General features: G+C 43.5%; 87 protein-coding genes, 2 long non-coding RNA genes and 1 pseudogene across 185 annotated transcripts in view; 42 read left to right on the top strand and 48 right to left on the bottom strand.

Moving 5' to 3' along the window:
• The window catches only part of LOC6546106 (anion exchange protein 3), a 22,346-nt gene extending 3,542 nt beyond the window's left edge, over window positions 1-18,804 (bottom strand). The window contains exons 1-10 of one of the 12 annotated variants that reach the window (XM_026976725.1): window positions 18,119-18,804; window positions 10,396-10,659; window positions 2,880-3,027; window positions 2,560-2,818; window positions 2,265-2,394; window positions 1,824-1,985; window positions 1,508-1,750; window positions 1,299-1,439; window positions 1,003-1,020; window positions 629-829 (exon numbers count right to left, since the gene is read on the bottom strand). In XM_026976725.1, coding sequence (XP_026832526.1) covers window positions 629-829; window positions 1,003-1,020; window positions 1,299-1,439; window positions 1,508-1,750; window positions 1,824-1,985; window positions 2,265-2,394; window positions 2,560-2,818; window positions 2,880-3,027; window positions 10,396-10,473 — 1,380 coding nt within the window. In that variant the 5' untranslated portion in view covers window positions 10,474-10,659; window positions 18,119-18,804. Of the gene's footprint in view, window positions 1-628; window positions 830-1,002; window positions 1,021-1,298; window positions 1,440-1,507; window positions 1,751-1,823; window positions 1,986-2,086; window positions 2,114-2,264; window positions 2,395-2,559; window positions 2,819-2,879; window positions 3,028-7,995; window positions 8,220-10,395; window positions 10,660-11,853; window positions 12,133-18,118 lie in introns of those variants that run through there. The other 11 variants (XM_026976724.1, XM_026976723.1, XM_026976726.1 and 8 more) reach the window with 11 other exon arrangements.
• A 2,903-nt stretch (window positions 18,805-21,707) lies between these two features.
• On the top strand, window positions 21,708-49,042 carry LOC6546105. Of its 13 annotated transcripts, XM_026978050.1 has the most exons (14): window positions 21,708-22,066; window positions 29,846-30,394; window positions 32,862-33,108; window positions 33,373-33,624; window positions 33,699-33,954; window positions 34,133-35,088; window positions 35,146-36,079; window positions 43,918-44,335; window positions 44,837-45,004; window positions 45,760-45,918; window positions 46,067-46,104; window positions 46,980-47,001; window positions 47,291-47,299; window positions 47,747-47,829. In XM_026978050.1, the coding sequence occupies exons 2-14, from the start codon at window positions 29,903-29,905 to the stop codon at window positions 47,750-47,752; spliced, it is 3,957 nt and encodes a 1,318-aa protein (XP_026833851.1). In that variant the 5' UTR covers window positions 21,708-22,066; window positions 29,846-29,902; the 3' UTR covers window positions 47,753-47,829. The 13 variants fall into 13 exon arrangements, with proteins under 13 accessions (XP_026833851.1, XP_026833857.1, XP_026833853.1 ...); XM_026978056.1 differs by lacking the exons at window positions 46,980-47,001; window positions 47,291-47,299 and adding an exon at window positions 44,702-44,734 and having other exon boundaries at window positions 47,747-49,042; XM_026978052.1 differs by lacking the exon at window positions 47,291-47,299.
• Window positions 49,043-49,060: 18 nt separating this feature from the next.
• Window positions 49,061-51,842, top strand: LOC6546103 (insulin-like growth factor-binding protein complex acid labile subunit). Its single transcript, XM_001972187.3, has 3 exons — window positions 49,061-49,464; window positions 49,646-50,052; window positions 50,579-51,842. The coding sequence occupies exons 1-3, from the start codon at window positions 49,248-49,250 to the stop codon at window positions 51,611-51,613; spliced, it is 1,659 nt and encodes a 552-aa protein (XP_001972223.1). The 5' UTR covers window positions 49,061-49,247; the 3' UTR covers window positions 51,614-51,842.
• Window positions 51,843-51,863: 21 nt separating this feature from the next.
• Window positions 51,864-53,160, bottom strand: LOC6546102 (ATP synthase subunit b, mitochondrial). The gene is made up of 3 exons (XM_001972186.3): window positions 53,024-53,160; window positions 52,479-52,807; window positions 51,864-52,347 (listed from the first exon to the last, which is right to left on the bottom strand). Exons 1-3 carry the CDS (start codon window positions 53,049-53,051, stop codon window positions 51,973-51,975), a joined length of 732 nt encoding a protein of 243 aa, XP_001972222.1. The 5' UTR covers window positions 53,052-53,160; the 3' UTR covers window positions 51,864-51,972.
• Window positions 53,161-54,096: 936 nt separating this feature from the next.
• On the bottom strand, window positions 54,097-56,169 carry LOC6543971 (N-alpha-acetyltransferase 60). Of its 2 annotated transcripts, XM_001972185.3 has the most exons (6): window positions 55,507-56,169; window positions 55,170-55,290; window positions 54,933-55,097; window positions 54,649-54,869; window positions 54,477-54,587; window positions 54,097-54,378 (listed from the first exon to the last, which is right to left on the bottom strand). In XM_001972185.3, the coding sequence occupies exons 1-6, from the start codon at window positions 55,521-55,523 to the stop codon at window positions 54,246-54,248; spliced, it is 768 nt and encodes a 255-aa protein (XP_001972221.1). In that variant the 5' UTR covers window positions 55,524-56,169; the 3' UTR covers window positions 54,097-54,245. The 2 variants fall into 2 exon arrangements, with proteins under 2 accessions (XP_001972221.1, XP_015013886.1); XM_015158400.2 differs by having other exon boundaries at window positions 54,649-55,097.
• Window positions 56,170-56,338: 169 nt separating this feature from the next.
• LOC6543970 (integrator complex subunit 7) lies at window positions 56,339-59,710 on the bottom strand. The gene is made up of 2 exons (XM_001972184.3): window positions 58,030-59,710; window positions 56,339-57,975 (listed from the first exon to the last, which is right to left on the bottom strand). The coding sequence occupies exons 1-2, from the start codon at window positions 59,497-59,499 to the stop codon at window positions 56,440-56,442; spliced, it is 3,006 nt and encodes a 1,001-aa protein (XP_001972220.1). The 5' UTR covers window positions 59,500-59,710; the 3' UTR covers window positions 56,339-56,439.
• Window positions 59,711-59,787: 77 nt separating this feature from the next.
• On the top strand, window positions 59,788-62,596 carry LOC6543969 (nibrin). The gene is made up of 4 exons (XM_001972183.3): window positions 59,788-59,902; window positions 59,968-60,780; window positions 60,833-62,376; window positions 62,437-62,596. Exons 1-4 carry the CDS (start codon window positions 59,884-59,886, stop codon window positions 62,515-62,517), a joined length of 2,457 nt encoding a protein of 818 aa, XP_001972219.2. The 5' UTR covers window positions 59,788-59,883; the 3' UTR covers window positions 62,518-62,596.
• Window positions 62,536-63,865, bottom strand: LOC6543968. 2 transcript variants are annotated; one of them, XM_001972182.3, is made up of 2 exons: window positions 63,581-63,865; window positions 62,536-63,516 (listed from the first exon to the last, which is right to left on the bottom strand). In XM_001972182.3, the coding sequence occupies exons 1-2, from the start codon at window positions 63,660-63,662 to the stop codon at window positions 62,555-62,557; spliced, it is 1,044 nt and encodes a 347-aa protein (XP_001972218.1). In that variant the 5' UTR covers window positions 63,663-63,865; the 3' UTR covers window positions 62,536-62,554. The 2 variants fall into 2 exon arrangements, with proteins under 2 accessions (XP_001972218.1, XP_026832883.1); XM_026977082.1 differs by having other exon boundaries at window positions 62,536-63,488; window positions 63,581-63,649.
• A 62-nt stretch (window positions 63,866-63,927) lies between these two features.
• LOC6543967 (nucleolin) lies at window positions 63,928-65,210 on the top strand. The gene has a single exon (XM_001972181.3). It carries the CDS (start codon window positions 64,029-64,031, stop codon window positions 65,157-65,159), a length of 1,131 nt encoding a protein of 376 aa, XP_001972217.1. The 5' UTR covers window positions 63,928-64,028; the 3' UTR covers window positions 65,160-65,210.
• Window positions 65,211-66,488: 1,278 nt separating this feature from the next.
• On the bottom strand, window positions 66,489-68,860 carry LOC6543966 (sialomucin core protein 24). Its single transcript, XM_026977147.1, is given in 3 exon segments — window positions 66,489-67,302; window positions 68,485-68,600; window positions 68,722-68,860. Coding segments are annotated over 2 exon segments (792 nt in total). The 5' UTR covers window positions 68,558-68,600; window positions 68,722-68,860; the 3' UTR covers window positions 66,489-66,583.
• A 394-nt stretch (window positions 68,861-69,254) lies between these two features.
• On the top strand, window positions 69,255-75,724 carry LOC6543965 (sorting nexin lst-4). Its single transcript, XM_001972179.3, has 3 exons — window positions 69,255-70,154; window positions 73,946-74,598; window positions 75,057-75,724. Exons 1-3 carry the CDS (start codon window positions 69,402-69,404, stop codon window positions 75,346-75,348), a joined length of 1,698 nt encoding a protein of 565 aa, XP_001972215.1. The 5' UTR covers window positions 69,255-69,401; the 3' UTR covers window positions 75,349-75,724.
• Window positions 75,725-77,009: 1,285 nt separating this feature from the next.
• On the bottom strand, window positions 77,010-81,669 carry LOC6543964 (nascent polypeptide-associated complex subunit alpha, muscle-specific form). The gene is made up of 2 exons (XM_001972178.3): window positions 77,497-81,669; window positions 77,010-77,439 (listed from the first exon to the last, which is right to left on the bottom strand). The coding sequence occupies exons 1-2, from the start codon at window positions 81,183-81,185 to the stop codon at window positions 77,376-77,378; spliced, it is 3,753 nt and encodes a 1,250-aa protein (XP_001972214.3). The 5' UTR covers window positions 81,186-81,669; the 3' UTR covers window positions 77,010-77,375.
• A 295-nt stretch (window positions 81,670-81,964) lies between these two features.
• LOC6543963 (uncharacterized protein KIAA1841 homolog) lies at window positions 81,965-85,543 on the top strand. Of its 2 annotated transcripts, XM_026976990.1 has the most exons (6): window positions 81,965-82,019; window positions 82,373-83,281; window positions 83,357-84,296; window positions 84,384-84,621; window positions 84,677-84,902; window positions 84,963-85,543. In XM_026976990.1, exons 2-6 carry the CDS (start codon window positions 82,374-82,376, stop codon window positions 85,312-85,314), a joined length of 2,664 nt encoding a protein of 887 aa, XP_026832791.1. In that variant the 5' UTR covers window positions 81,965-82,019; window position 82,373; the 3' UTR covers window positions 85,315-85,543. The 2 variants fall into 2 exon arrangements, with proteins under 2 accessions (XP_026832791.1, XP_001972213.1); XM_001972177.3 differs by lacking the exon at window positions 81,965-82,019 and having other exon boundaries at window positions 82,123-83,281.
• A 230-nt stretch (window positions 85,544-85,773) lies between these two features.
• Window positions 85,774-87,868, bottom strand: LOC6543978 (ubiquitin-conjugating enzyme E2-22 kDa). The gene is made up of 3 exons (XM_001972176.3): window positions 87,392-87,868; window positions 87,021-87,173; window positions 85,774-86,655 (listed from the first exon to the last, which is right to left on the bottom strand). Exons 1-3 carry the CDS (start codon window positions 87,452-87,454, stop codon window positions 86,272-86,274), a joined length of 600 nt encoding a protein of 199 aa, XP_001972212.1. The 5' UTR covers window positions 87,455-87,868; the 3' UTR covers window positions 85,774-86,271.
• Window positions 87,869-89,984: 2,116 nt separating this feature from the next.
• On the top strand, window positions 89,985-103,755 carry LOC6543976 (ribose-phosphate pyrophosphokinase 2). Of its 6 annotated transcripts, none has more exons than XM_015157745.2 (9): window positions 89,985-90,173; window positions 92,258-92,483; window positions 98,155-98,338; window positions 98,984-99,052; window positions 100,980-101,078; window positions 102,429-102,553; window positions 102,634-102,832; window positions 102,897-103,031; window positions 103,136-103,755. In XM_015157745.2, the coding sequence occupies exons 2-9, from the start codon at window positions 92,266-92,268 to the stop codon at window positions 103,226-103,228; spliced, it is 1,122 nt and encodes a 373-aa protein (XP_015013231.1). In that variant the 5' UTR covers window positions 89,985-90,173; window positions 92,258-92,265; the 3' UTR covers window positions 103,229-103,755. The 6 variants fall into 6 exon arrangements, with proteins under 6 accessions (XP_015013231.1, XP_015013232.1, XP_001972210.1 ...); XM_001972174.3 differs by lacking the exon at window positions 89,985-90,173 and adding an exon at window positions 91,300-91,526; XM_015157746.2 differs by lacking the exon at window positions 98,984-99,052.
• On the bottom strand, window positions 90,995-91,679 carry LOC113563888. Its single transcript, XR_003407668.1, has 2 exons — window positions 91,459-91,679; window positions 90,995-91,410 (listed from the first exon to the last, which is right to left on the bottom strand). It is a non-coding gene; the product is annotated as an uncharacterized LOC113563888 (long non-coding RNA).
• LOC6543977 (sperm flagellar protein 1) lies at window positions 101,307-102,398 on the bottom strand. Its single transcript, XM_026976811.1, has one exon. It carries the CDS (start codon window positions 102,223-102,225, stop codon window positions 101,461-101,463), a length of 765 nt encoding a protein of 254 aa, XP_026832612.1. The 5' UTR covers window positions 102,226-102,398; the 3' UTR covers window positions 101,307-101,460.
• A 444-nt stretch (window positions 103,756-104,199) lies between the features above and the next one.
• On the bottom strand, window positions 104,200-105,653 carry LOC6543975 (tubulin alpha-4 chain). The gene has a single exon (XM_026976625.1). The coding sequence runs from the start codon at window positions 105,381-105,383 to the stop codon at window positions 104,274-104,276; it is 1,110 nt and encodes a 369-aa protein (XP_026832426.1). The 5' UTR covers window positions 105,384-105,653; the 3' UTR covers window positions 104,200-104,273.
• An 814-nt stretch (window positions 105,654-106,467) lies between these two features.
• Window positions 106,468-108,291, bottom strand: LOC6543974 (UPF0046 protein C25E10.12). The gene is made up of 2 exons (XM_015158399.2): window positions 107,997-108,291; window positions 106,468-107,630 (listed from the first exon to the last, which is right to left on the bottom strand). Exon 2 carries the CDS (start codon window positions 107,620-107,622, stop codon window positions 106,720-106,722), a length of 903 nt encoding a protein of 300 aa, XP_015013885.1. The 5' UTR covers window positions 107,623-107,630; window positions 107,997-108,291; the 3' UTR covers window positions 106,468-106,719.
• A 7-nt stretch (window positions 108,292-108,298) lies between these two features.
• Window positions 108,299-154,602, top strand: LOC6544629 (protein furry). Of its 7 annotated transcripts, XM_026976624.1 has the most exons (30): window positions 108,299-108,684; window positions 115,036-116,624; window positions 116,688-117,028; window positions 117,107-118,494; window positions 118,561-118,792; window positions 118,878-119,060; window positions 120,950-121,093; window positions 122,387-122,554; window positions 122,622-122,771; window positions 122,842-123,011; window positions 123,073-123,227; window positions 123,326-123,436; window positions 123,502-123,656; window positions 125,907-126,070; window positions 143,396-143,515; window positions 143,620-143,753; window positions 143,818-143,916; window positions 143,988-144,122; window positions 144,189-144,360; window positions 144,443-144,548; window positions 144,613-144,948; window positions 148,563-150,147; window positions 150,212-150,718; window positions 151,070-151,696; window positions 151,958-151,987; window positions 152,330-152,377; window positions 152,473-153,429; window positions 153,491-153,736; window positions 153,795-154,161; window positions 154,221-154,602. In XM_026976624.1, exons 1-30 carry the CDS (start codon window positions 108,630-108,632, stop codon window positions 154,403-154,405), a joined length of 10,659 nt encoding a protein of 3,552 aa, XP_026832425.1. In that variant the 5' UTR covers window positions 108,299-108,629; the 3' UTR covers window positions 154,406-154,602. The 7 variants fall into 7 exon arrangements, with proteins under 7 accessions (XP_026832425.1, XP_015013244.1, XP_015013238.1 ...); XM_015157758.2 differs by lacking the exon at window positions 152,330-152,377; XM_015157754.2 differs by lacking the exons at window positions 108,299-108,684; window positions 152,330-152,377 and adding an exon at window positions 110,928-111,854.
• Window positions 127,814-142,065, bottom strand: LOC6543973 (neuropeptides capa receptor). The gene is made up of 7 exons (XM_001972171.3): window positions 141,418-142,065; window positions 136,484-136,626; window positions 135,748-135,989; window positions 135,227-135,348; window positions 133,404-133,522; window positions 133,210-133,280; window positions 127,814-127,936 (listed from the first exon to the last, which is right to left on the bottom strand). The coding sequence occupies exons 1-7, from the start codon at window positions 142,063-142,065 to the stop codon at window positions 127,839-127,841; spliced, it is 1,443 nt and encodes a 480-aa protein (XP_001972207.2). The 3' UTR covers window positions 127,814-127,838.
• LOC6543972 (serine protease 1) lies at window positions 145,024-145,917 on the bottom strand. The gene has a single exon (XM_001972170.3). It carries the CDS (start codon window positions 145,902-145,904, stop codon window positions 145,110-145,112), a length of 795 nt encoding a protein of 264 aa, XP_001972206.1. The 5' UTR covers window positions 145,905-145,917; the 3' UTR covers window positions 145,024-145,109.
• On the bottom strand, window positions 147,479-148,306 carry LOC6544630 (serine protease 1). The gene has a single exon (XM_026976623.1). It carries the CDS (start codon window positions 148,304-148,306, stop codon window positions 147,521-147,523), a length of 786 nt encoding a protein of 261 aa, XP_026832424.1. The 3' UTR covers window positions 147,479-147,520.
• A 12-nt stretch (window positions 154,603-154,614) lies between the features above and the next one.
• On the bottom strand, window positions 154,615-156,341 carry LOC6544628 (peptidyl-prolyl cis-trans isomerase D). Its single transcript, XM_001972167.3, has 4 exons — window positions 156,110-156,341; window positions 155,784-156,028; window positions 155,285-155,605; window positions 154,615-155,214 (listed from the first exon to the last, which is right to left on the bottom strand). Exons 1-4 carry the CDS (start codon window positions 156,189-156,191, stop codon window positions 154,711-154,713), a joined length of 1,152 nt encoding a protein of 383 aa, XP_001972203.1. The 5' UTR covers window positions 156,192-156,341; the 3' UTR covers window positions 154,615-154,710.
• An 875-nt stretch (window positions 156,342-157,216) lies between these two features.
• On the top strand, window positions 157,217-159,202 carry LOC6544627 (odorant receptor 67b). 2 transcript variants are annotated; one of them, XM_026976622.1, is made up of 11 exons: window positions 157,217-157,363; window positions 157,426-157,525; window positions 157,580-157,718; window positions 157,777-157,971; window positions 158,028-158,132; window positions 158,187-158,355; window positions 158,407-158,512; window positions 158,574-158,675; window positions 158,735-158,890; window positions 158,946-159,002; window positions 159,165-159,202. In XM_026976622.1, the coding sequence occupies exons 1-10, from the start codon at window positions 157,227-157,229 to the stop codon at window positions 159,000-159,002; spliced, it is 1,266 nt and encodes a 421-aa protein (XP_026832423.1). In that variant the 5' UTR covers window positions 157,217-157,226; the 3' UTR covers window positions 159,165-159,202. The 2 variants fall into 2 exon arrangements, with proteins under 2 accessions (XP_026832423.1, XP_001972202.3); XM_001972166.3 differs by lacking the exon at window positions 159,165-159,202 and having other exon boundaries at window positions 158,946-159,114.
• On the bottom strand, window positions 159,106-162,241 carry LOC6544626 (probable RNA-binding protein 19). Its single transcript, XM_001972165.3, has 4 exons — window positions 162,066-162,241; window positions 159,760-162,014; window positions 159,579-159,701; window positions 159,106-159,517 (listed from the first exon to the last, which is right to left on the bottom strand). The coding sequence occupies exons 1-4, from the start codon at window positions 162,099-162,101 to the stop codon at window positions 159,178-159,180; spliced, it is 2,754 nt and encodes a 917-aa protein (XP_001972201.1). The 5' UTR covers window positions 162,102-162,241; the 3' UTR covers window positions 159,106-159,177.
• A 194-nt stretch (window positions 162,242-162,435) lies between these two features.
• Window positions 162,436-171,857, bottom strand: LOC6545831 (laminin subunit gamma-1). 3 transcript variants are annotated; one of them, XM_026976545.1, is made up of 11 exons: window positions 171,774-171,857; window positions 171,469-171,712; window positions 169,000-169,389; window positions 168,544-168,677; window positions 168,354-168,481; window positions 167,673-168,287; window positions 166,727-167,138; window positions 164,071-166,656; window positions 163,677-164,013; window positions 163,319-163,619; window positions 162,436-163,251 (listed from the first exon to the last, which is right to left on the bottom strand). In XM_026976545.1, the coding sequence occupies exons 3-11, from the start codon at window positions 169,192-169,194 to the stop codon at window positions 163,040-163,042; spliced, it is 4,920 nt and encodes a 1,639-aa protein (XP_026832346.1). In that variant the 5' UTR covers window positions 169,195-169,389; window positions 171,469-171,712; window positions 171,774-171,857; the 3' UTR covers window positions 162,436-163,039. The 3 variants fall into 3 exon arrangements, with proteins under 3 accessions (XP_026832346.1, XP_026832347.1, XP_001972200.1); XM_026976546.1 differs by lacking the exon at window positions 171,774-171,857 and having other exon boundaries at window positions 171,462-171,760; XM_001972164.3 differs by lacking the exon at window positions 171,774-171,857 and having other exon boundaries at window positions 171,469-171,748.
• A 639-nt stretch (window positions 171,858-172,496) lies between these two features.
• LOC6545830 lies at window positions 172,497-188,505 on the bottom strand. The gene is made up of 19 exons (XM_026978141.1): window positions 188,278-188,505; window positions 182,451-182,587; window positions 182,334-182,374; window positions 181,793-182,083; window positions 181,443-181,570; window positions 181,051-181,155; window positions 180,524-180,712; window positions 180,315-180,445; window positions 179,963-180,056; window positions 179,222-179,363; window positions 179,062-179,158; window positions 178,909-179,001; window positions 178,615-178,770; window positions 176,650-178,552; window positions 175,133-175,237; window positions 174,870-175,051; window positions 174,620-174,796; window positions 174,243-174,565; window positions 172,497-174,172 (listed from the first exon to the last, which is right to left on the bottom strand). The coding sequence occupies exons 1-19, from the start codon at window positions 188,503-188,505 to the stop codon at window positions 172,617-172,619; spliced, it is 6,078 nt and encodes a 2,025-aa protein (XP_026833942.1). The 3' UTR covers window positions 172,497-172,616.
• Window positions 183,773-184,887, bottom strand: LOC6545829 (MORN repeat-containing protein 5). Its single transcript, XM_001972162.3, has one exon. The coding sequence runs from the start codon at window positions 184,791-184,793 to the stop codon at window positions 183,927-183,929; it is 867 nt and encodes a 288-aa protein (XP_001972198.1). The 5' UTR covers window positions 184,794-184,887; the 3' UTR covers window positions 183,773-183,926.
• On the top strand, window positions 185,091-185,968 carry LOC6545828 (serine protease 1). Its single transcript, XM_001972161.3, has one exon. It carries the CDS (start codon window positions 185,105-185,107, stop codon window positions 185,861-185,863), a length of 759 nt encoding a protein of 252 aa, XP_001972197.1. The 5' UTR covers window positions 185,091-185,104; the 3' UTR covers window positions 185,864-185,968.
• On the bottom strand, window positions 186,166-187,400 carry LOC6545827. Its single transcript, XM_001972160.3, has one exon. It carries the CDS (start codon window positions 187,308-187,310, stop codon window positions 186,168-186,170), a length of 1,143 nt encoding a protein of 380 aa, XP_001972196.1. The 5' UTR covers window positions 187,311-187,400; the 3' UTR covers window positions 186,166-186,167.
• Window positions 188,506-189,777: 1,272 nt separating the features above from the next.
• LOC6545824 (capon-like protein) lies at window positions 189,778-238,452 on the bottom strand. Of its 6 annotated transcripts, none has more exons than XM_015158395.2 (10): window positions 238,198-238,452; window positions 232,110-232,722; window positions 205,393-205,464; window positions 204,672-204,767; window positions 204,444-204,611; window positions 197,763-197,967; window positions 195,013-195,119; window positions 194,220-194,390; window positions 194,023-194,145; window positions 189,778-191,532 (listed from the first exon to the last, which is right to left on the bottom strand). In XM_015158395.2, exons 2-10 carry the CDS (start codon window positions 232,209-232,211, stop codon window positions 191,260-191,262), a joined length of 1,317 nt encoding a protein of 438 aa, XP_015013881.1. In that variant the 5' UTR covers window positions 232,212-232,722; window positions 238,198-238,452; the 3' UTR covers window positions 189,778-191,259. The 6 variants fall into 6 exon arrangements, with proteins under 6 accessions (XP_015013881.1, XP_001972193.2, XP_015013883.1 ...); XM_015158397.2 differs by lacking the exon at window positions 189,778-191,532 and adding an exon at window positions 191,944-193,765; XM_026976879.1 differs by lacking the exons at window positions 189,778-191,532; window positions 238,198-238,452 and adding exons at window positions 191,944-193,765; window positions 237,993-238,191.
• A 2,564-nt stretch (window positions 238,453-241,016) lies between these two features.
• Window positions 241,017-243,388, top strand: LOC6545823. Its single transcript, XM_001972156.3, has 2 exons — window positions 241,017-241,050; window positions 241,637-243,388. The coding sequence occupies exon 2, from the start codon at window positions 241,644-241,646 to the stop codon at window positions 243,372-243,374; it is 1,731 nt and encodes a 576-aa protein (XP_001972192.2). The 5' UTR covers window positions 241,017-241,050; window positions 241,637-241,643; the 3' UTR covers window positions 243,375-243,388.
• A 3,384-nt stretch (window positions 243,389-246,772) lies between these two features.
• LOC6545983 (odorant receptor 67a) lies at window positions 246,773-248,276 on the bottom strand. Its single transcript, XM_001972155.3, has 4 exons — window positions 247,418-248,276; window positions 247,163-247,364; window positions 246,954-247,109; window positions 246,773-246,901 (listed from the first exon to the last, which is right to left on the bottom strand). The coding sequence occupies exons 1-4, from the start codon at window positions 248,242-248,244 to the stop codon at window positions 246,848-246,850; spliced, it is 1,239 nt and encodes a 412-aa protein (XP_001972191.2). The 5' UTR covers window positions 248,245-248,276; the 3' UTR covers window positions 246,773-246,847.
• Window positions 248,277-262,372: 14,096 nt separating this feature from the next.
• Window positions 262,373-263,395, top strand: LOC6545982 (annotated as a pseudogene).
• A 236-nt stretch (window positions 263,396-263,631) lies between these two features.
• Window positions 263,632-264,238, top strand: LOC6545981. The gene is made up of 2 exons (XM_001972153.2): window positions 263,632-264,009; window positions 264,089-264,238. Exons 1-2 carry the CDS (start codon window positions 263,632-263,634, stop codon window positions 264,236-264,238), a joined length of 528 nt encoding a protein of 175 aa, XP_001972189.2.
• Window positions 264,239-264,584: 346 nt separating this feature from the next.
• On the top strand, window positions 264,585-265,187 carry LOC6545980. The gene is made up of 2 exons (XM_001972152.1): window positions 264,585-264,965; window positions 265,032-265,187. Exons 1-2 carry the CDS (start codon window positions 264,585-264,587, stop codon window positions 265,185-265,187), a joined length of 537 nt encoding a protein of 178 aa, XP_001972188.1.
• A 115-nt stretch (window positions 265,188-265,302) lies between these two features.
• Window positions 265,303-266,003, top strand: LOC6545979. Its single transcript, XM_001972151.2, has 3 exons — window positions 265,303-265,549; window positions 265,607-265,774; window positions 265,842-266,003. The coding sequence occupies exons 1-3, from the start codon at window positions 265,334-265,336 to the stop codon at window positions 266,001-266,003; spliced, it is 546 nt and encodes a 181-aa protein (XP_001972187.1). The 5' UTR covers window positions 265,303-265,333.
• Window positions 266,004-266,389: 386 nt separating this feature from the next.
• Window positions 266,390-268,086, top strand: LOC6545977 (40S ribosomal protein S9). The gene is made up of 4 exons (XM_001972150.3): window positions 266,390-266,490; window positions 266,684-266,929; window positions 267,333-267,519; window positions 267,818-268,086. Exons 2-4 carry the CDS (start codon window positions 266,707-266,709, stop codon window positions 267,993-267,995), a joined length of 588 nt encoding a protein of 195 aa, XP_001972186.1. The 5' UTR covers window positions 266,390-266,490; window positions 266,684-266,706; the 3' UTR covers window positions 267,996-268,086.
• A 168-nt stretch (window positions 268,087-268,254) lies between these two features.
• On the top strand, window positions 268,255-269,332 carry LOC113563880. 2 transcript variants are annotated; one of them, XM_026976691.1, is made up of 3 exons: window positions 268,255-268,727; window positions 268,893-268,966; window positions 269,021-269,332. In XM_026976691.1, exons 1-3 carry the CDS (start codon window positions 268,340-268,342, stop codon window positions 269,327-269,329), a joined length of 771 nt encoding a protein of 256 aa, XP_026832492.1. In that variant the 5' UTR covers window positions 268,255-268,339; the 3' UTR covers window positions 269,330-269,332. The 2 variants fall into 2 exon arrangements, with proteins under 2 accessions (XP_026832492.1, XP_026832493.1); XM_026976692.1 differs by lacking the exon at window positions 268,255-268,727 and adding an exon at window positions 268,734-268,822.
• Window positions 269,333-269,880: 548 nt separating this feature from the next.
• On the top strand, window positions 269,881-272,684 carry LOC6545975 (leucine-rich repeat-containing protein 59). The gene is made up of 4 exons (XM_001972148.3): window positions 269,881-270,152; window positions 270,914-270,973; window positions 271,052-271,318; window positions 271,406-272,684. The coding sequence occupies exons 1-4, from the start codon at window positions 270,039-270,041 to the stop codon at window positions 271,955-271,957; spliced, it is 993 nt and encodes a 330-aa protein (XP_001972184.1). The 5' UTR covers window positions 269,881-270,038; the 3' UTR covers window positions 271,958-272,684.
• A 1,424-nt stretch (window positions 272,685-274,108) lies between these two features.
• On the top strand, window positions 274,109-283,676 carry LOC6545771 (proton-coupled amino acid transporter-like protein pathetic). 4 transcript variants are annotated; one of them, XM_026976980.1, is made up of 7 exons: window positions 274,109-274,171; window positions 279,612-279,662; window positions 279,739-279,803; window positions 281,326-281,421; window positions 281,484-281,634; window positions 281,697-282,611; window positions 282,677-283,676. In XM_026976980.1, exons 2-7 carry the CDS (start codon window positions 279,648-279,650, stop codon window positions 282,848-282,850), a joined length of 1,416 nt encoding a protein of 471 aa, XP_026832781.1. In that variant the 5' UTR covers window positions 274,109-274,171; window positions 279,612-279,647; the 3' UTR covers window positions 282,851-283,676. The 4 variants fall into 4 exon arrangements, with proteins under 4 accessions (XP_026832781.1, XP_026832780.1, XP_001972183.2 ...); XM_026976979.1 differs by having other exon boundaries at window positions 274,114-274,248; XM_001972147.3 differs by having other exon boundaries at window positions 274,114-274,303.
• Window positions 283,677-286,346: 2,670 nt separating this feature from the next.
• Window positions 286,347-288,782, top strand: LOC6545770. Its single transcript, XM_001972146.3, has 5 exons — window positions 286,347-286,831; window positions 286,901-287,053; window positions 287,776-288,025; window positions 288,084-288,268; window positions 288,355-288,782. Exons 1-5 carry the CDS (start codon window positions 286,730-286,732, stop codon window positions 288,421-288,423), a joined length of 759 nt encoding a protein of 252 aa, XP_001972182.1. The 5' UTR covers window positions 286,347-286,729; the 3' UTR covers window positions 288,424-288,782.
• Window positions 288,783-289,228: 446 nt separating this feature from the next.
• On the top strand, window positions 289,229-290,574 carry LOC6545769. Its single transcript, XM_001972145.3, has 3 exons — window positions 289,229-289,525; window positions 289,997-290,334; window positions 290,396-290,574. The coding sequence occupies exons 1-3, from the start codon at window positions 289,451-289,453 to the stop codon at window positions 290,502-290,504; spliced, it is 522 nt and encodes a 173-aa protein (XP_001972181.1). The 5' UTR covers window positions 289,229-289,450; the 3' UTR covers window positions 290,505-290,574.
• Window positions 290,575-291,006: 432 nt separating this feature from the next.
• Window positions 291,007-292,470, top strand: LOC6545768 (F-box only protein 28). Its single transcript, XM_001972144.3, has 3 exons — window positions 291,007-291,226; window positions 291,298-291,425; window positions 291,495-292,470. The coding sequence occupies exons 1-3, from the start codon at window positions 291,143-291,145 to the stop codon at window positions 292,225-292,227; spliced, it is 945 nt and encodes a 314-aa protein (XP_001972180.1). The 5' UTR covers window positions 291,007-291,142; the 3' UTR covers window positions 292,228-292,470.
• On the bottom strand, window positions 292,360-301,867 carry LOC6545767 (titin). Its single transcript, XM_026976652.1, has 4 exons — window positions 301,252-301,867; window positions 293,897-300,311; window positions 293,676-293,834; window positions 292,360-293,581 (listed from the first exon to the last, which is right to left on the bottom strand). Exons 1-4 carry the CDS (start codon window positions 301,389-301,391, stop codon window positions 293,270-293,272), a joined length of 7,026 nt encoding a protein of 2,341 aa, XP_026832453.1. The 5' UTR covers window positions 301,392-301,867; the 3' UTR covers window positions 292,360-293,269.
• A 27-nt stretch (window positions 301,868-301,894) lies between these two features.
• Window positions 301,895-303,360, top strand: LOC6545766 (ubiquitin carboxyl-terminal hydrolase isozyme L5). The gene is made up of 2 exons (XM_001972142.3): window positions 301,895-302,109; window positions 302,189-303,360. Exons 1-2 carry the CDS (start codon window positions 302,034-302,036, stop codon window positions 303,085-303,087), a joined length of 975 nt encoding a protein of 324 aa, XP_001972178.1. The 5' UTR covers window positions 301,895-302,033; the 3' UTR covers window positions 303,088-303,360.
• A 23-nt stretch (window positions 303,361-303,383) lies between these two features.
• LOC6545764 lies at window positions 303,384-317,981 on the bottom strand. Of its 2 annotated transcripts, XM_026976653.1 has the most exons (7): window positions 314,202-316,830; window positions 308,319-308,488; window positions 308,136-308,209; window positions 305,134-305,660; window positions 304,703-304,872; window positions 304,563-304,642; window positions 303,384-304,462 (listed from the first exon to the last, which is right to left on the bottom strand). In XM_026976653.1, exons 1-7 carry the CDS (start codon window positions 315,462-315,464, stop codon window positions 304,287-304,289), a joined length of 2,460 nt encoding a protein of 819 aa, XP_026832454.1. In that variant the 5' UTR covers window positions 315,465-316,830; the 3' UTR covers window positions 303,384-304,286. The 2 variants fall into 2 exon arrangements, with proteins under 2 accessions (XP_026832454.1, XP_001972176.1); XM_001972140.3 differs by lacking the exons at window positions 303,384-304,462; window positions 304,563-304,642; window positions 304,703-304,872; window positions 305,134-305,660 and adding exons at window positions 306,227-307,643; window positions 317,415-317,981 and having other exon boundaries at window positions 314,202-317,073.
• A 305-nt stretch (window positions 317,982-318,286) lies between these two features.
• On the top strand, window positions 318,287-319,747 carry LOC6545822 (queuine tRNA-ribosyltransferase accessory subunit 2). Its single transcript, XM_001972139.3, has 2 exons — window positions 318,287-319,456; window positions 319,516-319,747. The coding sequence occupies exons 1-2, from the start codon at window positions 318,393-318,395 to the stop codon at window positions 319,706-319,708; spliced, it is 1,257 nt and encodes a 418-aa protein (XP_001972175.1). The 5' UTR covers window positions 318,287-318,392; the 3' UTR covers window positions 319,709-319,747.
• On the bottom strand, window positions 319,748-321,221 carry LOC6545821 (GDP-D-glucose phosphorylase 1). Its single transcript, XM_001972138.3, has 3 exons — window positions 320,758-321,221; window positions 319,994-320,699; window positions 319,748-319,933 (listed from the first exon to the last, which is right to left on the bottom strand). Exons 1-3 carry the CDS (start codon window positions 321,136-321,138, stop codon window positions 319,779-319,781), a joined length of 1,242 nt encoding a protein of 413 aa, XP_001972174.2. The 5' UTR covers window positions 321,139-321,221; the 3' UTR covers window positions 319,748-319,778.
• A 74-nt stretch (window positions 321,222-321,295) lies between these two features.
• LOC113563965 lies at window positions 321,296-321,608 on the bottom strand. The gene is made up of 2 exons (XR_003407737.1): window positions 321,566-321,608; window positions 321,296-321,498 (listed from the first exon to the last, which is right to left on the bottom strand). It is a non-coding gene; the product is annotated as an uncharacterized LOC113563965 (long non-coding RNA).
• LOC6545820 (SAC3 domain-containing protein 1) lies at window positions 321,440-322,788 on the top strand. Its single transcript, XM_001972137.3, has 4 exons — window positions 321,440-321,522; window positions 321,580-321,753; window positions 321,823-322,359; window positions 322,449-322,788. The coding sequence occupies exons 1-4, from the start codon at window positions 321,467-321,469 to the stop codon at window positions 322,729-322,731; spliced, it is 1,050 nt and encodes a 349-aa protein (XP_001972173.2). The 5' UTR covers window positions 321,440-321,466; the 3' UTR covers window positions 322,732-322,788.
• A 520-nt stretch (window positions 322,789-323,308) lies between these two features.
• LOC6545819 (zinc finger protein 648) lies at window positions 323,309-326,346 on the top strand. The gene is made up of 2 exons (XM_001972136.3): window positions 323,309-323,397; window positions 323,489-326,346. Exon 2 carries the CDS (start codon window positions 323,592-323,594, stop codon window positions 325,617-325,619), a length of 2,028 nt encoding a protein of 675 aa, XP_001972172.1. The 5' UTR covers window positions 323,309-323,397; window positions 323,489-323,591; the 3' UTR covers window positions 325,620-326,346.
• Window positions 326,347-326,366: 20 nt separating this feature from the next.
• Window positions 326,367-327,332, bottom strand: LOC6545818. Of its 2 annotated transcripts, XM_026978044.1 has the most exons (4): window positions 327,270-327,332; window positions 327,118-327,196; window positions 326,978-327,023; window positions 326,397-326,853 (listed from the first exon to the last, which is right to left on the bottom strand). In XM_026978044.1, the coding sequence occupies exons 2-4, from the start codon at window positions 327,169-327,171 to the stop codon at window positions 326,708-326,710; spliced, it is 246 nt and encodes an 81-aa protein (XP_026833845.1). In that variant the 5' UTR covers window positions 327,172-327,196; window positions 327,270-327,332; the 3' UTR covers window positions 326,397-326,707. The 2 variants fall into 2 exon arrangements, with proteins under 2 accessions (XP_001972171.1, XP_026833845.1); XM_001972135.3 differs by having other exon boundaries at window positions 326,367-326,853; window positions 327,118-327,327.
• Window positions 327,333-327,547: 215 nt separating this feature from the next.
• LOC6545817 lies at window positions 327,548-328,631 on the top strand. Its single transcript, XM_001972134.3, has one exon. It carries the CDS (start codon window positions 327,640-327,642, stop codon window positions 328,342-328,344), a length of 705 nt encoding a protein of 234 aa, XP_001972170.2. The 5' UTR covers window positions 327,548-327,639; the 3' UTR covers window positions 328,345-328,631.
• Window positions 328,380-332,341, bottom strand: LOC6545816 (TOM1-like protein 2). 3 transcript variants are annotated; one of them, XM_015158394.2, is made up of 6 exons: window positions 332,104-332,341; window positions 330,343-330,794; window positions 329,554-330,281; window positions 329,360-329,495; window positions 329,119-329,169; window positions 328,380-328,953 (listed from the first exon to the last, which is right to left on the bottom strand). In XM_015158394.2, the coding sequence occupies exons 1-6, from the start codon at window positions 332,168-332,170 to the stop codon at window positions 328,753-328,755; spliced, it is 1,635 nt and encodes a 544-aa protein (XP_015013880.1). In that variant the 5' UTR covers window positions 332,171-332,341; the 3' UTR covers window positions 328,380-328,752. The 3 variants fall into 3 exon arrangements, with proteins under 3 accessions (XP_015013880.1, XP_001972169.1, XP_015013879.1); XM_001972133.3 differs by having other exon boundaries at window positions 329,369-329,495; XM_015158393.2 differs by lacking the exon at window positions 329,119-329,169.
• Window positions 332,342-332,671: 330 nt separating this feature from the next.
• On the top strand, window positions 332,672-335,982 carry LOC6545647 (trafficking protein particle complex subunit 3). Its single transcript, XM_001972131.3, has 3 exons — window positions 332,672-332,796; window positions 334,928-335,338; window positions 335,436-335,982. Exons 1-3 carry the CDS (start codon window positions 332,758-332,760, stop codon window positions 335,520-335,522), a joined length of 537 nt encoding a protein of 178 aa, XP_001972167.2. The 5' UTR covers window positions 332,672-332,757; the 3' UTR covers window positions 335,523-335,982.
• On the top strand, window positions 332,708-334,387 carry LOC6545815 (nuclear transcription factor Y subunit alpha). Its single transcript, XM_001972132.3, has 2 exons — window positions 332,708-332,796; window positions 332,953-334,387. The coding sequence occupies exon 2, from the start codon at window positions 333,032-333,034 to the stop codon at window positions 334,214-334,216; it is 1,185 nt and encodes a 394-aa protein (XP_001972168.2). The 5' UTR covers window positions 332,708-332,796; window positions 332,953-333,031; the 3' UTR covers window positions 334,217-334,387.
• Window positions 335,783-344,375, bottom strand: LOC6545646. 6 transcript variants are annotated; one of them, XM_001972130.3, is made up of 5 exons: window positions 343,347-344,375; window positions 340,519-340,669; window positions 340,075-340,177; window positions 338,469-338,619; window positions 335,783-338,368 (listed from the first exon to the last, which is right to left on the bottom strand). In XM_001972130.3, the coding sequence occupies exons 1-5, from the start codon at window positions 344,147-344,149 to the stop codon at window positions 336,568-336,570; spliced, it is 3,009 nt and encodes a 1,002-aa protein (XP_001972166.1). In that variant the 5' UTR covers window positions 344,150-344,375; the 3' UTR covers window positions 335,783-336,567. The 6 variants fall into 6 exon arrangements, with proteins under 6 accessions (XP_001972166.1, XP_015013878.1, XP_015013877.1 ...); XM_015158392.2 differs by lacking the exon at window positions 340,519-340,669; XM_015158391.2 differs by lacking the exon at window positions 340,519-340,669 and having other exon boundaries at window positions 343,841-344,375.
• Window positions 339,042-340,876, top strand: LOC26526023 (transcription factor Adf-1). Its single transcript, XM_015158721.2, has 3 exons — window positions 339,042-339,310; window positions 339,370-339,505; window positions 339,568-340,876. The coding sequence occupies exons 1-3, from the start codon at window positions 339,184-339,186 to the stop codon at window positions 340,025-340,027; spliced, it is 723 nt and encodes a 240-aa protein (XP_015014207.1). The 5' UTR covers window positions 339,042-339,183; the 3' UTR covers window positions 340,028-340,876.
• A 527-nt stretch (window positions 344,376-344,902) lies between the features above and the next one.
• LOC6545644 (40S ribosomal protein S17) lies at window positions 344,903-345,963 on the top strand. The gene is made up of 4 exons (XM_001972129.3): window positions 344,903-344,970; window positions 345,035-345,067; window positions 345,442-345,593; window positions 345,653-345,963. Exons 2-4 carry the CDS (start codon window positions 345,065-345,067, stop codon window positions 345,891-345,893), a joined length of 396 nt encoding a protein of 131 aa, XP_001972165.1. The 5' UTR covers window positions 344,903-344,970; window positions 345,035-345,064; the 3' UTR covers window positions 345,894-345,963.
• A 117-nt stretch (window positions 345,964-346,080) lies between these two features.
• LOC6545643 (SHC-transforming protein 4) lies at window positions 346,081-347,796 on the bottom strand. Its single transcript, XM_001972128.3, has 2 exons — window positions 347,429-347,796; window positions 346,081-347,368 (listed from the first exon to the last, which is right to left on the bottom strand). Exons 1-2 carry the CDS (start codon window positions 347,608-347,610, stop codon window positions 346,324-346,326), a joined length of 1,227 nt encoding a protein of 408 aa, XP_001972164.1. The 5' UTR covers window positions 347,611-347,796; the 3' UTR covers window positions 346,081-346,323.
• A 149-nt stretch (window positions 347,797-347,945) lies between these two features.
• On the top strand, window positions 347,946-362,039 carry LOC6545641 (alpha-tubulin N-acetyltransferase 1). 2 transcript variants are annotated; one of them, XM_001972126.3, is made up of 7 exons: window positions 347,946-348,566; window positions 356,480-356,656; window positions 356,749-356,904; window positions 357,019-357,414; window positions 357,935-358,097; window positions 360,221-360,279; window positions 360,911-362,039. In XM_001972126.3, the coding sequence occupies exons 2-7, from the start codon at window positions 356,550-356,552 to the stop codon at window positions 361,428-361,430; spliced, it is 1,401 nt and encodes a 466-aa protein (XP_001972162.2). In that variant the 5' UTR covers window positions 347,946-348,566; window positions 356,480-356,549; the 3' UTR covers window positions 361,431-362,039. The 2 variants fall into 2 exon arrangements, with proteins under 2 accessions (XP_001972162.2, XP_015013247.1); XM_015157761.2 differs by lacking the exon at window positions 360,911-362,039 and adding an exon at window positions 360,386-360,892 and having other exon boundaries at window positions 347,948-348,566.
• LOC6545642 (phosphoserine phosphatase) lies at window positions 350,208-351,735 on the bottom strand. Its single transcript, XM_001972127.3, has one exon. The coding sequence runs from the start codon at window positions 351,381-351,383 to the stop codon at window positions 350,571-350,573; it is 813 nt and encodes a 270-aa protein (XP_001972163.1). The 5' UTR covers window positions 351,384-351,735; the 3' UTR covers window positions 350,208-350,570.
• On the top strand, window positions 358,104-359,946 carry LOC26526084 (POU domain, class 6, transcription factor 2). The gene is made up of 4 exons (XM_015158730.2): window positions 358,104-358,646; window positions 358,704-358,808; window positions 358,867-359,442; window positions 359,507-359,946. The coding sequence occupies exons 1-4, from the start codon at window positions 358,569-358,571 to the stop codon at window positions 359,738-359,740; spliced, it is 993 nt and encodes a 330-aa protein (XP_015014216.1). The 5' UTR covers window positions 358,104-358,568; the 3' UTR covers window positions 359,741-359,946.
• Window positions 362,036-364,579, bottom strand: LOC6545640 (cleavage and polyadenylation specificity factor subunit 5). 4 transcript variants are annotated; one of them, XM_026977739.1, is made up of 6 exons: window positions 364,442-364,579; window positions 364,192-364,390; window positions 363,870-364,134; window positions 363,629-363,794; window positions 362,325-362,439; window positions 362,036-362,261 (listed from the first exon to the last, which is right to left on the bottom strand). In XM_026977739.1, the coding sequence occupies exons 2-6, from the start codon at window positions 364,335-364,337 to the stop codon at window positions 362,240-362,242; spliced, it is 714 nt and encodes a 237-aa protein (XP_026833540.1). In that variant the 5' UTR covers window positions 364,338-364,390; window positions 364,442-364,579; the 3' UTR covers window positions 362,036-362,239. The 4 variants fall into 4 exon arrangements, with proteins under 4 accessions (XP_026833540.1, XP_026833541.1, XP_015013875.1 ...); XM_026977740.1 differs by having other exon boundaries at window positions 364,192-364,379; XM_015158389.2 differs by having other exon boundaries at window positions 364,192-364,579.
• Window positions 364,580-364,760: 181 nt separating this feature from the next.
• LOC6545639 (ubiquitin carboxyl-terminal hydrolase 36) lies at window positions 364,761-367,905 on the top strand. The gene is made up of 4 exons (XM_001972124.3): window positions 364,761-365,104; window positions 365,195-366,082; window positions 366,182-366,351; window positions 366,409-367,905. The coding sequence occupies exons 2-4, from the start codon at window positions 365,636-365,638 to the stop codon at window positions 367,391-367,393; spliced, it is 1,602 nt and encodes a 533-aa protein (XP_001972160.1). The 5' UTR covers window positions 364,761-365,104; window positions 365,195-365,635; the 3' UTR covers window positions 367,394-367,905.
• Window positions 367,906-369,344: 1,439 nt separating this feature from the next.
• LOC6545625 lies at window positions 369,345-370,734 on the bottom strand. Its single transcript, XM_001972123.3, has 2 exons — window positions 370,606-370,734; window positions 369,345-370,258 (listed from the first exon to the last, which is right to left on the bottom strand). The coding sequence occupies exons 1-2, from the start codon at window positions 370,636-370,638 to the stop codon at window positions 369,509-369,511; spliced, it is 783 nt and encodes a 260-aa protein (XP_001972159.1). The 5' UTR covers window positions 370,639-370,734; the 3' UTR covers window positions 369,345-369,508.
• A 2,325-nt stretch (window positions 370,735-373,059) lies between these two features.
• Window positions 373,060-376,012, top strand: LOC6545624 (eukaryotic translation initiation factor 4E1). 18 transcript variants are annotated; one of them, XM_026976739.1, is made up of 7 exons: window positions 373,312-373,456; window positions 373,685-373,822; window positions 374,231-374,580; window positions 374,665-375,041; window positions 375,105-375,204; window positions 375,443-375,530; window positions 375,590-376,012. In XM_026976739.1, exons 3-7 carry the CDS (start codon window positions 374,524-374,526, stop codon window positions 375,751-375,753), a joined length of 786 nt encoding a protein of 261 aa, XP_026832540.1. In that variant the 5' UTR covers window positions 373,312-373,456; window positions 373,685-373,822; window positions 374,231-374,523; the 3' UTR covers window positions 375,754-376,012. The 18 variants fall into 18 exon arrangements, with proteins under 18 accessions (XP_015013251.1, XP_015013249.1, XP_026832542.1 ...); XM_026976736.1 differs by having other exon boundaries at window positions 373,314-373,456; window positions 373,995-374,580; XM_015157765.2 differs by lacking the exons at window positions 373,312-373,456; window positions 373,685-373,822 and adding an exon at window positions 373,060-373,270.
• A 424-nt stretch (window positions 376,013-376,436) lies between these two features.
• LOC6545623 lies at window positions 376,437-386,070 on the top strand. Its single transcript, XM_001972121.3, has 6 exons — window positions 376,437-377,160; window positions 382,070-382,301; window positions 382,423-382,567; window positions 382,734-382,854; window positions 383,762-384,438; window positions 384,496-386,070. The coding sequence occupies exons 1-6, from the start codon at window positions 377,081-377,083 to the stop codon at window positions 385,101-385,103; spliced, it is 1,863 nt and encodes a 620-aa protein (XP_001972157.1). The 5' UTR covers window positions 376,437-377,080; the 3' UTR covers window positions 385,104-386,070.
• A 362-nt stretch (window positions 386,071-386,432) lies between these two features.
• Window positions 386,433-387,617, bottom strand: LOC6545622 (heat shock protein 27). Its single transcript, XM_001972120.3, has one exon. The coding sequence runs from the start codon at window positions 387,463-387,465 to the stop codon at window positions 386,827-386,829; it is 639 nt and encodes a 212-aa protein (XP_001972156.1). The 5' UTR covers window positions 387,466-387,617; the 3' UTR covers window positions 386,433-386,826.
• A 1,323-nt stretch (window positions 387,618-388,940) lies between these two features.
• LOC6545621 (heat shock protein 23) lies at window positions 388,941-389,830 on the bottom strand. The gene has a single exon (XM_001972119.3). It carries the CDS (start codon window positions 389,714-389,716, stop codon window positions 389,153-389,155), a length of 564 nt encoding a protein of 187 aa, XP_001972155.1. The 5' UTR covers window positions 389,717-389,830; the 3' UTR covers window positions 388,941-389,152.
• Window positions 389,831-391,875: 2,045 nt separating this feature from the next.
• Window positions 391,876-393,662, top strand: LOC6545620 (heat shock protein 67B1). Its single transcript, XM_001972118.3, has one exon. It carries the CDS (start codon window positions 392,016-392,018, stop codon window positions 393,351-393,353), a length of 1,338 nt encoding a protein of 445 aa, XP_001972154.1. The 5' UTR covers window positions 391,876-392,015; the 3' UTR covers window positions 393,354-393,662.
• A 353-nt stretch (window positions 393,663-394,015) lies between these two features.
• LOC6545619 (heat shock protein 26) lies at window positions 394,016-395,027 on the top strand. Its single transcript, XM_026976819.1, has one exon. It carries the CDS (start codon window positions 394,234-394,236, stop codon window positions 394,858-394,860), a length of 627 nt encoding a protein of 208 aa, XP_026832620.1. The 5' UTR covers window positions 394,016-394,233; the 3' UTR covers window positions 394,861-395,027.
• Window positions 395,028-395,133: 106 nt separating this feature from the next.
• LOC6545618 (heat shock protein 27) lies at window positions 395,134-396,045 on the bottom strand. The gene is made up of 2 exons (XM_026976820.1): window positions 395,286-396,045; window positions 395,134-395,200 (listed from the first exon to the last, which is right to left on the bottom strand). Exon 1 carries the CDS (start codon window positions 395,980-395,982, stop codon window positions 395,380-395,382), a length of 603 nt encoding a protein of 200 aa, XP_026832621.1. The 5' UTR covers window positions 395,983-396,045; the 3' UTR covers window positions 395,134-395,200; window positions 395,286-395,379.
• Window positions 396,046-396,380: 335 nt separating this feature from the next.
• LOC6545617 (heat shock protein 22) lies at window positions 396,381-397,394 on the bottom strand. The gene has a single exon (XM_001972115.3). It carries the CDS (start codon window positions 397,103-397,105, stop codon window positions 396,584-396,586), a length of 522 nt encoding a protein of 173 aa, XP_001972151.1. The 5' UTR covers window positions 397,106-397,394; the 3' UTR covers window positions 396,381-396,583.
• A 313-nt stretch (window positions 397,395-397,707) lies between these two features.
• LOC6545616 (rhodanese domain-containing protein CG4456) lies at window positions 397,708-398,682 on the bottom strand. Its single transcript, XM_001972114.3, has 3 exons — window positions 398,225-398,682; window positions 398,004-398,163; window positions 397,708-397,943 (listed from the first exon to the last, which is right to left on the bottom strand). Exons 1-3 carry the CDS (start codon window positions 398,427-398,429, stop codon window positions 397,889-397,891), a joined length of 420 nt encoding a protein of 139 aa, XP_001972150.2. The 5' UTR covers window positions 398,430-398,682; the 3' UTR covers window positions 397,708-397,888.
• Window positions 398,683-398,785: 103 nt separating this feature from the next.
• LOC6545592 (heat shock protein 67B3) lies at window positions 398,786-399,787 on the top strand. Its single transcript, XM_001972113.3, has one exon. The coding sequence runs from the start codon at window positions 398,985-398,987 to the stop codon at window positions 399,582-399,584; it is 600 nt and encodes a 199-aa protein (XP_001972149.1). The 5' UTR covers window positions 398,786-398,984; the 3' UTR covers window positions 399,585-399,787.
• Window positions 399,788-400,028: 241 nt separating this feature from the next.
• On the top strand, window positions 400,029-400,999 carry LOC6545591 (adrenodoxin-like protein, mitochondrial). The gene is made up of 3 exons (XM_001972112.3): window positions 400,029-400,394; window positions 400,482-400,533; window positions 400,596-400,999. Exons 1-3 carry the CDS (start codon window positions 400,280-400,282, stop codon window positions 400,945-400,947), a joined length of 519 nt encoding a protein of 172 aa, XP_001972148.1. The 5' UTR covers window positions 400,029-400,279; the 3' UTR covers window positions 400,948-400,999.
• LOC6545590 (protein FAM76A) lies at window positions 400,995-403,944 on the bottom strand. 3 transcript variants are annotated; one of them, XM_001972111.3, is made up of 6 exons: window positions 403,677-403,942; window positions 403,277-403,341; window positions 403,075-403,188; window positions 402,633-402,726; window positions 401,990-402,403; window positions 401,000-401,753 (listed from the first exon to the last, which is right to left on the bottom strand). In XM_001972111.3, the coding sequence occupies exons 1-6, from the start codon at window positions 403,761-403,763 to the stop codon at window positions 401,355-401,357; spliced, it is 1,173 nt and encodes a 390-aa protein (XP_001972147.1). In that variant the 5' UTR covers window positions 403,764-403,942; the 3' UTR covers window positions 401,000-401,354. The 3 variants fall into 3 exon arrangements, with proteins under 3 accessions (XP_026833131.1, XP_001972147.1, XP_015013873.1); XM_026977330.1 differs by lacking the exon at window positions 402,633-402,726 and having other exon boundaries at window positions 400,995-401,753; window positions 403,677-403,944; XM_015158387.2 differs by lacking the exons at window positions 401,000-401,753; window positions 402,633-402,726 and having other exon boundaries at window positions 402,001-402,403; window positions 403,677-403,937.
• Window positions 403,945-404,261: 317 nt separating this feature from the next.
• Window positions 404,262-408,650, top strand: LOC6545588 (kinesin-like protein KIF18A). The gene is made up of 5 exons (XM_001972109.3): window positions 404,262-404,818; window positions 404,882-405,962; window positions 407,115-407,916; window positions 408,061-408,192; window positions 408,253-408,650. The coding sequence occupies exons 1-5, from the start codon at window positions 404,514-404,516 to the stop codon at window positions 408,357-408,359; spliced, it is 2,427 nt and encodes an 808-aa protein (XP_001972145.1). The 5' UTR covers window positions 404,262-404,513; the 3' UTR covers window positions 408,360-408,650.
• On the bottom strand, window positions 406,017-406,945 carry LOC6545589 (ribosome-recycling factor, mitochondrial). The gene has a single exon (XM_001972110.3). It carries the CDS (start codon window positions 406,846-406,848, stop codon window positions 406,084-406,086), a length of 765 nt encoding a protein of 254 aa, XP_001972146.1. The 5' UTR covers window positions 406,849-406,945; the 3' UTR covers window positions 406,017-406,083.
• Window positions 408,599-409,182, bottom strand: LOC6545587. Its single transcript, XM_001972108.3, has one exon. It carries the CDS (start codon window positions 409,142-409,144, stop codon window positions 408,620-408,622), a length of 525 nt encoding a protein of 174 aa, XP_001972144.3. The 5' UTR covers window positions 409,145-409,182; the 3' UTR covers window positions 408,599-408,619.
• Window positions 409,183-409,258: 76 nt separating this feature from the next.
• On the bottom strand, window positions 409,259-411,022 carry LOC6545586 (pyridoxal kinase). Its single transcript, XM_026976827.1, has 3 exons — window positions 410,536-411,022; window positions 410,367-410,466; window positions 409,259-410,294 (listed from the first exon to the last, which is right to left on the bottom strand). The coding sequence occupies exons 1-3, from the start codon at window positions 410,635-410,637 to the stop codon at window positions 409,582-409,584; spliced, it is 915 nt and encodes a 304-aa protein (XP_026832628.1). The 5' UTR covers window positions 410,638-411,022; the 3' UTR covers window positions 409,259-409,581.
• A 471-nt stretch (window positions 411,023-411,493) lies between these two features.
• LOC6545585 (small VCP/p97-interacting protein) lies at window positions 411,494-412,273 on the bottom strand. The gene is made up of 3 exons (XM_001972106.3): window positions 412,041-412,273; window positions 411,789-411,959; window positions 411,494-411,728 (listed from the first exon to the last, which is right to left on the bottom strand). The coding sequence occupies exons 1-3, from the start codon at window positions 412,101-412,103 to the stop codon at window positions 411,714-411,716; spliced, it is 249 nt and encodes an 82-aa protein (XP_001972142.1). The 5' UTR covers window positions 412,104-412,273; the 3' UTR covers window positions 411,494-411,713.
• A 13-nt stretch (window positions 412,274-412,286) lies between these two features.
• Window positions 412,287-419,676, top strand: LOC6545457 (UTP--glucose-1-phosphate uridylyltransferase). 4 transcript variants are annotated; one of them, XM_001972104.3, is made up of 9 exons: window positions 412,287-412,642; window positions 417,050-417,236; window positions 417,294-417,385; window positions 417,612-417,617; window positions 417,897-418,243; window positions 418,298-418,523; window positions 418,592-418,730; window positions 418,802-419,211; window positions 419,274-419,670. In XM_001972104.3, the coding sequence occupies exons 1-9, from the start codon at window positions 412,616-412,618 to the stop codon at window positions 419,379-419,381; spliced, it is 1,542 nt and encodes a 513-aa protein (XP_001972140.1). In that variant the 5' UTR covers window positions 412,287-412,615; the 3' UTR covers window positions 419,382-419,670. The 4 variants fall into 4 exon arrangements, with proteins under 4 accessions (XP_001972140.1, XP_015013253.1, XP_015013254.1 ...); XM_015157768.2 differs by lacking the exon at window positions 412,287-412,642 and adding an exon at window positions 413,375-413,681; XM_015157767.2 differs by lacking the exon at window positions 417,612-417,617.
• LOC6545458 lies at window positions 415,631-416,843 on the bottom strand. Its single transcript, XM_001972105.3, has 2 exons — window positions 416,330-416,843; window positions 415,631-416,272 (listed from the first exon to the last, which is right to left on the bottom strand). The coding sequence occupies exons 1-2, from the start codon at window positions 416,780-416,782 to the stop codon at window positions 415,784-415,786; spliced, it is 942 nt and encodes a 313-aa protein (XP_001972141.1). The 5' UTR covers window positions 416,783-416,843; the 3' UTR covers window positions 415,631-415,783.
• Window positions 419,634-421,439, bottom strand: LOC6545456 (peptidoglycan-recognition protein LF). Its single transcript, XM_001972103.3, has 4 exons — window positions 421,121-421,439; window positions 420,900-421,051; window positions 420,297-420,681; window positions 419,634-420,236 (listed from the first exon to the last, which is right to left on the bottom strand). Exons 1-4 carry the CDS (start codon window positions 421,257-421,259, stop codon window positions 419,803-419,805), a joined length of 1,110 nt encoding a protein of 369 aa, XP_001972139.1. The 5' UTR covers window positions 421,260-421,439; the 3' UTR covers window positions 419,634-419,802.
• Window positions 421,440-422,642: 1,203 nt separating this feature from the next.
• On the bottom strand, window positions 422,643-431,980 carry LOC6545454 (peptidoglycan-recognition protein LC). 10 transcript variants are annotated; one of them, XM_026976935.1, is made up of 5 exons: window positions 431,305-431,541; window positions 428,334-429,298; window positions 426,099-426,266; window positions 425,253-425,404; window positions 424,744-425,173 (listed from the first exon to the last, which is right to left on the bottom strand). In XM_026976935.1, the coding sequence occupies exons 2-5, from the start codon at window positions 429,133-429,135 to the stop codon at window positions 424,790-424,792; spliced, it is 1,506 nt and encodes a 501-aa protein (XP_026832736.1). In that variant the 5' UTR covers window positions 429,136-429,298; window positions 431,305-431,541; the 3' UTR covers window positions 424,744-424,789. The 10 variants fall into 10 exon arrangements, with proteins under 10 accessions (XP_026832735.1, XP_015013872.1, XP_026832734.1 ...); XM_001972101.3 differs by having other exon boundaries at window positions 431,359-431,541; XM_026976934.1 differs by lacking the exons at window positions 424,744-425,173; window positions 425,253-425,404; window positions 431,305-431,541 and adding exons at window positions 422,643-423,356; window positions 431,962-431,980 and having other exon boundaries at window positions 426,042-426,266.
• A 1,530-nt stretch (window positions 431,981-433,510) lies between these two features.
• LOC6545453 (peptidoglycan-recognition protein LA) lies at window positions 433,511-437,698 on the bottom strand. 4 transcript variants are annotated; one of them, XM_015158380.2, is made up of 6 exons: window positions 437,518-437,689; window positions 437,022-437,345; window positions 435,128-435,349; window positions 434,840-435,075; window positions 434,312-434,518; window positions 433,511-434,252 (listed from the first exon to the last, which is right to left on the bottom strand). In XM_015158380.2, the coding sequence occupies exons 1-6, from the start codon at window positions 437,654-437,656 to the stop codon at window positions 434,109-434,111; spliced, it is 1,272 nt and encodes a 423-aa protein (XP_015013866.2). In that variant the 5' UTR covers window positions 437,657-437,689; the 3' UTR covers window positions 433,511-434,108. The 4 variants fall into 4 exon arrangements, with proteins under 4 accessions (XP_015013866.2, XP_001972136.1, XP_015013868.1 ...); XM_001972100.3 differs by lacking the exons at window positions 437,022-437,345; window positions 437,518-437,689 and adding an exon at window positions 435,592-435,982; XM_015158382.2 differs by lacking the exons at window positions 437,022-437,345; window positions 437,518-437,689 and adding an exon at window positions 435,592-435,982 and having other exon boundaries at window positions 434,840-435,063.
• Between the last annotated feature and the right edge of the window lie 22,178 nt (window positions 437,699-459,876).

The following is a 459,876-nucleotide window of genomic DNA, read 5'->3' as shown; positions in this document are numbered from 1 at the left end:
CAAGCTTCACATGCAAGGAGCTGGTGCCAAAACACTCGACACAAAGTATATATCAAAGTCGTGCAACTGAACAAAATGGGAATATAAAGTATAAAGTGGAACAGAGTGCGGTCTAGGCCAGCAGTAGAGTGTAGAGTAGCGAATGAAAGGGATCTAGGTACTTGAACAACACAGTCACAATCACAATTGAGAACTTGCCAATCGTGGAGGTGGAGAGCACACATAAAAACAGTGGTTCTAAAGGGGAGAAGGGCTACGGAACTGGGCTAAAACGTGGTGGGGCTAAAAAGAAACATCGCGAGTTCTATAAGCGCATTGCGGCTGCTCTCGACTCCTTTTAAACCAGGGAATGAAAACCAAACCTTGACCATAGTGGAGATAACACATAGTTTAAACTACTTCTAATCGGAAGCCCAATTATTAGTACCGCCTGAATTAAATTGAAAAATAATTGTTAATTTGTTTAAAAATAACTTAATGCTTGTTTTCTCTTCAGCCATCTGTGAACAGGACTCAATCCCTTTTATCTGCATCCACAGCATAACCCCCACTACTTTTTGGTTTCATTCCCTAGCTCGGGGAGCGGAAGTCGAGAGGAGGGGAGTCTTAGGGGGTTCTAGTTCATTACACCCAGGTAGGACGTCGTGGAGTGGCGCCGGTGATCGATAGCTGCCGCAGCAGCGGTGGCTGTAGCCACGTTGAGCATCGCCGCGGTGGGCGGAGCACTGGAGGTGACGCAGATGCTCCTCCTGGCCTTGGCCAGGTTGCGAGGTGGTGGCGGCGCCTGCTGGTACGGCTGATGGGAGGAGTCCGCACCCATCCAAAGAAACTATTGTTTTTTGGAGTGCAGGAGGTTTTTGTGTTCGATTTGGTGTTTGTGGCGAAAAAAAATTAACGCACAAGAAAGATAGAAATTGAAGAGATACACAAAAGTTTGGACAAAGCGGCGTTTCATAAGTTATCTGTACGATCATGTCTATATACAATTTAGCTGTTCATTACCGATTTGGGTATAAGTTGCTGTTGTTGTTGATGTTGTCGTTATTATTATTATTGTTGATGTTGGTGTACGAGTTGTGAGTCATGAGATGGCAGAAATAGACAAGAAGATAATGACCACGATCATGGGAATTAACAAACTTTTGTCACAATTGTCACTGAAAGCCAATTATTTATAGCGTACAGGCATGATGTCAATAGATAAATGGTTGATAATTCGATATTAGAATGACAAGAAGGCATCGGAGGTGTTAGCTAAACCATTTGGATGATTGGACATTGGCTAGGGATGATCTCACCTGCAGGCTGGTGTAGCTGTTGTACTTCCTCTTGGTGAAGGGCAGCACACCCTGGTGTTCGTTGACATGGCGATGGCGCAGGAGCAGCGAGCGCATCACCGATGGCTTGTCATTTATGTCAATCAGGTCCTCGATCACCATCTACCATACGGTTAAATGTTTGAATAAATGACTTGGATCGCAATATATTTGGTTGCAAGGTGCCTCACCTGTTCTACCACGCGGTATGCCACGGCAGGCAGGTCCTTCTCGTTGAGATCGAGAAGGACAACGCCCGTTTCCAGGCAGCGACGCAAATTGAGCAGCGAGTGGAAGGAGAGGGAGGCAACATGGGGCTTGCCCCAGCGATCGGAGCCCTCCTCCACGTCCTCCTCATATTTGATCCAGCGGGCCGTCTCTTTCCATTCGCGGTCCTCGCCCACGCCAGTGAGCTCATCCAATTGCACAAAGATCTATTTGCGAAGGATGTTTGAATCAAATAAATATGGTAATATGACAATATGGTATATGGATCCTTGTACTGACCTCATGCGGACTATGGTCCACTTCGGGCTTCTTGTTGGTGAAGGGGGAAATCGTTATTTGGGGCAATTCGCGCAACTTGATGGATGAGTGATGGATCTTATGGCGGCGCAGGGCACGCGGGTCGTCCGAACGATGTGATCTCAGCTCGTTAAGATCAGCCTCCTATAAGTGGGGAAAAAAGAAGAGATTAGATCTAGAACTTGGGGTTTCATCTAGGATCTGTTTATGGGGCTAAGGGCACGGCCAAGGATAAGATGGTCAACCTGTTTAGCCGGCATTTGGCCATTTGTCTACAGGCGCATCCGTAAGTTTTGTGGGTTAGCAATGAGAGTTGGAGAGATACAGAAGCGAGTTTAGTTAGATGATCTCAACTACGGTTAGTGGGGGTTGGGGTTCTTGAAGGGAATCGTTCACTGGACTGAGGGTTTAGTGTGTCCCTACCTCCAATGCCGTGTCCTCAGGCTGTACAGAGATGCGACGCGCACCTGCATCACCGTTTTCCTCGAGCTTGTTTTTGGGTTCCACGCTGTCCTGATGCGAGAATTTACGATGTCTATAATACTGATGGCGGCTGTAAGTATAATACAAATATAAATTTCATCTCAGAAGGTTTGCGTACATTGCGTATACGTAATGTTGCCCTAAAGGCAACACTCAGCTATACTCGGCTCTACTCAGCTGGTTTGGAATGCCTCTCCACATGCATGCAACATGAATACACCCAAAGCATATTTACCTTCTTCTGCGTTTACGTTCGTGCGATTGATCCGTGGGTTGTTCATCATAGCTCAAACTGGTGACGACGTTCTTCTTTTTGCCGCCAAACTGGACGTGCTTCTCGTCCACCGAGTTGTCCGAGTGGTCGCCGTGTCCGGCTCTTTCGGAGACTAGTGGAAAGTCCTCGGGGATGTCATCGTAGTTTTGTGCATTATTCAAAGGCTCCGTTTGGCTCTCGTACTCCGAGTCCTCCTCGATGTTCAGATCGTTTGTGCGGACTGCAGATATATATACATGTTTAAGTATGAACTGCTATTACAGCAAGCCAGGGGTACCTACTGCTATTCTTTTTGCGGGATCCAATGGGTTGCTGGGAGTTGTCCTGAAAGGTGTTTACATCGAACTTGTCCTTGCGCGTGCTGTTGCCGGCAAAGACCTTGTCCATTTCCGAGTCCAGCAGCACCTCGTCGGGATCCTCATTGCCGGACTGCAACAAAAATGTATACCCATTGTAGTTACTCAATTGTTTTCATGCGTTTGGTCACGTTGTGCATGAGTCAAGTCGTCGCAAATACTTTTCAATTAAGAATCTGTAGGGAAAACAAAGTCAGACTAGTCATGTGACTGGCAGCATTATTGTCCCTCGTCACGAGTCTTTCGTCATGTTGACGATCTGTGGAGAACACTTTGTGGGGCGAGAAGAATTGCGGAGCAAACGTCGCCCTGCGCACATTAATCATCTACCATCTATCAAGTGCTTTAGCACGCATTTGAAGGCCTTTAAAAGCCAAACATTCCAGCATAATAACCCGGGCATTCGGGGATGAGAATCAGACTGGATTCACTGGGCGTCGTTCTTAATTGGTTTTAATAGATCTCAATTGATTTCCATAGTGACGAAGGCATTGATTGCGCACTTCTCTCAATCATCATCATTAACATCAATGGCTACATCATCTGGCAAGTGAAAAATATATAGTTTTCTGCGCCCGGAGCGGAGAGCAAGTAAACCCAATTATTGCCAATTGTTTTGCGGCTATCAAATTACATATATAGGAAAAATCTGAAATTGTTTATTGAAAATCACTGAAGAGCTTGCTGGGAATTCGATTTCGCCTCTTCCACTTTTCTCAGAAATCACATCAAAACATTTCGCTACACTTGTGACTTCACTTGTGATTTCAGCACAAGCGTTGCTGTTAACAACAACGATGGGGGAGAAAACATTATGAGTACAGCTTATATTTCCCATTTCACCGTCATTATTATTTAAATTCGTATTTGAATGTTTGTTTTTATGGTAATTTGAGCATGCGCAAAAACAAAGCCCTACAATATATTTACAATTTGCACACCTCCGTGCAACTAGTCAACATCTTTATGCATATATTCCCTGCTTTAATGACTCCTTATTGGGAGCTTTGGGTGCTCGAGTGTTTGCTTAGTCTTGTTTACTAAGTCAACATGGAAATTATCGAATGCTTAGGTGTAGGTACATAATGCAAATGGAATTAACTAAATGCGATAGGGTCCCTTGGGCTGGCGAAGCACTACCGATTGCCGGTCAGGTTTGCAGCTGTTGAATATTAGATGGCAACTTTAATACACTGGGCGAGCGTATCCTTGACAATTACATTCACTTCCTGATAAGCCCTGGGGCAGATAAGGGCGGAAACAAAAGGTAAACAGCGTTTCAGTTCGTGTTTATAAATAGACTACAATTTAATATCGCTGAGAGCCTGCACGTGGGAACGTCAATGTGTCCACCGACTGGCAGCCGCGGGAAAGGAAGACCAACGACCAAGTGTCTGTGGGTTGGATATGTGGGCTGGTTTTGGTGGGTGGGTTCGGCGAGTGGGTGGCGTTTGCATGTGATAAGCTGGAGCGTAACGCGCCGTGTTACGTTAATTAATCGATAAACACTAAGTTGTCCCATAATGGTTTTCATACTAGTGCGCTGCCACTGCCGTGGCTGATCATTATGAAGTTGTTGGCATTGCTGATTTACAGATACGCACAGGCGGCAGGCAGTAAAAGTATTTTGTCATTCAGCCATTAGCTTGATGCCCATCATAATGTGGCTATAAGCTACGGCTACGTAAGCCCCCAAACCGCTCATAAGCGAAAGTGAAAACCACCCACTTGCCACCACCCATCGTTCAGGTAACAGAACGTCGCACTTTGTGCAGCATGTCAGCGCCGCTTATCACAATTAATCGATGGTATGTTCTGGCCGCAACCCCACCGCCCTGCCACGCCCACCGCCCACCGCTCACCGCCCACTGCCCCGCCTCCCAATCGCCTGAGCTGTCAATTCTCGTTGTTGTTTGCTTAGCGTTCCGAGTGGAGCTAAATGAGTATGCACGGGCCATACTTCTATCCCAAATGCACACAGTAGCTGGCCAAAGAAATAGGAGCCCCATGAGATCATCCACAGTGGATATTTCGTTGTGGAAAATGACTGAAACATAATATTTGTACGAATCTAAAACGTATGTTGTGTAATCCTTCTAGCAGTTGCTTCAAAGTGCAAAACACAAAAATACTTCCCTTATTTGTCCTACTAACTGATAGCTTTCTAACATAACGAGAAGTTAGATAAATTCCTAGAAAATGTGGATTTAAATGAATATAAAACTTGAACTGAGATGAGATGGTATAAAATAAGCACAAGTTAAAGTCCAATAAATCAACCTTCTAAGAGCAAGATGTAAGTACAAATGTATTCCTTCCACCTGCTGACATCCACAGCACTCTACTTTCAGTTTGCATAACACATTCTGAGCTCCACAGCATATGCCTTCTGCGCTGAAGTTTACTTCGCGTTTTGTTCTATTTTCCAGAAAAGCCCCCTCGAGTTGGTGCACCTAGTCGGTTGACAAGCGTTGTGAGCAGACACAGTCACAGTCACAGTCATAGTCATAGGAATGCCGTCAGTTCGCCGGAAAGCTGGGCGTGCGTGTAAGCAGTTTAGAAACCGAAACCCCCATTTCCAGTGGGGGCAACAATAAGTTGAGCCGAGTTCGCGGAGTGTTTCTGATGTGATTTGACATCTGCGAGGCGGCAAGCGAGCGGCAGCACGTGACTTACAAGTCATAAGCAAGTTGAATGCTCGTGGCCTAAGCAACTTTTTGTCCAACTTGCCAAATTGAATCAAATTGCGGCTAAAGCGAAACTTGTTAAGATTTTGCGAGTTGCGAGCTGCGAGCTGCAGCAGTTGCCAACTGTTGTTGTCATCGCCGGTAAATAAGTTTTTACACTTGGCCCGCACAGCAGATTAAAAGTTAGTCCGCTGGCATGTATCGCGTATAACTTTGTATTTATTGGAAAACTGTTTGAGTTGCCAAAAGAAAGTCTCCCAGCCGACTGGAAATTGCCAAAGTTCATACAAGCTATAAAAAGAGGTCACAAATGTGATGACTGAAATACGAATAAGAAATAGATCCCATTGGATGTAGCATTTTAAAATTTCCTAACAGTTATACTTATTTGACAAACATAATAACCTTTAAATAGTTCAATTTATTGCCGACTCCAATAGCCAAGTTTAACCATAAATTCGCAAATGGTCATTATACTTCTCTTCAGCTCTATCGCGAATATTTGGTTGACTTTTTTATGGTGGTCCAACATTTGACCATAACTAACATGCCCATAAAAAGTGTGCAAATGTTGGGAAAACGGTAACCGTTTAACTTTGCATTTAACTTCTGACTTTGAGTTGGATATATTTATGCATGTATACACAAAAGTTTTTATTTGTTTGCAGCTGTCGAATTTTTTGTCCATGGCCTCTGCATAATTTCGTTGATTTTTGTTGGCCCGTTTTTCCTACGCACTAACGTAATTTTTTTCCATTCCATTTTTTTGTTTGTTTGCACAAATTAACGATGCTTCTATATTCGCTTTTGTCTGACATCCTGCTCGCAATAGTGTGTGTGTGTGTGTTGGTGTGTATCTGTGTTAATTTAATGTGAATTCCGCAGCGGAAATGTTCGCACAAGAGCAACGCGGAGAAGTGGAAAAGCGGAAAAGTGGGTACAGAACGCCGGCGGGTCAAGGGTCAGGGGGGCGAGGCGCGGGACGCGGGACGAGGGGCGCGGCGAGACTGACACGTGCGAAAGGTTAAACTGGTCAAAGGCACTGGCGTTAAAGCGTCGTATACGTAATCTGGTGATGGGAAATCATGCTGACAATGCTGCTCACCCACTAAACGTTTATATATTCACACACTATAGCTTCGCACAATAGAAAAGTGTTGCATACTTCAAGGTCAGTGGATGGCATTCTATGTGGGTGCTTGTGGGTGGGTGTGTGTGTGTATCTGTGGGTTGCCAGTGGGTGTGTGTGGGATAACTGTTAGCAATAAATAGCTAAAGCCTACTCTATTTATTATCCTGCGGCCGAAAATGAATAGAACATTTTCCAGGAAATGTGTTCAATTTTATACGAATTTTGTGAAGTGAGAACAACTGTACCGGAAATGCTCTGAAAAGTGGAAAGGGTTTAAAGGGAATTTCTTTTGACAAAGAAAATGGGAGGGTTTTCTTAGCATGGAGCGTGACAGTTGTGTATAACTGAATCTTGGTTAATTCTCCATTAAATGTTCTACACTACAAACATCAAACAAAACCTGCGACACTAAGCGGCTTATATAACATTCAATATACGAAACTTGTACGAAACTTCAATTAAAACCCGCCCAAGTTTGCTAGCGTAAGGAAAAGTTCAGTGAAAAGCCTTGTTTTCCCATACAGGTGTGATGCCGAATACATAATGCATGAACTGCTAAATAATTCCCAACATTTTTATAATGTCGACAAATTGGAAACATGAAACCGCAAAATCCCCGTCAAGCAGTCAATCAATCGTCAATCCGGCAAACCGAAATGAAACTCGGTTATTATTGGTAATTTTTAAGATGCCACACACAAAAAACACCTTGGAATGTATATGTATGTGTAAATGTATATGTGTAGCTATATTTGTAACCGCAAACACACACGTGTGTGCAGGGAGGATGACTCCGGTCGCTTGGGTAACATTTTCCGTAACGTTTCTGTGTTTTTCACTGCCGCTGGGCCGTTTTATTGCCCCAAAAAGTATGCAACACCCAAAACAAATTTCATCCGGAATTCAGAGCAGTATATGTATGTGTATATACTCAAAGGATCTTGGAGTTTTGTTGCCTGCGGCACACTAAAGGGCCAACTCACTTGTTGGGCCCATCTGCCAACTTTTCGACTAATAATTTCACAAAAAAAAAAGGACAGCATTCGTAAGTGAAAAAGGTCTTTCCATTTTCTGTTCGAGATGGTATACGAGTATATGGACGTGTGTGTGCTTGGGGTCTTTTCAAACCAATTTCAAGGTTGTGTGCTCTTGAAAAGTTTGTGTGCGTGCGTTTTTGATTAATATTATAGATCAAACAAGCTAGACCAGTTATTCGCATTACCTTGTGGGCTCCTATTTTGCTTGCAAAACTTTCGATCACGTTTGCTAGTTGGGTAATTGGGTTTTTTTCTCTCACGCAAAACCTTTTGGCCTGTTGCACTTTGACCCGCGAGTTATGAGGACAAAATATATATATATATGTATATCTCTTTTCTGTGACCAAATGTTGGCCAGTTCCGTTGCCTGGGAAGGCTGCCCAGCAAATGAGGGGCCAAGCTGCTTGTGGCTGCTGCCTGCTGCTGCTGTTACCTGATTTTCGGCCCAGTGCGCAGGCGTTGGCCAAAAGCGCGCGTATAACGGTAGAACAGGCCGCTCAGCTGGCAGTGCTGCAGCGTTTCGGCCACGCTCAGCTGATTCTCAGGGGCGCCACGGCGAGCGGGCTTTACTATGTGCCACCACCACCCGTCCACCCACCACACTCGTACACCAGGATACGCTGCTGCTGCTGCTGCTTCTGACGTAAATCGGAATGCAGTTTTCGACGCAGAAAGCTTTGAAGCAGGCCAAGCCAAAAGCTTTGACAGCTCAGCATTTTTTTGTTTTGATTGCTGGTCGCCTCCACCAGTCGTATCCCCCACCCACACACACTAGTGCATAATTAATGGCAAAGCTTTTGCGCTCACAGGACCTCCCGATGATGGTCAAGGCCGCTCAAGGCCAACACTTAGTGTTTTGTGTATGGCCCACAAAGATGGGGCGTTTGTGTGTGTGTGTGCAAAAAAGCTCTCCTTTCATTTTAGCCATGCACAAAAATCTATTCACTTGATGGCATTTTGAACAGCACGCCAGTACATTAGGGCTCATTAGCAGGCCAACCATATATGCATGTGTGTTTTGGGTAATTACCGATAACAGGCGAGTTGTAATGGCTAATTGAGTTATAGCCCTCTACAGTGCAGCTCAAGATGAGAGTTCATCCTTGGGCAACCTGAATTATGTAAGACCATTAACATTCAATGGATTGCGATGGATGACAGGAACAATAATTGATTGATTGTTGCCATAAGTAATAAATATTTAATAGGCAAGGATAGTACCAGCAAATTTGATGAATGCGAAAAGTTATGTGGGCTATAAATCATTCATTACACTGGCTTACTAAATTAGGGCCAAATATATGATGTGCACAAATTACCACATTTAACGTTACTAATAACCATTTGTGATAAAGTATGGATATGAATGTACTTTCAAAGAATTAAGGTTCTACTTGTTTGAAGGTGCATATTACGTAGCTTCATTCTGAACGTGTTTACTGAAAAAATGCATTCCAGATCATTCCAATTCGAATGTTCCACCTAAATCATGGCATACTTTGTGGTGCAATTAAGTTAATTGAGGTTGCTGCTCCCACGGCAACTGCAACTTGATGCTTTCACCTGGCCAGGTGTCAATGAATTGATTGCGACTACAATTCCGCCGTACTATTACTTTTCATTGTCAATGTCAGAGTGAGTGCTAAAGCTACGGCCTTCGCCACCGTAAATATCGATTTCCCGTTCTGTGTTGGTGAGTGTAACTAAGTGATGTGTGCGCTTCATTTGAATGCTGAGTGTCTAGCTAGCTTCCTGTTACCGTTATTGCCAACTGTCTGCTGCCAGTTGCACAATTAAAATGCGTTTACTTCGACGCTTTTAGCGTTTAGCCTTTAAGCTGACAACTTGTTGTCGCCCTCCAGCCACACACGGCGTATACGTAATGTTGAATGTTGGCAAAAACGCGAGCACAATAGCGGCACTTAGGCATGAATGAATGCATGATTAGGCACACTGATCTACTGCCGAGCACTCGTGCACACGAAACTAAAATCGAAATCGAAATTGAAATTGAAAATGAAACCCCCTTCGATTGGCTGGAAACTGGTTCCTAAATTGTGTCACTTGGTGGCTGGCGGGCATTTTTGCCGGTGTGCCCGAAACAACGGACACACTCCGGAAATGTGTAGAAAAGTAAACAACTGCGAAATAACAGACACCACAATAAAAATCAATAACAATTACTTGACATTACCGTGTGGGCTAGCGATTGAATTACTTACAAATTCGCATTTGCAAAAAAAAAAACAAAAAAAACCGTACATTAAAAAAATGATTTATTTAATGGAAAACTACCAACGGCACTACACTTATATATTCAATTTTTCTTATGTACACGTATGCTGTCCATACAACAACAGAAAAGTTTGTAGAGAACCTTGGGTAGAAGTTTTATCGGGATCATCATCATCAGACATAGTATGAGCTCACATTTGCCCACATTTGCCTAATTAATTACCCAGCCCAAAAGCAATACATTAGGTGGAACTATTTCTAGTTATCTAGTTAATCTTTCGATACATAGGAAGTGCATCCAAGGTTCCTTTCTTTCAATATTAATTTTGTTATATTTATATTTTACTCACCTTCTTTTTGGTATTGAAGCCCAGGAAGGATAGTTTGCGGACATTATTCTCCCTGCCGCTGGCCGAACTGAAGCTCATCTTGAGTGTTGCTTTAAAGGTTTTGGTTTAGTTTGGATCCGATCCTAAGATATAGGTGTTCTTAAAGGCGCTTATTTGATGATCAGGCAATGCAATGGCATCGAGGTGACGGTGAGCTTGGTAATTTGCTGCGGCCACTGTGGATGCTGCAAGAATCTCGGCATTCGGGGCAGCGAATTCAGCGCCCTGAAAGTGAATAATAAAAATTTAATAAATAAATGAAGGAAAGAAGAAAAGTCGAGCGAACAGAGGCGAGTGGATGGAACGCAATTTCATTAATAAACAACTTCGTCTGTTGCTGGTATTGTGTTTTTTGTCACTGCTAAGGAGGCCAATTGAACAAAAATATAAGTACCGAGCGCAATAAAAACCATTCGACGCGACTCAATTAAAGTTAAATGGCAGCCACACGCATGGGTGAGGGGTAAGGGGAAAGGGGTAGGGCGGCGGAGGGGGCGGGGTCGATGAAGCACGCGACTTTCGTTGACGGCTCTTGATCAATTTGCTTTATTTGAGCACTCAATTATTATTCGGGAACTCGGCGGGCAATGAATGTGGCAATCGACGCCCCAAGGCGGTATTCTTTGACGATCAGAACGCTCAGTTAACGATCTGCATCTCCATTTTCAGAGAACTAACAGTGCACAGAAAAAAAATCTAGCTATAGCTGTAGTATGAGCAACAGTTTCACCATTTTGGTAGCTAAGGGCTTAATTACAAGTTATTGGTTCTGTCACTTTGCTCTAAAAATAGTTTTCTTTTTATACCTCAGTGGTTTCTTATCATCAATATCATAATAATTAAATTAGTTCCGTATCTATCAACACATAGTATTTATAATTTTCCATTTTTAAACAGCATGCCTGGTGTCACATGTCTAAATTTAGCACAATTGTGACCGATTAATCGCCATCTTATCGAATTATACCTGCAATAAGTAAAAAATTCTGCTAGACAGTATAATTAGCTTTTTTTGGTATCTTTAGAAAAGAAACCTTCTTGAATATTCAGATCATGAATTTCTATGTTAAGTTATATAATTATGTAAAAAACAATGTCATTTCCTAATCCTAATTACTGCTCGACCGTATTTGTTCAATATTTATTATGTTTCTATTAACAATCAATCGCCTATCTATTTGATAGTTTCGTATAACACACTGTCATCTGACTGAAATGCAAACCATAATTTACGTCAATAATGGGCGCCGCCTATTCGTAAAGATAGCAGCCCTCTCGATTTGGGGCGTGGCAAGCGTTGAACCCAAGCGGCAATCAACCGAAACAAACACAAACACAATTGAGACCAGCAGTCCGCTGTTAAATGTTACGTGTCCGCAGGTCCTTAATAATGCAGTGGGTAACTAAGTAGGAAGGCACCTTTGTTGGGTATCTGCGGCAGTGCAGACAGACTGGCAACAGGACAACTATTGTAGCGAAGAACACGAGTTACACAAATTCAATTAGGCACCGGCACCGGCTGGCCATTGGTTTGCACGGCGGATGCAATCGCGAACAGCTGGCCACTGGGGCGGATACGCGATATTCAGGACACTCGAAACCGACGAGGCTTGCTCCGTGGCGTACGAATGCCGTGTGAACCTGTTGCGGCTGCGAATGCGCTGATTTATGTGAGCTTCTTTCTGCCGCCAAGAACGCCTGAAAAATGAGCCGCCGCCAACCGAAGTATCAACGAACTGCGAAAAACGCCCTCAACGCTCCATTGTTTGCTTGTATTGGTATTGGTATTGGCTCTGTATCTGTGTCTGTGTCTGTGTCTGTATCTGTATCTATGGCTGTGAGTGAGGAGCAGCGCTTCGTTTCGTATCGTATATCGCGTAGACAATCCAACATGAGTCTCGTGCTTAACTTAGCCCGTCCTATTAACGGTTTTCTCTGCCAACCCACAAATTTTCACTTCGCCGCGTTGATTATGTAAGAAAATGTGACTGGTCTTTGGAGGGAGCGGTTCGAGTTCCATGCGCCTTGTGCCTTGGATATTCCGCCTTGTTTGCCATATGTTCCTTGATAAAAACTGATGTGTCTCCCTCGGTCTGACCATGGATTAACGTTAAGTTGGTGTGCAAACAAAACTTTGCGATTTGGCAACCTTGATATTGCCTCGCGTCTGCATAAAAGTGGGTGGCATGTTACGGTAAACGTTATTAACTAATAAAAGGATTTCAAAGTTGATCAATGGCTGAATTCGAGCGGAAGCTCTTCCAAGGTTGCTGTATAAATATTTGAACAGCCATTCCATCATTTCGCTGCCTTTGGGTATTCCTGATAAATCCCTAAATTGCTTCGTTTATTATTGGTATCTATACTTGTTATCTGAACTTTTTGAAGCTTCAACTTCAGTAGTTTAGTTGAGTTTTTAACGTTGTTTTGTACGGACTTGACTGCGCTTAAGCTTTGACTAAATAATAATTTATTAGTTATAATAACAAAAAACAACTTTAGAAAGTTGGTAACAGATTAACTAATTTATTAGACGCAATATTTTAACGAAGACGAAATTATATTTAAAAACAAATAGTTTCAGAATAATAAAAATCTTTAATGGGCAAGACAACTTTTTTTTCGAAAAGTAATTTATACAGTATGCAGTAAAGATCAAAGACCACAGTATGTAAATATATAAATGTAGTATACCCTGATAAGGGTAAATAAAATCCAAAAATAGCCAGCGTTTAAGATCAATCCAGACCTATTTTTGTTTAGGCCAACTCAGGTGACTGGTCTGTGTTTTTACTGCGATCGGTCGGGGATCGCGTGATTCTAACCGAATTCGATACGATAAAGTGCACGTAGCCGAGGGAAAACAAATAAATTTACACATTTTATGGCTGGCACAAGGGGAGCAGACGGATGGATGGCAGTCAGTTGCATGTTATCAAAATTAGTGGCAACTTATTATTTTTAAATCTATAAGACACTTGAGGCAGACCAAACGCTCGGAACGGCGGTCGCTGGTTACCATAAAATCCGAAGGTGTTACAATTTAAAACCCCAAAAAGTTCCGTGGCTCAAAGGGGATGGGGAAGGGGAGCGGTGGAAATTAACGTGGTGATCAATTTTATGGGTTCATTAGCGTGCGCTGGCGAAATGACGCCAAACGATCGATCGTACGACGGTCTGACTTAATTTTGATTTAAATTATTTATTTGTATATACGTATACGTTGGCGGGTATCAAAAAAGAACCGCCTACACATTTAACGCTCTTATCTGGGCACTGGGCTAGCCATTCATTTCGATTTCGATTCCGATACAGATCGCACCGCAGCCAGTTTATTTAAACAATTGACAGTAATGTATGGGATTTGCCGCACGGCAGCCACATAAATTATCAAATTGTCTATTATGTGTCGCGTTCCCAAATTGATTTGATTTAACCCCAAAGACATGTCAATTAGCCGCCTGCCGATAGATGATATATGGCCACCGAGGGCTTTAAATAGCCAGGTCGCTTGTGTAATCAGCCGAAACAAGTCTGAGTCTTATCAGTCGAGTCTCGTGCCACGTCTCCTTATCAAACGACTGCTTTTTCACACCCTTTGCCACCAAATACATCCAGTTCCAACCGGTTTCTGCCAGTCAGCTGCAGTTGCGCGAATCCTGCTTCTCTGCCGCAAAATGCAACACAGAACTTTGCATTCACGTGCTGCCCGAACAAGTTGCAAACCGGTTTTCGTTTTTTTCGGTCGGCCAAATTGCAACAGTCAGCGGTGCAAAAGGCAGCTGCAGCTGGAATTGCAACTGCAGCTGACATTGAACTTGAAAGCACTCAAGCGCCTCGAACTCACTCCCATTTCTTAACTCTACCGGAAAGTGGGCTTTATTGTTTCCACAACAAAACGCTAGCGAGAACCCACTCAAACATATAAATGTCAGTTTAAAAGGCACTCGAGATATATATACTATAATACCTATAATACCTGGTTACCTGCCGAAATGTCGTTATAACGACGCCGGCAATTAAACAGAAGTGTGCCCATATACTATTTTTGAATATATGAGTGCATAAATATATTTGATAATTGAAAACACATTGTTTAAGTGCGGCCATAAATCATGTCCAATCATAAATTATTGTATTCAGCGATCGCCAGACTGATTTCCAAGCCCTTCAAGTGCGATTCATTACTATAAACCATACTTAAATCACACAAATGGCTAGTTCAAGTGCACTTATTGGAATAGGTTAGTAATCGCACAATTGCAGTTTACACTTGAATGGAAAGGTGTGAATAACGATTCAGTGTTCTGTTCAAAAGCGTAATACTATCAAGTGCCGTTTGTTACAGTAGCTAAACTAGCGAATAATTGCGATTATCGCACACGACTTAAAGCCGATTACTACATCCACTAGCATTTACATGGCTATTACCATAAAAATGGTACAACCCATTGAATTAGCCTTAATTAATTGAATAAAGCCAGCACAATGCACCAGTAAGCGTTTCAAACATGGCACAGAACTCATATTAAATAGTTTTCAGCATTTTTAATATTAAATTAACATTTTTAGGGTTCTACATACATATATGGCGACTACAACTTTCCACTTGAGTGACAATATTGTGCGGCCTTGAAGGATTTATGATCGGCAGTTTGTTCGTCTGTTCAAAGGTTCAAAGCACTTCAAATCAACTGCATGCTCGACACGACACTTGAATCGAAACGAAAACATTTGGCAACGCTCCACAGCACACACAAAACCTAAGGCTGAAATTCAATTCCAATTCCAACTGCAAATATAGAACCGAACCGCATTTCAATTAGGCCATTGCAGTTGTAGTTCAACTAGTGACTAAACACTCTTCTGTTCGCAAAAATACGCATAGATCGACGACCGTTGTGTGGCTTTTAACGTTGAGCTCATGTTTGTAAACCACAATCAACAACTTTTTTTGCAGTTTGCTTATATTTTCTCTACCGATAAGCAATACTCGTCAGCTGGTTTAAAAATACGATCTGTTTTTTCCAGAGTGTTCATATGGTTTTCTTCAGAAATTGCGTTTCTTAGCCGCAACGAAGTCGGCAGAGTATTTATTTTCTTTTATTTTGTAAATCACACCCCGAGAATGCCCATATCAATATCCAGACATGGGCGTAGCAAAAGGGGATATAGTATCTTTTATCATATGCAGAACGAAACGCTGCGCTTAAACAACTGTCGGTGACTTTGTTTTAGTGATTCATGAGCATTTTTCAGCGTGACGAAATGGAATGCCTTATCTTACGGGTGCTTCTCGTACGACAATAAAAACTTTGGAGCCCCAACTGAATGTTGCGCAACAATTCGATAGGGCTTTTATGTTTTTCCCGTATGACTGAGGGTTTAAGTAAGAGCAAAGCAAACAAAGTATATTAAAATGATGCTCAAATATACGAATTTCCAAGTTAATAAACATGAAATCTGATATGTTTACTGGTTATCACCTCCCCCTTTTGTGTACGCCCCTGGTACCGGGTACTTTCTCAATATCAGCTTCGGATATTAAATACTTCAATTTGCTGGCCCCGTAAATATTCTGTGTGTGTGTATTGTTCGCAGAAACAATAAATACTACTCTCGAAACACGCAAAATTACAACAGCAGATTCGCCACAAGTTGTGTAAACAAAAGTGCAAAGCAACAATTATAGCCACTGCAGAAGGGGCAATAACAATAAAACCCAACTTTAAGCGGCATGATACATTTTGGTTAAATATCAGGCTAGAACACCGAACACTAGAAAATGCGAAAGCAGCAAAAAGAAGCAAATATAAAGAAAATAACCACCCAAGTTGAGATAAACAAATTCTAGTTAACATTGTGTGTTTATCGTGTGCGGGTCGCGACTGCAGCATAGTTGTTGCAAAGGGGGGCGGACCGGGGGAAAGCCAAATTATTGAGCCATTATTCACCAGCTGAAACCCCAGGCTCGGAGGGGGGGCGTTTAGAGCGGGAGGTTGCCAAGCACAACTATCTTTCAACACAGCGACAAAATAGGAATAGCATTGAAGCTGGTCACTCATTGAGTATTTACGACATTGTTAAGAGTTCTTATCAGTAGTATTTAACGATAACTTTGGAATATGAAAATAAATTGAGACGACCAAACCTTAAATATAACACAATATACATATACAGGTCATTAAATCTTTATGTTTGTGCAAAAGAAATTTAGAAATCTCCTAAAGAATTTCCAAAGTTAAATGAAACATACATAATTCTAATATTTGTTTTCACTAAAAGTCATTAAGTTTATGTATGAGAATTGAGAATCTCAAAATATTTCTTATAACTATGAACTGAAATAGATTTAGCAATAAAATGCGAATTAATATACCAATTAAAATAAAATCTAAAAGTTCTAGTATCATTGGGAATTTCACTTCCCTTATATAATTTACATAGTTGTCAACCATTTAAGACGGACGACCGCTGTCCCTGTTTTTCGCAGTGCAGGCGAGAAAGTGCAACAGCGATTCACGTGCTGTGCAAAACTGATGGGCGGAGTGCAGGGAGGGGTCCAAAAAGGCGTCCAAGGGGGGGCTTGGAGCACACTCAGTGCTGATAGCAGGAATTCCCCCAAAGTAGAGTTTTCGGTGCTTTTGCCCCTGTTGTTTCTCTTGTTGTTTGTGGAAATTTGCATAAAAAGCAGACAAACTCAGCATAAAGCGCCGCGGGGAATGAAAGACAAACAGTCAGTAGGTGGGTAAAGGGGGACAGGGGAGAACTGGGGAAAGGGGAGAAAGCGGGGAAAGGGGGGAAAGGGGAAAGAGAGCGTAGCACTACGTGCCCGGTACAACTGACACAGTGTTAGCTTGTCGAACAAAACCAACCATGGCAAAAAAAAAAAAACAAAAAGAAGGCAAAAATCAAGAATACAAAGCAAAAAGAACTACACCGCCCCCGGTTACAGATAGAGATCCAAAATAGAACCAGTTTCCAAAGTTTCGCAGTCACATGCTGCAGTTGCTCTCGGAACCTGACTTGATTTATTTCCTTTGGCTGCTTAATAATTTGTCCGACAGCAATTGAGAAACCAGGCCGAAAAGTTCTTGGCCAAACAGCCGGCGAGCAAACGGTATTTAAACAATATTTAGTTCCGTAATTCCGTAATTGTTTTCGACGCCGAGTAAATTTCGCATTTTCTTTGACACTTTTCCAACTGCGAAAAAGCACAGTAAATGTTTATTCTTACACATCGAAAATTCGGATACAGTTTTGGACAATTATATAAGATTCTAAATCTCACATAACTTTGGGGCTCTGGTTGCGTAATTTGTTTTCAAAAATGTCAACGTGAAATACTAGATGTAGAGACGTTTTAAAGTATCAAAATTAAGTTGCACTTTTACACAAGTTATTTGTAAATAAAAAAAACATTTGGCATCATTTTTGATTTCAACCATATATTTTTAATTTTAATTTTTTTGTTTTTAAACCTTCACTTGATTACAATGTTTTTTTCGGTGCGTGGGAAATGCGACAGAAAGTCAAAATATCCACAATTTAAAGATCTTTCGCACGAAAATAGCCGCAGACAGATGAGCAAGAACAACGATAAAGGCAGACCAAAGTGAATTTTATAATTGACACGTACTTGAAGTATTCTTTTACTTTTGACTTTTTACTATTTATTTTTTACCTTTTACTCGGCCACGGGCGCCAACAACAACAAATGCGACCACTGATGACGTCGCCGCTTGGCGAAATTCGAAAATTTTCCACTGTGCCTCAGACACAGAGCGTTGATTAGCATAAAGGGTTTTTCTTTAACCTTGATCTTGCCTCGTCAACTTCCTGGTTCTATGTCGTGTTGGATTTATTTTTTTTTAATTTTTAAGATTTTATTTTGTTTTAATTTTACGCGGCGCTGACAACAAACCAATCGAACGCAGAAAGAGCGAGAGAGTGATATATTTTGGGGGCAAAACACTCACACATGCACACACACACGCGCTGGCTGGAGTAGGAGAAAAAGACGGGAGCGAACGCTTCGATAAAAACAACAGACGATGAAGAACAAGGCAATGACGAAACACGCAAAAATTGGCAGGAAAGGGCAACAATAACAACGGCGCTTCTTGGTTGTTGTAGCTGTTATTGTTGCCTGCGCGCACGGTGGTGGAACCGTTGTATACTTTTCTATACTCTATACTCTTTACTCTGTGTTTTCTTATATGTATTTCGCGTACGTTTCACGACTTTCTGTGTTTCGTCGTAGGCAAACTTGAACTTGGCGAGCTCTAAAAATATTATCCGCCTTTTATCCGCAGTTTCTGTGTTTCCGTGCGAGCAGCGGCACGTTTCCGAACGTAATGATTTACAGTTCCTGCCGCAGCACGTTTTTAACCAGAGCGATCGACGGCGAATTTGGCGGCGAAGAGAAGAGAGTTTTCAAATTGCCTCTCTTAAATCGATTCTGAAGAGCAAGAAAAAACACATGTATTTATATAATTATTTGCATCAATGCATGAAATATAACATTTATTCTGATAATTATATAATTTGTATTAATATTAAGTAATCTACGGTTAATGGGGATAATCAGCATGCAAAGAGCACGAGCTAGCATCTTTAGTTTATTGAATTATTTGATTAAAATTGCTATAATTGTGGTTTATTTCAGTCTCAAAAGCGCTAAAAGTGTTAATCACTTGTTTGCCTGCAGGCTGCACTTAACCCTTCACAGGGACACGTTTCGGGACGCCGCTGTTTGTGATTGGTTGCGTTATCTATTAATATCACTGCGTTTAATTTGTTATCTAAAAATAAATAGCACTGGCTGGAAGTGCTAATGCAATATTAGCCCAGCAATTCGCGCAATTCGAATTAGCCGACTGCGACGCTCTAATTGACTGATTTGCATTTGAAATGAGAGGCGACAATCGAAATCGATCGACTGGGGTTTTGGTTTTGTTGGGAACTGTGTGACACTTGTTGAGCGCCGATCGGCGGGCCATAATTTTTACCAACGTCTACATGTCGAATAATTTTGATTGCGGGCTTATACTTGCAAATTTATGACGTACAATTGAGCCAAATAATGATTACAATCAACCAGCATATGGGTGTTAACTTTTGGGGCGAGGTAGCAATGATAAGGGCAAACAAAAAGCTTTCCAGCGGGAAGAGTACTTTCCAATGGGGCTTTTCCGATAGCTGCCTACGTCAGAGTTCAATTAGTTGTGAAAAGATTCATTTCATATTGATTGTCACAATTCACAGGCACTCGTTAATTGAACCAAAATGTGGTGCGAAATTGTTGTCATTGCAACAAATTAATTATGCTCTATTTGACGGCTATTTCGATCGTGTGGCGATAGGAAAATTTACGATCAAGCCGCAGGGCTTAGCCAAATAAGACGTATAAATATATTGTCAAGTGTGTGGCCGCACTTCACCCTTTCACGCAATTCGCACGATTAAAAGTCCATTACTTGATAAGCGAAAAATTACTCATACGCTGGGGCGCGCGATATGACCCAGCTGGCACAGCTAAGGGTTAAGCCAAGCCGCAAAGCAGGCTACGATAATTGCGAACCAAAGTGGGCGCCTAAAAGTAGGCAACGCCGAGCGATAACAAGCGCTGTAGCCTTGCTGGCGGAAATAGGTAAACAATGGAAAACTCACTCGAGCATTGAGTGCATTTTCGGCGCAGGCGTCGCTGCCGTGGTGAAAAGCTCCATTTCCCTTGAGTTGTCCCAAAACTGTTGCTATCAGCTGCTGTTCCTGTTGTTGTTGTTGTTGTTGCTGCCGCTGCTGCATTGCTGGACGTTGGACTGCATCTTCATTTTATCATTTGATTTACCTTGCAAAACTTCAACAATGCTCACTTCCGCCGCCCAAAAGCGAACTAGTGGAATGCTCACCTGCAAGCTCTGCCATTTCTGTTTGTATTTGAGTTATGCGTGGCGGGTAGAGGGGACAGGGGCAGGGGAGCTGGAAAAGCGGGCGGGGGCAAATGCCCAAGGGTTTATGTGAAACTATCTTTTTTCAATTTCCCCGCCCCTGCTCTCCTGCAGCGAATACTGCCCACATAAAGCGGAAATGGAAGTTTTGTAAATGTTTTCTTTTGTATTTCTTTGCAGTTACCCATATGCCCGCTGTCGTGCACTGCGAGAAAATCAGTGAATTCCAATCAATAGCAGGTTGATGCTTACATGTTCGTACATTTCAATCAATATGTATGTCACAATAATGCCGCTTAAGCTTGTGGATTTCGTGTACATGGATGTTCATTAATAAAGTGACTTACAAGATATAATATTTATGAAGTATACTTTGCCCAAATGAAACAAATAACCTGACATTATGACGTTTTCTCCGCCTGCAGGCACCACAAACACAAACGCAACACGGCGCCTTTGAAAGATGAGCGAAAATGGATCTAGTGGTAATAGGAGTGTGGTGAACGGTGAATGGGGGGCAGTGAATGGTGGGGTGGTGCCTTGGTGGGTGGTGCTGGGTGGTTGGGCGGAGAAAGTTGACTGGTGACTGGTGGGTGGTGTGTGAAGAACCACATGGCCGGCAACTCGTGCACTTTAGTTTTTGGCTTGCAAGTGTTGTTCCTATTTTTTTATGACACTTGACGCTCAGCCAAGCCATTCGGTGGGTGGCTGGGTGGTTCGTCGGATCCTGTTCTGCTCGGTGGGCGGTGGGCGGTGGGCGGTGGGCTGGCGTGGTTGTTATGTGTGGTGCTGAACTCCTGAGCTGCTGGCTGGCAACGTTTTCCGTCATTGTTCGGTTTCCTTTGCACCTTTTGGCTGCAAGGGGACTTCATTCGGTTTGCCTTTTCCTGCATTGATAAGAAAGTGCTTTTTAATAGCCCTACACTCGGATATTTGTACACAAAGGGAAAAGGTGTATGGAATGCGGTGTCAAAGGGCGGATTTGATTGAATTTGATTGTGCATATGAAATGGCGATAGAGTTGCATTGACCGTCGTCTTAGCTGCTCGAATTTTGTAATCGAAAAGAGCCAGGAATTTTGTTTAGGAGCCAGTTTTATATGGCTTTTTGGCTGAGACTCGAGGCAATGTATTTGCTCCAACTTCTTTTGCTGGCCCTGTAAAGTGTGGCACACACTACACGCAATCGAGACGCATAAACAATGGCCTGTGAATCACAATTTATTCACTTCGCCTCTCTCACTACCACAAATTGCGGAGCTGAAAGCCCAGCTGGTTGGTAGAAGAGCGAGCTTTTCTAACGCCGCGATCGCAGCTTTGTGGATTGTAGATTCTTGGCTGCTCGGGTCTCGGGTCTCGAGTCTTGTGCGTAGTCCGCAGTCAGTCGCTTTCGACGCTTTTGTCTATTAATAATAACAGCAAATATGACGCGACTCTCATGACTGGCAGTGTAGTTATGGCCAGGGAGATAAACACAAAAAGGGAAAAACTAATCGCGAGTTTCAAGGTCGCGCTGTGAAGTAACAAAGGAGAGCAACAGGTGAAACTTAACTTATACTCGTCATGCTAAAGTGTCAAATCAAGTGCCCCAAAAACTGCAAAGTGCTCTCGAGAATTTCAATTTAATTACGAGCTACACGGCCACCAAAACACACATGTGCACAGCGATAAGATAAGGCAAAGGTGGGTCTGCGGGTGAAAATGGTAATTTTGCAGCCGAGACAAATCTGTGGCTGAAACTGACACCCCAACCGACACCGTTACAGAAGTACACTGAGCGAAATAGCACGCGTTTCAGTCAGAACATTGCATATACATTGTCATTTGTGAGGTGAATTCTAATTATAAGCAAAGAGGTCATAAGAGTTGGCGATTCAATGAAATTCCTCATCGATGACCCATTTAGTGAGCAGTTTTGAACTGTGCAGTTGCCATTCACTTGACGCGCTTACTTTCATTGCCCTCCGAATGGCATGCATATTGGATATCTGGAACGGGTTTGGAGCACCACAAGTCCACATATGCTTCATGTTGGCCCATGGGCCGGGGCACAAAGTCAATGAGCGTGGCATAATTGTTTAAACAAGAACAACCGGCGGAGTGCTGCCGGGCATACAAATCGATTGCCCTGGCAAATATCAACCATACGCACCGTGCGCCCACAACGCGGCCTTCCTGCTAATGCCGAATTGTGTGCAAAACGAATATAATGTATAATTAAAACTAATTTGATGACACACTCGTCTCTCGGGCGAAAGACGACGATTTCAGCCAGGCCCGGAATGGAGCGGGTTTCAGGAGCGGGAACGGTGGAAGGGCGACGGGGGATTCCTGCCAATTGCGTAATTATTATGTGCACAACACATATGGCTCGTTACACTGACGAGGAGTTGTGCTGTGTGTGCCTTCGTCGTCTTCTTGTGTGTCGGCCTGTGTTTATATAAAAGAATTTTTTAAGTACGCAAATTGACAAACAAACGCAGGCGAAGACGTCGACAACGGCAACAATTTGCAATTACCGGGCCTCGAATTAAAGCCCATTTTAGCCCAAAACGAAGCATATGAAATCCAAACTGCACGCTCTGCTGATGGCTTTAATCGGGAGCGAGGGGCCAGCCAAAGCTATAAGCCATGTTAATAAAGACTAAGTAATAATTAAGTGGCAGGCATTATGGTTGCCTTGGAAATGGGCCGAAATGCACGAAATGCTTGAAATGGCCAAAATGCCCTCAGCCAGACTGCATTTATGACCCCTTCACTTAATCACTGCATGCAAATAAGCCCAAGGAGAACTTATCATCCACCCCATACCCTCCACACACTCTGCGTAATCCCACCCAAAAACTTTCCACCCACTTTCCACTCCCACGACCTTGCCACATCTCTTAAAGGCTTAAACCTTCGGCCTCCTACATTCAGTTCACGTATCGCTTTATTTCGAAAGTCTTTGCCCGCCTGCAGGCCACTTGAGAATGGCTGCTTCCAGTTTGCTCGGATAATTTTTGGTGAATATCAAATAAAGTCCAGTAGTCGGTGGCCAATGTCCGGTAATCAGACCGAAATCCAAAAGCATAAAACCATATGCATATGAGCGCCAAGCTAATAATTAGCATACTAGCAGGCAATTTTCGAATGTGCAGGGAATTTAATTAATTTAAACGAAAGGCCTTCCAGCGATTTACGCTTTAGAAACATTCTGCACAAATATTTAATGATCGTTGACTGATTAGACATCAGCACTCCGTTTGTTCAAAGGAAATGGTATACAACTTTACATTTTATGCTTAATTAAAATGATTTCACATACTCGTACGTAATATTATAAGTATTCCCAAAACGAATAAAGCAAAATAATAACTATTTTTCGATGTAAATCAATCACCTATCTTATTGTTCTGCACTTAAATCGGCATATCTTGCAATCAAAAATTGCAAATTGAAATGTTATTTGATGACCTCGGGAATATATATAGTTATACCCGTTACTCGTAGAGTAAGAGGGTATACTAGATTCGTTGAAAAGTACGTAACACGCAGAAGGAAACGTTTCCGACCATATAAAGTAAAAATTGTCTTAATCGCCTGAATAACTTACTGTTGGAACACATAGTTATTGTCGCTTTTAATATTTGTTAAGGGAAAATTTTCTTGTAGCCCTATAATTCCCAACTAGTTCTGGCGCAGTCTGTAAGGAATGTCTTCTAATTTAGAGTCGCAAAATAGTAATCTCTCTGTAGCAGTGAGTGTAGTGTATGTGTAGTGTATGTACCGGTGTATGTATGCATGTATGTATGCATGTATCTACGTATGTATGTATGTATGTATGTATGTATGTATGTATGTATGTATGTATGTATGTATGTATGTATGTATGTATGTATGTATGTATGTATGTATGTATGTATGTATGTATGTATGTATGTATGTATGTATGTATGTATGTATGTATGTATGTATGTATGTATGTATGTATGTATGTATGTATGTATGTATGTATGTATGTATGTATGTATGTATGTATGTATGTATGTATGTATGTATGTATGTATGTATGTATGTATGTATGTATGTATGCATGCATGTATGTATGTGTGATTACTTGCAAGATCAAATTGGCATCCCTCTTGAACAAATAAACGGGCAAATGTTATTCATCCAAGCGTTTGAAATGTTATAATATTTATTTTAAAATATTTATTCATACTCCATAACTCAACTTATCTTAATCGGATTTTGAAGTGGCATACCTCTAAATGTTTCTGGCGCAGTTCTTTACAATTCTGCATTCAAATTTATAATTTTATTTATCTTTTAAATTTTTTTGTAATATTTTCTGATGTTTTTTTTTTATTTTATAATTTTTTTCCCCAATTCTACAGATATTCCAAAAAATTTTTTAAAATTTTCGCTTGCACTTCCACTAGCTGAGTAACTAGTATCTAGTTGGGGAACTCGACTATAGCATTTTATCTTGTTTGCATTGCAAAAATACATTGGCACTATACTTCAATACTCAACCCATTGAGGTAAAAACTGGGTGCATCAATCCAAATCCAACGAATGCAAGCCCATTGAGAATACTAGAATGATTGAGCCCCCCTTGATTCTTTGTCATTAGTCCTTTGAGGCTCAGGATTCAGGACCAATCAATGTCAATTTCGCCCGATGTCACCAGGTAGAGCACAGTGGTTCAATAAATGTGCCCGGTGATTTCACTCATCTATGCAAAACAATCTTTTGCATGCAATTCATGCCGCCAAAGCCAGCCAGCCAGCCAGCCAGCCAGCCAGCTACATGCAGCCGCTTTTCAAAGGCCAAAACCAGGCTAAAAAGTGCGGATCGAGAGCGGTGAGTGAGAAGGGGGAGGGACAAAGGGGCTGATGCTGGGCTGTAATTCATTCATATGCATTCACTATATGGCACTCATCAACATTCGGTTCACACAAGCTGGGGAATATGGGCTTCCGGATGGGGGCCAAAACGCCCACATCCAGATGTTGCCTAGCGCCCAGTTCTCCAATTTTTCGAATCAGACGATGCTCCTGCTGCATTGCGCATACGCCGCGTGTGCCGCACTGGGTTTTTGAAAATTTCCAAAGGGGCCATGGGCCCCTTTCCCATTAATGTGCTTATTTCCCCACTTGCCGAACTATGGATTCCGCTTCCTTGGCAAGTTTTGCATTGCCAAACGCTTCCTTTGCTCCAACTCCTGTTGCATGCCCGCTGCGAAAATAATATTAAAATTTATGATGACAAACTTTCAACGCCAGCTGCAAAGATTTGCAAAGCCAGAAAAGAAAAAAAAAATAAAATAAATAACAAAACGAAGCGAACCGACAGGCGATAGCATAAAAAATAGCAAAGCTTCTAGGATGCCCAAAAAATGCTACGACCAACCTACATTTTTTATTAATACATATCCATATATATATGAGCATATATTTATATGCGAGTTACACATACATGTATGTATATGTAGATGTATGCAGGCGTGCATATATTTTCTACGTTTCACAATTCATGGGCGAGTATCGGTTTATATCGAGGCAAGCGGACGCGTTCAATATTCGCCCAGCTTTGAGCTTACTTTTTCCATTTCCCAGTGTCATTTTTGAAAAATTGATTTATGGCCAATAGTGTATGGTGAGCGGGTCAAAAGGGGCCGGTGGCGGGGGGTGTGGGCACTCGCAAAAAACCTATCTACTGTCTACTGCCGCTATCTGTTTGGCCCACCGCTCCTCTTTCGCTATGTTTGCTTTGCTTTCGGCCATACATTTTTCCGCTGAAGGCTTTGAGCCATCGACAGCCGCAGCCAAAGTTGCTCAATAACCAAGCATATAGATCAGTTTTTAACTATCCACTGTCCCCTGGTATTGCTTTAAGGCATTTTCACTGCACGTTTGTCATTTTTTTCTGCGGTTCGGTCGATAAATTGCTGAGTTCTTATATAAAATACAAACCAAAAGTTTTTGACGCGCAGAGAGGCAGCGAAACCATTTCAAACATATAAATGGCTTTCCAGTTTTCCAGGAAGTGCTTTAATATTTAAATCTACTTTATCACGACACAAAAGCATACTTTTCGACACTTTGAAAATGAATTTTTTGTGCGGATATACTTTAAAGCAGCTTTTTAAGCCCATTATGCAGCATACATTTTGGGCTGAACTACGCTGCTGATTTCCAATGAAATGTCTGCCGAAAAGGACAAAACGAGACGTCAATTAAAACGTTGCCCACAAAAACTGGCGAAAACAACAGTGGGGGGCAGCACAAAAAAGGGTTGAATAAAAATTGCTCATTTTTGCGCATTTCAAATGGAAATTATTTCGCCTTCGCTGTTTGAATGGAAATTTCTGGCTGTATTTTGCCTCCAATGCCGCAGACAGTTATGCTGTTTTACTGTAGTGCGTTGTAATTAAGCGTTGACTTGTTCAATTACCAAAATGCAATTGCTTTCGGCGGCAGAAAAGCCGCAAATGTCCGCGTGAATTGCCAGAAGTTTTCCGGAGACCAGGAGGCCAACAGAGCGACAGGACGACAGGAGGACAGGACGAACTACCTGAACGGATCTGGCACCTGTAGCGACTTGTATCCGCGTCAATTTGCATTAATGGCGTCGAAAAGGGGCGGTGGCGGGGCGGGCCGACCGAGGGGGCGTGGCTTGGCACAAAAGCGTTGCATGCAAAAATAAGTTGGCCTTCTTCTTGTTTTGCCGCTGTCAGCGTTCCAAAAGAAAAGAGAGAAGCAAGTTTTTGTTTGCATTAAAATTGTCAGCGGTGGCAACTTTGGCGAGGTTTCGTTTTAATCATGGCACAAAACTTTGGCCCCAACAGCGCAACTTACTGGATGGAATCTCCTCCAACGCATGTGGTGGCAAACCATTCCAAGTCCTTACACACTTTTACAAATTGGGCTTAAAGGAGCCACAAACAAAGGACATTTGACGAATGTAAATTGTTTAATTCTTGCAACGTCCTTTGGCGTGGAATGTAAGGCAACAGCAGCTGCCAGGCTTATTCAGTTTAGTTGATTATTGCTATTCTTAATTTTTCCTATTTTATTAAATTTTTAAAATATTTCTAGTACCATTTCACTAAGAATAATATGTACTTTAAAGTAAGGCCGTACCTTAATCCCCGCCAAGGAGTTGGTAATCCCCCTTCCTGCGGTGCACCCCTTCTGCCCACTCTAGATTTTTTCGTTGCTGGGTTGCACAATTAAAATGCATGGACCATTGCGAAGCGAAGTGTTGTAAGCGAGCAGCTGTTGCATGCCACATCGATTCGAAATGGGCAATGGTTATGCTTATGCATGAGCCACGCCTGCTGGGGAGGAAACCGAGTGAGTGGGAAACCGATGGCACATCCGCAGGATATCCTTGCGACCCAGCATGGAACGGGCAACGAAAACCGCCCACTTGGCCAATCTTGGGCATTACTTGAGCTCTCACGCTGCAGTCTATTTGGCCGACAATCGGAGTTATTTATGCGCATAATTACCTGCGCTGCTGCCATTTGCATATGCGCCCAATATCGGGGATCTCGTCGGGATTTATCCCTCGCGCATACAAAATGTTGCATTAGGGCCAAAAGCAAAACCAAAACAGTTACAAGCGTACAGCACCTGATTTTCCTTTGCCTTTTCCTTTGCTTTTTCCTTTGCCATTGCCTTTGGCTTATTAAATGGAAGAGTAACAAGTGAAAACTCGCACAAAACAAACTGCAAAATTGCCTCATTATGTGAAAAGGCAGCAAATAAAAGTTGGCAGTTAGCACAAAAGAGCCACGTTCCTTTTAGTGGGCGGGTGGCTGTTTGCGGGGGCGTGGCACTGAAAATTTATGCAGCACAAAGCCGCGGCAAATGTAAGTAAGCCAAACGACATAAGCAGGCATAAGCACAGCTGGATCGACTAAAAACGATGTAGAGCACAGCAGATGGAATACTCTTCTAAAATAAAAGTTAACACTATAGAAAACTATAATTCTTTATCTTATTCGGCTAATAATTAAGCATTGAATAATGCTGATATTCAAGCACACCAAACTTAAGGCAGCATTGAACACACAATTGTCGCTTTTGGTGAAACTCTTAGTATTATGAAGTTCCAAAGTTATGTTTAAGTATCCAATAAACTTAAATTTCAGCCAATTATGCATTGAACACGGCACTTTATGTGTATCCAGGGACACGTGAGGATGATGATTGTTTAGCACATGGATTTTTTAAGCAAGTGCTTTTACGAGCAATCCATAAAACCGAAGTCCATTCGCACGGGAAATATATTTACCTACCGAATAAGCCCTGTCACTCAGATGGCATTGGCCAAAATGCATTTCCTGCTTAAATTCATTATTGAACAAATGGCGTTATCGAGCAGTGGCGAAGCCGGCGACCTAGTGGATATGGCTCGATCCGGCGCGAAGGACCAGCGGCACAAAGGGCAGCCCCATTGAGTGCACCGACGCGTCGACGGCTCCCGGTGGGTGTAAATTTTGTTATGCGGCAAATACGCCATAAAGCTACGGAGCACTGGCTCCAGGATGAGGCGCCAGGATGAACATGAGGCAGAGGATAACCAGGGATGTTGACCGGGGGAGAGGGTAGCTGTGGACCCTGCTTGCAGGCCAGGTCTTCAGTTTTCCCAAAGGCTGCCTGCATTTGCGTGAATACGTATGTACGTATGTATGTGTATGCCTTTTCCGCTCTGTTAGCCGCCCCTCTGTTTCGCACAGTGCATGCGGTGGCATGAAAGAAGTTTGGGTCCGTATCCGGATCCTGGGCCCGGTCCGTTCCTGCTCGTCCGTGTTGTGCATGTGCGGTGGCACTCTAATAAAATTTAATAAAAAACGTGCAGCGCGGCATAATGCAATGGCAATGGACTGGCCCAAGGGGATTTGGTGTTCGGGGCACCGGTTTGTTATTGGGTTTGGGGAGGGAGCTGGGGAGTGTTTGGTGGTTTGGTGGCTTGGCGGTACAGGTGTATCATTACCAGCACGCCAACCGCAAGTCAGACAAGCTCACAGCATATCAATATGCCGTGCGGGGAGGATCTTATGACCCAGCTACTCATTTGAATCTTCCCATGAACTCATTCCGAGGTGGCAAAAAGCAGTCTTTTATTTTAGTTTCATGCTAATTTGAGCAGGAAATGCGCCAACTATATTCCAAATTCATTTGTCATTTGAAATACAAATTGTATCTTAGATATTTTTACGCTTAGGTAAGTAATTTAATCGAACCTTTGCTCAAACCTCTAAAAAGCATGCTTCAAAAACATAAAGGATTTCTATTGATTTGATTGGCATTTTACTTAAATCTTTGACCCATTTGAACAAGACCTATTGTCTTGCGTTATTCAAATGTCAGTTTGATAAGGAAATGACAGAAGTTATTACGACTTGAGAAGCCCCAAATCGCTGACGCATTTTGGTAATATTTCGTTGTTATTTTTCCTTTGCAGTTGGAGGAGAAGCAGGATTTCGCGAAGCAGAAGCAGCACAAGACCACAGAAGATGCCATGGGCAAGTGTGTTTCCCGGCAGTCGGCTCCGCTCCACGAACTCGCATCCCCAGACGCACAGCATCATCAATCTGTATTGACAATCTCAGTGTCCCACGAAGATTTGGCCCAGACACACAGAATCTGGCAACGGTTGACAGGGAGTAATGAATACATTGCAGCCGGGCCATCTTCCCAGCTGCTGGAGGAACCCTTTTATTACACTATAACCCGGCAAAGGCAGCCGGAGCAGCAGGAGCAGCAGGAGCAGGCCGTGTTGCGCATCGAGTCCCTCTACAATGATACCGCCATCGCCCCAGCGGAACCGGTGACATCAGCCAGCGAACCGGAGTACTCCACTTGCCAGGAATTCCTGCTGCACGAACTGCTGCAGGTCATCGAGGAGCATGCATGCTCCACCTCCAGCTCCACGACCAACCACATCCTGAATCAGGCCAGAATCAGGCCAGAACCTCAATTACCCGGCGAGAACAACGGCTGGCTGGCGCTGGTGAGTAATATTGATAAATGTTTACAACTCACTTGAGCCCTCTGGCGAAGCTCCATCAATAAGTTGCTTGTTCTGGGCGGCAAAGTTGAGTCTGGCGAAAATGTGGTGGTGCCACCGATTGTGGGTCAACAATCTATTCTTCTGCCAGACTATTGTCAGGCTCGGAAGTCATTGTTTCTAGAAGAAAGTGAATTGGGATAACGAAATCAAAACAAATAGTACTTAACAAATAGTATTGTGCAGAAAGTATTTAGAAATATTGATGAACTTTGGATTCTGCTTACCTTATAACTTACCTACATATCTATTTTCTGACCAAGCAATCTGTCACTTTAAAACGCGTAATAAACTAAATTTATAGAGCTCTATGTAATGGGGAAATTTAGGTTCAACCGTTCAAGGCCTTGATTCACTTTCTCAATTCCCCTCCCTTCGCTTTTTGGCTTACATATTCATATTCCTTTTCTCCCAAGGCTTATTACAAGGTAATTTTACATAAACACGCTGATGGGCGAGAGAGGAGGCTGTGGCAGTCAGAAATGGCCCCCTTGCCACATATCATCTTTCATACTTAAACGAAGCACTTTATCCCTTCATTCCCATCAGCAGTTGACCTTAACCAAATTTTATTTTACTTGGCTAATGTCTCAGGGGGCTTATTACACCTGAATTTTGCATGATTCATTAAATTTACGCTCAAAGGAGAGGAAAATCGTAAGTGGTGGGTAGTTTTCAAAGATAAGTTTAATACTTAAAATATTTAATTTAAAGACTAGAAGATCTAGAAGATCTTAGAAAAACTTAACTATTAGAAGGTTTACATTTGCTGCTTCTAAGTATCTAAGTAATAAAGGTGATAGCAGGTAACAGATAATTCTATCGTCCGTTACAAATATTTCTTGGCAACTGCACCTTCAAAAGCTTTTATAATTAAAGTTTCGAGCTTGAAGAAATCATAAATATTTGTAACAAATTCTTAGTTAAATAACTTGCCTAGACATTACATTACCTACATTTCCAAGTAACAAATGGTTCGTGTCCGAACTAAGCACCATGACCGCCGCTAGGTGGCGCCACAGCAAGCCACCCCCGATTTTGGGCCATAGTCGCCGAACAGCCACTTGTTTTTCCTCATTCTGCGCATGAGCAAACACTGGGAAACTCTCGCAGTCGCTCTGTCTATTTCCACTTTCTCCCCCTGTGGTCAAGCTGAAGAGAGTATAACGACCAGACCCACCACAAGAACATAGGGAAACCCAATTGCTCCGTGAGAATTTTCAGCTCGCCATTCAATTTTCCGTTTGCCGTGCTTTCGCAAGTGAAAAATCGTCGCCACTCTGCCGCAGCAGAAAAAACCTAAAGGAAAACTATAAGAATAAAAAAGGCAAAACTAGCAAATAAATCAGAAAGACACTTGCAAATAGAAACGTGGTATTTAAGTGCGAAAAACGTTTGCATAACGTGAGGCGTCGAAAAGTGCGAGCAATCTGCGAAAGATTTTTCCAGCAAGCCGTTTGGATTTTCAAGGACCCCCGTGTGGGTGTACCCCTGGCAGGTACTCGCTGTGTATCTGTGTGCGTGTGGTTCAAGTGCAATTATAAATGGCGTAATTTGTGCGCCGTGGCGGCCGTGTCATGAACATAGCCGAACTAGTGCATCCTAGAGTGGACCTTTTCTGTACCAGGATCAAGACGACTCCACGGGGGCGCAGCAAACGGAGGGAGGCTCGCCGGAAAAGCGAGTTTCTTCGCCGACAAACCGCAAAATGGATGAATGCGACAACCCCGTCGTCGTCTCACTAGGAAAACTCGCATCACAGCAGCTGAACGAGGGGGTCGCCGAGCCGAGCGCGGAAAATTCGGATCAGGAGCAGCCACTTTGCGACTACAAAGAGCCGAGCATCGATGATAAGGAAGCGCTGCTAGAGCAGGACCTTCACAAATCATCAGTCGAGGAGGACGCAGCCAACGACGCGGAAGTCGAGGCAGTCATCATGGTACCACAATAAAATACAACTTCTTGGTGGAAAATTTGTTTATTTAGCTTTTAGCACAACGCTCATATCACTAACTAACTCACAGATAGTTCCGCGTTTCGGATAAAGCATATCGTTAAAGTTCGTGATTGTGTATGCAAGCAAGCTTACCATAAATACCAGCACTCTATAAGATATTCCTTGAATCAAACCATTCAAACACATCTTGTATGTAGGCTACCATATTGATAGTTATCATGATTCCGTGAAAAGTATCTCGCAGATAGTTATTGTTCGCAGAACCGAGTGACTCATGTAGTTAGCTAATAGCTGTGTATCCCTTTGTGCGTTGTCTCTTGTTAGGGAAGTCCTCGAGGCTCCTTTGTTTCCATGGGCCTCTCATCTGTGCTGACCCGAATTGCAAATGTGTTTCGCTTTCATCCTAATCGCTCTTCCTAACCCCTTCGCCTCCTCCATTTTCCATGTTCCCAGGGACAGGCGGAGAGCAAGAAGCAGGGCAGCAAGTCGGGTCGCCGCCACCACAATGGCAACGGCAATGGTAATGGCAATCCCTCGGAGGCAATGGAGCAGAATCAGACGGTGCACACCAAAGGCACTGCCATGTCCTTTGGGTTCCGCAAGAAGCTCAATGGGACGCCCAAGAAGTTCAAGAAACTCCTGGAAGGCGGCGACAAAAGCGCAACTCGCACAGACACAAAGGATGACAACGGAAATGCAGGTGGGTGGCAGCACAGTATTCTTGGTAATAATAATTGCACGGCTTACTAACAAGGTGCTTAAGTGCCAATATCACTAAGCCACCCTTATTTCATAAAGAGCATTTGGTTTAGTTTACTCCAACTGGGGTAAAGGCTAAGGCCTTGTTAAATGAGAAAAAAAACAGCGACCAAGCATTATGGCTTTTTAATTTGGCGACAATTTGGCCAATTTAACAATGGGTTGACATGCCAACAATTCATCGGAATCGTCTCCCTCCCCTCAGCTGTCCCCGTTCACTTTGAGAAAGTAGGCGCCGCCGCTGTCCAGAAAGCTGGCACTTTGGGGACAGGTGCGGCCGGTGGACGCTTCGGTTATCGTGGGGCGGTGCCACGCCCCTCTTCTGCCGGCTTCACTGCGCCCAGTGAAGACTCCGAATCGGATTCGATGGCCAATGCACAGAACAACATCAACAACAACAACAACAATAATAATACTGGACGTGGAGCGGAAAATGGTCCGGTGCTGGTGAGCAATTGTGAGTATCTGCCGCTTGGTTGTAAAAATAAAATAGAAATGTTCCAATTCGAAACTGCCTTCGATTTCCCGCAGTGAAACGCCGCTCCAAGAGCGCACACGCCGGTCGATCCGGCGATGGGGAGCCCAAAATAGCCCAGCCCAAGACGCTGACGTTCAACCTGAATCAGAACACCACCATCGAGTACCAGCGGCGTCAGTTCTTCGGCGAGATCGCGGATGAGACGTCGGGTTCCGGATCCGGATCGGCTACGGGAACGGGATTGGGGTCGAGAGCCATGCAGCCGAGATATAACTACAGTAACCTGGCCAGCATGCATGCCAATGTCATGTGAGTAACCACAGTCGATTAGAATGCAATATGGTTCTAAAGATTCTAAAGTTTCTAAAGTCTACGTGAGTTCAGTTGGAAATTCAAGTGACTTTAGAGGCAACGAGAACGTTGGGAAAAATAAAATATTAACACTAAACACAAGTTTATAGTAAAACCGTTTTGTAAACTCTTCCAGAGTTCGCCCCACACCGCGACCCACTCCAGCCAGCTATGCCAAGTTCACCCTGCAGACAGTGAGCCTGCCCAGGCCGGAGTACCCGGTGGCCATCAGCTTGACAGCCACCACACCAACCACGCCCAGCAGCAGTGTGCAGTCACCCGTGCCCGCCCATTCCACTGGTGCCCGGGCCAAGGACATATCCACCAGTTCCAGGCAACATCCCTTGACCTCGGTCCATGTCCAACCGCAGTCGCGTCATCTTGACCAGAAGAGCGTGAAGCAGCTAACGAATAACTCCACGCGACGCGGATTCTCCGGAAGCAGGGAGATTAGCGCAGATTCGGGTATAGCCAGCATGGACATGGCTTTGGACAGCAGCTCGGGCAGCTCGGTGGGTTCCAAGAGGAGTCGCAGCAGGCCCAGGAACCTGAAGATGGTGATGAGTGGACGGCACACATTCGAGGTGCGCGATGCCGATGATCCGCCGTCCAGTGAGTCCAACTCCTTTGTGGAGCCACTGGCACTACCAAAGCTACCCACTGATGGCAGTCAGAGTGTTCCTCTGCCATTACTGGGCTTGGTGCGATCCAATACGGTGTTGAGTCGGGAGACCTACGAGCGACGTCAGGCGGAGACTCCGGCATCCCAGGATCAGCAGGATCAGGAGTCGGAAAAACCCAAGACAAGCGGCTCCGATGAGAGCGAGAGTGTGGATGAAGAGAAGCTCTACCTGGACTCCTCCACCTCCGAAAAGAGTGCCAAACATCAGAGCCAGTCCTCAGTGGCCTCCACTTGGCGTCATCAGGCCGGTGAGTCTCTGGCCGCCCAGGATTGCAGCAGCATGAGCATGAGCATCAGTAGTGATACCCAGGCTCCGGAAAATCCGCGCGATAATGACAAGGAGGAGGACATGTCCTTGGGTCTGGATGAGATCAGTCTGATCAACACCGACATGCAGTTTAGCACAATCTGTAAGTGGTTTGTTTGGTTCTTAACTATATTTTTGAATAACCTCCAATCCTCAACAGCTTCAATGACGGAAACTCCGCCCAAAGTGGGTCAGGAGTCCCTGCTCAATCTCCACCTGGTGGACAATCGGGAAGCGGGCACCTCGCGTCCCCGCTCCTTCAACAATGCTCTTAATGAATCCAAGTTTGCCGAGCTGGCTTTGGCCAGTAGCAGTTGCCTCCTGTTGGATGATGAGACTTCGCCCACGGATAGTTTGGTCAGCAGCACCGAGGACTCCGAGGAGGCGGGTGGCAAGTTGCAGAAGCACAAGCTCAATGAGGAGCGTCAGCAGAAGGACATCGATGACATCGATATTGATGATATTTCTCCGGTTCTCGAACTGGATCTGGATCCTCCAGGTGGGCGCAGTCCCATTTCACCCGGCACTCCCACTCATGCATCCCATTCCCTTTCTTTGGGCTCGGATTGCGGAAATCTCATAGACGATGAGATCGCTGATCAGCCAGCTCTGCTGTGCAACAGTGAAGCCCATGAGGTGGCCACCGACACGCCCACTTTAATGGAAACCCTTACCCACACCCAAACGGGATCCCTGAGGTCCTTGAAGAGTCAGTCGAAGGCTCGTACCGCTCTGCAGCAGGCCATCGAGCTGAGTTTGAGGACTCCGGCTGCCGTGCGAAAGGCAGTTATGGATCGAGCCGAATCCTTGGATACTCTGTCGCCCTGCGAGTCCATTTGCTCCGACGACCTGATGATGGACTTCGACATGAACAGCAGTGTGGACTCCATCGATCACATGGCCAATTCAACGGGTCGCAGTCGCAGTGGCTCGGATCTTCACAAGATTGGTGGCCAGGACATCGATCCCATGCAGGCGGAGACTGAGGCGGAGCTTCTATCCGAGTTGGAGCGCAGGGGCAGTGATGTGATGAAGGAGCTCAATACTTTGCTGCGCGGCAGGAGGCAGCGCGGAGGACCCAGGGAGAGGATTAGGTGAGTTGTGACATCACTTTACTAGCCAAAATTGGCAACTCTTATCACGCGATTACCAAGGACTAAGTGATGAATTCACAGAAATGGGTCACAAGCTCATTTCATATAATGATGACCTCTCGTAACATCTGAACTACAAATTGACCTGAAAGTGCGGTTTCACGCTCTGAGAAAGCAGTCCTGCCTCCCTGAAATTGTATCTGATAAAAGCATCTCTGTATTTTGGAATAACTTCCATTTCCCCCACCTATCCGAGGCTAATTGAATTGGCTGCATGGGGTCAGAAATGTGCTGGCGGTATCGCTTTGAATTGCCTTTGATTTGGTTTTATTAGCTTTTCAGTTGGCAGGCGGCCAGCGACTGTTGGAATATTATTAAGTGCATTTTCCCGGCAGCTTTCCCCCCTCACCGACCTGCAGCCCAATTTCACTCGAGGTGCTGCAAATCAATCAGCAGCCTCTCCCCTTTTTTGGCGCAGGTTTCCTCTCTCTTTTGGCTGCCCGACACATTTCAGCCGGCCGGTAAATGATTACTCAAGTTAGCCCTAGAAAGGCAGAAATTGATGACTAACTTGGGGCTAGTACATAACTCAACTCAATGTTGAAATAAATCTTAAAAATACCTATTTGTCGCAATATATTATTTAATATCCACTGCAGAAATTGGCAAATATAAGAGATGCTTTCTACAGAGTTTAGAATAATTTCTTTTCACTTCTCCAAACCTAATTTCCATTAAATCACCTGTGTTAAAGTGACTTCACCATGCACATCTGGAAATATTCAACCATTGATTTAGCCACCAAAGCAAATAGCCAGCGAATCCCACGTGTTTGCCCGTTTGTTTACTCGTTTCTGTTTGCCAAAAGGGCGCTCTGGGGTTAATCAAATGCAATTTACTTCGGCCAGCTCACAGCATTGGCATGGCACGCCCCTATCCCCCGGCCCCTTTGGCAGTGCCCACTTTTATTTTAAGGCAAATGGAAATCGAAATGGAAATTGAAATTAGCCCAAAATTAGACAGACATCAGTGGGAAAGGACAGGTTGGCACCCAGAGGTTCGCCCTTATGTTTGCCGAAGTTGCCAAAGGTTACGCTGCTCCATTGGTGTCTCCATCCATCCACTCAACGTTCCCATTGCAGTTCCCGTTGTCGGTCCCAATTGCCGCGTTTTAGCGCCGGCTACCAGAAAGAGAAGGGGCGATCCATTGGGGCATGTTTATGGCCCAAAATGCTGCAACCAGCGACTGCGGCAACTACAACTCTTCGTGGGCCTTGTGCATTCTGGGCGAAGCCAAGCCAGAGAAGCGGCTAAACAGCAACGGCACTTGGCATTTCCAATTGTCTATGCCTGCCCCCACCTCCTCCTTCCCATTTCACTGCACAGAAAAAAATATTACATCTCCAAAAAATATGATGATCGATTTGGTATTCTTTTAGGCCACTTATTCATATTTCTAGGGGTTCCACTACAGTCCAGACAATATTAATTCTTTATGTGTATCAATAACCATATTGTGGTTATACGAAACCCACTTTATAGCAGGCACAACTTTTCCTAATATATATCCGCATTTGAATAATCAGAAATAGTGCGGGCTGAGACCAATATGTAAATGTCTATGATTGTATCCAATTCAAAGCTAAGAGAATCAGCTATTTTTAGTTCCAACAGCGATTGCCAACTTGTTGTTCTCCGTGTGGCCTTCCCGTCTCCATCTATGGGAGCTCCAGACTGGGTCTTGGCTTTCTGGCCAAATCGTGGTCGTAGTTAAGATAACATTTTGACTTTGGCCGGAGACTTGATGGCGAGTGCCGCATTCTTTTGTCATGGCAACGAACCAGCGCAACAGTCGCAACAGCAACACCAGCAACAACAACCGGCAACGGCACGACATCCACATCGATGGAGTCGTTTTCTGGCTCTAACCAAAAGTTGGGAAAAACTTTATTGCTAGGAAAAATCAATTGTCTGCCTAAAAGCCAACGTATGTGTGTGCATGTGAACCTGTTTCGCGGCCCACAGCCAAATAACTGCAAAACGCCGCTGGCCATGGCTAAATGTGTTGTTGCGGTTTAACCTGTCACTCGATGGATCCAATAGATGCGCCTGCGTCGGGACATTGGCTTTCCTTTTACTCGGTCCACAGCCGCCATTAGAAGGCCAATTTCAAAGCAGCCAGCTGCAGATACTTGCAGATAAAACCACCAGTCACATGCAAAACCGCACTTGTGGATTAACCTTGAGACTGGCTTGCCCGCTTGGCCGGTGCATGAGTCATTATCTCCATCGCTCCCTGCCTTCCCGCCATCCAAAAGTGCTGAATAAGCCCACTCAATCTGAGTTATTATTGCCTCTCAGTTGAACCGCTGACGCGGATGCAACAAGAGCCCCATTGTGATCCCCCATCTGCGGAATCCGGGCGCATAAATATTATGGCTGCTGATGCTGTTGCTCTGCCTTCCTTTCTTTCACTTCTTTAATTTTTCATTCAGTCCACCTCGTCTAACGGCTGTGCCACACACTCCAAGAACGTTAACAAAGGCGGCCCATACCCACATGGCCAACTATTCGGCCCACCAGCAACATTCTTACCACTTCTCACCGCACATGTTGCTTGTGCAGGCGGCGATGTTGCTGGAGTTGCCGCTGATGTTGCTGGTGCTGCTGTTGCTGGCGGGAACGGTGGGAAACGGAACGTTGGTAACAACAGCAACCAATTACAGTGGGTCTATAACAGAAATGTTATTGATTATTCTGATTTATTTATTGATTTATGTATCCCCATTATAGTAAACAAAGTGAAATACCAAGGAGTCACGTATTGATAGGCTACAGATTTTTAAGCTACAAGCACTAAATAGTATAGTTCCATTTTTATTAAGATCCCAAATAACTTTAACCTAAACGCGTAATATATGAACTTATAAATACTTAAGATCAGGAAACTCTTGGGCTGTATTTTTTAAAAACCCTTGAGTTATTTTCCTTTTACGGATCTCAAGTACGTTTGCTGCCTGAAATCTTTCAGCCCACTGTCGCGTTCCATTGCCATACAATACCACTCCATTACCACTTGAGCGGTGGCTCCAACTTCGATTTCGGCTCCAGTATTAAACAAGATCTCAAAGCGTGCGGTTCGGTGCGGTTTATGAGTACTGTGCGGCCAGCTGGCGATATAATAAATTATATGCGTAATCCAATATCATTCCATCAGCAATATCGGCTTTAAAAGCGCTGCCAATAAAGGCAATTGTAAATTGGTAAATTGTGCAAGAGCCGTTGCTCGAGAAGCGCGTGGGAGTTATTGCGTAGACCCATTTAATTGCGTTGTTAATAACCGAAACAAAACCAAAAACAAAAAAGCTAATAATACCCAAAAGCAAGAGCCAGTGACCGCAGGCAGTCGTCGCCTCCAGTGATACGCACTGTTGCCTCTTCCATGCCACAGATCCACACACTGCCTACCCATCCAAAGCCTCAGATTCGGATACAGATACAGCTTCAGCTTCAGCTCCAGATACATATACATATAGGCGGTCCAACGCCGACGCCAGCGAAAAGCAACCAGCATTCATAACAAAAGACACGCCGCGGGCACAAGTGTCAATGAAACGAGCGTTTTGCCTGGGATACTTTTGGCATTTGGCCTAGACCCGCAGATTCGAGTGAGTAGAAGATGTACGGTGCAGCTCCAATAACTGGACCTTAAAAAACGTGGCTTTCAGAATTCCTAGTCATCACCCAAACTATCAACTATCTTGCATCGATTTTTTATTATTATTCTCCACCAGTAGATAGCAATATCAATATGTACAGTGAGTATGATGGTTTCAGTTACGGGATTTCAACTGTTTGAGAACTGCAGCACAATGCGGCTTTACGAATCTGGCAGGGCTAACAAAGGCAGTCAGAAGCTTTCGGTAGCCCAGAAACCTTAGCCAAGTGGTAGCCAAAGTGGGTGATGATTTCCGCTCTTGGCTTTGCGTAATTCGATATGCAACCAGGGGAAAAAAAAAAGTAAAACAAAAAGCCGAGGGAAGGGGTAGGCCCAACACAATGGGCTAAAAAGTGTGTCACATGCAAATGCAAAGGCAACGTTTGGAAAATCTTTGGAATTTGATGCCATAAACGTAACAATTACAGATATCAGGCACATAAAGAAAAACAAGAGGGCAAACTGCGGGGTTTCGGGGGTCTAGGTGGCCCCCTTTTATGGCTTTCCAGCCACCTCAAGTTCAGTTGCATTTGCGACGCGTTCAGGTTTTGGTTACGGATACGAGTACGGGTTCCCATCTCCATCTCCAGCTCCAACTCCATCATCACATCGCATCGCATCGCCATGCATAATTCAACAGAATGTTTGCCACACAAACTACGGACATACCACACCATCGAGTGCAAATACAGATACAGATAACTGCCTACCTTCCTATCTACCTGTCTGCCTCGAAAGTGCTCCCCAACTCCGAATTCCCCCAGTCCCAAGCACACACTCTGGGCATATCCCCATCTTAACCATCGTTGATCATCATCCTCGGCTCACACACTGGAAGAAAAGAACTGTAATAGTTACACAAAGACAAACGGGGGATCCAATACCCATTAACAACTGAAAGATAACGTATTCAATTTCATAGCTTGAAAAATATTTCATTTACTAGAAAAAAGATGCTGGATCTAAGAGCTATAGATATCTGAAAGATCATTATCCAAAATGTTTGGTATTTAAGCAGTAGTATTGACCTTTATAAGTAGAAACATTAGAGCTTATCTTTGAAACCAGTCGAACACATTAACTGATCTCAAACGCTAATCTCCTGACCAAGATCTAGTATTTCTCTGCGTGGAGGAGCGGAGAACCCTGCGCATGGGCAGATACACACCGGATTCTCATCAGAGGCGGTCGTGTGAGAATGTTGGTTATTTCTTTATTTTTTATGGCCATTACCACTACTTGCGTGGCTTGCAGCTCGCGCCCCCCACTTCAGGCCTCTAATGAAGCTGCCTTTCCATTTCCACTTCCCCTTCCTATGTACGTACATATATAAGGATGGGTACCATGCCATACAATACTATCTATGTGCAGCTCCAAAGGTCCGCGACTCTATGACAAATGACGTTTTGCCGCACAAATTGATAAGTACCGTTGGGAAGTGAAGTTCGAGTAGTGAATGTCAACGCCTCAACTCCGCGGATCGCTGTATGATTGTGATTATGGTTGCTTGTCATCGTTGGATGTCGACTGCTAACTGTTGCAGCTAGCCAAGTGAGCCAAGTGAGCCAAGTTAGCGACAGTTGCCGTTGGCAGTGGCGCGTGTGCAGCCACAAATGAGGCGCATTTGTACTAAATGTGTAGAAAGGTAGCTGAAAAGCAGGTGCGTAGCCAGGGGGCTATTTTCAGGGGTTCACTGCTCCGTTTTGTGGAAGACGTTATCGCCAGAAAAGAGAATTATGTGCCCAAATGCTCATCACGTAATGTTATAAGCCAGTAGACGAAATGCTGTCAAGATCTTGTTTCCGAATTTCGTGGTAAGTGGGTTACTCCAACATACACATATAGTCAACAGCTATTGAGGTAGTAAATGCTATAATTATCTTACACTTTATAGCTTTAGGAACTTAACCCAATTTATGTTTTAACCACCACACTACCCAGGATTAAATATGCCAGTATTGGCAATATCTGCGAGTGAATCAAGTGATTAATGGTCTATATATCGTTAGAGACGCCCCTGGCAATACTTCCTTATATAGACATACATATAGCTCCAATTGCTGCACTTGTTGCCATGACAGGCATTTTGTCGTCTGACAATCGCTTTGTTTTTTGCTTAGAGTTCGAAATATCCGGCAGTGCCGCCTGTGGAGTTTCGCTGAATTGAGTTGTGCAAAGTACTCGTATTGTTTTGGTTTCGGTGGATCTCTTCAGACCTCATTTCTGCATTCATATTCATACGAGTACATGTATTCACAGTACAAAAACCGCATAAAGTTGGCGTGCGAAACTCACAAAACACGCGGAATTTTGCCAGCTTTAGCGGAGTTGTGTGTGGGATTTTGGAAAGTGTATTTTGTGTTTTATGATTTGGACATAATGTGCACTATAATTGCCTTTTGTTTGGAAACACACGAGTGAGTCCAGTTGAACTTTTGGCTTCGGCTTGCTTGTTTTGCAAATTGACCGAAGCCGTTTATTAGTTTACAACAGGTGAGATTCATTAACTTTTAACCTGAATTTTGTGAATAAGCAATTTCGTTAGAATAGTTTTTCTCTTCAAAGCTATAAAGATTAAACAGAAGTACCTATTACCTAGCAAATAAATGAGTATCAGCTTGTCCAATCTTGCTTACCAGTTGCAATCGAAACCATCGCAGCGGGGAATTTGGCTTTAATTAAAATGAAATTGTGAGAACCTTTTTAAAATTGCCGACAAGCCCAGCAGCTAGCGGTGAAAATAGAAGGGGACTCCGGAACAATAAAAGATGTTTTCGTACTTTCAACGCCGCTCCAGATGAGCAGCAAATTGTTCACAGTCCATTTCGTGCGATTCGCGACCATCTCAATGCGGCCATAAGCAAAGTTCGCTGATTCAAAATATTCAAATTGCGCTGTGCCAGTTCCCTGGGGCCAATTACACTTGGATCTGCGGTTGCCCACGTGAACTGGGATAATTAAGTTACTGCAGATGAAAGTGCCACAAACTCCGTGGCATGCTCGCATTAATTTCACTGTCGTAAGGGATCCGCCAGCCGAATATATCGTTATAATTGCGGCTATTAAGGCAGTGGAGCCCGAATCCATTAGCCATTAACCCTCAGCACACAAGCGCGAATAATCGAACGAGCTAACGAATTTTGAATGGTTTTCCCTTTGTTTGGCTTTTTGTTATCGTTTTCAACAGTTTGTTTAATTATGCCGTGAAATTTGATATTGGAAACTGCGCATGTGTTTCCCCCCTTTTCACCTGCATTTTTTGGGTGGCTGCAACACGCAACAGTTGACTTTCACCAGCGGAAAGGCAGCCGCGTCTGTGGATTTATTTCCAGCATTCATGTCGTGCAGGTTACTTCGCCACCTGACCCCTCCTCATCCATCTCCATGGCCCATTGACAAGCAATGGCCGCGCATTACTCCTTTGCCCAGGCGGCCCTAATCAATGGCATTTCACTTTCATTGCGGGCGCGTTAATTGAAGCTGGCTAAATAATTGCAAAACTCACCCCCAGGACTGAGGTTACACTTCACAAATCAAATTGGCAACACAGCATTTCAATAACTGGTTGATTCCATTCAAAATCACATTAAAAGTGTTTAAGGTGCTATCTAAAAACTAAGCTAACTAAGCTCTATCATACATTTGATGCATATCAACCACATCCCGATTTTGGCCAGTGTACGGGGCTCTGCTCTACAAAGTCTCCACACAGCTGTTGGTGGTCTGCGCATGTCGCGATTGTGTCATTCCCGCAGAGCAACAACATGGGGCTTTAGAGTCCAAGGCAGCGGGACCAAGTATATTCGATTTGTCAGCCTGGACGATGTCGGAGGCGGGCAAGTCCGCCAGCCAGTCCTCGCCCAGTGGAGTGCGCAGAGTACGCACGGATCTGAAGACCTCGGAGAACCGATTCCTGAGCAGCCAGCAGCGGACCAGCTCGCCCATGGCCATCAAGCAGCGGCACATCCACTACCACTATGCCACCTTTATGGCCAGCAGCAGTGCGCCGCAGGCCCACGAAACATATCACAGGCACTCTTGGATACTCCTTACAAATAATTACTATGACTTGGAAGCCTCTGCTCGATTGATTAATAATTCAAATGTTACTCTTTTCCAGCGCCCAGCTGCCTGCGCGTGCCACCAGATTGCTGAACCGCTCCCGTCTGCAGGACCAACAGCTCGCCGGCAACGATTCGGATAACAGCTTGAGGAGCTCCCACAGCGGCGGAGCTTCGGCGGCGGCGGCGGCCAGGAAGAGAAGCACGGCCCACTCCAGGACCTCGTCGGCATCCACGGCCAGTCTGCCCCGTCAGCGGCACCTGCAGCAGCAGCACCTGGGCTTGGGTGGCGGAGCAGGAGGTGGTGGCGGTGGTGGAGCCACTGCATCCGGAACATCCACGCAGCGGTGCGGGGGAGAGCTGCACAGCTCGTCGGACGATCTAATGTTGTATGACAAGTCCTTCCGCAATGCCATGATCCAGGATGTGCTGCAGTTCAAGAAGCAGCTGCTTCGGCTGCGGCGAATACTCCAGGAGGTAAGTATATATAAGGCGTAAATTCTGATTAGGTTGTTGAACACATGAAACAAAAACATAACTCATTTTTATAGTAACAGAAAATCTTAAAATGATGCCTAGATCTTAGATGATACCTAAATGACTACCCAATGTTTATTTAAACACGAGTTTTTGAGTTCTTGTTAAATGAGCTATGAGTTAATATGTTATATCTTTCAAACATCAGTCGGTCACCTTTTTTTTCTGATTTTATGTAGATGCATATGACATAAGTTATAAGTTTAGGCACATTCATAGTTTTCCCTTATATTACACCTTTCTTTCCCGCATTTCCATGGCACACCCATCATAATCATCCACACTCACCATTCACTGCACTCCAATCCCCAAAAGGAGCCAGATTTTGATTTGAAGCGGGTACGTCGCCGACTCCACTAGTTGTGCCCAAGGCAATCTCTGTGGGTGCGGGAGTAGTGACGAGTGGAAAGTAACCTACTGGTTTTCATTGCCTCTCCCCAGACGGAAACGCTCAATCCCTTCGAGAACGACAACGTCCAGCTGTTCGCCGCCTGCGGATTGGATAGCAAGCAGCTGAATGACATCGATCTGGCCAGCCTGACCTCGTCCACGACGGAGGATCCGCTCCAGGAGCTATCGGATCTACGTAGACAGGTGGTTTACCTTCAGGTATTGCACGTTTTTTGCATTTCGTTTGCTCGTAAGCCGGGAGAACACAAAAACTGGGTCTCACAAATCGATTCGATCGAGGCAGGACAAGACTTTTCTATCGTATTTTACTATCTCGCTGTTGTTCCTTAATGTTTATTAGATACATGGAAGCTTACTCCATGTAGCATGTAATATTCCCATCATGCTTATTGTACATCTATCTTTAAATACAACATATATGCATTTTATATAAATACCGTCATAGTTTCGTGTTGATATTGCACTTTGACTGGACACAACACAGATCATACAGAACCCTATAAATGAACAGATATCTTTTGTTAGTACCGAAGGAGCGGATTGAAGTCTTTGAAATGTTGCCAATGAAGTTCAAGGAAAGTGTGGAATGTTTTAAAGACTTAAACTGCTCCTTCGAATAGTAAAATTCATATGTACACTCCTTAATATACATTGTTTATAGCTGTTTAGTTAAAGTATATGCTTTGATTGAGAAAAACAATTGGCTTCTAAGTAACCGAAGAAAGAAGCTCTTAAACTAATCAAAGCATGACCGTCTTAAAAAGCAAAACTAAGCCAAGATAGCATTTTGCCAGCCTGCATATATATATAGATATGATTTTCACACTCTCTGGCTTAGATATAACCACCAGTGACCTTTCATGGCTCGCTCCACAAGAGTGGGCAAGTGAACTGACATTTACTGATCTCTGCTCTTACCTCCCAATCCCCCGTCCCATCTACTGCTCCTCCAGGGTCAAGTGGACGATCGTGACCGCACCATTCGCCTGCAGCGAGATCTCATCGAGCAACTGGAGGCCGAGAAGCGGCAGAAGGCGGCGAATGGACCCGGACCTGGATCTGGCGGGGATCAGGGCAAGGAGCTCATCAGCATGGCCACCCAAACGGAGCGGGTAAGTTCGGCCTCCGCGGCCATCTGTCTATATATGCATATATACTTCTCCGATCATATGTGTTTGCACAGCATTGACTAACCGAAAGCTATCGTCAATTGCAATTCCAATTACAATCTCAATTTCAATTCCGATTCCACTTTCACAGACACGACCACTTGCCATTGGTGCGGAGGGTTTGTCCAGGTAGGCAAACTTTCATGTTTCTTTCAGTTTCGGCCACATACTCGTACTTAACTGCTGCATTACTTACTACTTTTCGTGTGTTTCGTATTAGTTTGTTACTGCATTTTGTTGTGTTTCGGTCATTTGTGTAATACTTGTAATTTTGGGGGCTTTTCATCACCGCAGCTGCGCGTCCGCAAAACTAACAAAACTAATACAAAACGCCGCCGCCTGTTGCTGCTCGTTAGTGTGGCAAGTGCACTTGGAAAAAAGTTGGGCACTAAAATATTTGCTAAAATGAAGGTTTACTACTTTACCATATGCTTTGCTTGATCTGATCTTATTCCGATAAATCTAAGATTTATCTAATGATTTACAAACATACCATAGCAAAAGATACATATTTCATTTAATTTTCAGTAAAATTACATTTTATTCTATTTTATGAAAATTTTTTACTATAGGAGCCTAACTTAATTTAGTTTGATTTTGCGTGTAGTTGCTGCTGGTCAGTTGGTGTTGCAAGTTGCAAGTAGCTGGAATCGGTTTCGGCTGGCTTCACGCTCCGCTGGCATGCAAATCAGTTGGCCACTTTTTGCGGCTCTTGACGTTAATGGCAGCAAATTGCAATTGGAGCAGTCTAATTAGGGCCGATTCTGCAGTAGCTGGAGTTGAAAGCTGCAAGTCTGCCAATCTGCAACATCGACTGTGGCAGCAACAGGAGGCGGTATTACCATTTTTCAAATCTAACTAACAATAGACCAGATCTCGCCCCGTTTAACCCATCTGAAAATTTCTTTCTTCCCCACTCGCAATGCTCCCATGGAATTTACACACACTCATACACTGAAACAAATACCTCTTTCTCTAACCAACTCCAACCAACCGCCATTTAGACTACAATTTGGGGAGCAACAGGTACTATTTTGTGATTTCATCCTAGCCATCATTGTGCTCTGTGCCATCAATCTTATATGTATACTACACCTAAGCTACAACTGTATAGATAATTGTAATTCGTGCACTTGAGCAACTAACCCAATGCCCAAGAGCATTTACTAACTACCATCAAATGGCACCTAACTAAGCTTTAAACTATCCTAAGATATCCGAGTTACTAAGCTAAGCTTTAAGAACGTTACTAATTTGTCACTGAAAATTTAACACTGTTTGTGAAACGTTTTAATTGCATGCGGCAATTAAATAGAGTCCCAAGGTAATGCAAACTAAAAAATAACCCACAACACGTCGAGAAGATGGGATGGGTCGAAAGATACTTGTATAACCTCGATGATTCAGTTGAGTCATGAATCATAAGCATTCTTAGCGCGTGAGCACAGTTGTTCCACGAAAATGGGATTTTTTCCAATTTATGCGGTCTAGAATATATTTAAAGTTACAATTTTTAGAATTCCCTAACCCCTTAACTTACATAAAAACTATATATTTTTACCAATTCCAAATCAAAACGGTATTACTCCAAGTATTCAGATTTCCAAATATAAATACCATTAAAATTGTTTTAAAATGAGCAAAAAATGGATCGTTCCCATCTTCTCCACTTTAACTAATATTTTATGGCATGGACAAGCTAATGGTTCCTCTTTAGAAAGTAAACAAATATCCAGGAACAGCCCACTAATCCGCATCTCTCTGTCCGCAGAAGTAAGCCCGAATATACCAGTTATACCACGCACTTTCCGATGCTCCACTTGCACGATTCCACGCTGGCAGCCACCACGATAATCCGCCACCACCAGAGCAACCACAACCAGCATGAGCAGCAGCAGCAGCAGCAGCCGGAGAAATCCTGCCCAGCTATCAGCCAGACCCGCCGGCACACCATTATCTCCACCACGCTGACCAACTACAATCAGCAGCTGGCGGCGGCATTTCCCGATGCCCCCAGGCGCTCCTCCATCGGTTGGGATGCCACCCCGACCATGCCCATGCCCACGCCCACGCCCACCTCCGCGCCCCATGGCAACGCCTCCAAGCCGGTGAGGATTACGCTAATCGGGGAGGCACTGCCGCTGCACAAGAAGTCGTCCACCGGATCGCTGTCCTCGTCATCGTCCTCCTCCTCCTCATCAACAACCTCGTTGGCCAATGGCAACCAAAATGCCAATGTGGTCAAGATGCGCTACCCCAATGGCTGTCAGAGTGTCAAGAGCGGATCGAGTGCCCATTATCAGCCGTTGTACAACAGCAACAAGATGACAAGCCCAACCGTAACTATAGTCTGATTTGGATACCAGTTTTCAGTTATCGTATCGACCACATCTAATTTGCCGTCGCAAGTCTTCTGGGAGGCGCTCCACATGGAAAAAGAATTCATAATTGTGAAAATAGACCTAGTACAAGATCTTAATAAATGTAAGCGATATGTATTTGCATCTTAGCCAAGAGCCCTTGAACAGCAGTTTACAGTTTAGTAAAATATTTTCGTATAGGAATGTACTTTAAATATCTCCATATATATGTATATGTATGTCCATTGCTTCAATATAATGTTAAACCTAAATTTAACCGTCTTTCTGCTGGCTTAGTTTTGGCTTCCAAATGAAACTTTGTAGGCCAGATATACATACACTTAATATCCGCCAATCTGAGCATTTTCAAGAGCCTCCAAACGGAATACCCATTAGCACAAGGGCTATATATCTTTATATATGTATAATCTAAAATAGATCCTAGACAATTCTTCATTGTTACTTGTTTTTGCCTAAGTTTTAGTCTAAGTTAGTGAGTTCTTCTTGCTTTAATACGAGTATTCCCATAATTTGTACAATACGTCTAAACCATTTTCGATAAAAACAAACAAAGAAAGAGCAAAACAGAATATTTTTTCTCCAAGAGCACAATAATCGTCAAGTAATTAACCGATATTATATAACGCATAATGTATGTAAACCACTATTAAAGTTATAGAAAGTACCTATCAATAGAGAAAGATAAACGAGTGTGTGTTTGATTTGGAGGCATCTCACAGCTGTTGAGTGGCCGGCCCCTCCGATCGAGATCCCATTGATGACGCCCCAAACCGGCTTGGAACCCGGTCCCTACTGCTCCTCCGCCTCCACCATCCAAACTGGATTTGCATTTCCATTCGCATTCTGCGGCTGTTCGCGGATCCTCAGTTGAGACCGAACTCTGGAGCAGGAATGACGCCAACTGCCAATTGGGTTCTGCCGCTCTTTCTGTGCCTTCTCTGCGCGGGATTCCCCAGCCTGCATGGAGCTGATCTCTGCCAGCCCGTCGGGTGGCGGAACTTCCAGTGCAACGAGGTCGCTTCTCTGCAGGATCTGGTCGACCTGGGCGCCGAAAACTGGCACACGCTCTCCATACGGAATGTGCAAGCCGAACTGGAGGTGGGATCAGGTGAGGTCTGAAAAAGGGCGTGGTTTCCCAAGGGTTTCGTCTCTTACTCCAAAACAGAGCATGTTTTCGTAGTTTCAGGAATAAGCAGTAATGGTAAATAGCTATTAGGAGGTGCTTTATTTATTTCTTTTATTTAAGATTGGTTTATTTTTAAACGCTATTTGCCATCGAACCCTTTTAGGCGAAACTGCCGATCACTTGGGCAACTTACTAGATCTGGATCTGACCGGCGCGGCTCCAATAAATCTGCATACCAGCGGCTTTGCCATTCTGCCCCATCTGCGCTACCTGAATCTCAGTGGCTGCGGCCTGGTTAACATCCGGGGAAACCACTTTGCGCCTGAGTCAGCGCTCCAGAGGATCGATTTTAGTCACAACCAATTGGAGCTGCTGGACCGCGACTTTTTTGGCAACCTGAGGAAGTTGATCTATGCGAATTTTTCGCACAATGCCCTGCAGCAATGCGATATGCCGCACATGCCACTGCTGAATCGACTGGAACTGGGGCACAACCGCTTGGTAAATGCCACCTTTGGAGTCTGTCCCCAGCTACAGGAGTTGATTTTGAATGACAACCAACTGGCACAGGTGCGTCTCTCCTTAAGTAAGTAATTACAGGAATTGTAGGAATGCAAAGCTTTGGAATAACACTTTCCTAAACTAGTAATAATGCAATTTCCTATATATAGAATCACCTTTATTTTGATCTTCCCAGTTGGCCGCATCGAACTTTACTAGTTAATGTGTACTTAGTTGGATTTGCATTTCATTTGTTAAATTGCTCATGGTGATCTGTGGCTTTTGGTCGAGTTGTATTTTGTTGACTATTTTTTGTTTATTTATGGGAGATAAATTTACAATTGAAAAGTCATTTTTGAAAATAGTAGCATTCCTCATTGATTCTAATTTTAAAGCTGATCAAAATATTTGCAAACCTCTTTTCTCACATTGTAAACAAAGTTTAATGATATTTAAACTGAGAACAAAATTGTAAACCTTCTATGAGATAATTGGCCAATTTGAATTTTGCCAATTTTTAACATTGTGAGGCTTTAAGTGAAAAAGGACATCCCATCCAAACTGGTTTTTTACTTGGACAAAATCTTCCTTTCAGCTGGACGTGAATGCCTTTCGTGGACTGCATGGCCTGTTGGAGCTGCAGCTCAGCGGAAACAGATTGAGCTCCATTGGCCTGGAAACCTTTCAGCCACTCGCCCAGCTGCGTAAGTTGAACCTTTCCCAGAACGCCCTCGATGCACTGCGTCCAAATGTGTTTGGAGCTGTTCAGAACTTTGTGCTGCATCTGCAGCAGCTGGATTTGTCCGGGAATCGCATCCGCCTGTTGTTCGACAACCAGTTCCGAGTGCTGGCCAGACTCCAGATGTTGGATGTGTCCAGGAACAGCATCGCCAGCCTCAGTCCCGGTCACTTTGTGGGCTTGGGCTCACTACGGAAGCTGTATCTGCAGTACAATGCTATACTGGAAATCAAGCCGGCCACCTTTGCCGCCCTGCTGAACCTGGACACCTTGGATCTGTCCTACAATAACCTGGAGTTTCTGGAGGAGCAGATCTTCGGAAGCAACACCTTGCCTCGCATGCGAAGGCTCAACTTGAATGGCAATCGTCTGAAGCAACTGCATCCACTGGCTTTCTCATCGTTGCCATTTTTGGATTACCTAAAACTGGGCCACAACGAACTGAAGTCCTTGGACGTGCGTATGTTTGCACCCATGCGGCGCCTTCAGAAGCTCCATTTGGGTCACAATCTGCTGGAGGAGATCAACCTCGATGTGCTGGAGAGCCTAAGTAGTGTGCAGGAGATCTTAGTGGATAACAATCGCCTTACCTTTCTGGCCAAGGTGAATGTGAGCTTTCCGAACCTTAAGCGCGTGTCCATCGAGGGTAATCCGTGGCAGTGTCCCTGCTTCGTGAAGCTCCAACACTGGCTGGCCACCAGGGATGTGGTCTATCTGCGCGATAACACGGGCTACTACAAGGGCGAACGACCGCTGTGCATAGTGACCAATGTGGATTACTGCATAAAGAATTTGCAGGCGGTCCGCCGTCTGGGAATTTTGGGCGACTTCCAGGGCGAACAGGTGGAGGCGGATGCTTTCGACGACGATGCCAGCGCAGCACAAGACTGATAGGTGTATGATTGCCTCCTTTTACTCGTAGTCATAATCAAATCAATTTGCCTAGACTTAATAAAATCGTGCCAAACTAGGAAAACCCTAGAAGATACCGACTATCTGATCATTCCACATGAGATCATTATCATTCCCTGGGATATGCTACAACTGGAAGACACCTCAATGGTGGTCCATAAAAAACGCTCTTAAATTTAAACACTTTAAATATAACGCAAAATTGCACAAAAAGATTCTTTCAGACACGGACATTTTGAAGATATATTGGATCGATTTATCATCTTTCGGGCATATTCATGGTTCCAGCGTCTCGAATGGGTTTTAATTTACAATTAAACAACTAAAACTCGAATCGTTTAGGCAGCCTTGACGCGCAGGGCCAGAGCGCTCAGATCGGCGATGCACTTGTTGAGGGTCTCCTTCTCCTGCTGAGGCGAGATGCTGGCCAGCACGTTAGTGGTGATCCAGTTGACCATGTGCTTCTGGCTAAGACGACGCTCGACGTGGCGGCACTCCACCTGGTAGTCGAGACGGCGCTTCACCTCCGAGTACACATTCATGGCACGCTCGCGGAATGCGGCCTCCAGCTGCAATGCAATGTTCTCCTTCTTGGCGTCCATCAGCAGCAGGGCACCGTCGGCGCGCCACTGCTCCTTCTTCTCGGCCTCGATGGCGTCGGACAGGACCTTCAGCTCAGCTTCCCGTCCCTCCTTCCACTCAGATTCGATTTTCTGCGTTTGGGATAAGTGCAATTAGCGGTGGGTTTTACAATTCATGCGAATAACTATTTACAATGCATGCAGTTAATACAATAACTAATGCTGTTTTTGGTAATCCCATGATGGGCTTGGCTTATACTCACATCGATCTCGCCATCAGCCCACTTGGCGATGACCGGGCCGAGCTTCTTGACGGCGATGACGGCCATGATGCCGAGCGACAGACCGCTGTAGTATTCGTGCTCCATGACGTAGATCTCCTTGGAGCAGAGGTAGGTGATCAGACCCACGCCGAAGGTGTAGGGTCCGGTGACACCGGTCTTGTTGTAGAAGAACTGGAACCACTCCTCGGGCACGAATCCCAGGCGAACCTTGCCGGGATGCTCGGGGCGCTGACGGCGCTCGATGGCACCGCCAGGAGCGGCAGCAGCGGCGGCCGACCGGGTGGCGGCCACGGTCAAGGGGCGCTGGGCTGTAAGTGCAGTTCACCAATTAGTTGTACTCAACTTTTTTATTTGCAAAAAGTATCCATTGCGAATGGGTGGTGATTACATAAACCACGATGTCCGACGACTTTGCAATGCCGTAACAATTTTCACGGTCATTCGCGGCCGGAGATTCACTGCCCACCGCTCGATTTGCAACCACGGATTAGCTGGCCATCTATTTATACGGTTTGCGGGTTTACCTGTTAGAAGAGCGGCTCTCGAGAACATTTTCCAGGCAGTTGCGACGAATTTATGCTACTAAATTGACCCGAAATTACCAGTTCACAATAGTGACAGGTTAGGAGAGCGTTGCCAGATCAACCGCTTGTCAGCTCGGTCTTACAACACTGGCAGAGTGCTTCCCATTTGAATTTTATGTATAAAAATTAGTTGATTGGAAATGTACGTTTATAACTTTTATTTGTATTTTCAACTTTTTTTGAACTTATTTTTATGATATTAATTTTATATAATCGAGTGCTTGGCAGTAATAAACCATTTACGCGAACTGTTTACATTTTTAAAAGTTTAAGTTGGAATATAAAAAGCTTAAGTAGAATAAATTAAAATTCATTGTGACAGCCAAATTCTATAGCTATTTTACATTGCTTAAGATTAAAACGGAAAAAAAAATACCTCGTCATAACTTTACAAGTTTTTATTTTAAAAAATATTACAATTTGCTAGATAAATTGTGCCTAAAGTAATCAGAGTTAGCTGCGAAACAATATGCATTAAAATACTTTTACAAAATACTATAGAAACAGCGAACAGGGTTTGATTTTAAATGGTTGGTTCGGGAATTCATGTGGATATTTTTGCCATAAAACATTAATTTGTTTCTCAGTTCGAAGCTATTTACGTGCAGGTTTCATAAATTAAGCATTAAAGCATGAGCATCTTTGTTGTTGGTTGTCGCTAAACTAAATGACTGTCTTGTGCGTGGAACTTAAAACTTATGAAAAACATACACACAGGCTACATTCAAAAGAAAAGGGGCTAATTCCAAATCACTCGGTTACAGCTGGGTTCAAACAAAAATATCATAAGACTATTTACAGCAGTAGTGAACAAATAGATATCTTTTAAAACGTAATAATACACTTATCGAATTATGTTACAACTTTCAACTTATGCCTTTGATGCTGTTCTTTGCTAGATCTCCTTCCCGTTTCACATCTTTCCTATTAGCTTCCGTATAAAAACGTAATGATTCTGCGGAGGAGGTGTTGCCTAACATTTATAATGAAGGTGTGTCTGTATGTGGTGGTGAGTGGGTGCCATAGTACATATAGATGTTTGTGTTTCTGTTTATGCTCGACGGGATGACATAATGCGGCGGACACACTCATCATCGCCCTCAAAGTGCTCGTGTGCCGAGGAAGGATGTGAATGCGTGGCCAGTTGTGTGCTGTTGTCGATTCACTCGATGAAGTTGAAGCGAGTAAGCAGCTTGTGGTATAACCACCGCACCACCTGCTGCACTCGTCCGGCCATCCAGGCGCACAGGCTGCTGGTGTGCCGCACCTTCGACGCGTAGTGCTTGATGTGATCTGTGCAGTAGAGAGTTAAGAGGGCAACCAAAAGTACAGCGAAATCATAAAGAGGAAAGCAAGACAGCCTAGGGCGTATAGGTATTTTGAAAAAGGATATAATAGTGTCCAGGGTGGATGGCCGCCGTTAATGTAGTTCACATAGGTGAATCCGTCCTTGCCCTTGCCCCGTATATTGTAATAGTAGGGCAGGAATGAGTGAAGCGTAAATCTAAAAGCCAAAAATGGTTTCACACTATTAATAGAACATGGCCACGACAGTGGTGGAATACCTTCTCTTCTCGTAGAAAAATATGGCAGGTTGATTGGTGGTCAGCGTGTGTAGGAAGATCGCCTTCACCGAATGCCGCTCGGCTGTCGTCAGGTGGTTCATGAGCGCGTCCAGTAGCAGCGATCCGATACCATTGCGTCGATGCGAACGATGGACGCCCAGCGACAGTATATACCCGACATCGGCGGAACGACCCATCGAGTCCGGCAGGATGCCCTTGTCCTGCATGGGAAAACCGCTCAGCCTGGTGTACAACTCATCACTATCACTCATATTGGCTATTACCTCCTTGTTCACATTTCGATAGGGTTTGATTTCGGCAACGATTAAACCAATTATGGCCAGATTATATACAGCTGCCAGCGCAAAGAAGCGCGTGCTTGAGGTAATATCCTCATACCATGATAGTGGATAGTCGATTGGAAACCATTCTTGGCACAGCTGGCGCACCTACACACGATCATCACATCGAGATGCAAATGGGGGGATTATCTGGTTGGTTGATGAACCTCACTCACTCACCTCTGTTAGATCGTCGGGCACCAGGAACCGTAGCTGCACATCATTAATGGAGCACAGCGGTACGTGTTCGCAGTCCACACGTGTGCTGTCGCTATTGGGCGGCGCACTGTGTTTGTTGTAGCTGCAATGCTCGCAATGGTATGATAATGTTTCATGATCCTCATGTATTAGTCAACCGAAGAGGCGGCGAAACACCGAATTCACTTGCATAATACCGCCGAAGCGGCGTCAATAGATAAACAAAAGCCGCCCATTGACGGGGCTCCGGTGGCCGCATAAGCAGGAAATCCGTGTGCAGCCGACTGATAACCAAATAGATATATGTACGTATACTCACAGTGTGAATTGTGCCATCCTATTGTCCGGGGGGGTGTTGCTGGTGCTGGTGCTGGTGCTCCTCCGTTCCCACTGCCACTGCTGCTGCTGCTGCTGCTGCTGCTCTGTCCAATTAGAGCAATTATGTCCATTTATTGCACCACCAACACCGCAGCCGCCACCGCCGTCGTTGCCTGAACAGGTTAGGCGCGGAATCTTGTCCAACGGAGCCTTCTCCTCCGGGTGAGTGATTCGTATTCGTATTCGTTTTCGGCTTGGTGCGTGTTTTTGGGTGTGCGCTCAATTGGCTTTAATTAACATTTACATTGAGGTGGTGCCTGGCGGCCGGGGGAGGGGCAGAGTGTCGCCGGATCATGTAGCAACCACTTGCTCGCTGGTGTGCGGGTGCTCCGCTGATTTTGGTTTCGAATTGGGAATTGGATCTCAAGTGGAATCGGTGGCTCTCGGGGAGGGAATCCCTTACAACGCTGGCCAGGTGGTGCTGATCCGCTGGTGGTGTCGCATGCCGCTGCTGCTGCCCGCTGGTCACAATTCAGATGGCCCGCAATGATGCCTCATTTGTCCTAATTTATTCGCCAAGCCAAAAAGAATTAATGAAAACAAATCAGCAGTAGTGAGACCGCATTTGGATCTGAGAAACATACCAATCGATGGAGGTGGAGCCACCTGTTTCGATACTATCGATACATCGTCTAGGGCGAAGTGCATTTAACACTCCAATTGGAAATTCAAATTAATAGAAATCATATAAATTTTTTATTAAATACGTGATTTCCGCTGTACATATTCTTAATGATAAATAAATGTACATTATAGAAAACATTTTTTTTGCAGAAAATCTTATGTTTTTGGATTTAATACCTAAACTAATATTAATATTTTGTAAAATATTTAATCTTAAGACATATGCAAACATGTATGTGGTTTATGTGGTTCAAAACCTCCTCGTCTGTCCCACCGCTTGGGAAGTGCTGGGCGCTGGAGCGCCCTGCTTGCTGGGATCCTCCAGCACACGCACCACCATCGACGACTTCGGCCCAGTGCACCAGGTAATGCCGTTCTCGTCCACCACGAATGTCTCCAGCGTCACCTGGAAGTGCCCGCCACTGGAGATGGGCAAGAGGAAGCTGCCGGAGAGGAAATCGCGCTGGGGCTTCACAATCTGGTTGAGGGTAACGGTGTCGTTGGCACCCTGCTTGGGCAGCTCTTGCGAGGATCGCGGCGGTGGCGTGATCAGCTGTGAGGTGAGGCTCAATTGAACGGACTCCACGCGGCGGAAGTGTTTCTTTTGCTTGCTGAAGTGCTGCAGAACACCCTCCACCTTGATTACCAGGTTACTGCCCGACTGGACGTTCACGGGTTCGGTGGCGCTTCTGGGCTGCGGACTCACCGACAGCTTGATCTGTGTCGACTGCAGAATCTGGAAGAAGTAGCGCGGCAGGCAAAGCGGTGTCTTCGTTATGATCTCGATCTGCGCAATGATGACATCCAAGTGCCGGTTGCTAATGGTCTTGGCATTGGCCGGCTCCTGGGGCAGATTCTTCTGCATCTGTTCCATGCGCTGGCAGCTGGCTGCGAAGTAGCGCGTCTCCGGGTGATCGCCTGTGGTTAGAAAAACAGGTGATTCCGGAGGAGTGGCGTAGCAAATCGACTCGATGATGTGGGCGAAAAGAGCGCATTGAAATTCAGCCACCTCCAGAAACTCCAGCGTCACGTGATCCGCATCGAAAGAGGATTTGTAGAGCCTGGCGTAAGTCTCCTCGCAGGCCTTTAGTGCCTTCACTAGCTTGCGCAGCTGGTTCGTCACATGACCGAATTTCTGCAGATAGTCGCGCGAGTTCTGGGCCAAACTTCCAGCTATTGCCGGTGGCGGCACAATCACCTGAGCATTCTTAACGGTCACAGCCAGGTGAAGGGTCTGCAGAAATTGTGCCCGTATCTTCAGATACTCCAGCTGAAAGGTGCACGGGTGCTGAGGTGAGGAGCAGGCTCTTAGGCTGGCAAGCGCCTGCTGATAGAGATTGCTAGCCATCTCCAAACGCTTCATCAGCGGCATTAGGGGTTCCGGTGCCACCTTTGGTGCATAATTATCCCTCATGTAGGCGTATTCCAAGCCGTAGTTAAGAATGCACTCCGCCTGCGAGATCTGCGAAAGTGCCACCAGGAAATAGTGAATATGATCGCTGATCACAATTTGGGAGACCTTGGTGTAAATGTGAGCAGCCACATAGTGGTGACCATAGCGACTAGCGGTACGTGCAATCCTGTACAGCGTCCAGCAGTTGAGCCTACCGAGGCACTTCTCAAAGCACTGAACCACCTTTTGCGGCAGATAGCAGCCCATGGTAGTTTGGAGCACCAAAGAACTTAGGATCTCCACGCTTCGCAACTGTTGCTCGCAGTTCTCCTGGTCGATAATGGCGTTTAGCTTGTGCAGGATGAGCGGTAGGCGAGCTAGCATGGGGTTTACCTGAAATTGAACAGTATTACAAATTGTTTCATAGATGTATTAATGCAGAGATACCTTTGGCGGGGGCAATTCATCGGTATCCATCGCGTTGTCGTCTCCTATCAAATCCTCTGCGGTGGAGAAGGCGTACTTGCGCAGCTGAAAGTGCTCACACAGACCTACGAGTGCCTCGCACATAAGTTCCGCGTTGGCTGGCGGATAGGCACCCTTATCTCCTAGAGTATTGGTCACGATCTCGATGAAGGATGTTCCAAATTCAGCGTTGGCTTGCGTGATCCTTATACCGTATGTCAACACTCTGCGCAGATCGCGGGTGCACTCCGCCCGCTTGGCCGTGCAGAGAAGCAATCCTTCCATGTGTAGGTTGACCATATGGAGAATATCGTCCACCTGCTCGCCGCTGCCCTCCTTCTTTAGGCCGAATGCCACTAGAACCGACAAAACTGCCATGGCCTGAGTGGCGGTAGTGTAGTCGTCCAGCTTGCTGATGCACTGGATGCAAAGACGAAGCAGAGCTACGCGATGCTCGCGAAGCAGCTGCTGGCAGGTAAGCTGGCATTCGCTTAGCTTCAGCAGGATGGAAAGAAAGAGGAACTGCTCCTTGGAATTGGTACACAATTCGAATCGATCAATGAGAGCTTTGATGGCTGGCTTGGGCCAGGCATGAACGCTCTGGCGACCGGCCAACTCGTTGAAAGAGCGCAGCACCTGGATGCGCACGGGTGTCCTTAGGTCCTGCATGAAATCCAATAGAACATCCAGCTGGCCAGGCACTCCCACCAGCGTTCGTGATGATAGTTGAGTGAGGGTGTCTATGATGGCCACCACAAAGCTCTGGGCCGGATATTTCGGCAGTAGATCCATGCACAGCCTGCTGACCAGCGACGCTGTGGTCGCCTCGTGATGCATGTGTCGTAGCACGGGAATCAGGAGCAGCTTCATTGGCACGGGCACCTGTAGCGATTCGATCATGTCCGAAATCTTGGCGCACATACTGATGGCAAAGGAACTGGACTGGGCGGCAAAGCAGCTGCTGGCATAGATGGCAGCCTCCACCTCGACGGTATCGTGGCTATCCAGAGCACGTCGAATGGCATGGTGCACCTGTTGCTTCTCGGGAATCACACGGGAAACGGCGCCCAAAGTGCGCAGGAGAAGAGCACGCGCTACCGGATCGTTGGAGTGCATCACAACGAAAATGCAACGCACAAAGTTGTCAATGTTCAGGATCTTGTCCAAGTGATTCTCGCTCTGCTGGCAGACACGGAGCACCCAGAAGCGCAAGAGATTCGATCCGCTGACAAAGTAGTCGGCTAGCTTGATGAACGACGAGTTGATGAGGATGGGGAAGGGATACTTCTCGAAGAGGCGCGGAAAGCGGACGACCGCCTCGCACTGGATTCCCTGCTTGGTGCTCCGCAATCCCTTGTCCAGTTCCATGAGCACCGCATTCGAGTCGTGCTCATTTTCGTTCAGGAAGCTCTCGTTGAAGTTGCTCACGCGGGTGCCGGTCAGGTGAGCCATGGTTACCGGTGTCCTTACTCACATTTATCGCAGAGAAATCGGTTTTATTGAGTTTTAAATTCGCTAAGCAACACAAAAACAAACCGGCTGCAAATGCTTCTTCTTCTTGATTGTTGGTCGTTCGAGGGTAACGATAGCTGGTCACTCTAAGATAGTTTTAGAATAACGGGGATACCGTGATTCTAAAATTTAAAAACCTAATAGATAAGCTTACGTTTCAGAAAAAATACAATAACTTATAAAAAGAAATGTATACTCCATTATTAGTTTAATTTTTACCAAATATACTGCATCTTCTTTGTCTATGTGTAGTTAGTTTCTGCATCTGCACAAACTAAGGTCACACTGACCGCTATTCATTGAATTTGTAAATGTTTTGAAATTATGTTTGTTTTGACTAAAGGCACGTGAATATTAAATAAAACACTAAGTATATTAGTTTAATAACTTTTCAAATACTCTTTATAGATGACGAAAAGTTTGTGTTGTTTCCCGGTAAAAAGGTGTACACCATTGGTCGCCTGGCCACGGATTTAATTGTTGCGCAGGACCTGAGTATAAGTCGCACTCATGCGAAGCTCATCCAGGCGGAAGCGGATGGCGATGACTCCCTGCATATCGAGGACCTTGGCTCCAGATATGGCACCTTCATTTTCCCAATGAATTCCCAAAAGCCGCGCAAGGTGCCTGCCAAGACATTGACTCCATTGCCTGTGGGAACACGCGTGCGATTTGGCGCAAACATGAGCATTTGGCAGGTCACCCAATTGAAACTGGTCACAACTGTTTCTGCATTAACGCGTCCGGAGATCCAGGAGCTGACGAAGATACTTGAACCCATGGGCGGTATGGTTACTTCGAACTGGACCGATGATTGCACCCATCTCACCATGAACGAAGTCTCGGTGACCGTGAAACTACTTCACGCTATGCTTGAGAATAAGCCGATTGTGACATTCGCGTACTGGCGAAATATGCTGCAGTCCGCGCAGAGCATCCATGTCAAGGAAGGATGGCCACAGCCAGAGGACTATCAGCCCACCAACATAGATGTCACCTGGCGTCCCGAACGTACCCGTCTTTTCGCCGGCAAAACGTTCGTCTTCATGAACCGCAAACACTTTGATATGTACGGATCAGTGGTGCAGAAGGCTGGAGCAACCTGCAAGGATATCAATTCGGGTGTGCGCAAAACATTCCTAACTAAGAGTGATGTAATAGTCATACAGTATGTGCCTTCTACCCAGTCTCAGGCCACTGAATCAATCAATAGTATTCAAGGTAGGTCTTGAAAAAATGCACACATCCCACATACAAATATCCAAATTTTTAGATATTCTGGAGCAGAATGGTCGACGTATTATCCAGGAGTACGAGATTGGCATGGCCTTGATACATTGCTCTATAACAGAGTTCTGCAATCCAACGCACAAGTTTGTTATCTCGGATTCATTGCCCACCACGGAGTCTCTGACTTCCTCGATGGCCTTTAACTCTTCGATCATTGTGCCAAACACGGAACGCAACTCGGCCCAATCCAATGCCACGCCCATTTCCGAGCTGGTAGTGCCCGAGTCAAATGAATGCGAAATGGAGCAAGATGCTTCCATGCCCGTTTCGGAGCCCCAAACTTCCATGCGTAAGCGCAGTCATGCCTTAACCGTCGACTCCTCGGATGAGGAGCAGAAATCAACATTGTCAAAACGAGCTAAATCGGTGACCGCTACCAAACTGACCAAGAAATTGAAGAATGCTATATTGTTGGACTCGTCTAATGAAGAAGATGTGACACCAGCTCCAGCGCCTGCTCCAGTTCAACGCGTAACAAGGCGGAGCAAAACCATCCCACAGGAGATATCAGTACAACCACCTGTTCCAGTGGCGACTAAACGCATAACACGGAGAACCAAACAGGTTTATTGTGTTGACTCGTCGGATGAGGAGAACGAAAATGCCCAGGAACCGAAAGAAACCCCAGCTGCAGTGGCTATCACAACTTCGTTGCCCAAGAAGAAAACAGAAGCACCAGTTGCCACCAGGATTTCACCACGACTCAATAGCAAATCATTGGCCACAAATATTACAAACCAGCCGGCTGAAAAACATGCAGTGCCACCAAAACGTCCTGTTTTATCGGTGGCCTCGGGTGACGAAGAAGATGAAGGAGACCTATTTCAATTCCGAAAATCTCCACAGAAGGCAACGGAGTCTGTAGTTCAGCCGAAGCCGGGAAACAAGGGCAAAACGCCAGCCAGAATCAGTGTGGTCGACTTTCTGCAGAAATCACAGCAGCAAGAGCCCGATCCAGTGCCTCCCCAGTTGGAGTCTCATTCCCAGACACAACCGCGCAAGCGTCTACGCCTGGAGCTGCTAAACGAAAGCGACAGCGACGATTGCGATAACCTTTTCAACTTTGCAGACAGCAAAAAGAAAAGAAAGACGCAGGAGGCTCAGAAAAATGACGACTCCACCGATGGCTTGTTCAACTTTAACTCCGAAAGACCGAGTGATTACGCTGACGAGGATTCGCGGTTAACCGAACCCTTTGTACCCGAAGCGGAAATCAAGAAACAATCCAAGTACATAGTGGCGCCGCGTAAGGAGAGAGCCAAGAAAGTGGACACCAGTAATTGGTTATCGTGTAGCAGGCTACACGATGATATCAAATGCGAAGTTGATGCAGATCTGGTTAAGCTGGAAACCTCCATTAAGGCGGATCCCGATGAGGAGCAGTGGCTGGCCGCCATGAAAGACAGCATTGAGGTGCGCATGTGCAACTTGAACATTGTCATTCGCTCCCAGGAGGAAGTGGATGCTTCTCTTGAGGATTCTGTGAGCAAGCATGGCGGCCGCAAGAACTTTAAAAAGTTTGTAAAGGTAAGTCTCAAATTAATTACAAATGTTTAATCGATATAATAATTGTGTACCCCCTGTTAGACCAAAAATCCTCATCCACAAAAGCGCGTTGTGGCGCTTAAGAGTCTACGGCTTGCTGATGGTGTAGTAACCAGTGTTTAATGTCGTGTCTAAATGTAATTTATCGTCGCTTGTGAAGTTACTTTATTTTGTTAACAATAAACTTGCGAAATATGCTCAACGCCTTTTCTGGCTCTTTGGACAGCTTGCGCTGGAACAGCGTCTGAGCGGCCAGCCACTCGTGCTTGGCTATCTTTCTGGTAAAACAACTTTCTGGAGGTGGATTCAGTTTCCTGGCCTTTGACTCGCGTTCAATGAACTTCTGTGCATCCGCCACAGTGGCTAGAACGTTTTCATTGAATTTGATTTTCTTTGCATCTTGAGCGGGTGTTTCCTTCCTGGCAATTATGGTGCCCACATCAGATTTGGCCTCCAGTCTGGCTTTTTCCATTTTGGTGACGACCTTTTTAGGTTTGAGGACTATGTCGGGTGTTTCGTCTGTCTGTATTTGATTATTAGGCCTCTTTGGGGCTTCTAATCTGGCAGGAAGCTGTTGATTCTCCGCGAGGAACTTGTGCTTCTGCACTTGCGGAAAGTTGGCAACCTGAGGGCGCAGCTTGTTGTACAGTATGGCGCTTTTGCTGGCCTGCAAGGAGCTCAGTTTGCTAATCTTGGCAATAGCAGCGATTAGCAGCGTGGTGAAGTCCATAAAGAAGTTATTGCGCAGGAGTTGAGTGAAGTATGAGGCTGCACTGAGGCAGCATTCCCTGATCCGCTCGTGAAGATGATAGAAGCCCAACAGACGCACCAAAATGAACTCAAAACTGCTCCGCGTGGGCATAGCTCCGCCCAATTCCTCATCGCACACATCCGGCAGAGCACCGCGAAACTGTTCCAGTTCCCTGGCCAAATCCAAACGAAGCAGGCGGCACAGAGCCGCATTAAGCTTACACACGGCACGAAATCCCGGCATATTACGGAAGGAGTTCTTCCGGCGTGCCATCAGTCGACCAATCATCGCCGCCGTCTGCTCGAAATCCTTGGCATCCGGTTCGGACAACTGTTGCAGGAACCTGTTGATGACCACGAACACATTTTTTGCTGTTTGAAGGAAGAGATCCTTTGTAATTGTAATTGTTTTCGCTTGCAAGCGATAAGAACATACCGAAACCCGTGTCCTTCACCTGCAGCGTCACCAAAGGTGGTTGTTTTAATTGAAATTCATTCCAAAAATAAGTATTTTCCATTTTCCTGTTGCGGCTTGAAAAATCGAAATAAAGTAAACAGTCCGTCAGTGCTGCTTATTTTTTATAGCTAGTTTTGGGAAATCGAAATTTGCTGATTGCTAGTTAACCAAACAAAGTATTGCTTCATCTTTCTTCTTATTTCATGATTTCACAACTTAATTCCATAAATATTTTACATTTTCATGAATTAATTCCTAATAAATAGGATTTCAGCTAGATTTTTGAAGCTATACTGCCACCACTAATTCTAGCTATAATTACTTTAGTTGTATTTAGATATTACACCAATTGCAGCAGCTGGTCACACTGCCGTTTACACGTGCAAGTTGAATTTGAAAAGAAAACATTTCTATTTTCCGGTAAAACATGAAGAAAAAGCAGGTGGAAAGTGCATCCGAGGAGGAGGAAGTGCAGACCGAAGACTCCGAGACTTCCGACGAGGAGGAAGTGCAGACCGAAGACTCCGTGGCTTCCGGCGAGGAGGAGCTGCAGGCAGAGGACTCCCAAGAAGAGGATTCTCATAGATCCGAACTGGATTTGGACGCCAGTGAGACCGAATCCGATGAAGATGATGACGAGGAGGAAGATCAAATTAAACCTGAGCTTAAAAGCAGGGCCGAGATTATCGACGAGAAGATCCACACCAAGTACGAGCAGTTAAAGGGCACCCGGCTGTATGTCCGGTTTCCCCAAAAACTGCCCCTGGACGTGGAGGAGTTCAATGCGAAGGTGAAGGCTCTGCATCCACTGGTTCTGAAGTCCACAAAGCCGCGCCAGAAGCACGCCCGTTTCTGTCTCGTCGATTTCAAGTCGAAGGAGGACCGCGACCAGGCCTTTAAGGATATCAAGACCGCCATTGAAAAGGATGAGAAGCACAAGGGTTTATTCGTATCCCTGCCCAAAACGGACTCCGACGATTTCGTCAACGAACTGGTGACCCGCAAGCAGACATCCATCGAGAACAAACGCACGAAGGCGCTGATGAAGCGAGCCACCAAAAAGGTCCTGGCCAAGGGTAACTTCACCTCGTCCGTGGTCATTACCAACCTGCCAAAGACCAGTTCGCTTGCCCAAGTGCGCCAGCTGTTCCAGGACGCAGTGGACATTCAAATACGACCGGGCAAGGGAAAGTTCCGAGAGTACAGCACGGCGACCGTAACCCTGCCAACGACCCACGATGCACGCAAGGCCATCAAAGAGAAGCTCAGCCTGGCGGGCACGCCACTGGTATTGCGCTTCAACACTCAGAAAAAGCGGAGCTCCAATGATAAGCTCAAGCGGCAGGCCGAGAATGGGAAGTCAACTGCAAATAAAGCACTCAGTCAGAGACAAAACAATAAGTGGTCAAAGGCTGAAAAGGGGGAAGCCCGTAAAATTAATAAACCAGAAAAAGACACTAAGCAACAACCGAGGGAAAACCTGAAGAGAAAGTCGCCCAAGGGGAAAACACCTAATATTAAGACACCCAAAAAGTTAAAGAAACTAAGTGCAGAATAGAATGTAGTTAATGTTTGCTAATAAAAATAAATTTTCACTTTTGATTGACCATTAATTAGGTGTAAAAACATATATGCATTTGTAAAACGTGTGTCAATTCAAAATAATAGAAGTGTTTAAATTTTTAAAATATTTATTATCGTACACGATATACATAGATATTTTTATATACATATATATATGAGAAATATATATATATATATATATATATAATTTGTAGTAAGCCGGCTGAGTGATTTACTGGATATACATTGATTGGTTACTTCAGCTTATATACTTATGAGATTTTTCATGTGCACAGAGTGTTCATTCGCGTAAACTTGACGGGCTTATGTGATCGATTTGTAGCTTCAAAGGTGTATTAATCCAACAGCAAGCGCGGTAGGGTTAGGTAAAAGTAATTCATATGTATAGTTTCCATTCTAGTAAAAAATATTCAACATTTGCGTGTATGCATTAACATGGGGCTTCATCGAATCTCGAATTGGAATCTACTATAGCAGTATACATACATATATTTGTTTATATCGCATATAAACGCATATCAACCGTGCACGGCAATTCGTAAATCCTGTTGCTGTGCATCGTTGGTCGCTATATTGATTTTTTGCAATACCACGGACCCCGAAATGGCGGGGTGAGCAGAATCGATAGACAAGTGGGCAAAGACCGGGGGTAACGCAGCAAAGGTTATTTTTTATGATGGATAGGGGAAAAAATGCACATTAAATGAGTAAATTGAAACGCGTTTCCATTGTGTATATAGCTCGGGTTTAGGTAGTAAATATTCTTAGTTCCTAACATGAATTGATTTTAGTTATTCAAAAATTGTGTAAATATAATCAAAATTTATATTTCCTTTTCGTAGCTCTATGAATTACAGAAACAAAGCCTTCGCCATTTCCACTTCCGCTTTTTTCCATTTTCTGATCTCGCTATCAAGCAGTCTCACATATTTGCTGTTATTTGTTCTTACTCCTCTCGATTTGTTTCGTTTCGATCTCATTACTCATTTGTCGGTTCATGGTCGCCCTTTGGATACCCGGTAGCAGACGGTTCCTCGGACTCCTCTATAAGGCGTTGAACATCCGCTCAAGTTGCTGATAAACTGGTGTTTGCAAAAAAAGTCCCTCATATATGGATGCAATGCATTAAAAGGAAAAATATTTGTATTTCTTTTCAGAGTGTGTATGTAACTGTGTGTGACTGATAAGGAAAGTAATTCAAGAATGTAGAGCCTGCTCCTACTATCTCGGCCCGCATTAAATCCGCTCAGGGGGTTATCGTTTCAATTTAAGAACTGACTTTACTTGACTGCTGTTTTCTCAGTGTGTTTTGTTGGGGAATTCGGGGTATCGGGGTATCTCTTTGGATATTAATTATATTGGGTAATATTGGTTATATTGTGGTTCCCCGCGTTTAAATTATGTGTGCAGCAACCGATCTCGGGCCGATGGCGAGCAGTTTTGTGGAGCTGCAGCCGCACCACCACCACTGCCACCCATGTGGGCGGGTGGTGGTGGTGGCGGCTGCGTTGGCGGCGACCTCAGCGGTATCGAAGGCTGGACGAACCGCACACGCTCCGCATCCGTGGATGCGGCGCTGCTGCTGGCTGCCGCGGCTCCGGCTGCCGCATTGAAGGCCGACGTAAAGGCGGTGGCGGCTCAAAGGGTGTGGTAGTTGCGCTCGTTGCGAGCCTTGTAGAACTTGTAGGCCACCAAGCCGATGGCCAGCAGGCCCAAAGTCAGCACAATCCCGCCAATGAACGAGGATCCATCGAAATGGCCGCACGGCACGGGCTTCGGCGCCGGAGTGGTTGATGTGTGTGGTGGCGGCGTAGTTGTGGTTGAGTTCGGAGACGGAGTGGTCGTAGTTGTAGGTTCAGGCGTGGTGGTGGTCGTGGCCGGAGTGGTGCTGCTGGTGGTGCTGGCCGGAGTGGTGGTGCTGCTGCTGGTGGTGGTGCTGGCCGGCGTGGTAGTCGTGGGCTTCTCCGTCGATGTAGTGTTTGGTGACGTCGTCGTGGTCTTCTCAGTTGTGGTGCTCGATGTTGTGGTCGACGGTGTCGTCACAGTAGTGTCCGGCGGACCGGTGGTGTTTTTGGCGTCCGGCGTGGTGGTTTCCGTTTGCGCCGGTGTGGTTACCGCTAGGACATAAAAAAGGGAGATCATAGTCAAGTTTATAGTCTTTAATGCGCTTCTAGAACTACATATTTCACATCTGAAATATTCTTGTGTCTCTTGGCAACTAGTGTAGTAAAGTTAAAACTAAGGAATCTACGTGACTGGATATTGATTTATTAGAACAGTTTCCTGTAAAAGTAAAGTTACTAAAGCAAAACTTGATTTTCTTCCTAATTATTCAAAATGCATATCACAAAAAATAGTAATTGTATGTAAATACATCGCGTATCATAGCGAATCAGCAACGAATGTTGTAGATAAAAACCGATGCGTCACTTTTAAACTAAAAGCAAACAAATTGGCAAATATGATAAGTGCACAGCGACTGTCATTCATCAATTTCCAATATTTCAAAGAGAACAACGTACCCACATGTACATACATATGTATTGTATGGCTTTCGTAAGAATTGAAAATAAAAATAGTTCCATTTCACATGTAAATGATGTCAAAATGGTCCAACAAAAAGAAAAAGAAACAAAACAAACTGATTTGGTTCGATAAATAGAGCTTAATCAGTTTAAATTAGACTGAATTTTAATGCAATTTAATTTTAAGCGATAATGCAATTCAAGAAAGTGCCAAAACGTATTTAAATAAAGATGAAGAAAGCCGAAAAGGATAATATAAAAATGTTTGTCAACAAAATATGGTTACAAATCTGTAAATACCAATATATGGGCTAATATTTTCTTATGGTAATAACAGCTCATGAAATCGGAAAGCAAAAACGGTGATGTTAAAATAAATGCTTGCGAACAAAATAAAAGTTTACAATTCTGCAATGTGCGAAAATATTTACGTATGGTAATGAAATGGGACAGACTTTCGTAAATCTGGAGTTTCTCGTTTTGGAAAGCTGCAGATATACAGTTCTTCTGCAGAGAACATTACCCCAAAGTCGAAGTAAGAGAAAATGGCCGGAGGATTGATATTCAATATAGGAATTGGCATTTAAAAAAACCCCCACATCCACACATACGCATGCATGCTCACACACACACAAACACACGCGCGACGTGTATGCGCACACGTGTGTGTGTGTGTGTGTGTGTGTGTGTGTGTGTGCGAGTGCATAATTGAGAAATGAGTGTTCCGTGTCTTCAATTCGATTTTAATTCGATGTAATTTGATCAAAGACTCACCTTCGTCGCACAAATTCGCGGAGAAGAGGCCAACAAAGAGGCACAAGACTAGGAATTTCGCCTGCCGATTCATTGTGGTCGTTAAAATGAATACTCGAACGACAAAGTGAGGAAATCTGCAAGTAGTATGTGTCCGGGGTAAAAGAAATACGTTTGCCAAGTGGTTTGGTATTAACAGATGCCGCTGGAGTTAGTATTGCACAACTGGCGATGTCGCCGAGCTCCGATTTTGCTCACCCACAAATTAAAGCAAGGCGCAATTAAGGAATGAATAACACGACACGAAGACCAGATTCTTTTATGCCAACTCGATACTTCGATGCATCCCGATACATCGACAGCTGTGCCGTGTTCTGCAGCCCTGGTACTGGGCGCTTATTAGTAGGGGGACTCCTCGGTGTTTTGGTGTGACCGTACTGTAATTTAATAGCCTTGTGTTTGCTGCAATAAATAATTGTGCACATAGATATTTTGAATGAATAATGGCAAAACCGGAACTTTATTTTCAAAATCAAAACTAATACTTAATATTTCCCCCCATATTTATATTTTATATTTCCTCTCCCCAATAAATTTATTTGAAAAAAGTGTATGCATTTATAGTTCAATTTTAATTAGGAAATCATTCGTATAGTAATAACTCATTAACGTTACGATGGTGAAATCAATTTTAGGAGTACCCTCTGTTTAGACGTTAGAAATCAGGTCAGCTGTAGGAATAGCCCTAATAAAAGTGCTGCAATTATATCTTGTTGCTGGAAAGCGAAGTCATCAGCCTCAGTATAATTTCGTAATCCAAGGAACGGTAACACTGCAGAGTTGGTGATTCAGATTCAGTGGATATTTTTTGTCTGTTTATGGCCCGTGTGGAGACGGGACTCGAATTAGCGTAAAGGAACGACCAGGAGAGCACCAAGATGACCTCGTACGTGCGCGCCATGTACGACTTTACCGGGGAGCCGGGCTCCTCGGAGCTCTCCATCGCAACGGGCGATGTGCTCTCGGTGACCAGGAGCGACGTGGGTGAGGGCTGGTGGGAGGGCAAGAATGCCCGTGGCCAGATTGGCCTCTTCCCGGCTGCGTACGTGGAGGTGATGTCGGCGGCAGAGGCCCAGAAGCTGAGCGCCAGTGGAACGACCTCGGTGCCACAGGTTCCGGATCCATTCGCCTCGCCCCCTTTGCCGCGCTACGATCAGACGGCGGATGACGATGGCAGCAACTGGGATGACGAGGACGACTGGAGCGACGACAACGAAACGTACTCGGAAATTGGCCCAGGTGGCCAAAAGTCTGCGGGACAGGCGGCTCGCGCTGGTGGACTGTCGCATTCCACCAGTGACTACGATAACAAACACCTGCCCATTGCCCCCAACGATGACACCCAATCGCTGGCCTCCGTGGCTGGCGGGACTGGTGCTGCCGGCACCGTCAAAAAGGGCATGTTCGCCAAAAGTTCCGATTCGTATATACTCGGCTTGTCCAGCACCAAGGAGAAGATACCCGAATGCGAGATGGCATACATTACACAGGTGGAGGACTCCATCTACCAGTGGACCCAGAACCATTCGCCCTACTCCGTTGTTGTGGCCAGCCCCAAAAAGGAGTCCAAATTCAAGGGGATGAAGACGTTCATCGCCTACCAACTGACGCCTAGCTTCAACAACATATCCGTGAGTTTGCTTCCCTGATATCGCCGTGATTAACAACACAATACGATAAAGCTCCGACCGCGGTCGCATGAGTGTGTAACTACGGGTGCAATATTTTGATGATAATATGTGTCTGTGCTTCTCTACCCTCTGCCAAGGGTAATTTGGGCTGGGTCATGTGCTTTCGAGACCACGGAATGAAAGCAATAAGAAAGACCAATCCTTTGTTTATCGAAACTCCGCACTAATTGCCGGGCAACATTTTCCAACTGAGTTGACCCAAGATGACCTCTTTGTTGGGAAAATTTAAATGCAGAGTATATCTACTTCTTTAATTAGTTTGTTTTAAACTCAATTTCAACACTAATAATAATTAGCACTTATTTATTGTTTCTTTTTACAAACTTGTTACCTAACATTTTCTTTATTTTTGTTTAAATACCTTCTATTATTTAAGGACATTGCGTATTTACTTTCCTAGATCCCACTTCAGAAGTCCTCTGTTAAATTTTGTTGAGATCTTTAGACGTTATTCCTTATAAAAACCAGAAGTACAAATGCTCGACCAAACGTTCTCCTTCGTTTTGTAAAGTTTTTAAAGCCCATTTAACCAGACATACAAATCGGTAGGGCATTACAGTGTCGTAAAAGCACTTTAAATTCTTCTTTGTGGGGCAATTCCGACCAACTGGTAGCCAACGGCACTGCGATTATTGCTTCTGCTTGCAAACCACCGCTGGAATGACTCACCACCGACCGCTGACCCCCCGCTCGGGGTAGCTCAAAGAAGCTGGGAAAATTTTCGAAAATTTTCGAAAATCAAAAAGTTGACTTTTTTGAACTTTTTTTTTTTTAAATCGCAATAACTTCGTTTGCCCACGTTTGCCCACCCTTTAGAATTTTGAAAAAACTTTTAGTTTAGAAAATATAAGGCCTTAAAGAATTATGCATTTTCCACCTACTAAAACTAAATATTTTCAAAAAAAATCTTTTGCCCACCCTTTAAAAATGGTTCTAAACGTTTGCCCACCCTTTAGAATTTTGAAAAAACTTTTAGTTTAGAAAATATAAGCCCTTAAGAATTAAGAATTTTTCATACCTCAAAACTAATTATTTTCAATCAAAATCGTTTGCCCACCCTTTAAAAATTGTTTTTTTCGTTTGCCCACCTTTAAAAAAAAATATTTTCGTTTGCCCACCTCTTAAAACTAAATATTTTCAAACAAAATCGTTTGCCCACCCTTTAAAAATGCTTTTTATCGTTTGCCCACCCTTTAAAAATTGTTTTTTTTCGTTTGCCCACCTTTAAAAAAAAATATTTTCGTTTGCCCACCTCTTAAAACTAAATATTTTCAAACAAAATCGTTTGCCCACCCTTTAAAAATGCTTTTTATCGTTTGCCCACCCTTTAAAAATTGTTTTTTTTCGTTTGCCCACCTTTAAAAAAAAATATTTTCGTTTGCCCACCTCTTAAAACTAAATATTTTCAAACAAAATCGTTTGCCCACCCTTTAAAAATGCTTTTTATCGTTTGCCCACCCTTTAAAAATTGTTTTTTTTCGTTTGCCCACCTTTAAAAAAAAATATTTTCGTTTGCCCACCTCTTAAAACTAAATATTTTCAAACAAAATCGTTTGCCCACCCTTTAAAAATTGTTTTTTTCGTTTGCCCACCCTTAAAAAATTGTTTTTTTCGTTTGCCCACCTTTAAAAAAAAATATTTTCGTTTGCCCACCTATTAAAACTAAATATTCTTGCATCTCACAATTCGCACGGAAATCTTTCTTTTTCTCTTTCTTACTCCCAAAAAACGATCAGAGACTTGAGGTTTCTTTGCATATAACCAACATATACATATAAATAAAACACACATACACATTTTCGGTTCTGCTATCTGCACTGAAAAAATCAAATTGAATAAAAAATGAAAATACATATTTTTAATGCTTATAAAAACTCCAAATTATTTTAGATAATAATATGGTAAAGCAAACACATATTTGTTTTTAAATAATATCTTTTTTTCTGGGTTGTATGTATGAAAAACAATTTGCTAGCAACGAAACGTACAACTGATTTTTAGCTATGTAGCTTTTCAGTCGGACAGCAACTTAACGGTTAAGCATGTGAAATTGTTGTTGCTCATCATACAGAACTAGTGAAGAATAAGCAGAATACACAATATTGTTTTTGTAATATGTACGTATGTATGTATGCATAGCCAATGCGGCAAGTACCACGTGTGCGTATGCATGTGTTCTGTAGGCAGATCCTAAAGCGAGTTGGCGCCACAACTTACTGAAAGTAAGTTTTAATTGAAAATATTTTTTTTTAAGGATAAAAACAATTTTTTTACGGTTGGGAGTAAGAAAGAGAAAAAGAAAGATTTCCGTGCGAATTGTGAGATGCAAGAATATTTAGTTTTAATAGGTGGGCAAACGAATATATTTTTTTTTAAGGGTGGGCAAACGATAAAAAGCATTTTTAAAGGGTGGGCAAACGATTTTGTTTGAAAATATTTAGTTTTAAGAGGTGGGCAAACGAAAATATTTTTTTTTAAAGGTGGGCAAACGAAAAAAACAATTTTTAAAGGGTGGGCAAACGATAAAAAGCATTTTTAAAGGGTGGGCAAACGATTTTGTTTGAAAATATTTAGTTTTAAGAGGTGGGCAAACGAAAATATTTTTTTTTAAAGGTGGGCAAACGAAAAAAAACAATTTTTAAAGGGTGGGCAAACGATAAAAAGCATTTTTAAAGGGTGGGCAAACGATTTTGTTTGAAAATATTTAGTTTTAAGAGGTGGGCAAACGAAAATATTTTTTTTTAAAGGTGGGCAAACGAAAAAAACAATTTTTAAAGGGTGGGCAAACGATAAAAAGCATTTTTAAAGGGTGGGCAAACGATTTTGTTTGAAAATATTTAGTTTTAAGAGGTGGGCAAACGAAAATATTTTTTTTTAAAGGTGGGCAAACGAAAAAAAACAATTTTTAAAGGGTGGGCAAACGATAAAAAGCATTTTTAAAGGGTGGGCAAACGATTTTGTTTGAAAATATTTAGTTTTAAGAGGTGGGCAAACGAAAATATTTTTTTTTAAAGGTGGGCAAACGAAAAAAACAATTTTTAAAGGGTGGGCAAACGATAAAAAGCATTTTTAAAGGGTGGGCAAACGATTTTGTTTGAAAATATTTAGTTTTAAGAGGTGGGCAAACGAAAATATTTTTTTTTAAAGGTGGGCAAACGAAAAAAAACAATTTTTAAAGGGTGGGCAAACGATTTTGATTGAAAATAATTAGTTTTGAGGTATGAAAAATTCTTAATTCTTAAGGGCTTATATTTTCTAAACTAAAAGTTTTTTCAAAATTCTAAAGGGTGGGCAAACGTTTAGAACCATTTTTAAAGGGTGGGCAAAAGATTTTTTTTGAAAATATTTAGTTTTAGTAGGTGGAAAATGCATAATTCTTTAAGGCCTTATATTTTCTAAACTAAAAGTTTTTTCAAAATTCTAAAGGGTGGGCAAACGTGGGCAAACGAAGTTATTGCGATTTAAAAAAAAAAAAGTTCAAAAAAGTCAACTTTTTGATTTTCGAAAATTTTCGAAAATTTTCGAAATTTCATATCTTCAAAACTGGACGTGGGCAAAAAAAACTAATTGGTGGGCAAACATGGGCAAACGATGGGCAAACGATTCCACCTTTCAAATTTCAAAAATACCATTTTCCCGAACCCAGCTTCTTTGAGCTGCTCGGGGTTCTTCTTTTCGTGTCCCAATCACAATTAGTTGGTCATATCTAATCTGGGTTTCCCTTTCGTTAGGTGTCACGTCGCTACAAGCACTTCGACTGGCTGCACGAACGTTTGGTGGACAAGTTTTGCCTGATTCCGGTGCCACCGCTGCCGGACAAGCAGATCTCCGGCCGCTATGAGGAGCAGTTTGTGGAGCATCGACGGGTACAGCTGCAGGAGTTCGTCGACTGGGTGTGCCGCCATCCGGTGATCTCCAAATGTGAGGTCTGGTATCATTTCCTCACCTGTCGCGACGAGAAGATCTGGAAGTCCGGCAAGCGCAAGGCGGAACGGGATCCCTACATGGGCGTCAACTACTGCCTGGCCATCTCGCCGCCGGACAAGAACCTGCTGCACTCCAAGGTGGACGCACAGCTGGAGCTGGGTACCCAGTTCATTCACAGCATGGACGTGGCCGTACGCAACCTGAACAATATATCCAACGACATGGCCAAGCGCTCCATGTCGCAGAGTAAAAAGGAGTTTCAGCGCATCGGTGACGGACTCTCTGACTTGGCCAAGGCATTGGCCATCGACGAGAGGCGTGCACCCACCCGGAACGCGGTTCCGCTCTCCGAGAGCGTTGGCCGCATCGGCGGCATTTTTATCGGTATTGGACAGGCCTTTGGCGACCAGCCAAAGCATGATTGGATTCCCCTCTCGGATCGACTGCACATCTACAGGTGGGTTGACGTCTCTGTAAATGATGGGAAGCATAGCATATTACGTTTCATTCAGCAGTAATTGATTAGATGACTTACACATGTGTCATTTCTATACTAGGAGTTCAATGGGTACATCTATGGCAGAATTACTCACAACTAAAAATCTACGATTGATTACATTCTTATTTATTGTTTTCAAGATATCACGATTCCTAACTGTTTAGTTATAACCAACTGAAATTGTTTATTTAAAAGCGATGAACAATTGTTCAATTGACCTGTGGTTTCGCGGAAAAATCGATTAGGAGCCAATAGTTTATTTTAGAAATGTGTGGTTCTTACGCAGACTGACCTTTAGTGTAGTACAAAATACATACGTAAGAATAGCTAAGAAAATGTGGTAACTTCCCGTCTTTATTTGTTTATAGAACGATCTAGAACCATTGCCTAATTTATTTTCTGGCTTTTCCAATTAGGGGCGTTCTCAACTGCTTTCCGGACATCTTCTCCACGCACAAGGGTGCCATACAGAAGCGAAAGGACTGCGAGAAACTGGCCGGCGAGGGCAAGATGAATAATCCCCAACTGCACGACGTGAACCGGCGCACAGATGTCGTCTCCTACACGGTTCTGGCCGAGCTGACCCACTTTAAGAGCGAGCGGGATACGCATTTGAAGCATACGCTTAAGAATTTCATTGCCGAGCAGATTAAGTTCTATCAGGGAGTGGTGGCGCGTCTGCAGGAGGCCAGCCGCCAGATCGAGTAGATTTGGCCGCAGACTCATCGCTGGAGATCGGCTGGGAGCACAAAGAAACAAAGAAACCACACCGGGCACATACTTCCACACAGATACACACAGATTTAGCTAAAAACATTCGCACGCGCGCATTTCAAATGCCTTAGAAAGGAACTCGTACTTTAAGCGTGGTTCTAACTAAATGTTAAACAAAAATATTACATAATTTTGTTTGTAAGTGAAAAGTTGCGTATTTATACAGAAATTAACTTTTATATGCCTATTATACACTGAACTTGAAAAGCAAATATAACTATATTTATACAACACCACTTGTGCATCTGCAACATCCGAACCCATAAAGTAAAAGTCGGTGGCGATTTGCTATTCTGTTGCCTTTATCAGCGAAATTCTCTAAAAGGGTTCTCTTTATTTTTCCATTTTCATGTTCATGCGTTTTTCTTTGCCATTTTCGCGTTAATAAGTTTTGTGATTCTTGTGTTTGGTTTTTGTATCTAGAACATAAGTGTTAGATTGCACATGTTAGGGATGATTTCCATTTTCATTTCCATCGTGTTCATAAATAATCGGCGTAATAACTAGTAAAAACAAAAAGAAACACATTTCGGAATGAATACAAAATCGGTTGTTTGCCTTTTAGCGCTGCGGTTTTCGTTTGTTTTTTGGTAAGGATGGTGGCGAAGGTGAATGGTCCAAGGATTGTCCTGGCATTTTGTAGGATAAACGGATTGGGTACTTGGGATGGGAATCGGGTGGGGGATCACTAAGTGTAATACATCTAGATAAAAACGCTATATACAGACACACGAGTTAATAATAATAATATAACGCAGCTTGAGATAATAATAATAATAGATTTTGGTTAACAATAATACAATAATTAGGTTTTTTTTTTGCTTTTGCCTTCCGCTCTCTCGTCGCTCTACATTATTTTTTGTTTACTTGTCGTGTTTTTTGTTTTTTTGTTCTCTTTTCATATTTTTTGTGTTTTTCTTTTTTGTTAACAAACTACCAATAACAAATTTTTACTAATTCAATTTAAGTTTTTATGTTTTCTGCTTTTTGCTTTTGTTTACCTCCTTGTTTGTTGTTTATAAATTATTGTTGTTGCTTTCCGGTTACCTTGTTGTTGCTGTTCCTGTGTATTAAACTAAAGGAAAATCATGGTTTATCCTTTACCAATTCCTGGCGGTAAAACGGCCTATACGATGCCTCTAAATATATAGTTATTATTACACCCAAGTGTTATATATGCCTATATGTTTATGTTAATGCGCAAGTGCCTTGCGTTCCGGTTAGCTGAACCGTGTACCCACTGGACTCTAGCCGTAGTCCCCGCCAAAGCGTCCGTGCTTATTGCTCCCGTTGCTGTTCTGTACCGCTGCCGCCGCCGCCGCTTGGGCGGCCTTCTCCGCCAGCAGTGCCGCCTTCTGCTGCATGTAGGGATTGAAGTGTTGCATGTACATGGAGGCGGCTGCTGCCGCCGCGTAGTTGTTGGCATAGTTGTTGCTCCTTTGGTTGTTGCTGCCGTTGTTGCCGCTCCATTGCTGCTGCTGCTGCTGCTGGAGCTGCTTGTGTTGCTGCTGCTGCTGGTGTTGCTGCTGTTGATGTTGATGTTGCTGTTGCTGCTGTTGATGCTGCTGCTGCTGGTGTTGTTGATGTTGCTGCTGCTGCTGCTGGTGGTGGTGCTGCTGCCAATAGCTCTGCTCCGACATGTAATTGCTGGCATCGCTATCTTTTTGATAGAGATAGGAATTCAGCAGGGATTCGCGTGCGGCGGCAGCGGCCGCCATCTGATTGTTTTGGAACATATTCTCCATGGCTGCCGCCGTAGGATAACAAAATTTATTGCTACTATTGTTGCTGTGATTTTGATTGTTGGCTGCTGGAAGTTGTGGTTGCTGTTGCTGCTGCTGCTGCTGTTGCTTGGCCGAGGCGTGATAGTTGCTATAGTCCTGCTGCTGCTGCTGCTCCTCGTAGCTGGCCGTCCTCGTTCCCGGTCCAGGTGCTGGCTCCTTTTGAGCCCGGCTTGACTGTCATTCACCTGACGCCGTCACCGTGGTCCACTGCCACGGGCTATTGTAGCCCTGTTTGGGGTTGCTGCAAGGGAACGAATGTGGATTAATATGAGCAGAAATTATTAGGAAAGTCACTCACCTTCCGAAGAGCGGATGCCACAGCGCCGAGTTGGCATCCATGCCGGCTGCTGCCGCCGCATCTGCGAGATTTTGCTGATGCTGTTGCTGCTGGACGTCCTGGGCGAGCATATTGCCCCGCTTTCGCTGCTGCTGTGTAACGGCGGCCGGGTGCATCTGCTGCTTGGCTTGCTCGAGGGGATTATAGGTGACGCAGGCTTTACTCGAGCGTAGTGTGCGTCCCGTACCTGCGTCACCCTTGGCCTGATCTGGAACGGCCTTGTGCATGGAGGGACGCCCCCGCATTCCGTCGAAGGGCACATTCAGAAGTGGAACCACGTTCGCCTCCGGTTCCAGCAGATTCGAGAGGGATTTAATGGTCAGTCTGGGCTTGTGCTCCGCCGGCGCTGGTGCCGGTGCTGCAGTGGTGGCTACTGGCACAGGCGCCGCGGCGGGGAGCGGAGCAGCAGTTGTACTTGGAGCACCGGATGAAGGCTTGGATTTGGTGAAGTTGCTAATGGACTCAGTTTCGGTTTCCCTTCTGGGTCGCTTGTGCTCCTGATGATGATGATTTGAGGTGGCAGCTGCCGATGATGTGGATGATGCCTCCTTGGCCGCCTCCCAATTGAGGAACTGGGGCAATTGCGGCTGCAGCAGCTTTTGCATGAGAGCCAGCTCTACGGGATTGGTGAAGCCATTAAAGGAATTTGGTCCGCTGGCCGTACTTTGAGGAGGGGGTGGAGGCGGAGCTGCTGCTGGAGGCGGCACGGGAGTGGTCACCTTGGGCTGTGGCTGCTCTTCCGTCGACTTTTGTTTCATACAATGTTTGTAGAGCTCATCGAGATGCTGCAATCCAAATTGGCTGTTGTATAGCGGCAGGAGATTGCTCATGAACTTTCTTTGTAGTCCCAGCGGATCTTTGATGGTTTTGAAGAACTCCTGCGACAATTGGCCAAAATAGGGTAGCCACAGCATCTGTTGGAGCAGCGCCAGTGTGGTGGCATTCAGATCCGTGGAGAGACTGGAATCCGCCGGAGATGGTGGTGTTGGCGCCACCGGGGCAACTGCAGGCGGCTTGGGTTGAACAGGCACAGGTTTGGGCTGTATCTGCTTGGGACTGGGACTGGGACTTCTCGCTTTGCTTGGCACCACGATCACTGGATCCGGGTCTTTTGTCGCCTTGGCCGCCTGCTCCGATTCCGTTTTAAGGATGGCCTCCAACTGCTCCATGGTAACTACCAAAATGTTCGGATTCTGAATGATCTCCGGATAGGCAAAGGCCTCAGGAAGACGCAACTCTGGCCTGGTGGTCAGCAGCAATGGAATCTCTCGGGCCGGCGAGGCCAAAACCGCTCCGAGGCGATCCTTTGGCACGAGTATCGGGTCTGGGACCTTCCACTGCGGATTGCTGATCAGCATTTTCAGTTGGGTGAGTGGATCCGGATCCTTGTCCATTTTGATGCTGGCCTTGGATCGCTTCTTCAGCGGTTGGCTGGAATCTTCCTCCTCCTCGTCGTCGATAACGACCGTTTCGAGTTTCCCATCGCGACCAGCTTTGCCCAGATCCATGGGCTCCGCCTGTTGGGGATTATTGTTAAGCTTGAGGAACTGCTCCAGAATGAGATTTTTAATGGTTTCCGAAGTGGTCTCCACCTCAGCAGGAATGGAGTTGGCCGGCAACTGGAGATCTCGCTCCGGGGACTTGAGTATATCCGAACTTGAGGTCACCGCACACTGACTACGCGATTCGGATGGTGGACACACCTCCTCGCGCTTCTTGTAGCTGAGATCCTTGGGCGTCTCCTCGACTACAGCGCATTTTTCCATCTCCTTTTCAGGCGTCGGTGTCGGCGTAGGCGTTTGGGTCATTTCCACGGTGGCTGGAGTGGGCGGTTGGGGCTCCGGCTCGGTGGCCACAGCTTCATGCTGCTTCTCGAAGGCCTCGATGCCCAGGAAGAGCTCCCCGTTCAGGCCCTCGATCTCACCCGCCTCATTGAAGGACAGACACTTGGGCGCATCGTCGTTGTCCATGTTGAGTATGCTGGGCAGGTCCTTGTCGAGATCGGGCACGCAAAACGAGCTCAGTCCTTCGCCGGAGGATGAGGAGTTTTGCGGATTGGTTCCGTTGCCAGGGCGTGTCTCCTGGACGAGATTGTCCTCGCAACTTCGCTTGACCAGCGAGTCGAGAAGATCCGCTCCACTGCTGCCATTTTCACTGCTGCAATTTTGTAGCAGATCATCGGCATCGTCCAGCAGATCCTTTAGATTCTTAGTATTCGCATCTAAACACTCCACGGGATCGTTTCCACTTAGTGGCTTGTCTTCCGTCTCCTCGGGCAGGACATCTTCCTCGGGAAGCTGAACCAGGGCGAGATCTCCTTTCGGCAGAAACAGACCCGTCTTGGGACACAGCTGCATTTGCAGCGGCGAGGGCGTGGAGCTCTGATATGTGGGCGTATTGGTCTTGGTGGCCTTGGTGGAGGCATTTGTCTCCTCGCTGTCCAGCAGCCCATCGAAGCAGGGCGTGGGCGCCGTTTCTGGTTCTTGGGCAGGTGGCATCACCACAACATCTTCGAGCACAGTGGCTAAGTGGGCGTTCTGCTGCTGCGCAGCATCACTTTCTTGACCGTCTTCCTCCTCCTCATCGATCTCGTCCGGCAATTGCGTGGCACTGTCATCCCAATCCTGCAACAAAGTCTGTCCGATGGAGGGCAACTGCTGATCCGGCTGCTCCTGCTCTCGCTCGTGATCCTCTGCCTGTTCCAACTCCTGCTCCTCGTGCTGTTGCTCCTCCTCCTCCAAGCGCTGCAGGTGCTGCTCGCGCTTCACCTTCATCAGTGGGGCGGCGGAGCCGTGGAAGAATTTAACTATCCTAGTTGAGGAAGCATCTGTGCGTGGCATAGAGCGCCAGCCGTTGGTCGTCTTGGTCAGACGAATTCTATTCCGCTTGTCGTAGTCCTCGCAGCGCACCTCCACGATGCGGGTATCGTCCTGCTTGACCCACAGGAAAATGGGATTGACGCTGGGCGTCGTGGGCGAAGTGGCGGGTGCGGCAGCTGGCTGGGGTGTTGGTAGAGGACTTGGAGTTGCTGCTGACACCACCTCCTTTTCCTTTTCCTGAACAGGTGGAGCCTTTGGCTTGGGACTGATCCGCTTGGGTGCCGCCACATTGGATGCAGTGGCTGTGGATGTGACGTGCGTTTTGGTTTCCAATTTAACGGCCGCCGTACGCGGCAAGGATTTGGCTAACGTCGGCTCCTCCGGCAGTGGAGGATTGAGCGTGGCTATTTGAAGAGGAATTGGGGGATTCAGTGCGGGAATGGGTATGATAGCTGGGGCAGCAGCCGCCACAACGGCTTCCGAGCTGCACTTTGGTTCCGTTTTAATGTCGCGCAGCACATTCTTGTTGATGCGCGGCGTATTGGCCACCTTCAGGTGTCCGAACTTTTGCTTGGCCCTTGTGGCCTTGCCCCGTGCTCCCTTCCCTCGTCGCCGGGTGGTCTGTTCCTCGAAGACCAGGAATATATCACGGGCCACTCTCCGGCGCTCCGATTTCCGGTGGCAAACCGGTGGTGCTGCCTCCAGTTCCTGCTTGATGATGCCCTCGTTATTATTATTGTTGTTGTTATTGTTGTTGTTATTCGCACTCGCCTCCGGTTCATCCTGGCTAGCAGCAGCGCATTCACTTGGCCTGCAAGTGTTCCGGGGCATTTTACAGCCGTATCCGCTAGTGGTCCGTGCTCCGTACTCCCAGATCCCTGGTCATTTTCCCAACATCGCTGGCTAGTCCACACTCGTCGCTCGTTTTTTTTCGTTTTTGGGCTTTTTGCTAATGCCCCCCGTATCCGGATTTTTCGCTCTCGCCTCCCCCGCCCCCTGCCCAGTTCTGATTGGGAGCAGCGTTCTGATTGGACAGCGGCCCAGGTAAAAGCCTTCGCTTGGGGGCTTCAATCTTCAGTCCGATCGCATTGCCGCCGTACTTGTGCCGCTCCAGCGTTTCTAATTCAGTTGACCGTGCTATTTAACCGCATTCAGAATTAACTGCCCTGCTGCACTGTGTGTTTTACGTTGACAAAATCAATGAATTTTTGTATGTATATGTTTTGGTTTGCTTTCGATATTTCGATATAGTTTTCTAAGCAATCGCCAGCGCTCTATGACGGTAATCGTATGCGGGTAATCGTAAAAGTTCCCCTGCAATCGGAAGTGTCTCCTAATATCGATAGCAATAACGGTCATCATTTTATAATTATTCCAATTACGAAGTTTTGCAAGTCAAATTTAAAGGATGCGAAAAATCATGTGAAATTGTAATTTAATAAATATAAAGGGTTCAAAACTAATCTGTCACTATATAGAAATGTTAATTAAATAAGTTTAATGTAAGAACAAATATTATTTGTGTTTAATCTAGTTTCTCATAAAACAAACAAATATTTTATTTCTTTCCCGCCCGATCTGCCAAAAACTCGCTTTACAACACTGTTATTTGTTTATTTATTTATTTCAAACATGTAGAACAAAAAAACGTAACGACTTCAGCCAGTAAGTTTATTTATTTATTAAAATATAAGCAACACAGAAAGTTGTAAGGTTTTAAATTGATTTTAAATTTAATAAAACCGTTTGTTGTTTTGTTCTTCATGATATCAAAATTAACTTATAATTTTGTATGTGGTAAACGTGAAATATCAGACTAATAAATAATATTTAGGTGAAATAATATATTTGTTAAATGTGCGAGTAATCTTAAATTCCTGGACAGCTTGAAAAATCAATTTGGGTCACCAGTTGCATTGTTTTTTCCGCTTTTCATTTTCGTAACTTTGCTGTTGCCAAGAGAAACGAAACAATCAATCAATAAATGGCCAATTTGTGTTGATTTGTGCATTGGCCAGGATGCAGAAATCTGGCTCCGATGAGGGAGCCTCGGCTGCTGGCCAGCCGGAGGAGACGCCAGCGGCTCCCTCCCAGAAATCCCTTGATTCCGGCAATGGCGCCGAGTTTCAAATCAGCTTGAACGAGTTTCTAGAGTTTCTAAAACTATCCTGTCATGTGAACGATATGATTGCGAAGGCCGACATGGGAAAACCACAAAATAGGGAGCCAATACCGCCGATGGAGGGCAATGTGGCGTCAGCCAAGAAAAGTTCCAAGAAGGACGAGTTCGACTTTGCCGAACTGGCGGACAATCCACTGGTCAACGAACTCCTTGGACTGCGACGCCCCTCCCGGAACTCCAACGAGAACCGATCCACTTTGCTCCTTGATGCAAAATCCAGTACATTGCGTTCCGGACACAGTCACAACAGCCGTTCGTCTCGGCCAGAGTCCACCTATCGGGGATTGCATCCAAAACTTGGCGAGCAACTGGATGCGGCCATTAATGAGGGTGTCCTGGACTCGGTGTTGTCCTTTATATGCCCGGTACCCATTCCCACACAACTCCAGAATGGCAAAACTAAGCCCAAGCAGCTGCAGCCTCCGAAAGAGCCCCTCACCCAGACATCGCCCACTCCCACGCCGGTTCCCATGTCATCCGCAGCTACTCTTACCTCGGGAGCGTCGAAATCCTTGATGGAGATGGGCCACTCTCATGGGCATCCTCCTGCAGCCTCTCCATCGGCTCCTTGTTTACAGCAGGCTCATACCGGAGGAGATGCACTACATCCGGATCAGATTACCAACAGCATGGTGCGGGCAATGATTAAGGAGCCGATTCCAAAGCCTGGTGGAATGTTCGCCGGCAGACGCAAATCTCTGCTGCTCGTCAAGGACAGCAAACATGCCAGGCAGGAGCGAAAGGAGTAAGTACCATGTATTTATAGCAGATCCTTAACTCGTTTTATCAACTTGTGTAATAATTTAAAATCTTTTGGCAGACCAGAAGTAGTGATCCACGTCTGCGACGAGGTTAAGAACACCTCGAAGGACTTCACCTGCCCGCAGCATTTGCTCGTGACCAAAATGGGCTACTTTGCGGACGTGACCGCCGGTCAGAGATTGGAGGAGATGGACATATCGGTGCACTGCGACATCCTGATCTTCGACTGGCTGATGAAGTGGATCAAGCACAGTGCCCAGAGCCAGGATCTTCCGGTTTCCACCCAGAGCACCGGTCCCCAGTTGGATGGCAATAACGTAGTGCCCATTTTGGTGTCGGCCAGCTTTCTGCAGATGGAACCTCTGCTTCTTGAGTGTTTGGCCTTCTGTCATGCCCATCTCAGCGAAGTTGTACGTACATCCACGAATCTGTCCTGTCTGAATGATGCCTTGGTCACCCGATTGGCGGCCATGTTCACGAATCTTGAGCTGGAGATGGTCAGGGATAAAAAGGAGCGAGTGACACCGCGTCTGTGGACCAAATTGATTCAGTCTCTGTGCGAACCGGATCCGGAAGCCCTAAGGGGCCACTTCTACAGCATGTCCGGATTGTTCCGCTGCTCCCGATGCTTCAATTGCGTGACCAACACAATGAAATCCTATGTGAGCTGTGTGCCCAGCAACATCCGGCTGAATCGCTGGGGCCAGTTGATGAGCCACCACGTGCGAGATGCCAACTGGGATCTTAATGTGTACATCGTCCAGCTCTTCAAGGAACTCAAGTCCTGGCGGAAGGTGTACTGGAAGTTGTGGGGTCACTGCCATTACCTGTACTGCTGCACGTGCGAGGCTCATTTTCCGGTCTATCAGATGCACTGGTGTCGCTTCCATCCGGAGACACCCAACTTCCTGGGTCCCGTGGGCAACGCTGGACCCGCCGGTCGCTTCTCCTGCTGCGGTCAGCAGGCCTTTCGCTACGAGACACTGCCGGGACCAAATGTATGTATTTATTTCAAGAAATTGCAAACTACAAGCTTAGCAAAACATTAAGAAAGCGGTACTGAAATTGGTCAACTACTCTTTCAGGGCTGCCAGTTCCGCGAGCACAGTGTCCTGGTGGAGACGGATAGAGAGCGGGCCATCCTGGCCATTGCCCAGTTGGTGGGCGAGAACTACGCCTTGTGCGAACAGCCACCACTGAGGATTCAGGAACTGGCAGCCGCCGGCGAGATCAGTCCCAGTTGGCAGGGTATCTCCCTAACACCGCAGAGATGTCGCCAGGGACTATTGCCCCAACTCTGCATGGATAGTGTGCTTAAGAGGGGTGGGTAGTGCTGCTTGTATGTTCCATGTCCTATGTTCTCTGTCCTGATCCACAGTGACCAACCACCGTGTGAGCCGGCGCATGCGAGGATCTCGCTACCAAATGGACACCAGCACCGATTCCGAGACGACGTCCACCAGCGAGGATGACGCTCGATGCATGCGGCCACGCATGCGTAACGTGCACGACGATGATGACGATTACAGTTCCAGTAGCGATGGCTGCGAGTCGGAGCATCGTCCTCCTCCAAGGAAGACAAGAGGCAAAAAATCGCGAAAACGGTAAGGATTTCGAAATAATAAATGTATATATAATTACATACTTACCAACTGAATGGTCAGTCCCACCGATGTGTCGGGTCGTTTTTGGTCCGGCGAGTTGTCCGCGCGCAGCAACCAGGATCACCAGCGCGATTTCGAGGAGAAGATCATGAAGCAGGTCGCCAATTATGTGACCAAGAAGACCGGAACGGATCAGTGCCTGGTTCAGAATGCCCAACCGCTTGGGGGCACCTACGTGCGACTCGAGTCCGAATGGAAGGAGATGCTCAAGCAGCGGCACAGCCATCACACTATCCAGGGATCCAATGCCACTGGCCCCTCCGTGCCCCAAAGCAGCAGCGGTTGCCTGGGATCCGCACTTGCCACTGGTGGTTCCTCCGCGTCCGTTATGTCCAAGCAAAAGCACAAGTAGAAATTCGTATTATAGTCCCAGTTATATTACCATTCGCTAGCAACTATCGTAGACCAAATATTTAGTCACAGATTATTAGTCAAATATTTAGTGCAAACCATATTCACATTGAAATGTAGAAAAATTAAATGGAAATGTAGAAAAATATATATAAATGATTATATCTCGATGATACCGATGGGTTCTGTTTCAAACCATTATGGAGCGTTTTGTCTTTCACGTAGTATGCAATTATTTGGTTTGTAAATCACCAAGAATTTGGATTTTATTTAAATTTTGGCATTAGACAGAGCCTTAAAAATTGGATTAAACAAGAATTATAGTAATATACATATCTCAAGCTAGGGTTAATTACATTTTCCATTCTTCAGTCTAGGCATGTTTTACAAAAATCTATTTTAAGTTTGCAGCCTCTTCTTCACAAACTGAAATCATAACTTCTCATTAGACATTTATCAATATTTTTATTTATTTATTTATTAACTTAACGCAATTTACAAAGACTTCGATTTGTTATACACTCCTCGTTTTCACATTTAATTTTTGTAAATCATTTTTGTTTGTGTGATAATTTAAGCTTGAAATGGAAAACAGTACTGTAAGAAAGAGCTTGCAAGTAAATGCGACTGCACGTAAAGAAATGAAACAGAACCTGGGTTCAATTACATAACACATGCTTGATGGGGCGCGGGCATGGCCTTTGGCTCAACCATTTGGTGACCCACCCAGCGGCAAAGATGTGCACAATAATCATAATAAAATTAGAGAACAGAGCAGAGAATTATTATAACTACAGGGCAATGTAATTTGAGGACAAAATTTACGAAAATATATTGGTGCGTGAGTGTACAAGAATTTAGCGTGATTGCCGTTCTGAAGGGTTGATGCAGAAGTTGCGGGTGTTCTTGGTGTCGCCACCGCCGTGAATCCTACTGATGGTAATGTGGCTGGGAAAAGCTAACTGAACAGGCCCTCGGTGGCCTTCTCTAAATTCCAGTTCTCCTTGGAGAGCACGGCGCGCGCCTCATGCTCGTCGATGCCCATGTCCCTCAGACGTTGGATCTTTGAATCACAATCGGGAAAGGTGTGCGGTCCGCCCGCATACGCGTTTGTCCAGTGCTTGGCCGTCAGCAGGAACAGATCGTACTTGTCCTTGAACTGATAGGCCACCACTGCGTCCTGTGGATCGTCTGGCTCTGCGGCGGCCAGGAGCGCCTGCAGGGACAGCAGCACGGTGCGTAGTGTCATCGCTGCAGCCCAGTTGTCCTTTAAGATGTCCAGGCAAATCGCGCCCGTCACCGACGAAATATTTGGGTGCCAGATGCGCGTTATGAAGCGTACCTGCGTAGAAGTTGCAATTGATTTAGTTCTTTACTGCAAATTATATATTTGTATCACGCATTTGCAACGAAGTCGTATATTGTGGATTTATATAAGTGTAGCTTTCTAACAATGTACATAGGTCATTCGATATTGAACATTTAAAATATCAGATTTTTGAAAGCTGAATGTAGTCATTTAAGTGGTAATTATATGCAAGCTCACATTTAAAGTTATTTCTTTACGGGAAAATGTTATACTATAAAAAGGCTCCTCCTGCACAAAATCTAAAATATCTATTACCTTGACTTTTAAGAACACAAAAGATATATATTTATAAGATCTTGCTATATTTCGTATATCGATATCGTATACTTCATACTAACCTTTGGTGGATTGAAGGGATATGTCTCGGGCACCTTGATCTCCAGGATGAACTTGCCGCCCTCGTAGGGCGTGTCAGGTGGACCTGCGATCTCGCCGCGCAGCTCCGTCCAACTGTCGTTGACCAGTTCGATTTTGATGGAACACTGGACGATCTGTCAGGGATTACATGCAGAATGAATAAATCAGTGTAGCCAATGTTTACATTGTACTCGATATGCACAAATAACACGGAGCCAATAAGCGCGCCAAAAACGGCAACAAAGTCCTCGGACATCGTCCCCGCCCTGCACCACAATCAGGGGTGGTGGTGCAGCTGGCGATGCCGAGGGAGGCGCTTGAGTGTCCTTCGGCCTTGGAGCTCGGAACTCACCTCCTCACTGCGCATCACCTCCTTGAACTCCCGCTTGATCCGCGACACTGCCATGTTCGCCATGATGTTTCTTCCGTTTCTCCGACTCTCTTCTCTGTTCTCTGCCTGTTCCCTATTCTCCGTTCTCCTTTCTACGCCTCTCCTCTTCTCGACACTCTTCTCGCTGCCCTGTTCTGTTCGGTTCGGTTTTGTTCTGCCTCTGTTTTTGTTGTTGCCGCCCGTGCAAATTTGCGGATTTTGTGTGGTGCGTTGCGTAAATTACGCCTAGCTGCTGGCCTCCAAGGTTGCTCCTTTCGCTCGCTATTCGGTATTGTCGAAGCAACGAGCTCGACCAGCACACAGAAAAATTTTAACAAAATTCCAATTTTAACAAAACTGACTTTTTACAGCGCTCAGCACGTCTATTTTGCCAGTGCTATTTTTTTTTTGTTTTTCTATAGTGTGACCGCGGCGCCGCATTTGGAAAATTCTGAAAGCTCGCCTATCGATAGGCGTATCGATGGGCTTCTGGAAAAGTGCGCGAAATGTGGTATCGAGTTTTGCAGTTCGAATATTCATATTAAAAATAAATGTTCTTTATATAAGTGCAATTTTGTATTAACACCTTATTAGTATTAACTGTAGGATTTGATTGTGACAGTTATTAGTAGGACCTGAAAATGCGCCCTATAAACGTACATATGTAATTCTTGTACCTTATAGGCACTTCCTATGAAAGTCCACGGTGTGTATACAATTAAAAGACTAATCCAAAAAACAAAAGCCCGCTTTTTGGTTTATTTCCAAACCCATAAGAAAAGTAGTTCCAAACATTTCTCAATTCGTAGGCCACGCGCCGGACCATTGAATCGTGACCCTCTGACCTTTTCGGCACTGAAAGTTATGACCTTGACATACTGATCATGGGAGGCACACCAAACTCACACTTGTATATTCTTATTAAAACCATCAACTGCAGATGCGACTATTTTTTCAGGTTTAGTTACTATGGGTAGTTCTGCGGGTGGATATCCGATTGGTTCTCAAGAATGTTTACTGGATATCATTAAACTTCTAGCTTCCACTTGGATAGGTTTTCGGAATTTACAAGGGTATTCCTCTCCTGAGGGACGCAACCCCCAGGCATTAACCGGCATAGTTACCTAACAAGTTTCGAAACACAAAATAAAATAACTGAAAGCTAAAACGCAAGCTACTAATTTGCTAAAAATGCAGCTTATTTGAAAAATACAATACCTTTCTTACCTTTTTGATATGTATGATTGACTTAATCACTTTCAAAACTGATTTTTGTACCATTAGTTAAATTAGCCGCAACTTTTCATTGGCACGCGGCAAAGGTTATTTTCCATTGCGTCTCTGATCTTGAACACTGAATACATATGTATGAAGCATTTATAATAATCGAAGTTCTTCTGACCTCAGAAATATGGTTCCATTACGCGCGGCCGCCTTGTCTGCGGCGGAAATTTGAAACTCGTTTTACGTCCTATAAACAAAAACAAGAAGTTTATGCTTCTAAGGCGTAGGCCTCCCTTGGCAACAGTCCAAAAATAATAGACAAGCAATAATTATACGCCATACGATCTTGTGTTTATGCTGGGTATACTTCGAAAAGGGTATGCGAACTGTTAGATTCGCCATAAATATATTGATATACCAACTTTTAACCAATACTGAAGAATCTTACTTTAAACAATTGACAGCTGATAGACTCTGATAAGGTAGATTACATTGTGAGCAACTTTTTCTTCCATATTTTTAATACCTAAAATGTAAACCATTTAAAAACGTTGTCAACAACTTATAGGGTATATTTCATGACTGGAAATCAGTTAAGTCGACATTCTCTTTTACTGCCGAAATTCACGTTTCGCACAGCACAAATGGCGATCGAGTAAAAAAAAAACGTGTCAGCAAAAGCGTGTGGGGAAGTTGAGAACCAACACAACAACAGTTTTCGGATAAGAAGTATACCCAACAGACAATCTGAGACTAAGTAAAACGTTAGAGCTTTAAAATTCTCTAACTACTTGACTCTTACTTCTTGGACACACGTGTTTGTGCTCCCCTTTTGTGCCGCTCTTTCGCCCCAAAACAAAACGAGTGACCGATACAAACAAACATGCCGGCTCTCTTTTTTTCTCCTTGATATACCCTTACAAAGCATATGATAAGTGGGAGAATAGGGATGATGTCTCCTACCACGGAAAATATACATTTAATTAAACATATGTTTGAGCCTAAAACTATTCGAGCTTGGAAAGATGTATATACATTGATAATGGAAAATATTGGATGATTAAGGATGATTAATATTCCATCGGTCTATCGCTTGAAATCAGTAAAAACTACCTTAGTTTTTTCTGGGTCAGTTAATAGTTTTTATAAGGAAGCTAAGCAAAACTGTAAGCCAGGGGTCCAAGTTTCTATAATTTTTAACATTTTCAAAACCATTTATTATGACCACTTATTTATTTCGTAAGGTAAGGGTATCTAGGCTTCAGCTTGATGAAGTCAACTCTTCTTTGCGTTATCTCTTGTTCTCTCGCACCAAACAACTCCAGAAGTTCAACTTCCCTCGCTCAAATTCAAATCGAAAGCGTTCTGATTCATTCAGCTTTTGCATTTTCTGAGTAGCGGCTGCATCCAAGCGGAATCACAAACTAAAATCCTCACTACAAGTTTTTGTTCGACCAACTTGTCCCAATCGCATCGTTCAGTGATTAATAGTTTGTAGTGTGAAAGTAATTGCGACACTTTACTACCTCACATGTTTCAAGTAAGTCCAGAATGTTGTACTATTCGATGTGTGCGTGCCTTTGCATTCCTCACGACACAAAACGTGCGTCGCATTCGGCACGTGGTTTTTGCCTCACCGCCCCATTATTCCTGTACGTTCGGCACAATTGCAACGCCATTTGCGTCAGTTTTTAGGGATAAAACACGGAGAAGAGTACGTCAGCATTTGGCATTAGTTCATTTATATTTAGCCATGGGCACAAAAAAGACAATTTAACAAATCGCAGTGTTTTTCAGCCGCGTTCGTTTGTTCAGCATCTAAGGTACAGTTGCACAAACAACAAGAAAACATCTCGGGGCAACAAAAGCAAAGACGAGCCCCCGTGAAATGAAAAAGTAGGAACTGTACCCTGGATTTTAGATCTAGAAAACAAAACATTCCTGCTCGTATGTACATACAATGTACATAGAGATGTATAGAGATATTTGCAGAGCAACAATTAGCCAGAACGGAATAATTATCCAAGAATGGAAAACGGCACACAGCACAGATACACAGACAAAAACAAAAAAATTCTTGAATATGTACACAAAAAGAGTCCCGTATAAGTATTCAAGAGGGTGCGAGACAGCATTAATGTTTATTATTGTCTCAAATATTTAAGGTTTTTTTTTATTATTTTGTATAGGAAAATATATTGACATTTTTATGGGGAGTTGGAAATTTATTTGCCCGTTTTGAGGTGTCATTAAAACAGCTTAATTTTTTGTATATCATATATGTATAACAATACAGGCCTTTAAAATATATTTGCAACAATTTATTTTCTATCTGTGTGGGTAGTAAGTAAGAAATAGAAAATATGCTGAAAATGTGTGTATATAGACGAATACTTATTATTCAAATTTTCGCTCTGTGTGACATCTTACATATCTAAAATTGCAATATGACGTATTTAAAAACGCTATGGAAATTACCTATCGAAAACAGCTGATTCCGAAAAGAGAGGAAAGCGCATCCCGAAAAGCTTTTCCTTGTGGCATCAACTTAACTGCGCATCATTTCCATCCTTGGCTCTCTCTTGCGCTCTCTCGAAAAAGATGGGTGTATGTGTGTGGGCACGCACCGGTTGTAATAGACGCATACGCCATGTTGTACGGCGCTCAGTTCCATTCGCTCGCTCAATTTCGCCAGATGCGGCGCTCTGCGGCTGCTAATCCCAATCTCCCATTGTCGCTGAAACAGTGCATTTTTCGCTTAACCTGGCGCAAAACAGCTGAGTGCGACTTGTTATTAAACGGCAATCTCTTCAGTCGCCGCTTACCTGTCGCAGAACCTTCATCGCTTTGTGAATAATGCCCGATAAGAAATGCATCGAGAACGAGCAGAATGGTGCGTAGAATATATCCTAGAACTCACATTCCTTTCATTTCTATCCGCGCGTGTATGTGTGTGTGCTGGGTTTTCATGGCCAACTGGGGACATCCGTGAAACAGCTGATTGCCACGGTCTCAAAAGCTTTTCATTTGACGCGCGCCTGTTGGCATGCCAGCATATTTTTTATGTTAAAAGAAAATTCATAGATTGTAATTGGTTGATAATAAGCTGTTTATTAATCGAATGGAATCTGTGAAATATTTATATATTTCTGTTCATATCTAAAATTCATAGCAAACGGAGCAAAATCATTAAGAACGTTATTTCCGGCCTGAAATGCTCATATCAAATACCAAATAGCTAATAATCAAATTTACAAAACTATTTTTTCCCCCATAGACCAGAACCTTTTTTTCTAACAGCTTTTTCTACTGAATAACACAACAGGAAATTAAATTTTTTTTTTAATATATTAATAGATGAATGCCTATCGAACCGCTTTAGTAGCCCCGAATCGAAATCGATAGGTTTCCAGTTCCCTGGAGAACGCGCAGAAAAATCACATGGTTTGGATGGGGGATAATTGGGGTGGCTTAACAGAAAGAGCGAGCGGAAGAGAGCGGTGCGCAGCAAAAGCTCCGTTGCTCTCTTTTGCGCTCTTGCGGGCACACCGATAAGGCGGCGACGTCGACGTCGCTGCCCGCGTTTTGGCGAAAAAAATTTATAATAAAAACTTCTACTCATAGATTGTGTGATGCCAGTTCGCTCTGCTAATCCGATACGCGCTAGAAGTTTGATCCGAGACAATTTGGAGAAACAGGCTGGTTGTCTAAATTTAATCCACTCCAGAATGCCGAACATCAAAGTGTTTTCGGGCACCTCGCATCCGGATTTGGCCCAACGGATTGTCGATCGCCTGGGAATCGATCTCGGCAAGGTGGTTACGAAGAAATTCAGCAATTTGGAGACCTGGTGAGTAGTCCTGCAAGGGAATTTCCTTCGCAAATTGTGTGTGTGTGACCACCAACAAGTGTTTAACGGCCGAACGAACAAATGTGTTTTAAAGTGTGCTAATTGAGTTTGACGAAAAAGTGTTTGGTCTGCAAACACATGTGCTCAAAAGGTCCTTGACATTCGCTGAAGGTTGCTGGCGTTTCGTTGCCACAATCAACAATGCGAGTCAATGAGAATTTGTGATTACCTAAAAGTGAATGATTTTTCCCGAATTTTGTGGCATGCCTTTGGCTTGATTTCTTTTTATTTTTATTGATTTAACAAGTGGACTGTACACCGTCTTTGTCGCTATAGCCGTGCGTCTGTGTGTGTGTGAGTGTGTGTTTAGTGGCGTTGTGCTGGTATGAGTGAGAGTAACACACACACACACACGCAGCCACGTAAAGCTTGGCCAATGCCGCGTGCAATTTTCACAAAATTTAAATTAAATTTAAAAAAATATTCTTAGGCAAAAAATTCGCAATGAGACAGAAAATGATTTTCATTTCATATTTTTAATTAAATTAGCGGCTATGTGTGCGTGTGTGTGTATGTCTAGACTTGCGGCTTGCACGCTTTTCGCTTCCCTCTCTTGCTCCCGCACGCACTTACACAGGCGCAAGCCCAGCCAGTCAGCTGCTGTAACAACAACAACAAATAATAAATAAAGGCGCCCATGGTTTTAATCCCACCCACCAGCAACCTTTTCCGTTTATTCGGTGTCAACTTTCCTTCGGTCTTTTCCAATTTTAATAAAATTAAACAAAAGCCACATAAGCAAACAATTAGAGGAGGTGAAAAGGTGAAAGAAACAAACGAGGCAAACGGAAGAAAACCAAACCGAAAATAGAGGTTATAATACGCGCTAAGCTTTCTGACATGATACGCGCTCCGTTGGTGTGCGTGTGTTTTTGTTATGCTCGCACTCACTCGCACGCACACCAAGGTACGCGGCAGCGGAATGAACCAAAGGCGTGGCGAAGTCGAAGCTAGGTTGCCCTGCACCAGATGTTATGTTGAACAAGGAGTCGTGTCATCTGACGATTTGTTTGAGTATGGTTGAAAGATTACTGTAGTACGTAGTACGTACGTAGATTCATACGTGTGACATTTAAATGCGTAAAAAATTATATTTAGAGAAATAATTTTGGGAAAATTGTTAGTTGGGTAGAGCGTTGGAAATGGGCTTACACTTTTTAATTTTTTGTGCCAAAATAACAATTTTTAATTTATATGTAATATATGTATATATGTACCTGTATATATATAAACCTATTTGTTTTAGATTGTAAATAAATTTTATTTTATTGTTTTTCAAGGTATAAGTCCGCTCGTGATTCTAGCGTTCTAATGATTCCTTACCATCGCCGAAAAACGAACTCGCTTGTAAAGCCGACACACTCGACTAAAGGGTATAAATGCCTGCAAGTAGAGAACCACAACACGACTCTGTCACGTTTTTCATTTGCTGACTGAACGGAGAGTGGGAGAACGCTCTCTTAAGGTGAGAACGAAAGGGGAGCTTGAGCGCCACATCAAGAGTCGGCAGACGTTGCGACGTCGACTGCGGCAGCGACGCCCCCGCATAGTGTACATTGAGGCTCTCTTTGGAGCCCATTCTCTATCTCTCGCTCTCTTGCTCTCACACTAAGTGTCAGACCCCCACGTGTGCATAGTGGTTGTTGCTCCACTGTTGTTGTAGCTGCAATATTTCTGTTTGCACTTGTCGGCTTTGTTTTTGTTGTCCATCTCTCTCTCTCTCTCTTTCACTCTCTAGTATTCTCTAGAAACAGCAGCCAGAAAAACATGTTGACCGTTAAATGCGCTCTTTTTGCTCCAATTTACACTAGGTGTTGTTGTTATTGTTGCGGCTGCTATAACGGTTGAACTTTTGCTTTTATTTTTTTCATACTTTGTCTTGATTGCTTTTGTTGATAATAGCAAACGCAGGTTGATGATGATAATGATGCTGTTGTTGTAGCTCTAATTGTTATTGTCGCTGTTGCGTTTGGTGGGGCGACTGGGCTAGAGATCAAGTTTTTAGTCAAGATTATGCTCAATTGAAGGGCGCCAAGATGACATCACGAAAGTTTAAACGACTGAATGCTGATATTAAGACTGGCACAAATTTCTTTAAGCATATTCGCTGATAATGGACGATAAGAGCATAACAAGAGAAGAGAGAAATACAATTTTAAAACCATGTATAAAAACTCGCGATACCAGTTTATTTGGGTCGCACGTGATTTTTTTGAATTGTTCTCCATATTATTAATAATCACATATATTTTTTGCCAGCACATCGTACATAACCATCTTACATAATATGGATTTCAATATAAATAATATTAATATGTATTGGTGTATAATATTTTTATTGCAACCCTAAAAAAACACATAATTAGTCAATACGAAGGTCATAAAATGTACAAAGTATGTAATGTTTTTTACGACTGCCTCCTAAGAAAACCCCAAAACGACCTTCGCCACAGGCCAAGTCCAATTTCAGTGGCAATTCATAATCATTTTTCAATAACCCCAAATTGGGGCTCCAATTTCCAATTTCGAAGGTCTTGCCACACGCAATTCTAAACTGTTTTATACACAAACCTCGCTATCGAAACCACCCAACCACCCACTGAAAATGTCAATTACTAAGTGCTCTTTCCCCCCCATTTTCGACTCTAAAGTTTGATCGATAAGGAATTTGCGTGTTTGTCCTGTGAGGTCGTTGGGTTTCCACGAGCTTTTGAAAGGGGCCCGAGTTAGTAGTGATAAGGCGCTTATAAATCAACTGGAACCAACAGAAACTAAGCGATTTAGATTTCCTCCAGACTGAGATAAGCTAAGTGGGAGACAATTGGCAACAGTTTTTTATACTACAGTAAGACTTCTATATATAGCACAGTCATAGATAAACAATATTTCAGCTTAGTAGCAAACTCTAGGACATTTTCGAACTCGAACATCCATATCCTTGAAACATAGTAATCAATCAAAGTCTGCTTTTTTAATTTTATAACGCGGTCTTAAATTTGATTATGTGTAATCTATGAAATCCGTACGATAAGAGAAGAATAAAAGCGAATAAGAATGTTCTAATCAAACAACTAAGAAAATAAACAAAGTGCGAAAAAGTGTGAAACTGGTGATTTCAATTAGAGAAGTACGACTGTTTTTCGTTTTCATGTTTTATTTAGTTTTATTTGTTGTATTTTTCGGTTTACATTATCACATGAGCAGACAGACTAGCGAGCAAGGAAAGAGATAAAAATACGTAAAAAACAATGGAAAATGAAATGAATTCTGGCTGAAATTCTATTTGACGGTCGGCCAAAGAAACAGCTGCTGGCTGAACTGTTGCTAGTTGTTGGCAATGCGGCGGTCTTTCTGGCCAATTGCCAACTGTCTTGCCCAGCACACCTTCTTTCCACCACACCACACCACGCCACACCCTCTCCCTGCCCACGGATTTGCCTTCGATTTTTCTCAACATTTTCCCGGCATGCTAACAATGTCACGGTGGCTAGCGGTGAAAGTGTTTTCCTACAGCCCCGGCAATCTATTCAAAAATGCATGATTTAATGCCAAATTGCATCCGGCCAAGGCTGATGAAATCTCTGCTTTTAGCCGGTCCACATTGATCTCCTTGACCACGGTAGAGATAAGGAATACATACATATGTATACAAATACACCCCTCAAATCAATATACCCCCCAAAAAAAACCGGTCAATGGTATGTTTATTGATAAGCGAGTGCAGAACTAGGTTATACTATACTACAAAAACGTGTCACGCGATTGACGACAGTCTCCAGCAATGGGTTTATGACAAAAGATAAACCCGAAATATTGGACAAATTAATTACTCGGCCACATTGGCACAGGTCGTTCAATCGATAGTCGGTTGAGGGCTGATGCTCCGAACGGCATGTAATTGAATTAACCTTCGATGGTAAAGCAAACGCCAAAATAACCATGAGAATGCGAAAAAAGAGCAAACTAACCGAGAGTCAGCTGAAAGCGTGTTTTATTGACTGAAATTGACTGATTGTTTATTTCATTTAATTTTTTTACTGGGAGTAGTTATACCCGTTACTCGGTATCACGCCCACACTTTTTAAAAACTTAAAATTTTGTTTAATTTTATTATTTTTTCCCCAACTTCTAGCGATATTCCAGAAAATGTTGAAGTTTGTCGTTAGCACTTCCACTAGCTAAGTAAAAGGTATCTGATAGTTGGGGAACTCGACCCTAGCATTCTATCTTCTTTCTATCTAGTAGAAATTCAAAAAAAGTCCCTATGCTGATGTTCTTAACTCCATAACTCAAGTTATCTAAATCAGATTTTGAAGTGGCATACCTCTAAAAGTTTCTGGCGCAATTCTCTAAAACACTGCATTCAAATTTAGAAATTTATTTTTTTTTAAATTTTTTTTGTATATTTTTTGATGTTTGATGTTGTAGAAATTCAAAAAAATTAAAAAAGGTCAATATGCTGAAGTTCTAAAGTCCATAACTAAACTTATCCTAATCAGATTTCGAAGTGGCATACCTCTAAATGTTTCTGGCACAATTCTCTAAAAATCTGTATTCAAATTAAGAATTTTATTTAAAAAATTTTTTTTTTTATGTTATGTTGTGGAAATTCAAAAAAATTAAAAAATGTCCATATGCTGAAGTTTTAAAGTCCATAACTCAACTTATCTTAATCGGATTTTGAAGTGGCATACATCTAAATGTTTCTGCCGCAATTCCCTAAAAATCTGAATTTAAATCTATAATCTATAAATCTATATGAAGTATGAAGCTAGCAAAGTTCTCTGCAGCCGTTGTTATTTTAATTTAATACTTTTGTTACTTCGGTTGCTCGGACATCTAATATACATTATTGACGTATGTATGTTCTGGGTATATTTTCTGTATAATATTTCCGCCTTTGAAGCGCTGATTGAACCACCCATTCTCCATCGAGGGTATCGAGAACTTATAGTCTAACTGAGTTGCTAACAAAACTTCGTAAAGGCAAAGGCAAATGCAAACCGAAACCAAAACAAAACAGAACAACAAAGTGTAAACAAAGCAATAAACGAGGCGGCTTCAGAGGCAATTGCAAGTATTGCGCATACGCCATGTGGTTTGTGTGCGAGAGAATTAGAAAAGTTTTCGATTAGATTGGCTTGGCTTGCAGTTTTATTTGGGCTTCGCTAACGTCAAGAATTGGGGGCGTGTCTTGCTTGGACTATCAATAACTTAGGGGAGGGTGTGCATGGGAAAAAGGATACTTTTAAAACTTGTGAATTTGAAAGGTTATGCGAGCTTGAGGCAAATAATGGAAATTTCCGCACACTGAAGGACCAACGTCTATTTTATACATACTATGTATGCCATGAAGAAGGTTCTTTGCAATGGAATAATATTACATAACGATTTTAGATTGAAACCCTTTTTTCCCAATAATCTCCGTACTTTAATGAATCACACACATCTATTTCTAATCGATTGCAGTGATACTTTGATCTCATTTTTTGATTTCAACAATGCTAGCCATGTTTTTTGCAATCAATCTATCAATTTCTTGCTGATATTTTCCCACAGTGCACCCCACATCCAGCCTACCAACTGACCCCCGCTCTCTGTTTTCTTGCAGTGTGGAAATTGGGGAATCGGTGCGCGGCGAGGATGTGTACATCGTGCAGTCGGGATCCGGCGAGATCAACGATAACTTGATGGAGCTGCTGATCATGATCAATGCGTGCAAAATCGCCTCAGCCTCTCGTGTTACAGCTGTGATTCCTTGCTTTCCATATGCCCGCCAAGACAAAAAAGACAAGGTAGGTTTGCCTCAACACGATCCGGCCGCCGAAAAAATGACACGGTATTATTTCGAGGATCCCCCCATTTCGGATCCTACGTGCAAAGAAAAGCATTGTAAACAATTAATTCTTTTTAATCTGACTATAAGTTCAATGCAAAGTCCACACACTGTTTCTATTGGGGAAAAGTGGAGACGAAAAAGTGTTTACTTTTCCCCCAAATGTTTTCCCAAAACTTTAGCTCGATTGTTAAGTGCTATATATAACCGATTTATTTATCCTATATATACATACTTCTGTTTTTCTGTGTGTGACTGTGTGTTTCTAATGCATTTTGTTAAGCGATTTCCATTTCTTTTTCAAAAAACTGTTTGCAACGGAGCTAAGCTGGAAAAAAACTTATGTAAAAATACATGCACGCAATTGGAAAATGTGGAAAATTTCAAAGAACAATCCCTTAGTTATAATCGCATTATTTTGCATTATTTTCTTGCCGTTTGTAATTAAATACTTTATTTATTTTTTATTACCACGCAATACTCGCTCTGTCTTTCTCGCCCACCTGCAACTATCTCCCTCTACCGCGCGTGTGTGTGTGCCTTGGTGTATTTCTCTCTCTTTCTCCGTTTCTCTATCGATCTCTGTCTCTCTTTCACCGTGAAGTTGGCAGGCAGTGAGGATAATGCGGAAAGCAAGAAACTAGCCAAGAAAAACTACGATTGGAAATTTAGGGTATTTACCTTGTAACTTTTCAATAACTAAACGCTCACCTGATTCACACTTTATGTTCTTCTATAATATGTAAATGTAATGGGAAATTTTTTATTAATTTTCTTTGGATACAAAAACAAGACACTAAAAACCTGCAAGGGAATTCTCAAAACGGGCAATCTCATCCTCAGAAACTCATAACTCACGAAGGAAATTTTTGGCGTCTGGCTTAACAAGTTTCTCGTTTTTCTCGGAAACAATACCTTTTTGTCTATTTTGCATGTCCTTCCCTAGAACCCTAAAACCCTATATCCCCAACTCCCCAAATACCCGCTAATAAACTAATAAAGAATTAATTCTTGGCTAACCCAGAAAAAAAATCGGTGAAAATGCAATGACTTTTATTGGAGATAATTAAAAAAAAAAACAAATGAAAATTTTCCACATATTTACGTTGCCTCTGTTTGTTTTGTTTCGGCGGCTCTTCATTGCAGCAAAAATAATGAATATGAAATATAAAATTTACATTAATTAATCTATTTTTAATAATGAAACTCTAATAAATAATTTTGTTTGTGTTGTTTCGACTGCTGTTTGTTTGTCTTGATTGTTGTGGTCTTGCACTTTTGTTCTTGTCTTATCGGCCCTGACAACAACCTCCTTTTGGGGGCTTAGAAAATACTGTTTTCCATTCCACTTGATTAAGTTTTTCCGTTGCTAGATAATCTCCTGTGACGTCAGAATCGGCAATGGGGGGTATATACTCGTATACATACTATATATACGTATATAGACAATGAACCCCGCGGGTCAAATGCGCGAAATGCACAAATATTTTTCAATTCTGTAATCTGTAAATGAGTTCCTTGACGTTAAAGATAATCAGTTGAAATGGAAGGAAAATTTGTATACATCGTATTATTTGAAAATGTGTACTTGAATTGGCATTGCAACCTGATTTGAATTGAGTCCCCCCCACCAAAACAGAAACCCACTTGACTAACTACTCACACACTTTTGAAAAACACGGATTACGTCTTTGTTAACTTTAATATACACACAGGATGTACACAACCCGATTCCACCTTAATTTTAATTTTAAACTCTGAATTATTCTGAACTTTTTGTGTTTTCTTCTTTTTCTTTTTATACTCTTTGTCTCTCTCTCTTGCATCAAATTACCCAAAATGTATAAAATAAACAAAATTCCAATTCTGTTGAACTTAGGAGTTTTCAGCCAAACAATATACTGTGAGTAGTTCGGTTAGTTCCTGTATCCCAGGCATTATTATTTTTAATGTTGCTGCGGAACTAAACTAAAATACCAATAAAGAACATTTTGCTTTAGAATATATTTGTCTTAAGCCTTTTGCTTTGTTGCGTTCTTTAATGTTTTCCTTTGAGTTGATGAAACCAGACGACGATCTTTCCCCTATTCAATCCAGAAACACTTTGCATGCCTTGTTCTCCAAATATTACACGAAAATCCAAACCAAAATCAAGTGAAAAAAGCGGAAAAGAAAAATTATTCCAAAATGGTTGAATTTTCTTTGCACTTGTTTGCGTATTAACCGATCTATCTGTACATGTTTATCTCTAACTGGCGTTGCACTCTATCACCTGGGTATATCTCATTCTCTATTGATCCGAACTCATTATTTTCGGGGTGCTGCACCGAATCACATTTGTGTCCTTTGTGTTGTCGCAACTGAATCTCTTTTCTGTCCATGAATTATGTATCTCCATATGCAATCTATTGGAACGTTAACCTCTTTGTTGATTTCTATCTATACATATATGTGTGTCCATGTTCGGTTTTGATTTCCATGATTTACTCCTCATAATGCCTAGCGATATAAGAATCGAACCCATGTACATATAACTTGACTACTAGTTGCGCTAATGGAAACCTTTCCTTGCATCTCTTTCTACGCTGGCCAATGCACAGAGTCGTGCGCCCATCTCGGCCAAATTGGTGGCCAACATGCTGTCCGTTGCTGGAGCGGATCACATCATAACCATGGATCTGCACGCCTCACAGATTCAGGTAAGTCATTCCCCGATATATACATAATATCATAACATATAAGCTTCCTGAGCACAATAATTTTATGTATAACTTTGATATTGGAGTGATAGCAAAATGTTGAATGCGTTTTCTTATCGCACCTCGATTTGTATATCAGTCAAGTAATTACGATAAAGAAAATCTGATTTTCCTTCCGAACGACGTAACAATTTATTGGAGTGAAGCCAAAGAAAATGTTTTAAGGGTTTAAAATAAAATACAAAATATATAGTACAGATTTATCCAATAACATGAGGTGAAAAGTTCTTGAATCAAAGCCCAGGGCCTGAGATTTGATATTACAAAATGAGCTAGGATCTTGGCGGATCCCCATCCATAGGCTACTAGGTGGTCGGTGGCCCTAATTCCCAATTTCGTCCTCGGTACCGTTGGGCGTAGTTCGTATGGAAAGAATGCTAGCCGACAGTTTGCCCATTTGGAGCATTAGTTCATCTATGCGTTCATTCTTGATGGCAATCATCCTCTCCAGGTAGCCGACCTTTTGGGCGATGGAGTTGATGTAGGATGACTTCTCGGCACTCTCCCTTACCGCTTTGGCGTAGTCTTCGTATTCCACTAGTTCTTTGGCAACCTTCTTGACCTGTCCATCGACCACGACCTTTACGTCCATGGTCAGCACCTTGGGTGGATTATCAGTGGAGGCAGAGCGCTCGAGCACTTGGGTGAGGGATCGGTCGAGGGTGCGTTTCACAGAATCCTTATTAGCCAACTTGTTGACCACCTCGCTCTTCTGGGAACGCGTTGGTGATACATTCAACATGGATCTTGGTCTGGGACTACCGCACTTGGTCGCCGCCATCAGTTCATGGAACAGCTTTTCTATACCTCCTGGTGCTGCTGTCGATAATTTCTGCAGCACCGAACGTGGCACATTGACGCCCAACTTCTTCAGAACCTTGTTGCTAAAGGTCTCCCAGTCTCCCAGTTTCAGCACCACGCTGCTCTTGGGCGTATAGTTGTGCAGATCCACCAGGCGAGGATAACTACGCTTGACAATCTTGGCCACGGGCAACACATCGGAGAATAAACGACGAGTTCTCATATCCAGGATTATGCGCTGCTCTGTTAGCCACTGGTCCAGGTCTTTCAGCTGCTCGTTCTCCATACTTAGCAACTTAGATTTGGGGATTTGGATTGTGAAGAATAACTTCTTGTTTGGGATTTTACCTGCGTTTTAACTTTTGTTGTAAATTTATTTTAGCAAGACTTTATGCCATATATGTTTGATATACTGCTAGTGCCTGGCAGTTGTGTTAGCTGGCAATGACTACTTGATGCTGAACTAATTCGAAAACTCCCCATTCGCAGGGCTTCTTTGATATACCAGTTGATAATCTCTACGCCGAGCCGGCGGTGCTCAAGTGGATCAAGGAGAACATTCCCGAGTGGAAGAACTCGATCATTGTGTCGCCCGATGCTGGCGGTGCCAAGCGGTTAGTTCCTAGTCCTTCAATATACTCGTATATGTATCACAGTACTGAAACTTGATTTAAATACTCCACTCCACTTTTAGTGTCACCTCGATTGCCGATCGCCTGAATGTGGAGTTCGCTCTGATACACAAGGAGCGCAAGAAGGCCAACGAAGTGGCCTCCATGGTGCTGGTGGGTGATGTCAAGGACAAGATTGCCATTCTGGTCGACGACATGGCCGACACATGCGGCACCATTGTGCATGCCGCCGATCGCCTGGTGGAGGCCGGAGCCACCAAGGTGGGTTCACTTGATTGCTAATTCAATTTCTTGGTTTTATTGATTTATTTTGGACCTTAATCAGGTGTATGCCATTCTGACGCATGGCATTTTCTCGGGTCCGGCGATCTCGCGGATCAACAATGCCTGTTTCGAGGCGGTGGTGGTGACCAATACCATACCGCAGGATGGACACATGCGGGACTGTCCCAAAATCCAGGTGGGTTTCTATCTTTTGTTCATGAAAGAGTTTATATGTGTAGTTTTATTAAGTAGGGGTACAATTTTGTTCAATATCTTTAAATGGCTCTATTGTTTTCTCAGTGCATTGATGTCTCGATGATGTTCGCCGAGGCCGTCAGACGGACACACAACGGCGAGAGTGTCTCGTATCTCTTCTCAAATGTTCCATACTAAACAACAACAATCAAACAAACAAACATCCGGCAGAAAAACCAGCAAACGTTTGATAAAACAGCAACCAGAACACCGTTAGCGAGCTCCGGCAAAAATAAAATAGTGAAACAACTTTAATAGCAATTTGTAATGCAACCAACAACCACAACAATTCGAAACAACACATTTTGCCATCATCATCGTTATATATTTTTTATGGATTAACTATTGTAATTAAAGTAAATGCAAACTCAGTAGATGGGAATCGTCATTATGTAATTATACTAAATAGGAGCATAAAGATAACACTTAACACCGCAACAACAAAACAAAACAAAAGTACACAAATGCAATGCCTTTCCTTTGTAAGTAAGTTCTTCGTTTAAACAAACTTTTGCCGTTTTCTGATTTTACAAGTTAACACGAACGATAATTCCCAGTTGATTGGTGTAAACATTGGCCTGCTCTTAGAGAGAAATTTAGATTTGTAGATTAACACCGTAGAAGATATACACCTAAAAACACACTCACACACACACATACACACCTAAAAAACACCCACATATACACCCACACACAACAAGAAATTGTAATTTTACACTGTGCAACAACTTTTTGATGATTCTTTATTGTAAGCTCATGAAGAAAAAAACGCAAAATACTTGCAAGTTCAAAACAAAATCTAGTAAAATTAAGTAAAAAAAAATACAATTGAAAAGAAAATAGCAAATAGGCGTTAAAAAATAATAAACAACCAAACAAACAACAAAAAACTAAAGAAAAAATACAAAAAAATATTACAGAAAACTAATGCAAGAATGTGTTTTTATTGGATTTTTTGAGTTTATGTAAAATTGGTAGATTGTCTTCTAAAAATGTAACACTTTTAGTTATCTTTTTAATTTATATAGGATATTCCATATGTAGTCTTGTTCGCGAACTCCTTAAGCATTTAAAACCAACTCCAATCTCTTACCCAATGAAAGTCATGGTGATTCAAACTCTGGGTTAATTTATTTACATATATTTATTGGATATTTAAGTGACTGGGCCTGAAGATGTGGGCCTAGAACTCATCGAAGTCCTCGTCGCCGCCCTCCTCGGCGTTGTCCAGACCGACCTCCTCGAAGTCGCGTTCCAGGACGGCGATATTCTCCCGCGCCTCCGTGAACTCGCCCTCCTCCATGCCCTCGCCCACATACCAATGGACGAAGGCCCGCTTCTTGAACATCAGATCGAACTTGTAGGAGAGATTCGAGAAGGCCACACTGATGGCGGTGGTGTTGGACAGCATGCAGCACGCCCTCGAGGTCTTGGCCAAATCTCCATCCGGCACAAAGGCGGGCTTCTCGTAGTTGATGCCTATCTTGAAACCAGTGGGACACCAGTCCACGAATTGGATGTGCCGCTTGGACTTGATGGCCGAGACGGCGGCATTCACATCCTTGGGCACCACATCACCCCTGTATAGCATGCAGCAGGCCATGAATTTACCCGAACGGGGATCACACTTGACCATCATATTGGAGGACTCGAAACAGGCATTGGTCAAAGTGGTAATCGCATGCTGTTCGTGGGCTGACCTCTCGGCGGACATCAGCGGTGCATAGGCCACCAGAGGAAAGTGGATGCGTGGGAAGGGCACCAGATTCGTTTGGAACTCATTCAGATCCACATTCATGGAGCCACTGAAACGCAGAGAGGCTGTTGTGGAGCTCACTATTTGGGCGATCAAACGATTCAGATTCCTATAGGCGGGCCTGTCCACACCCAAACTATTGTTACATATATCGTAGATGGCCTCGTTGTCCACCATGAACACACAGTCCGAGTGGTCCATGGTGGAGTGCGTGGTCAGCAGGGCATTGTATGGCTCCACCACGGCGGTAGAGACCTTGGGCGATGGATAGACGGCAAAGTCCAGCTTACACTTCTTGTTGTAATCGGTGGACAAGCGCTCCACCAACAGGGAGGTGAATCCCGAACCAGTTCCTCCGCCCAGCGAGTGAAAGATGAGGAATCCCTGCAAGCTGTCGCACTGCTCTGCGATCTTCTGCAGCCTTGAGGTCACCCTATCGATCACCTCCTTGCCAATGGAGTAGCGACCGCGGGCATAGTTATTGGCCGCATCTTCCTTTCCCGAAATCAGTTGCTCCGGATGGTACAGGTCCCTCATGGAGCCATTCCTCACATCATCGATGACCGTCGGTTCCAGATCGACGAAAATTGAGCGGGGCACTTGCTTCCCATTTCCGGTCTCCGTGAAGAAGGTCCTAGCATCGTTTGCCGAGGTGTCGTGACCCACACTGGCACTGCTCCCGCTGGCCGTCAGCTCTTCCTTGGTCTTCAGGCTGCCGTCCAGGTTGATGCCGTGCTCCAGGAGGTACAGCTCCCAGCAGGCATTGCCGATCTGGATGCCGCACTGGCCAATCTGGATGGAGATTACTTCGCGCTGGTGGGGGAAATAATAAAAAAGGTGAGTTGGGCAGGAGAAGGCGCCATTGTTTAAGGTTAGGTTAGGTCCCCCATTGTATTTTATAAATGAAGTGCATTACTCACTAAAACTAGTGTCAAGAACAATATCATATGAAGAAAAATGAATATTCATTTATCGTTGGGACAGTTCATTAATCGCAAAGAATAGTTAAGATTAAAGAATCTTTAAAAAACTTGATTGTCTTGTATGATCCGTATAAGTAATTTATTTTATAACATTTCTAAGATCTTTTTATTTTTCTGCGACAGTAACAGGTAATATCTTTCTAAAAAGAAGGTAATGTTCTTCTCATATCTCTATAGGGCTTTTAGTTTTGCAAATAACTTTTATTCATTTATCTTTTCTCTTTTCTGATTGTATATTTCACTTCCCGCCTTTCACACTTAAACTACAGTTTTTTCTCACCATTTTATTAATTTTATTGCTGGACTAAAATTGGAGTATACAAATTAAAATCTACTGCGGGACCTTTTCTATAATTTTTTGGTCGCCACGCGAAAAGTGCAGCCTCAGGTTAGTTGGTTCGTTGGTTGGGGAGTCACTGGAAGAGCGCCGTTACAGGGCGCCAAAGAGGAATGTCAAATTGGGAGACAGGGCTGCACCCCAATCATTCCAAGGTTTTTCGAACTCATTTGTGGCGGCTTGTCGATACCGATTTGAAAATATGTACATATATGTACCTTAGGGTTTGATTTACCTTTACTCAAATTAAGTTTGTTATTCATTAACTGCCATTATAATGAAAATAATATATAAACAATTTAGGTGTCCGCAGAATTGATTTATTTTACAAATTTATATTTTGACAAATGCACTCTACTTGAATAAATATTTTATGGCATCTTAAGTATTGATTTGTTTCTCTAAAGAGCGATTATTTCGTGCGAATTGAATTCAACCTCTCTAGACACCTACATTTGTGCTTGGATATCTTTAGAGACAGAATATTTCAACTTAAATTTACAGTGGGACGAAAATAAATTCATTGAACACATTAAATGTGCATCTAGGCATGCTAGTCCTTGCGAACTCCGGGGGGCAGCGTCACATCGAAAACGATGGGGGCATTGTTGGGTAGGTAATTAATGTCACAGGTAGAGGCATTCACAAAGATGATCCTGCCATCGCTGGTGATGCCGTAGCCCTCGTGTACATGTCCGAAAACATGGTACTTCGGACGCACTCGTTGCTGAACTGTGCTGAGTAGCTCCACACAACCTGCCCTTACGCCGGAACAGCAGAGATCTCCATGACCCACGGGCGGCGTGTGGGTAACCAGAATATCGATGCCTTCCGGGATCTGTTTCCACTTGTCCAAACATGCAGTCCCACGTGGGACATTAAAGGCCCAGCGGCAGAATTCAGGCTGCCATGGCGATCCGTAAATTTGAACGCCCCAAATCTCGAGCAGTTCATCCTCCAGATACCGACAGTTGGTCAGAACGTCGCGGACATTCTGCGTTTGCACAGCGCTCTCCAAATTCTCCTTGGCATTGCCCAAGGTGGGCAAATCATCGAGGATGGACATGCCAGTGTGTTTGCTGCTCGAAGCATGACCTTTGCTCTTCTGGAAAGGATGAGTGAAGGTTCTGTCGAAGCTGAGCTCATGATTGCCAGCAATCACTATCTTGTGGCGATGGGGCAGTGCCCCTATCCAAGTGTTGAACTCCTCCACCTCCTCCAGCTGGCCGCACTTGGTGAAATCTCCGGCATGAATGAATATATCGCCATCTGGTATGTCGAACTTGATGTATGGCGTCAAGGAGTGCGTGTCGGACATGCAAACCACTCGCGCCTTGTTGGGAGCTACTGTGGTGGTGGGTGGCTTCATCGTCACCTTGATCACCCGCTGCGTTTTGCTGATCTCCCTCCAAGCGGCCGTGGGGTCCTGGCTCAGCGGATGCACTGGCACCTCCATTTTGATATCTGCAATTGTATTTTGGAACTTAGCAAGGTATACAGGCACAGAAATGAAATCTTTTGTTCAAGATAGTAAGAGCCATGCCTAAAACGTGGCTATGCATGTTATCGTACTAAGACAGTTCTTGTTTTAAAATATTGCGAATTATGGGGTTTTGCTGTGATTCATAAATTCAATGCATTCTATACGATTTAATGCAGATTTATTTGTATTAAAGGGACAGTCGCCTTAGAAGGATTATGCCAATATAATTGGGCTACGTCCCTGTTTTAGAAGTACAGGCCACTACAGCTTAAAAGTACTGATGAAAGTCTAGTCCAGTTTAAAATGTTAATTTCGAAGAATCAATACTGTTTGTTCTTTTTACTTACTATTATTTATAAACCTTCCTAACGATTCTTCCTGTTTTGCTTCTTTGCGCCTCGTCGGTCTTTGATTGTTTTTGCCATTGTGTTAGGCCTTTACCCACTCGTCGCAATCGCCGGCGACATGGTCGAGCCCTGATTAGCACGCGTTTATTTATGTTTAGTCAAGTATTTGCAGATAAATGCGATACTAATTTGATAATACCAATCAAAATACAAGAAATTGGTTGTGCACGCGTGACGTCATTGCCGGGGCAAACAGCTGAGCGCCGATAGTGTAACGTAATGAAACGTAACGTACAATCGCCTATCGATTGGCAACTTTATGGCGTAGCCCTGGTCAAAACAAAAATCAGCTGCTTATAATTTTCTGCTTCTTCGCTACGCGTAAATTTTCGTCCAACATTTGCAATAAAAACGTTCTTAAAATTGACTAAATCAAATTGGAAATTGTGTTTTTTTCGAGTGCAGTTGTGCCAAAGGATAATAAAAGTATTCTTTGTGTGTTTAAAGACGTGAAAAGTGATTACCAGGTGAAATTCCACGCTGGGCAAGCAAAAAATGGCCGCAGCTGCAACTTTTGCAGACGCGTATTGTTCTTAGCCATAAATTATTAATTAGAGAGTGAATTCGGTTGCAATGGATCAATTGGAGCTGCAGGAGGATTTGTTTGCCTTGGACGCAGGTGTTGCTGGTAAGTTTTCCGCACTTTGATGTTTTTTATTACATTTCAGCTGCATAAGAAGCTATTTTTGGGATTTAAACCGACTTCTGTGTAATTTTCTCGTTTTTCGCTTTTACATATGTACATACATGGCGGAATCACTTGCGATAAACTGCACTTGTTCTTAATTTAATGCTTTTGTTGCTAATTGCATACACCCACTTTTTGTTTGTTTGTGTGCGATGATGTGTGTGTGTGTGTTTGTGTGTGTGTGTGTGCGTTATCTCACTGCATTTCACTCACTGCCTTGCCTCCTTTGTTCTCTCCCCCCTCCCACACACACACCTTTACACACTTCACCTCTTTTGCATCTGTTTATCCGTTATCCATTTGTTTGTTTGCTTTGTCTTCCTCATTTGTTAAGTGATGATTCACTTTGATTGCCGGCCATCCACACACACTCATATCACTGCGGGAAAACAGAGTGCCAAATAAACCTTGATAATGACATTCAGCACTGAAAGAGGAAGAAAAAAGCAAAACAAATGTCTGGCGTCAATGGGTGGGTTGGGATTTTATTTCTATTTGGTTTTGCTGCTTTTCAGCAGCACCACCATCGTTACCATCACCATCACCAGCACCACCTGGCAGTTATCCAACGGATTTTGTAGCGCAGTGTGGCAAAATTAGAAAATTCCGCCAGCCATCCAAAGTCAAATGTCGAGTCGTCGTTACCATCACCTGTGCGAAATTGCATAAGTTCGGGCTCCAAACGCTCGTACATCAGCCCATTTTCATTTTCATTCCCATTCTCGTTCTCGTTCTCATTTGTTTGCTCGCCGTCGAGCCACAAAGTACCAATACCAGAGGGAAAAAATACACTAGTCCGATTCAAAATCGGAGACGGGAAATAGGTTCATATAGCCCACTTGGGGCCAACAAAAAATCAAGTGCGTTCCCAATTCTTTTGAGCGGGTGTAAAGTGCGTTCCGGTCGCGTGTTTGCCTACTCGAATCGCGTGTCAGTCCATCATTTGGTAGTAGCAGCTCCTAGTTATGTGGTGGGCGTGATGTAATTCGCCAATTGCATTAAAAGCCGTTAACTAATTCAGCAAACCAATATTGTACAAATGGAAAGTGCTTGTGCCGAAGTGCTAATTATTCGTACATATGGCAAACAATCTAGCCGCGTTCATAATCAATTTAACTGTTTGTCGTTACAAAATGCTTCCCTAGGCATTGTTTTTTTATTATGTTCGTTTATTTACTTTTTTCGAGTTGGTGAAATCAATTTACACAAAGTTTGTTCAGAAATTCGCCAAGGCAGTTGGTCATTTTCATAAGGGAAAATCAACATGGTGAATTAGGCACAGTCTAGTGACTTTTTCCCATTTAATTTTTTGGTTTGATTTAAAATGTCTTTAGTGAATCATTATTAAAACATTGGTTGCACACTTTAAAACTTCAGAAAAGCAAAGCCACTTTTGAGATTTTCGTAAGATAGGACTGGAATTTTTAAGGTTTTTTTAAGTGTCTAAAATCTCTGAGAATCAAGGCGTAGAAATGCAGCGCAATAATAAAGTAAATAATATTTAAACCCATTGAAAAAAATGGAAATTGCAAAGTATTTTGTGTTTTCAATTTTTATTGACAAACCTTTTCAAAGAAGTTACCCTGTCTATTTGAATCCCAATTTCTAATCCCTTCCAGCAAGTAGAGGGCACTTGCCATGAATTGAATTACCGCGGTTTTCCACACGGAATTCGGGTTAAGGACGTCCTGTGAAGTGTTGTACTTGGAGCTCAGCTCCAGCCTTGGCGCTCTGCGGGATTTCCACGACGCCGAGGGCGGAAAGTTTTCCACTTAGCACTTCTCTGCGGGAAGGCGCGGCACAGGTTGCCCCCCACCCCCCAGTAAATTGAAGCTAATGCGACAGATACATATACATATATGTATATATCTATCCATCCACTAGCTGTGCTAATCAGCTAGAATCCGCACAGGGAGAGAACGCAAATAAGTAAACAAACGAATGGTTTTCATCTTATCCCATTGGGTTCAACGCGGCGTATGAGTGTTGTTGTTTTGAAAACAACTCAGCTGACTTTTGATTTCGCCGCAACAGGAAAACAGCTGTTCCGTTCGCTCCGCACTCTCTCTCACTCTCCCTCTCTGTCTCTCTCTCTCTCTCTCAGGCAATTGTTAATCATAATTTGAAATAGACAATAATCGTTTGTTTTGATTTCGAGCTTCCAATTTGCGAGCGTGCGCGAGTTGCTCACATTTTGTTGATTTTCGTACAGTATTATTTTGTGAGTTCCCTGTTGTTGTATTCTGCTGCCATTGACGTCGCGCTCGCTCTTTAGTTTTGTTTTTGTTCTGGGTTTTGTTGTTTCGTTAGCCCGTACGTTTTTTTCGGTTCGTTTTCGCCGCAGTCGAAATTCGTCGTCGTCGCTGTCGTTTGCCTCGCATTTTGCACTTTGCGGTCCGTTCGAAATTTTTATTTTGGATTTAACGCGAGCTAGACGTCTATATATACCACTATATATAATATCCGTCTATATATGTGCCACCATATCGAAATCGGTTCTATTTATCGGCACACACAAAATAATTACATTCGGATGGCCAACGTAATTTGACATCGGTCAATAAATAAACTAATAAAGTGTAGAATGGTGTACAAGTTGCAAAACGCTGAGCTCATTATTTCTGGCTAATTAGCATAAAAATCGTAGAAAGCTCTAAGGCGGCCGTAAAAGTTAATATACAATATAAAAATATGTTTCTTCTATTGGGGAAACGAGTGCTCTTTGCTAATCGTTAACCGTTAATTCCTTAGCAATTAATAGTGCAATAAACATAAATCCTGACCCAGTGACATAGTTGAAATCACCTTATCAGCCGCACCGTTTTTAATCGAATCTAAAACAATCGGACACAGTACAAAACAGCAATTGAAGCTCTACAATTAATAAATATTATTTGTAAACTGTGTGGAGGCAAAAATCACGTGCCTCTAATTGCAATACTTGTTCGCGTTAATTAGTGATAAATACACTTGCTATCGCCTTTGTTTTTAGCCGGGCAGAACAATTGTAAATCTGCCCGAGTATCACTTTCCCAGCTGCGATTCCCTGACAAATTTATGCTCCACTTTCATGTTATGGAATTTTCAATGGACTCCAAAAAAACTAAAAGGTTGGTTTTGCCTTCTTATACTTATTAATATTTGGGCAACGAAAAAGCGATAAAAAATATAAACGGGGTGACACAACATACATATATCCAGGAAATATTTGGTGTACAGACGATAAAAATAAATTGTGATAAACAATTCGAAGGTTTTAAGTTCAAGTTTATGTGAAAAAATTCAAGAACCACATATGTACGTTTACATGGTTTTGCCATATGTAGTTGTCTTATCGGTGTCATTACGAAATTCGTAAAATTTTCATTGTTTTCACTTGCTGCACACATAATCGAATTAAAATATAAAAACCACAAGAAAATAAATTGCAAAAGGGTTCAAGGGCGAAAGTTGATGGATTATTTGCTAAGATAAGATAAATGTTTGAAAATCAATAATAAGTTGACGTATCATTTTAATCGTAAAGATAACAATCGGTGGCATCTATAAAATGTATTTTTTTATAAACAACAAACGAACCGATATATTCAAACATATATATCTTGACTATCCGCCAAATACTTTAAATATTTCTCTACAACGGAAATACCGTGAATTATCATCCCACACTTCTCACCTCCTTATTCATTAGTGCGTTTGCCAAAAATATTTGTTTATTATTGTTAACTCGGCATTATTATTCTGCCAATTCTTTTTTATCATTCGGTATGATTTTAAAGAAATGTTTGATTACGTATCGATTAATCATGAATCACTGGATTTTCGCCAAATCAATTGACTGGGTTCTACTTCTACTTTTCTCATAAATAACCAGAACATTCTTCAAATCAGAAAACCCTAAGCGAAAATATATTAGTGCTTACAATGCTCTACACAGAAATAAAAAGATCCTAAAAATAATTCCACGTGCTAAACTATAAATATTTTTTTCCAACGAAATTAAATTTGTTATTCTAGGAATTAAAAAAAGGAAATAAAACAACAAATAAGACTACTTGTAGGCTGAAAAAAATGCTTGGCATAAGATAATGATTATGTTAAGATGAAAATTACTTTAAACAAATTGAATACAATCCATATAAGTATATCTATGTACATATGTATATTTGTTAAGCCCATTCTGTAGCAAAGATAACCTCTACGCGAACTCTATTCAAACATAATGATGATTTCGTATTGGCTGTCATTCAAATTCCTTAAAACAGTGACTACTGGGTATCTGGCAGTCGAATCCCCATATATTAAAAACTTGCCTTACTTTCTTGCCTCTGCTGCAGTTTTTAAGTGTTTTACGTTTTATTTGGATTTGAGTTTGGCCCAGTGCGATGGATTAATCGTCTGGCAGATATATTTGTTCGGGTTCGTCGAACATCTTATAAGTGGCATGGAATCGTGCTATTCGCGTGTTCTTGCTGTTCTCATATGACACATCCAGAGAGCTTTTATAAGACGTACGAACCGTTCGGGAAAACGATTGGGGTGAGCGTGTTAATATGGTATTAATAATATGGACGTATGTGTATGTACATCTGTCTGTGTACATATGTTTTTGCGTGTTTTATTTGAGATTTCCTTGTGATGTTTTCGATTTTCTTCGCATACAAGTGTTTAGTGAAATGTCAAACATTTTCCGCGTCGATTAGACAAAGCTTTCTTTACGCAATTTTCTTCGAGGAGATTTTCACTACAAGGTTCGGGATCAACCTTTGCTGTCCCCCTGTGAGCCTTCCAAATTGCCTTGTACTTCAACTTTATCAATTATTCACGGAAAGCGGCGACGAGAACCTTTACCCTGAACTTTACCAGACCTTCGGCACAGAGCTCAAAACAGCTGATTTTTGTGCATGAGGCACGACATATCGTTTGGATTACGTTTGGTAGCGACATATATTATTCACCCGTCCCATCCAACAATGTTATACTTGACTTGGTCATAAAGGACACTGGCAATCGTGTTCCGGTCTATTGATTGAATTCGATTTTAAAGGAATTCTGGACAGGAATAAGTCACGATAATTGATATGAATAATAGAACGAGGTGTTTTGCTAGGCAATGGATGGATTTTGCTTTTGGGAGTGGGCAGATATCCATCTATTCCAATGTTTTATTGAATTTAACATTGGTCATCCAATATTATGCTTACATAGAATACGGAATTGAATCATATTAACTCTCTCAGATAAATATAAATTTAACGTCTTTTTTTTTTTTTCTTCTCTTTTTATTTACAATCTGTCTTAAGCAAGTATGACAATAAGTAAATTTTATATAACCTCATCTGATATCTGAAATTCAAATTTCGGTTTCGTAGTGCCTACAATTCAACCGACAATATTCTAGGAAAGCCACATTACACATTCCTGTCAGTTTCCTTAGTTAGAATTCGGTATCTGCTCTTATCATCATGCCAGTAAACAGATATCAGTTGCCAGAAGGAAAGCAAATCATCAATTGTGAATATTATTTTGCATATTCCACAGAGTGTGTTTCATTTTGACAGATGGTCGAAGGCATTCCATTCATCAGACCATATGTCAATATTAAGTTTACAGACGTTTCCTGGTAATTTAGATACAAAACCGAAATATTGAATGATAACCCGACACGATACAGTCCCCAAGTCCAGAGTTGGGCCCATAAAGGGAGCTCGTGTTGGTTTCTCTTCCCAATTTGAGTTTTTCGGGGCGTGTTCTTGCCACACCCCCACACTTGATGATGATTAAATTCTTGATGGTTGCTGATGATAATTTCTATTTACAGATTTCGCTTTATAGGCGTGTCCTAGAACCAAGGTTGGGTAAAAACAGAAATAACAGATCACAAATCAAAGATTCATACAGCAAATATCGCTTATACGAAAGTTTTTGAATGCCAAAAATAATTAATAAATGTCACATCTTAGCTGATTTAGCGCACATATCTCTACTTTACTATCTAGAAACTGTACAATTTTAGGTTCTTGAATAAATTTAAAGTATAAAATGTCATCGTTTGTATGAATTATTAGTACAAATAAACAATGAAAAAATTAAAAATCAACAGCTTCAAATTCTTCAACATGTTTTTTCCATAAACGTGTTCATTTTATGATTTTTGCGCAGAGTGAATCATTTTTGGGACTTATCCAGCTATCTACACATGTAATTCCATACCTATAAATAACTGATAAGTGTAATCCGTTTAATCATAAAACCGATACTGATAATGTGTTTCGTTCTTTTTTTAACCAGGCACAAATCAAAACCCAAATGAGCAGCACCTGAGCGATCCAGCTGCCTCGCCATCCACCGCCAGTCCCAGCAACACCAACAACAACGCAACAGCTGGAGCGGCAACAACATCAACAACCACTGGGACCGCTGCGGTGGGTGGAGTGGGCGGAGGCGGAGTTGGGGTCGGAGTCGGAGTGGGCGTAGTAACACCAACAAAGAGCCCCCAGCGCAACGCTTTCCAGGAAGATGCTTATCAGGCGAACCTGGCTGGCGGCGATAGCGTCGATAACGTTGAATCAGCTCAACTGGACGGCAATCCGAGTGGTGGATCGCCCGGCCAGCGTCACTCGATAAACTCGGCGGAATACACATCCACGCCGAAGACGACTCGTAGTGGTCCGATTGGTAGCACTACGGCCAGTGGGACAACGTCGCCCATTAATTACCAGCTGCCCGGCGATGACTATCCGTATGGCATAGAGTATGAGTCACAGCAATACCAACAGCAACAGCAGCAGCAACAACAGCCGCAACAGCAACAACAGCAGCAGCAGCAACAATTGCCAGTAGGCGATGTGGAGCAATCGTCAGCGGTTACATACCAAAGTTTGCCGGCCAGTCGCCAGAGTTACGCTTCACCGCCAGCTCTGATCATTCCCCAGCGGCAATCGTTGCTTCCCTGGGGAGCCCATTCGAGGAGTTCGATCATCAACGTCCTGCCCAGTTACACGCAAGCCGAGATGCATGCCTTGGCGGCCAGAGTGGCCAGCGTGGAGACCACCGCTCCACGACCTGGTGAGATCGTGATGCGAAATCTCTTCAGCGACTTTACGGCACAAGCTGAGAAGAAGATCGAGCTGGTGATGTTGGAGAGTGCGGACAAGAATCTATCGAAGCTACTGCAACGTGGCGAGGATCAGCAATTCGATCAGTTGCTATCCGCTCTGGGCTCGGTGGCCGAGCACTGCCTGCCATCGTTGCTGCACACTTTGCTAGCCTGGCATCGTCGCCAGCTGTCCGACATGGAGATCAAGAATGACCTCAAGAAACCAGCACCGAGTGGCAGCAGCTCCCAGGCGGCAACGAACAAGCCCACCGTGGACCTGGACTTTCAGCTGCAGCGAAGGGAAGCGGCAGTTGAGTTTATATTCTGTCTGGCTCTCATCGAGATACTCAAACAGTTGCCGTATCATCCGGGTCACGAGGATTTGGTGCGCAGCATCGAGAATCTGGCCTTCAAGCACTTCAAGTACAAGGATGGGCTGCAGAACAATCCGAATGCCCTAAATATCCACATGATCGCTGATCTGTACGCAGAGGTTATCGGCGTACTGGCTCAAAGTCGATTTGCATCGGTGCGCAAGCGCTTCATGAGCGAGCTGAAGGAGCTGCGCGGCAAGGAGGTGTCACCAACGACCACCCAGAGCATCATCAGTCTGCTGATGGGCATGAAGTTCTTCCGGGTCAAGATGGTGCCCATTGAGGAGTTTGAGGCGTCCTTTCAGTTCATGCACGAGTGCGGTCAGTACTTTTTAGAGGTGAAGGATAAGGATATCAAGCATGCGCTTGCCGGACTCTTCGTGGAGATCCTGGTGCCTGTGGCGGCGGTGAGTAGAATAACCAATTGCGTCTTTAGTAATTAAAAGTAATACATGAATACATATTCGCAGGCCGTTAAAAACGAGGTGAATGTTCCGTGCGTTAAGAACTTTGTGGAGCTGCTATATGTGCAGACCTTGGATGCCTCCACCAAGTCTAAGCATCGATTGGCCCTCTTCCCGCTGGTCACCTGCTTGCTCTGCGTCTCGCAAAAGACTTTCTTCCTGACAAACTGGCATTACTTCCTGGCCATGTGTTTGAGTAATCTGAAAAACCGCGATGCCAAAATGAGTCGCGTGGCCCTCGAGTCGCTGTTCCGTCTACTGTGGGTCTACATGATCCGCATCAAGTGTGAGTCCAACTCGGCCACTCACTCCCGCCTTCAGAGCATTGTCAACTCCCTGTTCCCCAAGTGAGTAATGTTTGTTTAGCCTTGAAAACCATGCGAACGATTTTGCTTATCCCCACCAACTTGTTACATGTTTTACAGAGGTTCCAAAGGAGTTGTGCCACGTGACACCCCCCTAAACATCTTTGTGAAGATCATCCAGTTCATCGCCCAGGAGCGTCTGGACTTTGCCATGCGCGAAATCGTGTACGATCTGCTGTGCGTAGGTCGGTCCATTAAGCTGATCCTGAATCCGGAACGCATGAGCATCGGACTGCGAGCATTCTTGGTCGTCGCCGACTCACTGCAGCAGAAGGCTGGTGAGCCACCGATGCCCAGGACCGTTCCAGTCCTGCCATCTGGTAACACTCTCCGAGTGAAGAAGACGTTTAACAAGATGTACGTTTTGTTAACGGACGACACCGCAAGAAGTATTGGAATGTCTACGTACTTCCCACATGTGCGCAGGGTTTTTGTGGATATTTTGAGAGCTTTGGATGTTCACTATGGTCGTCCACTGATGATGACAAATACCCAGAACCAGAACAAGGAGCCGGACGAGATGCTGTCTGGTGAACGAAAGCCTCGCATCGATCTCTTCCGAACGTGTGTTGCCGCCGTACCACGATTGATACCCGATACAATGACCGCTCATGAGCTTGTGGACATGCTCTCTAGACTGTCGGTCCACATGGATGAGGAGTTGCGAATACTAACCCACCAGTCGCTTACGACCTTGGTCATAGATTTTCCGGATTGGCGTCAGGATGTCGTGCACGGTTACACTCAGTTTCTGGTGCGCGACGTCACCGACACCTATCCGCAGCTGCTGGAGAACTGCACGCGCATCCTGTTCACTTTCCTTAACATCTGGCGGTGTGCCACTAATGTGAACGGCAATAACACCACCAGTGCTCCGAGTGGCGCAACCAACGTGGTCAATACAGCACAAGCCAAAATGACTACGGCCACCACAACGACAACGGTGGTGCAAGCTACAGTGGTTCAGATCACATCGGCGCCAGCCAAGGACACCGCCAGCAGTCAGTTGTCCAAGCAGCAGCATTTGAATACGGCCAGTAGTGCTGCCTCCAGCATAACTACCTCAAGCGGAATGTCCAGTATCACGCAACACACCGTGCTAAACATGGCCAGCGATGTGGGCAAGAAGAATGAAATCCCGCTGGCCACCACTCTGCATTTTGTGGAGGGCTTTGCTTTGGTGCTACTCTGCAACTATCGTCCTTACCTGCGCAAGCTGGCCGCGCTGATCCTCAAGGAAGTGAAGAATCTGATGCGAGCATTGGGTATTCCAGAAACGGAGCCTCCGCTCATCGATGTCATGGATCGTTGTGTTCCAACGATAATAGAGAAGTGCCTGCCACAGCTGCCGCAGACGGAGAAGACGGCTATTCTGAATGCCAATTGCATTGATCTGCAGTGGATAGCTGAAAGGTCGAGCGGAGTGTGGCTAGCTGGATTAACAGATGGTAGGAGATCATTGTATACCATTATACACGAATATAGAAACTTATTTCATTTGCTACTTCTTACAGACAACTCGAAATCATCCACGTCCACGCTCAACCTCTCGCAGTCCAGCTCAACACCGAATGCATCGGCAACGGCGGCCAGCTCTCCGCAACCTCCGTTTGATCCCTGGGCCACCTGTTTGTTTGGATTGCTGGAACGACAGAACGTCCTGCAACAGTGTCCATCGGCAGTGGCACAGGCCTGGCCAATTTGCTTCACGCGCCTGAATGCGCTGTACAGTGTCATTGATCCCACGTGCGTTAATACAGTTTTTACCATAATCTACATTACATTACACTTAACCTACATTAATCATACTTAAATATTTCCGGTAATGCAGCCCCGTGAGCGACAATCGAGCTTCATTGCTGCGAAGTTCGGCGCCCACCAAGAAAGTGCCCACCGAGAGCCAGAAGGATTCGTACTTGCGTCTTTGGAGGAATCAGGTGGCCTGTGCCATGCGACTGGTGCCCCAGATTCCCAGTGTTGCCGTTCGATGTGCATCACCTGATTTGAGTTTGAGGTGAGTGACGAAACGCACAGCATTTGTATGCCATGTTCATGCAGACGAATAAATAACTGCCAAATTGAAATGAAATCGATTTATGTCAAGCCATTTAATCTTGCCGTAAGCTGATGTGATAAGCCTGTAAAAAGGTTGACAATTTGTATGTGTTATTTTTCACTGTGCATTTATTGTGTCCTTTCACTAACAGCTGCCCAAAATTCAAAACAAACAAGACACTTCATTACTTCTGTTTGACTAACACTTCGCATTCAATTACATTCGGCACGATTTGCATGTAGTGATTATACATCTGTGTACTACAGTTGACCTGTACTTTGTTATTAAAAGTGCGTGTGAAATCGTAATCAAGTTGAATATTCATTTTATGTTTTGTTTTCTTGCTCAACCCAATTTTCACTGCATTGTGGGTGGAGTGGGTTTCTGTGTTTTAAGTTTGTTTTGCTAGCAAAAATACGGAACCGGATGTGTGTATTTTGATGTTTGAAAATGGCGTTTGCATATTAATGGTGAATGCAAATCGGTTTAATATGTGATTTTAAGAAATTTTCGCATCCGCGTAACTCACACCACTTGTTCTATGTTTAGCTGTATTGTTTTACACGCGTGCACTCGATTGGAATCCTTAGAAAGCACCTATAAGTTTATGTTTGGTTAATTAAAATAAACTTCATGTACCCGCCTGCATAAGCACAACAGCAGGGCTCTCTTGTCAATATTTGTTCATGCCATTGTTTATTATTTTAGACGCAAGGGTTAAAGGGTCGTACTTGGGGTGGCAGCGCAATACTCACATTTAATAACACTTGCAAAATGAGCCCTGTTTTAGATTACATTGTTGGGACTAAAAAAATTGATTGATAACGATGCACAAAATGATTGCCTGGTCACAACAAAAAATTCTGAAGCAGGGATTCCGAGAAATAGGACCTTTCAGTTGAAAAGAGTCCGCTGTTTGCCATTTTTTAACGCTATTGACAGGCTAACGGATTCTTGGTAACTACATTTTCTTGTGATTCCTTCGCAATTGTGCATTGTAATCAACAAAATTTTCTGGATCCCCTTAAAGTACTTTTTCCATCGAACTGAAATTAAGCTGCTTATAAATAAACTTCGATGGAATAAGGTGTTTTTTACTTTGTAGTGAAGTAACCGAATTTAGTACTTTTTAAATGCATACAATCTTCTGCTAAACCTATAAGACACTTGTAAATTTATCTACTGAATTTCGTTAAATTTCATAAAAAATGTTTGTACATGCTGAGTGTGCCAGTCCATTTGTTGTCATTATACATTTATTATTTCCAGCAATTATATGGGTTTTCAAAGGAACATTTTATTAAATTATATAATATGTTATATGGCACCTGAAACCATTTTTTCATTGTGGTAAATCATTGAAATTCGCTTTCATGGACTGTTCGTAGAATTCCTAACTAGATTCAACTGAATTAAATGCGAAATATTGCAACCCACAACACACACAGCGCATTTCCATCACATCAGTGTGTAAATGTTGGTCGACGGAAAATGTCAATAAAAATGGGTATTTCAGAAAAAGTCCACTCCTATTTACTCCACACTCATCCACACACCTAGCCACCAACCCACCTGCCCACCCGTCCACCACATTGCACCTGTGCCTCGTGAACGCTAAAGTCCATGTCCACACCAACCGAACATCCCATGGGAGCTGGGCAAACAGATTGGCCAACATTATGCCAATATGATATCTCTGTGCAAGTGTGTTCATAAAACATTGATCACATCAAACTCGAAATCGAACCATCACCATCGAGTCAGTCACCATGACTAGTCGTTCAGTATCGCAAAAACACAGCTGTTTATAAATATCAATATCAATATATATGGATTGTAATTTATAGTTTACAAGATCAGTCGGACTCGCGTTCGCTGTCCGATTCCCTGGACAATATACCATCCAATGTGTTTGGGCCCGAGGGAATCGTCACGCGTTTCACGCTGCCACTCTCCTATGGACGCAAAGAGGCGCGCCAAAAGCGACTTGGGTAAAGCAAATAATTACAGCCAAAACCAAATCAAAACTTGAACCTAAAACAAAGCCAAATCCTAAATCCTAAAACAAAGAAAAAAGCAATGCCGGGTAATAATGACACAAAATACCTGCAAAACAATAACTCGATTTACATAACTTTTTGTGCAAATAGCTATGAGCATATTCTGTACGCAAAATGAGTATATTCCTGTGTTTATTATATTTTTGTTGCCTGTCTGCGTTTTTTGTGTGTGTAGCTTTGGCATGTTATTAAAAATGTTTTTAATTAGCTCCAGAAGTTGTGATCCTTTGTATACGGATTCTTGAGTTTAAAGTTCAGTTTATTTTGCACTTTTATCTGCTAATCTATGTTTCATTTAATGACCTTTAAAAAACTCTTTATTTTCTGCTCAACCTGACAACTTTTTTTTTTTAATTTGAGTATATACTGAGTATTTTTGAGTATCTTACTTAAATCCCCAGTAATCAAACATCATGCTTAATTTTCAGCAAAATGGTTGTATATTTGTTTCTTGCTTCAAGCAAAATGTTTGTATAGTTGTTGCTTTCCAAATGCAAATCTATTTATTTAAGACTGATTTTCAGAGATATTTTCCTATTCATCTGGTTGTTAAGTTGTTTCCGTTCGATTTGGCAAACAGTTTGCTCATCTCCTTCCTGTGCAACACGCTGCCAGACCGGTCACGCCCACTATTTGCAGTATTCTGAAAATAATTTCAAGACAAGTTTGTTTATTTTTCATATAGCGCATGGCAGCCAGTTACCCACAATTCCCAAAACCCCACGAATCCCGCTACCCAATAACCAGCAAAAGCTTGATTTAGCTTCGTGTTCGCTTTTCAGGAGCAGCAAAAAAATTATATAAAATTGTTATTTGCTTGCTGTCATTTATTATTATTCGCTCTGACCAACCCTCCAACAAAAGGAAAAGGGAAAATTCAGGACGACAAAAAAGTGGGGTTTTAATTGAAAGATGATTTTGAGTTTAAAATTCATAATGTTTATTGTTGCACCGTAGACACAGAGGGTCCGAACGAGATGTATATTTAAAAAACGGCCTGGAACTCGAATTTGTCAAGTGAGCGACTTGCGACTTTTTACAGACCCAGTGCCGTAGCAGGTTAGCAGTTTAAATCGCAGTAAACTTTATGGACTTTCGCTAAATGATGACCTTGCCAAGGCAGCACAAGCACCCTCAACCAGATAGGAGCATTAACAGAAATTACTGCCCCCGGAGCGCTCGCTGTTTGACACTAAAATCCATGGCCATAAATTTGTTTTACAGCTCATCGCCGGACTCCCTGAACGCCGATCGCAGTGACAAGTCAGCGATGGGCAGCGCATCCCCACAAGCGCTCTACAAACTGGTGGTGCCGCTGCTCCGGTGCGAGGTGGTCGATGTGCGAGATGCCGCCGTGAATGCCTTGGGTCTGATAAACCACGATGCGCTCAAGTAAGTCTCAAAGCTACCCATATCCGACTTGATGCAACTGACAAAGAGTGTGTGTGTGTTCTGGCAGGGATTTGATGGAGGAGCTGGTGGTGTATATCCGTGAGGCGGTGGACTGCAAGCAGGAGAATATGCGCAGGAGGCGGCGACGGGATGCCCTGCGTCTGCAGGTGGTGCGAGTGCTGGAGAAGATTGCCGAGAACGGAACGTTTGGTGTGAGGTAAGGCACTTCGAACCGCAACGATCAATATGAATATTGATTGTCACGACGTAACATCATCCATTTGCAGCACCTGTGTGCTGGAACGCGACACGATGTCGCTGCATCCCACCTTTGTGCTGTATATCTCGGGCGCAATGGGCTATCTAACGTCTGAGACGGACAAGGATAATCTCAGTATTCGCGAGGTGAAGGCCCACTTTTGCAATTTCATACGCAAGATGATTAAGAACTTCTCACGTAAGACCTCAAAGCTCTGCTATACATCTGCTACAACTGACTGCCTGTTCATTTCTCTCAGTCGAGTCCTGTGCCACGCTGCTTTCCCGGGTCCTGAAGCGTAATCTATTCAATTTGTTTGCCGCCTGGTGCGGCAGCTTCTCCAAGCCACTTGGGTACACCATGCAGAGCGACCATACGCTCGAGGAGGAGAAGCTGCAGTTTAGCGCCCTGCAGGCAAGTTAAATAACAAATGACGCCGTGTTTTACATATATTGCAGATTTTAAAGCCATTAAGGAGTAACGCTCTAAATGACTCACCTCTCCCTCTTTAGGCCATGTCCGCCCTGCTCTGTTGCGGTCAAATCTTCAATCCATCTTACCTACAAGACGATAGCATCATTTACAAGTGGCTGGATATGCTGCTGACCTCCAAAAACGAAAAGGTAAAGCGCCACCCACTTGTCCCTCCACTTGAACCACAATTAACACTGGGTTCACTTTCACACAGATTTACCAGCTGGCGAGAGATACGGTGGTGCTGTTGCTGGAGTCCAATCCGGATATCGGACAACTATTGGAATGGGTCATAGACCGGTGCTACACTTCGACCCCACGTGAGGCAGATGCCTGTTTCCTGGCCCTGGCCTCGATCTTTAGCGCCAAGTAAGTGAAGCGAAATGGCAATTTAAACATGGTCACTGGTGTCGCTTGCTGCGTAATCGCCTTACGTTGTGCCCTTTAATTTGTTTTAACTTGTTCGACAGCCAAGTACTCTCCGCCCACCTCACTTTCCGCCGTAATCGCCTCCATGCCATATATGCAGGTGGGGATTGGGGCTTGAAGGACTTGAACACCGATTTACCCGGCACTCTTAAGTAGCATTTCACGTGTCTGCCAACAATGGCAACTCTTTAAATTTACGCGCACACATGAGTGGATGACAGCCTATTTGTTCAGGACAATTTTTTTTTTATTTCCTCAACCAGTTGTTTCTTTATATATATATTATTTTGGTTTGGCCATTATGGCAGCGAACTGTGGCGCTTCCTGTACACATCGCTAGATAAACAGTTGAGGCCATGAAGCATAGCATGCATGGCCCATTGCACTTAATGCAGCTGCAGTGGGCGGACAAATGTGTCGGAAGCGATCTCCTTTATAGGTTTTTGATACAACAATTTAAAGGAATTCTCCCCAAACTAACGAATATTTGGAGCAGAAAAGAATGCATCAAATACACATACATTTTATTTAATTTCGGCTTTATTAAACTTTTGGTAAATAAACATGGCTCGGAGCAATACAGCTTTTGAGGTCATTGCCATTATTAAATCGTATTAAACGGCAGACAGATATTAAATATGTATGGTCTCTGAAAATTGTAAAAAACGCACACATGTCGCAACATAATTTGAGTTTGTTTGCTCGGTTTTAATAGAAACTAATTACCTATTCTAAAAACAACCGCCTGTCTAACCGCAGCTTAAACTTTTCATCCGCAATTTGCCGAAATGTGCTGATGTCTGATGTCGCCGACACTGGAGGCGGTTTTACATAGTAACGAGAGTACGCCAGATTGTGGTTTATCCTGGTGGGGGTGTGTGATGTGCGGTTCCCCCAAAACCAAAGGATAGAACCAGAGCAGAAGCATCTCGACCACTTCAAATGAACAAGCGCGGCAAAGATATTTGTCGGCTGGACAGCGTCTTATTGCAGTTGCGTTTCAGCTGGTACTCTGCTGTACATACCCTGTAATCGCGGACATTTGATGAAGTCAAGTCATGATTCAAGATTCGGCCGTCTTCCACTTGATGTGGCCTTTAATTAGAGTGACTTGCTCTGTTTTAAGATTTATTTTATACCGCGCATTTAAATAATTAGACACACTTATTTCTGTTGGGACATGTATAACATTATTTCGCAGGGCATAAGTACAGATATAGGGTAGTTCGCGGTCGAAACCCACTGCTATTAGGTCTACCTGTTTGTTTTAGTGTGGTTCAGGCACATGCAGCATCTGGCCAGCGCGTGGCATTCTCGACTTTATTTTCCGCCTGTCCAGATTTTTTGTGGCAGTTGGCATGCTGTTGGCACACCGAAGCGAAAACCATTTTAGTTTTAATGGGCGGTGTGATAAATTCTTTAAATTTCTCTGCCAATTTAAAGGCGTTGAAGCAATCGAAAGAGCTTGCCCAACGAATGATTGATAGTATCTAAACGATTTTGGGCTTGGGATTCGCGTGACTACAGCAGGCAATTTGTGTTTTGGAATTCGCATTATTTCAATAGCTAGCCATTTGTCCTTGAACTGTGATCTTTATGGCCATACAAAGCCCTAGACCATATATAAAAGATGTGCACTTCCTTTTTTCTTTCAAGCCGAACTTAAACCACAGCATACTTTGTAGCGCCCAGGCCTTGTGTCTTGTGTTTGTGGGGATGCAAAGCGAAAATCGATTTGCGTAAATTATTCAATTCAGAACCCAGTGCAGAAGCGAACTGGGTTGGACGGGTGGGGTTCGGCGAAAGTGTATCTCCCTCTGGTCCGAAGGTGTTATTCCACACTCAGCTCAGTCCGGGGGCTAAAAATTTGCGTATGGGTGGGTGCATGTGTGTGCAAACAAGCGAGTTTAAAAGTGGGCTACGACATTTTAATGGATCTGTCGGGATTTTGGATGGGGTGATGGCTTTTCTGGTCGGTTACCAGGTACTGGTGCCTGGTGTCTGGTGCCTGGTGCCTGGTGCTGTTGCAGGTGGAGCAACAACTGTTGATTTCTGGCAGCGTGAGTGCTGAGCTGAACAATTCCGGCATTGTGTGGAGCAGAGAACCGCATAACCACAAGCCAACAACCTCATTAGGTTACTTTGTAAGCCGTATTAAAGCCCTCGCCTTTCTTTGCACTCTAATTACAGGGAATACCCGTGCGACCATTACACATCCGTGATAACCGTGACCCTCCTGATGACGGGCTGTCCTCGAGTGGAGGTGCATGCCACGGCGTTGCAACTGCTGCAGATCCTGGACAAGCGATTCTTTGGCAGCGTGGTGGGCACTTTGCACAGTGACAGCGAAAAAGGTATGAGATTTCCCTACTAAAGCGACAAGTAAAGCGGGCTAATGGCAATAAAATGAAAATTAAGTGACAAGGAGAACTTTTTAGTGGCATGGTGGAGTCTCCAGGCTGCAATTCAATTTCATATCACACTTGTTCTGAGCTAGAATACATAATCTGAATTTAAGCTATGGACAAACTCCTTAAATTTTATTTTGATAATAATTTTTGACTGGCTGACGAATGCATTAGTTATGTGTTACTTGCGCGTCTTCAATTTCTTAAAAATCAAAATTGTTTGGTTGCAAATATGTAAATATTTCATCATACAGTTTTCACTGTTTCCCAGAGGCTAAGCTTATTATGGAATGACGAAAACCAACTCAAACTTTCAATGTAAAGTTAGGGCTCTAACCTTTCAGTACAATTCCTTCGAGGGTAGACCAGTTTTATTCGTTATGTTTCGCCGTGTGGCAAGTGGTGTTTATTCTCCTTGTTTGTTGGTGCTTGAATTTTGCATTTTAATGTTATATATATGTGCTTACCGTGCTGTTATTATTTTACCTCGAGAGTGCCTGTAGAATTTTTATTGCATTACATAAGAAGATTTAACAAGCTTTGTATGCGTAAATAGCTCGCGTATTCGATGTCTTCTGATTCTGTTGTTTGTTTACATTTAACGATGGAACATTGGACTTTTCCATTCCTGCGTATTTTTCCTTTATCCTAAATGCTTATGGCTAATCTCCGTAGATACTCCTCCATAAAAAATTGCGCCTCCACCATTGTTTTTTACTTCTTGGAAGGATTTCATAAGGCCGCTACTCCACTAGATTTATAATTAGCCCAATTTCAATTGCTTTTTGCTTTTGAAAGTTCGTTGTTGAAGGACTTTAAGATGTTGACTGAAAAACACTGTCTGCCCACGTGAAAGCAGTCTTTGACCTTTTTTCTGCCTCTGCACTAAGCTGATGAACTTTGGGTTGCCTTTTGTCCAGGATGCTGCAATACAAGCTTAGTCGTGTAATGTTAAAAATATAATAATAAATCCATGGCATTTGGTCAGCATCCGTAACTGAAATTGCCTCAGCTCAGGATTGCCCACATGCAGTTGCTTTAAGCTGCCAAATTCTACAACAAAGTCCTTGTAGTTGTCCGCTCTTTAAAGTTGATCCAAATAATTTTAAGTCATCTGAAATTGTTACGCTAAAATGGACCATTCAATCCAATCAAAAGCCTCTATTGCCGAATTTTCATTTAACGAAATTAACATTTATTACATGAATACATTTTCGCTTTTGGTTGGTTAGACAGGAATACATTTTTATTAATCTAATCTATTGGGTAATACGATTGGCGTTTTCAAATTGTGTTTCTGTGGTTAGGTTTCAATTAAGTTTTGCGTGCGGATTTGAATTCGATTTTGGGGCTTGTATAATAGCTGCTTAAATATGCGTACACTTTTGAAAGCAAAACAAAAATTAATTAGTCTATTACTATACGGTTAGTTAAACACTTAAATAAATGAAGTCGACGCTTGCGGTTCATTCTTAATTTTTTAATTTTTGTTTGATTTCGCTTGGCCTTGACAAACATCACGAACAAAGGTTTCGCTTGTATTCGTCCCATTTCGTAAAGTAAATTTTACTTTCTTTGTGCTCCTATTCATATTATGTTTGCTGAAATCTAATTAAAAACGAAATTCCGGCTCAACCCGCGGCGTACTTCGCAATTTCACATCATTCATTGGCCTTTGCAGCCTGTAAGTTAATTTTCCCGTAAGCTCAGCCATTCACTTGAGTGGATGCAACTCGTGCATTTCATTCCAACAATGTTGCGTCATCATCCGACGTCGAGTTGAAGTGCCAGTATTGCGACAATATTCAGAAACTGAAAAGAAAAGCCAAACAGTTTGGTTAACATGGGTTCGGAAACTACGAGTGCATGGTAAATGTGGTAAAAACCCTTATTAAGTCTCTTTCAAAATCGGCAGTTTGTTACGTTAGTTTCTAGATTGAATTTGAATATTTAATTTGCGCTAGCTTGGTGTTATAATTAAAAATTCCAGAAATATGCATAAATTGTCCGGGCTGCTGGAAGGATTCTTTTGCGAAACTAACACCACAAAAAGGGTAAAGAGTGCAATTAGTATCCATAAATTGCTTTCGCCCTTCTATAGCATTTTCATTATCTATTACTTTTAGGTTGGTCAGTTTTACTTAAATACTATACAAAAAGGTTTGTTTGCCAACAAAGTCAACACAAAAGACTTTAATGCTCTTAGGGATTAACTGCCGGAAATAAACATTTCAAAGTCAAAAATAAATATTATTGAATCCTGATAAATCATTATGGCATTAATTGCTAGGCTAAATCCTTATTTGCTCATGTTTTCTGGTGTCATTTTGGGCGACCTGTATTCATACTGTCATTCACCTGGACTTCGGATTTAGGTTGTCAGTCGTATGAAAATCCCCGCAGGGCGCACAAAAGTAGACTATAAATTTGGTACTTTGGGGTTTTCAATGGCTGCTTAACTGGCTTTTTGGCTTATTTTGGGACAGAATTTATTGGTATACCAGAAGAACCAAACGTGGGAACCAAGCGAACACTGAACAAATCGTGTTTAAGACCCCTGAAAAATCAACAAATCAGAAGTGTTCATTCGGTTTTTGTTCGCTGTTTTAAGAGAGCGTAGACCCATATTCAATTCACTTGTTTTCGTCCGTTTTTGTTCCCATCATATTGTGTTTCATGGCAATCTGTGCTAATCAATCATTCGTGTTCAAAAGCAAACAACGCCCGAAAAAGTGCCAATAAACGGAGAACACTTTTCAATGAGAACCATGTTTGTCTGTCTTGTTTGCATTTCTTCCTTTATGATCTTTGCTCTGGCTAATTATGGTTTATCCTTTGGCAGCAATTGTATATCTGCGGCTCATTTCAATTCACCTCAAAATTAAACTTTTATTCATACGCATGGCATTTGACACACTTTGTTTCCCTTTAATTATTTAAAATGTCTCTCCGCGAAAGTCAACAAACAAGATGTATAAATAGCAATCTGCCACTTGAGCTTCTTGAGTATATTTCCACCCTCCTTGGCGTTCTGCCTCCAAATTTTTGTTGATTGCCATGTGTGTGGATATTTGCGGCCTGGCAAGATTAATGATGACGTGTTTCGACTGTTCTTGAAGCCCTCAGCTTTTCGGTGACTACTTTTTTATGCTCGTGCCGTTTCTAGTAAGTTATTAAATAAATTATAGAGCCACCCACAGAATATGATATAAGTCATTCCGCCATCTTTTTCAAACGAAAGCCATAGAAATTTAAAGTGAATTTGTCGTGTCGTTGAGTCAATGAATAGTCTGGCTCGGTGAAACTTGTAAGAATGCTAACATGTCGAGGAGTTCAAGGCTACATTCGGCTATCCACTTACTATTCAACCCACAACTGTCATTTCCTGGCCAAACTCATGCTCCATCTGAGATAAATCATTATAAATGAGTCTTCTTACACAATATTTGCTAACTCGATAGGCCAAGCATTGGTTATTGCCTACTGTTTTTTCAGCTTGTTAAATGATTCTCAGAATATTAACTTTTTCTGAAGAACTTAAAATGGAAGTGTGTTCAACACCTTTAAGGCTTGCAATCTAAATCACCTTAAACCAACGAAGGTAAAACATGTCTAGTTGTCTTTTTCTATGCCTGAGTAGCGTGAGGCGGCAAGTGGCACTGTCTTCTCCAGAGAAAAGCACTGATTGACTCGCCAAGGAAAAGACTGGAGGGCACTGGGATTGGCTTCCACAACGAGGCATCCTAAGGAGGATGCGTGACTGGATAGGTTGGTAATTTATGGCCAATAAGCAACACCTAAATGAGGGCAGATCCCGAGAGGAGCGGCAATTGCCATTGCATTCAGCACACGTACCACGTTGCGTATGAGTAATGCTGCGCGAAAAAGGAAAATGTATTTGCGAAACTTAACTATACCACTTGCCGCAGGTCATGATTAGGCGCAAATAGATGGGTGGCAATTTAATGTGCGAACGCTTAGCTTTTCTCATCAATTTCCGCTGTTTGATTTTCGGATTATTTTGACCGGATTTCGATTTCAGCGGGAGTGATTTGAAACTGTAAGTCGATCAATCAGATTGCATTGAGATTTAGTGTTTGACTTTATTTTTTGCCATGATGAAAATCTGCTCTGAAACATTAAATCCCTTTTTGCCAACTGTCATCTACAAGATATTGTCTTGTTAAGAAATCCATGATAACTTACAGCTTACAACTTTATGTAATGTGTCACGTGGAAACATTTTTACATTAAGAAACCCGGAAATGTAGAAAGTTGGGGAGTACAAACAGCAAATAATAATCATTTTGGTACATCGCTTTCATTGCGACACTGTTAAATGTAAATTCAATTGTTGCAAATGGGAAAATTCTTCCCCTCTTTTACCCACTGGACACGCAAACAAAACAAGGACACCTCGTGTATTTGCATGGTGTAAATATTTGCATGGAACACACTTTCTTATCCTGTTTGATCCTTTTTAGCTCGCAGCTTCCTCCATAGAATCCTTTCCGTCGCTTTCCTTCTGCCTTTTACTTTTCCCCAGTTTTCATTTTCATTTACATATGAATTTTACTTTAACCAAGGTCCTTTTTTCATTGCCGTGTTGACAGGATTCGTGTGGCACAGGTCCTGACACTGACTTACGTTTTCCGTTTATTCTATTTCCCGCTTTTAACGAATTGGCTAACATTTCTAATTAACAAGTGGAAAACCATACTTTAAAATAAATATGCACCTTGACATTTTTATGGCTTTCCGTATATACCAACCAAGAGAGCTTAAGAAAAATAGCTCTTTAAAAATGGTCTTGGCTTTAGTAATATATTAAAAATGAATGCCCCCAAAGGTGAGCTGGAAAATCGTAAAACTAAATTTTACGACTGGTGAATGAATGATGGTTGAATCGAAAAGGGGGGTGAATACTTGCTGCCTGCTCAAGCACCCGGAGGAAAACTCAAAACAAGTCATATAAATATGAATTTAAATTTATATTGAAATTATAAGGACAAACTAAATTGTTGGCCAAGTTATTGTCTTTTAAAATCAATATCCATTGTTAAATAATATTCATGAACTATTTGCAAACAAAGAAAATTTGATTAAACTTCAGTCTGTGGCTAAGTTGGGCGTCAACTATATTTATACCCGTTACTCGTAGAGTAAAAGGGTATACTAGATTCGTTAAAAAGTATGTAACATTTTTTTGAAATATTTTTTTGTAATTTTTCTGATGTATATTGTTGTAGAAATTCAAAAAAATTAAAAAATGTCCCCATTCAGATGTTTTAAGCTCCATAACTCAACTTATCTTAATCGAATTTTGAAGTGGCATACCTCTAAATGTTTCAGGCGAAATTCTCTAAAGATCTACATTCAAATTTAGAATTCCACAAATTCCACAATTTCTACCGATATTCCAGAAAAAGTTGAAATTTCTCGTTTGCACTCCCACTAACTGAGTAATGGGTATCTGATAGCCGGGAACTCGACTGTAGCATTCTTGTTTTACATAAATTTATTGCATAATGGCTTCCATTTTGCTGACCAGGAGGCATACGTTAAAGTGATTATTGAATGCATGAGAAAGTTTCCTCAAGCGGAAAGGAACATCACTTGCCCCAGTTACATGTCAGCAAAATTGCATTCGTAAAAAGTGAGCAATTAAAATGCGATTTGCATTCATAACTTGAAGTTCTTCTCTATCGACCAAATTATGAAAGTGACCCAAGGGAAAACTCGACTTAACTCTTCTCATTAGCAATAGTGTTGATGTTTTAACTGAGTATTCTAAGCCGAGTATCTTAGCGTAGCCGTTAGCTAACTTAAATTCTGTTATAATGAAAGGCAAATTACTGTCTACTATACTACTCCATAATCCTTTTCCCCTGCTGATTAGTGCCTACATCCGCCCTTTCTTGACCTCTTTTCCTTTTTGGTTTTCCCCGTTGACATTGCTTACCGCTTTTCATTAACAGAAGGCATGGCGTTAGTACTGATTTGTTTGGCCCCACTGCTAGAGCGTTTATAGGAAAAGTTTTCCACGTCTCTGGAGGAGGAACAACAGCAACAAAACAACAATTAGTGTTCAGCTCTTTCGGGCAGAGGGAAAATTTAATTCCCAAGGAGAAAGTGTAGTGGCCACTTTAATGCATACGAATCTCTGCTACAGACATCCGTTTTATGTCTGGCTGAGCTGAGTTTATCTGGGTTTTTGTCAAGCCAGCAGAATCAGCCAGAAAATCCGGGTGTAACAAATGTTTCTGCAACTGGTTTGGTTGTCACACATTTTCTACCCAGCAAATCTCATCTCTAGAAAGCCACTGACCTCCTGCACCACCTTCAATGCAAATACATGTTACTATTATTATTCGGAGCAACTTAAATTGCATTAAAGTTTTAAGTGCAACACGCTTTAAAACCTTTTTTCCCCAAGTGCAGATGTCAAGCGCAGCTGTGGAAAACCACAGTCTTGTTGGCGTTTTGTACAGGATTTAGCCAGCGTTAAGTATGCACTGAAGTAAAGTTTGAACCAGCAAAGTACTGTGTGTTGTATTTTTTCATGCAGGAAGGAACCATTGAAGTTGCAAACTTGTAATCCTAAACTTCTTCTTTCTGCTGACTGGGGGGCATTTTCTGTGCAATTTTCTCTCCCAACCGCCTGTGTGTCGTCCAAATGATTGTCTTAAACGTTTTCTATTAAATTTAATATCGTTCGCTTAAAGATTTGAATGCAATTGAAACTGTCTACTATTGTTTATGGATAAAGTAAGCCTCTTGGTAAACCAATTGCGCTCATTCGAAATTTAATCTCAGTTAAGTCTGAAATAATTTGATGCAAATCCCACTAAACTCGTATGTCTGAAATGATTTAAGTATAAGTAGAACATGAACTAATCTCTCACTCGAGATTTCATAAGGAACCTTGCGAGGAAAGTTGCTGAATATTAAGTGTGCCTTGCACATCACATCAAATGTTTAAGCTTTTCAAGCACATAAAATCGCATTTGTCATATGAGATTTTCTCATTTGAATGCAATATGTGCCCTTATCCCTTTTCATTGCAGAGAAATTCACCCACTCACCTGTCACTTGGGTGTTTCCTGCCTCCCGTTGAGCGGATGAAACCCTTCGGAAAATACTCAATACGGCTTTGCTGTGAATTCGGTGAAAATGCAAAAAAAAAAGAAGGAAATGGGAATAAATGTATTTAAATGCTGATAAAAGCCAGCTACATAAACACGCGTCATTTTGGGGTAATTTGCGGCGCATTACTTACCGGAAATTCTGTCCACTGACGCAGTAAAGCACGAAATTGATGCCAAAATTGGTGATGAAGAAAGCGTGAAAAATATATTGCAAAGCAATTGTGGAGTTCTCGTTTCGTTCCGACTCCGTCTGTGAAATGATGGAAAAATGTCATAAATGGTAATAGCATCAATCGGTATATGTTTGCCAATTATTAACTTGTACGTTGCCCCGGTGACTTCCGACTTTGACCTGTGAGCTTCTAATGGGGATAGCGATACTGTTGCAACATTTTTCATAACTCACTAATGGCTAAATTATTTCTGGAATTAGTAATTTATCTCATTTATTATGTGTAAGCGCACGTGCTTGTTGATCTGACCCCTAACCCCTGACCTCTTAATCTCGAAGGAAATGTCGGAATAATAATTCAGCTCTAGACTGCCGTCCTTTTTTTCCACTCAATTAATTTCGTGCCTCAATCAATTGATTTTGCGGCATTTTAAAGTTGACATGTGAATTGGGGAGAAAAACTCAATACTATAAATAGAAGAATACATGTTAGCTTAAAAGTCTTATAAGGTCGGAGATTTTTGTATGAGTTATTTAAGTCGTTAAACAAGGTACTGATATTTTTGAGGCAGTATCTCAGCGCCGTCGATTTGTTTTGCATACAAATAAAATACGTCAATGCTGTGACAGTTGACGACATGTATTCAATTTGGCGTAATTTAGAATGACAGCATTTTGCAGAATGCTTTGATATTTTTTTACGGCCGAATAGAGCAGCATTTTAACAACGAAAGAATAATTTACTTCTGCCAAACACACATTATTGAAAAGCACCCTTTAAGTTCCTGTGTATAGACTCGAATTTAATTAATATTTATGCAGTTCGAAAGAGCTTAAATTACACAGTTTATCTCATTTTCAGTAGTCAGCTTAATTTAATGACAGGAATTTAAATTGAATTGCGGAAGCATTTTTGCAGTTTCCCTTAATGGGTATGATATAGGAATGAATGATCCTGATCACCTGGCGTACTTATTTTGACACGGAACTGATTTTATTTTTATGATTTGCCTCCGAAGTGCACAAACTAATTAAACCATAATTAACACCTATGTGCCTTTCACCATGCCAACCAGTCTGTGCTCACTTGGCGAGGACATTAAAATGTTTTGCCTTTTGATGTAAGCAATTCCTGGATTTAACACTACAGTTGAGCTAAGTGGGCGAAATGGCAAAGGATTTCAGTCGGGAGCAGCAGTTGGCCCCATCCTCTCAAGCAGCTAAAATAGTTTATAGTTGTCATGCCAACATTTCCACTGTTGTTCTGGCCAGCTCAGATATGAGCATGGGTCAGAAATTGATCCCAGCTTGAACGCCATCTCTCGCATTTGCGGCCAGATAATTAGTAGCAGACAGCTGACGTCCAACTTATAACACTACTTGGTGTGCATTGTTTTGGCCGGGCATTAGGCATACTTCCACTGCGAAAAATTACTACATAGATTGTGTGCCTGCAATACCCTTCGACTGACGATCTGGCCAGCACAGCAGATTTAAATCTGATACTGATGCTGGACAGGCAACTACGTATATTTGAAATACCTTTCCATCCACACCAATTGCTTTCGGTGTACACTTGGCTTGTTTACTTGTCCCGCACCACATTAAGATCTGCCCAACGGCTGCTAATAAAATTATTTGGGTCAGCCCAAAGTAGTGTTCCATCATTGTGCCGACATAACAATGCATATGTCCTATCTTTGTGCGAGGATACAATAGCGGAGATACATATTTCAAGCAGACTGATTGGCCGAGAAGAACATTACTGTTTGCATCACTTACCTCCCAATAGGCCTCGATGCGCAGCAGGCAGCTTGGCAAATTGAGGCAGACAAAAACCGTTGAGACAATTAGCAGCATTTTGGTTACCTTGAGCTGCGATGAGTTTTGTACCTTGCGACGGGCTATGAAAAGTAAATAGGAAGCAAGGAGTTAATCTGAGATAATCTTCACAGTTCCGCAGACTTTGTAATTAGTTGGAAATTATACGTAATAGTTGGCCAATTGTTTGACAATTTGTCAGTGTCGCACAAACTTGGCTAAGACTGCAGCTGTCAGAAAGTTTTTCATACATTTCTGCTCCAGCTTTCAACGTCTTTTGTTTTGTCATTTTTAATGTCAAACCCTGTTGCCAGCAAAATGGTTTCAAACAAATTCACAATTTGCCGACCCAACTTAAATGGCTTAAGTAAAAGTTTTAGCTTTTTAGCCGGAGCCAATTTGCCGGCAAATGTCAGCAGGACGAGTTCCACAGTGAAGCCTCTGACATTTTTCGAATGAAAAGCCATCCGAAGGGCTCTTACCTGGTTTCTGCGTAATCTCGCAATGGTGTTGGCAATTGTTTATTTGATGCTGCTGGTGCTGCTGCGACTGCTGTTGCTCCTGATCATCCGGCTGCCTGTTGGCCACAATATGCTGTCCACTTGGATGCGTTCCTGTCGACTTCTGGCGCTTCAGCGATGCCGAAAGGCGGTACGAGGCCACTGCAGATGCTCCTCCCGATGAGTTCGACGAGTTCGATGGCATGCTGTTCGTTTGGGGCTTCCTGAACAGCAAGAACAACATAAAAGTGCATTAGGAATTTCTAAAACAAGGCAAGAGCGTAAAATAACTTTGCACATTGTTAGCCTCTTCAGAGCACTAAAGCAAATAATCAAACTAATAATAATAATAAATATAATAACCATCAAAAATGAGTAGGTACTTTATACAGCTGCCAGCTTTACGGATTAGGATTACGGATTTTTAGTCCACGTAGCCTCTCCTACGTAACTACAAAATTCAATAAACTATTTGTAGCTTATTCTCAAAGGAGAGTGGAGATGCATTTACGGCTAAAATTAAATTACGTGCAACGTTTTAAAATAGCCCTTTCTGCGGCAATGTAATATAGGCATATGTAGAAATTTTAATGCAATTCCAGAAGCAATAGAAGCAATGACATTTTGTTTTCTCTTTTTTACGGACTTGTCAAAAAATCCCCCCATAGCTTTTTATGTCAATGGGTCGAACGGCGATTATCCAGTGGTCACTACTCACATCTTGTGCATGGTCAGCGTGCGGCGAACGGTGGCAAACTTCCACACCGTGCAACCTGTACAGGTGTTCAGAACGGCGATGGTGGTGAAGGGCACCGCGTAGACGACAATGGAGTCCCAGTAGTTGAAGAGGGCCAGTTGTTCCTGCGAATGAGAGGGATGTGTTTTTTTTATTTTTTTTATTATTATTATCATCGTGCCTCTGTGGTTGCAATTCGATTGGTTTTTGTGGCTGGGCCAACGTGGCGTATACGCAAGCCGTACACTAAATTGAGTATACGCCACGAGTACGTAATTTGGCCTTGCCACACCCAGTAGCTTTAATCTTATTTCGAACAAATTAAAGTTTTGGTTGGGATTTTGTCTGAGCGTCAACAGAACTCTTTTGCATCGACTAAAATAAATTAAATTTGGAAAACGAAATGGTATTCGTAATCCATTTGCGTGACACACAGAGCTTGTGGAAAGTTTGTTTGTTTTCAAATCGAAATACCCATTGGGCTTAAGCAAAATCGCCAGTGCAACTTAAAACCTAATTTCCTCGAGAAGATCTTGTTTCAATTTGCATAATTCGCTGGCCGGGAAATTTAACAGAATTATTTGAAGCTGCGGCGATAAGTTTCCGCTCTTAACAACCAGAGTTTGACCTTTTGGCCCGTTTTTTAATCTCGGCATTTTCTGCTCAGCCCTGCTGCTTTTCCCGGCCTCTCTTTTGAAAGGGTTAAACTATTTTCACATCGTCTTGTGCATTTATTTTCCACTTTCCCTGGGGTGAAAGCTTTCGAGCAGGCAAATTCCTGGCTGCCTGCATATTTTCATGTCCGAAATGTTCAATCTGAAACGTTCCATGAACTCTCGAATTAATTTCTACGAAACACAGTTGTGAATGGCCATTTGGCTTGGCTAATTTTTGGCCAAAGCAATTCCATTTGTTTCAATCACAATTAACCAGAAATGGAAGTCCATAAGCGCATTACCAGCCATTAAGGCCCATCCAACTGCTCACCCGTAGTTCTCTAATCAAAGCAGCTGGTCGGGCAGCTATTTAAGTTTAAATATTCTAGATATGCCATCATCATCAGTCAGTGGACTTTGTCGTAATTCCTGGCGGCTCATCCAATTTGCATAATTTGAAGTGTTGGCACTCATCAAAATGTATTGCAATTATGTTAGTCACAGTATGTGACTAAATCGAAATGGCTGCCCAGGCCGTCTCTATATCTTTTTCATCTGTAAAATACAGTCTGTACGCCAAAAAGGTTTTCAACATTAAATTTCAACATTAAATATTCCGCCATCGGCGCACATCTTTTGCCCAAGTGGTATGTAGTGTTTTGATTACATTTTCATTTTTTTCTTCATTGGCCTAAAAACGCTTGGAACATGAACCGAAATGGTTCAGTGTTTCTCACTTTAATTGTTCTATAAATTGTGTACTTTTTATATTTTGTGCCAGCTTAGTAAGGGAGTTCAAATGGTCATCTATTGATCGGCCATTTTATTTGTCGACTGGCCATTTGGTTCCGGGGCTTTTGGCCAGTAAACACCTTGAAAAACACTCTGGAAAGTCGCCCGAATGGCCGTCATAATCGTAAAAGCTGACCTGCCTGACCAAACCATTCAATCTATTTGCTTTTCTATTTGCTTTTTTGGGAAGGGCATCCCAATTTTTTCTGTTCTGTTTTTGGCGCCGGTGTGTGTCAAGTGGATCAAAGTGTAATAGCTCGTAAATTTTCAATCAATCGACGATGATGGCGATGTCTGCCCTTTGAGGCTCCTAATACACGAAATTGTTATGGGAGTATAATTAATCTTGAAGAAAATTTAATTCATTTTCGTTGTTATCCCTTCAAAACGAAATTTTACCATATTCGAGCATGTATTGATTTGAGTTGGGGAAAATGGGTACTTAGAGTTACCGAAAAAACATTTCTCAATTTTAATATAAACGGAATATAATACGCATTTTGGTTGAATTTTTAAGGATTAAAAAGAAAATGTTTGCAAAGTAGTGGAAATCTAATTCAAATTCGAATCAAAGAGAATGTTAGATATTTGAAGTCTTGCAACTCGAGTGCGAATTGGCATAAGCCATATCCGGGCTAAATGTTACCCATGCCTCTGGCCATTCATTGGCCACTTCCTATTCAATACCATGAATATTTTATTTGTGCTCTATGTTTGGTCACTTCCTGTGGCCTTAGTTTGCCACATTGAGATTTTCATGAGCTTAGTCGATTTCCAGTTGGCATCACATCTGCTGCCTGGTCACATCAAAGGACGACATCTTTATTGATGGCTGCTGGGTATGGGATCGAATTTTATTATCAAAAAGAGCTTACATAAAATACCATTTAAGGAGTAATAGGCGTTTCCAGTTTCCTAATTTTAATTGGGATTACCATTTCCAGTGAACGCTGTAAATTAGGCAGCGCTTCTTTTGTAATTTGGCTATTCATCATTCTTCCCGAATATACCCATAAAAATCAACTTGCAGAGCTTCCCGAGTGGCATCTGGTCGCGATTCCAAAGAGGAGTGCCTCTGCATCCGAAAGGCTATTACACAATGATTTCTTTCTTTCCCTATACATTCGTACCGCCAAGTGCAAACCGTCTATTTACAGCTTAGAACCGATGTCTGTTTCAAAATTTATGTGGTCTTCTTCAGCGTTCCCGTTTTGCAATATTGTTCACCGCACTTCGCAGCTTCCATGTGCCCACCCATGCTGCCCCACTCACAGCCAAATCATTTTGGCGCCCAGCACATGGTTGCCAATGGAATTCGTGCATATTTCCTTGGCCGCTAGACTTGTGACATCTGTTGACTGGCTTTGGAGTCGTGGTTCCCATCGCTCAAACGGAATTGTTGTCAAACCAAATTGGTTACAATTCACGGGTACACTTTGAAATATTGGCAACAAGTTGGAAAAGCATTGAGTATGTCGATGATTTCGGTGAGAGGAACCGCTTGAAAAAAGGACTTTTTAAGACGGCTGCCCTCGTTTTCCGCAGTGTAACCTCTGCTGATTGAAAGCGCATATTGCCATTCTAGCCTAGGGAGCTTCGCCTGCTCAACTCATCCATCAAGCTACCAATCGAATCGGGAAATAAACGTAGGCGCGACACTTAACGCTTCATTGGGGCCAATTTGGCTAATAGGCCGCCTGGCTGGCTGGCTGGCTGACTGCCTGACTGAGTCTCACTTTGTATCCTGGATCTCCTGGCCTTCTGTTTGCATTGCATTGCGTCCGCCCACGCATTGTGAAAAATTAGCATTGAATTTCAGGCCTGAAAAGCGACTGCCGCCAAGGCAAAGGTAAACAGCTGAAAAGCGAATGAAATTTGAGATTTATTGGGCCTTGAGAATTGGCATTGTCATCCTTCAGACGCAGCAGACACACCCAATTGGTCGGTTCCTGTGCCTGGCGGTGGATTCAATGTTTCCTTTTTTTGCCCTATTAGTGCTGCGGGGCCAGAAAAAATATTTGTCTTTGTCTACGGGTCGGTGAAATGCCCTTTTGTTTTTTAGTCATCCTAGTTTACCCAACTTGTTGGGCGAAAATAAAAGTGTTCTCTTAAATTTTTGCAGCGCAGTTAAGCTATGGATTTCGCAAATAAGCTGAAATTCGATCAGCACTAATAAATGGAAAGTTTTCCAATTATCGCGGCTGAATACTAAAGTATATTTATGAAAACTATAAACTATAAATGGCTTTCAATCAATGCTGGGTCATGAATACGTCTAATTTATTCTCCCTAAAAGAGCACTTATATCTTCGACTTTTCAGCAGTTTCTATCTGGCTTAACCGTTTTGACAATTTTGGCTTTTCGCTGTTTTCCTTTTTGGACCGTTGTTTGACCCGTTCCCCAGCCAATTTGTGGGGCCTTTTTTGCTTCGCCCATGTATGCTTAATTTGCCAGTTAACCCACACAGCGGTTGGCTATTCGTCTTTTGGAACCCAATTAATTGACTAATTGCTCTAGTTTTGGCCAAATTAGTGGGCACTGCGACTGGCGGGCTGGCGCATGATCGGCATATCTTATTGACAAAGTGTCAATACCAAGTGGAGTAAAAGTGACGAAGGATTCGAGAGCTCCAGAGCTGTCAAGTCAGAGTTTGGCCGGAAAACATCTGTAAATGCCTTTGACAGATTCCTAAGATTATCCATCAACCTTTTAAACTTGTGCTTATCATTTCTCCGAAAACTTTCACTCACCCAAATCGAATTCATAAAACTTATTTTCTGTTAAATATTTGATAACAATGTAGCTGGCCTTTTGCTAAGGCAAAGCATACAATGCCACTCACATTCAAATTCCAATACATATGTAGACAAAAAACACAAATACCAGCATTCCCACGTGTGGGTTACCTTTTGAAAAGCAAAATATTGGTGCGGGAAATGGTAGATAAATTTTCGTTGTGTCGCTGGTTGTTAGTGGCAACCCATATGAAAAATTCAGAGAACTGTAGGAATGCGCTAGATGAAGTATGAATTTTGATGCATGACAGCATGAAATTGCTACAACCCGAGAAGTTTTCGCTTTGAATCCAAAATGGCCTGGACTGCTTTAAATAACTTTCAAATACCATTATGGTGCGGAACTATGTGTATGCTATACCATTTAAATGGTAAATGGCTTGTGGGATGTGCTTAATTTATTAGTTGCTGCCACTTTAACTATTGCCTAATAAACACATTTTCATTTGTATGGGCTTCATTCACATACTCGTATTGCTCAAAGCATTTAGAGCATATATACTCTGTACCCATGGGGGTCTATGGTAATAACCGAAAATATTTGTTTACAAAATCAACACATTGAGATAAATTTCACTCTTTGCGGGTAAATTGGTTTGTTTGTAGTTCTGCGTGCAACGTACAGTATAAATTACACAAAACAATGGCTAATGGCATTTTGAGCACACTCACTTTGTATTCCGAGTTGAGATCGCAAATGGTGGTGTTCAGTTTGGGCATAAACACCGGCTTGGCAATCACTATATAGGGCAGACAGTGCAAACAACCCACGAGGGTCAGGCAAAACAGGACGATCTTGGCCCGCCGCACGGTGCACATGGTCTGGCGCTTCAGTGGATAGATGACCGCTATGAAGCGCTCCACGGTGAAGGCCACCACAAACCACACGGAGCAGAAGCTGGCCAAGTAGCTGAAGAAGGTGAAGAACTGGCAGAAGTAGTTCCGATTGTAGATGTCCACGTTGAGGAAGTTCAGCCACTGTGCGAAAAGTCCGGCCAGGAAGCAGGTGTCGCTGACGGCGAGAGCGGCCAGGTAAAAGCTGGAGGATAACTTCCTCAACTTGGTCCTGAAGAAGACAAACACGGAGAGGATGTTCCCAATGCTGCCCGTGCAGCAAACTACTGGTATATAGAACTGATGTACGAAATCCCCTATAAAGAAGGCTATCTTTAGCATATCATCCTCGCCAGTTGAATCATTCACGTCCATCCCTGTTGAATTGAACTCCGTGACATTTGATTCGCCCAATGTTGGACTGAAATCTGCTTCTGTTGTCGCAGTTGTAGAGTCACTACTGTTGGCTTCATACTCCATATCCATATTTAAAGTGGCAATGGTCATTTATAATTGGTTTTATTTTGAAATATTTGCAGAACCGTTTGTATTCCAATGCGACACTTTCATTACTGCACTGCACTATTTATTCATGTTTTAATTGTAGCAGGTCAAAGGAAAAACTATTTGCATTTCCGCGGACATATGTTGGTCTATTTCAATTGAGAGGTGAAAGATTATTTTTGGATTGGCCAACCAAACTATTTCACTTGGCACTTTCACACGAATTCCTATTTCCGCTTAACTTAATCTTAATTAAGAATTTTCAACTTTTAAACTTTCTGCCAAACTTTTCCTTCGGCAAACTTGGAACTTCCGATTGTTGTTCGCCTATGTGTTATAAGTTCATTATCGGGCAAACATTTTTTCTTCACAGTTCGTAATGATGTAAACAAAGAAGAATCGCCAGGTAAATTCATAAAAAAAAAACTTTTGCCACACACAAAAAGTTCTTGATTTCCTCAAAACTTCTGAGGGTTCTTCTTTTCACAAAGCACAATTTATTTGCAGTCTAGTTTTATTTTTTCCATTTTTTGTTCGCAAGCCAAAGAAATTTTTCGATATTTTTCCAATTAATTGTTAATTCTCAGAATCAAATTCGTTTGTTTATTTTGGGCATGTGCTGGCGCATTTGATTAGGAAATTGTTTCTTTAACCGCCGCTTTTCAAACACTCTGTTCAACTCGGTGGCTAATTGAGATGTTGTTTCTTGGCCAGTTCGTCCAACCATCAGGACAATGAGCGCGCAACTAAGCCGAGACAATGGACGTGGCAGCCTTTTAAACTGCTTTCGATTGCCTCTTGGAAGGCGCCAAGTGAAAGCTTTTTGCCCGGCCACTGCGCCGGTGCGGATTCATTCATAAAATCAACAGGTGACAAGGTCAGGGTTGGCAGGAGCAGCAGCAACTAGTGGTAGTTTGTTCCGTCGAAGGATTAGCCCAGCAGGATTCGCAGGAGGAGAACAACGCCACTAGGTGGTAGACAATGGGCCGCTAAACAGCCATTGTGACGCGGAATTCTTGTGGTCACATAGTCACTGGGCGGCAATGAAAACAATAACAAGCCGCCGCCGCGCTTTTCCAGATGCCGCAGAAAGCTCGCTTCACTGGCATTGGAAAATGGCCAACGCCATTACCGAAGGTTTTACTTAAGCATTTCTACGTAGTTGCCTTTTGGCCGTGCTCGAGTCAGGAGCTCCTAAATGGCCGCACAGACTGAGGCAGTGCATCCTGGTTGGGCTTGAACATCGCGTACAATTTTACGTGATGTACTGGTACTATTATATTAAACCCCTGTGCTTTTCCACCATTTTCAGAGGATGATAAGGTGGGCACCTTGGACGTCTTGCTGAGCAGCGCTTACTGCCGATCCCAGCGCTTCCTGTCGAAACAACTGGCGCAGCTACGACCGGAACTTACCATGTCCATATTTTCTGGTGAGTATTGTAATCCTCTTCTATAAATAACATGAAACAAAATCATAAATACTAGAAATAGAAGAAGCTTAATTTACTAATATTTCCTTTATATCGCATTACAGAAATCACCCATCGGTTCCAAAGCGCACGGGAGGATGTGCGTGCCCTGCTGCTACAGTGCCTCCTTCCCTGGCTGCAAAACATGGAGCTGGTGGCCACAAGTGTGCCGCCCGCCACGCCCCTTTCCTACATTATGGTAAGCGAAGCATGAAATAAACCGGAGACGGATTCAAACCATTGCTCCCTCTATTCCTTGGCAGTATTTTCCGGACTCGGGGACGCGTGGACGACGCGAGGGCACAGGTTCAACGGAGGCAACGGAAATGATTCTGAACAATCTCTTCTACATCACAGCCAAGGTATAGGAATGAATATATGCTCACCTCCTGCACAGCGGATGGACTTTAATCTTTAATTGCTTCCACTGCAGTTCTCCGACGCCCATCCACGCGACATCGAGGAGCTGTGGGGCACACTTTGCCAGTTTTGGCCGAACAATCTGAAGGTTATCCTGCGCTACTTGGTAATCATGAGTGGCATGGCACCCACTGAACTGCTGCCCTATGTAAGTTCCGGACTTCAACTCTAACCAGAAGTACATAGTTCTAATGTTTTCCACGCATTTAATCAGGCCAAGCGAGTGGCACTCTATCTGGTGCGTAGCTGTCCGGATCGGTTGCTGGATGAGCTCATGGCGGAGCTGCAGACTGTGGAGACGCTCAACTGTCTGATTGAGCGCACGGAGACGCCACCTTTCTACCGATTGACCAGCATGCGGAAGGCATCCAGTCACAGTGCTGATGGTACGTCCAACAATTGGCCACTACAGAATCTTAAAAGATAATTTGAGATTTTTATTCAATTTAATTGGTTATTTTGTGGCAGGCCAAGCTGCAGGTGGCATTAATGACTCCAGGATCCAGGACCTGGCTGTGGAGAAGGGCACAATTCACACGAAACGGCACAGCGGAGAGGATCCCATCAAAATAGGGTAAGCCAATATGATTAATTTCCATTTCATATGGTAGTTATATATAAATATTTATTTTCCGCAGCACCTGCAAATCGGACAGCGGCATTAGGGCATATACCCAAGCAGCTGCAGCTGCTGCCGCCGCTGCAGTTACTCCCGGATCAAGTGGCAATCGTCCACCTCGAGGCGCCGATAAGATTCGAGCAGCATCTGGACCTTCCATACTACCTCGACCGGAGGATATACTGATCAACGATCCGGAACTGCGGCAGGAGGAAAACGTGGAGCTGCGCGGAGCGTCGGATGCTCCGCCAAACGCCCATCCGCATCCACTGCCAATGCCTGAATATGGAGGATACTTTGCACCGCTCACTGAATTTCTACCCGATGTTAGTCTGCCCATCAGTGGCTTCCACAGGTGAGTGCTTCTGTGTTTTATAAATTGAAAGGTACATTGCTAGGAAAAGAATTTCGTTCAATTGGGAGTCAAGACTTTTGCAGTTTTCGAATGAATTTATTTAGAAGAGCAAAGACTTTGCTGAAGAATCCTTCACATTGCCATTACTGTTCCTAAGCCATTTAGTAGGAGATGCCAGTGTGGTCGCGGATCCATCCCAAGTAGTCCGAGACGCGGGTGTAGCCGGAGGGTCCGTCGTGGCAGCTGCCGGAAGCAAAGGTGATCACACCGACGAGACGAGCATTGTCGTGTGTGACCAGGGGGCCACCGGAGTCACCTCCGCACACGGACTTTCCATCGGCCTGACGGGTGCACATGTCGGTACCGGCGACCGAGCCATAGGAGCGCTCGCACTCGCTGTTGCTGATGATCTGGACATCGATGCACTGCAGCCAGTCAGCCAGGTTTCCGTTGTCCATACCGCCCCATCCGCAAGCGACGCACCAAGTGTCCTGGTAGCGTTCGTTCTGCTCGTTCATGCTGGGCAGAGGGATCTTGTTGATCAGACCGTTGAAGTCGACATGGGGAGTGCGGATCAGACCGATGTCTCGGCCGCCCTGAGCGGGCCAGTCGGGATGGCTGATGAAGTTGTCACGGCGGACGGTCTGCCTGTAAGCACCGTTCCAGCCCCAGTTGGATCCGTAGTGGATCTCCACGTAGTCGGTGGTCAGGCAGTGAGCGGCGGTCAGGATCCAGTTGTTGGCAATGATGGTACCAGCTCCAACAGCGGCACTGTTGCTTCCATCGGTGAGGATGAACAAGCCCACAATGTAGGGAGCCTTGCCCTCGGGAGCTGGGTAGCCGTTGACGATGCGGCCCTCGGGTCCCTGGGACAGGAGGCTGGTGCGGTTCAGACCGGTCGGGGAGGCGGCCACCAAGGCCAAAGCCGCGGAGAGAGTTAGCAGGAACAGTTTCATGGCTATGAAGAAACTTATTCTTCTGGCCGCGGCAGCCTGCTTTTATACGATTTGTGAGACAATGGTTTTTGATAACGATGCCAATTCTCACTACCAATCAACAATGAAATCGTATCTCACCCATACGTACGAAATCCATTCATGCCTTGCACTTGAACTCGGAGTTTCCATTTCTAATCTTTTGTTATGGAATTAGCATCTGAAGTAGGAAGTGCAAAATATACTGGGACCCACAATGGCTCGTAAATCAATTGATCTATTTTACTCCTTATGAAGCAAGTATAGATAAGATTACACGCTGATCTATAAATTTGTGACACATTGTCACAACACTAAAATAATATAGTAGACTTTCGCTAGCCAAGATCTCAGCCACACCAAAACAAGCCTTATATTTTCCTTATTTTGATTGCATGTTTGAGTAAATTCGTCAGTTTTACGTCAGGGTTTTTGCTTGCTCTGTTATCTTAGACCTCGTATTGTTATCTTACTGGTCTACAATTATCACACTCCTTATTGCCAACTACTTATATTTTACCTAATTTATTTAATTAGAAAAGTACTTCAATCTGAGGACCACCTGAATTGTACTTTATGGCGTGTGAATGAAATCTTTTCTAGGCAACAAATATATGGGTGCTAAGAATATATACATTTAAGTACACTTATACAGTTGTTGTACGGGACTCCTATTAGGGGCACCGTGTACGGAGTACTTTGGAAGGGGCACCTGGTTGGGGGCATCTTGTTAGTGATCTTTTTCTTGGGGCGCCGGGTAAGGAGGCAACTTTGAATGGTCGCTTTGTTCCGGACACCTTCTACAGGCACTTAATCCTTGTGCCTTTTATTTTCAGCAGTTTTTATATTAATATATATATATATATGCATTTTATAAAATAGACCTCAGTTAAGACCAAACTTCCAGAGTTTAAAGTGAGATATTCTTTATTACCACATTTTAAAAGGTGATGCACAGTTGTATTTGATAATTGTAAATGTAATATTGGAAAAATACAAAGGCTTTAGCAAAAGCTTAGTAGGAAATGGGGCAGGAGGCTGGATCGGTTAAAGCCTGACGAGGCGGCGGCCACGGCTAAGGCCACGGAGAGGGTAAGAAGGAACAGCTTCATGGCTCGGAAGAAACTTAGTACTCTGCCCAGAACAACGCGTGTTTATATACGATTCGGGAGCCTTATCGATGACGGATTTGTTTAAAATCTTTGTGTAAATACGCTTCACAAACACAAGTATATCTCTTAATCAGCTCAAGAACTTTTTCTCATTAGGACTATAATAAATAATTTATTTAATCACTAGTAAAGTTCATCTAATTTAAAGTATGAATATACTATCAATAAAACCCAAGTAATTTTATTAGTAATAAGAAAAGAAATAAAAAAGAAAATGAAAATTAATTTCTAATGAGGTTTATAACAATTAACATTTTCAAAGGAGCAATTTTTTGTATATTTTTCAATTGAACAAGAGTCATTTTTAGAGTCATTTTTCTGCTCATTGTGAATATACATAGTTTTACATGCGAACATTTAAAGTGCAACAAAAATATCAGGATACATGGTTAAATAGATTTCATTTGAATACGTCGATTATACTTTTTAGTAATAGGCAATTCCAGACTTCTCTCGGATCCAGTCCAAGTGATCGGAGACACGGGTGTAGCCCGAAGGTCCAGACTTGCAGCCGATGGATGCAAAGGTGATGACGCCCACTTGGATGGGGTTGTCGTGTGTGACCAGTGCTCCGCCGGAGTCGCCACCACACACGGACTTGCCATCGGTGGCCCGGGTGCACATATCAGTGCTGGCCACCGATCCGTATGACCTGGCACATTCTCCGTTGCTAATCACTTGCACGTCCATGCACTGCAGCCAGTCGGCCAACCCTCCATTGGCCATTCCTCCCCAGCCGCAGGCCACGCACCACCAGTTCTCGAAACGCTCACCCTTTTGGCTGAACTTGGGCAGCGAAACTTTGTTGATCAGGTTGGTGAAGCTCACGTACGGGGTGCGAACGAGTCCGATGTCATGACCAGCGGTGTTGGGATAGCCTGGGTGCCGGAAGAAGTTAGCCTTGTTCACCGTATGCTGAAGCTGACCGTTCCAGGCCCGATTCGAGCCGTAGTGGATGGTCACTGAATCGGTGGTCAGGCAATGGGCAGCGGTCAGGACCCAAGTGTTTCCAATTACGGATCCTCCGCCCACGGCTCCATTGTTCATCCGCAGGCCCACAGCATACGGTGCCTTGCCCTCGTAGGCCGGATAGCCATTCACGATGATATCCTGGGGACCACCATGATGAGTCGTTCGATTGCGATTCCTGTGGGCACAGACTGTGGCAACGAACAAAAGCAACAAAGCCAGCTTTACAGTCATGCTTACCATTGAATCTATATCGCTCAGGTTTCTTCTTTTTATATAAGTATTGGTTGCAGGTAATTAGCACCCAACTCATCGTTGGTTATCAGTGCTTTCTACACTTAATGAGTGGGGGTATTAGCTCAGATAATTTCGCAAGCAATACATTTCTTTTTTCAACCCCATATTGACCAAATCCACTTAACGATACGGCGTTTTCTGATTCTGCAATATATTGTTGCCATAATATATACATGTGTTTTAATGATGGTTTCCCTTGCAGATGCAATGTGGCCGTAATGCTGCTGACCGACATTGTAGTGGACGGCATTCCGGGCATCGACTGGACCCTGCACTTGCCCCTGATGCTGCACATCCTGTTCCTGGGACTGGACCACACGCGCATCATTGTGCGTGAGCACTGCAAGCAGCTGTGCGTCAATCTGCTGATCGTGCTGGCGGAGCACAATGATCACCTGACGGTGGCCCGTATCCTGTTGAACAGCGAAACTAGTAAACTGGACCTGGGACTCACGGTACCAGCTCTGCCCGTGATCGACAATAACTTTACGGAGCTCCACCAGCAATTCGACAGCTATCTGCTGCACGTGAGTCCCCAGGCGGCGGCGTATGCCCTGCAGCACAATCTGTCCAGCTCCACGATCATAGCAGCGCATCAGCAGAATTTATCACAAACGCCGCCGAATCAGCAGCAGACGGGTACGGGTTCGCAGAATGGTCAGACTACGTCGCCTCCTGGCTTGACTGCCACTCCTGCTGCCCTGCAAATAAATCCGAATAACTCAGAGAATTCGGAGGTGCCGCTGATCCATCCCGATGAGCATGCTCCGCCACAACCAGGTCCCAGTATGCCCATTGCCCATGTGATCAAGAGTCTGCTGAAGTTCCTTGCCCAGGACACGTGTCAGCCACTGTGGAACTATGAGGACATTACGGCCAAGGTGTGGGCTGTAAAATCTGCAGAGCAACTTAGCTGCTTCCTCAAGCACATGGTAAAGGTTTTTGCAGATAGCTATCCCCAAGCTCGCATCGCCGAGCGCTGGGCGCAGACTGCCCTTCAGCTGGGATTATCCTGCTCATCGCGTCATTACGCCGGCCGATGTCTGCAGATCTTCCGGGCCCTAAATGTGCCCATTAATTCAAGAATGCTATCGGATATTCTCTCCAGATTGGTGGAAACCGTGGCGGAGCAGGGTGAGGACATGCAGGGATATGTTACGGAGTTGCTTCTAACTTTGGAGGCGGCTGTGGATAGTTTGGATTCGGACTTCCGACCCCTGGATGTGATGAAGGATATATTCAAGAGCACGCCAAATCTGAACAACAAGGATGGTGGACCGAACTCCATTTTGCCTGGCAAGAAATCACCATCGGGCATGACGCCACAATCATCGAACTACTCGATTCCCAGTCATGGAAGGAGCACCAGTTACTCGGTATCCTATTGCGGACGGAAGGCAAACAATTCACCCTGTGACAAGCAGGTGGAGCTGAGGAACCGATCCTCCGGAATCGATCTTGAGCGCAGCGTCGTCTGCAAGTTCGGCGTTGGCGGCGGTGGAGCTGGATCAGCGCTTTCCCGTTCCCGGAGCGCCCAGAGTCTGAAGATGCTGGGTGATACGGCCACGCAGGATGATAAAATGACCATCCTGGCGCAACTGTTTTGGCTCTCTGTTTCCCTGCTGGAGTCGGACTACGAGCATGAGTTTATGTTGGCACTCCGTCTGCTGACCAGGGTATTGCACCGACTTCCATTGGATCGGCCAGATGCACGGGATAAGGTGGAGAAGTTGCAGCAGCAGCTGAAGTGGACAGCCTATCCGGGTGTCCATGCACTGCTCTTGAAGGTATGTTTCTGGATTCACTCAATAATTCTTAAAACCTATTAATGTTGTTCTTTATTTTTCACAGGGCTGCACACACAGTGCCACATATGAACCCACCATAACCCTGCTGTCCCAATTCGCGCCGTTGCTGACCCTTCCCGTTTGTGATCCCACCCAAAGCTGCGCCTTTCCCATGAACGTGATCGCCCTGCTACCCTACATGTTGCTGCACTACGAGGATGCCAATGAAATTTGCATTCGGAGTGCAGAAAACATTGCTCAGGTTTCAACGGAGCTGGGCGCCAAGCTGGAGAACCTGGGCACTGTGATGACCCTCTACAGCCGAAAGACTTTCTGCAAGGAGTCGTTTCAGTGGACCAAGTGCGTGGTCAAGTATCTCCATGACACCTATGCGCACATGGGCCTCCATATGGTGGCGTTTCTCATCGAGGTCCTGGAAAAGGGGCCGCAGCAGGTGCAGGTGCCTGTACTGAATGTTATCCACTGCATGCTGCACTACGTGGATTTGTCGGCTCCGCAGGCCCAGAGTATAAATGCCGACTTGTTGAGGGCGATAGGAAAATACCTGGATGTAAGTAAAATATATACATATGTGTTTCTACGGGGTTTCCCCCGCCAGTGCGAACAAAAAGTCAGCCTAAAACATAAACCCTTTATCAAAAGTAATGCTATCTCGTTGAAACTTTAAACCAGTTCATATTATGATGCCATAAATCTGCCAAGAGATAAGTGTATTTTGTTTATTATAATTATTCTGCCTTTATGGGCCAACATCTAATCTAAATACCCCCGCGAGCTACCACTTTAGATTATTGTCGGTAGGCAATTAAATAATTTTTAAAAAGAAAACACGACCTGCACAGCTCATTTAATTTATTGCAATATTTGAACCTGAAATACTGAAATCATCTTATACTTTTAGACGGCTTACTGGAAGGACTCGCTGAAGATCCTGAAGCTGATCGTGACCCGCAGCTCGTCCTTGCAGGTGGTGCCACCTAGCGACGGCAGCAGCGCCGGCTTATCGTTCTCTTTCTATGGCGCATATCCGGACTCGGATATGTTCTGTAAAAAGGAACTGGCCGGTCGCACTATGGAGTTTACATTCGACGTTTCGCAAACGCCTCTGATCGGTCGGCGCATCCTGTTGAAGACGGAGGAGCCGGTGGCCGGTGGAGCCGTCTCCACCACGGGCAGCTCTTCGTTGAACTCCACTCTGACGAATGCCACCACCGTGACGGTGGCGCCAAGTGCTGCCCAGCAGCAAACCAATGTCCAGATGCAACAGCAGCGTGCCAACACCAATGTGGCCGCCTTGGCAGCCGCAGCAGCTGCCCAACACCAACAGCAGCAACATGCCATCGGAGCAGGCAGCAGCGTGGTCGGAACACCCAACTCTCCGCGTCGGAGTGCCAGCCTATCGCCGGCGGATACGGTGCCACTGAGTGGATGGAAGCGACCCTGGATGTCGCAGTGTCGAGTGCGTGAGTGCCTGGTCAATCTGCTGACCACCTGCGGGCAGCGTGTCGGCCTGCCCAAGTCGCCATCGGTAAGTGTTGCCCAGGATCCTACCAGCCGACCGCTTGTACATAGCCAGGTGCATGCCTTAGGCTCCCCTAGAGCTCCCCTCTTCTCATGCATTTCTGCAATTGTCAATTATTACCTCTAACTCTTTTTCTTTCATGTAAACAATACCAAAACCAAAACCAAATACCAATACCAAATCCAATACCAAACCAAAATAAAACTAACACGCATTATCATCATTAACCAATCAATCTGAACAAACCAAAAATCGAAACATATCTAGGATGATTTCATAAACTCAATTTGCTCAAAGGTAAAGGACACGTTTCTATGTGCCGCGTCTAGTTTGGCTTTGTGTGATTTTAGTTCTCGCATGTGGTAGCTTTACAGAAAAATTGTCATTTTGAACTTGATATTTTGAGTTCTATTCAGATATTAAGCCAGTTCTATTATATCAAGTTCTTTTTGATATGAAAATTACAAAGATCATTGTTCATCGTTTTTCGTTGGCCTGTCTTACATTCCACACATTCCACACAATTCACACAAAAATACCGTAATTTTGCTTTTCTATTCCGTTGTTCCGTTCGCATGTTGCATGTTTTCTTTCAAACTGTACTTTTTGTTTATATACTCTTTATCTAAACACATTTAGTCGTTGAGCACGTCACTACTAACCGGATCGATTGCGACCAGACAAAGCGTAAGCTTTATCTCAATTACTCTTCTATACTATTCATCTAAATGTTAACCGGTATTTTCTGTGAACCTAACTAACCTCTTAACCTGAACCTATAGGTGATCTTCAGCCAATCTTCGGATCTGATGGAGCGCCAGTCCTCGGCCGCTTCTTCTACGGAAGAAACTTCGGGTCCTCAGGGTGACCTGAGCAGCGGCTCCAGGCGGGACGATGGTCAGCCTGATTTTACCGTCTTCAAGGACTTTGATTTCCTGGAGTACGAGGACAGTATTGCCGGCGAATCCACAGATAACTTCAACTGGGGAGTTCGTCGTCATCAGCTCTTCGAGGGCGATGAGGATCGCCTGAATTGCGGAAGTGGCATTGGTGGCTCCGTTAAAGGAGGTCACTCATCCGCCTTGGAGGACAGCTTCAGTGATAAGACTCCCATTTTGAGTAAGAGGAAACGACAGATTGCGGACGATTCATCCGACGAGGAAGCCGAATCTGAGTCGCCATTGGACGAGGATCATCGACAGTCGTTCCTGAAGTCCGGCTACAGTGCTGTGCCCCCCACATCGTTAAGTCTTCGGGAGCGCAGGCGACGCAACTCAGTATCGCGAAGCGACACCAGTGGATCCAGCGCTGGGGATTTAGGTGATCTTACACCCTGCAATGCATCCCCACATCTTCCAGGCATCCTTCGATTCGCCGCCATTCATGATGAGGCGGAGGAGAACTGGCGTCGCCAGCTGCAGGCATTGTTGGTCAACCAGCCATCGGCCCACACCTCGGAACTACTACAGCAGCTATACAGACTGATCAAGGAGCTCACCTTCAAAACAGTCAACATTTCCAAGGAGGCGAAGAAGTTCTTTACCGGCATTGGCTCACAACTGGGAAACAGGATCTCTCTTTTTACGGATCTACTCAGTTCTCGGGCTGATCCTCCCCAGGTTTGGTGCAGCGAGCTGCAGGCAACCACACCCAAGCTCTTCGAGACGTTGCGTTTCAATGTTTTGGAGGTGCAGGAGCATCTAGAAACCTTCTTCGATCGTAAAGATCAGGTCTTGGAGGTATACCTAGTCATTTATGTTATGGGATGATATTTATTTTACCAAATTGTCTTGCTTTTAGTGTTTGGATGCAGTGAAGACCAGTTGCAAACTGTCGCTCTTCAACGAGGCGGATGTGGCTGCTTCTGGGCTGGAGTTGCCAAGCACCTCCAGTATAGCCTATATGCCCTTCGATCCAGCTTCCACTGAGGTAGTCCTCGACTTGGGCCGCTCTCTTTACAAACTGATGTTCCAACTGTTGCTGCTCATCGAATCAAATCATAAGATATCCTCGAATGTTGTTAACCATTTCCGTATGAATGAAGACGTGAGTGAAAAGACTGAATTTCAGTTAGAGCCAGTTATAATAACGAATCCGTATACAGATGCATGACATATCCGATCTCTATGCCCTGGTTCGCGATGCCCTGGTGCGCTATATCAGCGAGGCCGAACTGGATTGCTTGGAGTCATCCACTTCGACGGAGGGCGAGCATACGCCAACGCCTTCTCCTGGTTTGCCAATGACCCCAGAGGAATTTGAGGCTGCCCTTACCGAGCACATCGATCTGCAGCGCTGGCCCAGCGCCATAGCTCATGTGCGACAGTATCGACGTATTTCAACGCTTAACGCCAGTGGTGATCAAAACGTTACCATATTTAGCTATAGCAGCGGGGACAATCGGCAGAAGTGGGATGAAATGTCCGTGATACTAAACGCTTATGCGCACGGTATTATGAAGGATCGCACAGGTATGTTATCAAGAAAATGATAAAAGTGCACCGTAACTAAGAGATTTTCACTCTTTCAGCAGAAGCCTTTATAGTATCGAAATCTGACTCGGAGCTGTTTGAGATCTATGCCATTTTGTCTGAAAACTTGTACCATGTATCCAGCGCTTTGTCTAACATGGAGATCAGCATGAAGAGCTACTCGGCAGGCAGCGCGTCGGGCAATTTGCATCGCAGCGAACAAGACATTGTGACAAATCTTTAAAGTAATCTGTAGACTAAGTTAATCGCAGATGTAAGCTCCCTTTTATATGTAATCTTTTAGTGCGTAGGCTGCATATTAGACACTGCGGTGTACGTAAGCGATCATTATTATTGTGTACGAACAAAAGTAAGTTAGGTACGATTCAATATATTTATCAATTACAGCACAGTACGTCTATCCGTTCCATTTGAACAAAACGACACATTATCTTCTTGTGGTAAACCACTGACTTGGTAAATCAACATTTATTTATTAATAAGTATTTACATTTAAAGAAGCCATGCAAAATGGTGACTGGCTGCCAACTAGGCAAATAGATTTTTAAGGGCATTTCGTTGTTGTCGGTTGTACTGGGCCAGGAGCTGCTTGGTGCTGTTCAGTTCATTCACGATCTGCTTATTCTCAGGCAGGAGATTGTGAGCCGCTTTCAGATCGTTTATGGCCTCCTCGTAGTTGTGCAATCCGCGTTGCGCCTGGGCGCGTCGGTAGAAAGCCTTGCTACATTTCGGATCTAGACGAATGGCTTCGTTGCAAACTTCTCTTGCGCTAAAATAGTTCCCCACTTTTAGGTCCACAGCGGCTGCATTTATGTTGTTAACCACAGAGAAGCCGTCGATCTTGAGCAGATCCGTATCGACAAGGTGTTTCTTGAGGGGGTTCAGCTGCTGCCAGCCAAAATGTCTGCTCAGGTAATGATAGTAGCGATTCGCTTTGCGATATTTTGCCCGCGCTTCGTGATAGCGGCCAAGCTGATAGAAGTGATTACCCGATTGGCGAATGCCCGTGAGAAGTTCCACCGCCGCATCTGCCTGTTTGCACAACAAGTAGTAATATTGGGTCAGTGATATAGTTATTACAGAAAATATAACCTTAACTCACTGTAAATTTGTCGTGCTTGCGCGTCCAGTCTTGGGGATAAGCAGGCAACTTGTCCTTCGTCTCATCGTTGCACTCGATGCCCCAGTTCTCGTTAGGAGCTATCTCTCCGCAGTCACGTATCACTACCTCCGCCGTGGGTTCGCCCTCGTCAGTGCAGTTTTGTTCCATTTCATCTACAATACCCAAGCCACGTAAGACACGACCTACGACTACGTTTGTTTCATTCAGATTCTCACAGCCTGCGGCCGAAATGAAAAACTGTGAGTTGTTGGAGTTAGGCTTGCCGTAGTTGGCCATGCTGACCACACCCTCTTCGTTGTGCTGTGGGAGATTATCGGTTATATTATGTGGTTAACAGACGTATGCATAAAGGGTGCTAACATAATCCAAAAGAGCTCAGTACAAAGTATTGAAGAAAACATTTGTTTGCATTTATACGTGACTCTATGGGAATTAAGATTCTAGAGACTTCCGTGACCCCCCATAAAATGGAACTTACTGTGAGTTCGAAGTTCTCGTCATCGAAAACTGGACCGTAGATGCTTTCGCCACTGGTACCATCGTTATTGACCACATCCCCGCTCTGGACGACGAAGACTCGTTTGATCTTGTGGAACTTAGTGCCCTTGTAGTGGAGCGGTTTGCCCAGAGTACCGATACCGCATTCGCCCGTGCACAGGGCGCGGAAATTTTCCGCTGTCTTCGGCACAACATCCTTGCGCAGCTCAATTATCATGCGACCCGCTGAGACATTATATATGTGTGAGAAGCTGAATCAGTTGGTTGGCATGGCAATGGCCTCAATCTCGGTCAGATTCCACTCACCATCCTCCTTGCCAATGGAAATGTCCAGGTAGACCAGTGGATTTGTTGATTTCACCGCCTTGAGCAGCTTGGGTTCCTCCATTTTTGCCCTTAGGGGCGGGACTTGATTAATGTGACTTATCACTGCCCGACAGGTAGTCCAGGTTAGTCCAAACTGATATTATCACCCGATTTCCGAGTTGCGAATAAAATTGTTTACCTTATTTCGCAGTGTGACTGTGTGTGGATAACTGCAAAAAAACCTGCAACTGGCGGTGGGCAAGGAATGTAAATTTACACCACTGCGGTCTTGTAGAAATAATGTATATTGTCGAGTCGAATGTATAGTTTTAAATAACGGATATATTTTTCAAAAATAAATATTGTCTTTAGTTAAAAAGTGAACTTTTGGCACTTAAAGCTTTCAGGGGGGATAGCAAATAAACTTTATAATAACGCTATCTAAACTACACTATTTATACTATCGCCCAGAACTATCACGCCCCTACTTTTGAAAATGTTTTTAATTGTTCTTTATTTATTATATTTTTCCCTAATTTCCAGAAAATGTTGATATTTCTCTTTTGCACTGCCTCTTAGTAATCTGACTTAAGCGTTCTTGTTCAAATTATTAGTAACGGGTATCCAAAAGTCGAGCTTAACTGCAGCGTTTTCACTTGTTCTTCTTTTCGCAGCAAATTCAACGACATTACACTGAAAGATTAAGTATTATCTGTCCTTCAGAAAATCGTTGCAAAGACAACAAGGTTGCATATTTTCATCAAACACAACCTTAAAAAATTCTTAAAAGTCAAGGCGATGTTTCCGTTCACTCGATTTTGTTAACACTAATACCAATAATGTTCGACTTTAATTTCATTATTAGCCTTTCTTGAGGCTTTTGTAGCTATGGACCTTCGATGAGTTCTAAATTTTTAATGATTTTGAGTGACGCCCATCCAATTTGTATAATTATTTGTGTCTTACTGAGTTGCACAATAACCACAACTTATAGCAAATTATTCTGAAGGAACCATATAATTTGGGAAGCCTAATTGAGACCCGAAAGCCATTGCAAATGCATAAAAAGCGTACGATACGGGTTGTCCTCAAACAGTACAGGATTAATTGATACGGAATGCAGGACCAACTGGATCTGGAGCTGGAGCGGATCGACATGCTGCCAAAACTGGGGCTTCTGTGGGTGGAGTACAGTGCCTATGCACTGGGTGTTAATATTGCACCGAGGAAACGCAGCTCCAAATACTGCCGAATGTATGGTTTACTTACAGTACCATATAACAATTCCTTATTAAATTAAGGTCTTCCTTATGTAGAACTCGCATTGGAGTACTGATTGTTAATTTGAGTATCATCTACAGTCTCGTCGCCTTCATCATGGAAAACTATATGATCTCTTTCGAGACCTACGTTGAGGTATGAGTGGCATATTCTTAATCTACGTACCTCTTCCTTTATATTTTCCACTAGGCGGTTCTACTTACCTTTCAATTGAGCGTTGGAGTGGTTAAGATGTTTCACTTTCAGAACCAAGTTGAGTCGTGTTCTCATTTAGTGTTTTCAACAGAGACAGGAGAGGTATTGAAGTTGCTGGGGCTTTTTAGATTGGGTAAGACAGTACAATCAATGATATATGCTTTAAAATGTTTTGAAAATTTTTAAAAAAGAATTGCCGAAAAAAAAGGAACTTCTGAGCTCAGTTAGTTTGATTTTGCTTACCAATTGGATGATCATCGATCGTCAGGTCATGTTCTTCTTTAAGATCGTTTGCATGCCGGTTCTATACTATTGTGTACGACCATACTTTCAATATATCTTCGATTGCTATATCAAGGATAATGATACCTGTGAAATGACATTGAGTATGTGATCTAAGGGTAGTATTTTATCTTCTTGAATTTATTAATTTATATTACAGCTTACCCGGCAATTGTTCCTTATTTGCAATTGGGGAAATTTGAGTTTCCCTCCTATGTGATTCGATTTTTTTTACTTCAATCTGGTCCTCTTTGGTGCTTCTTTGGTGGGTCCTCGAACCGATTTACTTAAATAATATTTATACCAGTTTTTCCATTAGCCGTTTTTGGTTTTAATAGCCTATTCGTGGTCCTTACTAGATATGAGTCGGGTCTAATAAAAGTCCTACGCTTTCTGGTTCAAAATTCTACCTCGGATATCCTGGTTCCCAAAGACCAGAGAGTTAAATATCTTCAATGTTGCGTAAGGCTTTTCGCTCGCATATCAAGGTTATAGGATTCTCTTTTTAAGAACACATTTTTTAACCAATTTTCTTTTAGCCATCACAATCAAATTGAAAACCTCTTCAAGTATATAATTCTGGTTCAGTGCTCCGTCAGCAGTATTTTGATCTGCATGTTGCTTTACAAGATCAGCACAGTACTGGTGTGTTAGTTGATAAACCTTATAGTGTTTATATCTATTTATTTCAAAATTGTTTCATTAGGAAGTTGGTTGGGTGTGGATGGGCATGATTATGGTCTACTTTGTGACCATAGCTCTGGAAATCACTTTGTACAACGTGAGTGCACAGAAGGTGGAGAGCCAGGTATGTTTTATTGTATTATTACAATTTTGATTTAAGGAAATACGAGTATTGTGTTTCAGAGTGAACTATTGTTCTACGACTGGTACAACTGTAGCTGGTATAATGAGTCCAGGGAATTCAAGTTCATGATCAAAATGATGCTGCTCTTTTCACGTCGAACTTTTGTTTTAAGCGTGGGTGGGTTTACTAGTCTCTCCCACAAATTTCTAGTGCAGGTACTGTATTAAAATTTTCTTTTATTTCATACCTTTATAAGTATTCTAAATTCAGGTATTTCGATTGAGTGCAAACTTCTTTCTGCTCCTGCGCAACATGAACAATAAATAGGTTGGTGTACCTCTGCACAGCACGCACCCGGGACTATTTAGTTATTGCCATAAGGATTCGATATTAATCGTTTTTCGCAGTTATAAAAATAGAGTCGTGCATATTTGTTTATAAAAATAACAATTTCTATGTATTATATCGTGTTCTTTCTACATTTTCAAGCTACGTCTAAGGACTATTGCTCCTCTTCTTCGTCATCATCTTGGTTTGGCTGCACACTGCCCTCCACATCGAAGAAGGATTTCCTACTGCGTTTGGCCACAGTGGCCGCCTGACTGGTGCCGAATTTGGCCGCCGTCCGCTTGCGAAGCTCCTCCACGTCCTGGCTGTCATCATTGGCGCTCCACTCCAGTACCAAACGACGACCGTACAGATGCGTACTGGCGCTTAAGGCGTCGAAAGCGCGTTTGGCCTCCGCCTTGGACATGTAGTCAACAAAACCGAAACCACGATGCGCATCCTCTCCCGTGGTGGCCTTTTTGGGAATACGCAACGATCGCAGTTCGCCAAAAGCCCTAAAAATACGTATTAGCAATAGCATTACAATTTTTCTTAACAGGTAGGACCTATACGTACTTGAATATGTCTCGAACCTCGCGGTATTGTGCTTGGAAGGGAATATTTCGCACCAAGATTTTGGTGCCCGTCTGCTTCTTCTGTGAGGCCAGTCGACGTTGAGAACCTTCATTATCTTGGGTCCTGGAAAAGATTATAAAGTTAGTAAAGTAAATATATATTTTGGTATTCCGCGGCTTACTTGAGCACACGATCACTGCGCTTCAGTTCCACAGGATTGCCATCAATGTGGGTGAGTTGCAAATTCTTCAAAGCGTGCTCTGCTACTGAGGACTTCTTGAACTGAATGAAGCCGTAACCTAGGGATTTGAATTCCCGGGGATTTTCCGGATCCCTTCGTTTGGCAATTTCAACGGTGTGAATGCTACCCAAATGGCGGAAGTGTTTCTCCACCGTTTCCTGTACGGTCTTAAAGTTAAGGTTCCGTAGAAACAGTGTTGTATTCGGTTCGGGTTCATCATCGGCATCCTCTGCCCTAGAATCCTCCTCAGCTTTCGCATCAATAACAATCGGTTTCTCCTCTGGCTTTGTCTCCTCCTTGGGTTCCGGTTCTGATTTGGGAATCACTGGATCTCCACTAAGCGTCTTGGAAAAGACCTGTTCGGGTGCCCACTCCAAATAAAGTGGGGCATTCTTGAATTTGCTGTAGGCCAACTTCTTGAAAGCTTGCCTCGCCTCCAAAGGATCACAGTACTCGATAAGTGCCGTTACCCCACTGGGAGGAAGCACAATCCTGCCAATTGGTCCATATCGACTAAAGATGGGGGTAAGCTCTGAAATATCTGTGGCCGCCGGCAGATTCTTGGCCAATATAACAGTGTTGGATCTTTTCTTGGCAGGCTCATCAAACGCATCAAGACGAACGCCTTCTTCCTCCAGGAAGCGCTTCATTTCGATGACGACTTGGGTTTCTCCCAAAGCCAAGCGCACGGCGGCACTACTGCCACCATCGCTGGTGTCCAGGATGCGTTCCTTTGAGGTCTTAAATTGCTTGGCGAGAATTTCCGCAACAGCATTGGCACCCAGAAACAATGTGTTCCAGCCTATTGGTTTTTGGGCGTTCTTCTTGAGTTTCAAGGCCTTCTTCTCCTTGAATGACAGACTGGCATCGTTTTCATCCAAATCTTCATTCGAATTCTTTTCGATGTCCTTACTGGGCAGGAGGTGCAAGAGACGTCCATGGAAATCCGTGCCATCAAGGGTATTAAAAGCCTTTAAAGCGTGCTCCGGCATCATGTAGGTAACTGTGCCAAAGCCCTTGATTTTCCGTGTGAGCTTGTCGAGAGGCAGGTTCACCTCCACCACGGGACCGAACTGCTCAAAAAGCTTGCGCAGCTCCTCTTCGTTAGTAGTGTATGCCAGATTACGAAAGAATATCCTACCGGACTCGGAGATGTCATCTTCTTTGGATAAACTGTCCTGCTGATGCTTCCACTTCGCATTGCCTGCATCGGCAGCGGCTGGTGCCAATTGCTGTCCACTCTTGCTCGCCTTGGTCACCTTGTTCTTCTCGGTAAAGTCGGAGAAGAACACTTGCTTGCCCTTGATAAAGCTTTTGTTTTTGAGCATTCCTTTGGCCATGTCTTTTTCAGTTTTGAAGCCCACGTAACAGAAGCCGTGAACTTTGCTGGGCAGACGAACGGAGTACGGTTTCAGGGGTTTGAAAAACTTAAGCACCTCCTGGCGCTTGGTGTTGTATGGTACATTGTGTATTTTGATGGTGAATAGCTCCAAATTCGATTTGTCCGCCTTGGTTTTGGGTTTCTTTACGGTAGCATCGCCGGAAGTGGTTGCCATCAGGGATTTCATATACTCCAGATCGCTAATGGGTTTTTCGGCCAGTTTAGTGGTCTCTTCTTCTTCGTCTGCCTCATCGTCTGAGCCATCCTCATCTCCTGCATCCGCATCCACTCCACTGTCATCTCTGCCAGCTCGAGATTCTTCCTGCTCTTCTTCGTCCTCTTCGTCATCCTCCAGGTTTTTATTTATACCCAAATCGTTTCCCCACAGAGTTCGCGACTTGTCATGCGCCTCCAGAAACTCCTGGAATTCCGGGTCGTCCTTGTGTCTGCTCAAAATTTGGTCCACCTTGTCTACTTTTTCTTTCTTCTTTTTTTTCTCAGACTCCTTAGCCTTGGCCGCCGCCTCCTTTTCCTTCTCCTTCAACTTGTCTTGGTTCTTCTTACTGTCCTTGGCGTACTTGCTCCATGATTGCGGCTTATCTTCGCTACCCAAGGCAGCACAGGATTCGACGCGCACCCGGCTGGTCTGGATGCATGTGTTGTCAAAGTGCCGGATGGCCGATTGGGCCTCCTCCTCGGTGCTGAAGCCCACGAAGCAAAATTGCCGGAACTTTCCATCGGGCGTGTATTTGAGTTGCAGATCTGTTATCGTGCCCTGCGCACCAAAAATCTGCCGCAGTTTGTCCTCGGTGATCTACAATTTCAATTTAAATAGATGTTTTCTTCTGCAAGAATATATACTGACATGCTTGGGGAGCTGCTTTACTATAATTCGTGACATATTTTGTTGATAATTTGTCGGGCTGCAGCTAAAAACTCATTTAAGAACACTTTTGTTTACAAACAAATTTAAACAACACGTGCATTAGATATGCAAGAAGAACGATAGTACCATTAATCGTATCGTTGGTCGTCGATATTTTGTATTCTATCGAAATGTCAATTGTTTCATTGCCTTTCCCTACTTTACATTACATTTTACACGTATACATTAAAAAAAAAATTTTTTCAAAAGTTCTGTTTCCATTAAAGTGGATGTTCGGCAAATTCACCCTGAATAAAGGAGATAATGGCAAAAGTAAGTATATTCCGCTAGCTTCGACATCAGAATATTCTCCCAGTTCATATTATATGGTTTATTTTTACAAAATTACAACGTTGGAAAAGTTATATTTTGAAGGGAAACTCTTTAAGCGACTTATACAGAAAGATACGTGGTAATTGTATTGGCACATTAAACGTAGATGACAAATATGTTAATATATAAGTGTTTAGAATAGACTTCCGGTGGAGCTACGGCAGAGATATAGAGTTGCGATTGGATTATCGGATTGTAGGATTACAAGGTCTTGTGTGTTTCGTTTAGTGTCTCTTTTTAACATATAATACAGTCCGTGGCTGGCTTGAAACTGGTGAAGCACAGTTGGCAGTTGATTCTCGATATGGTCATCATCGTCCATCCCCTTGTATCAGTATAGTATATGGCATACAGTATGCGAACGATGATGCGTTAAAGCTTAACGTTGCTCAGTTGGTCTCCTTTGTGGATCCTTGGGCTGGGTCACTAAACAGAATATTTCGGCTAAGGCACTAAAATTACATAATTTCATTCAACGTCTACGTTCTATCATAAATCTGATTTGTTCGTCTCGTCTCTGATCTTCGTTCTTAGTTAAAATTGAAGTAGTTGTTATGGGGAGTGGGCTGGTTCGCAGAGCTCTAGGGTTCCAGCCGGTTGCGACTGAAGCAACTATCGGGCAGAGCCTTGGAAATAAGTCCAATGTTCTGGACTTCATCCTTGAGTTCCCTCAGCTCGGCATCGTACTTGTCGATCAGATTCTTCTGAATGGTGCGCTGTTCCCGGTACTTTTCGATTCGTCCCGTCAGGTTGACGCGATTGATCTCACCCTCCACAGTGGCCAAACGATTCTCTGCGGAATTAAAAGATTACTCATAGGAAAATTCAGTATCGAAAAGATTTCTTTTATCGTTTCATACCCAATTTATCCAAATCGCCGGTGTTGATGTCCTTCAGGTTCTCCAGCTCATCCTTGATGGCCGTCAGCTCCTCATTGGCCTTCTCGATCTGCTTTTGGGCCTCCTGGGTATCGGCCTTGGCCTGACCCACCTTTCGCTTGGCGTCGTCCACCAGGTTGTCGTCCTTGGTCGAGCTCTCTTCCAGCTTGAAGATGTCCATTTCGGTGAGTTTCACGCGGTGATTCAGTTGGTCGGCCTCCGCGCGCAGATTGCGGGCAGCCACCTTGGTCTCATTGGCCTTGCGGCGGATCAGCTCAGCATCCTGCCAAGAAAAGGTATACATTTAGTGAGGATAAAAGGGTGTCCCGGAATGACTTACCTTGGAAGCCTGTTCGGCATACTTCAGCTGCGCCTCCTGGGCATTCTTCTTGGCCTCGTTGGCATTCTTATTGGCTCCATCGAGTGCCTCCTCCGCCTGGCTGATCAGGCTCTCCGCATTCTGGATCTCCTTCTCGATGTTGGGCACCGTCTGCAGTGCTTTCTCCGCGCTCTCAGAAGAGCGCTGGACATCCGACTGGAAGCCGGCTAACTTCTCGTAGGTGTTGTTGGCCTCCTTTAGGGTATTGTCGCCCTGTTCCACTGCCTTGGTGGCCTTGTCGTGGGCGGCCTTAGCTCGCTCCAAGAGCTCGATGTCTTCCAGTTGCTGCTGCTCAGCTCTGTAATGTAATCAAGTTAGCAAAGAGTAAATACGGAATACGGATTAGAAAACCCACCTCTTAAGCAGCGCCTCCGTTAGTTCCTGCTCCGATTCGAAATCCGCAAAGAGCTCGCCATTGCTGTTGGACAAGTCAGTTATCTGCTTGAGCAGCTCATCAGCTCGCTCATTTGCCGCCAATGCATCATTCTTCAACTGACTGATATCGATTTCCGGTTGGGTTTGACGATTCACATCATTGAGCAGGGTCAATGCTGTTTCGTAGACCTCGTTGGCTTTGCGAAGAGCCTCCTTGGCGATCTGCACCCCGTTGCCCAGTAGTTGCTTCACATGGTTGAGCTCCAAGCCAACCTCGGAACGCAGCTCAGTGCCGATCTTCAGCTGTAAATCGATGGCGCTCTTGGCCAGCTGATGGGCCTTCTCCACCGCATCCTTGGCATCCTTGGCGTTCTTCAGATCGAACTGGGCCTCCGACTCCAGCTTGTCGGCCAGGGCACGAGCCTCACGAGATATGTCCGAGATCTGTTCCGATTGCTGTCCGAATTCCACAGACTTCTCCTTGGCCCGGGCCAACGCCTGGGCACCTTCGTCATTCAGGAGATCGAGTGCCTGCTGCAGCTCCTTCTTTGCGTTCTCGGTGATCTGGTCCAGAATGGTGTAGTTCTGGCGTGCCCTATCGATCTCCGCATTGGCATCAGCCTGGAACTTATCCGCGCTCACGAGCTGCTCCCTCACGCTGTCCAGGTGCTTGTGAAGATCATCGATGACCTCTGCGTGGGTCTGACCACCCTCGCCGGAATTGTCGCGGGCGTCCTGGGCCAAGAGAGCCACCTTCTCCTGCACCGCCTTCAACTTGGCCTCGAACTCGTCGTCGTTGGTCACCGGGGTGCGGGCAATCTCGTCCAGCGTTTGACTGAGATTGAATAGCTTGGCGCGATGCAAATCGGCAGCTTCTTGAACGAGGTTGTAGCAATCGGGGCAATCGATGCAACCCCGATGCCTGTCGTACTTGTTCTCCTTGCAGCGATCGCAACGACGTCCTTCCACGTTGTCATTGCAAGGACACTGGCCATTCTGGTCGCACTGGAATCCCTTGGAGCCGCTCTCGTCGCACTCGCATGGCTTGCAGCCCTCGCTGGAGAATCCGTAGAAGTAGTTCTCGCACTGATCGCACCGCTGACCCATCACACCTGGTCGGCAGTGACACTGGCCAGAGTACCGATCGCAGGTGGAGTTGTAGCTGCCCACCGGATCGCACAGGCAGTTCTCGCAACCATTGCCCGATCGGATGTTAAAGTAGCCCGGCTGGCACTCTCCGCAATCCCTTCCAATCACATTCGGCTTGCACTGACACTGACCAGTGACTTGGTCGCATCGCGTGATACTCTGTTCATCCTGCTCGGTTCCAGCCGCGTAGCAACTACAGCGATCACAGCGGCCATGGGGCAAGGCCAGGGGATCTCCAAAGTGTCCCGACAAGCACTGATCACAGTGCTCTCCGGCTGTATTGTGGATGCACTTTAGGCACTCGCCTGTGGTCCGGTTGCAATTGCCCACGGCGTTGGGATCCACGTTGCCATTGCAGTCACAGCTCTTGCAGGTCTGCGCATCACCCAAGAGACCGGTGGGATCTCCGAAGAAGCCATCGCTACACTGCTCGCAACGGGAACCGAAGTAGCCCTTCGGGCACTCCGTACAGATGACCGTGTCCTCGTTGATCTGCAGGCAGGCACCATCATTGGGACAGGGACAACGCTTGCAGTCGCTGGGAGTTCCGCCCAGGGCGTTTCCGTAGAATCCCTTGGCACACTGATCGCAGTTATCTCCGTGGGTGTTGTGCTGGCAGATGCACCGGCCCGTCTCCGAGTCACAGATGTCCGCATGACCATGGCAATCACAGGGTATGCAGGGCATGAAGGGACCACCGCGCGCGGGACTGTGGCGATAGCCTGGAGCACAGGACTCACAGAACTGACCCAGGTAGCCTTCCGGACAGGTACACTGCTCGATCCAGGTGGCCGGATGACCGGCGGCTCCACGATGTGCCGTCTGCAGCTCGACGTCGTCCAGAATGGCCTCACCCTGCACCGAGTACGTGGCCCTGATCTTAATGGCCGTCAGATTGGACAGAATCGAAAGGAAACCGCGAGCGGACTGGCTTGGTTGCCACTGGTAGTCATGGTGCTCGTGCAGCCGGAAGGTGTACTCTTTGACTCCCTGGTCGGGTATTCCATTGCCCTGTGCGAAGATGGGCAGCGAGATGCGGCTGCCAGCACCCTCTAAGATCACATCACTGACTCCGGTATTGGCCACCTGACCCACTAGCTGCAGCTTAAACTTCAGATCCCTGTTGTAGGAAGCACGCTGATCGCCGAGGAAGCGATCCGGTGCCTGGAAGTACACGTGCTCATTGCCCTGGGCGGTGGTTCCAATGCTCCGGCTGTACTGGTTGTACTTGATGTCCACCTCGCGTTGGTTCAAATCGGCGGCCGTCCAGCGTTCCTTGAATTTGTTGAAATTGGAGGTGACCGAGACAATGGAGTATCCTGGTGCAGTCATGCACTCGGAGGTGTGACCGTAGCAGAAGCACGGGGTGCACCCAAATCGATTGGTCTTGTCCAGATTGAAGAAGCCAGGCTTGCATCTACGGAGGAAACCAACAGTTTAGTTGGAGTAAGCATCAGTAAGGATCAGTGTGCATCAGTATAACTCACTCATTGCAGCGCCTGCCCTCCACATTCTCCTTGCAGAAGCAGATTCCCGTGTCGGTATCGCAGGCGGGGGTGTTCTCATGGGATCCACCACTGTCGCATCCGCACTGCTGGCATCCATGCGGTCCAAATTGGTAGTAGTTGTTGTCGCAGCGATCGCACTTGTCGCCGGTCACTCCCGGCTTGCACTGGCACTTGCCGTGGCTGTTGCACTGCAGCGACCTGGAGCCCACGGGATCGCAGGCGCAGTTCACGCAGTAGCCGTCGTCGCGCATGTAGAAGTTCTCCTTGCAGCGCTCGCAGTTGGGTCCATCGCGATTCTCTCGGCAGTCGAGGCAGTGACCTCCATGACCCGTCCGGTTGAACAGACTCGCGTCGAAGAAGCACTTGTCCGCCAATCCGTTGCAGTTGCAAGCTGAGGATCAAAATATATTTTAGTGAGTGTTAGACCTCCTTTAGAGCTACTTATACAGTTGATCAGGTACCAATTCGGCACTTCTGGCCCTATAAGATTGGTCTCCAAGCTCCAATCATGCGACCAGCCTTGGACAAGAGGCAGCACCAAAAAGAAGACCGCTGGCAAGCTAGGCACAAACATGACTGATGGATGGACCATCCTAGCTTCTCTCAAATAAAACTGACTCTAACGGCAAAGTGGTCTGTCCTTATACAGAAGGTATGGACTGGATGCAGTGTCCAGCTAGTGGAAAACCTGAAAGCACGTCTCCCCACCCCGTGGAAAGTGCAGTTGGGAAAAACTAGTTTAACACATGTAGTTCCTAGTTATGAAAGAGTATTCTTGCTGGGTCACCAATCATATTTTGGGTACGACACGTTCCCTTTGTATAACAAAAACATGTTCATCCAAATACACTTAATTTTTGTTTAAAATTAACTATAAGATAATACTCTACTACTTTCCTATAGTACTTGAGTAGATTGCACCCACCTTTGCACTCGTTCACCTCCGTTGAGGTGGACCTCTTCCACTTGAGGTCGTTGTAGAGCGGCAGGCAGCGGTCGCAATCGGGTCCATCAGTGTTGTGCCGGCACTCGCAGACCAGGGTCCTCTCGCCATGCATGCCCGTGCTCGGGACACACTTGCTGGCATGGCCATTGCACTTGCAGCGGGCACCCACGGCAATGTCACTGATGGCATAGAAGTACGACTGGAGCACCTGGGAATCGCCGAAGAGCTCATCACCGAAGGTGTTCAGTCGGTCCAGGGAAATACGGATATCCGTGGCCGTGACCCATTCCTGCAGCTCGCCACTACGCTCGAAATTGATGCCACTGGGCCGCCCTTCCAGCGTGGAGAAGGCAATCTCACCGTCCCTCAACGGCGAGATATCACTGTACTCGCTGGTACACAGGGCATGGGCCTCGCCCTCCCCCTTGCGAATGGCTCGCGAATCTGGCAGGGAGTAGGTGTCGCGACATGTGGCACTGTAGAACTGGTAGGGTATCCAGGGTCCAGACTCCGAGGTCCTCTTGTAAATCGTGAAGGATTCAGGTCGCGGTGAGCGGAAGAGAATGCGCACGTAGGTGATGTCATAGGATTTTCCTGGGTTTCGGAATATATACGCATATTGAAAATGTTGGTTTCAAACTCATTATCTATTACACCTACCAAGGTGCAGGGTCAGATTCACATAGTTCGGGTGCTGGATGCCCTCGAACATGGTCTCCGACTGCCACCAGGTTGGACTTTGCGGATCGTGCAAGTCCGTCAAGAAGGATGGATTGTGATCATTGTACCTATATAAAATATTTTCAGTCATTTATTGACATGTGTATAGTGTAGCGCCACTTTTACTCACTTGCAAAACTCGCAGTTTTTGTGATTTTGGTTCATGGTTTGTATGCAGAAGTGGTTGTCGTTCTGCTCACCGCAGGTGTTAGTTGACTCAATTTGCAGTTGGTAGGCAGCATTGATGAATTCTGGCAGACATTTCTAAAGGGTACAAAGCCAATAGATTTTAATTGAAAAGACATGACTCCACGCCCACAGTTCACTTTTACTTTAGACAGCCATACGTAATTACAATTCATTAAGATTATTCCATTTTGACTACAGTAATTTATAGATTCCCGGAACTTCCCCGATTCCTTTCCTTCCTCCAAAACTGTCGCTTAATTACTCAATTAGTTGGCATCTCGCACTCGAATTGACCCAGCCCAAAAGCTGAATGCCCGCCACTAATTCTCAATTCTTCTCAATTGGCTTGTGGACAAACAATGAGGGTAAACAGTGGCTCAAAGTGCGAGCTCCTTACCTGCGGCCTGCCGTATGGATCGTAGCACTCCAGGGCCGGCATGAAGGTGGTTCCGCGCAGTTCGTGACCTCCGGCGGAGTTGATGGGCGGACGCAGGGCGCCCAGGATGGCGGTGGAGCAGCTGGCGAACAGGACTCCGAGCAGCAGGAGACGAGCCGTGGAGGAGCCACTGTGGCTCCACCGGCTGTGCTTCATGGTGGGTTCGGTTTGGGTGGCTCGTTTGGCTACAGGTGGGTGCGGGTGCCACTAGGACGAGTGGAGGAGTTCCAAAGTATATTCGGCTATCTGGGCTATCTGGTGGGTTGTTCCTTCGAGGTTGTACTTTGGTGTCGCTCGTCAATTCATTACGATATCCTATTCCTGTTGGTGGTGCCTGAGCGACTTCATATGCTGAAAAATGCACGAGATTACGAATCAGTTTAGATATACCAAATCGGAGAACATGTGTGCCACATATTGCTCCATGTTCCGGGGCCGATTTTTAATTAGTTCGCCGAGCAAATCGCTCGGAAAATAAACTTTTCTGGCCAGGCCGGCAATGAGTTCATTTGCTTTTTGGGTAAACAAACCCAGAACTGCAAATGAAAATTTTAAACAAAAAGCAGAGACATAAATAAACTCTCGAGCATGAGCTCCAGTCGAGTAAAGTGCTTGTATGTGCTTGTACTGCCCACCATGTGTATCTTTGCTATTCGGGAACTTGAAGTATATCTATGCGATGATTTCATCTACTCCCATACTCATTCCCATCCTCAGTTTTGAGCTGCCCCCGGCACAATTAATAATGAGGTCTTTAGTTCTTAGTATACGAGTATATGAGCACTGCACTAGTTGCAAGGTTGGATTCATTTAGATTCTGCATATCCAAGCTCTAAGATTAGTCTTTTCTATGAATTCAGTTAAGAGAGGCACAGAGGCACTAATAGCAAATATTTGCCCAGCACTTGCGGCAAGATGATATCACATCCTCTGAAAACGAGTGCAAGCGAAAGATTCCCTTGGATACAGGAAAATACCAGTTCTCGTGGGTGAGATGCGGAATTCAAGACTTATAAAGAAGTGATCCTCTGGAATTTCATTCAGTGAATGTGATATACCGATATCGTGGCTGTCAGTCTGAATAAGTATTCCTAGAAACGCCGGCTCGTTCTATTCCAAAGCGCATTGCCTGCTCAAAATCACGATCAGAATCAGGGTTTCGTTTTATTTTTAAACACCGAAAGACGAACAGTCCACAGCCGAGATTTATTTGAGTTCTATTAATTGTTTGCACATAACTTCCATGTTTATCAATGGCACCCATTTATTTCCCGCTTTTGTTGAATGGTTTGTCTTATCAGCCCCATGGGCTCTTACGGTTCGAAAACTATACGAAATCCGTTGTCAGGGCGCCCGACTTTCAGATGAACCCTTTGCGCAGAGTTCAGTTCAGTCCCAACAATCACATAACACTGATACTGGAACTATACACCCCGCACACACACTCTACATACTATATATGGTCGGAACGAACATCCGCTCCATTCAGATTTCAGATCCCATGGTGCACATAGCGGGGATGTATATGGACTGGGTCTTGAGCCGAGACGAGATACGCGCCTATGAACACACGAACATGAACACGAACACGAGTTCCTTTGGCGATAAGAATTTGGGGCTACGAACTAGATGATATCACACTCTATATAAAGAAAATAGTCGAAGTCGTGGGTTTTTTTTGGGCTGAACTGCGTTTTTGTTTGCACCTTTTGGTCTGTATCTTTATTGCTCGGTTTGTTTTTATCCACTGGTTCATCGGCACAACACACGCACACTCGCACGCACACTCACACGCACACTCACATTCACACTCGCAGTCACACTCACACGCACAACACAGCAGGTAGAGGGAAATCGGAGGAAAGCACTCAAAAACCGCTCAGATACTTTTACGAACTCCGTTTCGTATCTCACGGATGCACAGAGGGCGCAGCAACTGCGTTATTTTCGTTTATTTATCGGCTATATTTATATGGTAGATACATTTTCCACTGCGACCGTTCGTCGAGTAACACATGGGCACTATTCGGCGATTTTCCAAAATATATTTCCCTCTATTATTATTCTATATTTTATTAATAACTGCAGTTGTCCCAACTTGGGTGCACACTCTGCTGCCAAGTTGCATTTCTGCTGACTGGCGTTTTGAACTGGGATTGTGTTGCCTCGTTTTACGTGTAATTGTATCGGCCGCTCGAAGGCAAGAACCTTACGGGGAAACACTTCGTCACATGCGAGATACTTTTTATGTTTCAGTTTTTATCTAGGTGGAGGCTTTTCTTTGGCTTTTCTTTACTGGCTGGTCCAAAAAGCAGCGACAACAAGTTGGAAAAAAATAAATATTAGGTGACCGAGAAGACTTGAGACACGAGTGGATGTGGATGTGGACTCGGTTCCACCAGATGCAGTAGCTCCACCATTACCACTTACTTCGCCGCTCGCAAGACGCTGGCAACCGTTAACGAGGACGTCCAATACTCAACTGACTCTCGAGGAATGAATGCGAAGCCCAACGATCTTCGCTCGTTGAGTGAAACTCTGCGCTCTGCGCTCAGTTTCTGTACGTTGCGATTGTATATTGTATCTGAAATTGTGAGAGAGCAGTCGGATCTGGTTGGAGTACTTGTGGCCGGGAGTTGGACTAATCAAAGCTCTCCAGTTGCGCTGATCTTCACTGTGGAAGTAGTGCGGTTTAATTGCCTGGCTCTTTCGTACGAATTCCATTAATTGCTCACTTAGGCGCGCAAATATTTAAACAGCAGGCTGCTCAAAAGATTCTTCTCTACATAAGTGCCTCAAAATTTGGTTGGGAGGCTGTGAGAGCTGGACTATCTGCTCTACTTTCCGCTTAGTTTGTAGTTATTGGAGCTAGCAGGTTATCGCTGGCACAGCTGATAAGAAGGTTAATGTACCACAAACGTCGCGCACTTTCGGTTTCATTGAAGAAACTAAATATACTCAAATTTTTAGAGTTTGCGATCACATTTAAACGATTTGACCATTATGCATTTGGGGTAAACAATTTAAACTTAGTTAGTACTAAATCCTTTTATTATATGCACTTTTTTCAGGTTGAAATGATAAAAAATGTTAAATGAACGCCTTTCTTTAATAAATGTGGTATGGAACTTTTAATTATGGTTGTTAATTGGAGCCAGATTGGATTTTCCTGTGCAAGTTATTTAAATATACAATTCGATCTAAGTGGCGCCACAAAAGTGTGGCCACTTTGAGAACTACTGTGCAACTGCTTCCACTCACTGCTTGCCATGGTGTTTTCCAATACTAAACTTGGCGCGATATTTAAATCTAGTAAAACGAACATAAATTCGCGCCCAAACAATTAATATGAAAAGTGATAAAAACAATTTTCAATTTAGTGCAATATAGAGTGGTTTATTGTAACATAATACGGAAACAAACTAATGAATAAAACATAAGTTTGTAAGGATCGAAAGATTTATTTTTATATTCTGAAGAACAAGATTCAAGCTAAACAGTAAGTGGAGTAGGAAGAATGCTAATATGTTTATTCAAGAAGACAATCTGGTGTTCAAGGCACTTCTTCGGTAGGTACATCATTTCTCCTGCTCATCCTCAATGTCAATCTTTATAATGTTGACCGTGGGCTCCGGGGAAGCACTCTGCGGCTCGGGAAGTCCGTTTTGTGGAGCAGCAGCGTCCACGATGCACTCATCGCTGCCGGTGGTGCTTATAGTAATTGTGGGTATATTATCCGACCAGATGGAGCTCTGTGAATCCTGTCTCATAGTGCGACGGCGATGGGAATCGCTGCGTTTGGGAAACGTAATGGGACCGGCTGTGTCCAGTTCCTCCAGGTCATCCATGGTGGCCGTTGGAGCGGTGGTGGATGCAGGAACCACTGGAGGCTTGGGTGGCTTAATAGGCGGACGCGAGGACGTGCTGCTGCCAAAGTGCAGTGGTGCACTGGGCGTGGGAGATTCCGGCTCCGGAGTAGGTGGCATTTCCAAGGCCGTCGAACTGGACATGCTGGACAATACTGATGGAGGTGGCGGCGGTGTGTACGCCAGATAGGTGGGCGTCGTGGGACCCGGCGACTCATCCGAGCCCGCCTGCTCCACGTCGTCCTTTTTGAGATTGACGGCCTCCCGAACCAGGGCCAACAGGTTGCCGATCTTCTTGCGACCTTGTCGGGAAAGCACGGACAATTGCCGCTGGTGGTGACCCTGACCCTGGCTGGGAGTGGGTGAGGGCAGACTCCTGTCCTGCTCCTCAGTGCCGGACAGCTCGCTGTTCAGGTGCTCCGCGACGTGAGTTGCTGGCACATCCGAGCTCCTTTCCACACTCCGCTCGTCGAATTTGAACACCTCGGGCTCCGGCTTGGCGGCAGCCACATTATTTGACTTGAACTTGTGCTTACGGAACTTGAACTTGCCCAAACTTCCGCCGCCACTCTCCTTGGTTGTCGGCAAGGGTTTATCTTCCACCTCCTGCGGCGGCTTTTTTTCATCAACTATGTGGAATTTGCTTTTGGCCAGCGTGGGAGTTTCTGGTGTGGATTCCTCGGGCGCCTGTTCCACTGGCTCTGCTGGCGAGCTGGGTGTTTGTGGTGCTTCTGGGGTGGTGGGCGATTCCTCCCCCTCAGCCTGCTCCTTGTGGCGCCGCAGCAAACTGGCGCGGCGTTCGCTGACAATCCTTGAATTTGTATCCGGATCATGTTCGTTGTCCTTGGGCGATTCATAGGGCGGCGGCTGCTGCTGTGGCTGCCTGTGCCTGGTGTCCTTTTTGTCCTTCATGCTGCATGCCCTATCCTTGCGCTCATGTTTCTCCACTTTGAAGCGGCTCTTTGGATGGGTCTCCTTTACGGGAAAATTGCCAGTTCCAGAAGCGCTGGTTCCGGCCACAATGGATCCCGCTCGTGCCCGCTCCTGCTTGGCAATCTGCACGATGTCCACCAGCGATGGTTTGCGGGTACGCCGGATTTGCTGCAATCGCGACAGGCCGAAACGCTTGTCCTTGGCCTCCTCGTCGTGGGGCAGGGAATCCTGGTGCTCGGTGTCCGTGTCATCGTCATCGCGCCGCACAAACGAATCCTCTTCCGATGTGGCGGACCCCTTGCGCAACGCCTTCTTCATGATGCGTGAGATTAGCTCTAAGTGCAAGGAAGGAGAAAGCGAAATAAATGAGTTGTGAACTTAAATCTCCCTCTTGACATGGCTTACCTTTCCGGGCTTGATTTTTGTACTCCTCCGTATCGAAATCGGGTGGTTGGGTGGGTGTAACCGGAGAGCTGGCCTCGAGGACTTTGCGCCAGCGATTTGTCAGCGTGGTGGCCGTTGGTTCCGCCTGCTTGACCTCCGGCACCTTGAAGATCTTCTTGCGCTCCTCCTCGCGTTCCTTTTGGAGTTGGGTGCGCAAGTCCTGGTTGGCTTCGCGGAGCGCACCAGTCAGCGAAACCAGGTAGTATATAATGAGGATAAGCAGCAGGAGCAGTGGAATCACAGTGCTCGAGGAGGTCAGATAGTCCAGGGGTTCGTGGAGTTGTCTGCAAAGTTTAAAATCGTGATAAAAGTCCCTTTCATTCGGCTCAAAAACTTACTTTGGCAGAGCATTCCTCGTGGTGTTGGTAATGAACTCAGCTATCCTGTTGTACTCCGAGAAGGGTCCGCAATGCCAGGAGGGGCGCAGCCACACTATCGCATAGCCCACGGGCAGGACACAAAGGAACAGCATAGTCAACAGCAGCGACAGGTAGAAGTTGTTCGATTTGGAGGCCCTGCAAGGATTACGGATTACAACGAGTTCCCGCCACCAGATTAGACCAGATGGGACCAGAGGAGAGCACTTACTTGAACACCACCTCGTGCGGCACATTGCAGGTGAGCACAATCCACGAGCGGAAGTACATCATGATCATCAATTTGACCAGGTTGATGAGCACCAGGCCCGGCGAGAAGAAGATGCCCATCCACACTTGGCCCTGGTTATTAATCAACGTCAGGATGTTCTCGGCTATCTTGAAGTCACCGTACTGCGGAACGACAACAAAGCCTTACATTAGTCACCACGGACACCCGAAAGCCGGATGACACGGATGGCATCGCCTGCTCACCTGGGGAAAGGTCTTCTCCATGTCCCAGCACCAGTTTTGATTGACATACCGGACGAAGAGGGCGCGCAGAAAGTCGATGCACAGCGGCGCCACAATGGACATAAGCTTTTGGGATTGCATTGGTTTTGAGGTGGAAGGAGATAAGATTGGAAAGTGGGGTTTAATAAGCGCTTTGTAGTGAACTCTGTAACCGGATGCCGGCGCTTAAAAGTTGCCACACGTAACCCGGATCGCTGCATCTCCGCTGTTGTGCCGCCTTCAATCGTAGTTTACGGCTGAGTTTATCTTCTCGAGTCTGTGGTCCAAATTCATGCACGAACACGTGCCTCAAGTTTCGAATCGAAACCCAAATGAGATGGAGAAGTAGATGTAGATGAGGAGTTGGAGTTGGAGGTGGATGTGCACTCCGGCTGGGCATCCAAACCCAAACCCAGGCCGCACATGACCAAACTCAATTTCCCATCGTCCGGGCGTTTTGTTATGCGTAAAGCATAAATGCGTTTAAGCCCGGCCCGTAACTTGCCTAATTTATGTGCTTAAATCGTTTAATAGAGATTATGTACGCCATGTTTGGGGGTCGCATAATCAAATGGGGCACGGGACCCGTGTCTCCTATTTTTTTCGGGATTTGCGACCGGAGGCCCACACACTCAGTTGGCAAGAATGTCGGACAAATGTTAAGTACGAAATAAAAGGGCAAGTAATCCCATGGATTGAGATGTCTACTACCAATAGGGTTATTGACTTCGGTGGGATATCTGCTCGTACACCGTATGCTTATCTCCAAAGAGCCTGGCTGACCTTGAAAACTTCGGCAATTCCATGAATTTGTTTACGATTAGACTAAAAGTTCACGGCCCAATGGGATGCCAATCGACACTCGACGTGGCAAATGGCCAAATAAAAGTTGCCATTCGACGGGCCAAAAGTTCACAATCATGCTTATGGCTTATGTAAATTTTTGACTGGAAATCGAAGAGCGAGTCCCAAGTTACCAAGTTTCTGTGCCGATTCCTGTTCCGGCCACCAGCTGAGTCCCGCATCAATAGGGAAAAGGACTCCCGAGAGCGATTATTATGATAAAATGCCTTTCGCATTTTGCTGCTGTTTTGCCTTTTTCCTTCTCAAATCGTTTGGCCTTTTAAGTCAAGTGGATTTTGGTTTTGCTAGACGAGCGCAAAAATTTGATTTTCCAAATTCCCATGGCCCCTTCGAATTGTCGATACAAAAAAATGGAAAAAGGAAGACAAAGAGTGCTCAAGTGCAGAGGCGGAAGACAAATTTTGCGTTAAATTTTCCGGATAATTTAGCTAAACGGGCTTTCACGCCCAGAAAGCTCCGAGCAACTCCCATTTGAGTTCAATCATATTTAAGTCTAAATAGATACTGATACAGAAGCAGTGGCTTCCGGGCTGGCAGGCCAGGGAAATTGATAGCAGCAGCTCATGGTGATAAATTTCATTTTGAACTGCTGAGTGAAAAGGGGAAACCCCGGAACCCCGGAACCCCGCACTCACCCCGTCGAACACAATGACTTTGGAGAGCTCCTGGCCCAAGGAGGTCTCCCAGCACATGGTTGTCAGATTGGTTTGTATTTGCTTAATCGCCAGCTGCACTTCCTTCAGTCGCTTCTGCTTCCGCTCCAGCGGAGTGAGCTTCACGGTGGTTAGCTGCCTGGAGTCGCCGCTCTGGGTGGTGCTATCCGGACTCTCGGTGGTGCTGCCGAAGATGTCATCGCCCTTGGGGCAAATGGTAATCACACACTCCTCCAGGAACTCGCTGTCTCCATCGTAGTAGATGGTACTCCCCATTTCCGCTATGTCCACATAGCCCACGTAGTAGGGTCTATTCTCCGATGCCTCTGTGGTGGTGATCTCGTCTTCTGCGGTGGTGCTACCACTGCTTTCGAAGGCCTTGGTGGTGCTCTCTGGACTCGATGACTCAGTGGAACTCTCCGTTGTAGAGGCTTCCTCCTCGGTGGTGCTGGTAGGTTCAGTAGTCGTGGTTGGATATCTCCACCTGGGCCTTCTTGTAGTTGTGGTGGTGGTGGTGGTGGTGGTGGTTGTGGTGCTGGTGCTGGTGCTGGACGTACTTGAAGTTGTGGTACTCCTGCTCCTAAGACGCCTGAGTCTTTCCCACTCCTCCTTGGTTAGAATTTCACTAGGAACTCTTTTTGTTGTGGTGGTTCTCGGTGTGGTTTGTCTGAAGGATGCCCAATTAAAGGGCCATCGACTGGGTGTGGCATTGCCCGATTCAGTGGTTCCTCCCGCGGAATCATTACGGTGCCGCCTGCTGTACTTGCTGCTGTAGAATGGTGACTCGGCCAATGCCCTTTTCCTGCGGCTTTTCGTCTCATGTTCATCGAGTTGCTCCAAAACTTTGGCCAGTGGATCGTCAGCCTGATCAGTGCTTTCCTGTTCATCGAAGTCTTCGATATCCGACGGCTCCGAGGAGTAATCCGTTATATCGGAGTAGTCATTATCCGGAGCATTTGATGTGGAATCGCTGTCATAATCGTAGGAGCCCTCATCATCTCCGGTGGTGTAGATTAGGTCCTCCTCTCGCTGTGGTTTCTCCGTGGTTGTGGTTGTAGTTAGTTTGCTGGTGCTGCTTAGTGGTAAACTAGTGGTATTCATCAAAGTGCTCAAAGTCGAAAAATTTGTGGTTGAGTTTGGAATTTCAGTATTAAGAGGTGTAGAAGATGATATATTTGTGGGGGCTTTTGTAGTATCTGATATTGTAGTATTGATTTCGGCATTGGCGATCTTTAGTGTGGTTGTGGTGGTTGCTTCTGTGGTTGTAGTGGCTCCTTCAGTCGGGGTGGTTGCCTCAGTGGTTGTTGTCGAGGGCGGTAAAGTTGTCCAAGGTGATGTCGTTGTTGTCTTCGGAGATGGTGGCTCTGTGGTTGTCCAAATACTGGAAGTAGTCGGTGTTGTGGTGGCTAATGTAGGCAATGTAGTAGGTAGTGTAGTAGGAAAAGTGGTTGGTAAGGTTGGTGGCACCATGGCTGGTGTTGTCAGGTTGAGAACCATCAAAGTGGTGGCCAAGTTCTTGCCACTGATGATGTTGCGCCGCAGCTTTGAGCATTTCACAGTCATGTTATAGCACTTGAGACGCTGCACGGTGGTGGAGATTAGGGCGGCAGCCGCTGTGGTCGAAAAGAGGCCACCAGCATCCTCACCCCAGCTTGCAGTGGAGGTGGAGTCATCGAACAGGCCATCCGAAGTACTTTCTCCGTATAGCGAAGTCGTGGGGGTCATGGCCCTCAGAGCCTCAATCGAACTAAGTAGATTCTTCAGCTCCATGGTGTTTGTTTCGTTCTCCAATTTCAGCATCTGCAGCGGCTTCTCCTTGCTGTTGATCTTGTAGATGAAGGAGAACATCAGCGAGTACAAATTCAACATGTTCAGGATCATAATGCTGCAAGTGAGGGCGCTTCAGTTATATCCCATTATTTATCATTAGCACTGGTTATCCCTCACCGAGCCAATTGCAAACGCAGCTGCTGCCTGGGATGCCAGTTCTCGAACAGACCCAGTGCCTCGAATATCATGGGCAGGAAGAAGGAGAGCAGGGTCATGGTCACGTTCACCGCATTGCGACTTAGCCAGTTGTCATGCTTGGCCAAATCCTCAGAGCTGTAAAGAAGAAGTATTACAGCAGAAACCAATTTTTTAACCAATTTCCAATATTATTATACATATTTAATTTCCAATTAAAAAAGATAACGAAGGACTTAAATATTTATCAACGATCCTTTTGCCCAGTCCACTTACTGATTAACCAGCAGCACCACCGTGGCTCCCGACAAGCCCAGCAGCCCCATCACCAGGATATTGACCAGTATCCTCTGGAGAATGACGCGCCAGCTGAAAGGACATGGCGTATCGATTATGGTAAGTAAATAGCTTCAGTTGGCCGCGACTTACTTGCGATTATCCTTCTTCTTCTCCGCCTCCTCCAGCAGTGCCTCCTTGAAGCCCACGACTACGGATGCGATGCGATTGTGGGCCGTTTCCGCGTGTCCTGTGGGAGATGCAAAACTTGTGATGATGGCAGCTCGTTGCGGCGCTGACGTCGCCCACTTACCAATCATAAAGTCCCAGCCGGTGAAGAGCTTCCACGAGAACACGCACTCGTCGTCCTTCGAGGAAAGTTTCGAGTTGCGCGAGTTTTCCGCCATTCTGTCGAAGGATTTCGATCGAAAGAGGAAATTTAGCCATAATTTGTTCTGAAATCCCGGCAATTCCCAGTTTGAATCCCGGATAGCATTGCAATTGGATTAATCCACGCACGTTGAGCACGTGACCCGCAAAAGTGGCCGCCAAATGGAAAGGTCGGTGCCGACTGCTCACTGTTGACATTGCTGCTTTGTTCAATTACGAAATCAACATAATGCCGACAAAGCCATTAAAGCGTGTCAGACGCCCAACGGTCAAAATGGCGTTTTGCCGTTTCCGTTTCCTGTACCGCCCACCGCCCTCCGCCCTCCGCTACCCGCCCCTTTTCAAACACGTGCTTGCTTGTGTGCGTGCGTAAATCATAATGGCCAATGCTTCTTCCTTTGATTATTTCGAGGCGTAGAAACTTTTTCAGGCCCCAGACACGCCTCGTGGCCAAGATTTGTATTATTTAATCAGCGCTTCAGTGTTGTTTAATTAATTAACGAGCATTCTGACATTTAGTTTGCTTTTTGCGGCTTCGATGACCAGGGATTTAATGAAGTGCCTACCCAACACTGGGACCCATACTCATACCCATTTCCATACCCATGACCCCTTGACCCCTATTCTCTGTGCCCCATAATACTCACTTCCTCAGCGTGGCCACAAAGCTGTATATGTAGACCAGAACGGCGGTAAGGAAATAGGCTAGGGGAAGCTTATATCCGGACGTGCTGATGCCGGATGTGCTTGAATAGTATCTGAGGGATGGGAGAACAAGAGAAGGGTTGATATGGAGAAATAATATAATTGCCAGCAATTAATAAAGCTCTCAAAACCAAAATAAAGAGGTATAAATAGGCATATAATGTTCTACCAAAGTTATGACACTTGTTTCCTGTTTAAAAGGCAATACAATTTCAGTTTCTATTTGAAGTGAATTATTTTTGATTCATTTTAAACAGACTGACTTGAAAGAGCGGCCCAACAATAAGAGGTCCAGCAAACGAGTGGCCTACCCATAAAACATAGGTGAATATTTCAGGTATCCCTCGAACTCCCAGAACGTGAAAAGATTGCCGGCCACCCGAGCCTCCGGGTCGGACATCCTTTTCCGGGGATCCGTTTCTCCGTGCTTTGTGGCAAAGTACTGGAACAAAGCCAAGCGGAAACATAATTGTGTGTAAAGTGTGTGCCAAACGAATTGGCTACTTCTGAGGACACTCACCTCGGGGCCAATGACGAAGGCGACCAGCGGAATGGCAATCATGATGTTGACCCACATAAGCCATCGCAGGAATGTAAAGTAGGAGGCCACGCCGGAGCCGAAGTGCGATTCGATTTCCTTGATGCGCAGCTCCCATGGAATGAGGACGGTGAGGAAGCTGGCCGTCTCCCGCTTCCAGTGTCGCCATCGCTGCAGAAAACGTCGGATGCAAGAAAGGATTTATTTCTAGAAAGGAATGGCAGCCCGGCAAGTTCGTATTTTAATTGGTCTCCCAGCAGCGAGAATGCCATGGCTCATGGGCTCACAAGCACACAAGCACACACAGCGCGCTGAACTATGCGAACACTGGGGATTTATTGAATGTCCGTCCCGACCGGAAAGTGGCCCATAAATTGTGTAAACATAAATATTTGTTGCATGGCTTGGGGGCTTTCGCCTTGGGCCCGTTGCATTGCGCATTCTGCAGGCGTTTTCGGCGAGGGAAAAGCCAAAAAAAAAAAGAAAGAAGGGGTAACAAAATCACTTACTGCCGCCATTAAAATTTTAAACCTCGCCCACAAGTCCCTGGTGCTGCGTGACATGGCGAAGCGCTCCTGGAGCGCGCCCTCGTGGCGTGCCACATATGTTTTGGCCTGTCAACACATCCAAGGAGCCGCAGGATCCGCAAAGTCCAAACATCATTAAAAATTCCAGGGTGTAGCGCAAGATGGGAGATAAAGAGTGTTTGTGTGTGAATGAAATCGAAAAGTTTGGCTCAGCATTTGATGAGTGTTCGGGGTGGTTGGTTTGCAAGGAGGTAAAGGCGGTCGTAACATTTTCAACGACCTGACAAGCGGCGTGAAAACGAACGCGCCCAGTTTTGGGCAAAGTCCCCCATCCGATTCCACGCCCATGTGGAAGCCGTGGAGTGGACACCCACCTGCCGCACCAGCTTGAGCTTCTTGCGGATGTGCCATGGCTGTAGCTTCACCGACTGTATGACCTCCTTGTGCAGGCGGATGTTCTCAAAGATTTGCTCTTGCGTGGACTCCTGATTGGTGCCCTCCTCTGCAAAGTGAAACGAACGTCAAAGCAGGGCAAACAGATTACACATACGCCCCGTATGCCACGCCATCAAAACGGTCCGCACGTAGCATGAAAAATTACGAGAAACAGGCCCCCAGACGTTGATTAGCTGCCACTGGAGGACCGAGGGGAACCGGGCAGCAGTCCGCTCGTTAACTAAACGAAATCTGCTCCGGACACTTATGGGCCGGCCACGGAACTTGCCTGAACTTGTCGTATAGACACTGGAGCGTCGCCGCTCCACACTGTCCAGGACCTGATCCATGGGACTGGATGCACGTCTCGAACTCCGGCTGCCGCGTTTTCCCCGATAGCCGCGCACACTGGCACGTCTCTGCATTATTGCCGATACGGAAATTGTGTAGCTCTCCTCATCGTCAATGTCGCCACCGCCACCATCCTCGTCGAATCCGATTCCTGGAGGACGCTGGTGGGCGAAGTGGGGTTCCTGGTGGCAGCTCTCGGCGTCGCTGCTCTGGTTTTGCAATGGGAAATCTGGAGGGGGAGGTCATTAAATGGTCACTTTATATTAAACACTGGGTTACACGGAAAAGGTTATTCTAGCTTTTGAAAAATGAGGTTGTATTTAAGCTGCTTAGCGAAATGTTCAAAAGATTTGATTCATATACAAAAAATGTGTAGCAAAGTATTTGTGCCTGCCTAAATAATTGTAAAATATATATAATATATTTTTATGCACATAATAATTATGAAAACATACTACTACTCTATGTATTTTTCGTACCGTTCAGTTCGTAGGATCTGTGGTCCTCCTGCGACGCAGTTCTTTAAAAGAAATAGACAGAAACACAGAGGCCGAGGTAGTGGCTCGTGGTCAGAAGCATCCCTTTAAAGGACTCACCTCCTGCCCCGTTGTCCTTTGTAGAATTCCCTCTTGGCATCGGCGCTGCTCTGCATTTGCCAGCCACCTCTATCCAAGTCGCATGGCGGTGCCCAGGTCACAGAAAGTTGATGTGGCGAAGTGACTCCCGAGTTGTTCTACGAATGGATGGCAAGAGCTTAACTCAACTAATTTTCAAGTGCTGCTCCGGGACAGCTAATTACGCAAATCACACTGGTACACTCCTTGCGTGTGGAGTGACCTTCACTGCTAAGTGCTTATTTATTAATTCCACTGCTGTGCAATTTATGGTTATATCTCCTCTAGTGCCCTCAATGGAACATCCTCAATGAAAAGTGGACAAGCTAGCACTTTTCGCTCCCGATTTAGCCAGTTATTAGCCGAAGCGCTGTGGAGCAGCCTTGTGCGCAGACTGAACGGCTTAGCTGGCTGGCCGGGCTAGCAAGGCGGAAAAAGACCATCATCCAAAGGGACGGCGACCACGAAGGACCTCACACAGACAGGTGTAACTTAAATTTTTCTAATAATGAATGAATATGAATGAAGAACGAACACTATGGGCAACTTATCAAAGCCAAAACGTGCCCAAAACCCACACAAGCGCACACACTCTAAAGGAATTTACATGGACATGCGCCAGGACATTGCGACTGGGTGGCTGGAGGGGATCGGGACTCCGACTGGCTGACTTCCTCGCCCAGTTGGAACGAAGACGAATGAGTGTAAAAATCGCCAACGGCATGTGATAACAACGCCGTATCCGGGCGTAACCAGTCAGGACTTCGAATGTCCATTTAGATGGCGCTTGTGTGTATGTGATATTGAGTCACCTTGTATTCCTGGCCCGACCATGTAAATGAAAATCAAACATGCAAGGGTTGATAAAGAAAATCGCGAAATTCTAGGTTTTTCCCGGCTTTTATCCTCTTGCCTTTTTTCTCCATTTTCCTGTGTGTAAGCTTGTGTGCTTTTCTGGGGAGCGCCCACTATTGAAATGTATGTTTTGGGGCTCTCCACTGTGTTTTCTGTTTTGCCTTTCACTTTCACTTTCTCTGATTTCACTTTCATCCCTTTTAATTAAATGGATTTCTCGGCAGGCTTTAATTAACATCAAATTTATCTTTACGCCCACGTGCACGTGTAGCATAATGTTCGGCGATTATGGGTTCATTATCCGCTGTGCTGGTGGCCTAGGCCTACATTTTTTAGAATTTTCCAGGTTTAAGGTAACATTTGAGCTGGGGTTCAATGCCGCCATGGACCCGATGACCTAGTAAACAAAACGAAAAGCACACGCCTTTGGGCCTAAGTGGATTTCCATGTTCGGCTGCAGTTTTCGCGATTCGCCCATAAATCTTGGGCTCCTAACATGGAGGCGTTGGTCACAGAATGTGGGTCAACCAACGATTTACAATATATTAATTTAAGGCCACATGAAAAGAAGAAGCGAAAGTCAGACAAAACTCAAAGGATCAATCAGTTGATGCGGCACACGCCGCTCTCGCTCCTCGCCCTTGTCCATTTGGCTTGGAACTCCCTATGACGCAACCTCATGGCCTGAACCACCGAGGAGGTGGAATCCGTGGTGCTGCCCAGATGGAGACGCTCCGAACCGAAGCTATCCAAGCTAGTGGAGCGCCGACAAGGGTGGGTTTTGGTCATGAACTGCTTCCGACTGCAGCCTGCATTTTCCTGATTGTTTCGGATGATCTCACGGGCAAAGCGGGCCAACACCTTTTGTTTGTGGTGACGCCTGCTCAGCGGTCCATGGGCACAGTTCTCCCGGATCCACCGACGAGCCTCCCGACATCCTAGATAAGTACTCTGGTTGTGAAACGGTTTTGTGTCCAACATAAAGCCACGATTGCCCAGCAGTCCGAAGCCCAGGTCGAAAATGTTGCGACCCAGGTTGAGGGGACTTGGTCCGTCCTTGGACTGGAACTTATTTGGACCGACAGCGTCCATAGGCCCCTTGGTCTCCTGGTAGAACCGCCGATCCTCCGAGGTGCAGTACGGCCAAGGCTTGAAACTCATCGTGTAATGATCCTTCATCTCAAAGTCCATGGGCAGATTATCATTGAACTTGATTTGATCGATCGAGACCAGTCTGCCCTTGTCATGGTGAACTTGATAGGTAACGCCCGATGAATCCGGGATTTCAATGGTGCCCTTTCCGTGGAAACGATTGTTGAGGAACTCGCCTGTATAGCGTGTGCCATCCGGATATATGTAGACGCCCATTTCTTGCATGCCCAACTCATCACTGGGTCCAACATATCTGGATCCAGTCAACAGGATCTCTACCTGTGTAATGCTTGAAGATTTCGTTGCCTTCGACTCCATGATTTTTTAAATATCCTATATATATTTTGTACCGAACTTAACAATTTTAAGTTGAGTGAATTTTCGTTGGAATGTCTGCTCAAATATTTGCCATATTATTTGAAATAACAGTTTTTGTCAAGCTACTACGACTCCACTAATGGCAAGACAGATTTTGAGTAATTTACCTAACTTCAATGGATAACGCCCCTCAAGATAATCAGAGAAAGTTTGCTAATGTTCCAGTGAGCATTGACTAATTACCCAGTCAGTCGGGTGAATATCTATATAAACCAGTCAGTTAAACTGGGCAACAATCTTCTCTTTGAATCATGAAGCTGTTGGTAGTTTTCTTGGGTCTAACTCTCGTCGCAGCCGGAGCTGCTAAGAAGGATTCCGAGGATCCTGATCACATTATAACCAATGGAAGCCCCGCGTACGAAGGACAGGCTCCCTATGTGGTGGGCATGGCCTTTGGTCAGAGCAACATCTGGTGCAGTGGCACTATTATAGGCGACACCTGGATCCTCACATCCGCTCAATGTTTGACGGGCAGTTCCGGGGTGACCATCTACTTTGGAGCCACCCGGCTGAGTCAGGCCCAGTTCGCTGTGACGGTGGGAGCCAGTGAGTATGTCACGGGTAACCAACATCTCGCCCTGGTCCGAGTTCCCCGAATTGGATTCAGCAACCGGGTCAACCGGGTGGCCCTGCCGTCTCTGAGAAATCGATCCCAGCGCTACGAGAACTGGTGGGCCAATGTCTGTGGTTGGGGAGTGACCACCTTCAACAATGGACTCACCGATGCGCTGCAGTGCGTCGACCTCCAGATAATGTCCAACAATGAGTGCGCCGCCTTCTACGGATCCACCACCGTCTCGGACCAGATTCTGTGCACCCGTACTCCCAACGGCAGATCCACTTGCTACGGCGATGCCGGCAGTCCCCTGATCACCAAACAAGATTCCATCGTGGTGGGCGTTTCCACCTTTGTGGCCTCCAACGGTTGCACCTTGGGACTGCCCGCTGGATTTGCCAGGATCACCAGCGCACTGGATTGGATCCGGCAAAGGACTGGAATTGCCTACTAATGGGTCAACAGTAGCCACATATAATAAAAATTCCCTATACCTGCAAATATGTGTTATTTTCGACTGGCTAATTTTTGGGTAAAAACTTTGTTAGCCAACTGCAAATTTCGGTATGTTTTTCTTGTAGGTATTATCGAAATATATGGGTTTTGGGTTCGATTCATTACATTCGAACCGGATGTAATGAATGTGTGTTTTTGGTTCTTTGAAAAGTAATTCGAGAACTTTAAAAAAGTTGAATTTTATTTTACAGACAAAATTTTAAATTGAAAAAAAAAACATATATAAACATCGATCAATGGATCTACAACTCAAAGATGGACCGGGTCATGTCCATGTAGCTGTTTCGACGTATAAGATTGGATTGCACCACATGTATGTTGTCCGCCGTCCGCTTCCGCATCATTTTGTTGGCCGAGCGGTAGGTTTCCTCGAAGTTTAGGACCAGTTCATCCTCGCCAAAGCTGTCCGTCTGACAGCTTGAGGGGCCACCTGACTGCGGATTGCGCACATCCGAGGTGCTCGACCATCTACGTGGTTTCTTCACCTTCTCCACTTTGGCGCAAGGATTTACACGCTGGAACTCCTGCTGCTCCTTCTGGCGTTTCTCCAGCGTCCTGGCATAGGCACGCACACACATCTCCGTCTCCCAGGTGGGATCATCGGCGGGCATGGAACGCTTTGGAGTGTTCTCCAGCGGCTCCTTCGGCTGACCACGCCTCTTGGTCAACTTGTGGAAGTAGCGCTCCCGATCCACTTGGCCATTGGGTGCATATATGGCCGTGCTTTGCAACTGGGCTCGTTCCGTAACTAAGTTGTTGGCTATAATGCGGCGGCAGAAATCGGAAGGTGGTTCAATAATGCGAGGGGTTCTAGCCTTGCGGCAATTCAGCTGGATCCAATCCTTGTCTTGCTTGCAGCTCACGTACATAACATGGTGGAGCGGACTTGGTCGGTCCGTCATCCAGCAGGTCTTACTGTTGAACAGACCCTCCTCCACATCATAGCAATGGTCGGGAATATCCCTCGGCTGCATTTGGGACGTAAGAAACGCGGTTGGACCCACCGGCTGCTGGCCATAACGACGCTCGGCATGATAACGGCGATCCTTGGGCGTCAGGTAATCCCATTCATCGCACTGCAAGACCATGCCATTAAATCTGCCCTCCACATGCAGGCCGTCGGAAAACCACATGTCCTCCACTGTCACCAAGCGGCCGTGCTCGAACTCACCCTTAACCGTAAAGCGGTACGGCTGGGCCAGTCGCAGATGGCCATAGCCGTGGAACTGACCCTGGTGGAACCTTCCCCGATACTCGCTCCCATCCGGATAGCGATAGCTCCCAAATCCGTCCATCACATTCACCAACCTATCCCAGGCGCCCTCATAACTGCTGCGCGTGATGAAGTGCCTCTGCTGGGTGGTCTCCGCGTTCAGCTGCGACATTCCTCTACTATTTTTGGTTCCTTGTATTTGGGTGGGGGAAATTTTGTGTGTGTAGTCGAAGCAACCAAACAAACTGGAACGTGCCAACTGACAAACTCCTGACCCACTTGGAATGGCCTGGCTTGTTGAGATTACGCATCAGCTTTATGACTAAATAAATGTTTGCCCCACTCCCCACTCCCCAAACCCAGGGTGTGCCCATCCACATCCACTCGCTCTTAGCCAATGTCGCATGTCTGGCCTAATGAACACTGGGATACCCTTGTGTGGCAGTGGCAAGTTCGCTGTGCTATTTGCAGCTACCTGCTGCTTAAATAGCCAAGTGATTTAACTTGTTTATTAACTCCCATAAAGTAGAAACCTCCGGTGATCTGAGATTTTGCATGCGTACGAGTATGTAGAGCAAGTTTGCCAAATTATACTAATTAGCTTAAAACTTAGGCCAGGAAAACCACACTTGATGTGCATCGAGTTCATTAGGAACGTTTACGATAAGAGTCGATGCCTGGTTAAGCCACAGAAAGTCAGTACCTTAATTATGCAAATATACGGAATTTGTAATGCGGTTAAATTGAAAATTTCATTTTGGGAAGCACCAAATCAAGGCTCTAATAGCGTACTATTTTTAGAGAAATATGCCTAGCATATAGCTTCCTGAAGTTTTAAGTTCACTTTTTTCCAAGCTCTATATCACCAAACATGTCAAGCGTATGCCACGTCTGCATTGACCTAAGAATAGCTCCACCTGTCCACCGATGGTTGTAAAAAATGATTTTAACAGCCAACCGGGTCGGGCTGCATTGCTTAACCCGGCCAGAAGCGAAAGCCAGTTAAGTGCGATTGGTGTTTATGGCTATTGGCTGTGGCGGCGGCACTTCTCGGATAGAGCCATTCCGTAGACCATGTCGTTGTTGGCCAGGCCAAATCGTAAGCACTCCCGAATGGGCCGTAAATCATGCTCACTTACCTCACTGTTGCCGCCAGTGGCCACGTTGCTGGTGTTCCCATTGCTGCTGCTGCTGCCCACGCAGCGGAAATCGACGGAGCCACCTGATGAGCGTCGCGGTTTGCCGATGTCCAGTCGCAGGATTCCCGGCTTGGGTCGTCGGGCAGCCGGGGCTGGTGGACTACGCAAGGATTCCACATTGCTAAGCCCCGAAGCTCCGCTAGCAGCTGGCTCCTCCTCGTTTTGCATGGCCAAAAGGGAGCACACTCAGATGCACACTCCACTTGCGAATCGCGATTATTCACCGCGCACACACGACCGCCGTGCAGCTCCAACGCGAACTGACTACATCCGGATCCTGGCCAGGACTTTGAAGCAACAATTACGCGCGCAGCCACGGGCGCTGGAAAATAAAATGTGAATTAAACGCGCCACCCACGCGATAAGTGACAATGAATGTGCTGTGTGCCATGTGCCATGTGCCATTTGCCATGTGAGTGTGTGGTGTCCGTTTCCCCCGACTCGCGAGTCCTGCGAGCTTGGCCACAGGATGACGATGACGTTGGACAGGACACGCGGCACTTTCAACTGCTTCTCGTGGCTGTCACCGCCAACTGCTCGGTCTCACATGACACAAAGTGAACTTCCTGCTTTCAGGGTCACAACGCGGCCTACCTCTGTGTAATTATGTCTGCCGCTGCCCCAAAAAGTGTCAACAGCTCGGCCCGAAAACACAAAATATCGCATGTCGCATTCGCCATGTGAGCGTAAAAATACCATTTTTCATTTTTCATTTTCATTTTGACTTTTACTTTCACTTTTCAGTTTTATACATTTTTGCGCCTTCCATTAGCGCGCTGCGTTGGCTAGTGTCCTTAATTATGAGCGTAAAAAGGTGCCTTCACTTTGTTTTCTAATTGTGATACCCTGCATTGGAGGGGTGGGCACTCTTTTCGCATCATTAAAAAGTATGTTTCAAATGCAGCAAGGTTTGACTCTGAATAGAAGCAATTGCAACTGCACAACAACCAACTTTTAGTTAAAACACAGTAAGGTTTTTTGCAATTCAGTTTATTAGCTTAAAATGGAAATTGGCTTAAGCCCTATCAATTGCCAGCAATAAATGTTTTAGCATTGCCAGCGACAGTGCTCTGCGAGGGATAACTCCCATAAATACTGACAAAAGCGGGGAATATATGTCCTCCCAGTGGGGGGTATTGCCAAGTCGAGCGCATGCTAGCTTGCGTAGATGATATCTCCAGCGCGGCACGCCCACTTGGCCAGAATGCGCTTGTTAGCTGGCACAGCCATTCCACACGAGCCAAGCCCACCTGCTGCGGACCGTGCTCCTCCGGCGCCATGTCCTGGCACATCCTTGTCTGCTGGCACCGCTGATATGCAATGCCTTTCTATTACATGCAAAGCGCGTTAAATTAATTGAACTGCAAAGTGTCAGCGGCAGCGGCAGTGGCAGTGGAAGTGGCAGGACCTGGATGAGGACATGGTGCCCAGCATGTTGCATTTAATTTTATTATTTTCACTTTATTCTATTGCGTTGAACCAGAGCAACTTATAGTAATTTAACTTGGGTAAGGCTAGGCTAAAGTAGCTTATAAAAAGTTTCCCAAATTGTCGCAATTGCTTGTGGAATGTATGGATGTTCGAATGTGTGTGATGTGTTATGTCTGCTGGTTTATGCTTAGTACAAATTTCAGTTTCAGTCTCAAAAATCGTTTTGCATAAATTAACTAAAACCATTTTACGTAAATTAATTTGTGCTTTTGTTCTGGCATCTATCAACTGCGTACCTAAATTGCGAAAACGTCGTAAAATCGTTAGGAAAATCGACTTTTCATTGTAATGCCGCGCAATAAACGGAAGAGCCACCAAATAATGCAATAAAAACTCGACCGAGTTTGATGATGATTGAAAACCATTTGGCCGGCTTTAACTCCACTCAAATTTAAATTGCAAAATTTCCCTCACCCCAACGATTGTCAGTGTTTCGCAGATACCTCTGCATATTCAACTATCCCTATCTGGCTATACTATTCCTAACTTAACCCATCAAGGGTGAAGTGCAATCAGTACGACACCTTCGCAGCTACCTAGCTAAGTAGTATGAGTCTACCCTACGAGCCCCGCTTTTTATAGCCAACAAATCCCCATAAATTTTGAGTAAATTGCTTATACGCCGCGTATGCCGCAAGTTCGGCTTGCACTTCCCTCAGCAGCTGACTTAAATTTATAGAGTTACCCAAATAAAAAACGGGGAAAAAAGGCAAGGGAAGGGACTGCCAAGCGTAAAAGTAGAATCGATTTATGCATAAAAACGGTGGAGCTGGCTGAAATTTATGAATATCAAACATTTGATCTTTTTGGTACTGGCTGCACCGGAAAAGCTCCTTCCTGCGATTTCTGTTTTTCCCGTTTTCCCAGTTCTCCCGTTTTCCCCGCTTTTTCCGTTGAATCTGCTGCTGTGGTACTGGCCCTTGTTTGCTTAGCTTAATAACCAGTTTTTCTCGTACACGAAAAGTTGGTCAAGTTAATGCTCTTTTGGCTTTTGGCAGTGGGTGTGTATGGTGTGTATGTTGTGTGTAGGGTTGGCTACGTGACGTATGATTAATGTGCGTGGTTTGTTCGCCTAATGAATTGGCCACAAGATTCTCATGGTGAGAATTTCCGTACTGGCCAAAATACTTCTATTCAGTTAATACTTAAATACACATTGAGCTTACGTTTTATGCTCGCTAATTGACTTATGTCCTGTGCCTGTTGCATGGCATCTCAATGAGCATGTCGTTCCTTTCCGTTTCGTTTCTTTCCGCTTCGTTTGGGTTAATTTGGTCCTTTAGTCTATTGGTTTTCGTACTAGCTAGCTATGCCTACGCAGAAATTTATCAAGCCTACACTTAGGGCTATGCTAAAAACTCACTTAACAGCTAATAAACGCACACATTACGCGACTCCGAGGACGCAATGATGATGAGGACAAGGAGCTGCTCAGAAGGTTGTCACTTTGCCCAGCCGCATGCCAAGCAATTTACGACGCTTTTTGGCGCTCAGCTTCGTCCAAATGGTGCTGCTGCCCTCCACCAGCAGGAACTCATCGCATAAATCATCCGTCTCCTTGGCGATGCCGCCGTAGAAATGATCCTCCTGATACTTCTCCGAGCGCGAATCGCCGGAAACGAAGCCGCTCTCCGGACGGGACAAGGATGCGGTGTGCCAGGGCAGTTGCTGGAACCATCGGGCCACTTTCGCCGTCGACGATAGCTGCGGGAAATGGGAAATGGAAAATCGGTGGGTGTGGTAGCGTTAAGCGTGGTGGGGCAAATACGTAAAGTCAGTGTGTAAATTTATGCAAATGAGTTATGTGCGCAAATTGCTGCCCACCAGCGAAATCCGTAGGCAACTGGGACGGAAAAAAAACGAGGAAACTCAACGAAAACCAACTGCCGAGTGGAGTGAAAAATGGCGACACTTGTTTTTGCTTCTGTTACTTGGGCGACGGCATCGTTTTTCATTTATCCAGGGAGGGAAATTCATACACTGACCGTCCCACGGGGCGGATGCTTAATGCGCTTAAAAGTGTGCTGCATGTTTTTGTGTCGGAAAAGTCATTAGGGAAATTGCCCAGTCTGGCGTTAACTTTCAATTATTAACGACAAAATGTAGAGCATGCATATACGATAAAGGAGCCAAAACAATCGCCAAGGGTTTTTACATAATTATGCGATTTTTATTATTATTTCTGGTTGTCTGCCGTTCACTTCTACCGCCTGTATGCCACTTTCAAACGAGTATTTGAAATTGTAATTTACACACAACTCTCCAGCCTGGCAACTAATGAATGCATTACACATGATTATTGCATTTTTGCGGATAAAGACTATGCGGGACACGCATGAATTGAATTAAAATACAACAATTTACAAAAATAACAGTATCGAACTTAATCCGTTTAAACTAGACTCATTAGCTTAACCACTAGTTGTATAGATATAGTTGTTCATTTAGGGGAGAGAAAATACTTTCAAACGATTATTGCGAACTTGAGTAAGTTTCTTCGTTGCTGATATGCTAAGATTATGTTTCACAAATACTTTTACTTAAGGTTTATCGCTGCTGGTTTATCGCCCGGAAGCTAACCAAACTTTGGAGTACTATGAACTTTCGACTTTGGCACAGTTTGAGCTAGAAGATATCGCTAAGTAGATGTACATGTATATTACACTTAAAAGGACGTCGAGCTGGGCAAATAATTGGCACACTAAACGCCAGCGATGCGTTCTACTAGGACACCTAAAATGCAAAACTAAAGTAGGGTTCATTTTCTCCTAAATTAATACTGTTCCACCCACTCATTCACTCGATCATGCACCCATGCACTCCCACTCTCTGCTTATGCTTTAACCTATGACCTGGTCCACTGGGAGTTTGGAGTTTCGAACCCCCGCTCCTATTTGGTGGTGTGCCTGGCCCAGGTGGTCCTCTGCACCTGGCTCATCATCTGGCTGCGATTGGGCACCTTCTCGCTGGTGCTCCTCGTGATGAAACTGGGCGTGGCCGATAGCTTCCTCTGGTGACCCGCCTCGTCGGTGACCCTCAGCAAGACCGTATTGAATCGCGTTTCCCGACTGCTGCTACTATTGCTATTGCTATTATTGTTGTGGTTTTGGTTGCCATTGCTGCCCCCAGGACTAATGTTGTTATTGCTGCTCCTCAAGCGTGGCGAGGATGGGGAGTCCAGGGTGGAGGAGCTACGACTGGTGTCCCGGGTGCTGGTCGATCCTCCACAGGCCAGGCCAGCCAGGTTGCCATTGGACACCGCTGCCTTGAGTTGCTCCTCCAGATTATTCAGATTCTGCTCGATGCTCAGGCGAATATCCTCGTTCAAGGACGAACTCCCGGCGAAGGAATTCCGATTCATGGTGCCCAGCGGCGAGGGCGTCAGTGTTCCCGTGGCCGCCGGAGAGGTCAGGAAATTGAAAGCTCCTGCTGCGCCAGCATTGTTGTTGGGCGTGGCCGGTGTGCAGGACAAGGGATTCACATAGAAGAAGGAGTTGTGCGCCGAGGCAGCGGGCGCTTGCTGGCTCTGGCCGGGATTGGCATTTAAGTTCAGCGCCTGGAGGCGATTCAGCAGCTCCTGATTCACCTGGAACAGATCCTTGGACAAGGCATCCTGCTGCTGTTGCTGCTGCTGCTGCTGCAACTGATTGCTGATGCTCTGCAGCGCACTCATCGAGGGATACGGACTACTGCCCCCCGCAGCCGGAGGGGGCGTGGCCGGAGTCGGTGCCGCCTGCGTTTGTTGCTGCTGCTGCTGCTGTTGCTGCTGCTGCTGCAGATTCTGGAGGTGCTGGCTCTGCTGATTCAGGCCACTTAGCTGGTGACTCAGCGAGGTCAACTGCTGATTGATGCTGCCCAAATTGCTGATCTGCTGGTTGATCGTGGCCAGATTATTGTTGTTGCTGGTGGCCTGCAGCAGCATTTGCAGCTGCGATTGCTACACGAGGGATGGGGTGAAAGGTCACAGGGCATTAAGTTCTGGACTTCTCAATCAACAACAACAAAGAGAACGCACAACGAAAATGGAGCAACTATTGATAAACACTCGTGCAAAACAAACGGCAGCCAAGAAAAACAGAAACAAAAATCATGCAAAAAGCCGCACAGCTTGAAAGGCTCGAAATGAGCGCAAATTTACGATCGCATAACTCAAAAGCCCATAATAGCATATATGGTAATCGGTCTAATCCTCACCTGGGGCGCCATTCCGATGTTGGCCGACGTCAGTCCGGCTGTCTGCTGCTCGTTGTAGGCCCCCAAGGAGGCCAGGTGCTCCAGGAGCTCCCGGTTCTGCTGCAGCAATTGTTGGGTGCGCGCCTGAAGGATTTGATGTGTCAGTGGTTAGTGGGATACCTTAATGGGGCGAAAGCCCTTAAAGGCGAAACACCCACCTGTGCCTCGATGCGCGCATTGGTCTCCGAGATGAGCTGCTCCCGCACCAGCATCAGTTGGCCCAGAGCCTGGCGCGTCTGCAGAGCCTGTGCCTCCAGCTGGTCCTTCAGCTGGGTGATCTCAGAGCGCGGCGAGGAGGGTGAGCCCGGCGACTTGTCATCCACATCGCACTTCAAGTCGCGCAGGGTACAAAAAAAACAAGAAATTAAATATTTTAAAACAAGGTCAGGGGCTCTATTAAATGTTTATGTTGTCTATGTACTACGACGGTTCAAAGAAAATGTGTTTTGTTTGTTCTCTGAAAAGTTATGACTTTTCTACACAGCTTCCATTAATAGGCTAGTTTCACTGTATAATTATTAAGCCATAAAAAATAACATGTTTGTCCCATGTTTCTTTCATATCAAACATGAGAACATGTCACTGAAAATGCTATTAAACTGACGCATTCAATTGTAAAACCAAGATTCATATGTTTTTACTCCCAGTTTAGCCTTGACAGTTCTCAGGGCAACGAAAAGTTATTGAATCTGAATTTCATTGTAGCTACAGCTGGCTACCCCCTACTTCAGGTAAACAAATGGGAATATTATTTTATACATTATGACCTAAGCAGAAAGGCCAGCAATGGGCCACATTGTATTTGATTTCATTGCGAAGATTTCGGCTCATTAAAATTAGCCATGCCCGGCATTTTAATTGCCCTGCCAGGATATGGCAGTGATTTCGCTTATTATTAGCGGTCCATTGGCCGCAATTATTAAGATGCACATAAGTTACTAAGTTACTCACCAGCAGGCTGTTCGATTTGCGTAGACTCGAATGCGATGGCATTATATCCAAGTGGCTCGGCCGCTGCGGCTGCGTGTGGTTCAGATCGGGCGTTATGGCCAAGTGCTCTAAAAATAGTGGAAGAAGTGGATTGGTGAGCTGAAGAGAGCTTGGTTGGTTGAGCAAGTGCGCCATCGACCTCCAATTTGTCAAGGTCGCGGGACACCCACGCGGCCCACCTGGTGGTCTAGTGCCCCACGATCCTCGCTGGCGGCCACTTTCGCGCTTAATTTCCCATTAATTACAGGGCCTAGAGTTCGATATTTGTTTTGATTATGCTCTGGCTGTACCGAATAAGTAATGATACAATTATCTGGATACTCGTGCATGCATTACGAATACCATAATGATCGGCGATAATGATGATCTTGAATGGAAACGATGGGGCGTGCGAAGTTCACTTCTGATTTCGAATGCTATTCGAATTTGATTTGTTGGGAAATATTTAAGAAATTTCTTCTCAGAACTCGAGGATCGGGCGCCGTAAATTTAAATAAAATTTGGTGGGTAGGTATATATACGTTTCGCACCTGGGGCACGTGTTAATTGCCGGTGAATTGTTGGCGAACAAGTGTTGTAAAAATCCTTCACAGCATGTAAATTAATTTGCTGTTCCGTATGATTTTCAGCCGCCAAGTATTTTGGCAAATAATTGTTGGAGTTCGCCAGCAATTCCTGCAATGATTGAACAAGGATTCCGCTCGGAAAAACACATGTTGCTTTGGCTAAATTTAGCCCATATCTATTGTCGAATTTTTACAACCCAAATGACCCATTTCGAGGAACACATCATACTCAATTAGAGAGCTCTTCCCAAAACAGCTGCAAAACTATTCCGTGACATGGAACAACAATTAGTGATACAAAATGTTCAGCCTGTACTTATTGCTCTTGTGTAGTGTGATGTGTTTTGGATATACTATTTTTGCAACTCGTGCCGCCAAAGACAATAAATTAGGTGTTGAATAATGTAATGGCGTACTTATTACACATACGACCTGTGGTCGCGGCAGTCCAAAAACAATATACAATTTGAATAATTTCGTTTTAAGGCATATACAAAGATTGCTGCTTACATTTTGTTCTGAGCTGTATAGTTTAATAAATGCAATTTCCCAAAGTAAACCATCATCAAATATATAAAGCTAAGAAAAATATCTTTAAGACTATGTCGATGTATATGCACTCAAAAAGATGTCGACTAATCAGTAGAATTACCTTGAAAAAGTGCACTCTTGCTCATAAATATTTTCAATCAAGCAGGCTTAACTTAACCCAATAGCTCTGAGACACAATTTCAAGCATAATTTCAAGCATCTGTGCTCGGGTATTGAACTTTGAACTTGGCTGGTCTAATCTTCCTAATCCCAGCAGAATGTCGCCCAGACATAGACAAACACCCGCGTTCATTATTTCAGTGGCCCGTCGCCGGTTTTGCTACTTAAAAGTCAGCCAACGATGCGGCAAAATTACTATATAGAGAAAATTACAAGACCGCAGATGGGATGGTGGATGAGATATTGAAATAAATAAATTATTTTTGGCACACGACTGCAGGGCACGCCCACACAAACACCACGTGAATGTTTCGTGGTCTCGAGTGTCGCCTGGTAACACATTCGGTTTCAGTTTCCGGAATTCAATGGTGATGCCATGGTTATGATGAGAGTATCAGCAAATAATCCATCTCCGATAAGTAGCTACCTTTGCTCGTTTTCCCACTTGGGTGTTATTTATATTTATATTCTCAGAATTTCTTGCCAATGATGTCGCTGGATGGTTTTAGACAAAAGATTGCAAAAAGAATTGCTTTTCTCGTGAGTTTCTCAATATTATTTTATTTTTCCCCCTTCATTTTGGCAGCAGCAACGCGTTGATGACGTCAAACTACGCCTTGCCTGTGTAAGAGTTTTCGATGGGTGGGGGGCAGGGGAGAAATGGGAAATGGGAAGGAGGCAGTTGGTCGGCAAGATGGAAAACCGCACGGAGATTATTGAAAATTGAAGCAATATGTGGAAATCGCTTAACAGCGTCGAAGTGTATGTCGAAAGCTGCTGCTTCTGTTCTCCGTGCTTTTATTCTTATTTTTATTTCTTATTATTTTTGAACACAGTCATCTTCATACTCATTTTTCTACTTTAGCACGAGGCAGTGCAAGTTGTCTGTTCAGAGCGTATACTCGTGCAAGTACACATGCTACAGAGTGCAGTTGCAAATTGTATATTTACGGAAATAAGGAGGGGAAAGCAGCGTAAAATGTTAAGCCAAATAAACAGGAATGTGTGAGCACCCTACCTGTAATACCGAAAAAATAAACTATAAGTGAATAAAATGTTTCAGATACTCTGGCCAAAGTAATGGCACTTTCAGGTGCTTCCTATTCCGATTAATTTTAAAGAGTTAACCAGGAAAATCGCTGCCAATCTCCTCGGGGGGTAAAATGCAATTTAAATGCAAATGCCTGGCTCGCCGCATCGAACTGAATTCGAAATTAAAGAGCAGACATTTGCATGGGAATGCAAAAATGAATAGGAAACTAATGCGACCAGCGTCCAGACTCCAGACTCCAGAGATTCACCCAGGAAGCTGGCAGCCAACTGCGACGACAGCCAGAGCTTTTCATTTATTTATTGGCCAGTCAACGAACCGTTTTCTCCCCAACCGCTTTATATTCCCACTCTACCTCGAATGAATTTTCCGCCGACACTCACCTTTCTTGGGCGTCTCGTTGTCGCCGCCACCGCGTTCGCCATCCTCGGATAGTTGCTGCTCGCTGATCTGTTCCACGTCCAGCAGCTCCGAGGAGGATATGTCGGAGCGTTCGTCATTGGGTTCCAGGGAATTCTTATGAAGATTAAATTTGTGGCACACTTCAAAGGCTTGTCCCACGGTTCGAACGATGCGCATCGCCTGAGACTGCAAAAGACGTGGAGATGGTGAAGAAAGGGTATTAATTCAATTGCATTATGGATACCACACAGCGTGGCGGTCCCACTAAGGTATAGCAATCCCCCCACCATCGTCGCCACCGATTCCCCATTGACAGCAATTAAGCAGCTACTGCATATTACGCATACGCCCCGTTGTTGCATTGAACCCACCTCCGGATCGCTTGTCGCACAGCCGCAGGAAATTGCATCCTTTGTGCGATTATTGCATAAATTATCACAGTCCGCCTCCGCTAAGACCCCTCTGGTGCGCTCCAAGGGGGAGCTGCGGCGCCTCTGCCTCGCCTGGCGCTGTTCGCTGAGTATGAGTGGTAGTATCTGGTCGCCGGCGATAATGGGTTCCCGGAAGGATAGCTTCTTGCGCGGCTTATCGGTCTTGGGGCGCTCCAGCATGATGCTGCCATTGGCATTGCCCCCTCCGCCGCCGCCGCCACTGCTCAGACTGGAGCTGCTCTGCTGATCGCTGAGACTCTTGCGCCGCTGCAGCTGATGGCGCTGCTCGGAACGCTGGTGGAGAAGATGTGCTCGCCGGAGCGCCTCCGGCGATGCTTCATAGTGATTCCCGGGTAGTTTCTTAAACTTCAGCCGCGCCTTCAGAACATCTCCGTTCGATTGGGCTGCAGTGGATGTGGAATTGCTGGCCTTGTGACTGGACTTGGCCACTGGCTGCTCCTTCTTGATAATGTACACCGTGTTCTCGTCGTCATTGAAGAGTATGTGCTTGGGCTTGTGGTCTATGTAGGTGTCATCTATGAAACGCGGTGGCTGACTCGCAGGAGCTCCTCCCGTTGCTGGAGCAGTTTCCCGCTCCACACAACCAATAAGTTCGCGAATATCCAAGCTTTTGTTGCGCGACAGGTGCTTCTGTTTCTTCTTGTGCGATGGCACGGGAGATTGTGGTGGCTTATCCTTAAGCTGTAGATTCTTATCTCCCACCAGGATATCACGGATGAGGCCACCGCCGCTGCGGAAGATGTTCTTGTGATAGTGCACCTCCGAGGGCTTTTCTGCGGACGCAACCGTGGAAACAGAGGCCTGCTGCTCCGCCGGCGGACTTTGGACCTTGGACATGTTGACCTTGCTGCGACTTCGCGTCCAGGGCAGGAAATCAAAGGCCTTGGTTATGGGACTGCGTGGAACGTGGGCGGAGCTATCCGGATGGCGCTGCTTGTGCGGAGCAGCCATGGCGAGGGTCTTCTCGTGCTTCATGGCCACCACAGGCAGCTGGATCCGCAACAGAGTTCGCTGATCCGCGAAAAGTATCCGCAATCCGCAAGGTCGTTAGCTCGCCAATTTGTCACTGTACACACTAAGTTCAATGCTGTTCAAGGCTGTATTTTCTTCACTGTTTCGATCGTCCAATTAGTTGGCTATTAATTTCATAATTGCTTAGGGTTCTGTGGCCAACTCCCTTGATCCAGGTTATTCACACACCGCAGATGCGCCATTTTTCACACCTGCCAGGTGCTATATGCATTGTTTATATTTCTCTTTCGCCTTTGGGCTGTTGTTTTTGATGCCTTTTCTTTTGCGTGTTCATTTATTTGTGTATTGAATTATTCGCAACTTTTCATGTTGCCTACATATCGGGAAAAATATATATATTTTTGGGTTATTTTGCCGAATATTTCTGCCGCGTGCACGCCCGCGATTTCTCGTTTCAGAACAGCACCCCCTCCAAAAAAAAAAAAACCAAAACTGTCAATCTGATGTGGGTATTGTTATGGTTAGCCAGCAGGCGAAATTTATGTCAATCAGCAAGCGAATGATTTGCATCGGCTGGCTGTCAAGTGAATCAGTGCCCAGTTGCAGTTCCATAAGCATCGAACCTTGATTTTATTTTAAATTCATTAAGCTTGCTTAAATGAAAACAAATAATCAGTAACAATAGTAAAGATTTCATACCTACTAAGTTACCTATTATAAGTACAAATATACATTCTAAATTTCTATAAATTCGCTAAATCCCTGTTCTCTACCTTTTATTTGCATAACCAACATAACAAATTCGATTAAGAATGTGCAACAGAAACAAGCCATCAGTCAGAAAACATTTGGCCAACTTGCTAAACATTTTCCATTACTAATTAAGGCTGAGCTGCCGAATAAGTTTGTGGTTTTGCCTTTCAGGAGACTGCCGGCCAGAACTTGGCCACTTTCGAGCACTTTGAAGGGCTACTTCAGTGGCGGCAGGTTGAGCACTCGCCCCAAACGACATTAACAACACATCAATTTGAATTATTTTGACAAGAAGTGACAGCACTTGTTGCGCAAGTTGGCAAACAAAACTGAGCGAGTGAAGTGAAGCAAAGCGAAGCGAAGCACGCTTACAACACGTTCAATATTTGGTTATTTGGGGGATACAAACCCAACTCGGCCATTTAACAGTCCTGTCAAGGTAAGTTTACAAGGGGCGTCGAATCGTCTCACTTGGCCGCTTTATCAGCCAGTTCAACGTTCCAGCATTGCGCATACGCCACGTGGGCCATGAAAATCCGTCTTAACGAAGGTGCCAACTGATTGTCTATCTGGACTGGAATCACTAAATCCACACATATATCGCCCTCGCGTGGCTTGTGCAATTTCGCATAAATCAAATTGAAAACTATAAAAAGTAAACGGATAAAGTGTGTGGCAATTTACATTCGTTACAGCAAAACCAGAATGAGAACTTAAATAAATATGAACGAGAGGAGAGGAAAATTGCGTGGCATTTTCGTGGAAAACTACTTGAAAATTTATGGCGTTAAGAATGACTTTTGTTAGCTCTCGTTTTATGTATTTATTTGAATTTTAATTTCCATTTTACCCTGCACAGCAATCAAATCACTGCCACTGGCAGTTTGTTTGCTTTTCCCGGGCTCGTTCGCCAGTCATGAGGGAAAATTTGTACAGAGAAATCTTTGTGTCTGGTCTGGCTTTTTAGCACTGTTTTTAATGCCATTGCCTCCGGACTGCCCTGATAGCGCTGTGCCATCTGGCCAGTGTTTACTGTGGCCATAAGTCGCCGGTGGTCACGTTGCTGGACTCACAGCATTCGGAGGCAACCACAGAAGCCACTTCCGCAGCTGCAGTTGACCACAGTTGACCACAGTTTACCACAGGGAAAACTGAAGCTCGTAAATTCTGCACATTGTCACGTGGTCCAGATGGGTGGACATGTTGCTACTACCCCTGGGCTAATGAAGTACTCATTAGTCATGCAGAGGCTGCGCCACTTGAAAATTCGGTTTACACACCGACGAGTATAAACGAAACCAAAAATACCCAAAGCATATAAACTTAAGTATTTATAATTCGCCTCTCGAACAAAGCGAGAAACACCTGCACACCGCACTACCTGCGTCTTTTCCACCGCTCGTTGTTCGATTTTAGAAATACTTTAAAGTAGGCTATTAAAATAATGGATCTATTTTGGCTTTAAATGCAAAAAATAAAACCAAACGAAACGAAACAAAACAAAGGAAAGCGAATCGAATGGCGATGGGGCAGCCATTTTTGGGAATATGAAAATTGAACGAAGGCAACCAGAAATAATGAGGCACGTTGTGGTTTTCCCCGAGCCAATGGCTTTGCCAAATCCACAGACAACAGGTAAATTAAAAATATTACCCCAGTTTCTATGAACTATGCGAAACAAAACTTGAGAACAAAGTTATGTTTATGAAAATTCCATTTGTATTTCGTGTTTATTTGGGAATTTTCAGCTGTCAAATTAGCTTTAGCTTGTTTATTGTACTAATACGAAATATAGATATAAATAAGCTGTGCAGCGAAAAGAATCGTAAATATTTCAGCCATAATATCACGTGTGCGTTCGAGTTATTGACCATAATTCTATTTATTTATACCAGCCCACTAATTTCCGTGGACTACCTGTGGTGCGAGTAGCTCATTAACAACTAATATGCATAAACAGTGAGTTTTGAAGAAGTGTACGTCACTGAGCTAAGTTGGGCCAGGATTGAATGAATTTAATGAATATGCTCGAGAAAAACATTTAAACTTGTTTTTTCACAAAGTGGTAGCCTCGTACTAAAATCGTTTTACTGTCCGCACTTTGCAAGCATTTTTCGAGTGGCTTGTGTGGCGGCTTTCCTATGGCAATTAATTTTCCAGTCAATTTTCCGCTCTCGTGGCTCATTATTCAATCCTTAGCATTGTTTAAAAGTATTATGTTTTTGCCTTTTCCTGGCCACAAGCATTTAATGGCGTCAGCAGTCGAAATGGCGGAGAAAATCAGAAAATCGAATGACAAACATTTTTGTGACTGGATTCCTGCGAACTATTATTGCCTCTCACATTTTGAAACATTTCATTTCTCGCCCCACTGGGAACGATGATCTATGGATGCGTTAAAATATTTTCCTTTAATCTGTGACATTGCCAGAATTTATTAATTTGATTAGCCTCAGGCGATGTTGTGTATTATTTATTAAAGGGGGCTGTTTATTTGCAGGTGGCAGAAATATTCATATAAATTTAATTGAATTTATTTATTTCTATTCTGTGGTTTTATTATTATAATTTTTAGCACGTTACACTGCACGAACACTCACGCACTTATTGCATAATTTGGTATGCTCGTACTTTGTCTGTGATCAAACGTTTTCTGAATCGCCGCACGTCTGCAAAGGGGCGCCGTCTAGAACGCACTGGACAAAGACCGCAATGGGAGAGCAGATTGCCGATCGATGTGGATGTACTTGTAGATCGTGTTGTAGCCGGCTAAATGGAAAAGCTTTTTCCGCGAAGCTTTTCCGCTCAGCTGTTGCTGCCATCCACCTTTGTTGGCTACATGCTGCGTTTGTTTTGCTTTTTCCTTGCCCTTCCAACGAAGCGAACCGATCAGCGAAACCCCCTATGGTCGGTCCAACTGGGCGTATGCGTGATTGCAGCCACCGCTGTGACGCCAGCGCCTTGTGTTTCGCGGAAGTAAACAAAGCGGAATCTTCACTTGCTTCGGCCATTTTCCGTTTTGGCTCCAGCTTAGCCATTAATCATACACCTTTTATCGCTTTGTCTGGCCGAGTTTGTGTGCATTCAGCTTCCAAATTGCGTTGCACTTGGCTGCAACATGTACAACAAATGCTTGAATGATGATGATACTTGTATATCCAATGCCTGTCTCAGGTGCAACGAAGCTTCCTCTGACGCACACGGCGTATGCGCGATTTTCAGCACGTGCAGTCGTCGTTTTGGATAACTATGCCGCTGTATATACACATATGTGCTTGCTACCCTTCTACCTCTGGCCTTAATTTCTGGTGTGTCACTTGTCAGACATTTTAAGAAAACCAAAAATACATCGCGGCTTCGCCTTCTGATGTATTGGAATTTTTCGCCAGAAGTCCGCTTGTTAATTAGAAAGGAAAAATAGAAATGCCAACTTGACATTGTCTACCGACTGAAGTTGAAGGCCAGACGATTCGTTTTTGCGTGCTCCCATGCTCTTTAATAATACATTTTGGTACATTTCTGACTTGGAATTAATCAAAAGACCGCATTCGTACCGAAATCAAAGCAAATGCATTTCCCCCAGGCCACCACAAAGTAAAATCTGATTTATTTATTTGGCAAATCTCGGCAATAGCTTAATGGGGGCGATGTCGCCGCGCAAATGGTTGAATCTCTCGATCCACTGGCCATAGCCACATAACACGGAAATGGATGTGCCAACTGGCCAGCAGACTGATGGACAGTTGCGACTTACTTTTCGCCGGGCTTGTTTAGATCCCAGTGCGCTGTAATGGCCAATGAAAAATTGGTCTAGACTCAGCCAAATTGACAATGAAAAATAACCATGGAATCATTGGTTCGATGAATAGAAACCGAATGGCAGAACTGGCGAGAGTGACAAAAACTAAAATGGTATGAAATTAAAATTTTCAATTTCATTTAATCGCAAAATTTCAATTAAGTAGGAGAGGAAATTTACATAAATAAATTTTAGATAACGTATTTGTGAATCTTGTTATTTATCAGCGCAAACTTTATTTACATATTAAATGTGCTATATTTCTGTAATCTTTAGAAACAAATTCATTTTAAATATCCTGTATTCCCAGTATTCTCCACCCACTTTTAGTCACCACCAATTAATGAAAACTACATCAAATAGGACGCAATTTTAGCACATCCAATAAACTGCACTTCGCTCTTTATAGTGTGCATATTTTTTTGTTTATTTGCTAGTTGTTTTCGTTTCGGTTTTCCAATGCTGGATACTAGCCAAAAAGCCGCATACCACCAGACAGTTTGCACAAGACCAGGGTTCCTATTTTTAGAGATTCCATGGGTGGCGATGCGGCATGCAGTGCGAATGGTAATGTCAAGTAGTCACATGTAGCCCGCGAATTATGCGAATTGCGGTCATAAACATTTCATTGGGCAAAGTAAAAGGAAAAGCCTAAGGCAAACATTCGAATCTGGAAGCTCGCTCACCTTTTTGTGACTTTTGAAGACGGAACACTTGAACGTATCCGTGCTGGCATCGCGCGCTATGTAGCTGAATATCTTGAGATCGCTGCTGTCGTGGGACACGTAGAATATTCTATAGATGGGATGATTGAGCAACTCGATGTCCTCGGGGTCATTGGTCCAGTTCTTTTTCTAAGCAAGGCGTTATTTAAATTATTTGAAACATATGTGGTTAGGCCGACATGGACTTACTTTTCGACGACGTTTTTTGAGCACAACGCGTACGCCATTTACCGATATGTGGATGGTGACCTTTCGCTTCTTCAGATTCTGCACTTTGCACTCGTACTGTGGGGTAAAAATAAAGAATACGTGTCTGTATAAGTTTTCCGCCAAAGCGGGGCCACGTAATTCCAGAATTTTCAATTAACATTTGACTGCCTGTGACGGCTTGCCTAATGGCAAAGACATGACAATACAAGCGCCAATTTTTCCCTGCTCCACTTCTCCATTTCCATCGGCTGACAGACAGGCTAATACACAATAACCTACATACGCACACAAACCCCAAAAAAAAGGAGAAAAACCGGCTAACTCGGTTTAAGCCAGGGCACGCACGACTTCTTGAAGCGATGGAAAAGGGAAAGAATAAACAAGCCTCGTTACTTTTAATGCTACTAGAATGGTTTTTCTCTGCCAGCCAGCTTCCTTTTGCCTCTTGGCCATATACATATACATGTGTGTAAGTGTAATCAAAGTATGTGGCGCTGGCAAATTCAAAGTGTTGCCTGTTTTTCGGGTACTGGAAGTTGGAGAAATGCAAAACCTTTAAAACCGCCTGTAGCCCGGATAAAAAGTTTCTTTAATTGGCAGCCGGAGATGCGAATATCCTACGCTCGGAAATCTGTTAACTTTCCGCCCGCCACGCTCCCAAATTCATTTGCGTCCCACGCGGCGTATGCGTAATACTCACCCTTATGCGTCGCATGGCCTGAACAATCTCGGCTCGAGTGTTTGGTCGTGGAACCTCTTCCCAGCCAACGAACTGCAATGCAAATAAAGGACATTTGTTATTGTTGAATGCTCAAACAAAGGCCACAAAGGGTTTTCAAGTTTGCCCAACAGCCACAGCGACAGGCTTTCAATTCAACAAGTTAATTAATTAAATTGTAGAGCTCTTAAAATTCCCAAAATATATAACAAAAATTGCAGCAATCAAATCATTTATATATAGTAACCGCAAGCGATTCTGTTGCCAACAGCCTCGACACAGTAAGCTGCATTCCTATTTTTAGTTGGTTTGATTTTCTAAATTTAAGCGACGATCTGCCCTTTGCCAAGTTCTACATGGGCTACGATCCATCGAATGCTGAACTTATATACGTTTTTAATTTCGCTGTCACTCAACCCTGTGAGTATAAGCTTGGTGGATTTGTGCAAATTTATGGCCAAAACTGTATGCAAACTGCGGTGACAGCAATTGTTTGAAAATAAAAATTGCAATTTTAATGCACAATTTTTGTGTTGTTTGCGTTCGGGTATTTGTTTTACGACGAATGCAGCTCAAGGATAACAAATGCGTAGATATGGACCTAGATCTGCGAATTTTATTACAGTGACAACAACAATTTAAATGCGAAATGACATGACAACAACCACAATCGGCCAGAAGAGTGATGCCATCGTCGACTGACAGTGACAAAATGTGCATGAGATAGCAGTCACGCCCCCAACGCCTCCCATTCCATCAGATATTTGCATATACACACTCTACACTCATCCGAACAATAAAAATAAATATGTAGCGAATAGTGTTCATTTTTCGTTGGAAAAGCCTTTCGCCGCGCCGATTGTCCTTATACAGATAACTTTTGGAATGTTTCACGAGAATGGGAAGTTTTCTTTTTATGGCAGCCAACACATGCCTATTCTCTATGATCTATGTCAAGTTATGGTAAACAAATCGCAAGTTTTTGCGCCACATTGCGTTGAATTTTTGCGAATGCTAATTTGCTGGATGATTAATGTTCTGGTTTGTGGATATAAGGGATATGGCGTGTGCCGAAACCATATTTTTTCGGACTAATCCAAAAATAGCACAAGTCGAATTTTGATATTCGGCAGAAAATAGAAATCTGCACATTAATTGAGAAAATTATTATGGAAACACCAGCTGAGGTAATGTCAGTGCTAATTGGTTTCCACCTACGCCCTGATGAATGCCATGTGCCCTAAAAGGCTGGAAGGCAGTTCATTAGTCAGTATGACGAATGTTTACTTCTCCCGAATACACTTATGATTATGCAGATGTTAAGGAATATTTTTAAAATACTCGCCAGCTGAAGTTTATAGATACATGCCTGTCAGGACATATAAATAGATATTTGCATGCCATTACCATGCAAAGGGTTATGAAACGAAGCTTTAAATTCCCCACAAAAGCCATCCGGCAGTAAGCCCATAAAAAGCCATTTACAAAGCGGAAAGCAGCCGAACATGGAGCAGAAAACAAGGAAAATGCTATGGGAAAAAGCGAAAAAAGGCAGAAACGAAACTCTCACTCTCGCCCACAAATATTTGGATTGCATTAAATTCATGCAAACACAAAGGATCTAGGATACACAGAGCGCTTATCCTCTCCAGCTAGACAAATCCCCGCGCAAATAAAATAAAGAAAACCAACTTCAGACACGGAAAAGCGTTTCGCTCACTCTTTTGCCTAGCTTTTCCTATTACTTCTCACCCCACATCTCCACTTCCCTTTCAGTTTTTCCCGCCCAATGCCATTCGCATCCTTTTTTTTCACTTAAAACCCATTCCAGTGCGACGGCTCTATGCAAATAGCCGCTGGACTTTGTTCGTCGCTTCGTTTAAATTCATTTACTTTGATTAAAACCCCGGCCAAGAGTGGACCCTTTCGTCCTCCAAAGTAGTAAACTTTTATACATCTTTGCGAGGGACTGGCGCCTTTGCTCACAGCCGAGTTCATATTTTATTTAAAACCATAACTTTACCTTTGTAAACAGCAAAAGATATGGATTCCTTTTAACTGTTTCACCGTTCAAAATCTCATAGTAAGTGTTGGTTGATTTAATTGGGAAAGGTGTTAGGTTTTCATAAGGTTTTCGTATTTTAGTTTCAGAGCTTGGGGAACAATACATGATTATTTAAGAATACTCGTGTTTATGAGCCATTTATGGCTATAACAAATAATTGTTTGGTTTTCTTAATAAGCAAATTGTTGTTTAAGACATTTTCTCTGTGTATACAAGTTAAGGTTTCAAAGGTTTATGACCCGCATTACATTTATTGGTGAATGTTGTTGACTCTGTTTTGATTATGAGTTTTATAAAACAACTCACGTTTTTCTCCCATTTTCTATGGCGTTTTTACCTTCCATTAATTGCGAGCATTGAAATCGATTTTCCCCACTTCCAGTTCTATTTTCATACATTTGTTTATTTACACTTGATCGTTCGGGTGAAAGACAAGTGAAAAGTCAAAAGCTGGCCACGTTTGTTGGCCCTCTCCGTGTGACGTCAGTACGAAACAGTCGAAATGCTCAAGGTGTCCTGAGATATTACCTGCCATTTGTTCGGGCCAAAAGCAATTAAGCTGAGCTTAGAGTCAGCCCATAAATCCCGACTAAGATCATCATCAACATCATTGAATGTTGAATTAAGAGATTTGAAGGGGTGCAACAAAAACAAAAAAATTATATGCGTTTCAAATGGGTTGAGAGCCATGTTCAGCCGATGGCCAACGACAAACAGATTAGAACAGCTTAGTTGGCCGGCAAAAAATATGCGAAAAATGAATAAAAGAAAGCCCCTTGGCGCTGCATAAAAAATGTGAAAAACTCTGAAAAAGGATTTGGTTTTTGGCTTGCCTTTCAGCCTTCCGCCACCGTTTCGGCCATGGCTAATGGCGCTTCAGGCCGGACCAGCTTTCATGTTCGGCTTCCATTGCCCCTTTTGCTCTTTTGGATTTGCCTTTCAACAATGCGAAACATTGTTTCAGCTTTGCCAGCACGACGGGCAGAAGCGTTGAAAACATAATTTTTCTCGGTTTATTTACAAAAAAAAACGGAAAATGAAATACAAAAAACATTTATGTGAACCCTGACCCTGGCGCAACATTTTGTCGCAATGCTGCAGGGTATCACCAATTGTTTTCTTCTTGTTTTAATGCTTATCCACTAAAGGGGTATTATGTTTCCATGGATACGAAAAGAGGGATTTAACATAACATTGTACTTAAAATCTGAATCGTTTGATTTTGCTAAGCAAAGTTCAAATCTTATTAAGTATTATCACAAATGCCTTGAAGATTATCCGTATAATACTTTTTTTTCTTAAAGCTTTATTGAGGCGTCTGCCAGTCAAATGAGATCGGGAAATTGAAGGGAGAAGACTGATCGGCCGGTAGGAGGCGGGCTCCCTTTCTGGCTCGTCAGGTTTGTGGATCATGGAGATTACTTCGAATTTTTGACAAAAGTCGTTTTCCCGATTTTCCGTCACAAAATAATCAGATTTTTGGACATAACATTAAAAATAATGGTCCAAATATGGAATGCTATACCTCGCTGAGCTCGTAATTAAATTTACAAACTTTTGGCGTTCAAATTTGGAAATCTAAAAATTTTGCCATTTTTTGTAAATTTTGATGATGTTACCCCTTGCCAAAAATGCGAAAATTGGCCCAAAAATTAATTTCGCTAAGTCGGCCAAAAAGTGATAAGAATCGTTAGTATTGACAAAAAGCTTTGTAAAACGGTTATTCTTTTAGTTTAGTGACCTTATTTAGCCTAGTTATGACAAAATAACCCTTAGTAAATTTCGAATTTTTGACAAAAGTCGTTTTCCCGATTTTCCGTCACAAAATAATCAGATTTTTGGACATAACATTAAAAATAATGGTCCAAATATGGAATGCTATACCTCGCTGAGCTCGTAATTAAATTTACAAACTTTTTGCGTTCAAATTTGGAAATCTACAAATTTTGCCATTTTTTGTAAATTTTGATGATGATACCCCTTGCCAAAAATGCGAAAATTGGTCCAAAAATTAATTTCGCTAAGTCGGCCAAAAAGTGATAAGAATCGTTAGTATTGATAAAAAGCTTTGTAAAACGGATACTCTTTTAGTTTTGTGACCTTTTTTAGCCAAGTTATGACAAAATAACCCTTAGTAAATTTCGAATTTTTGACAAAAGTCGTTTTCCCGATTTTCCGTCACAAAATAATGCGATTTTTCGACATAACATTAAAAATAATGGTCCGAATATGGAATGCTATACATCGATGAGCTCGTAATTAAATTTACAAACTTTTGGCGTTTAAAGTTTGAAATCTTAAAATTTTGCCATTTTTTGTAAATTTTGATGATGTTACCCCTTGCCAAAAATGCGAAAATTGGCCCAAAAATTAATTTCGCTTAGTCGGCCAAAAAGTGATAAGAATCGTTAGTATTGATAAAAAGCTTTGTAAAACGGTTATTGTTTTAGTTTTGTGACCTTTTTTAGCCTAGTTATGACAAAATAACCCTTAGTAAACTTCGAATTTTTGACAAAAGTCGTTTTTCCGATTTTCCGTCACAAAATAATCCGATTTTTCGACATAACATTAAAAATAATGGTCCGAATATGGAATGCTATACATCGATGAGCTCGTAATTAAATTTACAAACTTTTGGCGTTTAAGTTTGAAATCTTAAAATTTTGCCATTTTTTGTAAATTTTGATGATGTTACCCCTTGCCAAAAATGCGAAAATTGGCCCAAAAATTAATTTCGCTTAGTCGGCCAAAAAGTGATAAGAATCGTTAGTATTGATAAAAAGCTTTGTAAAACGGTTATTGTTTTAGTTTTGTGACCTTTTTTAGCCTAGTTATGACAAAATAACCCTTAGTAAACTTCGAATTTTTGACAAAAGTCGTTTTTCCGATTTTCCGTCACAAAATAATCCGATTTTTCGACAAAACATTAAAAATAATGGTCCGAATATGGAATGCTATACATCGATGAGCTCGTAATTAAATTTACAAACTTTTGGCGTTTAAGTTTGAAATCTTAAAATTTTGCCATTTTTTGTAGATTTTGATGATGTTACCCCTTGCCAAAAATGCGAAAATTGGCCCAAAAATTAATTTCGCTAAGTCGGCCAAAAAGTGATAAGAATCGTTAGTATTGACAAAAAGCTTTGTAAAACGGTTGTTCTTTTAGGTTTGTGACCTTTTTTAGACAAGTTATGACTAAATAACCCTTAGTAAACTTCGAATTTTTGACAAAAGTCGTTTTCCCGATTTTCCGTCACAAAATAATCCGATTTTTCGACATAACATTAAAAATAATGCTCCGAATATGGAATGCTATACATCGATGAGGTCGTAATTAAATTTACAAACTTTTGGCGTTTAAAGTTTGAAATCTTAAAATTTTGCCATTTTTTGTAAATTTTGATGATGTTACCCCTTGCCAAAAATGCGAAAATTGGCCCAAAAATTAATTTCGCTTAGTCGGCCAAAAAGTGATAAGAATCGTTAGTATTGATAAAAAGCTGTGTAAAACGGTTATTGTTTTAGTTTTGTGACCTTTTTTAGCCTAGTTATGACAAAATAACCCTTAGTAAACTTCGAATTTTTGACAAAAGTCGTTTTTCCGATTTTCCGTCACAAAATAATCCGATTTTTCGACATAACATTAAAAATAATGGTCCGAATATGGAATGCTATACATCGATGAGCTCGTAATTAAATTTACAAACTTTTGGCGTTTAAAGTTTGAAATCTTAAAATTTTGCCATTTTTTGTAAATTTTGATGATGTTACCCCTTGCCAAAAATGCGAAAATTGGCCCAAAAATTAATTTCGCTTAGTCGGCCAAAAAGTGATAAGAATCGTTAGTATTGATAAAAAGCTTTGTAAAACGGTTATTGTTTTAGTTTTGTGACCTTTTTTAGCCTAGTTATGACAAAATAACCCTTAGTAAACTTCGAATTTTTGACAAAAGTCGTTTTTCCGATTTTCCGTCACAAAATAATCCGATTTTTCGACATAACATTAAAAATAATGTTCCGAATATGGAATGCTATACATCGATGAGCTCGTAATTAAATTTACAAACTTTTGGCGTTTAAAGTTTGAAATCTTAAAATTTTGCCATTTTTTGTAAATTTTGATGATGTTACCCCTTGCCAAAAATGCGAAAATTGGCCCAAAAATTAATTTAGCTTAGTCGGCCAAAAAGTGATAAGAATCGTTAGTATTGGTAAAAAGCTTTGTAAAACGGTTATTGTTTTAGTTTTGTGACCTTTTTTAGCCTAGTTATGACAAAATAACCCTTAGTAAACTTCGAATTTTTGACAAAAGTCGTTTTTCCGATTTTCCGTCACAAAATAATCCGATTTTTCGACATAACATTAAAAATAATGGTCCGAATATGGAATGCTATACATCGATGAGCTCGTAATTAAATTTACAAACTTTTGGCGTTTAAGTTTGAAATCTTAAAATTTTGCCATTTTTTGTAGATTTTGATGATGTTACCCCTTGCCAAAAATGCGAAAATTGGCCCAAAAATTAATTTCGCTAAGTCGGCCAAAAAGTGATAAGAATCGTTAGTATTGACAAAAAGCTTTGTAAAACGGTTGTTCTTTTAGGTTTGTGACCTTTTTTAGACAAGTTATGACTAAATAACCCTTAGTAAACTTCGAATTTTTGACAAAAGTCGTTTTCCTGATTTTCCGTCACAAAATAATCAGATTTTTGGATATAACATTAAAAATAATGGTCCAAATATGGAATGCTATACATCGATGAGCTCGTAATTAAATTTACAAACTTTTGGCGTTTAAAGTTTGAAATCTTAAAATTTTGCCATTTTTTGTAGATTTTGATGATGTTACCCCTTGCCAAAAATGCGAAAATTGGCCCAAAAATTAATTTCGCTTAGTCGGCCAAAAAGTGATAAGAATCGTTAGTATTGATAAAAAGCTTTGTAAAACGGTTATTGTTTTAGTTTTGTGACCTTATTTAGCCTAGTTATGACTAATTAACCCTTAGTAAACTTCGAATTTTTGACAAAAGTCGTTTTCCCGATTTTCCGTCACAAAATAATCCGATTTTTCGACACAACATTCAAAATAATGGTCCGAATATGGAATGCTATACATCGATGAGCTCGTAATTAAATTTACAAACTTTTGGCGTTTAAAGTTTGAAATCTTAAAATTTTGCCATTTTTTGTAGATTTTGATGATGTTACCCCTTGCCAAAAATGCGAAAATTGGCCCAAAAATTAATTTCGCTAAGTCGGCCAAAAAGTGATAAGAATCGTTAGTATTGACAAAAAGCTTTGTAAAACGGTTGTTCTTTTAGGTTTGTGACCTTTTTTAGACAAGTTATGACTAAATAACCCTTAGTAAACTTCGAATTTTTGACAAAAGTCGTTTTCCCGATTTTCCGTCACAAAATAATCAGATTTTTGGACATAACATTAAAAATAATGGTCCAAATATGGAATGCTATACATCGATGAGCTCGTAATTAAATTTACAAACTTTTGGCGTTTAAAGTTTGAAATCTTAAAATTTTGCCATTTTTTGTAGATTTTGATGATGTTACCCCTTGCCAAAAATGCGAAAATTGGCCCAAAAATTAATTTCGCTTAGTCGGCCAAAAAGTGATAAGAATCGTTAGTATTGATAAAAAGCTTTGTAAAACGGTTATTGTTTTAGTTTTGTGACCTTATTTAGCCTAGTTATGACTAATTAACCCTTAGTAAACTTCGAATTTTTGACAAAAGTCGTTTTCCCGATTTTCCGTCACAAAATAATCCGATTTTTCGACACAACATTAAAAATAATGGTCCAAATATGGAATGCTATACATCGATGAGCTCGTAATTAAATTTACAAACTTTTGGCGTTTAAAGTTTGAAATCTTAAAATTTAGCCATTTTTTGTAAATTTTGATGATGTTACCCCTTGCCAATACATTTACTTTACACTATACCTGACATTTCTCAGATTCACAGATTTATAAAGCCTACTTTTGGGCAGTCAATGCCATTAAAAGCTTTCGTAACTAACACCTCGTTGTGGGCGGAATTTTGAATGTACAGTAATAAATTATGAAATGTGGAAAGTGCATTTCAGTAACCCCTTGTACATATTCACACACACACTTTCATGTTCAACATTTGCTTTACACTTGTGTTGATATGCAAACAAAAAAAAAAACATTGCATAGTTTCCAGGGCACATGAGCATGGCAGAAAGCGGAAAAATAAATTTGAAAAAATGAGAAAGCTGCGGAAAAGCTCTTGCTCTTTCCCCGAATCTCTTTGGCCACTAATTCGACATGTGTAAGAAATTGAAAAATTAATTAGGAAAAAAGAACGCAAAATTAAAAGCGAGATGATATGTTGAAGCCTCAACGAAAATAGATTAAGTCGTATGGTATTTATAAGTAGTAAATGGAGGCTGTTTATTGAAACATTTAATTGGCCACTTCGAGAACTCTTCATTGGAAATTCGTTTTAAAATTGTTGATTGAGAATTTGATGTCTTCATTTGTTTATCTATGCGGCATGGCTAAAAAGCATGTGTGTACAGGAATTTCTTTGATGAATGTTATTCATTTTGAGTGCAGGCTAAATAAAGCCTGCATTGGCCTTGGTTTAATAGCTTTCCAGTTATTTAAGTGAAGCAATGAAAATATAGCATGAACAGTAGCTAAAGCTTAAGCTCCTTAAATTGCATAGTGTAAAGAAAATTATGAAGTAATTTTGCCAAAAAAATAAAGAATGCACAGCAAAGTCCCTTTTTACTGCCTGAGCTCAGCACACAGTCTTAAAGAAAAGCCTGGGTAAAACATTTAAAAACATGCTCAACAGGGCGAAGTTAAGCTGAAACTGCAGGGATGAAGTGGCAGAGCAGCCCCAAGAATTTTCGCTAATAATGTTAATTCCATTGCCACCTTGTGCACCGCCCAACTCCCACTACCAGTGAAAACCACCGCAGATAATCAGCATCTCTTGGTTGTTGTACTTCCTGTTGGCTTTTGTTTTGCTTTCATCTCGGGTTTTAGTTTTCTGCTGTCTCGGCCATCCTGTCTTCATTCCTGTCCCTTCCTTTCCGTTGCGCAACTTTACTTCCATTTGGGTTTTCCCGCCCAATAACCAAGAAGCTTGGGCCCAAGCAAACCCAAGCAAGCCCCACAAACCACCCATCACCCTCGTTTCAGGCCATTTCATTAGCATCATTCAGCCAGGAGCCAACTTAATGAGATGGCGGGCAAAACTTTGAGCTGTCTTTCTGGTTTTTTGTTATGCATAACTTTGGGCATTTGGCTTGTGCTTAATTTAAAACAATTATTTGACGAGTTGTAAGTGGCCAAGGCCGCAGGCCAACTTGGCTCAAACCGAATCAAAGATTGGCCAAAAACGAAATGCAAGTCTTCTCGCCACTCGACTCCAAATTGCAGTTGGCCAAAATGCAAATCGTTTGGCCAATAGCACGCCCATCCCTATTATATCTCAACTATGATAATTTGCTGGCCGTTAAGCCAGCGGGAAAATGCGCAGCTCGAATGCAAACTGCAAACAAATGAGTTTGTCTGGTCGAATAAATCATGTCGTGGGATTTGGGGTTGCAGTTGAAAATGGAAGTGTGCCCCCCTTTATCAGCTACTCGAAACTAAAGTGCAAAGTCAGGCTGCCTAAGTGGCGTGAAGTGAAATGCTTTCTTTTAGCCAACACTCGCGGCAACAAGTTAAGTGCAAGTTAAATCAACATCTGAATTTCCACTGTGCTAAAAACACCGGAAAGAAGAAGCTCGGTAGGTGCAAATGAAATGAGCTGAAATGTGCACTGCGAAAAAGCAGACTGAATGAAACGATAATAAGCTTGAACATTTAAAAATGTTTTGAGTTATTCAATACTCAAGTATAAATTGTCTCCTAAATGTGTCTAGCTATATTTCTTATTTACCTCCAGCGCCGTTAAAAAATTCGTCAAATATTTTTAAATATTATGATAATTCTTGCTACTATTTAACTTTCTTAAATAGTCAACTTTTCACCTATACTTAATCTCTGTGTAGAGTGTTCTTCCAATTCATTCTCCCCATATATCCATAAACCTGCATGTGAATCGCGCCATCAGTCGGCTAATAAAAAACCAAAGACTTGCAATCGGTGGGCCAGCATTTGCATAAGCCGGCTTTGGGGTCTTTGATTGGACCCAGCCAGAGAGTGCCATTGGATATGTAGGCATTACCCACCTAATCCATCAATGACTAGCCCAGGTAATAGTCGGTTTCCGGTGGAAAAAAGATACAAATTATGCTTTCTGTTTCGTGCACTTCACACTCCGCAGACATAAAACTCTAAGCTAATAATAAACGATGCCAAAGAAATGGAAAAGCAAAGAAAGACACGGAAAACGATAAACTATTATCTGAGTGGAGATAATAAAACAAAATATGGGTAGAGGGGGCTCTTCAGTTGCATTCTTTGTTTGTTCTTTGTTACGACTTTCGACTCACTTCATTAACTCCCCTCGCTCAATTGTGGAGTATCAAGTTTTATTGGCCCCATAGTTCAGTTCAGGTTCAGTTTATATCGGCCCTATGGAAAAGTAAAAGTTTCTGTTGGCTGCTGTCCAGCGGTGACCTATATATCTATACTGTGTGCAGTATCCCACAGATATTTGGGTTCTTTTAAACAAAGCGAATCGAAACGGAATGCATTATGCAAATGCAGCTGCCACACCAAACCACACCACACCAGCATACAAGAAATGCATCACGAGGCGAGTGTATTTATATTATGATGAGGCAACCATGTCGGGATCTATCTCTGACCCCGATCCCTCCGGATATATGTGGGTGTTGCGGGTAAGTGAAATGTTTTGTTCCAGCATAGTCGGGGAATATCGGGGGAACCGACATGCAATACAGACAGTGGACATGCCTTGTTCTCCACATGTAATTGCAAATCCCAATGAGCCGAGATTAGACAAGCGTATCGTGCTGGGATGCGGAGCGTCTCCATCTTCTTGATTTATATGCTTATATGCGCCCTGGTTTTGGCATACTTTAGCTGGAATAACATCTCCGCAAAGTTTCCTCCCAAGGTTTCCGTTCAGTACTCACTGAAATGGCAGGGAGCACGGTGGCGGCAAAGTTTCCTAGCCAAAGGTAAAATCAATAAACGAGTTACCAGTTGTACAGTGAACACCGTACACGAAACCCACCCGACTTACCAACAGCCACCCTCTTTGACTTGGCCATAAACAATTGAGGGTACGCGTACTGAGGGCGACAAAGCGTACACAAGTGGAACAATAATAACAAAGCAGAAAATCAATTGGAAGTACTTAGGCAAACAATGGACCAAAGTAATGAAAGCCAGAAAAAGAATGAGAACAATACAGGCCTCTGCTCCATCCCCTTCAATTTTATTTCGTTACAAGTGCCGTCCAATTTGGCACAAGGCGATTATTCCGATACCAACATTAGGAGTAGCATAAACGACACCTATAATTACCGATGTATACAAGGGAATATCAGAAATATTTATCTTGTACGCGTGATTTGTCTAATAAGTCTAATATAAATGAAATTTCATCTGCCAAACTGTTAAATGTATTTCGATTTAATTCAATTCATGTATTATATATTTGTGTGGAAAGCCGCAGTGCTTGCAAAACAAGTGGTCTAAATCACATTCAGTATTATTATTTAATATTATAGCATGTTGTATCAGACCACAAACAGGTTAAAAATTATTTTTTAGTAACAAAAACTTTTAACAGATCTCCAAAGGGGAGGAGCACCAGTTTTATGGGATGAAGAAAAGCCAAAGCGCACACAGAAATGAAAATAAATAAATTGCGTGCCTCACACTAACGCACAAGCAGACACGAAATGGGCAAGGAGTACGGGGCGTATGAGTAATGCGTCACAGCGGCTAAACGAGCGGAAGCGTTTAATTAGCAGCTTTAATAATTCAATCAGCGTTATGTGATCCCCTCTACCCGCTGTGCGTGTATGCTGACCGCTAATTTTTATACAGCAATTTAACAATGTTATTATTATTTGCGTTTCTCTCCTCTGCCTTTTATTCGGCGGGTGTAAATTTCGCAAACAAGTGCTAAACAGACTTAAACGCTTGGCGCCTCCAATTATTCCCATCTCAATTTCCACGGATTTACTCTGGCCGGTCACACATTTTATTGAACAACCTTATTATTGGACAGATGTGGCGGCAAAATGGGTGTTCGGATGGCTGGGTGTTTGGTTACTTGCGGTGGCCTTTGAAATAAATTGTGTGGCTTTTTGGGGGTGGTTTTTTAGCCATCTGGTGGGAGTGGGGTTCGGTGGAGCTGTTTCGGTTTCTGTTTGGCCACCTGCCGGGTTGCCAGGGCTTAAACACAGCTACTCTGGGTTTAATGAACTCCACCTAATTGGGTTACCGCATGCCGGTTAGTGGTTAGCTCTACCAAAAAATACTACTTACAAAATGCAAATTAGTCAGAACATTATTGGTTTTATGTTTCTGGAAATCATCTCCGCCTTGCTCCTCTTAGCCATTTTAAAGCGTCAGAGTTGCGAGTCCCCGTCGCACGTATATGGCCAAAATTGCATCGCAATAAATTTCAACAATGCCAATGGCCAGCAAGCCGGAGGAGAAACGACGGGAGTGTTTGCCGCGACTGCTTAATGAAAAAGTGGCCAAGGCAGCCAGTAAAAACAGGCAAAGGCATTGGCAAGACCTGGTCAATTGCCATTGATGTTCAAGAACAGACAAACATACAGCCAGCTAGAGAGCTACACTCAGCGCTGAAGTGGTGCAGAAAATATATAAACCTTTTATGCATAAAATGCATTTAAGGTAACATGCTTGCCGAACAATAAAACGTTTGCCAAATTCCTTTGGTAACATTCCATTATCATAATGGCATATAATAAACTCCCTACACATTTTACTTATCTTATTCGTGCGTTCTAATAACTTCGACCTTTTTTCACCGTGCACACAAACACAGTCGAAATGGACAGACATCCAGAAATAGCTAGACGCAGTCGCAGTTGGAGGCTGTGTAAAAAGCATCAAAGCCAGCGCCAAATGTTGGCTTTAGTCCGCAACATGGCCATGTCCAATGTGCGTGCATCTTGGCTTTTTCTACTACCTGCAGCCGACTGACTTTAGCCCACTCCCAGGCCATTCAATCCGTGGCCAAATCGACGCTGCAGCTGAGCTTTGATTTGATGGCCGTGTGTCCATGTTCGCTTTCTGTTTCGCCTCCAACTCCAACTCCAACTCCAGCTCCATCTCCATTGCCATCGAGCATTTCACTTTGTGTCGCCTGCGAGCGAGTGAAATCCAGAAACTTGGATTCCGCGTCTGGCAATCGGCGGATCAGCCTAAATGACTGCATCCGCCGTGCGAGAGAAGAATCTGCTATGAAGTAATTTCATGCCATTTCAGATAGCTAAACTAAACTGGACCGCAATTAAAGTTGATTCTCGCTCAGCTCACACAAAGAAAAATATTGAATTCAGCATTTTCATAATCCATCAAACTCTTAAACAAGCTGGATTCTTAGGCTCTTTCGATAAATCTGTTCATATAACATAAAATATATAATCAAATGCTAAATCATTTATTTGTTAAAGCAAATTCTATTTTTGTTTGTTAAACCAATAACACTGTAATTCAATTTCGGCTGCAATTTCCATTATAGTGTTTTTCCTCTGTGCCAGCCTGGAATCGAGTGTAAAACTAATTTCAGCAACGATGCCTAAATGATAGCACACACACAGCACCGATTCGGATCCAGTTTCATTATGGTTCCGAGTCAGAAGCGTCAATTGCCTAACTAGAACAATAGCATCTGTGGTGCATCAGGCACAGAAGCTCTCGTGCAGTTGCCTTTCCCATTAGTGCAGAGCAAATATAATTACCAAGGCTAACTGGGGCAACAAAAATGCCAGGAAAATGCTGCGAGGAGCCCGGAAAAGCCGAGCTGGCCGAGCCAGCCGAGCTTTGGAGCGCATAAATGCATGTTAAAGTCAATTTATGCAGGCCAGACAATGCAGCTCAGATCCTCTTGGCATCCACTTTTGTGCCAGGTACAGATTGCCAACAAACACGTCGGCTGGCACACATTCCCCAAGGGGCCAGGACACGTGCTTGTTAGCGTAATATGAACACCCCATTGCCCGTTTGAATATGTTAAGTGGCAGCCGGGATGACGGTGCGTATGAGCGATATATGCATTCCAGCAGCTAGCCAGCAATGGAATGCAATTTGCCATACAATCCCAGCCTGGCAATTAGAATTGGCCTTACACTCCATATGGCAGCTAAGAAATAAAAAAAAAAGAAAGAAAGTCTTCGAAGCGAACCGAAAAATCTATGACAAATGGCCCGAACATATATCCACTCCCAAAGACAGAAGTTGCAAGACGAATGTGCAGCTTTTTCTCAATTTTGACAGCTGCCGACAGTTGAAGGCAACTCTTTGGGGCGCAGTTCAATTTTCCATCAAAATTTGGGCTCAATGGTGTGAAGAAAAGCGTTTTCCAGCGGGAAAGTTTTGGGAAAAATGCTGGTGCCAACTAAAATTTTCCACTTCAGTTGCCAGTTCCATTCAACTTTAATTTAACTAATATGAAAAGGGGAGACAAAAATCAATATGTCTAACGTGTGGCCGCCGGCGGAAATGTTTCGGGTCGTAAAAGAAATATTAAAACGAGCAATATATTACTATTTTTTGGGGACAATGCCGACTGACACGCAACGCAGAAGTAATGAAGTCAGGGCGTAAAAAGGGTGTGGTCAAACGAAAATGGAAAAACATTAGGCAAAGTTCGGCGGAAAACCAAATGTAAAAGAAAGAAAATGTAGTCGCGATATCCGCCTCCCTGTAGCGATCTGTTAATGATACTTTCGCGGTGAAAATCGCGAGAAAAATGGCAAAGAAACCAAACGAAACGAAACGAAACGAACTCGAAACGAGGACACGCACATTATATAGCAATTTGTGAGCTCTGGCAACAAAAAGCAAGTAAACTTCGCCCGACTTTCGCAACTGAAAGGCAAAAAGTTAAAGGCGATTTGGATTTTGGATTTTGGATTGGGGGCCAGTTTTTTAGCCACCTCACGCAACTTGAATTCCCCCATAAGGACATTGCAACAATTGTTGTTCGCCAGTTGTTCGTGAGAAAAGCCAATGTCAAGGTGTACGGAACGATTTTCTATTAATACCTGTCGACGCGCTTTTTATTTTCGATTTAGTTTCCGAATGCCGGCATTGTGCTGAATGCACATTCAATTCATTCGATTGTTTACTAATATCGTACTCATTAATAATTTATAAGGCTTGCCTCGACGGAATGCCATGATTCACGATCCAAATGGCTGAAACTTTTGCCGCTGCATCAAAGTTCCTTGCTAATTCCATTTGTTCTGTTACATGGGTTAAATTGTTTGAGAGCTCGTCGACGATTGCCTCACTTTGCCAATTTTTTAATTAAATTTTTGTCGTCCAACCGAAAAGCGTTGGCTGACTCGCTCACAGTGGTTCGCAGTCCCTTTTGCCGGGCTGCAGCCATTTCCAAATGTCCGTCCATTCTTTTTAATTGACAAAATTGATTAAAATGTTGCTTAACATTTTGCACCAAACTGACATTTATCTTAATTGCTGGGAGAAAATGTCGTTTGGAAAACGGAAAAACGCCCGAAACGAAGTCCAATGAAATGGGACATAGATCCCAAAGATGGAGCTCTTAATTAGATAATGGTTGTCGCAGCAGTTTGTAAATTGAGTTTGCTGAAGATAAATGGAGCGCAAAGAGATGTCAGCATTAAACTCTATATTCTACATGAAGCGAAAAAGTGAAATAAGCTCTATTTATTCGGCTTAACTTCAAAAATGTTTGTATGCCATCTTTTTCAACAACATTTTTCGCGCTTAATTTCACTGTGAGTTTTATGAACTTATTCCGGGTGGGCCATACGCAATCTCTTTCGTCACAATTTTTATGGCATTTCAGACAGAACGCATACGCACCATTGTCCATGGATTTAGTGGCCAGCGCTTTATTTTTATCAACGTATTTCAAAGATTTTTGTAGCTTTGCCAAAAAACATGATTTAGTTCTCAGTATTTATTTATGTTTCTCGGCTGTCACTGAGCGACTGCTGACACGCAATCCACGCCCATTCGATATGTAGATGTCATTTGTTTATAATGTTATATATATGTATATATCTTTAATATTTCATTTCGGGGCACATTAAAGCAAGGTTCGGAATCCAATATGCCGGCACTGGCCGGGCAATATGTGGCCACCACTTCCGCTGGATGTCAAGCATGTGGCAGACAAATGTTCCACTCGACCAATGTAGTCTTTGGCCCTTGGGCTCCACTGCATTGCACTTGACACGCTTCCAAGGAGCATTCGTAAGGACTTTGGACACTTTCCAAGGCAACGGAAGAACGCAACGGTTGCAATGGACTTTGCGCAAAATCCTGAGAGATTGTGGAGTGTGACTGGCATTTTTATAGGCTGCAGTTGAATTATCGACACATTTCCACCAACCGCCCACTTCTGCCAAGCGTTCTTGAATGCTATTGACTTCTCCAATCCCGAGTGCCGCACTCATTTAACTAATCAAAAGTAATTTTAATCAAAGGGAAACCTTCGCCGCAGGCCAGGCACAGATAACGTGGATAGCAGACAGGCGAAAGCAATTAAAGCCACGTGCAAAGTTTGCAAAGGCTCACGGGGAAAACTTCTTCTAGGCGCCAAGCTGGGTGACTTCAAGAAGGATTGCTGCCCGATTTTTCCTTATTTGCCTTGGCAAAGATCAGAGGCAAAGTCCTGGCCCCAGCGAAAGTGGCCTGGGGACTGGATTGCCAATCGTTGGGACTAGATGCGTGCGGGGATGCTGGGTTGAGCAAACTTAATTAATAAGGAAATACGCAGCTGATTGAAGGCGTGCACGGAGAGATAATGTGGCCATGAATAAACATTTGTGTCCCTGGATCGCACGGAAATATCTCAACCAGTCAGCTCAATAAAAACTAAAGCAGAGAACCTTTCCGTTTATGTCCCATTTACTTTTAAAAGTCCATATTCATTGCAAAGTATTATTGTAATTATTTTTTGAATTTCCTATTAAATCCATGCGTATTTTCCAGTGCAACATGTCCTTGTGTGTGTTAGACTTGGTCCTGCGTCGTGCAATGAATCGAAACTCATTAAAAACTTTCACTGTGGTTTCATTAAAGGCAGCAGCTGCCACGCCCCCGCACGCACTCACGCCCACTTCGCATCCTGATTGTCTTCTATTAATATGTTATGTCAAGGACTGGGCAAAAACGCACACATTGTGCCGACAAATAAATTTGAATAATTAAAAGGCCCACAGAGAAATATAAGCGCCGAGGAGCTGCGTTAAGGAAAACTGAAATGGATGCGGAGCAGCTGTCCTTTTATTTTTGGCAAGTGCCAGGACAATCTGTCGGTTCCCCCAAGAGAGTGGGGATGGCGGATCCCTTGATTATTTGGAAAGGGGCAAAGAAAGAAGAACGGCAGGGAAGGGAGAGGAAAGCCAGTGGCACAGACAAATAAAACAAAGATAATCGGCATGGCAAAGTGCACCACCCACGCACAATAGACCAAAGCGACAGCTTGACAAACTAATAACAAAAGGCAAGCCGGCTGACAAGCGCACTCGACTGTTGGCCGAGGGCACCAAAAAGAGCTGGCCAAGATTCCAGCTTCCAGATACCCAAATACCCAGATACCCAGATACCCAGCAACCAGATGCCTGCAGAACCGGAGGCCAGGAAAAGTACTCCATAGCCCCGGGGCTTTTGGTTAGCTCATTAAAAATGAGAGGCACTGTTTGCGTATGCCAACAAGTGCCAAAGTCACAATTTTAATTTACCCTAGACAAGGACAAGGGAATCCCCAACCATTTGTCATGGTCAGGAGTGGGTTAGTAGCTGCTGCTCTGTTGTCCTGGTTCTCTCTGCTGTTTGCATAATCCCACTCAAGTGCCCCACTCATCCATCCAGAGAGCTACCACCCACATTACCAGCCAATTATGAGGCGGCTTACGGCCCCCAAAAAAAGTTCACAACTTTAAGCGACAGCTGACAAAATGTATTTTAATTAAAATTCAAAGAAAATTCAAAGCCCAGCGCCCAAGTTCTGGCAAAACGCAAATTTAATTGAGCGCACCCAGGACAAGGCAGGATACATTTTCTTCACGCCCTATAAACTTGCAAATAAGCTGATTCCGCTCTAGTTCGCAATCGCATTTGGGAGTGTAACCAGTAGGCCAACCGAGTTCTTAAAGATCAACAAAGAGTCCCAAAATTGGTATTAAGGGCCATAAATTAGTGCCAAATTAATTTGCGAACCTTTTTCAAATAATTCAATTTCTGGGAACTTTATAAATTAGATTATCATTAGTAAATTGCTCAAGCCTTAGCAACTCAATGAGATTACATACTGCATAAAATGGAAAAAATTACTTTTTAAGCTAAACAGATTTTTAATCGATTACCCAATAAAGATCCAAGCTGATCTGAACTGGCAAACCTATTTAAAAGTATCCAGAAAAAAGGCGAAACGGGGAAATCTTTCAAAGTATTTTGTGGCAAATATTTTCGACGAGAATGCAAATGAATTGTTGGCTAATTGAAAAAGCTTTCAGCACGCGCGCTTCGCTCGCTGAAAAGGTCAAAAGAGCGGCGCGTTGAAGAATACACAAACATCGCGTATACGCGGTGTGGGTCGCACGCCTTTTCCTATTTGCAACAATTAGGCGCCAATCGCGGGCAATTATTAATTTGGCTTGGCTTTCAATTAAGCAATTTGGCGCCGCACCCTCTAAAAAACCCCTCTACCCCCCCACCGCCACGCACCAAAATGTTGATTGTTCCACAAGTTGATTTTTGGGTGGCGAAAAACACCGATGGTTTTTGGTATGAGAAAAATTGGCGGAACAAAAGGCGGAAGGCGCATTGAAAATTGGTCCATTTATGGTCCCACATGTGTGTCTGCGTGTGTGTTTGCAAAATTTCTTACATTTTACGATTGGAAGGCGGCAAGAGCTAAAATGCCAAAAGTGCTGCACCTTCCACCGCCAATCCGGCAAAAACTTTTATGCTAATTTCCACCCACCGAAAAGGGGGAGGCAAAAGTTGGGCTAGATTGACGCTGGATCCAGCATCAAGTGGAAAACTTTCACAGTATGCCAACACGGTCGCCACCGTGTCGAGGAAATGTTTGTTTAGAATTTGGCAGAGCGTTATTTATTGCCCAATAACTTTTAACTTCACATGCGGCCCCTTCTTGGCTGGAAATGCAAATTAGCTACCATTTGGCCAGGACTCACGTTGAGTCGCCTCTCACAATGGGGCCAAATAAATTTAATTGAAAAGCCAGTCGGCCAGCCGCTGGGTGAAGAAGTGGGAGGCATGGTCCAGCTGGCCAGCGTTCTTCTGCAAGACTGTCAATCGAATCGATTGACCACAGAAGCACGAGCTGCCGAAGTGTTTAATTAATGCCTAGATAATTGACAGCAACCATCTTTGGCAAGCGATTTCAGCATTATGTTAAAATCAATCCAGCTTCGCCCATTTTCCTTTTCCTTCGCAGCTTAAGGCTTCGCCCACGCACTCAGTTGAACATTTTCCTCGAGGGTACACAATTAATTTTCCAACAAGAATGTACAGGAATACATTGAAACATTTATATATTTTGAAACTGAATAGATTTGCTGCTACGAAGTGGTCGATTTTTGTTCATTGCCCTTTTTAATATGTTTTAAATAAACACAAAGGCAATTCCTCGAAACAATTATCTGAACAGATATGTATTTTAAAATCGTGTTCTCGTTGGCAGAAATTAATTTTACAACCATGAACAAACATCAGAAACAGAAATATGTATATTTTCTTTGCAAAATTAGCACTTGTGTACAAAACAGGTCATGGGCAGCAATAAATAATTTAGATAATACAAAATAATTTAAAATTGTATTTATATTCTAAGACCTGGACTGTTGATGCAAAACAAACCTTCATGGACTTTTACTTTGGCCCAAATCTTGGGCCAAGGCACTTTTTTTATCCAAACACAATTGTAGATCCGCCAAAGCTAATTATTGGCCATAAAGTTGATTTAAGCAGTTGACTGGCTTGCCACAAAAAAGCCATTCAGCGGTGCCCTTCCATTTGAGTCCGCAATCCTCCATCGGCGCACTCCATCCTCCATCTTCCATCTCTGCCCCATGACGCCAATCTCTTTGTGAGTCTATGGCGGCAATGTCAAAGGTCGCTGTGAATGGTGGCACATAATTGCACTTGACAGCAAAACGACAGCAAAGGCAAGCGCAGTAGCTGTATCTGTATCTGTATATGTATCTGTATCTGCTGCAGTAGCAGGAACAGTCGACCGTCGACAGTCGCTGAGATAAGGAACAGCCAAAGCCCAGGGAAAACTGTGAAAGATCGCATAGCGAAATGAATTCAATTGCAGTTTTTCCGATGGCTGCAGCTCTTGCTGGTTGTCACTGATTAGACTGGGAGAAGAGAAGCTTCCAGCTCCCAGCTCCCGGCGCTTTTGATGCAGCGGCACAGATAATTTTCCATCTTTTTTTTCCAAGAATGAATGAAACGTGAGCGGCGGCAGTTAACGAGTCTCTGCTGAAACCCTTTTCGATTTGCTTCTGGTCGAATGGGAAAATTGGCAGAAAATGATCAGAGATCGCTTGTCATTACCGAAAAACAAAGATGGAAGGGGTGACACAAGCAAGTTTCGAATTTGCTATACCCTGCTCCAAGTTCGTATCGTATAAAAATTAAGTTATGAGATCGAGCAGAGCTAAAAAATCATGACTCATCATACGTTGCATATACCCTTTGTACCACAGAGTAGTGGGCATCATAATATTGAACCCAGCCCGCTTCGATTGTGCTGCTTCATTTGCTTTGTTTGGGCCACGGCCAAGCCCAGTTGGCCAGTAAGCAGCGCAAACAGCTGTCAGCGGCCTGGGAAAGGCACAAGGGTCGGTGGTTATGGGCCTGGTTTAGAAAACGCCAGAAAAGAGCGTGCCACGGCAGCTGGCGTTGCAACTTCCGCCATTCAGCGCTTCGCTAGGCACCCACAACATCGCTGGCCGGCCAAAAGTTTGCACATTTGCGTGTGCTACCAATTTTGGCCAGGAACAGGGATGGCTGTCTGGTTTGGAGTGGGTGAGAAAGCATTTTCCTCGACGGCGGCTGCGAGAGTCGGTGTGCCTGACTCATTGGCAGTCATTGGAACACGTTTGCCCCAGCTGCGCCAGGTGTAATTGCGAAATTCGAGCCAATTTGCAACAGAAAATTGTGTAATAGATAATAAATGAGCTGACCGAAGTAGATCATGTGCAGCATTCATGGCCCACTGATCAGCGACGTCGATTGGCCACCGCTGAGTGAGTGAATCATCATCATCAATGAGCTGGCTAGCGACACCCTAGATAAGCCAACCAAAGTCCGTAAGTCCGGACAAGTAATGGCCACTTAATCCTTGACGACCAGCATTAATGCGACACTTGACACACATTAAACGCGAATACAGCCGCAGAATTATGGCCCAAAGAAGCTGAAGTAGGTGGCCAATAATGTCCCTATCTACTGGCGCTGCTAAGCCAAAGTGGTGCAACCCAAACGCGGAATGGTTGTACGGGGAGCAACAAGAAAAATCGATTAGCTCAGCCAAGCAATCAGCTCAGAAATGAGCGGAATGAATCTGTAATAATCAAACAGAATTGGAAGAGCAATTGGCTAAAGCAGAGAAAAAGAATGAATGGAGAGGTATCACGACGTGGCCCCACAACCCATCGAATTCAAATGAATCCCCCAGCCAGTCGTTGAATCCACCAAATGGAAACCATTTCCGCACACTCACACACTCATGAACATCGATGAATATCCTTTGGAGGGGTGCCCGGAATCAAGCCATAAAAGCATTTAGCCGATAATTTGCACTGAATATGATAACCCAAAGCCATTTGTTGGGCCAAAAGAAAATTACATTTTCCGCCATTGGCCGTTATTATTTTTATAGCACTTTTAAGTAACTGAAAATATTGAATTTTATTATTGGATCCCAGGCGCAATGCCATTACAAAAACACCCCGTATGCATAAAGTCCAATTCCAACAGCGACAGCTTGTTTGTTTGCATTATGTGGATGCTATAGGCAACCGCCAAATGCGTTTTGCCACCACAAGAATAATCACAAATGCAGTGAAGGGGATCGGAATCGGGATTGGGATTGAAGCTGGATACTGGATGCATACCAGCCATTTGTTGACGATGCCGTGCGATGGTGCCGTGCCATTTTCCGCAGATGAGCTGCGAATTGAGCAAAAGTGCTGGCCATAAAATCCGGGCTGCGGTGGGGCGTGTTAATTATCTCATGTAAACCTGAACCAAATTGGCAATGGCGCAATGCCAGTGGAGGAAAATCCAGCGGTAGAACAAATGTTTATCAAGATATTAACGAGCAAATTGAACTTTACGCAAAAGGTTAAGCAAACACGAGAACGGAAATGTAAAAAAGAAAAAATCTCTGAAATCTATGAAAGAACGCTTTAAGGAAGCACATAAAACGCAAACTTCTGGTGCGCAAAGGACTCTCGAATTTTATTTGAATTTTATGACTCATTTTTCACGCCTTCCTCGGAGGGCCTGCTGGTGTCAGTTGCGGCTGATAAAAGCCAGGACCGAGACCAGGACAATCAGGACCGAGACCAGGACGAGCAGGACCCAACTTAAATTGCAGGCCGCATAATCCTTTTTGGGCCGTCGTCCCTTTTCGTCGCTGCCAATATAATTTATATATGGGAGAATGCTTTTGAAATGTCCATGGCCTCAACGGAAATGCAAGATAATTGAAATTGATATATGACGAGGCAGCGGCAGCAGAACCGGAGTTTCTGTCCTCAGGTCTCCAGTACCTCTAAAAACAAAACGAGGTCTGCCTTCGCAGATAAACAGAATAGCAGGAGCAGCGGGTGGATGGGACTATATTGCGTATACGGGTTGTCTGAACAGCATTCATAATTTTGCGTACACATGGAAAATGGGTAAACACAACACGAAACGAAAGGAAAACTGAGAAAAACCAAGGCACACACAAACTTTCGTAGCACGTGGACCACTGGCATGTGTGGCCGTCTCCATTTTATTTGTTTTTTAATATTTTTATGTGCCCCCGTATTCGCCAGTATTTTGCTTTTCTTTCGTTTTGTTTTCCGTTCCGATTTTCCTTGGATTGTGTTGGGGAAATTTGGAACATATGCGCTTCACCTTCGCCTTAATTAATATTATTTTGTAAATAATAATTAATTTTACCTCGAGCGTAGCTCTTTTCATTCCGAAAATAAAAATAATATCGCATCGTGGAGAATGGAAGATGAACATGATTTCATATTTTATATTTTCCGAGAGACCATAACGCGCGACGAAGGAAACGATAATTAACGTGATTTTTATATGGCCCGGAAATGGGCCCATTCTGGAATGGAAATCGAATTTAAATTCGCACTACTTTCTGTTATTTTAAGCGGCTCCAATAAGGACGTGTCAGTTGCCTGCCCCTTTACAGATAAATAAATAAATACATTTTTTGGGCAAAGTTTAAACCCTCTGGATTTGATCCGAACCATCAGCGGTATTCCACTTTGCTCAAATAATTGATGAACCAAAGGGCCATAAATTCCCCATACGCAAGTCGGAAGTTGTTAAGCCCAAATAAATCGACTTGAATCGGATGCAATCGTATAAATATTTCATAGGGCAGCGTAGTCTGGTATAGCAGAACTCGCCAAAATCACGGGCAAAAATCCGTGTTAAGTATACGCCGTGTTGCCAGGCGGCAAGCAAACAAACAAAAAACCGAGCGAAATACATACATAAAAGTGCGAAGAAAACAAAATTTCGGGCGCCGGTCGATTGGTGCGTGTGAGGAAATAATTTATACACCTTTTGAAAGATTTATGCAGCATGGCTCTGGGGCTCGGGCAAAAATCGCGAAATCAAAGCGTGAAATTCAATTAATCTAAGCAGTAAAGTCTATGGCGAAATCCCAGAAATCACACAAATCTCCATCCGATATTCCACGGCTTCAGGACACTCTATTCGTTAGCACTCGTTAGTTGGCTCCTGGTGATTCAGAACTCGCATAATTCCAACTGGACACCCTGCCAGATGAATCGGATGAATCAGATGAAGTTTCGGCGCTGACACAGCACAAAAGTACATATATATTTTTTGTTGTCTTTCGGAAACTGCAGTGGGCTGGGCTTGTTGGCTTGTTCATCTTATTTGGGTTAGCCATCGAGTATATATGGCAAATCGCTAACGGTACGGGTATATTCACCGTTTGGGCCAAAAGCGAGGCTCAGCCAAAACAAACAAACAAACAAACAAACGGCGATGCCAAAACAAAACTGAAGCTGCAGCTGAAGCAAATGCACAAACAAAGCGAAAACTGCAAGAGCGTAACAGAGTGCAAAACTTTTTTTAGACTTTTCTCCGATGTTTTGCTTATGGAAAAATGCAAATAATAGTGGAGTTTTTCTTTTCTGGGCGGTGCACGTTGAACGGCGGGAGGAAACTAAGAGCACGTGCATGGGAAGGCAAAGAAAAACCTGGTCTACACAAAAAAAATATTCCATTGTTAATATTCCGCATACTTTTTGGGTTTACACTTGACTTTGAATGGGACCTTTCATACAATACTTTGGAAGGCAAGGGAAATGCAACTAAATTCTTATTTTTAAGGTAAAAACTAACTAGCCTTCCAGTTTCATCAGCTTAAAGCACACAAATTACATTCTAATACGTATCAGCTACTAATTTAATTGAATTATAGCTACCGTTTTATGCAAGTGAGATTTTTTCAGTGCACCACTTCAACAGTTGTCAAAGCATAAATGTTTGCTGTAATTTTGAGCTACCCCCGCAATTCGGAACGGAAAATCGAGTGGATTTAATTGGCACTGCAACTGCAACACAACTCCAAGTGCAATGCCATGCAACACAAGCAAAATTATGCAAAATACCAGGCTCTCTGCAACTTTGATAACGAAACAATGATGCCTGGAATACGTGAGAATGATGCGACTAATGTTGCAGATGATTTGCATACAAAGTTTGGCCAATGGCAGCTGAGCCAAAGTCAATGGCCAAACAAAAGACACTCATGTCATGAACTTGTCATACACCCAGCCCAAACTCCATACTCACATGGCTTCAATTTTCCATTTTCCCTGGGCAATGAAGCTACCTTTCACTGGGGCGCCAAACAGGCTCATCAATCTTGCAGGCAAAATTAATTGAAATTTTGGTCAACCGCATGTAACTGATCGAATCAAAATCAAAAGAACAATAATAGCAATAATAACAATAACAATAATAACAACAACAACAGCAGCAGCAGCTGGGCATGCAAACAATTTCCACACATTGAACAAAAATAATAAACAAAAGAGGCTAGCAAAACATCGAAGGCAGAAAAAACGCACACAAAACTAAACAAATGCTCAGAATGCGATGCCGAATAATTGAACACGATACCCAGACAATCGCACAGCAATGGAAATTTTGTTTACAATTTGAATCCCCCTATGTAGATATATAGATATGTATCAGCATACATAACAAAAACCAAGCCGCCCGGTAATTGTGACAGTTGACTAACTCTTTGCGTTGAAAACTCTTTATTGCCGCTTCCGTCAACCGCAGCAGCATCGAAAAATGCTGAATATAAATGAAACCGACTACCCAAAAGCAAAATATGGCAAACAAATTTAATTGCATTTACAAATTGTAAGGAACAGTTTACTCGCTCAAATGTCACAAACGTAAAATTGGAAATACGAGATGTTTGTTTGAATTTTATCTCCGATTTACACACTACGAATATCACAGAAGAATGTAAGGAATTCTGCGGAAGAATATTCCAGAAAAACCAATAATTATATACCCAGAAGTCGAATAAAAATTAATAGTGTTTAGCCAAAAGTATTTCCACAATCATCTTAACATTATTATTTTATTATTATTTTAAATGATACTTCACTTAAGACAAATTAAATTAAACGTGAATAGCTTTGTAAGCAACGCAATATAAATTAACGACAATGTTTGCTATGCAAAATTAATGAACACTTTTATGATGACAAGCTAGCTGAAATAAAACTTTCAAATAATCTTTAAATTCCTTTCCATTTTATGACGCATGAAAAAACGATTGTTGATACTTAAAGAATAACAAAAATGGAATAAGAAATCCGTAAATGATATCAAAGAAGTCCGTTAAGTGTAAATTGAATAGCTTTAAAAGTTATACTCTTGTGTAGAAAGTATTTCAAAGCTGTTTTAAATTTCCGTACAACAGCCGAAGCGAATTGCAAACTCTATATGCAAAAGAAAATTTATGTGCTTTTCAAGCACAAGAGATGAAACTATCCAAATGATGAATTTATTGAAACATAAAAACACACTTAACAGCGATAGATCTCTTTGTAGGAATGCTGCTAAAGATAGAGGCCCAACCCACTTCTCTGATCTGAAAAAATGAATAAATTCCTTTGATCCCCTGACTCACCTTGGCCTGAAATGTGATGCCGTGGAAGAAGGCCTGCTCGGCGTGGAGTGGCACCCGCAGATCCTGGTCATCCTGGACCAGATCGTACGGCGTCGACGGCATTCTCAGATAGTTCAATAGCACCGATTCGGACCACTTGTAGTATCATGAAATGGTTTTCATCTTCCTCGTGCTACGCTTTTGCAGCTGATGGCGCAATTGCCATAAAACGCCACTTGGCCGACGCTTTGGCTGCTGATTTTGGCTGGTAGGATGCTGCTGTTGATGGCCCTGTATCTGAATCTGTGTCGGCTGATTCAGATTCAGATTCAGATTCGGATTCTGGTTCGGATTCAGACTCGGATTCTGCTGGCTGCTTCCGAGTTGGCTCATGCAAATTGCGGTGGGGCGACGAGCGCTCAGTGATTGATTTGCTATTGCAATGGCTGTGCTGTTGGCCAAAACCCTCCGAGTACCCGAACCTCCTCTTGGCCAAGTTGAGCGCTCTTGCTTAATCTCAATTTATGAGCTTGCGGTTACTGTGATGCTGGCAATTGAATTGCGTCAGTTGGATTCTTTGGTCGTACTGCTGCTTTTACGTTTTATTATGAAATCGCCAGTGTCTGCGTTGTATCTGCAAGTGGAGAGGAAACAAAAAAAGATATCAGTGATGAAAAGGTAGAAAAGTAGAAAGGCATTATTGGAGCCCGACTTGGCGGTACTCTTCTGTAATCAAACGACGCCTAATCGCTGCGACTCGTCCATCCATCGATCTGTCTATTAAAGTGAGTCATTAGCTGAATGATTTGAGTCAGCTTTGGGTTCGCTGGAAAGCAACAGCATGCTAATCACGAGCTTTAATTGACTCGCTCACTAGTCGAGCTCGTGGTGCGATGACACCGTTACCAATCGAATTTTGAATTGGGTTTTCGATTCGCATTGGAACTTGGACGCCAGCCCACCTACATACACGTGTCACATTCGAGCTGTGAATTCGTAATTCGATTTGTTGCTCCGGAAGTGTTGAGCTCGGCCCATGAAATACTATATTGCTTATTTTCACATGGTTATTGTGAGATGCGTCAACGCGTTCATAAAGTTAATTCAAATATACAACTACTGTAATAAGACCCTTTCATCTTATGTGTTTTTCTTAGTCCGATGACTTAACACACGCCTATTTTAGGTGGTGTATATATGTATACAATATATACATTAATATATGAATGAATGTGAAAATATTAATAGTATTTAACTATTAATAATTTTTCACTATATTAGGTGCCTGCTGTAAGCAAACACAGCAAAACTTTAAGCTCAACTACTGGTTATTGGCTACTTTGGTTTCTTTGTTCGTCTCTTTAAGTTGGCCTATGAATTTACAGAGAGTCTGCAGTTTAATAAGTCTGGACTTTAAATTTCTCTTTAAATTACTTTCTATGACTCACAACTTCGCTGCCAATTTGTTGCGCTTTTTGTGATAGTTCTAAATCCAAAATTAAACAAAAGCTGGCGTGCTAATTCCATTTCAATTATTCAGTATTGTCAGGCCTTACATTTTAAATTTGGTTGGTTAAATCAATGTTGAATTTTTAAGTCAAGCTGCTTAATAGGCATGTATACAATTTTATGAAGTCGAGCTAAACTTTAACTCTTTTTTAGTCTTTTTATTTGTCTTCTTTCGATCTAGCAAATGAAAATAAAATTAGTTCCATAAATTGGCATCGCCAGACTACATTAATTTTGCATACATTTAAATTGTTAAATTTATTGCTATATGGAGTTATAAATAAAGCATTAAATATATACAGATCTTTAAATCTGTTAATCATCATTTACTATCTAATTCCAGGGTTTCTTTTTAGTGAGTGCTAAATATTTTCGATTTTCTCATGCCCCGTTTTGGCCGCCTAATAAGTTTATAAGCCCCAGCAAAAGTTTGAACTTAACGTCAACAGCTGGTTAGCATCCCCGTCTCTTTCGCACCGCCTCGCCCTGTCTCTTTCACGCCGCTGTCTCTCGCTCTTTGTGCCGTCTTTGTCTCTTGGAGCCTCCCAGTTGGCGGAGTCAGTTGAAAGCCGGGCCAGAGGGTCACGGACGTTTACGCGTGTAAATGACAAGGCAGCCGAAGCGCAGCTCCAATAACAACAAAGAGCATCGGAAACAACTACAAAAAAATGTTACAACAAAAATGGCAACAAAACAAGGGGCCCAGAGATGACTTTAGTTGTTGCCTCGTTTGTTTATCTGGCTCCTTTTTTTGCAGCCTCGAATTGCTTGGCAATGTCTTCTCTCCAGTGAATAAATATGCTGAGCCAACTTTTTAAAGCCATGCCCCATCTCTTTCACTTTGCACACTGCCTCTTTGTCTCGCATTAAGTTATCAATTTGGGTGTCGATTGAGTTCAAATTGCCAGCAGCTGATACCGCCCCTCCCCCCTCCTACCATTCGGATATCGGATTGGATTCGAATCGAAGCGAATGGAATGGAGGCCATTGGGTTGAGGCTGGCCGCCAGTTGACACTTTTTGGGGAGCGACATAAATCAGCTTTGTTTTGAGGTCAGCCTGCATTCAGGCGGGGATTAGGAAGGTGCAGAACTTGACCCGTGGAGTTTAACCTAATGGGGCTTCTGTTTGGAAATTGTTTGAGCTTGGAGTGCTGTACGTTTGAAAGGTTGATAAATCAGGGAATTTCTTTGTTATTTTCAGCAGTTTTTTCACAAAGTACTTCTACTGATTTGTTATTATAAATTGTTCAAAATATATCTACTAACTTTGTAAACTGTTTAAATGCTTAAAAACACTTATCACAAGTTTATTCAAGTATTTGAACATTTTTCAATTTCCCTTGAAGCTCTTTACCTCCCATTATGTTTCTGCTTTCAAGCCCTTTGCTTGCTCCATATATGTACTTCCTTGCTCTCCGACCAAAGTTCAATGTTCGTTCGCCCACAGGAACACATATCATCGCGTTAGGAGCTAGATATATGTACCTAGCTACCTTAGCTCCTCCGCCATTTTGTGGCCACACACACAGATACACACTCCTACTTATATGGACAATAAGGTTCAAGTACCTCGGAAAAGCGGGCTGCACATGCGTCGTACTAGACAAAAAGCCAGCCAGCGAAATGCAAGAGTCGGCACTCAAGTTGCCCAGCACTTAGCACCCACCTCCACCACTGTCACGCCCCTTCCGCCCCTTCCCACCGGTGGTGCAACCACCAAAGTCGAAGCTCCATGCTACGCACGTCGCTCTTCGGATTCTTCTACCTTCTATCTTCTGGCGAACGAGCAGCTATCGGTTTCGCATTGTTCGGCGACTCGTGCTTCTTTGCACTACACTTAAGAAAACGTTCTTGAAAAAGCTCAGATTAAACTTAATACTGCTCACAAAAGTCATTATTCTTTTCATAAACTTTCATTATTAAAAAATAACCTATTTGTTTATGCTTAAACCAAGATCATTGAAATTTCTCAAACTCTCTCAGCTTTTGTTGCCAAGTGCAGCTTCTGCAGATTCTCCGATTTGTTCTTGCGCCCGCGCAGCCAACAACAAATGCAGCTGCAACACTTACTGCCACTGCAACTGCAACGCGGCTGCGCAGCCAGCTGAAAACAAAACGGAAAAAACTCGAATCGGTTGCAAGTGAATGACTTGGCGAGCCCTGAAAGGCGTGCTTCTTGGAAAAGAAGCAATCGAGACGAGAGCCGAGAACTGAGAACCGGTTTCGAGTGGCAGCCGTATTTCGATTCGGAGTCAAAGTCTTGGTAACTTACACGCTCACTTCCTTTCCGGTTCTTGCAATATACGAGTTATAAATATATATGTACAGATATCTGAGCAGATATTGGCCAAAAGCGAGTGCAAGCGGGATGGCCAGCAAACAAAGCCCAACTGCAGTCAGCTGCAATTTGTGGCCGTTTTTCAAGTTTTGCACTCGAACTTGCAATTACGTAGCAGCGAATGAAGCGAATCGCTTGCCAGCTTTTGTCATGCCCCAAAACGAATCGAAAAACTAAAGGCAAAAGAAAATGAAAAAAGATATTTACTGCGCAGTCGCAGCCTCCGCGGTTGCAGTTGCACTTGCCGCAAGCAGTTGTTGCCGAGCGGATTATGCAAGAAAAAACGAAACTGGTCGCGGACTGATTGGTATTTTGAGTATTTCTTTTCGGGAAAACTTGAAAGAAAAGATTGCCAAGTTCCCGTGCGGGTTGCCTGTTTGTTATTTTCTTTAATAAACAGATGAACAGTGGCAATTAAGCAGATACCGATGGCCAACAAATGCCAGCTGCGTTGTCTCCCATTTGGCCAAGAAAGTCCGGCTGCAAAGGCATCAATCTTGTTTTCGATTTCACAGAAACTAACTGCCTGCCACAGTCGGGAACAAAAAGGCAACTTGCTTCGCCTTAGAAACTCGGGAGATGGCCAGAAGATCCCGATCTGCCGACTGGATTGTGTTCTGTGCGTCTCGCCATTGTCGTTTTGGCCACATACATACATGTGCATATCGTATATTTATGAGGCAGACATCCCAGACATATGGGGAAGAAGCAGAGGAGTCGGCTGGGCGATGCAAAACTTTTTGCCTGTGTATCTATAAGATACATTTTGTTCAAAGAGCGAATGGACGTGTGTGTGTGTGTATGCGTGTGTGTATGTTTGTTGAGCGCCTATAAATAGCAGCAGGCGGCCACTCAGGCAACCCCACCCCCGACCGCAACGCACCTCAACAAAATTTTTTGGTCTAAACCAAAAAAAATTAAAACATAAATTTGTTGGGCAAAACAGCGATTGCCAAATCAACTGGGAATGGCGGGGCTAGAATTGAATTTGTACTTTTTTCGGGAAATTCATTCACTTTGGAAATCATTAGCTAAGCGTTTTAAGCCCCAAGATACACATAAAATATAGCTCTAAAGATTCCGACTAGCCTTGAAACCGAACTTTGCCATAGTAAGTATATCTTAAACTAAAAGATATTAATGATCAAACAAAGAGGGTAGAGTAGAGAATTGAAATGTTGGTGGGTCAGTTATCAGCAATTTTGTCATTGCCCTGAAATTTATCGTTTATTATGCGTCTGCCTCGCCGGTTTCCGTGTCAGTCTGCATTCGTGTGTATCTTTCAGATGCATTTCACCAGAATCAGAATGCTGCGTTGTAAGCGGCAATCAAACAGTTCTCGTACCGAAAAAAAATATATATAATTTATATGCATATGCTGTTATTGTTGGGCAATAAATTATAAAAATAATAAACACGCTGGTGGCCGTATTCCGCGTCTCATTTTGGCACACATTCAACTAATATCTCGCCAGATCTGCACTGCAGCCCAAAATGTATCTAGAACGCAAAGCGTCGCGTAATCAGTTTTTTAGCTGCGATCTGCGAAAAATACTCATCTTCACTAGTTTTTTCACAGTCTAAGCGAAAAACTTTCCATTTCTTTGGCGGCGTGGGTGGTTCGAATAGTTCTCGAATGTCATCGGAAAGTGGGGACTCACCGCTATAACTTTTCTTTCTTGCGCATTTGGGTATATAGTTACACAGTCACCACTCGCACACACAAACACAAACACACAGTGAACACCTACGGGCATTTAACAGGTCTCGGCTCGTCTTCGGTTCTTTTATATTTTTTCTTAATTCCGCTTGCTGGGGAGGTGATTTCGAAAATTAACTGCCAATTCTCGGAAGACGAGGCTTTTCTACCTATCCAAAGCTCTCAGCTGAATGTTAATAAACATAGCGTTGTTTGAGTTTGGTTTTGTCTTTCTACTTTTTTTAGTAAGGGAGTTGGCGCCGACTTGTTGCTATGTTTGTTTGTGGAAGATTTTATTCTACCACGGGTATGAATATTAAATAACTTTTTTGCCAGTCTGCTTTACACTGTTTGTACCTTTTTCTTTTTTTGTGCAAATCACCGTTTATTTGCTTTGCTTACTTTCGAAACGGAAATGGTTAGATTATGATCGGGTAGAACTTCACTTTCGTCACGAACATAAAAAATGCCAGTGCAGAATTGAATTGGGAATGCCGTAAAACCCGTTTTCGAGAATGCAGCGCACAATAAATATGGATATAAGAATACCAATAGCTAGTACCTTATGTATTTTGGATGGCGGTGTGGGCTATGTATGTTGTTGAATTTTAAACATTAACGGAGATTGACTCGAATTACGTGCGTGTGCAACGACGAAACCGATATGCGACCGTTACTTAGATATTTCGAAAATAGAACCGGTAAGCAGAACTTTTCTCGCTTTTCGAAGCGACGTCAGACGAACGATGACGTTGCGTATACGTATACGCTGGTGTCTGGCCACAAAGAACGCCGAACAACAACTGCGGCTGTTCGGCCGCTTCGCTTAGCAGAAAAGCACTCTGCCGCTTACAGGGTGCTTTTCCGGAAAACCAGTTTTCGGCGCGCTCTTAGCCAGCTCTCTTCGTTTCACTGTGGCCGCACTCGGCAACGCTCGCTCTCTGCGGTGACGAAAAGCGAAAGCCGTTGGCCAATCAAATCGACTCAAATACACGTGCTCGCTGAGGATTTTCCATGGAGTGGGCCAAAGGGGAGGGTGGGGTGTGCGGGGGCTTCAGCATGGCCCAGCGTTTTGGCCAAGTTCTCTGTTTTGGTTTTTGTGCGGCCAGAGTCTGTGGCTCTCTTCCAGTCGCCTTCAGATGCGAAGACAGCCACAGGGTAAACATGGTCAAACATTGTCAAACATGGCCCAGCACACAAGGGCTTTTATTGAGGAGTCTGGCTGGGCAAACAATGCAAGGCGATCTAAAACTGAAGCACCGACTTTAAAGAACTTAAATTCTGCTTGTGCTAATTGCATTACTGAAACAAGACATTGAGCAAGGCACTCAGAAATGGTATATCATTTATATTCCTTTTCAAATAAATAGTTTTTTTAAATAATAATTTTAAACAAATATATTACATACAACTTCCTTCCTTCAACGTTAAGTTATTCATACTAAGACTCTTTTTATCGTGCCTTATGCTTTTAAAATATTATTTTTATGGAAACATGAATATTGAAAACTAAAAAAGTCCTACACAAACCCAACGAATTGCCATTCATAGCACAGAAGCTTATCAGCAATGTCCTCTACATTTTCCGGAATCGAGGCTGACAACTAAATTGTGGGCATACCGAAAGTAACCTAATATATCGGTGGTTTTTGGAGACAGCCACAACCTGAGCTTGTTGACAACTCAGTTCGCATATCTGCGAGTATTCACGCATAATTCGCCCTTTTCCAGCGGATCCTGTGCGTGCGGTTGTGTGTGTGGGTGCAGAAATTGTATTCATGGTAAAATATGCAAAAGCATGAAGCCGCAATCATATGGAGGGCCAAAGCTGTGGAGACCGCAAAAAGGATGACAAACAAGCGCAAACTCGAAAAGGATGCGTCCTGGTTGTCAGGCAAACGACACGGAACGCAGACAGATGAAGGAAGGATACGGATGCCAGCAGACTGCTCGCAGTTAGCCGCATTAGATGCCAGGATGTGCCAGGATACGGAATGCGGTCAAGGATTCGAGCGCGACTTGGCCGAGATGCAGCGAGAATGCATTCGAACTGGGCAAATATTTGCAGTATTTTAATTACTTTTTTGTCCAGAGTTCCTGCAACAGCGGCACAGGAATAGAGATTGGAAATTAAAACAGGCAAGGAACAAGTTCAAATGGCTGTCGCCGTATTCAGATTGCACTCCACCTCCCGCACGGCCACTTTTTTAATTAAAAAAGCGCACAACTGAAAATGGCGCCCGCAAAACGGCGAACAATTTCACACAGCTTAGCGTGGCCAACTTTTGCGGGCTGGCAAAAAAACTTTAAAATGCTACCGCATCACAGATCCTTTAAAGCCATTTCCCAAAAGCCGTTCAATCATGGCAAGTTTTCCCCTTGGCCTGTGTCAATTTTCACTTAACACATTGTCGAAATATCTTAAGCAACCCTACTTAGGCAATCCCATCAACAAGGATACGGCTTCGGGTTTCAAGTGGTTAGGAATACAAAAAATAAAAAACAGCTTTTTCAATTTCCCGCCCACCTTGGTTCAACTTTTTAGGGATGAGCCCTTGAGTGAGCTGGTTTAAAGCCAAATCAATTAATAACTTTTGCCAACACACATCCACACGCATCTTTTCCCATTCGAGCAGCGCCTAAAAGCACGCTCATTATTTTCTGCATAAATTATATTACGATATGGAGGCGAAACCCATTTGACATAAAAATTTACTGCACATGTTGTGCGATGAACAAGATGAGCAGACGAGGCGAACTTGATAAGCTTCAGGAAGAAACCAATAAATTTATTGTCGCACGGAGTCTGAGTTTGGCAGCTGTTTTTTTTTGGGGGGCTCTCGTCCTTGTCCTTTGTGTTAACGCTTCGTTAAGTCTGCGTTAATTTATGTGGGCGTGGCTGCCTGTAGGCCAGAAGCCAAATGACTTTGATAAACCAAATTGTCTAGCGCTATCCTGGCTAGAAGTTGTTGGCCGTAAAATCCATCTTAGCTGGGCAAATCAATCAGCAGGGCAAATAAATACAATTAATGTTACATTACGCATACGCCGTGTTGCACGGCTAGAGAGAAAAGCTGGCGTCCTTTGGAAAGGAGGACGTATGACAAAATTTATGCCAAGCAACAATTCATCGCAATTTTATGCATGTCAACGACGACTACTTTGAGGAGCAGGAAATGAAAAGCCCGTCTCGACTTTATGCAAAAGCACGAAATAAGAGCAGACGACTGAAATATGAATAAAAAAGGAAAATCAAATATGCACTCGCGTGAAAATTAATGCGACACGCTCCTCAAGCAGCTCGCACTTGACTCATTCAGCGTTTTTCCCACTCCACACTGGCATTTTCCCACATTTAACTTGCTTAATTGAAGGAAAAGTGTAAGTAGAATGAAGCAGCCAGGAAGCGGAAGTGGTAAGAACTTGTTGAAAACTTAATGAGCAGTTTGAAGTTATGGCTTGTGGCTGGGCTAAAGTTAAAACAATACATAATTCAAGCAAAGCAATTAGTTTGCCTTACAAGTCCCAAGAGGTATCAATCTACAGAATGCAATAAATATTGTTTGCAAACCGCAACCGGCTTGTATCAAATATCAAAATCAATTGCAAGCAAGCTTAATGGAGTCAAAAGGATGAAGGACTAAGGATGATACACACATAAATGCCAATTTTCCCAAAAAACAGGGAAAACAATTTGCCGAGGCAATTAGAAGTGTTCAAATATCCCAGTCAAGACACAAATCATTGTGAAATATTCAACCGGAGATGGAAATAACTGACGCCCACTCACCCAAATTTCCACTACCCCGATTTTCCTTAACTTATAATTGAGCCCGTAAGCAGGCGCATTCAAGCCGTAAAACTTAATGCTAATGACGCCCATTTTTCAATGCCCTACAATCCGTAGTCCATTAGCGAGCCCCCAAATCATTTGTAACCTCCGCTAATTAGCGTTTATTTGAGAGATAATGTCCGACCTGCCCGACTTTCCAACCATTCAGCCAGGATATGTGGCCGATACTGGTACCAGTTTTGCTGCTCTTCAACGAGACCAGCTGGCTGAACCCAATCCTGTCCAGCATCTACCAGGACAGGCACCACGAGTCGGTTCTTCTGCTGCAACATAGCCAGCATGGCAATGCGTCTGACGTGGACAGATTTCCCTGGCCGGTTTTCAGTTTCAACGAACAGATGGACTTCTATGTGAGGGGCAGCTACAACAGCGAAATGCTCGTCCTTATCTGGCAAACCGGAAATTCGGACTGGGACTTGGATTTGTGGCAGGCTCTCGACCGGAGTCTCCTAAATATGAGAAGAGTGCGGGTGTTGCTACTGAGGAAATGGGAGAAAGTCCCAACGGCTGACGTTGCCAAAGACGCTCAGCACCTGCGTTTCCTCCACGTCGCCGTAATTGGACAGGGAAATAGGATATATCGACTCCAGCCCTACGCTCCGCAACAGTGGCTGGAAGTAAACCCCACCGAATCACCCATCTTTATCAAGGTTCGAAACTATTTCGGCATTAATATAGTGACTCTGCCGGATCAGTTTCCACCCCGTTCGATTGTATTTCGCAATGCGAAAACAGGCGAACTGCAAATGACGGGCTACGTGTATAAATTTTTACTGGAATTCATCCGTAGGTACAACTTTACTTTTCGCTGGCAAAGACCCATTATTCCAGGTGAGCGAATGAATCTGATTCTACTGCGGAATATGACCCTCAACGGCACCATTAACATGGCTATCAGCCTCTGTGGCTTTGAGACTCCCAGTGAGTTGGGTGTTTTCTCGCATATATACGACATGGAAAATTGGTACATAATGGTTCCACGGGCACAGGAAATTTCCACCGCCGATGTGTATGTGGTAATGGTTCGCGGAAATTTCCTAATCGTTCTGATTATCTTCTACAGCATTTTCACCATTTTGGATACTTGTTTTGGTCCTCTGCTGCTCAAGGAGCGCGTTGATTGGTCGAATCTGATGCTAAATGAACGTATGATATCGGGAATTATGGGACAGTCGTTCAATATGAGGGCGAGGAATACCATCAGCTCGAAGATCACCAATGCCACTCTGTTTCTACTTGGATTGGTTCTAAGTACCCTCTACGCTGCCCATCTGAAAACGCTACTCACCAAGCGACCTACATCGCAACAGATCTCCAACTTTAGGCAGCTCCGGGATTCCCCGGTGACTGTATTTTTTGAAGAAGCCGAACGATTTTACCTAAATAATGTGTTCGACCGACCCATTCACTACATCAAGGATCAGTTGCATTTCAGGGAAACCGTCGAATATAATGCACTAAGGAACGGTTTGAACAGGTCGAATGCTTTCTCCACTTTGTCATCCGAGTGGATGATAATGGCCAAGAGACAGGAGCTCTTCAAGCAACCGCTTTTCACGGTTCAGCCGGGCTTGCGGATCATCGAGACCAGTGTCCTTCTATCACTGGTCATGCAGTCCAACTCCATATATGAAGATCATATCAACGATCTGATCCATCGCGTTCAGAGTGCCGGAATCGTGGAATATTGGAAGCAGCAAACCCTGCGCGAGATGATCACCATTGGCATGATCTCCCAAAAGGATCCACTTCCATATGTCGCTTTCCGGGAATTCAAAGTTGGAGATCTGCTTTGGATTTGGATCTTGTGGGCCAGCTTTTTGCTCCTCTCCTTCGTCATATTCCTGTGTGAACTGTTGGCTAATTGCTTGATTAGCAACCCGTAATTAGGAACAAAACACCCCACCGCACTGAATCCCTCATTAAAGATTACAATTTACGGTATCCAAGCGTTTGATTAATTATTGGTATCTGACCTGAAATTAGCCACCTGGTTGAACTTTCATTTGTGGAACTAATTGCTTCATTATTCGATTTATGCGTTTATGAATAATCATTTATGTTTATTTTATATATAATGTAAAAATTGTATTGCGAAAATAATAAAATCCTTCTTGAATTACTCATGATAACTTGCAGATACTTTTATTTGTTTTGCAGATATTGTGACTAGATTTCTGAAGCATGTTTAAGCATTGGTTGGGGATGGGAACAAAAAGGAACTACAACGTTTTGTGATAGTTAAACACCCCCCTTTGAGCCACAGAAACCCTACACCCATGGCCCGCATACTTCCCGACTAACTAATGGTCTGCAGCACTTTCGCCACGTTGACATAAATCAAACATTTCGTCGGGATTACTTTCAAAAAATGTCACTCCCATGGCTGCCGTTGTCGTTGACGAGATTTAAGCGATGGCTTGGTCTTTGTTTTCGACGTCGGGCCTCCGTCATTCAATCATCCGGGCTTGGGTTACGGGAAGTACGCCCCCATAATTGACGTTTACGCCGGGCTTATCTTTAAGGGAATACAAACCCGGCCAAACGGGGCAGAGAAGCTGGATTTCAGTTTATTGGCGGAGAAACGGCCGCATTACGGCTGCCAACATGCTGTTTATGGTAAAATCAATAGTGCAAGGCTTCAAGCCTTCGCCATCGTTGGGGAAATTTACAAAATAATGTTACCACTTTCAAACAGGCGGACAATCGAATTACTGATGCACTATAAGCGGCGTACAATTTTTAATCAAGCCGGACAAGTTTGGAAATTTTCGTGTAATGCAATATGCAAATTAGCGGCTAGCGGGCTTCGGACCACGCCCACAGCCCTCGGGGGCGGTCACTACCCTAATTGAACCGCATTGCGAGGCTAATTGCAACAACGTCAACAGCGACAACAGTCGAATTTCGAAACACACGGATTTTGTTGCCCCTCACAACGCAACTCGCTTCCTTTGATTTTCGGTGAAAATCGCGGGACACCAGCATTTTGAACATTGCATTTCAAAGTGCGCACTGTCGAAAATCTGAAAAATGGAAAATACAATTCAGACAGCGGTATACAGACTCATTTGTGGGGCTTAAATGTGAATTTTTAAAGGCTTTTTGAACTTATTTGGTTTGACAAAGGCAGTACGGTGGTAATTGGCTTAAAAGTACTTTTATTTACTTACTTTTGAGCTAAAACATGTCATTCAATTCAATCAACTTACTATACAAAAGCAGAATGAAAATCCAAAAATCAAATTAAAACTTTAATTTAACGAAATTGTTTCGTTATCCCACTATAATAGCAGTGGGTTACCCTTCAGTCCACTTAACCAAAACATTACATTTCAATTAATTATGTACGGCGGAAAAAACAATTGTTAATTGTAATTACTTAAGCCACAAAGTGGCCCAAGCGTTAAATTCAAACTGTTTTTGTCCGGAAACGTCCAGTGCAACGCATTAATGTGTTGACCAAATCGATGTGGAACAGACCACATGCCGCATTAATTGAATCCACCCGGGAAATATTTCAAATAATTTAAATGGCTTCATTTAAGTGAAATGCAAGTGTTTATCACGAGCAATTTAATGTTGTGTAAAAAACTGTACCGAAATATTCCAACATTTTTTAGTTCGTTTCTAAAGTTTCCTTTTGCATTCTGTATCGCACTCAACATTTTTGCTTTTCGCATGCGAAATGTTGTCCTAAAGTTTTCCTACATTGTTGCATTCAAGAGCAACATCTGAATAAATGTTGAATGCCTTCTGCATGGCCAAAGTTGAATGGCTAAACTTTTCCTGAACAGCAGGTGGGCGTGGCAGTCGCCCGCCTTTGGTGGCCGTTGATTTGGCATTCGTTTGCATTTGTTTATGCAAATCGTGTCAGCATCAAAAGGAAAAACTGTCAGGCGTCACAAAAATTTGAATTCCAAACATAAATTAATGCCGAATACTTTGTGTTTCCATTTAACTTTCGAGGGCTAATTAGTCGTGAATTCTAACGCACACTGTCATTTGCATAAATTTACAAAATATTTTGGAGGCCCGGAGGTCCTGCGGTCAGTGGGGAAAATTTGCGCATTACTCATTTGCATTTGTTCTAATTATGAGCCGAAGCAATTAGCAGCTAAAAACTTTTCCGAGGCAGCTGAGCAAAAACAATAAACTGAAAATCAAAACAAGCTTAGTGCCAACACCTTGTTTTTGGGAAGGCGTGGCGTGGATTTGCTCCCAGAAAGTGTCAAAAACTCAATCACAAAACTTTCATCTAAGCCGGTTGGAAAAGTTGTTGCTTTTAGTGGGTGGTTCCGGTGGGGTATTTTCCCATTATCCATCCCACCTGGGCTGGCATTATTAACAAGTTTTCTATATGCAAATCAGCTACAGCACAACTTTCTATGAAAGCAAAACAAAGCAAAGGAGTAGACAATGTTTATCCACCCAAGGCCATTGAGTTTTTCCCACCCGCCCAAAGTTCACTTTCCACTGGTTGCCAGTTTTCCATCAAAATGCGAAACTAAGTGAAATTGATGAATGCTCTCTGGTGACAATGGAGTGGCTCAGTTGTCAGTCGGTCTAATAAATGGCATTGCCAGAACTGAGTTGAAGACATTCATCTAGCAAGTTCAATAAATTTAAAGCCGTAAAGAAGATATATATTTCTTCATAAGTTCCTGCTACTGTAATCCCCGAGCCGAGCTCATCTTTGTGACCTCTAAAGCTGCCCATTGATTTGTCAATGCCTGGTCTTAAGTCCTGTTCCTGGTTCATCCTCCTTGTCCATAAATCAATCCATGGAGAATTTTGAAAGCATTAAAGGAATTACAAAGAACGCCATTTCGTGGTTGTTGTATTTCTAGCGTGCCGCTGCCGCTGTCGCTGTCATGTCTTTGTCATGTTGAACAAAAGCCGCCATGGCGGCAGCATTACGTATACGCCCTGTGGCCAAAAGCGAAGTGGAGATATAGGGACTCACACATGCAAAGCGACATTTCCAGGCAACCGAATGAATGCGAGAATGAATGACTGAACGAGTGAATGGTGGGAAGGGGAAGGGGGAAGGGCGAAGGGCAAAGTATGTGGGAAACCTTGGGCCATCTTTTGTCTGCCCACTTTTCCGCTTTTCCTCAGGCGGCTGTGCTCTTTTCGCCAGGCACTTGATTGTTTTCCATGTATCTCCTTGCTGCCAGCCATGTACACTGAGAAGAGTATCTAGCAACAAGCTGGAAAAATTCATATAACCAATTTAGTTTTTTTTTTCAAAAACAAAAACATTGGTTCTACTTGACTATGCATTTATTTATGCATTCTACATTTGAGTAATATGTGCTGGCATAATTAATTTATACTTAGTAATACATATCAGCATTTATTGATACATAGTTCTTATAGCACAAAAGAACTTATACGTCATGCCAAGAAACTGAAATGCGTCAGAAATATATTAGATACTCTCTATAATCTGGTGTACTTACAATGGTCACAGTCGACATGGACAAATCCAAGACAATTGTGGCTTTTAGGCAAACTGGCTTCTGGGCTCGCATGGATATGTAGATTAACATTTTCTTGAATCGTTTGTCGGCACCTTGCCAGTCCATATCGTAGGCCGCAATGCCCACGTTTTCGCTCTACAAAATTATGGGTTAGTATTATAGAATAGATGGAATAGATCGCAACAAACAGCATCCATTAGCTTCTGGCTGAAGGAGCAGAGGAGATAGACCTCGAACAAAACGGAAACCAGTAGTAGCACCTGCTTGCCAAAATACTGCAGACTGAATTTGATGGTTAATTGAAATCCCACCAGGCAGACGAGCAGCGAAGAGGCAACAAAGTTGAGCAGCAAGGAAACTCCAAACACGTCGTTCGTAAAGTCGGTGAGTCTGAAAGTTGAATACATTATTTATGGATTAAGCCAGTATTTCTATGAAGCAACCGAAGTATATCAATGTGATTGGCGATTAGGGACTGCAACTTCTTGAGATCCTCATCAACTGCATTGGGATTGTTAAGAGCTTGAATCTTTAACTCCCTAAGCACCTTGGCCAGTCTATCGTAGTGCATGATGACCTGCAGGACCACAGCGAAGATCATGAGGTCACCGGCGATGGATCCACATGTAGCCGTATATCCGGCGTGCGACTGGTGGAAGTAGGTTGGATAAAACCACCAATTGTCACGCCATTCCCAAGGTTCCCATTGGTAAAATGGCATATTCTGCTTGGCATCCGGATACTTAAGCAGCAGTTTTTCACTGAAGTATACGAATATTGGTATTAGGGTGTGGGCGAAATACATGACCGTGTAGAGGACACCAAACCCCTTGGTGTACATATGGGTGCGTTTCAGACAGGACTTCACATCATATTCCTCCTGATCCATTGCACTTGACGGAAAGCAGGACTTCAATTGCTTAACCAAACTGGTCAGCTTTGGCTTTCGATACATTACAGCACATATCTTTGAAAGACCAATGATCACAAAGGTCCAGTAGCTCAATACCATGCAGCTCTCCAGCAAATTTTCACTATCGCGTAACGTGTTCGCCAGGTACGCTGCCTCAGCAAAAAAACTGTAGACCATGTTAATTAGGTTCGCCGCAAAATATAGTTGAAACCAAATACTCCATTTTCTGCCAGTTTCATAGGGATCAATGCCCATAGTATTGTAGAAATTCACGGCTAGCTTCAAAAAATCATCGACATCGTAGATCTTTTCTTTAGGCTCTTCAGCGACGTTAGCTTTTTTTTTGAATAGAATCATGTTTTAGAAACTTGCACTTATTTTCAATTCGGCTCGACTACACACTGATGGCCATGGCGAAAAATTTTGGATTTTTATAGCCCCATTGCAATGCCGAAACCGCAAGATTTTCTTGACCTTTAATGGTTTACACCGAACCAAATCAATTTGGAAATGAAATGCATGTTCGGTATACATCCTTTTTTTTATTTAAAGTTAATGAATAATATCAGACAGTTCAAAAATTATTCATTACAAATATTAATTGTATGTTAATAAAAATAATCAATATTTTGTAAGTATTTCCCTTTAATATTAAAGGCCTTTACACGTGCCTACTTTTGTGGCAAAACAAAGGCAGCAGTTGTTGGTAGCCCAAATACATCAATTACCTCAATTGCTGGGTATTTTCTTTTCCCACAACTTAAATATACCTGCCAACCGTATATTGCTATATTAAAAATTAAATGGGCTATACAAATGGCAACGTCAAAAGCGGTTTCAGGGCTACTCACAATCGAAGAAGCGCAATAATTAATCCTCTTATAGAGATTTATTGATATTTGGCAACGGAAAGGAGCTCGTGTGCGACATCCTTTGCCCATTTATATGCATTCGGTAGATTTTTGCTTAAGAGCGTAACATTGTCGTTTGAATGGAGCATCCGTAAGGTCAGAAAATGTCGTTGGCTAAGATTGGATTGCACGCATGTGGCACACAACATGTACCACAGGAGGCATCAAGAACGAAATCGAATCCGAAGCTGAATCCAAACCGAAACAAGCTTCATTTCGGTTTCATTGGCGGGCAAAACAAGTTTGACAGCTCTAAGGCAACTGGGCAACTGATAGATACAGATGAAGTAAGTTGGGGTTCTTGACTCTGCATACCGCAGAAGTTCATTGCCATCATCCTATAAAGAAAAGAGGAGGGAAACCCGATATAAATGGATGTATATAAATGGAAGATGTGAGATTGTGCAGCGTTGAAAGTGAAGACGCAAATTGCTATCGCTATCAGCGGTCTTGAACTTGCGGAACAAGTTTCGCTTCTATTCACTCGGATAAAAGTAAAACCTAAAGATACAACTACATAGATGCTGTCGCCATGCCGCAGAACTTTTCACATGCATAAATCGTATGCAGTCGTGCGAATTAAATAAAATGCCAGCTGCCATTATCCCCATATCGAACCCACATAAATTGATGGTTGCCGCTGCTGCATCGTCGCAAATAAAACATTCATTGGATTGACATTTTAAAATGCTTTCCATGCACACGGGCTGCCATAGAAACGCAGTGCTTGGGAAATGAAAATGGTACTGAAAATGGAAATGGAAAATGATCGAAAATATGACAATGGAAAATGTATCTTTGCCATTTCAAATGGCATTTGGTGACCGCTACCGCGTCCGAATGGCTAGAATAAAATTTATTTAAAACCTTTGTTATACGTTTCCTGGGATTATCAAATGTTAATTAGCCAAATGATGATTTCAATTCATTCGCGGAAGTGGCGAGCGATGCTGAATTTCATGTGGATTAATGGCATTTATATATGTTTTTCAGTGTCCAGGAAATTACAATTATTAAATCCCTTTTTCTCCCTTATGGATTTATGATGTATTATGTTGAGAAATTCAAAAAAATGTCCCCATGCTGAAGCTCAAAACTCCATAACTCAACGTATCTTAATCGGATTTTGAAGTATAATATCTCTAAATATTTCTGGCGCAATTTACTAAAGATCTGCATTCAAATTTAGAAATATATTTTTTTTGTAATTTTGTTGTCATTTTTTGATGTTATGATGTTGTAGAAATTCAAAAACATTAAAAAATGGACCAAATCTGAAACTCTAAACTCCATAACCCAACGTATGTATGTTTCGTCAATTTATTTAATTAGTTGTTATAAGCAAATTGAATATTTTTTTTGTTTTCATTTCAATACTAACATATTTAGTAATATGACTGAATCACTTGTTTTTTATTTCAATGGTGTTGACTATACTTTAGTATTTAGATATTAAAAGACAATAATTGTAATACACTTTTCTCATTGGTAGGAATTGAAAATGGTAATAAGAAAGGTCGCAAACAAAATTATGGAAAAATTTGTTGTTCCCTTTTGAAAAAAATTTGTTACACTTTAAGAATAGAATCAGGATGCTACTTTTGATTAGATGGGCACCCCTTTCCCAATTTCGCACCACATTAAGCGCTTCATTACGCTCACATTCATCGTCCGACGTGACATTTCAATTGGCCCCAGTTGGGGGCGAAAAGGTGTCTATAAATCCCCAGTGCTTAGACCCAGTCAGATATCGCAGCATCCGCACCTTAAACGGTTAACTCCCCGAAACTACAATGCGCATTCATATGCGCACTCACATTCGCACTCACATTCGCACTCACATTCGCACTCACATTCGCATTCACATTCAGTGGAAAAGTCGTAATGCATTGCACGTACGGAAACCTCGCCGTAAAATGACGGCGAACTAGCAGCGCTAAAAAGTGTAAGAAAATCAAGCAGCCAACTGGCGGGAAATTCGGTGGCACGATGGCGGGCAGGGGATCCGGCATCTGGGATCCCGTTTCCCTTCCCATCCTGGGTGACCTGGCACATTTTGCTACTTAAAGCCACAAAAGCCACACGCACACACTGCGAAGATGAGGCGACGTCTTTAGCACCGCCATTGTTGTTAATTTTGCAGGGCTGCCAGGCAACGCTGCGCCGGAAACGGAAACTAGAAGCACTTGCCTCGTCCTAGCTAATGTATCCGTGTGTGGGAGCTTGTGTGTGTGTGTGTGGGAGAGTGTGTGCGCGGATGTGGACACGTTGGTGTGTGAGCATTTACAGTTGAGTTATGGGCGCACATAAATAAAATGTCAGCGACAAAATGGCTGCCAAAGTTTTCTGCGGAAATTACCTGAACTACGTCGTTGACACAAAATTGAGCCAGCAGCACTTTGACATTTTGTTTGACTTTTTGTCCTGCGTATCTGCGTATCACGTAATTTCGCGCACTTTCAATTGAATTAAATGCGGCCTGAGCCACGGAGCACTGGGTTTTAAGTTTGATGAACCGCTAAGCCCCCTGGAATTTTACAATACCCATTTTATCCGACAATGAGCAGACAACAACATGGTGTAAGTCCATTAGCCCTGTCAAAATCAGGTTAAAAAAGGCTCAAACAAAGGTCGCAACCGCAGGCAAAAGGAAAAAAAGGGTTCACTCTCATTCGGAACTTATCTATAAAATATTTACATTTTATTGCCAGTTTTTGAGTGTCTCTCTGGCTATATTTAAATTTTACATTAATCCCTTACTGGGGGGCGGAATATTTAACCTACCCCAATTTGTATCACTTTCAGACCCTTTTTTTCATGAAGATGTAAATTGATTTTTGGCTTTTGTGTGTGGTAAATTTGCTTTTGATTTGAATGAAAATGCAAATGTCTAGACAAAGTCGCTGGTCTTGAACAAACATTTGTACTAAAAGGGTATTTTAAAGCAGCTTTGGGCACTCAACCGAAATGCTAGCCTTCTGGAAAAATGTAATGCAATTGTATGGCCATTGTTTCACGCTGCACTGACCAGGCCAACGAAGAAAAAAAGGCAAGAGGTATGAGTAAACCGTGCAACATTCTTTGATACTTATTTGCTTTCTTTTTGCCCGCTTTGACATTTTCAATTTACGTTTACAATAATTCAGCAAAACGTTCAAATGGCGTGCAATAAATTCGCAACATCACGAAATGCGGAGGGAATTGCAAGAAGGATTTCCACCCCCACATACAATATTTATACATAAAATGTAAACTTTTGCAGTTTTACTTTGTTTTATTTGCACTTTATTGCACACAATGGCAATTTATGTTGCGCCATTCTCAGCTGGGGCGTATAAAGTGTATATAAAATGTGGGTTGGCAACTTCGGGGGTCATATGCTGGTCAGTGTAAAACAAATGCTGACAAGTGCAATTATCCCGGTCGGAGCTCGGTGTTCCGGACAAGTTCTGCCCTCATAATGAATGTAATGCCAGCAAATGGCTGTGTAAGTGCGGTATTTTCCACTCCGGGATCGCAGTGTTTCAGCTTGCCAACTGGTCGGTGGTTTTCGGTGGGATTACTCGTAGGTGGTAAGGGTTTTCGATTCCAGTTAAGAGCAGTGTCGAAAACTGGTTGAAAATGTATGCCATATAACAAGGAAAACATCCTCTGTAAAGATATATTTTGCATATATGCTGGAGTAATATTTGCCCTATAATATGTTCATAGTTTTCTTTCAAAACTGAATTATTTTACGAATACTGAAAGCATGCTTTAGTGCCATTATGCTACCTCGCCACCTGTCACTCGGGTGCACCTAGTCCTAGCAACAGCCACTAGTTGACAGGCAATACTTAGATGCTAGCATCCATAAAAGTTGGCTTCCGTTTTAACGCCTGTCCTAAATGAATTTATGTCACCGGCACTTCATTTAAATGGCCAAACAAAAAGAAAACATGGCAAAAGTAGAATAAACCCCAGTCCAATATTCCGAGCGTTGCAAGCCGCAGCCCGGCAAGTTTGCGTCTTGTGTCTGACATTAAATTAATTTGTTGCCTACAACTTTGCCAGCAGCAAATAGTGCCCATGGGTGGTGGCCTTGCTCCATCTCGGCGGAGCCATAGCTATATGGCTCCGGATCGGACTTCAGTTTCCGTGGCTCCCGGAAAACTTGTTAAAGGCGAAAGTAACAAGAAAAGTTTTAAATCATTCGCCAGTGCAAATGTCGCAAAAGTTCGGCCCGAAAAGAGAGCAGTCGCAAGAACAAAAACCAAAATAAAAATGGGGAATGGGGAATGGGGTACGGGGAATGGTGAATGGGTTTATGGGTTAGTCTGGGGCGTGTGTGTTATGGGTGTTGTAACTGCTAGCCTAGGCATTACCCATTACATTCTGGAAGGCGTGTCAAGGTTGTGTGGGCTCTTATACATCCATATATACTCGTAAATATATGTATACGAATGTATTTTTGTATATTGTACCAGGGCAGCTGGCAGAATTATGGCGGAAATACAAGCAGCATACAAAAAAGCAGTAGAATCATTCAAGTACTAAATCTTTGCCGTAATAGTCAACGCTTGGGGAAATGTTTATTGCTGTTTGTACTTAGCCAGTAACCCAAATTGATAACAAAAGTAAACTCTGCCATCTGTTCTTGGGCAGTGTTGCATCCTTAGTGAATTGTATTTGCCTGTGGTCACATGGTAAGCCACTGGATTAGAAAAGTTTCGAGTGATTATCTCAATTTGGCTTATAAGTCTCTGATTGTTTTGGTAACTATGTGTACGCAACTCTTTGCGTATCTAGTTTTGGTTTGGCTTGGATTTTGTTAAAGTTTTGCTGTTTAATACATGGAAATCATAAATTAGAAGGGCTTAAAAATCACATTTTTGTGGCTTTCCTAAGCTGCGTTACGCATCATTGACAAACTTGACCCAAAATAGGAACACTTTATATGTCATTGCCACTACCTCGAATTCTTGCTCTATTTCGCCCTGTGCTGCCACACATTTCTCAGGCATTAGCTGCAACTCGACCAATTTGCTGATCGCTTTCCGTGCCCTGTTCAATGTTTTCTTTTTTGTTTTTCTTCAGCTTTGTACCCACACACTCGGCTGCCCACACGCTTTTCGCTCCACTTTTCCGCCTTCCAGCTTTTCCTCTCCGGGGGCAACTTCATTAAAAGCTCGACACTGTAGCGGAGTAAACCAATTACAAGTTGGAAGGGAGAAGAGTACAAAATGTGATTAGAGTGCAATGCCGGTGCGGAAACAGCAGCTGCTCCTCCTGCGGAAGAGCACAAACAGGACCAACGAGCAGGATGCAGTGGCTCCACTCATTGCAGACGCATAAACAATTTTACGAGCAACATTTTATAAGCAACAAACGAGAATGGTGGCTTGTTAAATGATTTAGGGCCAGTCCAAAGGGTCCACAGTGTAAAAGTTTAGCGCAAAGCAGCTGCAATATGCTGCGACATGCACTTAAATCAATTTACTTCTGCCATTTGGTCGGAAGGAATCTCTCTTTTTCAACTGCACAACGGAAAGTTGGCCAAGGAAACTATTAAATCGTGCGCATCGACATCAGCATGTCCTTGTGCTTGGTTGGGTAGTAAATTAAATTTTGCCCATAATAGAGTACTAACATCACTGGTCTGGTACAAGTGGCAGGAACTGGTAAAAGTTGCGCATATTTTTAGAGACATTCATCGCAACACTTTCCCTTCTCTTGCCACACATCCTTTCAGTTTCTTCGCCGAACGGAAACATTGCTTTCTTTCGCACGCGCATATATACACATGTATATAGTGAGATTTTATAGTATCTCCTCTGGGCTCTGGGCTTTTGTACTGCTTGCCGGGTCATCGTGCAACTTCAGAAATTACCCAGCTTTCAGTGGCCTTCTGCATACCCCTTTGTTTCGAATCCGCCCTGCTTCCTCTGTCATGTGTTTTTCCATTATCCACTGCAACACTTCCTGCGCCATTGTGAGATGACTTTTGTATGGCCCACATGACGACGCCTGTTTTCCGGCTCCTTGTTCCGCCCACATTGTTGCCTCATCATCGTCCCTACGCGTAACCGCATTTTCCTGCACATTTTACACATTTTCCCATGCACATTTAATTATGAACGCAATTTTCATTTGCATGTTGGTCCAGATGCAGATTTTTGTCTTCCACAGGAGGAAAATTGTAGCTTGAATGTGATTTGTGTTTCGCGAAGATAAAAAAATAAATAATTATAATTTTACTAAAACCGATTATTAGTTAATCTCTAATATTACGGTCTGTACCATCTTAATAATCGAAAATCTTAGCTAAACTATAATAAATATTTTCCCAAATGTTGTTCAGTGTACAAAACTGGGTCTTGTAGCGTTAATTTCCATAGAAAGCGCAGATAAATCGGTTGTTAATTTAATCAGCCGAGTGCGTTCAATCATTTAAGGACGATTAGTGTCATTGAACCTGTGCGAAAAGGAAGTGAAGCGTAAGGTGCAGAGCGGGTGGAACTTTCGCACATCTGATTAATTACCGCCACCGCGCATCTCATTGGACGCACATTACGCATACGCACAGTTGGCTGCAAGATTGATGACATAGTGCCATCCGGCCCCGCCTCCATTTTTGATTGATTGTGTACCCGCAGCAGTTTGTCCTGTGCAGCAGTATCCACCCATCAACAGCCATGCAAGTCGCACATCCTTCAGCTATTCATCAACAGCTGCCCCTCTCTAATCATGGCCAGAATGTTTTCATTCTCTCTCTGGGGACTTTCATTTTTTCCTTTATTTCCTTTATTTCCCTTTTTTAATTTGCCATTTTCCGCTGCTTGTCGGGCACATCACATCGCATATGCTTGGCTCGATTTTCCCTCTCTGCCGCGCCCTTTGCAACCCACTTGATTTTCCGAGCACGTCGCTCTAAACAATTGCGCTGCCTCGAAACATTTTTGGCATTCGCCACAACTATTTGTGACAGCCTGACGCCTGCGGCTGATTTCGCAAGTTAATGCACTTAAATCTGGCGAATTTCACGCCTAAAATGAGCCGCTTCTCCGATTCTTTGAACATCCGACTCCTAATTAGCATGCAAACTTCAGCTAAAACTTGAAACGACAGCGAAATTAATGTAATATGCTTGGTCTTCGAGTCGCGTTGGTCGTGTGTATGCCTGGCACGCGACGCCTTTCAAAGTTGGCATTAAATTTCAAATTAAATTGCTGCCTGCAATGCGATACACGAAGGACACGACGGACAAGGACTGCCACAAGGATGCTGGCAGGACATGTGTTAAAAATCAGCGTCGGCAGCATTTGTCCCCATCACGTATACGTCACGTAGGCAACAGCAGCAACGAGAACTACACGCCAACTTGCCGATTGGATTTCAGCTTAAAGCTTATACTTAAAGCCTAACGCAACGTGAAATTACGCATACGCCACGTGCAGCACATGTTGCGTTATAAAAATAAACTTCAAACATTCGTTTGTGCACTTGGAGAAGAGACTTGACTTGAATAAAAAACTAGCAAATAATTATTATAATACGTTTTAATAGGTAATTAGGTCTGTAATTCTTTTAGTCGTGGGACCATTTTTGACCAAGTTATGCAGAAAAGACGCATCGTAAATATTGAGTTTTTGAATAAATTGGATTCTATGATTTTTTGAATAAATAAATTCAGTTTTTTTATCACAACATTCGAAATAATTGTTTAAATATGGAATGTCATACATCGTTGAGCTTGTTATTTAAATTCCAATCGATCTGAATTCAAAGTTTGGAAATTTAATTTTTTGCCATTTTTTGCAAATTTTGATGATGTTACCCCTTACAAAAAAGACGAAAATTCGGCCAAAAATAAATTTTTCAAAGTCCGTCAAAAAGTGATAGCGATGGTTAGTATAGGTAATTAGGAGTAAAAAACTGTAATTATTTTAGTCGTGGGACCATTTTTGACCAAGTTATGCAGAAAAGACGCATCGTAAATATTGAGTTTTTGAATAAATTGGATTCTATGATTTTTTGAATAAATAAATTCCGTTTTTTTATCACAACATTCGAAATAATTGTCCAAATATGGAATGTCATACATCGTTGAGCTTGTTATTTAAATTCCAATCGATGTGAATTCAAAGTTTGGAAATTTAATTTTTTGCCATTTTTTGCAAATTTTGATGATGTTACCCCTTACAAAAAAGACGAAAATTCGGCCAAAAATAAATTTTTCAAAGTCCGTCAAAAATTGATAGCGATGGTTAGTATAGGTAATTAGGAGTAAAAAACTGTAATTATTTTAGTCGTGGGACTATTTTTGACCAAGTTATGCAGAAAAGACCCATCGTAAATATTGAGTTTTTGAAAAAATAGGATTCTATGATTTTTTGAATAAATAAATTCAGTTTTTTTATCACAACATTCGAAATATATGTCCAAATATGGAATGCCATACATCGTTGAGCTTGTTATTAAAATTCCAATCGATCTGAATTCAAAGTTTGGAAATTTAATTTTTTGCCATTTTTTGCAAATTTTGATGATGTTACCCCTTACAAAAAAGACGAAAATTCGGCCAAAAATTAATTTTTCAAAGACCGTCAAAAAGTGATAGCGATGGTTAGTATAGGTGATTAGGAGTAAAAAACTGTAATTATAACTGTAATAAAGAATACATTTACGGATTCGACTCTTTAAACCTTTCATTCAGCAATCTTGATAATACTTAGCAGGATTTCTTATCAGTGCGTGCATGTGCAAATATGGCGGCAGGATGCTCATGCATAAATCTCTTTTAACTAATCAGCAGCCTTCTGGGGTTAGCCAAAAGCAACTGCCATAAAGTGAAAAGTTTAAACAGCACTCGAACTTCATGAAGTGCACACAAAAAGTCGACGGCATTCGCCGAGGATAACGGCCCTATACGGTGGCTGTCAAAATAAATATAATAAAGCGGGAAAACGTTGTCAGCATTTTGAGGGGTAAACTTGGTCGGCATGGGCACCAGCAAAAAAAAAAAAACAAAAAAAACAGGCAAGGAAAGGAAAACAGGAAGAGGGAAATGTCAAAATATTTAACAACAAGCCCATCATCATCATCATCAGCATTGAAATGCCTGCCAAGGTGCAAATTCAATAAAGATAAAAAGTTTGTGGGCCAAAGTCTTTTCGGGCTGGATAACCTTATCGAGTCCTTGTCACGCCCGTCATTTCCTTCCGTCCTTCAAACATTTGCGTACGATGGGAATTATTAAAAATTTGGCCTTTGTGGCGCATAAAATTCTGAAATTGTTGCCGCACAGCCAAATGAAACGAAACGAGACGAGACGTAGATGCTTTTCCAGTTCAGTGACAGCTTTTCATTTGTTTTCTTACCGGACCAAAAACGTTATGACAATCGTACACACACCCACGCATAGCGAAAACAAATGGGATCCGGGTCAAATGTGGAGGGTTCAGAGAATAAGTCGACACAAGTTTTATCTTTACGCTTGCCTGCGTTTTTGCGGTGCGTCGCTCCAAGTCGGAAACAAAGGGCCACACAAAGTAAATGCCACGGCAATGAAGTGTAAAAATAACAAAAGCTGCTTTCTGCCGGCCCCCTTTTCGCTCCCTTTCCACCTCCCAAAAAATACCATTCCACCTGGTCTGTCGTCGTCCTGCAGGATCTCCCCCGCATAGTTGGAATTTAATTTCACAACAATAGCTTTTAAGCCCCCGCCCCTCCTGACAAAGTTGACCAAACCAAAAGTTTTGGTTTTAGCATTTCCTTTAAAGTCAGTCCGCTCTAGAGTCTCTGCTTTTTTTGAACGCCCATTAAGCCGGGAATGTATACTCTGTTTCTTGGCATTTCCCATCGAGTCGAGTTCCTTTGCCGGCCATTTCTTATGGCCATTTGGCTTTTTATTGACTCACAGCGCGACTCCTTTTGGGGGACCTTTTCTTTTTTTGCTGTGCTGGTACTTGGGATTTGTGCTGCTTGTCACGTGGCCAGATGTTGAACTTAAACGGTGCAGAACTCTTATTTTTTATTATTCTAGTTCACTAATTGGAGGCAACGCTGTACGTGTGCTTGAGGCAATTAAAATTGCTCACATCCGCACGTTCGTCCTCAAAGGCAATTAAACTGTTTTAATTAGTTTTAACGACAAGTATTTTGCACTCTCATTTGTCACCGGCCACTGGCCAAATTAGTGGAGTGCGAGGTGCTTGGGATGGAGATAAGTAAATTGTGGCAAGGGCTGTGGTCAAACTAATTGGAGCCTTGAATGCTTGGGTAGGCAAAGAAAAACACTTAATTAGTGTGGCATCCTAATGTAAACCTTAGAAGCGATTTCATTTCATATCATTTTCTCAGCTAAAACAACTTGATTGCTTGTATATACGTTTCAAATCTGTTTCCTTTACTTATGACATTTCAAGTTGAGATGCAATACTATTTTATAAGCTCATAGGAGTAACACAATTCATACAATTTTGGACTTCAGTTCTAGCTGTTTTAATGAGATTAAGCCCAGCAGAGCTCTACATAAGCTGTTACCCCGGCATTTAATATGAACTTAGTGCATCAAGAGTCTGACAAGCATAGGGATCCAATTGTTTAGCCTGAGTAAGCCAATTTCTCAGCCACATACGCTAAGAAATGAGGAACAATCGAGTTCAATATATTGAGAGTCAATTTCTAATGCTGCCATGTTCGTTCCTCACGGCCACCAGCCATGTATGTCATATCCTTATATATTATGGCTCCTTTCCACTTCCACACAGACTGTCTGTCATGTTTGTTTGCCCGTTGTCAAGTGTTTCTTATGCCGGTTGATATATATATTTATATATATAAATGTATATCGGCAACACAGGTCTCAGCTGCGTCTCAAACTTTCTCCTTCTTCGCCTGGATGTATGGGCCCTTCAGAAAAACATGTCAAGACACTTGTTGTCAATGAAAGATGTTCGAGTACCGATTTCATATTTTCCATTGCCCCTCGAAAGCTACTTCAAGATAAACCGTAAAGCACTGAGTTCAATTCCCCTCGAGAGGAAATTAATGTTTATTGCATTTTATTAGCCACATCTAAATGGGAATCTGCTTGATTTTTTTATGGCCTCCTCTAATCACAAAATGCTTCAAAATGCTCCATTTAACATGCTCAGATGAACACTCAAGGACTCTCCCAAAAAATATGGATATAAAAGCCAAAACACAGAAACTGTTCATGAAGTAGAACTCAAAAAAAGGTAAAAAACAATAAAGGACCACATGTTAGGCTGCCAGGACAACGAAGCGCAGGCCAGGAACACGTTTAAGTGGCCCAGAGAAGAACAATGTTGGCCAAAACGAGTGAGAGCCTGCAAAACAAATTAACAAAGCTAAGAGGATGGAAAAAATACACGAAATTCCCTGGGCTTCATAGATTCCACGAGTAGATGACGAGGACTTCGTCTATATACACCTTTATCAATATTCATCTCCTGCAGTGTCGGCACTGAAACATGGCAATTCAATCAGCGGAAACCCCACAACAACCAGCAGTCGAAGAGGAAAAAAGCCGAAAAAAACAACATATTTGCCAAATCAAAAACTGCACTCAAGCGTACAACACATTCCCCATACAGTTCTAGGCAACAACAATAAAATTTATTTTATAACCGCTGCACGTTGCCACGATGTACTGACCCCGTAGATGAAAATGCAAATAGTTACAAAACTTTTAGCCAAAAAGAAGCTCGAGACTCAAACGCATCAACAACAAAATTGTCTACTGACTTTCCACAGAGACGACAAAAAAAGTGTAAATGCAGAAATCGAAACATCAAATCGAGCGGAAACCATTGCCAAAAACGTCGAACAGTCAAAAAATAAAAACAAATGCTGTGCCAACACCAATACAAAGCTCTTCGATTCCAACCAAACTGATGGGAGCAGCCCTAAAATGTATAGTAAATGTAAATGGATAGTGTTTTGGCGACTGGGATCCTTTTAAACAACCGAGATTGCATGTAAAGTTACTGACTATGAACATAGGCGTAGGACATCCAAGGTTCCCAAAAGAAATGATGAAACGCAGCACAAGAAAAGCATGTGCCACTCATGATTCCAATGCAGTGGAGCAGAAATTCTTTTGCCTTGCCTAGTAAACTCGGTGCAATATTACATTTTTCACGCCAGTAAAAACAAATACAAATACAGCGAAGGCAAAGCTTGGACATGCTGATCAACTGGCCAAGCTTTAGAATGCCAGGAGTTAGCATGGTTTTTCTCCATTCGCTTTTCTTCATTTTCTTTTTGGCAATTTCCTTTTTGTCAGACAGCGGCATCCGGATGTGAGTTCGACGTGGTCACTCCCGAAAATTACTAAAATTATATATCCGTTTCCGGCTTAAGTTGGGTACCGGGTACCAACCATCCCCGCTTGTGCCCAATTTGGACAGGCATATCGAGTTATTTATTGGCACATTTTTCCCAGCTCGCCGGCAAAAATTGTGAAACATAATTTATGGCACATCGCGCATACGCCGCATTGCACGCATGTGGCTGTCTGATGGCCCGAATGTGAAACAGTTTTGAACCCATTGGCGTGGCCATTTTTCACTCCATATACGAGCCGACCAGTTGTAAGCCCTTAAGCCTAAGCAAGTCGATTTGCTGCCATCGAGCATCGAACTTGTAGGCCAATTGTCCAGGCAATCAGCAGGCAAATTGTCAAAGCAACTTATCTTCGCCCTAGGGTTCATGTACCGAAAGAAGTGCATACTTACAATGCACTTCGGATTTTTAATATTTTTTAAAAATTTAGTTAAGGCTTCTACCTAATTTTTAAAAATAGTTTTCTTACTGATGAACCGTTTTGAAAGTAACTTATTTCAAGCAGTAAAAAGCATTGAAGACCCAATTTTTCCAAGTGCCTCGTAGTCATTGCCAAAATGGTTACCCATTCGAGTCGAATGCATCACTTCTCCGTGCAAAGGACAAAAGAGCAGTTAAGTGGCAACTTTTCTTCCGGAGAATCTGGGCATGGGCGTAATCATGACGACAAATTGCCCGGCCGGAGGCAATAATGATTAATAATGAGGCAGCAGTAGCAGTTGCAGTTGCTATGCCGCCGGAAAACGGCCAAACTTTGTACTGCCGCTTGTGGCTTTATTAAAATAAATAACTCAGGCTAAGGCAGTTAAGACGAAGGTAATCGCGACACGACCCTTGCTGCCACTTCCGCTTCCGTTATGAATAATAAACTTGAACGGCGGTCAAAGTTTACCGATGCCCGGGAGCAAAGTTATAATTTGTCTAATTAAAAGTTTACCTGATTAACCTGGCGGCTAACAAGGTCAGTTGGTGAGTGCAAACAAAGCGTTTTGCCGGCCAAGATAGCTAAACAAATCAACGGGGTGGTGTACTCTCAAGCTACAAGTATGGGAAAATAGTAGCAGTTTAGCAACTTTGTGTCTCGTCCCTGAAATTGACCCAAAACCTGGGGTCACGTGACTTCTGTTTTTGTGGCACATATCAACCTAATGCACATTGTTTTGCAGCTTTCTCGTTTTCCTGTGCCATTTCACGTGCATTTTATTGCCAAAGTTTTTCCGGTCATGTCCTGTGGAGTTGTCATGTGCGGTAAACCAAGGAAATTGTTGTGCAAACTATTCGAGCTAAGAATGACAAAATTATGAGGGAAGTTGTTTTAAAATGATTTTATTTAGTTACCTAGCTCTGCTGAAAGCCTTCCGCATACAAGTACAATGTACTTTTTCATTCAACTATGAAAATATCTGCGCATAAACAATTTAAAAATTGTAATTGTATTTACGAAAGGTTGAGCTATGCTTATTTTTATTTGCAGGATGATCTATACAAATATAGTACATATTATATTCTATCAAGCATTATTAAAAAACAGATTGGTATTTAAATGTCTCGCTTCTCAATTGAATAATTTTGAAAACGTTCTAAAATTGGTGCTTAAAACGTGTGCCGATTGAGTTTACCATCAATTGAAAATAGCAGGGCATGGCGAGTGGTCTTTTCATTGGCATTTTTTGACTTTACTGTACTCAGTATTAGTTGCAGGAGATTTTCAGTTGCGAAATGTGATCTGCGAGTCCTTTGACCCCACGATTTCGAATTTTAGCAGCTGCGAGTTGGAATTCATTCGACGGGGCGTGGCTGCGTTCTGTATGGTTTGGAAACTATTCAAAGTGCCCATCAAAAACGTGCACATAAATGTGCCATTGTACAAAAATCAAACGGATATCGACCATTTCTCTTTAACCAGACCATGGATTTTTGATACTACATGCGGAATCCCCAAGCTCATCCATTGATGTATATGATGCACAAGGTTTTTATACAAACTTCCAACATAAATCACTCCTGTCCGTATGATGTAAGTATCTCACAAAATACCTAAAAAAAATAAAGTATCAAAATTAATAAGTAAATTTTGTTATATTTGTTATTAACAGCACGATTTGATAATAAATGAGTTTATGTACAACAAGAGCGACTTGAAAGATCTGCCCATACCGAATGTGGATTACATGATAAGTGTGAAAACGGTATTTGACAAGGAGTATCGAACATCCATAAAGATTTACGCAAACGGAAAGGCTTGACACTAAGTTGAATTGATACTTGAAATCTTTGTTGCACTTTTCATTTTCTGGAACGGACCAGTTAATCCACTGTATAAAAACGCAAATGAATAATAAATGTTCTTTTAACGGCTTAATATATTGAAATTTTCATTCCAAATCTCGGTCTGTATAATTAATTTTAAATTGTTTTTTAATTGCTGCCTCTAGTTCATTATAATATAGAACAATAAAGCCCCAAACTTCTATAGAACAGCATGGCGAAAAGGGTCGGCTTTTGCATTTTGTTCACTTTACTGTGGCCCATACTCATAAATGGACGATTTCATTTGAAAAACGTGGTCTGTGAGTCCTTGGACACTTCGTATTCGGACTTTAAACAGTGCGAAATGAAGGTCATTAGACGGGGCGTGTCTGCCTTTTATATGGTCTGGAAGATTTATTCGGTGCCAATTGCCAATGTCGATGTGAACTTGTCTCTCTTCAAAAGATCGAACGGATACCGCCCCTTTCTGTTCAATCAGAGCCTGGATTATTGCTACTATATGCGCAATCCTCTGGCTTATCCATTAATTAACATGGTACACGGGTCATTTTTAGCTACATCAAATATAAATCATTCCTGCCCTTATGACGTGAGTAGAAAATGAATGCCGTAATTATCAACTTCAAGAACTGCCTAACTATATACTTATTTTATTTCTCTTTGCACAGCATGACATGATCATTAAAGATTTGTTCTACCAAGAGAACGCTCTTCAGGATCTGCCCGTACCCAATGGTGATTATATGATACAAATAAAAGTGGCGATGGATAAGAAGTATCGTGCTTGTTTTAAGGTTCATGTAAGCAAAATTGACTAAAACGAAAGAATTTAAAAATATAAAAACTTATTTTTAAAACTAATGGAATGACCAGCGTTAGAAAGTGGATTGTATTTGCACACATGTAGTAAGTCGTGTAAAGAATTTATTTATTCTATACAACGCAATAAAATTATATTGATTATTTCAGCAAAAAAAATCATACACATTTTGATGAGCAATAATAAAGTAATTGAGAAAAACTTACATGGCTCACTGTAAAAATACATCTAACTGGGAATCTTTGTTTACGACAAATTACGCGGGCAGCTTAATTTAGTTATAATGGCAGTGAATTATCTATACGAAATAACATCGAATTGTCACCAAAACAGCAACACTCAATATGAAGTTTTTGGCCATAACTAACGTGTTTTTGACTGTACTGTTTCCTAGCGCACTAGGAGCTCATTTTCGGTTCACCAACGTTAAGTGCAAAAGTCTGGATCCTGAGTTTTCGGAGGTCAAGGAATGCTTTCTGAAGATGGTGCAACGAAATGTTGTGGGAATAAATTTTCACGTGGCCATTAAATACAGCCAACCCATTAATAAAGTTGAGTTCAACCTTAGTATATTTCGAAAATCAAATATGTACAGGTTGTTCTGGGTGAACCACACCATCGACTTTTGCTATTACATGCGCAAGCCACAGCAATATCCGATTTTCTATATGTTTCACGATTCCTTAATGGCAGCCACCAATGCCAATCACACGTGTCCATATACCGTAGGTACATATATGTACATATCTCCATTGCTTTTTGGTTAAGTATCGCCTTTTGTATGCCCACAGGAGAAGGATATCTATGTGAAAAGAATGACTTTCAACGATAAGACGGTGAAGGACCTGCTTTCCTTCCTACCTGATGGCGAATACAAGCTTGTAGTATCTGTTGGTGCTTTTGGAGTCTGGCGTTTACAGGTCAACGTGTTCGGTGTGCGTGATTAATAATGGGATTGTTGAAATAATAACCAAAACAGTTTAAAATGACGTATGTTTGGGATCGGGAAAATCAATTTTAATCAATCAAAGCAAACCAGCCGTTAAATCACACAATACGCGAGCAGTGTAATAATTTCCATCGATGAGACAACATGAAAGAGCTGCTATTGAGTTTAGTTGTCCCTATACTTATCATATTGGACTGGAGCCAGGGGAAGGTTTTCAGAGTCAGCAAGATGGAGTGTCGCTCCTTGGATCTATCGTTTACGTACTTTAAAACTTGTAAAGTGGTACACAGGGAAAATGGTCGAGCTGCTCTCTATGTTAATGAGGTGTTCCTCTACGAAAATCCAATTGATGATATTGTTGTAAGTTGGAAAATAAACATTCTGAAAATTAAAAAAAAATAATTACGTATTTTCTAGCTTAACCTGGGAGTTTTTAAAATAGCTAAAAATCGTCGTTTTCAGTTCCTGAATGAGACTTTGGACTACTGTCTTTTTAGTCGGCAGTATTTGACCAGCGGATTTTTCGGATTTCTAATGACTCCACTGTTGAGAATCTCTAACGTGAATGCTACATGTCCGCTTCAGGTGAGATCCAATGGGGTGACGATAGATTTTTGTCATTGATCATTGTCATTGGTATAACCAAATATAGCAAAATATAACTTTCAATGGCTTTCCTGTTGACGAAAACACGTTAAAAGAGATTCCAATTCCAAACGGTGTTTATATGTTCCACTTGCGAGCATCCATGATGAAAAAATGGAGGACAGACGTGAAAGTCTATGCTACTAGAGTTAATAAGTATACTGAATAACTGTTGAATTTGTTTACTTTATATCTCCAACATTGTAACTACATCCTAAAATTATTAAATAGAGTATTAAATATTTGACACAACATGGGTATTCGTACTATGCAAAATGTACATTGAATTTACATATAATGTAGTATACATTTGTGAAAGCAAGTTCCATACGCTCTGCTAGATAACAGCACTGTTCTCTGTTACTTACCGGCTGTAAGCCAGAATGTTACTTTTAACATTAAGCAATAGGGAAGCGATATTTAAAACAATACGATAAGTAAGACATTGTAAAGTAAGTCTATCAAAAGTTGGCAAGTGCCAGATAATAAATTTCATTAAGTATAATTACATGTGCAATGCAAACGATAGTGGTAAAAAACAAGCGATAGTAATCGACACAAGAGTGACCGTTCGTTTTACGTGGTAGGATTAAGTGTAATTTCGTCTGGTCACCCTTCGTGCTGCTCTCTTTCTTTTCGCAAACGTGAGCAAAGCCGTAAGTACAAAATGTGAGCTCCGCAAAAACTTTGAAAAAAGACATGGTAATATGCAAAAGGAAGAACAAATTCGCCTGCTTAGCTGTGCATCGACTGTTGTCGTGATGAATATTTCAAAGTTTTAGCTAAATGGACTGCAGATGGTGTAGATGCGCAGAGATTACCGATCCTAACCTAACTTTTGCCTTGCAGTGCTCGGTTGAATTGTCGGAACCATGGTGAACGGCCGCATACCCTCGGTCTTCTCGAAGACCTACGTGACTCCCCGTCGCCCCTATGAGAAGGCGCGTCTGGACCAGGAGTTGAAGATCATCGGCGAGTATGGTCTGCGCAACAAGCGTGAGGTGTGGCGCGTCAAGTACGCCCTGGCCAAGATCCGTAAGGCCGCCCGTGAGCTGCTGACCCTCGACGAGAAGGACGAGAAGCGTCTGTTCCAGGGTAAGTACCTTGCAGACGCGTACGGTCGAACCTCCCCAACCAACACCCTCTTAGTTTCCGGCTTTCGAGCCACTTCTAAACTTAGATAATTGCCGGTTCTTATATGCTAGAACAATATATAGCACTCAAATATTTCTATATGTTTCTTTGATTCGATCTATTTCATTGTTTATTACAAAGTTGTATGTTTAAATGTCTAGGCAGGAGGTGAATACTAAGGAAGTTCGACTCATTAATCCAATAATCGCGCTGACCTGATGAACTGTATTAAAAAATATATTCTGACACTTCTTGTCTGAAAAAAACGTTGACGTTAACAAATACACACTGAAGACAATTCACTGCTAGATCTTTCTATTGCTTTTTGGAAGTTCTATTAATTGTGTACCCATTTTACCCACAGGTAATGCCCTGCTGCGCCGTCTGGTCCGTATCGGTGTCCTGGACGAGTCCCGCATGAAGCTCGATTACGTGCTCGGTCTGAAGATTGAGGACTTCTTGGAGCGCCGTCTGCAGACGCAGGTGTTCAAGCTGGGACTTGCCAAGTCCATCCATCACGCCCGCGTCCTGATCCGCCAGCGTCACATTCGGTAAATATCGCTTGGACAAGCGACGACAGCGTCGCCAGGCTCTCTCAGATATAACTCTGTTTTGTTCAGTAAGACCACTTGGGAGTCGAACAGGCTCCAATGCTTGCACCGGCTCTCAACGTCTTTAGATTGCGCATGTGACTCCGTTCACTCCAATCGAAAATGCAAAATGCCCGCCTAGCGTAAGTTGCACTGAACGTTTTTCTTTGTTGAACCATAATACAGCAGCCACCACGCGATGGTGTTCTTAAAGCATGGCCTAACTGATCCAAATATGGTATTCTTTCTGTTCTCACAGTGTCCGCAAGCAGGTGGTCAACATCCCGTCGTTCGTCGTGCGCCTGGACTCCCAGAAGCACATCGACTTCTCCCTGAAGTCGCCCTTCGGCGGCGGCCGTCCCGGTCGCGTCAAGAGGAAGAACCTGAAGAAGAACCAGGGCGGTGGCGGTGGAGCTGCTGAAGAGGAGGAGGACTAAGCAGTGGTAGCCAGCTGCAGCCAAAAGAAATACAAGGCGCAGACTTTTGATAAAAATCTGTTTTACACAAATAAATGTAAACTATCCTAACGTTGAATGTGTTTTAATGCGCATATGTTTATGGTAGGGACCAAGGATATAACCCAAGCATAAACGATAACTCAAATGCACAATTATTTTAAACATTTGAGTGAACTGCAGTTGCTTAAACTACTTTTTCAAACAAGTAAGGCGCTCGTAAAATTTAAATTTCTCGATAACCGGACAGGGCTGTAATTCCAGGGTATCGATAAGCAGCGATCAGCTGTGCGGTGTTTACGTTTCATTTGTTGTTTTGTGTGAAAATGTCTTCGAAAAGAACTCGGGGAAAAAACTTTACAGAACAGGAAGAACATGCTCTGGTTGATCTCGTGCTCCTGAACAAGGCTATTCTGCAGGACAAGAAGAAGGACGCCGCCACTTGGCGAAGAAAAGCCGAAACGTGGGAGCGACTGACCAAGGAATTTCAGGCGCAAACGGGAACGGATCGATCGTGCGCTGCACTTCGCGAAAAGTACGATAATATGAAGAAAAACTTGCGGAATAAGTACAGAGGAGTTAAGCACTGGAAGAAAGAAAAGGAGCTCCATTCCGCTGTTAATTCCGAGTGCCACAGCTCCACCATGTCGCAGAACAACGCCGGCCACACAGGAATCCCTGCCAGTCCACTGGAAAACCAGTTTGATAGTGACGGTAAGTGGAGTTCATGTGTAAAACGCTGCTACAAAGATCCCACTTATCAAGAGGGTTTTGTTTGTGGAAAAAGCCACGTTAAACGATGACAGGAGGTAGTGCAAAAACAGTAAACTTTCAGAATTTTGGTTTTTAACAATATTAATGGTGCACTTTTGATTCCAGGAAATTTCCAATTACTGAATGCAGCCAAAGAAGAAAATCCTTCAATCAGCTCTTATAGCTCCCAAATGGTGCAAGTACGTACAAGTATTTCTCTTACTTCTTGTATTCAAGAGTTCAAGTTTTTTAAGGAAAACATTGATGATATCGAGGAAACCGAATCCGTAGAGTATTCCCAAAGATGGAATTGCAGCTCCCCTGCAACGCCGATGGGCAAAAGATCAACTCGCGTTGAGGATGAGCAGGTGGAATTGTTTAGGTTACAGCAGCAATATTATAAAGACCAAAATGTAAGAGCCGCTGAGAAGCACAAATATGAAGTGGAGAGGGAACTAATAGAACTACAAACGGCTCGAATAAAAAACCAGTTAATTGAAATGGAAATTGAATTGAAGCGCGAAGAATTGGCTAAATTGAGGCAAAGGTCTGTAATTTATTAATAATAATTATTTAATTTATAATTATAAATATTTAATAATTTAATAATAATTTTACAAATGGCTGATGTCTCTTTTTCTTGTTAAAGCATCTGCATTAAACATATAAGATTGTATATAGCTTAAACAAATTCGCCAACGTTTTAAAGAAGGGCATACAACCGTATAAATGCTATATAATTTAAAGTCCTCGGATAATCTCTATACTGGCCACTATTAAGTATTAAGCAATCATTAAACATTTATATCCATAAATATTTGGTATCCCATCACATTCACAAACCAAGCCGGTAAAATTTTATTAAGATTGTACATATTAGAAAGTAAGTTCTTATCCGTTTTTAAAAAGTAAGGTGTAACAAATACAAAAAATAATATAAGGCAGATAGTGTTGCTATTTTCAATCGTATTGTATAGTTGCTACTTCGAATAAAATTAATACGCTTAAATATTTTGTAACATCAAAGTAAACAAAGTTGAATTTGAATTATCAGTGTGCCCGGAACAGTGAGCTAGCGAAATCCTGCCGTTATCGATTTTGTACTCGTTATTTATTGAGCTTTCGTGTGCTTTGCCAGCAAACTGCCATTCACACAAAGCGTACGTTTGAAAATCACTCGAGATTCGGGTAAACACAAACTCCAAGTGCCGAGGAAGAACAGCAGCCGGAAGTAAACCGCGGATAAATAGTGGATAAGCAAGTGTCGCCGAGATGCCGAAACCCGGTGACAAGGCGAAGGTGAAGGTGAACGTCAAGGAGCGGGTGGTGGACGAGTCCTGCGACTTGAGTCTCTCGGAACTGAGCGAAATACCGGTGCGGGAGATCGTAAGTACAAGCTGGAAATACAAGTGATTAGCGCCGATTCTTGGTGTCTCTGTTCTACCTACATCTGCATCTGCATCGGCTCCCCCTCCCATCAGCCCTCTCGCTTCCTCTTGGGGCCACGTTCGTTGTCTGGCGTGTGTCTAGTCACTGTCTGTCTCGCTTGCACAAGTGCCGGGTGGTGGGGGTGCTGTTTGGCTTGGAGAAGGAGAGATCCACGTACTCTGCACCACCCCATCTAGTTATTGTTGCTTTGCCGGCTGGCTTGCAATTAACGCTGACGTCGACTTCCGCACACACTCCCCCTTAACCCTTGTGTGGCTGCGAATGCAGTCGAATTCGCTCGAGGGGGTTGATTTTTGGTCTTTGCCACCCCTCAAAAACTCAGAAGTTTGCCAAAAAAAGAAAAACAACTATGGTAGCTAGAGTAGAGTGTCACGACTTCTAGATACCGAGTACTAATTATTATCTTGTAAAGAGTTCTGAAAGCGACTATTAAGCAATAGATACTTGATTTTAATTTTATAATTCTTAATTATTACTTTTATTGGTATCACCCATCATCGGAATTACCCTCAACGGATAATTTTATGATATGATCATAGAGATTAGCCGTTCAACAGCATACCCCAAATTTTCTCAACAATTAAGGGGTGTAAATTATAAGAAAGGGTCTTTCCAGGCACTTACATATTTCGGGGGTTTCTTTTTTCGGTCATGTTTTGCCACTGGTTCTCAGTTCAGTTTGTCCTTGTGCTTTGCAGGCTTCGTTCAAGCGCGTCACTGTTTTGGATCTCTCCAGCAATCGCCTGGTAAACCTGGGAGTAAGTAGTCGCACCACATCTAGCCACCTAGCACACACGTTCTAAATGCCACTTTTTCGGGCTCTCCTATCGCATTAGAAAAACTTTTCTATTCTCACACGATTGGTGCGCCTGGATCTAAGCAAGAATCAAATAAAATTCCTGCCGGAGGACTTTGGCCAGCTGGAGCAGTTGCGCCACTTGGACTTGTACAACAATTGCTTGGAGCACCTGCCCATTAGCTTCGGTCAGCTGCGTCGTTTGCGGTACTTGGATCTGAAGGGGAATCCACTGACGCCCGCCTGGGAGAAGATTGTGGGTTGCTGCTCCACGCAAAAGGACTGCCAGCAGGCGGCCAAGAACACAGTAAGTGGCCCTCAACTTGAGTGGCCCTCGAGTGACACAGCTTTGGGCTCCATCTAACTTTTCCCCATTTTTCCCCCCGTTTTCCAGGTCAGCATCTGCGCCAACTACAAGCCGGAATTCATTGAACGCGAACGTTTGGCCGCCCAAGAGAGCCAGAAAATGGCCGGAGCCGGGGATTCTAGTGCCAATGCCGTCCAAACGAACGGCGGTGCAGCCGGCGGAAAGAAGTCTACGAAACCCAATAATAAGAAAGCTAAAGCCAAAAAACTCGCCGCTGGGGGAGACAATGAGCTGACAATCAAACCAGTGAATGCAGTAGGATCAGGAGGAACAGCAACCGCATTAGGAACCAAATCAACTCAAAAGAACAATCAAAAGAAAAAGAACTCGAAAGGCGATTCCTGGTTGAATCTACTGTCGAGAGCTGCCCTATCATCGCTGGTCACCTTTCTGGTTCTATTCATCATCAACTTGTTAATCATCTACATGATCATGTTCAAGAATCCGGACATCGCCGACAAGCTTGTAGAGTACATACCACACCAGTATCGCGATTGGATCCTGACCAAAACGGAGATCTTCCGGCTGCGTGTTACCGACTGGATCTCGGAGTTCCGGACACCGCCGGAGGAACACTGACGGTTCATTTATTTGAAGCCTTAGAGCGCTGGGCTTCAAATACAATAAATCGCCTAAACAATCTCGGATGCATAGCGCGTGTGTGGAAAAATTAAAATTGAGATACGTGTAGACCACCTGAACGAGTTATACGACTGCTACTTTGATATACCATTATCTGTAATTTACTGCCATTTACTTTGATAGACACTAAGCCACTACGTCCATTGAAGCGAGATTTTAACATGAAAAACCACACGTACTCCGCAACTAAAGAGGCCACTTAAAAGACACCGAACTACACTCAATCACTCAGCTCAATCGAACTCAGATGTATCTACAGCTAACCTAACCATAGCTCAAGCTCAACTCAATAGTAACTGAATGGCGGTTCCAAACTGGCCAAAGCATAGAAACTACAGACACAGTCAGACCAGACATCCTCGTAATATTCACATCTATCAGGTCAGATCGGATAAAATCGAATCGAATCAACTCACCTACAAATAAAATACATGAATCGTGTGCAATTCCCATCTTATTTATTCGCCTGACCATTTAACATTTGTAGATTTCAAATCACATAGGTTTTATTGTAATACGCAAAGGAAATGTATACCACCATTAGTGGAATTTGCAGATAATCAAAATGAAACTCAAACGGTTTCATATGGTTTATGCGAAATCAAAATAATTGAATTGTAATGAAATATTTGGAAGATTTTTGGAATAAAAACTTACATTTAAGCAATTGTGTTTGTTCGGTTTACTTCCTTTCTAGTTTTTAGTGTTATTTTATTTAATACTCGAACTAAATTTATGATTTAACTATTTGCGGGAAAAATCTAACAATTTGATTAGATTAATTAACAATTTCCCAGGAAATCGTTAATAAAAATAATTTCAATGGAGATTGTGTATAATTCATGCTTATCTATTCACTTAGTCTGCTAGCTATATTACATTTATGGCCCTCCATTGGGCACGCGAGTCCTTATCATATACATAGTTTATAAATATATTATTCGGCTCGACCATATATTTTTATTTTTAGAAATCCCATAGCCAAAATCAAACAGTTACGACTGAAGGAACCTTAGAATTTAAAAATAATATCTATCTATCCCTCAATGATAATAAATCCATGTTAGGAAGTTAGTAACTTGTTCATCAATCAATACAAAATTCTTAGAGCTCCCTAATCTTTGATTTATAAGGACTGATATGATACACCTTAATTCTGCCAGCCCATGCTGATATTTTAAAAGGGCATCCGCAAATAATATCATTTGTCTTCTTCGCTGTTTATACGGATGATAAGTGGTAAATGACTTGCGAAAACAGACAGGTAAATTTCATCAATAGAAAGTAGTAGAACGATGACATCAATGAGCAGCGGGTGGAAATTATTATTGAACTTCGTGAGAGAGCAAAAACGTGGATAAATTTAAAGACGTAAACACTGTATTTGCTTTGCAGAATTTCAACGGAACCTAAACCTAATTTCTGATGCAATGATGTTTATAAATTTCTTGCAAGGATCTCTGCCCTTCTACCCGCACTCCAATTTTAAAGTTTCGTGTTTCCGGCGAGTCTGCAACTATAGAGAGTGCCACGCTTATGACAGTTCGACTTGGATTTCGTCATCCAAAAGGAGGAAAAGATTGTTGCTCTTAAGGATAAGGATTTGCTGAATATACATACTTCTCTCGCTTGCTCTTCTTAAATTCAGCGCCTCCTGCCGCTGTCCTTGTCGTCCTTGTTTCTCTTCCCGCTTGTCTCTTTCTCTCTCTTCGAATTTACAAGCTCTGCTGTTTTGGCGGGAAAGAGCCAAATCTGATTTATAATTTCCTAATAAACAATTTTCTGAAACTAAGCATTAACAATAGGATACAAGCTTGTCCAACCTTATTGTTTCGTAGGGACAATTTCCTAAAAGTGAAAATAATTTAAGATTTGTAGCTATTTTAAAAAACAAACATTATATATGATTTTGTTTTTTTTTTTACTTAAGTTAAAATAAAATAAACTTTATTGAACTGCTCATTAAAATAATATTTTTTTAAACAAATATGTACAATCTCTAGATATTCTAAAATATGCTTTGCCAAATATAAAATAGCTAAATAGCCATCACTGCTGGCGTAAATGTATATAAGCCGCCTCTGTATATACAGATAAAGTAGTTGCTTTTTGGTCTTCGCGCTGTTCACACCGGTTTTTGTGCCGTGGGAGGTAGCTTCGATTTTTTTACTGCCTGAACTGTTATTATTGCACCGTTTATTCGGCAAAAGGCGATCCACCATCGACCGGTAGGAGAAGTGTTTGATTTTCGCGGCATTTTCATCAGCTCTCTTGCAAAAGAAGGTACAAATAAGTAAGCAGTACAGTCGTCGAATTTATGGCAAGGGAAACTACTTGAAGCACATGGCAGAAACGCAGAAAAGAAATTGGGTTTGTCTGAAAATAGCAGAGGCAGAGGCAGAGGCAGAGTGCAACTGACTCGAACACATGTGTTATGTATTCAAAAAACATTCGAATGGAAGCCACGAAAAAGTATAGAATTAATTGACATTGTCAAAAAAGCAAAAAGTGAGGTGCAGTGTAGGTGAGAACCACGAAAGCAGACTAAAACCGAAAAAGAGTAGAAGAAAAAAAGCCGCTTCAGCGAACCAGAAATAGTCGAAGTGACAATTATAACCACAATTAAAACCGAAAACTTTTCATAAAACCCGACAAATTCGACAGTCGAAAGAGAAAAACGAGACACGTGAGCATTTGCGACGTCGATGTAAAATTAACACGTTGCACCTGTCCTGTTATTTGCATTGCGATATTCTACATGTTCTACCAATGAAATGTAGATATGTACGTATATTTTCGGGCAGTTTTAAAGAATGCGTTTTTCCTAAGGCATGAATGGAATATAAGCTTTTTACGATGCAGTTTAATGTTAGTGTTTTTTTTACATGTGCGATAGTTTAATGGCTGCGAATAGGTTTCCCCCGAATTAGACTTGCTGATGTTCCACGTTTCTTGCTAAATTTCAATACGTAATTTACCTGTAATTGAGCACTTAGCCAAGGGAAAGTTCCCCCCAATGCCAGCGAACCAAACAAAAAAACCAAAACAAAATTTACTGGTAGAAGAGCACAGAAAAAAAGAAAATAAAATGGATTACTATCATAGCTGTCTGCACACACGTCAATTCAACTGCTGCACCCACACCCACACCCACCCACTTTCAGACCCATCCGAACTGAGTCATCAAGGACATGGCCAAAAGGAACTCGGGCCGAAATGGGATGGGTGCACTGAGCGAAATGTGCATCCAAGAACAAGTCTTAATGCGCTTTAAGGTCGTGTGACGCTAAGAATCATAGTCATATTTGATTTGGCGCTCGTTTTCTGTTAGTGTTATTGATTTTGTTGCTATTGTCGCTGTTGGTAATTAGCATAACAGAAATTTAAAAGCAAAAGTCAAAGACGCAGTAAAACTGTGACGTCAGAGACTGGAGTCCAAGGGGAAAACTTGGGGAAAGTAATGTGCTGAACAGAAAGAGACGGGGCGTGCGTGGGTGCAACATGTTGATTGCGTGGGCGGCCTGCGGGCCATTTGATATATTCCAAGAATAAATCTGATTTACATATCTTGCGATTCTGGGATTAGGAGCTTATACGAATGGTTAACACACGATTTTACAGTGGAATAGAATGGGCATTCGGATATGTTAGGTCCATACCCTATTGTTATTATCATGCAAAAACATCTATTTCTTCTTTGCACTATTCTTGCTGTCAATCGCCTACGCTAATTTGCACACATGAGCCTTCCTTCCTTCGTTTGCCTCAACTGACCGGACAGAAACTGATTATTTTTAGATGCACCTAATTTCCGTAACACCTGAGGTCGTTTTTCTTATCAGGTTGCCATTTTTCCTTCTTAAATCGATTGGACCATTGAACGGCAGCTCGATAAATACTTTACCATAAACAGAGCCGAAGAAAACAATTACCAAAAATAGTGTTCAATAAATAAATACTGTTCGTATCGTCGCACACTATCTAAAACCATAATGTGACCTTTGTGGCGGCTTGTTTGGGCTTTTATCAGAAGTTATATTATGCAACGACCGCATGCAAACTCTCCAATTGCGGGTAATTACTTTAAACGCCTTGAACAGCGGGGAAATGCATTTGCTGCTGTAGATAACACGAAACAACAGATAGTTACTACGTTTTTTTGAGTTGTGTCTCCGCGTTGATAAGGAGACTTTTTCGAGTTCCATTAGGAGCTCTATTGAATCAGCAGTTCCCCATTAAAACGACGCCAGTTTACTTTTCACATTATGCCTATGGATGCAAAAACCTTTATTCTAATGACGTAAATGTCAAACAGATCTAAAATCTTTGACGTCCGAAAACAGCTGCTCAAATATTTTTAGAGATTTTAAGATTTATAAAGAGGATACACCAACAAGAAATTACTTAAAAAGACATTATAAGTATTTGAAGCCACGTGGTAAAATACCACTGCCCTAATTATATTTCCTGTACTTTTATCAGACATTGACATAGATTGTCATAACCTTGTTTGCTTCCAAGAATCATGTTCCACTATCTCCGAAGTTCTTTAAAAAAACCAAACGCAGAATGTGTGGTAATTGCTGAACTCGCAATTCATGGGAACTGTATTCCCCAAAGTAAACATGGATACGTAAATCCCAAAAGGGGGAAATCAAACACTGTTTCGTTGATAACTCACTAGATAAGGAGAGTCAACTTTCCCATTCCAAAATAAACAAGAAGCAAATGCAGATGCACTCCACGCGTGCAAATTAGAAACCTACAACTTTTGGCTGATGAAATACTAAGAAATATTTGCAGCATGAAACTGTGATAAACTTAGGTCTAAATATAAACCGAATTCTATGAATAAAAGTATTGTATTATGCTTACGCAAAGTATCACAAGGAATGCCGTATTTTCCCATACTCAGTTTGTTTCCCATTCTTATCGTTATGATTCAGACCCTCACCATACGATATAAGTTTGACCAAATGACGAAACTATTTGTAAGGATCATTAGCTATGTACGTCTGGTGCGAATATCTAAAAAATATAAATATAAATGCACAGCGACGAAGGCGAAACACGTGGTTTTCACTTAAGGTCGAGGGGCTCGACCGGGTGGTTTTTGCTCTGTATATATACATATGTGTATATATATATATATATATATATATATATATAGTTGGGATGCTGCTGAATATAGTAGAGCATTGAGAGTTTAAGAGAAACGCAGACGACAGTGGTAGAAAATATAAAGGGTTTCTATTTATGCCAGATGTGGCATAAATGCAAATGCAACAGCATTTTTCAAACAAATTCCCACGCTTGCATTCCACAAACAGGATTCTTGTGTTCTTTGTGTTCATTCAGCATGACTTATCGTACATATAGTGCAGCGTTACTTTCCCGAAATTCTTGAAATATTTTGCATTTTGATATTCAAGGTTCTAAATTAGCTTTTAGTGATTTGTCACGTTTGGCAGGCAGATGATAATTGGCTAACATAAAATATATAGAAAACAATATATTTTCTCAAAGATGTGCGACCCAACAAAGTGGCAATTGGCTTGACTCGCGTCAAAAACAGTGAATTATTTGCAAAATTAATTACAAAGTTTATCATACTTGAAAAAGAGTAAACTATCTTATCATAAACCGAAAAACTGAACTCATTGTAGTTAGGATAGTAATAATTTAAAAAATACTTTTTTGCCATGTGATGTTATTGTATATTTCAGTTTATTATTGTAAACTGAACTCATTGTTGTTAGGATAGTATTAATTTGAAAAATACTTTTGTGCCATGTGATATTATTCGATATCGCTTGATGAGGATATGTAATAGTATCAATACACAGGGCAACAAACTTGCGATCGTGTAAACTTTACACTGAAAATTAAAGAGTGAAATAACACGAACTTCAATTGAAATGATGCAATCGATTCGGAAATTACCTTGCCTAGTAATTGCTCTCAGTGGCAAATCGGTTTGTATATCTTTCGGTTCGATTTTAGCCAAGTCATGCTCTTTGATCACGCAACCCAAAGAAATGATAATGCCGACACGACCACATATATATATATATATCTTCCGATAAATCGGGTGAACCAGTTTGCACTGGTTTTTGGGGCTAAAATAGTGCAAAAACTATGCGATAAGAGCAAACATTTGGCATAACAAACGCCAAGCACCTACAACTAAAAATATAGAACCAGTAAAACAAAACACTACCAAATGTGTGCCAAGTTTTATTTTCATTTTTTTTGTGTTCTTTACTGGGTGAAGGCTTTTTACTCGTCTGTGTTGCCAAAATATTGTGTGTGCCTCACGCAGATATTGCGTTCCCAATATATTTGATTCATTCATTGATTGAAAATGCTTGTCGATGTTGGGATCCCATATCTTATCGTGGGTATTGAGTGGTAGGTGCGTGATTTCGCTATGACGCTTTGGTTAGATAACGTGATATTTGGCTTTGCCTTTGGCTACCTTCCATCGCTTGTAAATGCCTGTAAACGTCAGCTATAACTTCGCTTGGCCCCCAAGTGGATGGGTGCTCGTGCTCTTCAGAGGGCTTATCTGCGGCATTGCTTGGATCCAGTGATTCCCGAGAGCAGAGGTCAGCCCGAGTCAAGTGGGGGTCATTCAACCTTCTTGCGAAATCCGTCTAATATGCGGCGAATCATGGCCAAAACAAACTGCCGAAATACCATATATATACACACATTTACATCAGTGTATAAGATATTCGAAACTGTCTACGCAGCGTCTGAGTGCTGAAAAATGATATGCCAACGTGGAAAGAAACGAATAAATATATCATGTGTAACTCGCGAGAAAGACACAATATAAAAGCCAAACCTATACCTTGATTTGGGTTCCTAAAAGTGCCCATCACCCTAGAGAACTCATTTGGGGGCCAGTCCGAAGTACGAAAATCCGCCCACTAAGCACATACTCGACATTCTATTTACTGTGTGAAATATGGCACATGTGACTGGGATTTAAGGGATTAATAATAGAACGGGCACAAAAGGCCGAAACGCAAAAGGAAAAACCAATTAACCGAAATATGTCATCGAGAACACACAATAGTTGCGGCATCCAAGCGACTAAAAATAAAACTCATTAGGGAAGGTTTTTAAATGAAGCAAATTATGTTCAATTTGCATACAAATTGCCAAATTTGCCTTAGGCATTTTTATACGAATAATATTTCCTTAAATTAAACAAATTGAAAGTGAGTCGCACAAAACAATTAGCTGGCAATTGAACTTTGGATGTTGGAATATTTCAGTCAGAAATCGCAGACAATTAAATCAAATCAAGAGATGCATTCTGTTCGTTTACTCAATCAAAACGGAATTCTATTAGTTTGGCGTTGGAAAAATTCAGTTTGAGAAATTGAAATAGTCTGGGCGCCACAATTTCAATTAAAACTCATTATTAAATCAATGAAGGAGTGCTTGTCTTACACAGAACGAAATGTGATCACAAGTGGTGATCAATTGGCAATTAATTCATTTTAAATCATTGTGATCTTTGGATATGATTGATACCCAACAATAACTAATAGTATTTTCCCGTCCGATCTCGTTGCAGTTTCTACACTGAGGGAAAGAAGAAGCCGCTTTCAAAATGGTTAACGTTGTGGTAAGTACAATACTCTTAGAAACCCCATTGAGCATTTACCTATAATCATTTTTGGAACCCTTTTTGGACCTTTTAGGACAGCGGGTCGAAACATGCGCCCCAGGAAATGGAGCAATTCCTGCCCGGCGAAGGAAAAGTCATGTGAGTATCTCATCCGGTCAATGGGCTAAAAATATGTCGCCCAAATTGACAATGTGGCATGATTGCCAATTAAGTGAACGAGTAGATTAGTGTCTCTATGTCGCTAATTGGCCTTTGATGTGGCGACGTCTAAATGGAGACTACAAAAGTTTTGTAAGCGCTTAAGGCCAGGCGCTCCAACACGAGCAGTTTAGATTGATTAAAATTATCAGCTAGCTTGAAGAGGGCATCTGTGCTGTGCTATTAAAATATTAGAAGTCTAGTCTAACTCGAGGGCAGGTTGAGCTCCCCACATAGATAAAACATGTAATCAACCAGGCTCATGCCTTCTAATAAGCGCAAATCACGTAAGCCTCTGTCAAGGCCTAATGTAAATTCCTACTGCATAGAACGCAATACAAGCAATTCAAACCCCAATCCATTTACGTACTAACACTCGTACTATGGCGAGTTAACTCCCAAGCTCAAGGTGCTTTCACAAAAAGGTTTAAACACCAAAATATTTAAACATCCATCTGCTGACGTTGGTCAACTATCGATTTTCCTGATCTGTCTTCAAATGCAAATATTATTGTTGCGAATGCAAATGTGAAAAGCAGTTCAAACGAATGGCAGGCGTTAAATAAATTGACTAATTTTACGACAATCTACAGCTTGCACACGTGCACTTCCTTATTTAACAAAACGAAAGATTACTTTCAATGCTCTCTGTACTTTGAACCAAGCTGTGAAACTTGTAAACGGTTAAAACAATATTCGAAAGATTATACTTTGCTCTTTCCAATCAAAAACTTATTTTGATGACGCTGAAGAATAGCTGATAACCTGCGCGTCGCTCTTGAACTGATAGGAATTTATTAAATGGAAAATATATTCATATTCAAACAACAAAAATGTTTGTATTTTGACAAATTCAAAAGTTAATCTTTTTAAATATGAAGCAAAATCTTAGGGGGAGGCTTTGATAGATGTACGAGTTTTTGTTTTTACCTCAGGTCTTTAAATTCTATTGCATACCTTAGGCCGCTTTTGAAAGCGGGAGCGAAGAAATATTTTGAGCATAAAGCCAGGCTGACTTCTCGTCTATTGTGTTTCTTTTATGGCTGATGCAACTAGATTGGCCATTCGAGTCAGTCTCTCTGGAATGGATCTGAGTCCATAGATTCCGTCAATTAACCTGAACAAGCCAATCAGAAGCGGGCTGACCAAATTCAGCAGTAGTTTTTTCTTTCCATTTTACCCGATCGACATTAAGTTACAAGTGTAGTGTTTTGAGCCGACGGTTGCACGACAGGTGTAATTGCAGATGCAGCAATTCCGTGGCAAAAGAATTTCACTGTCAGCATATAAGAAACCCACTCGATTCCGTGGCGAGTTTCAGTTGCGTACAGACGATCGTACGAATCGGCATGAAAATGAGCGACTTAGAACCCGCAAATGTGGAAATGAGGTGGCCATCTCCAGAGGCAAATGGCCCAAAAGACATCCCTAACTAATGCTTTTCTTGTCTTTGATCTTTTAGGTACAAAATCCAGCCCCGCAAGTCGGATACCGAGCAGGCCTTGGCTGGAAATGACTTCGATCCCTTCGCATTGCGGGACAATCCACATCCCACAACGTAGGTTGCTTTGTATCCTTGGACTTTCGAATTCCTAATAAGTATTTACTCTTCCCTTATAGCGATAGTGAAACTCTCACGCATTTGCTTAAGGCCTCTTTGGGAACCGGTATCCTGGGCATGCCATTTGCTTTCATGTGCTCCGGTCTCGTCATGGGAATCTTCGCCACCATTCTCACCGCCTTTATTTGCACGCACTGCAGTTACGTGTTGGTATGTTAAATCCAAAAACACAAATGTGGATTTATTAAATATTTTTTATAACAACTTTATAGGTAAAATGCGGACACAAGTTGTACTACAGAACTCGCCGTACCAAGATGACCTTTGCCGAGATTGCCGAGTCTGCCTTCCAAAAAGGACCCAAATGGTGCCGTGGCTTCGCGCCGGTGGCCAAGTTCTCCATCCTGTTTGGTCTGTTCCTGACGTACTTTGGCACCTGCTCGGTGTACACGGTAATTGTGGCCTCGAACTTTGAGCAGTTGATTTCCCACTGGACGGGATCACCGGTGTCGCTGCGCATGCTCATTTGCATAATGCTGGTGCCCTTAATCCTGATTGCCTGGGTGCCAAATCTGAAGTACCTGGCTCCCGTCTCGATGGTGGCCAATGTTTTCATGGGCCTGGGACTGGGCATTACGTTCTACTATCTGGTCCAGGATCTGCCATCAGTGGAGGAGCGCGATTCCGTGGTTTGGAGCACATTGCCGCAGTTCTTCTCGATCACCATCTTTGCGATGGAGGCGATCGGTGTGGTGATGCCACTGGAGAACAACATGAAGACGCCACGGAGCTTCCTCGGAATCTGCGGTGTGCTCAGCCAGGGCATGTCCGGCGTGACCCTTATCTATATGCTGCTGGGTTTCCTTGGCTATCTGCGTTACGGTTCCAAAACCGGTGAGAGCATCACCTTAAATTTGCCCATCGAAGAGTGGCCCGCCCAGACCGTAAAGGTGCTCATTTCCCTGGCCGTATATTGCACATTTGGACTGCAGTTCTTTGTGTGCCTGGAGATCCTGTGGGATGGCATTAAGGAGAAGTGCAAGAAGCGCCCAACATTGGTAAACTATGTGCTGCGCACAGTGTTGGTGACCGCTGCCGTTGTTCTGGCCGTGGCTGTTCCTACAATTGGCCCATTCATGGGTCTCATCGGTGCCTTCTGCTTCTCCATTCTAGGATTGATATTCCCGGTAAGTCAAACACATCACAAGATCCATTATATCATCAAGTAACCTTATATACCTTCGATTTCTAGGTGGTCATTGAGTTGATTGTCCATTGGGAGAGTGGTTTTGGTAAATACAACTGGATCCTGTGGAAGAACGCAGTCATTACGTTGTGCGGAATTGGTGCCCTCGTCTTCGGCACCCAGGCAGCCATCAAGGATATTGTCAAGGCCTACAGTAGTAATGAAAACGTTGGAGAATAGATACTTCACAACTTAGGAGAGAGGCTCCGCTTCCTAGAAAAAATCTAACTATTGTTAGATGTAAAACTGCGCCCACATTTTGTACATTTTGTCTGTTGCTTAGTGTGTCTGTTTTGAGAACCGAAAGGGAATTAACTAGGGATTTCACTGAGCGAGTGCCTACCACATATATATAAATATATATATTTAGCACACTCCCGAGCACCATTATGCCGTTTTAGCACGTTTTAGTACACCTGCGATTATATAATGTAGAGAGTAAGCTAGTTGATAGCCATTCAGAAACACTTTTAGAACAGTTCTGAACGATTCAAGCGGCATACGAACTGGAAATGGAACATACTAAGTGCACTTTATTAGTTCCCTATTGATTTGTATACAATTTAGTATGGAGCTATAGAAGACTTACCTTCGTATCATCCCAAAACCCCCACCCCTTTCACTGTGTTCTAAAATAGTATTACTCTAAAAGCAAAAAACCAAAACTGAATTCATCTTATCATGCCTTTCCCACTTTTACTTTGTTCCGTAGCATCTGATTTGCCTACATTATTTAACTTTTTAGCATGTTTAGTTAGTAAGCGTAAGAATTAAGATTGCAAAGCCTATTCTGCAATCAATCAGTTCCAAAAATGTTGAGCTATAGTACTCAGATAATATAATTTTTATACAAAATCTAGCTGAGAAATAAGTTACATTGAATTGCCCCGATATTCACTATGTGTAAACATATTTTTTTGTTGCCTCCACATTTTTGTATTTTATTTATAGCTATTAAAGAGAAATACTTAGCGAAACTATCAAGTAAATAAATCAAGAAACACAAGCTGAAACATTTTTTTTTGCATTTAAAATTCTGTGCAGACAACGAAGCAGATTTATTTGTAAAATTATGAAAAGTTCGAGCCGCAGAATTATCTGTCATCTGTACATATGTATATTGATATGAACGCAACGAGTTCTGAGTATATGTATCTGCCCAGAAAAGTATTTACAGTTGTCCATATTACATATTCAGAAGAACAAAGATTGATATGAATGTTTACTTTTTTGAAAAATGTTTAAAATCTAAACCAAGCAAAGATATAATATATACACCAAAATAAAAAGATATACGAGAATGTCAACTGAAGAAATCGCTTTTTTTTTTACTTATTTCGAAATGCGTTAAATCAATTAAGTAACCAATTGTATAATGTTCAATTACTTATAGAAGTGACCCTGAACTTCTCTTGCCATTTCTCGCCTGCGGGTTCAACGCGTGGCACTTGCTCAGATCATTCCGGAATATCCATACGCTGAATGGCCAAAAACCTGATCGGGCAACTTCAATTACCAAGTGGAATAGTCATTTGTTAATTGGTAACAAGTGCACAATGGACAAGGGGCGCATCGAATTTGTTTTGTTGATGTTATTTTCACCAAATTGCTTATTCGATCCCACACAAAAAAGCCCACAAGTTCAAACATTCAACATTATGGGCAATTGAACTCGACTTTTGGCCAATTAGGTAACCTCCAAGGCAAAGATGTGGACCACAAGCCGGGCACGATCGCATTGGATCGCAGATCGAGTAGATGTCAGATCGTGGTCGTGGTATTGGCCTGTCATCTTTCTGTGACAAGATGCGATTTGGAAAGGCCTGGGAATGACTGGTTCAGAAGAGCCAACTTTTATCCTTGACATCGAGCTTGGACCATTTGTGATGTGATTTGATGTGATGGGTTCGTTGCGAGCGAGCCCCTCCAGGAAGCTCGAATTTTGGCCAATTAGCGACCGTAACCATTTGGTTTTGGGCCAAACAATTGAAAAGCAGCATCGAACGATTAGACAAATATTTCTTATGAACATGCCCGAGGTCCAAGGCTGGTGATGATTTAAAATAATTAATCTCTGGTAGGGTCTCCCCAATGGCTGGATGTTGTGCTGCATCTTGATTGAGTCAAGGTCTGAATCTTACAATCTACTAAAATGCAGAAGCTGACTCGTTTTTTATTTTTTTGGATTGTGCCTTTTGCTGCTCTGTCTATTGTAGTTTGTAGTGTAACACATTTTTCGGCAGCAATTGTGCAATCGAAATGGCTATGGGCTTTTTTGTGTTCGGCATTTCAATCGGCTTACTATTCGTAGGCGTTCTTATCGTCATCTCATATCTTTGCTATGGAAGTACTTTCTCCCAGTTTTGCATTAAACATTTATGTTGGGTCTACTTTAACACGCCCGTGCCATATGAAATGTGGCACTTCAATGGCGTATGGCTTTGGCATATTAAATATCAAATGCGGAAGCGTGGGAATTTTGGATTTTTCAATTAGTTATGAATTGGAATAACTCGAGTTTAATCAAAACATATGTCTAATACCATCAGTTTTGTGCATCATTATTTTCTTGTCTTTGTCTTATCAAATTTTATGTTGAAAGGCTGATTAATGGATTTCATAAAATGTTCATTTCAATAAATCATGAACATATTTCGTATTTTATATTTGACGAGCTGTTGAGTTTTAAAAAATAGGCGAAAAAAGCAAATATTACTAAACAAAACTCGAAACAAGACGGTACCCGAAGTTTAATCTCCTACTTTTAAGGCACGTGCCCCAAAAAAAGTAGAATTAATTATAAATCCAATTATCCTCCAAGAAAGGCCTTTCAAGCATTCACAAAAAACCAATCCACTTTCACAATACCTTCAAGGCCCAATCGCCAATAAACCGCATTATTTACAACAGCGAACTCTTCTGACACGAAAAGAAAACATCAAAGCCCTCTCGAGACAAATAAGCAATTCAACAGCAAGTGGCTGCCAACAAAAATTACACAAATATTTAAAATAATAATGAAAACAATCAATAAATATGAAACGTTCAGAAAGTGTTGACTTGAGGGCGCAATCAACAACAACTGCCAATGGGCAAAAACAAAAGGTTCGGAGCGTCGAGGCAAGCCGAACCAATCCAATTCAGCCATTCACTTTCGAGGCAAGAAAAAGGTTGTAGTGCTACCATAAAAAATTGCCATGTCCAAGAAACCGGCGTAATTATGTATAACAAAGATGTACCAACGGGCAGCAAGGGATCTCTGCCAGACTTTCAAGTCAAGTAGCCGACCCATCATCCCACTACGAATTCGGATTTGGATTTAGTTTTTGATTTTGGGTTTTGGGTTTTGTGTTTTGGAAGGGGGCATAGAGATTAATAGAGGTAATTTGGCCAAAACAATTTTGCTGCCACTTCCAGTTAAAACCGCAAATAAGACTAACTATAGCAAGAAGTTGCTATTATCAAGTAGTGCCAAGTAAAAGCAATGGGAAATCATTCAGTGTTTTCGAGCCTACAAATAAATACGGCTGCTCGCCATGATAATGATAGTTGTGATCACGACGATGTTGTTGGTGATGATGGCGATGATGGCGATGATGACGATGATGAGCGCGTCGGCAGAAAACGTCGGCAGAGGGCACCCGCTAGTGGAGATCGGTCTTATGCATTTGCATTCATTATGTTTGGCACTGTCGACGCGACCACAACGTAACTCCAAGATCGGATCCGAGGATCGCGGTGCCTATAGATATAGCATAACCGTATAACCACTTACCATTACCAGATACCTTTGGCAACCGTCGTCGTCGTCACGTGAACGTGTCGCGATCGCTCATTCTGCTCGTCATTCATCTGTCGCCTCGTCTTGTGCAATTTGGCTGTCGAATGTGGAAGAATGTCTTGCATCTGGATTTGTGTACCGAGCTCTTAACGTTTGTCTGCCGCCGTCTGTGATCTAGTGATCTAGTGCCTTTCAATCGATCAGCTTGACCTTTTGAGTTCGCCGATCAGGAAATCGAATTGCAATCTATACAAAATAGCATACAAAATAGTTTGAAAATGTCTAGCCCATGTGTGATCCTGCTGATCGGTTTACTATATCTTTGCGTTGGTCCATTCACAATTGCCCAAGGCTCAGAATTGGCAGAGCGCAACCACAAGGTGTGTAGGCCGTAGCATCGCCACTTACAGTACGATCATAAATAATACTATCAAAAAACCAATTTCAAGAAACGCCAAATCTATCGGGAACAAGTATTGCCACATGCGGGTGGTAAGATACCCGACACCGCCTTTGAGACGGATCGATTGTTTCTGAATCGCCTGCAAAAGGAGGGCATCGCAGTGCCAGATGGTATAGTGCCCGAGCAGCGGAATCCTCAGGTAAATATCAGCGGGATGCCCTGGATTACAGTCCCTTTTTGGGCAGGGGATTAGGATGATGATCGCCCAATATGGCTGTTCAGGAAAATTTGTGTTTTTCGCAAAATACCCTTTGGCAGGTCCTTTTCAGAAGGGATCAGTTATCCTAATAGATTAGTTTAAACGAATATTCGATTGTTTTGCATATAATATATTAGGAGAATACAAATATATTTCGCTGTGCGGCCTAGATCACAAATAAATGTTTACGGAAATAGATAATTTTAATAATTATCAATTTCCATTGGGGTAATTAAAAAAATAAATATACATATAAAAAGTTAGCAAATTAAGCACAGATCAATTCATCATTTAGTAATGCTTATATATATATTTAGTGCGATCATTTATCAATTTTAAACTAACTGCTTAAACAACATAAGCCAAATTCAGTATGCATTTACGTTTTAGTAGTATGAACAAAAGCTTAAAACCATTATTTGAGTACAAAATTAATGCTTTATATTTTATAGCTATACTATTCGTAAGCTTACCGCTGCAGTAGGTAAAACATAAAAATAAAAACACTAACAAGGCGAACATGTTAAGATGCTATTAAGATTTACGTACTAAAAGTGTCAACTTGCTGAACGTTAAGAAACTCGTAACCCAAAGTTGGGCAACAACGGGCATTTAAAGGTTCAGAGCCTGACAGACACTAAAAACTCTACGATCCCATCCAGGTGTATCAGTACTACAGCAAACCCATGCGCACCGTCTTCCACATCGCCCTGAGCTCGGATGGGAGGTATACGCCGCGGGAGGGACGATACCACTACCGCCAGGTGCCCACCGTGGAGACCACGTACCTGTACCCGCAGGCGGTGGGACGTCAGCACGTGGTGGTGCCGCCAAAGCACGCCCTGCCTGTCTATCGGCAGCTCCAGCTGCACAATCCGCTGCTCAACCAGGTCAAGTTGCAGCCCAAGAAGAGTGAGTAGTCCGGAATGATTGAAAGTGCACCCAAAGGCTGAACTTCTTCCCAATTTAGTGCCCAATTTTCTGGAACTGGCGCCCACAGTTGGCAAGAGTCAGTCGCTTCCATTGGCCGGATCGGCCAAGGCGCAGTCTTATCAGAATGTGAATCTACTGCATGGTCACAGTCCGGTGCTGCCCGCTTTCAAGAAAACCTCCAGGGGCAGCAAGACCTATGTGGACAGCTATGGCACCACACATGTGAGTCTAGACCATCTAATCCCAGAGCGCTTTTACGTCATCATTTTTGGGTATGACTTTTTTTGTTTTTTCGTTTTTTTGTTTAGCTCTTCAGCGAGTTTGACGATCTGCTGAACAAACTGGACCTGCAGCAAACGGGACAAAAGAATTATTAGTTTTAAAGCTGTAAATGCCCGAAATGTGGTAGAATTCATGAATATGGCAACTATGAGATTTATCTCCAGCCAAGAGTTAAGTTTACGAGTGGTTCGCATCCATTATCTAACCATGTGCATATCATTTCAAAACTTTTGCCATACGCCCGCTCACCGTTTGGTGCATTTCCATTCCCATTCCCATGTTTGCGAACCATTCATGCCCAGCCCATGCACAGAGAAAAAATGTTGTCATAACCGCGGCAAAATTCAGTTTTAAAACAGTATTCCAAAAGATATATTCTTGACACGCCAACATAATAGATTCATTAAAACTTTAAATAAATACATTTTATTTCATAAAATTATATTATTAAATTATCATGTTTAAATAACTAAAATCCATCGTAACTTGATTATAAAGTTTATATAACTTTCTATAACTTTCAAAGTTACTTGTTGAAGCGTTAAACATATACTCTTCAAATTAATATGAGTACTAGATCATAATTTCTTTGCGTGTAGGCAGTTGCATCCACCCAGTTGCCAACCCGAATCCCATCCACATATTGTACCATCTAAGCCTGGCCAAGTGAAATGGGAATTCATCGCTTTTAGCTAGTTAAGCGTAAACAATTTGTATCTTGCAAAATAAACCCATGCCGTAAACCCGTGCCGTACATTGTTGTATGGTGCATTCCCACATGAGTGGTATATACATATATCATAATTATGTGGGCACCAGGGAGCACTAAGCTCCAAGCGTTTCGTTTACTTTGGCAATAATTGAAGCAGAGCTAAGTAATTTGCCGATTTCGGAATGAAAAAGCTTGGGTCGCCAGCTTCCAGCGCGAAAACCAAAACCGTTCCACAAATCGGATCGGTACCCTTGAAAGCTCCATGCTGAAGTGGCTGCCGCGGGGAAAACTGCAGTTTAGTATGGTTTTCAAACCCAACTCGAGCGGTCGTCTCTGCAACTTCAAAATCTCCAAGCTACCAGCTACAAAGTAGGCGGAAAAGATACATATACACTTTTATAATCGACATAATGATGCCAAAGCTGGGCTGTTTCTCCTTTTGGCTTATGCTCGTGATCGGAGCCGCGGTGGCCATCGAAGTTCAGGTGAGGATTGGGGATCGGAACTGGAGTGTAACATATAATTATGCTGGGGGACTCAATTAAGAGGAGCGTGTGCCACCCCAATTGACAAAGCTCTGGGTGTCTTAGCCACGTTCACTTTTGACCCAAAAATTGTAACATGCAATATGTGTACACTGATAGAAAGACGCTGCATTTCAAAGTGTTTGGCATCACATTTAAATTGCTGCAATATATTTCGAAGCATATTGCGGTTCTTAATTACTTTCACTATGAAAATATACTATTTAACAAGTATTTTATTTACTTTTTGACATAAGAAGAGTTTGATGTCTGAATGTTAACATGTAATATTTCTATCAGTGTACATGTACCTACGTATATGGTTGTAATGGGGCTGTGTCACGCGGGGATTTGGGGGTACTAAGAGCAAACCGGATTGGGGCACGAGCTGTGGCATGTCTTATGCAATGGAAACATTTGATATGCTTACAGAAATTCGGCTATCTATTCAATCCACCGCAACCGGAACACCCGCAGCATCACGAGGAGAAGCAAGACCTGAACAAGATACCCGGAGTTCCGGGCGTAGATTATCCGGTTTACCATGAGGTGCCGCACACCCACTTCAGTTGCCACAATGTGCCGGCCACTCCGGGAATGTATGCCAACGTGGAGACGGGCTGTCAGGCCTACCACGTGTGCCACGATGGACGCGAAGGTGACCAGGGCGCCAAGTTCCTCTGCACCAACGGCACCATCTTCAATCAGAAGGAATTCGCCTGCGATTGGTGGTACAATGTCAAGTGCGAGGAAGCCACCCACTTTTACCAGTAAGTTGTGCTATTGGGGTGTTATTCGTATTTTCATTACAAATATTTATATACTTTACAGTTTGAATGCCGATCCCGAGCACAATCCCTACTTTCCCAAAAAGAAGCCTGAGCTGGAACCCTATGCTAATGATATTCATGATGCTAGCAAATTTCTAATACAAGCTTAAATTTAGCTTTCTTCTCATTTTGTTGTTGTTGTTCCCCATCTTGTAAATAAAATACATTCTAAATAAGCATTCAACAGTTAAAAACTGAGATTCGAAAAATAAGCGGTCCTTAGGAATACGAATACGAAGCATACTTTTTGGCGGCACTATTACTTGTCGCAAATAAATATTATAAATATATTTATTATTATAATCTGCAATCCTTCTAAAAAGAAATTATTTTTCTTAAACATATTTATTCAAATATTTTCGATACAAAATAAAAAAAAACGTATAACAATTTGAAATTACAATGTTACAACTAATGTATTAAAAAATGTGTTAATTTTCTAATGAGGAATGTATAATAATTTAATAAATTTCGTTTAGAAGTTATAATAATTTTGTGACCATTTTATTCCATAAAATTATTCTATTCACTTATGTTTCTATATATCGAAAACATGAGTAAAATAATAGTCTAAATATACTAAATTTCTTTTGGTATATTTTTAGTCTCTTGTCTGTGGTATTTCGTGGTCACTCAAGGCCTTTTGGCCATTTTAAAGAGCTGACATCACTGCCTTATTAAAAACAATTGCAATATTCTCGAATAAAATCGCTCAACTCGAAACTAGTAATAAGTAGAAAAGTGAAATATGAATCTGTTAGACTTGCCACAAACACTAATTCTGGACATCCTGGAGCTGCTACCCTACGACGAGGTGGCAAAAAAACGGGAGGTGAGTTGATCTTTGACCTGACAGTTCCAGGAATCCCTGATCTCTGACTAAAACTTGACGTTTCCATTCAGGTGTGCACTCTATTTAATTATCTTGGCCAGCAAATATTGAACAAGGGTTTCAACAAGATTATTTTGGCCCATGCCAAGAACTTCAAGCGCATCAAATCCATGCTGCCACGACGGGAATCGGAACGCAGGTGAGTCCCTTATCGCATTCGCGTTGCATCGAGATGTTTCTGATGCCTTGGTTGTTTTGTCCCCGTCAGGAACCACATTCTATCCCGCCACTCGGACATACTTACCTCCATCGAAACACGCATATCGATGCTGACCATGACGTACTCCAAGTTTATCGACCTCAACATCTGCTGTTTTATACCTGGTCGCGTTTTGGACGAGATTAACAGCATTCTGCGCATTCTGAGCACCTCCACCAAACAGCTGAGACCTCATGAGGTGCTCCAGGAGCTGCGCGACATCTCCTCCATGGCCATTGAGCATTTCGACGAGAAGATTGCTGTGAATTTCAAAATGGAACACCGAAAACAATTGGCAGAATCCACGGCGGCCGGAACTCGACTTGTGGTTTGCAGTGCCTTAGGCGACATAAGCTTCAGTGGCGTCAGGCGAACCGGAATCAGTCGGCCCGTAGACCACGGACTCGTCCAGCAGGCCATCGTTCAGTTGGCCCCGATATCCGCCAGCAAATCACAGCCAGATTCCTCGCAAAAGGATCGCTTCTCTAAGCACCTATTCAAGCAATATCAGCTCCAAAGGTCACTTACGCAAAGGATTCGCAGCCTAGAAGTGTCGCGCAAGGTGCAGGATCGCCGATTGCAGGAAGCCCTCTCCAGCATCACTGAACTGACCACCCAGGTGTCCGAACTCAAGCGCCAAATGGAGGATGTGGTAGGCAACATGCCCAGTTGCGCCGTTAAACGTCAGGCTGTGACCAGTGCGGACTGCTTACCGCCGGCCCTAAAAAAATCCAAGGTGTAGCCAAGGATAAGGAATACTAAATAGCTTTTAAATTTAACTCCCCTCCAGACAGTGTCGCTATTTTAAACAAAACTCCCCTCCAGACAGTGTAGCTATTAATTGGAGTACGTAGCATTAATTAGGCAGTGCATCTTCGATATATCGCGTTAAGATTTATTGTTGCACTTGTTACTTAAATATTGTATTACTACTATATAAATACATTGAACATCTAGTGAAAAGTTCTCATTTACGCAATCATAATCGCCTGTCCTTGATGGATTTCGTCTATATCGTTTTTGGTTGAATGAACAGTATGGTTTGGGTTGTCCCGCCTCACAACTGCAGTCATCGATAGTAACTCTGGCTTTCGTTTAGTTCGTTAGTTGGCAGAGATCCATCCCGGGACGGTCCCTTGCTATTTTTAGTGCTTAAACTAGCGCTCTATGGGAGTGGAGGATATCTGGGGCTGTGTCGTTCTATGATGCTATGGTAATTACTCGTTATCTTAGCGTATAAAAGGTAGTAGAAATTGCAACACGTTAGCATGGTTTCTTTGAGGGTCTTTGACTTAATCCGAAAGCTAACTACGTACATACACTAGGCTCTCTATATACAATAACACAAATGGGGGTTAACATTTTCGGGGAGGGTAAATATTGCATAACAAAAAAATTAAATGGAAAACAAAATTCATTGCAAACTTCTTATCGACGTAATGTATAAACTAGTCAAAATTGAAAGCATTGCCACGTTGAAGTGTGAGCAGTCTCTATATCCGAACCTATGCTCTTATCTAACAGTTAGTAATAGTGTCAGTTAGTCAACTGGGAGATAAACGTTGCATTAATGTGTGTTTTGTGTGTCCACGGATTATCTCATAGACATTTCTATATTTCACCCAATTACCAATTAGCTGCTCACTAGCGATGGCGAATCACATAGGTATACACATTCTTTATATGTACATCTGCGCTGGGTTCCTAATCCAAATTCTTATCCGTATCTTTTATCTGTGCCTGAATCTTTCGTGCGCCGCCGATTAGTAACGACGCCGACGATGCTACTTTTTCTTTACGGCTGCCTTGTGGTTGATCTTCTCCTGCAGTTGCCGTATAAGCTGTTGTATATCATCCACGTTGTACGCATAGATTAGCTTGCACTGCTTGGCCTGAATGTTGCCGTTGTTTAGGTTTTTCAAGGCGTGTTGCAGGCAGTAGATGTTGCCATCCTCGGTGCGCACCATCGATATGTACAGGTTGGCGCGGCACAGGTCACATTCGCTCTCGATGGACTTATATGGCGGCTGTTGCTGCTTCTTGGCCTTTTGACTTTTCTCCGCCTGCACTTTTTCGGTGGATGTCACACCAGCAGCCTGAAAGATGCAAGGATTAAGTAATGAGTTTTAGGTTGCACAGCTGGCTTGTTTCCAAGAATTTATAGTGCAGTTTAGTTTAATCTCTACTCACCCTAAGCTGCTCTCGGGCAGCGGATTCCTTCTCGCAAACGTCATTTAGCATTGGCAACATTTGATGTAGGGCTTCGGAGTTGACCCGCTGGTCATAGCCCAAGGCAAACAGCAGCTGCTCCAACGAGAACATAGCTGGCTCACAGCTTTCATGGATGTCCTAAAAACCAGTAAATAAAAACTTAGTTTGAATGAATTGCATGAGCGGTTACTAAAACATACCCTGAAATCATCTTTGGCCAAATCCAACCAGGACATTGTGGCGAAGTAAACGCTCTCGGAGACCACATATCCTGTGGCCAGGCTTGAGGTATAGGCCCGTGGGAAGACCACAATAAACTCGCCTGGCTTCTGCTCGATGCGGCACAGTGACACTCCTCGATCCGTGAGCATGTGCGGTGGCACCATCACCGTATCACAGGGCAACCAGATTGTCTTGTTCTGGCAGTGCGTCGGAATCAGCGACGTTAGAGCCGCTCTAAAGTTCGCACTCTGATCATCGGGTATTCCATACCACAGCTTGGAGGCACCGGTGTGGAGGTACTCGATCCATGACAGGCCATGTGGATCCCTGTACCAGCAGCAGGCGGAGAAAAGCATGCCCACGTGAAGCGTGGGAACCGTAACGCCCATAACAGGACCCAAGGATCGCAACACAGAACCAGAATTATTGGTCAACACCTTCAGATTCCAAGGATGCCTGGCATAGTTAGAACCTTTTCCCTTGGGTCCTGGACTAGGAAAGCCATAGCCCCAGCCTGAGCTGTCAATGGAGCCCGAATGAACGCACACATGGCTGTCACGGACTGCCACATGTCGCCAGAACTCCGCTTCCACCTCATTGACCGTGGGATCAGTGCTTTTAAACCACAACGCCATCGTATTACGGGCAATCCTATAAAACTGGCTAAGAGGCATACTTCTCCCCTTAACGATGCATTCCATGGACACGCCATCTATCTCCTCCTCGGACTCTTCGTCTTCGTCACTGCTCAGATCGTCCTCCTCGTTGGACACGCTCTCCGTGTTTACAAAGCGATCCGCATTCCGACGAGCCCGTGCCTCCCGCTTGGCCCAGTCGGCCTCCACCTCGTCAAAGAGTTTTTGTCGCTCTGCCGGTGACAGGGTATCGTACGGCAACAGGTACTTGCAGTATATGTCGTCCAGCTTGGTCACCCGATCCTGAGCCAGCTTAGGTATGCACATTTCCTCCGCCACGCGTGCCCACTTCTTCTTTTCGATTACTTCCTTAAGACCTCCCAGCTCCTGGACCGTATGATATAATCGGGGCAAGTCGACCTCCATTCCACCGATCCAAGGCGGGTGATTCATAACGATGCTTTGGGTGGCCAGGTACTTCTTGATGGCACTCAGCTCCTTGGCACTTGGTCCCCAGCGGTGGAGCATTTTGTGCACATACTGATTGTAAGCAGTGAAGCGCATCTCATCAGAGATTCGGCATTCTGGCTTAAAGCTGGCCGGCGGAATGATTTTACAAATGCCAAACCTGGCCGCTATTGGTGTGATGCGCTCGATAAACTCAATGGGATCGGCGAACTCCTTTTCCGTTGGTCGAAAGATGGGCGCTTCCACCATTTGGGTGGGATCATCGTGTCGCGGAAATGCCGTATTGTTGGCCATCTTAATGGGTGTGTCATCCTTGTACTTTTTGGCCACGGCAGCTGCTGTGGAGCTTGTCTGAGCAGCCGTACGAGATTTAGCCGAGCCCGAAAATAGGGATGAGTTGGAGTTCACGCGCACCAAGCTGGAGGCACCAGGTCCTGCTGTTGCTCCCGCCGCTGCTGATGTGCTCGCCTTGGGCAAGCTCTTAAGGCTTGTAGTCGTTGAGGCTGCATCATTGCTCGCCGCATGGAGCAACGTCTTTACCAGCTCGTTGGTATTCAACGACTCTGGCAGCGGCTTTGAGTTGGTATCCATTTGAGCCTTGGTCACCAGAGTGGCCTGCATAACCACCTTCTGATTGGGGCCGTCGGGCCCCTCTCGTCCCAGCTTCACTGCAACGCCTTGAATGCCCCCATCACCGCTGCCACCCACTCCAGCTCCTTGCAGGGGAATATAAAAGGTTGCACCCTCTGCATCTGAATCGCCACTTGCTTCTACGGGTGGTGCTGGTGGAGCCGGAGCCTGCTGCTGTTGCTTTTTGGCTCCTCTGCCTGTAGCCGCCTTGGATGGTTTGCCTTCGATCTTGCAGTTCTCCGTAGGACTCAGCGTTAGTTGGACAGCCGTTGCTGCTGCTGCGGCTGCTGCTCTCTTTTTTGTTGGAGACCGTTCACTTAGCGCATTGGCCACGGGAGCTGGGGCAGGAACCGGACTGGGATCAGCCCGTCGCCGGTTGCCCGACTTATTGCCAGACTCATCCTCTTTGCCAAAGGCATAGACCGATTCCCGTTTGGTTCCTGCACCACTGGGAGGATTAGATGGTGGTTTCGTCTCCGCCTGTTGCTGCTGCGCCTTAGCGTTCTTTTGATTATAAACTGGAGTACGTTTCGGATTTGCAGGAGTCGGTGCTGCGGGCGGAGAAGCTAATGCAGTTGCTCCTCCGCCAGCATTGGCATTTCTCTTTCCCTTCTCCGGTTTTTGCTTAACAGCTGGCGGCGGAGTTGGGCTGCTCTTAGATGGAGTGAGAGATGCGGGAGTGGGCGTGGAAGAGATGGGTGTTGGTGGGGTTGCGGCAGTACTTCTTGGCTGAGGTGCAGTCTTAGATGCAGCGGCCTTTGACGAATCTTTGCCCTTGCGATCGTTGACTTTCTTGTCCACAGACTCATTGGTTGTGATTTTCTGTGTGAGATTCACAGGTGTTGAGGATTTGTCGTAATCCAAAACATCACAGTCCTTGCTATCCGCCTGCTCGTGGTGTTCCTTGCGATTGGGAGGAGTGACCAGCACAGGAGTGGCCTTCAGGGATGGTCCCTTGGCGGACCAGGCACTCTCACTCTTACCAAGATCGCCGCGCGTATTTTTCGACGATGAACTGAAGCTTGCACTGAGCTCTTTATCATCTCTCGTGGGCGGAGGAGTAGTCGATTGCTGAGGCCTTAAACTATCATCAAAATCGTCATCCAAATCGTCTTGGATTTCATCTGGATTGGATGAGCATTCAATGAGCCATTTCTGAATCTGTTCGTGCGTCATGTTAACCTTCGCCTTTCGCCGCTCTTTGCTAGACAACTGGTCGCCAAAGTAACCCTCCGTAGGCACCACTGGCCCCAGCACAGGCTTGTGGATAGATCCGCACTTTCCCAATGTGCATTTCGTGTTGTCTGGTCCAGAACTCTGGGCTAAGCTCACGCTGGCAATGCCGAAGATCTTGCCCGACTCTTCTTTGCTGGGCATCAGCGTGGCCTGCGCTAGTATACTCCCAATCTCGTCTTTTAGAGGATCCGAATTGGCCCCGGCTCCCCCTCCGGTTCCTGCACTATTACTGTGCGCCGGCGGTGGTGTGGACGTGGCTGTTACTGTGGCTGCAACTGGCGCTTGATGGGCTGCCGCTGCCGACGTGGAGGCCACTGGCATTGGTGCGGAATTTACTGTAGCAGCAATACTCATGCTAAGATTTAAGCTGGATGTCTGGATCACAACCTGGCTGACTGGTGGAGAAGGCGGCGGTGGTGCCAAGGGGCTTTTAGTGGCAGATGATGGTGTGCCCACGGTGGTAGCAGTGGTTCCCGATGTTGGTTGAAACTTCACCGGCGATGGGCTTGGAAAGCTGCTGGTCGATGATCTGGGCAGAGGGCTTCGCTCGTACTTAGGCGTTAGAAAGTTTGGATTAATTTTTGGACACTGATACGCCTCGATGGGCGGTGGATAGGTTGTCGGTGGCGTCTGGTACTTCATCGGGGATGAGCCCTGGGAGGGAGTTTTACTCCCAGACGGTGCTCCGCCTCCAAATTGGTGGGTGGGCGTAGGTGGTGGCCGCACATAACCGGAATGGTAGTGGGGCGATGCCTGCGGCAAATACGACGAGGTTTTCTGAAAAGTCACAGCCCCACTAGCACTTCCCGGCAGCGCATACGTGGCGGGAACGTTCAGAATCTTGGACGTAGGCACCGGCGGCTTTTTCTCCATCGTTTTGAGTGGCGAATAACTTGCTTGAATGCTTGAAAACATCGGCATGGAACCCAAAGATGATGTAGCTTTTGCCGTCAATGGAAGCATAGTCAGCTGGGTGGTGCTAGTTGAAGACGGTAGTAAACTGGGCACTGCCAGCGAGGGAGCGACCGAAACTGCAGGCGTGGGCACAGAGATGGGTGATGGAACCGGCACCAATTTGGGCGGTGGGCTGGCCATCTTTGGGGGCAATACTTCCTTCTCTTTCGCCGCAACCACTGGCACCTTGATGGCCAGCGGTTCGTCATCCGAGTCGCTGAAACTCTTCTCTAGCTTTCGCTTGGTTTCGTTTAGCTCCTCGTTGATGAGAAAGTCTTCCTCCTCGTCGGAGTCGACTTTCGAATGTTCGGACTTGGCTTTGGGCTTGGCCTGTTGCTCAGACATCTTGGCCAGCGAGCCCTTCTTTACCAGCATGCCCTCGATTGGCGGTTTGTGAGCTGGACCGGCATTTGCCTTGCCCTGCTTAGGTGGGCGGCCACGTCGGGCTGGGGGCGGTGGCTTTTCCTCCTCGGCTTCTGGGGGAGAGGGGGACGCATTACGGGTGACTTCTGCCGGAACAGTAACTGGCGAATCCTTAGGTCGGGGCGACGGCTTACGGGTTGATTTGCCTGCCGAAAGCACCGTCGAGGCCTCCGGCACGTTTAACTTTCCCGCCGCATTACGCTTGATCTCGTTCTCCATCTTTTCCATTTCTTTCACGTTGGGTATGTCTGGAAAGCTGCTCATTGATAGATCGTCTTCCTCGTCATCGGCCAGCTGCAGTTTGTGGCCAATGATGCCCATGTAAATGGCTGCAGCTTCCTTGGTTTTGCGGGAGGGCCGCTGCGATCTCTGAGGCTCTAGCTCTGCGGAATCCTCCGAAGCCTTGCTTTTCGCACACTTTCGAGATCCTCGGGCATTGGTGGCGACTTTTTTCGAGGACGGTGGTGCCAACTCTTCCTCATCCGCAGGAGCGTCTTCGGCTTTCTTTTTACCAGCTTTACCCCTTTTCCCACCACTAGGTGGCTCCTCCACTTTGCTCTCTGGCACAGGCTCCTTTTCCTTCTCCTTTTTGTCCTTGGCTTTATCTCTCTCATTCTCTTCTTCCTTTTCTCTTTGCTTTTCCTTCTCAATTTCCCTTTCCTTTTCTAATTTTTTAGCTGCTGCCTTGCGATTCCTGGCTGGCGGAGCAATTGTAGCAGCTCCACCTTTCTTGGGGCTTGCCCCTTTGCCGCCCTTTTTCAGCTTGATGGATTTGGCTAGGGGCTGCTCATCATCTGAACTAAAATCAAAGACATTCAGACTTTTCTTTCCCTTCGCCCCCACACCATGCTGACTCTCTCCATTCTCCAGCTGCTGCTTTGCTTCTTTGGCGTAAATACTGGAATTCGTTTTCTCCTTGGTTTCCTTTATTTGCTTAGTAGGCTCTGGATCCTTTTCTGTTTTGCTTGGCAGCGGTTCAGACTGCCTTTTGGGCTCATCTTTTGGGGAATCATGGGTTGCAGGTTCCTCCTGGTGCGGCGGAACCTTAACAGGCTCAAAAAAAGCCCTCTGTCTTGTCATTCGTCCGGAGGACTCGGGTGAGGGTATAAAAATGGGTGACTCCCGTTGCCTTACACGCTTAACGGGCGCCTTATCTTTCAGAACTGCTTGGGCTTCCGCCGCGGGTTCTACAGCTTTTTTGGCTGCCGAGGGTCGTCCCCTTTTGGTGGGTTCTGCTTTTACAGGACTGTCTGCCTTTACATCCTCCCCATTGCGCGAGGTGGCATCGTGAGCAGAGAAGAACTCATCTTCATCGTCATCTGCCTCTTGTTCCTCGAGATCCTCTGAATGGTCATCATCTATGATGGGTTTACTTTCCTTGGTACTGGCACGATTGGAGCGGCGCTTGTTGTCGTTGGATAATGCTGGGTGTGCAGCCTTATCGGGGGAAATGCCTACTCCTCTGCCTCTTGCTCCTCGTCGATTACCATCGGTGACAACCTCCGCTCGTTTACGCACCGCTCCTGGCAGTACAGGAGTAGGATTTCGCGAGGGAATCTTAGGCGCATCGGCTGCAATGAGATTGTTTTTATCACTAGCTGCTTTTTCAGCTGTTGAGGGTTTCGCAGTAGAAACGGATAAAGGGGCTACATCTTCCACCTTCTTGGCCGCTCCTTTGGCCGGGCGACCGCGCTTCTTTTTATTGCCAGCCAAGCTCGCTCGACTGTTGTTGGGCTTTCTTCCATTGTTATTATTGTTGGCTCCCGTCGTCGAGGCTTCCGAATCCTTGGACTTGCCCTGGTTGAGAAAATCCAAGTGGGCGGGCAGCGCGCGAGTTCCACGAAAGCATAGAAAGGTGAGAAAGTCCTGCGGTTTTGGGCACTTGTTGGGCAGGATCTCGATAGGTGGCTGAGAGCTATCCGCTCCGGAGGTGCTGGGCCCCGATCCGGATCCAGCTGCCGCTGCTGCTGTACTGTAGGCGATGCTGGAGGAGCTGCTGGGAGCACTCTGTCCCTGGGCAAACTTGCGCTGTGCCTGCACCTTCGTTCTGCAAATGGAAGGTAGCATTAAAGCAGTGTGAGAGATATTTAATTGGGAACAAGGCAACATGATACAAATTGGGAAATTCAATATTAATTTGGGATCATAATCAAGGCAACAGCACAAACAGGGGACACTCGTTAAAAAGCCGATTTCGGTATTAACCAGGGAACCATTAATAATAAACAAATAATCGAATACATATTATAAAACTCTAGAATATTACAAAACTTAATGTTATTAAGATTTTTGTGTTTATTATTCATTGGCTATCAATTTATGTATCTTTAGTATACAGTTCTTGAACAAATAAATGAAAGAATATAGGAATAACAATGAGGTCATTATTTGGTATTGGTAAACAATTTTGAAACTATGCATAGGAGACAGAAAATAGATTTTACGTAAATGAGTTGGTTAAAATGAAAAAAAACCCAAACTAATATAAAAATAAATCTCTATTTATAAAATATTAAAAAACTATAAAACCAATTTTGTAGAAACAATAATACACTTTTATATTCATTGGCTATGTATTCGGTGATGTACCCACGACGTAGTAAAGCAATCTACGTAGGTAAGTACTGCCTAATTATCAGAGTCAAATATTCAGCTTAGTGACTAACCACTGTATATCCACCTGCTGGGAGGGGGAGATCTCCCCCAGCGCCGCCCCCCTTTACGCCGGATGCGAAACACCCCTTTGTCGAGGAGAACAACAACGCCACGACGCTGGCGTATACAACCACTGACCCCCCTGCACTCCCCACTCCCCCTATCCACAACCCCTATCCGTTTCCATTCCAATCAAGCAGCCAACCAACGCTGCGACGTCATCTCCATCTAGTGCCACATACGTATATAACGTGCAGTAATGGATAAGCCCTCCAAACATTACCCGTATCGTCAGGCATACATATGTGGACATCGCGTACTCGCGGACTCACCTCTTGGGCATTTCGGGCGAAGACTCAATGGCCGCCACCGCCGATGGAGGTGCCAGCGAGGAGGCAGTGGGCTGGCCGGGCGGAGGCGGTGGGGGCGTCTCCTTGCGGCGACGCTTGTTGTTGTCTTTGGAGACAACCATTTTGTTGCGAACTTTTCGCGCCTCTTTTTCTCTCGCCTCTTCTTTTGCTCGCGCGCCTTCGTCCGTTGAATTAATTATTATTATCCGTATTATTTATTATCGCACATACAATTCACCGCCGAACACTTCTTTATTATGTATAGATTTGCATATATATATATGCACATATGTACGTATATATATGTATATATCTACAACGAATAGCGTTTTTGTTGCTGCCTCTGCTGCAGCACGCAATTTTCGTATTTTCTCTTCATCTTAACGGCGATTCAGCGGTGGTTTTAGCCCTCGAAATAAACACTAAAATGCGGATTATTGTCTCTATATTGTTTAGTGCACTCTGCGTTTACATTTCACACACGACAAGTGCTGCAAATTTCATTTTCTTTCGCGAGATTTGCTTGCACATATTTTTTTCGTCTTCTGCTTCTTCTTACACCGCTTTTGCTTTGTGTCATGGCGGATAGTCGAGTTGCCAGACCATTTTTCCAGGGCGGCAAAAACAGTAGGCCAGATCCCTTAATTTCATTCACATCTGGCAAGTTTTGTTCTCTGTGAGTTGACAAAAAATTTTATGCAGTAAACGCAGAAGTTTTGTGGTTAAATATACGGACGAAAGATAATTAAGTGATTATTATTGAAATGGGTGACGGTGCTGGAAATTGGTGTCTCATTGAATCCGATCCCGGAGTATTCACAGAGCTTATACGCGAATTCGGTAAGTTATTGGCGCGCTTTGCCAGCGACGCCGGCAATTGGCATCGGAAAACTTAATAATATTGTGTACGTTCGACCAGGATGCGATGGCGCACAGGTGGAGGAGATCTGGAGTCTGGACAGCGAATCGTTCAAGAACCTAGAGCCCATCCATGGTCTGATCTTCCTGTTCAAGTGGGTGCAGGAGGATGAGCCCGCTGGAAAAGTGGTCCTCGATCGGGAGAACATCTTCTTCGCCAAGCAAGTGATCAACAATGCATGCGCCACCCAGGCGATCTTAAGCCTGCTGATGAACCTGGAGCATGAGGACATCAAGCTGGGCGAGACCCTAACCAATTTTAAGGAGTTCTGCCAGTGCTTTGATCCCTATAACAAGGGATTAACCTTGAGCAACGCTAGCCAGATCCGTACGGTGCACAACTCGTTTGCCCGCCAGACACTCTTCGAGCTGGACATAAAGAACCAGAACAAGGACGAGGATGTGTACCACTTTGTGGGCTATATGCCCATCGGGGGTAGATTGTACGAGCTGGATGGCCTGAGGGAGGGACCCATTGATCTAGGTGAGATCAAGCCGGAGCAGAACTGGATCGATGTGGTGCGTCCGATTATTGAGAAGCGCATGCAGCGCTACAGCGACGGGGAGATCCACTTCAACCTGATGGCTCTGATCTCGGACAGGCAGCGCATATACGAACAGCAGATTGAGAAGTTGCTCAATCCGGCGCCCGATGCTATGGACACTGAGGAGGACCGACAGACGGAGATTAGTAGCTTGCGCGCGTACATTCAGTATGAGATCCAGAAGAAGAAGCGCTACAAGGTGGAGAATGTGCGACGCAAGCACAACTATTTGCCCTTCATCGTGGAACTGCTGAAAATGCTGGGCGAGACCGGACAACTGATGCCCATCTACGAGAAGGCCAAGCAGAGGGCGCTGGACCGGGAGCAGGCGCAGCGCAAAAAGGACACCAACTAGGCATTTACAGTATATTTATCTCCCGTTGGGGCAATTCAAAATTGCTGCGATTTCAAATAAAAGGAAATGATCAGATATTGAATCGAGGAGAGCTTGTTTATATCGCTCTTTAGTAGTTAGATGAAACTGCCTTTGTACTGTACTTTAGTTTTTATATTCAACATCCTGCTCTCTGCCAGTTAATCGAACGCACTTCTGCGTGTTAAGCTAAATATACCTTATACATGTAGTAAAAAATTTAAATAGAACGCAAAAATAAACAGTTTCGGTAACGTAAAGAAAACGACTGAAGTGGATTTGGTTTTGCCTTTGTTCGTATAGAATATATTTGGTATATATAATTTACAATTGCTATGTTTTGGTTTTATTTCTGCCTCTTTGCATTTGATTTTTGCGTATATTCACTTTGAATTTGATGCTGCTTGTTGTATATAATATGTATATTGTATATAGGAATATTTAGTTTGTTAATCGTCTGTGCCGCTCGCCACTTCTATGCTAAAAATTTGTCTTTCATCTTAACAACTAGGCTCTACAAGTTACTTAGTATGCGTATTTCGGGAACTTTCATTGGGAGGTCTTTGATTTAGTTTCTCAATTTTGGTGTTTTCACTTATCAATTAATGGCTACTACTAATGCGGCTCATTGGGAGTGGAGATTTGGGAGCGATTTTATATGGGGGATATGGCTGGAAGGAAACCGAAGCTACTATGTTTGTATAGTTCTGGCCAGGATTTGGCCATGTGGAAGTGTGCTGCACCCTAAGCGCTAATGGCAACTACAGAAATATATTTATGTGTATATATACTCGTAATATGTATATGTTGTATATGGTTACCTTGCGTATAAATATCTGAATTTGGCTTAAACTAATCTTTCTCCTGCCTGTTGCGTGTTGATTTCTGGTTGGCTTAATTGAATTTCATTCGATTAAAGTTTAATTTTGTTAACATTTAGGCTAATTTTACTAGTGTCTGGTAATTTTTCCATCGGGAGATCCCTCTGTTTGTCCCCCCTTTTAATTTAGCACTTAGTTTTCAATGATTTCGCACGCGGCGATTAAATTACTCTCATTTTTAGGTTTCGAAGACACAACAGTTACTGGTCCAGTTCCAGGAAGAAGTATATGTATATGTGTGTTATCATCTGCCGATGAGGATTGCAGTTTTCGGATGGGGGTTTACGATCATGCCAATTTTTACCGGGGCCCGGTATAACTGTACTGCAAGCCCGTGTGCGTCAATTCGTTGCATACCTCGCTGCGCTGCGTCGTTGCATTTAGGGCGGCGAAGGCGTGATGGGGGCGTGGCGTGGGCAGGTGTGCTTGGGTATTATGCTGTCCCGATTCATAGGCAGTTAGGTCAATGCTGGGGGCTGTAAAATGAAGGATTATAATATTTTTATATATTTATGTTTGATATGAATTCAAAATGTATTCAGATTTATTTTTTTTATTATCTATTTTTATTCTTACCAGCGGCATGCATACGATTATATAGATTCTTTCGTTTCTTCTTCAACAGTGTGTCCAAATTATAACCCTCCATGCCAGCTCTAAAAGAAAATCATATATTTTTAATATTCTTAATCAGTTCAGCTTACTTAAGAACTTACTTTTCGGGCCTTCCGTTGCCCAGGAGTTCCTTGAAGGCGACATAGATCTTGTTTAGCGTCAGATTGGATAGCCCCTGGCCCAGATATCGTACAAATTTAAGTTGTTCACATTTGGATAAAGCGCTCTCGTGGAAGTCCAAAAAGGGTCGATGATCGGATATCTGATATTCCTGTCGAAATGCAAAGGACGAAACGAAAAAGTGCAGATATGGAAATGGAAAAGAAATGGTGAAATACATTAAGATCATTCTATGAAAGACGGGCAAGAGTTTTGTTCATTGCACGGGAATTATTGATGAGGATGCAATTTGGATATATCTACATAGATGGAGTGCCAATGTTTCGAACGCCAATTGGGGGGCCAAAGAACAAAGCTCCGCTAGACTACAGTGGTGCCTCCTTATATCTGCTTTCGATACACTTTTGCTCACATTGCAAAACTTGATGAAGTTTTCGATGAGTATGTACTTTTCATAATTGCTCAGACAATGCTGGCTACTACTCTGTATACCGAACTGTTTCAATAGCTCCTGCTTCTTGGGCGGCAGGCGGCTAATGTGAGTGCAAACCCCGTCCTCGATCCGGTGTGTTTCGTGCACATCGAAGTTCTCGTAGATGATGAGCTGCTCCAGGGATCTGGGTGGTGGTCCCAGGGCCGGAATCGGCGGTGGAGGCAATAGGGCCGGAGGAGCTCCACATCCGTAGCGGGGATCCATGGTCATCGGGTGCTGGTGCTGATGCTGCTGCTGCGCCGTCGATGATGTCACATAGCCCGCTGGCATGGTCACGGCATTGGGATTAATCACTGATCCTGCCACTGGGTTGCTGCTGCCACTGCTGCTGCTGTTGCTGTTGCTACCGATGTTCATGTTGCTCGTGTTGCTGTTGCTGCTGCTGCCGCCGCTGCCGGTGGCGAACTCCAGGGAGCCATCGTTGGCCGCCGCCATGTTCTTGAGGTCTACAAGAGAGAATCGGAATACCAACACACTCAGGAAGCGGAACTCCAAGGATGTGTGAAAGTCGACTTGCATTTGAAATCGCCCTTGAGCTCAGAACAAATTTTGAAAAAATATGTAGTATCAATTAAAATAGTTTACATCAATTTACAAATATTCTTCAGTTTTTGTACAACACAAAAAGTAAACATTTGTGTTCGCTACATTTGAAATTAATAAAAATATTATAAATCAATAAATTCTGTAAAGAAATATATAGTAGGATTGTGGTTCTTGGTTCGTACTATTTTTGCAGATTTGGAAAAGTTAAATAAAATACCGATTGTGCTTGGCTGAAAATCAAAGGCGATATTTTAGTTGAATCGCATGTTTTTCTTGGCGCTGAATGAACGTTAATTATATTGGCCCAAGGTGAAGGAGAACTACTATAACCATTTAGTGCAACATCGCATTCGCTTTTCAATTGGAAGTCCCAAGAAAATGAAAGTTCTCCTCTGTATTAATTGGTTTAGCGCAAATGCAGAGGCGCGACGCAGGCAATAAATCTCGAGTAAAAACAACATTCAAATCGATTTTCTCTCAATCGCTTCTTGCTAGGTGTGTATATATATTTTCTGGGTTCGCAAACAATTTCCATATATATCGTGTTGTGTTTAGTTAGGATTGGTTTTACATTAACATATATATCATTTGTTCCTGGCTTACTAAAATATATATTTATATTACCATATTAAATAGCATTAGCATGATTTTCTATACTCGTGTGTTCGTGTTGGTGATTGTGTAAAAGTGTGATGTTTGTGTGTAAATGTAATAATCTCTTTTCAAGGAATAACATTGCATAGTTTGGGGGTAATGATCGATCGTTGTCCAACAATTTCATTTTATCGTCGTCAAACGTCTATGCAAAATTTGCATAGTTTTATAAAATTTGGCAAAAAGCTTGTGTAAAATTAGTCTAAATAAACGAAACATAAACTAAAAACGAGGAGCACACTAAAAAACTAATATGACGATGCACATCAACGGAAAACTATAATCTAGGACAGGTTGGGAGGATGATGGGGGATGGACCAAAATCCTGAATCCTCTGCCATGTCCTTCTGCAACAGCCTATGTGTGTCAACAGGTGGCGCCACCACCGCTGTCCTTGGCGCCACGCCGACCCCAATCTCACATGGCCGTGGGCGGCAACGGCCCGCCTCCTCCTGCGGATCCAGCTCCTCCTGTTGCTCCACCAGCACCTCCGGCACCAACACTTCCTCCCCCAGCCGCCTGCTGTGCGTTTGGAGGTGGTCCCGGATATCCCATCGCCGCCATATGCTGGACATGTGCGTGTGGATGCGGATAGTAGTGCGGATGATGCTGCTGCGGATGCGGATGACCATGGGCATAGGCAAAGTGATGGGCATGTGGATGACCGTGATGCCCCGGCTGGTGGTGCGGATGAGAGTGTGGCGATGGTGGATAGTGATGCGGATGGGGCAGCTGAGGATGAGAACTGCGCGTTGGGGTTCCAGGCTGCAGGTGGTGCGGAAGTGAATGGGGTAGCGTGTGCGGATGCGAGTGCTGGGCATGCGGATGCGGGTGCGTGTGCGGATGCTGCAACATATGCTGTTGCTGCTGCTGTTGATGTTGCTGCTGCAGATGCTGCTGTTGCTGTTGCTGTGGGGTCGTAGGCGTTCCAGCTACTGCTCCTGCTGGCATTGTGGGCGTGGCTGGTCTTGTGCGTGGTACTGTATGTGCTGGCGTGACTGCTCCCAGCACCGATGATGCCGCTGGTGTTGCTGTAACCGCCGCTGCTGATGCTGCTGCTGCAAGTTTCGGTGTTGCAGGTGAGTTGGGTGCCAGCGGATCCTGCTCGGATTGCTGCTGGTGCTGTTGTTGTGGTGTCTGTTTGACCGGTGTGGATGTTGTTGTTGTGCTGGTGTTGTTGTTGGTCTTGTTACTGGTGTTGTTGGTGATGTTGTTGTTGGTATTGTCGCCTAGTGATTGAAAGCGTATGCGTTGGAAAAAGAAGAAGAAAGAGGAAACACAAACAAATTGAAGTCAAAAATTAAAATTGTTTTCCTTCTGTTTTTTTTTTTTTTGAGAGCGCGCAGACAAAATTGAATAGTTTACGAAATTTTGCAAAAATAGGCAGGCCAAATTGTAGGTATTTTTCTTATAGTTTTAATAGGAAGAAAACGAAACAGAAAATGCACGAAATAGAAATAGAAATGAGAAGTGCAAAAGTAGAAAAATCATAAAAATGAATGTAAGCACTTCTAGTTTCGAGTGTATTTTTAAAATTTAGCACATTCGCCTCTAGGCTTTCATGTCTCGCTTTTTTTTTGATTAATTTTCCTTTGCCTGAATACATTTTCGGTTGATGCTACCTTCTGCTGCATTTGCACTACACGGAAATCGGGGATGGCGGAGTTGGATATTCTAGGGGGATATATCTACATCTATATTTAGATATAGATTCCACTTACCAGCTGTTGTGTTGGCCAGGAAGCGCTTGGTTTTGTCGAGTATATAAGGCAGATTGTAGCCATCCTTCGTGTAGCTGCAAAAAAGGACATTCATCAATTATAATAGCATGCTTTTAGGCTACCCCAAGTTAGGCAGAACACTCAATTATCGAGGGACATGATGATGATGATGATGATACTCACATTTCCGTGCGTTTGGTGCAGAACAGATTCTTAAAATTGCTATAAATGCAGAAGAGCGTAAACGTCGGCAGTCCCTGGCCCAGATATCGAGCGAATTTGATCTGCTCGGGCTTATTCAAACCGCACTGATTCAGTGACAGCCATGGCCTGTGGTCCTTGATGTCGTATTCCTTTTGGGGATAGTTTGAAATTGGGTACATTTAGTAGTATAAACCATATGTGCAGTTTTTGCCCCAAGTGGGAGCAAGATTATAGTCAAATAGAGTGCAACATGTGTTCAAAATGCAGGAGTTATTGTACACTAAGCAGTCTTTTTACGTTTTTGAAATATGATTTTCTTCATTTCTAAGCATGTAATATATAATTCAAGCTTCACTTATAGCTTATTTTAAAATTCCATTAAAAAATAATTGAAACCCAGCTGTGGCCTTCGTCCAAAATTTTAAATAACGAAGTAGTAATGCATTTTAATTAGATGAAAATTAAATTAGAAATCCAACTGCAGTCGTAAAGCAATTTTCCAGACATACCGGTTTTACTGGTTGCTAAAACCCCGCCCCTAACCACCCTTCCATTAGTTTTTAAACCAGCTTACACCTTTCATGTAGGAACCCACCCCCCATTCCACCACTTTTTAGCATAATTTTCTCGACTTTTAGGCTGTTTTTCCACGTAGAAGTATGTGTGCGGATGTATATTCATTGACGTCAAATTCTATGGCTGCACATATGTATTTGCCTTACATAATATACTTTCTCTATGTGTTCAGGAAAAACCAAAACCGACCCGACCCGACCCGCTCACCCCCAAAAACCCATACACATGCGAGCGAAAACTTTGCCCACTACTAATCAAAACTTATAATTCGTGTACAACGCAAAAGTTTAAAACGAAAATTTTACACAAAAGCCAAAAACTTGCAAAGGACGATGGTTGGGTTGGCTGGAAAAACGGAGGGGTGGCGTCGAGGACTGAATAACATGCCAAAGCAAAAGCTCCCATACATACACACACTCACACCCTGACAATGTATATTTTATAGTGTAAAAATATAGAATAGGGCGAAGCGAAAAAGGAAGCAGAAAAGGCAGCAAAGCAAACCCAAATAGAAAAGCAAACAACATTTTCAATGAAGCCATTTTGCCCCAAAAAGGGGGTTTGGGGGTTATTTGCAAAGAGCCCCCCACTTTTCAAAAGGGTTACCATGAAAGCCTCTCTGTCAGTGTGTTTTTGTGTGTCTGTGTTGGGAGAGTGTGTGTGTGATAGCTAGATGGTAGGCTTAATGGACGACTGTGTGAGTGCGAGTCTTCGGCAGCGCAGAGAGTTCAGTTCCGTTCGTCGTCGGAACTTATCAACATCCTCATAATCAGGGTTTCCACCATCCAGTCCCACCCATCCACCCAGGGCTTCCACCCACACCCACCCCCAAAATGGTCCTCTCACACATGCGAATTGCTGACTGTGCTGCTGTACGTCTCACTGATTGCGAATGTGTGTGCGTGTGTGTGCATACATTTTCGGTTTTGATTATGTTAAAAATCAATAGAGCAAAAAAGGAGTGACATGCCGTGTCTTTCATTTTGGGCGAATAGTATGCGAAAACTTTAAATCCCTGTCCAAAAGCAGGAAAACTCTGGCTGACAGCCACTCCACACACTCTCTTATTTGCTTCTCTTATTTTGCAGCGCTGACAGGCAGCCGACACCTGGCCACTTCTCCAGGTGTCTCATTAACAATCAACTATGTGGGGGCGTTGGGGCTTTAAGGGGTGTGGCATACATGGTGGTTTCTGGACTGTTGCTGCTGTCAAGTGGTGCTCCCCCTTTCGCCAACCCCATCGGCTACACCGTCCATGGCCACTCAACTGTTTCACAGTCAAAAAGCACACAAAAAATAACGATACTTTTCCTCCAACTATGAGATACCCTATATCTGGGATTATTCGAAATCATTCATTGGATATTTTATCTGTATATTATCCATGATCTAGATAGGCTTATAAAAAAGTTGATTGATTTGAAATTAGGGCAATACGGTTTTGTTTATGCTACTTTTTTGTTGCCTACTTTTTAGGGCTAACTCTAAGGATAAAAAAACTTTTGATCCGTTTATTATTTTATTTATTGGATACTTAGACACAATGCTTGTAAACGACCTGACCAACTTAAAGATATCTACCTTTAAGTTTTATGTATGATATGAGAGTCATATTTTCAGAATCGAGAGGCTTGGCTTGAATTGAAAATAGGTTTTTTAAAAAGTTTAAGTCGCTTCGAAGATGACTTATACAGCACAGACTTAAATCCGACTGAACCAGTATATCGGTGTATGTCTTACCTAATTACAATATACCCTAGTAATTTACCTCTAAAGAAAAAACAAATAGAACCAGGAAAAGAGGAATGAAAGCAGTGGCAATGTGTTGCGGTATTTTGTTCTTGCTTTCGCTGCTGTTTTCCGTTTCTGTTTTTATTGCGTCTCCTTGTGTACGTTTTTTGTTTTCTGTTTTTGTTTGTTTCTTTTTCCTTGTTTTTTGTGCTTTTTTTGCAAACTTATTGGCAGACATGGTTTGTGTTTGTGCGTGACGTAGTGAACGTGAGTGTGTGGGTGTGCGGGTGTCTGTGAGCATTTGGGGCGTTTGCTCTTGTGTGTTTGTGTGTGGCGGGATTGCGGTTGTTGTCTGTGGTGTGATGCGGTTTGTTGTTGTTTGTATTGAGACAAGTGTGAATTGTTTTCCTTTCTCCTGTTGTTGCCGTCGCTGTTGTTGTTGTGTGTGTTGCTTGTGCGTGCCGAGAAACAACAAGAGCAACAAAAGCCAAATGTTTGACTGTTGCTGCCATGATTTTTTGATTCCTTTTGCCAGGGCTTGCGTCGTGTGCGTTAATGTGTGTGCGCGTGTGTGTAAGTGGGGGAAATTTTCACACTTTCACTCTTTGGTGCGTGTGCTGCCCGTTCGACGAGTTTTTTTTTTTTGTTTTAAAGGGTTAAGGGTTACTGCTTTCGACACCCTGTGCTTTGCTTTGTTTGGCCCACACCCGCCGTTCACCACCTTTTCATTAGGCAACTAATTTGGGGTTTTTAATTAAGGTAAACCCGTTCTAAATGCACACTAATTCCGGAAAAATGGCCCCAACCCACACTAATTTAATGTGGTGTGTGTGCGCCCAAAAGGCGACAAAACGTTGCACAAAAGCTAAATATTTGATGTGTGCGTTAGAATTATACAAACATATGTATGTACATACATACATATGTGAGCCTGCATGTATTTTATATATATATACAAACATACATATGCGTCCAAAGCCCTGTATATAGACATCATATGCGGCAAGTACAGTTATATCGGCATGTGCCCGCACACATATGTATAATTTAAAATTATAATCAATGCCCCATATGTGCGCCTGCTTTCATACGTGAATGTGAGTGTGTGTGCGCGTAAATTGTGCGAAGCCGAGACATTGTACCTGCCCAAGCGCCACCCACTTTTCGCCCAACCACCCATCCACAGTTCAGATCCACGGCACCCGTTTCTCATCCTCATACACATCCACCCGTCGACTAAGCTGTCCTTTACACACACACACTCAGCCGCAAAGTTGGGCAAAACCGAGTGCACTTGTGTGGGTGAGCTGACTGCATGCGCACTTAGTAGCCTTCAACGACGCCGCTGGGCGACACACACATCCACAGCCTCAGCTACAGTCAAACTTCCTAAGCTATAAGCTTTCCAAATTACTATTCATCCAATTCAAGGAAGCCTTTTATTATTTGCCAGAGCGTAATGTAGTATACATATATGTACCCTAAGTTCTTTCCTTAACAATGAAAAAACTGTCTGGAAATAAAATAAATTGTTTTATAAAAAACAATTTAAAGTGTGGTCTTATAAGGATATATTTTATATTTCAGTTAATATTCTACTGACTAGCAATTTCCAAAAGGGTGGTCTTAGTTCTTGCTCTAACTACACTTATCTAATTATAATTTTTGTTAGTATTTTTAGGCAAGTTATACTGTACTAATGGTCGCTCCGATAGAGACATGTATAAAATGTGTTGATAAAATACAGGCACACTCGCACACATGCAAGACGAAATCGAGAGAGTCGGAAAAGGACATGCCCAAGCAGCTAGCGGACAGTCCGATGTCTCCTCATTTCTCCATCCCCCATATTTCCCCCGCACCCCTCTAAGTAACTTGATGATTGTATGTGTGAAAGCAAGGAGTGGAAGCCAAAGAATTCAAGGGAGCAGCAGAAGAAGACGAAGGACGAACAGGAGAAGAAGAAGAATAAGAGGGTGGGGGGACAACACACAATTACTCAATAGCAAGCTTTTGGGGGTTGCCCACACCCACACTCAAAGTCACACACATACAGAACTACACACACTTTGGTAGTTCAGCCTTCAAGTAAGTTTTGAATTGAGGAAATGAAGGCGAGAGGGCGGGGAGAGAGAAAGTGGGAGCCAGGAGAGAGTAGCTACCGCAGAAATGAGAGAGCGCAACAATTTTGAGTTAGGGAGCCAAGTAGGTAAAGTAAAAGAGAGAGCGTCTTAGAACTAAAATGTTGTAATAGAGGGGGGTTTTTGGGCATCCCTTCCGTTTCGCCTCCATCGTAATTTCTCCGCAACGCCCCACACCCCTCCCCCCATCCAGTAGTTGTTGTTCTTGCTTTTGTTGTATTATGCCATCAATGCCATTTTGTACATAGTTTTGGAGAATGTTTGTCTGTGTGCGTGAGCTCAAGAGAGAGAGGGCGGGGGTATGCGACGGGTGGCCAACAAATCTAGATGTGACTCTGTCTGTGTGTTTGTGATAAAGCGGAGCGTAATGAGCGTGGTGAGTGTTTGGGGTTGACTGCCATAGTGTTGAAAAGGGCGCCAAACGTGTCTGCGTGTGTGTGTTTGCTCGGGTGGCTTTCCGGGGGGTTTTGGTGGTGGTGGAAAGTGGGGATTTAACCCCCCCGCATGTATAGGTGTTTAGACTTACACATACGCACATACATACATTGAGCACACATGATTACAGTTGTATGCTGAATTTGTGGTTGGCTGCAGTCGACGTCGACTGCGGCGCCGGCATCACTGCTCCTGTTATTACAATTTATAATGACATTTGTGTGAGTGGGGGGCAAACGGAATCCCGAATGCGTGTGTGAGTGCGGGTGGAATTACGGCAGTGTGTGTGATATAGGATATAGATAGGGTGCATGTTTATATTATGAATATCCCAATTGGTATGTACTATATTTATATAGGGTGCGTGGGCCTCGCCGAAAAATGTATTACATTTTAGTCTTCTAATCGATCCATTTTAGAAATGGAAATAAAGAACACCTTTATGAAATGTACCTTCTATATAAATTGTCTAGAAAATGTACTTTTGCAAGCTACATTACCAAGGTTATAAAAATAGTATCAGTTAGATAAGACCAGTGATAAATTGACCTTTAATTCAGGCCTTCAACTGAGTAACTTATCAGTAGTTTCTTGTTATCAAATCGTAATGTATTGACCCCCAGTCTGTATGGGTGTAGTTTTTGTACATGGTACTTTTATACGTGGAATTCATTCATTTGATTATTAAACCTAAAAACTGTTGAAGTGACGCACTTCCTTAGAAAATCGACTTCTAGATGTAAAGTATGTAATCTCCACAGTCAACCCCAATTAGACCATCAACCCGCGCTCCCGACCATCATTACAAATAAATACCTAATTCATACATATGTGCAAATACTTAAATTGCATATGGAAATGGGCAGCGCGCGGAGAGCGTTGAAATATTCACACACACGGGGCAAGAGAAAATTGACTCGCTAACACCCCGAAAACATTTGAAACCCAACCCCTTTCGATTTCGGGAAGCGTAACTCACCTCGCAGAACTTGATGAAGTTCTCCACCACAATCGATTTGTCCGTCAGCGTCATCTGGCCGGTGAACCGAACTCCTAGCTGCTTCAGCGTATCCTTCTTTTTCGATGGCAGCTTGTTCATGTGTTGGAAGATGCCCTCTTCCACTTTGTGCGATGGATGCACTTCGAAGTTCTCCTTGATCACAAAGCTTCCAAGGAGTTTCGGGGCAAGCGAGGATGAGGAAGCCGTGGAGGAGGAGCAACTGGCGCCAGTTAACAGTCCTCCGAATTCTCCCGCACTACCGCAGGCCGCTCCTTCGGATGAGGTGTTCGAATTGGAGGCATTGAGGTGCGAATTGGGAAATGCTAGCATTTCCAACGAAGATTCATTCGAATTGGACGATCCGTTGGAGGCAATGTGCTGTAGGTCAAAGATCGTCTGTTTTGAATCGTGATCGAAGACATCCAGTGCGGAGGAGCTGGTGTCCACCAGACTATTGGAAGCCCGCGAAACGGAAGACAACAAAGCTGCCACTTTGCGGGAGGCAGATCGTGATTTCTGCGAGGTGCTAGTATCCAGATCGATCAAACCACCGGCCACAGGCGATTGGGCAGGCGGTGGTGGTGTGGCGCCTGCTGAAACACCCGTTTTACCACTGACCGGCTTTTCCGGACAGGAGCTAGTTTCGCTGGCGCTGCTCGGTGTGCTCGGCGTAAAATCCGTGGAGTGTCGCAGATATTTGATAAACTCAAAGGATCCATCGAAGTGCTGGGGCACTGAGCCCGCAGCAGAGGCGGTGGATTGATGGCCATTGGGCGTGGCCACCGCAGTGGGCCAGCGATTACTCGGGGGGGTGGTGGTGAGGGGCGTTGATCCTGCTGCTCCTGCGATTCCTGGATTCGACGTCGGGGCTGCTGATGCGCTGGCCTCGACGCTGGCAGAGGCTGAGGCAGCGGCGGAAGCATAGTGTGCGGGATTAACAGAACTACCTGAGTTAACGGAGGAGGAGTTTTCCCGCTGCGGCGTTGACGTTGCCTCGTAATTGGGAAAATCCGCTGCTGCTGTCGCTGAACTGCCATTGGGTAAATGTGTGTGGGAATACTGCTGATGTTGTTGCTGCTGCTGCTGCTGTTGCGTCGCCGCGCCTGCGCCGCAGCCAAACACTTGAAATTCCTCGAAATTAGTGCATTTGAGCTCGCCATTGCTCAAGTACTTGGAAAACTCTGAAGGATCGTTGAGCGAGTTGAGGAAGAAGGAGCTAAAGTTGCTCGATATGCAGGACATTTTGTTCAATTGTTGTATTTATTGTGTTATTTGTTTTTTCTTTTGTGTGTAATACTGTACGTTATAATTTATTTAAAGCTTAAAATGGCACATGCGATATTTCGAAATTTTCTCTCGTTTTTCTCGTTTTGCTGCTGCTTCTGCGGTTCATATTTTATTACAATTTTCCACACACTCACATCGAGGAAAAACACATGTGTGTGTGGGCCTCTCCCGCTTGTGTGTATATATGTATAAATTTTTCTTATTATAGCAAAGTGTAATTTATTATTCTTATTGCTCGTTCGCGCATTGCCTTTCGCTCCTTGAAAAAAGGCCTTTTCCACCGTATGTGGTCGCTTCTAGTTGTTGTTTTTGTTGCTGCTTGTGTTGTTGTTGTTGGTGCCACTCACACACGTACCAATACACATGAAACAAAGAGCCTCGAAATAGGCGCTTTTTGAAACTGGTCTGGTCGGTCTCTTTTGGGGCCTGTCTTTTTGCCTATTTTATTATTATTATTATTACTTGGCCTTTTTGCACTATTTTCACTTCCTTTTCGGCCGCACGTTCGCGCCCACTTACACACAGACAGGCGGTAGGCTCACAGACACACACGCTCACAACACCACACATGCACATATAGCGAGGCGCGGTCGGCAGCGGCGTTGCTTTTTCCGTCTTCCTCTGCTTTATATTTTCGTTTTTCTCGCTCGCCTTTGCTTTACTTTCAAAACAAATGCCGCTAGTGCTTCTGCTTCCATACGGGAAAACGGAAAATCTTATCGTGGTTGCTGTTGTTGTCACAGTCGTTGCAGAGTGTTTTCACCGCCGTGAGAAAACACAACATCGCCGCAACGCACACGAAAGAAAAATGAGCGAAAAACATGCAAGCGCTGCGACGGCAGTTTGTGCTCTGCCGGCGTCGCCGCCTTTGCTCTCACGCGCTCTCTCTCACTCTCTATGTTACTGTGTTTATGGCAAGTCCTTTTCTAGTTCATGAATTTTGCATTCCTTGAACTGCGTTACGCATAACCAAAATGATTTTGGTTTATTTATGTAATTTTGTTTTAAATGTATGGCTCAGCCAATGACCGCCAGTGCAGCTCCAACTCAAGCTCCAGTGCATGAAATTAAGCAATCAATTTTCCAACATAAATGTAAATATTCTTGTTCTTTTCATTGCATTAACTCCATCATGTCGCATAAACGATGGGCTTTAGCTGAAATTCTTGAAATCATGAAATTCTCCGCATAAACACAGTTACTCTCTGGCACTCTCGCATTCTCTCGTTTTTCTCGTCGTGTGAGAGTATAATCAGTTGTAGGTGTTTGTAGTTGTTGCAGTTGTTGTTGCGCTAGGAAACGTGTATTTCTTCCTGCGCCATGCTAACCCTTTCCATATAAACCTGATTTAATCTTTGATTATTGTGCTCTCGCTGGGGGATTATGGCTGCCATTCGTTGTTGCTGGCTTTGCTATTTTTGAAAATTCCACTAAATTATCCGTTGTGCCGTCCGCTCGCTCTCTTTCAACCGTTCTTGTAGTTGTTGCTATTGTGCGTTTTTGGGCAGGTAAAACAGTTCATTTGCCTAGGGTTGCCACATCGTTTGGCGTTCCGCAGGACCACCTGGAATGCACATAAATGAAAAGTTTTATTGCCGTTTTTACAGTTCCTCCACATTTACGACTGCCTTTGAGTCGTAAAACACGTGAACAGGTAGCGATCTGCTCAAGGCCACAGTCGTGCGGGAAGTTGGCAACCCTGGCGGGCAGGAGATTTCAAAACTTCCAGTGGAAATGTTCTAGCTCAAGGAATTTTAATAGTCGATTTGTTTGAATAAATGTATGTACATTTGTATGTACATACATAATGTCAGCGGCAGACGCTGTTAATTATAAATACAACGTCGGCCGCAAGGAAGTCATCAATTTAAAAAGCTGTCTCTGCATTATTGTTATTCTAATTACCTCTTTCGTGTTGATGCTTTTGGCACAATTTCATTTTCGAAATCAAACAATTTTTTTTATAAAAGTGTTTGTACGAGGGGAGCTTATAAATAACAGAACTAATTTAATGGGCTTTCACACGCCGTTAGCCAATTTACATGTCTGTACATGCCAGCGCACACATACAAATGTATGTATGAATGTACATAAGCGAGTAATTTTTCAATTAATTTTAATTATAAACTTAATTAGGAAATCAATGAACGACGCGAACGGAACACACACGCACACACGTTACCGCTGTGCGACGGAGATAGCGAACATCCGATTGCACACACAACTAAAACAATGACAACAATTTCCATCAAGTGCGCTGCGCATACAACATAAAACCATTCACTCAGCGCCAGTGGAGATCCAAAAAGCGAACAAGCCCCCAAAAGCGAACTGAAGCGCCCGTTGAAAAGCGAACACGCCGAAAAGTCGAAATTAACTGAGCAGCAGTGGGGGAAACAAAACGCAAGCGAGGAGAATAGGGGCGCCAACCTGGGAGGGTTGCCAGATCATTGATACCGTAAACTTTGCTCTTTCTTATGAGTAGTTCGTTTTAAATTTACTTTGTTTTATCGTGAACGTTTTTATTCAATTTTTCTGACATTTTCATAAAATGAATACTAAATTAATACAATCAGGGTTCACGACGGTACTATAGAGCAGTTAAATAAGGATATTTAAAAATTAAATCGAATCTAAAATAAAATAAAAAAAAAACAGTTATACAGAAATGTTAAAAATAGACGATAGGTTTCGCGTGATATTTGTAAAATTCAATTTATTTTGAATATAGACATCTTATTTAGCCAATACGTCAGCACACTTAGCTATAGCTAAATGAAAACAGCCGAATCGCAATCACTAATAGTTATCGTTATCGATGACCGCTCGAAACGTGCGGTTGGTAATTCTTCATTACAAAAATAAATATAGGCCCGAGCCGGAATGAAATTTGCGATCGAGAGCATTAGCAAGAATTCCGGTCGACTCGGTCAACTACGAATCAAGGATGGAGGACCCGAGCTCAAGACTCCCCTTCTTTTGCAGACTACTAAGGGCGGAAGCATTCCGTGGCTAAGTGCGGATGTTTTTGAGAGTCATGTCAGCCAAAAGCCACAGGTGCTCCAGTTCACTCTGTCCACAATGGACCAAATGACCGAGGCACTTACACATTGGAACAGTGGTGGGGGTAACGGACTAAGCGGCTATGTAGGACTACCAGGACATCTAAACATTCTCATGGTACGAGATCCCTGTGAAACAACGCTATCCGGAGGTAACGATCGGGATATAATGCCACTGTTTACGAGAAGGGGCAAGGAATCGCTCTCTTCGGAACGTTACATGGAAATGGTAGCAAGTTTTAAGCCGGACATCTATCAGGGACTCTGCGATGCGGACACAAATTTGGATAGTGCCAAAAAGCGGATTCAGAAATCTGTTGATAGGACAGAGAAGTTTATGCACTACATCTACGAGCACCGGTGCAAGGTGAATTCCACTCTGCTAGCTCCCATTGTGGGTGGATATAACACTTTTGCCCGGACTCAGTCTATTAAACATGCCCGGGAACAGCCAGCGGGCAGCTACGGAGGTTACATCTTCGAGGGATTCCACACGAATGGTCTAACGGCGACCACTTTAGATACTTCCAAACTACTGCCAATAGTAGAGCACTGCGTTAAGCAGTTGGAGGAGGACAAGCCTAGGATATTGCCGGGTGCCTACACTCCCCTAACCATTCTGGAACTCATCCGCCAGGGAATTGATGTGTTTGACTCTTCCTACGCATATTGTGCTTCTCTGAACTTCAAGGCTTTGACATTTAGTTTTGTGCAGGATGCAGTGGAACATGTGCCATTCTTGGACATAACCGACGAAGCTATCAAGGAGGATTTTACTCCGCCGCTGAGCGAGTGCAGTTGCTTGACTTGCCAGAAACACACTCGTGCCTACCTTCACCACCTGTACAAGACCAACGAACTACTTGGTCCTATATTACTGATGGTGTAAGTGATGATTGTTAATTAATTTGTTAATCCTTTTCTAAATTTTCTTATTCTTCAAGTCACAACATTCATCACTACATGGCTTTCTTTGAAGAAATTCGTGAGAGTGTGGCTAAAGATGCGCTTCCACAGCTGACGGAGCTCGTAAGAAATCAGAATGGCAAAACACAGGTGGATTATTCCATTGCTGCCAACAACAAAGTAATTAGCAAGGCGACCATGGGAAAAGGATTCGCAGCAGCAGCAGTATGACAACATGAGCATTCAATTAAACCCTAAAGTTATTCTAGATAGAAGCCTCTAATTATTTATTTTCGGTATTTCATATCGTCAATGGTTGGTCCCAAAGAAATTGATCTCGTGATCCTTCGACAATACTCGTAATTTCCTCGTACACAGCTTTTGGAGCATTGCCAGTAATGGTTCGGATCCTAAAGAGCACCTGAAGCTCTGTAAGACTCTCCATTTTATCAGCATCTGTTAACAAAGATAGAAACTTTAGTTCAGAAACAATGTTTTATAGAGCGATTATATCACCTGGCAGCGGAATGTAACCAGCCAACTCGCAGAATCCGACATTAAAGTCGGCCAAATCCTTGTTTACACAATACTCGGAGCGCGCAAATACGAATACCTTAACATTAGCGCTTTGTCCGGGTCTCCGATCCTGCGTGAGGAACAGATTGTGGGGCATATTGTTCTTACACATCCACATTGCGAGTATGTAGAGCTGGTCCACTTTCTCCGCCACCTGTTCTTCGCTATCATTTTCGTTGAATACTATACATATTCCTTCCGTGGGCGCCCTACGGCTCAAACGATAGACATAACCACCGGCCAGCTCATCCAAAGGTACTTGGTCTATATATAAATCCTGTGGCATGTGTAGAAGGTGGAAGTGAAGGTGATTTACAGAAGCCAGCGCTCCAGGGCTATTATAACCCATGCGCATGTCCTTGTCGTCAATGCTTCGCATGAAGGTGATGCAGAACTGAAGAGCGTCACGGGTAATCTGTTGGATATGGTTTTTTCCCACTTCCGGGCAGATCAAAGTGTGATATTTGGTGATTGGGCTCTTGTTTATGATCATTTGAACTTCAGGACTGCCGTGCGCATCATCAATGGTCATGATCACCTCCTTGGCATCGACTTTATTGAAATTGAACAACATGTGCTTAAAGGTGGGATTGAGGCTCTCGATGGTCTGGGGTCGGCGGCGCTTAAGGTTTCGATCTGCATTCAGCTGAAAGTGAAGGGTCGAGATGTAAATATTTTGTAAAGTACAAGAATATGGAACACACCTCTGTATAGAAGCCCCAGTATCCTGGTATTTTCCGGTTCTGAGGCGATTTCTGTAATTGATAGGAAAACAGCCCAGGAACTTTGTGTAACTGTTCCCACCGCACCTTCATGGCGTTGAGATAGAGCTGCGCCCTTCCCTCCAGACTCGTCTCATACTTAACCTTGCTCATGGTTCGCCTGCGGCCCGGTCGCTTCACGTCCTGGTCATCTTTTTGCCTGCAATCCACGGATCGGAGGATTACCAGCGGCAGCAGAGTTGCAACCTTTAGGGAAAACCTGTTGCTAAAGCCGGCGGCAAGAAAACTCCTGAAGTGGGCGCTGTATTTTCGAGCAACATGTCGGTTGAATCGCAAGAAGGCTGCAAAATGCCGCGAAAACATTTCGTTTTGAGCTGGGCGGGGAAAAACGAACTGAAAATTTAGAACAATTTTGAAGCCCCGACAACCTGACAACCCAGACCGCCCAGACAGCTGATTGCTGACTTCAGCGGCGTGGCAAGAGGGGTTGAAAATCGAAGTAAGTGTAAGTTTCTATAGATATGGTAGTCTTAATTTGGCAAGTATTATTAATTTGAAGCTAGCTTTAAAAATTGAATATAATATATATCATTTCCTAGTCCCTTGAAAAAGTTTGCGCTACGCCTTTGATCCACGAAACCTTCATCCCTGGTTTGCTGTCGCTGGTGGAGTTGGTTGCATTCATCAACAAATGGCCCAAGTTCGAGGATCCTGCGAAAGTTTCTGTCCCGATGGGGAGGCGAAAATGTAGGTTAATGACTTTTAATCCGAATATAATAAAATAACGCACTTTGAAACATTCAGGCGTATTCGCGAGAAGCTTTTGCACTACTTTGAGCTGAAGAATGGCCAGAAGAACACGCCAGGTGTCCTGGTAAAGGAGTTTACGCGGTCCGCCGCCGATGTCAAGATGCCCCTGCCCAAGGAAATGCGCACAGAAGCGTCATTGACCAAAACTGTGGAATATCTGCTCAAGGAGCAAGTATTTTTGGCGCTTAAAAAACAAAAAGTTAATTCTGATAATTAATATATGTATGTACTTTGCAGCATAATCCTCGACACACGAAAGCCATATAACGTGGCTTACGACTTCATATTCGATCGATTGAGGGCGGTGCGTCGGGAGATCGTGATCCAGATGTACGATGCCCGTCAGAAGATCTGCCTGTTAGAACCTATTGTGATGTTCCTGGCCTATAGTCGATATCGCTTGTGTGAGGAGCCCATAGAGAAGTTCGATCCCAAGATATGCAATCAGCACTTGCAAGAATGCCTCACGGGAGTGCTTTGCTGTTACGAAGAACTGGAGGACTTGGAATGTTCTAAAGAACGCAGCATTCGTGAGATTGAGCGGCGCTGCTTTATAGAGAGCCTGTATCAAGTGTTTAATCTTGGTTCTCCCGAGTCCTTTACACGCGCCCTCACCTTACCGGATTATGTGCGTCAGGATGCGACGTTTAAGTTATGTTTTGGCATCTGTTTGGCCTTTCAACAGGGCAATTTGTTTAGAGTGCTCATGGGTTTACCACAATTGCCGCACATTCTGTGCGCCGTAGCGGCCACCAAGTTGCAGGCGATAAGGAGGTACTGTATAACAATTACAATTGGTTGTCTTATTGATATGTTGTATTCTCAATACACACACATACATATGTACAAACGTATATTTGCAGGAGCTTGCTGCTGATTTTCACGCATGCCTACAACAACAAACAGCTCACGGTGCCGGTTCCTTACTTGTTGCGTTTACTGTTGTTCGATGGGCCGTCAGGACTTCAGGACCAATGTCGGCATTATAATATATCCTTAACAGCGGATAGGAAGGCGGTGCATTTTAATAAGACTGATTTTAACCACAATGCAGAGATATTGAAACCCCAACAAGAACGCTATGTGGAGTCGAAGCTGAAGCGTATTTATATTCCGGAAGTTCTATTGCTAAAGAAATTTAACTAGGTATTTAAGAGTACGCAATTGTAAATAGTTCAAAACATTAGTGAAGCCATGGAGATTAATTATTTATTGTTATTGCGCATTTGTTCTCTTGTCGGGTGGCAACCCTGCTGATAGAACAACAAACCTATCGCCAATCGAAAGACAGAACGCCGCGGTATTTACAGCTAATAAATGGTTTGCCAGTTTGGAGGTTCATAAAATGCGATTCTTTGCTAGTGCTTAAGATTATATTTGTGCTGTTTTGCGAAGTAATGCGCGGAGGCTTAACTATATAAGTTAAAGAAACCGCTTAAGATATACACAAAGCGCGCGCAGGGTTGCATTGTGGCGCCTGTCGTTGCACACTACACACACACACCGCCACACACACGCAACGCGAGAGAAAGTACCGAGCCGTTTCTGGAAAATACAATTCCGCCATATTAACCGGCAAAATTCAAAATATTTACACTGCCCGAGGTGAGCGGGATCGAGGTGGTCATCCAAATCGAGGATTAACCCGACGTTGGGCAGCACGAGCGTGGCGGGCGGAGCGGAGCGAGCGGTACGCATCATTCGCCGTCTGCCGCCGCCGTCGCACAATAAACGATAGGCATTGGCTACAAAAAAGTGGAAAAAGAGGTGGAGGGAAAGGCCAATCCAGTGCAACAATACCGACGAAAACACGTACGTTTGGTCCACTTTGGTAGTCTTGCGAATATTTAGATATATATTACGGATTTTTTGGCCAGGTACTAATTGCCCACTTTTTTCGCAGCGCGCTCGCACACACAACACTAACACACACGCACGAAGCAAGAGCGCCCACAAATACAGGCATACAGATACAGGCACACAGACAGGCAGACGGAGCAGCCGCGATGACAAGTCATCATCATCATCACGTCGGCGTCGGAGGGAACTTCCAGCCTCAACTGCATCAGATTCGGGCGCCCATCGTTAAGAATCTATCGCTGGCTGCTGCGGCGGTACCGCTGCCCCTGCACTCCGCCCCGTCATCGGCATACTTCACTCATGCACACCCGCCCACGGCGGCCACAATTGTTGAGCAAGATCCGTACACCGTTTTGGCGGGCGATCCGATGGGCGAGGAGAGCGAGAGCTTCCTGATTGAGGAGATCATCGACGACTATGATGATGAGGCTAATATCGTAGTAGACACTGGCGAGTTCTTCGAGCACTATGAATACTATCCGGTGGATCGGCTGGACAGGCTTACCTCGGTCACGGTGGCAACGGCAGATGCACTACCGCCGCCCATCATCATGCAGCAGACCAGCGACGACGAAGAATTTATCGAGGAGGATGGACAGCAGATGACCTCCTCCTGTGATGGCGATGGTGATGGCGAGGAGGAGACCGAGCAGGATGATGAGGCTACCGCGCCGGCTACGACAAATGCCTTCGAGATTGCCTCCGAGATGCTAACCACCATCGAGGCCACCAACATCAAGGAGGAGCAGCTTGAGAGCGACTTCTACATGAAGGCAACCGAAGATTCAAACAGCTCGAATGGCCAGCTGCAGGATTTTAAGCTATTCGGTAGCAGTCGCGTGGAGAGGCCCATGGGAAATTCAGCCGCCAAGCGCTGGAAGCAAACAAAGGTACCCATACGCATTACGCAGGATGAGTTCAATGTCACCCTATGGTCCTCGCTCAACTCGGAGGATGAGGACGAGGAGGAGGAGTTGGAGGAACCACCTGGCTGTGCTGTCACCACATCCGTGACATCCTCCTCCGCCGCCCAGAATGAAGGCTCATCCAGCATGCCAAAGCTTATTATCGACGAGCACATGATCAACCACGATGTTTTGAGCGATGGCATCGGCAACGAGTACGTCATCCTGCCCGATCCATTCAGCGCCTCTGCGGTTACGGATGTGGAAGAGGTTGTTAATGCATTTATGGGCGATGTCAAGGGCGAGGAGGATAGCCAGCCACTAAGTGAGCAGTTGATATATGCGGAAAATCAGATGGAAGAAGCCTATGGTAACATTGAGCTTATCGAGAATATGCCGAATAATGTAGAACTGATACAGAGCCCGGGACCAGGTCCAGCTACTGTACCGATAGCGCTATCGAAGGTCAATGGATGTGTACCGAATCCACAGCCGGCTCTTCCAAAATTGGTGCTCCAGAACAGCAGCACCAATGTGCGACTGAAAAATGCGGGAAATCAGACAAAGGTGACAAAGAGGCAACTCACGGCGGCGGCTCAGGTGGCGACACCAACTCCTCCACCGCCACTAGTGGCTTCCTGCAATCCAGCCCGACCACGACCCACAATTGTAACCAAATTACCGACTGCAGTGCCCAACCAGACGGCTGGTAATCCTATGGGAGCAGCTGGCGCGGCCGCTGAGGAGGATGAGGAGCCAAAGTTTCGCTGCACTCATCGCGGCTGCAACAAGGAGTTTCGCAACCACTCGGCCATGCGCAAGCATATGCACACGCACGGACCGCGCGGTCATGTGTGCAACGTCTGCGGCAAGAGCTTCGTAGAGAGCTCCAAGCTAAAGCGTCACCAGCTGGTGCACACCGGCGAGAAGCCCTTCGAGTGCACCTTCGAGGGGTGCGGCAAGCGCTTCTCGCTGGACTTCAATCTGCGCACCCACGTACGGATACACACTGGCGATCGGCCCTACCACTGTCCCATTGATGGCTGCTCCAAGTGCTTCGCCCAGTCAACGAACCTCAAGTCACACATGCTGACACACACAAAGCCCAAAAGGAAGTGGCCGCGCGCACCGCAAGTGAGCAACAACAAAACACCGCTGGTGGCCAGATACGGGAGACTGGAGTTCGGCGAGGATCCTCGTCTAGTGTACGTAGAACAAAACGAGGAGGTGGCATCGGTGCTGCTGGATGGCACGTCTCTAGCATCCTAACTATTAGTGCGCATTAATGTGTCGCTGGTATTGGCATGAGATGGTTTAAATATGAAAGCTCCTTCGGTTCCAGATGGCAAGATTGTACAGTTAGTTGTAGTCAGTTTTTATCTGTATCTGTAACCTAACGAGCGGAGCGGCAGGACGAGATTTTCACCTGGTGATTACATCCGCTCTCTGCCCGCCCTTTAAGTAAATAGTGTAAGTTCTTTCTCTAACAATATAGAATTGCAGTGCAAAAGGAGGTTAGATGGTAGCCATTGAATAATTTCCTGCACGTATGGAAAACCCGGATAAAAAGCAGTTCTAAGAGTTTAGCTTGTAGCGTAGGCTAAGTGAGTCGAGTCCCCCGCAAAACCAAAACCGAATCGTAATCCCCGAAAAACTCAGCCAAAACTGTCCCCTAACAACCATTAATTCGATCTGATCCCAATAGTGTGCGATCTTCGCTCGAATAACAAAACGCGCACTTTCTTTTCTACGAAAAAAAAAAACAAAAAAAATACACAAAACTAGTTTTACCATATTCAATACGCATACACCATAGGCTATCTATATATTTTTGTAATGAATTATAACACTTAGAGCATTGAAGTACGGATTTAGCAAGTTCAACGTCTGTTGGCGCTAACAATAATTCACAAATGGAAGCACATCAGTTAAGTCGGAATAAACAAGGGAATACCTCTTCAAAATTCAACAAAAATAAACCAGGAAAACAATGCAACACTTGCGTATATATATCATTTATCATTTTTGAACTATTTCACAGTGCGATTGTGTAAGCGTTAGATTTATTAACTGACTTTAAACGTGTAACTACAGCTAGATAACTACATTAAACGGTGAGGCAGCTAATGATGGACAGTCGCCGGGTATTGTCCACTTCAGATTCGGATCAACAGGCGATTACATCGCCTCTTTGGACATGTGTCGCCTATAGCTACGTTCCATTCATTGATTGCGGTGTATAAACGCGTGCGGATTAGATAAAGCTTCGCGGCGAGGTACAGATACGCGGCTATTTTGGATATTGGAACGGAGAACAGTACACACGGGTGGGCTGTGGGCATGGTCTGAATGGTATTTTAGGTGACCTTGAGGCCTTGTCCTTGAACTCCGGGAATAATATCCGCCATTGAGGCACTTGTGGGTCCAATCAAGCCGGCCAGGGAGAGCAGCACGGAGTAGTTGAAGTACCAGAAAACGCAGAAGAGTACCATGAAAATTACGTCTGCAATAAATCGAGAGCAATAATAACCCTGATAAGCGTGTAAATTCTCCAAAAGCATGACGAGTCCGCCGGATATTCCCAAGTTTTTTAAGGGTTTGCTATTTGCCCAGCAATTAACACTCACGTATCGTTATCCGCTCCCACTTTTCCACCATGTACAGCTCAGTGACCTGCAAGTTAATGGGGTGGTGCATTTAATTCGGAATCCCATGGAGCGCAGCTTCTCAAGTGAAATATATGCGTAATTTAATGGCCATTACGTACCATGAGGTATCGAAACCACCAGTAACTGGCGAATTCCACGAGGTTGTCAAGCATTGTGGGTTCCGAATCGAGTAAAACACTAAAAAGAGGACAAACAATAAGGGCGCTGCGCGTTTAATTTGTTTAATTCCTCGCACTGGCTTTGTACTAACTTAAAACACTTTAAATCGATATCGCTAAGAAATCGATATCGATATTTTAGAACGTCTAGTGCTGCAAAGTGCTTGCGGAACAATGGGTTGATATATAGAAGGGTTGTATATCGACTGTTAATGCAATAATTAAGCTCTCGGTAATATTCGAAGATATATTTATTTCATTAATTTTTGCTGATATATGCGTCGTGTTAAAGTTATCAGATAAATTTTCAAAGTATTATTCATACGCAGAGGATGCATTACGAAATGTACATACATATGTATGTACCTGTAATCAATCTGACAACCCAGTTTCAATCAGCTGTTTTCAAAAACCCCGCAACAGTTGTTTACATTCAGTTGTGAAACTAAAATATTGGAAATAATGTCTACCTTTGTGGTTAAATTACTTCAACGCTCTCAGCTTTCACATAGTCAAATAGACGTAAAGCCTTTTATTTATGTCCGAAGCAAATGGATGGACGACGACGTGGAGCTTGACTTCTTATTAACTTGTGATAATCAAAACTACCGCTCCAGTCTAAAATACGATGAGTTGCGGAATGGAGCCAGCGAATTGGAGCAGCCCTACGATGCCTTCTTTGCAGAGTGCAAGAATGCACTAACCACGCACATGGGACTCCGAGGATTCGATTATGAAATATGCCTGGAGGATGCCGAGAAACCAGCCTTCAAAGTGTACAAATGCGAGGGATACGAGACTCTGTATTTGGATGTTCCGCTGAGAAAAGTGTCCAACTGCTACCAGTTGCTGGATGCCGCCATCGAAGCTGGTCAGCAGAAGCCTCAAGCAGCTCCAGATTCCGAATCCGAGGCACAGATAACCACATCTCTGGCCGAATATGAAAAGTATGTGAGGGAGAGCAAGCTGAAGGAGCAGGAACTTCTCAAGAAATTTCTGCTGCTTTTGAACAGCAAGAAGGCCCACATTAGGGAATTGGAGAGTCAGTTGGAAAAGAAGGGTTCAAGCGGAAAGAATAATCAAAGGACTTCTTCTGATGAAGAGGACGAAGCCTACGGAGCAGCCACTCAAGCCATGAATGTAGATGATGATAATGACTCTGATTAAGCCCCTTAGTAGTATTAATTATAAAGCATTTCGTCTTCGGTATGTGCTTGAAATGTATTTACTTTTTGTTTTAGTTTTTCTTTTCGATCGTTCGATTTTGTAAAATAAATTAGCTTTATAATGTATGTATATATGTATAAATAAACAACAAATAGACTTTTAACGTAATACATTAAATTACCATCAATGTGTAGAAGTGGCTTACAATTAGACCAACAAAAGATCGCTTGTTTTTTGGAATATAATCAATAGTTATCGTTGCGGTTTTTGTAAAAATTAAAAGCATTTTACATAAAGTGTTAATATGTATCTGCTATCAAATAGACGTTATGGATAAGTATGTTAGGGTGTGTATAACATTTGAAAGAGTAAACAATTAGAGCCGATGATGGTGCTGGAGGAGATCACTCAGAGCGCGAGCAGATCCTCCTCGGCGCCCGGTTTCTTTGGTGTCTTTCGTAAGCTGTCGGCTCCTGCCGATCCTGTCGTTGCACTGGCGGCGGCGGAGTTCGATGCACTGATCGTTGGAAGATTTTCGGCGGCAGCGGCTCGCTCCTCTAGGAATTTGTCAAACTCGGAGCTGGTCAGTTCCTCAATTCCCTCGATGTGCTGTGTGGTGGAAACAAATGCCTCATTAGTCATGTTAAATATACGGAATAGGGTGACAGAAGCAAATAAGCAACAGAAGAGTATGTGTAATTCGAGAAACTGAAGCCGAGTGCATGGTAAGATGAGCTTAGAAAAAGGCAAAGTGCTATTCGAATGGCTACTTACTGAGCTGCCCAACCACGCTTCCATTTCGTCGATCTCATTCTCTTTCGTCGACTGTGTGTGGGCGCCAACCGAACAACAAAACGAAACGAAAACCAAACGCAATTTGCATAGAACAAAAGAACCAAAACATTTTTTCAAATTTAAATTCAAAGTTAAATCAATGGCGAAAACGAGGCCAAAACGTAAGGGAACAAATCGAACGCCATTAGTTAGACCGGGTGCCCGGCGGCTAGTTACTCACTTTACTTACCACCGGCGGTTCGCCGGCTGAACGCTGTGCCTGCTGCGGCTGATTCGGTTTATAAGGCGAGGCGGCGGCAGTCACACTCCCAGCAGCAGCGTCCACTGAGGGAATGTCCCTTAGCAAGTCCGATTTGCTAAAAGGAACTATCGTTAATACTTGATGAGCTCAATTAGAAAGCACTCTATACTGACTGGTTGCCATCGGTGCGCGACTGTGCAAGCATATCGAATTCATCGGCAGGTCGTGCCCCCCTCTGCACTGCAGTGGATGCTCCGCCGCCCAGACTGAGCCCTCCTAAACTCTGTGGCAGTTGGGCTTCCTCGCTGCTTTCAATTAGATCGATTAGCAGTTGGTCACTTTGCGGCGTGTTGCTCACGGCGGTAGTTGTGGGCGGAGGTGGTAGCGTGGCCACCGTGGTGGCTCCTGCCCCAGCTGCTCCCACACCGGGCAGGCCCATGGCTGCGCCAAGCACCGCCGACGGCGAGGTAACACCAGCTCCCTGGCCTTGCGAGCGATTTTTCTCGTAACGCTGGTGGCGCAAAAACACATTGTTCAGCTCGTCATTGATGCGCAGGAACTCCGCGGTAAGCTCGTCGTCCTGGACACGTCCAATTAGATCCACAATGCGAGACTGCATCTCCTTGCAGGTAGAGGTGAGCTCGTTGAGCAGGGCATAGTCATCGGGCGACTCCTGGCCGGGCTTCAGAACACTGAGCATCTCGCTCAGAATGGACATATTGTTGCTAACGATCTCCAATTCGGAACGCAGCTTAGCCGCTTGCTCTGGAGTCAAATGCAATGGACCTGTGCTGGCTGGAGCTGATGCTGCAGCAGCGGCGGCGGCAGCGGCAGCCATGTGTTGGGGCGAGATTGTGTGCTGCTGAGCGGCCACCATCTGAGGAGGCATCTCGGGAACGCTCTGAATGGGGTATGATAGCATTTATTATGTTTAAAGTAACGAGAATGCGTTAGGGACTCACCCTCTGCGGTGTGTAAATGGGTGCCATAGCATCCAGATCGTTGGCTGGAAACTCGATGCCCTTGTTTTTCAGTTCCATGTACATCTGAGTGACACCGTTGAGATCCGGTTGGTTCTTGAACGCATCCGCCCAGATCTGTATCAGACTGAGAACCTTCTCCTGCATGGCAGCTGGCGGATCGTTCTTGGGCCCAATCAGCTTGACCAGCTCGTTGATGAAGTCCTTCTGGGCCACCAGGACATGGAAGGCCTTGCCGCAGTTCTTCACGCACGTCTCCAGGACGGTCAGCGTGTACATCACCACCTGGTTGTTCTTGCCGGCATTCTGGGAGAGGCGCTTGCGAATGGCACGCATGGCATCACGGGCTGTGTCCGAGGATTCGTTGATCATGTCGCAGATCTCCATGTTGGCGGCCCAGTTCTCCGAGGCCAGGTTGGCATCGGTGGCGGCCTCTGAAAGAGGAGCAGGTAGGGTATTAGTTAAAAATTTAAAAACCGCAACAATATTTGAATTTCACGTCATATAAAGATAATAAGTTAGCTGCAGTCAACTCCAGTTCCCTCAATTTTTTTGAAAATTGTATCTTATTTTTGAAAATGCTCGTTACATTTTAATAATGACAATATATTTGATGATAATGCAAGTAGTAAATTGTGCGGTTTTTGATCCGAAATGTGTAATTATTTTGATCGCTGCCTGTGTGAAAACCCAAGTAAACAATTTGCATTCCTTTGTTTATTTTAATGGGCGGCTGAAACTGTGTGTTGTAAACAGGTGGGCGAGCATTATCTTTCGTATATCACTTGAGCTCTTCCGAGTGCAATGACTTGCTCAAATTGAAACGCACAAACAAGAGGCATAAATGCAACTTGTTTAAATCCAAACGAATCCCTCGCGCGCAATGTATTTCTCGGATATCAGATATCGTCCAACAGATATAGATATAAGAGATACATATGTGAAAAGCTAACCACAAGGCAACAATAAAATGTGAGCTCATAAAAAAGCGAAGCAACAAATTAGTACGGCACCAATACAAATGCATGCGACCAGGTAAATGTGTGCATCCGTGTTTGTGTGCGGCGGCAAATGGAAATTATGGCGAAAATGCGAGCCAAAGGGGAACGCGAAATAAATTAACACATTTTTTATGTAACCCAACGGCCAGAGGCAACGATGACTAATTGCCATTACTAAGGGCGCAAAATAAGGGGACAGGCGGTAGGCGAAAGAGTCAATCAAACAAAACAAGAGCGCATCAATAACAAAACCATTTGTGTGCGTGCCAATGGTGAGCAATTCCATAAAACATACCAACAAACATTTATCTGCTTTGTCACACCTGCCTGTTGGAACCGCTTACCCACGTAAGGGTTAATCTTATCAGAAACTCACCGTTGCCACCGCCTTTCAAATCAAATCAGACCGCTTTGCCATAGTAATGGTCTGGCAACAACAAATCAGTATCGGTACATGGAAATGTGTGTGATTGTGTGTGTGTCAGTGTAAGAGAGCAACAACAAAACAGGAAAACAAGCAAACGCACGAAGAAAGTTGTGAAAATTCAATTTTCCAATGGCTCAGTCTGATTGGGACTGGCGTCTAGCGTCGTCTAATCAGATAACTAGCAATGCAAATGCGCAAATATCAACGCATATGCGTTGTATTTGAGGAAAATGTGACGATTTAACCACATATACACACCCCCGCTTTAGGTGGGTGGTTTTTGTAAACGGTGAGAGGGGTGTGGGGTTTACTCACCTATGCGCTGGCCAACTGGAGTGGAGAAAACATTTCCCAAGGCGCCAACGTTGAAAAATGAAGCCATCGTTGTGGAGTTTCTTCTTAATGCTCGCCGTTTGTTTGCGGTGCGGTCGAAATTGTTCTTTATTTACTTTTTGTTCACCTGGATGAAATGTTTATGCAGTTGTCTACAGCAGTGTGACCATGTCTAGACCCTATGGAAAATACCCTCCGCAAAATGCAATACAATAAATGGCTAAAATTGGGGATAGGTTTTCCCAGGGCTGCAGCACTTCATACTTTCTCTGATCAGGAGCTTATTTCTTAAGCTTGAAGGAAGCAATTTATTTCAAAATTATTTCGTCACTCACTTCTTTTACGGAATTTAAAACATGTAATTTTTTATATTGAGGTTTATTTTTGGATAACCATATTAATATTCTTATAACTTATTAACTTATAACTTGTATAACTACTAATAATTTTCATTGATAACTGCGACTTCGATATTTTCATTTTTGCCGTGACTGATAATCGATATGCACAGAGCCTGCAACCCTAGCCCATGTTACTGTGCCCTAGCACTGTACCCTGACAACCCTGCTCTGTAAAACTGGGAAAACAGAGAATTTTATTTTCAATTGTACAAATCACAACGTAAACAGCCGGAAAATGTCGCGACAAGCCTCCCGTTTGGACGCCAAGAAAGTGGTAAGTTGGCCAAAAAGAGAGAACAGCGGCAGTTCGGTATCGTTAGCCATTTAGAAGCATAGATCTAGTTGTAAGGTTAGATTTGTGCCCTAGTGCCTAAGAACGAATCTTTGACGTGCCAACCACCCTCAAAATCGGCTTCATTCACTTTTCCAGTAAGTGTGTGTGTGTGTGTGTTGAGGGCTTGAGGTTGAGACACGACACAGACAGGCACAAATCGCCGAGCAATCGGGCAATGGAAAACCATTTCAGCGCCACCAGCCGCCCCTCAGCCACGCCCAGAATGTGCACCACCGCCTCCGCCGTCGGTGCCGCCGCTGCCGCCACCACCAACAACAATAGCAGCAGCAGCAGTAACAACAACAACAATGCCACAACCGGCAACAATTTGAATGTAAATACTGCAGCCGGAGGAGCCACAAATGCCACAGCAACGGCCCAACCCATCCAAGTGATACCCATGCCCATGCTGCCCGCCGGAGCAGCCCAAATCATAATTGGTCAGCAGCCACAGGGTCAGACTGGGGCGACAGGCCTTCAGCCTCAATTGATACCGCTGCAGGCCAACCAGATCATGCTACAGGCTGCGCAGCAGCAGCCACAGATGCAGGTGATGCAGCTGCCCGATGGCCAGACCATATTCTATCAGACGCCCACCATTGCCGCCTTGGATCCGAATGCAGCGGCCAACGCTGCAGCTGCTATGGCAGCCCAGCCGGCGCCGCACTATCTCAACATTAACGGGCAGCTGGTGCAAATCAATCCAGCACCGAGCGCAAATCAGTCGGCACCCACAGCTGGGCAACAGATCATCATGGTGCCGCAGACAGCGATGGCAGCGGTGAATGCAGCGGCCGCCAATGCCGGAGTAGGCGCGGGAGTTGGCACAGTGGTCACCCAACAGCAGCAGCAGCATCAGCAAGTACAATCCCAGGCCCAAAACCAGCAGCAGCAGCAACAGCAGACGGCGGCGGCGGTGGCGGCCAGTGCTGCAGTCAATAATATAAGCGCTGATGTCAGCACAAGTACCACTGGAACGAATACGAACAGCGAGGACGAGAGCTCCAAAGGCGAGGCGGATGAGGAGCCGCTCTATGTGAATGCCAAGCAGTACAAACGTATCCTCATTCGGCGGCAGGCCAGGGCCAAGCTGGAGTCCCGCATTCCCAAGGAGCGCTGCAAGTATCTGCACGAATCTCGCCATCGCCACGCCATGAATCGAGCTCGTGGCGAGGGTGGTCGCTTCCATTCGGCGCAGGAGAAGGGCGATCAGGACTCGTCCGGTCCGGAAGGCGGCAGCATGCCAATGACGCCCAGTGGCGGCGTCACCCTCAGCCGAGGCACGGCCCGCGCTCCACCGAAACTAATCGCGCCACATCAAACGCCAAGCATTACCATAACAGCGATAAAATCGGAATAATCGCCTCCTAGCTGTAGATACAAACTAGACTAGATCGTAGTTTTTAGTACTAAGCCAAACGCTCTGTGTCCTCTTGTCCTCAAACACACCACTTTAATTCGGCTCACATGGTTCATTTCCAAATTAAGCCTTTTCGTATATTATTTTCCAAGTGGAACTTTATTACATTATTAGTTTTTCAATTTTTTGTCATTTACTTAGATTGGAAAAGTGAAATTTTCCAGTTGATAGTTGTAATTGTAATATAATTCATTTCCAAATCGTTTATACTTCTAAATATTTATTTAATTTTTTCAAAAACATGCAACTTTTTTTCTGTTGGCCAGCTGTTGATTATTGTTTGAAATATGTAATTATTTAATAGAGAAATTATTTTACTTACTAGACATCGAAATTTACACGAAAACGGCAATCATTAATATAGGTTTCATAATTCATTTTTAAATGGAATGGGGAAATGACTTTAATAGTCACCGACAAATTCAACAATCAAAATTCAAAGCACCATTGAGGACATAAGAATGCAATCAATATGACGCATAATAAATACAGCACTTTGTTTATAAATTTAAAAACATATACTTTTACTGTGGAACTTTATAATGTTGTATATGGTACCGGCCCATAAAACGCTTTAATCTGGTTCTGGATTGATATTTATTTGCTTTCTGCACTCCTCTCTTCCTCCTTTGTACAAAAAACAAAACGCAGAACTCGGAGTTCCTGACACTCACCTACGGGGCACTCGTCACCCAGATGCTGCGCGACTTCGAGAATGCCGAGGACGTGAACAAGCAGCTGGAGCGGATCGGCTACAACATGGGCATGCGACTGATCGAGGACTTTCTGGCCAGGACATCGGCGCCCCGCTGCCTGGAGATGCGCGAGACGGCCGATCGCATCCAGCAGGCGTTCCGCATCTACCTGAACATCCAGCCCACCATCTCGAACTGGTCGCCGGCCTCCGATGAGTTCTCCCTGGTGTTCGACAGCAACCCGTTGACGGAGTTCGTCGAGCTGCCGCCGGACCTGACCAATCTGCGCTACAGTGCCATACTCAGCGGCTGCATCCGCGGCGCCCTGGAGATGGTGCAGCTGGAGGTGCAGTGCTGGTTTGTGCAGGCAAGTCTTCTATAGTTACGCTTTGGCACTTTTCATTGTTGGCTAATGGTCTAGTGTGCATTGTGTGTGCGTGTGTGGCTGGGTGTCCTTTTTGCAGGATCAACTGAAGGGCGACAATGTGACGGAACTGCGCGTTAAGTTCGTGCGGCGTCTAGAGGAGGTCATACCAGCTGGCGAGGATTAGAAAACATTGGTGGATCAGTGGATCAGAGCGCCAAACTATGAGTTCTTCATTAGGGGGGTCAATAAAAGCACATTCTGTATAGAAGTTAGCATCTAGTAATCTGCGTTTGTCGTTGGACCCTACTCGCCAGTCCACATTCCGGAGCAAAAGCAACAGCAGCAGCAGCAGCGGCAGTAGGAGCAGGAGCAACAAGCAGCATCCACAGGAGCGCAACAGCGGCAACAGCAATATTGGAGCAATAAGAATCGTTACAACAAGTTTAGTTTTATGTTTTATTCGACTTTATACAGATGATTTAATTTGGGTATATAAGAAAACAGTGGAAAATATGTTTCTGTTCATATTTGGCATGATATAAAGCGTCATAAACTCGATATAAAAACACACACAAAAGTATTCTGTTACATTTGATATAGTTTAACAAAATCACCCTCCTCATAAATATTACGTCCGTAAGGCATGGATTGCTTTTGATCTGGGGTAGTAATAAATTATATTTGTTAGTTGTAGATAAACTCAAAGAAATTCAACGTGTTAAACATTAAAATGATACAAAAACAAGTAAGAGCCTTAGACTATAGGGAACAGACGGCTTTTAATCAACATATGTATGTATAAATTGGGCGTATACTTCGTAGACTGCCATGTTTTATTGCCCGATAAGGCCGACATATCCTCGCACACTGTATTTATGGCAATGTTTGACTCATCGCCGACAAATTGCGAAAAGCTCTTTGTCTGCTCACCGGAAGCTGCTTTGGGATTCTAGATAATGTTGGGTTTTGAATGATTATAATAGGTTTGGGATAACTTTTGTATGTAAGTTGTAGCGCGGCCAGCCTCCGCTGGGATCACATATGATTGAATCGTTTCACTTAAATGCACTTTGCTAATTTTTGTTAACTTTTTTGGTTTTTTTGTGGGGAAAATACTTTTTACAGGCTCAATACCAGTTTGATTACATGATATCCGATCTCAGGGCTTTTGGATTTTGGTTGGTCGGTTTTTGTTGCATTGGGATTAGTGTACATAAGTAGTTTTTGGTTTAGTTCTGCTGTGGACAAAGCATTAGATTTAGATTCCGGCGCGTCAGAACTTTGCGTAGAGCTTGCAGCGTTTTAATGCAGATCACCACGCAGCAGCCGTTGGCCACGCCCTCCGCCGGACTCTTGCATGTGCAGGCGTTGCCCTTGACGGCGGGAGCGGGAGCTGAAGAAGCGCTGCTAATGACCGGCGGCTCCTGCACTTTTCCCTTGCCAGAGCAGCAACCAGTTGCTGACGTGGGAGTGGGAGGAGTTGGAGCTGGATTCTGGGCGCCCGAACAGCTACCCGATGGTTTTGGAGTAGGAGCAGCTCCACTGCCGCAACAACCACCAGAGGAGGAGGCACTCGGCTGGGCACAACCGCAGCCGGTATTTACGGGTTTCGGAGCTTTTGGCTGTCCACAGCAGCCCCCAGCTGAAGATGCTGGCTTGGCGGCACCACCCCCGCCGCAGCAACCGCCGCCACCGCCGGAGGAGCCACCACTACCCATGGAAGCAAGGTTTTGCAGCAGCAAAGCAACATCCTCGATGTTCTGGTTCATTTCCGCCTCGCGTTTACTCACTTTTTTGGTGGGCGCCACGCTGCCGCAAATGCGTTTGCCACCGCTGGAATTCAACGTTGTCGTTGTGGTTGTGGCTGCGGTAGTCCTGGTGGTCTTTTGAGCAGCTGCAGCACCACAGTCGCCACCGTGACAACTCTTTGTCTGATCGCACTTGCAGTTGGTGCAATTGCAGATGCCCGCATCCGCTGTGATCTGCTTTAGTGTCGGCTTGTTGTCCCGAATGTCTAGTTCCACCAAGCCGGAGGCATCGCTTGGTACCTGGGAAGCTTGCTGCAGTGTTGCCTGCAGTAGGGCACTGTTGTTGTCGATGGTCATGAGTATGTCGTTCAAGAGCGACTCCGTTTCCATGTCCTCCTCGTTCTCGAAGCTGTCCTGCTTAAGCAGCTCTTCGATATTTGGCTGATTCAACTCCAAGGTGGGTGTGGGCAGCGAGGGCTCCACTGCGGGATCCACATCCATGGTTTCCGCCTGCGGGTCTCCCATGTTGCCGCTTACTGCATTGCCGAATGTGGGCTTCAGGTTCACGAAACTGGGCATCTCGGTGGGCAGGGCCACGCAGGCATCCGTCAGCGGAGCCATGGGAATGATGGGTTTGGAGACGAGGACGCCAGCGTCAATCCACGGACTGGGTATTTCCTCCTCGGCGGCGTAGGAGAGCTGGTAGGCCTGTGATGTTTCTGGAAGTATGAGAGGCTCGTCACCCTGGAGGATGAACACATTGGACAACTGATCCTGCGGCGTAAGCGTTTGCAACACCACTCCGCTATCTGTGCTGGTGGTTTCGGAGCAATGACTGCCTGGATTTAACAGCGTCATCTCGGGCTGTTCCTCTTTAATACATTCCTCTTCCTCGTGCTCCTCCTGCTGTGAATCCTTCTGCTCCTGATCGCTGCACTTGATCTGCTGCGTCTTTAGTGGCCGTTTCTTGCGACCCTTGTTTTGCAACTGCCGCTGGTGAGTCTTCTTGTGGGATTTTAGGCTATGCGATGTGCTGAATGACTTTTGGCAGCTGTCCTCCTGGCAGGGATACGGCTTTTCTCCGGTATGTGTCCTTCGGTGGGTCTTCAGGTGATGCGAGGCGGTGAATGATTTGCCGCAGTCATCTTCTGTACACTTGTACGGCCGCTCCTGGGTGTGCGTGCGCATATGCTTCTTCAGGTCGCTCAGCGTGGTGAAGCACTTCTGGCACAGCTCACAGTTGAACGTCTCGCCATTGTGCAGGCGAAGGTGGGCGTGCAATCTGTTGGTGGATCGGGCGACGTTGATGACAGATTATTGAGCTCTGCAGCCATTGGTTTATTCCGGAGGCTATCAGTCCACCGAAGTGGATGATTACTCACCTGTAGCGCGTGTTGAACGCCTTATCGCAGCCGGACACCTCGCATTCGTATGGCTTCACCTTCGTGTGGACGCGGACGTGGATCTTCAGGCTGTAGGAAGTGAGGAAGGCCTTGTGGCATCCATCTTCCGGGCATTTAAAGCTGTAGTCGCCTGAAAAGCGAATAAACTTTGTATTAGGTGGCTGCTACTCTTTTGAAAAGTCCACAATGAGTCTATAATTATTAGCACAATGTGCTTCAACAAACTATCTTTTGTCAATTATGAAAAGCACAAAAATACATTTTTAAATGATCGCGATATCCCGTCTATCGAGTAGATATCGATTTAAAAAACGTCAAACGCTATTTTTCCCATCACTAAATTCCTATGCTCCACCTATGTACAAAAAATTTTGATTTTAAAAAATGCAGAAACGCAACTTATTAAGCACTTCATTTTATTTCTGGGATTCCGCCGAATCATAAGTTTGAAGAATATTCGCCGTTTATTTATTATTTTATTAACTGCGTTAAATGAACGCAGCATTAGTTTAAGACACTTGTGTGCTTTTATCCCCCTATCAATTCGCTGGACTACACCACTGTCCCATTAGTGTTGCAAAACACCTATCGCTTATCAGCTGTTTGTCAGCGTTCATTTTATCACGCAACGCAAAAGCGCAAAGGTTCTTCAAAAACGAAAATTGGTTTTAAAAAAAAATCCCATCACATCAGTATGGACGCTTTTGACACTCTACTTATTGCAAGTGTGAAGCGCAACGTTTCTATATTCGAGAAATACCACACTAAATATGATCGAAAGCAGGCGTGGATTGCAGTGGCCCAAACTTGCCAGAGATCAGGTGTTTATATCATTTCCATTAAATGATGTGTACGAGATTTTATAAATTTGAGATTGCAGTTGAGCACTGTCAAGTTAGATGGAAGACCATACGAGATCGTTATGTGAGGGAAATGCAAAAGCTCGCTTTCCCAAGGAGCAGTATTCATAGGTTCGAAGAGCTCGATTTCCTCAGGGAACACATAAGAACCAGAAGGTTCTCCATTTACTCAATATACGCATCTTTGAAATGGTTGTAATGTGCGTGTTTTATGTTAGGAAGCCGAAAGAAGTGTGCGATACAACGCTTGTGGCTAGAGAAACCGAGGACAGCAAGTCGGCGGATGAACCATCCTTTAAACGATACTGCATCACTCAATTTCCAACGGACGAGTTTGTAATTGAGTACAAAGGCGAGGAGGAGTGTCTCAGTGGGACGGATAACTCCAACGCGGAGTTTGTCTCAGAGGATTCAGCGTGCAATACAAGCAGCGAGCTGCTCTACGAAACAAAGCCTAGCTTAACTGGCGAAGGACTGAACCAAACTCAATCCAAGTTCATGAGCGTAATGAGACTCATCGAGAGTGCCTTGAAGGAAAAGCCGGCGGAGCCGCAAGATCCCTTCTACAAGTATCTGGAGAGTATTTTGGATGGCGTGGACGAAAGCACTCGAAGAGATATACAACTGAAAGTGCTCAACTTTGCCAGTGGCGAAATCAAGCGATGTAGACGAGCGTAATTTACTAAAAATGATACCAATGTAATTGTGTATATAAGTATACTCACCCGTGTGGGTCTTTAAATGCGTTCGCAGATTTCCAATTGTGCTGTAGCTGCGATAACAGTTCTCATAGTTGCATCTATAGCGACTGAGAGCCTCATCCGAACTCTAAATGGCAAGTATAACAATGCTATTAGATCAGATTCATTGCACTAGCTAAGTGGTTAATATATGCATGTGCATGTTCCTTGGAATGTGACAATTATGATGAGGTGGATGCATGCTGGACACTGGTAAGTGATATGTTAAGGGACAGCCTTCGAATTAAGCCAACACTACGCACCACTAGTTGGTTAACAAAACTTGGTTACACACGCCTACAGCGGAATCGCAGGAATCGGAATCTCCGCTAGCACTAGGATTAGCATGGCGAGTCGCTACAAAAAGCGTTAGGCAACGTAAGGCACGTTAGACACTTTGACTAGCGGTTGGTTATTGGGTGTGGGTACCTCGTAGGCCAACGCCATTAGCTGATCGTTCTCGTCCTGCCTTTCCTCCTCCTCCTCCTCATCGACATCTTGGTGCAGAACGCCCGGTTGGATGCAGTGGGCCAGCTGCTCGTCCTCGTCCGGCTCATTTGGATCGTACTCATCCACATAGCTGGAAGATCAGATCGAGCGGGGGAAAGACCAACGAGGGAATTTATCGAATTTGCAGTTGGAAACAAACAGAGAACAGCAAATCGCATCGGGTGGGGCATATATTCCATCCGATTTGTGTGTCAGTGGGCCGTTAAGATCTTTGTATATAATTATAAACGCAACAAGTATACATATATATATACATATATACATTTATACATAAATGCAAATTGCACAGATTGCGATTAGTGGGGTTAGAGCGTCAGCGAAAACATCAACAGCAAACAAAGTACATAGAAATGACACCCGAAAAACAGGCGTTCCCTGGAGGCTTTTCTGTCCTTACTAATCAGATTAATTAATATTTAATGTTGTCATGGTCAAAACACAACAAATGGCAAAATAAAATTGCAGACGGCAACCGAAACTATAAAGAAAATTCGAGGGAAGCAGTACAACAAGTGCGTGGGTGCTGAGACGGCTGGCAGGCTGACTGACGGACAGCGTGCGTCCCCCAGACCCTTCCTTTTACCACCGGCTGGCTCACCCATCGAGATACCCCTCCCTCTAATCGCGGGAGTACTGAAAAATGAGAAATATGATTGAGGGAACACTACTCATGGCGGTAAAAATAGCAAGAGGGCGTCGTCGCCGAGCGGGGAGGTCGGATGGAAGGAAAGTGCTAAACAACAAGCAAGGCAGGGATGAAAAATTGAAAAATTATTGTACCGCAGAATAATGAGCAAGCGAAGAGCAACAACAATGTGGCACAGAGCGGACTAACCCCATCACAACAGATCATTTGGACTTAGCCACGGGAAAATGTAGTTTATGACCAATTTCCATATCATTTGAAGAGTTTTCCATCAATTGGGTACTCGACGTACTAGCTGGACTAGTAGTACTATTAACCCGTACTTCTAATCAGTCGATTTCCTGTATCAATCATATCTATTGAAATACGAGTAAACATTGTGTAAACCCTTCAGCATTCGTGACTTATCGCGAAATTGTGAACTAAGTGTCGGGAGAACTGATTTATTTTGTTTTTAATAAAAGCCCCATCGCTGTACATGTTATTTAGCTTAATCTAGGGAATAAAGACCTATGAGACATTTACCAGTTTTACCCTTTGGGAAAAATAGAATACTTAGGTAGAGAAAACTTTTTATAGTGCCAAATCGCACTTTTGAGGAGCAACGTCTTAGGGGGAGAATTTCACAATAGAAGGCGCTACAATGTGGCATCTTCTAAAAAACCGGCATCTTTACATCAAGTGTTAATGAGTTTTGGGGAAATTTTCAGTCGTCTTCGCCTAACACACCATAGAAATATACATCTATGTATGCATATATCCATCTATACATTCTGGTCGGCAATTGGGGTGGGGGTAGAAATCTAAATGCGTTCATCGGCGCAACTATTTTTAGACCAAACAAATGATTTTCGATACAATCATCGGCCGAAGTGGAGACCCAAAGGCATGCAGACATTATGATGCCCATTGGCACACGGTCTAGTGGGTATCGAAGTCCGAGGGTACGGCGCTGGTCGAGTCGATTGCCGTGTGCAGAATGCAACAGGCCAAATACACGAATCGGGCAATTAGCAAACAACTTGCAAGCGATTCGGACACCGCGTTGTAACAAGTGGACATTGGAACGCTTGAAATTTGCCAACACAAATTCTCGACAAGGAAGAAAATATGAAAATTGGATTTTAGCCTCTTCTTTTTTCGAGGGAGCCAAACAAAAAGTGAAATAGAATGAAAAAAAATTGGACACGTCACGACAGACGCTAGGAAAATGTTTTCCTTTTTTCCGCTCTCTCGAATCTTTTTGTGTGTGGGTAGTGGAAAATTAGCTGCGACGAGGGGCAGGGGTGGTGGTGGTGGTGGTGTCCCTGGCGGGGGTCAGAATGCGGAGGGCAAGGCACACCTGACGGCCCACTATAATTGGCCAAAATGCGACAGAAACACAAACACTAATCCACTCATACATGACACTGAAAATATGCAATTATTATTCCCGTTCTGGCTTGTGCGGCAAATCGAAAATGAAGTGACTTTTTCGTAAGGCAATCAAACGAACTCAATGCCTGCCATTATGTTAAATATTGGCAAAAAATGTATGTGTTATATATTTCATAATTCTGTCCTCTAATCATAACTCAGTGAAAATCTGCTGTGGTCATTATAAATTTAATTAATTAATTATGTGCTCAAAGCCTGAACCGAATTCAATATCGCAAAAAAATGCTTTGCCAAGAGTTATGATTTATTTTTATTTTTTGAATTCGATAATTTTCCTTGAATTTTGTTTAAAACCGTATGGCAAAATTCTTGCTTCGATATATACATATACAATGCGCATACACACATACAAAGTTTCGAGAACCGATTTTTTAAGGCAATATATAGTAGAGAAAATTCAAATTCAGACTTTCATTTATCTCAAAATTATACATCCTTAAACGCAAATCAAGCGTTTCTAAACTTTTTTTTTATAATGGTTAATCTTTTCTTTTTACGACCTTTGCAAAGTTAACTTTGGTTCACTAACAACTCGGCAATTCCAGAACGGGTTCTTCTTATAAAATCTGTAAAACACCATGCCTAAGCAAATAAATTTCAAACACATGCAAACCATAGAACACTCATGCAGCGAAGGGTGTACATGCATGCAAGTGGGCAGTACCTCGTCTCAATTGTGAAATAAGCTGGAGAATTGGATGTGGAGTCCCTAGAGATGCTGTTTCCAGTTCCCTGGTCATTATCACAGTTGATTGTGGGATTTGCACCCTCGTTGGGGCTGGATACCATGCTGAGCGAGACCACAGTGGGCGGCTGGACCTGGACGAGTCTCTGGTTCTCGAACTGGTACTCCAGCGTGAAGCAGATGTCATCCAGATTGAACACCTGAGCGGTGCTATCGCTCAGACTGGCTATCAGCGGAACTTCAGCGTGGCTGGAGCTGAGATTCTCGGTGGTATGGTGATATGTGATGGGTATGACCGTGATGGGTAATGGTGTTAGTTGATCCGCTAGCGGAAAAGCGTTGTCCGCTGCCGCAGGAACCATTTGTGAATGGGCGTGAGTTTGAGATGCAGTGAGTTGATCTTGGGCACCGAATAGGGCACCATACGTCGCGTGGACGTCCTCCGAGTCCAGGGAGAGGCCCAGATTAAGCACCTGTTGCTCGCCGCTGGTGGATTCCGCCGTCTGGCTGCCGTAGATGCTGTAGTTATCCCCATGTATGATGCCCAGCCCGTCGGCCTCCAGTTTTGGGTGGAGCAACTGGGCCAGAGGCCTGTCGAAGTCCAGGGAACCGGAGGAGGAGCAATTCGAGGCGACGGGCGGGGAGCCGGAGAGCGAATTGCGCGACGAGTTGGTATCATAATCCCGGCTGTCTGATAACGAATTTCCATGACTATTAGCGGTAGTCTTCCATTCGCTTTGAAAGTACCGTTGTTGTTGGTGTTGCTTCTCTTGGTCGTTCATTTCGTATTATTTGTTATTCGCACACCCACGCACACTTACACAAACGCTTGCTATATCGCATATGATATGCAGTTGTTTTTTCTTTCTCCGCTGCCACTGTGCACTATGTACATATATATATTGCTTAAGAAATTAGAGATCGCGAGATCGAAAAGCACACATCCGCGATTGAAAAGCACAAGCAACAACGATAAGAACCAGTGTGACCCTGAGCGGATTGCTAAAATATACCGCGGTTCTCGGTAAAATATACCATATACTCAGATATACTAAATAAAAGTGAAATTTCAAAATGGACAACACACTTAGCGATGACTCAAACCATGTGGAGAGTTCGGAGACTAAAAACATAGAAAAATGGAGTCTCCAAACGTGATCTGCAATCGAAGAAATGTTTTGTAATTCAAATTCGAGTACATTTGGGAAACGCACATTCACGCCGTATTACCAAATTATTTTTCTTATCTTATCTTATTATTTAAATTATTATTTACCGAACCTAAAACTAAATCAAATACATTCCTTCACTATTAATTACTCATTAGAAAACAAGGTGTTTTACATTCGCACATAAAAAATGTATGTAATTTTTAAACACTAATTTAAAAAAATTCGTAGGTACAATTATAATTATACTTTGTCTTCAACGATTTAGACCAATAAAGCAGTGTACTAAGATTCGAGTCCACGCTTATTCCGTTCCAATTCATCCACCACAGAGATTTGTGTATTTATGGTATATTTGCGGTGTAATTTAGTATATTTTTCACACAACCACTCTGGTCACACTTCATCCTTCTTTTTCTTTCGTTTCCGGCGAGGTATGTGCACAAATTTTGTTTCTCCACGTTTTTCTTAAAAATAATTGCAAATTTCTCATTTTAGCGGTGATTAAAATATCCATCGAGCAACAGAATGGTACGTACCGACGAAAAACTGGCCGAAATCGAAACAGAAAACGGTCAAACAACCAAAAAACGGCAACGACAGCAGCTTGTCCCACGTGCATAGTGCCAATTTTGTTACCCCAAAGCTATTATTTGTGTCCGGCGTCTTAAAACCGACTTTAATGTTCATTACAAAAAGCAGTTCGAACAGTAACTTAAAAAGAATCTTAAACTACAAGGAAGTGAAGGTTTCATACATTAGAAGACCCTGGTAAATGCCGAAACAATCTCAGAAAAACCAGCTGCAAAATATTTTTTTAGTCATGACAGAAAAGTACCCGGAATATACAATAAAATGGATTGAATGAATTATCGTGCTACTAACCGTTTTATCAACTACCACAGGGTCGCGTACGAACCAAGACGGTGAAGAAGGCCGCTAAGGTTATCATCGAGAAGTACTACACTCGCCTGACGTTGGACTTCCACACCAACAAGCGCATCTGCGAGGAGGTGGCCATCATCCCCACCAAGCCCCTGCGCAACAAGATTGCCGGGTAAGTGCCGCTGAAATCTCATTGGTGAGTGGATCTAATAATCCCCTAATCTCTTCCAGCTATGTCACCCATTTGATGGGCCGTCTGCGCCACTCCCAGGTGCGTGGCATCTCCATCAAGTTGCAGGAGGAGGAGCGTGAGCGTCGCGACAACTACGTCCCCGCCGTCTCCGCTCTGGAGCAGGACATCATCGAGGTCGACGCCGACACCAAGGAGATGTTGAAGCTTCTGGACTTCCACAACATCCGTGGCCTGCAGCTCACCCAGCCCAACACCAACAACTTTGGTCGTCGCAACTAAGATTTGTATAGCGCGTAGATGATGTTCTGATTTGCATTGGATCACAATAAACAAACTTGTGTGAAGTGCATTTACAGTATGATTTTGTGTTTCCATTAGTTTGCGCATTCGATTGAAAAAATTTGTGTTTCAACAAAATCCAAAGATGCGCCAGGCAGAAAACTCAGTCGGAATTCAAGAACCCCAGATTTGTGTTCCGTTTATCTTTATTCGCATTCGAATGGAAAATACTGTAGACATGCACATATTTGTAAATATGTTTATATTCAATCCATAAATATATGGGTTCGTTTTTATACAGACGATATATAAAAGATATTCTACGAGTGCACAATATTTAAATCTAATTGTGTACGCTGATGCCAGTATATATAATTATTTGTTATGTATATGATGCGTTGTAGCTATTCGTATGATTGTGCCCTCTGGTTCAGGAAGATGCTGATGTTATGGGAGACGCAGCCTGATCTTGCTGGGGTCTTCGCACCGGATTACGCAAGACCAGCTCGGAATCCTCCGAAATGATGGGCAGTGCATGTGCCCAGTGGTAATTGATCAGATGGCTAATGCTGTCGAAGATGCGATCTTTGGTTCGGACCACGCCCTCGGGATCGATGAGAAGCAAATGCTTGGGCGTCTTGCCCTCTAATCCGGTTAGTACGTACTGGCCCCGCTTTCCCTGTGACTCGCGCACCAGGAAGTCACCGTCCTGCTGGAGCAAGCGCTCCGATATTGGTCTGGATATACCCGCATGGAACCACACCTCCGCCGTGAGTGGACATTGCGGTCCATCGAACACATCGCGCACAGAGGCCAAAACAGAATTGGCTACTGTGGTCGCTTGGAGGGGATCAAAGTGACCCAACTTATTGGTCGTCTGATCGGGAGGCGGGGAGTTGAGGTCGATGAGGTTGCTGCTAAGGCGATCGCGAGGTTTCTTTAGGTTCAGTTGTGCCACACGTGGCGCATGCGGATGGAGAGGCTGCTGCACCTGTTGTTGTTGTTCCGGCACTTCGGGAGGCAGCTTGTTTGGCAAATCGTTGTAGTACTCCTTCACATTCTCCTTGCAGCTCTGATTGATGTTGCAATCCGCGGAGGGATCATTGAGCCTACTGAGAGCGTTGAAGCGCAGGGCAAAAGCCTTGCCAATGGTCACTATTAAGTCCTCGCTTTGGCCGCCAGCGCATTCCAGGACATAACATGCCCGCCATTCATCCTCGTTCTTGGCTATGTAGGCCAGGAAGTCCAGGGTATCATTGTCACCGCCGGAGGCAAACGATATGCGCGGCATATTGTGATTGGCAATAACCTCGCCCGTTTCCACATTGCTTAGGGACAGAGCTCGGCTTGATACATTAATGATGATGTTGGTTCCGGCGTGCTGCATGCTGGGGCGATCCGATATGAAGTTGGTTAATCTCCGCTTGCCAGCAGACTTTAAACCGGCCGCCTCGCAAACTCGGTTGATGCACTCTCTGTGTAGGGGCGAAACACATGATAATACTCGCTGTGAATCATGGTTATTGCTCACTTACCGCGCCAGCTGCGTACGGGTCTCGAAGTCCAGGGATTTCATTGAGGTCTTGACTTCAACGCATCCCGTGTACCGGACGTTGAATGCAACACCCACGCCCATTATGACGTCGTCCGGATAGATGCAACCATCGCTGGTTGTCCCGGAGCCGCTCCGGTGGCCGGCATCGCCATTCTTCGGCATTTGTGCTGTGGCTGTGATCGCGTGGCAGCGATTGGGCTTCCTGCTGGTCCTTTTTCCGCAGCTGTAGGCTGCAAGCCTTTGTTTTTAGTAAATCGGTTATTACTCAAGGTGGGACCGTATTTTGCGGAAGTGTGGCCGCACTGCAGCGCTGGTAGTGTGGCCGCATCTAGCCAGCATATCGATGGTCAGTCAGTGGTGGAGCTGTAAGGGGATCCTTCTGTATAATGTAAAATAAGAATAATGAATGTAACTAATAATGCTAGTGGCTTGGCTTACTAGCTTTTATTGCAATAACTTGAAAATATTAAAAGTTGCGCTTCGAGTGACTCACGTTCTTAAAGACTCCCATCACTAACATATCGATTGACCCATTAGCAGCTTGCCATCTCTTTGTGGCAAGCCAAAGCTTCGCATCTGGCTCCAAAGAAAACCACTTCAACCCCAAAAATCTGTGCTCGCCGCAACCGTTGCTCAGTTTTTAACCGACTTTCGTGCAAAATCCACGCGTCACGGCTACGGCCATATCATCCGGTTCCTTACTCCGATTTCCAAGAGCGGCGCGCATACATACACAAACAAACAAAAGCAACAAACAGCGGCGAATTACCCAGGTGTCTGGACTTATGTGTTGAAGCAAAACAAATAGAAATATACAGAAATACAAAAGGCACACCAGCTCTAAAAACGAATTTTTTTTGTGCAATTTGCGACAAATTTCAAAATCAATAAAATAAGACAAACCCTTCGCCCAGCCGTCGCGTGTGTGAGTGAGATACATAGTTACGGCCGCATCGCAACGCGCAGCATCCGTAACCATCCGAAAATTGCAGCAGAAAAGCCGGATTAGTGCATTCGCCGTACCACTGGAAACTGGAACGCCAATCCGTGAGATATTTCGATTTCCAAGCCCAATCCCTCCGTGGCTGTCGTGTTTAACCGTTCCTCCAAGCGTTGCGGTAAGTCTACCTTCGTCAAGCTTTCTGTTTACGTTTATGCCAGTTTTTCATATCCATTTCCATTCCGCTGCCCACCGCTTTCGCATTCGTGCCGCTGCCGTGTGGCTCAGTGGGCACATAAATAAAGCATCTTTACGTCATGCGACGTGCGCTGAAGTCATTACCAGCAGACACCAGCGGCCAAGCAGAAATGGCCAAGAAGCGCCTCATTTGCATGGCATCCACAGTAGAATTTATATTGTTTCTATACGCCACATAAGAGTTCCCACTCGTTTTCTGGCGCAGACTTGTTAAGACTTCTTTTCCAAAAACGTGTCATTTAATTGGCATCCACAGTGGAACATCTACTTGAAAAATCGCTTCTTTATAAAAATCACATATAGAACAATTAATTGGTATTGGTAATTGTATAATGAGAATGTGTATGAAAAGACTTCAAAAACTATAGGAGAAATTTCTCAATTCTTCAGACATCTCAGCTTCAGAAAGCCTCCCTTATAGAATCCCCACTGTAGTGCCCAAAATAGATGATTCACTTGGGCTGCAGGGCATAACATATGCCTTTTAAGCCCAGTTCATTAGGATGGTGATATCATCGGCGGCTGCTTTCTTCCCGTTCTGTGTTCGAATGCAGCCTGGCCTTAATTCACGCCCCTATGCCGTTCAAACGGCAGTCGAATCACGCCTAATATGGTCCACATTTAAGCTGGCTCAAAGCCTTTTCCGCCGCCAATTAAACACGATGACGTTGACCGCCAAACCACCCGTTCCATTCATGGTTTACCGCCCAATACTGGCACCCACGCTTCGGCCTTGCCTTTGTTTCTGCTTACCAACGGTTTCAACTCCGCTGGAGTCGATTACAGCAATTGATAATTGCCGCAGAGGCGTTGTTTTCTGGTTTTTAACGACCTTTTGAGCCGCCAATTGCCGGCACCTTCGTGCTAAAATCGAAAGGAAATCAAGCTTGCGCAATTAAACAGCTGGTCTTCAATCACAAGTAAAGAAACAACTTTTCTGCTATTTACAAATTATGCCCTATCTTAATTCTCTAATAGTGATGGTAGTTCTTAATTGGACTCTCATAAACAAAGAATAACCAAAATGGTGTATAACACACTAGTTCATATATGTATATATAAAATACCCCAGCTTAAAGAAGCTGGCTTCGGAAAAATCGAATTTTTGAAAGGGGACGCCTGGAATCGTTTGCCCACCAATTAGTTTTTCTTTTTCCCACGACCCACGACCCTGGATTGCGGACCCCGCACCTCATCTATTGCTATAATAAAAGGCTTATAAGGTCGAAGGTATAATAAGGTCGAAAGTAAATTTGTATAAAAGTTCAAAGGAGATCTTTCAACAACCAGGCGTCATGAAATGTGGATTTATTTTTATTTTTGATTATTATAGCAATGGCTAATTACTCTGCAGTCTTACAGTTCCTCAAAAGCACTACCCAGTGTAAAAAATTTATCTATACTTATTTATTTTTAACATTTTTCTAATGACAATAAAATGTACAACACACAATTCGAGAGAAGAATAAATTGTTTATTTAAATCAAATAATTTGTTGAAACATTTATTTAAGACTTCGCTGCTGGTCTTCTCAGTTTCATTCGCCATAAACAGATAGTAATATTTTTTATGTTTTTTATGTGCATGGAATTTCTGTATTCTAAATGTATGTATTCTAAATTTCTTACAGTTCAATGCTTCAGCTTGAACTGTTCATGAACATAAAGGCGCACCCTGTATTTTTACAACTTGTGCTGCTTCGTGCTCGTTTTACATTTTCTGTTAAGTTAACAGTAACAAAGTTGATTTCACTTGTTCGTTTTCCATTACTTTACTATCGCTTTTTATTCTTGTTTACCTACGAACTAACGTACATATTATTACACACATACTTGGACAGAAAGATGTGCATCACTAAGAGCTATAACACGTTGATTTCAAATACTAAATTCGCCACTGCCCCACCGCCTTACGTATACGTATCTCACTGCCCCATCAGCTGCTCAAAGTCCGTTACGTAATACTGGGCTCGGCGATAGACCTCCGGCCGCACGACATTGCCACCAAAACCTATAAAGTAGTTGGCTGGCGGTACGGCCTCCAGATCGGTGGCTCCATCGCCGATCATGGTGATTAGGGCGTCTTCGTTATTCTCCTTCCTTATCAGGGCGATGGCCTCTGCCTTGCCGCCGGAACGAGAAGTGGGCTGGCTGATATCAAAGCTATCGTATTCGCCTAGATAATCAAACAGCATCTTGTTGGCATAGACGTTTTTCAGGGGAATACCCAATTCATTGGCCACGGGCGCAATTAGGCAATCGAATCCGCCGGAGATCAAATAAACCTGTTTGCCTTCCGCCTTCAAGTGGCTCACGAAACGCTTCACGTTTTTGCTCAGTGTACTGGGTCGCTCTTGAATGAAATCCCTCACTTGCCGCTGTGTGGGCCTAATGATGTTCAATCGGATTTTGAGGGCATCCTGGAAGGTCATGGCACCGCCCATCGCCTCCTTGGTGACGCGGGCCACCTCGCTACCCTTGCCGCAATATTCGGCCAGTTCGTCGATGCCCTCCTCGCAAATCACCGTGGAATCCACATCGAAACAGACGATCTGCGACTGCTGGATGACCTTGGCCGCCAATTGGGGCTGCTTGGGCGGTGTTATGGCCGAGGCCACAGTGGTTTTGGCAGCCCCACCGGTGGTGCCATTGCCATTGCAATTCAGCTGTTTGGCCAGCAGATTATGGCCATTTGTGGCTGCTGCAGGACGCGCCAAACTCAATACGGAACCGCTCATCGTAACCGGCGAACACGTTTTGATTTTTGGAGGGGTTTAGTTTTAGCTTTTCGTTTAACGTTTGACGTAAAAGCTTCGGCTGTGTTTGGTGCCCAAAATTTTCCACTGCTTCTCTTTTTGTGTATCTCTTATATCTTGTGCTTTTTGTGTTTTGTATGTTTTCTCGTTTCTTTTTGCACACGCGCTTCGCGTTGCTGGCCAGCTGTTATTTGTTTTTGTTTGATAAGTGGTTACGGCTTGTTTGCCAGCGGGTTTTCCTTAGTCGAACTGCTCGCGATGACTGATTTTTCACAAGTGACTCAAAAACAGTCGATCGCCCTTTTAAGAAAACCCGCTGAACGCACACAAAAGCAGTTTCTCTCTTTTTGTGGTTCTCTCTTTCCACACTGACCACACGGAACAAAAAATTGATGCCCACACAGAAAGAAAAATGTATGCCGGCATGAAGCGAACCTATTTTAGTCGAACTTATTTTAGTGAAAGTAAATTAAAAATGTGTAGTTATACATTTCAATATAAATATAATATAAAGCATGCAACTCGAAAATGCATTCTTACATAATGTAAACGCAGTTTTCATCGGACTTCAAGTTGATGATTTGTTTTCAGTGTAGCGATCAAACGATAAGCATTACCAGTGTGCGAGTGGGAGAGATATGTTTTTTCGATACTACACAACTCCCAACTGTTTTCTTTTTCGGTCAGTTCAAGAAGACTTCCAGAACACCCTACCTCCTATGGTTTCTTTTTATCCGCGAATTACGCTCAATTTTCATTTAATCAGTTTCAATTGAGACAGAATTGCATTTGGGTGAACATGAACCTTTGATCCCAACATGTGCTGCATGAATGTGACAATGTCTGCTTATCAAAGAATATATAAACAATAGAAACAATTATGGTTTAGCTGTCATTAAACTCGCGACACTCGAGTGCTTAGAAGAACCGCCTGGAACCGGATTTACCAGCAGGAGACCATCATTCCTTATCTTTTCCGGCACCATTTAATACTTGAAGATTGCCAGGAGACCGGGTTCTGGGTCCAGACATCGATAGACTACCTCAGAAGTGATCGGCACACAAATACCAAGTGTGACATTTATGACCCCGATTCTAGAAGTGATGTCTGGTAAAATCCAAACTCAGGCGCATGGTGCTTATCACTTTGAAAACGAAGTGTACTTTTTGCGTCTAGTTGATCCCCGTCATTCAATACTTCCTTTTTTGCATTAATGATTAATCATTAATGTGGAAAATAACCGAAATCTCAGCTGATTACTGCTGGTGTATTTGGTGTATTTTTAAATCGGCTAGACTTATATTTAAACTATATTTATACATATATTTCCAGTCCGACATGCTGATGCAATTTGTAGTTACTGTTGCAGTAAGTTACGCTTTCATGTTAGCTGGAGCATCTTTTCTCAATTTTCATATTCATGATATTCATGATTTGACTTTTGAGTCTCTAGTAATTAGATAGAAATAAACAACTAAGCGAGGCGTGTGCTATTACAAGTGAGAATAACAACAATAACGGCTGTAAATGCAATTCTCTCTGCGGTTTCTTGTTTTTGTTATCGTTGCTATGGCACTTTTTTCACAATTGTAGAATAACAAGTTGTTTTGATCGTTTGCGATCGTTTCGTTCGTGGCAAACAGCTCATAAACAAAAAATAACCTACGGTTAGACCGCAAAAAGTATTTCAATGCCACGTTATCGATAACGATAAACAATTCATTGCGTGCAGTGCGTGCATGCTTGAGCATGTTCTCATGCATATTTAAAGCTTACTTCGGCCAACGACTTCCACTAAACAAAGCCCTAAACAGTTGACTATTTTTAATTGCCGTTGCCTTGAGCGACCAAATAACCAAAGAAGGAAGGAAAATCCAAGGGAATAACGGCCCCGACCACACCTGTACCTTTACCTGAGCCTGTCAGCGGCTGCGGCACCTGTCGTTTACTGTTATTTTTTGTTTTACCTTGACAACTCGTCTTGGGTTTTGGGTGTACCTTTCGGTTCTGCATTTATCGATTGACCTTGTTGCTGCATAAATTTCCAACCAAGTCCGTTTCCATTTTGTATATGTACATACTTTCCCTGGACATACAAACTATATAGAGGTAGGCTCGTCACCTGATCCGAACGCCTGGCAAAGCAGCCGAGCTGACTAATTTATTATGCCCATTGAGTGCCTGACGCGATAATGGTTCTAATTCACCAAAAATTCGTTGGACGGTCGAAACTCTAACACTCGAACCATTTTTGACATCGAGAGTTTGTACTACAACTTTTTGGCATTTCAGAACATTATAAAATTTTGTTGCATATTTTTTAACACATTGTTTCGAATAGGCTTTTTGCGGAGATGAGAGTTACATACAAGAAAATAATACTTAAAGTAATTAGTCTTATTTTTAAAAGCCAAATAAAAAAATAGTAAAAACGTTTTAAGCTTAAGAAACAGTTCGACTTTTCAGAATTCTACTGTACTTCCATATACAGCACTGCGGAATTTGGCGAGGCAGTTGGCAGCTGTTCTGTAATGAAGCTCTCTGGCCACACCCCCAACTATTTCCGCCCACTTCCAGTCCAAAATGCCGGGGGCTTGCATAATGACACGACACTTTGTAGGATTGTTTTTATATATTGCAGCCGACAGTTGATAGGCTCGGCTTAATGGCTATTATTCCAGACTGAAGGCTGGGCTAAATTGCTTTATTAATTTTCATCACCAGGCAGTTTAATCGGGAAATGACTATTTATATTTGGGTTGCCAATTGTCTGCACCTCTCGATTGATTTGTTTTTCCACTGCTGTTTCCATGCCGTGTTGTTGTTTGTGTGCTGTCTACTGATTAACCGTTAAATTGAATGTGACGATCCACCTTTCCCCTCTAACACTCGACTTGTTTACGGCAGCACGCGATTTTAATTCCGCTGATTAACTCTCTCACGCTCTAACATTCACCGCACACCTGCACGTATGTGAATTATGTGTGTAATTGTATGTGGAAGTGGAAGAGAGTCATGCTCACTTGACACATTTACAAGTGGAGCAAAGGGGGAGCACAAGAACTGCAGTCTTCCTCTCACACTCACCCCTTAGTGCGGTGCGTGGTTTTCTTTGTTGTTCTGGTTCTTTCTTATTTTGTCCTCTTATGTTTATACCCGTTACTCGTAGAGTAAAAGGGTATACCAGATTCGTTGAAAAGTATGTAACAGACCATTAAAAAATATATATAGTCTTGATCAGGATCAATAGCCGAGTCGAACTGGCCATGTCCGTCCGTCTGTCCGTATGAACGCCTCGATCACAGGAACTACAAAATGTTGCTAGAATGTTGAGATTCAGCATGCAGCTTCCAGAGACATAGACGCAGCGCAAGTTTATTTCCAAATGTTGCCACCCTACTCTACTGCCCACAAACCGCCCAAAACTGTCACGTTCACACTTTTGAACAATTTTTTTTTTTTTATTTCCTTATTTTATTCGCAATTTTTACCGATTTTCCAGAAAATTATCAAATTTCTCTTTCGCACTTCCACTAGCTGAGTCAAAACTTAAAAATGTCACAAGGCTAAAGTTCTAAACTCCATAACTCAACTTATCTTAATCGGATTTTGAAGAAATTTTTTTTCATATTATTCCTGTTTTTTCCCCAATTTCTACCGATATTCCAGAAAATGTTGAAATTTATCATTTGAACTTCCAATAGCTGAGTAACGGGTATCTGTTAGTCGGAGAACTCGACTATAGCATTTTATCTTGTTTTGTTTTGCATCGCTTGATGTTGGTTCATCAACAGTTACAAAGTGGGCTGATTGTATGGCAACGTCAATGGTTGTGCACTGGAAAAATAAACAACCATTGCAATAACAACAACAATGTAGTCCCCTTTGCTGGGGGCCATCCACATGTGCCACTTACAGCCGAGGTCACACAACTAGCACTCAAAGCTGAGATGCTTTTGATAAGTAATAAACCATTTCACTAGTTGCTGTTCTCCATTTTAGATTTCTTATGCAAATATCTATTCATACTGTAACCATGGATTGTAAAAAATGGTTTATGTTCAAATGCAATGATTTTGTCCCATATTGTTTTAGTTTTTTACATTGCATATTATTGATTTCAGTGCCTCTTAACAATTGCCTCTAAAACGTTTTAACACTTCATTGGCAATTCTAGTGTGAGCACTGCTGTAGCTGTTGTTGATATGTAAAAATGAAATGAAAACACGTCATTTGCCGACGCTGGCTTTTCTGTTGCTATCGCACTGGAAACTCGGGCAGCGCCGCTTGCTGCGACGCCGGCAGAGAGTTGTTTAACTTTTCCCCTGACAAAATCGTAACAAAGGGAAAAGTTTTGCTGGGCCGCCCCATCAAAGGTAATTACAATTGAATGCTCTGCTCTGCGTTATCGTTGCACGACGAGTTCGTTGCACTTGTGAATTTACAAAGGCGGTGGCGGCATGCAAGCGACCAACGTTTCGTCCTGACAGACACGCCCCCTCGAAACGGATGCCATATCCGTACTCTTGTCGCAAGGGATTCGCCGCCAAAACGCAACAGTTTCGATTGTAATCCGAGTCTAATGCGCCTATTTAGGTCAACAGTCGGAGTCGGCAACAGCAGCAAAACTAATGCTCATGCCGAGGGATTGCCCCCAAAAGTACACTCCCAGAAAAGTGACGAGTGTCTTTTAAGTAGGAAAAAATGTAATTGAATCAAACATACATAGGTACATAGGTACATGCATGAGTACTTCTAAATATCTTGTGATCAATTTATGAAATGCATGCAATCACCATTATTATAAATAAACATATTTGAAATACACCTTAGTGTTTCGATCCAAATTTCTCTGTGTGTCCACGTGTGGGCTTGCATCTGCTGACTCATTGCCGATGGCGATGGCAATAGCAACAATGATTAGCTTGATTGCATGTGCAGCGATTCCCACACAACGAAATAGACAAAGCCGAAAGCCAAAGTGGGGCTTAATCGGGCGGCATCAGATAATCAAATTGTTTGCACACCGCTTTCGCAACGCTCCATTAAGTTCGCAATTCTCATTTCTCAATTGCAGGGGCCCGCCACCACACACAAGCTTAGTGCCCCACACAAAGACCCCAAAAGAACAATCGAGTGGCAGCATAATGGTGGAGTTCCGCTTCGATATCAAGCCGCTGTTCTCGCAGCCCATCATCAAGGTGACATCCAATCTCCTGCCGCACACCTTTCGCGGCGATCGGCGTCAGAGTTTGTGAGTATTGAAATTGTACGCGGAGTGTGATCCTCTAAGCCTTGATCCGACTAACCGCTACGCTTTCCACACTCACCCACGCTTGCACGCAGAGATGCCACCACCAAGATGTCGGAGATCATCGACCGGCTGGGCCAGCTGTCGGCCACCTCGCAGGGACTCAGCAAGCCGGTGACCACGGCCCAGCGCCTGAGGATGTCCGACAACCAGACCATCTATCTGCTGGCAGATAGTGAGGCGGGTCACAAGTAAGTTGTACCCAGTAGGAATCATACCTCCTAATTAAAAGATTGATTTCAATGTTAATGCCTGTAAGCGTATCTTAAATTGTTATAGCTAACACAAGTATTAACCTTTTCCAGTGGCGCCGTCATAGGTCTGCTAAAGGTGGGCACCAAGGATCTCTATTTGTTCGACGAAACCGGGCAGACGCGCAAGGTGGAGCAGGCTCCATCCATTCTGGACTTCTATGTGCATGAGTCCCGTCAACGTGCCGGACTGGGCAAGCGTCTCTTCCAGACGATGCTCAATGAGGAGCAGTGGACGCCACTCAAGTGCTCGGTGGATCGGCCGTCGGAAAAGCTATTAGCTTTCCTCAGCAAGCATTACGGATTACAGCGAGTCATTCCCCAGGCAAATAATTTTGTACTCTACGAGGGATTCTTTAACGATGCGGCATCGGCGAATGGACATGGTAACGCCCATGAGCACGCCCAGTCGCCGCAGCGCACCCAGAATGGCCTGCACATCACAAACAGGTGAGCGGATTGGGAGTGCAGAGGGCGTCGCCCATCCTGATTTACCCACCTGGCGCAGTACGTGGCAATTAAGGCGTTGCTTTTGCCGCTGCAGGAAACATTTCACTTTCGGCCTCAGTTGGCCATTTCTTTGGCCCCATTTGCATATCGTATGGAAATCGGACTTAAGATTTGTTTGTTTGTTTGCCAAAGGAAGCCCGCTGATCGATAAAACTCGGTCGGATTTGATTAATGACATTGCTTTAATGGTGGCCTGTTGCTTGCTTTGCTCTTTAAATTTTCTGTATACCATTTAAAACAATATTGAAATTACTAACAGAAAATAATGCATAAAGTAAATTTTATAATTAGCTCTCCATTACGTTATTGTCTTACCAAAAGACTTCATTGATTGGTATACAGAGATTTGAATTGATCTATGCCATTCCTAATTCTAAATGACTAATGCTTAACTCTTTCTCCACATGAAACGCTAACTGATAACAAATGATAACCAACGATAACACCACATCGTCAACAGTCCTAACACACAGCTCTTTGGTGCTACTTACCTGGGCGAGGATTCTAACCGGCGGCGTGGTTCCCAGCAGCAGACTACACCGAATGCACTGCTCCAGCAGATAACACAGATCTCTCCGTCCGGACGATATGGGGCAAAACGCCCCACGTGCAGCATGGCCGAGGTACTGAGAGATTCTACTCAATCGCAAAGATAGCTGACCCAATTTTTAGTGTCCATGAGGTTTAAATTTCGATATTGTTTTTTGCGAAATTCCATTTTGAATGAATAAGAGTGTAGCAGTAAAAGAAAAATAGAACTATGTATTACGAGGTCATAAGCAATAATAATCTAAAGTTCGGCTAGTAAAATTAAGGGAACTCGATTTTTTTTGGAAGAAATCTAAAAGCCTATCCTAGTTGGCCGACTGTCCAACTTTCAATCTGTCAGCTTCAAAATCCCCAAGCGGCAGCGGCCCTACCTCAGTTTAAATTTATACATCCCAGCGGTCGTATAGCTCTTTCGACTTCCTGTATACAAAAATATATTTGTATTTTGTACACTTTTTTTTTTAACTGAAAAAATCATCAACTATTTTCCTCGCGATTTGTGCTGAATTTTTCGTGCGGCTTACTAATTTCCAGTGATTTAATTTATGGATGCCAAACGTGGTAATGCCTCCGGGGCACGCCAAGGCGGTGGTGGCTATCATGCCTCCAAGACGAGCGTTGCTGTAAGTTGGTCGACTAACACACAACTCGAGATGATGACTGAATAACTTGGTTTATAGTCACGCCATGCCGGTGGTGGAGTAGCAGCGGCAGTGGGTCGCAAGCAGGCCAGTCAGGCCAGCCTGACGCCCAGCCAGTCCAGGAACACCAATGCCAACGATAATGTAAGATGCTTCCCTCGTTCGGAATCATTAACCCAACACAAATAATGATAAATCACAGCCTCGCAAGAGTCCATTGGACGCCCTAAGCCGCAACGGCCCCGTACGCAATCAGAATCCCTTCCAGCGTCGCTCTGGCTTGCAGGATGTGGATGAGGCCTTTCTGGCTTCCAACGTTTTTGCCCGACCAGCCCGGGTTCGCCATTCTGGCCTTGACAGGGACAACATGCAGCAGGCCGCTGTAGGAGGAACACCTACGGGACAGCAGGCTGCGCCTCCCGTTCCCGCCCAGCAGCAGCAGCAACAGCAGTATCAACAGATACCTGCAGTGGATGCCGTACCCCAGCAGCAGATGCCTCCGCCGGCAGTGGTGCCCTCACAGCAGTACGTGCAACAACCGGCTGCTGGTCAGCCGACGCGCATGGATCCAGTGCCCTCGGGACGGGCTCATGTCCATCAACAGCAAGTGCCACATCAGCAGCAGATGCAGCATCAACAGCAAATGCCACCGCAAACGGGCTACGAGCAGCAGCAGCAGCAACAAGTGATCCAACCAGATGCACAAATGCAGAATAAATATGCAAACCAGCAGTCACATCAGGTGCAGCCGCAACACCAGTCCCCCCTGAATGGATATGTAAATATTACTAAGTTTATACGACAGTCTTCGAAGAGGTTAACCACACCCACCTGACCCACAGCCCTCGCAGCCGCCAAATGCTCCGCAGGCATCTATGCCAACCACCGGAGGAGCAGCAGCACCAGCAGCTCCAGGAGCAACTGGCGGCAGTAATGCGCCCAGGGAAAACGCTGGTGGCTCTGCGGCACCGGCGGATGCCGAGATGTGCACCACATGCCCCAACTGCCAGACCACGATATATTTAGTACGCTCCCCGGAACTTGGACATGGCGATGCCGGTTTACCTGTCCAGTAAATGATGAAATCTCGCCCGAGTGAAGTGCACCAAATTCTAAGTGCAAATCTCTGTTGTTTTATCACCCATTGTTTTGTTTTAATGTAACGACAATTTATGAAGGAAGCCCAACCTCAAAGAAGCTCCCTTTAAACTGTACCGTACTATAATTTTGGAACAAATGTGTAAATTGAACAATTCCAAATATAGAAATTGGAGAGTTGTAATATGGTCGGCTAAATAGAGTGGGTCAAATGGGTGTAACAACGTAATCGGGGGTTGATATTTTGGCTGCGTGCCAAGTGGTTGTTTTTTGGGCAACACAAAAGCTATTTCGCGTTTTGTATTAGTATTTGTATTAAGTTGTAGAGGTGGCAATTAATGGAGAAACTCATTGAATTGTATGGCCCACGAATAGGCTATTAATATAGGTTAATAGGCTGATCTTATCTCGAATTGTTTTCACCCCGAATATGACCTAACAAATTTCTCTATTTTCAGATAATTCATGCTGGCAACTCGAAGGGCGGAAAGGGCAATGGCAGTGCAGAAGCAAACAGGTAAAAGCTCAATCGCATAACTAAATAATAGCAATTTGCTGGCATTATCATTTTGTGTATGGTCTTCATTTGGGTTTCATTTTGTTCTTTTTCGTTTGTCTTTCAGAATCAAATAGACAAAGACAGTCCACAAATATTGCACACGGCTGCTTCACATACAAAAGAAATAGAAATCAAAACTAGATAAACTGATATTGTATCAACTTAATAACCATTGTACAAAGCTTTGATTTTAGCCAATTATTTATATTTTCGCCTAGTTAATTTAAACAACCGATGAATTTACTTAATGTACAAGTACAAACAGAAGAAGCTGCACTTGCCGCATGCCACCACCCACCATCCACCACCACCACCCACAACACAACAAAAGAAATAAATAAAATCTGAAGAGTACCAAGCCACTAAATCGGATCCGTTACACAAGACACACGAAAATACCTGACGAATTGTGATTAAACATATATAACTTATCATTTAACATTTAACTACATACTTGTTGGTCGTAACTTATTTCGTTTTTTTCTCGAGCAATAAAATCAATTATATTAATTCAGTGTTTCCCAGTGCTGTTATTATGTTGTAGTTCAATAAAGACTAGTTTTAACCGCTCTAAAAACTCTTTCAACAGTGGCAATGGTAACCACGATATTGCTGAGATCGCCGAGCAACTGCAGCGGCAAAGCCTGGCCGACTTGGAAGGCAGTAGCTATGAGCCGGAGCCAGAAGTTGAACCGGAGGCTGAGCCCGAGGCGGAACCCGAACCCGAACCGGAGGTGATTACGCCCCCATCACCGCCGCCAAAGAGCCACACTCCCACTCCACCATCCGTGCGATCTCCGGAGGTGGCCGAGAGCATTGTGGGCGACAACCGGAGACCTCCGGCTTTCCAGCTGAGCAAGCAGCACACGGGCATGAAGAATCGCTCGTTTGGCGTCGGTATGGCCGTGATGCCCAGCAGCAAGATGGAGTTCGATCAGATGGAGCGCGAAGATTTTGGGGTAGTGAAGATCAACCGTCCGCCCGGTCATGAAGTCACCTCGCCGGGCCAGGACAATACGGATGCCATGTCCACCGTGTCGTCAGGCGGCGGCGGCCTCACTGATCAGGGCTACTACGATCTAAAGTTCTATCACAATAAATTGTGGTAAAGATCACAAACGAGAAAGCACGCATTATTTGCTAACATCTTTTGTACGTGTGGCATAAGCATAATTAAACAAATTTAATCTAGTCTGTAAGATTGTATTGTCTAATCAAAATAACACACCAAACGGTTCCTGTACTTAAGTTCGATGATTTCGATTTCGTTGTGAGCTTCTCAGACTTTTTGTTGATTTCATTTGTTACAAGCCACTCACTCCGAAGAGCATCCGTATCCTAGAGCCTCACTCACAACTAAACGTTAACAATAGCAAATTTAAATGTACGTAGAGTAATTGCTGTCGGTACTGAGCTAGATAATTTACAACACATACTCGACTTTGGTTGAAAGGAGCCTTTATTAATAATTTCGCTTTGTACTGTGTATTCTGAAGACCCCCTTAATGTTATTCAGCCCATGTGTATCTTCCAATTACAGAAAACGCGAATATTTCGAACAAATCTATGGCGAGTACATGCTATAGGGATAGCGCCAGTTGGCCAGAAACCATCTTCATTACTATACTCAACATTTCTTAAAACATTGTCTAACATTTAGTTGATAGAACAAAACCCCCAAAATGCAAATAGATTAAAGATGAAGATATACAAATAAAGCATAAATTTTGTCGACTCTATTTGCCAAGTAAAAGGGCCTGGTTTTCCATTTTATCTGCAATACAATTATGTACGTTTACACACACACATGAAATGGAAATCTACGGGCTGATCTGTGCTGCTGAAATCTGTAAGGTAGAGCTATCGTTGGTGCTGCTTCTGCTTAAATATTGCTGGACGTGGACCCCTCCTTCTGCCTTTACATGTAGATAAAGTTGAATCTGCAGAGAGTAGCATAAGTAAGTGGGGAAATCTAGAAGCTCCGAAATGAGATACGAACTTACCTGCAGAGGGCCTGCGGCAGGGATGAGATAATGGGTCCATAACCTTGCGAGTTGTCGTATAGCTCGAACAATGGCGCAGCAACAAGCTTATAATTTTTGGGTACAGCAAATAGTGCTAGATTACGGAAAACGATAGAGACAGAATTCATGTATGTAGAGATATCAAAGAGCATTCAAATTCACAGGATATACTATCTAGGGATATTACAATCGGTTGTACAATTTACATATTAAGAATCATTTCGCAGCCGTAAGATATAAAGAGTCGTATGCGTTTTGTGTTACATTCATAGTTGGTTACGTTAGACTAATTAATTGGATTCGCTGCGACTTGCAAAGCGTGACTGGCACTTTGCTGGCCCAGCGATGTCACCTAATATCAGATATGAACATAATTTCAATTAGGAGCAACATTATACATGATATGTGCGGTTCGACTTGTGCGCTGAAATGCTTCAGCTAGTGGACATCAGTTCATTTCAGCGCACAGCGAATGCGTAAGCATTAGCAGGTACGAGCGAAAAAGGTATAAACAGTTTTTGCTTGTGTTTACATAAACGAGTGCTTAATTTAAGGAGCGACTTGCGACCTGACTGCCCTGCATGCGTGCAAATCTGCAAAACACGCGAGATTTGGGCACATGACTGCGACAGCCAGCAACGTTACAATGCTCTCTGCTGCCTGCCCTTAAGATGAACAACACATGACACTTCACAAAAGTAAGAATAGAAGCTAGGAAATAAATAAATATGTAAATAGAAGGATAACATTGCTGCGCTCAGTCTCACAAGTATGTCGACATATTTACAAAATTAAGTACAAGAACAATCTTTGAATTTCGAATGATCAAAATCGGGAAATAACAAAATATGCCAACACTCAGTCCTGAGCAAATATACAATTTGACTTTGATTTCAGACATGTTGTACAATTGGACTAGAATCAAAACTAACTAAGAAGTCGCCTGCGCCAGCTTTGCGATCTGTTTGTTTCTTTTCTGTTTGATCTTTTCTGTTTGCTCGATTGTTGTTCTATGGCATTGCACTCTTGAGAGTAGAGTTGGGTAGATACGACACACACGGTGCTAATGGAACTGCTCAGGGTACATCGTAACTGGCGTTCCCGTCCGTATCTAAACAGCATTGAAAAGATATGACATGAGGTTTGTTAGCGTATTCGGTTTTTGGCAAACAAAAACAATCTATAGGTTATATAAAGTACATGGAGAGATGGATATTCTGGATACACGGTGTGTTCGTTTTACCTACGCGTAGGGACTCACAAAACGCCCAGCGGATATTTACCCTTTTCATGTAGCTGGACGAGGAAAAGCCGCTTGTGCTCCTTGGGTTTGGTGATGTGCGGCGGAATGTATGGATATTGCGGTGGCTCAAAGTTCGGCCGCCACCAGTTCCCAATCGTGTCCTCGACAATCCACTCCTGTTTCACGCCGTCCTGACGACCCAGCGTCTAACAAGTAAGAAGTAAATAGGGATAGTTAAGACTCAATAACAATGCTCATCTAGGGCTCCATATTCAATTTACCTCGGATAGCAATCGCTTGAGGCCCTCGACCTCATCCTCGCCTGCGTTTAGCTCCCCACCGGGCAGTTTGAAGAACGTGGTGCCCAGCTGCAGAAGCAAAACATGTGGCAGTCCGTGCTCGTGGACAAGAAGCACTCCCTCGACGGACCGCCGCATTCCGATCCGGTCGAACTCCTCGCGCATACGCTGGAATCGGGATGGCACCGACGGATCCTTCTCAAAGAGCGGCTCCTTGGTGCCGAATGTGTAGTTCGTCAGAGGGTATCTAAAACAAACGATTCATCTACCAAGTGCATCTAATAATGAAATGCGATATACCCACAAGTTAATGGTGCGATTGATGGTCAGCGCCTGGTTGGTGTACTTCTGGGTACCGTTGTTATTGCTGCTAGCTGCATCCGCTTGGCCTTGACTTCCGCGGCGCGGCCAACCGGAGCCCGATTTGTTTGAGACTTGCGAGGACGCCATTTTGTTATACACACACCGCTGTGGGAAAATTTGCGGGACAAGCTGGCGAAATCCTTTGGTTGAGCGTTGATAACTTGCTTTGCAATAATTGTAAAATGCCTTACTGTTTATTTACAATGTTGACTATAAATTAAATTTCACTTTTGGCCGTTTTATTACACTTTTCTGTCCAGCGCTTGTGCAAAAAATTAACCGGCTGGACGAGGGCTGCAAGTGAATTGATTAATGATGAAAGGAACCGGTTCGTTGAACTAGATTATGGAATTTATCGATTTCGTACATTGCGTAAAATAATATTATAAGAATACATTGCGGTATATTTTATAAAGTTGTTTTTGTATTATTGTTTGTTTTATATTTAAATGCATTGTTAAATTATTGTTTGTTTATTTATGTTACGACATCCCTGGTGTTCCTAGCCGTATGGCAACGCTCTGAAATTGCGCAGCAACCCCATCTGGCCACACTGTCCCATTAGTTTTTTGTTTATGTTGGGTTGTCGGAAAAATCGGCTGTTTTCCGTGTGTCCGTCTGCCATGAAAAGCTGCTAAAAAGCTAAATATAAAAATCAGCGCAGCGCACACGTTCCGCTGCCTGCATTGTTTTACCATTTTAATGGGAAATTATGTGAGTGCGAGTCAGGAAAACGCATAGTGTGTGTATATATATATACATAAGTATTCCACTGCGCCCGTTTGTTTGTGTGTGTTTTTGTGTGCATGGTGCAATGGAAAAGAGATTATTATAAATGAAAATCAGTGAAATGTGTAAGTGTGGCACCTCAAACGCTTTGAACTTTTCCGTTCTTATGTTTTCACCTTGTCTTCTCTTCTCTTCTTCACCCTCCTCCCCCGCAGACAACCAACTCCCACTTGTACGTGTGTAGGAAGGCAGAAGGGTGTTTTACATTCGTGTGCGTGCCAGATAAAAAGACTTTGAATTTCTGGAGGATATTAGTGTCAACCGAGGGGGTATAATACGCCGTAGGCCCTAATATGCAGGCAAGTCCATTAATTACGCCAAAGGTCAGAGGTTAGGCACGCAGCCAGGATCCAAGGAGCAATAATAATGTTGTAAGAAGGCGACCTGTAAGCGAGAGCGAGAGAGCTGGAGTTTTGATGTGAGTGCATGGTAGAACAAAGAGGACGAAAAACACGGCTAACGAATTCGCCGAACGACACATTCGCCGCAAGGCGAATTCCAGCTTATCCCAGTGAACGAATGAAAAACAAAAGGATATCTTATTGAAACTGAACAAACTAAAGACTGCCGAAATAGTTATATAAAATCCAAAAACCATGTCTGCGGCCGAACTTGAAGCGGAGGCTTCAGCCCACGAGCAACAATCCCAGCAACAACAACAAAATCAATCACAAAGCGAGGAGATAAATACAAACACTGCCACCATCAATGCAAATGCAAACACAACAAATAGCTACAACAATAATTTGGATACGGAAACACAGCTACAGATGCACCAGGATCCGCAGCAGCAGGAAATCGAAGGCAACAGCAACAATGGCATCACAGGACTCGGCCTCAGTCTGATGAACTCCTCACCGCCGCCGCACAGCTACCGGCACTCGCGGGCCTATCGCCACTTCAAAAATCCGCCGCAGCCCCACATGTGCATCCGCACCACCACGGAGGCTGGCGAGGAGCTCTTCATCAATGTCCTCAGCTGGACGCGCATTGTGATACCGCAGGAGCCCAGCGATCCCATTCCCCTCTACGGAGGCATGCGGGTAAGATTAATTCGATTAAGGGTCCTAAAACATCTACATATATTTCACATTCGTTAGACAAAGTGTTTATGTTTTTTTTTTTTTTTTGCTTTTTTTCAGGTACCGCCTGGCAGTCCACGCAGTCCACCCATTGTCTTTGCCGTAATGGCCAATCCGGAGGTGCTGAAAGACTCAGGACGTCACAGCAAAGATCCTGAGGAGCGACGAGCTATGGTTGAGCTAATGTGCGACTTTGTGGAGGCTATGAATCCAGGCGTGAAATTAGTCAGGTATATATTGCCCGATTAAAAAAAGAATTTCAAGAAAAATATGTGATATATTCCCAGAAACGCCATAATACTTAAGGATCGCGATATCTCAGGCGAGCTGAAGGATGTCTGGAATGCTGTTCAAGCGCAGCGTGATCGCGAGAGGGAGGAGCAGATGATGCAGCAGCGCCAGCAGCAGCACTACCAGAACATCACCACGCAGCAGATGTTTCCCAAATCGCCGGATGCAACGCGGGCAGCTAGTGCTGGTGCTGCAGTGAACGAGGCCAGCTCCCCGCCGGCTCACCTATCTGAGCCGCTGTTGGCAGAGCAGGGAAATGGCAATGGCAATGGCAATGGGAATGGCATCACACTGGCTGTGTTTGCACAGCAGCTGGACAACAAAGTGGCCAGCGAGCAGGCTGAACAGCAGGAGCAAACGGCAGTTTCTGATGATGCTTGCGTGGATCAAACGGATGCAGGCAGTTCGGTGAATGGATCATCAACTTTGCTGGACAATCATTCGGTGGCGGTGGAGATTGAACCAGAGGTAAAGGTTATTCCATCGGCAGCCACGAATGGCGCTAGCACTCCGACATCCAGCAACGCAACACCCACAACAACCGCCACATCATCTCCCAGTCCAACCCCGGCTCCCGTTGTTGCTCCCGTTGTCACACCAACTCCTCCGCCAGCTGCTCCCGCAAAGAAGGAGAAACTGGGCGGCTTCTTGCCCAACGGCTGCATCTTCCCGCGCTTTAAGAACAACAAGCACAAAGACAAGGACAGCAGTCACAAGGAGGGCAAGAGCAAAGAGAAGACCCTGCTGAATGCGCTGAAAAAGAGCAAAGAGAAGAAAGTGGCGCCCAGTGAACAGCCGACAGAGAAAGGAGCCGCCTCGGACAACGGAACCACGCAGTATGAGAAGAACTGCATCAACAATCTGGAGTGCGAGGTGCAGAAGCTGGACTTGAACAGCGGCAGCAATGGCGACAATAGCATGTTCATCAAGCTGAAAGTTTCGCCGGCCAATGCCACAGCAGCGGCAGCGGCGGCAAAGTAGAGATAATCCTGAATTTACACACAAAAATCTCGTAGGTAAGTGGGATGTTAGGACGGAAGAGAGTAGGAGGCGGCACTCTCCAGTGAACAGTGTCACAGTGTCAGCACTTAGGGCTTAGAGTCGTGGATAGAGTCGTGTAGCATATACAAGATTTATATATACAGATATATATACATTCACACACCCGTTTACACCGTTGGTCAATTTTTTTGGATAGCCACTCAGAACCAGGACTAGAAGAACTAACAGTTGTGCCATGCTCCAGCTCATAGACATTTATAGACGACAGCGCTTCTCCCAGGATCTTCCCCGGCATTTAACTGACAGAATGATAAACGTATTTACATAGTTCAATATATGTATGATTCGCATACAGTTTGCCTTATATACAACAAGCCCAAGAGAGCGACAAGAACCTAGCAAGAACCAGTTGATAAGCACGAGAATTAATGTATTTAAAACGTAATCGTCGAATGTAACTCATGCGCCAAATGAACATCCCAGCACTCAACCACATCCTAGACTAACTACTTGCTCCATTCCCAAATTGTCTCATCACCTCATCGGGTACCATCCACCCCCAGATCACCAGACATCTCCCACTCCATCCGTAACCATATCCGTGCAAAAGTATTAGGAAACTTCGCAGATCCAAAAACCCTAACCCTGGATCGATTGATCTCCACGCTTTGAAGTTGAGGGGCAGTGAAAACAGCGGAGGGAGTTTTAAAGCCGGCTCTTTAGTGCCACGACTAACTTATGTACCTTAGTATACCCGAATGCGAAAACAGTATACAGACCACCCGCAATGTCGCTATTATGATTTATATTTTAATGTTCATCTTTTAGTTCCTCTTATTGGGTACCGAAGGGGGAAACTACTTCTCTTTCTATTTATTTTCCGTGCGTGCTTGTTGTGTTGTAATTGATACTGTTGGAATGTTTAACTTTTATTGTTTGTGCTAACCCAATCCCTCAACTTCAAACGAAACCATACACGAATCATATATTATAGAGAGTAAACCACTAGAAATCGAATAAATATTCGGGAAGCACCACTGAATAATGGGAAAACAAAAAGTTTCAACTGCAATATCGGACTGAACAAAGCTGCCATACGAAAATTATATACATGTAATGACTTTGTATATAAAGTTAGCAACAGATTTCCATTAAACAAAAACAAATAAAAAAAACGAAATTTCAATTGTGATTCCATCGAAAATCTAATTTTGTTTCCACATCGAAGAATTTTATTGAAAAACTCGAAACACATACACACGTATACCGAATAAAATATAATTTTGTTTGCTAGGAAAAACCTCACGTAAGCGGAGATCCCAACAAAAAGAACTTTTCTTTTTGTTTTTAGTTTATTTTTTTAGGTGCCATACAGGACGAAGCGTGTATGAGAATTAATCAAAATTGATTTCATCCAATTGGTATTATACTTAAGCCCAGAGTTTCCTTAATTGTGAGTTGAAACGAGTACCGAAAACCCTAAAGTCTATGCTGGTTTTTAACTGGTTGTAAATGAGAAATGCTCGTGTAAAATTAGTATTAAATTATAGCACGAACCCAACAACAGGAACAGCAACAAACATAACACTACAATTACAAATTAAATTAGTTTAAGACCCAAGTCTTCTAAGCGAAGAGCAAAAAGCAATAATTTTACTAGAAAAGAGAGACACGGCAAGAAAATCATAATGAAAATGCGTGTGGCTAGTAACAGCAATAGGGTAGGGGGACATCTGGAAAACTCAAGAGCACCATCTTCACTGGGCTTATCCGAGAGATGCAATACTGTTTCCTTGGAAATATCTAGAGTTTTCCGGAGCACCCGGAAAAACTTCTACAACAAAAAGCAAGCACACACTAGCGGATGAAAAGCCAACACACAAAAACACACATTTTTATATGTATATGTATGTAATAATAAAAGATCGTATTTGACAAAAGTGTATTTGAAGTTGCGATTTATTTTGCGAAGGATTTCAATAAATATGTGGAAATGTCTTAGCTACTTTCTACAGCACGACCTATACAAGGCGAACCATGGATGCGATGGATCTGCCAAACCCTTACGGATGGGTCTAGATCAGGATCTGGTTCCTACTCGTCCTTGTTGTTGATAGCGCGCAGGCGTTCCAGCTCGGCACGCTCCTCCTTGTTGCGCAGCAATGGGACATTGTAGTCGAAGGCATAGAAGAAGCCCTTGGGCTCACCGGTCTCCTCGGGTCCGGGTACATATGGCGGCTCCTCGTGCACGTAGGGCTGGTACTCGGGCTCGGTGGGCTGGTAGCGACCCTCCTGCTGGTACTCGGCGGCATAGGGATCGGGATTGTGACCAGCGGCGGCGGCCAGCTCGCCCCACAGCTTGAAGTGCTCCTCCTCGGCCTTGAGGACAGCGGGAGTTTTGGTGGCCGGCAGTTTAAGGTGCGCCGGACGGTTGTCCTCCACGTGGAAACCGGTCTTATCCGCATAGTAGTTGGCCACAAAGTCACGGCCATGTGGTTGCACATACTTGTACGAACCGGTCACCTTGCCCGTCTCATCGCGCCTCTCGTTCTTGCCCTGGTTCCAGTCCCTGTAGCCATAGGCAAACTGGCCCAAACCATCCTGACCATGGTACTGATGGGCGTCGTAGTGCTCCTCCACATAGTCCTCGGGATGCTCGATCACACGACCCATGTACACAAACTGCCCCTTGTCGTTGCGGGCCTCGGGCAGGGGATTCTCTCCGGTTTTCGGGGCATACTCGATGTCGCCAATGCCACGCAGCTGGGCGCTGTTCAGAAACTGCTGGGCCTCCTCGGGAGTAATGTTGATCTTAAAGATGTTCTCGCCGCTGGCTAGGGTGGCCTGAAAGAAAATGAAGCGTAAAAACAATTAGCAAAATATTAAGACAATCCGTAAAAGTGTGTCTTAAGAGTTAGCGAACTTTATGGCCAATTAAACACGCTACACAATTCTCGAGAGATCACAAAAAAAGGGTATGATGTCATATCATCTGTGATTAAAGTCTCATCTCACATGTAACCCGATGCTTGCTTAATTTTTGCACATTGTATAACTTTTGTATTTGCACAGTGCGATCCGCACACATTTGACATTTGTAGAGTCACAACCCGGACTTTAATTGAATGGATCGGATGTATTCAGAGATGCTCGTAAATATCAGCTTAATTATGCAAATTATCTGCATTTACCAGCAACAGGGCAGCCACGATGAAGCACTTCATTATGGATTCGGTTTGAAATATGAGTTATATATCCAGGTATCACTAGGTTTTCGCTGTTCTCCAGTTGGCGGGCTACTAATAACTGAATATCCAAAGGCACTGCTTATATACTAACTTTTAGATCGGCCAGGTATTGTTGTTTTTTGCGTTTTGCATAAATCTGAATGAAGATGTGCTGGCTGGCTGGCTGGCTGGCCGACTGTTTCACTGACCAGCAGTCTGAGCTTCACCTGTCCGGTTTCTTACTCAGCTTTAGAATCTCGCATCCCACAACCAGTGGCGGCAATTTGAAGTTCATTACCAGCTTCGCTCAAATTCGCACTTCTCACACTCGACTACGGATATATATTGGGAGAGATGCGGAGACAACTATGAAAACATCATTAATTGTATTTATGCCGCCTGGTCAATTAGTTATCTAATAGCTTTGTGGTCTATCCATCCATTGTTGCCTTCCACAGAACCCTTTTCGAAACGATTCAAGTGGCATTTTCAGCGCTCGTTGGCTGTCAGTTTCGAGTATCTTAAAGATACTTTTTTTGCCCAGCGGAATTTGATGGTTCAGCAGGCGTATTCAGCGGCTGAGTGTCTCAAATCTGGTTTCGATCATCTTATGGTATAAGCAGTTTGGATCTGCATTTTTTTCGTCATACGTTTTTCAAGAATTCTTAATTTGATTTGCTCAATAATTTTTTGAAATATACAACTTTTTTCAGGGAAAAGGTACCATTTTTAATCCAGATTCTGTTTGCAAGGTGCCCAATAGTCGAACCCCTAATTATGAAACGATTTACCCTAGCCACTTGGCTATGATTTATTTACAATTAAGCATCTTTGAGCGCCTCAATTACTTTTTACTTATAATTAATGCAAAGTATACTGCTAAAGGTTTAACTTTGACTACGGGTTTCCTGTAGATCGGCGGAAGTTTATTTGTTTAGACATGCGCCAAGCACTTGAAGTCCGCGATTGAGTGCTGCATAATTAGATGCGATGTGAGTAAAATAGAGGATGCGATGGGTAATCACATCAGCACACGGATAGGCGATCAAATGTCAGTTCAATAAGACCGGCTCAAGTGTAATTAGAGACCACCTATCTTGGGTTTCGGGAAGGGATCTTGGGCTTTCGGACCATCGATCGATCGTGCCGGGCTCTTGAAAGGCGCTTATTAGGCGTTTACAAGGGCAACTGCGCAGTTGCTCGATTACAAAATTACCTAACTATTTAAATAATAAACACGCTTCACGTTTTTCAGGCTGGGCTCGTAAACATCTTCGATTTTCGGATTGCGTCTATACTGCAACAGTCGATTTTGAAAGTCAAGCGTAAATAGCCACATCATCAGCGTTAGTATCATCCATCCCTCATAAATAGTATCATCAGCAACTGTTGCTGTGTGTTTCCCATGATGTTTTGGGATATTTTTGCTATTTTTAAGTCAGACAAAGGCGAGCCAATCTGTAGAAAGAATTTTGGTTGGTTCCAAATACTAAGCAGCTTTAGTAACAACTAAGGTTCTGGGCTATTCATGATTCACGAACAGGTTAGCCTTAGTTATGTGGCAAAATATATCCATTGACGTCCAAGTTATAACTAAAGTAATTTCGATACTTTGCAATTTTATTCATTTGTTTTTGTTATTCTCGAAAATTTCTGGAATCTTTAAGCTAAAGTATACAATGTATTATATGGAAAACTAATTGATTCATTCTTATGTTTGTTATTTTGTTTTTGAATTCCAATTGATGATGCCAATGTCTAAATAAAAACGAAGACCTAATTTCCAACCAAAAATCAGGTTTTTGGGCTTGTCCGTCTTAAACTTTATTGATAATTATTTATAATATATTGTTATTTTTTGCCGGCTTTAAAACATCAAATAATTGCGTATGATAAATGAGGATGACGGTGTTGTTGATGGCGATCGTGCTGTGGGAATCAGATGAAATGTCAATTAAGTTTGCATTTATATTTTTTGATTAAAGCTCTAAAATTTGCTCTGCCAATTTAGGCGGAAGTTAAGCTCGCTCAATTATTGGAAATGTTTCCATGTGAGCAAGTTATTTGTTTTATGACAATATAAATAATTCATTTGAATAAATGTTACTTATTAAAGCATTACTATAAGGTGAAAACATTCTCCACAGGCGTAAGAAAATTTGTTTAATATCGTTTCATTTTAAACCTGGGTGACAGAATATGAATTTTCGTTGCTTTCAAAGTAATAATCAGAATTTATAATATCCTCTTCGCCCATTATAAAAATTTACCAATTAAAAAGTAATAATGGTTAAATGATGAATTACTTGATTGAAAAGAGATACAAGAGACGATTTATATATTAGCTTTAAAAATGTAACGGTCGCTGAAGTCTCGTAACAATCAGTCAGTAACAGGCATTTCCAGAGTTGCCCTGTTTAACAATCGATAGCTGTTTTCGGTAGCTCGTCACTAACTTTCCTTCAGTCAACGGTCACACTGTCTGGCCACCAAAATCCCAAACTTAATTAAAGAATTAAATAATTCGTATAATAATTAAGCCCAGTAACCTACGCAGTCCGAGTGCGTAACCGAAGTGTTGTATATATTTCGATACATCGAAATCATGGTAGTGTTGGAGACGGAGAAGGTAAGACGAGAAAAGGCGAGCCGCATGGTTTCGATTTCGGCTCAGCCGTGGCAGGAACAACAGAAACAGGGTTGTTGCACAAGAGGGGAGGCGATAGTCGAGCGGAAAAGTGTGCAGTTGGCGTGGCTTCATCATCATTGTGTTCACCGATTTTCTACCCAAAATCAACAATTATTTTTGCGCACAGTTGCTTAATATTAATTATTCTTGCACGCTGTTGTCTACGTCATAGCAATCGCTCTCTCTGTCTATCTCTATCAATCTATCTCGCTTTCGCGGTCACTCGCTCTCTTTCCTCTCCTCTCGCATTTGCATACCACACGTTTTCAGTGTTCTCTCTCTCTCGTCACTCTCTTTGTGGCTGGAATTTGTCAAGACATCGCGCGCGTGTGTGTGGGTTTCTGTTTCTTTTAGCTACATAAATAGGCGAAACGGAGAGACAAAAATGGAAAGAACCAAAAAAGAGTGAATTACTGCAATTAAGCAGTCGCGAACAACAGTTAAATCATATTCTTGTCGGCCATTGCAGTCGCGAGCATCGCCAAATAAACCGTTGGTTTTCTCTCCCTCTTTACTTTCCACCTCCTTAGACGTTAATTTTCTTCAGTTAATCGCGCCGCTGCTTTAAACTCGCACACGCAGTCTCGAATTTTAGCCGCAACAAAAAATAAAATCATACAACTCTTTTAACTCAAATATAAAACAATTCCAATTCTTTCAACAGGCAATCTGTGTTTTTATGTCAAATACGTGCGCGTGTGTGTGTGTGCTGTAATTCCATCGCCACTTTTGATTCGGAGTTCCTTAGGAACAGCACTATTAGTTCGCATTTTCTACCAGTAGCCTAGTCCCTTTTCAAGTGAAATAGGATACTCAAACACCACATACTCAATAAATAGTTACAACACCCACTCAACCACACATCAAGTTTAACGAGTTTTTTGTATCATCATTACTTAGTTTTTTGGTTAATAATACACAAGTGAACAGCGAACTGCAAGGGAGCGAGATATCAAGAAACAATCCAAAATCCACACACACTCGAACAAAAATCAAAAGCTTCGCTCTCTCGCACACACACGCACCAACCACCACCACCACCACCTCAACTATCACAAACACAACGACAGAGAGAGAGAGAGAGAGAGAGCGGCAAGTGAATCACGTCGAATCGAAACCGATCCGAATCCACTCCGGAGCCGAAAAAGAACTGATCCTACCATCAAACGCATCCAATAAACACGGCCGCCAACATGCAGAGCGACTTTCACAGAATGAAGAACTTTGCCAATCCCAAGTCCATGTTCAAAGTAATACTCTCAGTGCGCCTGTCGCTAAGCCAAGCTAATCTAATCTTCTGAATCCACCCCCCATCTATTTATCATCTCCCGCAGACCAGCGCCCCCAGTAGTGAGCAGGGTCGTCCGGAACCACCCACTTCGGCCGCAGCGCCCGCCAAGGCCGAGGCTAAGGATATCAAGCCCAAGGAGGACGCCCAGGAGGCTGGTGAACCAGCAGCAAACACTGCAAACACCAACGCTCCCGCCGGCGACGATGCTGTGCGCACCGAGCACCTGTTCAAACACCCGCTCATGAACGTCTGGACGCTGTGGTACCTTGAAAACGATCGGTCCAAGTCCTGGGAGGACATGCAAAACGAGATCACCAGCTTCGATACCGTCGAGGACTTCTGGAGCCTTTACAATCACATCAAGCCCCCATCAGAGATCAAGGTGGGCAGTGACTACTCGCTGTTCAAGAAAAACATTCGGTGGGTTTGGTGTTTATCGCATCTCTGCCAAGATCACCTTTCTAACTGATATCCTACTTGCAGTCCGATGTGGGAAGATGCAGCCAACAAACAGGGCGGTCGTTGGGTTATTACCCTTAACAAAACCTCCAAGAGCGATCTGGATAACCTATGGCTAGATGTGGTAAGTGTACAGAAAAACGAGTGGTGAGAGGACTGTCTATTTATAGTGAATGTATATGCTTGAAATGCAAAAATATAGAAATAGGCGTTTGATTTTGCAGTATAATTGACTACTTCTAGAAATTATCAACTGAACTTTTGCTTTTATCATTTGAAATTTGTCTTAGAAAATAGAATTGTGAGCTTAGATCATAAATATTTTTTTGCATATGACTAACTACACAACTGTTCTCTTTCAGCTGTTGTGCCTGATTGGCGAGGCCTTCGATCACTCCGATCAGATCTGCGGGGCTGTTGTAAACATTCGCGGCAAGAACAACAAGATATGTAAGTTTTCACACCCTAACTTCTTCGGATGCATTTGTTTAATGATTAATGCTTTCCAGCCATCTGGACTGCCAACGGAAACAACGAGGAGGCTGCCCTTGAGATTGGTCACAAGCTGCGCGATGCACTGCGTCTGGGACGCAACAATTCGCTGCAGTATCAGTTGCACAAGGACACGATGGTCAAGCAGGGCTCGAACGTGAAATCAATCTACACTTTGTAGGCTGTCTAGCCTCGCTCCACAATCGATCCGATCCCTCACAGATTAGTTTGTGTTACCTTTATTTATCGTTATAAGCAGCAGTAGCGATTGATCGATCGTAACTCTTGTCCAAGACCCGCGTAACGAAACCGAAACAGACCCTTTTGTTATCAAAAATCGGCATAATATCAAATTTATCCGCTTTTTGTAGTCATTGTCAATAATGGATTTAACGGAAAAGTATAATAATAAATACCTACATTAAAATCGGATACTGAGATTTTTGATTTTGTATAAATATAATTTGGATATGACTCAGTATTTCAATATATAAATAGGTAGAATCTTCAGAACAAAATAGGTACATGAATTACCTATATTAATTATTTTTGGTATTATAATTATTTCGTGAATTCCAACACGTGCTTTGGGGCTGTGACTATCCAATTATGGAAAAACTTCCTAATTTGGAATTGAATTTGTTGCTAAAAATTCGTTACCCGTTTTTAGGGTGGCCAAAATATAATCGATAATCGGAATCGATATATCGATACGTTTGCTGGACAAACACTAAAATAATTTTAACATTTTTTGCAAATTGTCATTGTAATTACATATATTTTTATGAAATTAGTGATTATTAACTGGTTAATTAAAACCAGTTACAGAAATTTATAAGCTTTTTTCATGAGCCAAGAACGGTCACACTGCACAAGGCATGTTTCAATTGTTAATCCGCAGTCACACTGGTCGCGTCGTTTGGAGAAATCGTGAAAGGATATGTCTCCGTGTTTAGCTAAATAAAATACATAAAAAATATGTGCAGTCCTGAGAAGCATAGCCATTGAGCGTAGACTAGTGGAGCAGCTCATGCTGCGGCAGAAACAACAAATTTACAACCAAACGCTGTAAAGTTTGTCGCGCATAAGCGGAATAAACATATAATAATAGACCAGCTACCAACACAAACAAACACACACGGCCCGAAGTTCGTTGGCGTTGAAAAGGAAAAATAACTAAAAAAAAAAGAAAGAAAGGAAAATAACAGTGCAATAGATTCGGTTTACATTGTGCAAAAAATCGAAGTAGCCCCTGCCAACAGGGTCGCTAAAAATAAAGACGGCGACAGCCTCTGTTTATCGCTGGGAATAAACAAATATATGGCCAACGGAGGAGAATCATAACAAAGGCGCAAGACTAGCCAGCATAAAAGACAAAGGAGCTCCCTGCTCCCGCCCCCACCCCTTTTTGGGGTTGAAAACCCCCCTTTGCATTGCGGAGCAGCATCGCACCGACTATGAGATACCCTGCAATCTAGCTTATAGTGCTATAGCGAGTTACGAACGAAATGCCTTGCGACAACGCCAAAACCTCTTCGGATATCGAGCATGTGGATTGGAATTCCGGCCAGCACTATGCAAATGTCAGGTGAGTTTTGCCACTCGAATGTCCTTGATATGGCCGAAAAAAAAGGAACCCTATACGTTATTCAAGTACACCGCACAACAAAAACCCAAAAAATAAATACGAAAAGAAAAATAAAATCAAGTGCAAGTGCAAGCACGCAATTGAAAAATCGTGGGATGGTTGACATTCTTCTTGGCATTGTCCATTGTTTATTTATAGCCAGGAAACGGACATGATTTAAATGTTTGATTGTCCGTCTCTTGGGCAAACGAAATAATTAAGTTCTCAACGCAGGTTGTAATTGCTAAAAACCAAAGTGTGGGCTTTGCTAACAATAAACAAATCCAGCTGTCCATACTAAGATCAGAAAACCCCCTTCCGAAAGCCAACACAGATAAGATATGGCTATAAGTGAAAACGAAAATAACCAAGTTTTAAGCAGAAAGTGATTCATTCCCATATGATATCACATTCATTTGCTCCCTTCATTTGTACATCTGCACTTAAATGTTATGCCACTACCAACCGTTGAGATCTCAATCGCCGTAATCCCCATCTAACGCCTGCTAATGACAGTCATTAGGCAACAGTTAACAACATTGACTCGTACTTACCATACTAGTTCCATGCCGATCGGCACTGCGATTGAAATGCAAATATGGGCGCTGCGATCTTGGTAAGGTGACAAGATCTTGACGCGAAGCGCCAGCTGTTATCTGTTTAAACAATTATACGATTATAAAGTACTTGCGATTTATTTATATTTCAATCTGAAGTGACGTCGGGGCATTGACCATACTCTGCGATTTTTCATGGAGCTAATAGGGTCTAAAACGAAGATAAATCATATACATATATAAATATAACTACGTTATAATTATAATTCACTCATAAAAGTCATTTTCAAAAATTAAAGGAGTTGAATGTAAGTGCTTTTCAGATTCATTTAATTCCAATTAATATAAATTTAAAAGCAGCTTTTCGGTATCAATCAAATAAACTGATTTTTGCTCAATAAACTTTATGAATTGACATGGTATATTTATCAAAAGACACTCATTAAGTAGACATAAATTCCAGTATTTCATATTCCCAATTTTAAAACGTTTTCAGTGGAAAGCACGTAAATACTCAAAAGTACACATTTTAATATTGTGAAATATCTGAGCCTCTTTATATATGCACATCTTTTGTGAAATACAGACCGTTCAACACCCTCGATGTCATTCTGATGAGGCTTATCATCCGGCCATCGCAAATCTAATCTGTCGCCGGAGTGTATAAATGTGTCTCAGGCTGCGGGTGGTGTTTCTGTCATTTCAGGTGTCGTTGTTAAATAAACATTGGCAATCGTGTTTGCTTATATATATGGCGGCGTTGGCTTGGGCAATTACGATCAAATATTGGCCGAGTATCATGGAAATGTAAAATGGAGCGTAGCGTAAAATATACCATTGATAAGAGGCGGCTTTTCCCAAGCAATTGCGCTCGCAGCCCGCACATCGCATAGGTTTTCCAAACAAAGGCGCAGTATATGCACCACACACACATAGTATGCATATGTATGTATATTTGGCACTTCAGTGGGGTATAACTTTTGCATTAATTGCCGCGAACTTAAACCAGTTGGCGCTCGGACTTAAAATTAAGTTTTACACAGAGCGCAAGCACATCAAAAATAATGCGCAAAATATGAAAGAAGCATTGGAACAAAGCGCAGGCAGCGAAAACAAAGCGCAAAACAGTTGAATTGGACCCCGCCTGACTCCGATTTCTCCCTTTCCACTTCCAATTCCGTCCCGTCCGGCTGGTTTGAACCTCGAAATCGCCCGGAATCCCCCGGTTCCTTGCGCCACGTGAAGATAACTTGTTTCATCTGGTCCGGCGGAGGTGGAGAGGGCGTGCACCGTTCCGTTGTTCAGGCGTGGAATTTAATAATATGCGCTAATTTGGTCGTAATTACAAGTGGGGGCATGGGGAGTAATAAAGTTCTCAAAACACCCAAATCTTACGCAAATAACACGGACAAAAATAACACTTGCCAAGCTCGCCTCGGATAATTAAGCGATATGGTCCGTATTATGGGCTGAGTTTTACTGAGTTATCAGAGCGACCGAAATCAACATTAATATTCTTACTCATTTCCGATTTGAACTTTTATTTCAAGCGGGCTTAAGTCTTGGGCCACAGTATTGTTCTTAATATTAATCTTGCCTTTCTGTTTAAAAACAGTTTCGTTTTTATCAGCTTACATTCCTAACAATTGTTAGGCTGTATTTTTCTAGAGATGATAACAAACGAATAAGTTCAAATTAGATTAGCGAACCTAAATATTTGCTTACCGGGAAGAACACGTTTCGCGGAATTCGCCAATTTCCTTCGGAAGCACTTTAAAAACAAAGTTAAACAAACGAAAAGTACGATGAGCAGCGGGAATGTTGAACTGCAGCTTGCACTTGAAACCCAATACCCGAGAGCAAAAAGGTTTTTATTTTTAGTTTCGCTGAAATAAAGCACCTGCCTGGCGTTCTCTCATTCACCTGGTAATGCGATAGCGATTCCGATGTGTGTGTATATAGTGTGTGTTTATACTCGTACATACCCTTTTGATATCGCCTAATCAAATTGTGGAGGGCAATAGCAAACAGAATAAAAGTGATGATCAATAATAGTGTGAGAAATCTTCTGCGTTTTGTAATCGACAGAAAGTCACAGTACACAGTACATTTGTACTGCCTTTTTTACTTATGGATTATAATTGAGTTCAAAATTTGTTAACAGGCAATTTGCGTTCCCAAAAGACCCATAAACGTCAATGTCATCAGGCTGTTTCAGTTCAGATGAGTGGTTCCATGAGGTGTGGAAATGGCCAGCCGGCGACTGTCTGTCGTCTAATGAAGTCGTTAAACTAGCGACTTAAGCATGTCCTTAACTTGCCAAAAGCGCCGAGAAAGGATAAAGGACCATCCTTTGAATAGACAAACATGTGTACTTGCGGCCGTGTACTTTATGAACCGCTTTCTGCGGTGTAGGCCATAAACGTGCCATGCGCTCCATCGATCCAAGGCCAGTCGATTGGCCCCCCAAAAATAAAAAGAGCGGGGCAAGAGTAAAGAGGACGTGTCCAGTTCCATGTCCATGACCATGTCGACAGCCACAACAAATGTGCTGGCAGAGCCTCTGACTGTCCTGTTCTGTCCTTCGCCTCAATCACGCACTGGCTGCCTGAACTCTAAAAACCTCACAGATACAGACGGACAAACAGAGTACAAAGGTACTCGGGATAGTGCAGATTGGCAGGGGGAATGGCCATCCCACACTGAGGGCAAATAAGTGGAAATTAGTCATTGGTTGGTGCTTTTTCGTATGAATAATCTGACTCATTTAGTATTCAAATTAACATGAAAAATACGTGTTTCGTATGTTTTTAATTTTTAAAAGGTAAATAAATAAATAAAGCCAACTGAATTCTATGAAATACATCTGACCAAAAGTTTTACAATTACAACCATATCACAATATATCCTTGTTTTCCTCCGTGCACCTCATAGGGTAGAAAGTAAAAGTCCACTCAGTTAGTTAGTCAGTTAGATTAGATATTCCTCTCCGACCGTCCAGATCCCTCGGAAACCAATGGCAGGTGCTGAGTGGGCGTTTGTCAGCCATAATGATAGGGCGGACCACGGAACTAATTGCCTTGGCCATAAACCAGCACCAGATTGCCGCAGTCCAAAGGGAACCACATCAGAACTTAATTGATATGTGTACTTTCTGGGAAAGGGGTGTGCACGTAAATGCATGTGTACCTTTCACGAGGAAAGCACAATGTTCCCACATTATATTTACTTATCGTTCTATCAATTTTTTATAAATATGCATTCGCGCACAATGTACTGCTTAAAACTGAAAAATGCCGTGATTGAACAATTAAACTGTCTATTTCAATAATGAGTTCATTTTCTTGGATTTCGGAAAATATAAATTATATACCAAATGAAATAATGATTGATCTACCTAAAAAGAGTGCGTTTTTAACTACATGAGAACCTGAGATTGGTTGATACCACATTTTATGATAACTACTGATGATTGTGATTCATTGAATACACTCATATTCGCCCACGTTTCACATCCCATTCAAGCAGAAAAAGTCAATGACTTCTTTCAATTTCACTTGCAACCAACTGCAGCTGCCTCATCACTTATTTAAATTCACGCTTAATAATGAATGGAAAATGAGGGATGGCATCATGCGATATGATTTCATAAATGCACACGGAAAGTTTTCCATCAAAATGTGTTAAAAAACTATAGCAAAAATGTCGTTAAGATAAGTGCATTTCTGACACATTTATACGATTAGCACACACTTAATAACTTGTCTAATTCGATTATACTTTTAATTGATGTTTTGCTTATAGCGGGAATAGTTAAAATGATTGCATTGCTCATAAGAGAACATATAAATATTCATTGACTGCGTTTGCTAGTTAGTTACATGCGATTTTTATAAGTTATGATATAATATTTTAATTGCACATCAATATCTGCATCGACAGGAATTGATTAATGATTTACAGCATGCATGACTACTTACATACTTGCTGTTAAGTAAATACAAAATTTGGATCAACCTATGTGATAACTGATTCAATTTATTGCTTTTGTGACGCTTCTAATGTTAGGGAAAAAACTAGACTTTGACGCAACAATTATATCTAAACCCACACGAAATAGCCTTATAACTTTAGTGACCTGAATGTAAAATGACCTACATTTGGCATTTCATGTGGTACTTAGTTATAAATAAATTAATTAACCTACAGATCAACATTCATGAAGATGGAAAGCAGGTCCGCAATGTAATATTGCTCAGTTCTTATACATACTGCCGTGGAAAAGACTCTAATCCTGTTCTAATCCCTTCCAGATTCGGTTCGGGCAGCAGCCAGGCATCGCAGAACAGCGGCGACATCTGCCGCATCTGCCACTGCGAGAGTGATCCGCAGAACCCGCTGCTCACGCCGTGCTACTGCTCCGGAAGTCTGAAGTACGTGCACCAGGCCTGCTTGCAGCAGTGGCTCACCGCCTCCGAGACCAACTCCTGCGAGCTCTGCAAGTTCCCCTTCATCATGCACACCAAGATCAAGCCCTTCAACGAGGTGGGTACATCTCACATGTCACATTTTCTTATTGAATGCCAGCTAATTTATTTCACTTTGTCTTTGCATTGTTTGGCTTCGGAATCGATTGGATTGGATTGGATTCGACTGGCAATTGCAGTGGCGCAGCCTTGACATCTCCGGCATTGAAAGGCGGCGGCTGTGCTGCTCCGTGCTGTTCCACTGTGCCGCTGCCTTGTGCGTCATCTGGTCCCTGTGTGTGCTCATCGAGCGGGCCGCCGACGATGTCCAGCGTGGCATAATAGGTGCGGGGTGTTAGTAAACTTGATACTTGGGTTCGGTCAGGCCGAAAACCCGCTCAGGGAATTCAGTAATTGTCTAATTGACTGACCTACCTGAACTCGTTCTCTTAATATACCTACTGTTTATTCTTTACGGATTCTAATTACCCATTTACTCACCGCATTTCAGACTGGCCGTTCTGGACAAAGCTAGCCGTCGTTACTGTGGGCCTTACCGGCGGAATAGTCTTCATGTATATCCAGTGCAAGGCATATCTTCACCTCTGCCACCGTTGGAAAGCACGCAACAGGTCAAGATCATGTAGCTGATAAATCGGATTCCGATTATTAATTACTGATATACTACACCAGAATTAATTGTCTAGCTGGCAGGTTTAATTAGATAATTAGTTCCATATAGCGAAGTCCAAATATTTCGCTAAAACTCTCCATAGTAGTTGTAAAATAACAACAGTGTGTAAAGAACTTAATTCAAAGGAATCATCGAAATTTGCAACTTTATAATCTGAAAAATGCATACAAATGGGGAGATTCCTATCTCGTTACGTTAAACAAAGAAATATTTCATTTCTATTCAACGGAGACAATCATCTGTATTTTAATCGGAATTTTCTATTCAGCATTCCATTGTTAAGGGTCTTGTTAGTAGTAGTCTGATATTTAATTGTACTCGTATGCGTTTTCGATTAATGATGATGCTTTAATACGCCAGTTTGGGATTTGCTTATTACCCTGTGTTGAAGGCATTCACATAAAACAAATTAAGTGCATACCTATTTAAATTAATGTTTTCCCTAGCCTTGCGCCATTGTGAACTATCTATTTACAATATGTGTCAATCAATCTCTTCTAAAACAATAAGCAAGTATTGCGAAAGATTCGATTTAATTGGTTTTAATAACTAAGCTTTTATTTACTATCTTGGATATCCAATGCTGTCTGATTGTATTATTTTACATAAACATTTTCCCTATTTTAATGCAAAGACGTGATATCCTAGCCATTTGGGAGCTTCTCTGATTACACAAACTTTAGGTCACATTCAAATCATAGGTTTTTATCCAATTATGGTGAACAATTTCAGTGGGCTTAGAATAAATCAATTGCTGGGGACTTATTTTGCCTTACTATGTCTACAGAAATCATTTAGGAAAGCAAAACGTATATAATATTTCCAATCAAACAATTGTCTTACAGAATTCTACTGATTCAGAATGCGCCGGAAAAGATACATCCTGTTTCCCCTCCATCCCCGGTAGCCGCCCATCATCAGCACTTTAGTGAGCCACTGGCACATGCCGGTTCGACGAGTGGAGCTGTGGAAATCAATGCAAGTGGTGCGGCCGGAGGATACTGTGGCCACGAGGCGAGCTGTGCATCTATGGATAATGGAGGCGGCGGTGCTGAAATGGGTCTACATCAGCAAATGCAGCGCCTCCTAAACGCCTCGCCACATCATATGATCCAAATGGCCGCCGAGCTAGAGGTGCCACACAGCAGCAGCAGTGCCTGCACGCAGACAGAGGACGGACATGGCCACCAGCGGCACCAGCAGATGCAGCAGAGCGGTCAGCAATTGGGCCAAGTGGCGGTGGCCGCCAACATCGAGTGCTCGCAGTCCCAGCACAATTACGATCGCGACTGGGCGCTCGATGATGTTGTCTCGCAGATCTCCTCATTCCGGCCCTGCCCTCAGGGATCGGGCAGCATGACGCCCTTCCACGACTCCATACACAACGTGCTGGAGCACTCGGAAGGTTCTAGTCGCGGCTCTGCTACGGATCTCTGCGCCGGATCACGGCAGGATCTCAGTGCCAGCGGCATTTCCACGGATACGGGTCGCGAGCACGCTCTGCAGTTAAGTAGCTTTAGTGGTGAGTGCCTTCATTTGATACAATTCTTACATTTCGCTAAACCTTATTTGTTTGCAGGCAGTGGCGAACACAAGGCGCCCTCGATCAGTTCCGGAGTATCTCATGCTGTAGCCAACGGGCTCGGCGGATTTGTTTACAAGCCGCACCAGACAAAGCGCTACTCCAACTCGTCCATCTTTTTGGAGAACCGCGATGTGCTGAGCGATCAGACCAGCGTGGGTCCCGATACTGCCGTACATCCTTACGATTACAGCACGCCGCCAAAGATCGACTACCGTCACTCTGGTATAATGGGCGTGGATTTGCCCATTGGTTGCTGCACCACTGATTGCTTAGGTGGTCAGCAGACGAAGGAAGAAATTCGTCGCTACTCGGATCCCAAGCTAAGTCCCGGCGAAGCGGATACCGTGCTGGATATCGATCTGCCCACATCGCCACTATCACCACCTGCCGCTTATGCCAGCCAGCAAAAGCAGCGGGATTCCCGTCAGCATCCCCATCCGCTTGTGATCTCCTCCTCCTTTGACCGTGGAGTGGACGGGGTCAGTAGCAGCAAGAGCAGCAGGGCTTACGGTCCCTCGGACGCCCAGGTGGATCGATCACGGCTCAGTTTCAAGTCGTTGCCAAATCTCAGCAGCAGCTGCGAAAGTCTCCTCCAGAAGTGAATGGAAAATCCTGCCCAACTGGTCTGATGTGATTCACTATGATCTGCGCGCTCTTTCTCCCCAACAGGCTCTGCTCTCAAGTATTCACCGCTGGTCGACGGAGACCCCAAGATCTACATAGAAAGTAAAATCGAAATACTATTTTTTATACCGCACACCAAGGGGCTTCAAAAGCCAGATCGTGGCCAGCGGCCCAGCAATCCCTATGTTCTCCACTTTATATAGCAAAACCCATAAACAATTTGAGACTGCAATGATTAAAACGAAACACAAAAAAGATAACTTAAAAGAAATGAATATTGTAACATTTAGAACCAGGCAGTTTGAGTATATTGATTTAGTGGCTAAATCGATGTATAATTTATCCTGTATTCGTGTACTGCTATTATTATCCAGCCTCTTCGATCCCATACATACATATATGTATGCCCACTAAGTTGTCCATGCCAAAAAGCCCAGAAACCAACCAGAGACAGTAATTATTTAGTCCATGTGTAGGATGTGTTTTGTTTCTTAACTTCTAAGTCAAATGAAATTTTAAAAAATTGATCTGTGATTAAGCGTCATTGAATATACATACATAACGTGCATAAATGCAAGCAAAAAAAAAACATTGACAGCAGCCGCAGCAGTAGAAAATGCAGAAGAAAATATAAAATACATTTTTACTTAACATCAAATAAGAAAAAACCAACAACAGCAACATGACAACCACTAAAAGCTTTTTCGCGGTTAACAGCGAAAGCTCCACGGAGCCGAGAATACTGAGATATATCCGTATCTCAAAACCCAGCTGAGAAATATGAATGAAAGCCGTTTTAGATATAGATATAGAATTAACAGTAAATACTTATGATCGCTACAAGTTACGAGCATAAAACAACCAATATGAAATCAGAATGGGCAACTAAATTTTTTATTATGTATTAAATATTTAAATAAATATGTGCAAACAATTGATTAAATTATTTAAACGAGGTTCTTATCTTGGATTTTCTTTCAGTGTACGTGAAAAAGAAAATTTCCAAACTTCTGTCATAATGTGAAAAGTTATATTCAATTATTAATTCAAGAATTTTTACGAAAAGAAAAACCATTCCAAATTTCCATGTATGGATTGTATGGAAAGCTTCCGAATCTACAAAAGCAATCAATGACAATGGCAATCAATTTCCAAAGTCCAATTCAAGGACAAGGACAACAGAAGTACACAAACCCCTTTGAAGTGAATGACACCCAACAAAAGCCGGTTTACCTGGAATGCAAATACATGTGCAGATTGCAAATGAAGGAGCGAAAAAGGGGAGAAACAATCAAAAACTCGACAGCTGACTTCTTTTCGTATTTATTGTATTCGTTTATTCACAAATGAAATGCAAAATTCTCCCGAGTGTTGCGCCTGTTCTTGTTACAAAAAGTATAAACTCAAAGGGAGCAATGAATTCTCCAGTTGTTTAGCCTAATCATACACACTAACATGGTTTTTTTTTAAGCATTATGATATATGGAGATTAAAATCTCTTAGCCTAGGATGTGATGATGTGTGTGAATGTGTTCGTGAGCGGGTAATACATTGGGTGTGTTTGTGGTGTATCCTTTTTTTTAGTCTTGCACTCTCCGAGCAGCGCTGCAACACTCCCGTTTTCGCTTCTCCTTTTAAATTCTTCTTTCTCTCGTTCTTCGCCAGCGAATCTCGTCTTCTTCTTCCTCCTCTTCTCGTTCCTTACTTGCCGGTCTCCATTTTCTCGCCGCCGCCATTTTCGGCTTTTCCATCGCCAGCTTCGGGTGCCTTGACACTCAAATGGGCAGGACCTGTTTGCTGGATCTGAACAATGCGCTCCGACTTGGCCTGCTCCTTGCTGGGCGGCGGCGGGGCCTTGAGGGTCAGCACACCGTCGGAGGAGACGGTGGACACCACATCGTTGGGGTCAAAGCCCTTGGGCAGGGTATACTTGCGCACGAAATGACGCTGGATCATTCCATGGCCATCCTCGCGCTCCTCGTGCTTGCCCTCCACCACAACAGTCTGGTCCACCACCTTGACGGTCAGCTCCTTGGGCTTGAACTGCGACACATCCATGCACACCTGGAAGCCATCTTTGCCCACAGCGGGCAGCAGAGAGTTTTGACCTCCCGAGGAGCGACGCGGCACCAGGTGATGGTGGTGGCCATGGCTCCTCTCGTACGGCGAGTAGCGACGCCGACCCACACCCAGGTTGCTGGGCAGCATCAGGCGACGCGGATGGAACAGATCGTGAGCATGGACGCCAAAACCGAAGTCATCCTCCAGCAGATGTTCCCAGTCGTTGCGGTAGTCGTGATCCAGCTCGCGGGCCAAGTGCAGCAGTGGTACAATCGACATTTTTGATTTTTTTTCTCTTTACGCACAATCCAGTCTAGACAAAGAAAACTTTTTCTTTAGTTTTTTTTTTTTTTTGAGCTAAGCTTCCTTCAACGTTTGCCTTCAATTTTTGAGTTTCGACTGTGCTCGAGCGACGTCGACGCCGGCTTTTTATACCGACGCTGGGCTCACACACACTAGTGCAAGGCAGCCAGGGGCGGATCTTAAATAAAATGATGGGGGGCTGTTATATTTTGTAGGTTCTGGCTCCAGAGAAGGTTGTCGCTTTGAACCAGTAATGCAAATATAATAATATTTAGATATTAGTTATTCTGCGCTTTCGAAGCCATTGTAAGTTATCGTTATCCTTCAGATTTAAAAATTTAAGCAATCCCTTTTAGCCCCTTCAATACGTCCCTGATATCAACAAACTGTTTTCTCTCGCATGTTCTGGCTCTTTCTAGCACAGCCGGCTTTTCATAGAGTGAGCGAGAGGGCGCTAGAAAGTTCTTGACTTTTCTTTTCTGGCTGTTTCTCTTTGCGAATAAAAAGCATAAAGAACAGTTAAAATGCAGTACATAAGTACGTATGTACATACATTTGTATGCAGATATATTTATTTAAAGCATTTTCTTCTCTTATCGGGCTTTTTTAAACGCTGTCTTTTCAGAGTGCAACGGAGCTTACATTTTCATTGGACAAGTGCATTGAACCCTCGTTTCGCTTCGTACTGCTCTCCCACCGCACACACACACACCATCATGTTTGCCGTTCTTTTGTTTGCTGCAAACATTTTTGCAGTTGCCTTGCCACTGCTTCGCGAAGTGGGAAAACGGGGCAATTGGAGATTTTGCAAATTATTTGCAGTCTGTTGCAAGAGTGGATTATTGTACATACACATGTATGTTTTAAATCTATGCGCCCTTTGTTAGACATTTAACCGAAATCCATATTTTCAAAAACTTATGTATTACCATTTAAGTACATACAAATGTATGTATACATATGCATGTATGTATTTTCGAAAATGTAAAACATAAAGTTGAATAAAACATCTATGTATAACATACATACATCTGTATATACATATATATATGTATGTACTTGTAGAGATGTCCCCTTGCAGAAATTCCTTAAAAAGAATAGAAAGAAAATGAAATGTGCATACAGACATGTGTATATTTTTATGTACTTACATACATATGCATGGCATGGTGTACTTATGTATGTGTATATACATACATATGTACGTAAGTATTTAACCTTGAATGCGCTTCCCTGCATTCAAGAAGTTTCCAATGTATCATGAATCCTAAGTAATGTAACTTGTTTAGGACAGAATAGTTAAATAAAAATGCCATTTTACGTGACACACATATCCAATGCTGAAAGTAAATTCTAGAAATTGGCACCATAGGAAAAGGGCCTCCCTCAACAATTCCAATAAGAACAGTAACCCAAACCCAACCAGAAAAAACTGACCAAACTCAGGCATATGTATGTATGTAAGTTTACTTGTTATTTTATTTTTTATGGGTAATATTAATTCAGCCAATTTAGTAATACATATTCCAAACTAAGATTAAAGCAGGACACCCTTAATGGCTAATGTGTATGGGAGAGGTGTCCATGGGTAACTACAGCTTATAAAACAGATGTATGACTTTGATAATGGTTAAATGCAGACCATTTCTTTGGCACGAATCCTCTACTTATCGTTGCCGTTGTCCTGCTCCAACGCCTCCTTGGGATTCTCCTTCACATTGAGATGGGCGGGTCCCACCTGCTGGATCTGAACGATGCGCTCGTTGGCCTTATCCTCGATGGCCGGTGGCTTGGGCACCTTGATGGTTAGGACGCCATCGGAGGACAAGGTGGAGGCCACCTTATCGGCCTCATAGCCGGGGGGCAGAGCATAGCGGCGGACAAAGTGACGAGTGATGAAGCCATGGTCATCTTCGCGCTCCTCATGGTTGCCCTCCACCAGGACAGAGTCGTCCTGCACCTTGACCACCAGTTCGCTGGGCTTGAAGTGCGACACATCCATGCACACCTGGAAGCCATCCTTGCCGATTTTCGACACGGCACCCGACGATCCCGCCGAGGAGCCCACCTGTTTCTCCAGCTGGCGCAGCTGCTGCTCCATCGGTCCCACAAGGGCCAAGTAGGGATTCCTCCTCTGTCGCTGGCAGTAGTAAGGCTCATAGAAGGGCACCATCGACATGCGGCCCAAATCGTCGGCGAGGCTCAACAACAATGGTAGGTTTGCCATTTCTGAATTGCTTCAAGATGATTCTCCTTCAAAGTAATAAACTTCCTTTGCAGATAGCTTACTTTCGCTTAGCTGTTATCGCTTTGGCTTTTTGAATTCAACTGACGCCGGTTGCACGAAAGTGCCGGCTATTTATACAACCACCCGCTGTCGTTGTATGGGTGCGACGGTCGTCGCTGTGTGTGTGGGGCACAAACATCGAGAAGGGGCACGAAACTTCTCGGGCTGAAAATATCACAGAGTTCTCGAATTTGCCGGAATTACGCATTATCTGCCATTGAAAGTGAGAGTATCGCTATGGAAAATGAGCAATCTGCTGGGGGAGTGGGTATGAAAAGGCCTGGTGGAGTGATAAGTCGCATCAGCACAGGCAAATATTATGTGTATATACCAGATAGGAAGGTTGGAGTACATTCCCCGGAGGATGGAGTACTTTCGCGAAACTTCGAGACTGCAGAACAGTTCTTCCCTTCTTTTTATGGCCTGGCATTTAAGCTATTAACTTTAATTAATATCCCAGAAAGGGGGTCTAGATTGGGGGAATCTAATTAAACTACATAAATGGTTAATGGTTTACTAAGTCTGGGCTGTATGTCAATTATTACCCTCATCAGTAAGAATGTAGAGAATGTACAAACATAGAAGGATTTAAAGGATGTGTTTTTGTTCATGAATGTTTTGTAATACAATATATGTATAATGCAGTCTGGTATGCACACATTTTTATACATATGTACAAAAAAAACAGTTAATAGTAAATAAAGTGTGACTCATAGTAATTTAATACATTATATTTTACTTTGTTTTAACCAAATCAAAGAGCAATTAATTTACAATTTCTTGTTACAGTTGCACTCAAAAACCATATATGTAATACTATGAAGGTACTGCTATAGAACTCAATACCTAGATGTTATATCACTCAAGTTTTTATTTATGGCCCCATTTTTTTTGTCGCCACTCCTCCAATGGAGCACTATGTGCCCTGGGCATGCACAATCCGACGCCAACGCAATGGAAGTTGTCTATTCAAAAAGGTGGTCACATAATGTGCGAGTACGCCCGTCCGGCGGATCTGTTCCCCATGGTTAGGTAAATGGGAGCAAGTACCAAGTACATGGGGAGTGTATCATATGTACAAGGGGGCATCTCGAACGCAGCAATCTCTGAAGGTTTTTGCTCTTTTCCGACTGCAGTTGGCATATACACCATACATACAGATATAGGTATACATTCATATATAATATATATACAGAATTGTATCCCGCAGCTGAGTTCGGGGCCCCACAAAAATGTTAGCAAAGTCTCCACTGTCTGGCCCCCGTCTGGATGTTGTTGTTGTTGTTTTGCTTTTTGGAGCTTTTCAACCGGTTGCCATCGAATCGCTTGCACTTGGCTATGTAACCATATACGAATCCAGCATATCATCGTCATCTGTGTGGCAGGGTACATGCATATATGTAAGGCGGTTACCATATGTATGGGTTGCCCCAGACGCTGTCATTGCGCATGTTTACGCGACGCCGGCTTGCCAATCCTCCAGCTCTGGCAACAGCGGATTTGTAGCTTCCAGGCGGCCCAGCCAGCTGTTGTTGTAGTTGTTTATCGCCGGCGACTCTACTCGACTCCGCATCGGTAACCGGCAATCGGCACGAGACTCAGACTCTCAGCTGTTCGCTCAATGCCGGCAATGGGAATTCAGCTGCAACACGACCACTTTACATATACGCCGTCTATATGGATATATGTGTATATATCGCCGGTCCAAGGGAGATGGCATCTCTGCACGGGGGGATTTTTTGTGCATATATCCCTCGATTTCAAGCCGGTTTGCCTCTTTTCTCTCCTGTTTTTTTTTTTTTTTTTGGTTTTGCAACGCTGCAGTTTGGTTTGTCTGGTTTCGCCCTGGAATACGAGTACTTTCTTTGTTCTCTGGCAATCTGTCGTATGGGAAAAGTATCTCTTATTTCGGTTTATATAGCAGAAAACGGCATAGTACATGGCAAGACTGACTGTTTTTATGGGTATCCCTGCCCCTGGGCGAGTTCTCTGGAGGAGTTGCATAGTTTTTCGCCTGGGAGCTGGCCTGGAAGCCGACTGGAAGTGACCAGGTTTTCCATTCAGCGCTGCACAGCCGCTTAAAAGCGTCGACATTCAGCCATAAGGGCTCAAACGCAGTCCAGTTGGAGGCCAGAACGGATCGCCGCCGGTTCCCAGACGAAACTAATCTCCGCAAGACCTAAAAAAAAAGATATAAATATACATAGGAGCACCCAAACCAGATAGGAAAAAAGTGAAAATGTCGCTGATACCGTTCATACTAGATTTGGCCGAGGAGCTGCACGATTTCAATCGCAGCCTGGCAATGGATATAGATGATTCGACCGGATTCGGGTTGTATCCGCTGGAGGCCACCTCACAGTTGCCACAGCTGAGTCGGGGGTTGGGGCGTGGGAATGCGATGATGTGGGTGCCCATCAAGGGTCAGCCGGCGGCGCAGCATCGCCATCATCCGTACAATCGTGTGGCCGGAGCCAAGACTGTTTGCTGCAATAAGTCGCTGGTGGAGCTGGAAAAGGAACTGGGCGATAAGGGCACTTCCGGTGCAAGTGGCAGCGCCAGTGGCCAACCGGCGGTCAGCAAATCCGCCTACTCTGTGGTGAATAGGAACGGCTTCCAGGTGAGCATGAATGTGAAGCAATTCGCCGCCAACGAACTGACTGTGAAGACCATCGATAACTGCATCGTGGTCGAGGGCCAGCACGACGAGAAGGAGGATGGCCACGGGGTGATCTCGCGCCACTTCATCCGCAAGTACATCCTGCCCAAGGGCTATGATCCCAACGAGGTGCACTCGACCCTCTCGTCGGACGGGATACTGACGGTCAAGGCGCCGCCGCCACTTCCAGTCGTCAAAGGTAGCGTGGAACGACAGGAGCGCATCGTGGACATCCAGCAGATATCGCAGCAGCAGAAGGATAAGGATGCGCAGCCGCCAAAGCTGGCAGAGGTAGAACAGCAGGCGGCAGCTAGTGCCACCACTTCCACTTCAAATCCGACTGCACCCACACCCACTTCCACTCCCACTACTTCGCTCACTCTCGCCGAGAGCAACGGCAATGGTCAGGAAGAGACAGAGATGGAAGTGCCGGCTCTTTCGCCCTCCCTTTCCAATGAGGCTGCTGCTGCCGCTGCTGTTGTTGCAGTGGAAACCCCTTCCACTGCAGGAACCACTTCCAGTGCCAACAATGGCGTTGCAGAACCAGAGTCAATGGAAGTGGCGGTTGCCAAAAACGAAGAGACTGCCAAAGTGGATGAACCCACACCCAATCCCGTTATAAGCAGCGAAGAGGAGCAAAAGGCAGAGGATGCAAATGCCAACGAAGTGCCCGTTGCCTCGAATAACGGGAATGGAGCAGTCGCAGCACCCGAGGACGTGGAAATGCCGCTGGCCAAGAAACCGGAAACATCCACGGAAGACAGCAAAGGGGAGCAGGCGGAGAAGGTGGATAAATTAGAGAAAGTGGAGGAGAAGGGCGGCGAGGAACTGGCCGCCGTGGATGCGGCCATACTTCTGGCCAAAAACCAGGGCGAAAACGGAGCCACTGCAGCCAAAACCGAGGAACTGGCCAAGTGAAGACTGAACTAAAAAAAAAACATAAATGATAATTAAGAAGAAATAATAATCTGCACGGTTAGGCGTGCGTTTTATTCCATACATGTTTCTTGTGTTTTCTTTTGCATTTCACACAAATAAAAAGAACCGAGAAAGCTGACGGGAAAAGCACTCAATTACTAAGCGTGGGAGATAGCGGGCGATATATGGATGTATGTATGATTTCCTAAAAACATATGTGACAACAACTACAAGTATTCCAGTAAAACTTAAAGACAGAAACACGAAATAATGTACTTAACAATAAAGAGGAAAACCAGAATAAAGAAACTGACGTGTTGTCTCATTTGCCGTTAGCCGGCTGTTTCTCTTGTGCTCTTTCTAGAAAATGCAACAACTCTCTAGAAACTTCGGCTCGCTCACGCACACGGGCGCACACTGCAAAATTTTCGCTCAAAACAAGAATTACATTTTGAATAATGCCCAAAATTCGCGGCTTTTATTGGCTAAGGTTAGTACATGTTATTAATTTTTTTAAGAACAACATTTAATTTATATTTTATAAAAAATATTTTCAAAATTGTGCCCTAATGAATCAATTGCTACAAAGCAATATACAGTATTTCTCTCTGTGCACGCTCTCTCGCTCTCTTTTCTCTTTTTCTGTCACTTTCTGGACTTTTCTAGAAGAGCTCCAGCAGGTATAAAAGCAGCGCCGCCTGGCGAACACAGCACAGATCGAATTCGAAACTCGAACAGTAAACAAGTCGGAGCCCAAAAGCAAAACTTCAAAAAAGAAAAAAAGGATAAAATACCTTTGCTTGCAAGTTCATTCAACCTAACCAAAGAAAAAAAAAATATTTTTCCACCTCAAAAAAAAACATAAAAAGGAGAAGTAAAAATGTCGCTATCTACACTTCTTTCGCTTGTGGACGAGCTCCAGGAGCCCCGCAGCCCCATCTACGAGCTTGGAATGGGATTGCATCCGCATTCTCGCTTCGTGCTGCCACTTGGCACTCAGCAGCGCCGTTCCATCAACGGATGCCCTTGCGCCTCGCCGATATGTCCATCGTCGCCCGCCGGCCAGGTTTTGGCTCTACGTCGCGAGATGTCCAACCACAACGACATCCACTGGCCGGCAACCGCCCAGGTGGGCAAGGATGGATTCCAGGTGTGCATGGACGTCTCCCAGTTCAAGCCTAGTGAACTCAACGTGAAGGTGGTGGACGACTCCATCTTGGTGGAGGGCAAGCATGACGAACGCCAGGACGACCATGGTCACATTATGCGCCACTTTGTGCGCCGCTACAAGGTTCCCGAGGGCTACAAGGCAGAGCAAGTTGTCTCGCAGCTGTCCTCGGATGGCGTGCTCACCGTCAGCATTCCCAAGCCGCAAGCCATCGAGGACAAGTCCAAGGAGCGCATCATCCAAATCCAGCAAGTGGGACCCGCTCACCTCAACGTTAAGGCGAATGCCAGCGAGGTGAAGGGCAAAGAGAACGGAGCAACCAATGGCAAGGACAAGTAAAGGTGCCACCAAGAAGATCATCTTTATTGTACTCCTAATATCACCCATCATCATTCCCCCACTTAATTGTTCCTAATTTATTGCATTGCACTTGTAATGAACTAAAAGACTAGAATACTCATAATAATTTAATAAATCATTTGTACACCTGGTGTGAAATTTTACAAGTTCTGTGAATTTTGTATTATGATAGTTGCTTTGGATAGAGCTGTCATTCTGCCTTTAAAATAATATTGATTTGGAGATTCGATTTGGACGATAATTTCATTTGTGCGCGAAGGGGTCCGTCTTCGTAAACGCCAGTGTTTACCAAATATTTATTGCGCATTTTATATATTACCTACGGGTACAATTTGTATTTTATTTATGTTTGAATCCAATTTAAATGTTCGGCTGCACTTGCTTGCTGTCCGAAAATAGTTCACCTTGAGTTAGGCGAATTCGATGGGTGGGTTTGGGGTTTGGTAAACACATCCACTGTTTGCCTTCCTGATTTTTGATAGACGGTGCACTGGTGCTCTATTTCCAGGGCAGGGCCAGCTTTCCAGTTTCATGGACGCGGACCAATCTCTCGCCGGGTGTGTAGTACTTGGCTGGCGGCGGTGGTGGAGCCTTGATGGTGAGGATGCCATCGCTGGATATGTCCGAGATCACCTCATTGGCATTGTATCCGCGTGGCAGGAGATACTTCCTCACAAAGTGGCGCTCTACCAGCCCATTGGAGCCCTCGTCGCGACGATTGTGATTTCCCTGGACGATGACATAGTCGTCATTGGTTTTGACCACAATGTCGTGCGGATGAAACTGTCGCACATCGATGTCAATCCGGAATCCCTTCTCATCCACATGGACACGCTCTCCGGAGTAGTAGTTGTCCCACCTCATTGGATGTGCCCATTCATATGGCGTTGACTGGATCAACTGATTGCGCACTCGACGCGAAACCACTTCATCCAGAGGTCGGAGTAAGTCACTCCTGCTGGTGTGAGTAGATGGCCACCAGAGACGCGAATCGTCCCATAAATACGGATATAGTTGAAAATCGTACGGTGTGTGGTACAGCGGACGGGGTCGATCAAATTCACGCGACAAATCGCGATATGTGGTAGGCACCAGAGACATTTCTTGCCGGGATTAGGGCAGCGATTCGCTTACGTTCGAGTCCGAAAATCTTATAAAATTTGCCGCCGCCGCCGTCAGTTCTTTTATAGATGGCCGACTGGCCTCGCCGGATGTGGATTGCGGATGGCGGATGGCTGATGGCGGAGACGATAGATGAGTCATCCGGACGAGGCGCATCGGACGGGATCGAAACGAATCGGATCGGCCAAGTGCAGCGGTGAAGGCGAGGCCAACGAGCTGCACACGACAATATAATGGCCAGTTGGACCCGCGTCAAGTGGCTACGTCACCAGAATCATCGAAGGAAGCGGAAAAAGATAGATGTCCAAGGTGTCAGACGATTGCAAAGAAAATGGAAAGTATTTTTTGGGGCATATAAATTGTATCTCCATCTAATGTATCTTTAGATCATCTATGTTTCAAATATTTATTTTCTTCTGCAAACATAATTAACAATGTAGGGCTTGCGGGCTACCGAATCACAATTGTTTTAAAATTAGCTTGTTAATTTAACAGGAACTTAAATTTGAAAGGTGTTGGAATATCTAAACATAGGGGTTCACTAGCATTTGATCAGGTTTAGTATAATTTCGTCTTATCCCTACTGACTGGCTTTGTTACTGGCCTCCTCGGCGGACTTCTTTGCCGGCTCGCCAGTTTGCTCGATGGTCACCTCTCGCTCCTTGAGTGTCTCCTGCACGGCTGGAGGATTGGGCACACTGATGGTGAGGACGCCGTCGCTGCTCAAAGTCGAAGTCACCTTGTCCGCCTCGTATCCTTCCGGCAGGACGAAACGTCGAAGGAAGTGCCTGGAGCTATAGCCACCTTGTTCAGCTTCCTGCTGCTCCGATTTTCCCTCCACCAGGACAACGCTCTCGTCCAGCACCTTGACCTTCAGCTCGCTGTAGTCCTTGACGTCCAGGGTGAGTTTGTAGCCATCCTTGTTAACGGTGGCCGGCGGGGCGAACTCCTGCTCCTGCCAGCGGGCAATCTGCTGCCAGTTCCTCGGAAGCGCCACACTCCAAACGGGCGGCTCGTGGATGAAGGCTTGGAAGGGCGACGAGAGGCGTGGCATGCGGGCCATCTCCTCGGCCATTCTCCAGAACATCGGTAAGGAACGCATTATATTTGATATGCTTGGTAACTTGATTTGCTAAGTCTTTAGACTGCTTATGGCAATTTGATAAATCTGATGAAATTCCAGCTAATTGTTATCTTTAAAATATTATATATAGTTTCTTGGCTATTTTAAATATTTTTATAATCTTGTCGTCCTAAGCTTGAACTCTTATTTAACTTTGAAATTTTCCTCTTAGCTGGCGAAATTTGAGTTTATTTGACTTTTTTCGAGTTGTTTGCTGTTGGTTTGTTTTTTTTGAACTGAGAGCGCGGTGCCCAACTGGTGGCTATTTATACTCTCGGCAGAGAGGAAATCCATATAATCTAGAAAATGCCGGCACTCTCTCGAATTTTCTTCGCCCTTTGCTGATGCAATTTTCCGCTTTGCCTGAAATCGGACAATGGCATTTAGTTAGGGGTTGTTCACTGTTACTTAGAGAACTTCGTAGAAGTTTCTGGGGCTCTCTGGGTGTCCAAATATTACTTTATTTACCTTTTTATTTAGCACTTAGCGAAGTTCTCTCTCGCTGGCGCCTTGGGGAAGGTCAGTTTTTGAGAGAGCACCAAAAGAGAGTGGGAGACAGAAATTTTTAGAGAGTGCTGAGCTTTTGAGTGCGGGTGCATGTGTATTGTGTATGTGTATTGATAAGCTTTCCATGGGCGTAGTTTAAAACTTTAGATACATTTGAACATAGATATATGAGAAATAAATTGTTATTGTTATTTGATTGTTTCAGCATTATTTCTATTATTTTATTATTTAGAAATACATATGGCCTGGTTACAGTCAAAGTCCTTCCTTTTGAGCCCATTCATTCCAAGAGCCTTTGTAGATCACCACACTAAAATGCACACGTATCCGATATAAAATATTGCAACTATAATGACATTAAAAAACTCACTTGCTGTATCCCTGACTTTTGGCAATTTTCTCTGCCTCCAAAACTCGATTTCCCGACCGGCAAGTGAATATGATTCGCGACTGCTTTTCCGGCTTCGACCTTTTGTATTTGTTTTTGAAAGCGTTGCCATCCAGATTTAGGGCTTTGTCCAGTTCATCCACTAAGTAAATAAAACCACATTGTAATATATGTATGAAATATTAGGGAAAGTAGTGTATTACGGGGTATATTGATGCTGGCTGGAATGAAGCCCGTCTGCTGGAGCTCTTCCCGTCGCCGAACGTCGATAAGATACACATCCGGATGGTTGGGCACATCCTTAACCTGTTCATAGGTGGCCATTGTGTTTATGGAGCGGAGCACGAATTTCCACCGGTTCGCCAGCTGAATAACAACTGACTTGCCAGCTGGGCCCAGAAGATCCATTTATGGCGTTCGAGATTAGAGATTCGCGTAGGTAAATATGTACAAAAGTGCGTACTTGCTTATCGCAAGAGTATTGTGGTGTCGTCTTGTTTGTTCAGCTAACACTGGAGATTCGAATTGCTTCCCCCGCCCGTATTCGATTTCACTTTGAGTTTTAAATTCAATTATTATGGCATGATCTCGAATACAGCGCTTGCTATGTGCACCCACTTTATACCTTATAGCCGCACATCTCCGAAAGCTTGGTCCCCAGAAGGTTCTCAGATGTCTCCCCAGATTCTGCAAAACACCCAAGTAGTTGCTGCTCCAGAAAAGCTCTGTGGCAGTGGGAAAAGCTCTAGCGACTCTATAAAAGGACGCAGCTAAACCGTTAAACTCCACATTCGAGTCGGAAAAGTGAAGGTGAATTGTGCGCCGAACTGCAGTTGAGATTGTGGATTCCACCCCCCGCTGGCAAATCAACCCCTTGGATACTTTTTGAAAGGAAAACAGGTCGTCGGTTCAACGAACTTCCTTCCGCCAGATACACAAAGAAGTAAAGGAAAGAAAAGTAAAATGCCAGATATTCCCTTTGTCTTGAATTTGGACTCTCCGGACTCCATGTACTACGGCCACGATATGTTCCCTAATCGCATGTACAGGCGGTTGCATTCGCGGCAGCATCATGATCTAGATTTGCACACTTTGGGTTTGATTGCTCGAATGGGTGCACATGCCCATCACCTGGTGGCGAATAAGAGGAACGGGGAGCTGGCTGCCTTGGGTCGAGGTGGCACCTCAAATAAGCAGGGCAATTTCGAGGTCCACCTGGATGTGGGACTCTTTCAGCCAGGTGAACTCACCGTCAAACTAGTCAATGATTGCATTGTCGTCGAGGGAAAACACGAGGAGCGGGAGGACGATCATGGGCATGTATCCCGGCATTTCGTTCGCCGCTATCCGCTGCCCAAGGAGTTCGATTCGGATGCCATTGCTTCCACTTTGTCGGAGGATGGAGTTCTCAATATCACTGTTCCGCCATTAGTTTCCAAGGAGGAGCTCAAGGAGCGCATTATACCCATTAAGCACGTGGGTCCATCGGATCTTTTCCAGAATGGAAATGGTCATAAGGAGGCAACTCCTCCAGCTTCTGCTTCGGAGCCGGAAACCAAGTGAAGGACCCCCTATAGATTGCAGCCTCAGCAGCCAAGTGATTTCCCAAGACTCTCGTTTATCGTTGCACTAAAAAAAAGTCAAAAAATATCGCACAAGTCGTATTATATTTAATAATTTATTATTAGCTACATTTTAAACAGTCCAATCAAATTTTAAGACTAATCGAAATCAAGTATTAATAAACGAATATGAATGTCTCAGTAGTCAAACCTCTTTTATTAATAATAAATATATTGAATATATAAATATAAATAAATTAAAAGATTGCCTCTATCAGAAGGTACGAATTCAAATTCTTGGAACAACATCCACTTTCCTTTGTTCAATTATACAGGTATTAAAAGCTGTGCATATTTAAATTAGGTCCCCAGAAGTCAATTCTACTTAAAAGGAGCTTTGGCTAGCCTTTTCCCAGGTCAAATTAAGTGAACTTGTTTAATTTGAAATGAAAGCCCGCCAAGTGACTAGTTATCGATAGACTATCGAAGTAACAGTTTTTAACAAGATAAGTCGACGATAAATTAAATAAAAGAAAGAAACATCTAACTACTTATTACAATAAAAAACACTTATTTTGAAAGTAAATTATTAAAGCGACTACATATAAAATAATTTGGCTTTATAATCTGCCTCATAAGATCCCGTGACATATTGCATGTTGCCCATCTCCAGCTGGCACTGTAACCTCAAAAAAAATGTTTTGTTTACTTTTGCGGCGCTCTGCAGTTCATAATTCCTGCAAATTAATCAGTAAACAAATTGCCCAGCCCGCGTTCTACACACTCCATAATGCCCTGCACACAACAATACGTAAGTGGACCCCATAAGCCTGCAGAATCAGCACTATATTATACCTAAAATCCGCACTGATATTATGAAATTCGGCCGACTTTACAGCGCGGCGGCATGGCGAGTTCGAATGGCAGGATCCTAAGTCGCCAGATGAAATGTAAGTCCATAGAGAGAGCCTAATTGTACACCATGTAACCAGGATATACTCCACAAAACCAGAGTGAACATCACCTATGTGGACAAGGATGGAAAACGCACCAAGGTCCAAGGCAAAGTGGGCGACAATGTTTTGTACTTGGCCCATCGCCATGGGATCGAAATGGAGGGCGCCTGTGAGGCTTCGCTGGCATGCACCACCTGCCACGTGTACGTCCAGCATGATTACCTGCAGAAACTAAAAGAGGCCGAGGAGCAGGAGGACGACCTGCTGGACATGGCGCCATTTCTGCGCGAGAACTCTCGGCTCGGCTGTCAGATACTCCTGGACAAAAGCATGGAGGGCATGGAACTGGAGCTGCCCAAGGCCACCAGGAACTTTTATGTCGATGGGCACAAGCCCAAGCCCCACTAACATTATTGTTATTCTACATTATTAATAATATATAACGACTGTTGAAATACCATTTGGTTGTTTCCCAACTTTGTATATTTCTTAAGATGTAAACAATGCTTCGGTTTTGTGTTGTTCCATCGTGAATTAAACTAAAGAAGAATTCGTTAAGTTGAGCCTATCGAATTACATTTTCTAACTGATGATTGGGTTACATTTGGAAGGAAGGATTTAGAACATGGTTCGCGCGGCAGGGATGAGCGACATAAAAAGAGTGATATGAAACAAACTTGTAAAACTATATTACAATTAAAGCAGAAGTACAAAAATATAAATTTGTATAGCGAAAAACTAAAATGGCGCGGCAGCCAGAGTTTATGGATTATGTATCCTGGCATGCCGCTCCAGCAGCTGGAAGCCATTGTCTCTCAGTTGGACGAGGGCGTGGGGCTGCTGGAGGCGGATCGTGAACGGACACTGGCCCTGTCCTCCTGTTCGCTGCGTTCCTCCTCCCGATCGCGACTTTTCTCGTCCTTGTCAAGATCGGCTGGCTCCGCAGAGGCCTTGGTCTGTTTTTCCGGCCCCGCCGACGCCAGGATTTCCTCCTTGGGCGATAAGTTCTCACGTTTGATGACTTCCTTTTCGGCCTTGCTGATGGCAGCGGTCTTTTTGTTGCTACTCTTCTTAAGGACGGCCAGCTCCTTGAGCACACTGGCGATCTTGCGGTTCAAGTTGTCCACCTTCATGTCGTGCAGGCGCTCCACTTCCTTCAGCCGGTTGCGCATGTCGTTCTCCTTCTCGAAGTTCTTGCCCTTCAGTTCGGTCAGCTGGAAGAAGATATTGTATATTAGAAGCAGTTCCTTTGTGATTTACATTAATTTTAAGATTTATAACAAGGATCCAAGGCTAAACAAAAGAATTCATTCAGCTGCGGTAGACGGGTTTTCAAATATATAAAATGGTATTTCGAGTTTTACTCAGCTTCTTGTGCTTTTTCCCACCCCTTTCGTTTTTAAAAACTTGATAAAACCTCTTTCACGCCTTTCCCTTGTCTGAAACCCACCTGCTTATCTTTTTCGAGCAGCTCTTTGTCTTTTTGATTCAGGCGCTTCTCAAGGCTGGCAATGCGTTCCTTTAGGTATGTAATGGCAACCACATGATCCGACGAGTTGGTGTCTACGGTGATGGCAGCCGGTGCGGCTATGGTCCCATTCCCTCCATTTCCTCGAGAGATCTTGTCAGGCAGATCCAATCCAGCTCCGCTCACGGCATTCACACCGGAATTATTGGCACCACTGCCGCTCTTGCCCAGCTCGCTGCGCGAAGGCTTCTTGGCCGCTGCGCTATCTCTGTGCGAAGACGAGGTCTTCTCGTGTGGCCTCTTCTTGGACATCGGTATTCGGCCCTCCTGCTGGGCCTTGAGTAGCGCTCGCTTGTAGGCGCAGGCACACAGCCAGCAAAGCAATTTGCCATTGACCTGTCGGCGACAAAAGGTAGATCAAAATTTTACGAAAGGTCACAGTAAAAGGCTTATGTTAGGTAGCAGATATCTTAGACTAAACACGGTCTCTTATGAACGCAAATACATTGATTCTCGGGTACAATTCATCCCGCTCAAGTTTCTACAATCTCATGGCTTAATCTTAGGGTTTTTAACATTAGGGGCTGCTTCCGTTGTGAGCATTCCTCCAGTTCTGTGAGCTGACCTTTTTGTTCTCGTCGCGCCTGTCAAAGGCTGATCGCAGCTTGCATTCATCGCACTGCACCGGCGGTCCGTACTTTGCCTCGTAGCTGGCACATCTATATACGAAGACGATAGGGTATATTTTGGTTGGTTTTTTGTTTGGCGGGCAGAAAAGAGAAGAAGAGAAATGTTTTGCGTTCATAAGAGACGGTAGGTTCATTTGCTTGGTGTTCCAAAGATAGATATCGGGAAGAGCAGTATCTGCAAAGTCATGTACTTTGAAGGCACAATTTGGATTTTTGGATTGGTTTGGGTTTCTCTTCACGTTACGCAGAGTAAACAATTATCGAAGCTCTTGCATTGTGCATTCAAGTTACACGGCCGTTTTGATTCGGTGGAAAGAACAACCATGGCATCTATCTACTCGATCGGCTTACGGATTACATAGAAAATACAAAACTCACCGCATGCACTTGGATCCTCCGAAGGCGGCCACAATCTTGCAGCACTCACAGGCACTGGGCTTGCCGTACTTCCCCAGATAATGTTCGCACTTCTTGCAGGCACTCTGTGATTTGCTGTGGAATATATATACACACATAAGTGATACATTTGTGTATATAGTATAGGGCTAGGTATAAGCTATAGCTGCATTATTGTACTTACGTGGCGGGTTGAAACTCCGATCGGCAGTAAGTACATTTACCAACTGAGGTAGAACCGCGGCAGCCCTGAAAATAAAAATCAAGGTTAACCGTCTGTTTGTTTATCAATTGTCGAATATAGGCAAGCGCATTTTGTTTGTTTGTTGTTTAAATCATTGTTGGACGCGACGCTTGGCTGCTTCTTCTTGCTGTTCGCATTTTCCCTTGCTTTTTTGCGCAGCAAAATTTTCTGCCAACGCCGCGTCATTTTTGCTCGCTGACAAACAAGCAAACAAGTACACACACTTTACGTTGATATTGCAATTTGTTTGGCGTCATCTTGGTTTTTTTTTTGGTCTTTTTTTTTTTGCATTGTTTGAAGTGGCGGTGTTTTCTTTCGTTGCTTTTGGATCGCTTTTCACCTTGCATAGTTGCTGGCCGGAGGAGAGCTCCTCGTACGGATGGCGCGAGAAACACTTGGAACAGGCGAATAAAACTTTAGCACTCATTGTGTTTGGCGTTCGGCGGTTTTGTTTTCGTGACGGGTTTTCTGTGTTTTGTGCTGGATCCCTAAAAAAACTTGTTGTTTCTGCTGCTTTAAATAAAATGGTTCTTTTTGCTAGGGATGGCGGGGCAAGCGATAGTCACTGCGATAGGCGGACCATCTATACTACGGTGGCGCTATTGACTATCGATATCGGTGTTGCAATTTAGTAAATATATTTTTGCTTTTTAGGATATTTAATACAATACAACTAAAATGATATAACTTCCAATGAGAGTATTAGGGAATATAAAAAAAAACGAAAACACCACATATCGATATCTTATCTATTATCTATATATATGCTGCAAAATATGGAAAATGGGTTTCACCTAAACTATGGTAATATGTTTTATTTTTAATACAGCATTTTCGCTTCACAGTAACCTCGGCTAAGCTTAAAATAATGCACAGAACAAATTTTAAAACTTATATTTCATCATGCCGATACTATCGATAGGCACCAAAGCAGCCCTGGAAATACAGTTCAAAATTGAAGGACAAGCGCACATAGCAAATCTAATAAAGATGCCCCCAAAGCGCAAACGCCGATAGCTCCGATTCAAACAACAACGAACACTTCAGGCTGTACGAGAAAATTATATGTGCGAGGATATTGAAACTGGATCAAACAAAAAGGACAAAAACCAAATAAAAGCTGAATACTCTAGGCTTATAAAAGGCAAAGTGACGGGCAAAGAGCATTTTATCGAAAATGCCTTCGGAACAGCACACAAATATAAAAGTGGCGGTTCGTGTACGGCCCTACAATGTCCGGGAATTGGAGCAAAAACAGCGGAGTATTATCAAGGTCATGGACCGATCGGCACTACTGTTCGATCCCGACGAGGAGGACGATGAGTTCTTCTTTCAAGGCACCAAACAACCATACCGCGATATCACCAAGCGGATGAACAAAAAGTTGACCATGGAATTCGACAGGGTCTTCGATATAGACAGTTCTAACCAGGATCTGTTCGAGGAGTGCACGGCGCCGCTGGTCGACGCGGTGTTAAATGGGTAAGCAATGGTATATACTCATCTAAAACAACTTTAATCTTTACATACTCATAACACCCACAGATACAACTGCTCGGTATTTGTATATGGAGCCACTGGCGCCGGAAAAACATTCACAATGCTGGGCAGCGAGGCTCATCCGGGTCTGACCTATCTCACCATGCAAGATCTCTTCGATAAGATCCAAGCGCAGAGCGACGTGCGCAAGTTCGATGTGGGGGTATCCTATCTGGAGGTGTACAACGAGCATGTGATGAATCTCTTAACAAAATCGGGACCTTTGAAACTCCGCGAGGACACCAATGGTGTTGTGGTCAGTGGTCTTTGTCTAACGCCCATCTACAGTGCCGAGGAGCTGCTGAGAATGCTGATGTTGGGCAACTCTCATCGCACCCAGCACCCCACAGATGCCAATGCAGAGAGCTCCAGGTCGCATGCCATATTCCAGGTGCATATCAGAATCACGGAGCGCAAGACCGACACTAAAAGGACCGTCAAACTATCCATGATCGATCTGGCGGGCAGTGAGAGGGCGGCCAGCACAAAAGGCATTGGAGTGCGGTTCAAGGAAGGCGCCAGCATCAACAAAAGTCTATTAGCTTTGGGAAATTGCATCAACAAGCTAGCCGACGGCTTAAAGCACATCCCGTACCGCGACTCGAACCTGACACGCATCCTGAAGGACTCGTTGGGCGGCAATTGTCGCACGTTGATGGTGGCCAATGTCTCGATGAGCTCACTGACCTATGAAGACACCTACAACACCCTCAAGTACGCTAGCCGAGCTAAGAAGATACGTACAACTCTGAAACAGAATGTCCTTAAGTCCAAGATGCCCACCGAATTCTATGTGAAGAAGATCGACGAGGTGGTTGCCGAAAACGAGCGACTCAAAGAGCGCAACAAGGCGCTGGAGGCCAAGGCCACTCAGTTGGAGCGCGCCGGCAATAGTGGATTCGATCCGGAGGAGCTTAAGTCGTGGTACAGCAAGATAGACGCTGTATATGCGGCCGCCCGGCAACTTCAGGAGCTTGTCCTTGGGATGCGTAGCAAAATTAAGAACATCAACTACCGGCAGACCCTCAAAAAAGAACTGGAGGAGTTCAGGAAGCTGATGTGTGTCGACCAGCGAGCGTGCCAGGAGGTAAGTTTGATTTTTTCACATTTTTAGTTAAGGTTTTAGTTAAGGTCACCTCAATGAATTTTAAATTTAAACATTTAGATTTATTAAGGCTTTTGCAGCAGAATCAGTCTTGGTCTTGGGCTTAGTCGCCAAGCAGCTCCTTCTGCTTGCTGGCCAGCAGCTTGTCGGCCTCCGAGATGAAACGATCCGCGATGGCAGTGACTTGAGCCTGAGCGGCAAAGGCGTCATCCTTGCCCAGTTCCGGTTGTTTTTTTAGCTTGCGAATTTGCTCGTTCTGAACGCCGCGTATGGCATCGCGGTATTTGACAAACAGAGCCTTGGCATTCTTAGACAGATTTTCCCTGTGCTCCTTGGTGACCTTTGGGATGGGTATGAACAGAGTAGTGCCATCTTGTTGGGGATTTAGGTTCATGCCACTCTTTTCGATGGCTTTGAGGACATCGGGAATCGTTTGCGGGAAGCCAATCATATTGACGATAATGGTCTTGGGATTTTTGCGAGAGATTTGGGCCAGTTCCTGCAGCTCGTGCTCCTGGCCATCGACTTTGATGCGTAGTGTGTCGATGGCACCGCTGGTGGAACGCAGCGACAGGTGCTTCACAAAGTCCTCCTTCATCTGCATCACTGACTTCTGCATCTGGCTATTCAGGCCATCGAAATTGAGTATCTCGCGCAGCTGCTGTTCATTGATTTCCACCTTGCCCGGTTTTCCTTTGCCGCCTTTTTCCTTCTTTTTGTCCTTGCCCTTTGCATAATCGCGCGCCACTTGCAGGTATTTCGTGTTTTGTAGATTATTTTGCAGGATTGAGGGCAATCTCGGTGAGGAGCTTGTCACTTGGGTCTGGCGCACCCCAAAGGTAGCTAAATGCAATGCACTTCGCAGCATTTTATTGCAATTTAATCTATTTTGTTTGGCTTAAATGCGGGACTGATTTTCAATTGGGCAGCATCAGCTGTTTTGTTCAGACTCGTAACAAACCTCAAAACGTAATGTACGTTCACGTAACGTTTAGCTTACGTTGGCGGGTTAATTTGAAAACTATTCAAAAACTCTTAAAACTAATATTTAATTTTACATTTTTTATTGTTATTTAATTGGTTAACCATTTTCTTCTTCATTAATAAATACAATAATTTGTACACACTTTCCAGGACTTCCGGCGCTTTGCGAACTACATGAGCACACTGACCAGCCAGATGGAGAAGTACAAGGAGGAGTTGCCCAGCTGGCTGAGTAAGATGGAGAGTGCCTACCAGGATCTAGAGAGCCTAAAGCGGGAGGTTAACAAATCCAAGGCCTATCAGATACTAATTGTATACGTCAAGTACAAGGATCTCGAGCTGCAGCAGACCAAGCAGAATATCTTCAACAATCACGTGAATGCAATTAACCAGGAGCTGGTTGAGAACTTGGATCTGATGCGAAAGTCCTTCCGAACAGCCTGTGAGGTGCTCAACCAGACGTACGACCGCCTGGAGGATGGGCAAAAGCTGACGCCGGAGATTGAGGCGGTCTTCGAAAGGTTGCTGCGAAAGATGCGGTTCGCCGACTCTGAGGCCAACACCAAAATGACCGAGATGGATCAGCTGGTGGTGCCTCAAGTTCTGCGCAGCGACCAGGAGGAGAAAGATCCCTCTTGCAGCCAGACAGCCAGCGCCAAAAAGCGACAAAAGCAAACGGCCCAGAGCGACGACGATCTGCATTTGAGCATGGAGGACTTTGACAGCCAGGACACCGGATCAGATTCCGAAGAGCTACACAGGACCTTTAAGAGGCCACGAAATCTCAACGAAACGCAGGTCCTGGGTCTCGCAAGCAGTACATCCAGCAGCAGTAGCGCAAGGCAGGCTCTCACGGCGACGGTCACCAAGCCGAGAAACGTCCAAAAGCGACTGGTCAGCGATCTGATATCCGAGCAGAATGTGCGCGGTGGCAATGACAAGATCAAGAAGGGTAGGGTTTTTCTCTTTAAATTATATAAATTATGTAAGAACTATTTTGTCGCAGCAAAATGATTTTTATGTTAACTGGGCATGGCTTATAATCATTATGCATTACGTACCTAATTAATGCTCATAACTTTGATGTTTAATGCAGCTCTACTCAAGTCCAATCACTTTACGGCGCAAGGACTTCAGAGAACGTTGGCTGCTGCTTCTTTGGCCAAGGAAAACGTTAAATACAACGCTAACTATGTGCGCAAGAGTCCACGAGCGCTAATGGCCAAAGGTGAGTTTACCAAATTATTATTATTAAATCAACGATTTTAATTCAATTCATTACTGACAGCCCTTGCTGGCACCTCAACGCTTACGAGAAAACCACTTGGATCGGCCAGTAAGGAGCCGCCCTTGGTCAAATTCAATCGAGCTGCCTCGTTCCGCCTGAAGAAGTAGGAACTTGAATTCTATCAGTTAGTTTCAACTTGTGTTTGCCTTGAAGTAACAACTCTTCCGCCCGGACCGAGACAGATTCATGTTCAAATTAACCATAGCTATAACCATAGGTATAGATAGAACACTAACCCCTCCAAACCTTTAGCTTGTTCGCATTTCAATTTTCAGTTTTGACCCATTACTTAACCTTGAATTTATTTATGTATTTTTCTTATATTTGTTTTAATAATTTGAAAAAAATCCTTGCGTTACGCGCTAACCTAAAAATATACAGCCGTTTCCTTGCCCTCACCCACATTGTGTCTGTCTCGGCGGTAGAAGCTTTGATCGTCAGGCCATAACTGAGAATTGGCTTCCGGGTGCGAGGCTATCCGACTGGTGCTGCCACTGCGATAAGGTGCGAGTCCCAGTAGTCCCAGCAGCATGTAGAGCAGAGCTCCCAAATTGACACCCAAAAGGAGCAGTCCGGGTGCGAGCAGGGGATTCAGAATGGACAGAATGGCTGCTGGAGGTGAGGGAGCAGCCCAGGCAGCCGTATGCACTCCATCGTAGCCGTACTGCACTCGTCGCCAGGGCTTCTTATCGCCAGCATGAGGTCTCTTTTGCTGCTCGACACTTACTACTTCAGCGGGTAAGTCCAAGTCCTGTCGCTTGCCCTCGGCCATCGGAGTATAGCGGGGCACAAATCCCTGCTCCACCGGGATCTTCACCACCGGATCATCGCCACCCACAGATCCACTGCTTGCGCCGGCTAGACAGGCAATAAAGATAAGCGACAGCCACATATCTTCGGTTTGTTTTTCCCGACCGGCTCAGTGCAATCTTATATAGCCACTCATTGTTCGCCAAGGGCAAGAACCGAATCGTGTGACTCTTTCTAGATGTCAACAAGTTGTCAGTTCTCAGTTTTACAATGGTCATATATGTATATTTGTATAGTTAATAGATATAATATGCACATACAAATTTAACTTAAGGTATCAAAACTTGTCTGAATAATTAGCGTATGGTATATTTGATCTCAGTTGTTTATCAAATTATATATGGTACTTAACTTGTCACTCTGTTGATCATATATCGTTATAACAATGATTGCAAATGCTTATCTTAAGGTATCAAAAGGTTATTGTCCGTGAACAGTGCCGAGTGCAATGAGCATACATTTATAGTAAATATTGTGAAGGTAATCGTTTTCCTCTGCGTTCAAGTATGTTTTCGCGGTCTAGTTAAGTCGCTGCGCCTTGAGGAGCACCTGGGGCTGTTCAATCTCCGTCTTGGACTGCACCAGCTTCAGTTCCCGTTCGGCTGCTTTAACTGGGCCGTTTCCGCCGCTGGGCAGAGAAGCTACAGTTCGCTTGATCACCGCCTGCAAACTGGCAATGGTTTTCTCGAACACATTGGCTATATCCTTGCTGCCATGACTGTGAGCCAGGAAGAGGGAGGCGAAGAGATCCCCGGTGCCAGTGAAGACCAAATCCTTGCCACCCTGCTTTGGAATATCGATGGCCAGGCGGGGTCCATTCTGCTGGCTAAGGAAAGCACGCAGAACGCCGGGCTGGCCAAGATCACTGCTGGATATGACTACCGTTTTGATGCCACGCTGGTGGAACCACTCCATTGCCTCCCAGACAGCCGCCTCGCTGCGAACCTCCTTTTCCGTGAGCAGCTCCACTTCGAACTGATTTGGAGTGATTATGTCCGCCAGTGGAATGATCTCGTCCCGATACACGGGCAAGAGCTCTTTGGGCACATAGAGCTCACCGTTGTCACCCATCACCGGATCGCAGACGTACACCAGGCCAGGATTCGCCAGACGCAGCTTCTTCAGAATGTGGCCCACCTGGCGCAGGAACAATGGATTCCCGATGTAGCCGGTCAAGAGGTGTGAGTACAAAGGCAGCAGCTCGTTCTCCTCCAGACCCTCGAAAATGGTGGCTGAAAGTGGTATAAGTAATTTATTGGATATAATACATAATAATATATAATATATGTTGTGTTTGACCTTACCCAACTCCTTTTCGTTGGAGACGGGGCCCTTGAAGGTCTTGTAGCCCGTGTGATTGGAGAACTGGACCGAGTTGAGTGGGTCCACATCGAAGCCCAGCAACTATAAATAGAAATTAAATTATAGAAAGTTAGTGGAAACGGCCGAGAGTTAAAGGTCAAGATGGCACACCTGCAGTGGATAGGTGGCCACTTTGTTGCCCACATAGCCGTGGACCACATGACTCTGGATGGATAGAACCCGCTTGATGTCCGGTTTAGTAGCACCTGCCATTGTCGCTGCTCTTTTCCGTGGAACTTTCCGCGTCGAGTGACCGCCGATCAATGAGCAAATGAAGCTACTGGGTCTACAAGTCACACACGCACACAGAGATAGCTTATAACCGTGTTATCAGCGAGGGAGCGGGAATTCATAGCTTCTCCAGCTGATAACTGATAGCTGATAACTGATGAGTGGAACCCTCCTAGGCGGAGACTACTGGAGTGTACAGTGAGTGGGTAAACGCGTAACGTAGTATAAGAGATTGGGTTACTTTCAGATAAACGAGTCGTATTTGTTCGGGCATGGAACCCAATCAAATTTATTACAACACCCCCTTGTATCACCACCCCCATGGGGCAGTGTTACCAGGTGGCCATCAGATGTGGATAATCATCTGTTCGAGCTATCGACATAGCCAGAAAATGGATCTGGATCCGTCACTTAAAATCGATTTCTTTTCAAATTAAAAACCTGAAAAATGTAAATATTGTACATCAAATATATAAGTAGTATTATATAAATTAATATACTTCGCTTTTAGATTTGTTTCTATTAGTCCTCATTTTTAGGTGTATTTTTTTTTTAAGTTAAAAGGTATTTGAAAGTACTTACTTTTGAATCTCGGAAACATTGTACTTCCATAATAAGGCCATTGCAATCTTGGAGTTAGAAAAGGAAACTTTGGATTGCCGGTAGTCAAATTCAATTGAAACTGACAAATTTTTCAATGAAATCCCAGTAATACATATATGATGATTTAAATGCCATAATGGTAAATTTATTAAAACAGGAATGACAAAGTATATAGATAATATTTTCGACCTTGTCGATCCAATCTTTCTATGAAGTATTCAACTTATCAGTTGTATTTTACGATCACTGATAACGATTTGGTTTGAATTTTATTTTTGGTTGTACATTTGGTTGTCGCCAGATAAAAGTTCAGAGGTTCAGAAGGCAGCGTTACATATGTAGATCGGGAAAACAGGTGTATACATTAAAATACAAATACGGAGTAGTACAAAAACATCTAGGGAAAATTGTGGCTGTGCTTTGTAAGCCATGCCAGAATTGGGATTCACTTCCTTTTAGCTAGTTTGCCACTGAAAACAAAGTGCTGATTAGTCTCTGGGAACTTGGAAAAGGGTATTTTGGAGATTCACCCTTAGATTTGATTGTCCTTGACCCTGACGGGCGGCCTCCTCCTCCCTGCGCTGCAGTTCCTCCGCTCTTTGTTGCTGCCGGCGTACGCTTTCCGGATTCTTAATGCCCCGCTGTTCATTCTCCTGGCGACGCTTTTCCGCCGCATCCAACTGCTGCTGCCGGCGCTCCTCCTGGAAAAACCACAAGGATTTGAAGAAAGTTTAAAAGGTTTGGAAGCTTGGGAAGTTCCTATTAGGAACATTAAAATTTACAGGCGATGGCATCAGGTTGGTTTCCTCGGCGCTTTGGCCACAGCAGGATAGACAGGCACCCATGATGTTAAACTGCACTTGATCTTATTGTTTAGCTATATTGTGGCTGAGTTTATAGTTGCTCTTAGATTTCCTAATGATAGGGCTTCCTTTTGGAATTTTGCTTAGTTTTTGCACTCCCTTTACTCTTTGTTTTGCTGTCACAGCTGATTGATTAACAGCGTGCTGTAGTGCTACATTTCTGAGCTGTTGTGCGCAACAGCTGGTGGCAAAGAATAAGAAGAAGCAGCAGCGGAGAACGCTTAGTTCTTTCAAAATTGAACCAATAAATTAATATCGTAGCCCGTTCGAATTGTTCGCATCTTGGATTCGGAACAGCGGCCAATAATCTTGGGAGATCCCATTTAATCATATACAGCTGCGGGTTCAGTGTGTTTTGTCATTATCGTTGGTTTCCATTTCTGTGTGTGTGTGTGAGTGTGTGCGTGTGCAGCAAAACAACTAAATTAGTGACGCTTAATTGCTAAATTACTCAAGTGTTAAATTTACTTCACATACAACTAAATAACTTCAAAATGCTGGATGTTCCACATGAAGCTAAGGTAAGTTTTAAAGTTTACAGTTGAAAGGTAATGGTGGAATCTGAGGTTCCCGTTACATTTCGCTCCCTCTCATTCCAAGCCGCTCTGGCTGAGCTTGTATGTGAGTGCAGCTTGCACATTCCAACGCATTTTGCCGGTTCCAGCTGGACTCTATTTATGGGCCAATTTCCTTAGTTCAAATTGCCCTCTTGACTGGTTTTTGCCTATAGTTTTCTCTGCTTTATGTATTGGCAATTGCTTAGCGCGTAACCTTCAAGTGACCTCAAACGTATGAGCTTGTGTCGTCTTCGCTGCGCCATGGGTTAACAAGTGTGTGTGAGTGTCGTTTTGGGGAAACCAACAAAAAAGAATTAGCTTGGTATTTGTTGTCAGTTGGAATAATCGTGGAATATATCTGCTTAGTTCTTATCACTGGAACATGACGCGGGAAGTGTTGTAGCGGAATCAGGGGAAATAATTGTTTTTGCTGTACTGTACTGATAAGCGTCTGCAACTTTTTGTTCACCCCACATTAATTATCTCACCACCCCTACCACACCCACCACCTTGCTTTCGAACGCCGGCTTGGTACTGCTACTTGTTTCTTATGTTTAATTTTTGTTTTGCTCAACATTAACGCATACATGTTCTCATCTATCAGCAGTTGCTTGTTATTTCCTACACATGTGTAACATTTTTTTTTTGTTGCTATCACTTGTTGCTAGCATCACTCTTGTCGCCGCGTTTTTCAGTGCCGTTCTGCCACTGCCGACGTCAACGTCGTCGCCGCTGCCGCCGTCGTCGGCGCGAGTTGGAAAAATTTCGTATTGAAATTCAAATTTCGTTTGGATCCCAGCTTTATTTTCAATTGCACACTCGACCGGAGAGCTTCGTTTTTGCGCCAATCTCCTCTCTCATTCTTACGTTCCAAACGCGAGTGCATAGGCAAACACTTGAGAAAAGTTGAGTTTCTCGTAGTGAGATATTATTATATAGTGCTCCATAGTTCACAATGCCCTCCGGTATAAGACCCATCGATGTTTTGCTGGAGCGTGCCGGTGTAAGTTCTCTAGATGATTCTACTCTACCCACAATGACTGTGTAATTTTATATTTGGGCCAAGATCAAATAGTTAAATCTATGTGTCTTTTAACTGCCTAGAGGACTATTATAAACGAGCTTTGCTTGAAAAACGCCATATATCAGAAATTACTGCATACAAATTTCATTAATGCGGAAATTGACTTAGCTTTATTAACGAAATGTCAATAAAAAAAACCCAGCAATACATATGGGAAATATACCTCATAAATATGTTCTTATCATTACAAATTAAATTTCCGCGTAAATTCAAAAGGTTATCAGTTATTTCGACCTACAATTGCTTACTTCTTTTCTCTATCACTAAACTTTTATACTTTTCGCCACCAAATATTAAAAGTAAAATGCTTTTTCTTAACCTATTTGATTTTAAGTTCAACAACATGTTGGCGTTCTTATCTTATCTGCAATATATTATCAATACAGGAAAAAGTCTTTTAATGCACTTTAATTACTAGTTACTAATTATTATTGAATTCTAAGGAATTGCATATTTTTTGGTTTCAACTTGAACTCTTCCCCAATCGATATAAAATGTTCACTATAACAAATACATATAACACCCAAGACATTTTCGTGTAACACAATCTGCCTATGTATTCTATAAAAAGTACCGGATATTAGCGCGTGCGGTCTTTAAGATCTCTACATACATTTGTGTGTTGAGAGTTCATATTGAAGCCTTTTACCAAAAACAAAAAAAAAAAGGCGTCACAAGTAGAAGCCTCAATGAAGCGTTAGCCAATTACAATTATCTCGAGCATGTTGACCTTGCCGAAGTTCAAACACCTGCCCTCTGACTTTGGCTTATCGTTGGGGCTCGGAATGGCTCATTGGCGGAAAGTGCGGTTGCTTTATAAATAACCCACATGCAATCGTCTGGCATCGACGTAGGCGCCGTGGGCGTGGCACATGTGTTTTTTCACTCTACCCTCTGCTTATAATTCCGCCTTTGCGTAATGATTTCGAAAAGTAAACAGCAAAATAAAAGCGATTACAGCAATTATTTTGCATAAGTCAGTTGGTTGCATTGTCTGCTTTGATTGACAAGGCTTAAACCGATCCGAACGCTAGGTGGCGCCACTCTTCACCTGTTCTTTGGAGTTTGTCTTTGCTCTTCCTAATGTTTTTCTTTGGTTTTTGGCTTTGTTTACGCCGCGTACATATATTGGGTTTTGCCATCTGCAATATCTAATGACAACCTTGCCAGACTGTCAATGTCAAATCTATAGATAAATTGCAAATATTTGCCCAACAACAATTGTTGTTTTTATGATTTAATATTTCCTAAATCATTATTATCAGGCTATTAATCGATAAGGCATTGCCTTGTTACGAAAGGTCCAGGAACAGCGATTGATAAGAAATCGCCCAAGTAGCTTGAACTACATATATTTCACCAAGCATTTATCGGTTGAGGTGCTCAAAATTATGTTAATGGTGAAATCTAATTTTGATTAATAGGCCATATTGATATGACGTAGAAATAACGACTCTAGGAACGCTCAGATTACGCGATTAGATCACAAAATCGTAAAAGATGGGGTTTTATAATTTTGTGAGATTAGTTATCAGCCGGTAGCGATTGTAGAGACGGTTGACAAACTAGCGATTTTGTTAATTATTACACAACATTGCGCGGCAGTTGCATTTTTTTTAGAGGTCGTTTCATGGGACATTAGACTGGGACTTAAATCCCGATTGCCTAGGGCTTATCTCTGTAATCATCCTTGACGAAATCGGAATGTCGAACTCATCATTAAACGGTTAAATGGTCAGGGTTTGTTGGGTCCACAGATAATTAGTGAACATTGTTTACTGCGTTATATCTTTTAGAAATAACTTGTAATATACATTTTTGCCAACCATCAATTATCTGTAACTGTGTTTAAAAAAAAAAAATGCCTGTACTTTATTACCACGTATGAGACCCCTTTATTATGAGACCGTTGTTAGCATATGATAAGAATCATAATTTTAGACAAATTTTCCGTGCATTTAAGAATACGTATACCATATGTTAATTACGTTTCTTAATTATTATTATGTTTTGTAGTGCTTCTAAAAATAGCTTCCAGTTGTTGCATTCTTGGGGCACTCCTCATGGTATTTGACTTCACAGCTAGCACTATGGTTCCTAAAATCCTCAAGACTGGGCAAGTGCTTAAATAAGATTTTCTTGTTAAAGTAGCTATCGTTTTCCTCGGGCTCTTCAGGTTCTCCAGCCAGGCGTTTTTTTAGTGAATCCTGCATTCCCCAAATGATGGGTTGACCTTTGCACATCAGAAGCTTCAGGCAACCAACGGTTTTACCTTCCTCCGGTTGTTCTTTGGCCTCGATCATTTCTAATATGTACTCGGGCAAATCCCGATCCATGATATCCTTGATTAGTCGCTTGCTGTACGGATCTGTACGTTGCATAAACCAATCGATGGGCGAGCCCATGGAAAGGGAACGTGGTCGATGGTCGCTGGGTTCATACAGGGATTCCGCAGCATCGATTGAAGATGTTCCTCCTCCTCGAGTGACCTGCAACAGGGAGCTTCCAATCTGAAAGAAATATTAAGAGGTTCAAGTTAGAACAAGTGATGAATGGAATGAACTTACCGCCTGAGCAACCATAATTAACGCATTTAGGGCGAGTGCTCCGATCTTACGTGTATCAAAACCCACCATCCTTAACATATTGGCAAACATTTGCCCGGAGTCGAAGGTTATTGGAGTAGGTTTACGGTTGCTGTTCTCCACTGGAGGCTCTTCCTGGGCATTTTCCGTTTCCGATTGCTGCTCCGATTGATCTTCCTCCTGTTCCTCCTCACCGTTGTTTTGCCGCGGTCCTTGGAATCCACTCTGAACGTAGCTTATCAAGTTGGGCACTTTTGTCATAGAATTGCCGGAGAATGCCTTGGCCACCAGATTTGCCACATCTGCGGCAGTATTGATGCCAAACATCTGGCCGGCCATTTTCAAACCATCACCAAAGTTGTCCATTACACCCGAGGAGACCTCCTGGCCACCCAAATAGAGTAGCAAACTTAATAGCAGCCAGCGACTTGTCATCACTAGGTTTGAGGGAAAACTGTCGCCGATCCAGAGCCTCCTTGGTCTTTGGGTCTTTGGCAACGCCCTCGTCTGAGTGGCAACCCAAGCTTGTAATTGGACTTACGCCAGCGCCAGCAATAGCAATAATTTTGTCAGCGTTTCCTCCACTAATTTTGTCACTTGAGTGCATCTGCCAGATGCGCTTTGCTAGCCACACTAATCGATGCGGCTGAAGTTTCGCCAAGTGTAACTTATGGTTTGGTTTTGTCGTTGATTGTTGTACAGGTGCGCGGCCACCAGCGAGCACCCTCCGACTCAAAGGAGTTCCACGAGGTGACCAAACGGGATGCTCTGCGTCTGCTGGAGCACGATGTGGACCGTCTGCTGGAGACCACTGAGCAGGCCCGCCAGCCTGCCCTCAAGGCAGAAATGGATCGATTCGCCGATCTGTTTGGACGCTTCATTCAGGAAGGTGAGTCTCCTTAAAATATGCACTTACTTTTTGTTTTAATAACTGCTCATCTTTCAGAGGGTCCCGCATTGGACTGGAACAAAATTCAGAAGCTGCCTGAGAATGCTGTGATGAACTACTCGAATCTCAAGTCGCCCAAAAACGAGCAGGTATGCAGAGGGCTCGTCTTCAGACCCACAAATAAACAAAAAAAATATAAAAAAACTCCAATTTATCCCAATCACAACTTTTTACCGAACACAAAAACCCAGCCGAACTCATCCTGATGATATTTGTTTTACCAACTTTGCATATTTTCATGTTATTTGATTTGAATACTGAATATGGCTATGTCTGCCTATAAATACTATGCATAATCGTGTGTATCGCACCTAGAATGAGGTAAAGCGTTTTCCCTTACCTAAACTTCTACGCTTCTCGGCTCTCACTCTCAGTATATATGTATTTCTTTCGCTCCCGCTCAGTTCTAATCTCATTGGGCTTTGGACGCTTTGTTTAGATTTTGAACCTAGCTTTGTTGTAGTTTTGCTTAAGTTTGTAATAACTACGCTGTAGTACTAAACCCTAATGAAATTTGGCTATCACTGCAGCTTAACCGATTCCACCCTAATGTTATTTAATGTTGAAGGATTTGTAAGAATTGTATCGATTTGCATTTAGATCCGCAACATGTTGGATAAATTGGTGGTCATCAAGCTGAACGGTGGTTTGGGCACCTCAATGGGTTGCCATGGACCCAAGAGTGTGATTCCCGTGCGTTCGGACCTTACCTTCCTGGATCTGACCGTGCAGCAAATCGAGCACCTCAACAAGACCTACGATGCTAATGTGCCGCTGGTACTGATGAACTCCTTCAACACCGACGAGGACACCGAGAAGATCGTGCGCAAGTACAAGGGATTCCGTGTGCAGATCCACACCTTCAACCAGAGCTGCTTCCCGCGCATCAGTCGCGAGCACTACCTGCCGGTGGCCAAAGACTTCGAAATCGAAAAGGACATGGAGGCGTAAGTAGCTCGGGCTTACAGAAATGTACCGTGCTAAACAAATTCCTACTCCAGCTGGTATCCCCCTGGACACGGTGACTTCTACGATACCTTCCGCAACTCTGGCCTGCTGAAGAAGTTCATCCAGGAGGGCCGCGAGTACTGCTTCTTGTCCAACATTGATAACCTGGGCGCCACCGTCGATCTGAACATCCTCAACAAGCTGGTGGGCGAGGAGCGGGCCACCACTCCTGTGGAGTTTGTCATGGAGGTCACCGACAAGACCCGTGCTGACGTTAAGGTGCGATATAGTTGGACATATTTCTAATACAATTTAATACTCAATAATTTGGGTCTTCTTTTTTCCAGGGTGGTACTCTCATTCAAATGGAAAACAAGCTGCGTCTGCTGGAAATTGCCCAAGTTCCCCCGGAGCACGTGGATGACTTCAAGTCGGTTAAGACCTTCAAGTTCTTTAACACCAACAACATTTGGGCCAACCTGGCAGGTATGTCATCATTACTAAAGTTGTTTTTTAAAAAAGCCTAAAATACTGCTCTCTTTTTTTAATTACTTTAGCAATTGATCGCGTTTTGCGTGAACGTACCTTAAACATGGAAATTATTGTGAACAACAAGACGCTGGAGAACGGAACCCGTGTCATTCAGCTGGAGACTGCTGTGGGTGCGGCCATGAAGTGCTTTGATGGCGCCATCGGCATCAATGTGCCCCGTTCCCGTTTCTTGCCCGTGAAGAAGTCTTCAGATCTGCTGCTGGTCATGTCAAATTTATATACCCTTAAGAACGGCAGCCTGGTAATGTCGCCACAGCGAATGTTTCCTACCACGCCACTCGTCAAGCTGGGTGAGAACCACTTCTCGAAGGTGAAGGAGTTCCTCGGTCGCTTCGCCAACATCCCGGATATCATTGAGCTGGATCACTTGACCGTGAGTGGAGATGTGACTTTCGGTCGTGGCGTTTCATTGCGCGTAAGTTCAACTAATATTAGCCTATTGAATATGCTTATAAACCCTTACACCTGATTGCGCAGGGTACTGTGATCATCATTGCCAACCATGGCGATCGTATCGATATCCCAGCTGGTGCCATTCTAGAGAACAAGATCGTATCTGGCAATATGCGTATCTTGGACCACTAAATCAAATCCTCTACAATTGGATATCGTCTCACTAACTGTAGCCTAATTTTCTAAGTTTTATGTAGTAGCCATGTTCGCGTTCCAAATTTCCAATTACGAATTTCATTTAGCCAATTGTTGTAAGCACAAAGTGTGTCATCTGTATATATTGATAAGTAGAAGCCAGTCAGGTTTTTTAATCAAAAACAAATTGCAATATGTTTTCAAAAATGTTAGTTGTAGTCGTTCAAATGAGATATAAAAGATAGCAGCTGTTGAAACTCAATAAAGGCATGTTTATTTCCATAAATACGAAGTAGATTTTCACTTATTGTATTCGAGAAAGTTTTGATGCTTAAGATTAGATCTTAAACTAATATCACTTGGAAAAATGGCACAGGAATGGCACTGCTAAAGCTTCATTCCCCTTGCTTTCAGTTTTCTATGACTTTTCAGAGTCGTCAATTAGACTATAGTTCTTGCTTATATGGCCCAGTTTGATGCCATGTTTGATTAGTTCTAAGGCTATCTTTTTATTACTACTTGATGGACCAATAAAGGCCACGACTAGTTCATCTCCATTTTTTGGTGGTTCACAGCTGTGATCCCAACCCCTGGCCTCGTATATGTTTTCGTCCCCAGCCGCCACGAAATTATAGTTAATGTCCTTGTATCCATTGCTCTCAATGTGCCGGTTTTGCAAAAGACGCACCCGAAAAGTGCACTCGGCTTGAGTGGAACATGATGGAGTATTGGTGGCCACAAATCTTACGCTCTCGATTGGCAACTTCAAAGGAGTAAGTGGCACTATAGGTGGCTGGGCCAACCAATAAGGTCGGGTAACGAGCTTCAAAGTCTCATTGCTTAGGAGTCGCACTGAAAATAAATTTTACAAATAAATATATTTTCGTACACATCATTTTTCAACTGCTTTACATGATGTTGCATCCTGCGTGAAGCGTGGCCAGTTCTGCATCAGCTCGTAAAGCTTCTGACCAGGACTTTCGGTGGGACTAACTTGACGATGGGCATATATATGGTAATCGGGCTGCAATCTATGCAGCCGTACGCCCTCGTCCATCAGTCGCTGGGCTGCTTCGATTTGTCGAGCTGGTGGCTCCATATTCACAAAGGTTCCGATAAAGGCTATGCTAACCGATATGGCACCATATCCTTTCACATGCTGACCCTGAATGTGCCAGCCGCGTCCCACGTAGATTTGACCATCGCCGCCCACCAAAAAGTTATAGCCAATGTCGACCCAACCCATAGATTTCATATGAAACGCCTGAATGGTCTTTATGCGGTATATGCAAACATCCTGGAACGATATAGATTTAAGATATGTGTATAAGTATAGGTAAACAGTTCGTAAGTAACTTGTTATGCTTCAACCGTTACGTTGAGGTATATAGCCCGAAACTCTTGGCAAAACTTCAGTTAGCTCAAAGGGGGTTTTTTCCGAAAAGTATGTTGCTCTATAGACGCCACGCTCATGCAACACCTATTAACACTTTAAGATGCCCAAATAAGACTTACCTCCCGCTCGCATCCTTCGGTTGCCGTGTGGTGAATGATAACATTGGAGACGGGAAGCTTAAGGTGCGGGTACTTCCCACTGGGTGGTTCCCCCTGCCATTCGCTGCGATCGAGTATGTGAAGACCCTTGATCGGCGAACTTGTTGAGTGGGCTAAACCAGGTTAACAATTGAATTGGCTATTAAGTTGTGCTCATTCTGCGATCCGCTTAAGTGACTCACACATCATCCACGTGAAATAGCCAGCTGCCAGCGCCACAACCATCAGCAGAATCGCACAGAGATAGAGGAGCTCCAGACGAAATCTTTTCGCGTTAATGGTAGGTTCTTCTGGAGGAGTAACTGCCGCTGTTTTCGGCATCTTGATATGATTCGATTAAACCGCACTACCCACAACCGCGATCGATCTTTGCAAGACGAAGGTCCGATGCCAACTGAACTGAGGCGAACCCGATCGGAACTCCGGTTGCTGTTTATGTCTGTTGATGGTTCCCAAAAAAATCCCCGACATTTCAAATCGCAAAGCGACGGCGCAGTTCACAAGCTTGTTGATAAGACATATTCATACCTATAAATAAATGTTTAACTGCGAAAGCTTTTCAAGCTTAATATAGGGTGCTATTTTCGCAACAGGGTGCGTGATCTTTAAACGCCGCCCACTTGATATTAGAGAGAGCTATTGGATGGTAGCGAGCAGTGCAAGAAATGGGAACCCCATTTTGCCAAGGGGCGTATACTTACTCTTAACAATTTTGAAAGAAGCTAGCTCATCTTTGGGTCGAAGTTATTATGTTTTCCGGTTTCTTAGTATGAATGACCGACTACAGTTAACGGCCACGATTTGATCAACTGACCCAAAAAGAATTCTTCACAGGTATTTTTCTGTTTGTCTTTAGTCATTAATAGAACGTAGATAGATCGTGATTAGTAGGCAAATATAGTGCATTTAATATACATTTTTTTACACTATTTTTACATATTTTGGCCAGGACACTTTTATTTGCCTCTTACAAATAAGGCAGTGCTAGAGATACATATTTGGAACCGATAACTGTCACGCGATCAGTGAAAGCATCTTAACAAGATCCAAGAGAGAAAGTTATACTACACATATTACAGCCGCGAATTTAGCCACGGACCATAAATTATATTAACCACTGATTATTTTAAAATGACAAATTAACCTCCAGATAAACTAACCTCCAAATAAACTAACTTACAGATTAAATAACTTACAGATAAATTAACCTCAGACAAAAAATACCCTCGAGACAAACTACCCCCACATAAAAGAGCCTTCAGATAAACTAACCTCTAGATAAAAACGCGTCACATTTTGTTTTTTGGTTGTTAGTAACGGACTTTCGATGAGCTCAAAGTGACGCAGATGTGGTATCAACATATTGGCAGGGTATATATGGTATTAGGCTCCACGTTTGTGTAGGGACCGATGCACTGGTAATAGATTCACAGCCCCTTAGAGGATTGCCCGTGCGCCCCGGCCACGTATTTCGTAGATTTCTCCATCACTGCCCACCAGGCCTATGACAATCTACTATCTATCCAAAACTATGTCAAGACCATTAATTTCGGGACCTCATCAACACAACATTTGAACGTGAACTGAAATATGTGAGCCTTGTAATAAATATTCAAATTTCTTCATCATTAATATTTATTTATCGTCATTTGTTTATTACAATATACATTTGTTTTCAATAAAAACTAAAAAGCCATTGCAAGATAGTCGCGAAAGAAATGAAAAACATTCTAATAATCGGGGAAGCGCCAAAACTCGCCGTTTTTATTCTAGCTTAATCGAATATGCCACACATTAAAGCGAGAACACCTATGATACAATATCAATACAAAAATGAATAATAGTATTCAAAAATATCGATGCGGCGCATATCTAAACCTATTCACGACCAATGAGTCCAGTTGGCGAAGCTACTGTACAGTGCATCCGCCTTAAAATCCGTAACACTTGGGATCAATTTACTGCTCGACGTAAATCGGTAGTTGGGTGCAATCTTGCCCAGCTTCACGCCGTGTTCCAGCAAAAGACGAGTCACATTGAGTTGCTTGTCTGACGGCTGGAGGGTCTTAAAAGATCCGATATAGGCGAAGCTGAGACTTCTGGAGTCATAGTAGGTATCGTTCATGTGGGCGCCCATTTTATCCCAGCCGCGTCCCACATATACATTTCCATCGCCGCCAATCAGAAAGTTGTAGGCAATATCCAACTTCTGCGACGATTCTATATCGTAGGACTGCAGCAGGCGAACCCGGAGCACACACAGCGCCTGGGTGTTGCAGTTTTCCGAGTTGGTGGGCAAGGCTATGACCAGGCTCACGGGCAGCTCCAGAGCTGGAATGTCCCTCTGTGGCGGCTGTGCGAGCCACTGCTGACGCTCCACGAACCTCAGTATTAATCCACCGCCGATGTTGTCCAGATCTGTCGATTTATCAGAAAAAATGTTGCGTTTGAGTTGTAGTTGAGTTTTTAGTTTTAGTTAGTAAATTTAAGCGGCCTTTTGTTTAGATGTAATGGAACATTTAAAAATGCGTTTCTATATGAAATTTGTTATTGATTTGTAAGAACAAAGTTAATATTAGTCATAAGCCCAATGTGACCAATAATTCTGTGTATGACTTTCTTTCACGAAGAAAGTGCGAATGAATTGATTTGTTTAATGAAATTTTATTTCCATGTCTAATAATATATAAATTAAAGAACAGACAAACAATTTACAATCTTAGAATTAATAATCTATAAAAATTTATTCGTTCTTGATTTTATTAATTTTAACTACTGAGTCATATGCAGGTCGGGCCAAGTTTTCGTCAGATTGTACCAATTATTCCAGGTTTGAATGATTCTGTAGAGCTCGTCACCGGGCATCAATGTGCCGGTTATTTGTCGATGACCCAGAAGTTGGTAATCTGGCTTTAGTTTCTCGAGGCGAACACCTTGAGCGATGAGCAGCTGACATGCCTCTAATGACTTTTTCGTTGGCTCCTGTCGTCGAAATTTGCCCATAAAGCTAATACCGATGCTGTTGTTATTATTGTCCCTCGTATGAGCGCCCACGTAGTTCCAGCCACGCCCCTCGTAAATACGTCCATCCCCGCCCACGAGGAAGTTATAGCCCATTTGATCCCAGTTGAAGGTGTCCATGTGCCTGCTTTGGGTTACTCGAGCCCAATACGAGCAGGACTCCTAAATTAAATGAAATGAAATCTTCTTGTGAAATATATGAATTTTCACATAAATAGTCAACCATACCTGTGTCTCACATATCTCGGGTGGAGTCTCGGAGATTATTACTCTGGGCACCGGAAGATTAAGGGGCTCTAGCTTTCCTCTAGTAGGCAAGCCACCCCAGCCCTTTATACTGATCACTACTAGTTTTCCATCCACATGGACCTCAGGATCATCCTCTGGTTCAAAAAGATCAGCTGTGTTAGTAACCCTTCGAAGATTTTGGAGGAACGGATGCAAGACCTTACAATCATTATTATATTAGGTGTACATAAATAAATTATTTAGCAGAATTCAATATTTTATTAAAAAAAAACAATTTAAAATCCCACAATTATAATCCAATATATTATCAATAAATAAGTAAGCCATACTTTAATGAGTGTGAATCGTTTTGAAATTGTCTTTCGGTTTGCATTCCATCTTCATATGAGGTTATTTATACATCCGTGTATCTTTTGGTAAGAGTGGTAAATTCGTGATATTCCATTCAACTCAACCATTGAAAAAATAAATTTTTGTTTTAATTTTGAAAGGTGTTAGGTGGGGAATGAGGTCGAATAAAGTGAGTTTGTTCGTCTTAATTTTATAGACTCTATTTACTTGCAATTTATATAATACATGACTTATTCAATTGCCTGTGACCAGTGCGGCCACTTCTTTAAGATCTTGTAGAGCTCAGCTCCGGGACTCTGCGTGGCGCTCAATTGTCGATGGCCATAAAGCCGATAGTCGGGATTCAACTTTTGAAGATGAACGCCCTCTTCCAAGAGCAGTTGGCATGCCTTTAACTGCCGTTCGTTGGGTTTCCTTGTCGTGAAGGTTCCAATAAAGGATATCCCAATGCTTCCTCTGTTATAACCCTTGGTGTGGGCGCCAACATAATCCCAGCCACGCCCCTCGTACACACGGCCATCGCCGCCCACCAGAAAATTGTAGCCAACGTGGTCCCAGCCCAAGCTGTCCATGTGAAACGCTTGGACGACATCAACCCGGGCGGAGCAGACTTCCTTTGTTGGTAAAAGTGCATGTGAACGTCCGAATCGAGCATTATGTACGACCAGGACATAGACTATGGAATCTACTTACCCTCGATTCGCAACCCTCAGCGGCGGTGTGCGAGATGATCACCCGATTGACGGGCAGCCGTTGCGGTTCCAACATCTTCCTGGCAGGTCTTCCGCCCCACTCGGCTACTTTTATTATCACCAAGGTGCTATTATCGACGACATCCAAGTCGGCTGCATTGAGAGTTTTGGAGTTAGCATTGCACGAAAGCGACTAAAACAATAGTAGTGATACTCGCGAATTATCATTAAGATATTTAAGGGTTTTCCCGTTTTAAGAACGTTTATATAATTTGTTAAGGTTTCATATCGAAACTCTTTTGGAATTTAATTTGTAGTATTCCATCCAATTTTTATAGAAGAATTTTTTTTAGTCTTTTAATTGATTTAAAACACAACTGTAATCCTTTTTGACTGGTACGTCAGTATATTAGATGTTTAAGCTAAGAAGTGCTTTAATATTTCAAATTTTTAATAACACTACTATTGTTTTGTGAAAAAAATATGTACGTGACTCACGAAGTCGATTCACTGGCATATTCCATTCAATTGAACTTTAGGCCACACTTTTGATTTATAGTTCACTTCACAACACTGACCCAGTGATAAGAAACGCGAGCAGCAAAATGGATTATGTATGTACCCAATAACGACAACACAATGTTTCTTATGAGGTATGTATATACAGGATGAGACTAAGATGGGTTATACGCATGCTGGTTGGGTTGTTAAGTTAGAATATGTTAGAGCATGATCGCCAATTCGGTTTTTGATTAGTAAGGAAGCTCTTTTGCGGGGAACAAAACTGTACCTATTGTTGAATTGATTGGAATATTTTGTCTATAATCGTCGTCATCTATGATCTTACTTTGGTTCAACGTCTTTCCGAAGAGATTTGTGGTGGTGGCCAGTACGATCCCCAGCAGAAAGGTTAAAGTAACGAAAACCACTGTAGTTGTGACGGCCTTGCGCCCAACAGTATTGGGCAAAAAGGGACAAAGGGGTGATGTTCGCGTCGGATCATCATGTTTGGAACCTGGAAAAGGGTAGTTAAAGTGTGGGTAAATGGAAGATGTTTAAAAAATGATAACGAAAACTTAAAAAATGAATAAGCCAATCAGTTCTATCGGTTTAAAAATAAAATCCATTGTCTTGTGAGAGACAATAGACTTAATTTTATGTGAGTCTTAGCATCGAATCAAGTCGAACCTCTATTGTAAACGTTTAATGTATTCGATAATTTGAAAGAAAGAAATATTGGTTTAAGAAGGACTAGATCAATAATTTAACTTTCCATTTTGCTTAAAAAAAAGTGATCATAGATAAATGCAGTATTTCCTCTTACGCTTCACTAGCCCCTGTTCTAGGATTTCCAATCGTTTTTCGTGTTCCCGCAAGGACTTTTCCAACCACTTGCTCATTTGTGCTCCAGTTTGCACTCTGCCCAGACAGGTGTCACAGTGCCATCTCAAATTTGGCACCTCATCCAGCACTTTCAACTGATCCTCAGACAATTCCGTGCATTTGCGATGACAGGACCGACCACAAAAGCCATTATCACACTCAATACGACTGTAATTATCAACGATTATCCCGTGACACTTTAGGCAAATTTCAAGCGTGTTTCTCGACATTCTCCGATCACTTTAAATGAACAACTGAAGCCGATCGTTGGGTACTTTTCCCGATCCGAGCCCATATGCAGGAATCGTTCTTGTTTTTTCACTTTTTCATTTAGCAAGTATTTAATCCACACGAAAGCACAAAAACCCCCCACCTCACATGGCTTTTTATTGCGAGATCCAGGGGAAGCACCTGCCTATATAAAAACAACACGTAAGTGCAGCTGATTAAATTTTCACTCAAACCCCTGGTTGTATTCAGATTGGATATTTCAAGTTCTGGTTGGCGATTTAATTATGGTAATTGTGAAAACCATTCAAGTAAACAGTTGCAGCTGCTATGTTTTTTTTTTGCGTAATTATCGAAAGTTTTCACGGATTTGATTTATGAGTTGAGGGGCCTTGAAACGGCAGAGATACATTTTTCTTTTCGTGAATGAAATTTTACTGGTTTTTGTGCTTAGATTGTAATCAGACAACAAGGAGATAAAAAAACAAGTTCTAGAACTAATAAAAAATGTATTCAATTTTAAAAATCCCCGACGCTTTTTGCGTTAAACCGTTTTCTCTCATGAATAAAAGGCCCCACCTTCATTTTATGCGAGACAAATTTTAGGTTCGTGATTTTCATAAATATCTTAGATTTGTAAGCTAAAATATTTTTTCACGCAATGAAATTCGTTTTTTTTTGCGACTCTTATAAATTATTTCCTAAATGACTTCTGTAGCCTTGCGCAATTAAATGCATTTAATTTATTATATTAAAATGTAGTATTTCTTCTACGCGATTGTTGGCCATCTGCTAATCTACCATTCGCAATTAGCCAATTGGGTTGGGTAAACAAATCGACACACGAGCTCAGTTGGGCCGATTAAAGCAAACAAAACCGAGGCAAGGTGAAGACAGAAAAGGAATGTAAGCAAAGCAGCAGGAAATAGCAGCGAAAATGTATATTTTAAGGATATATGTGTGTTCCAGGAAAGATACATTTTATGTGATTTCAATGCCAACTTATTTGGTGAACTTGAGAAAATAATATAAAATTAATATTTTAATATATAATAATAATATTAATATATATTAATATAATATATATATATATATTTAATATTAATATTAATTTTAATATTAATTAATATTAATATATTTTAATGATATATGTATATTTTAAAGATATATGTGTATGTTCCAGAAAAGATATTTTAGATGAGATTTGAATGCCAACTTAGTTGGTGAATTTAAGAAAATGAAAAACTTGGGGTAAACAAAAATATTTTGTAAAATAATAAAGTGCAAATTGAGTTCATCGAATTAGCGCTTCTAAGGATAACTATCAAGAAACTATTTTGAGAATTTCGGAAAAAATTCGATATTTCAAAATCTCATTAGTATATTATTATTATTACCTAATATTATTTCACATCCAATCTTACAGGTTTTATATAGTAAATATATATTAAATGAGTTTAGAATGTCTTACCCGACGCACTTCCATTCGTGGTGGCGCCACCATTAAAGGCGGGGTTATCCTGCCCACCAGGTGGTCCATCGCCCGGTTTCCACTTGTCCCGATTGTCGATGAGAAACTGTTGTATCGTCACGGGTCCCTCGTAGAAGTGCTTATCACCGAAGGTCACATCTGTGGAGTTGGTCAGGGCGATGCTCCCAATGCCCTGGGTGCCACCTCCCGCCGGAGAAGTGGGCGTGGCCACGGCCAGACTTCCGTTCAGTATTTGCTTGGCCACAGCGCCAGCTTCCAGGGGATTAGGAGGTGGTGCCGCCGCCTCACCTGGCGCCACATGACGACTGATCACCGTTAGACCCCGGTTAAGGTCGCGCAGGTGAGAACTGTTGGGCGGGTAGGTGACCTGGTGACCCAGCTTCTGGACCTTATAATCCTCCGCTTCGGCCTCCGAATCACTAGCAATACTACTGGAATCGATGGCATTGTCATCGATGGACACAACGGAAATGGTGGTGCTCCGTATGGAAACCGCCGGCGAAGATGTCTTTCCAGCATTTCCCTTTGTTATATGAACAGTATGCTCAACGCTGATACGCTTGGGTTCCGTTTTCTCTTCCGATTTCGATTGGGACTGGCCATTGTGCGTCCCCCGATCTTTGGTCTCCTTCTCCGGCCGAAATGTCGCCGCATTATCGTTCAATATGACACCCGAGTCTGTGGACGAAGTACTGCAGTTTTTTGCGCCTGACGACGGATCGGTTACTCTACGTATCGCATCGGGACATTGGCTCATTTCCGTTTCATTGCTGAAATGCATGTCGGTCGAACTGAACTATCGAAACAGTCACGTAACCAGATTGATATATTCCCTGGATCTCTGAGCGTTATGTGTTGGCCTTCCTATTTAGCAGATTGGGTGGTACATTATGGCAGATCTGCTGACTAGGCACAGCTCTCAGCAAACATCACATCGTGAGCATCTGCAAGTAAGTGTACGTTTTTATGTTACCGGTTAACTTGATGATAACAAGCTAGTCAAATGTTATATTTCGGAGAAATTCTTTGTTTGAATTGGGCCACTTTTAGCTTTAACTTTGGGGAGGCACTGTGGCTTTATGGCTTTATTTTTTGTATTTTTGATATTAGAGCTCAAAACATTTCATTCCCTTGTGTACAATTGATTTTGAAACGTTGATAAATAAATATAGTTTTTTTAATAATGTCCAATGTACTGCTGATAAAAGAATATTTTTTGATAAACCTTATTACGGTATAAGTTTATTAATTTGATTGTTAGAAATGCAAATTTCTCAAATAATATAAGCAATGCCATTCCATAAGCAGCATTCCCCCAAAACAACACTTTCAAAAACCCACCAAAAGGACTTTTGGTTGAATAAAAAGCTTGAGTATCTTACGAAAGATAACAATAATGCCTGTTAAATTTCTAAAATAATATATACCTCAATTTTATAAATCCAACACAGTAATCCCCATCCATAAACCCGGAACAGACAAAAAAATAATTGAATCTCTACGAATATTAACCCAGGTTTAATAAGCTCCAAGCGAGCATCATCTTCTTGGCACCAAATAATGAAAGCATAACCAATTGGAGTTTTTGTTATAAACTCTGGAAACTGTGATATACCCAGAAGAGATCTATAAGATCATAATCATAATCATGACCCATGGACAACGATTCTCCCAGCCAATCCACAACCAATGCCGATTCTGCAATGCTGACACCATTTAATTGATTTGATTGTTTTATGAAATATTTTATCAGTTTTTTATTACATTGCAATTACGCGTGCTTTAAAAAGGTGATTTTATTGTTATCACAATCCATTAGATCGTTCTATTTGCCAGTTTCATAGTGAATATATGTATATAATCAACGCTGTCAGTTCGTGTATACACGATTGTTGATAAGCTCGATTCCCAGCGGAGTTTTTAAAACGCGTCTAGAAAACTTTGCTGCTTTTGCATGGCAGTGAAGTTTGTATAATTAAGATATGAGTAGGGTATTGAATAGTGCTCGAATATATGAATGTATTTATTCAGTTTACTTATATTGTATACCCCTCAATTCGATTCATATAGTTGGTCAGTAAGCTCGCACGAATGGAAGGTTTATGCAAATTAGCTATAATCATTGACGTAGTTTGTTAACTTAAGTGGATTCGGAGAAACACAAAACACACTGGCTAGTAATAGTTGGTACTCATACATATGTATGCGTGGTGTGCCTAATTTTTGGCTATTCGAAAGCCGCGAGTGACGTCTTTAAAATGCTGAAAGATCATTATGCACATATGCCATGACGTCTCGATGGAGGACATGAAGGTTGTTCCTGAGGAGCTGTCCCAACTTCAATACAGTAACCCTCTTTTATCGAATTCCAAGAATTCCGATCAACCCCAAAGAATTCAAAGGGTGCATGCAGGGTACCGACTCTATATGTATGTATGTACATATGTACGTATGTGTGTGGGCAGAAACGATGTTCTAGAGAGTTGGCACAGAGCACGCTTTTGAGATAACCGAGCAACGACAACGGCTACAAATGAGGAACGGAATGGCACTTTGAGTTTACTGAGCGCACCAATACACGTGCACTTGAGCGGCGGCCATTGTCACTAATACACGCACAGGTCATCGCAATATGGGTGCTCTTTGTTTTGTTTGTACGTACAAGCACAGGTATTCTGTCTGGAGAATCGATAATAATTAACAACTCTGGAGTTTTACGTGTTTCCAAAATTATCATTAAATATGGCCTATGTGCAAATTAATTGATTTTCGATCGCTGTTTCGATAGCATGTTTTTGCCACGAATTCTTTCACTTGCATTCGTAATTAACACCGCTGGGAAATAAAACGAAACGATTTGAGCACCAAACTAGTTTGCACTTAATTACCAATGTAATTGGTCAATTATTTATCACATTTTTTGGCCGCTCTCGATTATTTCAATACATACACTCTATATTCCATTCAACAAGTGCATGTACACATTTTGCATATCTTTACGCACTTTTAAACGCCGTCGAAACCGATGCAGCTCGCAAATATTTAAGCGTCTATACTATATGCCAAACTTGTAGTCGAACTTTTGATACTGTTTCGCGCCAATTCCGAATCGCTGAGCAGCGGCGCGTTCGAGTGACTCTGATCAACTGAGCGGCGATCAAATCGCGGCGGCCTGAAAAGCTGGAGCGTCTGATACGGCAGCGTGTGGGAAGAGGAAGAGTGGGGGAGAGCAGAGCGCTGTGAAAAAAAATAAACAGAAACAGAAAGAGAAAGAGAAGGAGAAGGAGAAACAGATACAGGGAGAGAAGTAGAAAGAGGTGGGGAGTGAGCGGTCGCCCTTTTTTGTTATTTAACCAAAGTTGTTTAGTTTGAGTCCGATTTTCAGGCAGTCCACCTTGTTAACGATTTGCATTTTCAGAGTGCAACTAGAAGACCTTGTCCTGAGAAACTGCTAACATAAAAGAAAAAAAGCTCAAGACCCATATATGATTTTTCAGTTTTAGTAATTTGAAAATGTTCTTTAGTTTTTAATCCTTTCGCAGTCGAGCGGTAACCAATAAAATGTGATGATAGACATCTTGCTTGATGAAACTCTATTTTGAATTACTTGCGGTACAACTTTTCCTCAATCGCAACTGGTTTAAACGAAAAGCGAGTAATCCCAAGAAACTGCAAGAATTCCGATAACTGCATATGGGGAGCTGCATATTTTGGGTTTTTCCGAGCGTCATTAAGTCGCGGCGGAACCTGTTCTCGATTTCGGGTTTTTTACTTACATACATATATGTATCTTCTAGATATTAGTCAAATTAATAATGATACTTCCAGCTACGCCCCGTGGCTCGAAAATGGGCTCTCTTCTCACATCTCCGGATCGCCAGCCCACCTGACGATGACTGTTTGTTTTTGTTTAGTTGTTTAGTAGTCGTCCGCACCACCGACATCGACACAGACAAATCGGCGTATACGTATTATATATATAACTATGTTTTTTTCATTTTTTTTTATTTATTCAACTAATAAACAACACAGATCTACGGCTCTCTCCCGGCTGCCAAAAAACACTTTTTGGCCAGACACTGCACTCAGTGTGGGCAAAAATATGAACATTTTAAATTGCGCTACCATTTCCGAGAATTGTTTTGTTTTGCGGCCCGCAATCGCTTTTTGGCTATTTCACTTTGTGGTACAAGCCTCTATTATATATGTACATACAACTACACATATGTACCCAGCTTTTTCTCTTCCAATTCCAGCTTGACCCATTGTACTTGCGTTGAAAAATATTTAATGTAATTATAGGCGAACTGCGGTTCGGCGATCTCTGATAGTCTGAAAAAGGCGCCGGGAAACTGTTGATGGATAAATCGTAAAGAGCAACAAATTGGCGCAACGAATTTTAAACACGCTTTCAGACAAAAAACCAAAACAAAAAAATCAAACATAATTATTTGAAAGCGCAACGAACTTAAAACGAAAATAGATGTAGACCATTTCTAATTATTTTTCTGAGTGCTCCTGACTTACTGATAAGCGTTTTGTATGGCCCTTAAAATGTATTTTATGACTACAGTTGAAGTTCAGGACTGAGAATGTCATGATTTATGCATTTTGTAGCCAGGCAATCTATTCTTTGTTGACCCATTTTATTGCGAAAAATGCCAGTAATTATTGTAAATCATTTCCGATGAAGCAGTCTCTAATTTCTTTACAGCGGCTGCGAAATCAATCACCACAGCTATTTTTGAATTCCTTCCACTACACATTTTCTTTCCTTAATTATTATTAATTATTTTACCTTTTCAGTTCCCTCTTCGCATTTGTGTTTTTTTCTTTTACATACATATATATTTTTTTTGGTTTCGGTCTTTACACGTGCCGTGCTCTTTTCGTAGTTTTAGCCAAAAAATTCGTTCCGCGGAGTAGGTATAATTTATTTTTTTCAGGGCGCCGTGGGATTAATTAGTCAATGAATGAACGTCACCCTTTTGGCCAGGTTCGACTTTAGGTAATACACAGATGAAGCGAGGGTTCAAGTTTCTTAACTTTTCATGTCGTCATAGTCTTAGCCCATCATTTGATGCGCGGATCAAAAAGACACATACATCAAAATTTCAAAAGGTAAGCTGTTATAAATCATCAATCGTACATCAATGTTTAGGTCTTTGAACTGAAGGTCGGTGGTGATAGCAGGTATTAACGTGTACGGCCGCCATTGGGAAATACCCATTTTATTTTTAAATATTTCTGAGCAATTAGCAGTACTCCTGTAAAGGAGATAGTAATCACTCCAGATGATAAAAATAACAGCATGATTATTATATTGTATATTCATTGAGTCGCCAGGCAGATAAATGACAAAGGCAGCCACAGCGATCACAACATCGTCTATATAAGTGAAGTGAAGTGAAGCTACCGATAATGATGTTGTACTGGCGCACAAAGGCTGTCATATATTTAAACACACACGCACACACAACCCATGAGTGTTTAAGCCCGTCTATGGGGGAATAAAAGGGGTACTGGTATTGGAGCTGATAGAGGTTGACTGCGGCTTGGGAATTTCCAGCTTTTTGAGCGACAGTTAAACAAACGGCTCCAGAGAGTGAGAGACACAGATTCGCTTGCTGCCGACCGGTTTACTCTGTTTTTCAATCCAGCATAACCGATTAAATGGAAGCTCCGTACGCCTTGGTATATGTATTAAATACAGCTTGTGTTTTGGATTCACTTAGGTGGTAGAAAAGTCTGTAGCTACTGCTTGGCATCCCACGATTCCGTTCTCATTCCCAGCTCGATGCCACACGCCGTTGCCCCGTCCATTCCGCAGCCGTAGAAGTGCGGCCAGTTCCGGATTTCTTGATACACATATGCGCCCGGGCTCCTGGTCGTCTTGGTCTGGAAAAATATTATTAAATATTTGGCACTACGATATATGGGTATGGGTATAGGTATACCTGGTTTTGCGCCACTAGCTTGTAGTCCACTTCAACATTCCTGTTGGCCACTGCATGGGCCAGCAGGAATTGGACACCTTCCAGCTGCTTGTGACTGGGCTTATAGCGACCATAGTCGCCCATAAAGGTAATGGCCAATGTCTGGTTCGCATACGTATTGGCCCAGTCCCAGCCGCGGCCTACGTAGATGTTGCCCTCCTGCGAAACCTGGTCGAAACAAACTCGGAAATTTGACAATTTGCGTAAGCGGAAAGCGAAATGCCCAAAATGGCACGTGAACGTGCCGGGAACACAAATGCACGCGCCGGATTTCTTTTCCTACTACACTCGAACAAATTTCTTTGTTGGAGCTTAAAAAATATTATTTATATTGGTGTGTAAAAGTGCGCAGAACTTTGTACTTGTTAATGAATCGTTGAATTGTTGCATACTTTTATTCACCTTTACAAGAAAAGGCATTTTAAAACCTTCTTCTGTCAAAATAACAAATTTTACAACGTTTAATTCTGTGGCATTGAGAGGACTTACATAAAAATTGGATTGGATGTCGGGCAGACCCTTCTCAGCAATGGCTGAATCCTGAATGGTGCGCATCTTGATGGAGCACTTGTAGATGTTCTCGCAGGGCTGAGACTGAACTCCAATGTGGGTGATGAGGACGTAGGGAATGGGTTGCTTCAGGGGAATGGTCAGACCATTAGTGGTCTCGGCTGCTCCCCACTGCGTTCTGTCGACGACGAGGTGGCCGTTTCCTAGATTCGGAACTGTAGAATTGGTGAATTGGCTATAAGGACCATGCAAGTCCCATCCACTTACACGTGTGGTGGTCGTAGTTGTTGCCAAAGTAGATGGCCTTGTTGCTGGGCAGCTCGGGCTTGGGTCGATTGAGTTCCACGTAGAGCACAACCAGTCCGGTGGCCAGGACCAACAGGATCAGCGTGATCAGCAGGATGGTGTTCCGGGTGGCCCGTCTGGATGGCGACTTATCGCGACTTCGATTGGCGCTGCCATTGCCATTCGCGTTGTTGCTGTTGATTCCTTAATTAGCGGAAGTCAATCAATTAGCTTATAATTCACTGCAAATTGTAACGTCTCAATGGATACATTGACTGAAAATGTTTTTGAAACATTTTACATTTCAATTCTTAAAGGTTTAGAGAGAAACTATGCAGTGATAAGTGAACAGTAAATGATTATTTCAAGTTGTATTTTTTCCGGTGTAAGCCAGTGAAAGCTGCCAGTAATGTATTTGATTAGTAGATATTAGCTGAAGTATGTACTTGAGGAGTCCCGGGAGTGCGCTACACTGGGCTCGGGAGTGCGTCTTCTGCGCGCCGTGCGTTCCGAGTGGACTTTTAGTAGCAGTTTCATGGCACACTGGCGATCCACTGGGCTTATCACAACTTATTGGTCTCTGGCACAACACGCGGCTCTATAAGCCCACATATCCACTATGAGTAATTGGGCGTTGAGTCACCGCGAGTAGCATAGCCAAGTGGCTGCACAAATACTGGGAACAGCAGTGGTCTGCAAGGTGTTTAATGGGTTTGACCGATAATCGCACGGCGGAGTGCCACTGGTACCGCCACCGCACCTGAACCCGAACCCGAACCCGGACCCGTCGCACAAGCAACTGAGCGCGCAGCTGTCGATGGAACAGAAAGAGAAGCAGCCATGCGGGTGGCAAGCGCGCTGAACGGCAGCCATCTCGCTCTGCCCTCGGTTGACATGTTGTGTGTTTGTTTGCGTGAGGTAAGGCGAGGGGGCGGGGGAGGTGAGGTGTCGGGGGTGCGTCACGATATCGCCGGCCTTTTGTTGCTGTTTGCTGTTTGGCATATCACATTTTCTGTGCACTCTTACGCTTTGCACACTCACTTCTCGTATTTCTCTCTCCTTTCGCTCTGCTCGCACTACGTGACGTATGTGCAATATGCGCCGTGCATCGCAAAGTGGCCACAGTTCGATCCACACACTATCTCTCACTGCCACACTCAGTGTGCAACTGAGCGCGTGCTCTCTTGGTGCTCGAGATCCCGATCGCCGCTCTTTATTTGCACGGGGATTCCAGGAATCCCGCACGCTATTTGCATTCCAGTCAGCTTTGTTGTCCAACCATTTGCGAGGCTCTTTCCGCTAAATTATTGAACCCATCGTTAAACGATTGCGATCGATCGAGTTAGCCTTAACGGATTAACTTTTTACTTTTAATTGCTGCTTTTTGTTAACACTTTTAACCAGACTTTCACAATATGCAATTGCCAGACAGTTGTATTTGTCAAGCGAAACTCTTTATTAGTAATCAGATCACCAATTAAAATCAAATCGAAACCGAACACAATCTGGCAAGTATTAAATTAAAACAAGCAGTTTCGAGAAATTAACATGTAATTTTTGAAAAAGAATTGTAATTTGCCAAAAAGCGCGAAAATGTCCATTTATTTAGGTAAAATAAAATGATAAGGTTCAGCACCCTGCACTTAGCTAAACAAGTTACAAATTGAAAAAAGTTATACTTTGTAGTGAATGAAAAGGCTTAAAAAAAGCAAATATTAACAAGCTGTGAAGAGTTGTTTTGCAAGTCAATATAATTAATCTTTTATATTATTGTTAGATAAATACACATGCTAAAATACAGCAGAAATATGTAAATTTGGTGGTTCCATTTCCCGACGACTATAATTTTCCACTGCATTCAGGATCGGGGACTCACCTGCGGCCGTTTGCATGGCGTGCGCTTCCATATAGTCCATATAGTATATGGATACCGGTCCCTGGTATTGGGTCATGGGGCCGATAACCACGTCGGTGGAGTGGTTCAGGTTTATAACGCTGGACGGCTGGATAGCTGGGTTCGTGAAGATATTCTGCGGCAGCGGAAGGCCGGAGGATGAGGTCGATGAGCCGGAGGACGAGGAGGTGAGGTTGTGCAATCTTTGGGCAGGACTCGGTCTTTGGCGACCCTGCAGTGTCCACAGCGAATTGTCGGTGGTGGGGCTATTGGTCTCCTCAAACATTGTGCTTTCGCTTGGGATTGCTACAAGAATAATATGTTATGCGGCATTGCATTATGGGTTTTCCATAAGATGAGTTATTCACGGAGCCGCTTATCTGCAGCTTCTATTTGGCTTAAGGCTACAGCAACTTAATGGGCGCTAACCATTTTCGTTTGCTTCTAAGGTACGAAATAAAAAGTGCATAACCCTAACCTTGGTAAGGTATTAAAATGTGTCTTATATTTCCAGCAAATGTGTCATCAAGTCTCCGAAAATCCGTGACTTTTTCCGGCGTAAGTGGCTTTGTGTGCCGCCTGCGCGCCAGTCGAACGACAACTACTCCCAGTTGCATTGCCGCTGGTGGGGATGAAGCTGATAAGTAAACAAAATGCTCGCAAACTCGGCGCTGTAGTGATTGCGCTTCCATTAGTACTCACTCTCCGGTCTTTTTATTGTCATGACTTGAAAATCGGTTGAGTGGGGAAAACTTTCTAAGTTAATCATGCAGTTTTTAAATATTTAATTGCAGGCCTATGACTGGCTTGCATTTGCATGCGATGTTGAATTTTAGTGGAATACTACTAAATTAACTTGTTAATAGACATGTTCTTATGGAAACATTTACTCAATATGACGTATTTATTTAAATTTTATTCAATTTAAACTGAGCTCTAAGTGGCGCCCTCTGGGGGACGCTAGCGTAAGTAAGGGCAAGTAGGCGAAGCTTTCTTCAAGTTCAATGAACAGCCGCGTAGGTGGCGTTCTAATTACGCATACGCACCATTGGACCTGCAATATTTAATTTGAAATGAATGTTTTATTAAATATATAAACTAAAAGTAGCTTTGTGTCCGAAATTGTTTTGTGTTTCTGTGCAAAACCTCAACTTGTGTGCATTCTATTGGAAACACGTACCCCTTTTAAGCCACCTATTCGCTGTAATCCTTATCAAGCGCATCAATTTAATGTGTTCAACGCTCAACCAACAGCCACACGAGATGTCAGCCACTCGCTGCACGCTGTGCGAGCTTCACTTTCGCCACACGACGGCAACTGCAGCACTTGACTTTGCCGCGGCTCCTGCTCCACGTGCACCTCACCAGCTCACCACCTCACCCATCCAGCAGACTATGTCAACTCGGTCTTTTTGGCTTTCGGGCGGGCAGCGGTTTCATGCCTCACGGTGCTGCACTGAGGGAATTTGGCCAGCACTTTATGTAGATTTCCAACCTAAACTTACTTAACGTGCAGGGAAATCAAGTGAAACCGCACAGCAGTTTCTTATGATGAAGATTTTGCATCTAAGACCCTTTAAAATAAGCATTTAATGAGATGCTCTTCCCCCTTTTTTCCCATGCTGTTCTATGGGGGGGAAATTTCTCGCTGTGTACTGCAGCACGGTGCCTGGCTATTAACACGCTGCATGGCACGCAGCAAAAACAAAGCGCATACTTTGACGTCTGCCCTCCTAATGACGACCACGAGAATAAGGACGACATGGAAGGACATGGCAGCGGCAGCAGCTTCCCAAGGGGCCTCGACTTTATTCATGTTCAGTTGGCATTAGTCGACCCCTCACCTTGCCCCACACCCCTCGGCCGCATCCCCTATTCCCCTGGCTTGTGCCCATATTTTTTTCGAGCTGGTTTTTGTTTTATTTTACTTTCTTTTATTCACCCAGCTGTCTGCGCGGGTGGCGCTGTGAGTCTAGCGGCCATTGTGCCACCAAACGCAGTAAATGGTTAGGGGTGGTGTGGGGTAGAGGGGGCTGGGAAACCGGGCGCAAAGACGCAGGTGAAAACCCCAAAGTGCCCTAGGACAGTGCGAAGTGCTGAGTCAAGTGTCAACTGCAAATGACATTTGCATTTCGCTGGCAGGGATCACCGGCTTGGTGGATGAGGGATGGCGAATCCTGGGGAGGCGGCTCTGGAACCGCTCTAGTGTGGCTAGTGGCTGGTGCCTGGTGGCTGGTGGCTGGTGGTCGGTGGCAACGCGTCAACTACGAGTGACATTTGTTTTAGTTTTTCTTCCGCTTTGCGCAAGCCATTTGGCAGTTCGCTGTGCTTCCCTTCCTGTGCAACAAGAGCGGCGGCGGCATGCAGCGCGCCCTGAAATATGCAACGAAAAGCGCAGCACAAAAAGTGGCTCTGTGGAAATTTAAACTGTCATGGGTGCGCTAATACGTTCGCAGGCCTTGCCACAGCTTCATCAAAGCCGATTCTGCAGTTGATAGATATAGCAATATATTAGCAAACCCTATCTTTATAGTGGAATCCTAGCATGGCTGATCTTGATGCTGAACTGATTGGCTTTCGGTTTATGAACACTCAACAATCCAATTGATTAGATGCGCCCGGAATCCAGCATCAGTAATATAATCGACCCAGACAGTATGCAAATTAGATATAGCCAAGGCAATGCACCGCATCTGCGGCAGCTGGCCATGTTAAATTGTGGTTATAAACTGCATTAGAGTGCGTATAGTGTGTATGTGCATCCATAGCAGCCGCAGAGCTTGAGTAGATGTGCATAAGTAGAATGCGATGCGTTTCATGGTTGAAATTGCTAACAATTTATCTGCCTTCCAGAGAGCCGAGTTGAATGTCTTTCAATCATTGGCGAAATTCTAGACATAGAAAGACTGATGAGCTGGAAGTTTTGCAAAGAAAAGAGCATGTAACAATGTATTCGAGCATTAAATTCCTTTCTATATATTCAGAGTTAAAGAACAAGTTTTATATAATATGCCTTCAAGCAGAATAATCATGGAAAATGCGCCCAAGAAAAGCCTTCAGCTGGGCAAACCATTTAAAACAGATATCGAAAAGTTCGTACCGGTTGTGTTCGAGTGTGTAATGGCAAATGAAGTCCCTTCACTTAACTGGCATTTCCCAAAATAAGTACAACGAATGGCGTTTCGAAACTATTTTTGACTTTTTGGCCACCGCCGGCAGCGCCAATCGCTCGATATTTCTGCCCTTTGTGTTTATCGTGGAACGCAGAACTCAGAACTCAGAACGTGGGGCATGGAGTGCGTTTCGATCTGTATGGCTGTCAGAGCAAAAACAAACAGAATCAGACATCTCAACCAGCAGCCTGCCCATCCAAAAACGCACCACCCATCGGAATGAAAAAAAATAGGAGAGGCAAAAAATACAAACTGAAAACCCCACCACTCCCACACAATAAAATCGAAACTTTTGCATTGTACATGTAAATTGCCATTGCCTTCCCCAATGATGCGATGCTCCTGTTGCGGCCATTGTTGGATTTGCTGGGCGTTATGCAAAAGGAAAACTTTTCGCGCAGCGCATAAAATTTTATTTGTTGCTACTTTTGGGCTTGCGCTTGATTTGGCAGCTCTCACACTCGTGCCCATGTGTGTGTTGTATAATGTATGGCCCATCCTCCTCACTGATATTTGGCATATTTTGCGCACATCAATATCTCGCGTGCTAGTTGGCATCCATTCCCAACCAAGTGCACTTCGCAAAAATGCTGTCAACCATTGGATAACATATTTCGTTACCTAATACACATAAGAAATATAATGGGTATAATCGTAATGGTTCATCGAAATTATGTATCGTCTTCCTTCACTCACACTTTAACTTACCATGTGTCTGCAAAATTACCAGGATTAATGTTCAAACTAACCCCCTGTTATGTTACACATATTACTATGCCAGGAGTTCTAAGCAGCGGCGTTTTTATAAAGTTTTTGATTTTATGTCACCCAAAGCTGAAGATCTTTTTTTGTTTGTGCAGCACCAATACCGATACCAATTCCCATTTCCCAACACCCCTCTGATCCCAAGTTACCATAGACCCGCGGGCGTATTGGCTGCGCGTTTTGTGGTGCACCATTGAGCTCAAGCGCGCCAGTGGGTGGCCGTTGGGCTGAGATGGGTGGGGTGGTGTGGGCGCTCAGTGGGTTGCATGTGTGTCGGAAACGTGCGCGGAACCGAGTTGCAATATGAAATGTGTGTTTGTGTGCCTATTTCATTCTTCTGCTATCTGAGTTTTGGTTTGCGGCATTTAAGCAAATGTTTTCCAAATGCACTGCGTGTCGAAGTAAATTTCTCCCGCAGCTTTTCTCACAATTATCGCAAGTACTTGCAGACTTTGGTGCGTGACTTTGGTTAGCTTGCTCGCTATTTTGTCTAATGATTCTGTATGATTTTTCAACTGCTTAAAGGACGCCACGCACACACACACATGCATAATAAACTCTAGTACTTAAATGTTATTTTCTTAACAGTGACAGTGAACAACAAACTGTTCAGTGACAGTGAAATGGGAACACTTTTGGCAGCGCATAGGGTAAGAGTGGATCGAGTGTTTGGGTAACAGTAACAGAAGTGTTATTAAATGTGGTTGAAACGTCCTGAGTGCTTCTATGTTATATAAAATTTTGCGACCCACAACGGAAGGGGTTGTTTATGTTATAGGCGCTGTTCTGATTTGAATCTGTTGTTTTAGCATCCACAACAGCAGGGGTTTTTATGGCAACATAACAGTAATGTAAAGTATTTCTGCAAACATATGGATTGGGTCCACATTAATAGCCATACTTATAATGTTATATTTTAACATCCCTATTAGATAAGTAAAACTAGAAATATGTTAGGATGCAGAAATAAATAAATAGACTTCAATTAATAATTAAATTGAATAGATTATCAAAAAATAGTATGTATAGAAATTATTCAGAATTGTGAATATTCTGAATTCAGGAATTCTGATAATATTAATATCAAGCTATTAGTTTTTTTCAAAAATATCGGATCCTAGGTACGAATCAGCATTCCCATTTAAAATTCACTCATAGCTACATCAAATAAATTTTATAATGTTATATTTTAACATCCGTATGTATGTTAACATTACTGAATGTATAGTGTTCCCATTTAGCAGGGGAACATTCGCCGTTGTCGCTTAACAGCCATGCTATGCGTTTGCGGAATGTAAATGTTATTTAAGAAGGAGATACTTTATAGGAATCGGTAACAGCTCTGCTAAGACTTAACATTCTGTTAGGCACTTTCTAACTTACAATCACATCTGAATATCTAAAGTGATTCCAATAGACACGAAAATGTATTTGAATACATTATTACTTACTCTTAACTCATTTCAAAAATTATACATAAGCCTAAGTGAAATACATTCGCATTAGACTATCAAATTTTTGTTGTTTCTAAGCAATGGATATAGGGTTTCACTAGAAGAGTTTCCCCAATTTATTATTATAATAATAATTATTTCGATATGCCTTGTAGTTGTGTTTCAAAAACAGGATGCCTTAACGAAAGCATCAGTCATGAATACGTCAACAGAGTGGGCTCGTTCCCATAAGAAAATCAAAACCAACATCAGGCAGAGGGTAAAATGCCCATGGCTGCAATTCAATTGTGCGACATAATTGGAATATTAAATGTTTACAAAATGCAATATACAAATACAAAGCTGGGGAAATCGGTGATTGGGGGCGGGGCGCGGGGCGGGTATTCAGAGGCATCCGTAACATGGCTACAATTTGCACTTAAATGCACACGCAATGGGCATAAATCAAACAGCAATAATAACAACAATGGGCTTAGATCCTTTTGGAGGCGGGCAAAAAGGGGAATAGGGAAATAGGGAAAAAGGGGCAAAGTGGGCCAATTTGGGGGGACAATGGAGACAATGCCGCTGCTCTTTGGAGGCCCTCCTGTGTGTTGTTTGGTGGTCTGTTCGGATGATTTGCATTTGAAACAATGACAGCCGTTTGATACCGATCCTGTGGCTCTGTTCATTCTGATTAAACCTAACATTATGCACACCGCCCGTGGAGTGTGAATTGAGTGACCAATAATGTAAAATTGATCCAAATTATTTCCCCTGCGCACATCGATAGTTGTTTCTATTTTGATTGTTGTCCGGGGATCACCCGTTCCGCCGTTTGCATGTCCATTAAGTTTGACCAACTTTAAGCACCTTAACCCCCAAAAAACGCAAATGCCAATCAGTTTTCAAAGGTAACTGCCGTTGCCATAGAAAGTTTTTAAATATTTCAACTAAGAAGGCTATCATGTGTTAAAAGTTAAATATTAATTAAAAATGATGAGTACAGCAAACTCTTTCTAATTATTTCAGTTTATTTTATTTCTTATTAAATTCACTACTTGAAATTAAAACTCCTACGCACTACACACAATTATTCTAGCCTTTAAAGCCCGCTTAAGTATCTTAAATGATGGCCAATCAATCTCCGTTAAAGATAATGTTCTTCTCTCCATGTACAAAATTCTTTTGAAATACTTGACTATGAAATATCCGAGCCATAATGAATTGACCACGCCCACCGGGCTGGCAGGGGTGCCCCACATGAGCAGCTGACAAAAGCAAAAGCAATAGCAAAAGCACATCCGCAGCAAAAGAAAGAGACGGGCAGGGTGAAAAATAGTAGATTCGGAGCCAAGAAAATTGTTTGCACTCAAAGCATAAATAAGGGAAATATAGAAAAATCCTGAACTGTTAGTCCGGGCCTGGGGTTTTTAGTTTTAGCCCGGTTCAAGTGCGGATATTTTATGAATTTTATGCGCTGCTTGAACTGCCTTGGTCAACATGCCTTGGCCATATTTGGCCCACTTTTGCGCTCCTCCCCCGAAACTCCCCCAATAATATTCCACTGTTTGTGTTTATTTTGGACTTGAGATTTTTCTGGGCACCCGAATTGGACGGGGAGGGTTCGGGTTAGGAACTTAGTTTGGTATGTGACCAGTGCGATTGTTGTGCCCCCTTTGGAAAATTCCAATAATTATTAATTATGTGTGGCGCCTGTCAGGCAAGAGACATGCTGTGATTCCGGTAATTGAGGCTTAAATAATCAATTCGGTAGTCACTCAATTATTGAGCCCTTCATTATACACACCCTCGAAAGCGAATTAACGCTTTAAAGCAGACCCAAATGTCGAGTATACTGGATGAGCGCCCACACACACACACACACACACACACCCATGTGAGATGTCCCTATAGAAGCCAAACGAGCGTATCCTTCGGCCTCATCCTGCTGGCCACTCAATGCTTAATGAGCAACAAATGTAATTTATTTATGTACGGCCCGCCAACATTTCAAGTCCTTGGCCAAAGGGACCTGCGCAGACCGCAAAATGCTTCAAGTTTTCAGCACAATTACCATAAGCACACATAGTACAAGGCGGGTGGAAGCGAGAGGGGAGGCGGCTACCTCTCGCAGAGCGAGAGAGGGCGATAAATTGCTGGCCACTTTTAGCCGGAGCATTCTCGATTGCTGGCCAGCAAAAGTGTTGATATTTATGGATCATTTGCATGCGAGGCTCTCGATTCGCTTTCGTATGTGTGCCAAAGCACTGTGGCAACAATGGGCCAAGAAAAAAGGCAGAAAGAAATAGCAACTGGCGAGACAGTAAAGCATTTGCTGCCACTTCCGCACAAACACACATACACTCACACACACACTCACACTCACACTCACACTCACTCACACACTGGCACTCAAACAGAAAAGGAGCAGGATGCTGAAGCTGCTTTTGAAAGTTGTCCAGTTGCGGTAAACATAAATTCTCGTTGACACGTTAATATTGTTCCCCTTTGGGTTTGTATATGTATGAGTGCTGGTTGGCTCCCCATTTCCCAGTTTTCCCACAGTTGCCCCTCCTCGCCCGCCCTTCACCCCAATTTTCCCGGCTTACTGCTGCTACTGCAGACTGCAGACTGCAGCTAGTACTGAAAATGTCCAACAAAAGCTTAAAAACATTTAAAAAGGATTTATAGACATTTGGGGAATATGCTACGAGGCAGCCGGCATTCAAAGCAAGCCATTCCAGGACCCAGGATCACACTCCCCCCTCCCCGCTGCACACACAGAGATACCAAGCCAACACATCCAGAAACGCATACCAGCACACTCGCACACACACACACACACAGCACACACAATGCTGTGCGAAAGTCATTTAGCCAGTCAGTTGGCCGAAAACAATAACAATTTTCAAGCTCAAAATCTAATTCATGATTTCATTACCAGAGGGTTGAGAGTGGCCAGAAAATCATTTCCTGTTTAGCACTTCTTTTTGGGAAGGGTGCGGGGCGGGGGCGGTGGCGGAGGCTAGTAATTGACCACGCCCCCGTCGTGTAGTTGTCTTTTTACGGCATCACGATGGCCAATGAAAGTGTCACTATCGATGAAATGAAAAGCCATTAAAGGAAATTACCCGACTTGACTTTGACTCTCTAGGTCCGCGCCGTCAAATGGCACATTAACAAAGAATTTAGTGGCACAAAAAGGTTCTCGGGAGCGGGGGGCGGGGGGCTGGGGGCGAAAAACAAAAGCCAAATTGTCTATGAAGTCATCAAAGTGCCTGCTAATCGCATTGCCATTCGTTGCTCATACGCACTGTAAGCCGAGGCCTGAAGTAGCTGCTGAAGTAGCAAAAGCAGAAAAGCAGCCAGCCAGGAAGCAGCTCGCTTTGATTCAGTGTAAATTGAATTGGCTTTTGAGGTAGGCCATTAAATTTGATTACAGCTCAGGGTGTGTCTGGAAAATTGCCTTTAGCCTGGAATCAGAAGCCGGCATCAACCTGAGCAAAGTAGCTCCGGCAGTTGAATTTTATATTATTTTATTTATCACTCGGCCAAGTCGAGGACATAGTAAGCATTACCACCTTTCAGAAATCATAGCCCAGCTGAGGCAAATACATACGCGTACACATTTTGTTTTGCACCCCATGTTGGCTCAGATTATGCATTCAAATATTTCCATTTCCATTTCGTGCAACTGACTGGGCAAATTGTCAAGCTGACATGACAGCCAGATTGGAATTTGAAAAGTGCCAGCATTTAAAAAGAATTTGTTTATACATATTATACATGTCTTTGGCCACCAAGAGCCGCATAAAATATTCAAAATCTAATTTCCAACCTGCCAAGTTTTTCCACTCATTGCCGTTCGTAATTTTTATAAGCTTTTCAACACGGCCAAATGCTAAAATCGCTGTCCGCTCAAATCGCTTTGCTGTCAGCCAGACCGACAAACCGAAAACAAAAATGCCGGAAAAAAATAAGGCATTAAGCATTATATATATGCGCTAAATAAAATGTCAACGGAAGGCTATTTCGCAGCGCGTGCTGTAAAATGAGCAAGATTTATGTCCAGACAACAATAAGGCAGGCCCATTCCGAATATTTACAACACCGGATTGTTGGGCCTGGAAACGTGTTCCCAAATGCAAATCAAAGCTCGAGATTCCCTCTGAAGAGCAATGACATCAACTCAAGTCCAGGGTTAGGGCCAACACGGAATCGCCATTAAGTGAAACTGCAGTCTCTGGCTTCCCAAAAATATGAGTGACGTGTGGGTTAGCTTCGCTTGCTTCGGCATCGATAACTGGACGATTGAACGATCCGAACTCCAAGCTAATCAACAGATTGAGGGAGGTCTTCATCAATGTCGAATATTTTCGTTGGCAACTGCTTTGTGTTCTGAATGGCATAAGCATGTTTCCTTCGACAGCGAATCAGTCAGTAAATCAAGAGGGAATATATAGTTGGCCACTACATACACGTATGCCATAAGGCAGAAGATTATGAGTATGTCAGTCATTTATGATTAAGAACAAAAAGGATTTACAGGAAAACTGCATGGTTTTACTATTAAAGGTGCTGTTCGCTTATAAAACTCCCACGTCATCCCCTTAAAAAGTGCACAATGCATGTCCCAAAAATTCTTAAATTAAAAGCTATTTCTTAGAATGTGTATGCGGAGTTATGTCTCACACAAGTTCTATATCGCCAGAGATTTCTTCGGGTCCTGGGAAAAGAAATGCTTTTGTTGTGCCTGGATTTTTTTGCATTCTTCATATAAGGGGCATACTTGAGTGTTTCACTCTTATCATCTCCCTCTATGTATGCCGAATGGCACTTGGAAAAAAGTTTCAATGGCCATCCCAGTTGCTCTCCTCTTTTCCAGACTACCTTTGTCTCCATTTTAATTGAAACATTGTGAAAATATGCCACATTATAATGGGCAGTCACAACAATGAAGTGTGACCAGCGGTGCGTATGTAGCGCGAAGTGTGACCAACTAAGCGTCAGAGTCTGACCGGGTTAATCATAACGCTGAGAGAATTCAGCACTCCCGGATTGATTTGCGGTTTCATTATGGCAACAAGAGCAGTAAAACCTCAATGGCAGAGTGTACTCCTCCACTTTGGATGCTGCGACACATTTTCTATTGTTCAAGTTTGGGTTTTTGCTCGCTGAACGATTCCCCGCTTGCCCCCATTTTTACCCCTCAGCCGTGTTCTACTTTTTGGCTTTTTCCAGTGCTGCGTTCTTTTCATGGCTTTACTGCCTTTTCTCCATCATGCTTCTTCTGCAGCCACTTCTTTTTTTTTGACATAAATTTGAAACTTTTGCAGTTTTTATTGTTGGCAGACTCGTTGGCAGTAATGGATTTCAAATAGAGTTACTCATGGGTAAAATGCTTCATACTTTGGGGTATTAGCAAATCTGCTAAGACGACTCCCAGACTTTCCAGCTCGTATTAATATGTGTGACTCTTGGCTGCTGCATCTGTGCACTGGTTTGCTTTGTTTTGTTTGGTACAGTTTGCATTCCCCAGCAACTGCAGTGCATACTGTGGTGCTCACTAAAAGCCTCAAGTTATTTGTTGCATGCCCTCTGCTAATGCACATTTTATTGAAATAAATTCCGTGCCGGCGGCTCACGGCTCACGGCTCTCGGCTCACGGCTTACGGCTGGCCCGCTGATCCACTGGCACTTTGGTGTTTTGTGGCTGCTTTTAGCTGATTTTATGGCCCTAAAAGGCGCCCGCAGTGGCCGTGGCGTTGATTTGCTGCCGCTCGCGGTTGCCGCATTTGCTGCCCCGGGGCCAGTTTATAGCCATGGCTTAACCCCCAGCATTTTGCCACCAATTTCGCCAGCCTCCCCCCTCCCGGTTTCAGCCAGCTTGCTAGCCAGCGAGCTGCTTAAAGGCGCTCGCTGCCCACGGCGCTCCACTTAAGAATGCAAATGATATTTACGTTTGCTCGCGCGCTGCTCCTCCTTCTTAAGTGCAAAGTTAAACGACGCCCAGAAGTATGCAATGCGGGGATTCTGCGAAAAAGGCGAGTTGTCCTGTCCCGCCCTGCATTTTTAATTACACTTCGCAAATCGGCTGGGATAACTACACTCAGATAAAGGATTTGTTCACTGGAAGGGCGCATTCCAAGGAAATCGGATTAATAGTATGAATTTATATTTCACGACGTTTTAAGCGGTACTTGGTATTATTTTAGAGATAATAGATAATTTCTTATATGCAGAAAAAGAAAACTTTCAAATCCTTAATTAAAAAGTTAGTTGCACGGTAAACAAATTTGGTCAAATCAACCGCATGACCTACACATTCGCTAAGTGCAGCTAAAAATTGGGCAGTTCTATCCCTAATTTCGACTGTAGGCGCCAAACTGATATAGGTAACATATAGCAGAGCCATTGTGGCGTTAGCGGGAGCCGGAACATGGCCATATTTCTCTTGGCCATACTATGTATATATGGGCCACACTTCCGCAACCAGAACGCCAAGTTGGCGCATTTTAATGGCCTCGTCTTCTTGGCACACTGCATGGGGCTGCATTTCAGTGTCATGCTGGCATTTAATTTCACTCACTGCGAAAATGTTTTATGTCTTGGCCAAACACTTGGGCCCGAAAGAAAAAGAAAGAGTTTTATGCGCCGCACGACAATTTAGCAGCTGCTGCTGCTTTGCATTTCGTTTTTCCTCCAGCTGCTCTTGTGTACATTTCCCGCTTTTCTTGCTCTACTATACTCCCCTTTTTTTTTGTTTTTTTTTTTTGTTTTTAGGTGAATGAAAGTGAAAAACGGCAACAAATATGTGTGTACAAAACGAAAAAGGTTGCTTGCATACAGGTGCAAATTTTATATGCACACTTTGCACCTTTGCCGCGAGTGTGTGGAAATTTGCTACTTTAAATGTTGGCGGCCAAAAGGGTGCACGCCTGGATGGATTCTGTTGGCCGGAAGTGGTGGGGCCAAGGGGTCGAGTGTGGAGGGGCGAGGGTTGGGAGGTGAGAGGTCTGGGCAAAGTGGGCCAAGAGCCGCCAAAGTGTTGCAAAATCACAGCACAAAAGAATTCAATCAGCAGTGCTTAGCTGGGCGTCAGCCATACCAACACACACACACGCACACACACATGCACACACACATGCACGCACGCACACAGCCACATCAATCTACAGTGAAGCTGCGGTTAACAGGCGAAGCGTAATATAAACTTGAGCTCACGAGCAGGAGAAAGTCGAGCGAAAGAGAGCGGTGAAAGCTGCCACGTGGGTATTTGTGTGCGTGTGTGTGTATGCGTGTGGTATTTATTTTTGCATTTTAAGCTGCACAAAACAACCGAGGCAACAGCAAAATGGACGCCTCTGACGTTGGTAACGACGTCTCCGTGGCAAGCGCCAAACCGGAAATGCACACACAGGAACGCCGCACACACACACACACACACACCCAACACACTCACACATACACCGCTCGTAAAGGGCAGCTTTTAAACTAGCAAACAAAGGTGTCAGAGTGGAAAAGCCGTCAACAGCTTCGATTTGTTAGTTCACCCAGCTTTGGCTGCAATATTTTATTGCATTTTAAAAATGGGGCATACAGGTGTGCTGGCTTTATTTTTAAACTCGACCTAAAATCTAGAAGACCGGAAACTGCAACGCCCGTCAAAATGTAGCTAAAGTAAATAAAAAAGAACAATTATCTATTTATTATGAATAAGGTTCAGTTACTTAGCTTACTTTATGAAGAATGTTTAACTTACTGTCGGAACACATAGTTATTGCCGCTCTTAATAATTGTTCAGGAAACATATTTTCTTGTAGCCCTATAATTCCCAACTAGTTCTAGTGAAGACTGTCAGGCATTCAGCTTACCAATTTAGTAATTCATTCATTTAATTAGTTTGTCATCCAATCGTGTCTGGTTAATATATACAATTAAATATGCTTTGAACTGGCTTAAATTAATGACGTATTGCTCTATCTCGCCTAATGCTAATTTATTTTTTTAATTTCACCTCGAAATGTGACAAACGGGGCGGAAAAAAGCGTCATTATTTAGCGCCAAACGTAGCAGGTGAATAAGAGCAACAATAAAATGTCCTGGCCCAGGTCCAGCCCAACTTAATTTCGAAATTCATTAAATTTTAATATGGTCCGGGCGGCAGTTCATTTGTCAAGCGAAACCAATTTGCAATTTGTATTTATTTTGCCTTAATGAAGCGAGAGCTCTCCTCAAACTGATAAACAAATATGAGAGCAGCAGCAGCTGCGAACCTCACCGCATTATGGGTTCTCCAAGGAAAATGGAATGGTATGATAATCTTTACAGGACTCGAAGAAAAGGAAGTTTTGGTTTTGCTTGGTTAGAGCAGGAAGATAACTTGCCCCCTTGGCCTGTGGGGCATTTACAGCTAAGGCCAAATTATGGTTTCTTCTGCTGTTGTTGTTTTTTGAGTACGAATTTTCCACAATTTTCCACAATTTTCGTGCTGTTGTCATACGTTTTTTTCCCTCTCGCAGCTGCTTTGCAAGCCACCTACTAATTTTGGGCGATACAAACGAAATGTATGTAATTTCCCTGGAGCGAAATTGACATGAGCAAACGTAAAAACGCCAACAGCCATATATGACAAAAAGTTGGGAGTGGGTAGCATTTCAAGGGCTGGCAACATGGCTTCAATCATTATTCATCATCCATCAACGTTGCGAATTTTCCTTTTCCTTTTATTATATATATCTTCTGTTCTGCTGCCCCTTTTTCCCCATTCCCATACCCAAATCTTTCTTCTTTTTTTTCTCCTCATTTTTGGCAAGCAAATGTGCGAGTGAAAATTGTGGGCAAAAAAGGAGGAGTGAAAATATAAATGAAAATTGTTGCCGCCAGCACTTTTGCAGGGCGGTACTGGGACTAATTCGTGCCAGGCAAAGCGAACCGAGTATAAATTATCATCATGGAAAACAAGTGGAAAATGTCATTTATCATATTCTCGGTGCACCGAAGCTCTAGAGCCAGGCTGTCAGCGCTATGAACACGAGCACATTGCCCACGCAATCACGGCAACCATAGATGCCCATGTCCATATGTGATCGGATGTATCAGCAGGCTGGAATAGGCCGGACTTTGAGAGTATATCGGAAATTCTCCAAACGAAAGGATTGTTACAGAAACATACCTATCCGGGCACATATTTTGCCCACTAGGTTGGAGTATTTTTGCTACAACGCAGCTTGTGGGATTACAAATTTACAGGCACTGCATGAAGTGCCTTTCTGGGTCAAACTTAATTTCTATTTCATTTGATGAAGATATTTTCTGCTTTTAGATATTTCCTTTCATTTCGCCTTTTCTTTCAGCTTTTCCTGGGAGCCAGGACTTCAATGCAGAATTGATGGCTGAGTGGTGCGGGCATGCGAACTTCATTAACATTTTTATGATGCGCCTTGGCAACCGCAAATGTGGCCAGAGTTCGCGGAAGGAAGCTGGTGAAAGATTCTAGCCCTGTCCAGAACTCTTGGTTCTGGGACTTTAAGGACCCAGAATCGTGAAATGCTTTTGTTGCCGCCGCAGCCTTGGCGCATTTTTGCGCTCGCCATTATGATGATTTTTTATCTAACTGTTTTTGTTTTTATATGTATTTTCTTTTTTATTCCTATGCCGTGGGTGGGGTAGAGCGACTGAGCACAATGAGGCACTGTCCTTCGCCTCCTTTCGGGCCACCTGAGCAATAAGCCATGAGCCATGAGCCATGAGCCATGACCAAAACAAAGCCATTACACTTATTTGTTGTCTATGCTGCGCGCTGTCTCTCTCTTGTAATTTACACAATAAACATTGACAAAGGAGCCATCCCCTCAAATGAAGCAAGTCCTGGCCGAACGTAGGGTCCTGAAGTCTCTAGGTCGTTCAGTTTTCATGTGGATCCTTGGCTGGATTAAAAGGGCCTGGCATCAAATACCAATAGACTACTCAGCGAAATCACACAGGCGAAAAACAATATTATAGCAATGGTCTCTAGATTCTAATTCATTTATAAATTGAGTGCATTGGTTTTTAAGGCAACATTTTTGGGCTAGACAATTGCATATGCTAAATAATTAGTGCTTCAAATAAAACACACTTTAGACTCTGAAGGCTACTTAACACTTTTCTATACAAAGCCTTTGCCTAAACAGGTTTCAAAAACATTTAACCCACGCTTTTCTTTTGACTAGGGTTGGCTTAGGGGTTTTCTATTTAGCATTTTGTACAAACTGATTGTTCCCAGTGCACCACACATGACTGTTTGAACGGCGAGGGCATCCAACAATGCCCTTCCGCACCTTGGTCTCAAGTTCTCAGTGGCTGCAGCTATCCGAGACTTGACTTCACTTCAATTTCTCCATGTTTGCCGTTCGCTTTATTTTCTTATGGCTCGCTTGGAGCGTGTCTCCCACTGCCACGCCCCTTTGTCGTCTTGCTAAGCGTTTTCGACTGCAATCACGACTTTTCCGCAGCTTACGAGTGCCATTTTCTACGCTCCTCACTTTCTTTGCTCCTCTTTCGGATCCTTGCTCTTTCCTTGCGAAACTGGCAAAAATGCACCATAGCCGCATGACAATGTGGATTCTCTGGGTGGGGGGCTAAGGGGAGTGGGTGGCGCAGCGAGACGTTGATGCTGGTTGCAGATTGTCGGCAAGTGTCAATTGTTTTTGGGAACCGGAGGAGGCCAGTCAGGCGAGTGCGGCAGCTGAGGGAGCGAAAAAGGCAGTCGAGGAGATGAACTTGACTCGAGATTGACTCGCCCATAAGGCAGACATTTCTCGGCGGCGACAGCGAAAGGATCTATTAAAGGCAGGCACTTTAGCTGCCTAGAAATTAAATTCATTTAAAAACCAGTAGGATATTTAAAAGTAATTACAATTGTCCATCTACAGTCGGAGCTAAGTTTGCAAAGCGTTTAAAGCCTACAAATATTTAATTACTGCAGCCAGGCACTGTTCAATAACTTGGAATTTTAATGGTATCTTAGCTGTTTGTTCTCTTGAACCTACAAGCTGTAGGATCATTCAGAGGTAGATTTAAATTGGCTGTTACATTGTTAAATAATTTTAAGTGAACAGGCACTGAATTTCCTCTGAGTGCAAGACAGGGACTTAGCTCAGCCCGCGGCCTTTGAAGCAATCAAAAGCTACCTAGCTGATTGCATTAGGCCCGTTCTGGCTGCCATTACCATTAGCCGGAGCTCTGATTTCATATTTAATTAGAGACCCTAAACTGACCCCCTAACCTCCATTAGACGAACCCTGCGGCATGCTGCGGTTGAACTGCTCGCAGCTCGCTCAATATTTCAATTTCGCGCTACACTTTGTCTGCCAATCAATGGCCTCGCATCGCCCTCAACTGGCCACAAGTGATGCTCACTCAACTGGTTTATAGCCAGTTCAAGTGGCTTACAAACTATCTGGTCTATTTAGTTCGAATTGAGACATTTTTTGGCCAACAAATGCCAACGATTTTGGCTGAATTGCATTTGTTGAGCGCGTTAAAAGATTCTCGTGTCTTAGAAATGAATTAAAGTATCTCCTATCTAATTAAAAGACTAAGGACATTTTCCATTCTCATACCATATATATTTTTGGTGTTCCTGGCGCTGTGGCTCTGGCACTGACAGCTCTGCTTGGCGGCCATCGTGAACCCAACTAGTGAGCTGTGGTGGCATTCTGCATATGCGAGGGCGGTCCAGGAGCTCCACTTTTGAATCCTGGGCTCCTCTATCGCTGGCCATGCCTGAGATGCCAGGGCATGCGGCTCGCAAAAAAATGCCAATAGTTTTTTGTCGAACGCCGTGGGGCATGGCATTTTTTAGCGCCAAAAACCTCAAAACATCAAAAAGCGAGCACACAAGGGACTCCACTCGCTGGCTGCCTGGCTGGCTGGCTGCCTGGCTGATGGGTTCAATGGGTAGATGGGCTAGATTGGGCAGGGTAGGTGGTGCGGAATCGTGAGTGGAATGGCTGCAGCCTGGACGGTAGCATATTGGCCACTGTGACCGCGACCAGGACTTTGGCATTTGGGTGAAGGTTGCATAAAACATGCCAGCGATAAATTTGTGCATGCCGCGCATAGATTTGCAACCTATTCCGCAAACCATGAGTGGAATGTGGCTGCTTGGGGGCGTGGCCTTTGCAGTTGTGCGCTGCGAATCGCTTGTGTTGAGTTTGATATTCTTGTTTTGAACTTCCGAATTGTCGTATTTGTTTGTTTTTGTGTGCTCTGGAAAAACGGCTCAAAGTGCTGGCCGAATTAACTTTATGCGCTGCGTGCGGCTCTTAATGGCAAAAAGGATGTGAGTCCTTGTTGGCCTTATCGGGGCCGCGAGTGTCTCAAGTGTAACATTGCGAGCACTTTAAATTTATGCAGGACATCGCTGCACTAGCACTTGCAAGCCGCCATGCCACTACGATTTTACTTGGTTTTATTTTATTTTATTTGCATTAATCACGTCGCCAGCGACGCTATTGAAAAATATATTTGCCTGCTGGGAAATTTCTCGCTCTCGCTGGCTGAGCACAGCACAAAATGCACAAGGACGTTCGCTCGACGTCCTGCGTCCTGCGTCCTGAGTTCTCAGTCCTTCTTCCTTTTCTCTCTGCGATCTGGCAGTTGCATACGCTTCGCTTTGGCTGTTAATGTGAAAACGATGGCAGCAGGTTTTTTGGCTGCCACGAGCGGCAAAGAAGTGCCAAAGAAAAATTGCATAAAATAAAAAATATACACACAGGTATACGTATATATATATAGTGCACATATATTCTTGTACTGTGTATTGTAAAAGGTTTCTACCGCGTAAGCTGCAAATATTGTAGCAACATTTTTATTGAGGTTTTGTCTGTTTGCACAACAAAAGCGAGGGGCAATGCCGCTGGAAGGGAATGGCAGGAGTAAATCTTTCCTTTATTGTGGAGGAGTTGCCTTGTATAATTTCAATGTAAAATTGCAATGGTACTTTCGTGGCGGTGGAGAAAAGCAAATGCATTGAGCAGCAGATACACAAGAGTCAGCGTGGCGTATGCGCAATTATTTTTTGCAAAAAAAAGAAGGTAAATACAAATTGAAAGGGGACAATGGAGATGAAGAAAGTTGCGGCTTCAGATGCAGATTGAGGCTTGTTTTATAGAGACGATTCTTGGGCCTGCCAAATTCTATACCAATTCGGGGTTTCATTATGTCACGGCTTTCACTCTTTTCAATGCGATGAAAGAACATTTGAAAGTCCAGTCTGCTTTAGTTTTTATACCCGGTACTCTTAGTAGAAGGCCCACTCTATTTAATTTCCTAATTTTATTCGCAATTTTTACCGATATTCCAGAAAATTATAAAATTTCTTATTCGGACTTCCACTATCTGAGTTACGGGTATCTGATAGTCGGAGAACTTGACTACAGCATTCTATATTATTTTTTTTTGTAATATTTTTGATGTTGGGATGTTGTAGAAATTCAAAAAACTAAAGAAATGTCCCAAGGCTGCAGTTATCAACTCCATAACTCAACTAATATTAATCGGATATTGATGTGGCATACCTCTAAATGTTTCTGGCGCAATTTTCTAACAATCTGCATTCAAATTAAAAAATTTTTTTTTTTTGTAATTTTTTTGATGTTTTTCTGTTTTTGCGATGATGAAAAGAAATTCAAAAAAATTGAAAAAAAAATAGATTTTTAAATTTGAATGCAGATTGTTAGAAAATTGCGCAAGAAAGATTTAGAGGTATGCCACTTCAAAATCCGATTAAGATAAGTTGAGTTATGGAGTTCTGAAAGTATGAAGGATTAGGAAAACCCTTTATTTATTACTCAATGCAGAAGTATTCCAGCAGCTAACAAACCCTTCGAAAGTGCATTAAAAGAACTGCCAGATATGGCTAAATTCTTTTGTGATGGCGTTTAATGCCTGCCTCATTCCATTTCCCCAGTCAAACAATATGCATTTTAATTTGTTTCATATTGCAACGTTTTGTTTAAATGCAGAGCGCTTTGTTTGCCCGGCTCTTGTTGTTTGAGTTTGAGTTTGTGTTTCTGTATTGTTGATTCCAACTTGGCGCGATGTGCGTCGTTTTATGAAAATTCAATTGGATGCAATCAAACGATAGAAACTAAAGCTGAAACAGCGACATTGGCATCGGCAGCAACAAACAAACAGAGCTCGGGATTCGGATTCGGATTCAGATTCAGATTCAGAATCGGAAAATCGGCGTCTCTGCATATTTGGTTAAAATCGTTGCCTTTCACTGTTTGCCATTTCAATTATGTGCAACGCGGCGTATGCACAATGTTGTAATGAAATGGGCACATAGCCCAACCGACCCCTTTTCCTCCTCCATTCACCATGCCACGCATAAATATATTTTGGCCAGAAACGAAGGCGGAGGCCGGAGGGCCCAATTGGGCAAAGAGTTGCTGTTTTTTCTCCGCGTTTTCGGGCCCTCCAAGTGGACTCTGTTATTTAAAAAGGCATTTTGTCGACGACTGCAGTTGCAGTTGCAGTTGCAGCTGTTTCTGCATAGTGTTAAAACTTCATGCATATTTATGGTGTCATTCATTTTAAAAAACGTTCGACTATGAAACGCATTTAAACGACCTCTGGGCAAGTGCAGATACATTTTGTAATGGCACGCCGCACTGAAAACCAGTTGCGGCTACAATTGAAATGCACATTTAGAATTTTTCAATCGTCGCACATATGTACATACACATTTGCCGGACTTACGAAACAATAAGCAAATGGACGGAGGGATCTGCAAATTAAATGCATCTATCCGATGTCTTTTGTTGACCATGGCTTTGCCTTCAGTTTGTCTTGCCGTGCATCATAGGGCTTATTTTGCGCAAAAGTTGCCTTTGGCTTTTTGCAAAGTTGGCCAACAAGTGGTGCGGGATATTCGAGGCCCCCATACCCCCATTGCCTCCGGGAATCGAGTTGGGAATCCCCACCCACATCCACCATTAGCAGCTACTTTTCAATGCGGTTAGCTGGCAAACAAAGCGTTGCACATTTGCGCAGATAAAGTTCTGGCTCAATACAAAGGGAACGAGGGGGGGAGGGAGGGGAAGGGGGCGGAAATAGCTAAAAAATATGTAAAAGTATTTCGCATTTTATTTTTTTATTTGGGGCTTGCCTTATTTTATTTACGAACAAGTTCAGATGAAATGCACAACAAAAGTTGCCCCTGCAAAACTTCCCGCCCACACAGCAAAAGTTAATTGCATGTGTATTTGTGTGTGGCAACTAACTTTTTAGGTAAGTTTAAAAAAGCGGTGGAAGGGGGCGGTACAAGGTTCCTCGGTAATAATTAAACACACATTTTATGCTGCTAATGAAACATTACTTGTTTACATTTAATTTGCTATTTAGAAGCCCCAACGCGCACCGCACCCAGCAACAAAAACACCCCCACCTATCGAGTTTGGCAGCTGCATCGACCGATGACGAAAAGAAAAGTTCATCCGGAGTCCAGTTCAAGGCAGTACACTGGGAGAAACTGGCGAGCTTCAAAGTATGAAGGTATACGAGTAAGTAGTATTCATTATAGTTACGCAGACATAAGTTGGGTGGAATTCCTATTTGAATCATATGAATTATTAAAAGTATATATTATATTATAATGCATGTGTATTAAATAAATGATTGTCTGTCTGGATGATTATATATAATGGAATAAAGAGTTAGCTGCTCTCGAAACTGTGAATTAATTACCAGTTTATTTAATTGGACATCATTTTTGTCAGTGTCCCCACTCACCTATTCAAAATACTTAGAACATTCGGCTATTATTATTTTTCTGGCAATCAACTGCGCTTCATTGCCTTCGGCTGCTGTGCAAGGTCCTTTCGGCTTTTGATTTGTTGATTTTCCTGGCAGAGAGGAGATTTATGAACACACACACACACACACGCCGAAGTAAAGTTGCTTATATTTAGGCCAACAAAAGCAGCTTATATATGCAAAATTTTGAAGCTTACACACGAAAAGTTCCCTTTCCCCACACACCCAACTTGCTTGTAATTTATTGGCTTGATAAAAACAAATGAAGAAATTACAAGAAATACTGCAATAAAACAAGGCAGCCAGCAAATATGCATTGTGCAAATTTGACTATGTGAAAATCGTTGCAAAATTGAAATCTTTATCGTTATCCACATTCGGGCATAGCTGTGCATATAGCCAAAGGAATTCCTTACGGTTGACACACTTTCGGAACTGTGAAATTTTTCATTTACTTTGATTTGCTGCCAATATCTCTCAATCACCAACTCAAGGTAGGCCAAAGCCCTCAATCTTGTGGCTTGTAATTTATGAACTTGCTCACAGCGCAGTGGCTGGAATTCCACATTAGTTACCGTCCTTGGCAACATTTTTTTGGCGAATTGTATGCAGCGATGCGTAAATTTCACTTATGAGCATGTGCCAGCCAGCACATGTGGTTTTCCAAATGGGCTTTTCCGAAGTGCGGGCGACTGGGGGTGGGGGGGTTCATATGGAAAACCCAGAGCAAAAGGGTGCTCACAAAAATATTAAAAACGGCAAATCAAAGTGCTGCCTACATATTTTTGGGCAAATGTTTGCGGTTGGGAATGATCCTTTAGCTGGATTACTTTCATGTGGCTGCTGTACACTTCAAATAACAGGAAAAGCTCTCAACTGCCACTACTTTCTGCTGTGTCTCTCAAAATTAAAATGGATTTTACCTTTTTTACGCTTTTTTTAGGCAACACATTTTTTAAGCTAAATGACGCACAGCAGAGGCGCACTAATTGAAATTGTCAAAAGTGATGGCTGGATTAGTGAATTAAATAATTCATTAGCCTGTGGAATAATCAATTCATATTAACTATTACATGGTAATAGGTTTTAAAAATAGCGCTCAATTGACAGCAGATGTAGACAAAAATTGTGTTTTTAATGGACGGTGGCTTTTTAATTATGTAACAATTTTAGCATACATACTATGTATTGTTGATTTTTTTTTATCAATTTTGGTGGCGCGCACAAAAGCAATAATAGAGCCATTAACTGGTTAATTAATAGAGAAATGTGCAGCAGCTCTTTGTCAAAACTAAAATTCATATTGCACAAATGCTGGGTCAGCCGTTTCAGCCCAAAGTTCATAGATTTTGCAATAACAGAATTATGACTTGTTTGTGTACACGAGCGGTGGCATTACGACTAGTTTATTGCAACTTTTTGCGCATTGCCCCCGAAAAAACTTATCAAAAACTTTCACGTTCATCATTTGCAAATATTATGAGTTTCCATGCGAGACACACACTTGGCAGATATAGAAATTCCCGCGCATAAGGAGTTTTGGGCATTATAATTTTTGATTGCGAGTGCGTGGCACATATGACAAAGGATCTGAAGCTAGCAAGAGGATGGATCCTTTTTGGAGGACACCCCGCTGACAGTTGGCACCGCAAGGAA

The sequence above is a fragment of the Drosophila erecta genome, unplaced genomic scaffold, assembly GCF_003286155.1.
Source record: "Drosophila erecta strain 14021-0224.00,06,07 unplaced genomic scaffold, DereRS2 tig00000021-arrow-pilon, whole genome shotgun sequence".
NCBI lineage: Eukaryota > Metazoa > Arthropoda > Insecta > Diptera > Drosophilidae > Drosophila > Drosophila erecta.
This window is presented reverse-complemented; position numbering and strand designations above follow the sequence as displayed.

Coding starts and splice junctions, on each gene's coding strand:
- LOC6546105 (XM_026978056.1), top strand. CDS start 29,903: ATGGGCAAGTGTGTTTCCCGGCAGTCGGCTCCGCTCCACGAACTCGCA. Junction 33,955..34,132: donor AGCATGCATGCCAATGTCAT/GTGAGTAACCAC, acceptor AAACTCTTCCAG/AGTTCGCCCCACACCGCGAC. Junction 44,735..44,836: donor CAGATTTTGATTTGAAGCGG/GTACGTCGCCGA, acceptor GCCTCTCCCCAG/ACGGAAACGCTCAATCCCTT.
- LOC6546103 (XM_001972187.3), top strand. CDS start 49,248: ATGACGCCAACTGCCAATTGGGTTCTGCCGCTCTTTCTGTGCCTTCTC. Junction 49,465..49,645: donor CGAACTGGAGGTGGGATCAG/GTGAGGTCTGAA, acceptor GAACCCTTTTAG/GCGAAACTGCCGATCACTTG. Junction 50,053..50,578: donor ATGACAACCAACTGGCACAG/GTGCGTCTCTCC, acceptor TCTTCCTTTCAG/CTGGACGTGAATGCCTTTCG.
- LOC6546102 (XM_001972186.3), bottom strand. CDS start 53,051: ATGTTCTCGAGAGCCGCTCTTCTAACAG. Junction 52,808..53,023: donor GAGAGCCGCTCTTCTAACAG/GTAAACCCGCAA, acceptor CTGCACTTACAG/CCCAGCGCCCCTTGACCGTG. Junction 52,348..52,478: donor GGGCTGATGGCGAGATCGAT/GTGAGTATAAGC, acceptor TCCCAAACGCAG/AAAATCGAATCTGAGTGGAA.
- LOC6543971 (XM_015158400.2), bottom strand. Junction 55,098..55,169: donor TGCCCGACGATCTAACAGAG/GTGAGTGAGTGA, acceptor GATCGTGTGTAG/GTGCGCCAGCTGTGCCAAGA. Junction 54,379..54,476: donor CATCCACCCTGGACACTATT/ATATCCTTTTTC, acceptor TCTCTACTGCAC/AGATCACATCAAGCACTACG.
- LOC6543970 (XM_001972184.3), bottom strand. CDS start 59,499: ATGGCTCACCTGACCGGCACCCGCGTGAGCAACTTCAACGAGAGCTTC. Junction 57,976..58,029: donor ATGAATTGCCCCCGCCAAAG/GTATCTCTGCAT, acceptor GTTCAATTTCAG/GTAAACCCCATGCTAGCTCG.
- LOC6543969 (XM_001972183.3), top strand. Junction 60,781..60,832: donor ATCAATCAATAGTATTCAAG/GTAGGTCTTGAA, acceptor CCAAATTTTTAG/ATATTCTGGAGCAGAATGGT. Junction 62,377..62,436: donor ACTTTAAAAAGTTTGTAAAG/GTAAGTCTCAAA, acceptor ACCCCCTGTTAG/ACCAAAAATCCTCATCCACA.
- LOC6543968 (XM_001972182.3), bottom strand. CDS start 63,662: ATGGAAAATACTTATTTTTGGAATGAATTTCAATTAAAACAACCACCT. Junction 63,517..63,580: donor GGTGAAGGACACGGGTTTCG/GTATGTTCTTAT, acceptor TCCTTCAAACAG/CAAAAAATGTGTTCGTGGTC.
- LOC6543967 (XM_001972181.3), top strand. CDS start 64,029: ATGAAGAAAAAGCAGGTGGAAAGTGCATCCGAGGAGGAGGAAGTGCAG.
- LOC6543965 (XM_001972179.3), top strand. CDS start 69,402: ATGACCTCGTACGTGCGCGCCATGTACGACTTTACCGGGGAGCCGGGC. Junction 70,155..73,945: donor CTAGCTTCAACAACATATCC/GTGAGTTTGCTT, acceptor CCCTTTCGTTAG/GTGTCACGTCGCTACAAGCA. Junction 74,599..75,056: donor GATCGACTGCACATCTACAG/GTGGGTTGACGT, acceptor TTTTCCAATTAG/GGGCGTTCTCAACTGCTTTC.
- LOC6543964 (XM_001972178.3), bottom strand. CDS start 81,185: ATGCCCCGGAACACTTGCAGGCCAAGTGAATGCGCTGCTGCTAGCCAG. Junction 77,440..77,496: donor TGGCATCCGCTCTTCGGAAG/GTGAGTGACTTT, acceptor GTTCCCTTGCAG/CAACCCCAAACAGGGCTACA.
- LOC6543963 (XM_026976990.1), top strand. CDS start 82,374: ATGCAGAAATCTGGCTCCGATGAGGGAGCCTCGGCTGCTGGCCAGCCG. Junction 83,282..83,356: donor GCCAGGCAGGAGCGAAAGGA/GTAAGTACCATG, acceptor ATCTTTTGGCAG/ACCAGAAGTAGTGATCCACG. Junction 84,903..84,962: donor GGCAAAAAATCGCGAAAACG/GTAAGGATTTCG, acceptor CTGAATGGTCAG/TCCCACCGATGTGTCGGGTC.
- LOC6543978 (XM_001972176.3), bottom strand. CDS start 87,454: ATGGCGAACATGGCAGTGTCGCGGATCAAGCGGGAGTTCAAGGAGGTG. Junction 87,174..87,391: donor AGGTGATGCGCAGTGAGGAG/GTGAGTTCCGAG, acceptor AATCCCTGACAG/ATCGTCCAGTGTTCCATCAA. Junction 86,656..87,020: donor ATCCCTTCAATCCACCAAAG/GTTAGTATGAAG, acceptor ACTTCTACGCAG/GTACGCTTCATAACGCGCAT.
- LOC6543976 (XM_001972174.3), top strand. CDS start 91,490: ATGCCCGATAAGAAATGCATCGAGAACGAGCAGAATG. Junction 102,833..102,896: donor TGGAGGCCGGAGCCACCAAG/GTGGGTTCACTT, acceptor GACCTTAATCAG/GTGTATGCCATTCTGACGCA. Junction 103,032..103,135: donor GGGACTGTCCCAAAATCCAG/GTGGGTTTCTAT, acceptor TTGTTTTCTCAG/TGCATTGATGTCTCGATGAT.
- LOC6543977 (XM_026976811.1), bottom strand. CDS start 102,225: ATGGAGAACGAGCAGCTGAAAGACCTGGACCAGTGGCTAACAGAGCAG.
- LOC6543975 (XM_026976625.1), bottom strand. CDS start 105,383: ATGAGGGACCTGTACCATCCGGAGCAACTGATTTCGGGAAAGGAAGAT.
- LOC6543974 (XM_015158399.2), bottom strand. CDS start 107,622: ATGGAGGTGCCAGTGCATCCGCTGAGCCAGGACCCCACGGCCGCTTGG.
- LOC6544629 (XM_026976624.1), top strand. CDS start 108,630: ATGGATCAATTGGAGCTGCAGGAGGATTTGTTTGCCTTGGACGCAGGT. Junction 144,361..144,442: donor ATCCAGTCACAGTGCTGATG/GTACGTCCAACA, acceptor ATTTTGTGGCAG/GCCAAGCTGCAGGTGGCATT. Junction 151,988..152,329: donor TAAACTCAATTTGCTCAAAG/GTAAAGGACACG, acceptor AAACACATTTAG/TCGTTGAGCACGTCACTACT.
- LOC6543973 (XM_001972171.3), bottom strand. CDS start 142,065: ATGGATATGGAGTATGAAGCCAACAGTAGTGACTCTACAACTGCGACA. Junction 133,523..135,226: donor GCATCGAGGCCTATTGGGAG/GTAAGTGATGCA, acceptor ATCATTTCACAG/ACGGAGTCGGAACGAAACGA. Junction 133,281..133,403: donor GTCAGTGGACAGAATTTCCG/GTAAGTAATGCG, acceptor CCGAATTCACAG/CAAAGCCGTATTGAGTATTT.
- LOC6543972 (XM_001972170.3), bottom strand. CDS start 145,904: ATGAAACTGTTCCTGCTAACTCTCTCCGCGGCTTTGGCCTTGGTGGCC.
- LOC6544630 (XM_026976623.1), bottom strand. CDS start 148,306: ATGGTAAGCATGACTGTAAAGCTGGCTTTGTTGCTTTTGTTCGTTGCC.
- LOC6544628 (XM_001972167.3), bottom strand. CDS start 156,191: ATGGAGGAACCCAAGCTGCTCAAGGCGGTGAAATCAACAAATCCACTG. Junction 156,029..156,109: donor TTCCATTGGCAAGGAGGATG/GTGAGTGGAATC, acceptor ATAATGTCTCAG/CGGGTCGCATGATAATTGAG. Junction 155,606..155,783: donor ACGAGAACTTCGAACTCACA/GTAAGTTCCATT, acceptor AATCTCCCACAG/CACAACGAAGAGGGTGTGGT.
- LOC6544627 (XM_026976622.1), top strand. CDS start 157,227: ATGCAGGACCAACTGGATCTGGAGCTGGAGCGGATCGACATGCTGCCA. Junction 157,719..157,776: donor GCTGGGGCTTTTTAGATTGG/GTAAGACAGTAC, acceptor TTTTTAAAAAAG/AATTGCCGAAAAAAAAGGAA. Junction 157,972..158,027: donor TACCTGTGAAATGACATTGA/GTATGTGATCTA, acceptor TTTATATTACAG/CTTACCCGGCAATTGTTCCT.
- LOC6544626 (XM_001972165.3), bottom strand. CDS start 162,101: ATGTCACGAATTATAGTAAAGCAGCTCCCCAAGCAT. Junction 162,015..162,065: donor TAAAGCAGCTCCCCAAGCAT/GTCAGTATATAT, acceptor TTGAAATTGTAG/ATCACCGAGGACAAACTGCG. Junction 159,518..159,578: donor GAGGTTCGAGACATATTCAA/GTACGTATAGGT, acceptor ACGTATTTTTAG/GGCTTTTGGCGAACTGCGAT.
- LOC6545831 (XM_026976545.1), bottom strand. CDS start 169,194: ATGAAGCACAGCCGGTGGAGCCACAGTGGCTCCTCCACGGCTCGTCTC. Junction 166,657..166,726: donor GAGGGCAGGCGCTGCAATGA/GTGAGTTATACT, acceptor TTTCCTCCGTAG/ATGCAAGCCTGGCTTCTTCA. Junction 163,620..163,676: donor ATGCCGAACAGGCTTCCAAG/GTAAGTCATTCC, acceptor TTTTCTTGGCAG/GATGCTGAGCTGATCCGCCG.
- LOC6545829 (XM_001972162.3), bottom strand. CDS start 184,793: ATGGAGTCGAAGGCAACGAAATCTTCAAGCATTACACAGGTAGAGATC.
- LOC6545828 (XM_001972161.3), top strand. CDS start 185,105: ATGAAGCTGTTGGTAGTTTTCTTGGGTCTAACTCTCGTCGCAGCCGGA.
- LOC6545827 (XM_001972160.3), bottom strand. CDS start 187,310: ATGTCGCAGCTGAACGCGGAGACCACCCAGCAGAGGCACTTCATCACG.
- LOC6545830 (XM_026978141.1), bottom strand. CDS start 188,505: ATGCAAAACGAGGAGGAGCCAGCTGCTAGCGGAGCTTCGGGGCTTAGC. Junction 179,002..179,061: donor AAGAAGAAGGATAATCGCAA/GTAAGTCGCGGC, acceptor ATGTCCTTTCAG/CTGGCGCGTCATTCTCCAGA. Junction 174,173..174,242: donor CAAAAATCAAGCCCGGAAAG/GTAAGCCATGTC, acceptor CCTTGCACTTAG/AGCTAATCTCACGCATCATG.
- LOC6545824 (XM_001972157.3), bottom strand. CDS start 199,208: ATGAAGCACGAGAAGACCCTCGCCATGGCTGCTCCGCACAAGCAGCGC. Junction 195,120..197,762: donor CAACGAGACGCCCAAGAAAG/GTGAGTGTCGGC, acceptor CACTATTTTTAG/AGCACTTGGCCATAACGCCC. Junction 193,766..194,022: donor ACATCGGAATGGCGCCCCAG/GTGAGGATTAGA, acceptor TCCCTCGTGTAG/CAATCGCAGCTGCAAATGCT.
- LOC6545823 (XM_001972156.3), top strand. CDS start 241,644: ATGTGGCCGATACTGGTACCAGTTTTGCTGCTCTTCAACGAGACCAGC.
- LOC6545983 (XM_001972155.3), bottom strand. CDS start 248,244: ATGATTCTATTCAAAAAAAAAGCTAACGTCGCTGAAGAGCCTAAAGAA. Junction 247,365..247,417: donor AATCACATTGATATACTTCG/GTTGCTTCATAG, acceptor TTCAACTTTCAG/ACTCACCGACTTTACGAACG. Junction 246,902..246,953: donor CCATGTCGACTGTGACCATT/GTAAGTACACCA, acceptor GACGCATTTCAG/TTTCTTGGCATGACGTATAA.
- LOC6545981 (XM_001972153.2), top strand. CDS start 263,632: ATGGCGAAAAGGGTCGGCTTTTGCATTTTGTTCACTTTACTGTGGCCC. Junction 264,010..264,088: donor ATCATTCCTGCCCTTATGAC/GTGAGTAGAAAA, acceptor CTCTTTGCACAG/CATGACATGATCATTAAAGA.
- LOC6545980 (XM_001972152.1), top strand. CDS start 264,585: ATGAAGTTTTTGGCCATAACTAACGTGTTTTTGACTGTACTGTTTCCT. Junction 264,966..265,031: donor ATCACACGTGTCCATATACC/GTAGGTACATAT, acceptor GTATGCCCACAG/GAGAAGGATATCTATGTGAA.
- LOC6545979 (XM_001972151.2), top strand. CDS start 265,334: ATGAAAGAGCTGCTATTGAGTTTAGTTGTCCCTATACTTATCATATTG. Junction 265,550..265,606: donor ATCCAATTGATGATATTGTT/GTAAGTTGGAAA, acceptor CGTATTTTCTAG/CTTAACCTGGGAGTTTTTAA. Junction 265,775..265,841: donor ATGCTACATGTCCGCTTCAG/GTGAGATCCAAT, acceptor AACCAAATATAG/CAAAATATAACTTTCAATGG.
- LOC6545977 (XM_001972150.3), top strand. CDS start 266,707: ATGGTGAACGGCCGCATACCCTCGGTCTTCTCGAAGACCTACGTGACT. Junction 266,930..267,332: donor CGAGAAGCGTCTGTTCCAGG/GTAAGTACCTTG, acceptor TTTTACCCACAG/GTAATGCCCTGCTGCGCCGT. Junction 267,520..267,817: donor ATCCGCCAGCGTCACATTCG/GTAAATATCGCT, acceptor CTGTTCTCACAG/TGTCCGCAAGCAGGTGGTCA.
- LOC113563880 (XM_026976691.1), top strand. CDS start 268,340: ATGTCTTCGAAAAGAACTCGGGGAAAAAACTTTACAGAACAGGAAGAA. Junction 268,728..268,892: donor AAACCAGTTTGATAGTGACG/GTAAGTGGAGTT, acceptor TTTTGATTCCAG/GAAATTTCCAATTACTGAAT. Junction 268,967..269,020: donor ATAGCTCCCAAATGGTGCAA/GTACGTACAAGT, acceptor AAGTTTTTTAAG/GAAAACATTGATGATATCGA.
- LOC6545975 (XM_001972148.3), top strand. CDS start 270,039: ATGCCGAAACCCGGTGACAAGGCGAAGGTGAAGGTGAACGTCAAGGAG. Junction 270,974..271,051: donor ATCGCCTGGTAAACCTGGGA/GTAAGTAGTCGC, acceptor CTATCGCATTAG/AAAAACTTTTCTATTCTCAC. Junction 271,319..271,405: donor AGCAGGCGGCCAAGAACACA/GTAAGTGGCCCT, acceptor CCCGTTTTCCAG/GTCAGCATCTGCGCCAACTA.
- LOC6545771 (XM_026976980.1), top strand. Junction 279,804..281,325: donor CCCGGCGAAGGAAAAGTCAT/GTGAGTATCTCA, acceptor TTGATCTTTTAG/GTACAAAATCCAGCCCCGCA. Junction 281,635..281,696: donor CGCACTGCAGTTACGTGTTG/GTATGTTAAATC, acceptor ACAACTTTATAG/GTAAAATGCGGACACAAGTT.
- LOC6545770 (XM_001972146.3), top strand. CDS start 286,730: ATGTCTAGCCCATGTGTGATCCTGCTGATCGGTTTACTATATCTTTGC. Junction 286,832..286,900: donor TGGCAGAGCGCAACCACAAG/GTGTGTAGGCCG, acceptor ACCAATTTCAAG/AAACGCCAAATCTATCGGGA. Junction 288,269..288,354: donor ACAGCTATGGCACCACACAT/GTGAGTCTAGAC, acceptor TTTTTTGTTTAG/CTCTTCAGCGAGTTTGACGA.
- LOC6545769 (XM_001972145.3), top strand. CDS start 289,451: ATGATGCCAAAGCTGGGCTGTTTCTCCTTTTGGCTTATGCTCGTGATC. Junction 289,526..289,996: donor CGGTGGCCATCGAAGTTCAG/GTGAGGATTGGG, acceptor ATATGCTTACAG/AAATTCGGCTATCTATTCAA. Junction 290,335..290,395: donor GAAGCCACCCACTTTTACCA/GTAAGTTGTGCT, acceptor TATACTTTACAG/TTTGAATGCCGATCCCGAGC.
- LOC6545768 (XM_001972144.3), top strand. CDS start 291,143: ATGAATCTGTTAGACTTGCCACAAACACTAATTCTGGACATCCTGGAG. Junction 291,227..291,297: donor AGGTGGCAAAAAAACGGGAG/GTGAGTTGATCT, acceptor GTTTCCATTCAG/GTGTGCACTCTATTTAATTA. Junction 291,426..291,494: donor CGACGGGAATCGGAACGCAG/GTGAGTCCCTTA, acceptor TGTCCCCGTCAG/GAACCACATTCTATCCCGCC.
- LOC6545767 (XM_026976652.1), bottom strand. CDS start 301,391: ATGGTTGTCTCCAAAGACAACAACAAGCGTCGCCGCAAGGAGACGCCC. Junction 293,835..293,896: donor TGGCCAAAGATGATTTCAGG/GTATGTTTTAGT, acceptor ACTGGTTTTTAG/GACATCCATGAAAGCTGTGA. Junction 293,582..293,675: donor CTGCCCGAGAGCAGCTTAGG/GTGAGTAGAGAT, acceptor TGCATCTTTCAG/GCTGCTGGTGTGACATCCAC.
- LOC6545766 (XM_001972142.3), top strand. CDS start 302,034: ATGGGTGACGGTGCTGGAAATTGGTGTCTCATTGAATCCGATCCCGGA. Junction 302,110..302,188: donor AGAGCTTATACGCGAATTCG/GTAAGTTATTGG, acceptor ACGTTCGACCAG/GATGCGATGGCGCACAGGTG.
- LOC6545764 (XM_026976653.1), bottom strand. CDS start 315,464: ATGTCCTGCATATCGAGCAACTTTAGCTCCTTCTTCCTCAACTCGCTC. Junction 308,489..314,201: donor ACTTCATCAAGTTCTGCGAG/GTGAGTTACGCT, acceptor TATCCCCAAAAG/GAATACGACATCAAGGACCA. Junction 305,661..308,135: donor CCTGGCCAACACAACAGCTG/GTAAGTGGAATC, acceptor TCTCTCTTGTAG/ACCTCAAGAACATGGCGGCG.
- LOC6545822 (XM_001972139.3), top strand. CDS start 318,393: ATGAAATTTGCGATCGAGAGCATTAGCAAGAATTCCGGTCGACTCGGT. Junction 319,457..319,515: donor GGTCCTATATTACTGATGGT/GTAAGTGATGAT, acceptor TTATTCTTCAAG/TCACAACATTCATCACTACA.
- LOC6545821 (XM_001972138.3), bottom strand. CDS start 321,138: ATGTTTTCGCGGCATTTTGCAGCCTTCTTGCGATTCAACCGACATGTT. Junction 320,700..320,757: donor ACTGGGGCTTCTATACAGAG/GTGTGTTCCATA, acceptor CTTCACTTTCAG/CTGAATGCAGATCGAAACCT. Junction 319,934..319,993: donor TGGTTACATTCCGCTGCCAG/GTGATATAATCG, acceptor CTTTGTTAACAG/ATGCTGATAAAATGGAGAGT.
- LOC6545820 (XM_001972137.3), top strand. CDS start 321,467: ATGGCCCAAGTTCGAGGATCCTGCGAAAGTTTCTGTCCCGATGGGGAG. Junction 321,523..321,579: donor CCCGATGGGGAGGCGAAAAT/GTAGGTTAATGA, acceptor TGAAACATTCAG/GCGTATTCGCGAGAAGCTTT. Junction 321,754..321,822: donor GTGGAATATCTGCTCAAGGA/GCAAGTATTTTT, acceptor TGTACTTTGCAG/CATAATCCTCGACACACGAA.
- LOC6545819 (XM_001972136.3), top strand. CDS start 323,592: ATGACAAGTCATCATCATCATCACGTCGGCGTCGGAGGGAACTTCCAG.
- LOC6545818 (XM_026978044.1), bottom strand. CDS start 327,171: ATGCTTGACAACCTCGTGGAATTCGCCAGTTACTGGTGGTTTCGATAC. Junction 327,024..327,117: donor GGTGGTTTCGATACCTCATG/GTACGTAATGGC, acceptor ATTAACTTGCAG/GTCACTGAGCTGTACATGGT. Junction 326,854..326,977: donor GTGGGAGCGGATAACGATAC/GTGAGTGTTAAT, acceptor GATTTATTGCAG/ACGTAATTTTCATGGTACTC.
- LOC6545817 (XM_001972134.3), top strand. CDS start 327,640: ATGTCTACCTTTGTGGTTAAATTACTTCAACGCTCTCAGCTTTCACAT.
- LOC6545816 (XM_015158394.2), bottom strand. CDS start 332,170: ATGGCTTCATTTTTCAACGTTGGCGCCTTGGGAAATGTTTTCTCCACT. Junction 330,795..332,103: donor TCCAGTTGGCCAGCGCATAG/GTGAGTAAACCC, acceptor CTCCTCTTTCAG/AGGCCGCCACCGATGCCAAC. Junction 328,954..329,118: donor AAGCGTGGTTGGGCAGCTCA/GTAAGTAGCCAT, acceptor TCCACCACACAG/CACATCGAGGGAATTGAGGA.
- LOC6545647 (XM_001972131.3), top strand. CDS start 332,758: ATGTCGCGACAAGCCTCCCGTTTGGACGCCAAGAAAGTG. Junction 332,797..334,927: donor GTTTGGACGCCAAGAAAGTG/GTAAGTTGGCCA, acceptor AACAAAACGCAG/AACTCGGAGTTCCTGACACT. Junction 335,339..335,435: donor TGCAGTGCTGGTTTGTGCAG/GCAAGTCTTCTA, acceptor TCCTTTTTGCAG/GATCAACTGAAGGGCGACAA.
- LOC6545815 (XM_001972132.3), top strand. CDS start 333,032: ATGGAAAACCATTTCAGCGCCACCAGCCGCCCCTCAGCCACGCCCAGA.
- LOC26526023 (XM_015158721.2), top strand. CDS start 339,184: ATGGACGCTTTTGACACTCTACTTATTGCAAGTGTGAAGCGCAACGTT. Junction 339,311..339,369: donor CCAAACTTGCCAGAGATCAG/GTGTTTATATCA, acceptor TTGAGATTGCAG/TTGAGCACTGTCAAGTTAGA. Junction 339,506..339,567: donor GAACACATAAGAACCAGAAG/GTTCTCCATTTA, acceptor GTTTTATGTTAG/GAAGCCGAAAGAAGTGTGCG.
- LOC6545646 (XM_001972130.3), bottom strand. CDS start 344,149: ATGAACGACCAAGAGAAGCAACACCAACAACAACGGTACTTTCAAAGC. Junction 340,670..343,346: donor TATTTCACAATTGAGACGAG/GTACTGCCCACT, acceptor CTGATCTTCCAG/CTATGTGGATGAGTACGATC. Junction 338,620..340,074: donor GCATTTAAAGACCCACACGG/GTGAGTATACTT, acceptor TTCGCTTTTCAG/GCGACTACAGCTTTAAATGC.
- LOC6545644 (XM_001972129.3), top strand. Junction 345,594..345,652: donor CTGCGCAACAAGATTGCCGG/GTAAGTGCCGCT, acceptor AATCTCTTCCAG/CTATGTCACCCATTTGATGG.
- LOC6545643 (XM_001972128.3), bottom strand. CDS start 347,610: ATGCCGAAGAATGGCGATGCCGGCCACCGGAGCGGCTCCGGGACAACC. Junction 347,369..347,428: donor ACCCGTACGCAGCTGGCGCG/GTAAGTGAGCAA, acceptor GCCCCTACACAG/AGAGTGCATCAACCGAGTTT.
- LOC6545642 (XM_001972127.3), bottom strand. CDS start 351,383: ATGAGCGGTTCCGTATTGAGTTTGGCGCGTCCTGCAGCAGCCACAAAT.
- LOC6545641 (XM_001972126.3), top strand. CDS start 356,550: ATGGTGGAGTTCCGCTTCGATATCAAGCCGCTGTTCTCGCAGCCCATC. Junction 356,905..357,018: donor GATAGTGAGGCGGGTCACAA/GTAAGTTGTACC, acceptor AACCTTTTCCAG/TGGCGCCGTCATAGGTCTGC. Junction 358,098..360,220: donor CCACGTGCAGCATGGCCGAG/GTACTGAGAGAT, acceptor CTCTATTTTCAG/ATAATTCATGCTGGCAACTC.
- LOC26526084 (XM_015158730.2), top strand. CDS start 358,569: ATGGATGCCAAACGTGGTAATGCCTCCGGGGCACGCCAAGGCGGTGGT. Junction 358,809..358,866: donor ACACCAATGCCAACGATAAT/GTAAGATGCTTC, acceptor GATAAATCACAG/CCTCGCAAGAGTCCATTGGA. Junction 359,443..359,506: donor AGTCCCCCCTGAATGGATAT/GTAAATATTACT, acceptor CCTGACCCACAG/CCCTCGCAGCCGCCAAATGC.
- LOC6545640 (XM_015158389.2), bottom strand. CDS start 364,337: ATGGCGTCCTCGCAAGTCTCAAACAAATCGGGCTCCGGTTGGCCGCGC. Junction 363,795..363,869: donor TCAAGCGATTGCTATCCGAG/GTAAATTGAATA, acceptor CTTACTTGTTAG/ACGCTGGGTCGTCAGGACGG. Junction 362,440..363,628: donor CGTCCAGCTACATGAAAAGG/GTAAATATCCGC, acceptor TCCGTAATCTAG/CACTATTTGCTGTACCCAAA.
- LOC6545639 (XM_001972124.3), top strand. CDS start 365,636: ATGTCTGCGGCCGAACTTGAAGCGGAGGCTTCAGCCCACGAGCAACAA. Junction 366,083..366,181: donor CCCTCTACGGAGGCATGCGG/GTAAGATTAATT, acceptor GCTTTTTTTCAG/GTACCGCCTGGCAGTCCACG. Junction 366,352..366,408: donor CCAGGCGTGAAATTAGTCAG/GTATATATTGCC, acceptor ATATATTCCCAG/AAACGCCATAATACTTAAGG.
- LOC6545625 (XM_001972123.3), bottom strand. CDS start 370,638: ATGAAGTGCTTCATCGTGGCTGCCCTGTTGCTG. Junction 370,259..370,605: donor TCGTGGCTGCCCTGTTGCTG/GTAAATGCAGAT, acceptor ATTTTCTTTCAG/GCCACCCTAGCCAGCGGCGA.
- LOC6545624 (XM_015157765.2), top strand. CDS start 374,524: ATGCAGAGCGACTTTCACAGAATGAAGAACTTTGCCAATCCCAAGTCC. Junction 374,581..374,664: donor ATCCCAAGTCCATGTTCAAA/GTAATACTCTCA, acceptor CATCTCCCGCAG/ACCAGCGCCCCCAGTAGTGA. Junction 375,531..375,589: donor CGGCAAGAACAACAAGATAT/GTAAGTTTTCAC, acceptor AATGCTTTCCAG/CCATCTGGACTGCCAACGGA.
- LOC6545623 (XM_001972121.3), top strand. CDS start 377,081: ATGCCTTGCGACAACGCCAAAACCTCTTCGGATATCGAGCATGTGGAT. Junction 377,161..382,069: donor CAGCACTATGCAAATGTCAG/GTGAGTTTTGCC, acceptor AATCCCTTCCAG/ATTCGGTTCGGGCAGCAGCC. Junction 382,302..382,422: donor AGATCAAGCCCTTCAACGAG/GTGGGTACATCT, acceptor TGGCAATTGCAG/TGGCGCAGCCTTGACATCTC.
- LOC6545622 (XM_001972120.3), bottom strand. CDS start 387,465: ATGTCGATTGTACCACTGCTGCACTTGGCCCGCGAGCTGGATCACGAC.
- LOC6545621 (XM_001972119.3), bottom strand. CDS start 389,716: ATGGCAAACCTACCATTGTTGTTGAGCCTCGCCGACGATTTGGGCCGC.
- LOC6545620 (XM_001972118.3), top strand. CDS start 392,016: ATGTCGCTGATACCGTTCATACTAGATTTGGCCGAGGAGCTGCACGAT.
- LOC6545619 (XM_026976819.1), top strand. CDS start 394,234: ATGTCGCTATCTACACTTCTTTCGCTTGTGGACGAGCTCCAGGAGCCC.
- LOC6545618 (XM_026976820.1), bottom strand. CDS start 395,982: ATGTCTCTGGTGCCTACCACATATCGCGATTTGTCGCGTGAATTTGAT.
- LOC6545617 (XM_001972115.3), bottom strand. CDS start 397,105: ATGCGTTCCTTACCGATGTTCTGGAGAATGGCCGAGGAGATGGCCCGC.
- LOC6545616 (XM_001972114.3), bottom strand. CDS start 398,429: ATGGATCTTCTGGGCCCAGCTGGCAAGTCAGTTGTTATTCAGCTGGCG. Junction 398,164..398,224: donor AGCCAGCATCAATATACCCC/GTAATACACTAC, acceptor TTATTTACTTAG/TGGATGAACTGGACAAAGCC. Junction 397,944..398,003: donor AAAAGTCAGGGATACAGCAA/GTGAGTTTTTTA, acceptor TGTGCATTTTAG/TGTGGTGATCTACAAAGGCT.
- LOC6545592 (XM_001972113.3), top strand. CDS start 398,985: ATGCCAGATATTCCCTTTGTCTTGAATTTGGACTCTCCGGACTCCATG.
- LOC6545591 (XM_001972112.3), top strand. CDS start 400,280: ATGTTTTGTTTACTTTTGCGGCGCTCTGCAGTTCATAATTCCTGCAAA. Junction 400,395..400,481: donor TGCCCTGCACACAACAATAC/GTAAGTGGACCC, acceptor CCGACTTTACAG/CGCGGCGGCATGGCGAGTTC. Junction 400,534..400,595: donor CCTAAGTCGCCAGATGAAAT/GTAAGTCCATAG, acceptor CCACAAAACCAG/AGTGAACATCACCTATGTGG.
- LOC6545590 (XM_001972111.3), bottom strand. CDS start 403,763: ATGAGTGCTAAAGTTTTATTCGCCTGTTCCAAGTGTTTCTCGCGCCAT. Junction 403,342..403,676: donor CCGGCCAGCAACTATGCAAG/GTGAAAAGCGAT, acceptor TTTTATTTTCAG/GGCTGCCGCGGTTCTACCTC. Junction 401,754..401,989: donor TGCTCGAAAAAGATAAGCAG/GTGGGTTTCAGA, acceptor ATCTTCTTCCAG/CTGACCGAACTGAAGGGCAA.
- LOC6545588 (XM_001972109.3), top strand. CDS start 404,514: ATGCCTTCGGAACAGCACACAAATATAAAAGTGGCGGTTCGTGTACGG. Junction 405,963..407,114: donor ACCAGCGAGCGTGCCAGGAG/GTAAGTTTGATT, acceptor CACACTTTCCAG/GACTTCCGGCGCTTTGCGAA. Junction 407,917..408,060: donor CAATGACAAGATCAAGAAGG/GTAGGGTTTTTC, acceptor TGTTTAATGCAG/CTCTACTCAAGTCCAATCAC.
- LOC6545589 (XM_001972110.3), bottom strand. CDS start 406,848: ATGCTGCGAAGTGCATTGCATTTAGCTACCTTTGGGGTGCGCCAGACC.
- LOC6545587 (XM_001972108.3), bottom strand. CDS start 409,144: ATGTGGCTGTCGCTTATCTTTATTGCCTGTCTAGCCGGCGCAAGCAGT.
- LOC6545586 (XM_026976827.1), bottom strand. CDS start 410,637: ATGGCAGGTGCTACTAAACCGGACATCAAGCGGGTTCTATCCATCCAG. Junction 410,467..410,535: donor TGGCCACCTATCCACTGCAG/GTGTGCCATCTT, acceptor TTCTATTTATAG/TTGCTGGGCTTCGATGTGGA. Junction 410,295..410,366: donor CTCCAACGAAAAGGAGTTGG/GTAAGGTCAAAC, acceptor TACCACTTTCAG/CCACCATTTTCGAGGGTCTG.
- LOC6545585 (XM_001972106.3), bottom strand. CDS start 412,103: ATGGGTGCCTGTCTATCCTGCTGTGGCCAAAGCGCCGAGGAAACCAAC. Junction 411,960..412,040: donor CCAACCTGATGCCATCGCCT/GTAAATTTTAAT, acceptor TGGTTTTTCCAG/GAGGAGCGCCGGCAGCAGCA.
- LOC6545457 (XM_015157768.2), top strand. CDS start 413,634: ATGCCCTCCGGTATAAGACCCATCGATGTTTTGCTGGAGCGTGCCGGT. Junction 413,682..417,049: donor TTTTGCTGGAGCGTGCCGGT/GTAAGTTCTCTA, acceptor ATTGTTGTACAG/GTGCGCGGCCACCAGCGAGC. Junction 418,731..418,801: donor CATTTGGGCCAACCTGGCAG/GTATGTCATCAT, acceptor TAATTACTTTAG/CAATTGATCGCGTTTTGCGT.
- LOC6545458 (XM_001972105.3), bottom strand. CDS start 416,782: ATGACAAGTCGCTGGCTGCTATTAAGTTTGCTACTCTATTTGGGTGGC. Junction 416,273..416,329: donor TAATTATGGTTGCTCAGGCG/GTAAGTTCATTC, acceptor TATTTCTTTCAG/ATTGGAAGCTCCCTGTTGCA.
- LOC6545456 (XM_001972103.3), bottom strand. CDS start 421,259: ATGCCGAAAACAGCGGCAGTTACTCCTCCAGAAGAACCTACCATTAAC. Junction 421,052..421,120: donor CTATTTCACGTGGATGATGT/GTGAGTCACTTA, acceptor AACCTGGTTTAG/CCCACTCAACAAGTTCGCCG. Junction 420,682..420,899: donor CCGAAGGATGCGAGCGGGAG/GTAAGTCTTATT, acceptor ATATCGTTCCAG/GATGTTTGCATATACCGCAT.
- LOC6545454 (XM_026976934.1), bottom strand. CDS start 429,135: ATGCATTTCAGCAATGAAACGGAAATGAGCCAATGTCCCGATGCGATA. Junction 426,267..428,333: donor CACGAATGGAAGTGCGTCGG/GTAAGACATTCT, acceptor ACCCTTTTCCAG/GTTCCAAACATGATGATCCG. Junction 423,357..426,041: donor TCCAATCAATTCAACAATAG/GTACAGTTTTGT, acceptor ATAAATCGACAG/ATCTGGACAACATCGGCGGT.
- LOC6545453 (XM_015158380.2), bottom strand. CDS start 437,656: ATGCAACTGGGAGTAGTTGTCGTTCGACTGGCGCGCAGGCGGCACACA. Junction 437,346..437,517: donor CATTTTAATACCTTACCAAG/GTTAGGGTTATG, acceptor TTATTCTTGTAG/CAATCCCAAGCGAAAGCACA. Junction 434,519..434,839: donor ACATCCAATCCAATTTTTAT/GTAAGTCCTCTC, acceptor TGTTTCGACCAG/GTTTCGCAGGAGGGCAACAT.